The sequence below is a fragment of the Tachyglossus aculeatus genome, chromosome 7 (genome assembly GCF_015852505.1).
Source record: "Tachyglossus aculeatus isolate mTacAcu1 chromosome 7, mTacAcu1.pri, whole genome shotgun sequence".
In the NCBI taxonomy this organism is placed as follows: domain Eukaryota; kingdom Metazoa; phylum Chordata; class Mammalia; order Monotremata; family Tachyglossidae; genus Tachyglossus; species Tachyglossus aculeatus.
Genome location: NC_052072.1, coordinates 28,491,636 through 28,999,593, shown reverse-complemented (window position 1 = coordinate 28,999,593; position 507,958 = coordinate 28,491,636). Strand labels below are relative to the sequence as shown.

The 507,958-nt window shown below is 46.6% G+C and overlaps 3 protein-coding genes and 4 non-coding genes across 20 annotated transcripts; 3 read left to right on the top strand and 4 right to left on the bottom strand.

Annotated features, from left to right (window-relative positions):
- Positions 1-7,904: 7,904 nt before the first annotated feature.
- UBE2T (ubiquitin conjugating enzyme E2 T) lies at positions 7,905-18,325 on the bottom strand. 2 transcript variants are annotated; one of them, XM_038749401.1, is made up of 7 exons: positions 18,242-18,325; positions 14,945-15,099; positions 14,383-14,452; positions 13,365-13,470; positions 13,149-13,247; positions 12,856-12,939; positions 7,905-8,271 (listed from the first exon to the last, which is right to left on the bottom strand). In XM_038749401.1, exons 2-7 carry the CDS (start codon positions 15,051-15,053, stop codon positions 8,149-8,151), a joined length of 591 nt encoding a protein of 196 aa, XP_038605329.1. In that variant the 5' UTR covers positions 15,054-15,099; positions 18,242-18,325; the 3' UTR covers positions 7,905-8,148. The 2 variants fall into 2 exon arrangements, with proteins under 2 accessions (XP_038605329.1, XP_038605330.1); XM_038749402.1 differs by lacking the exon at positions 18,242-18,325 and adding an exon at positions 18,034-18,050.
- Positions 18,326-35,609: 17,284 nt separating this feature from the next.
- Positions 35,610-318,257, top strand: PPP1R12B (protein phosphatase 1 regulatory subunit 12B). Of its 9 annotated transcripts, none has more exons than XM_038748881.1 (26): positions 35,610-35,924; positions 123,382-123,512; positions 128,194-128,312; positions 130,944-131,103; positions 139,197-139,341; positions 140,346-140,420; positions 143,096-143,175; positions 144,051-144,193; positions 151,000-151,115; positions 157,054-157,257; positions 161,903-161,985; positions 162,378-162,503; positions 167,722-167,904; positions 172,139-172,321; positions 198,555-198,645; positions 200,090-200,269; positions 202,929-203,112; positions 205,601-205,713; positions 206,429-206,470; positions 290,156-290,172; positions 292,010-292,145; positions 293,736-293,840; positions 298,638-298,691; positions 300,706-300,756; positions 312,437-312,614; positions 317,224-317,304. In XM_038748881.1, the coding sequence occupies exons 1-25, from the start codon at positions 35,610-35,612 to the stop codon at positions 312,569-312,571; spliced, it is 3,171 nt and encodes a 1,056-aa protein (XP_038604809.1). In that variant the 3' UTR covers positions 312,572-312,614; positions 317,224-317,304. The 9 variants fall into 9 exon arrangements, with proteins under 9 accessions (XP_038604809.1, XP_038604807.1, XP_038604810.1 ...); XM_038748879.1 differs by having other exon boundaries at positions 312,437-312,618; XM_038748885.1 differs by lacking the exon at positions 35,610-35,924 and adding an exon at positions 115,813-115,891 and having other exon boundaries at positions 312,437-312,618.
- Positions 57,184-57,321, bottom strand: LOC119931046. The gene has a single exon (XR_005451914.1). It is a non-coding gene; the product is annotated as a small nucleolar RNA SNORA7 (small nucleolar RNA).
- On the bottom strand, positions 65,160-65,231 carry TRNAD-GUC. Its single transcript has one exon. It is a non-coding gene; the product is annotated as a tRNA-Asp (tRNA).
- A 17,475-nt stretch (positions 318,258-335,732) lies between the features above and the next one.
- On the bottom strand, positions 335,733-504,486 carry SYT2 (synaptotagmin 2). Of its 5 annotated transcripts, none has more exons than XM_038749200.1 (11): positions 504,361-504,486; positions 434,247-434,277; positions 382,110-382,172; positions 353,954-354,187; positions 352,543-352,709; positions 350,827-350,946; positions 350,253-350,420; positions 349,757-349,924; positions 348,676-348,793; positions 344,294-344,427; positions 335,733-337,748 (listed from the first exon to the last, which is right to left on the bottom strand). In XM_038749200.1, exons 4-11 carry the CDS (start codon positions 354,156-354,158, stop codon positions 337,542-337,544), a joined length of 1,287 nt encoding a protein of 428 aa, XP_038605128.1. In that variant the 5' UTR covers positions 354,159-354,187; positions 382,110-382,172; positions 434,247-434,277; positions 504,361-504,486; the 3' UTR covers positions 335,733-337,541. The 5 variants fall into 5 exon arrangements, with proteins under 5 accessions (XP_038605128.1, XP_038605124.1, XP_038605126.1 ...); XM_038749196.1 differs by having other exon boundaries at positions 353,954-354,173; XM_038749198.1 differs by lacking the exon at positions 504,361-504,486 and adding an exon at positions 501,381-501,439 and having other exon boundaries at positions 353,954-354,173.
- On the top strand, positions 389,126-389,263 carry LOC119931005. The gene has a single exon (XR_005451875.1). It is a non-coding gene; the product is annotated as a small nucleolar RNA SNORA7 (small nucleolar RNA).
- Positions 403,988-404,125, top strand: LOC119931168. Its single transcript, XR_005452025.1, has one exon. It is a non-coding gene; the product is annotated as a small nucleolar RNA SNORA7 (small nucleolar RNA).
- Positions 504,487-507,958: the final 3,472 nt, after the last annotated feature.

Genomic DNA, 507,958 nt, shown 5'->3' with positions numbered 1-507,958 from the left:
GGTCAGAAGGACCTGGGTTCTAATTCTGACCCTGCCATTTGTCTTCTCTGAGGCCTTGGGCAGGTCACTTAACTTCTCTGTGCCTCATCTGTAAAATGGGATCAAGATTGTGAGCCCCATGTGGGTTATGGACTGTGCCCAACCTGATTATCTTGCATCCTACCCCAGCACTTACTACAGTGCCTGGCATATGGTAAGCCCTCAACAAATACCATCCAAAAAAAAAGGCTGGGCCAGGGAATCAGGAGACCTAAATTTTAATTCTGGCTCTGCCACTTGCCTGCTGAGTGACCTTGGGTAAGTCGCTTCACTTCCTCTGTGCTTCAGTTTCCTCCTTAGACTGTGAGCCCAGTGACGGGCAGGGACTGTGTCCTATCTGATTTAACCCAATGCTTAGTACAGGGTTTGGTAATAATAATAATAATGATGATGGCATTTGTTAAGCGCTTACTATGTGCAAAGCACTGTTCTAAGCGCTGGGGGGATACAAGGTGATCAGGTTGTCCCACGTGGGGCTCACAGTCTTAATCCCCGTTTTACAGATGAGGGAACTGAGGCTCAGAGAAGTTAAGTGACTTGCCCAAGGTCACACAGCAGACATGTGGCGGAGCCGGAATTCAAAACCATGACCTCTGACTCCAAAGCCTGTGCTCTTTCCACTGAGCCACGCTGCTTCTCTATGTAGTGGTACGTAGTAAGTCTTTAACGCCACCATTATTATTTCCTCCTCTGTCAAATGGGGATTCAATAACTGTTCTCCCTCCCTTTTAGTCTGTGAGCCTGCTGTGGGCAGGGCCTGTGTCAGACCTGATTATCTTTTCTCTACCCTTGTGCTTATTACAACGCTTGGCACATAGTAAGTGCTTAACAAATACTATTATTGTGATTACCTTTCTACTCTCAACTCTCTCTACTATCCCGTCCCAACTTCCCTCTTCCTCCTGACCGGTAGAAAAAAGAATCAAAGGAGGGAGGTAAAGCAACCTGGTTTAGTACAGTGCTCTGCACACAGTAAGCGCTCAATAAATACGATTGATGATGAAGTTCTTCCGGCCTAGTGTGGTCCAAGTCACAAGGACTCACTTTCGCCCCATCAATTATTGGATATGCTTCCCCTGCCCAGTGTTTGAGTGTGGGAGGGATTAGCTCTTCCTTTCTCCTGGGGCAGGACAACTACCTTTAGACAACATGCCCAGAGGCTCTGGAAACCAGTTGCTGCTTTGAAGTTCTGGGGAGAGAAGCCCTTCACCATGAAATTTCAAACTGAAACTGGCTCCCTGCAGCACAGAGGACCACAAACATTGTGAGGGAGAAGGGGAAGGAAACACTTTCCTTCGGGGCCTCCCAGGGGGTGGAGGGGACCAGAGGGGGGGGAACCCACAGGTGCTTAGAGCTGTAGGTCAGAGGGGTTGTGTGTTCTTCCCACTAATCACCCCTGATTTGCATTCTTTATTCACCCCACCCTCAGTCCCACAGTGCTTATGTACCTATCCAAAATTTAATTATTTTTACTAATGTCTGTCTCTCCCTCTAGACTGCAGACTTGTCGTGGAAAAGGGAACGTGTCTACCAACTGTTGTATTGTACTCTCCCAAGCACTTAGTACAGTGCTCTGCACACAGTAAGCGCTTAATGCATCTCTCCCTCTCTGCAGTCTCACATTCCTCCTGCCTTCAAGACATCTCTAGTTGGATGTCCTCCTGTCACCTCAAACTTAGTATGGCTAAAACCGAACTTCCTATCTTCCCACCCCAACCCTGATCTCCTGTTCACTTTCCCATCGCTGTTGACAGCACCACCATCCTTCCTGTCTCACAAATGCATTGTCCTTGACTCCTCTCTCCCATTCCACCCACATATTCAAGCCATCACTAAATCCTGTTGGTTCTACCTTCACGACGTCGTCAAAATCCGCCCCTTCGTCTCCATTCAAAGTGCTACCACATTAATTCGAGCACTTATTCTATCCCACCCTGATTATTGTATCAGCTTCCTTGTTGATCTCTCTGTCTCCTATCTCTCCCCACTCCAGTCCATACTCCGTTCTGCTAACTGGATAATTTTCCTTCAAAAACATCCAAACCATGTTTCCCAACTCCTCAAGAAATTCCAGTGGTTGCTCACCACTTCTGCATCAAACAAAAACTCACCATTGGCTTTAAAGCACTTAATCACCTTGCCTCATCCTACCTCACCTCATTACTCTCTTACTACAACCCAGCCTATGCACTTCCTTCCTCTGATGCTAAGCTTCTCACTGTACCTCAATCTCATCTATCTCACTGCTGACCTCTCCCCGACATCCTACTTTTGGCCTGGAACGTCCTTCCTCCTCATATCAGAGACACATCTCCTTTAAGAAGCCTTCCCTGTCTAACCTCACCTCTCTTCTTCTAAGCCTCCCTGACTTGCTCCCTTCATCCATCCTCCCTCCCAGCCCTACAGCACATATGTATATATCTGTTATTTATTTATGTATTCATTTATTTACGTATATTGATGTCTGTCTCCCCCTCTAGACTGTGAGCTCATTGAGGGCAGGGAATGTGTCTCTTTGTTATTATATCGTACTCTCCCAAACGCTTAGTACAGTGCTCTGTACACAGTAAGCACTCAAGAAACACGAATGAATGAATAAATGAATATGATCAATTGATTAATTGACCCCCTAATGAAATAATAATAATGGCATTTATTAAGCGCTTACTTTGTGCAAAGCACTGTTCTAAGTGCTGGGGAGGTTACAAAGTGATCCAGTTGTCCCACGGGGGGCTCCCAATCTTCATCCCCATTTTCCAGATGAGGGAACTGAGACCCAGAGAAGTTGACTGGCCCAAAGTCACACAGCTGACAATTGGCAGGGCTAAGCAACAGTTGAAGAAGGGGCCTGGACCCCTTTGGAGCGCTGCTGACCTTGTAGACTGTCAAGGAACGATGGCTCAGAGAATCAATCGATCAGTCAATCAATCATATTTATTGAGTGCTTACTGTGTGCAGAGCACTGTACTAAGCGCTTGGGAAGTACAAGTTGGCAACATATAGAGACAGTCCCTACCCAACAGTGGGCTCACAGTCTAGAAGGGGGAGAAGCAGCATGGCTCAGCGGAAAGAGTCCAGTCTTGAGAATCAGAGGTCATGGGTTCTAATCCCGGCTCCGCCACATTCTGCTGTGTGACCTTGGGCAAGTCACTTAGCTTCTCTGAGCCCCCGTTAACTCATCTGTAAAATGGAGATTAAGACTGTGAGTCCCACGTGGGACATCCCCTCCAGTGCTTAGAACAGTGCTCGCACATAGTAAGTGCTTAACAAATGCCATCATTATTATTGTTATTATTGTGATGGCTCTTCCAAGAGCTGCACATATTAAGAATTCCCCACTCATTTTCCTCCCAGAGGAAACTGAGAACCCTTTGAACAAGGTTCTGAACCAACCCCTGGCACCCCATTTCGACCAGAATGCACAACAGGCTTCGAAGGGGACCCACCCTGAACTCCCCAAGCCCCAAACAGGCTGGTTTGTGGGGTTGAGGGGATGGGGGCAGGGGGGCACATGCTGAAGGAAAAATACACAGTGGGATGGAAAGAAGCTTTATTTGTGTCTACTGAATTCCCACAGCAGCTGAGAAGTAAATAGCCGGTGCCCGGCCTTGGCTTAGGGTCTAGCCACAAGGTGGGTGGTAAAATCTGTTCCTATTTAGACCATTTGTGGGGGGAGCAGGGGAGGTGAGGGGGAGAAGTGGGGCAGCAAGAGAGGGGAAATTGGAATCTGCAGTGTTTATGAGATCAGTCATGGATGTCATCTCTCCTCCTGAATGAGAGAGTTTAGAGTTGAGAAATTTTCCCCAAGCTAGGAAGACTCTGTTTGCCATCTCATGGTAATAGACCAGAACTTCAGAACCAGGGTAAGGAACTGAAATGGCAATCTGGTCGTGGGCCTGATTACCAACTTCCCGCCTGCCTTGTACTCTGGGGACTGATGCAGGGGGTGAGAGCGGGGGTTGGAGGAGATATTGGCTTTTCCCTTGAAGATAGTGGATGGAGAGTGCTCCAAAGGAATTGGGCTGCGTTCAAAGTAGGTGGCAGGTGTGAGGGAGGGAGGGAGAGAAAGTCTCCAAGGAATGGAGGGTGGAGAAGCAGCCTTTCAAGAGAAACAAAAAATTTTGGACATTCCCTAAGTAACAGGCACCAAGAGCCCAAACAACTCTTACCAAATAGCTGTTCTGAAAATTGAGAGTCAAGGAGTCATTGGTGGTCCAGCAGGGAATTCTCCTGCTGACCCCATGGCCTCCCTTGAGTCTCTTCTCTCCCCTGCCTCTAACTTGAGAAGCAGCATGGCTTAGTGGATAGGGCACGAGCCTGGGAGTTAGAAGGACCTGGGTTCTAGTCCCAGCTCTGCCACATGTCTGCTGTATAACCTTGGACAAGTCACTTTACCTATCTGGGCCTCAGTTACCTCATCTGTAAAATGGAGATTAAGAGTGTGAGTCCCATGTGGAACCGGAGCTGTGTCCAACCTGATTAACTTGTATCTACCCCAGTGCCTAGAATGGTGCTTGGCACATAGTAAGCGCTTAACATGTTCCATAGTTATTACTATTACCATTATTACTACCCCCAGTCTGGGCTCTGTCTCTACTCTCTCTGCAATGTACTTTTTTTTTTGATGGTATTTGTTAAGCGCTTACTATGTGCAAAGCATTGTTCGAAGCACTGGGGGGATACAAGGTGATCAGGTTGTCCCACATGGGGCTCACAGTCTTGATCCCGTTTTACAGATGAGGTAACTGAGGCACAGAGGAGTTAAGTGACTTGCCCAAAGTCACACAGCTGACAAGCAGCAGAGCTGAGAGTAGAACCCATAACCTCTGACGCCCAAGCCCGGGCTCTTTCTACTGAGCCATGCTGCTTCTCTGTACTTCTGTATGAGGGATCCATGATAGCAAGTGTCATGGACTCTAAAGATGATATCCTTTAGGAACTGCATGAGAAGAAATCTATTCGATCTGGGCATATACAAATTATACTTTAGATACTTTGGCACCTCACTGCCATTCTCAAAATCCAAAGGTAACATTAAGCTAGCACCTTCCCTGCCTATTGACCCTGACTGAAATGTGCATTTTGCTTGGATATGGAAAAACTTGACATTTGATCATCAGTATAATAATACTAATAATAATGTTGGCATTTGTTAAGCTCTTACTATGTGCAAAGCACTGTTCTAAGTGCTTGGGGGGATACAAAGTGATCAGGTTGTCCCACGTGGGGCTCACAGTCTTAATGACCATTTTACAGATGAGGTAACTGAGGCTCAGAGAAGTGATTTGCCCAAGGTCACACAGCAGACATGTGGCGGAGCCAGGATTCGAACCCATGACCTCTGACTCCAAAGCCCGTGCTCTTTCCACTGAGCCACACGGCTTCTATTTTTGTCAGTAATGATTTGCTCTTTTTGACCCAGGGGAAATGGTCAGTCAATACATTATGAGAGCTTGTTGTGTGCGGAGCATTGTTCTAAGCACTAGCAGGCAGACAGTAGTGATATGATCTCTTCCCTCAATCAATCCATGCTATTATTTGAGCATTCCCTGTGGGCAGAGCACTGTACTAACCATTTAGGAGAGCCCAATACACTAGAGTAGATAGGCACCATCCCTTCCTACGAGGATCTTACGGACTAGAAGGGGAGACAGACATGAAAATAAATCACAGATAGATATGTACGTAAGTGCTGTCGGGGCGAGGTAAAAATCAAAGTGCTTGAGGGGTACAGACCCAAGTGGGTAGGTGATGCAGAAGGGAAGGTAATTAGGGAAATGAGGACTTACCATGAAAGGCCTCTTAGAGCTGTGATTGGAGTAAGACTTTGAAGATGGGGGGTCGTGGTGGTGTGTCGGATATGAAAGAGGAGGGAATTTCACACCAGAGCAGGGACGTGGGCAAAGACTCAGCAGCAGGACAGACTGAGATGGAGGAACAGTGATTAGGTTGGCATTAGAGAAGTGTTGCAGGCTGGATTGTAGTAAGGAGATCAGCAAGATAAGGTAAGAGCTGATTGAGGTTCTTAAAACCCATAGTAAGGAGGTTACATTCTAGTGGAGGAGACAGTAAATAATTTACAGTCAGGAAGAAAAAGAGTTTGTTCCTTAGTTATTGCTTAATTAATAAGGTAAGAAAGATGTGTCAATTAGTGCCACAGGAGGTTATGAGTTCAAAGTGCTCAGGTGGCACCGAAGGATTTAGGGGGTGGTTGTGGAGACATTACCTACGGAGAAAAGATATGAACCTGGGGGTGTGATTTCAGATGGACTTAGGCGGTCGGAAGATCTGTGGTTTGTCTATTTTGAAAGGGGGTCAAATCCTGGGGGAAGGTCAGGGGAAAAGGGTCAGAGCCACGAGAGAGGAGATGAGGCCTAGTGAGTAGATTAGTTTGCAAGGGGCAAAGGGTGTGAGCTGGTCTGTAGCAGAAGTGAATGGATGAATAGGAAAGAAAGTTAATAGATGCACTTAGTACAGTGCTCTGATTGATTTATACAGAGTCACTTGTAGTTCTGTCCTGGTGACATTCATGATTTTTGTTTTGAGGCCCTCGCATTCACTGCAGTGTAAGCAAAAGATGCAACTTAAATTATGTTCTATTACACAAGGGTGATAGAAAGGCACCCACGAAAGATGTCCTGGTGCCATTCATGATTTTTGTTTTGAGGCCCCCGCATTCACTGCAGTGTAAGCAACATCATCATCATCATCAATCGTATTTATTGAGTGCTTACTATGTGCAGAGCACTGTACTAAACGCTTGGGAAGTACAAATTGGCAACATATAGAGACAGTCCCTACCCAACAGTGGGCTCACAGTCTAAAAGGGGGAGACAGAGAACAAAACCAAACATACTAACAAAATAAAATAAATAGAATAGATATGTACAAGTAAAATAAATAGAGTAATAAATATGTACAAACATATATACATATATACAGGTGCTGTGGGGAAGGGAAGGAGGTAAGATGGGGGGATGGAGAGGGGGACGAGGGGGAGAGGAAGGAAGGGGCTCAACAGATGCAACTTAAATTACGTTCTACTATGCAAGGGATAGAAAGGCACCCATGAAAGATTTTTTTTGCAGAAAACCACACAACCTATATAGTTGCTGTCTGTTTAAAAATAAAAATGTCAGCTATGAAGTGTGAAATAGATTCTTCTGGTATTATCTGTCCACAGCCAGGATGGATTGGGCTGGGGGAGAGGCTGAGTTTACGTGGGTCCCTCCTCCCATTTCTGGCAGGGAAGCTCGGTACCCAATGCCGCCCAGGGAACCCATGGCCTTTGATGGTGAGTGCCGATATTTGCCGTCCACCACTGTCTTCAGGGTGAAAATATTCCCGCTCTTTCGAATGCCTTGAGCTCTTCCTGCAAAAGGTGTGTATAGATCCCATCAATTAAAAACATATGTTGCCAACTTGTACTTCCCAAGCGCTTAGTACAGTGCACTGCACACAGTAAGGCACTCAATAAATATGACTGAATGAATGAATGGAACCCAATGTTAACCACAGAACTGTTTACAAAAGCAATTTTCTACTCATTCATTCATTCATTCAATTGTATTTATTGAGCACTTACTGTGTGCAGAGCACTGTTCTAAGCACTTGGGAAGTACAAGTTGGCCACATATAGAGATGGCCCCTACCCAACAACGGGCTCACAGTCTAGAAGGGGGAGACAGATAACAAAACAAAACATGTGAACAGGTGTCAAGTGGTCAGAATAAATAGAATTAAAGCTAAATGCACATAGTTTCCTCTGGTACTATTGGAATAACCAACAACTCCAAATATTTTAATACTCTGGTGACATATCTTTTCTAGGCACATATACACAGAGAGGCACTGCTTATCCCAACTTTGTGTTATTTATTTTTCATGTTAAAAGCACCAAGATACGTATGTACAGAATAAATAAGCGCTATTCGGAGAATCATTCTTTCGCAGTATACGTAAATAAACAGAACATGTTTTATATGGAAAAGAATCCAATCTCCTGGAAAACGAAGAATAACATTCAATAGAACTAGGGACAAAACCTTGGCAGAAAGTGAGCCACCGCGGAAGAACAAGAACTTGGGTGATGGTCTTTAAACGCAAAGTCTAGACGTCCAGGCGAGATTTCTTCTTGTGCCCCTCCAGCATGTCGCCTTTTCTCTTCTCGGTGGCTGCAGGCAGTGAGGGTCTGGTCTCCACCGGGCTCCCCTCATCCTCACTCTTGTTGAACTGAGAGAATATGGAAGATTAAGGCTGGACAAAGAGAAGGGGGGGCTTCCCGGGCAATTTACTATCGTGGGATGAGCCCAACTTCTGGCAACAGAAGCAGTACAGGTACATCTTTGGCTTCCTCCCCATCTAGACTGCAAGCTCCTTGAGAGCAGGGATCATGCCGACCAATTCTGCGGTATTGGACAGCGCTCCGCATAGAGCAAAAACTCAGTACCATAGATCGATTGATTCCTACAATATCGCTGAGTTGGGGTTGGAGGTTGTCATGGGGAATAATAATAACAATAATAATGATTGCGGTGTTTGTTAAGCGCTTACTAGGCCAGGCACCGTACTAAGTGCTGGATAGAAGCAAATCGGGTTGGACACAGTCCCTCTCCCTCATTCATTCATTCAATCGTATTTATTGAGCACTTACTCTGTGCACGGTCTCGAGCCCCACTTCGCAGATGAGGTAACTGAGGCAAGAAGTGACTTGCCCGAGGTCACACAAGGCAGCAGGGACTAGTGGAAAGAGCATGGGCCTGAGTCAGAGGACCTGGATTCTAATCCCAGCTCCGGCACTTGCCTGCTGTGTGACCTTGGACAAGTCACTTAATTCCTGTGCCTCGGTTTCCTCAACTGTAAAATGGGATTAAATACCTGTTCTCGCTCCTATTTAAATTGCGAGCCCCAAACCTCCCTTCAAGGCCCTACTGAGAGCTCACCTCCTCCAGGAGGCCTTCCCAGACTGAGCCCCTTCCTTCCTCTCCCCCTCTTACCTCCTTCCCTTCCCCACAGCACCTGCATATATGTATATATGTTTGTACATATTTATTACTTTATTTATTCATTTTACTTGTACATATCTATTCTATTTTATTTTGTAGTATGTTTGGTTTTGTCTCCCCCTTTTAGACTGTGAGCCCACTGTTGGGTAGGGACTGTCTCTATATGTTGCCAATTTGTACTTCCCAAGCACTTAGTACAGTGCTCTGCACACAGTAAGCACTCAATAAATACGATTGATGATGTCCAACCTGATTGACTTTTCTCTACCCCAATGCTTAGAACAGTGCTTGACACATAGTAAGCGCTTAACAAATACCATAAAAAAAGATCCAACAAAAAACTACTAAGTGGTAGTGGGGCAGCAGAGTGGCAGTGCAATAAGGGAAAAATCGCTTCCTAGAAAACTGGGGAAACCAAGGAGCACACCCAAATTGCTGTTGCTGCCCTAAGCCCCTATTCATTTAATTGTATTTATTGAGCCCTTAGGCGCTTGGGAAGGACAAGTCAGCAACATATAGAGACGGTCCCGACCCAACAACAGGCTCACAGACATGTAGCCTTCCCACAGATCAATCAATCGTATTTATTGAGCGCTTACTGTGTGCAGAGCACTGTACTAAGCGCTTGGGAAGGACAAGTTGGACTAGACAATGGAAAGCAGCTACTCCCCAATACCTCCCTCCAACTTCCCGCATTGGAGTGAGCCAGGACCAGCCCTGGAAGAGGCTCTTACTGTTGTCACCATCTGAAGTCACAGGTTTTACAGTGAAGAACACTAGAGCTCAGCAGAAGTTTAACAGAATTACATGTGTTCATTTCCTTGTCCTACTAGCCTTACCTAGTACTTTGGATATTCACTGGGTGAAGAAATCAAAGTGCTGGGAGTATCCGGCAGGGTTAAGGTCCCCACTCTAGAAGTAGTAGTAGTAGTAGTACTAGTAATAATAATAATAATGGCATTTATTAAGCGCTTACTATGTGCAAAGCACTGTTCTAAGCGCTGGGGAGGTTACAGGGTGATGAGGTTGTCCCAAGGGAGGCTCATAGTCATAAAACCCATTTTACAGAGGAGGTAACAGGCACGGAGAAGTTAAGTGACTTTCCCAAGGTCACACAGCAGACAAGTGGCGGAGCTGGGATTTGAACCCATGACCTTTTTCACCCAAGCCCGGGCTCTTTCTGCTGAGCCACACTACTTCATCATCATCATCAATCGCATTTATTGAGCGCTTACTGTGTGCAGAGCACTGTACTAAGCGCTTGGGAAGTACAATTTGGCAACATATAGAGACAGTCCCTACCCAATAGTGGGCCCACAGACTAAAAGGGGAAGACAGAGAACAAAACCAAACATACTAACAAAATAAAATAAATAGAATAGATATGTACAAGTAAAATAAATAGATAAATAAATAGAGTAATAAATATGTACAAACATATATACAGGTGCTGTGGGGAAGGGACTACTTAGTGTAGAGCACTGAACTAAGGGCTGGGAAGGAATACATAGGTGGGAATTAGACACTGTCCCTGGCCCTCAGGGGGCTCATAATCGAAAAATCAATGGGAGACAGGGCTGGTGACAGACATGAAAGAAGAGATGAAAATAGAAAAAAGCTAAGACACAAAGATCAGTAAGGTACAAAGTGGCAGAAATCCAGGCTCCTCTCGGCTCAGAGTCCAAAGTCACAACCGCGCGGCCACAGTAATAATTATGGAACTTGTTAAGCGTTTACTAAGCGCCAAGCACTGTTCTAAGCGCTGGGGTAGAGACAAGGTAATCAGGTTGCCCCAGGTGGGGCTCACAGTCTTAATCCTCATTTTACAGTTGAGGTAACTGAGGCCCAGAGAAGTGAAGTGGCTTGCCCAAGGTCACGCAGCAGGCAAGTGGCAGATTCAGGATTCGAACCCACGCCCTCGGACTCCCAAGCTGATCTTTCCACTGAGCCGCGCTGCTTCTCCCTGACCGCTGCGGCACCAAGAGACTAGGAGGAGGTTATCGGATAGGCGGCCCACAAGTTGAGTAGGGTGGTCAGTCAGATCAAGATCAAATCCCTTCCTGTTGCTGGTGAAATTAAGAGAAAACTGGGAGAAATGATCTTTTTTTCCTCCAGCAGTAAAAGCACACGGTGGATATCCAGGGACTCACTGCCCTCTGGTGCCTAACTGGTAAACCAACCGCAGAAAGATAATAATAATAATGCAGTAATAATAATAATAATAATAATAATAATAAGGCAGTAATAATGATGGCATTTGTTAAGCGCTTACTAAGTGCAAAGCACTGTTCTAAGAGACAGGTGTGTGCCTTGGTTGGTGCCACTGCGGTCAAGTCCAGCCGTAAAAATGATAGACGAGTTCGCAGATGAAATCAATCCACCCTACTGGCTACATAATAATAATAATGTTGGTATTTGTTAAGCGCTTACTATGTGCAAAGCACTGTTCTAAGCGCTGGGGAGGTCACAAGGTGATCAGGTTGTCCCCCGTGGGGCTCACAATTTTAATCCCCATTTTCCAGACGAGGTTAACTGCAGCCCAGAGAAGCGAAGTAACTTGCCCAAAGTCACACGGCTGACAGTTGGCGGAGCTGGGATTTGAACCCATGACCTCTGACTCCAAAGCCCGGGCTCTTTCCACTGAGCCGCAGCAGCTTCTCATAACATCTCATACATCTGACGCTGGGAGCCTGTGGCGTGGCTTAGAGGGAAAAGCCCGGGCTTGGGAGTCACAGGTTGTGGGTTCTAATCCTGCCTCTGCCATTCGTCGGCTGTGTGGACAAGTCACTTAACTGCTCTGGGCCTCAATTCCCTCATCTGTAAAATGGGGCTTATTATTATTATAATAACATAGTATAAGCTATTAATAATATATTGTAGTTTAATAATAATATATCATAATCTATTAATAATATCATTATAATAATATTCTGTATAATATTATGTAACATAATAACATTACTATATTTTATATTAATGATAATATTGGTGTTATATATTATAACATAATATTATATATAATATTGTAATTATATATTATAATTGTAATGTAATTATAAGGATTCTACTATTATAATCCTTCCAGCGGAGTCAATATTGGGATGATAGATGCGAGTCAGAAAGCGGATTTTCGGGGGTTCAAATGGGTACCTTTTGGAGCAAATGACAAGAGGTTTAGGGTTCAATTACGGTATTGTTGTCATGTTACCAGCAGTTCTCCCTTTCTCGTAACTATAATAATTATAATAATAATGATGATGGCATTTATTAAGTGCTTACTACGTGCAAAGCACTGTTCTAAGTGCTGGGGAGGTTAACAAGGTGATCAAGTTGTCCCACGGGGGGCTCACAGTCTTCATCCCCATTTTACAGATGAGGTAACAGGCACAGAGAATCAATCAATCAATCGTATTTATTGAGCGCTTACTGCGTGCAGAGCACTGTACTAAGCGCTTGGGAAGTACAAGTTGGCAACATACAGAGACAGTCCCTGCCCAACAGAGGGCTCACAGAGAAGTCAAGTGACTTGCCCAAAGTCACCCAGCTGACAAGTGGCAGAGCCGGGATTTGAACCCATGACCTCTGACTCCAAAGCCCGGGCTCTTTCCACTGAGCCACGCTGCTTCTTTGTGAGATTAAGACTGTGAGCCCCTCGTGGGACAATCTGATTACCTTGTATCTATCCCAGAGCTTAGAACAGGGCTTGGCACATAGTAAGCACATAACAAAATACCATCATTATTATTATTATTATTATTATTACTCCAGGAACTTGACCAAAGAGCAACATTAGCACACAGTCATGTCTCACCTTCTGCTTCTGACTCGCGTACTTCTCTGTCCACTGCCTGGCATTCTCCAGGAAAGCTGGCTTATTGTACTTAAACTCCGAGGACTGGAAAGGACACAAAAAGAGAGTGACATAGGGCTGAACTCATCATCAATCGTATTTATTGAGCGCTTACTGTGTGCAGAGCACTGTACTAAGCGCTTGGGAAGTACAAGTTGGCAACATACTGTGAACAGAAGACGGGAGGCTTCCCCCACATGCTCCGGAGCTCATAAGCAGGCGGAGCGGCAATGCAAAAAGCGAGAGACACCTACTATATCAGCCATGAGGGGGTCATCGGAATTAGGCTCTGACATTAGCAGCTGGATGGAGGTCAGCACTGTGGAAATGTTGAGCGATGGCCTCCAGGCTCCCTACACAGAAAAAAAAATTTGGACAATTGCTGGACTATGGCTAATACAAGCTTGGGTCGCAGGGAGGATGATACAGGGCAGCAAACCGCAACCACCACCTCCCTTGGGTGCTCTTACCTTTGGGGGAGGTTTGAGGATATCAAGGCAAATTCTTCCAGCGGAGTCAATATTGGGATGATAGATGGGAGTCAGAAAGCGGATTTTCGGGGGTTCGAATGGGTACCTTTCGGAGCAAATGACAAGAGGTTTAGGGTTCAGTTACGGTATTAATAATAATAGGCATTTGTTAAGCGCTTACTATGTGCAAAGCACCTGTTCTAAGTGCTGGGGAGGATACAGGGTGATCAGGTTGTCCCACGTGGGGCTCACAGTCTTAATCCCCATTTTACAGATGAGGGAACTGAGGCCCAGAGAAGTGACTTGCCCAAGATCACACAGCAGACATGTGGCGGAGGCGGAATACGAACCCATGACCTCTGACTCCAAAGCCCGGGCTCTTTCCACTGAGCCACGCTGCGGTATTGTTATGTTACCAGCAGATCTCCCTTTCTCGCAACTATGGCTGGCTCAACCCAGCTTTTCCTCAAGAAAATTTGAGAACGCACAGCCCTCTTCGGGCTGTGTTGATCAAATGTTGATCAAATTCTTGATTAGCCCCTGTTTAGTGTCTGTGAGTGCACCGCTCTGGATTTTCACAAGCCTTCTCTAGCCTGTGGAGGGTAAGTCCATGGCTGTATAAATCCAAATCTGAACACTTCCCTGAAAGTTCAGAAAATGGGATCACAGTAGTAATAATAATAATAATTTTGGGATTTGTTAAGCGCTTACTATGTGCCAAACACCGTTCTAAGCGCTGGTGGAGATACAAGGTAATCAGGTTGTCCCACGTGGGGCTCACAGTCTTAATCCCCATTTTACAGAGGAGGTAACTGAGGCACAGAGAAGTGACTTGCCCAGTCACACAGCTGATAAGCGGCATAGCTAGGATTCGAACCCATGACCTCTGACTCCCAAGCCCACGCTCTTTCCATTGAGCCACGCTGCTTTTCTAGTAGGTACTGTTTGTGAGTCTGCAGCAAACCCCGGACACCACAGGCCGTCTACCCTGTGCCTTGAAAATCAAATGTATACTGACCTCTCAGGGATAACCACTTCCAGCTTGAAGATTCCTTTTTCATAGGGTGTGTTGGCCCCACCCAGGATCTCTTAAAGTAAAAAACAAAGAAATGAAACACGGAAGGGTAAGTTTACCGGCTCTAGTCCTCCTTGGCTTCACTGACACATGCCCTGGAAAGCTTTTCTGGGTAGTATCACGTTAAAGACCTGTGGATTCGGGCTGCTTATTGAGGGTGGCCAAGAAGGAGGCCAGATATTCCTTTGCTTCCCTCCCCCCCACCATGAGGAAAAGCCACAGAAAGAAGAGGGAATGAGGCAGATGCTCTGGGAGGGTGGCCAAGAAGGAGGCTGGATATTCCTTTGCTTCCCTCCCTGCTATAATGAGGAAAAGCCACAGAAAGAAGAGGGAATGAGGCAGGTGCTCTGGGAAAGGAAATTCCAGTTGGGAATGATGACTGGAATTCTTTGGTCAAGGAACTGTTCAGAGCGGTTCGCGGGGACTGAATGATAAAATGCAGGGTTTGGGGACCCCAACTCTTGCTAAGTGAAGACTCCCGGGGGGGGAAAAACCCAATACGCACGGGCTCGGAGTTCATCCACTTGGTTTGCTTCTTGCCAGCACATAATGCCCGGGGGAGGCTCTGTGGCCAGCAGTTTCAGCTCTTTGTTCAGGCGTGAAGCTCTCTGCATGATCCTCAAACCAAAGGTGTCACAGTTTAGGATTCCAGGGTGATTGCTGATTGAAAGAGACAAAAAGACAAAGTGCAGCCGTGAAGAGGTGCCCATGCTATGGGGAAAGGTGATTTGGCAGCCTACAGGAGATGATTATGATGATCAGATTATCTTATTTCTACTCCCAGCACTTGGCTTGGCACATAGGCACTTAACAAACACTCTTATTGATAATAATAAAATAATAATAGTAATGATGGGCACTATGCACTGCCAGGTTACAGGTTTTTACCTGTATACATATATATGTTTGTACATATTTATTACTCTATTTATTTTACTTGTACATATCCATTCTATTTTATTTTGTTAGTATGTTTGGTTTTGTTCTCTGTCTCCCCCTTTTAGACTGTGAGCCCACTGTTGGGCAGGGACTATCTCTATATGTTGCCAATTTGTACTTCCCAAGCGCTTAGTACAGTGCTCTGCACACAGTAAGCGCTCAATAAATACGATTGATGATGATGATGATCCCAGCAACCTACTTGACTACTGCCAGGCTTACTGGCCTAGTGGAAATAGCATGGCCCTGGGAGTCTGGAGCCCTGATTTTTACACCCGGCTCTGCCATTTGTCGGCTGTGTGACCCTGGCCAAGTCACTTAACTTCTCTGTGCCTCAGTTTCCTCAGCTGTAAAAGAAGGATTCAATACCTGTTCTCCCTCCCCCTTACACTGTGAGCCTAATTGGGATAGGGTCTGTGTCAGATCAGATTATCTTATTTCTACTCCCAGCACTTGGCTTGGCACATAGACACTTAACAAATACTCTTATTGATAATAATAAAATAATAATAGTAAAGATGGGCACTATGCACTGCCAGGTTACAGGTTTTTATGCTATTTGTTAACTGCTTACTATGTGCCAAGAATTATTCCAAATGCTGGGGTAGATACAAGGTAAACAGGTTGGACACAATCCATGTTCATTCTTTCATTCAATCGTATTTATTGACCACTTACTGTGTGCAGAGCACTGCACTAAACGCTTGGAAAGTACAATTTGGAAACAGATGTTCCTTGTCCCACATGGAGCTTGGTCTTATTCCCCATTTTCAGATGAGGTAACTGAGGCACAGGGAAGGTAAGTGACTTACTCAAGGCCACACTGAGCCCCCTTTTTCCTCTCCTTCTCCCCATCCCCCCCGCCCTACCTCCTTCCCCTCCCCACAGCACCTGTATATAGGTTTGTACAGATTTATTACTCTATTTATTTTCCTTGTACATAATTACTATTCTATTAATTTTGTTAATGATGTGTATCTAGCTTTATTTTTGTTTATTCTGGTGACTTGACACCTGTCCACACGTTTTGTTTTGTTGTCTGTCTCACCCTTCTAGACTGTGAGCCCGCTGCTGGGTAGGGACCGTCTCTATATGTTGCCAACTTGTACTTCCCAAGCGCTTAATACAGTGCTCTGCACACAGTAAGTGCTCAATCAATACGATTGAATGAATGAATGAAAAGTGCTGGAGCAAGGATTAGAACCCAGAAGAAGCGTGGCTCGGTGGAAAGAGCCCGGGCTTTGGAGTCAGAGGTCATGGGTTCAAATTCCGCTCCGCCAATTGTCAGCTGTGTGACTTTGGGCAAGTCACAACTTCTCTGAGCCTTAGTTACCTCATCTGTAAAATGGGGATTAAGACTGTGAGCCCCATGTGGGACAACCTGATTACCTTGTATCCCCCCACAGTGCTTAGAACATAGTGAGTGCTTAATAAATGCCACCTAGACAGCAGATGATGAAGCAGAGTGGCTCAATGGAAAGAGCGTGGGCTTGGGAGTCAGAAGTCATGGGTTCAAACCCCGGCTCCGCCAATTGTCAGCTGTGTGACTTTGGGCAAGTCACTTCACTTCTCTGGGCCTCAGTTCCCTCATCTGTAAAATGGGGACCAAGACTGTGAGCCCCCCGTGGGACAACCTGATCACCTTGTATCCTCCCCAGCGCTTAGAACAGTGCTTTGCACATAGTAAGTGCTTAACAAATACCATCATCAATCAATCATATTTATTGAGCGCTTACTGTGTGCAGAGCACTGTACTAAGCGCTTGGGAAGTACAAGTTGGCAGCATATGGAGACATTCCCTACCCAACAGTGGGCTCACAGTCTAAAAGATCATCATCATCAACCCAGGCCCTTCTCCCAGGCCTGAGCTCTAACCCCTAGGGAAGCAGCGTGGCTCAGTGGAAAGAGCCCGAGCTTGGGAGTCAGAGGCCACAGGTTCTAATCCGGCTCCCCACTTGTCACCTGTGTGACTTTGGGCAAGTCACTTCACTTCTCTGGGCCTCAGTCACGTCATCTGTAAAATGGGGATTAAGACTGTGAGCCCCATGTGGGACAACCTGATTACTCTGTATCCCCCCCAGTGCTTAGAACAGTGCTTGGTGCATAGTAAGCACTTAACAAATGCCTTTATTATTATTATTAGGCCACGCTGCTAACTTCCAACCTCATTTTGAGGGAGAAAATTAGAAACTTCGAGCCCTCTCGCTATGGGTAGGGACTGTCTCTATGTGTTGCCGACTTGTACTTCCCAAGCGCTTAGTACAGTGCTCTGCACACAGTAAGCGCTCAATAAATACGATTGACTGATTGATTGATCTCTGTCTTCCCACTGGCCCCGGTCAAACCCCCAGACCCGACCCCAAAGCTATCCTCAATGGAGGAGGCGTTTGAGCGGCTTCCTCCTGGGCAAATACGCAGCGATTCTTCAGGGAGGACACCGAGGGTTGTCAAATTCATTCATTCATATTTATTGAGCGCTGACTGTGTGCAGAGCACTGTACTAAACGCTTGGGAAGTACAAGTTGGCAACATAGACGGTCCCTACCCAACAGTGGACTCACAGTCTAGAAGGGGGAGACAGAGAACAAAACATATTAACAAGATAAAATAAATAGAATAAACATGTACAAATAAAATAGAGTAATAAATCCGTACAAACATATATACAGGGGCTGTGGGGAGGGAGAGAGCTCCCTCCCCGAGGCCACCCAGGAAGAGACGAGCCAAATCCACGGGGGCCACGAGGAAAGGCCGGCCCCCCCCTCGTTCCCATAATGGTCTCTTCCGCGTCCCATCGCTCGCCCGAGGGAGGAGGAACGAACCATTCCGGGGAAAGGGGGGGAGATAGTTCTTGGTTCCTCACCTACGACCAACAGCCTTCGGCGTCCTAGGGCAGGAATGGAGGCACCGGCCGATTGGAGGTGGGCGGGGCTTCAGGGGCAGCAGGGCGGCGATTGGCTAGAAGGCGGCAAACGCGGCCGGCGATTGGTCGGCGTCGTGAACGCAGGCCACGCCCATTCTTCATTCAAAACGGAGCGCTGTAGCAGCGCCTCAGTTTCGCCTTCCCGCCTGAGGAGATTTCAGATTCCGCTCTGAGCTCCTGCCCCTGTCCATCCATCCATTCATTCATTCAATCGTATTTATTGAGCGCTTACTATGTGCACAGCACTGTACTAAGCGCTCGGGAAGTCCAAGTTGGCTACATATTATAGAGATGGTCCCCTACCCAACAGCGGGCCCACAATCTAGAAGGGGGAGACAGACAACAAGACATGTAGACAGGCGTCAAAATCGTCAGAACAAATAGAATTATGGCTCTATACACATCATTAATAAAATAAATATTGTGGTGCCATTCATGCAATCATATTTATTAAGCGCTTACTGTGTATAGAGCACTGTACTAAATGCTTAGCAAGTCCAAGTTGGCGACATATAGAGACGGTCCCTACCCAACAGCGGGCTCACGGTCTAGAAGGGGGAGACAGACAACAAAACATGTAGACAGGCGTCAAAATCGTCAGAACAAATAGAATTCTAGCTCTATACACATCATTAATAAAATAAATATAGTGGTGCCATTCGTGCAATCATATTTATTGAATGCTTACTGTGTACAGAGCACTCTACTAAACGCTTAGCAAGTCCAAGTTGGTGACATATAGAGACGGTCCCTACCCAACAGCGGGCTCACAGTCTAGAAGGGGGAGACAGACAACAAAACAAGACATGTAGACAGGCGTCAAAATCGTCAGAACAAATAGAATTATAGCTCTATACACATCATTAATAAAATAAATATTGTGGTGCCATTCATGCAATCATATTTATTAAGCGCTTACTGTGTATAGAGCACGGTACTAAACGCTTAGCAAGTCCAAGTTGGCGACATATAGAGACGGTCCCTACCCAACAGCGGGCTAACGGTCTAGAAGGGGGAGACAGACAACAAAACAAGACATGTAGACAGGCGTCAAAATCGTCAGAACAAATAGAATTATAGCTCTATACACATCATTAATAAAATAAATATTGTGGTGCCATTCATGCAATCATATTTATTGAGCGCTTACTGTGTACAGAGCACTGTACTAAGCGCTCGGGAAGTCCAAGTTGGCGACATATAGAGACGGTCCCTACCCAACAGCGGGCTTACAGTCTAGAAGGGGGAGACAGACAACAAAACAAGATGTAGACAAGCGTCAAAATCTTCAGAACAAATAGAATTATAGCTCTATACATATCATTAATAAAATAAATATTGTTGTGCCATTCATGCAATCATATTTATTGAGCGCTTACTGTGTACAGAGCACTGTGCTAAGTGCTTGGGAAGTCCAAGTTGGCGACAGAGACGGTCCCTACCCAACAAAGGACTCACAGTCTAGAAGGAGGTTTGGGCAAGTCACTTAACTTCTCTGAACCTCAGTTCCCTCATCTGTAAAATGGGCATTAAGACTGTGAGCTCTACGTGGGACGACGTGATCACCTTGTATCCTCCGCAGCGCTTAGAATAGCACTTTGCACGTAGTAAGCGCTTAACAAATACCATCATCATCATCATCAACCCAGGCCCTTCTCCCAGGCCTGAGCTCTAACCACTAGGGAAGCAACGTGGCTCAGTGGAAAGAGCCCGAACTTGGGAGTCAGAGGTCCTAGGTTCTAATCCGGCTCCCCACTTGTCGCCTGTGTGACATCAGTCTGTCAATTCATATATTTAATTAAACACCCACTGAGTGCTTAAATAGGGGATTAAGCAGCAGAAGGACAGCAAGAAAGTGAAGACTCTTCTCTGTCTTTTCTTTCGACTTTCAGGTCCCTTCCCTGGCTTTGTTCAGCCCTACTGAGAGCTCACCTCTTCCAGGAGGCCTTCCCAGACTGACCCCACTTTTTCCTCTTCTCCTCCCCATCCCCCCCGCCCTACCTCCTTCCCCTCCCCATAGCACTTGTATATATTTGTACAGATTTATTACTCTATTAATTTTACTCTTACATATTTACTATCCTATTTATTTTGTTAATGATGTGCATCTAGCTTTAATTCTAGTCTGACGACTTGACACCCGTCCCCATGTTTTGTTTTGTTGTCTGTCTCCCCCTTCTAGACTGTGAGCCCGTTGTTGGGTAGGAAACATCTCTTATCTGTTGCCGACTTGCACTTCCCAAGTGCTTAGTCCAGTGCTCTGCACACAGTAAGAGCTCAATAAATACGATTGAATGAATGAATGTAAGGGAAGTCGGGGGGCTTATGGGGAAATGTGGTTTTCTTGCCCCAGGCTTCCTGGCTAACAGAGAGGCAAGATAATAATAATGATTGTGGTATTTGTTGAGCCCTTACTATGTGCCAGGCACTGAACTAAGAGCTGAGGTAAGCTGGTGGGACACAGTCCCTGTCTCATTCATTCATTCAATCGTATTTATTGAGCACTTACTGTGTGCAGAGCACTGTACTAAGCGCTTGGTAAGTACAAGTCGGCAACATATAGGGACTGTCTCTACCAAGTCACTTAACTTCTCTGTGCCTCAGTTCCCTCATCTGTCATATGGGAATGAAGACTGTGAGCCCCCCGTGGGACAACCTGATCACCTTGTAACCTCCCCAGTGCTTAGAACAGTGCTTTGCACATAGTAAGCACTTAATAAATGCCATCATCATTATTATTATTATTACCCAACAACGGGCTCACAATCTAGAAGGGCGAGACAGACACCAAAACAAAACATGTAGACTGGTGTCAAAATCGTCAGAACAAATAGAATTATAGCTCTATGCACATCAACACAATAAATAGAATAGTAAATATGTACAAGTAAAATAGAGCAATAAATCTGTACAAATATATACGAGTGCTGTGGGGAGGGGAAGGAGGTGGGGCAGGGGGCGGATGGGGAGGAATCCCTATTTTACAGATGAGGGAAGTGAGGCCCAGAGAAGCTAAGTGACTTGCCCAAAGTCACACAGCAGACAAGTAGCAGAACCGCAATTAGCCCCCACGTCCTTCGGACTCCCGAGCCTGTGCTCTAACCACTAGACCTTGCTGCTCTCCTACATCAACACATGTGGACTCCACAGAGCAAATCACTTTTTTCACTGTTATGTCCATTACTAAATCCTTTGTGGTTGCCAATATTTGTATAATTGGAAGGGAGAGTCTCCCTTAGTGGTGTACAAACTGGATCCATTCATTCATTCATTCATTGTCATATTTATTGAGCGCTTACTGTGTGCAGAGCACTGTACTAAGCGCTTGGGAAGTACAAGTTGGCAACATATAGAGACAGTCCCCACCCAACAGCGGGCTCACAGTCTAGGAGAGGGAGACAGACAACAAAACAAAATGTATTAAAATAAAACAAAACATATTAACAAAATAAAATAAATAGAATAGTAAATATGTACAAACATCTACTGCTGCAGTAGCTGTGCCCTTAAAACTGCTCCTTTCCTGGGTCAAGCTTAGGGTTTCTGGATTCTGGAGCTGCCACCCCTTGGGAAGGGGTGAGCTGATATGAAAAACTATTGCCATTTTTGCCCCTTTCATAATACTGCCATATGCCCCATAATGGCAGAATTACTCCCATTATCCCCCAATCCCCAGTATCTTGGGAGTTGGGGGAAGGAATAGAGATCAACCTGGCTGCACTGGGAATCGAGGGAGGGAAGGGTTTTGAATACCGTCCCCTGTACCTCCAGCATCTCAACCAGCGTGGCACAGAGGAAAAGAGGTCATGGGTTCGAATCCCTGCTCTGCCAATTGTCAGCTGTGTGACTTTGGGCCAGTCACTTCACTTCTCTGTGCCTCAGTTCCTTCATCTGTAAAATGGGGATGAAGACTGTGAGCCCCCCGTGGGACAACCTGATCACCTTGTAACCTCCCCAGTGCTTAGAACAATGCTTTGCACATCATAAGCGCTTAATAAATGCCATCATTATTATTATTATTATTAACCACATTTTAATTGCCTGGCCCCCAGTCCCTTTCTGATTCCCACTTTCCACTCTAGAGTTGGAGTACAAGATCTTGGAAAGAGCAATGTCTTCTCTACTGTCCTTGTGGATCCAGGCAACAGGAAGGTAGTAAACCATCTTTCTTTATGTCTTTCCACTGGCCTGGCCCCCAAAATAATTCTTCTGGAGAACCTCCGCCCACCACCCTGGCTAGGGTGTGTATGTGTGTTTTTAACTCTTTCCTCAGTGCTCCTCCCCCTCTAGGTTGCGAGCTCGTTATGGGCAGGATACATGTCTGCTAATTCTGTTGTATTCTCCCAAGCGCTTAGTACAGTGCTCTGCACATAGTAAGTATTCAAAAAATATCATTGATTGATTGAATAAAATGCCATTAATTAAGCACTTTCTTATCGTACCCACTCTTCCCAGGGCACTGTAGGAGGATGGGGAGTCATTGTCCAGAAAATATTGTGTCCCTTGTGATCCGTAGACTGGCCAGATGTGGAGTCTCTGTCACAGCCTTGAGTGCGGCTCTGGGGCCCGAAGAAGGACCAACGATGGGGTCTGGACACACCTGGTTTTGGAGAGGTCTTCCAAGTCACGTAACCTCTCTGAGCCTCAGTTACCTCAGCTGTAAAATGGGAATGAATACTGTGAGCCCCCTGTGGGATGACCTGATCACCTTGTATCCCCCCCAGCGCTTAGAACAGTGCTTTGTACATAGTAAGCACTTAACAAATACCATTATTATTATTATTATATAAGTGGTAGTTCACTGAGTGGATGGTTTTGCAGTTTGTTGGGTTTTGCTTTTTTAAAAAAATGGCGTTTGTTGAGCTCTTGCCCTGAGCTCAGCACTATACTAAGTGCTGAGGTAGACACAAAATAATCATGGGGCTCACAGTCTTAATCCCCATTTTGCAGATGAGGAAACTGAGGCCCGGAGAAGTTAAGTGACTTGCCCAAGATCACACAGCGGACAAGTGGTGGAACCGGAATTCGAACCCAAGTGCTTCTGATTCCCAGGCCTGTGCTCTTTCTGCTATGCACACTGCTTCTCTATGCAGCTGGGATCAGGCCATCAACTTTGCTCAGAGGGCAAAATCTGGTGACCCTGCACTGGCCCCTGAAACAAACCCCTTTCGCTGCGTTCACCCTGCTCTGCTGCTCTTGCTGTTTCCTGGATCTGGTCTGTGTCGTTGTGCAGAGGATCACTGCATCTTTTGTTGCTGTACCTGGCCTCTGTGGCTTTTCTCTGTGGTTTTTGCAAGGGAACAGAAAAGTCACTCCCTCCTACCCCACTCATTCATTCAATCGCATTTATCAAGCGCTTACTGTGTGCAGAGCACTGTACTAAGCACTTGGGAAGTACAAGTTGTTAACATATAGAGACGGTCCCTCCCCAACAACAGGCTCACAGTCTAGAAGGGGGAGACAAACAAAACGAAACATGAAGACAGGTAGACAGTCTTCATGCCCATTTTCCAGGTGAGGTCACTGAGGCCCAGAGAAGCGAAGTGACTTGCCCAAAGTCACACAGCAGACAAGTGGCAGACCCGGGATTAGAACCCACGACCTCCAACTCCCGGTGGCAGAGGCGGAATTAGCACCCACGACCTTCTGACTCGGAGGGCCGCGCTCTATCCCATTCATTCATTCAATCGTATTTATTGTATATATGTATATATGTTTGTACATATTTATTACTCTATTTATTTATTTATTTTTCTTGTACATATCTATTCTATTTATTTTATTTTGTTAGTATGTTTGGTTTTGTTCTCTGTCTCCCCCTTTTAGACTGCGAGCCCACTGTTGAGTAGGGCCTGTCTCTATATGTTGCCAACTTGTACTTCCCAAGCGCTTAGTACAGTGCTGTGCACACAGTAAGCGCTCAATAAATACGATTGATTGATTGATTGATTGATTGAGCACTTACTGTGTGTGGCCCAGTCCTTACCGAGCCAACCTGAGTCTGTTTCTCATCAATCAGCCAGCGGTATTTATTAGTTCTTAGTACGTGCTGAGCACCGTACTCATCGAAAGCTTAGCAGTGGGCACAGTGGAGTCTGCGGCTGTGGAAATTTCAGAGATGTTCTGTTCTGTGGCCACAGACTGCACCTGCTCTCCCTTCCATTCATCCCTTAATATATGCCACTGGCCACAGGGCTGGGTGAGAGAGTGAGAATGGCTCAGCACAAACCATCACCACTGCTGCAAAAATCATTTAAGTGCATATACAGCCAGCGGTTGGACTTATCTTTTTCTCCTTAGCCATTAGTGGTTGAGAAATGCTCATCCTGAACGTCAAGGGGCTGGAAAAGTTGCACTACTGCATTTTTATGGACATGGTATGCGAAAGAGCCACCCTTTTGGATACAGTTTCGTCCCTGGCAGCATCTTCTTTGAACAGAGGATGGTTCTTCTACTAAGCTCCTAGGAGAGTAGAACTGAAGCAGTAGAATGTGTTTCCTGTCCTAAAATCTTACAGTCCAGTGGAGGAGTTGGATGAGATGATTTTAAAATCGTGGGATCAGGAAGAAGAACAAAGAGAACAAGGAGAAAGCTGGAAGAAATACAACTGTATCCGGGTGAGATAGCTGAATAAATAATTGAACATCCAAACAAATAGACGGATAAATTTTTTAAAAAATGTATATTCAAAAGGGCTGAGTATAGGGCCTACTATACTTTCTCCCATCCACCATTCTAGAAGCACTTTTTTAGACCCTCCCCGCCTCCCAGCTGGTACTGTTTCTATGTTCTCAACCTCTGGGTTTAGGCCACTTTAAAATATTTTCATTTGAGTAATCGAGAACCTAGGAGATAACCTTTCCCACTGTAGCCTGTTTTTCTCTCCCCTCCCAACCCCTCCATCCATCCGCACCCCACTCCAGCCCAAAACGCGGCCTGGTTCTGGACAAGGGGGTGGAAAAATGGAGCTATGCCCAGGCACTTTTCTCTTTCTTGCCAGGAACAAGGTTCTTTTGGACACTCTGTTAGATATCTGTCCTAGCACCAGTTGGAGTGATTTCCTTTTGATCTCCTTAGAGCAGTGGAAAGTGATGGTATTATTCCCAACTCCTTTTCCTCCTGGAGCCTCATGTTCCTGAGGTCTGGGCCCAAGCTCCACTTTGGGGGCTTTCTTACTCGTTGATGATGTGGGGAGACTGGTCTAGATCATCCCTCGGGAGATGGAGAGGGAATCTCAGCCAGGATTAGTGGGGTATTTTGACTGACTCTTCGTTCCACCCCAGCTGCTAGGGTTTAATGCTTTTGTTAGTGTTTCTCCATTTGAGGTGAAGTGTGTCCAGTTATATATCTTCACATGCCCTTAGGTAACTATCAAGGTGTTTTGCTGCTGCTGCCTCTAATCTCCAACCTTATCCTCCCTCTCCTCTCATCCCCTTCTACTCCAGCTTATTGTAGAAAGAACAAATTTCTTCCTGGGCCAGGCCACTGAATATTAGGGAGCTGAAAATCCAACAGAAACAGCAGCAGCTGGATTTGGTTGAGAATGGAGATGAAGGATCTAGCAGATTTTGGCAGCCAGAGTGATCAGATGGAATAATAATAGAAAAACAACCCAATTCCAAGACCTTGACAAGCGTGGCACAGTGGATAAGCAAACAGAACGAAAGCTGCAGATCCAATTTATTTCATTCGGCAGATCAAAAGGACTGGCTGAGCTAGTTGCCGACTTGTACTTCCCAAGCGCTTAGTACAGTGCCCTGCACACAGTAAGCGCTCAATAAATGCAATTGAATGAATGAATGAAAGCAGTGACAAAAAATGAATTTGCTATTTAACTACCAGAGGGAGGGGATAAGGTGCTGTATGGATCAAACAGACTCAAACCGAATGGTTATTCCTTGTTTTTTGTTTCTGGAATGAATCCTGGAATTACTTTTCCAAGAGCAGCATCTTTGATGGGGGAGAAGGGAGGAGGATTTGGGGTATTCGGCTTGGTAGAAATGCTGCGTGGTTTAAGTACTACTCAGTGAGCCCAAGAAGTGATATCCGAAAGTAATCAAATCCCAAACTTTAAAATTGGGCTTCTCTTTCTGAGTGCTGAATAAGAATCAAAGTGACTACAGATGGAAATTATTTTAGGCTCCAATTTCAGTTCCTCCCTTAGTGTTGTAACGTTATTGCTGGGCACTGGTTTAGACAATAAAATATTGATAACTGCCATCATTTATAGAATCACAGATTCAAAAGGCTGAAAGAGAGAGATGAAGTTCTTTCCCCTAATTCTGGGAAGGGATGAACTTAAAACTGTTTCATAAAGATGCCTATCAATATTTTTATTTTTAAAAAGTATAATAATATTATTAGCCAGGGGTTGGGATTCTAAAACTGCCCGGGTGGAAAGAGCACGGGCTTTGGAGTCAGATGTCATGGGTTCAAATCCTGCTCCGCCGCTTGTCGGCTGTGTGACTTTGAGCAAGTCACTTAACTTCTCTGTGCCTCAGTTATCTCATCTGTAAAATGGGGATTAAGACCGTGAGCCCCCCGTGGGACAACCTGATCACCTTGTAACTTCCCCAGTGATAAGAACAGTGCTTTGCACATAGTAAGCACTTAATAAATGCTATCATTATTTATATCCAGTGTCTCAGAATTTGCCACTAAGGTTTTTCTACTGTCTAACCTAAATATTTCCTAATGCAAATTTAAACACATTCATTCTTATCCCAGTCTTCAAAAGAAACAGAGGACAGCTGCTTACTATTACTCATAAAAATTTCCTTCATGAACTTATGGACTATAATCCCCATCTCCATTCATTTTCACTTTTATTGAGCACTTACTGTGTGCAAAGCACTTGGGAGGGTACAATATAACAATAAACAGACACATTCCCGGCCTACAACAAGCTTACAATCTCTTCTCAGAGGTAAAAAAAACCCTCACCTAATTCATTCCTCAGAGGGTTAGTTTCCCTTTTGTCATTTTTGTTGTTCTCTTCCAAAAGTCTTTTACAGCTTTATTAATCAATTTTTTTTTTCCTGGTGTATAAGTTGCGTAGCCAAACTGAGAAGAGTAAAATGCAGGTGGCTCAATCCTCAAGCCAGCTTCCACAACAAAACTGGCCAGGAAGATTTAAACCCTAACAGAAAGCTGTCATCAAAGAGCCTTAGAGAGGAAAAAACCCTCTTATACGGGTATTTTTTTTTAAAAAAGCCAAGGTTCAAGACTTCCTTAAATTCCAGTATCGTTCCTTTCATTTCACTGAGGAACCAGAAGCGACAGCCCCTTGTAAAATTCCCATATTGCCTGGCAAGTTTTTTCTCTCTAACCTCCACAAACCAGCATCATTCCATTGGTTCAACCCTCACAACTCGGTGATAACTTTTGAACTGGTGGGTTTGCATGTCAGAGAGCTGAGCCTGACTTATTCAAGAAGCCTCCTGCAGGGAGATGACAGCAAAATCTAAATGAAATTAAAGGCCGGAAACATTTTGTTTTGACAGTTTCTGAGAGAACGAAATGTCCAAAAGATCCAGTTGAGCAAGATTGCTTTGTGTTTGATTTTGTCGCTTAAAAATTTGGAAACAAAATCAGTAGGAAAGGAGCAGTTAAGCTGAACAAAAACTGATTGTAATATACACTTAGACTGAAGAGAACAGGGCCCTGGGAGTTGTGAGTACTTGCAGAAGACTGTTAAAATGTAATATGCCCATTACTAGCACAAGAGTTGTGTTTTGGGATTGGAATAGAAGCAACGTGGCCTAGTGGGTGTGGGCTCGGGAGTCGGAGGACTTGTTCTAATCCTGGCTCTGCCACTTGTCTGCTGTGTGACCTTGGACAAGTCACCTCACTTTATGCCTCAATTTCCTCATCTGTAAAATGGGGATTAAAACTGTGAGCCCCATGGGGGACGTGGACTGTGTCCAATCTGATTAGTTTGTATATCCCCCAGCACTTAGTTCAGTGCCTGGCACATAGTAAATGCTTAAAAACAAACCAACAAATAACAGTTGGAGACAGGGCTGATGATTGTTGTAATTATACAGGACAAACAGTCCTTGGTTCCCCCTGCTAGCACTCTGGAAGGAGGTTGATTAGACCCAAATGAACTAAGAGCTGTAAAACAGGATCTTTTTTTTACAGGTGATGGGAGAACATCCAAGTAAAGATGTCTTGAAGGCAAGAGGAAATGTGAGGCTGCAGAGAGGGAGAGCGATCAGGGCTGGAGATGTAGATTTGGGAGTCATCTGCAAAGAGATGGTAGTTGAAGCCATGGGAGCGAACGAGTTCTCCACGGGAGTGGGTGTAGAAGGAGAATGCCTGCTGTGTGACCTTGGGCAAGTCATCTAACTTCTCTGTGCCTCAGTTTCCTCAACTATAAAATGGGGATGCAGTATTTGTTCTCCCTCCTACTTAGATTGTAAGCCCCATGTAGGACAGAGACTGAGACTGTGTCTGACTTGATTACCTTGTAAGGTCCCTAGAGCTTAAAACAGTGCTTGACACATCGTAAGCAATCAATCGATTAATTGTATTTATTGAGCATTTTCTGTGCATAGAACACTGTACTAAGCACTTGGGAGAGTACAATATAACAGAGTGGGTAAACACACTCCCCGCCCACAACTCCCACAGTCTAGAGGGGGAGATAGACATTTATAAGAACAAATAAATTAGGGTTATATACATAAGTGTTGTGGGGCTGAGGGAGGAGCGAATAAAGGGAGGAAATCAAGGCAATGCAGAAGGGAGTGGGTAAAGAGGAAAGGAGGGCTTAATCCGGGAAGGCTGTTTGGAGGAGATGTGCCTTCAATAAAGCTTTGAAGGTGGGGAGGGTAATTGTCAGTTATGAAGAGGGAGGGCCTTCCAGGCCAGAGGCAGGATATGAGCGAGAGGTCAGCACTTAACACATACCATTTAAAACAAAAAATACAGGCACTTGGGATGCCCTCACCCAAAATGGTAAAGGGGAATGGGAGAAGGGGCCCACTTAGTTGAGGATGAGGGGTTTGTATTACCTAGCCCTACTTCCCGCTCAACCTAGTCAGGTAGCAGGGATAAGAAAAATATGGTAGGAAGCTAGTGGATGGGTGGATACATAACAGGGTGACCCCGAGGCCCCAGAACATAATAATAATAATAATAATAATGATGGCATTTATTAAGCACTTACTATATGCAAAGCACTGTTCTAAGCCCTGGGGAGGTTACAAGGAGATCAGGTTGTCCCACGGGGGGGCTCACCTCTTAATCCCCATTTTACAGATGAGGGAACTGAGGCACAGAGAAGTTAAGTGACTTGCCCAAAGTCACACAGCTGACAATTGGCAGAGCCGGGATTTGAACCCATGACCCCTGACTCCAAAGCCCCTGCTCTTTCCACTGAGCCACGCTGCTTCTCTCCATGAAACGGGGCAGGGTCGGGGGTCTGCTAAAGTTCTGCCTCATTCAGGTTCCTGGGGTCAATTTTATCACCAATAGCAGTCTGAGAATAGAATAAACCAAGGTATCATGTCATCAATCATTCCCTCAATGGAATTTATCTTCCTAGACCTTCACGGGGAAAGATCCCCATCCTGGAGGCTGAGATTCACACCGAGGGCCACCGAAGAGGAAATGTGAAGCCAGCTACCCTTTGCTGCTCATTCCCAGGCCTGTCTACTTTCTAAATAGCAAATGCATGTCCTGATAGACCTCAGTGCCCTAACTATCCATCAAGTTCGGGGGACTGTAAGAAGGGAAGCTCATCTTTCTGTTAAAACTAACCGAGTTCAACCTGAAAAACTGTGAGGGTGCAGAAATGCCCCCTCTCAATGACTGTTTGTTGGCATTCATTCATTCATTCAATTTATTGAGTGCTTACTGTGTGCAGAGCACTGTACTAAGCGCTTGGGAAGTCCAAGTCGGCAACATATAGAGACGGTCCCTACCCATCAAGGGGCTCACAGTCTAGAAGGGGGAGACAGACAACGAAACAAAACATGTGGACAGGTGTCAAGTCGTCAGAACAAATAGAATTAAAGCTAAATGCACATCATTAACAAAATAAATAGAATAGTAAACATGTACAAGGAAAATAAATAGAGTAATCAATCTGTACAAACATATATACAGGTGCTGTGGGGAGGGGGAGGAGGAGAGGGAAAAGGGGGCTCAGTCTGGGAAGGCCTCTTGGAGGAGGTGAGCTCTCAGTAGGGTTTTGAAGGGAGGAAGAGAGCTAGCTTGGAGGATGTGCGGAGGGAGGGCATTCCAGGCCAGGGGGAGGACGTGGGCCGGGGGTCGACGGCGGGATGGGCGACAACAAGGCCCAGTGAGGAGGTGAGCGGCAGAGGAGCGGAGGGTACGGGCTGGGCTGGAGAAGGACAGAAGGGAGGTGAGGTAGGAGGGGGCGAGGGGATGGACAGCCTTGAAGCCGAGAGTGAGGAGTCTTTGCTTGATGCGTAGGTTGACTGGCAGCCACTGGAGATTTTTGAGGAGGGGAGTAACATGCCCAGAACGTTTCTGCACAGGGATGATCTGGGCAGCAGCGTGAAGTATAGACTGAAGTGGGGAGAGACAGGAGGATGGGAGATCAGAGAGGATCTGACGTAATCTGATGGCACATGTAAGCAATTCTGGCAGGTGTATACTATTTATGTGGTTTGCCTTTGGGGAAAAATGTAGACGGGTGGAAGCTTGGATTACTTATTTATTAATTAATTTATTTGTTTGTTTGTTCGCTTATTTATTTATTTATTTGCTGTTCTAAGCACTGGGGAGGTTACAATAATCCAGACTCTATCTGGCTTGATTAGCTTCTAGACTCTAGCTTCTTCTAGCTCTAACTTCTTCTTCTAGACTGTGAGCCCGCTGTTGGGTAGGGACCGTCTCTCTGTGTTGCCAACTTGGACTTCCCAAGCGGTTTAGTCCAGTGCTCTGCACACAGTAAGCGCTCAATAAATACGACTGAATGAATGACTTGAATGAATATCAGGGAAAAACTCCTCACCCTCGGCTTCAAGGCTGTCCATCCCCTTGCCCCCTCCTACCTCACCTCCCTTCTGTCCTTCTCCAGCCCAGCCCGCACCCTCCGCTCCTCTGCCGCTAATCTCCTCACCGTTAGGCCTCGTTCTCGCCTGTCCCACCTCGACCCCCGGCCCACGTCCTCCCCCTGGCCTGGAATGCCCTCCCTCCGCACATCCTCCAAGCTAGCTCTCTTCCTCCCTTCAAAGCCCTACTGAGAGCTCACCTCCTCCAGGAGATACAAGGTGGTCAGGTTGTCCCCCGTGGGGCTCACAGTCTTCATCCTCATTTTGCAGTTGAGGGAATTGAGGCACAGAGAAAAATAATGATGATAATGGTACTTGTTAAGCACTTACTAGGTGTCAAGCACTGTTCTAAGCGCTGGGGTGGATACAAAGTGATCAGGTTGTCCCCCGTGGGGCTCACAGTCTTCATCCCCATTTTACAGATGAGGTCACTGAAGCCCAGAGAATAATAATAATAAGAAGAATGGTATTTGTTAAGCGCTTACTAGGTGTCAAGCACTGTTCTAAGTGCTGGAATGGGTACAAGGTGATCAAGTTGTCCCCTGTGGGGCTCACAGTCTTCATCCCCATTTTACAGATGAGGTCACTGAAGCCCAGAGAAAAATAATAATCATAATAATGGTATTTGTTAAGCGCTTACTAGGTGCCAAGCACTGTTCTGTGTGCTGGGGGAGATACAAGGTGATCAGGTTGTCCCCCGTGGGGCTCACAGGCTTCATCCTCATTTTAGAGATGAGGGAACTGAAGCCCAGAGAAAAATAATGATGATAATGGTACTGGTTAAGCACTTACTAGGTGTCAAGCACTGTTCTAAGCGCTGGGGTGGGTACAAGGCGATCAGGTTGTCCCCCGTGGGGCTCACAGTCTTCATCCTCATTTTACAGATGAGGGAATCAATCAATCAATCAATCGTATTTATTGAGCGCTTACTGTGTGCAGAGCACTGTACTAAGCGCTTGGGAAGTACAAGCTGGCAACATATAGAGACAGTCCCTACCCAACAGTGGGCTCACAGTCTAAAAGGGGGAGACAGAGAACAAAACCAAACATACTAACAAAATAAAATAAATAGAATAGATAGGTACAAGTAAAATAAATAAGTAAATAAATAGAGTAATAAATATGTACAAAAATATATACATATATACAGGTGCTGTGGGGAAGGGAAGGAGGTAAGATGAGGGGGATGGAGAGGGGGACGAGGGGGAGAGGAAGGAAGGGGCTCAGTCTGGGAAGGCCTCCTGGAGGAGGTGAGCTCTCAGTAGGGCCTTGAGCTCTCAGTAGGGCCTCTCTCTATAGATATATAAATATATATTTATATAAGTAAAATATAATTATATGAAATTTGTATTATTTTTATAGATAGATTCATACATCTATAACAGAGGAGCTGCATGGTCTAGTGGCAAGAACACTTGCTTGGGACTCAGAGGTCATGGGTTCTAATTCCAGCACCACCACCTGTCTGCTGTGTGACCTTGGGCAAGTCACTTAACTTCTCAGGGCCTCAGTTAGCTCATCTGTAAAATGGGGATTGAGGGAACTGAGGCACAGAGAAAAATAATGATAATAATAATAGTGTTTGTTAAGCGCTTACTATGTGCCAAGCACTGTTCTAAGCACTGAGGAGGATACAAGGTGATCAGGTTGTCCCACGGGGGGCTCACAGTCTTCATCCTCATTTTACAGTTGAGGTCCCTGAAGCCCACAGAAAAATAATGATGATAATGGTACTTGTTAAATACGATTGATTGATTGACTGATTGAGGCGGGCGGCGCGGGGGACTACAAGTCCCAGGAGACGCCGGGGTGCGGAAGGCGCATGCGTGCTGAAGCCACCGCCCAGAGAAGGGGGGCGCCCTAAGGAGGTGTCGCGGGGCGGTGGAGTCGGGGTGTGGGCGGCGCATGCGTGCTGAAGCCGCCGCCCGGAGAAGGGGGGCGCCCCAAGATGGCGTCGCGGGGGACTTCAAGTCCCAGGAGGCGCCGGGGTGCGGGCGGCGCATGCGTGCTGAAGCCGACGCCCAGAGAAGGGGGGCGCCCTAAGGTGGCTTCGCGGGGCGGTGGAGTCATCATCATCAATCATCATCATCATCAATTGTATTTATTGAGAGCTTACTATGTGCAGAGCACTGTACTAAGCGCTTGGGAAGTACAAATTGGCAGCACATAGAGACGGTCCCTACCCAACAGTGGGCTCACAGTCTAAAAGGGGGAGACAGAGAACAAAACCAAACATACCAACAAAATAAAATAAATAGGATAGATATGTACAAGTAAAATAAATAAATAAATAAATAGAGTAATAAATATGTACAACCATATATACATATATACAGGAGTCGGGGTGTGGGCGGCGCATGCGTGCTGAAGCCACCGCCCAGAGAAGGGGGGCGCTCCAAGGTGGCGTCGCGGGGGACTCCAAGTCCCAGGAGGCGCCGGGGTGCGGGCGGCGCATGCGTGCTGAAGCCACCGCCCAGAGAAGGGGGGCGCCGAAGCTGGCGTCGCGGGGCGGCGGAGTGAGGCGGGCGGTGCCGGGGTGTGGGCGGCGCATGCGTGCTGAAGCCACCGCCCAGAGAAGGGGGGCGCCCCAAGATGGCGCCGCGGGGCGGTGGAGTGAGGCGGGCGGTGCCGGGGTGTGGGCGGCGCATGCGTGCTGAGGCCACCGCCCAGAGAAGGGGGGCGCCCCAAGATGGCGTCGCGGGGGACTCCAAGTCCCAGGAGGCGCCGGGGTGCGGGCGGCGCATGCGTGCTGAAGCCACCGCCCAGAGAAGGGGGGCGCCGAAGATGGCGTCGCGGGGCGGCGGAGTGAGGCGGGCGGTGCCGGGGTGTGGGCGGCGTATGCGTGCTGAAGCCACCGCCCAGAGAAGGGGGGCGCCCCAAGATGGCGTCGCGGGGCGGTGGAGTGAGGCGGGCGGCGCATGCGTGTTGAAGTCGCCGCCCGGAGAAGGGGGGCGCCCCAAGATGGCGTCGCGGGGGACTCCAAGTCCCAGGAGGCGCCGGGGTGCGGGCGGCGCATGCGTGCTGAAGCCACCGCCCAGAGAGGGGGGGCGCCGAAGATGGCGTCGCGGGGCGGCGGAGTGAGGCGGGCGGTGCCGGGGTGTGGGCGGCGCATGCGTGCTGAAGCCACCGCCCAGAGAAGGGGGGCGCCGAAGATGGCGTCGCGGGGCGGTGGAGTGAGGCGGGCGGTGCCGGGGTGTGGGCGGCGCATGCGTGCTGAGGCCACCGCCCAGAGAAGGGGGGCGCCCCAAGATGGCGTCGCGGGGGACTCCAAGTCCCAGGAGGCGCCGGGGTGCGGGCGGTGCATGCGTGCTGAAGCCACCGCCCAGAGAAGGGGGGCGCCGAAGATGGCGTCGCGGGGCGGTGGAGTGAGGCGGGCGGTGCCGGGGTGTGGGCGGCGCATGCGTGCTGAAGCCACCGCCCAGAGAAGGGGGGGCGCCCCAAGATGGCGTCGCGGGGCGGTGGAGTGAGGCGGGCGGCGCATGCGTGTTGAAGTCGCCGCCCGTTGAAGGGGGGCGCCCCAAGATGGCGTCGCGGGGGACTCCAAGTCCCAGGAGGCGCCGGGGTGCGGGCGGCGCATGCGTGCTGAAGCCACCGCCCAGAGAAGGGGGGCGCCGAAGATGGCGTCGCGGGGCGGTGGAGTGAGGCGGGCGGCGCATGCGTGCTGAAGTCGCCGCCCGGAGAAGGGGGGCGCCCCAAGATGGCGTCGCGGGGGACTCCAAGTCCCAGGAGGCGCCGGGGTGCGGGCGGCGCATGCGTGCTGAAGCCACCGCCCAGAGAAGGGGGGCGCCGAAGATGGCGTCGCGGGGCGGCGGAGTGAGGCGGGCGGTGCTGGGGTGTGGGCGGCGCATGCGTGTTGAAGTCGCCGCCCGGAGAAGGGGGGCGCCCCAAGATGGCGTCCCGGGGCGGTGGAGTGAGGCGGGCGGCGCATGCGTGTTGAAGTCGCCGCCCGGAGAAGGGGGGCGCCCCAAGATGGCGTCGCGGGGCGGTGGAGTGAGGCGGGCGGCGCATGCGTGTTGAAGTCGCCGCCCGGAGAAGGGGGGCGCCCCAACATGGCGTCGCGGGGCGGTGGAGTGAGGCGGGCGGCGCATGCGTGCTGAAGCCGCCGGCGGCCGGAGGGGGGGGGCGCCCCAAGATGGCGTCGCGGGGGACTCCAAGTCCCAGGAGGCGCCGGGGTGCGGGCGGCGCATGCGTGCTGAAGCGGCCGGCGGCCGGAGCCGGGGGAGGGGGGCGCCCCAAGATGGCGGGGCGGGCGGGCCTCGGGGCGGCCGGGTGAGGCGGCCATGGCGGAGGAGCCGGGGCCGCTGGCGGGGAAGCGGGCCGAGTCGGCGCGGGCCAGGCGGGCGGAGCAGCTGAGGCGCTGGCGGGGCCGGGAGGAGGAGGAGGCCGCGGCGGAGGAGAAGGAGGAGGAGGAGGAGGAGGAGGAGAAGGGGCGGCGGCGGCGTCGTCGTCCTCCTCGGCCCCGGGTGCGGTTCGAGCCCGGCGCCGTGTTCCTGGCGGCCTGCTCCAGCGGCGACACGGCCGAGGTGAGCCGCCTGCTCGCCCGAGGCGCCCACGTCGACACCGTCAACGCCGACGGCCTCACCGCCCTCCACCAGGTACTTCCCGCCCTCACCGCCACGACTCCGAAACGTTTCTCTGTACGTCTCTCGGTGTGGCCAACTCGGACTTCCCAAGCGCTTAGTCCAGTGCTTTGCACACAGTGAGCGCTCGATAAGTACGACTGATTCGTTGATTACCATTCTATTCGATATCATACGAACTGACGAGGGATGGAGCTGGGTTTTGAACCCATGACCTCTGACTCCAAAGCCCGGGCTCTTTTCCACTGAGCCGCGCTGCTTCTCCACTATTACTCATAGTAGTAGTATTATAGTAGTAGTAGTAGTAGTATAGAATAGTATTGTATAGAATACTAATATCATATGTGTTTTGTATATTGGACTTCCCAAGCGCTTAGTCCAGTGCTCTGCACACCGTAAGCGCTCAATAAATACGGTTGATTGATGATATTATAGTTGGGTGACTATAGTTGGCCTTCCCAGACTGAGCCCCTTCCTTCCTCGCCCCCTCTCCATCCCCCCACATCTTACCTCCTTTCCTTCCCCACAGCACCTGTATATATATATGTATGTTTCTACGCATTTATTACTCTATTTATTTATTTTACTGGTGCATATCTACTCTATTTTATCTTGTTAGTATGTTGGGTTCTGTTCTCTGTCTCCCCCTTCTAGACTGTGAGCCCACCGTTGGGTAGGGACTGTCTCTGGATGTTGCCAATTTGCACTCTCCCAAGCGCTTAGTCCAGTGCTCTGCACACAGTGAGCGCTCAAGAAATACGATTGATGATGATGATGACTCCGAAACGATTAAGTGTGTGAGTAACTCACCATTTTCCCATCCCACCCCACAGAAGTGTCTCTCTATATTGCCCACTTGGACTTCCCAAGCGCTTAGTCCAGTGCTCTGCACACCGTAAGCGCTCAATAAATACGGTTGATTGATGATATTATAGGTGGGTGACTATAGTTGGCCTTCCCAGACTGAGCCCCTTCCTTCCTCGCCCCCTCTCCATCCCCCCACATCTTACCTCCTTTCCTTCCCCACAGCACCTGTATATATATATGTATGTTTCTACGCATTTATTACTCTATTTATTTATTTTACTGGTGCATATCTACTCTATTTTATCTTGTTAGTATGTTGGGTTTTGTTCTCTGTCTCCCCCTTCTAGACTGTGAGCCCACTGTTGGGTAGGGACCGTCTCTAGATGTTGCCAACTTGTCCTTCCCAAGCGCTTAGTCCAGTGCTCTGCACACAGTCAGCGCTCAATAATGATAATAATGATGGCATTTATTAAGCCCTTACGGTGTGCAAAGCACTGCTGTAAGCGCTGGGGAGGTTACAAGGTGATCAGGCTGTCCCACGGGGGGGCTCACAGTCTTCATCCCCATTTGACGGAACTGAGGCCCAGAGAAGTGAAGTGACTTGCCCAAAGTCACTCAGCTGACGAGCGGCGGAGCCGGGATTTGAACCCATGACCTCTGACTCCAAAGCCCGGGCTCTTTTCCACTGAGCCACGCTGCTTCTCCATAAATGCGATTGATTATATTATAGTCAGTTGGGTGACTTCGGGCTTCTAGACTGTGAGCCCCCCGTGGGGCAACCTGACCACCTTGTAACCTCCCCAGCGCTTAGTCCAGTGCTCTGCACACAGTCAGCGCTCAATAAATACGATTGATTGATTATGTTATAGTCAGCTGGGTGATTTCGGGCTTCTAGACTGTGTGCCCACTGTTGGGTGACTTCCCAAGCGCTTAGTCCAGTGCTCTGCGCACAGTAAGCGCTCAATAAATACGATTGATTATATTATAGTTGGGTGCCTTCCCAAGCGCTTAGTCCAGTGGTCTGCACACAGTAAGCGCTCAGTAAATACGATTGATTATATTATAGTCAGCTGGGTGACTTTGGGCTTCTAGATTGTGAGGCCACTGTTGGGTGATTTCCCAAGCGCTTAGTCCAGTGCTCTGCACACAGTCAGCGCTCAATAAATACGATTGATTATATTATAGTTGGGTGACTTCCCAAGCGTTTAGTCCAGTGCTCTGCGCACAGTAAGTGCTCAATAAATAGGATTGATTATATTATAGTCAGCTGGGTGACTTCGGGCTTCTAGACAGTGGCCTTCCCAGACTGAGCCCCCTTCCTTCCTCTCCCCCTCTCCATCCCCCCCCCCCCCCCGCCTTCCCTTCCCCACAGCACCTGTATTTGTATGTTTGTACATATTTATTACTCTATTTATTTATTTTACTTGTACGTATCTATTCTATTTATTTTATTTTGTTAAGATGTTTGGTTTTGTTGTCTGTCTCCCCCTCCTAGACTGTGAACCCGCTGTTGGGTGACTTCCCAAGTGCGTAGTCCAGTGCTCTGCACACAGTCAGCGCTCAATAAATACGATTGATTGATTATATTATAGCCAGCTGGGTGACTTCGGGCTTCTAGGCTGTGAGCCCACTGTTGGGTGACTTCCCAACCGCTTAGTACAGTGCTGTGCACACAGTAAGCGCTCAGTAATAATAATAATGATAGCATTTATTAAGGACTTACTATGTCAAAGCACTGTTCTAAGTGCTGGGGAGGTTAACAAGGTGATCAGTTTGTCCCACGTGGGGCTCACAGTCTTCATCCCCATTTTACAGATGAGGGAACTGAGGCCCAGAGAAGTGAAGTGACTTGCCCAAAGTCACACAGCTGACGAGTGGTGGAGCCTGGATTTGAACCCATGACCTCTGACTCCAAAGGCCGTGCTCCTTTCCACTGAGCCACGCTGCTTCTCCACTACTACTCAATAACTATTAGTATTCTATTCTATAGAATACTAATATCATATGTGTATATTGTGTATTCTACTTCCCAAGCGCTTAGTCTAGTGCTCTGCACACAGTAAGTGCTCAATAAATACGACTGATTGATTATATTATAGTCAGCTGGGTGACTTCCCAAGCGCTTAGTCCAGTGCTCCACACACAGTAAGTGCTCAGTAAATACGATTGATTGATTATATTATAGTCAGCTGGGTGACTTTCTGTGAGCCCACTGTTGGGTAGGGACTGTCTCTGTATGTTGCCAACTTGGACTTCCCAAGCGCTTAGTACAGTGCTTTGCACACAGTCAGAGCTCAATAAATACAATTGATTGATTCAGGCAAGACACTTCAATCAATCGTATTGAGCGCTGACTGTGTGCAGAGCACTGGACTAAGCGCTTGGGAAGTCCAAGTTGGCAACAAAGACGGTCCCTACCCAACAGCGGGCTCACAGTCTTCACTTCTCTGGGCCTCAGTTCCCTCATCTCTAAAATGGGGATTAAAAGTGTGAGCCCCCCGTGGGGCAACCTGATCACCTTGTAACCTCCCCAGCGCTTAGAACGGTGCTTTGCACATAGTAAGTGCTTAATAAATGCCGTCATTATTATTATTATTTGTTAAGCGCTTACTATGTGCAGAGCACTGTTCTAAGCGCTGGGGGGATACCTCCCCCTCTCCATCCCCCCCCACCTTACCTCCTTCCCTTCCCCACAGCACCTGTATATATGTTTGTACTTATTTATTACTCTATTCATTGATTTATTTTACTTGTACATCTGTATATACGTATATATGTTTGTATGTATTTATTACTCTATTGATTTATTTTACTTGTACACCTGTATATATGTATGTATGTTTGTACGTATTTATTACTCTATTGATTCATTTTACTTGTACACCTGTGTATATGTATATATGTTTGTACGTATTACTCTATTTTACTTGTACCTATCTGTTTTATGGCATTTATTAAGCACTTACTATGTGCAGAGCGCTGTTCTAAGCGCTGGGGGGATACCTCCCCCTCTCCACCCCCCCCTTACCTCCTTCCCTTCCCCACAGCACCTGTATATATGTTTGTACCTATCTATTACTCTATTTATTGATTTATTTTACTTGTACACCTGTATATATGTTTGTACGTATTTATTACTCTATTATTTTACTTGTACATACCTATTCTGTTTTATTTTAGTAATATGTTTTGTTTTGTTCTCTGTCTCCCCCTTCTAGACTGTGAGCCCACTGTCGGGTAGGTACCGTCTCTATGTAATAATAATAATAATGGCATTTATTAAGCGCTTACTATGTGCAGAGCACTGTTCTAAGCGCTGGGGGGATACCTCCCCCTCTCCATCCCCCCCCCCCGCCTTAGTTCCTTCCCTTCCCCACAGCACTGGTATATGTGTTAGTGCATATTTATTACTCTATTTTACTTGTACACCTGTATATATGTATATATGTTTGTACGTATTTATTACTCTATTTTACTTGTACATATCTATTCTATGGCATTTATTAAGCACTTACTATGTGCAGAGCGCTGTTCTAAGTGCTGGGGGGAACCCCCCCCTCCATCCTCCCCACCTTACCTCCTTCCCTTCACCACAGCACCTGTATATAGATTTGTACCTATTTATTACTCTATTTATTGATTTATTTTACTTGTACACCTGTATATATGTTTGTACGTATTTATTGCGCTATTTATTTTACTTGTACATATCTATTCTATTTATTTTATTTGGTTAATATGTTTTGTGTTGTTCTCTGTCTCCCCCTTCTAGATTGTGAGTCCACTGTTGGGTAGGGACCGTCTCTATATAATAATAATAATAATGGCATTTATTAAGCGCTTACTATGTGGAGAGCGCTGTTCTAAGTGCTGGGGGGATACCTCCCCCTCTCCATCCCCCCCACCTTACCTCCTTCCCGGCCCCACAGCACCTGTATATATGTTTGTACGTATTTAATAATAATAATAATAATAAATATGTATTTTACTTGTACATATCTATTCTATTTATTTTATTTTATTCTATTCTATTTATTTTATTTTGTTAGTATGTTTGGTTTTGTTCTCTGTCTCCCCCTTCTAGACTGTGAGCCCACTGTTGGGTAGGGACTGTCTCTAATAATAATAATAATAACGATAATAATAATAATATTTATTTATTTTACTTGTACATATCTATTCTATTTATTTTATTTTGTTAATATGTTTTGTTCTCTGTCTCCCTCTTCTAGACTGTGAGCCCACTGTTGGGTAGGGGCTGTCTGTATATAATAATAATAATAAATATTTATTTATTTTACTTGCACATATCTATTCTATTTATTTTATTTTGTTAATATGTTTGGTTATGTTCTCTGTCTCCCCCTTCTAGACTGTGAGCCCACTGTTGTGTAGGGACCGTCTCTATATGTTGCCAACTTGTACTTCCCAAGTGCTTAGTACAGTGCTCTGCACACAGTAAGCGCTCAATAAATACGCTTGATTGAATGGCATTTATTAAGCACTTACTAGGTGCAGAGCACTGTTCTAAGCACTGGGGAATTTACAAGGTGATCAGGTTGTGCCCCGTGGGGCTCACAGTGTTAATCCCCATTTTACAGATGAGGTAACTGAGGCCCAGAGAAGTTAAGTGACTTGCCCAAAGTCACACAGCTGACGAGTGGTGAAGCCGGGATTTGAATCCATGACCTCTGACTCCAAAGCCCAGGCTCTTTCCACTGAGCCACCCTGTTTCTCTATATGTTGCCAACTTGTACTTCCCAAGCGCTTAGTACAGTGCTCTGCACACAGTAAACGCTCAATAAATACAATTGATTGATAATGTGATCAGGTTGTCCCACGTGGGGCTCACAGTCTTCATCCCTGTTTTACAGATGAGGGAACTGAGGCTCAGAGAAGTGACTTGCCCAAGGTCACACAGCAGGCATGTGGTGGAGCCGGGATTCGAACCCATGACCTCTGACTCCAGAGCCCGGGCTCTTTCCCACTGAGCCACGCTGCTTCTCCAGCTGCTTCTACTACTACTACAAATACCATTATTATTATTATTACTACTACTACTAATGATGGCTTACTATGTGCTGAGCACTGTTACCACTCCACTTTGTCAATGAGGCGCATAGAGCTCGAATTCTGTTTCTCGTACTCGTCCGTATTAACTACTCGAGTTTGTCAATGATGCGCATAGAGCTCGAATTCTAGTTCTCTTGTCCACATTAATATTAATGTTAATATGGACTAGTGAAATAGAACTAGAGCGCATAGAGCGCTAATTCTAGTTCTCTTGTCCATATTAATATTAATGTTAATATGGACAAGTGAAATAGAATTAGAGCGCAGAGAGCGCTGATTCTATTTCCCTTGTCCACATTATTGTTAATATTAATATGGACAAGTGAACTAGAATTAGAGCACATAGAGCGCTGATTCTATTTCCCTTGTCCATATTATTGTTAATATGGACAAGTGAACTAGAATTAGAGCGCATACAGCTCTAATTCTATTTCTCTTGTCCATATTAATATTAATGTTAATATTAATATGGACAAGAGAAATAGAATTAGAGTAGAACTAGTCTAGTTTGTCAGTGATGCGCATGGGACTCTAATTCTATATTTACTACTCTGTCAATGATGCGCATAGAGCTCTAATTCTACTTCTCTTGTCCATATTTACTACTCTAGTTTGTCAGTGATGCGCATGGAACTCTAATTCTATATTTACTACTCTGTCAATGATGCGTATAGAGCTCTAATTCTATTTCTCTTGTCCATATTTACTCCTTTATTTTGTCAGTGATGCGCATAGGGCTCGAATTCTGTTTCTCTTACTCATCCATGTTTACTACTCTAGTTTGTCAGTGATGTGCATAGAGCTCTAATTCTATTTCTCCTACTTGTCCATATTTGCTATAGTTTGTCAATGATGCGCATAGAGCTCTAAGTCTGTTTCTCTCACTTGTCCATATTAACTACTCTAGTTTGTCAATGATGCGCATAGAACTTTAATTCTGTTTCTCCTGTCCATATTTACTACTCTGTCAATGATGCGCATAAAGCTCTAATTCTATTTCTCTTGTCCATATTTACTACTCTATTTTGTCAATGATATGCATAGAGCTTTAATTCTATTTCTCTTACTTGTCCATATTTACTACTGTATTTTGTCAGTGATGCGCATGGAACTCTAATTCTAGATTTACTACTCTGCCAAGGATGCGCATAGAGCTCTAATTCTATTTCACTTGTCCATATTTACTACTCTGTTTTGTGAATGATGCTCATAGAGCTCTAATTCTATTTCTCTTACTTGTCCATATTTACTACTCTGTCAATGATGCGTATAGAGCTCTAATTCTATTTCACTTGTCCATATTTACTACTCTGTTTTGTCAATGATGCACATAGACCTCTAATTTTGTTTTTCTTACTCGTCCATGTTAACTACTCTAGTTTGTCAGTGATGCGCATAGAGCTCTAATTCTATTTCTCCTACTTGTCCATATTTACTGTAGTTTGTCAATGATGCGCATAGAGCTCTAATTCTATTTCTCTCACTTGTCCATATTAACTACTCTAGTTTGTCAATGATGCGCATAGAACTTTAATTCTATTTCTCCTGTCCATATTTACTGCTCTGTCAATGATGCGCATAAAGTTCTAATTCTATTTCTCTTGTCCATATTTACTACTCTATTTTGTCAATGATGCGCACAGAGCTCTAATTCTATTTCTCTTACTTGTCCACATTTACTACTGTATTTTGTCAATGATGCGCATGGAACTCTAATTCTAGATTTACTACTCTGCCAAGGATGCACATAGAGCTCTAATTCTATTTCAGTTGTCCATATTTACTACTCTATTTTGTCAATGATGCTCATAGAGCTGTAATTCTATTTCTCTTACTTGTCCATATTTACTACTCTGTCAATGATGCGCATGGAGCTCTAATTCTATTTCACTTGTCCACATTTGCTATATTTTGTCAATGATGCACATAGAGCTTTAATTTTGTTTCTCTTACTCGTCCATGTTTACTATAGTTTGTCAGTGATGCGCATAGAGCTCTAATTCTGTTTCTCCTACTTGTCCATATTTACTGTAGTTTGTCAATGATGATCATCATCATCAATTGTATTTATTGAGCGCTTACTGTGTGCAGAGCACTGTATTAAGCGCTTGGGAAGTACAAGTTGGCAACATATAGAGACAGTCCCTACCCAACAGTGGGCTCACAGTCTAAAAGGCGGAGACAGAGAACAAAACCAAACATACTAACAAAATAAAATAAGTAGAATAGATATGTACAAGTAAAATAAATAAATAAATAAATAGAGTAATAAATATGTACAAATACATATACATATATACAGGTGCTGTGGGAAAGGGAAGGAGGTAAGATGGGGGGATGGAGGGGGGACGAGGGGGAGAGCTCTAATTCTGTTTCTCTCAGTTGTCCATATTAACGACTCTAGTTTGTCAATGATGCACATAGAACTCTAATTCTATTTCTCCTGTATATATTTACTACTCTGTCAATGATGCACATAAAGCTCTAATTCTATTTCTCTTGTCCATATTTACTACTCTATTTTGTCAATGATGCGCATAGAGCTCTAATTCTATTTCTCTTACTTTTCCATATTTACTACTGTATTTTGTCAGTGATGTGCATAGAGCTCTAATTCTATTTCTCTTGTCCATATTTACTACTTTATTTTGTCAACGATGCGCATAGAGCTCAAATTCTTTCTCATACTTGTCCATATTAACTACTCGAGTTTGTCAATGATGCGCATAGAGCTCGAATTCTAGTTCTCTTGTCCATGTTAATATTAATATGGACAAGTGAAATCATTAATATTAATATGGACAAGTGAAATAGAATTAGAGCTATGCGCAGCATTGACAGAGTAGGAAATATAGAATTAGAGTTCCATGCGCATCATTGACAAACTAGACTACTCGAGAAATAGAATTAGAGCTCTATGCGCATCATTGACAGAGTAATAAATATAGAATCAGAGTTCCAGGCGCATCACTGACAAACTAGACTACTCTAGTTTGTCAGTGATGCGCCTGGAACTCTAATTCTGTATTTACTACTGTCAGTGATGCGCATAGAGCTCTAATTCTATTTCTCTTTTCCATATTTACTACTCTATTTTGTCAGTAATGCACATAGAACTCTAATTCTATTTCACTTGTCCATACTTACTACTCTAGTTTGTCAGTGATGCGCATAGAGCTCTAATTCTATTTCACTTGGCCATATTTACTACTCTATTTTGTCAATGATGCGCATAGAGCTCTAATTCTATTTCTCTTGTCCATATTTACTACTCTAGTTTTCAATGATGCGCATAGAGCTCTAATTCTGTTTCTCTTACTTGTCCATATTTACTACTCTGGTTTGTCAGTGATGCGCGTAGAGCTCTAATTCTGTTTCTCTTTCTCGTCCATATTAACTACTCTAGTTTGTCAATGATGCGCATAGAGCTCTAATTCTATTTCTCTTACCTGTCCATATTTACTATAGTTTGTCAATGATGCGCATGGAGCTCTAATTCTGTTTCTCTTACTCGTCCATATTAACTACTCTAGTTTGTCAATGATGCGCATAGAGCTCGAATTCTGTTTCTCTTACTTGTCCATATTTACTACTCTAGTTTGCCAATGATGCACATAGAGCTCTAATTCTGTTTCTCTTGTCCATATTTACTACTCGAGTTTGTCAATGATGCTCATAGAGCTCTAATTCTGTTTCTCTTACCTGTCCATATTAACTACTCTAGTTTGTCAATGATGCGCATCGAGCTCAAATTCTATTTCTCTTACTTGTCCGTATTTACTACTCTGTTTTGTCAGTGATGCGCATAGAGCTCTAATTCTGTTTCTCTTGTCCATATTTACTACTCTAGGTTGTCAGTGATGCGCATAGAGCTCTAATTCTGTTTCTCCTACTTGTCCATATTTACTACTCTAGTTTGTCAATGATGTGCATAGAGCTCGAATTCTATTTCACTTGTCATTTTTACTACCCTTATTTTGTCAATCATGCACATAGAGCTCTAATTCTATTTCTCTCACTCGTCCATATTAACTACTCGAGTTTTTCAATGATGCGCATAGGGCTTTAATTCTATTTCTCTGGTCCATATTTACTACTCTAGTTTGTCATTGTCACGCATAGAGCTCTAATTCTATTTCTCTTACTTGTCCATATTCACTACTCTATTTATTTTGTCAATGATGCACATAGAACTCTAATCCTATTTCTCTTACTTGTCCATATTTACTACTCTATTTTGTCAATGATGCGCATAGAGCTCTAATTCTATTTCTCTTGCTTGTCCATATTTAGTACTCTATTTATTTTGTCAATGATGCACATAGAACTCTAATCCTATTTCTCTTACTTGTCCATATTTACTACTCTATTTTGTCAATGATGCGCATAGAGCTCTAATTCTATTTCTCTTATTTGTCCACATTTACTACTCTATTTTGTCAGTGATGCGCATAGAGCTATAGTTCTGTTTCTCTTGTCCAAATTTACTACTCTATTTTGTTAATGATGTGCATAGAACTCTAATTCTATTTCTCTTGTCCATATTTACTACTCTCTTTTGTCAATGATGCACATAGAGCTCTAATTCTATTTCTCTTACTTGTCCATATTTACTACTCTATTTATTTTGTCAATGATGCGCATAGAGCTGTAATTCTATTTCTAGCTCAGTGGAAAGAGCCCGGGCTTTGGAGTCAGAGGTCATGGGTTCAAATCCCGGCTCCGGCACTTGTCAGCTGTGTGACTTTGGGCAAGTCACTTCACATCTCTGGGCCTCAGTTATCTCATCGGTAAAATGGGGATGAAAACTGTAAGCCCCCAGTGGGACAACCTGATCACCTTGTAACCTCCCCAGCACTTAGAACAGTGCTTTGCACATAGCGCTTAATAAATGCCATTATTATCATTATTATTATTATTATTATTATTATTATTATTATTATTATTCTCGTACATATTTGCTACTCTATTTTGTTACTGATGTGCATAGAGCTGTAATTGTATTTTTCTTGTCCATATTTACTCCTCTATTTTGTCAGTGATGCGCTTAGAGCTATAATTCTGTTTATCTTACTTGTCCAGCGTGGCTCAGTGGAAAGAGCCCGGGCTTGGGAGTCAGAGGTCACGGGTTCTAATCCCGGCTCCACCACTGTCTGCTGTGTGACTTTGGGCAAGTCACTTTACTTCTCTGGGCCTCAATTACCTCGTCTGTAAAATGGGGATGAAGACTGTGAGCCCCATGTGGGACAACCTGATTACCTTGTATCCCCCCCGCAGCGCTTAGAACAGTGCTTGGCACATAGTAAGCGCTTAACAAATGTCATCATCAATATTATTATTATTACATATTTACTACTCTAATTATTTTGTTAATATAATAATATTGGTGGCATTTGTTAAACGCTTACTATGTGCCAACCACTGTTCTAAGCACCGGGGAGGATGCAGGGTGATCAGGTTGTCCCAAGTGGCTCACAGTCTTCATCCCCATTTTACAGAGTAGGTATATATTTGTACATATTTATTACTCTACTTCAGTCAATCGTATTTATTGAGCACTTGCTGTGTGCAGAGCATACTCTACTTATTTTACTTGTACATATGTACTACTCTATTTTTTATTAATGATGTGCATATAGCTATAATTCTGTTTATCTTGTACATATTTACTACTCCATTTTGTCAGTGATGCATATAGAGCTATAATTCTATTTCTCGTACATATTTACTACTCTATTTTGTCAATGATGTGCATAGAGCTATAATTCTATTTATTCTGACGGTTTTGACACCTGTCTCCGTGTTTTGTTTTGTCGTCTTTCTCCCCCTTCTAGACTGTTGAGCCCGTTGTTGGGTAGGGCTTGTCTCTGTTGCCTAACTGTACTTTCCCAAGCGCTTAGTACAGTGCTCTGCCCACAGTAAGCGCTCAGTAAATACGATTGAATTAATGAATGACTATTCAAACAGACACAATCTCTACCCCACATGGGGCTTCGCCCTACCTCCTTCCCCTCCCCACAGCACCTGTATATATTTGTACAGATTTATTACTCTATTTTACTTGTACAGATTTACTACTCTATTTTGTTAATGATGTGCAGATAGCTACAATTCTATTTATTCTGACAGTTTTGACATCTGTCTCCATGTTTTGTTTTGTCAGCTGTCTCCCCCTTCTAGACCGTGAGCCCGTTGTTGGGTAGGGACCGTCTCTATATGTTGCTGAGTTGTACATCCCAAGCGCTTAGTACAGTGCTCTGCGCACAGTAAGCACTTAATAAATACGATGGGAATGAAGGAATGACTGTTCAAATCAGACACAGTCTGTACCCCACATGGGGCTCCGCCCTACCTCCTTCCCCTCCCCACAGCATTTGTATATATTTGGACAGATTTATTACTCTATTTACTTGTACATATTTACTATTCTATTTATTTTGTTAATGATGCGCTTAGAGCTATAATTCTATTTATTCTGACAGTATTGACACCTGTCTACATGTTCTGTTTTATTGTCTGTCTCCCCCTTCTAGACTGTGAGCCCATTGTGGGGTGGGGACCGTCTCTATCTGTTGCCGACTTGTACTTCCCAAGCACTTAGTGCAGTGCTCTGCACACAGTAGCGCTCAATAAATACGATTGAATGAATGAACCGCTCCTTCCTTCCTTCCTTCAGAATAATTCATAATAATGATGGTGATGATGGTGTTTGTCAAGCGCCTACTGTGTGCCAAGCGCTGCTCTAAGCGCTGGGGTAATAATCATCACCATAATAATAACAATGGGATTTAAGAGTTTACTATGTGTCAAGCACTGGGGTAATAGTAATAACAATAGTAATAATTATAATGATGGTAGCTTACTATGTAAGTGTTGGGGTAATAATAATAATAATAATAGTAATATTAATAGTAATAATACTAATAAAATAACAATGGGATTTGTTAAGAGCTTGCTATGTAAGTGCTGGGGTAATAGTAATAATAATAGTAATAATAGCAATAATAATAATAATGGCATTTGTTAAGCGCTTACTATGTGCCAAGCGCTGGGGTAATAATTAATAATAATTAATAATAATAATAATGATGATAGTATTTGTTAAGCACTTGCTATGTGCCAAGCACCATTCTAAGTGCTGGGGTAATAATAATTAGGATGGGATTTGTTAAGAGCTTACTATGTGCCAAGCGCTGGGGTAATAATTATAATAATAATAATGATGATGGTATTTGTTAAGCACTCGCTATGTGCCAAACACCGTTCTAAGTGCTGGGGTAATAATAATTAGGATGGGATTTGTTAAGAGCTTACTATGTGCCAAGTGTTGGGGTAATAATAATCATAGTGATAATAATAATAGCGATGGGATTTGTTAAGAGCTTACTATGTAAGCGCTGAGGTAATAGTAATAATAATAATAATGATGGTATTAAGCATTTACTGTGTGCCAAGTGCTGTTCTAAGCCCTGGGGTAATAATCATCACCATAATAATAATGGGATTTGTTAAGAGCTTACTATGTGTCAAGGACTGGGGTAATAGTAATAACAATGGTAATAATTATAATGATGGTAGCTTACTATGTAAGTGTTGGGGTAATAGTAATAATAATAATAGTAATAGCAATAATAGTAATAAAAATAACAATGGGATTTGTTAAGAGCTTACTATGTAAGTGCTGGTGTAATAGTAATAATAAAAGTAATAATAGTAATAATAATGATGGCATTTGCTAAGTGCTTACTATGTGCCAAGCGCTGGGGTAATAATAATAATAATAATGATGATGGTATTTGTTAAGCACTTGCTATGTGCCAAGCACTGTTCTAAGTGCTGGGGTAATAATAATTAGGATGGGATTTGTTAAGAGCTTACTATGTGCCAAGCGCTGGGGTAATAATAATAATAATAATAATAATAATAATAATAATAACAACCATGGGATTTGTTAAGAGCTTACTATGTAAGTGCTGAGGTAATAGTAATAATAATAATAGTAATAATAATAATGATGGTATTAAGCATTTACTATGTGCCAAGTGCTGTTCTAAGCCCTGGGATAATAATTATCACCACAATAATAACAATGGGATTTGTTAAGAGCTTACTATGTGTCAAGGGCTGGGGTAATAGTAATAACAATAGTAATAATTATAATGATGGTACCTTACTATGTAAGTGCTGGGGTAATAGTAATAATAATAATAATGGTAATAGTAATAATAGTAATAAAAATAACAATGTGATTTGTTAAGCGCTTACTATGTTCCAAGCGCTGGGATAATAATAATAATAATGATAATGATGATGATGGTATTTGTTAAGTACATACTATGTGCCAAGCACTGTTTTAAGCGCTGGGGTAATAATAATCAGGATGGGATTTGTTAAGAGCTTACTATGTGCCAAGCGCTGGAGTAATAATAATAATAATAATAATAATAATAATAATAATAATAATAACGATGGGATTTGTTAAGAGCTTACTATGTAAGTGCTGGAGTAATAATAATAATAATAGTAATAATAATAATGATGGTATTTGTTAAGCATTTACTATGTGCCAAGCGCTGTTCTAAGCTCTGGGGTGGTAATAATAATAATAATAGTGATGATATTTGTTAAGCACTTACTATTTGCAAAGCACTGTTCTAAGCGCTGGGGTAATAATAGTAATGATGGTATTTGTTGAGCGCTTACTATGTGTGAAGCTCTAAGCACTGGGGTAGTAATAATAATAATAATGATGATGGTATTTGTTAAGTGCTTACTATGTGCCAAGCACTGTTTTAAGCACTGGGGTAATAATAATAATAATGATGATGATGATATTTGTTAAGGGCTTAGTATTTGCTGAGCGCTGTTCTAAGCGCTGGGGGGGATACAAGGTGATCAGGTTGTCCCACATAGGGCTGACAGTCTTAATCCCCACTTGACAGATGAGGGAACTGAGGCACAGGGAAGTGAAGTGATTTGCCCAAAGTCATACAGCTGACAAGTGGCAGAGCCAGGATTAGAACCCACAACCTCTGACTCCCAAGCTCAGGCTCTTTCCACTGAGCCACGCTGCTTCCAGTATACAGGGTGATCAGGTTGTCCCACATGGGGTTCACAAACTCAATCCCCATTTCACAGGTGAGGGAACTGAGGCCCAGAGAAGCGAAGTGGCTTGCCCAAAGTCACACAGCTGTCAAGTGGCGGAGCCGGGATGAGAACCCACGACCCCCGATTCCCAAGCCCGTGCCCTGGCCGCTAAAGGCGACAGAGGAAGTGGGTTCGAATCCTACCCCATCGCTTGTCCGCCGCGTGACCTTGGGCAAGCCACTTCTCTGCACCTCAGTTCCCTTGTCTGTAAAATGGGGATGAAGACTGTGAGCCCCACGGGGGCCAACCTGTTTACCTTGCGTCTACCCCAGAGCTCAGAACAGTGCTTGGCACAGAGGGAGCACTTAACAAATGTCATTATAATTATTCTTTGTGCCTCAGTTCCCTTATCTGTAAAATGGGGATGAAGACTGTGAGCCCCACATGGAACAACCTTGTAGGTACCCCAGCCGTTAGAATAGTGCTTGGTACATAGTAAGCGCTTAACAAGTACCAAGCGCTTAGTACAGTGCTCTGCACATAGTAAGCGCTCAATAAATACGATTGATGATGATAATTGTTATTGTTAGAGCTGCTTCTAGGCCTGATGACTCCCACTTCCATGCCCTCCCCGGGTGTCTTGAGCAGTGCCACCTGCCCATCGCCCTGCAGCGGGATCTGCCTCACCGCCGACGAGTGCCAGCTGCTAGACACCCCCAAACCCCCACTTTGATCTCCCCATAAATCGGGCAGCGGTCCCTGTGGGGAAAAATAATTAATAACGATAGTAATAATAATTACGGTATTTGTGGCAGGCACCGTACTAAGCGCTAGGGTGGACACAGGCCTATAGGGTTGAACACAGTCCCACGTGGGGCTCATCATCATCATCATCATCATCAATCGTATTTATGGGAGCACTTACTGTGTGCAGAGCACTGTACTAAGCGCTTGGAAAGTCCAAGTTGGCAACATATAGAGACAGTCCCTACCCACCGGCGGGCTCACAGTCTCAATCCCCGTTTTCCAGATGGGGTAACTGAGGCCCAGAGAAGTCGGCTAAACTTTTGTCCGTGCCGTTCTGCCAGGTGCCCATTTTAGTCATCGCACATATCGCTCGCCCTTATCCGGTTCCAGTTGGTGAAATGTGGATGAGTTGACAGCTATTTACTCGGTAATAAACACCTCTACTTCACCGCTCTACCACCTCCTCCCAAATATAATGCCATTAGTCACGTTGGAGGAACCGATAACCGGGAGCCAAATACTATTTTCCTCTTTATTTCCTTTTTACTAGATTGTAAAATTTATTACTCTTTATTTCTTTATTTATTTTACTTGTACTTATCTATTCTATTTATTTTATTTTGTATGTTTGGTTTTGTTCTCTGTCTCCCCCTTTTAGACCGCGAGCCCACTGTTGGGTAGGGACTGTCTCTATGTGTTGCCAACTTGGACTTCCCAAGCGCTTAGTCCAGTGCTCTGCACACAGTAAGCGCTCAATAAATACAATTGATTGATTGTAAACTTCAGGGCAGGGATCATGTCTACTGGCTCTGCTGCACTCTCCCAAGTGCGTAGTACAGTGCTCTTTACAGAGTAAACCCTCAATAAATAAATAAATTCAAGACCCTACTGAGAGCTCACCTCCTCCAGGAGGCCTTCCCAGACTGAGCCCCTTCCTTTCCCCCTCATCCCCCTCTCCATCTCCCCCATCTTACCTCCTTCCCTTCCACACAGCACCTGTAGATATGTATATATGTTTGTACATATTTATTACTCTATTTATTTTACTTGTACATATCTATTCTATTTATTTTATTTTGTTAGTATGTTTGGTTTTGTCTCCCCCTTTTAGACTGTGAGCCCACTGTTGGGTAGGGACTGTCTCTATATGTTGCCAGTTTGTACTTCCCAAGCGCTTTGTACAGTGCTCTGCACCCAGTAAGCGCTCAATAAATATGATTGATTGATTGTAAACTTCAGGGCAGGGATCATGTCTACTGGCTCTGCTGCACTCTCCCAAGTGTGTAGTACAGTGCTCTTTACAGAGTAAACCCTCAATAAATACAAGTTCTACTACCGTTAGATTTGCAATCTCCCCCTAGCTATCCGATACTCATATTGTGGACAGAGTGCATGCAGTTGAGGTCTTCCTTAAATGACATTCAAATTCACCTTTTCGATTAGAAGTAGCATCACCCTCTTGGCCTCGGCTAAGCAATTCCTGCTTAAATACTACCTTGCAATATCACACACTGTTATGCTGTATAATTAAAAAATTATTTCCCTACCGCCCTAGTTTTCCTATACTACCTCATCAACATCAATCGTATTTATTGAGCGCTTACTGTGTGCAGAGCACTGTACTAAGCGCTTGGGAAGTCCAAGTTGGCAACATATAGAGACAGTCCCTACCCAACAGTGGGCTCACAGTCTAAAAGGGGGAGACAGAGAACAAAACCAAACCTACTAACAAAATAAAATGAATAGAATAAATATGTACAAGTAAAATAAATAAATAAATAAATAGAGTAACAAACATGTACAAACATATGCATATGCATATATGCAGGTGCAGTGGGGAAGGGAAGGAGGTAAGATACCTGTGCATCAGGAATAAAAGAAAAGTTTGTTCGGATCCCCTCACCTTCTAGAGTAAAAGGAGCGCAAACTCGAGGTAGCAGCCGTCTTTTCAGAAGTTAGGGGGCTTTGCGAACTTGAATACTTTTTTTTATCAAGCCAGCTTTTTCCAATGTAGCATGCTGGTAGGTTTCTCCGCTGCAGATGTATTTTGTGCGGATGGGGAGAGGGAAACTAAAGGTCAGATAGGCGAGTCCACTGCTCAGGGATTTTTAGGGAGAAAGGGGAGTAGAACCCAAGGATCCCAAGGGGAAGGACCACCCTCTCTCTCCGGGCTGCCGAGACCTAGAGAGACCCACTCTTTTCTAGGTAGTCTGCTGGCTTTTGCATCTCTAGACTGCGGACTTACCATCATCATCAATCGTATTTATTGAGCGCTTACTGTGTGCAGAGCACTGTACTAAGTGCTTGGGAAGTCCAAGTTGGCAACACATAGAGACAGTCCCTACCCAACAGTGGGCTCACAGTCTAGAAGGGGGAGACAGAGAACAAAACCTAACATACTAACAAAATAAAATAAATAGAATAGATATGTAAGTTCTTCCTCTAGACCGTAAGCACTCACTGGGCAGGGAACATTTCTACCGGCTCTTATACGGTACTCTCCCACGTGCCTCGTGCAGTGCTCTGCACACAGTAAGAGCTCTATAAATAGGATTGATCTCTTTTCTCACCACACCCTATTCTGTTTTGTTCATAAAATCACATTTCCTCCCAGACGCCTTTCCCCACTAAGCCCTCATTTCCCCTACTCCTTCTCCCTTCTGCATCGCCTATGCCCTTGGCTCTGTGCTGTCTAAACACTCGACATTCAACCCACTTTCAGTTCCAGATGGCCTACGTACATGTCCATAGTTTATTTTGTCTGTCTCCCCCTTGTAGACAGCAAACTCCCGTTGGGAAGGGAACATTCATTCAATCGTATTGAGCACTTACTGTGTGCAGAGGACTGTACTAAGCGCTTGGGAAGTCCAAGTTGGCAACATATAGAGACGGTCCCTATCCAACAGTGGGCTCACAGTCTAGAAGATGTCTGCCAACTCAGTTGTACTATACTTTCCCAATCAATGGTATTTATCGAGCGCTTACTCTGTGCAGAGCACTGTACTAAGTGCTCGGGAGAGTACAACAGAGTTGGCAGACATGCTCCCTACCCACAGTGAGCCCATAGTCCAGAGGGGGAAGAAAGACATTAATACAAATCAGTAAATTACAGATATGTTCACAAGTGCTGTGGGGCTGAGTGTGGGGTGAACACTCTCATTCATTCATTCAATCATATTTATTGGCCCTACTGAGAACTCACCTCCTCCAGGAGGCCTTCCCAGACTGAGCCCCTTCCTCTCCCCCTCGTCCCCCTCTCCACCCCCCCATCTTACCTCCTTCCCTTCCCCACAGCACCTGTATATATGTATATATGTTTGTACATATTTGTTACTCTATTTTACTTGTACGTATCTATTCTATTTATTTTATTTTGTTAGTATGTTTGGTTTTGTTCTCTGTCTCCCCCTTTTAGACTGTGAGCCCACTGTTGGGTAGGGACTGTCTCTAGATGTTGCCAACTTGGACTTCCCAAGCGCTTAGTACAGTGCTCTGCACACAGTAAGCGCTCAATAAATGCGATTGATGATGATTGATGGATATTTATTGAGCGCTTACTGTTTGCAGTGCACTGTACTAAGCGCTTCCCAAGTGCTGAGGACAGTGCTGTAAACCGAGTGAGCACTCATATACCATTGATTTATTAATCAGTCCTCTAGACTGTAAGCTCATTGTGGGCAGGGAACAGGTCTACCAACTCTGTTATATTGTACGCTCTCAGTGCTGTGGGTAGGGATTGTCTCTGTTGCTGAATTGTACTTTCCAAGCGCTTAGTACAGTGCTCTGCACACAGTAAGCTCTCAAAAAATACGATTGAATGAATGAAAGTAAGCGCTTATTAAATACCATTGATTGATGGATCAAGAATAACCCTCCTCTCTGACGTCACAATCCATGATTCCCGCTTCGGTACCCGGTTTTCTATCTCCTCCTTTTATTGATTTTTTTTGCCTCATCTTTCCTTTTCCCACCGACCCTCTAGTTATTGAAGGAAAAAGAATTATGGACTTTTTACACGGAGTGCCCAGGGCCCCAAGTAGTTGCGAAGTGTTAGCTTTGTTTATGCATGCTATTTCAAGGAGCATTTTGGAGTAATAATATAATAGTACTAATAATGGTATTTGTTAAATATTTGCTAAGCGCTGGGGTAGATTCAAGATAATCAGATCCCACATGGGGCTCATAGTCTAAGTAGGAGGGAGAACAGGTATTGAATCCCGATTTTACAGATGCACAGAAAAATAAATGACCTGCCCAGGGACATCTAGCAATAGGGCCATGGTGAATCTTAGGTTTGAGACCCATTATAATGGGCAAATTCTTTTATTACTGTAGATGCTCAAGCTTGGAGGTCAAAATGGCTTTTCACTGAAGGTTTCTCTTTGTCAGCATCCAGACAAGGGGCCTTTATCGGCTCCGGAACCTGGTTGCTGGTTCAGCTTCCGACAAAATGCCGGATCCTCTCCCTTTCCGCCGTTGAAACCACACTGCTTGAGGTAAAATGCCATCCAGGGAACCAGCTGGCAGCTGACCGATGGGCTTCATAGAAATAGCCCTCATAGGCTGGGTCTCTGCTGGCAAAATGAAAATAAAGTGATCTAAATAGGGCACCAAACAAACAAGCCACTTCCTTTTCCCCTCGTTTTTTCAGTGGAGCCTATTCCCAAGCCATCCAGATATCCCCTCCATGGGCCGCAGAGTGGTGTCCAGTGCTAGAAGGATCAATAAGGTCTTTCTTTAGATATTGGAAGAAGCCATAAAGAACCACCACTTCTGCCATCTCCCTGATGTTAGTAGCGGTTGTTTTGCCTCTAAGTTCGGCAAGGTCACGACAGACCTGCCCCTCTTTCTTAGTGTTTCCCTAATATCTTTGACTTCCAATCTGTTTTGCTTCTCGGCAACCTTCGCGGAGAGCGCAAGGTGCCCGAGTCCATGATAAGCAGAAGGGAGCCCATTAAAATAACTTGAAATTTGCAGTGAGGTTCGGGGAAAGAACGCTGAGCGTTAGATTTAACAATGATGAGAGCTTGGGAACCGAGGTAGAAACCCCCTCCCTTTTACTCCTCAGTCGGTGTTTCGTCGTGTACACACTTGCTCAAGGGTGAATTAGGGTTTTGGCAGGAATGCTGATTGAATTTGTGAGTGTACCGGGAGAACACGTGGCATCACATCTTGTTATTTTGCCAATTATTTGTGTGATTCAGCCGCAAGATCTGATTAGCGGCACTTGTAAATTTATTACTGGTGGTCAGCTGGGTTTTAGGACACCCCGTTTTGGGGGGGTGCCTTGATGCAGTCGCTTAGAGGCCTCACAAACAAAATTATCAACTTGCCGTTGTTTTATGCTGTCGAGTCATGTCCGACCCTCGGCGACACCATGGATGCATCTCTCCCCAGAACGTCCCGCTCTCCATCTGCAGTCGTTATGGTAGTGTATCCATAGAGTTTTCTTGATAAAAATATGGAAACGGTTTACCATTGCCTCCTTCTGCGCAGTAAATCTGAGTCTCCGTTCTCGACTCTCTCCCCTGCCGCTGCTGCCCAGCACAGGTGAATTTTGACTTGTAGCAGATTGCCTTCCACTCACTAGTCACTGCCCAAGCTAGGAATGGAATGGATATGCCTCTGCTTAACTCTTCCTCCCATAGTTGAGACTGGTAGAGTACTGGAAACTCTCCAGGTGTGACCCTGAGAGGCCATCAACTTGTTAAACGAGGCAAAATAGGATTTTGATTAGAATTTAATCAAATTCTAGTAGCCTAGTGGGTGGAACAAGAGGCCTGGGAGTTAGAAGGACCGGGGTACAATCTTGGCTCTGCCACTTGCCTGCTGTGTGATTCATTCATTCATTCATTCAGTTGTATCTATTGAGCGCTTACTGTGCGCAGAGCACTGTACTAAGCGCTTGTGAAGTCCAAGTTGGCAACATATAGAGACGGTCCCTACCCAACAACGGGCTCACAGTCTAGAAGGGGGGAGACAGACAACAAAATAAAACACGTGGACAGGTGTCATCACCAGAATAAATAGAAGTAAAGTTCGATGCACATCATTAACAAATTAAATATGGTCTTGGGCAAGTCTCCTCACTTCTCTGTGACCAGTTATATTACTGATATATTACTGATACTGATATACTGATATCACTGATATATATCACTATATATATATATATACTGATATATCAGTAGTATAGTGACTAACACTGAGAGCCATAGATGGGACATGGACTGTGTCCATCTGATTAGCTTGTATGCACCCCAACACTTAGTTCAGTGCCTGACCCCTAGTAAGCACTTAACAAATACTATTAAAAAAAAAACAAAAAAAAGCTTGCCATATTTGGAAGCTGAATTTGTTTTAGGTTGGGCTGCTTGGGTGGTTCTAAACCTGGGGAATCTGTTGGTTAGGGGAAAGTTAGTTTTGCTCTAGTCCTACCTAGACCCAAGTCATTCCTGGTCAGTAGGAATCACCTCCTCTTCCTCCTCCCACTCCCCTCCTCCCTCCATACATTCATTGTGTCACATTTATTGAACAATTACTGTGTGCAGAGATCTGTACTGAGCACTTGGGAGCTAAGGTGCTGCCGATTGTAGATTCTGCATCTCTCGTTGTTGGTTCAGGATTTCGTTTGGTTCTGGCCGCTCTGGTCCAGGTCGGCCCAGAAACGGTTCAGTCTGACTAGAAGTAGTTCTGAGTAGGCCTACAACTTCAGACTAGCGTGGTCTTCAGCCGGAGCCAGCTTCAGCTAGGCCTGCGGGTTGAAGTGGGGCAGGATCCAATCGGTAAATTCTATTCAAGTCGGCCCACAGAGGAAATAGGGGCCGCTAATCGAAATCCTCGGGGGATTTCAATCCTGTCAGGTGGGACCATCATCATCATCATCAATCGTATTTATTGAGCGCTTACTATGTGCAGCCTGAGGCAGTAGCTCCTCTCTCCAGGTTGGTTAAGATCGGGTGCTGCACATCATCCGTCTCTGTTTGGCCCCCTGTACCTCTCTCACTCTAGGCCTGTACGGTAACCCCAAGTTACTCCCTTATTTGTTGTAGAAGAGAGAAAATTGATTTTCTTTGAGGAAGCAAATGAAAGGTCCTGAAGAGACTCCTTTTGAAGACATTTGCTCCCTGTCAAGGTTCTGCCTCCTCCACACCCTGTAAATCCGTTCTGAGTACAAGCCTTTGGAGTTCTTTGGTTTCTGGGAGTGAGTGTTGGTTTGGCTTTTTAAAATTAGGTGAGGCCTCCTCCTCCTGTTAGGGGTGAGTTGACTGCACTTTTTTCTAGAAGTTGTGGTGTGGGGTGGTCCACAATAAGCCCCATTTGGATAGAGCACGGGCCTGGGATTTAAATAAATAAAAAATATTTATTTTATTTTGTTAGTATGTTTGGTTTTGTTCTCTGTCTCCCCCTTTTAGACTGTGAGCCCACTGTTGGGTAGGGACTGTCTCTATATGTTGCCAATTTGTACTTCCCAAGCGCTTAGTACAGTGCTGTGCACACTGTAAGCGCTAAATAAATACGATTGATGATGATGATGATGGGACTCAGAAGGTCATGGGTTCAAAACCCAGCTCTGCCATGTATCTGCTCTGTGACCTTGAGCAAGTCACTTTACTTCTCTGTGCCTCAATTCCCTCATCTGTAAAATGGAGGTTGAGACTGGGAGCCCCACGGGAGACAGAGACTGTGTCCAACTTGATTTGCTTATATCCACCCCAGTGTTTTTAATACAGTGCCTTGCACATAGTAAGCGCTAAAGAAATACCATACTTATTATTATTATTATTATTAGTCCCATCAGGCTTTGACAATAGGAACAAACTTTGGTTGAATTTGTAACTCTTCGGGCTTTTCAAGGTAGCCATTTGACATGGAGTATGTTCCCATTTTACTATGGTACTGGGTGTCTGATGCTAATTGCAGTCCTGTGCCCTAAAATATTTTTGTGTGTTTCTTCCCTTTCACCTTTTAAAACTCTAAGCTTTAGACAACCCATTTAAGACTGCATGAAGGAAGGGGAAACTGACTCAGTGTTTGGGAAGGATTAAAGATCATTATCATCATCATCATTATCAAGATGATTTGTTAAACCTTGTCTAGAAGAGATTATAGGGAAAGTTTGTCAGTCAAGGACCGTGGCCCAACAGGGGCTCACAGATCCAAAAGGGAAGAGAACTCAAATGGGGAGAAAGAATTGTCAGTTCAAATTCAGTACTTCAAAAATGAACTTGGTAGCTCAAAAAAATCAGTGCTTCTTAATTGCTAGGATGGTGGTATGTGGGCTGGAGAATATCAGGTCTCAGATTCCCTACAGCTCCATGAATAATAATGATGATAATAATAATTGTGGTATTTGTTAAGCACTTACTATGCGCTAAGCAGTGAATTAAGCACAAGTCAATCAGGTCAAGCACAGACCTTGTCCTACACGGAGCATACAATCTCAGGGGAGGGGAATGGATATTGAATCCCCATTTTAGAGATGAAGAAACTGTAGATTCTGAACTCATCGTGGATAGGGAATGTGTCTATCATCTCTGTTGTATTGTTCTTTCCCAAGTACTTAGTAACAGTGCTCTGCACACAGCACTCAGTAAATTCCATTGATTGAAGAAACTGAGACACAGATAAGTCAAATGATTTGCCAAGGTCACACAGCAGGAAAGTGGAAGAGCTGGGATTAGAAGCCGGGTCCTCTCGCTCCCAGGGCGGGAAGACCCCTCCAAAGAGAAGCTCCTCTGTCCTCTATGCCGGCCTTCTACTCCCTCTGGGCCGGGTCTTTCTCTTGGTAGTGACAGGAGGACATGTGAAGAGCTTGGCTTCATCTGCCTTCCCAGAGCGGGGCCTTGATAGTATAATAATGGTGGTATTTATTAAGCATCTTTGTGGTAACACTCAGGCCTACTTTGATTTTTAATCTTTCTCTGCCCAACAATTGGGGTCTGTCCAGGCACGTGCCACCATGGCCTTTGGATCACCTGGATTGGACGGTCTGGGCAGGCCGGAGTTTAAGATTTCAGAAGACGGGAAAATGCGGATCTCCTCAGTCCTACCATCCGTTAACTTTTCATCAATCGTATTTATTGAGCGCTTACTATGTGCAGAGCACTGTACTAAGTGCTTGGGAAGTACAAATTGGCAACATATAGAGACAATCCCTACCCAGCAGTGGGCTCACAGTCTAAAAAGGGGACTTTTGCTCAGAAGTGATCAAGACATCCTCAAAGCATGGCTTCCCCTTGAATTACAGCGCTCTGGATTTTAACCCTTTTGCGGTACTTAAAGTTGCTAAAATTAATTGCACATGAAGGGATTGCATCCTTCAATCTTGCCCACTTATTATTGTATTCTAGCGGTAATCCTTTACCCTTTAGATATTAACCTGCTCTCAGTCTAACTGTGTCCAAAATGGGAGTCAGTATATGGAGGGAATTCATTCTTCCCTAATGCAAGTAGTTTTGGTGATCTCGACATCAGTCAGTCAATTAATCAAGGGTAGTTATTGACTTATTTACTGGCTGCAGAGCACTGTACCAAGCACATGGGAGAGTACCATATAAAATGTAACAACATGAACCTGTTTTCTTTTACGAAATCAAATCTGAAGCTCTGGACAAAGCTTTGCAGTTGTTAACCTGGGCTGATTGTGGCTTATTCTGGCCCCTTGCTTTGCTTGCTTAAGGATTATGAAACAAGCTGTTCCGTTTTGCTACTTGTTAGCATCTCTGGTAAAAAGTCTTGTAGGGAGGTTGTTGACTAAAATAGAATTTTGGATTATCCGTTACGCTTTCTGAATGGGGGCTGGCTGCTTTTATAAATTGTTCGACTTGGTAGTATTTTCTGCAACTTTTGGAAAAAGCCGTCAAAAATTTCATTATTGGTGGAACCTCTGTTTATTACTACTACTACTACTACTACTGCTACTACTACTACTACTCCTCTAAGTAGGAGAGAGAGCAGGTTTTGAAACCCCATCTTGCAGGTGAGGGAACATGAAAGTGACCTGATTTGCCCAAGGTTATGCAGCAAGTACGTGGTGGAGCTGGGATTAGAACCCAGGTCCTCGGACTCTTTCAGTATGCCTCATTGCTTACCATTCCTTTTGTGTGCCTCATACTACATTAGTGCCCATTAAATATCAAGTCCTGGTCAGCCACAATCAGTCTTTGTGGCTCTCCACATGGTAAACTCGGCATTATCCTCAACTTATGTCATTCAACCTGCATATTCAGTCGGCCACCAAATCCTGTCGGTTCTACCTTCTCTTTCCTCTCCATCCAAACTGCTCCAGTGCTGAACCAAGCGCTTATCACATCCTGCCTTGACTACTGCATCACCCTCTTCGCTGACCTCCCTGCCTCATGTCCTTCCCGCCTCCAGTCCCTACTTCACTCTGCTGCCAAATTGATTTTCTGACAAACCACTCTATCCGCATCTCCTCACTCTTCAAAAATCTCCAGTGGTTGCCCATCCATTTCCGCGTCAGACAAGAACTCCACACCATTGGCTTTAAGGCATTCATTCATTCATTGTCGTATTTATTGAGCGCTTACTGTGTGCAGAGCACTGTACTAAGCTCTCGGAAAGAGAAGCAGCGTGGTTCAATGGAAGGAGCTCGGACTTTGGAGTCAGAGGCCATGGGTTCAAATCCCGGCTCTGCCAATTGTCAGCTGTGTGACTTTGGGCAAGTCACTTAAATTCTCTGTGCCTCAGTGACCTCATCTGTAAAATGGGGATGAAGACTGTGAGCCCCCCGTGGGACAACCTGATCACCTTGTAAGCGCTTAGAACAGTGCTTTGCACATAGTAAGTGCTTAATAAATGCTATTATTATTATTATTATTACAGCTCAGCAACAGAGACATTCCCTACCCAACGACGGGCTCACAGTCTAGAAGGGGGGGAGACATTCAGCTCTCCCACTCCTACCTTTCCTTGCTGATCTCCAGCAACCCACTTTGCTTCTCTAATTCATTCAATCGTATTTATTGAGCGCTTACTGTGTGCAGAGCACTGTACTAAGCGCTTATGCCACCTTGCTCGCTGTACCTTGTTGTCATTTTTCATGTCACTGATCCCTTGCCCACATCATCCCTCTTTCCTGGAATTCCTTCCCCCTTCAGATCTGGCAGACCCCCACTCTTCCCCTTTTCAAAGCCTAATTAAATGACATCTCCTCCAGGAGACCTTCCCCTCATTTCCTCTACCTGTACTCCCCCCTGTCTCGCCTGGACACTCAAATCTGGACCCCCTAAGCACTTCTATTCCTTTTTCCCTGCTGGAGAAGCAGTGTGGCTCAGTGGAAAGAGCACGGGTTTTGGAGTCAGAGGTCACGGGTTCAAATCCCGGCTCTGCCAATTGTCAGCTGTGTGACTTTGGGCAAGTCACTTAACTTCTTTGTGCCTCAGTTACCTCATCTGTAAAATGGGGATTAAGATTGTGAGCCCCCCATGGGAAATCCTGATCACCTTGTAACCTCCCCAGCGCTTAGAACAGTGCTTTGCATATAGTAAGCGCTCAATAAATGCCATTATTATTATTATAATATTATTATTCCCCCTGTCCCTCAGCATCTGTGTACATCTCATACTCTCCCATTTCCCTATCTGTAATATATTTTAATGTCCGCCTCTCTACCCTGTAAGTTCTTCATGGGCAGGGATCTTGTCTTCCACCTGATTTGTAACACACTCTCCCAAGCACTTAATTCATTTTTTCAGTTGCATTCACTGAGCGTTTACTGTTTGAAGAGCACTGTACTATGCACTTGGGAGAGTACAACACAACAACAGACACATTCCCTGCCCTCAAGAAGCATACAGTCTAGAGGGGGAGCCAGACATTAATATAAATAAATAAATTACAGATATGTGCATTTGTAATAATACTAATAATAACAATAGCATTTGTTAAGCACTTTACAGTCCACAGCTCGAGTTCTGATCAGAATTCAAAACTAACCTTTGACACAATCATCGTGACATTCACTGGACCACCCCCCCAAAAATAAAAGCTTCAAGCTTTTTTTTAACGTCTGACTCCCATGACGTTAAAATGAATTATGTTTAGGGGGAAAAGTAAAGTATATGGATGGGGTGAGATTGAAATAATAATAATAATGGTTGTGGTATTTGTTAAGTGTTTACTGTGTGCCAGGCACTAGAGAAGCAGCGTGGCTCAGTGGAAAGGGCACGGGCTTTGGAGTCAGAGGTCATGGGTTTGAATCCCGGCTACACCACTTGTCTACTGCGTGACCTTGGGCAAGTCACGTAACTTCTCTGAGCCTCAGTTACCTCATCTGTAAAATGGGGATGATGACTGTGAGCCCCCAATGGGACAACCTGATCACCTTGTAACCTCCCCAGCGCTTAGAACAGTGCTTTGCACATAGTAAGCGCTTCATAAATGCCATTATTATTACTATTATTATTATTATTACTAAGCGCTGGAGTGGAGACAAGCCCAATTGGATTGGACGCAGTCCCTTGTCCCACATGGGACTCTCATTCTCAATAATAATAATAATACTGGCATTTATTAAGCGCTTATTATGTGCCAAGCACTGTTCTAAATGCTAGGGAGTTTACAAGGTGATCAGGTTGTCCCACAGGGGGCTCGCAGTCTTAATCCCCATTTTCCAGATGAGGTAACTGAGGCCCAGAGAAGTGAAGTGACTTGCCCAAAGTCACACAGCTGACAAGTGGCGGAGCTGGGATTTGAACCCATGACCTCTAACTCCAAAGCCCGGGCTCTTTCCACTGAGCCACGCTGCTTCCCACAGTCCCCATTTTACAGATAAGGTACCAGGCACAGAGGAGTCAAGTGACTTACCCAAGGTCACACAGCAGGCGAGTGGCAGAACCGGGATTAGAACCCATGCCCAAGCTCTGTCCACTGTGCCATGCTGCTTCTCACAGCCAATGGATGGGGGACGGGGAAGTAATTTGGGATGACCTCTTGGATGCTATGTTATTGTAGAAGGATCGCGATGGTGGGGAGTGTGGTGAACTGTTGGATATGATGGGGAAGGCCCAAGGGAGGACATGGATGAGAAGCAGTGTGGGATAGTGGTTAGAGCATCAGTCTGGGAGTCTGAAGGTCCTGGATTCTTCACTTCTCTGTGCCTGTTATCTCATCTGTAAAATGGGGATTGAAACTGTGATCCCCACCCGGGATCAGGGACTGTGTTGTGGGAATAGAAGATTCTATTCCCAGCTCTACCACTTGTCTGGTGGGTAACCATGGGCAACTAATAATAATAATAATAATAATAATAATGGCACTTATTAAGTGCTTACTATGTGCAAAGCACTGTTCTAAGCGCTTGGGAGGTTACAAGGTGATCAGGTTGTCCCACGGGGGGCTCACAGTCTTCATCCCCATTTGACAGATGAGGTAACTGAGGCCCAGAGAATCAAAGTGACTTGCCCAAAGTCACACAGCTGACAAGTGGCGGAGCCGGAATTTGAACCCATGACCTCTGACTCCAAACCCCGGGCTTTTCCCACTGAGTCACGCTGCTTCTCATGATTAGCGCTCCCCGTCAGGGAATCGAACCCCGGTCTCCCGCGTGACAGGCGGGGATACTTACCACTATACTAACGAGGAAGTCACTTCACTTCTCTGTGCCTCAGTTGTCTCATCTGTAAAATGGGGATTGAAACTGGGATCCCCACCTGGGACAGGGATTTTGTCCAACCCAATTTGCTCGTATCCACCCCAGCGCTTAGTGCAGTGTCTGGCACATAGTAAATGCTTAACGGGTGCCACAGTTATTTATTATTGTTTATGGGTAAAGGGTCGACGGCTGGAGAGATGAATTTAAGGTACAGAGAGTAGGATGGTGTCAGAGGAACAGAGTGTGCGCGTGGGGTAGTAGAAGGAGGTCAGTGAGATCATGTAGGAGGGGGTGAGTTGACTGAGCGCCTAAAAGCTCAGGGTAAGGCGTTTTCATTTGAAGCTGTTTACACACAGACCAAAGTCCCTGATTCTCACATCAGTTGGGCCTTGTAATAATAATAATAATAATAATAATAATGATGGTATTTGTTAAGCGGACTGTGACACAGTGAACCTCTTTCTCTTCTTCAGTAGTAGCCAATGAATCATCATCATCATCAATCGTATTTATTGAGCGCTTACTCTGTGCAGAGCACTGTACTAAGCGCTTGGGAAGTACAAATTGGCAACATATAGAGACAGTCCCTACCCAACAGTGGGCTCACAGTCTAAAAGGGGAAGACAGAGAACCAAACCAAACATACTAACAAAATAAAATAAATAGAATAGATATGTACAAGTAAAATAAATAAATAAATAAATAGAGTAATAAATATGTACAAACATATGCATATATACAGGTGCTGTGGGAATGGCAGAAAAAAAATCCTGTCTGCAAAACTAAGATGGATGGAGGGTAATTGTGTAATTATAGGCCGGGGATCTGAATAATTGTAGGAATTTGGGGTAGGCTTTCACTTTCTAAAAGTTTAGAAAGAAAGGGAGCTTCACCGTTGGATGATTTGGACTTTAACACATTTGGTTTAAGTAAGTCTCTTAAAAAAAAAAATAAAGTGCCCTCCCCTAGAGAGAAAGAATGCACGGTTCATTGGATTTTGGCTTGCTAGGATGGGATAAGAATGGGAAATGTGTTGGAGTTGACGCTAGGCAAAGAATACTCTATCTCTGGGAAATAAAAGTGACTTTTGGAACACTCAAATGGAGATTTGTTGGGTGATTTATTTGCCCAATTTTCTGAAGAGATGGTCTGGGCCTTCCTTAATTCTCCTGGTGGGCAGGGAATGTGTCTGTTATACTGCATTCTCCCAAGAGCGTAGTACAGTCCTCTACACAAAGTAAGCACTCAATAAATACCATTGATTGATTGATGATAGGTTTCACAGTGACATAGGTGTGTTTGGTAAGCGTCTGCCTGTGGAGTCTTGTTCACTTAGCCAGGTTCTCATTCTTATTGTGGGCAGGGAATGTGTCTGTTATATTGTTATATTCTCCCAAATGCTTAGTCCAGTGCTCTGCACACAGTAAGCGCTCAGTAAACACCACCTTTTGATGGTGGGTTTTACAGTGATATAGGTGTGTTTTGTAAGTGTCTGCCCATGGAGTCCGATTCAGCCAGGAGTAATAATAATAATAATAATGGCATTTATTAAGCGCTTACTATGTGCAAAGCACTGTTCGTGCTGCTCCTTTTCCATAAGTTCTGGACAGCATTTTACACTTTTCTCTAGCAGGTTTTCTTCGTTTTTCCATCTCTTCCATGCAGTCATTTCAGTTAGACTCGAAATAGCCGGAAAGAGAAAAAGATTCCCTTTCATAGAGGGTCATTTGGATGTGAGTATTTGGATGTGAAGCTGCGTGGCTTAATGGAAAGAGCACAGGCTTGGGAGTCAGAGGTCATGAGTACTAATCATTCATTCAGTCAGTCATATTTATTGAGCGCTTATTGTGTGCAGAGCACTGTACTAAGCGCTTGGGAAGTACAGTTCAGCAGTCCCGGCTACGCCACTCGCCAGCTGCGTGACTTTGCTCAAGTCGCCTAAACTTCTCTGTACCTCGGTTACCTTATCCCGTCCTAGCCCGCCAGAATCCAAAGAACCGTGTCTCCTTTCTCTCTAGAGGAGGGCACTTTTATTTTTTTTTTTTAAGAGACTTCCATAAACCGAATGTGTTAAAGTCCAAATCATCCAACGGTGAAGCTCCCTTTCTTTCCAAACTTTTAGAAAGTGAAAGCCTACCCCAAATTCATACAACCATTCAGATCCCCGGCCTGTAATCATGCAATTACCCCCCCATTCATCTTAGTTTTGCAGACAGGATTTTTTTTCCTGCCATCTTAATTGGCTTGTACTGAAGAAGAGAAAGAGGTTCACTGTGTCATAATCTCAGCTCTGAAGCTACAAGGCCCAACTGATGTGAGAATCAGGGACTTTGGTGGGTGTCAACAGTTTCGTATGGAAACTCCTTTACCCTGACTGTGAGCCCCCATGGGACAACCTGATAACCTTGTATCTACCCCAGTGCTTAGAACAGGGCTTGGCACATACTAAGCGCTTAACTAATACCATCATCATCATCGTCTCATTTTAGGTTGATGGGGTGTTGCTTCCCTCTCCCCAGTCACTTCCCAATCAAGCGTCATGTACGCTAGGTGTACATAACACCGTGTCCACTACTAATCTCCCACCATTTCTAGGAAGGTGATGAATAGATGGCTGAGCCTCAGTCCAGTCATGGAGACGTCAAGACCGAGAACCTGCGGGAAGGAGTAATGATGATGATAGCATTTCCTAAGCGCCTAGTCTAGGCTAAGTATTGGGCTAATTATTGAGGAAGATAGTCAATGGTATTTATTGAGCGCTTAATGTGTGCAGAGCAATCATCATCATCAATCATATTTATTGAGCGCTTACTGCGTGCAGAGCACTGTACGAAGCGCTTGGGAAGTCCAAGTTGGCAACATATAGAGACAGTCCCTACCCAACAGTAGGGCTCACAGTCTAAAAGGGGGAGACAGAGAACAAAACCAAACATACTAACAAAATAAAATAAATAGAATAGATATGTACTAGTTAAATAAATAGAGTAACAGATATGTACAAACATATATCCATATATACAGGTGCAGTGGGGAAGGGAAGGAGGTAAGATGAGGGGGATGGAGAGGGGGACGAGGGGGAGAGGAAGGGAGAGTACAATATAGCAGTATAACAGACTCATTCCCTTATCCAGCGTGGCTCAGTGGAAAGAGCCCGGACTTTGGAGTCAGAGGTCATGGGTTCAAATCCTGGCTCCGCCAACTGTCAGCTGTGTGACTTTGGGCAAGTCACTTAACTTCTCTGGGACTCAGTTTCCTCATCTGTAAAATGGGGATTAAAACTGTGAGCCCCCTGTGGGACAACCTGATCACTTGTAACCTCCCCAGTGCTTAGAACAGTGCTTTGCACATAGTAAGCACTTAACAAATACCATCATCATCATCATTATTATTATCCTATCAGACACAGCCTCTTTTCCTCATGGGCATCATAATCAAAGGAGGAGGGAGACTTGGACACATGGTTCAGACATGGTCAATAGCAAGTATTGATCACGCTGTGGGAAGGGGTGTGGCTTAGTGGAAAAAGCATGGGTCTGGGGGGGTCAGAGGACCTGAGTTCTAATTCTGGCTCTGCCATTTGTCTGCCTTGTGCCCTTGGACAGGTCACTTCACTTCTCGGTGCCTCAGTTGCATCATCTGTAAAAGGGGGATTAGGACTGTGAGCCCTATGTGGGACGTGGACTGTGTTCATTCAGCCGTATTTATTGAGCGCTTACTGTGTGCAGAGCACTGTACTAAGTGCTTGGAAGGTACAGTTCGGCAACAAATAGAGACAATCCCTACCCAACAATGGGCTCACAGTCTAGAAGTTGGCTTGTATCTACCCCAGAGCTTAGTACAGTGACTGACACATGGTAAGTGCTTAACAAATACCATTTTTAAAAAAGTATCCTGGGAAATTTATTTTAGAGTTCCTCCAGGCCTTATTTTTGTGATATTCATTCATTCAGTCGTATTTATTGAGCGCTTACTGTGTGCAGAGCACTGTACTAAGCGCTTGGGAAGTACAAGTTGGAAACATATAGAAACGGTCCCTACCCAACAGCGGGCTCACAGTCCAGAAATCATTTCAATATTTTGTTTACTTTTTAAAACAGTGGCAGAGCTGCCAAATCATACTTAGTTTTTGCTGCACTCTAACCCCCAGATCTTTTTCTTCTGCTCTTAAGCCACGTGAACCCTTCTCCAGTTTGCTTTTGTGGAATTTGTTTTTCTTCCTTAAGCGAGTCTCTCTTCCTGAGCCCGCAGTACCCTGCTGAAATCATGGTCTGAGGCAGAAATTCAGTGGCTTGATTTGTGTATTCCTCCCAATAGCGTTCCTGTTTGGTTTCATAAATGCGTAAAATAGCAAATCAGAAAGTCACAAATGAAACGTCTGTACTGGGCACGTTAAGGGCTAATAAACTACCAAGCTCACTAGCGGAGCTGGAGGAAGGGGGAATTCGGCTGGGGGTTTCTAGCCGATGATTTATCTGTCAGAGGCCATCACATGAGCTCCTCTGCGGCATCAGTACGCCTTTGATCCTTCTGCACTTAAAGGGTGGCCTCTTGGAGTTAGATTGGGAGGAGTGGAGGGGAATCAGGTGACAGCGATCCACTAGGCAGCGGACCCCAGCCCGGAGCAGAGCTAAAAATGGCAAACGGGCCCCCGCAGTGCTTGCTTGTAAATCCCTTCAAGGCCAAATCCGTCCAGCAGTACAGTCCGCTGTGGTTCACCCAATTACGGGGCTTTCCTCGCAGCCACACGCTCCTCTGAGCAGAAAGATTTCACCTGTAATTAAGCCTCTGGGGGCAAATCCTCTTTATTTCCTGGCTCTTCCCCATTTTCCAGTAGTTGAGAAGGCTAGTGGCAATGTCGGGAGGATCAAAGAACTACAAAAAAACCCCCAAACAGTTGCAGAACACAGCACAGAATACTGGTGGAGCTGACCCGACCTGCTTCTTCCAAGTTCCCTTGTTTTGGGAAGATTCCTGTTGGAGCTTGGCCTGAAAGAGTGTCTGTCCTTAGGAATAATATGTGGGTCGGGAGCGCGGCTGTATCCCTGAGAGATGGTTGGTGTCTGTCATCTGGGCCTCACTGTGGTTTTAGGAGATCGTTTGGACTTGGAATTAAAGCCTTAGTGGAAAGAGCACAGGCCCGGGAGTCAGAGGCCGTGTTGCGTGACCTTGAACAAGTCACAGAACCTCACTCTGCCTCAGTTTCATCATCTTTAAAATGGGGATTCAATACCTGTTTTCCCTCCTACTTACGGTGAACCCCATGTGGCGCAGGGGCTATCTCCAACCATGTTTTCCTGTATCCACCTCAGTGTTTACTACACTGCTTGGCTCATAGTAAGTGCTTGACAAATACCACTTCTATTTATTATCATTATTATTAATAGTAATAATAATAATAAAGAACTCAGTTCTCTTGACTCCAGGTTCATCCCCCCCTGAATTTTCAGTGTGACCTGGATTCATTACTCGAACCTCTCTAGGGGGAGTAAAGTAATTGCTCTTTCTCACGCCCCAAAGTCAGTAAACCACTCCGCAGATAAGTCTGGAAAACTTGCACGTAGTAAGCGCTTCATAAATGCCATCATTATTATTATTATCATCAACCCACAGAAGATGTGTTCCCAACTTGCCCTTTTCCCCTGAAGTACCCGAGCTAGCAAACAAGTATTTCCTTTTTACTTGCCTGATTGATCGTTCCTCTCCAGGGGCGAGAGACTATTTGCAAGATGAGTTGTCAAGAGGAGCGAGATGGTACGGAAACACTCAAATTGTCACGAAGGAAGGTATATTCCAGATTATGGCGCTTTTCTTGCTTTTTTCGCTCTAGGCCAGGGGAGGCCAGTTGCTCGCCAGCCTGGTGCGGCTCATCGTCCCCGCTGTGAGGTCCGAGCTGCGCCGGTTCGTAATTCCCCCCCAACCTGCCGGTTGCAGAGTGCCGCTGATCCTCCAGCCCTTTCCCTCTAGACTGGAAGCTCGTTGTGGACAGGGAATGCGCCCGTTGATTGTTATATTGTCCTCTCCCAAGCGCTCAGTACAGTGCTGTGCACACAGCAAGCGCTCAATAAATACGACAGACTGGCTGATTGCCTGAAGGACTCCATCTCGTTCAGAACTGGAGAAGATGGAGAGTAGACTGCAGCATGGCCCAGTGAACGGAGGACCTGGGTTCCGGTCCCGGCTCCTCCACTTGTCTGCTGTGCGCCCTTGGGCAAGTCACTCAACTTCTCTGTCCCTCAGTCACCTGACCTGTAAAATGAAGATTAAGACCGTGAAAGGCTTTCGCTTTCTACAAGTTTAAAAAGGGAGCTTCACCGTTGGATGATTTGGACTTTAACGCATTTGGTTTAAGTGAGTCTCTTAAACAAAAAAATAAAGTGCCCTCCCCTAGAGAGAAAGGATACACGGGTCAGTGGATTTTGGCTTGCTAGGATGGGATAAGAATGGGAAATGTGTTTGAGTTGACTCTAGGCAAAGAATACTTTATCTCTGGGGAATAAAAGTGACATTTGGAACACTCAAATGGAGATTTACTTGGTGATTTATTTGCCCAAGTGCTCAGTACAGTGCTTTGCACAAGCGCTCAGTAAGTACGATGGACTGCTCGTTGGTGCAGTCCCGGCTTGTGTAATAATAATAATAATAATGGCATTTATTAAGCGCTTACTATGTGCGAAGCACTGTTCTAAGCGCTGGAGAGGTTACAAGGTGATTAGGTTATCCCACGGGGGGCTCACAGTCTTCGTTGACCAGCTTTCTACCCCATGGTGCCACCTTCCCCGGGACGCCCGCTCGCCATGCTGGGAAAAGGAATTGTTTCCGAACCTGCTTTGGGTCTCTGGCAAGTCCGCTCCCAAGACCTGGCCCACCTACCTGCTCCGTATCAACACTAGTTTAAGTGGAATTAATAGAGATCTCTTGCTATTAAGAAACGTCTCTCACTGTGCTTTTTTATGCCCCTTTGGGTTTCATTTTCTCTTGAAAAATGGAAGAAAAAGAAGCGGTGTTTAGCACATCCCTCAGGATGCATTCCACATTAAAGTTGTTGTTTTTCAAAATTGTGTTCCATTGGCTAAGGTGGATTTTATTGGGGTCTGATTGAGTTCATTCCCTTATAGTGGTGATAATAGTAATTATGATAACAATAATAATTGTGGTAGCTGTTCGGCGTTTACTAGGCGCCAGGCATTGTTCTAAGCACTGAGGTAGATCAAAGATAATCGGGTTGGACACAGTCCCTGCCCCAACCGGGGCTCACGGTGTTCACCCCCATTTTACAGATGAGGTAACTGAGCCACAGAGAAGTGAAGTGACTTGCCAAAGGCCACACAGCTGACAGAGAAGCAGTGTGGCTCAGTGGAAAGAGCCCGGGCTTTGGAGTCAGAGGTCCTGGGTTCAAATCCCAGCTCCGCCACTTGCCAGCTGTGTGACTTTGGGTAAGTCACTAGCTTCTCTGTGCCTCAGTTACTTCATCCGTAAAATGGGGATTAAGTCTGTGAGCCCCACGTGGGACAACTTGATTACTTTGTATCTACCCCAGTGGTTAGAACAGTGCTTTGCACATAGTAAGCGCTTAATAAATGCCATCATTATTATTATTATTATAAATGCCATCATTATTATTATTCTTATTTTTAAGTGGCAGAGCCGGGATTAGAACCTAGGTCCTTCTGACTCCCAAGGCAGTACTCTATCCACTAAGCCAAGCTGACAGCGCTGGGATTAATTTCCCCCCAATTGTATAATCCTTCCAATAGCTGTGCAACTCTTCACCAGACCGAAGAAGCAGTGTTCAAAGCAGTAGCAATTTGTTAGCAACAGCAGTGTTTACATCGTAATTCCAGCTCCAGCAGCAGACTGACACTAGCGCTGATATGAATATCAACACTAGTTTAAGTGGAATTAATAGAGATCTCTTGCTATTAAGAAACGCCTGTCACTGTGCTTTCTTTATGCCCCTTTGGGTTTCATTTTCTCTTGAAAAATGGAAGAAAAAGAAGCAGTGTTTGGCACATCCCTCAGGACGCATTCCACATTAAAGTTGTTGTTTTTCAAAATTGCGTTCCATTGGCAAAGGTGGATTTTATTGGGGTCTGATTGAGAAATGACACTGTGGCGAGAACAGTGGGAGCTGGGCCATCATCATCATCATCAATCGTATTTATTGAGCACTTACGGTGTGCAGAGCACTGTACTAAGCGCTTGGAAAGTCCAAGTTGGCAACATCTAGAGACAGTCCCTACCCAACAGTGGGCTCACAGTCGAAAAGAGAGGGCCAGGCTCTGCCCCTCTCTGGATCTCAGTTTCCTTCCTCGAGGTGCAGTCGTGTCTGATACCAATTTATAATTCAGAAAAGAAGCTGTGAAGGTGGGGTCTGTAGAGCTGTAAGAATAATAATGTCTGCTGTATTGTTGTGTTGTGCTCTCCGAAGCGCTTAATACAGTGCTCGCTCTACACACAGTAAATGTTCAATAATTATGATTGATTTTCATGGACCATCATCAATCGTATTTATTGAGCGCTTACTGTGTGAAGAGCACTGTACTAAGCGCTTAATCGATAGATCGATAGAGCGGTAATCTCGTAGCAGTTAGGGGCAAAGTTTCCCCGGTATTGAAACCGGCGTCTAGTTCAGGGGCTCTCGGCTTTCTGGCAGCGGTAAGCATCACACTGTTATAAGCCGAGTGACTGTTTGTCCTAATTGGAGTCATCCCAACACCTTGTGGTGTCCAAGAAATGATCCTCCTCTGGATTTTCTGTTGGACTGCTTTGCCCCAAGAGGGGAGGGGGCTGAAGGATGAGGTTCAAGATGGTCCCCTCAAGCCAAAATGTTTGGCGGGCTTGACTTTTCTTGGGCAGGCTCGGGTTCCGTCTTCGATAACGTTCTCAGAAGGGCATCGCGGACTGTAAAATGGAATAAAACCTGATTTAGACCAGCCATCCCTCTGTTATCTTAGGTGCAAGTGACGGTTTGGGAATGTGACAGGGTGAGGGCCTCCTTCCTGTTTCGTTGGAATAAACTGGGAACGTGCTTCTTTCTCCTACATTTGGCCATCAAGTGACTCTTGATGGTTTAAAAATGGTGGTTTCCTATTCCTCCCCCCACCACCCCCATCTATTTTCCCATTCTTCTTCCTCATTACCCGACTCTTCCCTGTGCTTGATTCTCCCAAGGACCCTTTTATCTTCCCTGTGGGCATTTATCCGAAACTACTGAACAATTTTCCAAGTTTTACCTTCATTAGTTGCAAACACAGTGAGGTTTAGGGGGATCCACACTAAATTCAGAGTATTGCAGTACCAGATAATTTTTTTTGAAATCCAGGGGCATCCCATTTCATCAAAAACTCGTTCTGATTATGAAAATGTGAACATTTTAAGAAGACCAGGAGATTGAGAACATAATTCAAATAACAGTATGTTTTGGGCCTTCAATATGCAGAATCCAGTACAATGTCAGTCATTAAGTCCAGCCAATTTGGATGAAACCAAGTTCAGATAATAGAATTGGGAATAATAATAATAATAATAACTCTAGTGGTATTTGTTAAGTGTTTTCTAATAACTCTAGTGGTATTTAAGTGTTTTCTATGTGCCAAGCGCTGCAGTAGAGACCATACAGTCAGATGAGACACGGTCCCTTTCCCAAATAAGGCTTACCGTCTAAGGGGGAAGGAGAACAGGCATTTAATCCCCATTTTACAGAGGAGGAAACCGAGGCCCAGACAAGTGACTTGCCCAAGGCCACAAAGCAAGCAAGTGGTGAAGCAAGGATTGGAATCCAGGCCTCCTGACTCCAATTCTTGTGCTCTTTTCACCGGCCATGGTATTTCTTCTAACTAACCCAGGCAGGCTAATGCCCAACCTCCCTCGGTAAATCCAAATTTTCCTTTCCACTTTTCTGAACTAGGCTTTATTTGGATATCTCATTCAGATTACAGTGTTCATGCTTTAGGGGCTACTTTCATTCAGCCGTATTTATTGAGCGCTTACTGTGTGCAGAGCACTGTACTAAGCGCTTGGGAAGTACAAGTTGGCAAGACTTCATTCTTGACCCACGATGCAGCTGAAATGAGACCCAGTAGAAGCTTCCGAATTGGTTGGAGAGAAGGGAAGCATCGTGGCCTCTTGGACAGAGCACGGGCCTGGGAGAATTGGGAATTCTCCCAATTGAATTGTGACAGAGAACTGGCTCTGCCACATGTCTGCTATGTCAAGTGCTTAGTACAGTGCTCTGCACACAGTAAGCGCTCAATAAATATGATTGATGATGATGATGATCTTGGGCGAGTGACTTCACTTCCCTGTGCCTCAGTTCCTTCATCTGTAAAATGAGGATAAAGACCATGAGCCTCATGTGAGACGGGGACTTTGTCCAGCCAGACTAGCTTGTATCTACCCCAGCGCTTAGTACAGTGCCTGACACATCAGCTCACTGCACCTCAGGCTCGTCTACCTCACCATGGACCCCTCATCCACGTCCTGCCTCTGGCCTGTAATGCCCTCCCTCTTCAAATCCGACAGACAATTACTCTTCCCGCTTTCAAAGCCTTATTGAAGGCCCATCTCCTCTAAAAGGCCTTCCCTGACTAAACTCCCACTTTTCCTCTTCTCCTATTCCCTTCTACGTCGTCCTGACTTACTTCCTTTGTTCTTCCCCCCATCACAGCCCCGCAGCACTTACGTATATATCTGTAATTTATTTTATATTAATGTCTGTCTCTCCCACTGTAGACTGTAAACTCGTTGTGGGCAGGGAATTTATAATAATAATAATAATAATAATGATGGCATTTATTAAGCACTTACTACGTGCAAAGCACTGTTCTACATGCTGGGGAGGTTACAAGATGATCAGCTGTCCCACGGGGGGCTTACAATCTTAATCCCCATTTTACAGGTGAGGGAACTGAGGCACAGAGAAGTGAAGTGACTTGCTCAAAGTCACACAGCTGACAATTGGTAGAGCCGGGATTCGAACCCATGAATTCTGACTCCAAAGCCCGGGCTCTTTCCACTGAGCCACGCTGCTTCATTATTGGTTCCACTGAGCCACCCTGTTCATTATTGTATTGTACTCTCCGAAGTGCTTAGTACATTGTCCTGCACACATTAACCACTCAATAAATACAATTGAATAAATGAATGAAGTGCTTAACATGTTCAATAGTCATAGTGATGATATTAATCAATCAATCAATTGTATTTATTGAGCGCTTACTGTGTGCAGAGCACTGTACTAAGCGCTTGGGAAGTACAAGTTGGCAACATATAGAGACAGTCCCTACCCAACAGTGGGCTCACAGTCTAAAAAGTGGGCTCACAGTCTAAAAATGCCAGTCACCTCCCTGTGATCCACAGTAATGGAGGTAAAGAGGCGGCGTGGAAAACACAAAACCTCTAATGATACACATTAAGTTGGCTTGGGCCCCATCTTGCCCGCCAGGTCAAGTTGTCCACAGGACCTGTTTGGACAGTGTGGAGAGGTGTCACTTGATGCTGTCTCTGGCTAATAATAATAATAATAATTATAATAGTGGCATTTATTAAGCGTTTACTATGTGCAAAGCACTGTTCTAAGCGCTGGGAAGGTTACAAGGTGATCAGGTTGTCCCACAGGGGGCTCACAGTCCTCTTCCCCATTTTACAGATGAGGTAACTGAGGCACAGAGAAGTTGTGACGTGCCCAAAGTCACACAGCTGACATGGGCAGAGCTGGGATTTGAACCCATGACCTCTGACTCCAAAGCCTGGGCTCTTTCTACTGAGCCACGCTGCGGCTAATAGCACGTCTAGGAGCGATACACCCCATCAGTGGACCAAAATTTAGAAAACTGTTGCATAGTACATCCCTAGTTGTCCGACATAGGACTGGTAATAGCAGCCGCATAGTAAGGGGGGGGGAAACTGAGGTGAAGAATGGTGATTGGTTTATCCTTAGCCACGTAGAATTAGGACTAGAAACCCCTGCGTCAGTGCCTCTAACTCAGGCATTCTGCCCGTTAAGATCTTCCTCCTTTCCAGGATCACACTTGGCCGGTTTCATTCTACCGTTGGCTAGATCATCATCATCATCATCCATCGTATTTATTGAGCGCTTACTGTGTGCAGAGCAGTGTACTAAGCGCTTGGGAAGTACAAGTTGGCAACATATAGAGACAGGCCCTACCCAACAGCGGGCTCACAGTCTTCACAGTGGAGAGAAGAGATACTCAGGGCTCTGACTGGATCATGGTGGTGGAGTGGGACCATCTTCATTTCCATCTTGAGATTTTACTTCCGCCACATTGAAATCATATTTGAGGCCTGATTTGTCTTTTACCGTGACTTTCTCTCTGGCTCTCTCTCTCTCTCTCAAGTGCTCAGAGGATGAGGTTGGGGCGTGGGTGGCGCTTGGACGGGCTCGTAGTGGCCTTTGCCTTTTAATCAATCAATCGTATTTATTGAGCGCTTACTGTGTGCAGAGCACTGTACTAAGCGCTTGGGAAGTACAAGTTGGCAACATATAGAGACAGTCCCTACCCAACAGCGGGCTCACAGTCTTTACAGTGGAGAGAAGAGATACTCAGGGCTCTGACTGGATCATGGTGGTGGAGTGGGACCATCTTCATTTCCATCTTGAGATTTTACTTCTGCCACATTGAAATCATATTTGAGGCCTGATTTGTCTTTTACCGTGACTTTCTCTCTGGCTCTCTCTCTCTCTCTCTCTCTCAAGTGCTCAGAGGATGAGGTTGGGGCGTGGGTGGCGCTTGGATGGGCTGGTAATGGCCTTTGCCTTTTAAAGAATAGAAGGTCTCCCAGGAGAAATGGCTCCAGGATTTCAGAGGCTAAAAATACGGCAGGGTTTAAACTCCTCGGCCTTTGGAGAGGTTGGGCTGTTGAGTGCCGCCGTTATGAATAGCTGCCTCCAGCGTCTCAGGTTTGCACAGAAGTGATGCAGTCTGCTTTGTCAGGAGCATTACGGGGCTGTTGAGAGCAGCTGGGGGGGAAACTGGATTCTAATTGAATTACGAGAAGTGGAATTTGGTTGGAAGATGAGTGGCTCAATACGCAAGATTGACATTTCACTTGATTGAAGATTGACCTGTACGATAGCCTTGCGAAAGACTTACTCGCCCACAAACATTTTAACCAGCCTGTCCTTCCTCAGGGGATACGTGGAGAATAAAAAAGCAGTGAAGCCAGCATTTTTAGCCACACTCCTGATGCAGATGGTCACTCACCTTCGGCGAGTAGCTATTTGCAGAGGTGAAATAAAGGAATATGAAACTAATGTTCTGAGAATACAAATACTATATGATGGAAATAAAATGCCATCTTGGATCTAGTTATTCTTTTGTTTGATTCTGGAACTTTTGCCTTAAAATGGGAGAAAAGAAAAGTGGGGTTTGGGGGGGTTTTTGAATGAGAAGCAGCATGGCTTTAGTGGAAAGTTCCCAGGCTTGGGAGTCATAGGAGGCAGGTTCTAATTCTGGCTCCGCCACTTGCTCGCCCAAGGTCACACAGCAGACCACTTAACTTGTCTGTGCCTCAGTTACCTCAACTGGAAAATGGGGATTAAGACTGTGAGCCCCACATGGGGCAATCTGATCACCTTGTATCTACTCTAGCACTTAGAACAGTGCTTGGCACATAGTAAGTGCTTAACAAACACCATAATTTTTATTATTATTATTAATGATTAAATCCCTGACTTACCTCTTTCTCTCACTGAGATATCATCTTCTTCCAGAAGGGAAGACTTGACCGTCCATAGACTGGAATCATTATCTGGGGATGGTGACCAGCTCTTCTAACTCTCCAGTGAGGATCGAGGTTGCAGCAAGAGGGATTTAGGTTAGCGCTAAAGAGGAATTCGACAATATGACCTAAGTTGTAAAACTTAGGGGGATTGAATAGCTTCTGGAGGGTCAAGGCTCTGTGATCTGTTTTGGGTTAGAAAGGTCCATCTTCCCAAACCCAGCTTACCACATAGTGACGATCCAAGGTGATCTCCTAGGAAACCCCAACCGCCTGTTCATTTTTTCATAGTGATTTGTGCCCCGAGGGACGGTGGAGGGTTGTACATACCCTGGTTTATTTCTGCTAGCATGTTCCCAGTGGCGCATTGCCGACAGAAGACGTTATCTTGAGGAGGTCTTAATTAGATCTTAGCCTCTAGCCGGTGACAGGAAATGATGTATGGCCTCTAATGTTGCTTCCCCCGCTCTAATTTGGTAGAGGGGACTATCAAGGAGTTACCTTTTAAGCATGGGGGAAAAAAATCCAGTATCAGATCCCATTTTAGTCATCAGAGTATATGGTCTTGATTATTACAAATGCTCCTCGACTCTTTTGCAAGCTCTGAAGCCTCAGGGACTAAATGGAGCCCTGGGGACGGTGAGATTCCTGGTCCAGACACCTGCCTCCCTAGGCTGGCTTCCCTAAGGAGAGCCCATTGCCTAGTAAAAAATCAGAAGAGAATGAAGCTTCATTTTTTTTAAATTGTATTTGTTAAGCGCTTACTACATGCCAGGCACTGTTCTAAATTCTGGGGTAGATCCAAGGTAATCAGGTTGGACACAGTCCCTGTCCCCCATAGAGACCACAGTCTTAATCCCAATTTTATAGATGAGGTAACTGAGGCCCAGGGAAGTGGAGTGACTTGCCCACGGTCACACAGCAGACAAGTGGCGGAGGCGGAATTAGAACCCAGATCCTTCTGACTCCCGGGCTTATGCTCTAACTACAAGACACCACTTCAGTATTTATCTGGAAAAGCTTAGGGTGAAGACCTCCTTTCCTGTGACTTGTAGTCAATTCTTCTGAACTGATTCTTGGGCCTGAAACCTCTGGTAATTAAATGCCATTTTTTATTCCCGTTAGACTTGCAGTATCTTGACAAAGCCCAATTGAAAATTTGGGATGCATTAAATTTTGTTTAGGATCTTTTCAAAGTAAATCCACTTCCAAATGCTGCAGGTTTCTTGGACTAAGGTTTGAAGAGACAACTGAGAAAACTTTCAGCAGATGAAGTTAGAAGCGGACGAAGGACGGTCCTAGTTGTTTTCCTTCTCTTGCAGGACCAAACAAGAGAAACTTGGCTTCAGTTACAGTGGGAAGGATTTAGAGCGGATGCCGGAAAGGATTTCTGGGATTGAGAGTTACTAAAATAGTTTACTGAAGGAGGATGTATAATCTCTCACCTGGGCAGTTGGTGGAAAGCGGGGAGACCTCCATTTGGCAAGGAGAGTGTAGATAAGCTTAGAGTTTAGATAAAGCTCTGGATAACTAAAAGAATGAAAATTTATTCTGGATCAGTGGTAAGCATAGATGGAGGATTTAGGGGTGTGCACACCAAGTTCTAGGTGCCATGTATCCCCCAAGAAATGGCCATGTAAATATACACATATTTTATATCTATATATAATTATATATATTACTGTTTAACAGGCTTTTAAATAAATGAAGTTTCACTCACCACAAAAATGGAAGTCTTCCTTCCTCCCTCCTGGAAATCTTTGTTATTATAATGAACAAAATGAATCTTTTTATGGACTTGGTAGGTATACTTTCCCTTCTCAGGGGAAGGGAGACTGGCTATTTCCAAGACTTCTCTAAAGTTTCCTTGTCTCCGTCCCGGGCTGCCCTGTTAAGAAATACCTTGAGGATTTTATCACTTTACTTCCTTGAAAAATTGGGGAAGGCTAGACCCCCCAGCTCTCCTATAAATGGGACCTGCGTCTGAGGGAGCCCCTCCGGTCGCCCCCCAAACTCTGCAGCCACCCCCACCTAGCCCCCTTCCGCCGGGAAGCAGGCCTGCGAGTCAGGGGGTCATGGGTTCTATTTATTTATCTACTTTATCTACTCTATTTATTTATTTATTTATTTTACTTGTACATATCTATTCTATTTATTTTATTTTGTTAGTATGTTTGGTTTTGTTCTCTGTCTCCCCCTTTTAGACTGTGAGCCCAGTGTTGGGTAGGGACTGTCTCTAGATGTTGCCAATTTGTACTTCCCAAGCGCTTAGTACAGTGCTCTGCACATAGTAAGCGCTCAATAAATACGATTGATGATGATGATGATGATGTAGAACTGCGTGTTGGGGCACTTATGCCCTGTGTACGCACCACCTTTTCTCCCCAACATTGCATTTTCAGGCCGGCGGATGCTGCCATCACCTCTAATCCAAAACGTGTGATGAAGCACACTGTGGGGTAGAATTGAGTGGGCACTAACGAGAAGCCATCTCTGGACTCGGGCATCTCAGAGCCTTCAGCTTTGGTCGGAAACCTTCCTGAAATGTTCCCGATGCCCAGGGGGCAGGTCATTGCCTTTTTCATCCAAAAAGAAACTCTGCTCCCGCTCAGCTCCTGCTCCGCGATTGCGACTCTCCATTCACTCGCGGTCCATTTCCGGACACTCACCATCCGACCGGGGCTATTTATACTTTGGTGGGACTCTTTAGGGCATGGTCCAGAGACAGAGGCCACCTTGCCTAGGCAGTGTGTGAGAAAGGACTGTCTGCAAGACTTTCTCCAAACAATGAAATTCTCCAATGCCCTGCTATGGGACAAGGAAGATTCAGATGCTGGTGGTATCAAGTATTTCTTTGCATCAGATATTTGAGACATCTATAAGACTGTGTTGAAAATACAATTGAGACTTTTTCCTCTTGGCTGGGTCATCACAACACTGTGTTAGGAAATATTTGGACAGTGTTAACAGCCATTGGAAAACGTTTAGTACATATTTACTATTTTTATTTTGTTAATGATGTGCATCTAGCTTTAATTCTATTTGTTCTGACGATTTTGACACCTGTCTACATGTTTTGTTTTGTTGTCTGTCTCCCCCTTCTAGACTGTGAGCCCGCTGTTGGGTAGGAACCGTCTCTATATGTTGCCGACTTATGCTTCCCAAGCGCTTAGTACAGTGCTCTGCACACAGTAAGCGCTCAATAAATGCGATTGCATGAATGAATGAATGAAAGAGGAGGGACAGAGAAAACCTGGTGACATCACTCATTAATACTGTTGTTAAATGGTGGAATATTGGGTGCGTTCTCCCTTTTTGGATGCCGGTAGCCCAGGGAAGTTTCTCCGGTTCAGACCACCTTTGATTTTACCCGAACCTTAAATCAAAGCTCCGAGTTGTCGGTCCTGGGAGGCAGCCCAGGGATTTGTGTATATTTATATACATACACCTGTATATACATATATATACATGTATATATACGTGTATGTATACATATACATACATATACATATGTATGTATATGTATACATACACGTATATATACATGTATATATGTTTATACATATGCATGTATTTATACATATATATATGTATATATGTTTGTACATATTTATTACTCTATTTATTTTACCTGTACATATCTATTCTATTTATTTTATTTTGTTAGTATGTTTGGTTTTGTTCTCTGTCTCCCCCTTTTAGACTGTGAGCCCACTGTTGGGTAGGGACTGTCTCTATATGTTGCCAACTTGTATTTCCCAAGCGCTTAGTACAGTGCTCTGCACACAGTAAGCGCTCAATAAATACGATTGATTGATTGATTGATTGATTTGGTGCAGATTCCCTGGGAATTGCTGCAGTCAGTTACACAGCGTCAACACTTACCCATTCCAAAGGAGCATGGAACGGAACATTTTGATAATAATAATAATAATAATAACAACAACAATAATAATAATAACATTTGATCCACTCATTGGCGCGCCCGCCCTTTCGGCGTCCGGGCAGGTGAAGCGATAATAAACAACGAGTCTGGAAGGGCATCTGAAGAGCCCTTTTCACATAGTGCTGCCTGACCCTCCCTCCTGTTAATTGACTCGCTTTATCCGATCAATCAGTCATATTGAGCGCTTACTGTGTGTAAGTGTCTGGGAGAGTATAATATGACAATATAACAGACACATCCCCTGCCCACAGCTAGCTTACGATTTAGAGCTTACAGTCCACTGGGAACTCCCTGACACAACTGAGTCTAGGGCCAGACAACGGGATATTTTTCTCCGTTTGATTTGGGCTCCTGTACTCCATCATCAGTGGTACTTATTGAGTGGCTACCGTGTGTAGAGCACTGTGCTGAGTGCTATTCTTTATTTAAGTTGATGTGTGATATGTTTCGAGTAGCAGTGGGCTAGGAGCTGTATGAAACCTTTCCGATACAATCTCTGCCTTGTAGCTTACTTCTGAGGTGCCCCGACATAGGTGCATTTTGCAGATGCAAATATTACACCAACCTGTATCCCATTAAGTGGTTAATGTTATCATTAAGCCCCTGCTGCTTGCCTTCCCATCCCCAATCACACATTTATTGAGCACCAAAAGTATGCACAGCACTGTCCTAGGATTATGGGGTTACAAGAACAAGAGGCTACCAAGTCCCTACCCTCAACAAGTTCTTAATCTAATGGGGAAGACAGCTGATAAACTCGTATCCACTAATTCTCTTGTATTCAATTCATTGAAGTCATTCAGTCGTATGTATTGAGTGCCGACTTTGTGCAGAGCACTGTACTAAGTGCTGTGCACATTGTAGGGGCTCACTAAATCCCATTGCTTGATAATAAAATCAGATCTGATCTGTCTTTAATTTTTGAAGGTAACAAGCTCAATCTAATGGGGAAGACAGCTGATTAACTTGTATCCACTAATTCCTTTGTATTGTATTCATTCATTGAAGTCATTCAATCGTATGTATTGAGCGCTGACTTTGTGCAGAGCACTATACTAAGTGCTTGGAACAATGAACAGATAGATTTCCAGCCCAGAATTGTACTCTCCCAAGCATTTAGTACAGTGCTGTGCACATTGTAGGGGCTCACTAAATCCCATTGATTGATAATAAAATCAGATCTGATCTGTCTTTAATTTTTGAAGGTAACAAACTCTCAATCTAATGGGGAAGACAGCTGATTAACTCGTATCCACTAATTCCTTTGTATTGTATTCATTCATTGAAGTCATTCAATCATATGTATTGAGCGCTGACTTTGTGCAGAGCACTATACTAAGTGCTTGGGGAAGTACAATAGAACAATGAACAGATAGATTTCCAGCCCAGAATTGTACTCTCCCAAGCATTTAGTACAGTGCTGTGCACATTGTAGGGGCTCACTAAATCCCATTGATTGATAATAAAATCAGATCTGATCTGTCTTTAATTTTTGAAGGTAACAAGCGCTTAATCTAATGGGGAAGACAGCTGATACACTCGTATCCACTAATTCTCTTGTATTCAGTTCATTGAAGTCATTCAATCATATGTATTGAGCGCTGACTTTGTGCCAAGCACTATACTAAGTGCTTGGGGAAGTACAATAGAACAATAAACAGATAGATTTCCTGTCCAGAATTGTACTCTCCCAAGCATTTAGTACAGTGCCATGCACATTGTAGGGGCTCACTAAATCCCATTGACTGATGATAAAATCGGATCTGATCTGGCTTTAATTTTTGAAGGTAACAAGCTCTTAATCTAATGGGGAAGACAGCTGATAAACTCGTATCCACTAATTCTCTTGTATTCAGTTCATTGAAGTCATTCAGTTGTATGTATTGAGCGCTGACTTTGTGCAGAGCACTATACTAAGTGCTTGGGGAAGTACAACAGAACAATGAACAGATAGATTTCCTGTCCAGAATTGTACTCTCCCAAGCATTTAGTACAGTGCTGTGCACATTGTAGGGGCTCACTAAATCCCATTGATTGATAATAAAATCAGATCTAATCTGTCTTTAATTTTTGAAGGTAACTGACTGAAGGGGCCACCCCGTCCGTGCACGTAGTTGTGGCTGAAAAGGCCAGTACACACCTGACATTAATATAAACTGTAAACAAGGTGCCAGCTCCTTGCAGTGCCGATATGTTTGCCCCCATCCAGGCCTGTCCTGTTTTTGAGATCGCCTCTTGATATTTCCATCTTGTAGCCTGACTAGGAAGATTCTGGGTAGGACCTTGCCAGCAGCAAGATGTCTCAGTCACTTCCTCAGTCGTTCTGGAGGTGATTACGATGGTGTCTGAAATCTTGGGGTATTTTTCAGGCGATCACTATAATTTATTGCACACTTACTGGGTGCAGAGCACTGTCTCGAGTGCTTGGGAGCGTGCAGTAAAATTGGATTGGGTATTCCATATGTTGAGGGAGAGCTGGTGAAGGTGTCTGAACTAGGTTCAGGGCAGGACTCATAGTTGCCAGTCTGTTGTATTCTCCCAAGGGGTGAGGACAGTGAGCCCACTGTTGGGTAGGGACTGTCTCTATATGTTGCCAAATTGTACTTCCCAAGTGCTTAGTACAGTGCTCTGCACACAGTAAGCGCTCAATAAATACGATTGATGATGATGATTGCTCTGCCACATGTCTGCTCTGTGACCTGGGGAAATTCACTTCACTTCTCTGTGCCTCGGTTGCCTTACCTGCAAATTGGGGATTAAGACCGGTAGCCCCTGTGGGACAGGGACCGTGGCCAACCCGATTTGCTTATATCCACCTCAGTGCTTAGTACAGTGCCTGGCACATAGTAAGCGTTTACGAAATACTACAGTTAACATTTTACAGTCTTTCATGCTGTCATCAGAAGGGGTACCAACCTCTCTTTCATCTGACTTCACTGGGGCCAGAGCATATCCCTGTGAGCCCACTGTTGGGTAGGGACTGTCTCTATATGTTGCCAGTTTGTACTTCCCAAGCGCTTATTACAGTGCTCTGCACATAGTAAGGGCTCAATAAATACGATTGATGATGATGATTGCTCTGCCACATGTCTGCTCTGTGACCTGGGGAAATTCACTTCACTTCTCTGTGCCTCGGTTGCCTTACCTGCAAATTGGGGATTAAGACCTGTAGCCCCTGTGGGACAGGGACTGTGTCCAACCCGATTTGCTTATATCCACGCCGATGCTTAGTACAGTGCCTGGCACATAGTAAGCGTTTACGAAATGCTACAGTTAACATTTTGCAGTCTTTCATGCTGTCATCAGAAGGGATACCAACCTCTCTTTCATCAGACTTCACTGGGGCCAGAGCCTATTCCTGCTTAAAATACGTGATAAGCAGCCCTCTTGTAAACTGATGGTAACATTGAAAGGAAGGTGTATTTCTCATGGAGTCTGCTCTGTAATTTAGATCTGTAATTCATTTATGTGTGTATTTATTTATGTTAATGTTTGTCTCCCCCTCTAGACTGTGAGCTCGTTGCGGGCAGGAATGTGTCCGTTTGCTGTTATAGCGTACTCTCCCCAGTGCTCAGCACAGTGCTTTGCACACAGTAAACTCTTGATAAATATGATTGAATGCTCCATAGTAAGTCTGGAGAAGGAGTTCGGATAGCCACTCTGAGGGCTGGGCGGTATGAGGAGGAAGAGGATGATTTAGGCCGCCCGTGAACTGAGGAATCTTATTTTTTCCTTTGGGCATGAGAAGTTTGTTCAGTCAGAGCTCCATTATGGAAGAGGTAGGATTTCTGGCTTACTGCTGGTGGGTGGAGTTAGAGCTGGCTAAATTTGGGGAATTACATATGAGTTTCTGTGTGGTTCTGTTACCCCAGGGTTCGACGTACCTCTCCCGCCCATTTCTGGTGTGTGGTATTTATTGTAGTATTTGTTAAGCACTTACTATGTGCCAGGCACTGTACTAAGCGTTATGGTAGATCCAAGATAATGGGTTTGGACATAGTCCGTAGGCAGTTGAGAGATGACGGCTATCATTATCCTCACCCTGCTCGCCACTGCCATCACCACCACAAGAATTCATAAAATGCCCACTGTGTGCAGAGTCCCGGGAAAGTTCCAATAAATCCTCAGAGCCGTGACCCTGGCCTTCAAGGCCGTAGCATTAAAAGCGGGAGAAACATTCAGATTTCTTGAACGGCGAAAGGCTAACGCGAACAATAACACCGAGAGAAGAAACACGTCTCAAGTAGTTTTTCGGATTTCTCATGACCGCCTTGATACTCTCTCTCTCAGCTCTTCCAATTTCTCACAATGTGCTATTGTTGATGCTCTCGGAGCAGTGAAGAAATCTTTTAAATGCTTGAACCTTCTGTGACCTAAACTGGAGCAAATTCAGGTCTTCCGATCCAGGACTAAGTGACCCGAGGCTGAGTTTAGACGGAGAGCTTGAAAGAAGGGAAAAATTTACCAAAAGGGCCAGGAAAAAAAGAAATCCTCTGCTGTGGTATCGTGTCCTGTTGTCATTTCACAAACACGAGAAGCAGAGTGCCCCGGTGGAAAGAGCACGGACCTGGGTTTTTATTCTGACTCTGCTGTCCCTTTCCTGCTGTGGGACCCTGGGCAAGTCAGTTCACGTCTCGGTGCCTCCATTTCCTCATCTATAAAATGGGGATTCAATGCCTATTTTCCCCTCCTACTTAGGCCGTGAGCCCCCTGAGGGACAGGCAGGTGTGTTTGGCCTAATTTCCTCGATCTCAACCCAGTGCTTACTTAGTACAGTGCTTGGGACATAGTAAGTGCGTAGCAAATACCATTATTATTATCAATCAGTCATTAGTACTCCCGCCCTTACCGCTACGACTGTATATATGACAGCACCTGTATATATGCATATATGTTTGTACATATTTTTTTTACTCTATTTTATTTGTACATATCTATTCTATTTTATTTTGTTAGTATGTTTGGTTTTGTTCTCTGTCTCCCCCTTTTAGACTGTGAGCCCACTGCTGGGTAGGGACTGTCTCTATATGCCAATTTGTACTCTCCCAAGCTCTTCGTACAGTGCTCTGCACATAGTAAGCGCTCAATAAATACGATTGATGATGATTGGTATTTATTGAGCTAATAATGTGTCTAGAGCACTGAACTAAGAGTTTGAGAAAGTACAACGCAATTGAGTTAGTAGACAAAAGAGCACGGGCCTTGACGTCCGAGGAACTGGGTTCTAAACCCGGCTCCGCCACTTGCCAGCTGTGTGTGACTTTGGACAAGTCGCTTCATTTCTCTGTGCCTCAGTACCCCCATCTGCACAATGGGCCAGTGCTCCCTCCTACTTAGACTGTGAGCCCCACGTGGGACTTAGCGCAGTGCTTGGCACATAGTGTGTAACAAATACAGCTATTATTGTTCTAGAACTTACTGTATTCTGGCGGGGAGACGTTATCACTATTAAGGCTAAGACTTCTTCAGGATTGCCCTGATTCCTGGCAAATTCCAATCCAGGTCCTCCTTGGCTCTATTCCCTGGCTCCCCTTTGGGTAGATTAAGATGGCAGCGGGAAAAAGATGGGGTGGCGGGGTGGGGGGAGGGGAGGAGGGAGGCAAGTAGCCCAAGATGTTATCTAGGTAGCCCATTAAAGCACTCTTACCCCGACGGACACTTGTTGAATCCTTTACATCCCTCTCTGACTGTACTGCTTGCCTCCCTGTGGGCCTTACCCCAGGATAAAATTTCACCGAAACACTAGCCGAGCTCTATCCAGGTCTTTTTTGCTCTACGTATTTTCTCCTCTTCACCTTTGCTTTGGAAATCCCATTTCGCATTGAGATTCTCTTTTACGAATTATTATTATTATTTTTTAAATTAGGTCTTTGGTTTCCCTACCCATGCTGCTGACTTCTGTAAGTGCTGTGCTTTTGTGCAAATGGAGGTGAAAGGTTTGGGGGAAATCTGATGGATTGGAGCAGTGAACTACTCGAAATCAAGCCTCTTTTCCTGTGGCTTGAGGCCATCCAAGCAAGAGGTCCGGGTGTCAGTTTCAGCAGAGAAACCCCAGAATCGGAATGTAGATTTTGATCCCGTTTGCATTCTCCTGCAGTTGGGAAAGACGTTAACATTTTCTTCCTAGCAGTGAAACTGCCCATAAATTTTAATGAGGGTTAATCGGTGGGAATTTTCATTTCCCCATAATTATAATTCATTATTAAGCAAAGTAATCAAGGACTTTGTTAATCCCGTATTAAGTGCTGGGGTAGATAGAGTCTTTTCAGAAACAATCCTTGCTCAACACAGGCCACATCAATCAATCAATCGTATTTGTTGAGCGCTTACTGTGTGCAGAGCACTGTACTGAGCGCTTGGGAAGTGCAAGTTGGCAACATATAGAGACGGTCCCTCCCCAACAGTGGGCTCACAGTCTAAGGGGGCGAGAGAAAAGATTTTGAATCAGATTTTACGGAAGAAGAAACTGAAAAGAGAAATGACTCCCCCTTTTAGACTGTGAGCCCACTGTTGGGTAAGGACTGTCTCTATATGTTGCCAACTTGTACTTCCCAAGCGCTTAGTCCAGTGCTCTGCACACAGTAAGCGCTCAATAAATATGATTGATTGATTGATTGATTTCCCAAGAACCTGAAGCGCTCACATTGAACACTGAAGATCTCACTTTGCCTCAGAAATCCCTCACCTCCTGTGAGGTGTGGGGTTATTAGAGAAGGAGCAAAACCTAGTAGATTGAACACAGGCCTGGGAGTTAGAAAGTCATGGGTTCCAGTGCCGGTTCTGCCACAAGTCTGCTGTGGGACTTCGGACAAGTCACTTCACTTCTCTGGGCCTCAGTTCTCTCATCTGTAAAATGGGGATTGAGACGCTGAGCCCCAAGTGGGACAGAGACTGCGTCCAACCCGATTTGCTTGTATCCACCCCTACGCTTAGTTCAGCGCTTAGAACAGTGCTTGGCACAAAGTAAACACTTAACAAATACCATAAATATTATTCTTGCAGTGTTTGGCACATAGAATGCGGTAAACAGATACCACAGTCGTTAATATTGTTACTACCCATTTTACTACCCATTTTATCGATGAGGAAACTGGCACAGAGTGGTGAAATACCCACGTTGACCCTTTGGCAGAAGCTATCCAGGTGAAGAAGAGTACTGAACAATCAATCAGTGCATTTGCTCCGTGAAGATAGTGCTAACATGAATTCAGGCCAGAAAATCCACTTCGAGGACTGACTCATCCATTGGGTTGTTTACATGGAACAAATTACTCAGCCCCGTAGACCGTCCCGTTACAGACCCTAAGCTCCTTTCATTCATTCATTCAATCGTATTTTTTGAGCGCTTACTGTGTGCAGAGCACTGTACTAAGCGCTTGGGAAGTGCAAGTCGGCATCATATAGAGACGGTCCCTACCCAGCAACGGGCTCACAGTCTAGAAGGGGGAGACAGACAACAGAACATGTAGACAGGTGTCAAAATCGTCAGAAATAGAATTATAGCTATATGCACACTATTAACAAAATAAATAGAATAGTAAATACATACAAGTAAAATAGAGTAATAAATCTGTACAAATATATACAAGTGCTGTGGGGAGGGGAAGGAGGTAGGGCGGGGGGATGGGGAGGAGGAGAGAAAAGGGGGGCTCAGTCTGGGAAAGCTTCCTAGAGGAGGTGAGCTCTCAGATGGGCTTTGAAGGGAGGAAGAGAGCTAGCTTGGCAGATGTGGGGAGGGAGGGCATTCCAGGCCAGGGGAAGGACATGGGCCGGGGGTCGATGGCAGGACAGGCGAGAATGAGGCCCAGTGAGGAGGTGAGCGGCAGAGGAGCGGAGGGTGCGGGCTGGGCTGGAGAAGGACAGAAGGGAGGTGAGGTAGGAGGGGGTGAGGGGTTGGACAGCCTTGAAACCGAGGGTGAGGAGTTTTTGCCTGATGCGTAGGTTGATTGGTAGCCACTGGAGGTTTTTGAGGAGGGGAGTAACATGCCCAGAGCATTTCTGCACAAAGATGATCCGGGCAGCAGAGTGAAGTATAGACTGAAGTGGGGAGAGACAGGAGGATGGGAGATCAGAGAGGAGGCTGATGCAGTAATCCAGCCAGGATAGGATGAGAGATTGAACCAGCAGGGTAGTGGTTTGGATCCTTGTGGGCAGGAAGCGTGTCTACCAGTTCTGTTGTATTATAGTCCCCCAAGCACTCAGTACGGTGTTCCGCCCAAAGTAAGTGTTCAGTAAATACGATGGGTCGATCGATGGGTTGATTCAACAATGAGCCAAGCGCCCCTCCAAAACTAGAAGTTGGGTCTTCGATTCCAACTCGACAGCCTGTCTGTAGGACCTCGCCGCCTCGCTGCTGTCCAAACTCCCTGCCCCGCCGGCGGCCTCTTCCTGAGTTGTACAGCTGCTCCAGTTTGAGGTCTATAAATACACCAGCAAAGTGGATGGAAAGAGCAAGGTAACACGCACCCTTTTCCATACCCTTCAGCACCTTTGCGGTCATGTTGAAAATCCTCTGGCCTCGACGACCCCCTCCTAATCCCCGTCACCCTCCTGGCTCTGTATTGCTTGCCTGGCCGCTTGGGTTTCATCGCAGATAAACATCCCCCCCCTTCACTGGGGGTGGGGATCTTTCCAGTATCTTCTCCCTGCTGGTAGGAGCAGTGTTGCTTTCCCTGAGCCAAAGGAACGAGACTTTGGCTTCCTGGAAAAAAATCTTGAAACCCCTTCCAGATGTGCCGTGTTTTTGACCCGCCGGTCCTTCAGAGTGGAGCTATTTCTGGTAAATACGCGGCACCCCTTTCTCTTTATTCAGTGGTGGCAGCGGACCTTGCCTCTGAGTAATAAAGGTTCAAAGGGCCTTAAATTCAAGAGAAGGGATGGGATGTAAAGATAATGGGTGCGCTTGGTTTCCACCTGCAGTCACTGAGTTCCTTCCTTTGAGACTAAAAATGCAGAGCTTTTACTTCCCAAAGGGCTTTCACACCAGCCCTCTCCTCTGTCCTGCTGGTCTCCCTGAGAAATAGGGAGAGGGAGTAACATACAAGTTATCATCTGCTCCTCCGAACTTTCCGTCTTCATCAATCAATCAATCGTATTTATTGAGCGCTTACTATGTGCAGAGCACTGTACTAAGCGCTTGGGAAGTACAAATTGGCAACACATGGAGACAGTCCCTACCCAACAGTGGGCTCACAGTCTAAAAGGGGGAGACAGAGAACAGAACCAAACATACCAACAAAATAAAATAAACAGGATAGAAATGTACAAGTAAAATAAATAAATAAATAAATAAATGAGTAATAAATATGTACAACCATATATACATATATACAGGTGCTGTGGGGAAGGGAAGGAGGTAAGATGGGGGGATGGAGAGGAAGGAAGGGTCTTCATCATCTTCCCGGTCCCAGAAGCCAGCCCCCTCTGCAACCTCACCGCCGCTGCCCTATTCAGTTTACTGCTGAACCCTGCTGGTTCCTATTTTTAAATGATATTTGTTAAGTGCTACTATGTGCCAGCCACTGTATTAAGCACTGGGGAAGATAAAAATTACTCAGGTTGGGCACAGTCCCATGTCCCACCTGGGGCTCACCGTCTTAATCTCCATTTTACAGATGAGGTAAGCGAGGCACAGAAAAGTTAAGTTATTTGTCCAAGTCCACGCGAGCAGACATGTGGTGGAGTCAGGATTGGAACCCAGTTCCTTCTGACTTTCTGGCCTGTGATCTATCCAGTAGGCCACACTGCTTCTCACAACTATTTCTTTGAAACGTTTACCAAATCTGCATCTTCATCTCCACCCAAACAGTTCATTCATTCATACAAATATATTTATTGAGCGCTTACTGCGTGCAAAACACTGTACTAAGTGTTTGGGAGAGTACAGTGTAACAACAAACAGACACATTCCGGTTTGGGAGAGTACAGTATAACAACAGACACATTCCTGCCCACAACGAGCTCAAAGTCTAGAGGGGGAGACAGACATTAATATAAATGAATAAATAGATAGATAAATAAATAAATTACAGATACATACATATGTGCTGTGGCGATGGGAGGGAGGGCAAATGAAGGAGCAAGTGAGAGTGGTGTAGAAGGGAATGGGAGGAGAGGAGGGCTTAGTCAGGGAAGGCTTCTTGGAGGAGATGTGCCTTCAATAAAGAAGCATCACTCTGGTTCCAAACTCCAGCCATAATGTGGAAAGACAGTTGGTCTCCCTGTTTCCAGTCTTTCCCCTCTCCAAACTATACTTCACGATGCTGCACGTGTTAAGGGAGTAGATGAATCAATCAATCGATCAGTGGTGTTTATTGAGCACTTACTATGTGCAGAGCACTGTACTAAGCACTTGGGAGAGTACAGTACAACAAAATTAGCAGAAATTCCCCCTGCCGATAATGAACTTACGTTCTACAGGGGAAGAGAGACATTGATATGAAGTGGATGAAAGGATATCTCCTCTCCCCCTCGTCCCCCTCTCCATCCCCCCCATCTTACCTCCTTCCCTTCCCCACAGCACCTGAATATATGTATGTATGTTTGTACATATTTATTACTCTATTTATTTTACTTGTACATATCTATTCTATTTATTTTATTTTGTTAGTACGTTTGGTTTTGTTCTCTGTCTCCCCCTTTTAGACTGTGAGCCCACTGTTGGGTAGGGACTGTCTCTAGATGTTGCCAATTTGTACTTCCCAAGCGCTTAGTACAGTGCTGTGCACATAGTAAGTGCTCAATAAATACGATTGATGATGATGATGCACGGATCATTTTCCCTCACAGTATTCATCTTTCCACTCCTCCAAGTCAGCCATTGGTATTTACTGAGCACTTACTACATGCAGAGCGCTGTATTAAGCTCTTGGGAGAGCGCAACGCAGTGTTCCCTGACTCCCCATGTCCCTCTGAAAGTAGCAAAAATTCACAATTGGCTTTATGGTCCTCCAGCAACTCACCGTACCACACAAGCCGCTCTCTTCACCTGCTAATCCCTAACTGCTCTTCGGTCTTCCTGTTCCCAACTTTATTTTACTTGTACATATCTATTCTATTTCTTTTATTTTGTTAATATGTTTGGTTTTGTTGTCTGTCTCCCCCTTCTAGACTGTGAGCCCGCTGTTGGGTAGGGGCCGTCTCTATATGTTGCCAACTTGGACTTCCCAAGCGCTTAGTACAGTGCTCTGCACACAGTAAGCGCTCAATAAATACGATTGATTGATTCTAACTGTACCCTACTCTTGACTCTCCTGCTTCCCTCACTCAAGCTGTTCCCCTGGTTTGGACACCTCCCCCCCCGGCACCCACTTCCCCACGTCTGACAAACCATGGTCCTTCCCATATTCAAAGCCCTCCCTGAAATTTCTTTCTTTCTAAAACTCTTCCCCCATTGATTCCTTATTCCCAGCATCCCAGATCAGACGTCTCTAGCACTTTGGAGAAGCAGCGTGGCTCAGTGGAAGGATCACGGGCTTGGGAGTCAGAGGTCATGGGTTCAAATCCTGCCTCCGCCGCTTGTCCTTCCTCTCCCCCTCGTCTCCCTCTCCATCCCCCCATCTTACCTCCTTCCCTTCCCCACAGCACCTGTATATATGTATATATATTTGTACATATTCATTACTCTATTTATTTATTTATTTATTTATTTATTTTACTTGTACATATCTATCCTATTTATTTTATTCCGTTAGTATGTTTGGTTTTGTTCTCTGTCTCCCCCTTTTAGACTGTGAGCCCACTGTTGGGTAGGGACTGTCTGTATATGTTGCCAATTTGTACTTCCCAAGCGCTTAGTACAGTGCTCTGCACATAGTAAGCGCTCAATAAATACGATTGATTGATTGTCAGCTGTGTGACTTTGGGCAAGTCACTTAACTTCTCGGGGCCTCAGTTCCCTCATCTGTAAAATGGGGATTAAGACTGTGAGCCCCATGTGGGACAACCTGATCACCTTGTATCCTCCCCAGCGCCTAGAACAGTGCTTTGCACTTAGTAAGTGCTTAACAAATGCTATCATTATTATTATTCTGTCCTAATACCCCTCTTTAGCACTTAAGTATAAAGTTGTGCGTTTAATTATTCAGTTTGATTATTCCGCTTGCAATAGACTGTGAGCCCGCCGTTGGGTAGGGACCGTCTGTATGTCGCCAATTTGTCCTTCCCAAGCGCTTAGTACAGTGCTCTGCACACAGGAAGCGCTCAATAAATATGATTGAATGAATGAATTTGCACGTATCTAGTTCTCTTATTTTTGCACCACCATATTTTTGGTCGGGTTTTTGAGTTTTGCATGTCCCCGCCACTTCCATTTCTTCTCCTCATGAGAAGATAAGGTACTCGAGTGAGGAGCTAACCAGTTGTATAGGTGCACGGTGGGGCAAGCAAAAGAAACCCTTCGCCCCACTCTTCCTCCCCGAAGAGAAAGAAATAACGCTGGCGCACAACAGAAAAATATAAATAAGCTTCTAGGCGTGGGTCTGTGCACTTGTATATACACATGCCGTGCTGTATATAGACTCGCCACTCAGTACTCCTAAAGTGTGGGAGTAACATTCTTGACATATTGTGCTTTATGGAAAACTTGTGTTATAGCCTGTGTGCCTTAACTGGTACCTTGCGGCTACACACATTGTTGTGGCATCGTGTTCTGTCCAGGTAGTTGTGTGTTGTTGAAGGAGCGTTCCGCAATTCCTTATAATATTCTATGCCAAATGCATAGTGCAAACACATGTTAAGAAAGAACGGCAGGGAATATACGAACGCGCGCACACATATACACACAGTGTGTGGTGTGTGTATATTAATAGAGATATACATAAATATATATGCACATTGTATAAATATATGTATGGGAGATAGAGAACGCACGCACGCATGTGCTGGCCGTCCTTTGTACTGGAAGATGATGGGGCTGCTGGTGAAATTTTATCCAAAAAGCCCTTTCCGTGACCGACAATCCACCCCGTTCGCGTGTAAGAGTCGTCCTTTCGCAGACTGATTGCATCTGCCACTTAACAGCACCTGTTGCTGCTTTCTAAAACGTTTTTTGATCTCCCCACGTTGTTATTTCTGACATTTGTTAAGTGCTCGCTTTGTATAAGGCACTGTACTTAGTACGGCGGAATGGGATGAGGATATCCAGAAATGGCTCCTAGCCCACAAGGCACTCACTGTCTAAAAGGTTGACAGAGGGCGGGTACATTGGGAAATAAATTGCCGGGCAAATTTAGTTAAAAAAAAATAAATTGACAAAAACAAGGAGGAAGGCAGCAGTGCGTCACTGCCAAGAGTGAATAGTCCGTGGGTCCCTCACTACTTTTGGAAAGACAATAATAATAATAATTGTAGTATTTGTTAAGTGATTACTGTGTGCCAAGTACTGTGTTAAGTGCTAGGGTAGATACAAGATGAACAGGGCGGGCACAGTCCCTGTCCCACATGGAGTTCACTGTCTAGATAAGGGAACGGGGATTGAATCTGAATCCCCATTTTTCAGATGAGAAAACTGAGGCGCAGAGGAGTGAAGTGCCTTTTTTTAAGCGGTTTTTGTTAAACGCATACTGTGTAGCAAGCACTGTACTAAGCACAGGGGTAGATAGTTTATGATCACCTGTATATATGTTTGTACGTATTTATTACTCTATTTATTTTACTTTCACCTGTATATATGGATATATGTTTGTACATATTTATTACTCTATTTTACTTGAACATAGCTATTCTATTTATTTTATTTTGTTAATATGTTTGGTTTTGTTCTCTGTCTCCCCCTTCTAGACTGTGAGCCCACTGTTGGGTCTCTGTATGTTGCCAACTTGGACTTCCCAAGCGCTTAGTACAGTGCTCTGCACACAGTAAGCTCTCAATAAATACGATTGATTGATTGATGATAATAATGGTACTTGTTAAGCACTTACTATGTGCCAAGCACCGTTCTAAGCTCCGGGGTAGATACAGGGTTATCAGGTTGTCCCACTTGGGGCTCACAGAGAAGCAGCGTGCCTCAATGGAAAGAGCCCGGGCTTGGGAGTCAGAGGTCGTGGGTTCAAATCCTGGCTCAGCCGTGTGACTTTGGGCAAGTCACTTAACTTCCCTGTGCTTCAGTTACCTCATATGTAAAATGGGGATTAAGACTGTGAGCCCCACGTGGGACAACTTGATCACCTTGTATCCTCCCCAATGCTCAGAACAGTGCTTTGCACTGTTTGCTTTGCCCCCCCAAGACTGAGCTCCCTCCTTCCTCTCCCCCTCGTCCCCCTCTCCATCCCCCCATCTTACCTCCTTCCCTTCCCCACAGCACCTGTATATATGTCTATATGTTTGTACAGATTTATTACTCTATTTATTTTACTTGTAAATATCTATTCTATTTATTTCATTTTGTTAATATGTTTGGTTTTGTTCTGTGTCTCCCCCTTCTAGACTGTGAGCCCACTGTTGGGTAGGGACTGTCTCTATACTTGTACTTCACAAGCGCTTAGTACAGTGCTCTGCACACAGTAAGCGCTCAATAAATGCGATTGATTGATTGATTGATTTGCACATAGTAAGCGCCTAACATGCTATCATTATTATTATTAATATTAATCCCCATTTTCCAGGTTGGACAGAGTCCATGTCTCACATGGGGTTCCCGATCTTAATCATTATTTTACAGGTGAGGGAACTGAAGCACAGACATGTGAAGTGACTTGCAGCCAGGCAAGGGAGCCGGGATTAGAACCCAGGGCTTTCTGGATCTGTGATCTTCTCTCTAACTTGTACTTCCCAAGCGCTTAGTACAGTGCTCTGCACACAGTAAGAGCTCAATAAATACGATTGATTGATTGATCTAAGCCATGGTGCTACTCAAAGTCTTGGTCTAAGCAGTGAATGCCCTCCCTCTGCCCATCCTCCAAGCTAGCTCTCTTCCTCCCTTCAAGGCCCTACTGAGAGCTCACCTCCTCCAGGAGGCCTTCCCAGACTGAGCCCCTTCCTTCCTCTCCCCCTCGTCCCCCTCTCCATCCCCCATCTTACCTCCTTCCCTTCCCCACAGCACCTGTATATATGTATATATGTTTGTACATATTTATTACTCTATTACTCTATTTTACTTGTACATATCTATTCTATTTATTTTATTTTGTTAGTATGTTTGGTTTTGTCTCCCCCTTTTAGACTGTGAGCCCACTGTTGGGTAGGGACTGTCTCTATATATTGCCAACTTGTACTTCCCAAGCGCTTAGTCCAGTGCTCTGCACACAGTAAGCGCTCAATAAATACGATTGATTGATTGATTGATTGATTCTAACAGCTATTATAGGGGTTTCTTCCTGCTCCGCTCCTTCTGCCCAGGGCCGGGAGGTGAGGGAGTAGGGGAAGGGGGTACTTTGGTCTCAAGCTCTGCGTGAGGACCCTGGAGTCCCTGGGTTGGGAGCTCTGAGATGCGCCGCTGTAGCCCCTGCTTCTCCCATCCCCGGGCAGCCTAATAGCCGTAGTGATGGATTTATTGAACACTCCTGGGAGCAAGGCTACTGTCCTAAGCGTTCGGAAAAGTACAGCGAAAGCACCCGTGAGTTTCCCCTCTACAAGATATCAGCCTCCGTTCTGATTGCCACCCCCGAAGCCCGTCTATTTGTTGTCGTTGTTGCCTCCCAACAGCAGCTGCTCCCCACACGGAGACGGTTTAACTATGTCTTTAAAGGTTATTCCCTTTAGCAGCTCGTACAGTGCATTGCCTAAACCAAATGCCATAGATATGAGGGAGGCGGCCGCCCGCTTTTCAATATTTGAAGAATCCGAGGAGGTGAGGCCATCCTTCCCCCGGCCTCGAGCAGCTCTGCCTTTTAGCTAGCCCACGTTTGTCTTTAAAATCTTACGGTCCTTTCTGTCCCAAAGTTCTTCTTAACGTCTCGTGGGAATCCCTCCCCCGGTAAATTTCGGTTGGGGAGATGAGAGGCTGGGGGTTCATTTCTTCTGAGCTCTGGGGCCCGTGCATTTTTGGCATCGTTGAATCCATTTTCAGCCCCCCTTGGCGGGCCTGTGGGGAATGGAAGAGAAGCAGCGTGGCTCAGTGGAAAGAGCACGGGTTTTGGAGTCTGAGGTCATGGGTTCAAATCCCCACTCTGCCAATCGTCAGCTGTGTGACTTTGGGCAAGCCACTTAACTTCTCCGTGCCTCAGTTACCTCATCTGTAAAATGGGGATTGAGACTGCGAGCCCCACGTGGGACAACCTGATCACCTTGCCAGCGCTTAGAACAATGCTTCGCGCGTAGTAAGCGCTTAATAAATGCCGTTATTAAAGGAAGATGAAATGAAGGACCATTGAGAGGTCGCTTTAAGCAGCGCGGGGAGGGAATGGAGAAAAAAGATGAGCTGGTTTGTAGCCAGAGCTCCTGCCGTTTCCTAGCTGTGGCTGTCAAAAGATTCAAAGAAGGTTTCACTGTGGCTAAAGGGAAGAATTGAGCTGGCTGAGTTTGGAGCCCAGAGAAATTTCTAAAGAGCGGGCATCACCGTCGTCTTCTGCCTGTAATCCCTCTTGGTCTCTGCTCAGCACGTGACATGGACTCCTGTACCGCCGTCTTCTCTTCCAAGTTCACCTGGCAGCCAACGGGCACCGTGCATCCCCGAGCATCCCTTAGGTTGTGAAACACTTGTTTGTGGGCTCAGAGCGATCTGGACTGAAGTAGAAAAATCCCCCTCCACGGGGTCAGCAGTTCACTTGGCCTGCTTAATTGGCGCCGAACGTTCCTCTGGGGAACTGCGAAGTTGAGTCCAGGTTGTCCAGACTTGTGTTGGTAAACAGAGCGGTAACCAAAGCTCCTGGAAGGTTTGGGGAATTCTTTTTGTGGTGTCCATTTGAGCCTGGCGCAAGTGTTTCCAACTGGGAATTGAGCTCCCAGGGGGCTTCCATGGGAGAGTGAAGAGGTTGGAACTGTAGAGCTTTGAACGGCTGTTTGACAGTGGCAGCAGCAAGCGGCAGGCTGTATAGACCGAATAAACCGAATCCTTTCCCTTCTCCACCACCCCTACCCCCCCACCATGCCACCGTGTGCTCCTTTCCTTCCCAGCTATAAGCGTGACCTAGTGGAAAGAGCACGGGCCTGGGAGTTGGAGGTCCTGGGTTCTAATCCCAGCCCATGCCTGCTGTGTGACCTCGGGCAAGTCCCTTAACTTTACAGTGATCCGTAAAATGGGGATTAAATCCCACTCCTTCCTAGTTAATCAATCAATCAATCAATCGTATTTATTGAGCGCTTACTATGTGCAGAGCACTGTACTAAGCGCTTGGGAAGTACAAATTGGCAACACATAGAGACAGTCCTTACCCAACAGTGGGCTCACAGTCTAAAAGTTAGACTGTGAGCCCCATGTGAGAAAGGGACTGTGTCCAACCTGCTTAACTTGGATCTGCCCCAGTGCTTACAATCAATCAATCAATCAATCGTATTTATTGAGCGCTTATGAGCGCTTACTGTGTGCAGATAATCAATCAAATGTATTTATTGAGCACTTACTGTGTGCAGACAATCAATCAATCAATCAATTGTATTTATTAAGCGCTTGACTGTGTGCAGAGCACTGTACTAAGCACTTGGGAAGTACAAGCTGAAGAGTGCTTGGCACATAGTAAGTGCTGAACAAGTGACGTAATTATTATGCTTCTCACGCTGTGAGAAGCAGCGTGGCTCAATGGAAAGAACCCGGGCTTTGGAGTCAGAGGTCATGGGTTCAAATCGCGGCTCCGCCACTTGTCAGCTGTGTGAGTTTGGACAAGTCACTTCACTTCTCTGGGCCTCAGTTCCCTCATCTGTAAGATGGGGATGAAGACTGTGAGCCCCCCGTGGGACAATCTGATCACCTTGTATCTCCCCCAGCGCTTAGAACAGTGCTTTGCACATAGTAAGTGCTTAACAAATGCCATTATTATTATTATTATTATGAGATAGTAGTATTAATAATGGTAATAAGAACGATAATAATTGTGGTGTTTGATGCTTACTATGTGCCAAGCAGTGTTAAGCACCGGGGTAGATAGAAGATAAACAAATTGGATACAGCCCCTGTCCCACGCTGAGCTCACAGTATCAGGGGGAGGGAGATTGTCTATTTATTGTCTATTTATTTTATTTTGTTAGTATGCTTGGTTTTGTTCTCTGTCTTCCCCTTTTAGACTGTGAGCCCACTGTTGGGCAGGGACTGTCTCTATATGTTGCCAATTTGTACTTCCCAAGCGCTTAGTACAATGCTCTGCACACAGTAAGCGCTCAATAAATACGATTGATGATGATGATGATGATTGTCTACAATGTCAAAAGGATGGCTGGAATTCTCAACAGCTGTTTTGAGGGCTGACTTGCAAGACAAACTGGGAATTTTTCATTTTTATGAGGATTTAAGGTGGGGCATAGTGGAGCACAGGAGCCTTCTGGGGGCTGAAGGGCTGGTGGTGAAAACGTTTGGGGACCACTGCCTTAAAAGATAGATAAAGGTGGATTGGAAATAATAATATAATAATAAAAAATACATGGGCTTTGATCCCAGGTTACTACGGTGGCCGTGGGGAAACGGCTTAACTGGAGGTTCCCCACTTGGATATTAGGGAGAATAATTCCCCCGCCCCAGTTCATTCATTCATTTATTCAATGTATTCATTTATTCAATCGTATTTATTCATTCATTCAGTTCATTCATTCATTCAATCGTATTTATTGAGCGCTTACCGTGTGCAGAGCACTGTACTAAGCGCTTGGGAAGTACAAGTTGGCAACATATAGAGACGGTCCCTACCCGACAGTGGGCTCGCAGTCTAGAATGGGGAGACAGAGAGAACAAAACAAAACATATTAACAGAATAAAATAAATAGAATAAATATGTACAAGTAAAATGAAGAGTAATAAATCCGTACAAACATATATACATATATACAGGTGCTGTGGGGAAGGGAAGGAGGTAAGGCGGGGGGAATGGAGGGGGGGAGGAGGGGGAATACGATTGAATTCAGTCGTATTTATTGAGTGCTTACTGTGTGCAGAGCACTGTACTAAGCGCTTGGGCAGTACAAATCGACAACATATAGAGAGGGTCCCAACCCAACAATGGGCTCGCAGTCTAGGAGGGGGAGACAGATAAGAAAGCAAAACAAGTAGATAGGTGTCAGTACCTATCAGTTCACTTCCAAAAATGTTTTGAAGGTAAAGGAGCACATGTACCACAGTGCTCTTCAGAGAAGAGGTGGCGTAACTGGCATTAGGCTCTGTCAGGGGGCTCTAAGGGAGGCCTTGGAGAGCAACAGAACGCCATAGGGTTATTGATGTGATTTTTGGTAGGGTCTAATCATCATCAATCGTATTTATTGAGCGCTTGCTATGTGCGGAGCACTGTACTGGGCGCTTGGGAGGTACGGATTGGCAACATGTGGAGAGAGTCCCTACCCAACAGTGGGCTCACAGTCTAATGATACTCTACTGAGCCCCTTCCTTCCTCTCCCCCTCGTCCCCCTCTCCATCCCCCCCCATCTTACCCCCTTCCCTTCCCCACAGCACCTGTATATATGTATATATGCTTGTACATATTTATTACTCTATTCATTTATGTATTTTACATGTACATATCTATTCTATTTATTTTATTTTGTGAGTATGTTTGGTTTTGTTCTCTGTCTCCCCCTTTTAGACTGTGAGCCCACTGTTGGGTAGGGACTGTCTCTAGATGTTGCCAATTTGTACTTCCCAAGCGCTTAGTACAGTGCTCTGCACATAGTAAGCGCTCAATAAATACGATTGATGATGATGATTGACGTGATTTTTGGTAGGGTCTAATGATACTCTACTGAGCCCCTTCCTTCCTCTCCCCCTCGTCCCCCTCTCCATCACCCCCCGTCTTACCTCCTTCCCTTCCCCACAGCACCTGTATATATGTATATATGTTTGTACATATTTATTACTCTATTTATTTTACTTGTACATATCTATTCTATTTATTTTATTTTGTGAGTATGTTTGGTTTTGTTCTCTGTCTCCCCCTTATAGACTGTGAGCCCACTGTTGGGTAGGGACTGTCTCTAGATGGTGCCAATTTGTACTTCCCAAGCGCTTAGTACAGTGCTCTGCACATAGTAGGCACTCAATAAATACGATTGATGATGATGATGATTTATTGAGTGCTCAGCGTGTGCAGGACGCTATACCAGAGCCCTTGGGAGAGAGTATAATAGAAGAAAAGGCTCCTTAATCCTCAAAGAGTTTACAGGGCGATTACAAGAGGTGATAACGTGCGCGTCTAACACTCCAGTAATGGTTAAGGCCAAGTTATTTAATACCTTTGTCTCTGATCTATGGCGAGGAGAGAATTGCAGAATCAAGTTTGCAGGCTCTGTCATGAACGTCACTTGGGAGTTAAACAACCTAAAAACTTGACAGCCGAAAAACTTCCAGCAGTTTTCAGTTCGACGTTTGCAATTGCGGCGCTTCCGAGGGCTGCAGTGACAGAGGCAGTAAGGCCTAGTGGTTGTATGCTGCGTGACCTCCGGCAGATGGCTTCTCTGTGACTCAGTTTCCTTATCTGCGAAATGGGGATTCAGTACCCATTCTCCCTCCTCCTCAGCTGAGATGCTCCAGGTAGGAGGGGGATTGTCTCTCACTTTTGATTATCTGATCGACTGATTGATTGATTATCATCATCATCAGTCGTATTTGAGCGCTTACTGTGTGCAGACCACTGTACTAAGCGCTTGGGAAGTCCACATTGGCAACATCTAGAGACAGTCCCTACCCAACAGTGGGCTCACAGTCTAAAAGGGGGAGACAGAGAACAAAACCAAACATACTAACAAAATAAAATAAATAGAATAGATATGTACAAGCAAAATAAATAAATAAATAGAGTAATAAATATGTACAAACATATATACATATATACAGGTGCTGCTCCAGCGCTTAGTACAGTGCTTGGCACATGGTTAGTGCTTAATAAGTGGCACAGTTTGGGCTGCACAGGGCCTGGCTGGAGAGTCACCGGAGTGTGTGGGTCTGTAACTGTACGTGTGAGGCCTTCCCAGACTGAGCCCCCTCTTTCCTCTCCCCCTCCTTCCCTCCTTCCCTTCCCCACAGCACCTGTATATATGTATATATGTCTGTACGGATTTATTACTCTATTTATTTTACTTGTACATATCTATTCTACTTATTTTATTTTGCTAATCTGTTTTGTTTTGTTGTCTGTCTCCCCCTTCTAGACTGTGAGCCCACTGTTGGGTAGGGACCGTCTCTAGATGTTGCCAACTTGGACTTCCCAAGCGCTTAGTACAGTGCTCTGCACACAGTAAGCGCTCAATAAATATGATTGATGATTGATTGATTGAAAGATGGCAGCGTGAGATGGGACGCTGGAAAAGAAGTGGATACCTTTTAGACACCTTTTAGAGACTGTGAGCCCACTGTTGGGTAGGGACCGTCTCTATATGTTGCCAACTTGTACTTCCCAAGCGCTTAGTACAGTGCTCTGCACACAGCAAGTACTCAATAAATACGATTGATTGATTGATTGATTGATCGGATTTTTCCCAAACCAGTATTATCTTCAAGTTTTGGTGGCACCCTCACCCAAGCGACACTCCCCACCCTTTTTCTCCCCTATTCCTTACCTGTCTCCCAGCCATCCCTCCCTCAAGGCATCGGGAAGGAAATCAGGGTCAGTTTCAGGCGCCCTGAGAAATAACAATGAGATGAAGCTGAAGCTTTAGTTTACTGGAGGAGCCTCGTCTTCCCTGGCCAAGCTCTGGGATTGTGAAATGGGGATTTTTTTTTTTTTTAATGGTATTCATTAAGCACTTACTTGGTACCAGGCACTGTACTGGAGTAGATACAAGCTAGTTGGGTTGGGTAGAGTCCGTGTCCCACATGGGGCTCAAAGCCTTAATCCCCATTTTACAGATGAGGTAACTGAAGCACAGAGAAGTGAAGTGTTTTGCCCAAGGTCACACAGCAGGCAAGTCGTCGAGCCACGGTTAGACCCCCCCGAATCCTTCAGACTTCCAAGCCCACGCTGTTTCCAGTCGGCCTTGCTGCTTCTCAGTTAGGTGTCCGGTCGGAGTGAACCATCATTTTTCATTCAGTTGTATTTATCGAGCGCTTACTATGTGCAGAGCACTGTACTAAGCGCTTGGGAAGTACAAGTCGGTCACTTGAGGTGAGGGCTGTGATTTGTGATTGATCAATAATAATAATAATGGCATTTATTAAGTGCTTACTATGTGCAAAGCACTGTTCTAAGCGCTGGGGAGGTTACAGGGTGATCAGGTTATCCCACGGAGGGGGGGCTCACACAATCCAGTGTATTTATAGAGCTTACTGAGTGCAGAGCACTTTACTAAGCACTTGGGAGAATATAATTTAACAGAGTTTAGTTGACACTTTTCCTGTCCACATGGAGCTTACGGCGTAGAGGGGGATACAGGCATTAATATAAATTATGGATGCGTGCATACATGCTGTGGGGCCGAGGGCAGGGTGAATAAAAGGTGCAAATCCTGGGGCCACGCAGAAAGGAGAGGGAATAAGGGATATGAGAGCTTGGTTGGCGAAAGGCTCCTGCAGAAGATGTGATTTTAGTAAGGTGGGGACGGTGGTGCTTGGAGAAGCAGCATGGCTCAGTGGAAAGAGCCCGGGCTTTGGAGTCAGAGGTCATGGGTTCAAATCCCGACTATCAGCTGTGTGACTTGGGGCAGTCACTTCACTTCTCTGGGCCTCAGTTACCTCATCTGTAAAATGGGGATTAAGACTGTGAGCCCCCTGTGGGACAACCTGATCCCCTTGTACCCTCTCCAGCGCTTTGAATCAATCAATCGTATTTATTGAGCGCTTACTGTGTGCAGAGCACTGTGCTAAGCGCTTGGGAAGTACAAATTGGCATCACATAGAGACAGTCCCTACCCAACAGTGGGCTCACAGTCTAAAAGGGGAAGACAGAGAACAGAACCAAACATACCAACAAAATAAAATAAGTAGGATAGAAATGTACAAGTAAAATAAATAAATAAATAAATAGAGTAATAAATATGTACAACCATATATACATATATACAGGTGCTGTGGGGAAGGGAAGGAGGTAAGACGGGGGGATGGAGAGGGGGACGAGGGGGAGAGGAAAGAAGGGGCTTTGAACAGTGTTTTGCACATAGTAAGCACTTAATAAATGCCATTATTGTGTTATTATTATTATATATGGAGGGGGGGAGGAGGTTCCAGGTGAGAGGGATGCCATGGGCAAGCGGGTGAAGGAGAGCTAGCTGAGATGGAGGTACAGTGAGCGGGTTGGCATCGGAGGAGCAAAGTTGTGTGTGTTGGGTTGTAATGGGAAATCAGAGAGGTACAGTAGGAGAGGGCAAGGTGATTGAGTGAGCGCTTTAAAGCTTGGACACAGCCATCTCCTCTCCAGCCGCTGATTGCACCATTTCACAACCAGGCTGGGAACGGGTTGATTTTTGGACTGGCCGATCAGTCTCAGTCCTGTTTCCCAGGCCATGCGAGAGGTCCCTCCCCAGGAGTCGTGTAGTGACCCCGAAGAAAGAAAACGGTGCTCCCAGTTAGTTGTCCATTTCGAGAGAACTCCTGACACTGTTACGTGTTACCTCAACAATTTGTCCCTGTATGTTGCCAGCTTGTCCTTCCCAAGCGCTTAGTACAGTGTTCTGCACACAGTAAGCGCTCAATAAATACGACTGAATGAATGAATGAGTTGCTTGGGGACCTGAATTTTTCTCAGTTCAGTTCAGAGCCACAACCGGTTTTATTTAGGTTGAGGTGGAGAAGCTGAAATCCATCCGACCGGCAGGACTGGCGACTGAGCCTCTGGAAAGCGCGAGAGGTTTTTGCCTTGGGGTGTTAAGTTTCAGAACTTCTCGTAAATCAGACCTGCTGACCGGCTGTTTCAGTTTCATTCTCTCCGCTTGACCTCAGCTCCTTTATGGACAGGTTCAATGTGGGATTTTGGGACAGCTTTGCCAGAGGCTTGGTCCCTGACCAAAGTTCTCCCCAGGTGCACCCCCTCAGGTTTTTATTTGTGACATCAGCATGTAAAGAAATAATAATAATGATGGTATTTGTTAAGCGCTTACTATGTGCAAAGCACTGCTCTAAGCGTTAGGGGGGATACAAGGTGATCAGGTTGTCCCACGGGGGGCTCACAGTCTTAATCCCCATTTTACAGATGAGGTAACCGAGGCCCAGAGAAGTGAAATGACTTGCCCAAAGTCACACAGCTGACAAGTGGCGGAGCCGGGATTGGAACCCATGACCTCTGACCCCCAAGCCCGGGCTCTTTCCACTGAGCCACGCTGCTTAGTTGTTGGCAATAGACAAGCAATGGGAGAGGGGGAAGCCCAACTCTCTTTTGCCTTGACTGGGGCAGGCTTCCTGATTTCTTTTCGGTGGTCAGTTGGAGCATTTTATCTGCTGTGCTTAATCACCACTTGAATGATAGTTAAATGTTTGAATTAAGGAAATCATCGGGTGATAGGCTTATGGTATACTGAAAGCAATGTCAAGTCACACTAATCCTGGCATTTATTAAGCACTAACTGTGTACTGTCTCTATATGTTGCCAAATTGTACTTCCCAAGCGCTTAGTACAGTGCTCTGCACACAGTAAGCGCTCAATAAATATGATTGAATGAGTGAATGAATACTAAAGTCTGTGGTAGGTACAAGGTTATCAGATCAGTGACAATCCCCATCTCACATAGGGTTCATAATAATAATAATAATGACATTTGTTAAGTGCTTACTATGTGTAAAGCACTATTCTAAGCGCTGGGGAGGATACAAGGTGATCAGGTTGTCCCGCGGAGGGCTCACAGTCTTAATCCCCATTTTACAGATGAGGTAACTGAGGCCCAGAGAAGTGAAGTGACTTGCCCAGGGTCACACAGCTGACAATTGGCGGCGTTGGGATTTGAATCCATGACCTCTGAGTCCCAAGCCCATGCTCTTTCCATTGAGCCACGCTGCTTCTCTATCTAGTTCATCCCCATTTTACAGTTGAGGAAATTGAGGCCTAGAGAGTGATTTGCCCAAGATCACACAGCTGGCCAGTGGCAGAACTGGGATATGAACTCGGGTCTCCTGACTCCCAAGTCCTGCGTCTCTTTCCATTATTCCACATTGCCTTTCCCAATCTCGTACATCCGTCTGCCTCCATGAAGGAGGATACCCAGCCTATCTAGGATAAGCAGCTTTTGGTTGTCCATTTTTATTTTTCAAAGCTTTAGGGGTAAATTCCATGACTTTTAGGATGTCTTTTCTGTGCCTAAACCTAATTCTCTCACTTTGGTTTGAGCCTATTTTATCTTTGAACAGTTATGTCTGTTCAAAGAAAAAAGCTGGTCATCATCTTTCTTATTGCAATCCTTCATATTTTAAAAATCAGTTATTAAAATTCCTCCTCAACCTTCTCTTCTTTAGACGGACCCACACCCATCAATCAATGGTATTTTTTCTAAACTTTTTGTAATGGTACTTAAGTACTTACCTTGTTCCTAAGCACTGTTCTAAGGGGTGGATGCAAGCCAGTCAGGAGTCCATGTCCCACTTGGGGCTCGTAGTCTTAATCCCCATTTTACTGATGAGGCAACCGAGGCGCAGAGCGGTTAAGTGACTTGACCAAGGTCACACAGCAAACCCAGGTCCTTCTGACCCCCAAGCCCGTGCTTTATCCACTAGGCCACGTTGCTTCACCATTTATTGAGTGTTTCCTGTGTGCAGATCACTGTACTAAGGTCTTGGGAAGGTTCAAGGCAGCAGATTTGGGAGACATGATCCCTCAAGGAGCTTACAGTCTGGAGGGGAAGACGGGCACTGAAATAAATTATGACTATGTGCATAAATGCTGTGGGTCTGAGAGTGGAGTGACTATCAAGAGGCTTAAAGAGTGCAGCTCCATGTTAATAGGTGATGCAGAAGGGAGAGGGAGTAGGAGAAAATGTGGTCTTGATTGGGGAAGGCCTCTTGGCAGAGATGTGATTTTAGTAGGATTTTGAACCTGGGGAGAAAGGTGGTCTGTTGGATATTAAAGGGGGAGGGAATTTTGGGCCACAGAGAGGATGTGGGCAAGGGATCAGAGGTGTGCTAGATAAAATCAAGGTATGGAGGGTGCAGGCTGGCTTGTAGTAGGAAATCCGTGAAGAAAAATAGGAGGGGTTGAGCAGATTGATTACTTTAAAGTCGATGGTAAGGGGTTTCTGTTTAACGTGGAGGTGGATGAGCAACCATTGGAGGTTCTTGAGGAGTGGGGCATCATGGATTGAATTCCATTTTAGAAAAGTGATCTGGGCCGTAGAGTGAAGTATGGACCGGAGGTTGGAGAGAGAGACAGGAGGCAGGGAGGTCAGCAAAGAGGCTGATGCAGTACTCACAGTGATATAGGGTAGATACTTGAATCAGTGTCGTAACAGTTTGGATGGAGGAGAAAGGGTGGATTTTCGAGATGTTGCGAAGGTAGAAATGTGTCTCTCTCCACTTCAATCCATACTTCATGCTGCTGCCCGGATTATCTTTGTCCAGAAACGCTCTGGACATATTACTCCCCTCCTCAAAAACCTCCAATGGCTACCGATCAATCTGCGCATCAGGCAGAAACTCCTCACCCTGGGCTTCAAGGCTCTCCATCACCTCGCCCCCTCCTACCTCACCTCCCTTCTCTCCTTCTACTGCCCAGCCCGCACCCTCCGCTCCTCCACCACTAATCTCCTCACTGTACCTCGCTCTCGCCTGTCCCGCCATCGACCCCCGGCCCACGTCATCCCCTGGGCCTGGAATGCCCTCCCTCTGCCCATCCGCCGCGCTAGCTCTCTTCCTCCCTTCAAGGCCCTGCTGAGAGCTCACCTCCTCCAGGAGGCCTTCCCAGACTGAGCCCCTTCTTTCCTCTCCCCCTCGTCCCCCTCTCCATCCTCCCGTCTTACCTCCTTCCCTTCCCCACAGCACCTGTATATATGTATATATGGTTGTACATATTTATTACTCTATTTATCTATTTATTTATTTATTTTACTTGTACATTTCTATCCTACTTATTTTATTTTGTTGGTATGTTTGGTTCTGTTCTCTGTCTCCCCCTTTTAGACTGTGAGCCCACTGTTGGGTAGGGCCTGTCTCTATGTGATGCCAATTTGTACTTCCCAAGCGCTTAGTACAGTGCTCTGCACATAGTAAGCGCTCAATAAATACGATTGATTGATTGATTGAAATGAGAGGATTTGGCGACAGATTGAATATGTGGGTTCAGTCAGAGAGGTGAGGCGAGGGTAATGCCAAGGTTTGTGATAGAGGGAGGAGAGTGGTGTTGCCTACAGTGATGGGAAAGACAGGGGGTGGGCAGGGGATGTTTGGGAGGATGAGTCCTGTTTTGGACATGTCAAGTTTGAGGTACATCCAGGTAGGGATGTCCTGAAGGCAGGAGGAGATGTGAGACTGCAGAGGTGAGAGGTCAGGGCTGATGAAGTAGATTTGGGAATCATCCATGTAGAAATGATAATCGAAGCCGTGGGAATGAAAGAATTCTCCGAGTGGGTGCAGATGGGGAATAGAAGGAGACCCAGAACTCAGTGAAGCCAAAATTGGATAATGTTTCCAGGAGAAGGGGGCCGTCCACGGTGTTGAATTCAGCTGAGGGGTCGAGGAGGATTAGGTTGGAATAGAGGCCATTGGATTTGGCAAGAAGGAGGACATTTTTGACTTTAGAGAGCGTTTCTATAGAGCGAAGGGAGCAGAAGCCAGATTGGAGGGCGCCAAGGGGAGAATTGGAAGAAAGGAAGTGGAGGCAGCGGGTGGAAACAAGTCACTCGAGGATTTGGGGGAGGAATGTTAGGATGGGTGTTAGTGTGAGGGAGCCCTGGGGTTATGGGAGGATTTTTTTTCAGGATAGGGGAGACTAGAGCGTTTTCAAAAGCCGTGGGGAAGAAGCCAACTCTCTACAGTTCCTTTAACCTTGACTTTCTCTTTGAAGCCCAGTTTCAGAGCACTCAGGGCTTCAGTTGCCAGTACATTTGGCAGGGAGAAAGATCGGCTGTTGGAAAGAGATGAAAAAGAGTCACGGGGAGAAGCATCTCCCACGGTGCTTTGCCACCGAGCCCTCCTGAGAGCAAATCATCGTCATCAACAATCGTATTTATTGAGCGCTTACTGTGTGCAGAGCACTGTACTAAGCGCTTGGGAAGTACAAGTTGGCAACATATAGAGATGGTCCCTACCCAATAGTGGGCTCACAGTCTAATCATGGGTGGATTGAGAAGGCTAGGCAGCTGGTGAAAGCCCCAGAGTCCTTTCGTTCGGATTGGGACTCCTGTCATCATCATCATCATCATCAGTCGTATTTATTGAGCGCTTACTATGTGCAGAGCACTGTACGAAGCGCTTGGGAAGTACAAATTGGCAACATATAGAGACAGTCCCTACCCAACAAGCTTGAGATCTGCAAGCCTGATCCCTCCACGTCAGGAGTTGTAGGATGGGGCGGGAAGGAGGTTGCTTCTTTAGCAGGGGCAGGTGGGATACACAGGGCAAGGTCAGAGCTGACCGGGCTGGCACTCCGTGGTGGTGACAGTTGCGGGCTATTTTGAGAATCGAGATGACTTTGTTTTCTGCAAAATCCCCTCCCTGAACTCCCAGCTCTACCTCCGACACCGGTCAGCTGTCAACAGACCTGTTTTAAATTGTAGAGGGTGCTACCATTTACAGTAGAGGTGGACTTGCTCTTTTCTCCAGTTTGCCGTGGGGAGTTAAAAGTTGTCTAGGTGGAGCAAAATGCCAGTTATTTCCACCACTGTCAAGGAATGGGGACGTTTAAGTTTTATTCTAGGGCAAGAGAGAGTGACTTCTTTGGGGAACAGGTTCGTCGGTAGTAGTAATTTCCTTATGTCCCCTTTTGTGAAGGCGATTATAGGTTATCTCCTCAGTCGTCTCTGGGGGAATGAATTTGAAGACAACGCAGGAGGAGATAGAGAGATGGAATTAAACTAAAGCAAGAGGCATTTTGGGTCATTTCCAAAATAACATTTGTACCCCAGCGTTAAGTACAGTGACTGGCCCAGTAAGTACTTAAATAATAATAATAATAATAATGACGGCATTTGTTAAGTGCTTACCATGTGCAAAGCACTGTTCTAAGTGCTGGGGCGATACAAGGTGATCAGGTTGTCCCACGGGGGGCTCACAGTCAACCCCCATTTTACAGATGAGGTAACTGAGGCCCAGAGCAGTTAAGTGACTTGCCCAAGGTCACACAGCTGACAATTGGCAGAGCCGGGATTTGAACCCACGACCACTGACTCCAAAGACCGGGCTCTTTCCACTGAGCCACGCTGCTTCTCTGCTGCTTATCCGTCGTCTCTGTGGGAATGAATTTGAAGACAAAGCAGGAGGGGATAGATGGAATTAAACTATAGCAAGAGGCATTTGGGGTCATTTCCAAAATAACATTTGTACCCCAGCGTTTAGTACAGTGACTGGCCCAGTGAGTACTTAAATACCCTCCAAAAAGCATATGACAATGAAGTATTGGAAATGGTGACCAGAGTTGATGTCTGACCACTGTAAGCTCATTCATTCAATCAGATTTGAGCGCTTACTTTGTGCAGGGCAGTGTACTAAGCGCTTGGGAGAGTACAACAGCGTGGCTCAGTGAAAAGAGCATGGGCTTAGGAGTCAGAGGTCATGGGTTCAAATCCCGGATCTGCCAATTGTCAGCTGTGACTTTGGGCAAGTCACTTAACTTCTCTGTACCTCAGTTACCTCATGTGTAAAATGGGGATGAAGACTTTGAGCTCCCCATGGGACAACCTGATCACCTTGTAACCTCCCCAGCGCTTAAAACAGTGCTTTGCACATAGTAAGCACTTAATAAATGCCATTATTATTATTATTGTTCTCTGGGCCTCAGTTCCCTCATCTGTAAAAATGGGGATTAAAACTGTGAGCCCCCTGTGGGACAACCTGATCACCTTGTAACCTCCCCAGCGCTTAGGACAGTGCTTTGCACGTAGTAAGCGCTTAACAACTACCATCCTTATTACAGCATAATAGAGTTGGGGGACAAGTTCCCTGCCCACAACAAGCTTTCAGTCTAGAGGGGGTGACAGACATTAATATAAATAAAAAGATTAAATTATGGGTAGAAGGGGTCGGGCCAAAGGAGAGGGGTGAATAAAGGGTGCAAGTCCAAGTGCAAGGATGACGCAGAAGACAGAGGGAGAAAAGGAAATGAGGGCTTAGTCGGGGCAGGCCTTTTGGACAGTGCTCTGCACACAGTAAGCGCTCAATAAATACGATTGATTGATTTTGGAGGAGATGTGCTTTTAATGAGGTTTTGAAGGTGGGAAGAGTGATTGGCATTAGAGGAGTGCAGTGTGCCCGCTGGGTTGTAATAGGAGAGCAGGGAGGTAAGGTAGGATGGGCAAGGTGATTGAGCAGTGCTTTAAAGCCTGTGGTGAGGAGTTTCTGTTTAGTGTCTTCTAGACTGTGAGCCCGTTGTTGGGTAGGGTAGGTGAAACTCCTCACCCTGGGCTTCAAGGCTGTCCATCACCTCACCCCCTCCTACCTCACCTCCCTTCTCTCCTTCTCCAGCCCAGCCCGCACCCTCCACTCCTCTGCCGCTCCCTCCTCACCGTGCCTCGTTCTCGCCCGTCCCGCCATCGGCCCCCGGCCCACGTCCTCCCCCGGGCCTGGAATGCCCTCCCTCTGCTCATCCGCCAAGCTAGCTCTCTTCCTCCCTTCAAGGCCCTACTGAGAGCTCACCTCCTCCAGGAGGCCTTCCCAGACTGAGCCCCCTCCTTCCTCTCCCCCTCCCCATCCCCCTGCCCTACCTCCTTCCCCTCCCCACAGCAGCTGTATATACGTTTGTACAGATTTATTACTCTATTTTACTTGTACATATTCTATTTATTTTATTTTGTTAATATGTTTTGTTTTGTTGTCTGTCTCCCCCTTCTAGACTGTGAGCCCACTGTTGGGTAGGGACCGTCTCTAGATGTTGCCAACGTGTACTTCCCAAGCTCTTAGTACAGTGCTCTGCACACAGTAAGTGCTCAATAAATATGATTGAATGAATGAATAGTGTCTTCCTGAACTAAGCCCTCATCTCCTCTTCTCCCCCTCCTTTCCGGGTTGCCTTTGCACTTCATTCATTCATTCATTCAATCGTATTTATTGAGTGCTTCCTGTGTGCAGAGCACTGTACTAAGCGCTTGGGAAGTCCAAGTTGGCAACATATAGAGACAGTCTCTACCCAACAGTGGGCTCACAGTCTAGAACGGGGTGACAGGCAACAAAACAAAACATATTAACAAAATAAAATAAATAGAATAAATATGTAAAATAAATAAATAAATAGAGTAATAAATACATACAGACATATATACATATATACAGGTGCTGTGGGGAGGGGAAGGAGGTAACGTGGGGGGAATGGCAACAAGGAGGAGGGGGAGAGGAAGGAGGGGGCTCAGTCTGGGTAGGCCTCCTGGAGGAGGTGAGCTCTCAGTAGGGCTTTGAAGGGTGCACTATATATATATATATTATATATATATATTATATATATATATATTATATATATATATACTACACTATATATACTATATATATGTATATAGTGTAGTATATATATACTATATATATAGATATATCTATATAGATATATATACAGGTGCTGTGGGAGGGGAAGGAAGTAAGGCGAGGGGGAAGGGGAATGGGGGAGAGAAAGGAGGGGGCTCAGTCTGGGAAGGCCACTTGCCTACTGTGTGGTCTTAGGCAAGTCACTGAACTTCTCTGTGCCTCAATTTCCTCATCTGTAAAATCGGGATTAAATCCTAATCCTCCTACTTAAACCCTGAGCTCCATGTGGGACAGGGATTGTGGCCAACCTGAAAATCATGTACCTACCCTGATGTTTAGACCAGTACTTGGCTTAACGAATACCATTATTATTATTGTTGTTCTCATTATGATTATTATTATTGAGCCAAGATGACTATCCAGAAGGTGGAGGAGGCACCTGATGTTTAGAACAGTACTTAGCATGTAGTAAGTGCTTAATGAATACCATTATTATTATTGTTATCATTATGATGATTATTATTGGGCCAAGATGACTATCCTGAAGGTGGAGGAGGCACCAGATAGGCCGCAGAAGTCAGTTTCTGGGTCTCCCCGTCATCCTCACCTTCTTGTCTCTTCAGTCAATCAATCAATCAATCGTATTTATTGAGCACTTACTGTGCGCAGAGCACTGTACTAAGCGCTTGTACTAAGTCTCTTCCCCTCTCCTCCCTGCCCGGGTGGCCTCCACACCTCCCATCCGGACTGCCCTCTCCGTCCATCTGTCTCTGTCAGCCAGTCACCAAGCGGGTATCTTTGGCGACTTACTCAGTGCCTGCAAAGAGCTCAAGTGGAAAGCTTTCGGCTTCCTAAATCCCGACTCTTAAAACCGGAACAGGTGAAACGGGGGCGCGAGCAGAAGCGGGGAGCAAGAGACCAGGGACTGAGCGGAAGAGCCTCAGAGAGCAGACCGGGGTGAGAAAACGTAGGTTTCTTTTCTCGGTTGAAATTTAAACCGGCTAGGCATGACTCCTTCCTCCGAACATTTGGATGCCGTCTGTTGCGAAGAGTCGAATCACCTTAATAGCACCTTCTTTCGGATGACCGCCGGGCATTGCCGAGGCCGTTTCGCGTTGAGCATCTGAAGCTTTCCCCGTCCCGAGCCAAGGGAGAAGTTTGGTGGCCACGTCGGAGGCCCAGAATGGCAGCTGATCCCATGAATGAACGTTGTCACTCAATCCTCACTCATTTCTTCCTGGTAGGAGAGTGGGCACCTGACCTTTTGGAGAAATCGGAGGCGCTTCGTTTCCCAATCAGGGGCAGCTTGGAAGTTTTCTCGCTCTTCCCGGTGCGTGATGATAGCACGCTGCTTTCTTCCTTGAGGAAAGATGAGAAGGGTTAGTATCGCTGAGACCGGAGGATGAAAGAAGGAAAGGAGCTGACTTAACTGCTTTATTTTTTTTTTAATGGTATTTATTAACCGTTTACTGTGAGCCAGGCACTGTACTGAGGTCTGGGGAAGATACGAGCTAGTCAAATTGGACACTTATGTCTCACATGGAGTTCACGGTCTTAATCTTCATTTTACAGGTCAGGTGACTGAGGGACAGAGAAGTTGAGTGACTCGCCCAAGGGCGCACAGCAGGCAAGCGGAGGAGCCGGGACCAGAACCCAGGTCCTCTGTTCACTAGGCCAGGCTGCAGTCTACTCTCCATTTTCTCCAGTTCTGAACGAGATGGAGTCCTTCAGGCAATCAGCCAGTCCATCGTATTTATTGAGCGCTTGCTGTGTGCAGAGCACCGTACTGAGTGCTTGGGAGAGGACAATATAACAATCAGCGGACACATTCCCTGCCCTCAACGAGCTTCCAGTCTAGAGGGAAAGGGCTGGAGCAGCAGCAACCCACAGCTGCCGATCAGTCAATATTTAGTGAGCAATTACTGTGTGCAGAGCACAGAATTCAGTGCTTGGGAGAGTGCAACAGGCTAAAAAGACACAATCCCGCCCTCAGGGAGAGGACAGTCTGGACCATAATCCGTCTCAAATGTTACATTGAGAACATTTGGTTAAACATGAGAAAGACTGTCAGGAGGATTAGATACTGGGACAGATGATTGAAAGGAGGTTGTAGAGTTGTTACCCCTGGAGAAATTGAAAATCAGACTGATTTAGGTCTTCACACTTGCCTGGAGACAGGGGGCTGGACCAAATGACTCTTTGAAATCCCTTTCTGCTCCAGAATTTTGCGGTTTTCGGGTTTTCTGTTGAGCTGCTCACATATCACTCCATTTATTTATTTATTTTATTTCTACATATTCTATTTATTTTATTTTGTTAATATGTTTTGTTCTTTGTCTCCCCCTTCTAGACTGTGAGCCCTCCGTTGGGTAGGGACTGTCTCTATACGTTGCCAACTTGGACTTCCCAAGAGCTTAGTACAGTGCTCTGCGCACAGTGAGCGCTCAATAAATACAATTGAATGAACGAACGAATGAATTTGTCAAAGTAAATAAGCCTACTTTGTATGACTTGTGAAAGTGCATTCAGGTATGACCGTTTGGTTTTGTAGGACAGTAACGTTTTTATTGTTTTAATAGTGAGACTCTTTGCGCTTCCCAACAGCAGCCAAAAGCTAAGGATATTTTTTTATAGTCCCTTGGAAAAGATACTCCGTCTGCAGGGAAAGACTCGACCAACTCTGTTATATTTTACTGTACTATAATGCTCAATAAATACCATCGATTGGTTCTGTCAGGGTGTTCCTGGTTCAGCCCTGGCATGGGATAAGCTTGTCATCCTGGGAGAAACGGCAAGTAGCTAACTTATTAATGTTTAGGTTGGAAGGGTGCAAAACCCAGAGCGACTCTCTCACAACCTCTAGCTGGGACACACTTTGGCATTTGCTGTGTTTCAGCTAGATGTCTTAGACTAGGCTGGCAAGGCTTTTTTTAATGGTATCTGTTAGGCTCACGCCTCGGGGTCGCATCTGAAGCGTTTCCAGTACTCGACCAGTCTCGGCTGCGAGAGGGAGAGTCAATCAGAGGCCCGTCTTTTCCATTCCTAGCTTGGGCAGTGGCTAGCGAGTGGAAGGCAATCGGCTATAAGTCAAAACTCACCCACGCTGGGCCGCCGCAGCGTGGGAAAGAGTTGAGGGCGGAGACTCAAGTTCACCGCGTGGAATCAATCAATCAATCAATCGTATTTATTGAGCGCTTACTATGTGCAGAGCACTGTACGAAGCGCTCGGGAAGTACAAATTGGCAACACATAGAGACAGTCCCTACCCAACAGTGGGCTCACAGTCTAAAAGGGGGAGACAGAGAACAGAACCAAACATACCAACAAAATGAAATAAATAGGATAGAAATGTACAAGCAAAATAAACAAATAAATAAATAGAGTAATAAATATGTACAACCATATATACATATATACAGGTGCTGTGGGGAAGGGAAGGAGGTAAGATGGGGGGACGGAGAGGGGGACGAGGGGGAGAGGAAGGAAGGGGCTCAGTCTGGGAAGGCGGAAGGCAGCGATGGTAAACCACTTACATATTTTGACCAAGAAAACTCTAAGGATACACTACCAGAACAATTGCGGATGAAGAGCGGGGTGTTCTGGTAGAGATGTGCCCACGGTGGTGCTGTGGGTTGGAAACGACTCGGCATAAGACAAGACAGTTTGTTTGTGCTTACTATGTACTTACTTAGTACTTACTATGTGCTTACTAGTACATAGTGCTTACTATGTACTAAGTGCTGGAATGTATAACAAGCTAATCGGGTGTAATAGCTGACTTTCTCCAAACATAACTCTTCAAATAACTGTTAACTCCTTATGTAGTTATGTAAACATAACTGTTCACCTCCTCCAGGAGGCCTTCCCAGACTGAGCCCCTTCCTTCCTCTCCCCCTCGTCCCCCTCTCCATCCCCCCCATCTTACCTCCTTCCCTTCCCCACAGCACCTGTATATATGTATATATGTTTGTACATATTTATTACTCTATTTATTTTACTTGTACATATCTATTCTATTTATTTTATTTTGTTAGTGTGTTTGGTTTTGTTCTCTGTCTCCCCCTTTTAGACTGTGAGCCCACTGTTGGGTGGGGACTGTCTCTGTATGTTGCCAATTTGTACTTCCCAAGCGCTTAGTACAGTGCTCTGCACATAGTAAGCGCTCAATAAATACGATTGATGATGATGATTTCTCCCCTGACTTCTGCCCACCACCACGTGCCGTGACCTTGGATCCATTCAATCGGATTTATTAGGCGCTTTTAGACTGTGAGCCCACTGTTGGGTAGGGACTGTCTCTATATGTTGCCAATTTGTACTTCCCAAGCGCTTAGTACAGAGCTCTGCACATAGTAAGCGCTCAATAAATGCGATTGATGATGATGATGATGAAATAAACTAAATAAGAATAGAAGAAAAGCACGTGGTGTAATAGTGAAAGAACAAGGCTATACAGAGCTGTAGGTTTAAACTATTTTCATGTATTTCGAAACTAAACTTGTAAAATACTGATTAAGCCTAGATATCAGGTCATATTTAAGATAGGAATCATATGGACAGCTGTTCCTGTACTGAATCAAAAAAACACAGACTTAAGATTCAGTAGAATGTAATTCACCTGAAAGATCCTACCAGATTTTTTTAGCCATTGTGAATATATCATTTCTTTCCTGATTTTCTTTCTTTACTTTTAGTATGAAATCTTATGATTGCTATATTCTAGACTGTGAGCCCGTTGTTAGGTCGGGACCGTCTCTGTATGTTACCAACTTGTACTTCCCAAGCGCTTAGTACAGTGCTCGGCACACAGTAAGCACTCAATAAATACGACTGAATGAATGACTATGGACTGTGTCCAACCTGATTAGCTGGGTAGGATCTTTCAGATTAATTACATTCTACTGAATCTTAAGTCTGTGTTTTTTTGATTCAGTACATCCACAGGAACAGCTGTCCATATGATTCCTATTTTCAATATGACCTGATATCTAGGTTTAATCAGTATTTTACAAGTTTAGTTTCAAAACACATGAAAATAGTTTAAATCTACAGCTCTGTGTAGCCTTGTTATTTCACTATTACACCACGTGCTCTTCTTCTATTCTTATGCAGTTTATTTGAACAGTTATGTTTGGAGAAAGTCAGCTATTACACCTATTAATATTGTTTATTGAATAAACTTGTGATTTTTTTATAACAGTTTCAAATTTTCAAAAAGTGGTAGTGTTTGCCATGGAAATTTATTTCCTGTTTTCGTAATTTTATAAGAAAAGTAACCAAAATGTAGTCACTTTACAATAAAAATGACCTATCCGCATCAGAAAAATATATGACAACTTGCAGAAAAAAGGGAAAGAGAGGAAAGAATACTTATTTTGTGGGACTCACGGTCTTAATCCCCATGTTTCAGGTGAGGGAACTGAAGCACAGAGAATTTGTTATTTGCTCAGAGTCACACAGCAGGCAAGTGGCTGAGCCAGGATTAGGACCCCAGGTCCTTCCGAATCCCAGGCCTGTGCTCTATTCTGCGCACAGTAAATGCCCAGTCATTACGATTGATTGATTGATTGATTGATACACAGTAAGCCCTCAATTAATTCAACCGCGTGATTAAATCCCGGAGCTGAAAGGAAACCCAAAGACTTGTGGTCCAGACCCCTTTCTCCAGGAAGTGGACACTGAAACCATTTAGAATAAGTGGTCATCTCCCCTGCTCCTAACCAGTATGTCTCAGGATCTCATTTGCAGGCTTCTGCCCCAAGCCAGGGTAATAAAAAGAGGGATTCATTCATTCAGCCGTATTTATTGAGCTCTTACTGTGTGCACAGCACTGTACTAAGCACTTATCAGTCCACCTTCTTAAGACCTCAAGTTTTCACCGAATACCCTGCACCCTATCCTGCATTGTCACGTACGAACCAATGGCCTCAAATCCTGGCCCTTCCATGTTAGTTGAATATTGGTGTCCACTTTCCTAATCAGTGCACAGTTGCATTTTGCTGTTTAAAATCCACTCCCTCCAGCAGCTTTTGAGTTCTCTAGCTTTAATCCATCGTTTTAATCCTCTGGACCCCGGAAGAGTCAGGTTAGTGTTGATCGCTTTCTTAGAAGAGGTGGGACTGTAGCTTGTGATCCTTTTCCTCGCCATTGACATTCCCCGAGGATACCCACTTCTACACCCTACTCACCCCGTTGAGCTTCAGCTGTACCCCACTTCTGCTGTGTATCAGCGTGGGCACATATTAATTTGTATCATCAGCACTAGGCAGGGCTTCCCTCTAACCTCACCGATTCGTACCTTCCCCTGTCAGACCATAACCAGCATGGTCTAGTGGCACTTTTCTTTATCGAGGCCAGTCGCTGGTCAGCCCGCTGTGGCTCTTCTTCCCCTCTGTGAGGTTTGGGGTGCACTGATTCACATTTTCCACCAACATGGCAGCTGCGGGTTGCTGTTACTGCTCCAACCCTTTCCCTCTAGACTGTAAGCTCATTGTGGGCAGGGAATGTGTCTGATTATTGCTATATCGTACTCTTCCAAGTGTTTGGTACAGTGCTCTGCACACAATAAGTGCTCAATAAACAGGGACTGTGTCTGATTATTGCTATGTCGTACTCTCCCAAGTGCTTGGTACAGTGTTTTGCGCACAGTAAGCGCTCAATAAATACGATCGACTGACTGGAGGGAAAAGCCTGGTCATGGGACCTGGGTTCTAATCCCGGCTCCACCACTTGTCTGCTGGGTGACCATGGGCAAGTCAATTTCCTCATCCGTCAAATGGGGATCAAATATCCGCCCTCCCTCCGACTTAGACTGTAAGCCCCATGTGGGACAGGGACGGTGTCCAACCTGATTAGCTTAGTATCCACCTCAGCGCTGAGTTCAGTGCTAGGCACATTAGAAGCACTTAAGTACCAAATGAAAGTAAAAACAAACAAAAAACCCCAAAGCAAATGCCATTAAAGAAAAGCCATGAAAAACTTTTGAACCCACCTCCTCACTCCCACGCCAGGCTTTAAAGGCTGTCATTCATTCATTCATTCAGTTGTATTTATTGAGCGCTTACTGTGTGCAGAGCACTGTACTAAGCGCTTGGGAAGTACAATTTGGCAACATATAGAGATGGTCCCTACCCAGCAGTGGGCTCACTGTCCTAACCCCTTGGGAGAATACAACAGACTGGCAGCTATGATTCCTGCCCTGAACCTAATTCAGACACCTTCACCAGCTCTTCCTCAACATATGGAATACCCAATCCAATTTTATTGCACGCTCCCAAGCACTCAGGACAGTGCTCTGCACCCAGTAAGTGTGCAATAAATTATAGTGATCGTCTGAAAAATACCCCTAGATTTCAAAGACCCCATCGTAATCACCTCCAGAACGACTGAGGAAGTGATTGAGACATCTTGCTGCTGGCAAGGTCCTACCCAGAATCTTCCTAGTCAGGCTACGAGATGGAAATATCAAGAGGCGATCCCAAAAACAGGACAGGCCTGGATGGGGGCAAACACATCGGCATTGCAAGGAGCTGGCTCCTTGTTCACAGTTTCTATTAATGTCAGGTGTGTACTGGCCTTTTCAGCCACAACTACATGCACAGACGGGGCGGCCCCTTCAGTCAGTTACCTTCAAAAATTAAAGACAGATTAGATCTGATTTTATTATCAATCAATGGGATTTACTGAGCCCCTACTATGTGCACGGCACTGTACTAAATGCTTGGGAGGTGCAAGTTGGCAACATATAGAGACGGTCCCTGTCCTCTCCCCCATTTAACCTCCGGCCTCTGTACCCAATTTTCCCTATTCCAGGCTATCACACCCTTTCCCACCTCCCTTCCAACCCTCCCCTCACATAAGTCTGCACCTTTTCCACCAGACTGAACTCCCTTTTCCCTCTATCCCTCCTTCACTGCTTCACCACCAACCCTCTGCCATACGTAGATCTCTCCTGCTTTTCAGCAGCTGGGCATGGTATTCCACACTGGAATGATTATTTTCATATATCGGGGTGTACGTGTAAATCTGTACCCAGCTCTTTGTCTGTACAAATAGCTAGATATATTAAAACAAACCAAACCCAGCCCGTGTTGTTTCAAATCTCAGATGACCAGATGCTTGCTCCATGTTTTATCAGTCAGGGTTTTCGGTGTAGCAACCTGAAAATAAATGTTGCCCAGTTCTGATAACTCAGATTCGAGGTAATTGTGAAGCTAGCTATTGGTAATGGCAAAGGGAATATATTTAAAGCTCCCACTGGACGTTCTGTTCTACATTTTGCTGATAATGAGTTTCTTACCGTGCTTTGACTTCAGAACGCGCAATGTTTTTCTGTCTTCTGATTTTTTTTCATCTCATCAAAATGTCCCACAGTGGAAAGAAGCCAATTATCCCCAACCCGAGGAAAAAAAATAGTTTAGATAATCAAACTAAACTGGCACCGTGTGAGAAAGGAAAGCGTAATTATGTTTGATTTTCCTAAGTTTTGATGAAGCTGAACTTGACCCCAGTTGGGATGTTGGTACCTCACTGTAAATGTGCGGCATTCAGGGCTTTTGAGGAATCCGGGCATCCGCGCCCCCACCATTGGGGAACCCAGGGTCTCGCAGGTGCTCTTTCTAGACTGGAATCTCGCTGTAGGTAGGGAACGTGTCTACCAACTCTTGTGCTGCACTCTCCCAAGTGCTCGGTACAGCGCTCAGCACGTAGTAAGCGCTCAATAACAAAACATCGATTGATTGTCTGATTTCCACTCCTGGCCCTACTTTGGAGAGGCGGGGAGGGTAAGACGTGAAGGGCCAGGCTGCTAGCGCTGAGCCAGGACACAGCAAATGGAAGTTTACTTTTTGCTTACAAATTCTCTCTCTAGGCCTGCATCGATGAGAACCTGGACATGGTGAAGTTCCTAGTGGAGAATCGAGCCAATGTAAACCAGCAAGATAATGAGGGATGGACTCCCCTTCATGCGGTGGCTTCCTGTGGTTATCTTAACCTAGCAGAGTGAGTGAGTTTCAGCATGTCATGCTTTGTCTCGGCCTGAGCCCCAAATCCCCCTCCACTCCTAGCCCCCGGGACGCGAGCAGCCCGGACCCCCGCAAACCACAAGGAGCAAAGATCATAAGCATGCTCTCCCTTTGGTTTAGGGGGGAAAAATCACCCTGTCTACAGCCGTTTCGGAAAGGGCTCAGAGACTGGGCTGATTCTCTATTCAAGGGCTCCTCTGGTTCATAGCTCATTATCCCGAAGGACTTCAGGGAGGAAATTAAGGCAAGTAGGTTTGAACAACACCATTTAGAAGCCATCCCCCTATACAGTGCCTATGTGGGCCCATCAGCAAACTGACCCAGTGGGTGATTTTCACAGGGCGCAGAGCTTCCACCGTTGGAAGTAATCGTTTTCAAAACGGGAGAACCCTAACTCCTTGCAAAGGAGCAAACGGTCAGTGTCCATCTGTGACAAAGTAGATTCCACAGTGAAAAAGAAAATGGGCAGTTTGAATGTCACCTTGATTCTTTGAGGGTCCCTCTAATATGATTTGAATTACACTGTGTAATCGCCGGACAGCAGTATGGTCTAGTGGAAAGGGTGTGGGGATCAGAAGACCCGGATTCTGGTCCTGTCTCTGTCACTTATCTGTCGCGTGACCTAGGGCAGGTCACTTAACTTCCAGGGTTCTCACCTCCTATTTAGACTGTGAGCCCCAAGTGGGATGTACCGTGTGCCTGGCATTCTACTAAGTGCTGGTGTAGATATAGGCAAATCAGGTTGGACCGTACATTTCTGGGGGAATTAGAAGAAGCAGTGTGGCCTAATGGAAAGACCATGGACCTGAGAATCAGAAGACCTGGGTTCTAATCCCGGCTCCTCCACCTGTCTGCTGCGCGACCTTGCGCATGTCACTTAAATTCTCTGTGCTTCAGCTCCCTCAATCTGTAAAATGAAGATCAAGACTGTGAGCCCCATGTGGGGGTCAGTGGACCAGCTCTTAGTACAGTGTCCGGCACATCATGAGTGCTTCACAACTACCATAACTGTCAGTTATTATTATAGTTGCATGCTTCTTGTTCAGAGCATGAGCAGGGGAAGGCTTCTTTTAACCAAATCAGGTGCTGGGATTCCCTTTTCACACAATCCTGTTTGCTCAAGTGTGTCGGGGGATTTGCTGTGACGTCGGGTTTTCTGCCGCGCTTGGGAGAATGGCTTGGGGGTCGCAAAGGAGGGAGCCCAACAAAAAGAGAGTTGGAGTCGGTGAACGGTTGGGCCGCACTGGTCAGGTTTGGCCAGACTGCTTGGTCTGCCAAGGGGGTTGGATGGAACCCAAGACAAACAAATCAACAATAGGTTTTTTCTTCGCTCTTGGGTCCTGCACTCTGTTCCACTTGAGCGAAAATCAGCCACCTCTCCATTACCCCTTTTTGAGTTTCCAGTCTGGCAGGGGTAGCTTCAATCCTTTTATTCTCTGGAGTGCCCATGGGATGCCAGCTCCCGATGTTGCATTTCCTTTAGATACTGAGTTCTACTAAGAGTTTGGTCAATTCTCATTTATTCACTATACACTCTCACCGATATTTCAAAGGAGAATGTAGTTTTCTTGGCCAGAAGGAATTTAAAGTGATTTTTGAGCAGGCAAATTTTTTTTTTCATTTAGCCACCTTTCTTCCTTATGGTTCTTCTTCCCACAGACCTAGTGATTGCATGCTCAGAATTGGGAACAGTTCTACTGGCATCCTCCTTCAAGTCCCTTCTTTTCTCCTTTTCCTTAGGGAAACTGAGCACAAAGGGAGATTTTAAACAGGCATTCTCAATCCCCACTCTTAGAACAGCCCCAGTGGCTTTTTTTAAACTAAGCAGCAGAGGACTCCTTGGTTTCCTGAATTGTTTTGGGGAAGTCTTGCAAATAAGTAAGAGAAAGTTGTCAGCGGATTTATAATAGCAGAACAAAACAAAACAAAAAAACCCAACAAAGCTTATGTCTATTTTGAGACAAACACTGATACCAAACTGAATGAATTTTGTGCCATTCCTTGCCTAGATTGTTACTAAGCTTGGATGAATAGCTATATTCACGGCTGTCCTTCTCCCAGTCATCCTGAACATCCTGCAGAATTATAGTGAATTTTCCCTTCTTCAGCCGTTCCGATAGCAGGCGTCCTGGTCATTATTGTTTGCCTATTTATTTGGGGCCAGCTTTTAGGAAAAAAAAACTCACTTTGGTACAGATAACTGATTTGGTCAATACAAATCAGTCATGGGGGTTTTTTGTGTGTGTGTTTTTTGGGGGAATATAAATCAGTCATGGTTTATGTAAAGCTTTGCAGGTAATTTTTTTGTAAGGTACTTAGTTTTTGTTGAAAGGTGTGTGACTATCAATAAGAGTGTAAAGTTTAAATCTAAACCTTCTGTAAAGGGTGGGGAGGAGTGAAAATTCAACTTTATTTCTTCAGCTTTCTCTTTAAAGATGGTCTTTAAGATCAATTTTTATTCCTTTGCAATTCCCCGGTGACCACCTTCTTCCTTTCCTTGGTGTACATAGACTTGTGCGAAGGCAGAGATACATTTTTAGTTCGCAGTTTTTGTCTTTCTCTTTCTCCCTAATTTAAGTTCACGATTAGCAAACGATAACTCAAAGGCAGACCCTTCTCATTCCAAGTAAGTGGTTAATCCCGAAGGAGGCAGACCAGCCCAAGGGAACAGAATTCAGTCTGTGGCTTTCCGGTTTATTGGAATGCGTTCAGAGCCGGTGATCCTAAACATATTTTGATTTTCCCTTGCTGAAACAGAAACCATCAAAATGACAAATTGGTAATGAGATTGCTTCCAAAGGCCATATTTATTATGCTGGATTGCTTTTGGATGTCTTTATGAGTGTTCCAGAAAAAAAAGGTGGACAGGGTTTCACGGGCTGATGGGAATTGTGCTTTTTCAAGTGGAAGTGCCAGCTTAAAGCCCAAACTTTTGTTTTCCGGTGGTGTTGCAAGATTGTTTACTGTTGCTGTTTATTATTATATTGTACTGTTTATTGTTTTAGAGTACTCTCCCAAGTGCTTAGTTCAGTGCTTTGCACACAACAAGAGCTCAGTGAATATGATTGGCTGACTGATTACAGGAGGTTCACTGGTTTTCTGGCATTCATTCATTCAATAGTATTTATTGAGCGCTTACTGTATGCAGAGCACTGTACTGAGTCCCCAGAGGATGGGTCAGAGAAAGGTACATGTGGAAGAGGGGGGCCCTTGAGTTCGCTGTGACTTTATTTCAGGAAGGAAAATGGGCCACTCCAAATCCGAGTAGTCACTTCTTCTGCCAGCAGGTAACATTCAGCACCAGCTGGACCCGTCCTTTTTGTGTTCTCTGGGTCTTGCTTATCCCAGAAACTATATTCAGCCAATCGGTGGTATTTATTGAGTGCTTACTGTGTGCAGAGCACTGGACTAAACACTTGGGAAAGTTCAGTACAATAGAGTTGGTTGATCCGATTCCTGCCCAGAAGAAACTTAGCAGTCTTCAATCAGGAGGCTTGCAAATGCATTGAGATGCTGTCCAGGTTATCTCAGTTGATGCACTAATTTGTGTGTGTGTGTGCGTGTGTGTGTTGTGTTTGTGTGTGTATAAAGGTGGTAGTCAAGCTCGCTACGGCTCATCCGTTATCACAAGAGAGAAAGAAAAATGTACTACACATATTTGCCTCTCCTTGATGGCAGCGTTATTGTGTCAAAGTAGCGTAATGCTAGGAAAATTGAGAAGTAGCGTGGCTTAGTGGATAGAGCACTGGCTTGGGAGTCAGAAGGACCTGGGTTCTAATCCCAGCTCTGCCACATGTCTGCCGTATGACCTTGGGCAAGTCACTGAACTTCGCTCTTCCTCAGCTTACCTCATCTGAAAAAATGGGGCTGAAGAGCGTGAGCCCAATGTGGGGACGGGAACCGTATCCAACCTGATTAATTTGTATCTACCCCAACACTTAGATCAGTGTTTGACACAGAGTAAGAACTTTAAAAAGTACCACAATTATCATTATTATTATTATTTAGATCAGGATAGAGGATGGGGATGGGAGCCAGAAGGACCTGGGTTCTAATCCCAGCTCCGTCGCTAGTCTGTCGTCTGACTGTGGGCAAGTCACCTAACGTCTTTGTGTCTCAGTTACCTCATCCAAAAAATTGGGGATGAAGAGTGTGAGTCCATTGTAGGGACACGGACTGTGTCCAACCTGATTAGCCTGTCTCTACCCCAGCGCTTAGTACAGTGCCTGGTGGAAATTTTCATCCATGGAGAGTTGTGGAGATCAAAAATATAGGTTCATAAATCGTATGGATAAGGGGACCAAAACAGGGGAGAAAAATTGGAAAAGTTACAGGGCCCAAGAAGCTTTTAGATAGATTTAGGGTAATATGTCCAAGGTGAATTATCAGGGTGAATTATTATTAGGGATAGTGGAAGATATGTCCTGAATCAGGGGATGGAAGTGAAGGAGTTCAGTCACCACGCCGTCCCTTCAAGCACCTTTTGGTGCCACTATCAGAGTCGGAACCCTGGCTTGCCGGACCATCGGTCAGGATGAGGAATGCCGTGACTCAGGGTCTTTTCGGAAATCCCATCTTGCTCCGGACTCTGGTGCGTCAGTGAAAATTGAGCTCAGACCGTCCAAAGTAACACTGCTCCCTGTGTCTTGTCTGTCCAGGTATTTTTTAAACCACGGAGCCAACGTAGCTGCTGTGAATAATGAAGGTGAGGTCCCTTCCGACCTTGCAGAAGAAGCAGCCATGAAGGACCTACTGCTGGAGCAAGTGAAGAAGCAAGGTAACCCAGTTTGGTGGTGAGCATTGAAGGGCTTGGAGATTAAAGGAACAGCCATGAGGGTAATGCACACTTTCAGACCTTTTGTAGACGTGATACCCTCCTTTGTAGGGGAGATTTGTGACTGAGTAGGATAGAGGAGGGTTAGATCTTGGTGGCAGCTGTAGTGACCCAGATGTCCCAGATGTATCCTGTGGGTCCTGTTCAGAACTCGAGCAAAAAAGGGGCAAATGCCATTCTGACATCCCAAAACCACAGACGCCCAGTATGATTGGGGGGGGGTTTGCCCTCGTGGGTTTTTGTATGGGACTCCCATCCTCTCTCATCCCACATCTCTGATGAGACCCGACAAGGGCTGACAAGTCCCCAAATGGCGGCCTTCTGGCCTCTTAACTCTCTGAAGCCTGTTCCTCTCACCCTGTTTTCCACCCTGCCTCTCCGTAGCCTCCCTGCCATGCAATCTCCTCTTCCTCTACTGAAGTTTTCCTTACCCCGACCAGGCTCTGGGGCTGGACCAGAGGAGCCCCAAGGGGGTGACCGCCTAGGGGAGTGCCTATGGGAGCGAGGCGGGGAACTGGGGCTCCAGAGCTCTTGCGGTGACTGTTTCGGACTCTGCGGGGCTCCCGCCTCCCCTCCATGCGTCGGCCTGGATCGCCAGCTGGGCAGCAGCGGCTCCAGCGCTACCTGTTCGGGCTCATGAGGTTTAAATGGCCTCCACCATAGCTCCTGGCCCTAACCCGGACAGGGCCTTTGCAGAGTCCCCAGGCTAGTTGGGTGGATCGGAGGGGAGGCAGCTTGTCCTCGTGGGGAACCAAGGCCAGAGAGGGTGAGAGGGCTCTTCCGCCTGGTCTCGGAGCCTGATAAGGGCAGGAGAAACCCTTAAGACAGCAGCAGCAGCGGTGGTGGAGGAGGAGGAGACTCCAGCCTCAGCCGCGTTGCAGCTTCAGCGGGCAGAGTGAGTTTCTCTGGCCGCTCTGCTGCCCCAGAGTTGTAGGGGTGAAGCCCTGGCTTTGCCCCTTCAGTGCCCGTTCCGTGGCCTGTGGAGTAGGTACTCCTACTCTCTTACACCCGGTTCTCCTCTAACGTGGGGGCTGCGTCCTTCCTGAAACCTGCCCGCTGCCATCTGTTCCGGCATCACGTCCCGAGGTAGCCAGACGGACACGTGTAGGAAGACCGTTCCCTAATTCTGCAGTCACGTGCTCTCCAAAATGTCAAATGGAAACGTGCCTTCTGGCAGAACTGCGGGTGTGTTTATGTTCGAGATTTGAAATACCAAAGAAATCTTCCCAGATAACGTCCCCAGTGCAACATTTTCAGAGTTCGACAGAATTCCCTTGGTAATGGAATATCTTGAAGTCAGTTTGATTCATCGTTGCAGAGCTTAATATACTGGAATTATGGGTCAGTGGAGCATTGCTCCCCATTGCAGGCACATTCCTTACTTATGTGGCCAGGTTTTGGGAAGTAACAGTAGGATGAGTTACTTGCCTTGATCCTCAGGAAAATCCTGAAAGACGTTTCTGCTTTCCCCTTGTTCCAACTACATTTCTTTGATAAAATCATAGTGGATTTTCTGTTCTGCCGTAGCTGGATTAGGGAAGATTATCTCTGTGGGCCCTACCTTCAAGTAGAATTTCCCTCTCTGTATTTTTAGGATCTTAATGGAGTGTGTGCTTCCAGCCTTATTATCGTCATCAAGGGCATTTAATAATAATAATAATAATGGCATTTATTAAGCGCTTACTGTGTGCAAAGCACTGTTCTAAGCGCTGGGGAGGTTACAAGGTGATCAGGTTGTCCCACGGGGGGCTCACAGTCTTAATCCCCATTTTACAGATGAGGTAACTGAGGCCCAGAGAAGTGAAGTGACTTGCCCAAAGTCACACAGCTGACAATTGGCGGAGCCGGGATTTGAACCCCTGACCTCTGACTCCAAAGCCCGTGCTCTTTCCACTGAGCCACGCTGCTTCTCTTTTGAAATAATAATAATTCTCATTTATTGAGAATAATAATTGTATAATAATAATATAATAACATAATAATTGTAAAATAATAATAATTGAGAATAATTCTCATTTATTGAGTATTTACTATGTGCAGAGCAGTGTACTAAGCGCTTGGGAGAGTCCACTGCAACAGAGTTGGTAGGCACATTCCCTGCCCACGATGAACTGTCAGGTTCCGTGATAACTGGGGTAGAGAAGCAGCGTAGCCCAGTGGGTCTGAGAATCCTAAGGATCTGGGTTTCGATTCTGGCTCCGTCACCTGTGTGACATTGGGCAAGCCACTCCACTTCTCTGTGCCTGAGTTACCTCATCTGAAAAATGGGGATTAAGACTGGGGCATAGACTGTGTCCAACCTGTTTAGCTTGCATCCACCCCAGCGTTCAGTACAGTGCCCGGCAGCTAATAAGCATGTTCCAGATACCATAAAAAAAAGTCTGGGCCCTCGGGTGATGGTAAATCACCTTAATATTTCAGCTGGAGAGCATTTCAAAGCAATTCATCATGATGACCGAACCTGTGTTTGCAGTTATGTGTAGGTGATTTTTTTTAACGTAAGAAAACCGCCCCGCCAGTTCTCCCTTCGGTGGCCTTCTCCTCCTCACACGCTGGGGTGTTGGATTTCGGTAGGCGTTGACCTGGAGCAGTCGCGGAAGGAGGAAGAGCAGCAGATGCTGCAGGATGCCCGCCAGTGGCTCAACAGTGGGAAAATCGAAGACGTGAAACAGGCTCGAACGGGTGCCACGGCCCTCCACGTGGCTGCTGCTAAGGGTTATTCGGAGGTTCTCAGGTGAGCTCCCCCGGCCTTGGTGGTGAGGCTTGTGACTCAGAGCTGATCGTTTATCCTGGCAGAGCACCTCTCTGGCATCTCTGGCATGGGCGTTCCTGCTCAGGGGTGGCAGGCCCATTCCAGGGGACAACTCAGGGTTCCTTCCAGCCTTTGAATTCTGGGTTGCAAGTTTAAGTGCAGGCGTATGCCACGGTGCAGCCGTAACAGTCCTCAGAAGAGAAGCAGCGTGGTCTAGTGGATTAAACACGGGCTTGGGAGTCCGAAGGACCTGGGTTCTAATTCTTGTCTGCTGCGTGACCTCAGGCAAGTCACCTAACTTCTCTGTGCCTCAGTTGCCTCATCTGAAAATGGGGATTAAGACAATGAGCCTCCGTGTGGGACAGGGACTGTGTCCAACCCGATTTGCTTATATCCACCCAGCGCTTGATACAGTTCCTGGCACATAATAAGTGCTTAACAAATACCACAATTATTATTATTATATGGTCCTCTAAAATGTAGCTGTATCGTGGGGTGCATTTTTCCCACGAATCTGCTTGCAATTTATTAGGTTCTGTTCGAGAATGTACCCGGTCAGGTTGATCAAGCCCTGAAAGGTAAGTAAAACTTTCACAGCCCTGTTCATTCCCCTCCTCCGATCCTAGGGTTTTTCTTGCCCCTCAGTCATTCATTCTTTCAATGGTATTTATTGCGCGCTTACTCTGTGCAAGACTGGGCACCTTCCTCCCGTGAATCCCCAGCTCCTTGATCAGGTAATGGGTTCATTTTTGGGGTCTTTATTCATATTTCCGCGAGGATGGTTAGCTTCACGTCCTTCCAGCCCATCCTGTTGCCCCCACCCAGTCCCGGTTGGTCTCAGCCTCAATTTTCAAGGGGTGGTGGGGCTCTGAAGGGGAACCGGGGGGAGAGGGGTAGGGTGGGCTCTCGTGGCTTTAAACAGCCCCAGTGAGGACTTCTGTGATCGCCAGCAGCCGCGGTAATGCCGGGGAGGGCTCTCATGGCTCGAAACAGCCTCAGTGAGGAGTCTGGTGGGTTTCAGGGGTGGGCGACTTTAAACAGTCGTGGCTGCCCGCATAGCCTAAGATGGATTTAAAATTATTTCCATCCCTGGGGCACGGGAGAGCAAGAGAGAAGGGGATGCTAAGTTCAGGGTGCAGGTGGCTGAAAAACCGTTCACAATAGGACAAAGCAGGAATGAGATGGAGCAGGGCAGGAGAGGGCTGGGAAGCTATGAAATTCCCTGCACTGGTTGGCCAGAACGCCAGGCAGGGCTTCCGCATCCTGAGCACAGCAATCAGTTAAGCTGTGACCGTTCTCTGGATTTTGTGTATCGTGGTCAATCAATCAATCAATCAATCAATCGTATTTATTGAGCGCTTACTGTGTGCAGAGCACTGTACCAAGCACTTGGGAAGGACAAGTTGGCAACATATAGAGACAGTCCCTACCCCACAGTGGGCTCACAGTCTAGAATGGTCGTTTGGAACCGGCTGTATATGCCAGTCTAGTTCTCTTAATCCCTTGGTGGAGGAGAGACCTGGAATTGCCGGGGGAATTTGGAATTATTTTACGTTGCCTTTAATTTCTTTTCCTTGACTTTGGTTCTTTCCTTTAACTGTGTCGTCACTCCACTCATTACGCCGCGGCTGCCGTGAAAATGAGGTGCAGCGGTAAAACTGAGGCGGCGCATCTCGTAAAATGTCTTCGTACTCTGTGTTTCACCTGATCTTGGTAAATTTAGCCGCACTGTCTTCATGAAATACGTTGCGGTAATAGTTGTTGGTCTGAAGGCGCACACCCCGGTTAATTGACTCGAAAAGCCTCGCTCTTGAATGGGCTTCCCAGGTTCAGTTTGGGCAAGGAAGAGGATGACACACCTTAGGTAAAAGGCTGCTGGGCTGAAGCAAGGGTTTCCTGCCTGTTGCTTTAAGGAGTGTTGAAATCCAGCGCTTAGAACAGTGCTTTGCACATAGTAAGCGCTTAACAAGTGCCAATTATTATTATTATTATTCCCACAGTACCTTTCTCCTTCCCCTGAGGGATGCAGGGACAGGACAAGATTAGGCCGGAAGCCCTGATTTGAAAAAAGGAGCAAGAGGAGGAGGACGAGGAGGAAAAGTAATAATATTTATTCAGAGTTTACTAGGTGCAGAACTCTGTACTGTACTCAGCATGACATAGTGGAAAGAGCCGGGGCCTGGAGTCAGAGGTCCTGAGTTCTAATCCTGCCTCTGCTGCATGGCCTTGGGCAAGTCCCTTAATTTATCAGTGCCGCAACCTCAGCGTGGCTCAATGGAAAGAGCACGGGCTTGGGAGTCAGAGGTCATGGGTTCAAATCCCAGCTCCGCCAACTGTCAGCTGTGTGACCTTGGGCAAGTCACTTAAATTCTCTGTTCCTCAGTTACCTCATCTGTAAAATGGGGATTAAGACTGTGAGCCCCCCGTGGGACAACCTGATCGCCTTGTAACCTCCCCAGCGCTTAGAACAGTGCTTTGCACATAGTAAGCGCTTAACAAATGCCATCATCATCACTATTATTATTATTATTATCATTATTATTATCTGTAAAATGGGGATTAAGACTGTGAGCCTTCTGTGGGACAGGAACTGTGTCCAACCTGATTACCTTGTATCTACTCCAGCGCTTAGAACAGTACTTGGTACATGGTAAGTGCTTAACAAATGCCATAATTACTGTTATTATTATTGTTGTTACTGAATCTTGGGAAAGAGCACGGCTTTGGGAGTCAGAGGTCATGGGTTCTAATCCCGGCTCTGCCACTTGTCAGCTGTGTGACTTTGTGGGTAAGTCACTTAAATTCTCTGGCCTCAGTTCCCTCATCTGGAAAATGGGGATTAAGACTGTGAGCCCCATGTGGGACAACCTGATTACCTTGTATTCCCCCCAGCGCTTAGAACAGTGCTTGGCACATAGTAAGTGCTTAACAAATGCCATTATTATTATTATAAGTGGGAATTAGACACAGTCCTTTGGAGCCTCACAATCTAATAACCCTGAAGGCATGGATTACGTCTTTGGCTTCCTTTCTAATCAATCAATCGTATTTATTGAGCGCTTACTGTGTGCAGAGCTATGGATGCTCCTGTCATCATCATTATTATTATTTTGTTAAGCCCTTACTATTTGTCAAGCAGTGTCGTAAACCCTGGGATAGATGCAAGTTATTCAAGTCGGATGCAGTCCCTGGCCCCCACAGGGGCTCACAGTTTAAGTAGGAGGGAGAGTAGACTCTAAATCCACCAATTAACATTTGAGGAAATTGAGAACCAGGACAGTTAAGCAACTTGCCTGAGGTCACACAGCAGGCAGGTGGCAGAGCTGGAATTAGAACCCAGGACCTCAGACTGCTAGGCCTGGGCTCTTTCCACACCATGCTGCTCCACTTTCCAGTGGATAATAGTAATAAAAACAATGATGGTGTTTGTTAAACGCTTACTATGTATCGCAGCGTGGCTCAGTGGAAAGAGCCCGGGCTTTGGAGTCAGAGGCCATGGGTTCGAATCTGGTCTCCGCCACCTATCTGCCGTGTGACCTTGGGCAAGTCACTTCACTTCTCTGAGCCTCAGTTACCTCAGCTGGAAAATGGGGATTAAGCCTGTGAGCCCCATGTGGGACAACCTGATCACCTTGTATCCTCCCATTATTATGTGCTTTGCAAATAATAATAATAATAATGGCGTTTGTTAAGTGCCTACTATGTGCAAAGCACTGTTCTAAGCGCTGGGAGGATACAAGGTGATCAGGTTGTCATCATCATCATCAATCGTATTTATTGAGCGCTTACTGTGTGCAGAGCACTGTACTAAGCGCTTGGGAAGTACAAGTTGACAACATCTAGAGACAGTCCCTACCCAACAGTGGGCTCACAGTCTAAAAGGGGGAGACAGAGAATAAAACCAAACATACTAACAAAATAAAATAAATAGAATAGATATGTACAAGTACGGGGGGGGCTCACAATCTTAATCCCCATTTTACAGATGAGGTGACTAAGGCACAGAGAAGTGACGTGACTTGCCCAAAGTCACACAACCAATAAGTGGCGGAGTCGGGATTAGAACCCATGACCTCTGACTCCCAAGCCCGGGCTCCTTCCACTGAGCCACGCTGCTTCTCAGGGTATTACTAGACATGGCCCACGGTTCCTTCCATCGTGACTTGGAGACATGAGCGGTTGACGCTCTAGGAGCTAATGCCCGGTTTTTGCCTGGGGTTTTTAAGACTAAACTAGAAAAACATGGTGGCCTAGTGGAAAGAGCACGGACCGGTGAATCAGAGGACCTGAGTTCCAATCCTGGCTCTGCCACTTGTCTGCTTTGTGACCCCGGGGCAAGTCACATCACTTCTCAGTGACCTAGTTACCTTATCCATAAAGAGGGGTTCAGACTGGGAGCCCCACGTGGGACAGGGACTTTGTCTAACCAATCAATCAATCAATCAATCAATCGTATTTATTGAGCGCTTACCGTGTGCAGAGCACTGTACTAAGCGCTTGGGAAGTACAAGTTGGCAACATATAGAGACAGTCCCTACTCAGCGGTGGGCTCACAGTCTAAAAGGGGGAGACAGAGAACAAAACCAAACATACTAACAAAATAAAATAAATAGAATAGACATGTACAAGTAAAATAAATAGAGTAATAAATATGTACAAACATATATACATATATACAGGTGCTGTGGGGAAGGGAAGGAGGTAAGATGCGGGGGATGGAGAGGGGGACGAGGGGGAGAGGACTATCTTGTATCTACCCCAGTGCTTAGAGAGGTATCTGGCACATAGTAAGCGCTTAACAAATACCATTAACAACAAATACAATTAAAAAAAAAAATGAACTTAAAGCTGGTAACCTGAAGCCCAGATTAAACCCCAGCTGGACACAGAGCCTTATCCCAGGCACACTGGGAGGAGGAAGGAGGGAATAAGATCCCTAATTAAAGCCATAATGCTCTTCCCTTTTAGACTGTGAGCCCACTGTTGGGTAGGGACTGTCTCTATATGTTGCCAACTTGTACTTCCCAAGTGCTTAGTACAGTGCTGTGCACACAGTAAGCGCTCAATAAATACGATTGATTGATTGATTCACTTAATAAGTGCTCAAGAAATGCCATTGGTTGATAATGGAGTAACAACAGGTGGGATAAAGAGGACCGTTATTGTTCTGGTGATTTGCTCTTGTACCACTTCACTGGTGAAGAAAGGGTTCTGTGTTTTGAGAAGGTGAAATGACTTCTTAGGATAGTGGAAGGGGCCATTAAGGGGGAGAATCAATCAGCCGTCTGTCTGGAGCGCTTACTATGTGCAGAGCACTATACTAAGCACTTGGTAGAGTACCGTATGAAAGGATTGGTAGACATACTTGTACTTCCCAAGCACTTAGTACAGTGCTCTGCACACAGTAAGCACTCAATAAATATGATTGATGATGATGATGATGATAATCCCTGCCCACAACGAGCTTACAGAAAAACTTGAAATGGTAGGGAACTCTGTACAGTTGTGGCTGGTAGGGGCTAGGTTGCGGAGGATACTTCTGTAAACTGCAAGCTCCTTGTGGGCAGAAATCATATCTTCCTATCCTTTTGTATCATACTCTCTCAAGCACTGAGTACAGAGCCCTGCATACCCAGTAGTTGCTCAATAAATAAAAATAATCATGATAATGGTGTGTGCAGAGTGCTTATTATGTGCCAGGCACTGTACTAAGCACTGGGGTGGATGCAAGCAAATCAGGTTGGCTCCAACTTGTACTTCCCAAGCGCTTAGTACAGTGCTGTGCACACAGTAAGCACCCAATAAATACGATTGAATGAATGAATGAATACAGTCCCTGTCCCACATGGGGCTCAGTCTCAATCCTCATTTTACAGATGTGGAAACTGAGGCACAGAGAAGCGAAGTGACTTAGCCAAGGTCACACAGCAGACAAGTGGAGGAGCAGGGATTAGAACCCATGACCTTCTGACTCTCAGGCCTGTGCTCTATCCACTACGCCATGCCATTTCTCCACCAAGTGCTTAGTACACAGTAGCACACAGTAAGCGCTCAATAAATCCGATTGAATGAATTAAGGGGGTCGCCCCAGATCTATACATGATTTGTCAATAACGCTGTATTTTTTCCAGTTCAGGGAGGAATCAGGGACTCATGTTGATTTGGCCAAGGGGCCAAGTTGCCCAGCGCTCTGCTGGGGAGGATGAGACTTTGAGTAAATCAATCGATAGTATTTATTGAGCGCTTACTGTGTGCAGAGCACTGTACTAAGCGCTTAAGTGAAGATTGCCTGAAAGGGCAGGGCACCCAGCACCCCAAGTGAAAAACCTGGAAAGCGGTCTCTCTTTACTGTCTACTTGGCGACTTGTTTTGTTATCTGTCTCCCCCTTCTAGACCGTGTGCCCGTTGTTGGGTAGGGACCGGCTCCATCCGTTGCTGATTTGTACTTCCCAAGTGCTCAGTCCAGTGCTCTGCACACAGTAAGCGCTCAGTAAATACGATTGAATGAATGAAAATTTGGTGGAATGGAGGGTGTCCTTCAGACAGATGCCAGGCTAAAGGGAGGAGCCAGTCGCAGCACTGAGGTAGAGTCATTGTATTTGTATTTGTATTAGCCAAGGTCACACAGCAGACAAGTGGAGGAGCAGGGATTTATTTGTATACAAATAAAGTACAAATTTCACTTGTATTTATTGAGCCCTTACAGTGTGCAGAGCACTGTGCTAAGCACTTGAGAAGTACAATTCAGCAATCGAGACGATCCCTACCCACACCGGGCTTACAATCTCCAGCCTGGGATCAGGTCAGTGAGATCAGGTCCTGCCATTCCAAGAGCGATGTGGGAGGTTTCGTGGACCACGGGCCGTCCTAGTAAACTGGCACAGTTCTCACCCGAAGAGATGCTGTCGATCTTGTTGTGCAGACATTCCCACAAAGGAAATCTCCCGTCGGGTAGCGAAAGCATCGCCCGCCTGCTTGCATATTGCCCTCCTTGCCCCAACCAGAAACCTGGCAGGGCAGAGAAAGGGTGAATGATGCCATGCACACGGCTGGCACCAGAGTCAACCTCTCTGCTCAGGAAGGGTTAGGACCCAGTGGGAACGGTCCGTTATTCCCGACGAAAGACTCCACAGCAGGCCCTGAACCCGGATGGCGGAAATCCCAGATCGGCCCCACTTTTCTGGGGGTGCGCAGGAATCCTGATCGCAGGAGCATCTCATTGCCCCCTTTTCTGACAGTTGACTTGTATCTTGCTGCCGCAGCAGGCGTTGATTTAGGCAGTGGAGTGCCACAGATCACAAGGAGATCAGTCAATCAGTGCTGTTTTTTGAGCGCTTACTGTGTGCAGAGCACTGTACTAAGCACTTGGGAGAGTTCGTCTAACAGTTGGTAGATATGTTTCCTGCTCACAACAAGCTACGGGGTAGATGGAGTTGAGTTTCAAATATCTACGTTTTTGTGGATATGACCAAGGGAGCCTCATGTGAACCAGAGTTGGGTCAAATCTCGGTGAAGTAAAGATTTCTTCACTTTGGCGGTCACCATTTTAACGATAAAGTAGATGCTTATGCGGGACAGTGCTGCTGTTGCTGCCAGGGTCGATTTTATGGGGTCCTGGGTGTTGATTCTATATGGTCCCAGTGTTTTCTGTTTCCTTCTAATTATCTGATCCGTAAGCCTTTTGTGATTATTTTCGCCCCAACAAAGACCACTGGGAGAGTAGAGCAGAAACCTTTTTTTTGCCCAGAGGTCTTCAAGGCCTTGAAATCCCACTTTGCCTCCCTTCTGCAGGGAAAAATCAGCGGCCCACACCTCACAGCGCTTTTCACTTGAATGGAACAATGCGGGGGCGCCCGGCAATTGCCTTGTGACTTTTTAGTGGAAGTAACCTACTTGGTAAAGATTCAGTCGAATAGTGGCCCCTAATAAATGACTCTGAAATTTAAACTCTTCCTTTGAAGTCGTGTCTCCGTCAAATATTGCTTAGCACCAGTAGGCAGTCACTTGGCAGGGCATTGTAGAATATTGTGATGCAGAAGAGCTAACAATCTGCCTTCTTGTTCCCCCTACTCCAGGCTCTTGATCCAGGCTGGGTATGAATTGAACGTCCAAGATCATGACGGCTGGACTCCACTCCACGCTGCTGCCCACTGGGGGGTCAAAGAGGCCTGCTCCATCTTGGCCGAAGCACTTTGCGACATGGATATCAGGAATAAACTGGTGAGCCTTAAACTCCGTAGGCCGCAGGGGAGTAAGCTTTGACCTTTGAGGTTATTTTACCCAACGGATCCCCCTTGGTGTTAACAGGCAGCTTGGGGAAACTGGAACGATGCTGTATGATGTCTCCCCCTCTGAATGAAAAGAAAAATCATTCAAAATGTTCTTTTGTTTTTTGGGGTTTTTTTTTTAATGCTGTTTAAGTACATACTAAGTGCCAGGCGTTGTAGTAAGCACTGGGGTAGATATAAGCTATTCAGGTTGGACACAGTGCATGTCCCACGTCAGGCTCCCAGTTTGGATCCCCATTTGACAGATGTGGCCACCGAGGCCAACAGCAGTTAAGTGACTTCCCCAAGGTCACACAGCAGACAGTTGGAAGAGCGGAATTAGAACCCAGGTCTTCTGACTCCCAAACCCATGTTCTTTCCACTACGCCATGATGCTTCTAAAGTTGTGACTAGCATTAGAGTCAAACTGATTTCCAGTGTCTGCAGAGCGATTTTAAATAAAACATCATTTGCAAGTCTCTGTGTGTCTGCATCTCCAAGCCCGAAGGGAGTGTGTTGCTCAGGCCAAGCAGTTTCAAAACTCTTAGAAGAAAACAAATCCCCTTGGGTCTCATGGAAAACAGACATTCCACCTAACTTGGAGTTGCCTGAGATATCCCCTTCCCAGCCCAGCAGGAGCACTCCAGTTGACTGTAGCTTCCAGCTGTCTCCCACATTTGAATTTCAGAGAATTGGGAAGGAAAGTCACTTTCTATAAAGGGCTTTGGTCCTGGTCTCGTCCCCCTCCTGAGCTGTCAGAGCCTGAATTTGTTTTTAGGACTTGGTACAAAGTGGAGCCCTTTTTCTTTGCCCAGTGTCTCCTTCTAAGGAGAGTCATTTGGGATGACTTGCTCTCTCGAAAGGGGGAATTTTCTTCACAGTCAGGTCAGCGTGCACCTGTCTCCAGGAGCTTTTTATTTTCTAATGGGTGCGGTGCCTTTTCATTGCAACCACCAGGGCCAGACGCCGTTTGACATAGCCGATGAGGGAATTGTGGAGCACTTGGAGATGCTTCAGAAGAAGCAGAACATGGTGAGTGGCTGGTCAGTGCCTTTTAAGCCTTTCAGAATTGTTATACTCCGTTAAGAAGATCACAAACGTTCGCCCTCCTCCTGTTTCTTCAGCGAACCAAAATGGCCATGCCTGCATTCCTGAGGCAGTAATTGGTTTCCTTGGGAGCCATCAGACAGCCTGATAGAAAAAATAACTCCAAAATTCCTCTATTGACGCTCCCTCATTATGGCAAGATAGGCTGGAAACCTCTGACCATCTGGAGCTTTTTAAACGTACAAAAGTCCTTGAATTCTTGTCTTTGGACTGATAATCTCGATCAGTCAGTCTCCCCTGCACAAGAAATACCTCGGCAGAATCCACCCCCAAAGGACATTTAGGTTGAAAATACCTGTGATGAAAATCTCAGGCCGCTGTCTTTCTTGAAGATGAACATATTTTGTCTTATTTCCTCAAACCATTTGTTCATTCAGTCAGTCGTATTTATTGAGTGCTTACGGTGAGCAGAGCACTGTATTAAGCACTTGGGAGAGTACAGTACAATGAACAGACCCATTCCGTGCCCAAAATGAGCTTGTAGTCTAGAGGCATGGAGACAGGCATTTCTTCCTGTTCCAGAGAAAGTATGCTGAGTCCATTTCTGCCACTTTTCCATTAGCACCTGCTGAGACCTAGGAATATGACTGGAGTATCACTTTCCAGAGTTTTTAGGACAGTTAGAGGAGTGATGTCATGGAGAAGGAAAATGGAAGAAGCTCAGCAGGAATGAATGAAAGAATGAAAGGTTAGAGTCCTGCTGGGAAGAGACCGGTCTTGATCCTGGTGGCTGTTCTTGGGTTCCAAGAATTTCTGCATGCAGGTTTCTCTCTACATCTTTCTCTTACCCTGTCAAGAGAAGCAGCGAGGCCTAGTCTCTATATATTGCCCACTTGTACTTCCCAAGCGCTTAGTACAGTGCTCTGCACACAGTAAGCGTTCAATAAATACGATAGGGGAAAGAGCACAGGTCTGGGAATCAGAGGACCTGGGTTCCAATCGCAGCTATGATACCTGCCTGCTGTGTGACCGGCAAATCACTTCACTTCTCTGTGCCTCGGTTCCCTCATCTGCAGAATGGGGAGTCAATATCTGTTCTCCATTCCCCTTGGACTGTGAGCCCCATGTCGGGTAGGGATGGTGTCTGACATGGTTTTCTTGTATCTACTCCTGTGCTTAGTACAGTGTTTGGCACAAAGTAAGTGATTAACAAATAGCACTGTTATTGTTATTATTACATTATTGTTATTATCTAGTGTTAGAGAACATACCATGGGCTTCAAGGCACAGGGTAGGGAGTACATGCAGACTTCTTTTTAGCGATAACGGTCCAGTGATGTTTGTGTTGCAGTTTGCTCTGGGCGAAAGAACTACAAATGAAGCATTAAGTAAAACACAGCAAACTCCTTTTTTCTCCCTTAAGTGAGACTCTAAAGCTTCATTCCTTCATTCAGTCATTCAATTGTATTGAGCGCTTACTGGGTGCAGAGCACTGTACTAAGCGCTTGGGAAGTACAAGTGGTCATCTCATTGTTGCCAGAAAACATCAGCACTGTCCAAAAACAAACCAGGGCGTCAGTCTTACTAGAATTAGGCCTGTGTAGCTTTCAGAATCACGCTTGAGAGTCCAGAAATAGGCAGCCTGATGGTTTGGTAGGCTAAAATTAAACTTTCTGATTTCTGTACTGGTAGAGCGATGTTTGAAAGTGGTGTTCAGAATTCTTTGCAATATCGGCGATAGGGGCAAAAACTTCATGAGGAATGAGAGACAAGATGGCAAAGGAGAAAGCAGCCCCCGAGGCTGCAAACATTAAGCCTCATCATCATCATCAATTGTATTTATTGAGCGCTTACTATGTGCAGAGCACTGTACTAAGCACTTGGGAAGTACAAATTGGCAACATATAGAGACAGTCCCTACCCAACAGTGGGCTCACAGTCTAAAAGCACCGTCTGAAAGCATCCCAACGCAACAAGGGACCTCGTCCAGACAGTGTGGTCTGGACTGGATTGGCCTTTCTAGTCACCTGTGCACTCAGGGGTGAAGTTCACCATCGGTAGCGACTTCGGTGGACACGAAGGACAACGGCTACATGGGGCTGTTGGCTATGTCAGTGCCCTCTGATCTCTGGCTTTCCCCTAAGACCCAGATAGGAGTGACCCTCACTTTCGGATCCTCTCCTAGATAATGAATAAGCAGATATAGCTGTGGCTGGCTTTTCCAAACTGTAAATCTCCGTGGACTCAGAAGACGTTGTTTGGAACCTGTCTAAGCTTTCGTGAGAACGGTTGCCAGCCTCCCCAGGACCATTAGTGCGCAACTGCCAAGTCCCCAGCGCCTCTTCACCTCAGGGGGTTCAGCTCTTTGGAGAGGTCGGGTTGGAGAATTGATAGGAATTCTTTGGGGCTCATGCTTCTGGGCCTTTCTTTAAATCACTTAAGGCTCAGTCTCCAGTTCTCCTTGTTCCAACTCCCCTGAAAAGGAGAAAAATGCATCAAGGCTGGGGGGTTTTCCCCCGCCCCTTCCCCTAGCCTCCTTTTCCAAGCTTCCTCCTGATTAGCATGATTTCTGTTGGCCCTCACCTTGTCCTCTTGGTTGCGTTCCAGGGACTCGCAGTTGCTACCGGTGCCTCCTAATATGCATTGTCCCTCTCCCACAGCTGCGCAGCGAGAAGGAGACGAGGAACAAACTCATCGAGTCGGGCTTGAATGGCAAGTTGCAGAGCGGACTCTTTAAGAAGTAAGGCAACTGGGAGCGGGCCAGGGATTTGGGGGAACTTTTCGAGACTTGGACTACAAGTCTTGCATTCATGGCAGTACTCCCGTGTCTCCCTTCCCATGGGTGGCAGCTTGGAAAAGCCCTCGTTCAAGCGAGGCGAGTTAGCTGTGGCCTTCTCGGTGTAACGTCTGCGCCCCTAATCCCTTTCTGTCGTCTTCTTCTTTGTATTCATCCAGTCCTGCCGTGGCCTAAAAGAAATGAGGGAACTTTGGACTCTCTTTCTGTCAGTTTTCCTGGGATTTGGGGTTAATGGAAAATTCTGTGGGTGTTTGTAATACAGGTGGACGCCGGCAGATGGGTTAGGATTTGAGACCTAGTTGGAGAGGTCTCTAAGGGGCCTTTGGAAAGTGGGGGAGACTGAAATTTCTACCAGTAGTTGAAGTTTTCATGGGCTTGGAGGGCATTTGAGCCTGTTGGTACTGTGATCCCACCACTCGATCCCTTCATCAACCAGAGACGGTCCGTACCTCTCTTTCAGTTAGTAATTCGTATTTATTGAGTGCTTACTAGAGTACGGTATAATAGTAGACACATTCCCTGCCGACAACGAGCTTACAGTCTAGAGGGGGAGACAGACATTAATATAAATAAATGCCACAACTGCATCCACTGCCCCCGAGGGGAAGTGATCCCCAACCATCACTCAAAATAGAATTTAACTGAGGTTCCAGAAGGGATTCCTGGGGGAGCAAGAGATGAAATATACATGAGTGGCTGCCCAGGCATTCCAGCTGGAGAAGCAATTCTCTTGCTGAGAGGCCATAGTGCCGAATGCAAGTAAACGCCAGAAATAGCCTTCCTCGTTAGCTCTCTTCAGGTTCCTTTCTCTGTTGTAGCAAAGAGAAAATGCTGTATGAGGAAGAACCGCCCAAATCCCAGGAAGCAGAGGAAGAGAACAAGGAATCCAGCAGCTCCAGCTCTGACGAAGAGGAAGAAGGGGAGGATGAGGCTTCTGAGTCGGACACGGAAAAGGAGGCCGGTAATGCACGTTTTAACTTTTCCACGTGTCTACAGCTTCCACTGCAGGCGGAACCTAAGTGATGGTTGCACAGTGGTCATTCTAGAGTGAGAAGCGTATTTTTTGTGAGCAGAAACTTTGGGGCACATGACCAGTACTTTGGATTAATCAATCAATCAATGGTATTTATTGACCATTCACTGGGAGCAGAGCACTCTACTAAGCACTCAGGAAAGTACAGTACAACAGAGTTAGTAGATGTGTGATCTCTGCCCACAAGGAGCTCCCAGTCAAGTGGGAGAGAGACATTAAAATAAATCATGGATGTATAAATATATATTATATGTATATTTATAAAAACGTCCATGCTTTGAGATTTCACCTGAATCAGAATCTGGCCAGAAGAGAGCCTTGAGCCGATTGGCCCAGATCTTTAAAAAAAAGACATTAAAATGGTGTTCAGTGGTGTTACCGAGTTGGCAGTAGTTAAAAACTTGGTCATACAGCTCCGGGCTAGGTTTAAGTATATTTAGCCGTTCCTATGTGCTTGTATGATAAGGCGCACAAGGAATTTTTGTGTGACAGATTTGTCTGCTTTGACCCTGGCTCGGGGAAATGACATTGAGACCAAATTCCACAGGCTTAGCATTGCTGGGAGGCAAAGGAGAGGGGCCCTTAAAAAGGCATTTTGGTCAAGTCCTTTTTGTTTTCAGGGACTGTACCATTTGGATTTTAATTTCTGGTTAGTGAGGTCCTTGGGCTGACCCCTGAAATGCGCCTCACTTCTGAGGGGCTGTCAGTTTCAAACCAAAAAAAAAAAAACAAAAAACAAAACAAAACAAAATCCCCAACTGAAAAACTGCTAGAATAAGTGCAGAAAATGGGAAAATGGGTCCAACCTTTGACAAGATTGGGAGAACTGGAACAGCTGCACATCTGGCTCCTTTAGCTCTATCACAATTTCGTGAAAGACATTCGCTGGCCATATTTGTCGTGGAACAGAGAGGCTGGACCACCAGCATGGCTTAGTGGAAAGAGCACTGGCTTGGGAGTCGGAGGTCATGGGTTCTAATGCCGACTCCGCCTCTTGTCTGCTGTGTGACCTTGAGCAAGTCACTTAACTTCTCTGTGCTTCAGTTACCTCATGTGTAAAAGGGGATTAAGACTGTGAGCCCCACATGGGACAACCTGATGACCTTGCTTCTACCCTAGAGCATAGAACAGTGCTTGGCACATAGTAAGCGCCTAACAAATACCATCATTATTATACTCTGAAGCCGAGTCAGAGAAGCCAGGCAGGCAGGCGAGGCCAGGAAGATACCCAAACGGCTACTATCATCATCAATCGTATTTATTGAGCGCTTACTATGTGCAGAGCACTGTGGTTCTGTGGCTACTAGGTGGTGAGCTGAACTGGGGCCGCCCTTTCAGGCAGGATACACTGGATTGAGGTTTGAATGATATGGCTTTGGTGATACAATATTGACTGGCAGACCTCTTTTTTTGCAAAGGATCATTTGGTGCCCGGTTTTTCTTAGACGTTGAACGCAGACAGATTTAGATCCTGCAGATAGCTATTGAGGCTTCCATCCGATCATCAATCGTATTTATTGAGCGCTTACTGTGTGCAGAGCACTGTATTAAGCGCTAAGTCCAATGGGCGGGACTTTACATGGGTGCTGGATAGAGAGAGCCGATCAATCCATCAGTCATTCAGTGGTATTTATTGAACACTTACTATTTGAAGGGTGGCGTACTGAGCTCTTGGAAGAGTACAGTACAACAGAATTAGTGGAAATGTTCACTGCCCATAAAGAGCTTACAGCCTAGGGAAGCTTACAGTCCAGAAAGAACTGTCTACAAAAAACAGTCTGCAAAGAACTTAGAATGTTCAGCTTAAAAAACATAAAATAACTCTATATTCCTAAGCCCACCTGCCTGTTTGGCCATGAACGTCATTTCTAACCCTGAAGCAGATTCTATAGGAGAATTAATTTCCAGATGAAACATTCAGGCCAAAAGGAGAAAGAGAGCGAAGGGCATATGTAAAGCTTATAATGGAGACTGTTGTTTCGGCCTGAATTTTGCCAACCCTGGGGGACCCCCTAATGAAGATATTTTGGTCTGTGTATTGTCCGAGCTGATGCAGCTTCGCCGAGGGAGACACTGATACTCTCAGTTAGGGGAAAATGTAGTCCCTCTTCGCCTCAGTATCTCTGTGATTCATCAAGTGTCACCGCAGGAAGTTACAAAGCAGCATTTCTTTGGAGGAGCCAGTGGCCCCAGCTGGATTTATAGTGTGGGAGATGACCTTTCACTTGCCCTTCACTTGCCGGTCTTTTCCTTGTCAAGGCAGGTGCAGTTTACAGGGGGGCGAAAGGCGAAGCTTGTGACAATGGAAATGACCACAAAAAAATATTGAGTTTGCCGTTGTGGTGCTGATGTGCATGGAGCCATTCACACTCCCTGCCTCTGTCAGCTCGTGGGCAGGGAATTTATCTGTTTATTGGTATATTGTACTCTCCCAAGCACTTAGTACAGTGCTCTAAACACAGTAAGTGCTCAATAAATTCAGTTGACTGATTGAGTGACCCACCATTGCCCAGTGAGACTGGCATGGAGAGGGGGTGTAGTCTGTTCTCCTAGACCAGATTATCTCTAAGGCTTTATTACACTTATTCCCCTGTGCCCTCTCCCATTTGGTAAACTACCGTTGAATCTGACACTCAGTGGCCTAGTCATTCCCACTTTCTTGTGAAAATCAGGGGAATAGCCTAGCCAAAGTCTTGTTGCTCAGAGCTGAGTTTTGGATAAGGCACGGATTTGAAAGTTGGATAAATCAGGGGAAGAGCAAAAACAAATGAAAACAACAAAACAAGTAATTACATATGCCTTATTCAAAGCTTTAGAGACCAGAGACAGTAAAAGGAAAGAGTTTCAGAAGTGGCTCAGGGAAAAGTTATTCCAGGTGGTGTCCTTCTAGACTGTGAGCCCACTGGTCCTGGGGAGGCTGGCAACCTTTCTCATGAAAGCTTAGACAGGTTCCAAACAACGTCAGCGCTCAATAAATATGACTGAATGAATGAATGAATGGCAGCACAGTGCCACCAGTCTCTTTGACCAGATTTCAAATTCGATTTCAGTGATAGGGTCCTTTTAAAAATGATAATAATAGTGATGGCATTTGTTAATAATAATAATAATAATAATGATGATGGCATTTGTTAAGCACTTACTATGTGCAAAGCGCTGTTAGCGCTGGGGGGATACACGGTGATCAAGTTCACATGGGGCTCACAGTCTGAATCCCCATTTTACAGATGAGGTAACTGAGGCTCAGAGAAGTGAAGTGACTTGCCCAAAGTCACACAGCTGACCATTGGCGGGGCTGGGATTTGAACCCATGGCCCATTTATTTTACTTGTACATATCTATTCTATTTATTTCATTTTGTTAATATGTTTGGTTTTGTTCTCTGTCTCCCCCTTCTAGACTGTGAGCACACTGTTGGGTAGGGACCGTCTCTATATGTTGCCAGCTTGGACTTCCCAAGCGCTCAGTACAATGCTCTGCACACAGTAAGCGCTCAGTAAATACAATTGATTGATTGAGTGACCTCTGTTTCCAAAGCTCGGGCTCTTTCCCCTGAGCCATGCTGCTTGTAGTGCCGGACTGTGAAGCCATGGGCCTGACAGCCAGCGTTCCTACAAGGAAAGTCCCATCTGTTGTACAGGGGCCATCCAGCATCCGCTCCGGAAGCTATCTTCCTTTAGGACGTCATCTGGTCTTTCCCGGTGCTGCTCTCTTGACCCTGGCCATGGTTAGCAGAGAGCTGGTCCAGCTGGGAACAGCCTTGAGGTCAATTTTTTATTTTATTTTATGTAATTTAGTGTTTACTATGTGTCAAACACTGTTCTAAGCTCTGAGGTAAGTACGTATTAATTAAGTCAGATACGGTTCCTGTCCCACATGGGACTCAGTAGGAGGGAGCCCCATTTGGGAGGAGTTTTTGTTTGCTGCCGAGGGAGGTGGGCAGACAGTGAAAGCTTTTGAGGATTGGAGAGTCACATTTCAGGACGGTGATCCGGAACCAGCTTGTGGTGTAGACTGAAGAGGATGAGGCTGGAGGCGGAAAGGCCAGTGAGGCGGCCGATGTGACGGTCTGACCGTGATATGATAAGGGACTGAAAGGATGGTCGCTGTTTGGGCGGAGAGTAGTAGTGGAAATAAATAACATTTATTGACCTTCAGCTATGTGAAGCGCTGTACACAGTGGTGGGAAAGAATAAATGGGCAAATCTGCCCCCGAAAGGTTCACAGTTTAAGAAGAGGTAGAGGGGGAACTGGAGAAAGAACCGGCTAGAGGTTCACAGTTTTAAGAAGAGGAAGATGGGGAGCTGGAGAAAGAACCGGCTAGAGGTTCACAGTTTTAAGAAGAGGAAGAGGGGAAACTGGAGAAAGAACCAGCAGGACTTTGTAGTTGATTGAATGTGAGAGCTGAAAGACGCCGAGGGGTCAAGGACGACGGGACAAGGATGATGATGTAATTGACAGAGATGGGAAAGTTCAAGATGAAAGATTAATGGAAAGGAAGAGACGCAGCGTGGCGTAGTGGAAAGAGCACAGGCCCGGGAGTGAGAGGACCTGGCTTCTAATCCCAGCTCTACCGCATGTCTGCTGTGTGACTTCGGGCAAGTCACTTCCCTTCTCTGTTCCTCAGTTATCTCATTTGTAAAAGCGGGACTGTGAGCCCCAGGGACTGGGTCCAACCTGATTAGTTTGTATCTACCCCTGCACTTAGTACAGTGCCCGGCTCATAGTAAGCACTTAACAAATACCACAATTATTAACGATACGGTAGAGCTGATAGACACGGTTCCTGCCCACAGGAGCTCACAGTCTAGCCAAAGTCTTGTTGCTCAGAGCTGAGTTTTGGATAAGTCACGGATTTGAAAGTTGGATAAGATGACATTCTAATTCCCCTCTCCTTTTTCCTTGGCACGTGAACCTTGTCATCAATCATAGGGAGATAATAACAATAATATAATTATGGTATTTGTTAAGTGCTTACTATGTGCCAAGCACTGTTCTAAGTACTGAGATAAAGCACCCCCTGGTTTTTCTAGGGGCTTTAGAGGAATTAGGATTTGGGCAGGGAAGAAGAAGGAAAAGAGAAAGGAAAAAATGGAAAAGTAGGAGTGTTGTGGTCATGAGGTTCCTGTTCTTTTCTGTCCAGTGATCTCATATCCAGTCATGGGGCTTTTATGGCAGAAGGACCAGAATTCACACATAAAAGGATGTTTATGTCTGCAGACTATAAGGGAATTCCCTGCTCCCCCAAATAGTGAAGCCAAGGGACTCATGAAGGTTTCATTCCTAAAATTGATAGTCCTTTGTCATTTAAAGATAATTACTACAAAATACTTCTCATGCTTCTTCAGGCTTCATTACGAGCCTACATGCTTAACGGAGACTACACTGCTTTCTGTAATGCTAATGAAACAGTTCAAACCCTGTAAATCCCATCTACATTTATGTGGATGACAGATTGGAGTTGAAAGTTGGCAGGGAGCTAAATTTGGTATTGATTTTATTATCTTCTGTCTTCAGCAGCTTAGTAGTGATTAACATGTTGGTTTTCCTTTCCCATCGACACTCACCTGCCTTGGCTTAAAGGCGGTGCTGAGGAAGAGGAATGGACTATTTAACTTTGGGTGGTACCTGTCAGCTCTGGGTATCTTTGTTATACTGGGCAGTGATTTAGTTCATCTTTATTTAAGAATATATCATAAATTATTTGTATTAATGTCTGTCCCCCCCTCTAGACTTTAATCTAGTTGTGGGCGGGGAAAACGTCTGCCAGCTCTCTTGTATTGTACTCTCCCAAGCACTTAGTACAGAGCTCTGCGCATAGTAAGTGCTCAATAAATACCACTGATGATGAATATTCCCAAGAGCTTGCTGCTTCAGTCCCCCAGTTGCTTTTTAAAGCCTCCAGACGGGCGACTGAAATCTCCCATATGCTTACACCGCTCTCTCTCCCACTCCGAAATCTCACATTTGCTCCTGTCTCCAGCACTTCAAACTTAATATGTTCAAAAGTGAATTCCTCATCTTCCCTCTCTCGTAACTTCCCCAGCACCGTTGACAACACCATCATTCTCCCCCTCTCTCAAGTCCAACCTTGGGCATTGCCCTTGAATCCTGTCTCTCTTTCCACCCCCATAGTCGGTCAGTGTCCAAATCCTGTCAGTTCTTTCTTTGCAAAACCTCCAGAATCTGCCCCTTCCTCTCCTCCAAACCCTCATCACGGTGACCCAAGCTCTTGACTAATCCTGACCCGAATTCTACATCAGCCTCCTCACGGGCCTCCTTGGCTCTAGCCTCTCCCCATCCAGTCTCTGCTTCACTCTGCTTCCGAGATCATTTTTCTAAAAAAACTGTTCTGCACAAGCCTCCCTGCTCCTCCAAAAAGCTCCCCTAGTTGCCCATCCCTTGCTGCATCAGGCAGAAACTCTTGGCCAGTGTCTTTCAGGGACTCACTCCCTGAAATTATATTTGCTTCCCCCTACCTTTAATTGATTCTACTGCCAGTCTCCCCCACTACATTGAGAACAGATATCATGTTCACTAACTCAGTTTTACTCTCCCAAGTGCTTAGTACAGTGTTCCGCACAGACTGAGTGCTGAATAAAAACTACTGATTGGTTAATTGAGAGACCAGGCAGCTTTCGAAAGAGTGCTGTATCTTTAGTAGTTGGTGTCCATGTAATATTGAAGGTTTTCCACACACATTTTTGAATCTTTTTCCATGTCTTAAAAACCAGAGAGAAAGCCAGAAGCTGTCGTCAACCATTCCAGCTCCGAATCCAAGAGTAGTAGTGTCATCGAACAAATACCACCACCGACTCAGAATACCTTCTCGGCTTCTCCTGCTAGGAGGGTGAGTCCACCGAGATCGACATGGGGGTTGGGATTGGCCATTACTTTTACCCGCAGAGGCCAAGGACCGTGCCTGTTTATTATAATATTGTAAGCGCTTAGAACAGTGCTTTGCACACAGTATGTGCCCAGTAAATACGTATGAATGAAAGAAGCATGGTGAGGAGCCTGGCTCCCGGTTCCAGTTTTCTTCTGTTGCAGCAGAACAGTCTGACAATATCAAAAGGCACCCAGGAAGCTGGCGGTTTGGCCACCATCCAGTTGAGTGGATCAAAGCGGACAGCGAAAATTCAGGCCCTCAAAGTGGATTTTTTTACTTGAAGTCATTCAGGTTGGCAACCTCATTGAGCCACTGAGCCAGATAATCCTTATCTTATGCCGTCAAATCGTGTCCGACCCGTTAGCAACTCCATGGACACATCTCTGCCAGAATGCCCCACCTCCACCTGCAATTGTTCTGGTAGTGTATCTGTAGTGTTTTCTTGGTAAAAATACGGATGTGGTTTACCATTGCCTCCTTCCGTGCAGTAAGCTCGAGTCTCCAACCTCAACTCTCTCCCATGCCGCTGCTGCCCAGGGTGAGTGAGTTTTGACTTGTAGCCGATTGCCTTCCACTCGCTAGCCACTGCCCGAGCTAGGAATGGAGTGGATATGCCTCTACTCGACTCTCCCGTGGTCGTATTTATGGAGAGTAATGGAAACTCTTCGGGTGAAACCCTGAGAGGACAGCCAGATAATTACCAAATCTCCATTTGGTTTGGTTTCGAGGAAAGGGACCAGGCAGTGGAGTTATAAAACTGGCAGGCGGCAAACCTGATCTCTGTGGAATACCATTAAAAACGCTCAAGTGGCATAGCTATTATAGCCGTTTCTGACGATTATAGCTAACAAGGAGCAATTACGTATTCATCTAACAAGAACTGGAAAATAATTTGTGTTCTCTCTCATCGGAGAAGCAGCGTGGCTCACTGGAGAGAGCCCGGGCTTTGGAGTCAGAGGCCATGGGTTCAAATCCCGGCTCTGCCGATTGTCAGCTGTGTGACTTTGGGCAAGTCACTTAACTTCTCCGTGCCTCAGTTACCTCATCCGTAAAATGGGGATTAAGACTGTGAGCCCCCCGTGGGACAACCTGATCACCTTGTAACCTCCCCAGCGCTTAGAACAGTGCTTTGCACATAGTAAGCGCTTAATAAATGCAATCATTATTATTATTATTGTTATTATTATTATTATCTGAATTCGGAGCTGCTTTGCATGTTTACCGTTGATTCGGGCTAATATAAGTTTCCCACGGCACTTATGTACATATCTATAATTTATTTTTATGTCCATTAGCCCCTCTAGACTGTAAGCTTGTTGTGGGCAGGGAATGTGTCTGTTATATTGTACGCCCCCAAGTGCACCACACACAGTAAGCGCTCAGTAAATATGATTAACTGATTGATTGACATCACCCAAGTCAGGTATGGAGGTAAGGCCTCCCACCAACCACCCCTGAATCACGTTGTATCCTTAACCTCAGTGGCCAAGACAAAAACTCCTCACTATTGGCTTCAAAGCTCTCCATCACCTTACCCCCTCCTACCTCACCGCCCTTCTCTCCTTCTACATCCCAGCCCTCATATTCCGCTCCTCTGGTGCCGCTAACCTTCCCACTGGGCCTCGTTCTCGTCTGTCCCGCCATCGACCCCTGGCCCACATCCTACCTTTATCCTGGAATGCCCTCCCTCCTCAAATCTGCCAAGCAATCGCATCTCCCCCCTTCAAAGCCTTACTGAAGGCTCGCCTCCTCCAGGAGGCCTTCTAAGACTAAGCCCCCCTTTACATCAGCTTCCCCTACCCCCCACGTCGCCCCAACTCCCTGCCCCACAGCACTGGTGTATATATGTACATATCTACAATTCTATTTATATTAATGCCTGTTTTACCTGTTTTGATGTGTATATATATATTGTAGCTCTGTTTATTTATATTGATGCCTGTTTACTTGTTTTTGATGTCTGTCTCCCCCCTTCTAGATTGTGAGCCCAGTGTGGGCAGGGATTGTCTTTGTTGCCAAATTGTACTTCCCAAGCGCTTAGTTCAGTGCCCCGCACATAGTAAGCGGTCAATAAATATGATTGAATGAATGAAGGAATGAAAGCCTGAGTTGCATCAAAAAGAGGCAAGAGTAAGCTCGGTGTAGACAGGGAATGTCTGTTTATTGTTGTATTGTGCTCTCCAAAACATGTATTGCAGTGCTCGGCACATAGTAAGCTCTCAATAAATATGATTGAATGAAAGTGATATAAACAGGATTTAATTTTGAACGTGAATAGCCACAACCGCAGAACATTGAGGGCGAGACTTGCAAGGCAACATTCTACAATTCCTGAAGAGTTTGGTGACTGATTAGCTGAACGTCCAACTAGAAATCAGGTCTAATCAGCTGCCCTTGTGAACTCGGGTCCGAGCTGCTTAGGAGAGCCCGGAAAACCTGAACCCGAGTTGCAGTTCTTCACCAGCGACACCGCAGACCAAGTTAGCCCATACTAACCGTCCTTTTCATTCTGGATGTAGCTTGGCGAGAGAGGAAGAGAGGAATAACTTCAGGCATTAGATCCTTCCTTAGGTCTCAGGACGGGACTCAGACTCCTATGTCTTACTCAGTTGCCAGTGGAAAAGGATTAAGTTTTCCTCTCCTCTCCTCACCAGAGCTCAGCTCCACGCTTCCTCCAATAAGGGGATTTCCATCCTACAGGTTAAAAGTATCCCTGTCCAAAACACATGGAAAGGGTGGCCAGATTGCATTGTTCATTAATTGATGGTACTTATTAAGCATTTATTGTGTGCAGAGCACTGCACTAACCAGTTGGAAGGGTACAGAGTAGTCAAGTTGATAGACATAATCCCTGCCCTCAAGAAGCTCAAACACCCTGGTGCCATTACTTGTTTTATTCATATTAATGTCTGTCTCCCCCTGAATGATAATAATACTAATAATGGTATTTGTTAAGCGCTTACTATGTGCCAAGCACTGTTCTAAGCGCCGGGGGAGATACAAGGTAATCGGGTTGTCCCAGGTGGGGCTCACTGTCTTAATCCCCGTTTTACAGATGAGGGAACTGAGGCACAGGGAAGTTAAGTGACTCGCCCAATGTCGTACAGCTGACAGGTGGCGGAGGCAGGATTAGGACTCACGACCTCTGACTCCCAAACCTGTGCTCTTTCCACTGAGCCACGAGCAGGGAATGTGTCCGCTAATTCTGTTGGATTGTACTCTTCCAAGTGCTAAATACAGTGCTTCTGCCCACAGTAATCGCTCATTAAGTACAAACTGATTGATTGATTCACAGGTGCCAATGGACTTTTCTACACTTTGGTTCCTTCAGTTTCCACAAGGTTCTACCATCGTGTCTCGTCCTTATCTCATCATGCCCTGAGGCGACCCTCATGTGAAATCCCAGGGAGCTCTGTCTCCCAATTTATTTTATCAGAGTTCAGATTAAATCACAGACTTAAATCAAATCCCAAAAGCCAGAGGAGGGGATTTTAACTCGGCCCCGTTGGCTAGAGGTGATGGGGACTCCCAGAGGAATAGACCAAGTGGAAGAAATTCTACGGGGCTTTGCCTCGGAAATGTCGACACAGCACTCTCCTGCCGTCACCTCGCCCTGAAGCATCGAGATGGGCATCCCACAAAGCAGGGAAAGCTGAAAATACCTGAGGGATCCTTTCCGCCCATCAGGGACTAAGGCAATAAGATGCTGCAACCTAACTCACAAAAGCAGGGTCTCTTCCTAGCCGACATACCCACCAGGAATCCCCTGTTAACAGTCCCTTTATCTTAAAATTCTATTTTTCTCTTTCATGAGAGGAAGAATGCAATGCTATTATCTAAGCTCAATCAATCAATCAATTGTATTTATTGAGCATTTACTATGTGCAGAGCACTGTATTAAGCATAATTCAGAATAATACATCCCTACCCGTAATGAGCTTACAGTCTTAGCATTTTGAAGCTGGAAACAGAAAGAACCCAGGATTCTGGTCTTGATCAGACCTTTTTAACCGTATCATGCTGCCACAATGGTTACCTGTGCTTTATCAGCATGCTATATTTTGGGGTTAAATTATACTTTCCTAAAGTAATCCAGATGCTATGGGAATAAACAAATAATGATAATAATTGTGCTATTTATTAAGCACTTATTGGGTGTCTAGCACTGTTCCAAGCGCTGTGGTAGATGCAAGATAATCTGATTGGACATAGAATCTGTTCCACATGGGGCTTATTTTTTAAAAAATTATATTTGTTACGTGCTTATTACCTGCCAGTCACTGTTCAAAGCACTGGGGTAGATACAAGCTAATCAGGTTGGACGGCCTTAATCTCCATTTTACAGATGAGGTTACTGTGGCACAGAGAAGCTAAGTGACTTGCCCGGGGTCACCCAGCAGACAAGTGGCAGAGTCAGATTTAGAACCCAGAACCTTCTGACTCCCAGCCCCTCACTCTATCCACTAGACCACGCCGCTTCTCACAAAATTATGTTGCCAACTTGTACTTCCCAAGCGCCATGTACAGAGCTCTGCACACAGTAAGCGCTCAGTAAATACGATTGAATGGATGAATCTAAGCAGGAGGGAGAACAGGTATCCAGTCTCCATTTGGCAGATGAGGAAACTGGAGCATAGACAGATGCAGTGATTTGCCCCAGGCCAGGCAGGTGGCAGTCGGGATTAGAACCCAGGTCCTCTGTCTCCCCAAACCTGGAGCCCAAACAGTCTTCTAGACTGTGAGCCCATTATGGGCAGGGTTTATCTCTGTTGCTGAATTTTGCTTTCTAAGCATATAGTACGGTGCTCTGCAAACAGTAAGCCCTCAATAAATTCGATGGAATGAATTGAATGATGTTCTCTGAGGCACGTAATAAAAACATATAGATCTGATGGGATGCATTTTTTTTCTGAGAGGATGGTAGAGAATGAACTATGGTCTTGGCCAATTCGGTGCCTGGCCCGGAGTGAGTTGGGGCAGGGCGCCTGGGAGTTAATTCAGCCAGGGAATACTAAACCTAAAGGTCAGGAAGGGAAGGGGAAGAATGGATTGCGAATTGCACTTGAACTGCCGATGTCCTCTGCAGAGGAGGGAGAGGAAACTGGGAAGAGGCAAAATAATTTTGAGAGACTGCCGATACATCCCTTCCAATCAATCAATCAATCAATCGTATTTATTGAACGCTTACTGTGTGCAGAGCACTGTACTAAGCGCTTGGGAAGTAGAAGTTGGCAACATATAGAGACAGTCCCTACCCAACAGTGGGCTCACAGTCTTAACTCCCCCTCCCTCCCGCCCCTATCTTGCAGAAAGGATTCCCCGGGCGTAGGCTGCTTTGCCTAATGAGGCTGCCGGCTTTGAATTATGAATGCACAGGTGAACAGGGTGGGAGGGCCGGCGGGTGAGGCTAGGGCAAAATGAGAGGCCCCCAGTGATGGCCCCACAGACCCATCTACGGAAGGCCAAGAAGGTGACCGTGCGTGGGTGTATGCATCAGGAAAGTGGACGCAGACACTGACGCAGGGGGCATGGGTGGATGCGGAGACGCATGGAAGCCACAGGCGCATACAGGGAAAGTAGTCGGGGCTTGGTGAGGAGACTGTTCCCCGCTGAGGCAAGCCCCGGGGGGGAACTGGAGTGGACGTTCCCCTCAGAGAGGCTGCGGAAGGCTAAGAGCTCAACCAGAACTCCTGTCGTGATTCCACCTCCCAGCTTGTCACTCTCTTCACCCTCCCCCAGCAAAAGATTTCCCTGTACAGTCCCTTTTCGGTAGAGGTAAAGGCCTCCGTCCCCCTCGCGTCCCCTCTCCCGGAGTTCCCCGGGTTTCTAGTGCAACCCACTGATAGGGTCTCCTCCTTCGCCCTCCCCTGCTCTGTCTCTCACCCTCTGCCCCCCACAGTTCTCCTCCAGCTTCTTCAACAAGACCGAAGAGCCCAAGGACGAATCCCCCTCTTCCTGGAGGCTGGGGCTCCGCAAAACTGGCAGCCACAACATGCTGAGTGAGGTGGCCAACTCCCGAGAGGCCCTGAGGGACCGGGGATCCTCAATCTACCGCTCTTCTTCCAGTCCTCGGATTTCTGCGCTGCTCGACAACAAAGAAAAGGTACCTTCTGGGTTGGGAGACAGAGAGGGAGGATGATTCCCTGAAAACTCACTCGCTTAGGGATACAGCCCTGAAAACCCCCCAGAATTGACTGGCACAATTCATTTACCCCCCTTTTACTCCCTTTCAGAACATGAACAATAAAATTAAGTAACGTATAAAATAAAACAGAGTGACATGCCATTTTTGTCACTGACCTGGGACCAGTGAATATTCACCCTGGATGCTTGGTCAACTTCTGAGTTGATATTATTATTATCGTTTAGTAATATCATTATATTCACTAAGCATTTAATATGTGTCAGGCACCATACTGAGCACTGGGGTAGTTACACGATCATAAACTGGCACACAGTCCCTGTCCCACATGGGCTCACAGACTAAGGTATTTCATCCCCATTTTACAGTGGAGCAAACTAAGACACAGAAAGGTTAAGTGACTTGCTCAGGGTCACAGTGCAGGTAAGTAACAGAGCTGGATTAGAACCCAAGTCCCCTGGTTTCCAGTCCTGTTATCGCTTTCATTAGGGCACACTACTTCTACTGCTGACTGGACTTTTTTATGGTATTTGTTAAGCGCCACTATGCTACGTACTGGGGTCGATAATAATGATAGCATTTATTAAGCACTTACTATGTGCAAAGCACTGTTCTAAGCGCTGGGGAGGTTACAAGGTGATCAGGTTGTCCCATGGGGGGCTCACAGTCTTTATCCCCATTTTACAATAGATACAGTAGATACAAGATAATCAGTGCCGGTCCCACACTGGGCTCATGGTCTTACTCCTCATTTTACAGATGAGGTAGCTGAGGCCCAGAGAAGTTAACTGCCTTGCCCAAGGTCCCACAGCAGACAAGTGGCAGAGCTGGGATTAGAACCCAGGTCCCTTGACTCCCAAACCCATGCTCTTTCCACTTGGGCCATGCTGCTTCTTTCTAGGCTTTGTCTTGCAGAGTAATGACAGGATCAGGACAACCAGCTGTGTGTGTGTGGCCTGGAAAACTGATGTCCAGATCAACATCCAGTGATCTTCTGGACTTTGGGTTTTGGAAAAATGCTATATCCCTGGGCAGGATAAAGAAAAATTAATCAAATTTTGAATGCTGGAATGTAGTAGGAGTAGAGCCCGGGCTTTGGAGTCAGAGGTCATGGGTTCAAGTCCCGGCTCTGCCAATTGTCAGCTGTGTGACTTTGGGCAAGTCACTTCACTTCTCTGTGCCTCAGTTCCCTCATCTGTAAAATGGGGATTAAGACTGTGAGCCCTCTGTGGGACAACCTGATTGCCTTGTAACCTCCCCAGCGCTTAGAACAGTGCTCTGCACATAGTAAGCGCTTAATAAATGCCATTATTATCATCATCGTTATTATTATAGCATTTATTGAGTGCCCGCTTGGTTTCTAGACTGTGAGTCTGTTGTTGGGTAGGGACCATCTCCATGTGTTGCCAACTTGTACTTCCCAAGCGCTTAGTACAGTGCTGTGCACACAGTAAGTGCTCAATAAATACGATTGATTGAATGAATGAATGAACTCTCCCCATCTTAAAAGCCCTACTAAACTCTCATCTCTTCCAGGAAGTCGTCCCTGATTAATCCCTCCTTTCCCCACCCTCTTTTCCCTCCCTACTTCATCACCATTTTTAAATCGTATTTTAAGCACATTCTATGTGCCAAGCACTGTTCTAAGTGCTGGGATAGATGCAAGATACTCAGGTTGGACAGTCCCTTCCCACATGGCATTCACAGTCCAAGTAGGAGGGAATAGGATTTAATCCCCATTTTATAGATGAGGAAACAGGCACAGAAAAATAAAGTGACTTGCCCAAGGTCACACCGCAGATAAGTGGCGGAGCTGGGATTGGAACCCAGATCCTTGGACTCTCCAGCCTGTGCTCTTTCCACTAGGCCATGCTGCTTCTCTGCACTTAATCCCACCCCGTAAGCACTTAGGCAGCCTAGCTACCCTCTTCCTTAATACGTATCCATTGTGAGCAGGGATTGTCTCTCTTTATTGCTGCATTGTACTTTGCAAGCACTTAGTACAGTGCTCTGCACACAGTAAGCGTTCAGTAGATACGATGGAATGAATGAATGAATGTACATAACCTTAGACTTGTGTCCTTCCCATACCTATAATTTATTTTAACATCTTCTCCCTGAAAAGATGGTGAGTATCTTGAGGGCAGGGATCGTGTCTAGTTTTTGTTCTTTCTTAAGCGCTTAGTTTAGTGCTTTGCAAGCAGTAACCATTCAGTAAATACCCTTGATTGATTAGTAAAAGCGAAACAGAGGAGGAAGGTATTCCTAGCCCACAAACTGCTTGTGGTCACTCTGGGCCAACAGGCATAAAAGTACTTAGACCCAGATTAATCAAAAGAAATAATTAAAAGGACAACTGAATCCATAGATTAGACTGTGAGCCCACTGTTGGTAGGGACTGTCTCTGTATGTTGCCAATTTGTACTTCCCAAGTGCTTAGTACAGTGCTCTGCACATAGTAAGCACTCAATAAATAAGATTGATGATGATGATCCATAGAGGATAGATCTAAATAAATACATAGGTTTTAGAGGTGGCTGACGTTTATATGACTTGGGATGGTGATAATAACAACAGTAGTAATGAATAATTATGGCACTTAAGTGCTTAATATGTGTCAAGCCCTGAACTCACAGATTAGGAGGGAGTAGGATTTAATCCCCATTTTACAGATGAGGAAACAGGCACAGAGAAGAATAATAATAATTATGGCATTTATTAAGTGCTTACTATGTGCAAAACACTGTTCTAAGCACTTGGAAGGTTACAAGGTGATCAGGTTGTCCCACGGGGGTGCTCACAGTCTTAATTCCCATTTTACAGATAAGGGAACTGAGGCGCAGAGAAGTGAAGTGACTTTCCCAAAGTCACACAGCTGACAGTTGGTGGAGCCGGGATTAGAACTCAGATCCTCTGACACCCACCCCCACCCCCCCACCCTGGCCCATGCCTTTTCTACTAGGCCACGCTGCTTCCCCCCTACTTGGGGTGCTGCGAATGAGATGGGGTTTCAGAAGAGCTTTGAATCTGGGGAGGATTCCAAGGTGAAGGAACATCGTGTACGAGGGGGCGGTGAGGTGGGAACGTCACGAGTGTAGTACAGGTGGAAGTTTGGCTTGGGAGGACCGAAGAGGGCGGACGTGGAAGGGGGTGACTTGGTGAATCAATCAATCAATCGTATTTATTGAGCGCTTACTGTGTGCAGAGCACTGTACTAAGCGCTTACTAAGCCTTGAAGCCATGTACCATCACCATGGTTACCTTGCCAGGCCAAAGTATGGCGAGTCATATTGCTGGATTCCTGGAGGTAGCTCTGGGCAGCCGTCGGCATCATTTTTAGGTCTTCTTCTGCCGTCCTCAAGGCCCCCTGCACTTGAGCAGTAGGGGACATGGACCGGTGGGCCTTCAAAATGTCTTTAGTGGCTACCCAGAGTTAAAGGAAGCTGAAGAAATGGGCTGACTTCCTCTAGACCATAAGTTCATCAATCAATCAATCAATCAATCGTATTTATTGAGCACTTACTGTGTGCAGAGCACTGTACTAAGCGCTTGGGAAGTACAAGTTGGCAACATATAGAGACGGTCCCTACCCAACAGTGGGCTCACAGTCTGGAAGGGGACTAGAAGTCATCGTACAGGGAATGTTTTATTTTGCTCTCCCAAGCGTTTAAAGTACAGTGCTCTGCACACAGCAAGTGCTCAATAAATAAGATTGATTGATTGACTGACTTGACCCAGCCAATTGTGGTGGAGTGGCAGCCCAGGATGGGGAGGAGATGCTCTGCCGGATGGCTGGGCCCTCCCTGAAATGTGAGTTAGAGGTTGATGATGCTTTCTCTACTGCTTGCTCCACCTGGCAAATAACTACTCCTTCACTTGCTCACAACTGGTAAAATTGTGTTGTCTTGCAAATAGCAATGAATTAATCCAACTGTTTTACGTAATCAATTGAGAATTCAATTGAGTCAATTGATTCAATGGTGAGGGAAAGTCACCCGTTTCCATTCAATGGATTCAATTAGAGAAGCAGCGTGGCTCAGTGGAAAGAGCCCAGTCTTGGGAGTCAGAGGTCGTGGGTTTGAATCCCGGCTCCGCCACATGTCTGCTGTGTGACCTTGGGCAAGTCACTTCACTTTTCTGAGCCTCAGTGACCTCATCTGTGAAATGGGGATGAAGACTGGGAGCCCCCCCGGGGGACAACATGATCACCTTGTAACCTCCCCAGTGCTTAGACCAGTGCTTTGCACATAGTAAGCGCTTAACAAATGCCATCATTATTATTATTAATTGTTTATTGAGCATTTACTGTGTGCAGAGCACTGTACTAAGCACTTGGGAGAGTACAGTATAGCAGAGTTGGTAGATACATTTGCTGCCCACAGTGAGCTCAGAGTCCAGAGGGAGCCTCTGTGATTTCCAGTAGAAATTTGTCTTTCCCCCTTGGTTGGCTAAGGAAAGCAAACTGAAGTAAATGTTGTAACCCTAAGGAGAAAAGCCTCTGGTTGAGCTTCTGAATTCTGTGCTCAGCCCCAAGTCTTGTCTCTAATGGGCAGGATTGCCCTGCTGGGCCACCCTTCATGTTTCTCATTTTTGTTTCGCTTGTTAGGAGAAGGACAGCAAAAGCTATTTTGCCTCAATCGCACCTCGAAGGCTCAACAGCACAAGTGACATCGAAGAAAAGGAGAACAGGTAGGGCAGACTCAGGCCGTCCGGGTGGTTCTGCCTTGGTGCCATTGAGCGAAGGGAAAAAGCCTCCCAGCCTGAGGGTTTGGGATGACCCTTTCCCCCTCCTGGGCCACCAGGTCTTTTTGGAGGGGTGGGAAGGAGCTCTGCTCAGTGCGTCACCAAACGGCGTGTGTGTGATGTGGAAATTTAGCGCACTCGGATTTGCCCTCCCCATTCCAAAGAGACGCACCTGGAAACGGAAACATGTATTCACCTGTTGTATTTTCTGTCGTCTTGTCTTTGGCTGTTTAAATCCCAGCACCCCTCAGAGTAGGCCCCCTCGGGCGGAGCTTTAGATGGCGGGAGACGTTCCAAGCCTACAGCGGGTATGTGTTTTCTTTCTCGGCCTTCCGCAGGGAATCGGCGGTTAACCTCGTGCGGAGCGGCTCCTATACCCGGCAGCTGTGGAGGGATGAATCAAAGGGGAATGAACCCCCCCAGGCTGGCACGCCATCCACCTATGTCTCCACCTATCTGAAAAGGTACAGGGTCTCGGGCCTCAGGCCTCGGAAACGGGTGGCTTTCCTTCACCGTTGAATCCCCTGGCATCTGAAAGGCATCTGCCTGCTTCTCTGCACCTGTGTTGGTCACTGCTCCACCTCTGCACCCCTGAGCTATGCTGAGCTTTCCCCAGATGAATGTTGTAGCCACATTCATTTCATCGATCAGGGCTAAAGATCCATTTAAATTAGATAAGGTTGAAACTGGTCATTTTTGAAGCTGTCACCACAGATGCGCATTCCAGATCCTCTGTAAAATGGGGATTGACTGTGAGCCCCACATGGGACAACCTCATCTCCTTGTGTTCCCCCCAGCGCTTAGAACAGTGCTTTGCGCATAGTAAGCGCTTAACAAGTACCAACATTATTATTATAATTATTACACTGAATTCTCCCCCCTGAAGCCTAGAGCTGTAAGAGCTTTCAAAAGACATTTAGCATCTCCACTGTGTCCGGGCAGGCAGCCCCCGACCCTCACGGATCAAGAGGTGACTGGCTCCCTCCAAAATTCTTCAGGGAAGGAACATCTTAATTGACTTAAAGTTGTCTTGTCTTTAAAGCAGCTGGAGAAATTGCTTGTAGAACTGAATCCACCGATGTTTCCTTGGGGAGGCAGACCCAGCTCCCCAGTCTCAGATGCACCAGGATCACGAGGTGGCCTAGTGCCTTGGTTTCTTCATTTGAGACAGTGGAATGAGCTTGGCCAGCGACCACACTTCCCTTGGGTTTCTCAAGTCCCTTTCCAGACCGCTCAAAGTGCTTTCTCGCTTGGACTCTTATTTACCCACATAGAATGTGTGGAAGAACGGGAGACACAGAGATAAATAAGTCTTCCTATTTGAGGAGAGGGAATTGAGGCCCAGCAGCTTTCTCTTTACAGGCAAGAAATAATTTCCAGAAGGATTATGTGCGCATCTCAGGTTTGATGGAAAGTCTGTCTCTCCTCTTATCCCCTTCTCCCCCTACTTCCAGTTCCATTCACTAGTCATCTTGAGTTGGTGGATTAAAGTCAAGCTGACCCTTAAGCTTGTAGACCTGTTGTCGGCCAAAGACTGGGAATGGAGATAGACTGGGTTCTGTTTGCCCACAGAGGGCCACTGACCTTCCGACAACAATACTAATAATCAAATGTATTTAACTCTAAACACAAGCTAAGCACTGGGGTTGGGTAAAGCCCTTGTTCCCTTTTTGCAGATGAGGAAACTGAGGCTCCAGAGAGGTCAAGTGACTTGTCCAAGGTCCCACAGCAGTCCTGTGGCCTAGTTGGGATTAGAATCCAGTCTCCTGACTCCCATGTTCTCCCCATTGGGCCATCCTGTTTTCAGGCATGAACACGTTCTTGTCTGCAGATGCTGCAAAATGTGTTTTGTGAGGCCTGTGGCTCTGCACACAGTAAGCGCTCAATAAATACGATTGATTGAATGAGCTCTTGCCCATCCCAGGTTGTATTATTTGGTGGTTTTCATTTTAGAAATGATGCCGCCACAGTCACTGCTTTTTTTATTGTATTTGTTAAATGCTCACTCAGTGCTAGGCACTGTTCTAAGTGCTGGGGTAGTTACAAGGTAATCAGATTGGACACAGTCCAGGTCCCACATGGGCCTCACAGCTGTAATCCCCATTTTACAGCTGAGGTAACTGAGGCACAGAGAAGTGAAGTGACTTGCCAAAGAGCCCGCTGTATGCTGTCAAAGCGGAGGGGGGAAGATGGCAGCTAGACTCTAGGTGAGGCCTCCGACTGATTCGCTTGTCAGCGGTTCAGTTTGGAAATAGCACAGGTCAGTCGACAGTTTGAAAGTGAGAGTGCTTATCAATCAGTCAATCAATTAATCGTATTTATTGAGCGCTTACTGTGTGCAGAGCACTGTACTAAGCGCTTGGGAAGTACAAGTTGGCAACATATACAGACAGTCCCTATCCAACAGTGGGCTCACAGTCTAGAAACAGTGGGCTCACAGGCTTATCTGGGAGAGTGATCATCCTACCTCTAAATAAATGGGAGGTGGGAAGCTGGCCCTTCATATTCTGACCTAAGCACTTATTACAGTGCTCTGCACATAGTAAGCACTCAATAAGTAAGATTGATCGACTCTTCAAGGCCAGAAAAGAGAATATTGGAGGTGAAAAAGGCACAACTTGCTCCATGCAAATAACCGCCAGCTTTCATTTCTCTCCCTCTGGTCTTCAAGGCCATCAAAGGTAGATTATATGAGGTAAATTTCTCCCTTCTAGACTGTGAGCCCGTTGTTGGGTAGGGACCGCCTCTATATGTTCCCGACTTGTACTTCCCAAGCACTTAGTACAGTGCTCTGCACACCGTAAGCGCTCAATAAATGCGATTGAGTGGATGAAGGAATGACTGGATCCAACAATTTGGAGCTGGCAGGTTCCATTTCAATGACTTGGCTTCTCTACTGCCGCAGTTAAATTGATCATCATCATCATCATCAATCGTATTTATTGAGCGCTTACTATGTGCAGAGCACTGTACTAAGCGCTTGGGAAGTACAAATTGGCAACATATAGAGACAGTCCCTACCCAACAGTGGGCTCACAGTCTAAAAGGGGGAGACAGAGAACAAAACCAAACGCACTAACAAAATAAAATAAATACAATAGATATGTACAAGTAAAATAAATAAATAAATAGAGTAATAAATACGTACAAACATATATACATATATACAGGTGCTGTGGGGAAGGGAAGGAGTTGGGTTGACACATTGGGCATGATCAGCTTCTTGGCATGTCTGTTCTGAACAGAAGGGAGAAAGATGATGTGTCTCTTTTTTTTTATTTCCTGATCAGGATGGGTGGCATTCTCCGTTTATGTGTGTTTTAAAAACAACTCTAAAAGCCAAAGCCGCCCTTTTAAGATACATCTCAGATATATATTGAGAGTATTGGGCGGCAGCAACAATCATCCCTCTGTTTTTTGTGGCGCCTTTCCTCTTTGGCGCACAAAACCCTTTCAGATCTATGATCCCATTTATCCTGACAGCATCCCGAGGAGGGTAGGCCATCAGGGGAACCAGGGAGACGAAGGGACCCGCAGGACTAGGGCTAGAACTCCGGTCTCCCTGTCTCTTTTCCCATATTCTTTCATGTTCATCACAAAGGGGAGAAAATGTAGAAAGTCACCATTTGAAAGTAAAAAAAATAATAATTATGGCATTTGTTAAGCACTTACCACATTCATTCATTCATGTTTATTGAGCGCTTAAATGTGTGCAGAGCATCATCATCATCATCAATCGTATTTATTGAGCGCTTACTGTGTGCAGAGCACTGTACTAAGTGCTTGGGAAGTACAAATTGGCAACATATAGAGACAGTCCCTATCCAACAGTGGGCTCACAGTCTAAAAGGGGGAGACAGAGAACAAAACCAAACATACTAACAAGTGTACTACGCGCTTGGGAGAGTACAGTGCAACCACAAATCGACACTTTCCTGCCCAAACAAGCTTATCGAGCACTATACTTAGCACTGAGGTACATGCAAGGTATAGGTATCCACATGGGGTTCACGGTTTAAGTAGGAGGGAGAACAGGTATTGAATCCCCCATCATGCAGAAGCGGGAACTGGGATTCAGAGAAGTGAAATGACTTGCCCGAGGTCACACAGCAGGTACTTGGCAGAGCCTGGATTAGACCCCAGGTCCCCTGAGTCCCAGGCCTGTTCTGTTTCCACTGGATCATGCTGCTGCTCAAATTAATCAAAACTAAATCATCATAGAATCCATTAGAGGTCACCTAGTCCGTCACCCTGCCTCCCGGCAGGGCTGCATTCAAACGAGCGGGACTTAGTAGAAAAAGCTCAAACCTGGGAGGCGGAGGATTTGAGGTCTAATCCCAGTTCCGCCAATTTTTTTTAATAGCATTTATTAAGCGCTTACTATGTGCAAAGCACTGTTCTAAGCGCTGGGAAGGTTAGAAGGTGATCAGGTTGTCCCACAGGGGGCCCACAGGCTTAATCCCCATTTTACAGATGAGGCAACCGAGGCCCAGAGAAGTTAAGTGACTTGCCCCAAATCACACAGCTGACAATCGGCGGAGCCAGGATTTGAACCCGTGACCTCTGATTCCAAAGCTCTGGCTCTTTCCACTGAGCCACACTGCTTCTCTTAGGCCAGTTGCCTGCTGTGTGACGTTGGGCAAGTCACTTCAGTGCTCCCTGCCTCAGTTTCCTCAACTGTAGACCGAGCCCCCTGTCAAACAGGGACTGTGTCCAACCTGATTACCTTGTACCTATCCCAGTGCTTAGAACAGTGTTTGATAATAATAATAATAATAATAATGTTGGTATTTGTTAAGCGCTTACTATGTGCAAAGCACTGTTCTAAGCACTGGGATACATAGTAAGTGCTTAACAAATGCTGTAAAACAAAAACAAAACAAAAAAAATCCCTGAAAGAGAAGACAGTTGTCTTACCCTTTCTTTAAACTCTCCAGAGAAGGAGATCTCCACAGCTTCTGTCATCGGGCATTCCAAGTTTCCGCAGTTTACGTTTCCCTCAATATTTGGTGAAAATAAAAGAAAATGTGTTCCCCTTGAATAATTCCAGTTCCTTTGCCACTTCGTCACACACTTGGAAAGGCCCGTTTTCCAAGCCTTTCATCCTGTCTTCCCCGGGTCTCTCCCGGATTCTCTCTCTTCTGTTTCTTTGGCTGTCTTCCATTCATTCATTCATTCAGTCGTATTCATTGAGCGCTTACTGTGTGCAGAGCACTGTACTAAGCGCTTGGGAAGTACAAGTTGGCAACCTATAGAGACGGTCCCTACCCAACATCAATCGATGGTAGTTACTGAGCGCTGACTGTCGGGCAGAGCACTGTACTAAGCTTCTGGGAGAATAAAATATAACAGTAGGTTCCACGTCCCACTGGGCATTTCTGCTAACATCACTTGGGCACGTCTTCTGGCGGCACCTCTTCCTGTCTTTGCTTCTGCTCTAGCTAGGTTTTCCTTTTCCTCACTGCCCCTCTGTACCCATCACCTTACGTTTGCGCACCTGTCTCACCCAGCGCTCCCTCTCTGCTTGGTTGACGAGCGACCCCGGACACTAGCGCACGCCGTATATAACCCGTCACCCACTGGGGTAACCCTTGCGGCCCCGGGCCCCGACGGGGTGGGAAGTCGCGGTGTTCAGAAACTGTTGTGTTGGTCCGAACCGAGTGACCCTGTACTGTTTTGCAGTGCTTCATTTGGTAGGAGTAGTGATCCCACCGGCCCCTACATTTCAGCCAGTCGCAATTCATCTCCTGCTACCTCACCCATTACCCTTGATTCATCTACCTCTCTGGGCAGCCAGTGGCAACCTGCCTCTTCCTGTCCCACCCCAGTCAGTGCAAACACTACTACGGCGGTTCAGCCTGGCAGGTAAGAGTCCTTGGGGCCGTTGCCTGTGGGGTCAGCAAGGTTGGCGCCTCGTGATACCCTGATGGTGCATGGATTGAGGAGGTTGGAATCCTAAAATGTAGAACAAGGTCATCAGGCTCTTAAGCTACCTGCAACTAACATACGCAAGGAGAGGAGCAGTAGAATCCTAGGACTAGAAGGTATTCTGAGGTTATCTGGTTTATTATCATTATTATTATTAATAATACAATATTAATATAATATTCATATTAATAGGGATATAATATTAATAATTTATATTATATTAATAATGTGATAATAATGATGATGATAGCATTTATTAAGCACTTACTGTGTGCAAATCCATCAATCGTATTGAGCGCTTACTGTGTGCAGAGCACTGTACTAAGCACTTGGGAAGTACAAGTCGGAAACACATAGAGACAGTCCCTACCCAACAGCGGGCTCACAGTCTAGAAGGGGGAGACAGAGAACAAAACCAAACATGCTAACAAAATAAAATAAATGGAATAGATATGTACAAGTAAGATAGAGTAATAAATATGTACAAAAATCTGTGCAAAGCACTGTTCTAAGCGCTAGGGAGGTTACAAGGTGATCAGGTTGTCCCACGGGGGGCTCACAGTCTTCATCCCCCTTTTACAGATGAGGTAACTGAGGCCCAGAGAAGTGAAGTGACTTGCCCAGAGTCACACAGCTGACAAGTGGTGGAGCCGGGATTGGAACCCATGACCTCTGACTCCAAAGCCCGGGCTCTCTCCACTGAGCCACGCTGCTTCTCCGGACGTTTATTCCCCTGCCTCTTCACAAGGAATGCCTAACAATCAGTTGTATTTATTGGGCTCTTACCTTGTGCCCAGCGCTGTGCTAAGTGTTTGGACGGGTATCATTCAGAACAGATGGTTAGCGCTTCTTTTGTTAAAGGTGTCCAGTTATGGAGGTAGACTGATTCGACATGTAACCACTCTGGTAGTCCAGAAATACTTCCTTATATTATTTGGCTCACATCACCATCACGCATCACCATCGCATCGCATCATTTTAGACTGTGAGCCCACTGTTGGGTAGGGACTGTCTCTATATGTTGCCAATTTGTACTTCCCCAGCGCTTAGTACAGTGCTCTGCACACAGTAAGCGCTCAATAAATACGACTGATGATGATCACCAGTGGACTTCCCAGGTGTCCAACTGCAGTTAACTTACAGTTCATGTGATGACGAAACAAAATGTTACACTGAATCTAGCACCTCACTGAAGTGGTACCAACATGCCGATGGAGGCCAAAGGTTGGCGTTTGGCCTTTTTTTTTACCTAGTGGAAGGGGGAGATAGGAGCTCGGGTGGAAGGAAAGAAGACTTTTTGTTCTAAATTGCTGAATTACCCAGCCAGCTACCAAAGGTTGCAAATTAAAGGACGCTAGGCTCTAGGATTGCTGAAAAATCTGCAGGAATGGAGAATACGGGGGGTCATTTCAGGTTTGTTCATGAGATGCTCTCTTGACTTAGAATTATCTCTTAGGCCGTACATGGGGTGTGTCTGTAGTATTTTATCTCAACAGGAAATTTTAAATGGGCTCCTATGTGAGCCCACTGTTGGGTAGGGACTGTCTCTATATGTTGCCAATTTGTACTTCCCAAGCGCTTAGTACAGTGCTCTGCACATAGTAAGCGCTCAATAAATACGATTGATGATGATGATGATGTATTTATCTGGAGTGTTTTTTTCCTGTTCGGCAGGTTAGGGAGAATTTTTAAATCTTCTTTTGAAATAGTGGATTTTATAGGTACAGCGACTCAAAGAGAAGGGAAATTCATTATATTAGTGATTGGTAGACGCAGAGCTAGCATGAGTGAATCTATTTCCAGGCCCTAGCACAGTGGGTATATGTTTACACTCATCGATTAATCTTGACCACTCAGGTTGCGAACATTTTTACGTCCGTCTCTCCAATTAGAGTGTAAGCTCTCTGTGGGCAGGGAGCATGTCATTTCATTATTCTTTATTTCCCAAGCTCCTGGTACTTTGTACACCAGCATGTGGATGCTTAATACGTGGTACTACACCTACTGTTGAGTTTAAACAATTTAGTGCCCATAATGTCACCCTAAATGGGGGTGCCATCTTCCCCCCGCTTTCCAGCACTACCCTTCCTCTTGGGAGAGTTTCCATGGATGTTAGCGGAAAAGGTGTTGAACCCCACATCTTGCCTGGGGCCCCCACTTCAAGCCTGCACCCCTCCTCCCTTTCAGCACTGCCTCTAGCCTGTGCTTTACATATGCTTTTCCTTCGGTAGACTGGGCAGATGTTGGGATTTTTCTCCTTTTTCAGGACATCTAAACTAGCATTTAATTAAAAATGGAAGATTTTTTAAAATAAATCAATCGGTGGTATTGGTTGAGCGCTTCCTGTGTGTAGAGCACTGTATAAGCGCTTGGGAGAGTACAATACAGCAAAGTTGGTAGACATGTTCCCCGCCCACGGTGAGCTTAGAGTCTGAAAGGGGAGATGGACATTAAAAAAATTATGGAGGGTGGGATGAATATCAGTGCCTAAAGGGTACAGATCCAAACGCAAGGGTGACGCAGAAGGGAGAGGGAATAGGGGAAATGAGGGCTTAATCTGGGAAGGCCTCTTGGAGGAGATGTGATTTTAATAAGGCTTTGACGGGGAGAGGGGTGGTCTATCAGATATGAAGGGGGAGGGAGGATGTTGACAAGGGATTGGTGGCAAGATAGATGAGATCGAGTAGATTGGCGTTAAAGGAGCGAAGCAGGTCGGCTGGGGTGTAGTCGGAAATCAGTGAGCCAAGATAGGAGGGAGGGAGCTAATTGAGTGCTTTAAAGCTAATTGGGAAGGAGTTTCTGTTTGATCCAGAAGTGGATGGGCAATAACTAGAGGTTCTTGAGGAGCGGGGAAACATAGACTGAACTTTTTTTAGAAAAATAATCTGGGCAGCTGAGTACAGTATGGTCTGGAGTGGAGAGAGGACGCAAGGAGGGTGATGCTTGGATTATCATAGTAGCAGTTTGGATGGAAAGGAAAGGGTGGATCTTAGTGATGTCGCGATGGTAGAACCGACGGGACTTTGTGACAGACTGAATTTGTGGGTTGCGTGAGGGAGATGAATAGAGGATAATGCCAAGTTAACAGGCTTCTGAGTCAGGCTGGTGGTTCTGTCTACAAGTGATAGGAAAGTCATGGGGAGGACAGGGTTTGGGTTTAAATAACCAAGTGTCTCATGTCAGGATGATTTCACTAAAATCCTTGTTTTTTAAACTCATTTCTCACCCAAACACGCAGAAAGATCTTTGTGTTTCTCAATCATCACCCCCCTCCGTGGTCCATGATGTTGTTTTAAGCGTCCTGTTTGAATCTTCAGGCACCCATTAGATTTCTGACTGGGGACTAATTTTGTGTTGGCTGCTGACCAGTTTTCCTCCTCTTTGTACGTAGGATATTTTTAGAAACAAACCCATGGCTTGTAAACATTGCGATTAGTAAACACATAGGCGGCGAAATAGATTTTTCTGCGTTTTCACACCTCTCCCTGCTTCTCCCATTCCCGTGGGTATCAATTTGGGGATCTTTGTTTCCCCAGTAACGAGCTGTGACATCACAAACGAGGGCTTCGTGGGTAGGGAGCCAACGGCAGGAGCAGACCACATTAAGAAGCAAAAATCTTATGCAAATGTGCTTAATTATATCGCTTGCAGGAGAACTTACGTTTTCAAGCAGAATCCCATTGTGAGTGTTTTTTGATCTACTCACACATGTTTCTCCAATTTTGTTTTGATTGTAACTAACTAGGTTGATATGAACCCCAACGGTTTCATGGTAGGATAAGTGGAAAGAACTCAGCTACCAGGCAAACGTAGGGGAGAGCTATTTTTTTTATTTTGAGACTAATTAAATTTTTTTCTGTGGATAATCCTTGCTCCGACCAACGCAGCTTGCAGGGACAGGAGGAGAGGGATGTAGTTAGCATCGTTCATTAGCATCGTGACCCCAGGGGATGTATCTGTTTGGGCCAAACCCAGTGTTTTTGCCCAGCTTCCTCTAACAAGCGCACTTCTACTGATAGAAACAATGGGAATTTCAGGTGGAAAGACAGGGAATGCAGGAATGGGAGAAGGGTGCTCCGGCTCACTCTAACCAGCCGTGAGTCGCGGTACCCGTTCGTCCGTTGAGTGCGGGACTTGAATAAAGTGCCTGTTGTTCTTTTTTTGCTTTCAGAGCCTCGTACAAGCCGCAGACTGACACGGCGGCGGAGAAAGCTACAGAGAACATCTCTTCGAGCACCCCTCTGTGTGTGATCACCAACCGCCCCCCTCCCAGCACCACCAATGGAGTCACGCCGGCCAATGTGCTCGCGACTACTGGAACGGACCCCTCAGCGGAAGCCAGGGAGAGGAGGCGGTGCGTTGCTTTTGAAATTGGGATGGAGCCGTGTCTGCTTGGGGCGGGAGGAGTGCGTCGCCCCACGGGGAGTTTGCGCGGAGGGAGTTCGTGGGCAGGCTCGTTGGCAGGAGGAGGTTTATTGAGGGAAACGTCAGCCATGGCTAATAAGCTAGTTCCGATTTTCCAGGTTGGGTCAGTTCTCCTGTAGCCCCGAGGGTTGGTCCTTAATAATAATAATTGTGGTATTTGTTAAGTAATAATGATGGCATTTGTGAAGTACTTACTATGTGCAAAGCGCTGTTCTAAGTGCTGGGGGGGGATACAAGGTGATCAGGTTGTCCCACGGGGGGGCTCCCAGTCTTCATCCCCATTTTCCAGATGAGGGAACTGAGGCACAGAGAAGTTAAGTGACTTGCCCAAGGTCACACAGCAGATAGGTGGCGGAGCAGGGATTCGAACCCATGACCTCTGACTCCAAAGCCCGGGCTCTTTCCACTGAGCCATGCTGCTTCACTAAGTACTTACTGTGTGCCAAGAGCTGTTCGAAGCGCTGGGGGGGATACAAGGTGATCACGTTGTCCCACGGGGGGCTCCCAGTCTTCATCCCCATTTTCCAGATGAGGCAACTGAGGCACGGAGAAGTTAAGTGACTTGCCCAAGGTCACACAGCAGATATGTGGCGGAGCAGGGATTCGAACCCATGACCTCTGACTCCAAAGCCCGGGCTCTTTCCTCTGAGCCACGCTGCTTCACTAAGTTAAGTAAGTTAAGTACTTACTGTGTGCCAAGAACTGTTCGAAGCACTGGGGTAGAAGATACAAGGTAATCAGGTTGAGTGCAGTCCGTGTCCCTCGTGGAGCTCACCGTCTTGACCCCCATTTTGCAGATGAGGTAACTGAGGCTCAGAGAAGTGAAGCGACTTGCCCAAGGTCACACAGCAGACACGTGGCAGAGCTGGAATTAGAACCCATGACCTCAGGCTCCCAGGCCTCTTTCCGTTAGGCCATGGTGCTTCTCAAACGTCCCGTTAAATTGCGTTGTTGCCCGCACAGCACGCCCGGAGACTGCAGCTCATCGTGACCAACTGTCATCATCAGTGGTATTTATTGAGCGCTTACTGTGTGCAGAGCACTGTGCTAAGCAATAGGGAGAGTGCCATACAACAGAGTTGATAGACCCATTCCCTGCTTACAGTCTAGAGACAAGCACGCGGTCTCGAGGACTGCCGTTATTTGTTTTTTTTTCCAAACCCACCAACAAACTTGGAGGGGTGTGTACGTGTTGCGGTGGAGACGGTGAGGAGTGTGATTGGGAGGTTCAGCCATGTAAAGCAATCTCGGGGGGAAGAGGAGAAAGTTTATAGAGGGGCTGGGGAGGCCAGATTGTGGGGATAAGGCGAGGCTACATACATGGTCACCAGCAAGGGATAACCTGTCCGTATCCTCTCTGACGAAGCACTGTGCTATTTTAGGCAGCAAATGTAGCTAGGGCCATAGTGGAGGCTATCAATCAATCAATCAATCAGTCGTATTTATTGAGCGCTTACTGTGTGCAGAGCACTGTACCAAGCGCTTGGAAAGTACAAGTTGGCAACATCTAGAGACAGTCCCTACCCAACAGTGGGCTCACAGTCTAAAAGGGGGAGGCAGAGAACAAAACCAAACATACTAACAAAATAAAATGAATAGATTTGTACAAGTAAAATAAATAAATAAATAGAGTAATAAATATGTACAAACATATATACAGGTGCTGTGGGGAAGGGAAGGAGGTAAGATAATAATAATAATAATAATGGTGGTATTTGTTAAGCGCTTACTATGTGCAAGACACTGTTCTAAGCGCTGGGGGGTGGATACAAGGTGATCAGGTTGTCCCACTTGGGGCTCACAGTCTTAATCCCCATTTTCCAGATGAGGTAACTGAGGCACAGAGAAGTTAAGTGGCTTGCCCAAGGTCACACAGCTGACAAGTGGCGGAGCTGGGATTCGAACCCATGACCTCTGACTCCCAAGCCTGCACTCTTTCCACTGAGCCACGCTGGGGGAGAGGGTGACGAGGGGGAGAGGAAGGAAGGGGCTCAGTGTGGGAAGGCCTCCTGGAGGAGGTGAGCTCTCAGTAGGGCCTTGAAGGGAGGAAGAGAGCTAGCTAGTGTCAAAGTTAGACCTTATGCTGTGAAGTGGAAATGGTGTTTGGAGCATCACGGCCCAATGGATACAGCACGGGCTTGGGAGTCAAAAGGGCCTGGGTTCTAATGTAATTGTCTTCTGTGTGACCTTGGGCAAGTCACTTAACTCCTCTGGGCCCCAGTTACCTCATCTGCAAAATGGGGATTAAGATTGTGAGTCCCATGTGGGACAGGGACTGCATCCAACCTGAGTAGCCTGTATCTACCTCAGCACTTAGAACAGTGCCTGGCACACATCAAGCGTTTAACAAAGGCCATAAAAAAATAACAAAACTTTGGAAGTCAAGTCCTAAGAGAGGCAGTGTGGTTCAGTGGAAAGAGCACGGGCTTTGGAGTCAGAGGTCATGGGTTCGAATGCCGACTCCACCACATGTCTGTTGTGTGATCTTGGGCAAGTCACTTAACTTCTCTGGGCCTCAGTTACCTCATCTGTAAAATGAGGATTAAGACCGTGAGCCCCACATAGGACAACCTGATCACCCTGTATCCTCCCTAACGCTTAGCACAGTGCTTTGCACATAGTAAGCACTTAACAAATGCCAATTATTATTATTATTATTATTAAGGTGAAGCTCTAACTGTAATGAATCATGGCCCAGTGGAAAGAGAACAGGCCTGGAAAGAGGACTTGGGGTCTAATCCTGGCTCCACTACATACTTACTGTGCGAGCTGTGCCTCAATTCCCTCATCTCCCAAATGGGGACTCAATACCTGTTCTTCTTTCTTAGACTGTGGGATCTTCATTCATTCAATCGTATTTATTGAGCGCTTGCTGTGTGCAGAGCACTGTACTAAGTGCTTGGGAAGTCCAAGTTGGCAACATATAGAGACGGTCCCTACCCAACAGTGGGCTCACAGTGTAGAAGAATCTGATTATCTTGTATCCTCCCCAGGGCTCAGTACAGTCCTTGACACGTAGTAAGTGCTTAGCACATACCACAGTTGTTATTATTAACTAGTAATAATAATATGAAAGACCCTCATTATGGCAGAACTGGCCAGATCATTCTTCCAAAGAGTTTAAAACACTCATCGTAGTGATCCTTGCTCTTGGTATGGGCAGAAAAGGAAGCACAGGATTATTCTTCCCATGTCATTGACAGGCCAGTCAGTGATAACCTCCCTCCCTACCTTAACCTCCCTCCCCTTCTCTCCCCCACCCCGCCGCCCCAGAAGCGGGATTAGAACCCATGATCTCTTGCTGAGTGCTTTCGTAACTCCTTAAAATCAGTCCATTTACTGAGCGTGCTCGGAAATCCGTCAAATCACGGATTCGACGATTGAATGAAATCAGCCGATTTACTGAGTGTCCCTAAATCCGTCAGACCCTCCTATTTACTGAGCGCTTTCGGCAATTTGTCAACGGTGGTATTTGTTAAACGCTTACTAGGTGCTGAGCATTGTTGTGAGCTCTGAGAAATCGTCATGACTGAACTCCTTAAAATCAGCCTATTTCCTGAGCGCTTTCGTAAATCTGTAAAGTCAGCTATTTACTGAGCGCGCCTAAATCCGTAAGATCCTCCTGTTTACTGACCGCTTTCGGAAATCTGTCAAATCGTCCTATTTACTGAGCGCTCGTAAATCCCTAAAACCGTAATGACTGAGCACTTTCGTAACTTTTTAAAATCAGCCCATTTACTGAGCGGTCTCGTAAATCCCTAAAATCAGCCTGTTTACTGAACGCTTTCATAAATCCGTCAAATCGTCCTATTTACTGAGCGCTCGTAAGTGTTTTGTTGTCTGTCTCCCTCTTCTAGCCTGTGAGCCCGTTGTTGGGTAGGGACTGTCCCTATATGTTGCCGAGTTGTACTTCCCAAGCGCTTAGTACAGTGCTCTGCACACAGTAAGCGCTCAATAAATGCGATTGAATGAATGAATGAATGGTATTTATTGATTACTTACTGTGTGCAGAGCACTGTACTAAGTGCTTGGGAGAGTACAAAACAACTATGTGTGGGCGGCCTGCTGTTGTCCCCTTGGATCAATTCAGGAGGAAATAATGGAGAAAGAGAATGAAGGGTGTGGAGGGCTGGGCGACCTGCACTCCTGGCTCCCAGCCACAATTTACCTCAGGCATTTATATTATTTATTATAGTATTTGTTAAGTACTAACTGGGTGTCAAGCACTGTCCTAAGCACTGGAGAAGATTCAAGTTAATCAGGTTGGACATTGTCCCTGTGCCACATGGTATTCCCAATCTAAATAAGGCCTCTAAGGGCAAAAATGACAGCTACTTTTTCCCTTCTTTATTCGCTGAAGGCAGCTGACCTTAGCCACACCCAACCAGGGCCTCCATCCTGAAACTTATCATCTAACCTGGTCCTCAGTTTTGCTGCTGGTATCTGGATTTAAAAAAATATATATATATATTTTTTTTTAAGCACTTACTATGTGCTAGGCACTGTATTAAGCACTGGGGTAGATACAAGATAGGTTGGACACAGTCCATGACCCCACATGGGGCTCACAGTCCTAATCCCCATTTTCCAGATGAGGTAGCTGAGGCATAGAGAAGTGAGGTGACTTCCCCAGGGTCACACAGCAGAGTATGGGTGTACAGGTGTCTCTCTCTCGCTCTCTTTCTGTCTCTTTCTCTCTCTTTCCCCTCCCGCCCCCCCCAGCTGTTCTTCCTATTCAAAACCATCGCTGATGTCAGCGACATCTTTATCCCTCCCAGATACTCCATCCATTCCCGTCAGTTCATCCACGGCACACCGTGTGCACGGTAACTCTGATCAGCCCGCTTCGGAGTGAGGAGGACGGTCATTTTTAGACCACATTCCCTCGCCCTTTCCTCATTTGGAATGAGCACAGCGAGCTTCAGCTGACACTCGGGAAGTGGCCAAGTGCTGTGGCTTCCCCAGTAATCAGATGACCTCTGGGCTGGACCAGCTACGGGCGCAGGAATTTTGAGGCTGTAGATCAAGGGAGACATGAGGATCGGGAGTTGAAGTCACGAGAGGGGCCAAGGTACCGAGAAAGAGGAGGATTTTGAACAGTTTCTTTGACCTTTGAATGCCATTTTATCTACTGCTCCTCCTGTCCATTCTTGCCGTTTGTGAACCGGGGGAAGACCCAGTGGTGCCTCCGGGGCCCAAGCAGAATAGGAGATCACTACCAACCCTGAAAAACCAATGTTTTCAGTCATGAAGGGGATTCTCCCAAATCGATCCATCAGTCAGTGGTATTTATTGAGCACTTACTATATGCAGAGCACTCCGCTAAACACTTGAGAGTACAATCCAGTGCAGTCTCAAAAAGCAGGTTGAAATGATGGAAATGAGGTAGGTGCAATTTAAAGATTGAGAGCGCTGCACATTGATTTGAGAGCAGGTGCTTTTTAGGTGGGACAACAGAGAGAAATATTTCATCAAGATTTCCAAGGAGGCGATAAAACCGAGTCACTTTCCTCCTCCACCCAAGCCCAGGCGTTTAAAAAAAAAAAATCCGGTGTTTTGAAAACAGCAGAATCTTCCCTCTGGAGGATTTCCTTGGCTGCTAATTCCCCAATTGAAGTTGCAATATCCCCTGTAATCAATTCATTGTCATACCGTAAAGGGCACATTTCAGTTCCCTTTAGGCAATCAGTACTAAGATGTGCAAGCCCAAGGCCTAAATTTTTTTTTTTTAATAGTATTTGTTAAGTGCTTACTATGTGCCAGGCACGATACGAAGCGCTGGAGTAGATACAAGATTGGACACAGTCCATGTCCCAGATGGGGGTCCCAGTCGTAATCCCCATTTTACAGATGAGGTAACTGAGGCACAGAGAAGTGAAGTGACTTCCCCATGGTGGATCTGGGATTAACCCAGGTCCTTAGACCGTGCAGCTTCTCAAGTTGCGTGGGCTGGAAAAAACTGTTTCACTAAAGGTTTGGATAAATTATGGGATGGTAGGCCCATGATGGGTTTCTAGATGGCATATTTAGAGGCGTGGAAGATTTGTCCCTAAATTGCGAGGTTGCATGTCAGGAGGGCAGTTGCCTCCATGAGTTCTTTGGTGCTGCTGGTAAAGGCAGAATGTCAAGGTGGAGGGATTATTGTTCGGACAACATTTTCTTTAAGGTATTTTTACGTGTTTACTATGTGTCACACACTTTAGTAAGCGCTGGAGTAGACACAAGCCAGTTGGGTTGGACACAGTCCCTGTCCCACTGAAGGCTCACAGTTTTAATCCCCATTTACAGATGAGGTAACTGAGGCACAGGGAAGTTAACAGACTTACCCAAGCTCCCACAGCAAACAAGTGGCAGAGCTGGAATTCCAGGTCCTCTGATTCCCAGGCCCATGTTCTTTCCAGTAGAAATCAATCAATGGTATTTATTGAGTGCTTGCTATATACAGAGCACTGCACTAAGCATTTGGGAAGAGTACAACACAACAGAATTAGCAGTCACGTTCCCTGCCCGTAAAAGTTTACAGTCCAGAGGGGGAGACAGACATTATTATGAATAAATAAGTAATTTATAATATATAATTTAAAGTTATATACATAAGCACGGTGGAGTTGGGAGGCCACATGCTTCTCAGCATTGCAGTGCTTGTGTTTTTATGTGCAGAACCATTGTACTGTATGATCAAGTCGGGCTGGTTTAGCAGTTGAGCATAAAAGAGTTAGTTACTTCTTCTTGTCTTAGGTGGAACTCCCTGACTGTGTCCAACCCGATTTACTTGTATCTATCCCAGTACTTAGCACAGTGCCTGGAACATAGTACTACTACTAATAATAATTGTGGTATTTAAGTGCTTATTATGTGCCAGGTACAATACTAAGCGCTGGGGTGGATACAAGCAAATTACATTGCACACAGTCCCTGTCCCATGTGGAGCTCACAGTCTCAATTTTACAGATGAGATAACGGAGGCCCAGAGAAGGAAGTGACTTGGCCAAGTGGCAGAGCTGGGATTAGAACTCATGACCTTCTGACCCCAAGGCATGGGCTCTATCCTCTAGACCATGCGCTTCTCCAGGAAATGCATAACAAATACCACAATTATTATTATCTTGACAACATCCCTTTCGCTTGCTGGTACCTTCACAGGTGCTGCTGTGGGGTTGCCAGCTGCCCAGGCGGTGTTGGGGAGGTGAGAACATGTCTGGCCAAGCATGCACACATACTCTGCCCAGGGGGAAATACTTTGGCCCGGTGGGCCTCACCTGGTTTTTCTCAGCCCAGGGCCCAACAGAGCTTTAATCCAGATTGATTGGAGAATTTCTGGAGGATAGGCATGTGCTCAGCGTTCAAGGAATTTATCAATCAGTCGGTGGTATTTGTTGAACGTTTATTGTATGCGAGGAACCGTATGAAGCTCTTGGGAGAGTATAAAACTATGGAGTTGGTAGACAAGTTCCCTGCCCACAGGGAGTTCACAGTTTAGAGAAGGAGACAGGCATTTAAATGAATAAATTACGGATATGTTCCCAAGTGCTTTGGGGCTGAGGGTAGAGTGAATATCAGGTAGAGAGCCAAGTGCATAGGACAGAAGATGGCTTAGTTGAGAAAGGCCTCTTGGAGGATATGTGACCTTAATAAGGCTTTGAAGGTGGGGAGAGTAGAGGTCTGTCGAATATAGAAAGAGAGGGAGTTCCAGGGTAGAGAGATGGCGGTGGCGAGATAGATGAGCTAGAGGTACAGAAAGTAGTTGGTGTGAAAGGAGAGAAGTGTGTGGGCTGGATTGTAGGATATCTGTGAGGTAAGGCAGGAAGGGATAAGGTTATTGAATGCTTTAAAGCTAATGGTAAAGGGTTTCTGTTTGATGGGGAAGTGTGGATGGGGTAAATCTGCCTTTCTCTTTGATACCCAGGGCCAGCAGATGATTTTTCCCCTTCCAACCCTCTCACTTTTCAAAAACTGGTTCAGGGAACTGCCAAAGCCAAGGGGATCACCTGATTGGAAAGTGATTGATTGGACTGGTGGCCAGTGGCCAACATTTGCCAGATAAGCACTGCATGGGTGTGGTTATCAGGTCCGAGAAGCAGCTGTTAAAACAGTGCCTCCAACTAATTCCTTTTCCAAACAACCAAATTTTACTTAGCAACAATAATATAATCAGACCAGCTAGCTAATATTAGAGTCTGTGATTTCTGCCTTTGAGACCTTTATTGTCTTTTGTTGTTGTTTTGTTCTCTTGTTTCTCTGTCATCCCTCGCACTTTGGCCATGCTTGATCTCCCTTTTTCCTCTCTGATGTGTATGGGGTTTTTTGGCCAAGGTCTGAAATGAAGCTTTGGTTGAAATTTTTGTCCCCCGGCTGACCTGGTAGTTCTTGTGCTGGCTCTGGCTCTTCCTGCTACTCATCTGTTCTTCAGAGGGCCAGTTGAATCCAATTCAGCAGCCTGGACATACCACAGACCCGTTCCCAATTCATTTCCAGAGATGTACATTTTGTGAGGGAAAGCACGAGAAGGTTCATTCCTACAGCTTGGGGACTTTTTTGTTAGGTGTTTGTTAACCTTACTTTGTGCCAAGCACCGGGGATGATACAAGTTACTTAGGCTGGGTACGATCCCTGTCCCGCATGGTGCTCACAGTCTAAGTAGGAGGGATAAGAGGGATTGAATCTCCGTTTTACAGATGAGGCTCAGAGTTACACTGGGGGTAGCCAACGCGTTGAGGCTGGCCTTGATCTTGGGTCGAGATGGGAAAACGGGAATCTTGGTTCCCGCCAGGCTTGGGTTTTCAGGATGCTTGAGGAGCTGAACATTGAACTTAGTCTCCGGCTTCCCTTCCTTCCGCCCAGATTTCCCGTGGTTGACACGGTTGAACCTGAAAAGAGCTCCTTAGCTCTAGCGGGACCAGAGAGGCGAAAATACGAAGAAAGTTGCTCCATTTTGCCACCCCCTTAGGCTGCGGGGATAGTTTGTTGAGGGGCTGGAGAAAATATAGGAGTTGTGTTCTTCTTTGAGCTTTCTTCTCCTGACTTTGACTATCCCTGTGCAGGGAGTAGAAATCTCAGACTCTGCCTCTCTTAAGGAGAGGAAAGGTGGTGGTGGTGGCGGCGGCGGCAGGGCGTTTATTTGGCAGGAACGGAGTAGAGATGAAGGCCTTTGGCAAAGATCCTTGATTGCTTTCCTTTAATTATGTAGGGATTTCCAGGAATCAGAGCACTTTCTAATCTCCATGTGTCTATAATTAGCCAAGTATGTAAGTTGGATTAATAACCATATCCACTGACATTTAGAGGTCCAGTTTGAGCAGGACTCCTCCTTGATAACCATTCATAGAACAGTGCTTTGCACATAGTAAGCGCTTAATAAATGCCATTATTATAATTATTATTTTGTGTAAGCCAAGGGCATACTCTAGAGTAAAGTCTTAGCCTTTAACTCCAACTAAACCATCCCAGCTACAGGAAATCCAGGGGGCCTAAGGGGACCCAGGCTCCTAAGAGTTAAACAACGGCATCTTAACATGAAAATCATCCCTCGCACTTTGAAGGGTGGATCATTTCAGATCAGCAGGTTTGACTGGGGCAGAGGACGTCATACAACACACACAAACTGAAATCCCTGCTGTGTTTTAACTTGTCACCTTGCTTCACAGTGAAAGCTTGTTGTGGGCAGGGAATGCGTCTATATATTGTTATATTATACTCTCCCAGGTGCACAGTAATTTTGATTGAATGAATGATCAATCAGTAGCAATTATTGAACCTCTGCTCTGTGCAGAACATACAACACACACAAACTGAAATCCCTGCTTTGTTTTAGCTTGTCACCTTGCTTCACAGTGTAAGCTCGTTGTGGGCAGGGAATGTGTCTGTATATTATATTGTACTGTCCCAGGCGCACAGTAATTTTAATTGAATGAATGATCAATCAATAGCAATTATTGAACCTCTGCTCTGGGCAGAACATTATACTGGGCCCTTGAGAAAGAACAAAAAAGGATTAGAAGACATGATCCCACCCTCAGGGAGCTGGAAATTTAGCTCAGGGGTCCTGAGCATTTTTTATCTATACAGACAGTTGAGATCAAGTGTACAATTCCAATGTGCTCTCCCAAGCGCTTAGTACAGTGCTCTGCATATAGTAAGTGCTCAATAAATACGATTGCATGAATGAATCACTGTTATGCACACTCTCTTTCCCTTTCAGAGGAATCAAACTGTTGGTCCCTCTTCCCCTTTGTCTTTGAGAGACTATGACAATATCAGTCAATTAATGGTATTTATTGAACACTTACTGTGTGCGGCGTATTGTACTAAGGACTTGGGAAAGTACAATACAACAGAGTAGGTAGTCGCAATCTCTGCCCACAAGGAACTTACAGTCCACAGGGAACTTGTTTTATTGCTCTTGTGTTCTTCGGAAATTTCATCGTTCTATAAGAGGGTCAGGTCAACTAAATACTTTTAAAAATAATAATAGTATTTGTTAAGCACTTACTATGTGTCAGGCACTCTTCTAAGGACTGGGGAATCAATCGTATTTATTGAGAGCTTACTGTGTGCAGAGCACTGTACTAAGTGCTTGGGAAGTACAAGTTGGCAACATATAGAGACAGTCCCTACCCAACAGTGGGCTCACAGTCTAGAAGGGGGAGACGGAGAACAAAACCAAACATATTAACAAAATAAAATAAATAGAATAGATATGTACAAGAAAAATAAATAAATAAATAGAGTAATAAATATGTACAAACATATATACACTATACAGGTGCTGTGGGGAAGGGAAGGAGGTAAGACGGGGGATGGAGAGGGGGCGTGAGGGGGAGAGGAAGGAGGGGGCTCAGTCTGGGAAGGCCTCCTAGAAGATACAAGGTCATCAGGTTGTCCCATGTGGGGCTCACAGTCTTAATCCCCATTTTACAGGTGCGGTAACTGAGGCACAGAGAAGCAAAGTGACTTGCCCAGAGTCACACAGCTGACAATTGGCAGAGCCGGGATTAGGACCCGTGACCTCTGACTTCCAAGGCCGTGCTCTTTCCACTGAGCCACGCTGCTTCTGCGGCTTCACTTTTAAAGGAGAGGGTGCTTTAGATGGATGCCCCACGGTCTTTTTTTATGGTATTTGTTAAGAGCTTACTACGTGCCAGGCACCATACTAAGCACTAGGGTAGATACAAGTTAATCGGGTTGGGCACGGGCCCTGTTTCACCTGGGGCTCACAGTCTTAAGCTCCATTTTTGCAGATGAGGTAACGGACACCCAGAGAAGTTAGGTGACTTGCCCAAGGTCATAGAGCAGATCTGTGGCAGAGCCAGGATTAGAGCCCAGGTCCTTCTGACTTCAGGCCTGTGCTGTATTCTCTAGGCTACACTACTTCTCCTCGGGTAGATCCCAAAGTGTACGGTGTTCTTGGGGAAAAGGATCACTGTTCCTGGTGTGGCAGAGCCTCTGACGGCCGAGGAGAATGTCACAGCCATTCACCAGGTCCCCGACCGTGTTACGTAGAAGGGAGCCGTCCTCTGACACCTGTGACTGCCAGCTCTTATCCAGCGGGTCCTTTCTTTCGGTCTGCTTTTCTGATAACGTTCGGCCCCTTTCGAGAGCCACGAGTCTTGATTTGCTGTGGCAGGGGTGGGGAAATCTCTCTCCTCCTCTTCCCCTCCCTCCGTTTGGATTTCCCACGTTGGGCAGAGAAGTCGGCCGTCGGTTTAATCAGAAACTGGGCCGTAGGTTTTACTGGGGCTAGGTCCGGCGGAGGGTGGAGGGCTCCCAAGTCGGGTCCCGAGAGGATCTCCTGAAGAGCAACCATCCAAGGGGCCTGGTGGGTGGATTGAGTGTGGGGGGTTGATTTTTGCACCGGTTCCTCCCTATTTGGGGTTTCCGGGAAGGAAAGGCGAACCGACATGGCGCTCGACCCACTGTGGGGCTTGGGCTCTTCCGGATAACGAAGTAGCACAGGCTTGTGGAGACCGGAGGCGAGTGACCGCATGGAGAGGCTGGAGCAGCAGGTAAAGTGCCTTCGACCTCAGACTGTGATTATATTGCTACCTCCCCCCCCCCCCCCACTTCTTTCACCCCCCACCTCTGTAATCCTCACTGCCAAACCTATTGCAGAGAGAAGGTCAGAGCACAGAAGGCAACAGACCCCTGCCTTTCTTCAAATCGACCCCTCCAGTTCAGGCTAATAGTAGTAATAGTATTTATTAAACACTTACTGGGTGCCAAGCACTGCACTGTACTGTTGGGAATTAGACACAGTCCCTGTCCCTCAGGGGGTTCGGTGGAAACCTTTGCAGCAGCTTGGGGATTGGAATAGGATTAGCTCATTGTAAGCAGGGAATGTCTGTTATGTCTGTTACATATCTATTCTATTACATATCTATTCTATTTATTTTATTTTGTTAGTAGGTTTGGTTTTGTTCTCCGTCTCCCCCTTCTAGACTGTGAGCCCACTGTTGGGTAGGGACTGTCTCTGTATGTTGCCAACTTGTACTTCCCAAGCGCTTAGTCCAGTGCTCTGCACACAGTAAGCACTCAATAAATACGATTGATTGATTGATTATGTTATATTGTGCTCTCCCAAGTGCTTAGTAGTGCTCTGCACACAGGAAGCACTTAGTAAATACCACTGATTGATTGACTGGGAAGGGGAAGTGGGAGCTTTAGGGAGTAGAGGAGGAGGATGTCGATGTACCAAAAAGCTTTGCCCATTGAGGACATTTGTCTTTGCTCCACAGAACTCTCGGAAGATAAATTATGAGAGAAGATGTAAAAGGAGAGAGGGGGCTCACAGTCTTAATCTCCATTTTTGGAGATGGGGATGGGGATGATGTAGAGGGAGGAGAACAGTTTCTTAGGAAGTGACAGGATGCAGATATGTGGCTGAGGCAGGATTAGAACCCTGGTCCTTCTGACTTCTCAGGCCTGTGCTCTATTCACTAGGCTACGTTACTTCTCCTCGGGTAGGTCCCAAAGTGTACATTGTGTTCATAGGGGTGTACACTATGTAGAAAGTGTACTACATAGAGGAGGAGGATCTCGATGTACCAAAAAGCTTTCCCCTTTGAAGACATTTGTCTTTGCTCCACAGAACTCTCAGAAGATTAATTACTAGTGAAGATGTAAAAGGAGAGAGGAGGCGTAATGGGGAAGGGGATGATGTAGAGGGAGGAAACAGTTTCTTAGGAAGTGACAGGATGCAGATATGTGGCAGAGGCAGGATTAGAACCCAGGTCCTTCTGACTTCTCAGGCCTGTGCTCTATTCACTAGGCTACGTTACTTCTCCTCGGGTAGGTCCCAAAGTGTACAGTGTATACATAGAGGAGGAGAATCTCGATGTACCAAAAAGCTTTGCCCGTTGAGGACATTTGTCTCTGCTCCACAGAACTCTCGGAAGATTAATTACTAGAGAAGATGTAAAAGGAGAGAGGAGGCGTAATGAGGAAGGGGATGATGTAGAGGGAGGAGAATGGGAGGTGACAGGATGAAGGACCTGAAGCCTCAGTGAGATTTGGCTAGGGTCTTCTGATCGATTACTTGAGTATTTGCGCAAAGAAGCACTTTTCAGCGCCCAGGAGGAAAGATGCGGTTGACCTGATCTGACCGAAGGCTCACATTGCAGGCAAAACAGGCTGTCAGCTCCAGGGACCGTAGAGATTCCTGCCAAAGGTATATTCTGTGCATGTTCTAGAAAAGGTGGCCCGGGCTTTGGAGTTTAAACCTTGAATTCTGCAGCGAGAGAGCCCGAGTTATGGCGGTAGAATCTTCACTTTCTATAAAGTGGCAGCAGAGGGCCATCCTGATGGACCAGCAGGGCTCTTGCTTCTCCGCGGAAGTTAGAATTGTTATTTCCATTTAGCCTATTTCTTCCCCTTTCAGATTTTTCCGTGGTTCCCCCCAAGCAGAATTGTGAGCCGGATTGAGCTCACAAATTGTACACCGTTGTCTTGCCCCAGGAAAATTGCACACTATTTCGGGTGAACCCGATGGTTGAGCTGGCGCAGTCATAGCAGTGCTTTGCACAGAGTAAGCGCTTAATAAACGCCATTAAAAAATAACGTTAGGAGGTTTGCAGTTTCGGGTGGGTCAGGGACGGAGCAGTGGTTAAAGAACTTGGCACACCTGGAACCGGGGGTGGCAGAGGTGAAGAGTCAGAGGCCCTTCTTTCTGGCCAATATAAAGTGTAATCCTTCAACTTCCAGTTTACGATGGGGTTATGGAAGTGAACTGGCTCAGTGGAAAGAGCCCGGGCTTTGGAGTCAGAGGTCATGGGTTCGAATCCCGGCTCCACCACATGTCTGCTGTGTGATCTTGGGCAAGTCACTTCACTTCTCGGGGCCTCAGTTCCCTTATCTGTAAAATGGGGATTAAGACTGTGAGCCCCACATGGGACAACCTGATCACCCTGTATCCTCCCCAGCACTTAGAACAGTGCTTTGCACATAGTAAGTGCTTAACAAATGCTAATTATTATTATTAACTGTCCTTGTTCAAAGCTGTGCCTCCTAGTTATGAGTGCTGCCCGGTTGTGACCTGTTGGGACTTGACCCGGGCCTTCCCTGGCTTTTGTTCAGTGTCTGGTCGCCCTGGCAAGACTTAAATTTTCTTTGCATGCAGGGGATGGGGAGAGTCCTAGAGATTCTCCCACAGAGCCTTACTTGTGGTCCCTGCCGCCACCATCATCATCATCATCATCATCATCAATCGTATTTATTGAGCGCTTACTATGTGCAGAGCACTGTACTAAGCGCTTGGGAAGTACAAATTGGCAACATATAGAGACAGTCCCTACCCAACAGTGGGCTCACAGTCTAAAAGGGGGAGACAGAGAACAAAACCAAACATGCTAACAAAATAAAATAAATAGAATAGATATGTACAAGTAAAATAAATAAATAAATAGAATAATAAATATGTACAAACATATATACAGGTACCGTTCCCCTACCCTCTAGGCAGATGGGTCATGGGGTGAGTGCGGACCTCCCTGGCAGCCCCTAGGACTGAGACTAACAGCATTTCCATTCGCCCTCCACCTCCATCAGGTAACATGCCCCTTCCTCACCAGGTGAACAGATTACCGGCTTTGTTGGGAGAAAAGAGTGAAGTAAAGATTGTAAAAGGGCATTCTTAAGCAAATAACAGTGAGAAGCGGCATAGCCTAATGGATAGCCTAAATGGATATTACTCTATTTATTTATTTATTTATTTTACTTGTACATATCTATTCTATTTATTTTATTTTGTTAGTATGTTTGGTTTTGTTCTCCGTCTCCCCCTTTTAGACTGTGAGCCCACTGTCGGGTAGGGACCGTCTCTATATGTTGCCAACTTGTACTTCCCAAGCACTTAGTACAGTGCTCTGCACACAGTAAGCGCTCAATAAATACGATTGATGATGATGGTGATGATAGAGCATAGGCTTGGGAGTCGTAAGGACCTGAGTTCTAATCCCAGCTCTGCCACTTTACCGTTGTGTGACCTTGGGCAAGTCATTTCCCTTCCTCTGTGCCTCAGTTACCTCATCGGTAATATTGGGATTAAGACTCTGAGCCCCATGTGGGACAGGGACTGTGTCCGATGCAATTTGCTTGTATCCACCCCAGCGTTTAGTACACTGCCTGGCACACAGGAAGCAGTTAATAAACACCAGGATAAGTGTTATTATTTTGTATGCATCCATTTATTTTAATGTCTGTCTCTATCTAGACTATGGGCAGGGAACGTGTCTAGCACTTTGTTGTACTGCACTCTCCAAAGAGCTTAGTACAGGGTTCTGCACACAGTAAGCGCTCAGTAAATACCATTTCTTTGATTGCATGGGCACTGCCCTCCTGTATTCCTGGGGCGAGGAGAGGAGAGTGGAAGGAATGGGGAATAGATTAACCTCTGTTAATCAATCAAAAGTATTTATTGAGCGCTTACTGTGTGCAGAGCACTGCACTAAGCAGTTGGGAAAATACAATACAGTAGTGTTGGTAGACATGATCCCTGCCCACAAGGAGCTTCCGCTCTTCAGGGAGAGACAGACATCAAAATAGATTACAAAGAGGGGGAAGGGGGGAATACAAGGATATGTGTACATAAGTGCTGTGGAGCTGGGGTGAGCATCAAAGTGCTTAAGGAGTACACACCAAGTACATAGTTGACACATAGGGGAGGGCGGGTAGAGGAAATAAGGGCTTAGTCAGGGAAGGCCTCTTGGAGAAGATGTGCTTTTAGGAGGGTTTTGGCAGTGTTACTCATTTGTAGTTATGTAATATGATTCGATTCAATGAGGGGTCTGTGAAGGACTGTCATTCAAGATTTACTTCACCAGTTAGATCAGTTGGTTAAGTGGGGGTTTTTTTCTGCTCAGGCTAAAGTGTGACAAACTAGAGGCCTTCCCAGACTGAGCCCCTTCCTTCCTCTCCCCCTCTCCATCCCCCCCATCTTACCTCCTTCCCTTCCCCACAGCACCTGTATATATGTATATATGTTTGTACATATTTATTACTCTATTTATTTATTTATTTATTTTACTTGTACATATCTATCCTATTCATTTTATTTTGTTAGTATGTTTGGTTTTCTTCTCTGTCTCCCCCTTTTAGACTGTGAGCCCACTGTTGGGTAGGGACTGTCTCTATATGTTGCCAATTTGTACTTCCCAAGCGCTTAGTACAGTGCTCTGCACATAGTAAGCGCTCAATAAATACGATTGATGATGATGATGATGATAGAGGGGCAAAAAATGAGTGACAGTGTGCATATCTCAAAGCTCCTAAAGTTTCATCCTAAATATCCTGGACCCAAAAATGCGGGAAGAGTTGAAAACTCATTCCCATACTGAATTTATAAAGAAGGTAAACACAGCTAAATATTTTTCCATTCTCCCTATCAATAAAAATGTCACTATCTAGGAAGAAAGGGACTGGTTAGTAATGGGACGCAGCCCCTAGGAGAACTGGGTCCTGTTGTCTGCTTGATAACTCACATCCTGGGGGAGAACTAAGGGAAGTCATTTAGCCTCTCTGAGCCTAGCTTTGTACATATCTATTCTATTTATTTTATTTTGTTAATATGTTTGGTTTTGTTCTCTGTCTCCCCCTTCTAGACTGTGAGCCCACTGTTAGGTAGGGACCGTTTCTATATGTTGCCAACTTGTACTTCCCAAGCGCTTAGTACAGTGTTCTGCACACAGTAAGCGCTCAATAAATACGATTGATTGATTGATTGTCCCCCATCTGCCGTGTGGAAATAACTACCACAATTAGTGTAATAGAAGTGCTGTAGGGATCAATGAGTCTGTAAGAAATTTGAGCACTTCAGAAGTGGGCCAGCGTGACTTTTTGGAAAGAGCACAGTCCAGGGAGTTAGATGTTCCAACAGGTTCCTATCCCAGCTCCATCCGCTTTTTCCCACATGATCCCGGGCAAGCCATTCCACCTCTCGCTTCCCTGGTTACTCCATATGCAAAATGGGGACTAAATCCTTCTCTGTCAACCCTCTGTCACCCAAACCCACCTTTTAAGCTATCAATTAATCAATCATTCATTCAGTTATATTTATTGAGCTCTTACTGTGTGCGTAACACTGTACTAAGCATTTGGGGAAGTACAGTAAACAACAGACATTCTCTGCCCACAATGAGCTCACAGTCTAGAGGGGGAGGCAGACACTAGTATAAATAAATAATAATAATAATGATGATGGCATTTATTAAGCGCTTAATATGTGCAAAGCACTGTTCTAAGCACTGGGGAGTTTGCAGGGAGATCAGGTTGTCCCACGGAGGACTCGCAGTCTTAATCCCCGTTTTACAGATGAGGTAACTGAGGCACAGAGAAGTTGTGACTTGCCCAAAGTCACACAGCTGATAATTGGCGGAGCTGGGATTTGAACCCTTTACCTCTGACTCCAAAGCCCGGGCTCTTTCCACTGAGCCAAGCTGCTCATGTATCTGTATATATTACAGATATATAAATATGTGCTGTGGGGATAGGATCATATTTATTAGGTGCTTACTATGTGCAGAGCACTGTACTAAGCGCATGGGAGAGAACAATACAACAGAACCGGCAGACACGGTCTCTCACCATAATGAGCTTCCAGTCCTTTCCATCATTCCCCTCCGCTTACCCCTACCATCTTTTCCCATCCTCTCCCCCTGCTCTAGATTTTCCCACAGCATCACATCGTGCCGTATTCAGGGTGTTTTAGCGAAATCACAGGGACCCCACATAGTTTGGGTTTATCTAGCGCTGTTGAGCAGACATTGTGTAGTGCTGGGGGGGGGGGGTGAGGAATTTTAAATTAATCGATCACATTTATTGAGCACTTACTGTGTGCAGAGCACTGTACTGAGCACTTGAGAGAGTATAACAGAAACATTCCTTTCCCACAGCGAGTTTAAAATCAAGAGATTCACAATGGGGCGAGCTGTGTTAATGTCCATTTAAACTGTACGATTGGTTTTTTGCTCAACAGCTGTTCAAAGGGTCCATTTTGCTGGGTGGTTCTGCACAGAAAGGTTGCCAAGCGGGGCTTTAAACTTTCAGTTTGCTTCCTGTCCTGGCCTTACTGCAGCAGTGCGACTCAGCACTGATTTGCTCACTCCTTCTAGCGACTAGCTAGTCACAGACTTAATGAGCAGGTAGGATCATCATCATCATCATCAATCGTATTTATTGAGCGCTTACTATGTGCAGAGCACTGTACTAAGCGCTTGGGAAGTACAGGTTGGCAACATATAGAGACAGTCCCTACCCAACAGTGGGCTCACAGTCTAAGGGGGGAGACAGAGAACAAAACCAAACATACTGACAAAATAAAATCAATAGAATAGATATGTACAAGTAAAATAAATAAATAAATAGAGTAATAAATATGTACAAACATATACATATATACAGGTGCTGTGGGGAAGGGAAGGAGGTAAGATGGGATGGAGGGGGGACGAGGGGGAGAGGAAGGAAGGGGCTCAGTCTGGGAAGGCCTCCTGGAGGAGGTGAGCTCTCAGCAGGGCCTTGAAGGGAGGAAGAGAGCTAGCTTGGCGGATGGGCAGAGGGAGGGCATTCCAGGCCCGGGGGATGACGTGGGCCGGGGGTCGACGGCAGGACAGGCGAGAACGAGGTACGGTGAGGAGATTAGCGGCGGAGGAGCGGAGGGTGCGGGCTGGGCTGGGGAAGGAGAGAAGGGAGGTGAGGTAGGAGGGGGCGAGGTGATGGAGAACCTTGAAGCCCAGGGTGAGGAGTTTCTGCCTGATGCGCAGATTGATTGGTAGCCACTGGAGATTTTTGAGGAGGGGAGTCTACCACCGATGCTGAATGACGATGGAGGAGCCTCGCTCAATCCATCAGTGATTGATTCCTCGTATCTTGTACCTACCTATTTATTTATTCATTCAGCTTATTCAGTTTATTGAGCGCCTGCTGTGTGCAGAGCATTGTACTAAGCTCTTGGGAGAGTCCAATGCAACAAGAGTTGGTAGACACACTCCCTGCCCGCAAGGAGCATACAGTTTAGAGGAGTTTACAGTTTAGAATCTGAGACTGTGAGCCCACTGTTGGGTAGGGACTGTCTCTATATGTTGCCAACTTGTACTTCCCAAGCGCTTAGTACAGTGCTGTGCACACAGTAAGCGCTCAATAAATACGATTGATGATGATGATGATGAGAAGCAGCGTGATTTACTGGATAGAGCACGTGCCTGGGAGTCGGAAGGGCCTGGGTTCTAATCCTGGCTCCGCCTCTTGTCTGCTCTGTGACTCTGGGCAAGTCGTTTCGCTTCTCCGGGCCTCAGTTACCTCATCTGTAAAATGGAGATTAAGTCTGGGAGCCCCACGTGGGGTAGGGACTGTGTCCAACCTGACAACCTTTTATCTACTTCAGCTTTTAACACACAGTAAGCACTTAGCAAATACTGTTAAAAAAAAAAAATCAAACCACAAGCCTGAGGTGCAAGTGGTTTCCTGAATTTTCTCATCCCTGTCGGTCATGTTCCCCCTGGGGTCCAGGATGCTATGAGAGAGCAGGTGGCGGGGCCAACCACCACCGTGGGAAGGGTATGCACAGATGCATTTATGACCAAAGTGGCTACAGTGATGTTGGCTGTTCGTGGCAAGCGACATGGAGCTGGCAGATTCTCCCTGGGAGGGAGGCAGCAAAGGCCAGTGGAGAGTGAACGGGCCTGGAGATCAGAAACTCTGGTTGCCCCATCCCATCTGATAGGCTGGGTGACGCTGGGCAGCCTGAGGACTGCCTGAGGACTTGCCTTCCCCTGGCTGGATATGATAGAAGGTGAATTGAACAGAAGCAAGATACTGTGTAAGTCCAGAGACAGTTTTATTTTAGCTCAGGAGGGTTGGAGAGAGAGGCAGGTTTGTGGAGAGAACTGTAGGACCCTTTTTATTGACTCCAAATAGTGGAACCTGCTCTTCTTGTACCCTCACAGAACGTATCCTCTGAGCTGAGCATCATCATCATCAGTCGTATTTATGGAGCGCTTACTGTGTGCAGAGCACTGTACTAAGCGCTTGGGAAGTACAAGTTGGCAACACATAGAGACAGTCCCTACCCAACAGTGGGCTCACAGTCTCAGACTCTAGACTGTAAACTCCTCTAAACTGTATGCTCCTTGCGGGTAGGGAGTGTGTCTACCAACTCTTGTTGCATTGGACTCTCCCAAGAGCTTAGTACAATGCTCTGCACACAGCAGGCGCTCAATAAACTGAATAAGCTGAATGAATAAATAAATAGGTACAAGATACGAGGAATCAATCATTGATGGATTGAGCGAAGCTCCTCCGTCGTCATTCAGCATCGGCGGTAGACTCCCATCCTACCTGCTCATTAAGTCTGTGACTAGCTAGTCGCTAGAAGGAGCGAGTAAATCAGTGCTGAGTCTAAAAGGGGGCAGCAAATGAAGGACTCAGGACATGTCATATTGTATTGTGCTCTCCCAAGTGCTTAGTACAGTGCCCTGTACACACTACACACTAAGTGCTCAATAAATACCACTGATTGATTGCTTTTTGAATGTATGGTGCCCTGTGATCTCTAGAATCAGCTGTCTGGGTCACCTGCCTGATGGGACCTGGAAATCAGAACTGCCCCAAATCTAGGAAACTTTATGGCTAATTTCTCTGACTTACTGGATCAGTCTGTGTTCCCAAGTGTTTGGGTTTTTTGTTTTTGTGGTATTTGTTAACGCCTATTATGTGTCAAACGCTGTTCTAAGTGCTGAGGTAGATACGAGGAATTCATGTTGGACACAGTCCCCGTCCCAACGAGGGCTCTCAGTCTAAGTCGTTGTCTTTGATTCCCACCGACCCCATTAGGCTGTACCTCAAGTCTCATCCCTGCCTTGGGTGGTATTTTCACCTCCCTCCACCTCTCCAAGCCCTCTGCCAGCTGGCCTTCCCCAAATCTTGACCCTTGCTACTCCCAGCTGACTGGGATGGTGGACGAAATGGTGCCAAGAAACAGAATCTGGCGTCTCTCCTGCTCTCTGTCCCTTATTGAGGAAAATTCTCATCCTTTCCACCAAATCAGAGGAGGTATTGATTTGTTCTGTACGCTATATAAAATGTGCATCTATTGGAATAGGATTTGGAGAGCTGGTAGCGGCATTGGCTCTGCAGAGCCCCAAGGTTTTCTACCCCTCCTCCTATTCCTCCTCTGTAGGCAGTTTCGTAGCAAATTGCGAGCTGCTTCTTCAGCCTCACTGGGTCGCCTGTACGGTGCATCCCTTCCCTAGTTTCCATGGGAGCCCGGTGCTGAGACTGCAGTCTTTCCCGGCACTGCTTACCTTTTTTCTAGCTATCTCCACGCCTCTCTTGACCTTCGCGCTGCTATGCAGGCCTTCGCGAGGAGGTAATGCTCTGTTTTTCTCCAAACTATTTTTTTTTTGCCAAAAGGGGGTTATGGGCATGGTTATGATAGAGGGGAGAAGGAAGTAGGGGGATGGAGGCTGTGGATTGCAAACGCTCCAGTTTGGAAGAAAGTGTCTTGTTAAAAGTGTACCGCTTCTATGAGTTTGCTCTGATTGCCGGGTCTATAAATACCTCGAATGTGGGAGAGCCCAGCACAGACTTAGTCCCTTTAATGGAAAATCCACACCCGGAAAATTGCCAAAATGGGCCTTCTCGGGGCAGAGGGTAAGAATGAAATTCCGCATTGGGCAGAAAAAATAAATCCCATTGATCACTTGCATACTCTGCTGGCTCTTAGCAATCCTCTTGGGTCTCAAAATGCCATTTGATTGGCAGTTGGGACATTTTCATATTTAAGGAGAGGTTTTTCAGCATCAACTTCAGCGCCTTTTGGCTCTGGAGAGGGAGGGCGTCCCTGATATTGGAGACTGGGCATGTCTTGCTGTTCCTGGGTGTGGGAGGAGGGACTTCTTGTTAGGACCCTGCTCCCAGTAACCCAGCTGGACTATGTTTTGATTGGGCATAGGCTTGGTCCAAGTATCCAGCTAGAAAGCTGTGGGGGAGGTGGAGTTTCTGAATAAATCCTAACCAGTGGGCCACATGAAGATTGCTGCATCCTCCAGAGGAAAAATAAGTCCACTCTTTCCCTCCGTCGTGTAAACCTTGTTGGGCTGTGAGCGGCCTCTCGCCCCTCTCCCTGAAAGATGAATGGAACAGATTAACATGAGATGCTAACGGCAGCTGGCTGAAAAGGTGAATGCTGCCCTTCATCTTCGGGTGTAAACGTGGGACATTTTGGGGATGACGTGGAAGAGGGAAGGGGCTTCGGGGGAGACTTTCTGGCAGGCTGGGCTGCCGAGCTCCAAATCACCTCTTCCTGTCATCTAATCCATTTTCAACTAAGGGACTAAGAATACTCTGCAGACTGTCCTTGAATCTTCTGGTCCTGCCTTTGGAAGCTGAGGTGTCTTGTCCCGAAAATACAGAGAACCACAGCAGCAGAGGATAGAGAAGGAAAGAAGTTTAGCGGGAGACCACTCCACCGCTATGCCCCACACATATTCCTAGTATGGCATGAAAGGAACTTTTCCTCACAGCCACAATTTTAGCTCCCCTTTTGGAGGGTGCCTAGTGAGAAGCAGCATGGCTCAGTGGAAAGAGTTTAGCGGGAGATCACTCCACCACTATGCCCCACACATATTCCTGGTGTGGCATGAAAGGAACTTTTCCTCACGGCCATAATTTTAGCTGCCCTTTCGGAGGGTGCCTAGTGAGAAGCAGCGTGGCTCAGTGGAAAGAGCACGGGCTTGGGAGTCAGAGGTCATGGGTTCTAATCCCGGGCTCCGCCACTTGTCAGCTGTGTGACTTTGGGCAAGTCACTTAACTTCTCTGTGCCTCAGTTCCCTCATATGTAAAATGGGGATTAAGACTGTGAGCCCCATGTGGGACAACCTTGAGTACCTTGTATCCCCCCAGTGCTTAGAACAGTGCTTGGTACATAGTAAGTGCTTAACAAATACCAACATTATTATTATTATCTCTGGGTCCTGAGAACTGAATGCGTTGGCCTCATCCCCGGGGAGTCCCTAGGGATATGCAGGGCCCAAGACCAATGTGCCATAGTAGGATCCTGCAAAACAGGGAACACCCCGGGAAGGCTGGGGGAGAGAATGTGGGAGAGGAGAAGCAGCATGGTCTAGTGATAGACCACGGTCCTGGGAGTCAGAAGGACTTGGCTTCTAATCCTGGATCTCCTACTTGTCTGCTGTGTGACCTTGGGCCAGTCACTTCACTTCCCTGAGCCTCAGTTACCTCATCTTTAAATAGGGGTTAAGACTGTGAGCTCTTTGTGGGACATGGTCTATATCCAAACTGATTACCTCGTGTCTGTCCCAGTGCTTAGTACAGAGCCTGGCACAAAGTAAAATGCTTAACAAATATACAAAAAAAAGGAGAATGGGAGTGGAGGGAAGTAGGCCTGAGCCTTCCCTTAGGTGAGAGCAAGAGTCAGTTAGTCACATTTAGAGAATGCTTATTGTATGCAGAACACTGAACTAAGCACTTGGGAGAGTACAGTATAACAATATAGCAGACAAACTCCCTGCCCACATTGAAGTTTCAGTGTACAGTGGGAGACAGACATTAATATAAATAAATAAATTACAGATATGTGCATAAGTGCTGTGAGACTGAGACGAATAAAGGGAGCAAGTCAGGGCAATGCAGAAGAGAGTTGAAGAAAAGGAAAAGAGCAAGAGGACGAATGGAAGGAAGGAAGAACTAGGGATGGTTCAGTGGAGAGCAATTACACGGTGGGCTCTCTCACGGGAAGGCCATAGCCCTCATCATGGGAAAGTCAGGTCTGTGTGGTTACGGTTAAAGCATCTCCCCATTTCGCCAAATTTACCCGTTTCACAGCCCTGCAGTTCCCGTGTAACTGGGCCATTCATTGTTTAGCACTGACTGAACTCTCATGAAATGCTGGGTTCCGTACAGAGCACACACAGTGCAGCCCGTAGTGACTTGGAACTGATATGTTAAGGCCCACTGTTTCCCTCTTAGAAGGGACCTGAAGTTTTTAAAGGAGTTTAAGATTCTTAGAATCCACCACAAGGGCAGACAATGTTCTCTTGACACAGCTGTTCTTAGGCTCATTAAGTCACAGTGGAGACAATTAGCATAGTTCCCCATGATATGTTAAGAATCGAGGAGATTTGTAAAGAAACAGAAGGTGGGGAAGATTTTTGGAGTCCTAGAATGTGTGATCCTGGGCTGGGCAATGTGGAAAATGCCAAGGAACCAGAGAAAAAATACCAGTCAAGCATATGTATTCAGCCCTTACTGTGAGCAGTTCCTGGGAGAGTACAGTATAAGAGAGTTGGTAGACACGTTCCCTGCAAACAACAAGCTCACAAGTGGGGCTTGCTGGGGAGGCAGATGTTACTAAAAATAAATAAATTACGGATATGTACAGAAGTGCTGTGGGACTGAGGGAGCGGTGAATAAAGTGCAGATCGGAGAGCCAAGGCGACAAGGAAGGGAATGGGAGAAGAAAACATAGCCCTTGCTTTATAGGAATTTCCAGTCTAGGAGAGGCATGATGTACAAATATATAACGACCAGAAAGCCTTAATATTGATATCCCTAACTCTTGGGCCACTTTGCCTATGTGTAAAAGCTTGTCTGGAGATGATTATATGGTATTTTAAGTTTCTGGGTGTCTGAAGACCAGGAAAGAGATTGAATGATAGTGCAAAGCACTTGATGGAAGTAGTTTGTGCTTACACATCTTGAATTAAAGCATCACCCATTAAAGCATCAGAGAAGCAGCGTGGCTCAGTGGAAAGAGGCCAGGCTTTGGAGTCAGAGGTCATGGGTTCAAATCCTGGCTCCGCCAACTGTCAGCTGTGTGACTTTGGGCAAGTCATTTAACTTCTCTGTGCTTCAGTTACCTCATCTGTAAAATGGGGATTAAGACTGTGAGCCCCCCGTGGGACAACCTGATCACCTTGTAACCTCCCCAGCACTTAGAACAGTGCTGCACATAGTAAGTGCTTAGTAAATGCCATTATTATTATTCTTATTTCATACTAAAGAAGAAACCAATATTCTTAGATATGCCCAAGACCTACAATCCATTTTAAATAAGAGCAGGTGAAGGTTAAAGTGAAATGGGCTGACTGAATTCTCGAAAGGGAATGTGGTCACTCTGTCAGGGTGCACTTTGACAGCTGGAGAAAGTTTGATTTAGTTGGTAGGAAAGGAAATGTTCCATTCCCTAGCATTTGCTTTCTCTCTTGCTGTGGAATCTTGAGTAAGGTATTTACCCTCTTTGGATCTCAGTTTTCTTATCGGGAAAAGGAGAGATCAAGTTCTCTAAATCCCCCCTCTCTATATACAGCGGAGAGGATGGGCAGGGATTCAGAAAGTTGGCATTTTTCACAGTATGAGTGTCTGTCATCCTTTCTTCAGTTCTTTGTAGCGTCCAAAAGCTCCTCCCCTATTGCTCTCCCAGAGTCTTCAGAGAAGTGAGAGAGAGGCCAGAGAGAGCAGAGGGATTTGCCAATTCAGAGACCCAGCTGTCATCCTGCTTCTCACCTGCATTTTGAGTCCTGGCTCGAGCTCCATGCCCCACATGCAAAACAGATAAACCACACAATCCACCCGAGATAATGAAGGTAGCCAAGTTCCAGAAGGATCTCCCCAGGGTGGTGTGGTAAGTACAACAGCTGTTCCTCTTTCTCCCCTCCCAGGTCATATCTGACGCCTGTCCGGGACGAGGAAGCTGAGTCCCTTAGGAAAGCTCGCTCCAGGCAAGCCAGGCAGACCCGCAGGTCTACACAGGTCAGTGGCCCCCCCCCCTTCTCCATTTTCACTGGGAAAGTTTCATGGAGGGAAAAGCGGAGAAGGGAGGTCTATTGATAAAATAGCAAGCGATAAAGTTGCCCGCCTCCCTGAAGCTATCCTCTGTTTCTTGTATAGACTTGGGTTGTGTGTTTGGACTGTTAGCGTAATACCACTGGAATCCATAGATGCTCACTTCCCCACCACCCTCTGATTCCTCTTCTCCTGTTTATCTGTTTCTCCCCTTCCCCTTTTTCTCTTCCTTCCTCCCCACCCTCCCAGAAAATCAGTGGTTATTTATCGAGCACTTACCTCGTGCAGAATGCTGAACTGAGCTCTTGAGCACTGTATTAAGTGTTCCAACCCCCAGTCAGGTTGAGAATCGTTCACAGCAGTATAGCCTAGTGGATAGAGCCCGGGCCTGAGAGTCGGAAGGACCTGGGCTCTAATCCCAGCTCCCCCACTTGTCTGCTATGTGACTTTGAGCAAGTCACTTCACTTCTTTGTGCCTCAGTTCCCTCATCTGTAAAATGGGGATTAAGAATGTGAGCGCCTTGTGGGACAGGGACTGTGTCCGACCTGATTTCCAACTTGTACTTCCCAAGTGCTTAGTACAGTACTCTGCACACAGTAAGCGCTCAATAAATACGATTGATGATGATGATGATATCTACCCCAGTGCTTAATGCAGTGCCTGGCACATAGTAGGTGCTTAACAAATGCCATTATTATTATTATTGTAAAACTATAAGCCCTCGAGGGAAAAGTATTCCAAATAGCTTCTAAATGAAAATGAAATCTGTGGCTGGCCATGGCTGACAGTTGGCAGCTTGGGCCTGACCCAACAGTTCCTCCTCTCCCCTTTCTTAATTTATTTGAGACTTCAGAGGGGCTTCTAATGGTCACTGCTGCTGCCTAGTCCTTTGAGCCAGTGGGGTATGAAGCTAGGCTACTAGGTTACTTGACATTGGGAAAATAAGGCAGCTGTGACCAGCCAACCCCTCAAGTGTCTTCTGCAGATTCATTCATTCATTCAATCATATTTATTGAGCACTTGCTGTGTGCAGAGCACTGTACTAAGCGCTTGGGAAGTCCAAGTTGGCAACATATAGAGACGGTCCCTACCCAACAGCGGGCTCACAGTCTAGAAGATGAGGAGGGTGGGCACAGTTCAACAGACAACTCTTTTGGTGGGAAATGCTTCCCGGGCACATGAGCTGTCATCTTTTCAGCCCATCAAATCCCTTAGCCCCGACTGTTGCCCGTGGCCTCCAAGTGACCTTTATTCATAACTCGCGGCTTGCGTCAGTCTGTTTGATATGCTTCTGCCGGTCAAGGGATACTAAAGCACGTCAAGCGGGGAGCGCCGTCCCTTCCAAAATAGCAAGTGAACATGAAATCGAAGTCTGGCTTTCCCATCTGACCCCATGTCCTTTGCCCCCAGGGGGTGACACTAACTGACCTTCAGGAGGCAGAGAGAACCTTCAGCCGGTCTCGGGCCGAGCGGCAAGCTCAGGAACAGCAAGGTGAAAAGTCAGAGGACACCAGCGAGAGGCAGGAGTCATCGACAGCAAGAGAACTTGGGGAGAACCGGCAGCGGTGGAGTAGAAACTTGGACAATGAGGTGACCCTTTCTTGCTTTCAGAATGGGGGTGGCAGATGGGGAGGGAGGGGGGTATAACTATTTCTTAGTATTTCATGTTACCCCAGTATCATTTTTGTTCCTGAAATTAGTCACGTTTGGGAAGTAAGGGAGAAGGCAATAGTTTAATCTGTGTAGATTTTTCATATTTTTTAAAAAAATTCCAGAATTTATGTAATGATTATATTTTTTGCCATTTTAATGTTGTTAAAAATTGGGTTGAAATTTCAAAAAAACTGTGAAGTTTATTTTGGCTTTTTTGTGTGGACCGTGTCCAGCTCAAGACTGAAGGCAGTTATCACATAGAAAGGGGCCTCCTTCAGCATTGGGCGATTGAGGTTGGCAACTGCAACATTGGTGTGAACATCTTAAAAATTTAACTGGATAACTGCTTTTAATTTTTTATGGTGTTAAACTCTTAATATGTGCTGGGCACTGTACTGGGTAGATCCAGTCTAATCAGGTTGGACGCAGTTCAGGTCCCACATGGGGTTCACAGTCTTAATTCCCGTTTTACAGATGAGGGAACTGAGGTGCAGGAAAGGGAAGTGACTTGCCGAAGGTCACACACCGATAAATGGCAGAGGCGGGACTAGATCCCAGGCCCTTCTGATTCTCAGGCCCTTGTTCTATCCACTACATCGTGCTGCTTCATGTGCTAACAATTAATTCTTATTGTTAGAGCCTCACTTCCTCTTTCCACCTGAGCAGTCCTTTTTATCCTCTTAAAGAGAAGTGAGGATCATCGGGTGCTGTACAAAACCAGAGAAACAAAACCACCTTGTCTTCTTGCAATCTTGGGCCACTCTGAGATCTGTTCTTCATGTGTTGCAGCTCCCCACAGAAGTGGAGCTGAAAGGGACAAACAGATTTACAGCCTTCTGTCTTTGGCCCCGGGGTTAGGAGAGCTTATAGTACCGGCTTATATGCCCACATTGGTCACTCCCCGAGTTCACAGTGCTCACTTGCTCTGAGTGCCGGTTGCCATTCCTTCTGCAAAGGACATAGGGCCTTTAGGCTGACAGATGGGGCCCTCAAGCCTCTGATACCGTGGAACTGTTATGAAGGAGGCTATTTCCTCTCCTGCCCCAGGGGAGCTTGGTGTTGTGCCAGGGGTGAGAGGAAAAACGCTGATCTGGGGGGCAGAACAGGAGGATTTAACGTTGCTGGAGCTGCCAGTGTTCCTTGAAGTACCTGGTAGTTTCAGTAGGAAGGGGTGATGGGTAGGGAGGGGATGTGGGCAAGGAAGCGAGGTGTAGAACTACAGCAGCGATAGCTCTGTGGCCCAGCCCGCAGCCCACGGGCCATGAGGATGGCGGGAATGCCACCAACCCCCGGGTTTGAGCTGGAGGCTGGGACCTGCCGTCCAAAAGAGTGGGAAAAGCAGGAGCGCGGGTTGATGATGGCATTTATTAAGCACTTACTATGTGCAAAGCACTGTTCTAAGCACTGGGGAAGTTACAAGGTGATCAGGTTGTCCCACGAGGGGCTCCCAGTCTTAATCCTCATTTTACAGATGAGGGAACTGAGGCACAGAGAAGTGAAGTGACTTGCCCAAAGTCACACAGCTGACAATTGGCAGAGCCGGGATTTGAACCCGTGACCTGTGACTCCAAACCCCAGGCTCTTTCCACTGAGCCACTGCTCCAACCCTGGATCCTGCTGACTCACTGGTGGAGCCAACGGTGCCTGGTACACTGCGGTCCGGATCCACACCACGGCCTTGGGGAGGGCCTGGCAGCACCTCAGAGACAGATTCACTCTGGGCATGCGCCAGCGAGGGGCGGACCAGCCCCTGCGCTGCCCTGGAGTGCCCAGCCCAAGTGCCAGAAAAAAAAAAAAGAAAAAAAATCCACTTGAAATCATTCAATTGGAAATGGGTGCCCCAGAATATATTCTTTTAACAGTGTCCGTAGGACCTTATTTCCACTCCAGCCTCGGGCAGGTTCAATCTACTTAGGAGGACCCTCTCTCTTTGGAGCTCTTGTGGCAAATGGCTATTGTGAGATGGCCAATTCCTCTGTCCGGCTCACACTTTAACTTCAGGGGACGGAGGCTTTACTAGGTGGAACAAATTTAGATTTTCGGTTACGTTCAGTCGAACCTTGTGTCTTAATCCAAAGGGAAAGAGGGCGAGTGAAGGGATGATTGAGCGGATAGGCCCTAGAGCATTAGGAGAATAATCCCAAATGGGAATTAAGCTTCTCTGTTTGAAATCTCCTCCACTTTTCTTCACTCTGCTCCTTGACCATTTGCCTCCTTGTAGGATTTCTTTCTCTTCCCCACCCTTACCAGGCAGGTAATTTGCCAGTTTATTGTTGTATTGTACTCTCCCAAGTGCTTTGCATGCAGTAAGCACTCAGTAAATGCGATTGAATGGTTAATGTAGGTCTCCTTTGGTCAATCCCAACCTAGGGCCTCTGGAACGCAGCTCTCACTAAATTACGAACAACTGTAACTTCAGCCCCGTCGTCTAGACCAGATTCAGATTTATCTGCCTGGACTGACCTTTGAAGAAGAATCGAATCTCATTTGAAAGCTTCTCGCTGCAGTCAAAGCCTTAGAGAAATATATTCTGGATAAAGCGACTCTCTTTATTCTGTACTGACTTCTAACCCCGTGCTCTGTATATTACTTCCAGTCGGTGTATCGACGATTGAGGTGCCCGGCCCAGCAAGATAAACCTACAACGCCAGTATCCCCTTCTGCATCGAGCCCCTCCCTCTACGTGGCTTCCCATCACCTCCGGGGTAGTAGGTCTTCGGGCCTCGACACTGAGAGTGCGGCCACCACCCGAAGCGCAGAGAAGGAGATGGACAAGAATGGTACGTGGGGCTTCCAGATAGGGACCTGGGCAACGATTTGTTCTCACTGCTCGGAAACCTCCCCCAAATAACCCGGTGAATACAGCTAATTTGATTATTCAGTTTGTGGATTATCTAGACTCGGCGCTTCCTCTTCAACCCCCAAAAGTGTGTAACACCACTGCTTCCCAGTTCGATTTTCCGCTTGGATCATGCTGCTACTACTACTGTCTGTAGGTATCCCCATCCACTCCCTCTCTACCACTAGTAGTGGTACTGGTAGTAGTGGTAGTGTTACTACCACTAATTAGTAACAAGGCGGGGTGTCAGCCCCTCCAGATATCACCCCATCTCCCTCTTCCCATTCCTATCCAGACTACTGGAATGGGTTGTGTCCACTTCATCTCCCACCCCCTAAGCCCACTCCTCCTAACTTTCCCATCTGTGCTGACACCACCACCTGCTTTCCCATCCCAGAAGCCCAGGGCCTTAAAGTCATTCTGGACTCCTCGTTCCCTTTCAGTTCCCACATTCCATCTCTTGTCAGATCCTCTCGGTTTTTCCTACGTAACATTTCCTGTATCTACCCATCCTTCTCCACCCAAACAGCCACCACCCTCGTTCACAATCTAGCCATATCACGGCTAGACCGGCATTAGCCTCCTTGGTGGTCTCCCTGCCTCCAGCTTCTCTCCCTTACCGTTTATACTGTCTTCTGCTGCTGCACGGATCAGCAAGCTCGACACCCATTTCTGTACATCAAAAACCCCCCACTGGCTTCCCCTTATCCTTCTGAATCGATAAGCACCTCTTCCCCCTTAGCTTCAACCAACTCTCCCCATTTTACATATCTGCTATCTTCCCTCATTACTCCACAGCTCACTCTCTTTGTTCCTCTCAAGCTCACCTTCTAGACATACCTCAATCTCAATGTTCCCCCTGCCCGGCACTCTGTATCTCTGCAAATCCAACAGACCACAGCTCTCCCCACATTCAGTGCCTTCCGAAAATCCCCCCTCCTACTTTCCTCAATTAGTTCCTAGCACCCCAAGTCAAACTAACCTCCCAGAGGTTTCCAGTACTTATTTAGACCCATCCTGAACACTTTTGTGTATGTTCTACTCAATCATACTTTCAGTTACTTCCTTCAATAACTATTGGTAGGTATCTTCTTGTCTGTCTCCCCTATAGGGTCATTGTTGGCTGAGGAATATGTTACTTGCTTGTTTTGTACTTAGTACAGTGCATTGCGCCCAGTGGGCTCTCAATAAATGCTATAGTTACTACTACTACTACTAAATGAACAGGCTAATAATAACTAATGTAATATAAAATTATATTAATGTCTGTCTCCCCCTGTAGACTGTAAGCTTGTTATGGGCAGGGAATACGTCTATTTACTGTTATATTGTACTCGCCCAAGTGCTGAGTTTAGAGCTTTGCACTCAGTAAGCGCTCAATAAATAAGAGAAGCGGCATGGCGTAGGGCATAGAGCACAGGCCTAGCAGTCATAAGGTCATGGGTTCTAATTCTGGCTCTGCCACTTGTCTGCTGTGTGACCTTGATTGAGTCACTTAACTTCCTTGAGCCTCAGTTATCTCATCTGTAAAATTGGAATCAAGACTGTGAGCCCCATGTGGCACAAGGACTGTGTCCAACCTGATTTTCTTGTATCCACCCCAGCGCTTAGTTCAGTGCATGGCACATAGTAAGCCCTTAACAAATACTATTGTTATTATTAATAATAAATGATTGAATGAATGAATGAACAGCAGCATTAGCTTTATAAGTGGAAATACCACACATGCTCACTTCTGGATTGGATTTATGTCTGGGCCATGTTGGTGGGGGGCGGTGTGTATTTGCGCACACACAACTCCAACCTGGCAGTGCCCTGAGTAGCTGAGATACACCAGATGCATGCAGATAATTTTGGGGGAGGGCAATATGCTTTAAGGCAGAAAGGACAAAAAAGAATGAACCTTGACCCCTAAAGAAATCCTGGTGTAATCAATCAATTGGTGGTATTTATTGGGCATTTACTGTGTGCAGAGCACTGAACTAATTACTCGGGAAAGTACAATATAATAGAGTTGGTAGACTTGATTCCAGCTCGTAAGGATCTTAGAGTCTTCAGGGGGAGACAAACAGAGTACAGCCACCTGATCAATTAGGAAAATTGGGCATTTGGCCGTGGTTTACTGTTGTCAGGGAGGGGGAAGTGATATCTACTGGCCAACTCAGTGACTCTCTCCTTGCTTTCACCTGTCCTATTGCCCTCCCACCCCCACCTTTATAAAGAAAAAAAATCAAGTCAGTGCCAGGGAAAGAAATGTGTACCCCAAGCTGGTCCCTTTTGAAGGTTGAGGACTCGTTGCTAGTATTAGAATGCAGATGGACTCCAGCTCCTGCATTTTCTCTGCTCCTCCACCATGAATACAGAGTGCTTAGCCCTTCCCAAGGTACTCTCAACCACCTCCTCAAAGCCTTTTGTCTTTTACCGATCAGAGAGTGAAGATCGGGATGTAGACGACCAGTCTTCCAACAAGCTGTCCATCCGGGAGCGAAGGCGGCCAAAGGAGAGGAGGAGAGGCACAGGCATTAATTTCTGGACAAAGGATGTAAGTTGGGGAGGACTGGGGGAAAGGGAGGCACCCGCTTAGGACCTTTGTTTCCCAGAGCAGTGTAGCGTCTCTTTCTGCTTTCGCTCGGGAGGAAATTAGGCCTACTTCTTTGTCAGGAAGCCAGTGGGCACTCCCTAAATATTAATAATATTAATGAATGAAGAGGGAGCTGCCTATTAAGCCAAACCTCGAATTGATTTAAAACAGAGAATTTAAAGCAGCCGTGTAAATAAAGACGAAGAATTTATCAGCCCCTGGTGGAATCTTGGAAGTAAGATGGATGAATCCTCATTCCTTAGTTTCCTCCTGGCATATATCTTTTCTCTCTATGGGTGCTCTGAAGGAATTTATTTGCAGACTGATTTAAACCAAAAGCAGGCAAAGAGAAGCTGCCCTAGATCTGATCAGTATGAAGGTTTCGATTTGGAAAAGCTCTTTTTCCCCCCTGAACTCATTTGATAAGTACTATTTCAGCTGGGCTTTTAAAAGTTGCTGCCTGAGATGGACTTGCTGAAAGGGTATCCAGAGAAGTGTCTTTGTGCAGTTAGGCTGTTCCTTGACCCAGAAGCGCGTAGTACAGTGATCTGCACATAGTAAGCACTCAGTAAATACCACTGATGATGGACTAGATGATTGGTGGGTGCTTAATTTACCTTAACTGCTCCTTCTTTTGTATTTAACGTAATCCTGAGGGCCCCACCTTGTTTTTCAGGAGGATGAAGTGGATGGCACTGAGGAGGTGAAGGAATCACGGGTGAGTGACAAACCAGTGAGGCACGCATATCCCTTGAGGGAGGCTCTGGCCTGCTCTGCTGAATGTTGCCAGTCACAGCAACTGTCAGAAACTGTCCCAGTGCTCACAGGCCTGGGAATCATCAGGAGCTGGGTTCTAATCCCAGCTTTACCTCTTGTCTGCTGTGTGACCTTGGGCAATTCCAGTGCTTAGAACAGTGCCTAGCATATATTAAGCACCAAACAAATGTCATTAAAAAAAAAAGTCAACTAACTTCTCTGTGCCTCAGTTACCTCATTCATAACATAGGGATTAAGGCTGTGAACCCTACGTGGGACGTGGATTATGTCCAACCAGATTAGCTTGTATCTACCCCAACTCTTAATACAGTGCCTGGCACATTGTAAGCACTTAATAAATATCATAAAAAACATAGTGACAAGGCAGTAAGGCATGCATATCCCTGGTAGCGGGCTCTGGTGTGGTATACTGAATGTTGCCAAATGCAGCAAGTGTCCCTGTGCAGGCTACTGAATACCTGGATCGAAATCTCCAACCGTGGAGAAGCCAACTCATGGAGCTTTTTCCATCTGAAAAGCAGGCAGGTAGTTCGTGTGGCCAAGTTCCAACAAACCCCCAGTTTCAACAAGCCTCTCTCAACAAGGATCCTGAATTTAGGAGTTTTCAGTTCCTAGGAAGCAGTAGGTCTAGCAAAGGAGTCTAGCAAAAGAGCCCCAGTAGCTTATGTTCTTGGCTCTACCATTGAATGATCTTAGGCAAGTCCTTCACCCACCACTGTTTCTACTATCGATAATAATTGTAGTGTTTCTTAAGTGCACAATGTGGGGCCAGCATTGAATTCTGCACTGGGGGAGGAACGAGATAATCAGGTCAGACACAGTCCTTGTCCTAGGTGGAATTCCCAGTCTAAGGGGGAGAGAGAACAGGAGTTTCATCCCCATTTTTACAGAGGAGGAAACTGAGGCACAGAGAAGTCAAAAGGCTTGCCCAAAGTCACACAGCAGGCAACTGTGGAGCTGGGATTGGATCCCATCCCCATGCTCTATCCACTATCCCAGGTTGCTTCTCACTGCTTCTACTTAACAGCAATATAAGCATTGTCTGGGTGTCTCGCCACCTATCAGGGGTCTTGGACCTCAAAATGCAAACCCGGGAGGCCTTTGACCCTCTCAGAAGAAAAGTGATATATACATTTTAAAGCATTATCCTTTCTATTTTCTTTTGGGGTGGAGAGCAATGAGTACAAGTGCTTAGTAGAGTCTCTGTACATAAATGGCATTGATTAAGTGATTGAGAAAAGAGGGAAATTTCTGCACTATCAAATGGGAAAACAGTCTGTGGGACACACTTTTTTCTTTAAGCTTGTCTTAGATGTGCTTTAGCATTCAATTGCAATGAAGCCAGGACATGTACTCCCTTGGTATACTTGGAACGTCCCTCAGGGGCAGGAAGGAAATGAGGGATAAGCACGCTGGGTTGTGTGATCAGAGAAATTCTAAGCTGTCTCAAGAGAAGGGAGAGGAATGACCCAATACTGAACTGGAGTGTTTCCAATACCTCATAAGGTGATAAGCCACTTAAGTCTATCGAGGAATAAAGTGAATTCTGAGGAAGGCGCCCTGGATCGAGCCTGGTCTAATTGACAAACGGAGTTTGACCGTAAACTCCTGCAGTTCTTGGCAGCGGAACAACCTCCAGATGGTGAGAGTGGTACATATTCGGCCAGAGAGCCTGAAAATGGACAGCATTGAGAAGCAGCATGGCCAAATGGGTAGGGCACGGGCTTGTGAGCCAGAAGGATCTGGTTTCTTATACAGCTCCACACTTGTCTGCTGTGTGATCTTGGGCAAGTCACTTTACTTCTCTGTACCTCAGTTACCTCATCTGTCAAATGGGGATTAAGACTGTGAGCCCCACGCGGGACATGGACTGTACCTATCCCAGTGCTTAGTACAATGCCTGGAACATAGTAAATGCTTAACCAATACCACGATCATTATTATTATTATTGGGAGGGGCCTATCTTCTGGGTTCTTATTCTCTTGTTCCTTCTCAGGAGTGACTGGCAATGGCGGGGCGGGTCTGTCCACTTTAAGCTAGGGAGAGGGTCTGCGAAGCAAGCAGCTGGCATCTGCCGTTGGCCTGAAGGGAAGTAATGTGGCCTAGTGGATAGAGCACGGGCCTGGGAGACAAAGGCTCTGGATTCTAATCCCAGCACTGCCACTTGACTGCTGCGTGACCTTGGGCAAGTCACTTCTCTGGGTCTCAGTTATCTCTTCTGCAAAATGGGGATTAAGACTATGTGGAGCATGGGCTGTGTCCAACCTAATTAGCTCGTATCTACACCAGCTCTTTGTACAGTGCCTTGCACATAGTAAACACTTAACAAATACCTTTAGGGGAAAAAAAAAAGGTCACCAGCATTCGTGCAACCCAGACGTTCCTCCCTGGCAAGCAGTTAGTCTATGCCCAACCCAATCAATCAGTCAATCAATCGTATTTATTGAGCGCTTACTCTGTGCAGAGCACTGTACTAAGCGCTTGGGAAGTACAAGTTGGCAACACATAGAGACGGTCACTACCCAACAGTGGGCTCACAGCCCAAAGCAAAGAGTGCTAATGTGTTTCCAGCTTGTACTTCCCAAGCGCTTAGTATAGTGCTCTGCACACAATAAGCGCTCAATAAATACGACTGAATGAATGAATGAATGAATGAATAATAGTATTTTGTGTGTTATCTGTATGCCTTTGTATGCCTCCAGTGAGGGAAACAGCCTGGGAAAACAGTTTTGTTCATGGGCTGACAGTGTTACCTGTTTAACTGCATGGTTGAGTTGGGGTTAGGCCTGGAATTTCGATCACTTGAAGCAGTGCCAAAGAATAAGCTGCCTGTCTGAACACAGAAGGGAAGATCCCTATTTTTAGAAACCATATGTTCACCCACCTAAAGCTAGTGTGTGTTCCAGTGGAATTATTAATTAGCTGCCCTCTTTCCGCCCCAAACCGCCCCCTTCCATCGTGCATACTGTCCCATAAGCCCTCTTAAATTGCTGCAGTTCCCCCTCATGACAAGTAGCCGGTGGCATCTTGCCGCTTCTCTACCTCATCCTCCATCACCTCCTCCACCGGCGTGTCCATCCGTCAAAGCGGCAGCAGTAGAAGCGCGGCAGCCACGGTGCCAGCCGCTCTCCTTCTCTACTCTGTCAGGAAACAGGGAGGGCTGCTGTGGGATTTAAATGGCCCGGCAAGGCTCTAGACGAGCACTGCTAAGAGGCCAGCAGCATCCTTTTCTGGTTTTCTGATTCAGTTAAGCCACAGCTGCCAGTAAGGTCCCTCTCCAGCCCAGTGGCATGGCAGATTCTTTCAATCGATCAATTGTATTTATTGAGCACTTTCAGTGTGCCAAGTGCTTGAGAGAGCACAATACAACGGAGTTGGTAGACATGTTCCCTGCCCATGAGGAGCTTACAGTCTAGAGGGGGAGACTGAAATTACTATAAGTAAATTACAGATACGGGCACAAGTGATGTGGGGCTGAGGGAGGGGTGAATAAAGGGTGTCAAGCCAAGCGCAAGGGCAGTGGAGAAGGAGAAGAGGAATTGAGGGCCTAGGAGGGGAAGGCCTCTTAGAGGAGATGTGCTTTCAGTAAGGCTTTGAAGATGGGGAGAGTGATTGTCTATCGGATATGAAGGGGGATGTGATCGTCTGTCGTTTCTCAGATTGACTTTGAGATATGTATAGTAGGGAATTCAGGATTAAATTATTAGGAAACTGACATGCAGCTTTAAAAATTGTAATAGCCCGCCGTTGGGTAGGGACCGTCTCTATATGTTGCCAACTTGTACTTCCCAAGCGGTTAGTACAGTGCTCTGCACACAGTAAGCGCTCAATAAATATGATTGAGTGAATGAATGAAAAGGGAAGGCCAAAGGTCACCACTCTTCTCCCTCAAGGAGAACTACATCAGAAACCATCCCAGATAGATAAAGTTTTTTAATTCTGATCTTCAAGGAAGGTAATAATGCCACAGTATATGATAAACCAGAAAGTTCTTCCTTGGAACTAACTTAGGTTTCCCTGCTAGAATTTTAGCCTATGGAATTTTGGTTCCATAGTCATAGAGATGGAAAACAGCTGGTCATCGTTCTCTGCATAGTAATGCGGCATGTCTGACAAGTTGGCAGTCTTCCCCGGGGCCTAACCTCCACCCCTCTCCCCCCTGGCAAAATCCCATCCAAGCCAAAATTTTTCACTGATGGGTGTCAGTGACAGATTGTATGACTCATGGTGGGTGGGGCTGGAATATGGGTGAGCTCACGATATTAGAGTTAGATACGGATTGGGGAGGGTCTGGGGAGGGTCTGAGACTGACCCAATCCCTGGTTCTCATAAAAACCCACCTTCGTTAGAAAAACCTTACAGTAGTCCATCCAAGAAAATAGCTGCATTAAGATATCTTCATTCCCTTTTGGATAGTTGGGTTTTATAGCCGTTTCTTCTGATAATGTGGGACAGTCTCCCATCTGTCTCAGCTTTTCTCCAGTACTCAGTTCCAAAGGAGAAATCTAATCCAGCCGAGGCACCCCAGAAGACAAGGTTACCTTCGTTGTCCTGGTCGAATCTAAAACGGGGCACATTCTCTAGTATAGACACAGCTTTAAAGGGACCCAAGAGGGTGATGGATATTTGTGGCCACTTACTTTCCTACTCCTAGCCCCTCTCAGCTGCCTTCCTGTTTCAGAGCACCGTTTTCAAATAGCCGGTGTTGGCTGCTCTCTGCTTGTCTTCTATTTTCACTTAGAGGAGTAACTACTCTTACACTTAAAAGTTTCCCCAGCCAGTCCACATTGTATAACTGAATTTTTCACCAGAGGGTACAAGCGGTAAGGAAGAACGATGTTGATGAGTAAGCAGGAAAGCGCCTCAGGGAAGCCGAGGGAGAGAAAGTGCTTTTGTTCCTAGGCGTAGCAGAAAACCTCTTGTGCCTGGGTACTGAAGGCAGCCTCTGTCTCTGCTTTTTTCATTTGAGAAGCACTGCGCCAGTACAACCTGGAGAGTCCAGGCCCCGTTCATTTAAATCAGTTGACTGCTGGGCTTTGCTCAGTAGGAAGTTTTGGACCAGAAATGGTTTGCTAATTTTATCCTGACACCCTCTTGAGACACTTGTCAAGGGAAGCAGCATGGCCCAGTAGAAGAAGCATGGGACTAAAAGTCAGAAGACATGATTTCTAATCCCAGCTCTGCCACTGGCATGCTAGGTGACCTTGGGGGAGTCACTTAACCTCTCTAGGCTTCAGTTTCCTCATCTGTAAACTGAGAAGATACCATTTTTTCCTGCCTCTTAGATTGTGAGCCCTGTATGGGACAGGTACTGTGGCTGATCTGATTATATCACATCTATCCCAGTGCCTTGTAAATAATAGATGGTTAATAAATACCGTTATATATTGTCTTGGCAGTCAAGCTTTTAGGTACGTTTTACCAGCTTCTTGAAAGAAGCTAGAGACGGTTGGTACTAAATTGGCTCTCTTCTCTTCCTAGGGTAATTTTTGTTCATTCGTGCATTCAATCGTATTTATTGAGTGCTTACACTGTTGGCTTACTGCGTGCAGAGCATTGTACCAAGTGCTTGGAAAGTACAGTTCAGCAATAAAGAGAGATGATCCCTGCCCACACAGGGTTTACAGTCTAGAAGTTTACATGATGTGGATTATGTGATGTGTATTATTAATCCTGAGTCTCTTCATTTAGTGGAAAATACATCTTTATCGTGTTTCTGAAATCCTTGTTTTTAGACTGTGGACCGATCCAAGGCAAAGGCAGTCATGTACTTTTGGAAACTTCCCCCTTTCTGCCTCCTATTTTGGGCAGGTTGTCCAGGCAAGCCCAGGATGGAATTTCTAGACAAGCATACGTGAAGCTTCCATTTTGATGTCATCAGCAGTGTTCGTCCTTTCATTTTATCTTTATGAATAAAGAATTGTCAAGTCGATCCATCAGTGGTATTTATTGAATGCTTACTTTATATGGAGCACGATACTAAGCATTTGGAAGAGTTCAGTGCAACAGAATTGGTAGACACGTTCCCTGCCCACTCCAAGCTTATAGTCTAGAGGAGGATTTAATCCCTGTTTAACAGGTGAGGAAACTGAGGCACAGAGAAGCTAAATGACTTGCCCAAAGTCACACAGCAGACCAGTGGTAGAGCTGGGATTTGATCCTAGGTCCTCTGACTCTTTATGCTTTTTCCACTAAGCCATGCTGCTTCCATGATAGAAGTGAATAAATTTATTTGGCTACTCTTTTCCAACAGTGTGTGTGGGTAAGTCTTGTAAACCAAGCAGATATTTCCAAACAATATATTTCTAGAGTCTCTGCCCTCTTAGGGTTAGATAAGCAGTTTTGCCCAATGGAAAGAGCACAGGCCTGGGTTCTAATTCTGGCTCCACCACTTGCCTGCTTTGTCACCTAGGGCAAGTCAGTTAACTTCTCTATGCCTCAGTTTCCTCATTTGTAAAATGGGGTTAAATCTTATTCACTCCTACTTAGACTATGAGCCCTGTGTGGGACTGGGACTATTTCTGAACTAAGTTTCTGTATCCACCCCAGTGCTTAGCACAGTGCGTGGCACATAATGAACACTTAACAAATACCAGCATTATTATTGCTATTATCATTATAAGAAGTTGATTTTGGAAGGATCTACTGAGGAAAAATATATTCCAAAAGTAAATGTTCTGAATTCAAACCAGATGAAAGGCAAGAACAGTGAAGAAAATTTACTGCCTTTTATTGGTGGAGTGGTGTCTGACAGTGGAGTCTCGGGGCCTGCCTAGTCAGGGACAGAAGTATGCCAAATGGGAAATGAAGCTTGTTGTGATGCTCAATTTCTGATTAAGCTAGTGGAAGGTAAGATTACGTCAAGGGAATCAGAACTATTTCTGTAAATATCTCTAAAGGATGCCCTTGGGGTTTTTTGTGTAGTGTTTGTTTTTTAAAGAATAGATAAATGAATGTTAGTTTGTCTCCATTCCAATAGGTCTCTTCCCTCTCACCTTTAAGCAGGGGATGTTTTTTTTCCTTTGCTAAATTTGTGCATGTTTTCTTATCCAGTAAGAGCATACACCATATTCCTGTCACAGGATCGAGTTATGAAGTATATATTCATGTGTCTTTCCCTGTTGTTCCCAATCCCACCCAGGGCCATGGCTTTGAGAAGCTCGGTCCTCATACAGTAGGTAATGTCTCCCACCTCATTGCACCCCATCCCCATCCCCCCAACTTGGCTGTGTGTCAAATCCACTTTCAAATAAGTCGAGAGTGTGGGCCAGGGAGCCTGCGTCCAGAAGCGTTCAGTGACACTTTGGGAAATATTAAGCCTCTAGCTCCACAAGCTCCCCCGCCTTATTCAGCACACATCTCTTCCAAGAGGCCTTTCACGATTAAGCTTTCTTTTCATTAATTCATTCATTCAATCGTATTTATTAATCAATCAATCAATCCTATTTATTGAGCGCTTACTGTGTGCAGAGCACTGTACTAAGCGCTTGGGAAGTACAAGTTGGCAACATATAGAGACAGTCCCTCCCCAACAGTGGGCTCACAGTCTAGAAGGGGAAGCACCTACTGTGGGCAGAGCTCTGTACCAAGCACTTGGGAAAGCACAATACAACAATAAACAATGACATTCCATGCCCACAATGAGCTCACAGTTTAGAGGAATAATTATGGTATTTGTTAAGCACTTACAATGTGCCAGGCAGTGTACTTATCACTGGGATGGATACAAGCAAATCAGGTTGGACAAAGTCCCCGTCCTATGTAGGGCTCATAATCTCAATCCCCATTTTACAGATGAGGTAACTGAGACATGGAGAAGTGAAGTGACTTGCCTTCTGCGTCACCTAGGCATTTGGATCATACCCTTTAAAACACTTCATATTCATCTCACCCTCAGCCCCACAGCACTTTTGTACACATCTGTAATTAATTTTTTTTATATTAATGCCTGTCCCGTCCCCCCCACAAGACTGTAAGGTCCTTGTGGGCAGGGAACTTGTCAGTGCTCCAAAAAAAAAAGCTGCATTTGAAGTCCAAGGATATGAAATGCACATCTGAGACTTCTAGTGATTAAACTGGAGTGTTGAATGATTTTTCAAAATGATCCCCTTTTTTTCCCATTCCCCTCCCCTCACCAGATTTATCCTCTGCTCTTACAGCTTTAATTCAAAACTAAAAGTACTGCCATTTCCCTTGAGAAGACACCTCCTCTTTAAATCCTTATTTTAGGTACTAGAATGCACCTAAGCTATACCCCTTCTTCTTGATATCTAAAGTAAAAGGAGCCCTGCCGTTATGCTCACATCCATATTGTAGTCGGTTTTTCCTTTAAATCCAAACCCCTCCTATTTATGATGTGTTTTGAGTGTGAGAATATTCATTCCAATTGAAGAACAACCAACAGCTGCCCTTTAGGAACCTATTTGTACCTAAGCCTGAGAAAGGACAAACATATTTTGCTGTAGTTGGGTGTCATATCTGACCTGGCAGGTGCTTTTTAAATTGGTTTCTTGTGCAAGAGAGTATTTCATGCATCAAGGAAATGGCCAGTGCATCTGCTGTCTCTGGGAATCCTCCACATCTTGCCCTTCTGATACACCCATCTCCACCCAGAGAACCTCTTCCTCTAATCTGTAAGCTCGTTGTGGAGAGGGAGCATGTCTACCGACTCTGTTGTACTCTCCCAAGCACTTAGTATAGTGCTCAGTAAATACCATTGATTGATTTTAATAATAATAATAAAGCTGGAATTTATTAAGTGCTCACTGTGTACCAAGCACTGGTCTAAGTGCTGGGGTAGATACAAGGTTGTCCCACGTGGGACTCACAGTCTTAATCCCCATTTTCCAGATGAGGTAACTGAGGCACAGAGAAATTAAGTGGCTTGCCCAAGGTCACACAGCAGACAAGAGGCGGAGCTGGAATTAGAACCCACGTCCTCGGATTCCCAAGGCCATGAACTTTCCACTAAGCCACGCTGCTTCTCTGTGATTTTGCATGGACTGTATTCAGGTGTGTGGAAAAGGGATGAAAAGAGAGTAGAAGAAGACTGGAGCTTCTATGCAGAAACCCTTTCATAAGCTGGTCAGTCTTTGCGGGCTCTTTGCAGCCTGGTGTGACTTTTTTACACAGTTCCTAAGAAACTTCCCTTTTTGTGCAATGCCTCTCAGGGCTGCTCCTTCCCAACATGTCCTGTCCTTCCCCAGAAATAAGTACTGTTCCTTGCTCCTCTCCCGTCTTCCCCCTTCGCCCTTTAGTGGAATTCCATGCCCTTTTCCCCCAAGTCTCTTCATTGGGGACCACAGGTGCTTCCTGGGCCTCCAGGGAGCCCCAGCTCTCCCTCTCTTTTAGGTAAAATTTTGTTCTGTTTGGAATTGTCCCCGCTTCCAAGCCTGATTACCTAATATGGTAAGGTATGTCCCTATCACAGCCTGGGCTGCCAGGGTAGAACAGCTTGGCCGGGGATCGCGAAAGTGTAGTTGAACTGCTGCGATTCTACCGTCGGGGAAAAATGGGTCATTTCTGCTGTAAAGAATTCTTCCTCCGAAGAGATTCGGTAGCCAGAACTGCTCTTTTTGAGAAGCAGGCTCTGCCTTTCCAGTCCACAGAGGGGACAGATTATAAACTTGTTTTTTTGGTCCCTTTTTAAACAGATAAACAGACTGAAAGGGAGAGATTAGACTATCTCCAAAATGAGAGGCCTTTTGGGAGAAGTTGGATGTTGGATGAAATGATAGGCTTCTTCGTGATGTTGCACAGTAAGAATAGATTTAATAAGTGGTGTCTGTCATAAACGGTCCTGTTGTAACCCAGATCTCGGTGCTGGCGAGGGTTCTGCACACAGAGGAGCAGAGAGATTTTGGATGGGGAAAAGGCTTCAATTAATAACAGCTAGCTCTGAGTCCTGGGAAAGAGACAGAGTCTTTGAAATGGCAACCAACCAGCTCGGGGGAGGAGAGCAGCCTTCTGCCCATATGTATTAAAAAGCGTTCTTCACGTTGGCTCAGAAGCATTCCCCCCTCTTTTTCCCTTCTTTATCCCTCTTCTCTTCCCCCCACCATTCCCTTTCTTCCTCTTCTTTCTTCTCTTCTCCCTGCTCTCCCTACCTCTCCTCATCTCATTCCCTGACTCACACTAGCCATGAAACTTCCACAGCTCATCAGGTTAAGGACTTTGTTCTGTATTGTTCCCTTTGATACCTAAATGTAAAACTACAATAAAAGCCAGGCTTCTAATGGTGTTAGGTCATTGCATATGGAGCTCACCATCTAAAAAGGAAGGAGCACAGGTATTGACTCTCCATTTTGCAGGTGAGGAAACAGAGGCACAGAGAAGGTAAGTGACTTGCCCAGTGAGACGCAGCGTTCCCCAGTGGATAGAGTCAGAAGGACCTGGGTTCTAATCCTGGCTCTGCACATGTCTGCCCTGTGACCTTGGACAAGTCATTTACCTTCTCTGTGCCTCAGTTCCCTCAGCTGCGAAATGGAGATTGACTGTGAGACCTATGTGGTACAGAGACTATGTCCAAGCTGATTAGCTTGTGTCTACCCCAGTGCTAAATACAGTTCCTGGCACATAGAAAGTGCTTAACAAATACCATTTGAAAATAAATTACACAGCAGGTCCATGGCAGAGCTGGAACTGGAGCCCAGATTCTCTGACTCCAAGGCCCCTGATCTTTCCAGTAGGTCATGCTGCTTACTAGTAGTCAGTCATATTTATTGAGCGCTTACTTTGGGCAGAGCACTGTACTAAGCGCTGGGGAGAGTACAGTATAACAATAAGCATACACATTCTCTGCTAGCAATGAGCTCACAGTCTAGAAACGTACAGGTTGAATGACCTTCTCCAACTCTGTCCCTCGCATCCACCCAATTCTTGCATCTTCTATTCTCACTTCCCAATCCTTACATAAATTCTTCAGTGCCACACACACCCAGCACTATCAAGCTTACTGCCACTGACTCATTCTTATATCCTTAGCCCTCTGCCCCTCTTACCTCCACCCAGTCTTCATCCTCTCTCATACTCCCTTAAATAATAATAATGGCATTTGTTAAGCGCTAACTATGTGCAAAGCACTGTTCTAAGCGCCTTAAAGCTGTACCCTCTTTATTAATTGACTAACTACTAACTCTCTCCAGCTCCCTCTTCCAGTACCCTCCTGAAGGCTACTTCTACAGCCCCTTTCTCCTCCCACCCCTGGTATTTCTTGAGACTCTTAAATTAGTCCTAGTTGATTCTTAGTTCCGAGATGTCACTTTGATTTATTCACCTAAGAATCCCAAGCTATCTAAGGAGACCCCCCCACCCCCCCAAGAAAGCTGCTTTGGCTTACCTCCTCATTCCGAGATGATGAAGGGACCCTGCATTCAGATTCCGCACATTTGGAAAAGAAGTATCCACACTTGAGGTACCCATTGATTGATGTTGGCCCTCTAAGCATGCTGCTCCAATATTCTTGCTCCTCAGGCTTGGGTGGCAGCCATTCTATCCTGGGAAGCAAAGGGAAATTTTGGGAGTTCTGAACCCCAGACAGCTTAAACGTTCTGCTCATTCTGGCTGAAGTATAGCCCAGGGGAAGTCTAGAAAATTCCCGGGACTCCCCTTATTTGTTTTGCTAGTGGTTCTCCCGTTATCTTCTGCCCTGCTCTTTTCTCAAAGGGATTCCCTGCTTGTCTCGGTTGAAGAGTCTCTAGGAATAACTCATCAGTTCAGAATCTTAAATCTAACATTAAATGTGTCATCCCCCCCCCCCCCGCCCCCTTCCCACACTTGATTATAGAAAAGCATTTTTCAGTTATTGTGACAAAATTGGAGAACTTTCAAAATGCCCTGATTTGCATTTGGCTATGGGGGAATGACTACCCTGTGATTCATTAAGAATTGGAAAATTAATAACGATTTCACGCTCCTGAGCAAGTGCTTGGTTTTATGTTACCTAGCCTGATTTCTAATAGCTCAATGCTTAGATAAGTCTACTGATGTCTACAGTAAGGTCACAATTGAGGTATTAAGATGGGTTGCTCTCCCTGATTTTGGTATCTTGGTGGAGATTGGGTGGTTACCAAGATTAAATGGAAAAAGATGGCTATTTCTTGCCAGTCATAAGGTTCTGTTCAGCAGTTTAGGTATTGCAACCAGTCTGTATTGAGGGAGCAAAAAGAGCCACGTGAACATTCTGGAAAGAAAAAGACTTGGAGGACCTTGGATTGAAATTTATAAAATCACAAAAGGTGTGAACAGGACCAGCACCAAGTGGTTCCCCAAATCTGACAGAACCAGGACAAAGGAGCACCTTGACGCTTGAAGGTGGCAGGTTCAGAACAAAGGGAATCACTTCTTCATGAGAACATGTGGAATTTGTCACCACTGCAGGGTGACAACAATGTGACTTCATTCAAGAGGGATTTGAATTATGATTATTTGGATGATTTGGCTAGAGGGCTGTTGGGTTATGAAAGGGAAGTTGGCGATATTAAATGGGCCATCTCTTATCAGGAGGGCAACCAGCCTTCAAGCATCTGGTTGCCATTGTCGAAACCCAGAATCCCGGGCTGTTTGGTCCATTGATTTGATCCAGCAGTGGTCTCATGCCTGGTTTTCTATTTTTCCAGGCAAGAGAAGGTTCAAATATGTGTGTCAGTACACCTTAATTACAAGAAGCAGCATAACCTCGTAGAAAGAGCTCGGGCCTGAAGTTAGAGGATCAGGGTTCTGCTGTGTGACCTTGGGTAATTCATTGTACTTCTGTGCCACAGTTTCCTCATTTGAAAATAGGGATTAAGACTGTGAGCCCCATTTGGTCCAGGGACTGTGTCCAACCTGATGATGATGGTGATGATGGTATTTGTTAAGCGCTTACTATGTGCAAAGCACTGTTCTAAGCGCTGGGGATCAGGTTGTCCCATGGGGATCTCACAGTTTTAATCCCCATTTTACAGATGAGGAAACTGAGGCACAGAGAAGTTAAGTGACTTGCCCAAAGTCACACAGCTGACAATTGGCAGAATCAGGATCTGAATCCATGACCTCTGACTCCAAAGCCCGGGCTCTTTCCATTGAGCCACGCTGCTTCTCATATATTCACATCCTTATTCTCGGTTGCTTCCCCTACCTATCATTTTATTGTCTGTCTCCTCCATTAGAGGGTAAGATCCTTAAGGGCAGGATAACGTCCACTTACTCTATTGTACTCACCCAAGCACTTAGTACAGTGCTCTGCACAGAGTGAGCGATCACTCAATGCCATTGTTTATACCTCTTACACAAAATAGTAACAATATCACTTATCTACTGGCATTTCAAGGCAATTTGTTATCAATGGGGCAATCAATACCATTATTTATACCTCTTACAAAAAATATTAACACTATCACTTATCTACTGGCATTTCAAGGCAGTTTGTTATCAATGGGGGTCAATGTGAAAAATGCTCTGTACTCACTGATTATCTTGTATCTTCTAGACTGTGAGCCCACTGTTGGTACCCAGGGACCGTCTCTATATGTTGCCAACGTGTACTTCCCAAGCGCTTAGTACAGTGCTCAGCACACAGTAAGCGCTCAATGAATACGATTGATTATCTTAATTATCTTAACCTGATTATCTTGTATCTACCCCAGCACTTAATACAGTGCCCGGCACATAGTAAGCACTTAACAGATATCATACAATTATTATTTTCCTTTTTCACAGGGAAAATAATAAATAAAATGCACTGTGAGAGCATTTTAGATTGAGGGCAAACCCTTTGCCATCGTTTCCACCAGAGGGTGTACTCCACTTGGAAGAAAAGGAGAGGAGTGTTTTGAAACATTTTCAAGGGCTAACTCCCTAACAAAAAATCTTTGCAACCATAACCCTTAGAGGACTCGGTTTTGTTTTCTAGTGTATTTCAAGCAAGGGAAACTTTGGAGCGAAACTATCACACCTGGTTTAAGACTCCTCAAAATGCTTTTCATACGAGTGAAATGTCAGCTTTAGAAAACATTTGTCCATGTAGCCCCGTCCGCCCGCTCCTCCAAGCTCTCCCCTGAAAATTTAGCCCCAGATTTCCAATTCACCACAGCACCAACCATCCGATGGGGAGAAGGAAGGCTGCAGCCTCAGTGTGTTGTGGTGTTTTTTCACGCATGGAAGAACAGCAACGAGGGTCATGTTATTTGAAGAAATGTTTGCACGGTTGCATGTGTTCATTGCTTTGTTTGCTTTCTTATGGCTGTAGCCTCTTGTCATTCCAGACGACATTTATGTGTTCTGCTTCGGCTCATTAAGTGCCGTGGCGAGAGGCAGAACTGTTAGAAGTGGTAGCTCCCTCTTTAGCCCTTCCTGAAGGGATTTGGTTTTGATGGAAGAACATCGCTCTCTGTTTTTCTCATCTGCTCACCTCCTTTCCCACCTCCCAAAGATCCTTCCTCTTAGCTGAAGTTTCAGTGCTTTTGATTCTTTTTTCTCAGCCTATGGGTTTTCGGGTCTTCCTTAGAGCAGCGGCCACCCCTTAAGTTTATACCGGGACTTCTAGAACCCTGTCATAATGATGGTAATTACTGTTATTCACTTCAATTGTTAGGTTATTATCTGAATTGCCAGGTCTGGAGACATATAATTTCTGGCTGGGATTTATCATCTTCTTGCAGTGGCAGATTTCACTAGGGCAAAAGGGGTCGGAGACAAGGGGGAGTTTTAAAAGCTTTGAGCCCCAGACTTTCACAAACTAGTCATAAAGAAAAGCCAGAAGGCTGCTTTTAGACTGTGAGCCCACTGTTGGGTAGGGACTGTCTCTATATGTTGCCAACTTGTACTTCCCAAGCGCTTAGTACAGTGCTCTGCACACAGTAAGCGCTCAATAAATACGATTGATGATGATGATGCTTTGCACACCTCTCTTTTCTTCCCTTCCGTACCTCCAGCAGTTTCAAGCATCCAGTTACAAGACCTGCCACTCAGCCGTCTCAGTGATTTCAACAGTGTTACGGAGAGGGCACCAGTAATCAGTCAATCGGTCATATTTATTGAGCACTTACTCCGTGCACAGCGCTGAATTAAGCACCTCGAAGGGTACAGCGCAACAGAGTTGGTAGACACTTCCCTCCACACAGCGAGCTTACCGTTTAGAGGGGGATACAGTTGTTAATATAAATGAATATGGATATGTCTGTAAGTGCTGTGGAGCTGAGGAAGGGGTGAACAAATGCAGTGGGCATTTCTGGTTCAGGCCCAGCTGAACAAGAGAGGGTTTCCAGGTGTATGTTTTACTTTTTGGGAAGGACATTCACTCCTGCCAGTCCCCTGGAAAGTGTTAAGTGTTCAGGTCTAGCAATGTATAACATAATCAGTGAGAGGCTTGAAGGAGTAAAAAGCCCTTCTAAAAGCACCTGTTTGACACCAGAAGAATAGTTTCCTGCCCCAGTGGGATCCCCCTCAGTGGTACTGCAAACTCAGTAAAGAATTCCCAAAATTGATTGGGGAAGGGAATTTAAACAGTTGCTTCTGATATAGGATTATGGGCAGTCAGCTCACCCTTGCTTGTTGTTAAGATGGGCCCTTGTTCCTCCGCTTGTTCCTCCAATCCCCTAGCACAGACGATAAGTGGTGCAGTACAGAGGCTAGAGCATGGGCCTTGGAGTCCGAAGGACCTGGGTTCCAATCCTGCCACCTGTCTGTTGTGTGACCTTGGATAATTCATATAATAATAATAATAATAATAACGCTATTTGTTAAGTGCTTACTATGTGCCAAGCACTGTTTTAAGCACCTGGGTGCAGGGGGGAGCTGGTACAAAGTAATCGCATTGTCCCACATGGGACTCACAGTCTTAATCCCCATTTTACAGATGAGGTATCTGAGGCACACAGACGTTAAGTGATTTGCCCAAAGTCACACAGCTGACAAGTGGCAGAGCCGGGATTAGAACCCATAATAATAATAATAATGGCATTTGTTAAGCGCTTACTATGTGCAGAGCACTGTTCTAAGCGCTGGGGGGGATACAAGGTGATCAAGTTGTCCCATGTGGGGCTCACAGTCTTAATCCCCATTTTACAGATGAGGTAACTGAGGCTCAGAGAAGTTAAGTGACTTGCCCAAGGTCACACAGCAGACACGTGGTGGAGCCGGCATTCGAACCCATGACCTCTGACTCCAAAGCCCGGGCTCTTTCCACTGGGCCACGCTGCTTCTCTGCCTCAGTTACCTCATCTGTAAAATGGGGATTAAAACCGTGAGCGCCCTGTGGGACAGGGACGGTATCCAATTTGATTAGCTAGTATCTACCCCAGCGCTTAGTACAGTCCCTGGCACATAGTAAGCACTTAACGCATACCATAAAAAAAAGAGAAATTGAATTGTTAATTTTATTTAATAAAAAGTTGCTTTGCAGTTCAGTGGAAGTCCAGATTCTCTCCTTGGCTTCACCAGCTTTCTTAACAACAGCAGGCCGTCTCTGGCACTGGAAGAAGCGATTGATTGCCTTTTCCTCCTGACTCTCAAAAGAGGGAACCAGAGCTGTCTACTTGGCAAGGTCAGCCAGGTTAAGGAGGCAGCCCAGGGTGTGTTATCCAACCAGCCACAGAACTTAATACCTCTTTGTGGCTCATCAGCATTTTTTGGCTTTTCTCAGATTTTCTGCAGTTCACTCTGCGTGTGTGTTGCGGGGTGGGGGGGGGGGGGGGGTTGTGTGTGTTTGTGTGCATGCATGCGTGCCTTTTGTTACTATCAGGTGATACTTTAAGCCAAATCCCAAGCCAGTGACCCATTTTCCAGATTTCCTCCCATCAAGGCATGAATCAGCACAAACCTTTGCATTTTGTCCCATGGCCAGTCATATGCCAGATTCTCTGCTTTAAATTAATGGAACTAAGCTTTTGCTTTGCCCCTTCGTGGTTCCTTTCCAGGTCATGCCAGTTTGTTGGAAAGAAATTGAATCAAATACAGCCACAGGAATCTGTTTGGATGCCACCTCACCCCATTGCCCAGGCTTTTTTCTCCTCCCTGGATCTTCCTCCCCTCTGCCTTCCCTCCTTCAGAACCTCCCTCCAGGAGAAACTCCCTGATTAATATCCCCCCAACCTCCTCCCAGCCCCAGCAAAATATCCCATCAGCCACTTCAGCAATCAATCAATCAATCAGTCGTATTTATTGAGCGCTTACTGTGTGCGGAGCACTGAACTAAGCACTTGGGAAGTACAAGTTGGCAACATATAGAGACAGTCCCTACCCAACAGTGGGCTCATTGGCCTATGTATTTATTATTTATCAGTCTATTACCACACTCTTAATTATGGCATAATCTTCTAACCATTAAATTGTAAATCCCCGAAAGGTCAGGATCATTTCTTCTACTTTCTGATGTTCCCCAAGCACACAGTAGGTATTAGTACTAAGAGCACAATAAAAGAGTGTTGTCCTTGTTTGTGTTGGTTTAACGCATTCTGGAAGGCCTCTCTTGGGTTGAAGAGTTTGCCTCTTCAGTTCTGTCTTTCCTTCCCTTGTTCTTTTTGTTTTTCTTATGCAGTACCTGACTTATTATGGCTTCACCACTTAGGGAAGAGTAGACCTTAATAACTGTATCCTGGGGTTTTTTTCTTGTAATGTGAGAGATGTTTTTGAAAAAACCATTCCTACAAGTGATGAATTTCCTGTCTTTTCTGGTGTTCCAGTGGGTGTCATGTTGAACTGGAATGGCATCTTTAGGATGCGACTAAGTTTGCCTTTCAGCAGAGTCCCCACAATCAGGAGCCCTGGATTCTAACCCTGGCTCCCCCTCGGAATGGTGTGACTTTAAGGATCTCACAACCTAAAGGACCTAAAGGTTTCCCATCTGTAAAAAGGGAAGAGCAGTGACCAGAGAGCTTAAGCTCATACGTGAAGATCACTGAGATGAAGAATTTGAAAGGGCTTTGAGGAAAAAAAAAAATCCAGGTATGCCTGTTCATTCCCTTACAAGTATTGCAAGCATCCAAACATACACCAGAAGGTAAAAAAATAATCATCATGGCGAAACCTCCATTGGCTGCCCATTTCTCTCCACAGAAAGCAAAAACTCCTCCCGGTCGGCAGTGGGTGGGTTACCGGGTGCAGAGCACTGTACTGAGCGCTCGGAAAAGTATTGTCAGTGATCTCTAGTCCGCTATGGTCTGGCTTCAGACAGTAAGCAAGGTTAGTACCTCGGAGTGCGATATCGGAGAGGGCAGAGGGCAGATCGGAAGCGTTACCTGTGCCATCAGGGACCCGGGAGGGGAATTCAGTGCCACTGGACCAATGGGGGCAGGTTGCAGGCCCCCTGGAGAAATGGTGGAGGTTTGGGGGGTGTCTGGTGGGCTTCCACATGGTTTCATTATGTTATGTAGCTACGTGGACTGTGTGTTGTTTTGGGGGAAGCAACCAAGGGGTCCTAGTAGAAGAACTGCTCTTAGTATGTATGTACGTATGTATGTATATATCCCCTTTCCCAGTGGGACCCCACTCAAAATCTATCCTAATAATCAGATTTGCCTTGCTGAGCAAACACCTCTACAGTGAGAGAGCCATGGTGGGACTTTTCAGCCCTGGAAGTGGACAATAACCCCCTGATGTTGGTGTTGGGGATGTAACCAAGGGGTCCTAGTAGAAGAATTGCTCTTAGTATGCATGTATTTATCCCCCTTCCCAATGGACCCCGCCCAAATCTATCCTGGTAATCAGACTCATCTGGCTGGGCAAACACCTCTACAGTGAGAGAGCCATGGAACTTTTCAGCCCAGGAAGTGGACAATAACCCTTTGAATTGGAATAGCACCTTTATTTTCCAAAGTACTGTCACGTCGTTGTTTCATTCATTGTCTTATTTATAATAATAATAATAATAATGATGGCATTTATTAAGCGCTTACTATGTGCAAAGCACTGTTCTAAGCACTGGGGAGGTTACAAGGCGATCAGGTTGTCCCACGGGGGGCTCACAGTCTTCATCCCCATTTTACAGATGAGGGAACGGAGGCACAGAGAAGTTAAGTGACTTACCCAAAGTCCCACAGCTGACAAGTGGCGGAGCTGGGATTTGAACCCATGACCTCTGACTCCAAAGCCCGGGCTCTTTTCCACTGAGCCATGCTGCTTCTCATGCTGCTTCTTATTTATAGAGCGCTTACTGTGTGAAAAGCACTGTACTAAGCGCTTGGGAGAGTAAAATGTAACAATAAACAGACACGTTTCCTGCCCCCAGCAAGCTTACAGTCTTAGAAGGGGAGACAGTCATTAATAGAAGTACATAAATAAATTACAGATGTGTACAGATATTTTTTCCCCTTACAGGTGAAGAAAATGAGGCCCAGAGAGATTAAAGGACTTGCTCCAGCAGGCCAGTTGCAGAGACGAGACTAGAAGCCAGGTCTCCGGTCTGTCAGACGTGATTTTTTTCCCCCAGACCACCCCGCCTCTTAACAAGCCTTATGCCCCGTGGCTTGTGACAGGGGGTTCACTGCAGTCCCTTCTCTATTAAAACTGCACCTTTTTCCTATTGATTTTTCCTTTTTGCCCCCGCATCATTAAACCAAATTGGAAATGAGAAAAACTTCTGAGACCGAGGGGACTGTGGCCCTGAGTCTCTTTTGCCACAGCCCTCTCTGCTTAGTTCAGTCTTTTAAGTACAGATTCTGTCCACCAGATACCCCCCACTCAAACCCCCTGCAGCCAGCGAAGCGCCCTATAAACTACCACTCTTTAAAGTGTCAGACAAACAAAGCTCTCCCGGCTCTCGGGCTTAGCTCCTCGGGCATGTGGTCTTCAGCTTTTATGAGGCTAGTTATTTTTTCAGCCACTAAGCTCAAAGGGAGAGGGAGAAATATGGCCAAATGTCCCGGGTCAGTCTCTCAGCTGTGGGGCATGCTGACTTGAAAGCCCTGAACCGTTTTAAGTCTCCGAGGGGCAGGGCTCCAAGAAGTCCCCGAGACCCCCGCCCCCCAGGACTCCCCCCAACCACCACCACCACCACCAGAGTACCCTTGGCCGCGCATGTTGTCAGCAGTTGCCCCAGCTCGGCTCCCTCCTCGGGCCCCTCCTCATTTGTAGTTTGAAGTCCATTTATGGGGATCAGCCGCAGGCTTTGTACATCATGTTTATAGTGCGGCCTGCCTGCTGACAACCCAATAATCCGATCTTTCCTCCCCTCTCGCATCTCCTCTTATACCCCCCATCCCCAGATTTGGGGTTATATAGGTTATTTAAAACTAACTCAAAGTCAGACAAACCCACTGGGGATCTTCTGGGCACTTTAGGGGCTGGGTTGTTAGCGCTGAGGGTGTTGCTATCTCTTCGACTTAAGTCAAAGCCAGGGTTTGGAAACAGTGTTTCGAAAAGAAGCCTTTGACCTCGGTGGGCTTCGAGCCAGTAGAGGAATTCTGCAAACAGAGGCGAGCATGAGAAGAAAGGGAGAGACTAATGAAAGCTTGAGACCTCAGATCTCATACCACCAAAGAGATGAAAACGATAATTTAGCATTTATAAAGCTGAATAGACCACAACATGCTTAAACAAGATTAACTACTAGAATCCAGACAAGCTTTCGGTGTGTTAAGGGAACCCAACAATTCCCTAGTCATGGCAGAAAAGGCTTCCTTAGGGAGGTGGGTCATGGGTTTGGACATTATTGATGGTCCTCTAGACTGTAAACTCCCTGTTGGCAGAGATTGTGTGTGTCAACTGTATCATATTGTTCTTTCCCAAGCCCTTGGTATAGTGCAAGCACTTAATAAATACCATCGATTGATTCTGCCGAATCAGCAGCTGCCAGATTTTTGAGCAGTTGAACTAGGAACTGTAAGCAACAGGAACAGCAATGGTCTGGTTACCCAAGGGACAGATTACATATAGATTCAGAGTGGAAAGGACTGTGGACCATAAATTAGACTTTGCAATCAATCAGTGGTTTTGACTGAGCACTTACTATGTGTAGAGTACTATACTAAGCGCTTGGGAGAGTACAATTCAGTTGATAGATACGACTCCTTGCTCTCAAGGAGTTTCAAGTTTAATGGGGAAGGCAGATGTTAAAATAAGTAAACTCGTCCTCTAAACGGTAAACTTGTTTTGGGCAGGGAACGTTTCTACCAACTCTGTTAGATTGTACTCTCCCAAGTGCTCCACACGTAGTTAGCGTTCAATAAATATGATTGATTGATCGATCACAGGTAAGGGAAGCAAATGAGTCTAAGGATATGTACATAAGTGCCAGGGTGGGTGGTTGTAACCTAGACGATTAGGGTGTGAGACTAAGTGCGTGGAAGTGCAGTAGGAATGGAAAGCTAGGGGAGGTGGTTGTTGAGAGCTTAGTCTAAGAAGGCTTCCTGGAGAAGAGATGAGTTCAGAAGGGCTTTGAAGATGGGGAGAGGGCTGCTCTGTAGGCCGTGAAGGTGGTGTGTGAGGGGGATGTTTCTCCAGGTAGGAGGGAGGGTGTGAGCGAGGGTTTGATGGCAGCTAATGTGAGAGTGAGGAATAGTAAGGAGTGAAGTTTGTGGGTTGGGTTGCAGTGGAAGAGGGGTGAGGTTAAGGGGGAAAGCAGGGAATGTGTCTGCAAACTTTGTTGTATCGTACTCTCCCAAGCACTTACTACAGTGTTCTGCACATAATAGGTGTTCAATAAATACCACTGGTAGTTTCAATGGTGAGAATCCAATGGTGAGAAGCAGCATGGCCTAGTGGAAAGAGCACAGGCCTTGGAGCCAGAGTATCTGGGTTATAATCCCAGCTCCGCCACTTGTCTGCTGTCTGACCTTGAGATGTCACTTAACTTTTCTGTACCTCAGTCCCCGTATTTGCAGAGTGGAGATTCAATATCTAGTCTCCCTGTTACTTAGACTGTGAGCCTCATGTGGGACCCAATTATCTTATATCTATTCCAGCTTAACAAATACCACTATTATCATCATCATCATCATCATCATTATTTCTGCTTGATGTGGAGGTGACTGGGCAGCCACTGGAGGTACTTGAGAAGTGGGGAGATGTGCACAGAATAATTTTTAAGAGAAATGATCCAGGCAGCAGAATGAAATATGGACCGGAGAGGGGAGAGGCTGGAGGCTGAGAGGTTAGTGAAGAGGCTGAAGCAGTGAATGAGATGGGACAGGACAAGAGCTTGGTCCATTGTGGTTGGAAAGGACAGAGTAAATTCTGGAGATGCTGTGGAGATAGAATTGAAAGAATTTAGTGACTGACTGAATATGCAGATTGAAGGAGAGAGATATGAATCAAGGGTAGTAGTAGTAATAGTATTAAGCACTCACTATGTGCTCAACACTGTTCTAAGCACTGGGAATTAGACATGGTCCCTGTCCCAGGGGGCTCACAATCTAAGAATATAAGTGAAAAGAAGGGCCTGGAGACAAACCCAACAGGAATGAAGAAACAAAACACAACACAGACAAATACGTAAAACGAAGATACAAGTCATTAGGGTGCTGTGGCTAGAGGAGAAGAATTTCAGGTTCCTCGTGGGTCAGAGTCCAAGGCACACCAGTAGCCTCAGCAAACATTTCAGCAGCCACCAGTCTTCCTGAGGTTTTTTGATCATGCTTTTAATGGGTTTCTCTTTTCCACCGGGGTGGTGGAAGTCAGGACGGGATGAAATCTCCTTGGTGGTTCAGAGAAGAACCGGTGCCAGGGGAGGTAATACAGATGGATGTCCAGTGGCAGAGATGCCAAGGGCACACAGCAGCAACTCTTATCACCAGCCTGACCTAAAGGGAGCATGCTGGCAGCAGAACTCCTCACGCCAAACTTGGTGGCTCGTGGGACAGCAAGGTTAGAGGTGTTGTCTACAGTGATGGGAAAGTTGGGGGAAAGGAGAAAATTGTTTGGGTGGGGATGATAAGTTCAGTTTGGGACGTATTTAAGGTGCTGGCAGGACAATCCAGGTAGAAAGTTCCGGAAGGCAGGGAGGAAAGGCGAGCTTGCAGAGAGGGGAAGAGGTCGGGGCTGGAGAGGTAGAAGGAGATGGAGTTTGTGCTTTGCAAGCATACAGTGCCCTTTTTCAAATGTGAAGGAGGATGTTATGATTGCACCATTTGGTTCAGTCAGCTTGAAGTTCTGTAGGTCCTGTTCTGTATTGAGAAGCAGCGTGGCTCAGTGGAAAGAGCCCGGGCTTTGGAGTCAGGGGTCATGGGTTCAAATCCCAGCTCTGCCGCTTGTCAGCTGTGTGGCTTTGGGCAAGTCATTTAACTTTTCTGTGCCTCAGTTCCCTCATCTGTAAAATGAGGATGAAGACTGTGAGCCCCCCGTGGGACAACCTGATCTCCTTGTAACCTCCCCAGCGCTTAGAACAGTGCTTTGCACATAGTAAGCACTTAATAAATGCCATTATTATTATTATTATTATTGCATATATGCGACTAACTCTGGAAGTCTAATTAATTTGGTCCCTATTTGCCACGGTCCATCTTGATGCTTCAAGGATTTAGCCAATTGTGTGCCTTAGAAAAATGAATAGAAGCTTCTTTACTCTGCAGCGCACTTGGCCTAGGCATAATCATTACATTTGTTTGGAATCACGTTAGTATTGCACTTGGAGAATAGTAAAGCCGACAGACCTATTTACTAGCCCAGTCGAAATTTTCTTCCAAATTCCCTTCTCTCCTTCTTTCACTGCCTCTTCCCCCTCCCCGCTGTCTGAGGAAGCTTATTTCTGTGTCATGATTTTTGGCATTTACTATACCTATGGACATATCTTTAAATTGTATATTACGAATTATTTATACCGATGTCTGTCTCCCCCTCCAAACTGTAAGCCCATTATGGGTGGGGAATGTATCTGCTGATTCTGTCATGTTGTACGCTCCCTAGCACTTAGTACATTGTGCTGTGCACAAAGTGCTCAATAAATACCATTGATTGATTGAATGATTGAGCTACTGTTGCATGTGCCTTCCGGAGCACGTGAAAAATCCTTTCCTCATTGGAACCAAGAATAACCAGATAATGCCATTCGCCTGTGTAGCAGTAGCTCCAGGAAATCATCTTTCAGCTTGTTTCCCCTCCCTGAGAGCCACCTGAAGCTAGTGGATAGAGCACAGGCCTGGGATTCAGAAGGTCATGGGTTCTAATCCCATCTCCACCACTTGTCTGCCGCGTGACCTTGGGCAAGTCACTTAACTTCTCTATGCCTCAGTTACCGCATCTGTAAAAAATGGGAATTAAGAGTGTGAGCCCAGTGTGGAACAGGGACTGTGTCCCAGTGTTTAGAACAGTGCCTGGCAAATAGCACTTATCAAATACCGCAATTATTATTACTGTTATTACCATTTTAAGTTTTTCCTGTCTCTCTTGGGGAGGTGGAACTGCAGTATCTGCCCCAGGGAGGTAGCAGCCTAGGTGATTTCAGCAGCGGCCGGGCTGGTGCCCCTTTTCTTCAGGCTGGAACAAGACTCGTGGGCCTGGTGTCCACAGGGCCAGGGTCACGAGGAGATAGTTCTGTTCCGGAGACAGCTGGGCTGACGTGCTCTCACTCCACATCCCAGGTCCTCTGCCTGGAAGTGGGCTTTTTCCCTTGGCCATGCTGTTTCTCTTAACAAGGACAGTAGAGTGGTTCAATGTGCATATAAAGCTTTCAGTCTCCCAGATCATTAGGAAATGGGAATTTGCCAGAAGTAGAGCAAGAAGTAAATGGAATAAAAAGCCTGAACAGCAAAATTTGTTAAATCCAACAACAGAAAATGGTTTTCAGGTAAAAGGACACATCTCAATTTCCCCCTCCCCAACATTCTGATTTCAGAAAATCTACCTCTCACCACCTACCTATGTGTGTCCCTCATGGTACATAGAGAAACAGCGTGACTCAGTGGAAAGAGCCCAGGTTTGGGAGTCAGAGGTCATGGGTTCTAATCCCAGCTCTGCCACTTACCAGGTGTGTGACTTTGGGCGAGTCACTTAAGCGCTCTGTGCCTCAGTTACCTCATCTGTAAAGTGGGGATTAAGATTGTGAGCCCCACGTGGGACAACCTGATTACCTTGTATCTACCCCAGTGCTTAGAACAGTGCTTGGCACATAGTAAGCGCTTAACAAATACCATCATTATTATTATTACCCCTCTTTTCTTTACACTGTTTTGGGGAGTTTATCTGCACCCATGATGGTGGATGACTCCCCAGATTCCTTCCCTCCTCTGTAATCTCATGTCTCCTTCTGCTTCCAGGATGTCTCTACTTTGATGTCTCCCAGCATCGCAAACTTGGTGCTCCCCAAACTGAATTTGTCACTCTCCCTTCCAAATTCCCTCTTCGACTTTATTCTCCCATCATGATTGACTGTGCTGTCCTGTCACCTAGGCATCAGTGGGTGAATTTCACCATCCGTAGTAACAAGCCCGTACCTCCGCTCTGCTCATTAGACTTTTAAGCTAGGATTTCTTTGGCGGGAGCTCACTGTGGGCAGGGAAAGTGTCTTCCAACTCTGTTGTATTGTACTCTCCCAAGTGCTTAGTACAGTGTTCTGCACACAGTAGGTGCCCAATAAATACAATTGATTGATCGAGCTGGTCGCCAGCTTTGGAAAACAGTTACAGTTCTCCAGGGAAATAAGATACCTATTGAGTTTTTTACAGGTTAAAAATCCAAGACAGTCTTGCAGAAATTAACTAATGAATTGTCTCCATTTTTGAATAAGTATTCTTGGGGTCCCAGTCGGCATCCAGTGTGTCCGTTGTCTTTGTGCAGACCCCCACACCCTCTGAGATGAATTACTAGAGCAGCCTCCTTTTTGGTCTCTCTGCCTTTAACCTCATCTTTCTTGTTTACAAGCAGAGCACTCTAACCCCATCTTTCGTGTTTACACTCAGAGCACGCCATCCCCCTCCTCAGATCTCTTCAGTAGCTTGCTGGGGTTTTATTACTAAGTGGGGAAAAAAAACAACCTTGCCCTAAGCACTGGGCCCAGGGAGCGAAAGAATGAAAAACCTAGGCATGTTCTCCAAGGAGCCCATATTCTAAAGGGGAAAAAAGGGCCTCAAAATATAAGAAATATAATATTGATTGATTGATTAAGAAAGATGACAGACCCATGAAAAATACAAGATGCCTAATAGCAGAAGTTTATCAACATAATCAATGGGGAGAATCCAAAATACTAAAGTGTTCTTGGAATGGTTGGCGTCCCTTTTATCAATCAATCAATGTCATATTTATTGAGTGCTTACTTTGTGCAGAGCTAAGTGCTAGGGAGAGTATAAGCACTAGAGTGTAAAGCTCATTGTGGGCAGGGAATATATCTGTTTATTTTTTTATGTGTGCCCTGCACACTGTAAGCACTCAATAAATGCAGTTGAATGAATGAATGAATGAATGCAGTACAACAGAATTAGCAGACACATTCCCTCCCCATAATGAGCTGAACCAGGGCCTTGTATAACTACAGGAATTAAAAGGACTGCGGTGGTGGAAATATATATATATATATCTATATATCTATATATATATATCTATATATCTATATCTATATATATATATATATATATATATATATATATAGGAGTAACTTGGTACCACATTGATCATTAAATGATTCTCCTGAGGTCACTGGCCATTCTTGTAATCTGGGTATCCCCCTGTTCTCTTCAAAAGCAATTCGCCAGTCTGTTTTAGGTAGGTCGTTCCCAGTTAAGTGGATGTCAATGAGAAATTTGAAAATTACTCCATGTCCTGGTTGCAACTTTGGCTAGTTGCTTCTGCCAAGTGCCGGGAGACAGAGTTTACTGGAGTGTAAAAGTTTGGAAATAGTTATTTGCTGCCTCTTATTCCAGTGGTGTAAGGAAGGCCCACTGGTGCCCTAATGGCTGTGCTCAATCTGCCTCCTCTGTTCTTTGAGGTCAGTATAGCCAGGATTGAACTCCGCACCTTCACTACTCTAGTCTTTCCTTCCTTTTTTTCAAATGTATTTGTTAAGCCCTTACTGCGTGCCAGGCTCTGTACAAAGCTTCTGGGATAGAAACAAGCTAATTATGTCCCATGTGGGTCTCAGTCCTAATCCCCATTTTACATATGAGCTAACTGAGGCCCAGAGAAAGCAAGTAACTTGCCCAGGGTCACACAGCAGGCACATGGTGAAGCCGGGGTTAGAACCCAGATCCCCCGACTCCCAAGCCCGTGCTTTTTCCACTAGACTGTACTTCTTTCCTTTCCCAAAATCTCCCATTCCTAGTCTCACTTATCCTCCCATTGTCTGAAAACCCTGCCAGTTCCTCACATTTCTCAGTTCCTCCGCTTTTATCTTCATCCTTAAAGCCATGGCCCAAGGGCAAGGAAGTCTGTGCTTACTGAAGGGAGATTTAAGAGCCAGAGGAGATGATGTCTAGTCTACCCTCTCTCAGAGGCCTCCTTGAAGTTGAGGCTTGAAGATCCTCTGAGCTAACAAAAGTTCCATTCCCCTCCAGGAGAGGAATTTCCCCCCTCTGATGCTTATTTGCAACTATTCAGCCATGAGTTAAACCAGGTGAGAGGAGAATGGAGAATTCTCTCTGGAGTCTTGGAAATTGTCATTCCAGATGGGTGGATTTAGATGTTGGGGGCCCATCTGGTACTTAAGCTTCTGGCAGGCGTTTGTGGCCGTACGCACTCATCCAACATTTGATTGTCTTGGAATATTTGTTGAAATAACTACCGACAGTTATAACTTGGGTTGAATCTGGACATTCATAAAAGCTGTCAAGAGGGTCTCTCTTAATCCCCTGCCAGCCAGGATAAGATAGTGTGATCGGCATTGGCTGCAGGGTCAGTATGCTACCACCCAGTTTGCTTTTCTGTGTCACCCGCTCCAATTCATGAATTTGAGGAGGCCTGTGTGGGATGAGGGAACTGCCCGCCGTTTGGATGGGGAGTAGGTGAACAGCAGCTTGTGGGGAGGGAATGTGTCTGTTTATTGTTATATTGTACTCTGCCAAGCGTTTAGTACAGTGCTTTACATGCAGTAAGCACTCAATAAATATGAATAATTCATAATATGAATATAAATGTGAATAAAGAACAGCAGATTATTAGGGAACTTCAGAGTGCACTTAGATTGGCCATGGCGTGTGTGTGTTCTCATTACACGTTTTAACTTCAAATGTTGAGGGACTTAAAGGGCAAGTTCTCCAAACAACCCGGAGCCTGTTTGGGCTCAACATGCAGCTAAGCAGAGAAACGGCTTTCACACATTTGCGCCATGGGCCTTTAAAACAGTCAGGACTTTAGAGCTCAAGAATCCCAAAGTGGTTTGGTGAATGTACGGTATTAGTCTCCAGGGCTCTTTTTTTTTTTTAATGGCATTTATTAAGCGCTTACTATGTGCAAAGCACTGTTCTAAGCGCTGGGGAGGTTACAAGGTGATCAGGTTGTACCACGGGGGGCTCACAGTCTTCATCCCCATTTTACAGATGAGGTCTGAGGCCCAGAAAAGTTAAGTGACTTGCCCAAAGTCACACAGCTGACAAGTGGTGGAGTCGGGATTTGAACCCATGACCTCTGACTCCAAAGCCCGGGCTCTTTTCCACTGAGCCACGCTGCTTCTCTTTGCTCTTTGCTTTTCTGTCTCCCCCTTTTAGACTTTGAGCCCACTGTTGGGTAGGGACTGTCTCTATATGTTGCCAATTTGTACTTCCCAAGCGCTTAGAACAGTGCTCTGCACATAGTAAGCGCTCAATAAATACTATTGATGATGATGATGATGATGATGCTCTTGCAAACGGTTGGAGAAAATGACTAGAAAATTGTCGTGGATCTGACAAATGTGCATATTCATTCTTTCAGTCATTTTTAATTGAGCGCCTAATGTGTGAAAAGCACTGTACTAAGCACTTTGGAGAGTACAACGTAACAGCAAACACACATTCCCTGCCCACGACGAGCTTACAGTCTAGAGATGAGCTTATACTTTTCTCTGCCACCATCCTCAGGCAGGTTTGGGGGCACTTGACGGGGTGGAAGCCAGACACCCAATCACCCTCATACCCGGGCTCCCTTTCACCCATCTTGCCTTCCTTCACCGCTTCTAAAGTGGCTACCGTTTAGAGAAGCAGCGTGGCTCAGTGGAAAGAGCCCGGGCTTTGGAGTCAGAGGTCATGGGTTCAAATCCCGGCTCCGCCAGTTGTCAGCTGTGTGACTTTGGGCAAGTCACTTAACTTCTCTGGGCCTCAGTTCCCTCATCTGTAAAAAATGGGGATTAAAACTGTGAGCCCCCCGTGGGACACCCTGATCACCTTGTAACCTCTCCAGCGCTTAGAAGAGTGCTTTGCACATAGTAAGTGCTTAAGAAATGCCATTATTATTATTATTACCACTGGGGAGAGAAATAAGTTTTTTTGTATTTTTTTCCTCGGGCCTATTTTCTTTAGGTCTATTGGTAGATTTTTCCAGCAAAGGAATCTCTTTGTCCCAACGAAGAAATCTGAGGAACAGAAGCTTAATTAGTCCAAAATTTTGCATATTTTATGTCATTTTGGTTCCCCCTGGCCCCATTCATCCATCTCATTCTTCTGTTTCATCTTTGTATTTGACGTGATCATCATCATTCCCCATTTCCCAAGTGCCGACTGTGTACAGAGCACTGCACTAGGCACTTGGGACGTATGATTGTTGTGAGAATTTTTCAAACAGATTACTCGTAACTCATGTCTATTTCTTGGACAAACATCACTGACACTCTGCATACAAATTATGTGCCAAAATGCTTGCTTTTTGAATTTAATTATTCCAAGAGCGAAACAATCAGATTAACTTTATTTGGAAGTCGAAGCTCCCAGCTGCCCCCATTCCTTGCATGTGGAAACGATCATTTCTGCAAAGAACTTGCCACTTGGTTAAAGGGACTCTCTGTTGCGCCGAGAAATGGAGAAACAATTGGTATGGAATTCCGAGCATCCCTTCCCTGGCTGGAACATTAGCTGCTTCAGACATGTGGCTGTCGTCACACCCTCTTCTGAGGTTTGCATCATGAGGTAGAAATCTCCATTGATACCTTGAGAACCTCTGATCCTAATAGGTTGTACAGAGGCAAAGATCATGCATGATACACTTGGATGATCTGAATGTTTGTATCTGGAAATATACAATTAGAATTCTTCCAAGGTAGGTATTTATTGGGCTCAGAAATAAATCTGATATTTCTCATGTGACTGTCCTCCAACCCCAGAGATTAAAACGAGCTTTAGAATGGGCAAACACATCCTCTGCCTGCCCTCACTTGCCACCCATCCGGAGCTTAGAATAGTGCCCACCACTTAGAATGGTGCTTGACACGTAGTAGGCATTTAACAAATATCATAATTTTATTAATGTGTGCTCTTAATTTAACCGATCACTCAGTGGCTTTCTTCCATGTTAGCAGATTTCTTCAGGAATACTGAGAAAGGTCAAACCCAATCTGTGTCTCTGCCAACTTTACTGCTGAAAGAGGATGAGGTTTTCCATTCATCTGGATCGAAAAAGAAACTTAAATGGAATTAGGTTCCCTATTTGGTTCTCAGGTGCTAGTTGTTTTGTTTCTCTCTATTTCCTTGTGGCTGGGGTTGTGTTAGTACAGATCTCAAACGTTTAGTAAGGGCTCAATAAATGCAATTGATCGAGTGATTCATTTATTGTTGCCGCGTCTTTGCGGACGCTAGAAACAGCCCAACAGACTGCTCAGGACCGCTGACCTGTTGCACCCTCTGGGTCTGTAACAGTACATATCTTCTGTCCATGAATCAAAGTCTCCCGAGGGTACACGTGCACTCCCATCAATCAATTCAGGATAATGTTTTCCAAGACATCCCCCTGAGGAAGTCCCACACCAAGTCCATGGGGATGAGACAATGATTTAGATACCAGAAATGACCAGTGAGGTGCTTGCACTCTAAAGAGGGGCTGGACCGGCAGATGGAGGAAAAAAATAGCAGGTTAAATTGTATAATTCAGAAGAACGGCGGCCCACATCGGAGTTCATTACTTATCCTTACGGAATCCTCCGCCACTCCAAGCCAGGCTGCCCTGGTCCTGATTGCTTACAAATTTTGTGCCGGGGATGGAGAGGGGAGCCTAGGGTTAGGGGCTTTTCTGGCCTCGTGGCAGGGAGGTGGGAACTGACCTAGCGACTAGGATGTTCCCCAAGGCTCTTGGTTACCCAGTGGTATAGGAGCTCTGAGTCACAGACTTCTGCTTGCCCAATTTATCCTCCTCCCTCTAGCCTAGTCCCCAGCCTTGAGGTTTTACACCCTCCCGCCAACCCCCACCGCCGTCCCAATAGAGAGAGTGTCCACCTCATCTTTATAGATCTTCTGGAAATACATTTTTTTATGGTATTTAAGCTCTTACTAAATGTGCCTCTGGGGTAGATACAAGCTAATCAGGTTGGACACAGTCCATGCCCCACTTGGGGCTCACAGTCTTAATCCCCATTCCACAGATGAGGTATCGGAGGCATGGAGAAGTGAAGTGACTTACCCAAGGTGACACAGAAGACAAGTGCCCAAAGCAGGATTAGAACCCAGGTCCTTCTGGCTCCCAGGACTGTGCTCAAGGTTACGCCGCTCCCAATCCCATTAGCCCATTCCCATGTCTGCTGTTGATTGATTGATTGCATATCTATTCTATTTATTTTATTTTGTTAATATGTTTTGTTCTCTGTCTCCCCCTTCTAGACTGTGAGCCCACTGTTGGGTAGGGACCGTCTCTATGTGTTGCCAACTTGTACTTCCCAAGCGCTTCGTACAGTGCTCTGCACACAGTAAGCGCTCAATAAATACGATTGATTGATTGATCGATTGCTGTCCCAGCAGCAATGGAATGCTCAGGTTGAGTTTCCCCAGCATTGCTTCAGACTCCATCTTCGTTGGCTTCTGCTTATATTTCAGCTCTGCTATGTGTGATACTCTGTGCATCAGCATAATGATGGCGGCGAGAATAATTATTTCCCGCCTCACGTGCGGTTAAAATCTCTACATTGGAATTAGGTTAATGTTGAGCTTGTCACGTTATTTGTTTGGTCCAAAGGCAAGGAAGAGGGAAAGTTTGAAATTACCCACTGGTTCATTAATTTCTCTCTCTGAATGTTCAGCCAGTCAAATAAAATGCACTAGCTCCATTATTCAATTCATGATGCATTTTATCTGAATAATTGCACATTTCTGTGTGGGCCATCTAAGATCGAAACAAACATGTGTATCTCATTTATTTGAATGTTCTCACATTTGCTTTGTACTCTAGGTTCACTTGACAACCCCGAGCTGAAAATCAGCCCATACAGATAGACGCAAAAATGTTAGCAGTCTTCAGTGCGTTTTTCTGAGTTGTACTCCCTCCTCCTTTTCCCCCCTCCCCACCCATGCCAGGAAGGTAGTCAGGGAATATAAAGACTGAAATGAACCTTCTTTGCTACTTGACCAAATTTGCTGCTAGTCACCCTGAGCCAGTGACTATTTGCCAGGTCGTTTGTGAAAAGCTACTGCAGGTGAAGTCGTTTTTAGCCCAGCTATCACTTGCCCCAGCCAGTTTGTTTCCAAGATTTTGGTCAAGTGACTTTGGTCAAGTTGGAGCCATGCTTTCCAATGGGCGTACGTGGGCTTCCTGAATTTCATCAATCGTATTTATTGAGCGCTTACTGTGTGCAGAGCACTGTACTAAGCGCTTGGGAAGTACAAGTTGGCAACATATAGAGACAGTCCCTACCCAATAGTGGGCTCACAGTCTAAAAGGGAGAGACAGAGAACAAAACCAAACATACTAACAAAATAGAATAGAATAAATAGAATAGAATTTCTGAGTCAAACATTGCCCAGGGCTGTTGTGGCTAGGGAGTAAAACCCATTTGCCAGTTGGGCAGCCATAAGTACCAGCACCCACCCACCCACCCGTTCATTTTTGCCAAGAAACAGAGTATGCCCAGCAAGGGGTTCAAAATGCTGATCATATCTATTTTACTCTGCAGTCTCTTCAGTGGCAGAAAAGCTTTACTTCCTGACAGTTTGGGGGTTTATTTGAAAGACTTAGATTGGGGTTCTACTGATAATTATGGCTCCCTGATGTAGTTTAGGCAAATAGCTATGCAGTTCTGTTGGACTATTTCTCTCATCTGTGCAAGGTCAGGGTGAGCTCTCTCTACTTTATTCCCCCACTTCCCCCCTCCTGGTCTGGTCTAGTCAGCTGTGCCGTTTATTAAGTGCTTTCTGTGGGCCGGGCACTGCCATAGGCCCTGGGGCGAACACAAGATCAATAGTTCAGAAATGGGCCCTGTCCAACAAAGGGCTCATGGGGAGGACAGACATTTCAAAAGATGAAAAAGTCACAGACAATGGAAGCATTTAAAAAAGGCAGGAATAAAAGAAATAGGACAAAGTAGGGGAGCAGTAGGAGGGAGCATTCCTGGTGGCCCAAGGTTTTTGCTTCCGAACTGAGCCTTGCTTCCGATAAGCCTTATTGAAGGCACATCTCCTCCAAGAGGCCTTCCCTGATTAAGCCCTGCTTTCCTCTTCTCCCACTCCCTTCTGCGTTGCCCTAACTTTCTTTATTCTTCTCCCCTCCCAGTCCCACAGCACTTATGTACATAGCTGTAATTATTTATTTATATTAATGTCTGTCTCCCCCTCCTAAGCTCGTTATGGATAGGGAATGTGTTTATTGTTATATTGTACTCTCCCAAGCGCTTTAAGACAATGCTTTGCACACAGTCAGTGATTAGTAAATAGAATTGAATGAATGAACTGCTGCAGTTTCCCGGGGTTCCAACCGTTGGGAAGGCCAGCTGTTCCTGGTGGGATGCTGGGGGGAACAGGGTGGGAATCCTCCAGCGACAGGCAGGAGTGGTCTCCAGGGCTCCCAGTGACGTGACAGTTCTGGGCACGTGGGTCCTGGTTCCGGCTGCTTCGGCACAGACTAAGCCCTTAATCAATACCATTACTGCTACCATAACCTAGGGAGATGAGAAATGACTTGAGGAAAGCCTCCTGGAGGAGATGTGACTATAAGCTCCTAGTGGGCAGGGCAACATCTACCAACTACCATTGTCAACCAGAGAAGCAGCATGGCTTCCTGGATAAAGCACAGTTCTGGGAGTAAGAAGGACCTGGGTTCTAATCCATTCTAGATTGTGAGCCCACTGTTGGGTAGGGACTGTCTCTATATGTTGCCAGCTTGTACCTCCCAAGCGCTTAGTACAGTGCTCTGCACACAGTAAGCGCTCAATAAATACCATTGATTGATTGATTAATCCCAGCTCTGCCACTTGTCTGCCATGCGACCTTGAGCAGGTCACTTAACTTCTCTGTGCCTCAGTTCCCTCATCTGTTAAATGGGAATTAAGACTGTGAGCCCCATGTGGGACTGGGACCAACCTAATTAGCTTTTATCTACCCCAGCACTTAGTACAGTGCCTGGCACAAAGTAAGCACTTAACAAATATCATAAAAAACCCTCTGTTATATTGTTATATATTGTTATATTGTATATTCTAAACTGCAGGGTTGTTGTAGACCGGGAACATCCCTATCAACTCTGTTATATTGCACTCTCCTGACTGCTTAGTACAGCGCTCTACACACAGTAAAGCTCTCAATAAATATTATTGATTGATTGATCGATGTGATTTCGGGAAAAGATGTGAAGTTGGGACGAGCTGTTTTGTATTTCTCTTTGCTGTAGTCGTGACTAGCTGGCTCCTGCTTCTGCCCAAGGTTGTCTCTTGTGAAGTTGTGCGTCATTGTGTTTGGAAAATGTTTTCTCGGTCTGTTTATGGTGTCCCCCTTTCAGCTCAACATAGAGCAGTTATTTAGGTTTCCCACCCGGCAGTGGGGAGATAATTAATGAGTATTGCTTCAGTGCCGGTGAGCCGACTGCATTCCAAGGCCTCATTGTTTGTGATGCTGCCTTGACATTTAATGTTAATTATGGGTCGTAGGTGGCATGGGTAGATCTACTCTAGAAGTTGGGTGTGGCATTTCATGTAGAAGGCAGGGCACGAAACCTTTAGTTTGTCTGGAATTTGGATGTTAAGCTGTTACACTCTGCCATACTCCCCCAAAGGATGAACTTGACTTTTTAATTGGGTTTTCACGTCATTTTACATGGTGTGCTGCGTAGGTGGCAGAATTCAGTGATGGCCTTCAGCTCTGTGCCACTGTTTGCCAAGTATCTGCTGGAACCTAACCTCAGTCTTCTTCAGGCTGATTGTACATTCGTAGGGCTCTGCTGATTGGGAAAGTGGTTCGTTACTATCCCCAGGATTCTGCATTCATTCATTCATTCATTCAGTCGTATTTATTGAGCTCTTACTGTGTGCAGAGCACTGTGCTAAGCGCTTGGGAAGTACAAGTTGGCAACATATAGAGATGGTCCCTACCCAACAGCGGGCTCACAGTCTAGAAGGGATATATGCACAGAAGCAGAGTGGCCTAATGGAAAGAGCACGAGCTGGGAGTCGGAGGACCTGGGTTGCAGTCCCAGCTCCACCATCTAGCTGCTCTGTAAGCTTGGGTGAGACCCCTAACTTTTCCACACCTCGGTTTCCTCATTGGTAAAGTGGGGGAGAAAAGCGGTTGGGAGAATACAGTGTGACAGTAAACGGACCTATTCCATGCCCACAACAAGCTTACAGTCTAGAGGGGGAGGCACATGAATATAAATAAATAAATTACAGATATGTACATAAGTGCTGTGGGGCTGGGAGGTGGGAGCAACCCAGGGTGATGGAGAAGGGAGTGGGCGAAGAGGATTGGGGGGCTAAGTCAGGGAAGGCCTCTTGGAGGAGATGCTGAAGAGGCCAGAGAGAATGAGAGATCAGCTTTGACGGGGGGTAGGGGAGAGGAATTTTCTGTCAGACATGAAGAGGGAGGGAGTTCCAGGCCAGAGACAGGAGGTGGGCAAGGGGTGGGCGGCGAAATAGGATTGGGGTCAGCATTAGAAGAGTGAAGTGTGCTGGCTGGGTTTGTAGTAGGAGAGTAGCAAGGTGAGTTAACGGGGGCAAGGTGATTGAGTGCTTTAAAGCCAGTGGTGAGGAGTTTTGTTTGATGCAGAGGTGGATGGGCAACCACTGGAGTTTCTTGAGGAGTGCGGAAACATGGCCTGAACATTTTTGTAGAAAAATGATCCTGTTCTCTCTCCCCCATAAACTCTGAGCCCCCTATGGAACAGGGAATATGTCCTATCTTGTTATCTTGCATCTTTCCCAAAGCTTAGTGTAGTGCTTGGCACATCGTAAGCACTTAAATACCATTGTTATCAACAGGTAGGAGTTCCTATAGGAACGATTGCAGTAATTTCACCAGTGATCCTATCCGTAGAGTTGAGTATTTACCAGAGGTTTGAAATAAATTCTGACTTCATATTCTAAATTCTTTGTTGCCTCCTCAAGTAGGGCTACAGAGGATACGTTCAATGAGACTGGACTCAATTCACAGCACTCCTTTACTTCATTGTGATGAGAAATTGATCAAACAAGATGAATCCAGCTTTATCATCAAGGCGTGACCTTAGAATCCCGACAAATTTCTTGTTTACCACATTTGTATGTACCTTTAGTGTCACTTCTTGGACATGTGCATAGAAGAAAAAGGGTATTTCTCATCACAAACAGGTCTTTTCTGGAGAGAACAGTGAGGGGCAGATGGAATGGAAAAGATTTTAAGTCAGGTTTTCTGGGAACCTGGCTCTTTTCCAGCTTCTTTCCCCTGCCACTGGGAGTTACTACATTGACCAGCATGGTCTAATGGATAGAGCATGGGCTTGGGAATCAGAAGGATCTGGGTTTTAATCCCTGCTTGGCCATGTGTCTGCTGTGTGACCTTGGGCAGGTCACATCATTTCTCTGTGCCTCAGTTACCTCAACTGGGGATTAAGACTGTGAGCCCCATGTGGAACATGGATCGTGTCCAACCTGATTAGCTTGTATCTACCCCAGTGCTTAGGACAGCGTCTGGCACATAGTGCTTAACAAAACCCTACGCAACAACAAGACAACAGAATGTCTCTGAGGGTCTCTGAGGGTCCATTCTAATGGAGGATAGACCTTTTCCGATGTGTTCTCAGTTTCCTTTTTTTTTTGCAGTAGCTTTTGGATCCAAGGTGGAGGAACAGAGCCTGTCAGTCAAGGCCGCAGGGTTCTCATTCTCTCTGGCCTCTCCAGCATTGCCAAATGGAATCGATTAGGTTCATCCGACAAGATTAGCCCTGCTGTTTCTCTAAAGGATTCCTTAACCCTATAGCCTCCATCCTACATCTGGTTTCACCATCCTGAAAATATGACCCTAATTTTCCATCCATTTAACATGCTGGCGTCAACCCTGTAGGAATTTTGCTCTTTAACTCTGGCCGAGTTTACCAGAGTGGAGTGCGTTGCCTCTCTGGTTTTCCAGAAGCTGCCAATAAAGTCGGGAGATAGCTGAAGGGATAAGGGGGGAAAAGACAGATTTGGATCAGCATTGTAGCGGGGTGATCATCTTAATAATGATGGTATTTGTTAAGCGCTTACTATGTGCCAAGCAACTGTTCTAAACAGAATGGAGTAGTGTAATCCTGTGTTCATTTTTGGAGAGTCTGAGAAAGGCAGGTTGTGGTTTTCACCTGGTAACTGCTCCAGGGCTCCTGGGCCATTTTGGAGGAGTTAAAAAGTTGGTCACCCAAAATGGGATTGAATTCAGGGACACATATTGTGCTGCTGTGCTTCCCTTTTTCTCCCTTCCACCCTTCAGTTCCCGTATTACCTTCCCGTAACTCCCTGTACTGCCAGGAGACCAGATCATTCATTTTTGAGAGAATTCAGTAACTCTTCTCCTTCCTACGTAGACTGTGAGCCCCATGTGGGACAGGGACTGTGTCTGATCTGATTAAGCTGTAGCTACTCCAGAGCTTAGAACAGTGCTTGATACATGGTAAACACTTAAGAGATACCATTAAACCACCCCGCCTCCCAAGCCCTCCGAAAAAAAAACAACAGCCCTTTCCCAGAGTCACATGAGCTGGGGTGCTGTGGGCTCGCCAAACTCCTCTTCTTTCTCCCTTCCTTTGCATCTCTTACCTCCTTTCTCCCGCTTCTACAGGGTTACAGCCTCTCAAGAGACGCAATCAGTTCTCCCCTCAGAAAACCTGCCAGCAGAAAATACTGTGATCAAACTAGTCATTTTCAGCCATCAGCTTAACGGGAGAAGCAAGGGTATGGTTATAGCCAGATAATTCAAGCCATCCAATATTTTGGGGACCTGAATTATTGGGACAATTTGCAAAAGTAGACACAGCCTCTCTGAGGGCTTTGTTTTCATAACCCTGTTTTTTTATGGTGTTTGTTAAGCCCTTACTACATAATAATAATGATGATGATGGCATTTATTAAGCGCTTACTATGTGCAAAGCACCGTTCTAAGCACTGGGGAGGTTACAAGGTGATCAGGTTGTCCCTCGGGGGGCTCACAGTCTTAATCCCCATTTTACAGATGAGGTAACTGAGGCCCAGAGAAGTTAAGTGACTTGCCCAAAGTCACACAGCTGACAAGTGGCGGAGCTGGGATTTGAACCCATGACCTCTGACTCCAAAGCCCAGGCTGTTTCCACTGAGCCACGGTGCTTCTACATTACACTGCTTCTACATTCATTCAGTCATATTTATTGAGCACTTACTGTGTGCAGAGCACTGTACTAAGCGCTTGGGAAGTTGTCAAACACTGTTCTAAGCACCATGATATAGTCAAGTTAATCGGGTCACAGTCTCCATCCCACATGGGGATCACAGTCTAAGCAAGCAGGAGAACCGAGTTTGAATCCCCATCGCTTAGTACAGTGCTCTGCACACAGTAAGCGCTCAATAAATACGATTGAATGAATGAATTTTACAGTTGAGGAAACTGAGGCACAGGGGAGTTAAGTGACTTGCCTTGGCAACGTCGGGGTTAGAACCTAGACCCTCCAACTCCCCAGCCTGTGATTTTTCCACTAGGCCACACTGCTTTAAAGGAACCGGCCTGCGAAGCAGCACTGCCAAAGGGCAAGGCATTGTGGAGGTGGCTCTTTCACCGGCCCATCATCAATCATCAATCATATTTATTGAGCGCTTACTATGTGCAGAGTAAGGCCCATGCTGCCGTCTATTAATCCACAAAGGAGTGGTGGGGCTTTAGTTCCAGGGAACCTTCTGCCAGGCCCCCGGAGCTCCCAAGGTTTCTTTTCCTTCTACAAGTGGCAACCCGAATCCCAAATTGAAAGTGGATCTTTGCCCTTGGCCCTCCTCCAGCATTCCTTGCTGAGCGAATAAGGATTTGGAATGTCAGAAAATAGCAAGAGGGGAGGGGAAAAAGATGCGTGCGTGTGTGTGTGTGTGTGTGTGTGTGTTTATATGTAAAAGCAGCTCTGACTGGAAGGCACAGGGGGGAACTCAACTTCCTCCAGACTGCCTCCTCTTCTTCAACTCCCAGTTCTTCTTTGTACTACTTTGGTTTCTCGAAATCCCCGGTCGAGTTTGTTGTGGCAGGAGACAAGTCTCTGCAGCCCAGCAGGGCGAAGGTTTCTTGCACTCAAAAGGTTGGGGACCGGGAGAGGCGGGGGTGGCCTTTTTCCTGGACCCGGCCACTGGAGCGGCTCGCTGGAGTTCCCTGGCAAGTTCAGAGTTCATCGCTCCCGCTGTGGATTGTGGATTCAGGATTGTGGAGCAGAGGCTCTGGTTTCCCGGGGCGGGCACTTGTAAGCCTCAGGAGGAAGCGTCCTTGTGTGGAGGAGTAAAGGGCCGGCCGCCCTAGGCACGCAGCTAGCCCGCGCCCTCTCCATCCCAGCGGCTGGACCTCGGCATTCGGGGCTGAACTTGAACCGGAGGGTTGATGGAACAGAGCTCTCAGAGAAGATCAGCTCGACTCTAGAAACTGACTTGCAGGACTGTTTGCAGTCTATTAGACCTCACTGAAAGACTCCATTCGGGAGAAGGAATTGTTCCCTTTGTGCTTTGGGGCAGCCCAAGGGCCGGTTTCCTGTGGTTTTGGAGAAGATTCAGAGGCTTGGTGCTCCTCGGCCCCTCCACGCTCTGAGACACCATGTCCTCCTTATACACCCGGAGTAAAGAGTTCACACGAAGTAGGAAGTCTCAGTCTGATTCTCCCCCAGCCTCTCCCTCCCCGATTGCCAAGACACTGCGTGTAAGCAGCATTTCCATTTCTGTTCTTCATAGTTGTGTCAAAGGTGGTGAAAGGCGGGCGGGAGGGGAGATGGAAGGGAAAAGCTTTTTACTCCTCAGAGTGCTGTTTTTCAGGGTGGTGGGGTCAAGAGGAAGAAAAAAGTGGTATGCTTAGCAAATAAAGTGCCTATTTGCTTCTCTTCAAGAGGTTAGGGTTCAAAATATTTAATATCCTCCAGACGTTGGGCAGGTTTCGACAAAGTAAAAATGCAAGTACTGTCTTGCGGTCTGTGTTTAACTGCCGGATCGCTCTCTGGCTGCAGGATTATAGAGCCACGGTCACCATATTATTTGGCGCTTTTCTTAGTTTCTTCCCTTTGTGGAGAAGCCTCCTTGTCCAGTACACTAGTGGGTTAACCCCACTTACCTGGTGAAAGCCTTTAATGTGGGAGTGAAGTCAAAGCCACTCGCCTTGTTAAGCTGCAGTTGGGGGAAGGGCGTGTGTGTTTGAGAGTGTGTGCATATGCTGCTGTGGACTTAAACTTTTGTTCCTGAAGCCACCACGAACTTGTTCCGGACCTAAAGCATGTAGCCCATTTAGAAAGCCGGGAAATTGAAGGTGGCAAGGACCTTCCGCCAGTTAAAAGCATCCTTGCATCCTCCTCGGCAGAACCCGCCCACCCTACGCCCACCCAGGGAACAACAATAGTAATAGTATTTATTAAGTGCTTACTGTGTGCAAAGCACTGTGCTAAGGTTTGGGAAAGAATAGCAAGGTGGGAGTTAGACATTCATTCATTCAATCTTATTTATTGAGCGCTTACTGTGTGCAGAGCACTTGGGAAAGTACAAGTTGGCAACATATAGAGACGGTCCCTACCCAACAGCGGGCTCACGGTCTAGAAGGGGGTGACAGACAACAAAACAAATCATGTGGACAGGTGTCAAGTCAGCAGAACAAATAGAAAAATACGGAACACTTCACGAATTTGCGTGTCATCTTCAGAGGGCTTACAACTGACAAACAAAAGGGGAGGGAAACCATTATTTCTGCTCTTGCTGAACACCTTTCTCTCAGAATGAAAGTAAGTTGGTCCTAGGGCAAAGCTTTCTCTCAGATGAAAGCAGGTGGTCCTAGGGCAGAGGATTTGGGGGTGACTGAGAAACTGAACTGTCCGTTGGAGCAAGCAGGGCAGATAAAGGGACAGTAACAACCCATGGGTAAGAGGCCAGGAGCCGCGATCAACTTATTAGGTAGCATTCCTTCCTTGGAGAGCAAAGAAAGCAGGAGGAGAGAACTTCATTTCCTTATTTAGGGAGTTTAGGGGGAAAGCAAGATGGATCAGCAGGCACCAGGAACAGCCCCCTGTGCTCCTGTGGCTTTTGAAAGGTTTATTTTACTTATAAATCATATTTGTGTTCCTTCTAAGCATCTGTCTCCCCCACCCTAACAGACTTTTTCCACAATTACTGCACTAGAAGAACAAACCTTAGTGGCATTGCTAAAAAGCTATTGTCCTGAACACTGTTCCTATTGTTCTGCTACTGCTAGCCTGCCAACCGAGGTGCCTCTAGGATCTGGGTTCTCTAATTCCAATAATAAGAGGAAGTGAACTCCCCCAGGACGGGCCGTGATCTCTAATATCAACCTGTTGCAACATCACCTTTCGAACCAAGCGTTTCCTTTGCACTAGAGCAAATAACTACATTTGCTGGTTGTGTAACATACATTCTTCTGCAAGGAGAGTCTACCTGTTCAAGAAAAAGTGTGTGGGCTGATAGTTTCGGGACGATTTGCGAGGCTGACTTGGGGTTCATTAAAGATTTGTGTATCTCTGGGTCTATTTGAAAACAAAGCTTCCTCTGCTAAATATCCTTCTTGGCCCTGGGCCCTTTCCCCTGAACTTGAAGCTAATTAACCCCAATTTGAACTTGTTGTTTGAATGTATAGATGGTCACTGCCGTGGGGTGAGGATTCTGCACCCCTCTCTGTGCCATGGCTGTCATCAGCTGCCTACCGTCTACAATGTCTTAGGGTAGACTCTCTAAGGTCGCTATCCCAAGTAGTAGTAATAATATTAATCATAATGATAATAGAAGTAATGGTAATATTTAAGTGCTTACTATTTGTCTAGGTTGTTATCCTCAATAGCAGTAATAATTATCATAGTATTTGTTAAGCGCTTACTATGTGTCAGGTACTGCACTAAGTGCTAGAGTGTATAATTAGGTTCGCCACAAGTCCCTGTCCCACCATGGAGCTCACAGTATAAAGTAGGAGGGAAAATATTTTAGATAAAATTGAAATCATGAGGCTTGGTTGCCCTAAAATCTCCCTTGCTCCTCTCCAGTCTCTCCCTCAATCAATCAATCAATCAGTCGTATTTATTGAGCGCTTACTGGGTGCAGAGCACTGTACTAAGCGCTTGGGAAGTACAAGTTGGCAACATATAGAGACAGTCCCTACCCAACAGTGGGCTCACAGTCTAGAAAGGGGAGACAGAGAACAAAACCACCCTCGTATCCCATCTTTGACTCTCCCATCTTTCCCAGCAGTATTTCAAGAGGAGATCTGCCTTCTCTCGAAGTCTGCCCCATCCCTTTGCACCTTATCAAAACACTTTCCCCTCCTCACTTGTTCCCTCCGTGACCACCATCTTCAACCGTTCACTCTGCAGTGGCTCCTCACCCACTTGTTTCAAAGATGCTCATATGTTCCCTATCCTAGAAAAAACTCCCTTGACCCCAAAGCTCCTTCCAGTTATCACTCCATCTCCCTCCTACCCTTCCTCTTTAAACTCCTTGAGTGAGTTGTCTACACCCCCTGCCTCCACTTCCTCCTCTCCAATTCTGTCCTTGACCTTCTCCAATCTGGCTTCTGCCCCTTGTCCCCTTCAGTCCACAGAAACTGCCCTCTTCAGGGTCACCCATGACCACCTTCTTGCCAAATTCAACAGCCCCTACTCCATTCTAATCCTCCTCAGTCTCTCAGCTCTCTTCAGCAATGTGGACCACCCCTCTCTCCTTGAAAGATTATCCAATCTTGGCTTCACTGACACTGTCCTCTTCTGGTTCTCCTCCCAGCTCTCTGGCTGCTCTTTCTCAGCCTCTTTTGTGGGCTCCTCCTCTGCCTTCCATCTTCTCACTGTGGGAACCTCTCAAGGCTCAGTTCTGGATCCCCGTCTATTCCCCATCTACTCCCGTGGCTTCAACTACTTTTTCTACTCTGATGATTCCCAAATCTACCTCTCCAGCTCTGACCTCTCTCCTCTGCAGTCTCACATTTTCTCCTGCCTTCATGACATTTCTAACTGGCTTTCCTGCTGACATCTGAAACTAAACATGTCCAAAACAGAACTCCTCATCTTCCCTGTTCTCCCCCGTCTTCCCATATCTGTAGACAACACTACTTTTATCCCTGTCTCCAAAGCACGTAACCTTGGTATTATTCTAGGCTCATCTCTCGTTCAACCCACTTATTTGATCTGTCACCAAATCCTGTTGGTTCTACCTTCACAGCATCGCTATAATTTGCCCTTTCCTCTCCATCCAAACTGCTACTTTGCTGATCTGAGCATTTATCATAACCTGCCTTGATTACTGCATCAGCCTCCTCACTGACCATCCTGCCTCCTGTCTCTCCCCGCTGCAATCCACACTTCATTCAGCTGCCTAGACCGTTGTTCTAAAAAAAGTTCAGTCCACATCTCCCCACTCCAGAGAAACCTCCAGTGGTTGCCCGTCCACCTCTGCATCAAACAGAAATTTCTTTCCATTGTCTTTAAAGTACTTAATCGACTCTCCTCCTCCTACCTTACCTGGTTAGTTTCCTCCTCCCAGCCTCCACACTGTGGTCCTCTAACTCCAGCTTACTCCCCATACCTTGATCTTGTCTATCTCGCCACTGACCCGTCTGTTTCTAGACTGTGAGCCTGTTGTTGGGTAGGGACCATCTGTAGATGTCGCCAACTTGTACTTCCCAAGTGCTTAGTACAGTGCTCTGCACACAGTAAGTGCTCAATAAATACGATTGAATGAATGACGTCCCTCTGGCCTGGAACTACCTCCCGTTCACATACAATGGACCACCATTCTCCCCACTTTCGTTGCCATATTTAAAATCGTATCTCCTCCAAAAGGCCTTCCCTGACCAAGCCTTCATTTCCCCCTACTCCTTCTCCCTCCTTTTTTTCATTTTTTTAAGGTACTTAAGTGCTTACTATGTGCCAGGCACTGTTCTACAGGCTGGGGTAATATACAAAGTAATCAGGTTGGACCGTCATTCATTCATTCAATCGTATTTATTGAGTGCTTACTCTGTGCAGAGTAGTAAGCGTTTGGGAAGTACAAGTTGGCAACATATAGAGACGGTCCCTACCCAACAGCGGGCTCACAGTCTAGAGTCTTTATCCCCATTTTCCAGATGAGGTGACTAAGGCACAGAGAAGTTAGTGACTTGGCCAAGGTCACCCAGCAGAGAAGTGGCGGAGCCGGGATTAGAACCCAGGTCCTTCCGACTCCCAGGCTGATGCTCTAGCCACTAGGTCAAGCTGCTTTGGCATTGTACATACACTTGGAACTATACCCTTTAAGCACTTGATATTCACTCCGTCCCCCAGCGCGTTTGTGGCTGAGCCAAGAAGCAGCGTGGCTCAGTGGAAAGAGCCCGGGCTTGGGAGTCAGAGGTCATGGGTTCTAATCCTGGCTCCGCCACTTACCGGCTGTGTGACTTTGGGCGAGTCACTTAAGAGCTCTGTGCCTCGGTTACCTCATTTGTAAAATGAGGATTAAGATTGTGAGCCCCACGTGGAACAACCTGATCACCTTGTATCCCCCAGAGCTTAGAACAGTGTTTTGCACATAGTAAGCGCTTAACAAATACCATCATTATTATTATTATTATTTTGTCCTTATCCATAATTTATTTTAATGCCTGCCTCCCCCATAGACCGTTAGCTTTTTGTAGACAGGGATCATGTCTACCAACTCTGTTGTACTCTCCCAAGCACTTAATATTGTCCCCTGCCCAGCATTAAATACTCATAAAATACCATTAATTGAATCCTCATTTTACAGATGAGGAACCTAAGGCACAGAGCAGTTAAGTGACTTGCCCAGGGTCACACAGCAGGCAAGTGGCAGAGCTAGGATTAGAACCCAGTTCCTCTGACTCCCAAGCCCATCCTCTTTCCACTAGGTCGTGTTGTTTCCCAACAGTAACAGGAACAGAGGGTGAAAGGCTATAGGAGGGCTTCGTCAGTCATTTAATCATTTTTGTGAAGCTTCTAATTTAATTGGGGCAGAGCACTACACTCAGAGATTACAAAATCATCATCATGGCATTTGTTAAGCGCTTACTATGTGCAAGACACTGTTCTAAGCGCTGGGGAGGATACAAGGTGATCAGGTTGTCCCACATGGGGCTCACAGTCTTAATCCCCATTTTATAGATGAGGTGACTGAGGCACAGAGAAGTTAAGTGACTTGCCCAAAGTCACACAGCTGAGAAGAGGTGGAGCCAGGATTAGAACCCATGACCTCTGACTCCCAAGCCCGTGCTGTTTCCACTGAGCCACGCTGCTTCCCTTGGCCACGCTGCTTCCCCTAGACATGATTATATTAGACATGATCGTAGCCCTCAAGGAGTTTGCAGTTTAGCTGGGGAGACAAGCACTAAAAACAGTTTTAAGTGGGAAAGCATCGAAGTTTGAAGTTTCATGCAGACATAAGTGCTATTGGAAGAGAGGGGATGTTAGGTTCTTAGGTGATGCTGAAGTGCTCAAATGGCCCCTGAGAGGGGAGGATACAAAGTTGGGGAGTCGAGAGTTTATTCAGGAAAGGCCTGCTAGAGGAGAAGTGATTTCAGGAGGGCCTAGAAGATGGGGAGAGCTGTGAGTGGTCTGTAAGTTGTAAATGAGGAAGGACGGCAAGAGGCCAACAGGAGAAACAAGAATGAGCTCGGGGCTAGGTTAGCTTGAGGAACAAAATGTACAAACTGGGGTGTAGTGACTTAAGAATGAAAATAAATAGTGGGGAGAGAACTAATTAAAGCCAGTGGTCAGCAGTTTCAGTTGGATGCAGGGAGGAATGGATGACCATTGGAAGATTTTGAGGAATGGGGACACGGACACAGAATTATGTTTAGAAAAGTGATCCAGATAGTGGAATGAGGGATGATCTGGAGAGGATTTTGAGGAATGGAAACATGAGCACAGAATTACATTTAGAAAAGTGATCCAGATAGTGGAACGAAGGATGAACTGGAGAGGGAAGGAGAGAGACTGGAGGCAAGGTCGCCAGCCAAAGAGGCTGATGCAGTAGTCGAGTAGTTGAAAAGCAGCTTGGCCTAGTGGATAGAGCAGGGGCCTGGGAATCAGAAGGACCTGAGTTCTAATCCCGGCTCCGCCACTTATCTGCTCTGTGACCTTGGCCAAGTCACTTAACTTCTCTTTGCCTCCACTCCCTCATATGTAAAATGGGGATAAAGACTATGAGCCCCAGTGTGGGATGGGGACTGTGTCCATCTTGATTAGTTTGTGTCTACTCCAGTGCTTAGTATAGTGCATGGCACATAGTAAGCACTTCACAAGTATCATAAAAAAAAGAGTAAGGATTTGACACGAGCCTGTACCAGTGAGATATAAGTTTGGATGGAGAAGAATGAGCTGATTCTAGAAATGTTGTGGAGAAAAAACTGACAGGATTTAGTGACAGTTGTGGATATGACAGGCCAGAGTCAAGGACAACATCAAGGTTATGGTCTGTGAGACTGGAAGGAAAGTGGTACTGTGTAAACTTCTGAGAAAGCCAGGGGGAGGACAGGGTTTAGGGGGGAAGATAAGGAGTTCTGTTTGGACGTGTTAAGTTTGGGGTGGCAGCAGGATGTCCAAGTAGTATTGTCTTGGAGGCTGGAAGAAAAGAAAGGAGATATATATACAGAGAGGGAGATGTAGATTTGGGAATTATCTGCATAGAGGTGGTAGTTGAAGCCATGTGGGCAACTAAGTTCTCCAAGGGAGTGGGTGTAGATGGAGAATAGAGGGGGAACCAGAACTGAACCTGGAAGGATGTCCACAGTTAGGGGCTAGAAGTCAGCGGAGGATCCCGTGACAAAGACTGAGAGTGAGTGGCCAGAGAAATAGGAGGAGAATTAGGAGAGGACAGTGTCAGTGAAACTGAGGTTGGATAATGTTTCCAGAAGAAGGGGTTGTTCAGCAGTGTTGAAGGCAGCTGAGAGGTCAAGGAGGATTAAGATAGAGAGCATTGAATTTGGCAAGAAGGAAATCATCCGTGACCTTTGAGAGGGCAGTTTCTGTGGAATGAAGGAGAAGGAAGCCAGATTGGAAGGGCTCAAGGAGAGAATTGGAGGAGAGAAATTTGAGATTATGTGTATAGACAATTTGCTCAAGGAGTTTGGCGAGGAATGGTAGGAGGGAGATGGGGATATAACTGGAGGGGATCATGCTGTCAAGGCAGAGTTTTTTTTACAATAGGAGAGACAGGAGATTGTTTGAAAGCAGTGGGGAAGAAGCCACTGGAGAGTAAACAGTTGAAGGTGGCAGTCAGGGAGGGAAAAAGGGAGGGGGCAACTGTTTGATCAAGTGCAAAGACATGGGGTTGGATGCACTAGTGGAGGGGGTGGATTTTGAGAGACAGCAGGAGATCTCCTCTTGAGATACTTCTGGGTAGTATGGGATTGTTGAAGAAGGGGCAGGAGGAAGAAGGGACTGGAGAGGAGCAGGGGAGATTTTAGGGAAATCATGCCTCATAGTTTCAATGTGCTCAATAAAGTAGGTAGCCAGGCCATTAGGGGTAAGAAGGAAGCAGGGGAACGAGTTTGAGGGGGGAATTAAACATCTGGAACATCTGGCAAGGCAGTGGGTATGTGGATGGGCAACCGTTGGAAGTTTTTGAGGAGTGGAACGATACCATCATCAATAGTATTTATTGAGTGCTTACTGTGGACAGAGAGAGCACTGTACTAAGTGCCTGGGAGAGTACACAACAGAGATGATAGGCACGTTCCCTGCCCACAACAAGTGGAGTGATATGGACCAGAAAAATGATGCATGCAGCAGAGTAAAGTATGGACTGGAGTTGGGAGATGTGGGAGGCAGGGAGGTCAGCGAGGAAGCCTGGGATCTGGTCTTGCCGTTTGAGCTAGGGTTCGGCCTGTAAATGATGCTGATGGAACTGTTTGTGGAGCCAGTTGGAGCACCTCGTTGGAGCCCTAGAGCTCACAGCTGGACTCTGAAAGGTGGACTGCACTATAGCTCTGGGGATCTTTATCAAGCACCTGATTCCACACCGCTGCCACACTCCGTTGGACAGTCTCCCGAAGGATGTCCAAGCCTTCTTGATTTGGTTTTCTACTTCCTGTGTCTACCATTGCGTCGTTGGTTGGTGAGCTGCCTAGTTAGCAGAATTACATAGCTGTGTTTAGTTCTGTGTTGCCCATATACATTTTTGGTTATGTGTTTGGTTTCCCAATTGTAGACTGGTACATCATCTTGATTTTCTTTAGATTTGTCACAAGTCCATAGCTCCTGCCTGACTGTGAAACTGTTTCCAATCATTTTTTTAATATATATAGTATTTGTCAAGTGCTTACTATGAATCAGGCACTGTACTAAGCAATGGGGTAGATACAAGCTAATCAGGCCATGTCACACATGGGGCTCACAGTCTTAATCCTCATTTTACCGATGAGGTAATTGAGGCACAGAGAAGTTTATTACTTTTTTTAATGGTATTTGTTAAGTGCTTACTATGTGCCGGGCATCGTACTAAGAGCTGGGGTAGATGCCAACTAATCACATTGGACACAGTCTATGTCTTAGTCCCCATTTTGCAGAAGAGGTAACTGAGGCCCAGAGAAGTGAAGTGACTTGCCGAAGGTCACACAATAGACAAGCGGCGGAACTGGGATTAGAATCATTTGTTTGCTTTCTTGGGTATGGATCTCTATGTTGCAGTCTTTTGCGTACCTTATATTGGACAGCTTTTCTCAGATAAACCTGTAAGAAAGCATAGGGCTACTATGGCTGCATAAAAAGCTTAGACAGAGATCGAAAGTAATACTCAGAAACCTTAAGATGTCTTTAAAGGGATCCACCGTAAAAATTTTCATAATAAGCTCAACATTTTCAGGGGGCCAAGTGAAAACTATAAGCCTGTACATGAAACTAGCTAAGCAGAAATGCAGAAATACAGTACGGTTCCACCCAATAATGGGGGAAAAGCAACATAATAAGAGTACGAACAGTTAGTATCTCAAAGGCAGGAACTGTGTCTTCTTCCTTTTGTCTTCTAGGGCACGCATTATGAGTGTTCAACCCATATTTCACAACTTGTCTTCTCTCGGGTTGCACCGAACCCGGAATGTTTTCCCAACAACAGTTCTTTAGGACTGAATATCTTCCGAGGCTCCAGTCCAGAAGAACGTGTCTCAGAGGGGCGGGGGAGCTTATTTGCTTTTGGAAGTTCGAGGTGGGAAAAGACGCATCTTTGACGTGTTTCTAGGGCAGCTTGGAACATTGTGTTAATGATACTGAATGCTCAGGAGGTTCTCTTGCTCAATAATATGGGAGTAATTGGCCTTAAGAAAATGAAGGAAGAGCCATGGCCCTTAGCCCATGAAGTAACCACAAGATGTGCGAGCCCCATTAATGAAATTGGAAAACGAACTTCCTACGTTAGTCATTTTCAAACCTGCGCTAGGAAATCGTGTCCCATAGACTTCTGAAACCTTAGTGACTCATTTTTTTATATGTTTTTTATTAAGTGCTTATTATGTGCCAAGCATTGTACTGAGCGCTGGGATAGATCCAAGATGTTGCGTCGTACACAGTCCCTGTCCATCATTGGGCTCACAGTCTCAGTATAAGAGAGCAGGATTTAATCCCCATTCTACAGATGAGGAAACTGTGAGCCCGTTGTTGGGTAGGGACCGTCTCTATATGTTGCCAACTTGTACTTCCCAAGCGCTTAGTATAGTGCTCTGCACACAGTAAGCACTCAATAAATATGATTGAATGAATGAGTGAATGAAACAGAGGCATAGAGAAGTGAAGTGACTTGCCCAAAGTCACGCAGCAGATATATGGCGGAGCCGGGATTAGCCTTCTTCCCACAAAAAGGTGGCAAGTATCGATCGGGGCTGCACAAAGTTGAAAAATTCAAATTAACCGTACTAGCAGTTTTTCCTCATAAATTACAGTGATATTTAAAATATAATACTGTAGACTTGAAAATAAAATGCTAATGAAGTTGGGGAATGCCCCTCAATATCAGGATTTCAAATTCCAGAAAAGATTTCTCTGTAAAAGTAATAATAATAATAATAGTGGCATTTGTTAAGTGCTTACTGTGTGCCAAGTACTATACTAAGCGCTGAGGTGGATACAAGCAAATTGGGTTGGTCATAGTCCCTGTCCCACATGGGGCTCACAGTCTCAATTCCAATTTTACAGATGGGGTAACTGAGGCACAGAGAAGTGAAGTGACTTGCCCAGGGTCATACAGTAGACAAGTGGCAGGGCCGGGATTAGAACCCATGACCTTCCAACTTCCAGGCCGTGCTAGAGGCAAAATTAACTTTACACTGAATCTCAAAGACCAACCCTAAAGCTGTCTGGAATCCTCAGCTAGAAGCAGAGATAATCAGAAACCTTTTTCTCATCTGTAGTGATGGTAGTAGTGCTTAGTACAGTGCCTGGCACCTAGCAAGTGCTTTAACAAACACTTTAATTATTATTCCAGTGCTTAATACAGTGCCTGGCTCACAGAAAGCCCTTAACAAATGATGTAATTATTATCCCAGGGCTTAGTACAGTGCCTGGCACACAGTAAGCGCTTAACAAATACCACAGTTATTATTATTTATTGAGTGGCTGCTTGGTGTAGTGCCCTGTATTCTTTGGAAAAGGGGAACTGAGAGCTCAGAAGCTTCAGTTTTGCTTCTCCTATGAACTAGTCAACAACTCTGCATTCGTGAAACATTTGGAGAATAAATATTTACTGTTTGCATGAATCTTCATCTATTTGATTACCCAAACGTAGTCACATTCTGACTCTAGGCTTTCAAAACACTTCATATTGATGAACATTATTTGCATGTAAGTAGTGCTTTTCTCCTGGATTACTCTGAACATTATACACCGTATTTTCTTATCCTCAAGATCTCAAACCGGTGCATCTGTGGCATCGCAAATCTGGAATTCATATTTTCCCCTACTTTATAATCTGTTGTCATACATTGGAAAACATTAGTCTAGCTGAGTTAATGCTAATGTGGAATTCAATCTGTTAACCATTTGTCTCTAATTAAAAGCACTAGTGCATAATTTTTCTCTGTGCTCCAGAAGTCAATATGCAGGGAGTCTTCCATTGAAATATTTTTTTGCACATGCAAGAGAATGGAAAAGGCCAGGGATAAGTGGTGAATTTCATCATTTCGGATTATTTGAATTGAGAGGAACCTAGACTGGGCTCAAATTGGCTCCTGCCATTGTGGGTCTGGAGAGATCTGAGGAGGTTTAAGAAAGAAGCAGTCACGTTCCTCACAGGGGAACACTCACCTTTCTGGGAACTGCTCCGATGGCTGTCCTCAGTCTCCTGTACATGGTTGAGGAATTGTTTCTGCCCCGTCGACTTTTAAGGATGGACTCTAAGGCCATCACATTCCGTTGAAAGAGCATGGATCCTGGGAGTCAGAGGACTTGGGTTCTAATCCCAGCTCTGCCACTTGTCTGTCGTGTGACCTTGAGCAAGTCACTTGACTTCTCTGTGCTTCTGCACAATGGGGGGTCAATACTTGTTCTTCCTCCTACCTAGACCGTAAGGCCCATGTGGGACCTGATTATCTTGTATCTACCCCAGTGCTATTTCCTGGTAATCTGGGGATTTAGTGCTAAGTGGAGATGGCCGACCCACCATTCTCCTTATGACTGCGTGATGACACTGAGGAAGGGGGCAGAGAGCACTCTTGGGATCCCACGTGAGAAATAGCTTGGCTTAGAGGAAGGAGCACGGTCTTGGGAGTCAGAAGTCGTGAGTTCTAATCCCGGCTCCACCACTTATCAGCTGTGTGACTTTGAGAAAGTCAATTAACTTCTGTGTTAATTGACTCAGTTCCCTCATCTGTAAAATGGGGATTAAGACTGTGAGCCCCATGTGGGGCAACCTGACTATCTTGTATCTACCCCAGCACTTAGAACAGTGCTTGGCACAAGTAAGCGCTTAACAAATACTATTATTATTATTATTATCCCATCCAGTCTCCCAGGACCTCAGGAAGTATTCCTTCTTTTGAGGCTCTGCTGCTTTTATGAATGAGAGGGAGGGATCTGCGGGGTGGGGAAGGGGGAGTAATAATAACGATGGTATTTATTCCATAGTCACACAGCTGACAAGTGATGGAGCCGGGATTAGAACCCACGACCTCTGACTCCCAAGCCAATGCTCTTTCCACTAAGCCAAGCTACTTCTCTAGTAGAAAGTAACAGCCCAAAGTTGGGGTAGTGGATGGCATTACTGAGTTGTGCTGCTTCCATTTCCAGTCTCTCTCTGCCCTCCTCTCCAGGCTGGGAAAGGGAGGCCCAGGAGATTTCCTTTGTTTTGGCTACTGCCATCCAAGTGGGTGTTTTTTAACTATCTGATGACACCTCCCTCCCGTACAAGGTTAAGGAATTGTTTCTGCCACATCGACTTTTAAAGAAGGGCTCTAGGGCCATCACATTCAGTTAAAAGATCGTGGATCCAGGAGTCAGAGGACTTGGATCCTAACCCCAGCTCTGCCACTTGTCTGCTGTGTGACCTTGAGCAAGTCACTTCACTTCTCCGTGCCTCAGTTCCCTCACCTGCTAAATGGGGATTCAATACCTGTTCTCCCTCCTACCAAGATTATAAGCTCTATGTGGGACCTGATTATCTTGTATCTACCCCAGTGCTTAGTACAATACCCACAGTAAGCACTTAACAAATATTATTATTATTCCTGAATATCAGGATGATAAAAGAATAGGGCAGACTAATGTGGGAAAATGTAGCGTCTCCATTCCTGGAGATCTTTATTTAAAAAATAGGCAGCCACCTGTCCCACATTCACCTGACTAGAGGTAGAGGGTTGGATCCAGTGACTCGTGAATAAGATCCTTTCCAATCAATCAATCAATCAATAGTATTTATTGAGCGCTTACTGTGTGCAGAGCACTGTACTAAGCCCTTGGGAAGTACAAGTTGGCAACATATAGATACAGTCCCTACCCAACAGTGGGCTCACAGTCTAAAAGAGGGAGACAGAGAACAAAACCAAACATACTAATAAAATAAATAGAATAGGTAGGTACAAGTAAAATAAATAAATAGAGTAATAAATATGTACAAACATATATACATATATACAGGTGCTGTGGGGAAGGGAAGGAGGTAAGATGGGGGGATGGAGAGGGGGATGAGAGGGAGAGGAAGGAAGGGGTTCAGTCTGGGAAGGCCTCCTGGAGGAGGTGAGCTCTCAGTAGGGCCTTGAAGGGAGGAAGAGAGCTTTAGAAGCTTCCAGCTTTAGGACTGCGTGTTTTCATGTTTCCTCTGGGGTCAGTTAGCTGTAATTAGAGAGTTGGTTTGGGGTCCCCATCCCTGAAAAACGGCAACATCTTTTATTCCAACATTGCAAGATATAGCAGTAAAGCAGTTGAACAGAAAAACAGAATGTGTGTTCGAATGGCTGCTTCGGCGGGGAATCGTGCCATAACCTGCTTGTTCAAGTGGGAAGCAGCAGCCTAATGCAGAGATTTTCACATTTCCCTTTGTGGGTGATTACAAAAAAAACTCCCTTTTGTAATTAGCAATTTCAGACATGATGAGCCAGCCAGACAATTTGCACGCTCACCCTTGTCTGCAGACATGAGTCGCAGAACCTAATGGTGTCGGCTCCCCAGGTAACCCTCCCAGCCTCCCAAATTCGCATATCTCAATTCCGAGGTAATAATGGCATTTAATTAAGCACTTACTATGTGCAAAGCACCGTTCTAAGCAATGGGGAGGTTACAAGGTGATCAGGTTGTCCCATGGTGGGCTTACAGTCTTAATCCTCCTTTTACAGATGAGGTAACTGAGGCACAGAGAAGTTAAGTGCCCAAGGTCACACAGCTGACAATTGGTGGAGCCGGGATTTGAACCCATGACCTCTCACTCCAAAGCCCGTGCTCTTTCCACTGAGCCACGCTGCTTCTCTAGGTGATCCAGATTGATGACAGGTTTAGACCCTGTTATCCATGTAGTTGGGGAAATGGGACCAGAGCCCATACCTGAGTTACAGCTCAGTTATCTTTTTCCTTAACTGGTTCAGTTCCTTCCCATATTATCTAGAGCCATAAAAACATAAGCCGTGTCCTGATTTGGTCAAAGCGATAGTCCAGCCACCGCTCCATTCTGGCTAAGACTGAGCTTGCACAACTTTTTGTGGTAATTTACCCCCACCGCGCTAAGAGAAGAAATCTTTGGTGTGATCATTTGAGTGTCACTTAGTCTCCTTTCTTCTCTACCTTCCTCGGGCAGAGATGCTCATGAGCAGTGAAGCGGACCAGGGTTGAGGTAGTAACAACCGGGGATGGCCAGATAAAAAGTTCCTGAACAATTTAAAATGGCTGAAAAACACTGGAGTACAGAATCCAGTCAGGATCACAGTAAGCAGGGCAAGGGTCCGGGACAGAAATCTGATCAGTGGCTACTCCCTGTTATAGGTGATCACACAGAAAACTGTACAGAAACCACTCCCATGGGCATGGTATTTGTCCTGTGAACCAATAGGAATGTATATATGAAGTACAAAATTCATTTCAATCAGTCAATCAATCATATTTATTGAGCACTTACTGTCTGCAGAGGACTGTACTAAGCTACTAAGCTCTTGGGAGAGTGCAATATAACAATAAACAGATACATTCCCTCTCCACAATGGTCTTTCATTCGAGAGGGAGAGACAGACATTAATGTAAATGTTTAAATTACAGATATGTACGTAAGTGCTATGGGGCTGGGAGGAGGGGATTAATAAAGGGAGCAAATCAGGGCGACAGAAGGAAGTGGGAGAAGGGGAAAGAACAACAAAATCAGGAAAGGCCTCTTGGAGGAGATTCAGTAATATGTTGTCGTTAAAGCCCATAACTAGTAAATAGCATCTCATTTAGCCAGACCACAGCATGGCTCAGTGGAAAGAGCATGGGCTTTGGAGTAGGGTCATGGGTTCAAATCCCGGCTCCACCAATTAGCTGTATGACTTTAGGCAAGTCACTTAACTTTTCTGTGCCTCAGTTATCTCATCTGTAAAATGGGGATTAAGATTGTGAACACCCGGGGGACAACCTGATCACCTGTAACATCCACAGTGCTTAGAACAGTGCTTTGCACGTAGTAATCGCTTAATAAATGCCATCAGCATCATCATGTGCCTTCAATAAGGCTTTGAAGGGGAGTAGAGGAATTGTCTGTTGGATATGAGGAAGGAGGGCGATCCAGGTCAGCGGAAGGAAGTGGGTGAGAGGATGGCGGCGAGATAGACGAGATGGAGGTACAATGAGAAGGTTAGCGTTAGAAGAGCAAAGTGTGCGGGCTAAGTTGTAGTAGGGAGGTGAGGCAGGAAGAGGGCAGGCGATTGAGTGCTTTAAAGCCAATGATAAAGACTTTATATTTGTGACCTTGAGATCTTTCAAGATCTCACAGTTTGTGAGATAGTCAATGAAGGCCATATTTAAAATGTCAGGCCATCTGCTTAATGTCTTTGTGCAGTAAAATTCTGTTAACAGTACCTTATGTTTCAAGATTCACCATTATCAGTCATTAATGGTATTAAGCACCTGAGGGAGTTCAATACATCAGAGTTGGTAGACACGTTCCTGCCCCACAGCAAGCTTATTGTCGAGATGGGGAGATGGATATTAATGTGTATAAATGATTTATAGCATATAATTCGTAGATATGTATTTAAGTGCTGTGGGGCTGAGGTTGGGATGAACATCAAATGCCCAAAGGTCACAGATCCAAGTCGATGCAGAAGGGAGAGGGAGCCAGGGAAAAGGCTTAATTGGGAAAGGCCTCTTGGAGGAGATACGGCCTTAATAAGCAGCGTGGCTCAGTGGAAAGAGCACGGGCTTTGGAGTCAGAGGTCATGGGTTTGAATGCCGGCTCTGCCAATTGTCAGCAGTGTGACTTTGGGCAAGTCACTTAACTTCCCTGTGCCTCAGTTCCCTCAGCTGTACAATGGGGATGAAGACGTCATCCCCCGGGCCTGGAATGCCCTCCCTCTGCCCATCCGCCAAGCTAGCTCTCTTCCTCCCTTCAAGGCCCTACTGAGTGAGAGCTCACCTCCTCCAGGAGGCCTTCCCAGACTGAGCCTCTTCCTTCCTCTCCCCCTCGTCCCCCCTCCATCCCCCCATCTTACCTCCTTCCCTTCCCACAGCACCTGTATATATGTATATATGTTTGTACATATTTATTACTCTATTTTACTTGTATATATCTATTCTATTTATTTTATTTTGTTAGTATGTTTGGTTTTGTTCTCTGTCTCCCCGTTTTAGACTGTGAGCCCACTGTTGGGTAGGGACTGTCTCTATATCATCAATCAAGCACTTAGTACAGTGCTCTGCACACAGTAAGTGCTCAATAAATACAATTGATTGATTGATTGATTGATTGTGAGCCCCCTGTGGGACAACCAGATCACCTTGTAACCTCCCCAGTGCCAAGAACAGTGCTTTGTGCATAGTAAGCACTTAATAAATGCCATTATTATTATTGTAATTATTAATAAGGCTGTGAAGGTGGAGAGAGTGGTGGTCTGGCATATATGAAGGGGAAGGGAGTTCCAGACCAGTGGGAGGATGTGGGAAAGGGATTGGCAGCCAAATAGACAAGATCTGAGGCAAAGTGACTAAGTTGGCACTAGAAGAATGAAGTGTGCAGCCTGGACTGGCCATTATTCTATCCAGGTACTTTCTCATCGCTCACGATGCTTATGAGTAAGCCTGCCTTCCTCCCGCCCCACACCCCCCCCACAAACTGGAAAATCTTCACCCTTTTTTTTTTTTTTGAAAGTTGGGGGGAGTGACTGTTAAGCGCTTACTTTGTGTCAGGCAGTGTACCAAGTGCTGGGGTAGATACACGCTTATCAGGTTGGACACAATCCATGCCCCACATGAGGCTCGCAGTCTTAATCCCCATGTTACAACTGAGGTAACGGAGGCACAGAGAAGCGAAGCGACTCGTCCGAGGTCACACGGCAGACAAACGGCAAACTCTTGTTTGGCCGAAGGCGATCCAGACTCGCCTTCCGACTTCCAGGCAGTGCTTGAGGCAAAACTGAATCTCAAAGACCAACCCTAGAGCTGTCTGGAATCCTCAGCTAGAAGCAGAGATGATCAGAAACTTTTTCTCATCTGTAGTGATGGTAGTAGTGCTTAGTACAGTGCCTGGCACCTAGCAAGTGCTTAACAAATACTTCAATTATTATATCATTATTAATATATATTAATTGCATATATATTATAATATATATAATAATATATAATAATCAATATTATTAATAATATTATTATTGAGTCACCCCTCGATAATGATGGGTCAGCCCTGGGCCTGAAACTTGAACTGAGGATCTGCACGAAAGACTGGGTTGTAACACTAGTGGCAGGAGGTAGGCCCGGGGCGGCATATTGTGAATGCACGTGGAGTTTTCTTATGGTCTGAGTGACCACAGTCAGTCAATTTTATTTATTGAGCGCTTAGTGTGTGCAGAGCACTGTACTAAGTGCTTGGGAGAGTACAATACAACAGACATGTTCCCTGCCCACAATGAACTTACAGTCTAGAGGGGAAGACATACATTAATATAAATAAATAAAATTACAGATACGTAATTTGGGATGGGGGGATGAATAAAGGGTGACGTGGAAGAGAGTGGGCTTGTGAGTCAGAAGGATCTGGGTTTTAATCCTGGCTCCACCCCTTGTCTGCTGTGTGATCTTGGGCAAGTCACTTCACTTCCATGAGCCCCAAGCGGACAGGGACTGTGTCCAATCTGATTGCCTTGTATCTACCCCAGTGCTTAGAACAGTGCTTGGCATATATTTTATTTTTATTTATTTTTTAATTTATGTATGTTAATGTCCGTCTCCCCCTCTAGAGCTCGTTGTGGGCAAGGAATGTGTCTGTATTGTACTGTAATCTCACAAGTGCTTAGTACAGTGCTTAGTACAGAGTGAAAATGCTCAATAAATGCAAGTGAATGAATGAACATAAGCAATTAACAAGTAACATAATAATTATTATTAACTTGTATCTACCATAGTGCTTAGAACAGTGTTTGACCTATAGTAAGCACTTAACATTCATTCATTCAATCGTATTTATTCATAATAATAATAATTTTGGTGTTTGTTAAGCACTTACTATGTGCAAAGCACTGTTCTAAGCGCTGGGGAGGATACAAGGTGATCACGTCCTCCCATGTGGGACTCACAGTCTTAAACCCCATTTTACAGATGAGGTACCTGAGGCACAGAGAAGTTAAGTGACTTGCCCAGAGTCACACAGCTGACAAGCGGCAGAGCTGGGATTTGCTCTGACTCCCAAGCCCGTGCTCTTTCCACCGAGCCACGCTGCTTCTCTCTATTGAGCTCTTACTGTGTGCAGAGCACTGTACTAAGCGCTTGGGAAGTACAGATCGGCAACATATGGAGATGGTCCCTACCCAACAACGGGCTCACAGTCTAGAAGGAGGAGACAGACAAAAAAACAAAACAAGTAGACAGGTGTCAGTACTATCAGAATAAATAGAATTATAGCTATAGAGACATCATTAGTAAAATCGAGTAATAAATGTGGACAAATATACACAAGTGCTGTGGGGAGGGGAAGGAGGAGAGGAAAAAGGGGGGGCTCAGTCTGGGAAGGCCTCCTGGAGGAGGTGAGCTTTCAGTAGGGCTTTGAAGGGAGGAAGAGAGCTAGTTTGGCGGACGTGTGGAGGGAAGGCATTAACAAATGCCATTATTATCGTTACTACTAATAATAAAAGTTATTTGCAGCCTGAACTTTCACCCCTGTGATGGTAGTATCTTCAGACTACACAACACATCTTTTTGCCCTGAGGTCATTTATCCTTCTGGGTGAATTTAGGAATTGTGTTGGGGTGGAACAAGCCACATGAATCTGGGGATTCGTGCACATCAGAGATCCTCTTCGAACCAGGCATGGGTGCCTTATGTTAAATGAGAAGCCCAGTCCAAAAGATTATGGCTTATTTTTTCCGATCTGCCTCTTCACAGCAGCAAAATGAACTGCTAATTTGATGAGAATTTCTAGCTATAGCTTACACAGATATGGCTCGGTTAGTGGGAGGATGGATCCAAACAAAAGTATTTTTTTTTTCCCTAGGAGGTGAGAGAGGGCCAATTTAGTGCTAGGGACCAGATTTTAGACTTTTATAGATTTTAGGTTCTATTTTAGGTTCCGGCCTAAAAAAATAAGATCTGAGGGACGTATTGACTCAAACCCCAAGGATCTCCAGCTGCTTCCAAATAAAGCAGAGAAGCAGCATGGCCTGGGAGATAGAGCACAGGCTTGGGAGTCAGAAGGACTTGGGTTCTAATGCCAGCTCCATAACCGGTTTGCTGTGTGACCTTTGGCTAGTCAGTTTACTTCTCTGTGCCTTGGTTACACCATCTATCAAATGGCTATTAAGACTGTGAGCCCCATGTGAGACCTGGACTTTGTCCAACCTGATTAGCTTGTATCTACCCCAGTGCTTAGTACAATACCTGGCACGTAGCGCTTAACAAATACCATAAAAAAAAGCAGAAGCTATGAGGTTTTGCCTTTAAGCTGGAAACATTTACTATGGTGCTTTTGGGATGTTTGTGGCAGTGTAAATTTCTGCTTCCTTAAATCCTCTGTGGCTTACTTATTTGTCAATGTGGAAAACTTTTATGCTGTTTTATTCCCCTTCACTGAAATGCTGTCCTTTACTACCTTGAATTTCTATAGACCATTTTTCCCCCAAGACATTTTCACATCAGTTGCCTCATTTTGTCATCCCAGCATCCTTGTCAGATAAATATGAAATACCAGTCTCTCTGGCTTGTTGCTTCTTGGGAAACAGTCACAGCCATAGTAGAGCACATTTTTACTTGCTCAAGTAGAGCCCCAACCGAGGTCTTCTCGAAAATTTAGACTGTGAGCCCACTCTTTTAGACTGTGAGCCCACTCTTTTAGACTGTGAGCCCACTGTTGGGTAGGGACTGTCTCTATGTGCTGCCAATTTGTACTTCCCAAGCGCTTAGTACAGTGCTCTGCACATAGTAAGCGCTCAATAAATACGATTGATTGATTGATTGATTGATTGAAAATGACCTTGCATGAGCTCTACAGCCAATGGAGATTCTAATTTCTTCTAGTTCCCGAGTGCCATCTTTGTGTAATTGAGGCCCAGATTGTGGGAGTCCATGTTTTGGTTTGGATAGGCAGAGGAAACCGCATGGACTAGTGGAAAGAGTGTGGGCCTAGGAATCAGAGGACCTGGCTTCTAATCCTGGTTCCGCCAAATGTCTGCTGTGTGACCTTGGGCAAGTCATTCAACTTCTGTGCCTCAGTTACCTCACCTGTAAAACGGGGATTGAGACTGTGTGCCCTATGTGGGACGGGGACTGTGTCCAATCTGATTATCTCTCTCTACCCCCATCGCTTAGTTCAGCACATAGAAAGTATTTAACAAATATCATTTTTTTAAAAAGTCCAGGAAATGAGTAAGAAGAGCCACTTTGTGACTGACTGTGTATAGTGTTTGGAAATGGGATGCATCCCTTTTGTGGCTTTGGTACCTACCTTTTATTTTCTCTTTGACACTCATGTCCAGAGGGTTTCAGTCAAGACCAGATAAGTTCTTTGCAAAAGTTTTTGATTCACTGCCTATTCCTAAGGAACATAAAATAACTGCAGCAAGCAAAGGACTCTGGAGTGTGGCCTTTGTCAAAATAAAGAGTGTGGCCCTTATCAAAATAAACCCATCTTGCTTTCTCCTTTCCTCCTTCCACTCTCCTGTCTCTCTTCTTCCCCCCGCTCCCCACCTCCCCAGCCTTACGCATGAAAAGCCCAGTGCCCCCTGGAAGTGGCTGAAAGTAAACATAGTCCCAGCTCCGCCAGTTGCCAGCTGTGTGACTTTGGGCAAGTCACTTAACTTCTCTGTGCCTCAGTTACCTCATCTGGAAAATGGGGTTTAATACTGTGAGTCCCCAATGGGACAACCCGATCACCTAGTAACCTCCCCAGGGCTTAGAACAGTGCTTTGCACATAGTAAGCGCTTAATAAATGCTATTATTATTATTATTATTATTATTATTATGGGGATGAAGGTGGTAGACCTGAAGTAAAAGTTGGGGAATAAAAAAGTGAGGAAATGAGAGATTAATTGGGGAAGGCGTCCTGGAAGAGTTGTAATTTCAGAAGTGCCTTTAAAATTCCAAAAGCCCAATTTTGCCCGTTAAGCCATCTGTAGGAGAGAGGCAGAAAAGATTTTGGGGGCTTATGAAAGATTTTTCAATCCTGGATTTTTTTTTTTTTAATTTAGTTAGAAAGTGTCCTTTGCCTTAGGATCTGTGAGTTACTGTTAGATGTGTTTTTTGTTATTTTGGAGGTTGCCCAAAACTTCTTAATAATTTTATTGCTACCACAGACCGGGTTTGTAACTTTCCCAGGGAAACTGGAAAAGCCCTAAGGGCCGAGCTTCCCAGAAGAGAGATCCCATCTAAATAGAAAGTAGTGGCCACAAATAAACATCTGGCCCTCAACAGCGCATGTGTTCTATCCAGAGACAGCAAGTAATATGGGTAAAGCCCTAGCTGAATGTTAAGAATCTAAGTTTAAGACTCGACTCCACCACAGAATTGCTGTGTGTCCTCAAGCAGTCTTCCCACAGATAAATGAGATAGCCCTCTTCCCCACACCCTCAACCCTATGGTGGGGGTGATTGTACCGATAAATGCTTTGAGTGTGTCAGTGGGTGTAAGCTCCTTGAGGGCAGAGATTGGGCCAATTTATTCTATTATGCTCTCCCAAATTATTAGTGCAGTGCTCTGTGCCCAGGAAGTTCTCAATAAAGCAGCATGGCCTAGTGGAAAGACCCCAGAGCTGAGTGTCAGAGGACCTAGGTTCTAATCCCCCCACTTGGTGAGGACAGCAGAATATTTTCCAAATGTTTGCTATTGACTTGATCCAGTTTTGCGTGTCTTAAAGGAAGAACTAGCTTTTGGAAACTATAACTCTCCCTCTCCCAGATTCATGTGGGAGCCACAAAACACTCAGTCCAGCTTTGAGGGAGTAGAGAAAAATACTTTGGTGCTGAGAGTAAATGGGGGCCAAGTCATTCAGGCATCCTGGTTACAAGATCATTCAACCAAAGTGGATTTCCTTGTCACCCTCCTTTATGGGCCTCCCCCAAGGTCTCTATGTATAATAACAGTAATAATAGTAATTTTGGGGCAAGTCACTAAACTTCTCTGTGCCTCAGTTGCCTCATCTGTAAAATGGGGATTAAGACTGTGAGCCCCAAGTGGGTCGACCTGATTACCTTTTATCTAGCCCAGCACTTAAAACAGTGCTTGGCACATCGTAAGCACTTAACAAATACTATTATTATTGTTATCATTAATAATAATAATGACCATCATGGCATTTCTGAAGTGTGCTGGGCACTGCACTGGCATAGATACAAGATAATCAAGTTCCACGTGGGGCTTACCATCTAAGTGGGAGATCAAGTATTGAATCCCCATTTTGTAGATGAGGGAATTAGGCCCAGAGAAGTTAAGTGACTTACTTACCCAAGGCCCCAGAGCAGACAAGTGGCAGATCAGAATCCAGGTCCTCTGACTTGGGTTCCACTAGGCCCCGCTGCTTCTTATCTGTATGAGTTGTGAGAATCCCCTCTCTGTTCCTCCTGTTTAGTTATGATCCCAGGAACACCGAGACCTGGAAAAAACCCTAGAAGGGTCTTCTGGGAAATCTCTTCCCCATGGTTCTTTAGGAATAGAAGGCATCCTTATCTCTGGTGGTTAACTGCAGTCCTGTTAGAGGTAGGTACTTGCTCCACTCGATCCAACTGGGAAAAAGGCATATGATCAGAAATGTAAACTGCTAAAATTAATTTTCAGTGAAAGAGCGTGGTGATTTTCCTGACCAGAAGGGAGAAGAGTTCCCAGAAAAGAAAGCTGGGAAGTAGCTGTAGTTTCCACTCGGATCTTGGATTTAGTAATCATGGAGTGCCTGAGAGAAAAGCAAGTTCTCTGCAGGCCAGCCCAGAATAGCTCTGGTGATTTTTTTTTCCCAGCCCAGATAATGATAGAAAACGTGGTATAAAATGTCCCTGCAACTTGCAGTCCTTCTTTGGGGAAAATGTAAATAGGACTTTTTCCCATAATTGTAAGGTCAAGTCCTGGCTGGAGAGGAACGTGAGTTAAGCCAGTTTCTGTACTGGCAAGGGATACAAGACTGTCCCCTCCCCTCCAGAACAGGCTTGTGGAGCTACTCTTGTATTTTAAACATGATGTCGGGATTCTGCCCGATGGGGTTGCCTTGTATCTGTCTTCTCCTGCACTTAGCACATAGTAGTTGCTTAAATAATTACCTTAAATAGCATAAAAATGGTATCTTTTTATTTCCACGTTCAATTTATATATTTCATCCTAGGCTGACCTTGTTCCTGTTCCTCCTCTGTTAATAATTTTTCTCTGTCTGCCACCTCCAGGCAGATGGTGAGCTCCTTTAAGGGCAAGGAACTTGGGACTGGTATACATAAAGGTGTAGTATTTACTACTCAGTGGATGTTCAATAAATATCATTGATCTGGAGGGGTGCCTGACTCAGATACATCATTCCAATGTGGCAGAAAGAGTCAGAAAGAAGAGGTAAGCTTGTTGTGGGATAGAGAAAGGGCCTACTGACTCCACTGTATCGTGCTCTCCCGGGCGCTTACTACAGTGCTTGGCCCACAATAAGGGCTCAATAAATACCATCGGTTGTTAAACGGTGGAGATGTGGGCAGTGGAAGCAGACCCGTTGATAGGGGCAAGTGACGATGGTCTCGCCCGTCTAGCACTGTAAGCTCATAGAGGGCAGGGAATGTGTATTTTATGGTTGTGTTGCACTCTCCCAAGCGCTTAGTACAGTTTCCTGCACATAGGAAGTGCTCAATAATTACAACTGATGGATTGATCCTGAGACTTCCGGACCGACAGTCTGCGTCGAGGAGTTGATTTTGGGAAGGCGGCTTGCACAGTGTCACTTGCGCGCTCATCCCTGCCAGCCATGTTCCCAGTCAATCCGGCCAGCAATGGTATTCATTGGGCATTTACTGTGTGCAGAGCACTGTGCTAAACACAAAGTACAGTGAGTTCCCACTGAGGAAGAGGAACAGGAGGGTAGGGGCCAGCATGGAGCCATTGTGAAGCATGTGTGTGGGTGTTGCCCTAGAGCCCAACTCTCCTGATTCCCGGAGAAGTGCTCTTTCCGTTGGACCAGCTGCTCACACAGTCACGGCCTAATAATAATAATAATAATAATAATAATGGCATTTACTAGGCGCCTAGGGCTTTGGAGGAGCCATGGAGGAAGTGGGGAGAAAATGGAAGATAATTGCCCCCCACATTTGAGGTTCTCTGGATTGGAAAGAGGACTGAGTAGCTCCAGACCAGAGCAGAAGTGAATTATCCCCCTCTCCTAACCCCTACCCTGCACTCCCCTTTAGCTATTAACTCATTTTATTCCTTACATCAGCACATTATTTTTAAGTGTGTATTTTTATTTGGATGTTCAATTCCTTGTTCTGCTTTTTCGTCTTGATGGAGTTGAACTGTTTCCTGTTATCCTACCTCCCCAACTGTCTGCACATGTGTTTTGATGTTTTTCTCCCCCATTTGATTGCAGGCTCTTTGAGGGCAGGGGGCATGAGTCTTTGCTTCTTTTGTGCACTCCGAAGCAATTAGTGCATTGTGTCACACTCAGCAGAAACTCAACATATATCTCTGTTGGATCAGAAATCTCCATAGCACCCCCTCAACTTAAAATCCAGATTCTCCCTCATTAAGGCATCCTGGCCTCAAGAAAAAAGGATCAGATTGGTGGCAGGGGCAGGGGGCAGATCATCTGATTTGGGTTGTAATCCCAGCTCTGCTGATGGTCTGCAGGGTGACCTTGGGCAAATCACTTAACCTCTCTGGGCCTCAGTTTCCTCTTTTGTAAAATGGTGTAGAACAGGGACTTATCTGACCTGATTATGGGGTTGTCAGTGTTTATTGTTGTATTGGACTTTCCCAAGCGCTTAGTAAAGTACTCTGCATACAGTAAGCACTTAATAAATATGATTGAATGATCTGAGCACTCAATAAGTAACCAAGAAAGAAAGGCAGTGATACTATCTGCCCCCAGAGTCGGCAGTTCCCAGACCCTTGGACTGTGGTTCGGGCAGTGAGCCTCATCCCAACCTTTCAGGGAGCGCCCCAAAAAGCGGCTTCAGGTTTTACAGGCCAAGCCTACGCATGATTTTAAGACGCACGGATTTTATTTATGAATTTTTCCACTGCAAGCACTATAATAGAAATTTAACTGGTTTGATCATTTCCCTAATGTCTCAGCATGGAGTCATGCTATTTTTTCCCTTCCATATTAAACAAAATCCCAGTTGTCTAAACTGAACTCAATTGATGTCGCCCGAACTGTTCGTTATCGTTGAGGTTCTATTAATACTGAGAGTACAATAAAAAGTAATTATAAGGGTCCTGCCCCCTCTCCTGGCCAAGCAACCACCATTATAAATATGAAATTACTTAACGCCGTTGGCATTTTGGGGTCACTTCAGTTTTTTTACCCCAGGTGAGGGGAGGAACTTCCAAGAGCTGAAAGTTACTTTAACAAAAAAGGATTTACAAACCTGGTGGGGAGACAGTTCAAGACACACCTCCTTTTCCTTTGCTTTGGTAGGTGTATCTCTTTTCACCTGCTTCAGGAACACTTATGCCCTTCTACATCATTCTTCTGCTTTTACTTTATCCCGAACCCTGGCTGGGTCCCATCTGGGGAATCCCTTTACAGTGATACGTCTTCTGGCTTTGTCTTTCTCTTCCATTAGCCTACGGGCCGGGAATGTTTCTTAGGCTTCTGTTGTATTTTCTCAAGAGGCAGGGAACGTTTCTTAGGCTTCTGTTGTATTTTCTCAAGTGCTTAGTACAGCACACTACATCCAGTAGGTGCTCAGTAAATACCATTACTGTCACTACTACTGAACCAACGACTCCCGCGGGTACTGAACAGACACGAGGGTGGCCGTTGATGACCCTCAACAATACCAGACACAGAATCGCGTGTGAGATCACATATGATATGGAGGACGCAACACAATCTAATGAAACCGTAGACACCATTTGGTGAAATTCACCAAGTTTCTCAGCTCCTAGAATGTTTCTCTGGGGGAACCCCCGACCCCCCCACACTTGAAGCTCTCCAGTCCCTGTGAACACAGGGGTCACTTCCATGCCACTGGACTTGCTGGTGAGAGTCATGGCAGGCCAAAGCGGGACATTTAAAGGTTCTAGTCATAAAGATGACCGTTGCCTGGTCTGTACAGGAAAGGGGTACCTGAAAACAGCTCTAATGCTGAATGGCCATTATGTGCCAGCGTTCTATGGGAAAAGTCAGTCAGACAGTCAGGCAATCATATTTGTTGAGTGCTTACTATGTTCAAACCACTGTACTAAGCACTTGGGAGAGTACAATACAACAATAAATAGAAACATTCCCTCCCTTAGCACTCAGGCACAAGCTGAAGAGTGCAACGTTAGCCTTTTTTCTCTCTCTTTCTCTCTCTCTCACGCACATACACACAGAAGGACCACAGGTTCCTGTGACCAGGGCCACCATATCACCCTCAAGGGGAGAAGCCTGACCCTATAAAGTTTGGGCTGATTGCAAACAGTAATCCCAACCCCCTGCACCCTCATGAGCTTCTCCCATTTTCCCTTTCAATCCCGGGCCCAGGCAGAAGGGTAGGACACTGCCCATCATTATCATCATCAAGGCGAAAGCTTTAGAAGGGAGTGGGAGAGGGCAGGGTGGAGGGAGAGAGAGAGAAAGCCAAAGAGGTGCCTGATTTTTTGAGAGGTGGGATCGTGTAAACTTGGGCGCTGTGGTTTGGAGAGCAGAAGGGAAATATGGTCCCAAACGCTATGGTTTCAACGGAGGTGTTGGTCTGCAGCCATGCAGGTCTAAGGAGACCTAAGTAGGCCATCATAATGGCAGGACCTGTAATCAGTGGAGCTTGGTTTTGAAGCTGGAAGGGAGGAGCACTCAAGAAGGTACTTACTCATTTTAATTAGTGAGAATGTGGCTTTTTAACTTAGTGAAGAATCAGTCAATCAGTGGTCTTTATTGAGCACTTACTATGGGCAGAGAACTGTACTAAGTGCTTGGGAGAGTACAATACAACATATTCCCTATCCATAACTATTTTACATGTCTAATTTCCACCTGTGTATTTTTGCCCAGGTCTTAATGTATTGTGCCGCACCAAGGAGGCACTTAATACAAGAAGCAGCATGGCATAGTGAAAAGAGCAGGGCCTTGGGTGTCAGAGGCCCTGAGTTCTAATCCTGACTCCACCCCTGTCTGCTGTGTGACCTGAGGCAAGTCATTTAACTTCTCTGGGCCTCAGTTACCTCATCTGTAAAATAGGGATTGAGACTGTGAGCCCCACATGGGACAGAGAGTGTGTCCAACCTGATTAGCTTGTATTTATCCCAGCACTTAGTACCGTGCTTAAAATATACCATAAAGAAAAAATAAGTATCATTCCAGTGACTCTATTCTCTCCGTAGAGCTAGAGGTCTGTATCGGTCCCCATATTTCTTCCAGTTGGGCTTGGGCTAGGTCAGATAAGGTAATAAAAATTCAGCCTGTGCTTAGTTCTCCTTGTCTAGGTAGCAAGATTCCTGGCCTTTCGGCTGTGCTGTACAACTCAAAAACATTCCCAAAATCATTCCCTGAAGAGACCAAGCTCTTGATAGTTTTTTTGTGGTGACTCTTGAAAGTCCGAACATTAAATGTTTGCACAGTCAAGGACTTGGGAAGGTTTCTACTGGGGGTTGGGAAGGGATCTCATTAAAGATCAAGAAATGAGCAATGTTTAGTTAGACACCTAAGGAAGCAGCGTGGCCTAATGGAAGGAGTGAAGGACTGGAAGTCAGATGACCTGAGTTCTAATCCCAGCTCTGCTACTTCATCATCATCATCATCAATCATATTTACTGAGCACTTACTATGTGCAGAGCACTGTACTAAGCGTTTGGGAAGTACATATTGGCAACATATACAGTCCCTACCCAACAGTGGGCTCACAGTCTAAAAGGGGACTTGTCTGCTACTTGTCTGATGGGGACTGCTCTGTGCCCCAGTTTCCTCATCTGCAATCTTCTAGACTGTGAGCCCACTGTTGGGTAGGGATCGCCTCTATATGTTGCCAACTTGTACTTCCCAAGCGCTTAGTACAGTGCTCTGCACACAGTAAGCACTCAATAAATACGATTGAATGAATGAATGAATGAATGAATATGGAGATTCAATACCACTTTTTCCACTTAGACTGTGAGAATTCTACGACGAATTCTTTACCTAAAATAGGCAGTGGGTTGAAGTGTTTTGTTTTTCCACATTTTGGGTTTTTTTCACTTTATTATCATTTTAATGGTATTAAGTGCTAACCAGGTGTCAAGCACTGCACTAAGCACTGGGATAGATAAAGATTGAACCCAGTTACTGTCCACGTGAGGCTCACAGTCAAAGTGGGAGGGAGAACAGGCATTGAATCCCCATTTTAACAGATGAGGAAACTGAGGCTCAGAGCAGTTATGTGGCTTGTCCAAAGTCACGTAGGTGGCAGAGCCGAGATTAGAACCTAGGTCCCCCCACTCCCAGACCCATGCTCTTTCCACGGGGTCATGCTACTCCTCAGTTGCTCCCAGTAGGAGCTGCAAGCCACAGCAGTAGTGGCTAAGATTATTCAAACCTCAAGCTGCTTGTCTTGTCTTACGCCGTCGAGTCGTTTCCGACCCATAGCGACAGCACAGACACATCTCTCCGAGAACGCCCCGCTCTCCATCTGCAATCGTTCTGGTAGTGTATCCATAGAATTTTCTTGGTAAAGACACGGAAGTGGTTTACCATTCCAGTAAATTTGAGTCTCCGCCCTTGATTCTCTCCCAGTGCCTCTGCTGCCCAGCACAGGTGAGTTTGACTTGTGGCAGATTGCCTTCCACTCGCTAGCCACTGCCCCAGCTAGGAGTGGAGTGGGTATGCTTCTGCTTCACTCTCCCTCCCATAGCCGAGATTGGTAATGATAATTATAATAATGATGGCATTTGTTAAGCGCTTACTATCATCAATCGTATTTATTGAGCGCTTACTATGTGCAGAGCACTGTACCAAGCGCTTAGCACTTTGCAAAGCACTGTTCTAAGTGCTGGAAACTCTCCAGGTGCGACCCTGAGAGGAGTCCTCGGTCTGTTTCCTCCCTTCAAAGCCCTACTGAGAGCTCACCTCCTCCAGGAGGCCTTCCCAGACTGAGCCCCTTCCTTCCTCTCCCCCTCGTCCCCCTCTCCATCCCCCCCCATCTTGCCTCCTTCCCTTCCCCACAGCACCTGTATATATGTATATATGTTTGTACATATTTATTACTCTATTTATTTATTTATTTATTTTACTTGTACATATCTATTCTATTTATTTTATTTTGTTAGTATGTTTGATTTTGTTCTCTGTCTCCCCCTTTTAGACTGTGAACCCACTGTTGGGTAGGGACTGTCTCTATATGTTGCCAACTTGTACTTCCCAAGCGCTTAGTACAGTGCTCTGCACACAGTAAGCGCTCAATAATTACAATTGATTGATTGATTGATTGCTAGCGAGGGAAAATCTCCAAATCTCTTTAACGGTCAGAAACCACCAAACCACCCTCCTTAAGTAAAAGCCTAATCTTCGCCCTTTAATAATAATAATAATAATAATGGCATTTATTAAGCGCTTACTATGTGCAAACCACTGTCCTAAGCGCTGGGGAAGATTACAAGGTGATCAGGTTGTCCCACGGGGGGCTCACAGTCTTCATCCCCATTTTACTGATGAGGTAACTGAGGCTCAGAGAAGTTAAATGACTTGTCCAAGGTCACACAGCAGGCACGTGGTGGAGCCGGGATATGAACCCATGACCTCTGACTCCAAAGCCTGAGCTCTTTCCACTGAGCCACGCTGCCCTTTGAAAACAGGGTGGCCTAGTGGAAAGCCTAGGTGCCGTGGTAGCTGGAGAAAGTCTGACTGCTAATCATATCTCTGCTACTGCCAAATTGTATGAAGTTTCTTCATTTATAAACTGGGGATAAAACCCTTGCTCTCTTTAGCTGTTAGGCCTGTGATGCCCAGGTGGGACAGGGATTGTGTCTGACCTGATTCTCAGAGCTCCAGAAATAACCAGGAAAGCCATTTAAAACCATCTTCCCCCTCAGGGTGTACATTTCCCAGACTCTTGAAATGCAGTTCAGTTAATGAGCCTTATTTACCTTTCAGGGAGTCTGCAAAAAAAAAAAAAAAATGCAGTTTCAGAGTTTAAAGCCCAAATCGACAAATGCTTTGAAGAACCACCAACTCTTGTGTAGAAAATCCTCCATACCAATGTGTGATCTAGGGCAAGTGATGTAGGGCAATGTGTGATCTGCCGTGTGATCTAGGGCAAGTCACTTCTCTTCTCTGTGCCTCAGTTACCTCATCCGTAAAATAGGGATTAAAGCTGTGAGCCCCATGTGGGACAGGGACTGTGTCCAACCTGATTACCTTGTATCTTCCCCAGCACTTAGTACGGTGCCTGGCACAAAGTAAGTGCTTAACAAATACCACTTAAAAAGGAAGATCTTCTTGTAACTTGGAAGAAATAGATGAAATACTCGAAGAAAATCATTGCAGTAATTCTTAAGCCTTCCGGATTGCTGTGTCTAACACCAGGCGATTGAGCATCGGATTGCAAGTTGGCTGTAAATTCAGACACCTTTTCCAAAAGAGATGATGTCAATGTGTGTGTGTGTGTGTGTGCAGCTAAGCTCCAGAAGTCCCCCGAAAGAAAGAAACGATGAGATTTAGAAAGAAGAGGAGATGATTGATCCCCCGTCTACCATGAGCCAGGTTACTGGTTAGGGGAGCCTGTTCCCCTAACCCCCAAAAGTCAGCTGGTTTCTGAAACAAACCCAGGATGTGGGTCTGAAATAATGATAATAATAATGATGGTCTTTGTTAAGCGCTTCCTATATGCCAGACACTGTACTAATCACTGGGGTGGACACAAGCAAATCGGGTCGGCTACATCCCCTGTTCCACTTAGGGCTCCCAGACTCGATCCCCATTTTCTGGATGAGGTAATTGAGGCTCAGAGAAGTGAAAAGTCACACAGAAGACAAGTGGCAGAGTCAGGATTAGAACCCATGACCTTCAGAGAAGCAGCGTGGCTCAATGAAAAGAGCATGGGCTTTGGAGTCAGAGGTCATGGATTTGAATCCCGGCTCCGCCACATGTCTGCTGTGTGACCTTGGGCAAGTCATTTAACTTCTCTGAGCCTCAGTTACCTCATCTGTAAAATGGGGATTAAGACTGTGAACCCCACGTGGGACAACCTGACCACCCTGTATCCCCCCCAGTGCTTAGAACAGTGCTTTGCACATAGTGCTTTGCCCCTTCCTTCCTCTCCCCCTCACCCCCCCTCTCCATCCCCCGCATCTTACCTCCTTCCCTTCCCCACAGCACCTGTATATATGTATATATGTTTGTACATATTTATTACTCTATTTATTTATTTTACTTGTACCTATCTATTCTATTTATTTTATTTTGTTAGTATGTTTGGTTTTGTTCTGTCTCTCCCCCTTCTAGACTGTGAGCCCACTGTTGGGTAGGGACTGTCTCTCTATGTTGCCAGCTTCTACTTCCCAAGCACTTAGTACAGTGCTCTGCACACAGTAAGCGCTCAATAAGTACGATTGATTGATTGATAGTAAGCACCTAACAAATGCCATCATTATTCTAACTCCCGGGCCCGTGTTCTATCCACTAAGCCATGCCATTTCTCCATGGGGCGAGCCCGGCAGTTCTGACGAAACCGAGCTGCCGTGGCCACAGAATCCCGTATCACTACTGGGAGCCCCTCACCAAGACCAAGGAAACTGAGGCTCAAACTGAGTTCTAATCCTGACTCCACCCCTGTGTGCTGTGTGACCTGAAGCAAGTCATTTAACTTCTCTGGGCCTCAGTTACCTCATCTGTAAAATAGGGATTGAGATTGTGAGCCCCACATGGGACAGAGAGTGTGTCCAACCTGATCAGCTTGTATTTATCCCAGCACTTAGTACTACAAACGACCCCTCTAATCACCTTAGGTCGGTGTTCTGAGGCAGAGAATCAACTCTCTCCGGTGGAGTTCCCACTTCGCTGCACTCCGCTTCTCTCTCATGTCTGCTTTGCACAGAGTAAGCGCTTAACAAATGCCATCATTATTATTATTATTATTATTATTATTATTATGTCACTTCCCAGCCTGCCGTTTCTGCCCAGCATTGTCCAAGCCTGGGGTCAAACCCACCCAGGTGAACATCTTGAGCCTCATCTCCAGCGCTCAGCTTTTAACTGGCCTTTTTCATTCCCAGCTGGGATTTGGCTTTCTGAAATATAGTGTGGTGGAGCATTTGAGTGAAGGAAGGAAATGAGGGGGAAAACTTAAGCTAAACCCAGGCTCCCCTGCTCTGACCCAACTACTCTTCTTGAGGGCGACAACCCATGACCAATGAGCCCTGAGCCCCCCATCTGGCCTCCCAGTGACCCCACCATCCGGCTTCCCAACAATCCCTTCTCCAAATTCCTAGTAATCCGAGAAACAGTGTGGCCTAATGGAAAGAACATGGAACTGAGAGTCAGAAGGACCTGGATTCTAATCCCAGCTACGCCCCTTGTTTGCTGTGTGACCTTGAGCAAGTCACTTCACTTCTCTGTGCCTCAGTTACCCATCTGTTAAAAAAAAAGGGATTAGTACCGTGTGCCCAAGTGATGATGATGACATTTATTAAGCGCTTACTATGTGCAAAGCACTGTTCTAAGCGCTGGGGTAGATAGAAGGTAATCAAGTTGTCCCACGTGGGGCTCACAGACTTAATCCCCATTTTACAGATGAGGTAACTGAGGCCCAGAGAAGTGAAGTGACCTGCCCAAAGTCACCCGGCTGACAAGTGGCGGAGCCTGGATTTGAACCCATGACCTGTGGGACATGGACTGTGTCCAAACTGATTAGCTTGTATAATAATAATAATAATAATGGCATTTATTAAACACTTACTATGTGCAAAGCACCGTTCTAAGCACTGGGGAGATTACAAGGTGATCAGGTTGTCCCACGGGGGGCTCACAGTCTTAACCCCCATTTTACAGATGAGGGAACTGAGGCACAGAGAAGTTAAGTGACTTGCCCAAAGTCACCCAGCTGACAATTGGCAGAGCTGGGATTTGAACCCGTTACCTCTGACTCCGAGCCAAGCTGCTTCTTGTAGCTGCCCAGCACTTAGTGCAGTGCAGTGTGGAGCCTAAGAACTGCTTCCTCCGAGATCCATCCTTTCCTTTTTTCATATTGACATGGACTGTCTCTATATGTTGCCAACTTGTACTTCCCAAGCACTTAGTACAGTGCTCTGCACACAGTAAGCGCTCAATAAATACGATTGATTGATTGATTGATAGTTGGGGTTGGTTGACTCTGTGGCTATACTGTAAGCTAGCTGTGGGCAGGGAATATGCCTACCAACTCTGTTGCGTTGTATTCTCCCGAGTGCTTAGTACAGTGCTCTGCACACAGTAAGTGCTCAATAAATACCACTGACTGATTAATTGTGGTTGCAGTTCATTGTTATAAATACTGTTGATTGATTGATCATCTACTCTTAGATTGTGAGCCCCAAGAAGGAATGAAGACCGTGTCTGATCTGTTATATTTTTATGTCCCGGGATTAAAACTGAGGTCCTTCTTACTCCCAGACCTGACGTGTAGTATGTAGAGATGGGACTGAGAGTCAGAAAAATCTGGGTTTTAGTCGTGGTTCTGCCCCTTGTATAATAATAATGGCATTTATTAAGCGCTTACTATGTGCAAAGCACTGTTCTAGGCGCTGGATGCTGTGTGACCTTGAGCAAGTAGCTTAACTTCGCCGTGCCTCAGTTACCCATATCTGTAAAATGGGGATTAAGACTGTGAGGGCCATGTGGGACATGGACTGTGTCCAACCTGATTGTCCTGTACCTACCCCAGTGCTTAGTACAGTGCCTGGCACATAGTAAGCGCTTAAGGTATACCATTAAAAAAAACTAGTGTTGAGCAAATACTAAGCCCCTAATCAATCAACCAATAGTATTTATCGAGTGCCTTAAGTGGGTAGAGCAGTTAAAACCCAGAGCAACTAAATGAAAAGGCCATCTCTTAATTCAAAACAGAATTATCTCCTAAATCCCTAGTTTATCTAGGATGTCAATAAGCTGAGAAGAGCCGTGAGGTTTCCAGAGATTTCACACCCTGGAAAATAGGATTTAGGGAGAGATATCAGCTTTTCTGTGGAGTTGGTTGTTTATCCCAAGCCAGGGAACCAAGACTCCTGAAGACTGTATAGCTTCAGGTTTGAAGACTTACAGCAAGAATGTTTAAGCAATTTGGAAAGTCCGTGTTGGCCTATCAGTGCAGTGTTGAGCGAAATGCGCTCAGTATGGCTGGATTTTCTGCCTTCCCACCCCAGAGGGCCTGAAGCCTCCCTTTCTCGAGAACGAACCGCTTACACGATTGATTCCTTTTGTGGACTTACTCGCATGGCTAAACCCCAAAGTTTTGTAATAGGCTTTCCATCCGGAGGAGAGAGCCTTTTCCAGTTAAAGCCTCAGATGGAATAAGAAGCAACATGGCCTAGTGGAAAGAACACGGGCCCGGGAGGGTGAGGATCTGTGTTCTAATCCTGACTCCACCCCTTGTCCGCTGTGTGACCTTGGGCATCAATCAATCAATCAATCAATCAATTGTATTTATTGAGCGCTTACTATGTGCAGAGCACTGTACTAAGCGCTTGGGAAGTACAAATTGGCAACACATAGAGACAGTCCCTACCCAACAGTGGGCTCACAGTCTAAAAGGGGGAGACAGAGAACAGAACCAAACATACCAACAAAATAAATAGGATAGAAATGTACAAGTAAGATAAATAAATAAATAGAGTAATAAATATGTACAACCATATATACATATATACAGGTGCTGTGGGGAAGGGAAGGAGGTAAGATGGGGGGATGGAGAGGGGGACGAGGGGGAGAGGAAGGAAGGGGCTCTCTGTGCCTCAGTTACCTCACCTATAAAATGGGGGTTAAGACTGTGAACCTCATGAACTCTGTCCAACCTGATCAGCTTGTATCTACTGCAGTGCCTGGGACAAGTAAACACTAAACTAATTTAGTGTTTAAATTTTTAATAATTAATAAGTATTTAATTTAAATACCATTTAAACAAGGGAAAAAAAAATGAGAGGGAGGGGGTAAAGCAAAGCAACCTAGCAAGGGACAACCTTTTCATCTGCCAGCATGGCTAGGACTGTGCAATCTGCTTTGACCTTTTCAGACACACACATACACACAATACACACACACACAGTTAGAGGTGTCTTCACATATTAACGACAACTGTGTATCGACATTCCTTCCAGACTTTTTTTAATGGTATACACACAATACACACACACACAGTTAGAGGTGTCTTCACATATTAAGGACAACTGTGTATCGACATTCCAGATTTTTTTTAATGGTAGTTGTTTCGGGGTTTTTTTCTGATATTGGTTAAACACGTACTGTGTATTGGAGAATCAGCGTGGCTTAGTGGAAAGAGCCTGGGCTTGGGAGTCAGAGGTCATGGGTTCTAATCCCAGCTCCGCCACTTGTCAGCTGTGTGACCTTGAGCAAGTCACTTAACCTTGCTGATACTCAGTTCCCTCATCTTTAAAATGAGGATGAAGACTGTGAGCCCCAAGTGGGACAACCTGATAATAATAATAATAATGGCATTTATTAAGCGCTTACTATGTGCAAAGCACTGATGACCTTGTATCTCCTCCAGCGTTTAGAACAATGCTTGGCACATAGCGCCTTACAAATACTATCATCATTCTCGTCTCATTCATCATTATTAGAGAAGCAGCGTGGCTCAGTGGAAAGAGCACGGGCTTTGGAGTCAGAGGTCGTGGGTTCGAATCCCGACTCCTCCACAAGTCTGCTGTGTGACCTTGGGAAATTCACTTAACTTCTCTGAGCCTCAGTTCCCTCATCTGTAAAAATGGGGATTAAGACTGTGAGCCCTACGTGGGACAACTTGATCACATTGTATCCCCCCCAGCGCTTAGAACGGTGCTTTGCACATAGTAAGCGCTTAACAAATGCCATCATTATTATTATCATTATTAGTAGTAGTGGTAGTAGTATTTATTTATTATTATTTTTATTTTATTATTCTTAGTATTTATTTATTCTTTATTATTAGTAGTATTAGTATTTGTTCAGCTCTTACTACATTTACCTCTGGGATAGATCCAAGCTAATCAGGTTGGACAGAATCACTGCGGCTCACGATCCTAAATCCCCATTTTACAGCTGAACTAACTGAGGCACAGAGAAGTGAAACGGCTTGCCCAAGGTCTCACAGCAGACAAGTGGCGGTGGAGGTGGAGGGGCCTGGGTTCTAAACCTAGTCCTACCACTTGGAAAAGAGCTCTTTTCCACTAGGCCAGGCTGCTTCCCAATTATATTCCCAGAGTGGGGTGTCATTGACGGGCCCTTTGAAAGGCAAGATGGTCGGCTCATCCCAGGTAGCAAAAAAGCCCTCCGTAGTTAGTGACTGCCACCCTAAAGATAGCCTGGGGAAGAAAGGGAGGGAATATTGGCACACGTTTTCCAAACCAGATGACCATTGAAACCACCCTCTGTCATCCAGCGTGCCATCTGTGGAAGAGTGACCCTTGTCCTTGAGGAAAGGCTGTCAGCCCTGCATGTTTACTTTCCCATCTACCAGTACAGATTGTGACTCAGTTGTCTCCACCCTTATTGCTGCCTGGTTGTGCCCAAATAGTTTCACACCAATATCCCCAGCTGTTATGAGCTGCCTCTCTCTCATCCACTAAACAATCTCATGTCTGTCTAAGAGGTTTCTGATGGTAGGGCATAAATAGCCTTGTTTTGTTACCTATAGGGCTTTAAATGAAGTGGTTCATTTTCTTAATCATTTTCCACTCCAAGAATGACTGTCTTTGGGAAGGATTGGCTTGCTTTGCCAGGCACACTGCTAGAATTAATTTTCACGGAGAGATCTGTTAATCTGCCATCCCAAATTCCCCTTTCTCGGTGAAAAGAGATTGTCCTTGACTCTAGGAGCTTCTGCCAGGTTTTGCGTCGATGAGGTTGATAAGCATTAGGTTTAGCAGGGATCGCACCAAGGATTAGCTGGAAAGGGAAACTAGGAAAATATTTACTGGCGTGGCAGGAGAGAATTCAGGAAATAGAAGTCGGAGTTTGGGGGATGGTCGCCATCAACATCTGTGATAAACTTGATGAAATAGGCTTAAATTGCAGCAGAAGGAAGTTGGGTTAGATGAAGGGCTCTGTAGGGGGGCATTATACTGGAGCTCAGGGAAGTTGAGAAATTTCTGACTGAATAGCTGCAAGGATTGTTCAGGCATCCATCTGTTTGGGGCATTTTGAATGGAGTAGTGGTGTTTGCAAGAAAATTTGCTATACCGCACCTTTTAAAAATTCTGCCATTTAATGAAAAGCCAGCAGAGCTTTTAAGAAACGGTCATGGAATTTAAAAATATAGTCCAAGTCTCACTATCCCCATTTGCCTCCGTCTCTAATTTCTTTGTCTTTTTTCTTAGCAGACAGGGAATATGTCTGCTAATTCTGTTGTATTGTATTCCCCCTTCTAGACTGTGAGGCTGCTGTTGGGTAGGGACTGTCTCTATGTGTTGCCGACTTGTACTTCCCAAGTGCTTAGTACAGTGCTGTGCACACAGTAAGCGCTCAATTAATACGATTGATTGATTGATTGTACTCTCCCAAGCTCTTAATACAGTGCTCTGCACATAATAAGTACTCAATAAATGCCATTGATTGATTAATTTCTAGGCAGTTGCATTCAATGGTATTTATTGAGCGCTTACTATGTGCAGAATAGCAGTACGGCGTAGTGCATAGAGGAAAGACCTGGGAATCAGAGGGTCGTGGGTTCTGATCCCAGCCCTGCCACATATCTGCTGTGTGACTTCGGACAAGTTGCTTAATTTCTCTGTGAGCCTGTTATCAGGTAGGGGCCGTCTCTATATGTTGCCGATTTGTACTACCCAAGCGCTTAGTACAGTGCTGTGCACATGGGAAGCGCTCAATAAATATGATTGAATGCATGAATGTTCCTCAGTTTCCTCATCTATAAAATGGGGATTGAGACTGTGAGCCCCATATGGGACAAGGGACTGTGTCCAACCCGATTTGTTTGTATCCACCCCAGCGCGTAGTACAGCGCTTGGCACATAGTAAGCGCTCAACAAGTACCACAGTTATTAATTATTATTAAAACTGAGCTAAACACTTGGGAGAGTACCGTACAGTAGAGTTGGTAGGCACAGTCCCTGCCCACAAGGAGCTTATAGTTTATAGGGGGAGACAGACACGTGTGCCATATGTATGCTGTGAGCCCACTGTTGGGTAGGGACTGTCTCTATATGTTGCCAACTTGTACTTCCCAAGCGCTTAGTACAGTGCCCTGCACACAGTAAGCGCTCAATAAATACGATTGATGATGATTGATGATACCGGCCTGAGTTACTGCACTCTGGGCCCCAGTGGGAACGTGACAAGCGGGGAAGAGGAAGTGTTAGAGCCACCGTAAAGTCCTCAGCATTAAAATAAATTCCTTCCCATGGACTCTCGGCTGTGAAGTCTTCGTAACTGGGCCAACTGGGCCAAGGTTCGTTTGTCATTTGACGGGAGATTCAGTCATCATCATTTGTCTGTTTACCTATGTATCATTATCTGGCTCTCAGTCTATAGTGTCTGTCTCATGTAGATCATTCATTCATTCAGTTGCATTTATTGAGCGCTTACTGTGTGCAGAGCACTATACTAAGCACTTGGGAAGTACAAGTCGGCAACATATTGAGATAGTCCCTACCCAACAGTGGGCTCACAGTCTAGAATGGGGAGACAGAGAACAAAACGAAACATATTAACAAAATAAAATAAATAGAATAAATATGTACCAATTAAATGAATAAATAGAGTAGTAAACACGTACAAACATATATACAGGGGCTGTGGGGAGGGGAAGGAGGGGGAGAGGAAGGAGGGGGCTCAGTCTGGGAAGGCCTCCTGGAGGAGGTGAGCTCTCAGTAGGGCCTTGAAGAGAGCTAGCTTGGCGGATGGGCAGAGGGAGGGCATTCCAGGCCAGGGGGAGGACGTCGGCCGGGGGTCGACGGCGGGACAGGCGGGAACGAGGCACGGTGAGGAGATTAGCGGCAGAGGAGCGGAGGGTGCGGGCTGGGCTGGAGAAGGAGAGAAGGGAGGTGAGGTAGGAGGGGGCGAGGGGATGGACAGCCTTGAAGCCAAGGGTGAGGAGTTTTTGCCTGATGCGTAGGTTATAATAATTATCATAACAATTATGGTATTAGTTAAGTGCTTAGTATGTGCCAGGCACTGTACTAAGCGCTGGGGTGGATATGAGCAAATTGGGCTGGACACAGCCCCTGTCCCACATGGGGCTCACAGTCTCAATCCCCATTTTACAGATGAGGTCACCGAGGCATGGCGAAGTGAAGTGACTTGCCCGAGGTAACCCAGCAGACAAGTGGCGGAGCCGGGATTAGAATCCATGACCTTCTGACACCCAGGCCTGTGCTCTATCCACTGTGCCGTGCTGCTCCGGGTACAGCTCTCTGTGCTGTTTCTACTTCTCTGGGAAACCTAATCTCACAATAATATGACCACGCCAAATAAAGCTTGAAGGTGGAAAAAAAATTAAATGAAAAGGAAGCACTTTTTTCCTCATGGCAGAGGGCAAGCACATTAAACCCTATATCAGAAGAGAAGCTGTGCGGCCTAATAATAATAATAATGGCATTTATTAAGCGCTTACTATGTGCAAAGCACTGTTCTAAGCGCTGGGGGGATCAGGTTGCCCCACGGGGGGCTCACAGTCAATCCCCATTTTACAGATGAGGTAACTGAGGCACAGAGAAGTTAAGTGACTTGCCCAAGGTCACACAGCTGGCAATTGGCGGAGCCAGGATGTTTTGAACCCAGGACCACTGACTTCAAAGCCCGTGCTCTTTCCATTGAGCCATGCTGCTTCTCTGATGGACAGAGCTTGGGCCTGAGAGTCAGAGGGACCTGGTTTCTAATCCCAGCTTCGCCAGATGTCCACTGTTGCCCTTGGGCAAGTCCCTTAACTTCTCTGTGCCTCAGTTACCTCATCTATAAAATGGGGATTAAGACTGTGAGCCCCTTGTGGGACAGGACTGTGTCCAACCTGTTCAGCTCGCATCAGCCCCCCAGCACTTAGTACAGTGCCTGGCACATAGTAAGTGTTTACAGAAAATACAAGGCTGTGCATAGTCATTAAAGGTTTAGTTAAGTTCATGGACAAAAAAAACCCACAATAGGAGAAATTCTTCAAAAGTGTTCAGATCGATTCATGGGTGATTGGCCCATGATGAGTGTTAGAAGGTAGATCCTAATCATGAGAATGGAGGTCTAAATACCTCCATTCCCTGTCCACAATAATACCATTATTATTATTATTATTATTATTATTATTATTATTATTAAGAGGACAACCATCACCACCAGTGGGATCAGAATATTGGCATTCAGATTGACCCCAGTGATTGACCCAGGATGGCCTGATGGTAATTTTGTTTATGGTATTTGTTAAACACAGTGCCAGGCACTGTACTAAACACTGGGGTAGGTAATAGTAATAATGATGATGGTATTTGTTAAGCGCTTACTGTGTGCCAAGCACTTTTCTAAGCACTGGGGTAGATACAAGGTAATCCGGTTGTCCCACGTGGGGCTCCCAGTCTTAATCCCCATTTTACAGGTGAGGTAATAGGCACAGAGAAGTTAAGTGACTTGTCCAAGGTCACACAGCGGACAAGTCCCGGATTAGAACCTGGGACCTTCTGAGTACTAGGCGTGTACCCTATCCACTAAACCATGCTGATTCTTTAATGTGCTACCATGTGAGGTTGTGCCCTGTAATTGTAGACACTTGGGAAGCAGCATGGCCCAATGGAAAAAGCAGCGGTCCACGAGTCAGAGGACCTGGGTTCTAATTCTGGCTTTGCCACTTGCCTGCTGTGGATCCTTGAACAAGCTTCTTCTGCCTCTAGACTGTAAAATGGGGATGAGCTGTTTGTTCTCAATCAATCAATCGTATTTCTTGAGCGCTTACTGTGTGCAGAGCACTGTACTAAGCGCTTGGGAAGTACAAGTTGGCAACATATAGAGACGGTCCCTACCCAACAGTGGGCTCACAGTCTAGAAGGGGGAGACAGAGAACAAAACCAAACATATTAACAAAATAAAATAAATAGAATAGATATGTACAAGTAAAATAAATAAGTAAATAAATAGAGTAATAAGTATGTACAAACATATATACGTATATACAGGTGCACCTAGCCGAGGGCTTCCTCTTCCCACTCTTGAGCCCTGCGGCCCCAACTGACCGTGTCTACCAGCTGTGTTGTAGTGCACTCTCCCAAGCACTTAGTACAGTGCTCCGCACCCAATAAATACCTCTGACCGATCGCTCTAGGGAACGAGGGTCTGGTTTTCCTGAACTTGGGAGCGCAGGTGTTTCCTAAGCCTGGGAGCTTAAACCACCACCTACTCCCTTTCTGTTCTCCCTTTCCTGTAGACTGTGAATCCAAAGTGGGACAGGGGCTGTGTCCAGCCTGGTTAACTTGTGTCTCCCCCAGTGCTTAATATAGTGTTTAATGCATAATAAGCACTTAACAAATGCCATAATTAATTAATTAGTTGGAAAGTACAGAATAAAAAAGTGTCACATTCCCATTCTTGCCCCAAAATGGGTGAAGTCTTCTCCCTGTACACAAGCAAAAAGGACCTTCAAGGAGCAGCAGTAAGGGAAAAGCCTTCCCACCTCTGGTCCCCTCTGCCCCCCAGGCTGGTTCTGTCCTGGTTTATCTCCCACCACCTTTCCACGGCTCCCTGTGAGGCGATGGTTGCCAGCGATAGCATTGATCCCTGAAATTTACCAAAAATCCCCATCTCTTTACGTGCGCTATTTTTGTTCTCCTCACCTACCAAGCCTTTATTTATCCTAAATGTTTAAATTTGCCCTCACAGATGTTTTGGATTAAAGCTTTGCCCTTTATCCTCCGAACACCCTCTGCGGAGGCAAGGAGCGACAGTATTATTCCACTGTTGAGTTGAAAAAACTGAAGCCTAAAGCTACCGAGTTGCCTGAGGCCGCACAGCAGAGTCAGTCCCTCCGCTCACCGGGGTTCATTGTCAGGGTGTGGCACAATGGAGAAGGTGATGAGGAATTAGCTGCGTTTGGGGGATGTTGTTATTCCCATAAGGGCTCTAATCGAGCTGGGCACAGCTTGCTGAGGTGGGTCTCTCTCTTGATTTCAATGTCCATATGTTTCCGATTCTTCTCCTACTTCATTTGAATACTATATTGCAAGAGTTGGGGGTCCAGGAATCTTGCTTTCATCTACAGTCCCTCTCTCCCTGTCCTAGGACCTCCTATCTTGAGTCCTCTGCTCATTAGAGGCCCCTTCCTGAATAGTCAATCAGTGGTATTTATTGAGCACTTTAAGAGCACAGTGCTAAGTGCGTGGGAGAGTACAATGCAACAGAATTAACAGACATATTCCCTGCCCATAACGAATTTACAGTCTAGAGGGGGAAACAGACAGTAATATGAATAGTCCCACATCTGTCGGGTGCCTGGGAACAAAATGTTAGTATGTTTGGTTTTGTCTCCCCCTTTTAGACTGTGAGCCCACTGTTGAGTAGGGACTGTCTCTATATGTTGCCAATTTGTACTTCCCAAGAGCTTAGTACAGTGCTCTGCACACAGTAAGTGCTCAATAAATACGATTGATGATGATGATGATGATGATGATGATGATGACTGACCTCTCTCTCCATGGTCACTCCGCAGCCATGGAATAATTTCTGGTCACCCCAGAGAGGCTGGAAATGTGCCCCAAACTTGGAGGCTGAGGAAACTTTTGCAAATGGAGCAGCTTTCCAAATTGAAATAATAAAATAAAATGCCATTGCTACCCTGATTCTTTGCTAACACTGTTTTCTTTTTTTCTTTTCTTTTTTCTTCTTTCTCTAGCATGAAAGGCTTTCCAGGTAAGAGCTCTGTCTATTTAATGCATGTTTAGTACCAGTTGGGGTTTAGAAATTGCTGTCATTTTAGCGTCATGCAATTTTGAGTGAACACAGTTTTGCTCACGCGATGGAATTAAGAAACAGGAATGCCAAACTGCCAGGGTTGCCCTTCATATACTCTCCATTCTGTGCACAATATAGCACCTTTTCCAGATCCCCAAAGTCAAGTTGGCTGAGAAGGAAACAACTGAGATTATGAGGGAAAATAAGAGGTGGGAACCAGAAAAATCTCTCGTGCCTCGTTGTTGCTTGGATGATGCAGTTCAGCAGAGGATTGAGAGACCTTAGATTACAGCCTGGCACAAAAGACAGTGCTCTGTCCTTTCTAGAGAAACAAAAGCAGCTGATAGTCCGTTGGGAGGCAAGGTTGTTAATACAGCCTTGCACAGAAGCACCAAAACATGCCAGTCCCCACATATTTTCCCAGAGCACTCTCGTCCTAAGGGAGACATTGTGGTTGGTCACGACTTTACTGGTGCATGGCATTACTCACCTTAGCCAAGCAGGGAAGGACTTCTACTAACTTTAGTAATCAAGCTGCAAGAGATTGGGGTGGATGTTAATGCTATTAGCAGTTTGAAAGATCTGCCGAAATTTGATTTCCCTGCCTGGCCTCCATCTTGTCTTCAGCCTCACACACTCAGTCAATCAATGAGCGGTATTTATTGAACGTTTACTGTGTGCAGAGCACTGTACTAAGCATTTAGGAGAGTACACTATAACAGAGTTAGTAGACATGTACCCCTCCCAGAAGGACCTTACAGTCTAGAAAACTCTTGCTCCACTCTGGGCTCCACTCACATCTCAGCCCCTTCCTGAGAGCCTTGAAAATCTAAACTTTCGCTTTCCATCCAGTGGCCACATAACCCACGACTGGATCTTCATTCGTTCATTCAGTTGTATTTTTTTGAGTGCTTGCTTTGTGCTGGGGAGAGTACAGACACATTCCCTGTCCACAACTGGCCAGCCACCTCTGCAGAGCTCCTTTTTCCTTGGGAATTTTAGAAGGTTGACAATGGTCCGGTGTGTGGTTAAAGAACAGAACGGGGAGATTGTCATCCACTGAACAGAGAGTCTCAATCCCCAGATTATTTAACATCATTTAACATCTGCAAAGAGTTACCTATCCCTGCTTAGTGGGAGGGCGAAGCGGGCAGAGGAGAGGAGCCAAAGCAGCTGGACATTTGAAATAAAAATTAAAGGTCAGTGCTCTGTCCCATGAGTGAATGGGACAAGATTCAAGGTCCAGTAGAGGATATAGAGTAGCAGGGAGGGACCCAGTTGGTGTTTGCGGGTCTTTTGTTTTCCAGTAAGTATACTGGGTTTTGACGAACCTCACCACACAGATTTCTGTCCCCTCCTTGATCTTGACATGTGTTTCTGATTCATTTGCACTTCATGTGAATGCTGTTTTGCAAGACCCTCTGAGATCCAAGACATTCACTTTCTTCTGTAGCCTCTGTCTTCTTGCCTTCTCTGGTGTTGGAAACAGCTCAACCTAAACTAATTTGAAAAACCACATAGATTTGAGTTCAGTGCACAGCTTCAAACCACCAATTTTTCGAGTAGGCTCCAAACTTGGCAAATGTTCTCTCTCCTTCCCGCCGCTGAGCTTTGCCATGAGAGCTCTGGAATGTTAGCAAAGGGAGATTAAAAGAAGGAATGTTTTGTGTTCTTTCTGGCCGGTGTTATTAAGTGATCCTTAGAGTATTTAAAACATCATTCTTTTTTCCTCCCCCCTTTTTTCTTCCCTCGGCCCCTGAGTTGATCTTTTCTGTCTGGCCTTGTCTTCCCTCAGGTTGGAATCGAGCAGCAGCAACCTCACCACCAGCGATACGTACGGTGACCGGGCTTCGGCCCGGGCCCGCCGGGAGGCCCGCTTGGCTTCCCTCACCAGCCGCGTGGAAGAAGACAGCAACAGGGATTACAAAAAAGTAGAGTCCTTTTTAGCAACCTCTCCCCCTAGCCTTTCAGCCCATGAAACCAGCGCATCCCAGCTTCCTTGAGTGTTGGGAAAACCGGGTCCCAAGGGAAGAGATATGGAGGAGAGAGGGATCTGTGGGCCTGTCTGTCAGTAACACTCAAGCCTTAATCTGTCCGTCGAAAACCTCGTGGAAGGTGGGCATCAGATACAGTGCGGGCCAGGATAAGCGGGGGACTATGGGGCAGTGTAGCAGGACACAAAGAAGGGAGGCTAATTGATGCAGCAAACTATCATGCAAACGGAGGGAAGTGGCCCATTAATAATAATAATAATAATAATGGTATTTGTTAAGTGCTTCCTGTGTTTGAGGCACTGGACTAAGCGCTGGGGTGGATACAAGCAAATCAGGTTGGTCCTAAGTGGAGCTCACCGTCTCAATCCCCATTTTACCGAAGAGGCAACTGAGGCCCAGAGAAGTGAAGGGACTTTCCCAAGGTCACGCAGCAGGCAAGTGGCAGAGCCGGGATTAGAACCCATGACCATATGACTCCCAGGCTCTAGCCACTACTCAGGGGCAGCAGCCAGGAGGAATGCTCAGTCTTCTGAGCACTGAGGGGAAATGACCCTGAATCAGTGCAGCCTGAAGAGAGACACTTGCTGTCAGACTCCTCGGGCCGCTATGGGGAAGGAGGATGGAAATCTGGGCTCTCTGGGAGGGGAGGAGTGTGGAAATCCACAACGGGTAGTCATGCCTCAGGTTGGGGTTGCTGAATCACCCTACCAATCGGTTAAAGTGACACAAGATGGGATTTAGGGCAGAGGGCGGAAAGATGGGCCTTGCATTCTGATCCAGCCTCGCCCAAGAACCAACAGCTGTTGATAGGAGGAGTGGCAATCCACAAACACGCCACTACCTCATCACAAAAGGCTTCTTCAAAGTTAATCCTTGGTTGAAATCCACTCCTAAATCAGTGACTGAAATAAAAATGCCCTGTAGAGTTTAGGAGATCGAAATTGTTTCTGGGAGAGAAGAGGACTTTCCCATAGTGATTGACGCAGTTTTCTTTAAAAAGCAGAACAAAAAACCAAAAGGAAAAAATATGTATTTTTTAAATGACTTCTTTCTGGGCTTTCCCGGGTGTGAGTTTTAATTACTTAATAATTATGGTATCTTTTAAGCGCCAGGTACTGTACTAAGCACTGGGGTGGATATAAGCAAATTGGATTGGACACGGTCCCTGTCCCATGAGGGGCTCACAGTCTCAATCCCCATCTTACAGATGGGGTAACTGAGGCCCAGTGAAGTGATTTGCCCAAGGTCACACAGCAGACAAGTGGCAGGGCCGGGATTAGAACCCATGACCTTCTGATCCCAGGCCCGTGCTCTATCCACTGCACCATGCTGCTGGCTAGGTGGACTCCATCTGTTCCGTTCTAGAGGGAAGGTGAGAGGGAAAGTCTTAGGTTGCTGGGACAGTTTCAGAATGAATAGGATGGACTCGAGTTGCATTAATAACTGCTGGTGTACCCACTCAGGCTCTTCTCATCTTGAAAAGGCAGCCAGTTCTGTAACTCAGGCTCTCCCCCTCTCCTCCTCCAGCTGTACGAGAGCGCCCTGACGGAGAACCAAAAACTCAAAACGAAACTTCAGGAAGCCCAACTGGAGCTGGCGGATGTCAAATCCAAACTGGAGAAGGTGGCCCAGGTGAGGAAGGGTAAATCCAGGGGAGGTCAGAGTGGCAAGCCAACTGGGCTGGCCCTCTGTGCGTTCTTAGCTGGGGCCTCCTCAGAAGCGTTATGGCAGAAGCCATTGTTTGAAATTCTGACCTCTCATCAAGGCTAAGCAATTAAGTGATGGCTACCCCGGCACTGGGAAATGTTCCATTTGGAACTGCTCTGGAGAATGCTGCAGTTTCTGGCCAAGTTTAGCAGTTAATTTGTTTTTCTAAACAACCCACCAGGCTTGGGAAGGAAACACCAAATCCTCCAAAGTGGTTTGCAAAGAGGCTTTGCTTTGCCAGTATGGAAGGGTGTCTCCCGAAGAATAAGAGGGGTTATAGTCGGGCAGGGAGAGAACTCTGAGCGGCCCAGAGGGGGCCTGACTACCGCCAAGAAACATGGGCCGGGCCGTGCGACACTTAGGGACTCCAGAAGAGGTTGTGGGTGGGGGGTGATGACAGAACCTGCTCCTAATGAGGGCCCAGGTGTTGTCCTTCACACGTGGGAAAAACCAAAGCCTCCAAGCAGCAGTACGAGGGAGAGTAGCTGAGAGTTTAACCCCAGCCAGTCCTAGGCCTAAGAGAAACCAGGCTATGGGCAGATAAAAAGTTTAAGAGAAATAGGGTTATGACCCAGAGAATTCATTCTCCTCTTCTTCAGTCCGTTGTTCATCCTTTGACCCTGCATTGTTAGGCTATTAAGCAGTGAAGGAAGGGCTAGAGCATAGCCTGAGAGTCCTCTGAACGTCACTGCCACAGTAACCAGCCCATGGTGGAGTTCTTTCTTTTAATTTATAAGGCAGTTGCTAAGTGCTTTCTATATGCCTGGCACTGTGCTAAGCGCTAGGATAATCAGGTTGGACACAGTCCATATCCCACATGGGGCTCACAATCTCAATCCCCACTTTACAGATGAGGTAACTGAGTCACAGAGAAGTTAACTGACTTGCCCAAGGACACACAGCAGACAAGTGGTGGAGCTAGGATTAGAACCCAGGTAGTTAGTGAAACCAAATCTCTCTTCTGCAAATCAGAGGGTAATGTTAATCATATTTGAACAGTGAATGACTTCAGGGAAAGTTGGGCTCTCCTTTATTGCTTTGATGTCGTAAGTATAGCCAAAGTATAAGTATTTTGAGAACATTTAACACTTTTCCTCCAAAAAGCCCCAAAACATTTCCAACTCCATCGTCATTTATTCTCACAGTGTCCCTTGAGAACTAGGTATTGTCTCTTTTTCCAAATAGAGAAACTGCGGATCTGGAAAGCTCCTGTAGACCGCAACATTGTGAGCAGGGAACCTGTCTCCTGACTCTGTTGTATTGTACTCCCCAAGCACTTAGTACAGTGCTCTGCCCAGAGCACTCAGTAAATGCTGTGGGTTGATGAATTGATTGAAAGCCTATTCCCCATCTCTTGAATCCCTTTTGTTGCTCTTTAATGGAGGATGTCAAGGAAGGAATCACACGGTTCCTCCTAGCATCCTGTTACGACTTGGATGACAACTGGTCTGATCCAGGGATTAGCCTGGTGTTCTAATTTTCCTTTTGTCCTCATTCAGTTTCACTCCACTGATTGACAGTTGCCACCTCTCTGCCTGACTATATTAGCTCCATTGACTCTGGTAAAATCCCAACCCCCCCCCTCCCATACCCTCTGCACAACTTCAGTTTCATGTAGGTAATTTAGCAGACCAGGGAAAGAAAGGTTAAACCTCACAGGAATAACCCAGCTTCTCCTTTTGGCTTTTGTCTGCTCAGTGAAGACTGCTGAGAAATAACGTTTCTCATGACCTTCAGTGTGTCTCAGTTTTTCCACCGGCCCATATCCCACAGCTGGCAGCCGGGCAAACATCTGATGTTGACTTTCTCAGAGGGCACCGCAAATATATACAGCTTGCCCGGTGCTGAGGAAGAGGCCCATGCTCTTCCGCGAACTGCCCTCTTGGGTTGTGTTGTTAATATCCTTCTGGAGCGCCACGTCAGTGCAGATCGCTAATGTTGAGGAAAAATGTTGGCCCTTTGGATTTGGACTGTTTACCGATCGTAGAGTCTTTCTAAAAGAAATAGCAAAACTCTCTGTAGCTAAGGAGCTCTTTGGCAGCAAAAATGAGAGCATTCTTGGATGTTTATGAGTGTGCTGTTGTTTAGAAGACACCACCAAGATTTGAAACAACAGGGAGAAAAATTCCTGAAGTGCCCTTGCCGAGTCCCCAAGATAGAAAAGACCTTTATCTGGGCCAATCCCCTGCTTAGACCATTCAGGACAGATGGATAACCCCTTTTCCCCCCAGTTATCTTCAGTAGCCTACTCCAGGGCTTATCATGCTCTGCTTAAGGTGAGCACTCTAATTTTTAAGATTCAGAGAAGGGAATATTGCTATGTCTCCTTTGACAAGCTATATCGACCTTGAACAGCAAGAATTGCACGGATCCTAAAGCAGGTATTTAAGGGACTGGTTTTAATTGTAAAATCTGCAAGACAGCAAGCTGCTAAAAAAAACCTGTCCTGTCTTGCCTGTTGGGGAAAGTGTCTGAACATCACTAAAGATATACCGTCCAAGCCAGCTGAGTTTGCTTTAGCAGGTGGGATACATTAGAGGCAGCCAAAAAGGGGCAGGATTCCCAAGGGTTTTATTTAATTATGGTATTCAGTAAACACTTAATGTATGCCAAGCACTGGGGTCGATACAAGTCTACCAAATCAGACAGAATCCCCAACCCACATAACTCACAATGTAAGAGGTGAATCAGTCAAGCAATCAATGGTATTTATTGTACTCGTACTGTGTGCAGAACACTGTACTCAGGACTAGGAAGAGTACAACACAGAAGAATTGGCCAGCACCATCCCTGCGTACAAGGAGCTTATGGCTTAGAGGGGAGACAGACATTAAAATTAATTACAGAAATTGCAGAGTATAAGGATAAGTACATAAGTGCTGGGGGTGAGGTGAATATCAAGTGCTATGAACCCGTTGTTGGGTAGGGACCGTCTCTATATGTTGCCAAGTTGTACTTCTCAAGCATTTAGTACGGTGCTTTGCACACAGTAAGCACTCAATAAATATGATTGAATGAATGAATGAATGAAATCCAAGTGCATAGGAGATGCAAAATGGGGGGCGAGGAGGGGAAATGAGGGCTTAGTTAGGGCAGGCTTCTTGGAGATATTATAATAATAATGATGGTATTTGTTAAGTGCTTACTATGTGCCAAGAAGACTGTTCTAAGCATTGGATTTTAGTAGGGCTTTGGAGGTGGAGCAAATATTCATTCATTCATTCAATTATATTTATTGAGCACTCACTGTGTGCAGAGCACTGTAGTAAGTGCTTGGAAAGTACAATACAGCAATAAAGAGAGACAATCCCTGTCCACTCCAGGCTCACAGTCTAGCAGAGGGAGACAGACATGAATACAAGTAAACAGGCATCAATATAATGACCTCTGTTGGATATAAATGGGGAAGGGAGTTACAGGCCAGAGTGAGCAGTTGTCAGTGAAATAGATGAAATAAAAGTACAGTGAGTAGTTTGGTGTTAGAGGAAAGAAGTATTCGGACTGGATTGTGGTAGGAGTTCAGTGCGGCCAGGTAGAAGGAAGAGAGCTGATTGAATGCCTTTAAAACCGACGGTATGGAATTTCTGTTTAATGCAGTGATGCGTGGCCAATCACTGGAGGTTTTTGAGGAATGGGAAGGCAGGGCTGAACTGTTTTTAGAAATGGGCAGCAAAATAAAGTATGGGCTGGAAGCAGGAGGGTCAGTGAGAAAGTTGATGTGTAGTAGTCAGGGTGGGATAGGATAAGTACTTGGATCAGTGTGGTCACACTTTGGATGGAGAGGAAGGAATGGATTCTAGAGATGTCGCTAAGGTAGAACTGACAGGATGTGGTGACAAACTGAATATGTGGGTTGGCTGAGAGAAATGAGTCAAGGATAATGCTTGTGAGACATAGAGAATGATGGTCTACAGTGACAGGAAAATCTGGGGAAGGACCGGGATAAGAGCTAGGAAGGGTATTTTTCAGATGAGGAAACTGAGAGTCCCACTCTCTTTCCGTTAGACAATACTGCCACCCTTACAAGTCTTTTTTTTTTTTTTTAGTTTTATGGTAATTAAGCTCTTAGTATGGTCCGGACACTGTACTGAGCACAAGTGTAGATTGAAGATAAGATTGGAAAAAGTCTTGGTCCCCCATGTAGGGCTCACAGTTTTTGTTCCCATTTTACACAAAAGGTGACTGAGGCACAGAGAAATGAAATGGCTTGCCAAGGTCACACAGCAGACAAGTGGCAGAGCCGGGATTAGATCCCAGGTCCTCTGACTCCCAGGCTGTGCTGTATCCACCAGGCAACACTGATTCTGGTAACTTGTCTTCTTCATTACTCTGAACAAAAGGAGTAGAAAGGAGGGACAATTAATTTGGGCACTGTTGCCTGATTTCTTTTAGGCTGAGGGCCAGTGCTTCAATTCAGTCAAGACAAGGAGAAACACCAAGACAGATTAACAGAACAGTGGAGATTTTGTCTAGGGAGAAGAGAATGGTTGGGAGGGGGAAGGGAATGAGGGATTGAATGACTGCAAAAGGAACCTCTTCAGACCCACAAAGCCGTTTGTGAACAGCATTAAGCCAGAGCCCCAATCCCCATTTATTGATGTCATGCAGAGGGGGAGGGTAGGAGAGGAGGCTTGGTGTGAAAAAATTGTCAGCACTGGCAGAGCTTTCTCTTTCCTTCAGTATATTTGCTTATAATAAACTGAGTATTTTCCATTTGAACAGCAGAAACAAGAGAAAAGCTCTGACCGGTCGACGATGCTGGAGATGGAGAAAAGGGTACGTGTACAGGCGTCTTTATCTCCTTCCCCTCTGTTCCGTAACCTTGTCTTTTCTGACTCTCGCCGACTTTGTAGTACAAGCCAATGGAAAAATTTTCCTTTAAAGAGGCAGGAGAACTGCCACATTTTGTCCTCAGGATGATAATAAATTCTTTTCTCCTGACTCCGGGGGCAGGAATTTGATTTCCAATCCTCTTGGCAATCTCAGAATTGCCAACAGTTTCCTGCTTGCTCTCCTTCTCAAATGGGAAGGAACTCTTAAAGGTCAGTTCATCCATCCCTCTGCCTCCACTCAGGACTCCCCCAGCCTGTATTGGAGAGAGAGCATTCCATATTTTGCTCTACAAACCACTGGAATCTCTCCACCATCACCACCGTGATCCCGTGACTTCTCAGTCTCTCCTGCTGAGGACAGAATCACTGAGTGGGGCCTGAGCCATCTCAGTAGATCTTGAGACTTGAAATGTTAACTGACAAAGACTCCTCAGTCTTCTGAGCCCTATTGAAACCCTAAGTGAGGATTTCTGGATCATCTGCCACCCTCCTGCAGGCTGATTAGGGCTCTCGCTTGAGAGCATTTCAGGGGATTCAGTTGGCACTTTGTATGCTTGGAGTGGAAACTGAAGTTGTGTAGGTTCTGTATAGGTAAACCTGAGCTGGAGCCTGGCTTACGCATGCTTTCCTGGTTCTGTCGTTACCATCTGTTTAGTTTAGGGCTCATCATGGTTGCATTCCCCCAACTGCCCATCCCATCTCTCTAGGCCCCTTAGCTTGTAAATCTCGCCTCACCTCAGGAACCATGACAGAAACAAGCCAGGAGCTATCAGGGAAAGTGCTTCAAGGCCAGAGAGAAGCAACTGGGACAACCAATGGGCAAGTCAGAGACCAGGCAGAAAAGTGTCTCTGGACCAGAGAGAAGCGGCCGTGACAGGCGAGTCAGGAACCAGGTGAAAAAGTGCCTTGGAACCAGAAAGAAGCAAGCGTGACTAGCCAGGTTTCAGAAGGGAAAGTGCCTCGGGATCAGAGAAGTGGCCTTGACAGGGTCAACTTTCCTTTCAGAAGGGAAAGTGCCTCGGGACCACAGAGAAATAACAGTACTTTAAGCAGATGCAGCTGGCAGTCCCTGGCGTTCATTTATGGCAGGCTCACAGCCGGTCTGGAGCCGTCGTGTGGACAGAAGTAAAGCCACTTCTGTGACTTCATCCCCCACTTCCCTCCTCCGCTGTCCCCCGAGAGAACTAGGGAGCGTTTTGATCTAGTCTTCAGCAGCCTTCTGAAGTAGGGTGAGTGGCCCTCTGCTGAAATCATTGTCATTTCGTGCACCAGGATGCCCCGGGCATTGTCCCTCCAGAAGATTATATGCTGCCTCTTTGTATACCTTCTCTGCCCCTCTGGGTCACGGGAGAATTGGCAGCTCGATGGAAAGTTTGGAGACAGCCCTACCCAGAGGTGGCTGCCTGCCAAGTGTGAAACGAATAATGCTGTTCTTCCTGCTGAGTGGAGGGGGTGAAGATGGCAGTGAAAACAAGGTTTAAAGCAAGCATCAAACAACTTCTGCCAGGCTCTTCTGCCTGTCATTCCAGCCAACAGTCTCCATTTGGCCTAAAGCACTGAAGTTCAGAACTTTTTCTAGCCTGCCCCAGCGTTTCCTGGTCCCTACCCCAACCTGGAGTCCCCACCCCTCCACTTCCTATTACCTGCTTCTGCCTGAGTGACAAGGGCCAAAAACTGCCAAGCAGCACTTGGAGAGTGACACAGGCTATGGCAGGGTTGCCACAAAATTCTACCATCTCGGGAGATGCAGCAACAACACTTGGTAACATCCCAGTGTTGGCGGGTCTTCCTCCTATTTCCTCCAGAATGGTCTACCAACCCCGAAACATGGCCGGGGTTTGCCCTGAAGCGACCTGACCGGCTTTTCCCCAAAGAAAAAAAGCAACGACAACCTGCAACCCATTTGGAATTCAATTGCCTCATCTAAATGTGTGTAATTTTTTTTTTCTCCCCCTCAGGAGAGAAGGGCCCTGGAGCGGAAAATGTCTGAAATGGAGGAGGAGATGAAGGTATGAAGAGTTTTTATTTTTCTCCTTTTTCACGTGATCTTTGAGTATCTACCAGGGCAGGATGTTTCATTTCCCCTCCAAAGTCTTTTGGCAATGTGTGCCCTGGAGAAGAGATTCTGGGCAAGGTAAGGAGGACCAGGGGATGTTTCTCTCAGGTGCCCCGAGAGTCGCTGTATCGAGGTCGTGAACGTGCTGGCCCTGGGATCCCACATCCGCCCCACATGCGTGCTGATTAGTCACCACGTCCGCTGTGGCCATCCATGACCGCTTTCTGAAACTAACACTTCCTTTGTTTTCAAGGGGTGACCTCCGGCGGTCTGGAAAAGGACGTGAGTGGAACTCTAAAGCTCACTGTGAGATGGCTTTTCTCCCCCCTTCTCCCCCCGCCCCCCACCCCCCCATCATGGGGCTGGGTGCCTGGATGCAGGCCAGGCCTGGTTTTTTGGCCCCGTAGACAAGCACGCTGGGACCATGGGGGATTCTTACCGGGGCAACAGCTTTTTCATGCATCTCCTTCTTCCCTTTTCAGCATGTTGCTGGAGGGAGCACCGAGAATCACCCTGAACCAGAATGGAGATTTATTCATGGATTGTTCATTTTCTCTCTCTCGCTGTTGCCAGTGATCTGGAATGCTCAGCATCCCCACCCTGCTCTGCTCTTTGCAAGCAAGCTCAGGCCCCCTCCCCAGTCCCCGACCCCTGTCTTGGCTTTTTTGCTTCCCCTCTGTCTCCCACCCCACCTCTTTTGGCCCCCATCACCCAGCAACCAAGCCCCCATCTATCCCCCAAGTCATCACGCCTGGTCCAACGTCTATACCACTGTGAGCTCTGGAGGTCGGCAGACCACCTGCTACTGCTGTTGTGTTGGGTCAGATGGGTAGAGAGGACTGCTTAGGGCCACAGATATGTGCCTGGTTTGTGGAGAACCCAGCACCAGCCCATGGGGGGCACGCCCACCATCACCCAGCATCTGGCTTTGGCCTGTTTTGTCATGATTTGTTCATCTTCTTTTTCAGTCCAACAAGGTTTTCATTTCAATAAGCATAGGATTTCCTCCGTTTGAGAACAGGAGATCCTGAATACATTGGTCCGACGTGACTGGGCGAAGTACTCTGGAAGCTGCTCGCCCTTTGTATAGTGACTGGGCCAACCTGCTCTCCAATATTCCCCATTGGAAAATAGGGAAATGCTCTTGTGACCTCACAGGTTTCCAGAGAAAGGGGGAAGCACCCCTCTCACCTACAATGTCAGTCCATCAGTAGAATTGATTGAGCCCCTACCGTGGGCACTGAAGCCTTTGGTAGAGTGCCACAAAAGTAAGACGAAGTCCCTGCCCTCAAGGAGCTTACAATCTAACGAGCGAGATTAACAGGGAAGCCGTGTGGCCTAGAGGAAAGAGTCAAAAGAACTGGGTTCTAATCCCAGCTGCACCACTTGCCTGCTGTGTGACCTTGGGCATGTCACTTAACTTCTCTGGGCCTCAGTTATCTCATCTGTAAAATGGGGATTAAATCCTCCTCCCTCCAACTTGGACCGTGAGCCCCATCTGAGATAGAGACTGTGTCTGACCTGATTATCTTGCATCTACCCCAGTTCTTAATCAATCAATCGTGTTTATTGAGCGCTTACTGTGTGCAAAGCACTGTACTAGTGCTAAGGTTGTACACGGTCCCTGCCCGACTTGGGGCTCACAGTGAACATCAGAGGGAAATTGATGCGTGGGGGTATTTCATCAGGGACATGGCACACCTTGAGCTGCCAGCCACGAGGACTGGGTGAACCCCTCATAGTAGCCAAGAGGCCCCAGTAAGAGAACCCGCAAAGTTGTGCTCCCTGTGGGTGATCCTTGAGGGCTAGAGAGCTAAGATGGCAGGCCTCCGCTCAGAGCATCTTTACCTTATGTCAGTCCAGGTGGGCTGTGGAGTCTTCATGCATGGACGTATTAGGCTGGAATATGCCTGTGCCTGGGCATGTTGAGTTGGAATATGCCCGGGCACAAGCCCACTCCTGGCTGGGCTTGAACATGTGCCCTGCCTCCAGGCCTCAACCAGGAACAAACCAGAGGGAGCAGCTAGCGGCTTTTTTCTTTCATTTGGCAAGACACCAAACCCGTACTGGGAACAAGCCCACCTTTCTCCTCGCTCTCCTGGCCTCGGGGTAGTAGAGTGGGAGGACAGAGCATTCAAGAGTTGGGAAGCAACTGCTCTCGACCTTCCTACTTTCTCATGCAGGCTTCAGAATCTAAACCCTGTACCTCTGTTCTGCTCTCTCTGGTGAATGGAGAGTCACAAGTTCCTGATGCTGAATTAGATCTGTCCTGTCCCCTATTGCCTCGGGGCTTCATCGATAATGTGAAGCTTCCTGAGCAGACCATCTGTACTGTGCTGTTGGCTGCATTTTTTCCCTCCGCCTTCGGCGTTGCTCATTATAAACAGACGTGAAGCCCTGAGCTAGAAATGTAAATGGAGTAGAGCAGTGACACCATTGAAGGGAGGAGCCCTTGCAAAATGCCTAAGGATGCCAGGGAACTTGAGTTCATACCCACTCTTCTCCCTCCTAAAAGGTGGGAATTGAAAATCACAGTTCCCATAATAATAATGATGGCAGTTTAAAAGCGTTTATAGTGGGCTAAGAAATAACATTATCAGATTAGACACTGTCCTGGTCCCACACCGGGCTCACCATCTATCTAATTCCCATTTTGCAGAAGAAGAAACTAAGGCCCAAAGAGGTTCAGTGACTTTCCCAATGCCATACATCAAGCCAGTGACAGAGCTGGGACAAGAACCCAAGTCTCCTGGTTCCCAATTCTGTGCTCTTTCCCCTAGCTCACACCACATGAGGAGGAGAGAGACTGCTCATCTTCACTTAACTTCACTTAACTTCTCTGAGCCTCAGTTACCTCATCTGTGAACTGGGGATTAAGACTGTGAGCCCCACGTGGGACAACTTGATCACCTTGTATCCCCACCAGTGCTTAGAACAGTGCTCTGCACACAGTAAGCGCTTAACAAATGCCACCATCATCATCCCTTGCCCTGCCTTGCCTGTTCTTTCTACCCTCTGGCCCATCTGAACGTGTGAGTTTATGAAGATTTAGTATTCTGGACTAAGACACTGAAGTCCATGGTATACATGGTCACTTGACATGGAAGCAGAAACAGGGTGAGCCAAGCAGTTTTCAGCTCAATGTTTTTCTCCCTGAATTCTGCGATCTGTTCAGTTCTGGCCCAGACCCATTGGGTGGGCTCAGTGGTAGTGGTTGTGGTGGTGGAAGTAGATGTAATAATAGAGTAGAGGAAGTAGAGAAGCAGCATGGTATAGTGGATAGAGCATGAGCCTGGGACTCATAAGGTCACGGGTTGTAATCCCGGCTTGGCCACTTGTCTGCTGTGTGACCTTGGACAAGTTACTTCACTTCTCTGGGCCTCAGTTATCTCGTCTGTAAAATGAGGACTGAGACAGCCCCACGTGGGACAGGGACTGTGTCCAACCCGATTTGCTTGGATCAACCCCAGCGCTTAGTACAGTGCCTGGCACAAAGTTAAGCGCTTAACAAATGTCATCATTATTATTAGTAGTAGTAGTAATGGTTTTTATTAAGTGCTTACTCTGCATAGAGCACTATACTTAAGCACTGGGAAAGAATACAGAAATGGGAATTAAGCATGGTCCCTCACCCTCAGGGGAGTTCACCATCTAAAAAATCAAAGGGGAGAGAGGGGACTGGCAACAGATACATAAAGAGAGATGAAACAAAACACTAAGACAACATAAAAACGAAAACTAAGCTCAGCTGGGTTACCGTGACTAGAGGTACCTTGCAGCTCGGAGTCCAAGAGTAACAATCACGACCACGGCGAGTGCTCCAGCAGCAGCCACAGTACTGGACTACTCTGGGTTTCCAGTGGTGTTTCACGCCAGCCCTGCCAGGCTCCCATCCCAAGAATTCTCTTAGAGATGGCTTGATCCAGGTGTCTCATTTGGCCTAGGCTCCCCACCAACCTCAGGAGTCTCCAGCCAGATAGCCAAACGCTCAAAGTGGCCCCACAAATGATCTGTTCTTCCCAGGATCCCTGAGGCTGGTCTAGGCTGGCAACAAACAAGCTGTCCACAGCTGCACCCGCTCCGCCCACCCTGTGCTTGGCATCTTCCAAATTTGACCCCGGACTTCAGCATCCAAGCCCACAGTGGGTCCAGGGCTCACTTCCCCAAACACAGAAGGTGCCCTGTGGACTATTCTATTTATTTTATTTTGTTTCTATGTTTACTTTTGTTCTCTGTCTCCCCCTTTTAGACTGTGAGCCCACTGTTGGGTAGGGACTGTCTCCATATGTTGCCAATTTGTACTTCCCAAGCGCTTAGTACAGTGCTCTGCACATAATAAGCGCTCAATAAATACGATTGATGATGATGTTGACTACTGGACTGATATCCCAGCGGTCCCCAGGGGACTCCTGAACAGTGCCTCTATACCGCACTGCCTCAGCTACTTTGCCCTACTCCAAACCCCTGAAGCGGGGAGGGCTGCAGCGGCCACCATTAATTAATTCATTCATTCAATCGTATTTATTGAGCGCTTACTGTGTGCAGTGCACTGTACTAAGTGCTTGGGAAGTCCAAGTTGGCAACATAAAGAGACAGTCCCTACCCAACAGCGGGCTCACAGTCTAGAAGGGGGAGACAGACAACAAAACAAAACATACTAACAAAATAAAATAAATAGAATAGTAAATATGTACAAGTAAAATAGAGTAATAAATATGTACAAACATATGTACAGGTGCTGTGGGGAGGGGAAGGAGGGGGAGAGGAAGGAGGGGGTTTAATCTGGGAAGGCCTCCTGGAGGAGGTGAGCTCTCAGTAGGGCTTTGAAGGGAGGAAGAGAGCTAGCTTGGCGGATGTGCGGAGGGAGGGCATTCCAGGCCAGGGGGAGGACGTGGGCCGGGGGTCGACGGCGGGACAGGCGAGAACGAGGCACAGTGAGGAGGTTAGCGGCAGTGGAGCGGAGGGTGCGGGCTGGGCTGGAGAAGGAAAGAAGGGAGGTGAAATAGGAGGGGGCGAGGTGATGGACAGCCTTGAAGCCGAGAGTGAGGAGTTTTTGCCTGATGCGTAGGTTGACTGGTAGCCACTGGAGATTTTTGAGGAACCCCACCAGACTGAGAAGCCTTGTGGTGGTTCATCCTGGCCTCACCCCCAGGCCAGGTGTGACCCAAGGAGGGCTTTAAAGCAGACAGCCTAGCAGAGACCCAGCCTCCTCACTGGTTCCGACTCAAGCCCATGGGTTTTGCATAGAAATCGGGCCTTTGAGAAGGACCACTGGCCTTTCATTCATTCATTCAATCGTATTTATTGAGAGCTTACTGTGTGCAGAGCACTGTACTACGCACTTGGGAAGTACAAGTTGGCAACAAAAGCATAACATAAGCCTTTAGTTAGGGCAGAAACAGCAGCTGAATAGCATTGGGTTTGGTGTTTCCCGCTCCCTGTCAAGCAACAGAATTCAGAACGCAGAGGGTCAGTGAGGTAAGGAAATCTCCCTGGTTAATTCTTCAAGGCCAACAGGTAGAGTTGTCTCCTGACATTAGGTGTGGAGAGTTTATTCAGTAAGTGGCCCTTCAGTAGCCCCAGGGCCCTAATCCTAATGAAGCAGCATGGGTTAGTGGAAAGAGCTGGATTCTAATCCCAGCTCTTCCAATTGGTAGTGTATCCCCTTGAGCAAGCCACTTAACTTCCCTGCGCCTCAGTTTCCTCATCTGAAAAATGGAGATTAAATACCTGTTCTCCCTCCTAAACTGCAAGCCCCATGTGGAACAGGGACTGTGTTCAATCTGATTAACTTGCATCTATTCCAGCTCTTAGAACCATGCTTGACGCATAGTAAGCATTTTTAAGTAATAATAATAATAATGGTGACATTTCATTAATAATCATATTCATCAAGTCTTGCAAGATTGATGTTGTGATGCTTTTCCTTTCTTTGAGCTGTTGGGCTTGAAGCATCCTATACTAGGCCATTCAGTACTTTCTTTCCCACCCAAGTGGAGTTTGGGTTTGGTGGGGGCGGTTGTGTTGGGGAAGGGGCTTAGTTTTTTGTTTTGTCTTGTTTTTCTAAATAATGAGCTGTAGTTCACTTGAGAATGTCCAGCCCTTGTACACAAAGCTGGTTAGTAGACTCACTCAAATTAGAATCACCGGGCAAGCTTACCCCCATCTTCCTATGGATTCCCCTGTGTTTCTTGGGCCCAAAGCGCACTAGCCCAGAACGGTCCTGGGCCCCCAAGCCTCTAGGTTCCAGTTACCTTCTGGGGAAATGTGTTTGACAGGCCTGGAAAGCTTCTGGCTCCCACTAAGAAGTCAAGTTAGAAATAGGTACCCACGGGCTACCTTTGCCGCGTAGTGGCAGGACGGGAATCCGAATGCTATATTTCGGGTTCTCCTGTACAGTGAGCTGAGGGGAGAAAACAGACCTGCACATTTTCCCTACAGTCCTAGTGAGTTATGGTATTAAGTGCTGGGGTAGATACAGGAAGAACAGCTTAGACACAGTTGCAATGGGGCTCACAGTCCAGACTGGGGAGAAAGATAAAAAAAAAAAAAAAAAAACCAAAGGTAATAATGGATTACAACAATCACAAGCACCAGAGTCACCAAGGGAGGCAGGGTGGTTTAGTGAAAAACTCATAGAACTGGGAGTGAGGAGGCCTAGGTTCTAGTCCTGGCTCTGCCATTTACCTGCTGCTGTGTTACCTTGGGCAAATCTCTTTACTTTTCTATTCCTGTCACCTCATCTGTAAAATGGAGATAAAAGAACTGTTCAACCTCCCTCTTAGACTGGGAGCCCTGCTGTGTCTGATCGCTGATTCTCTAGTATCTACCCCAGTGCTTAGCACATAGTAAGCACTTAATAAATATCATAATTATCAAACTACTACAACAGTGCCAAGACAACTAAAAGAATTGTTCTTGGAGGTGAGAGTCCTCGGGCTCCTCACTGCTCCAGAAAAAAATACCTATTAGTTACCAACCATCACAGCCTCTCCAGGGTTCTAAAAGCAGTAAAGGTAGTCTGGGACTACTATCAGGGGACTTTCTGCAGCTGATGCCAGAACCACAGACCTGAAACATTGTAAGGCTGGTTTTGCATCTCCACATTAGAGAGAAGCTTCAGGCTACTAGGACCCATGTGGGAGGTAGATATGGTTCAGGGGGTGGGAAGGGTGGAGAGACAAGGCCAGATCCTGCAGATATCGGAGGCCCTGGAGATAACTAGAGACTGTGGCTTTTCGAGCCACAGCTAAGAGATTGTGAAGGCGACCAAGTTGCATTTGACACGGGGCAGCGAGTGACAGAGGGGAAAGAATTGGAGTCTTGGAGGTGGATAGGTCAGATTGGTCCTCAGCCCCAATTTAGCTACTGTTAAAGTAACTTGAAAAGGTACAGGTGTCATCTCATGGCTGTTCTAACTCGGAGAAGGCTTGAGCTGCTGGTTTCTCCAACGTATCGGAATAATGCTGCAAAGAACTTGATACTTTTGTACTCTAAGTCACCAGGACTCCCTCTGAGGTCCAGCATACATCTTCCTCCCCATGCTTGATCATCCTCCCTCCCTTCTGGTGATCCCCACACAATGTGGTCCCAGAAAATCAACCCCCTGCAGTGTCATAATGAGGCTTCCTGCCAGGGACCTTCTTGCCTGTGATATTTTCAGCCTGTTGCTTGAGAAGCCTTACCAGCCTGGCAGTTGAATCTACGGTCTTTGGCTAAGCTCTGTCCCTCTCGCCATTACCTCCCTCACCTCCTCCCCTCTCTCCTTCCCGCTCTCCCACCGTCCTCCCGGCTCCCTGCTTCCAAAATTGCTTTCCAAAACAACCCACCGAGCCACACCCCAGGTCCTTTCCTGACTTCCGGAAATCTCTTCACCAGCGACTCTTCTGTCTCTCCCTACAGGCATCTGCATGCATGACTGGGGAATCTTGGGTAGTGTGTATGAGCCTCTTAGGAGGAAGGATGACTTACCAGAACTACATTTATCGTGTGGCATGCTTAGACTTTTTATAAACACCAAGTAAAATCGAGAATCGGACGGTTCCTGTTCATTTGTTCATTGGGCTCCACTTTCTCCTTTGATTTCCCCTGTCTTTTGCATCCCCATGAATGTGGCTCTTTTGGTTTTTCCGTGTTTGGAGAGCATGAAGTGGGTAAAATGACTTGCCTGGTTGCTGCTCGCTGACCGCCAGTCAGGCTGTTTGGCTTTTGTGTCTTCTTTTCAGGATGACCAGGTTCATCTCTGGTAGTACTCGAGATTCTGGGCAGTTCAGCTGTGCTTGTTATTCCCCTTTTGTCTTTGTTTTGCTGTCTTTCATTCTATGCCGCTTCACCTCAGAGCAACTCTAATTGGTCTGATCTTTCATTTCAGGCATTCAGATCCTTGCTGGTAGATTTTATTTCCTTTTTGTTCACTGTCACATCTCTTCTATTTACTATGCCCTGGGTGGTGTATGTGTGAGGGCTAATTTTACAGCCCCAGCCAGTAAGTTCCTTAACTTCCATCAGAAAGTCAATAGACTGGTTCACAGCTTTGTCCCTTGACCATTCTTAGTGAACTGCAGTTTAGATCAGGTGAATGAGTGAGGGGAAGGAAGGTGAGGTTGAAAAATATATGTGACCTCGTAATGGTTTTACCACCTTGCTCGGAATTGAGGCAGAAAACAGTGCTGTTGAATAAGTATCACCCAGAGGAACACAACCAGACGTGTTTTCTTAGGCAGGACCCAAGATGGGAAGGAAGCAGAGTAGTCTTTATTTGAGGATTGGCCTCTTGCTGAGTTAGTGGAAATTCGAGAGAAGCAGTTCAGGACCAGACTTAGAATGGTGGATGGGGTCCTGTGCTCAACATCAGCTCTCCAGATGAGCCAGGGCTGTTGCTTTATCATCTCCTGTCATTTCGTAGCCCGGCAGCTCTTACCATTCTGCCATGTTTCACAGACTGTGAGTTTGCCTGTGAAAACTTCACCAAGCTCCCAGACTCTGTGGGAGTCAGGATAAGAGAGAATGTTTAGTCGGGGCATGAAGTGTTAGAGGTAGCCCATCCTGTGATAATAGAAGGGCCACATGACAGGTTATCATCACAGGCTGGCCCACCAGGCCCGGGAATATCACTGCCAGGCTGGGAGGAAAGTTGGGAAGGACACTCTAGCTTTCTAGAGTGTGTATGGGTCTGAAGGAGGTGGAAAGGGAAGGCCAGTGGTTCTGCTAGGTCAGGAATCCCACCACACCCTCCCTTTTCCATTTAGACCTTTGTTACTGTACCTGAGAGCTGGGGTTCGCATTCTCCCTTTGGCCTGCCTCCACAGGCCGGCTTTCTGGAGATCACCAATCCCCACAAAATGTTATGTCTCCAGACCTCTGGATGTAGCAATCAGAGCAGGAGAGAATCTGAGGCTCAGAGAAGTTGTGATTTCCCCATCTAGATAATATTAATAATAATAATAATGTTGGTATGTGTTAAGTGCTTACTATGTGCCAAACACTGTTCTAAATGCTGGATATAAGCTCCTTATGGGCAGAGAACTTGTCTGCCAACTCTTGTAGTATTGTGTTCTCCCAAGCACTGAATACAGTGCTCTGCACATAGTAAGTGCTCAATAAATTCCACTGATTGATTGAGAGACTGTTGGAACAAAAGCAGTGCAATTATGATGATGATGATTATGGTCCGCCCAGTCTGGTGTTTTCACTTCAACAGTATCGTGGACTGGTTATTCATTCAGTCGTATTTATTGAGCGCTTACTGTGCACAGAGCACTGTACTAAGCGCTTGGGAAAGTACATACAACAATAAACAGTGACATTACCTGCCCACCACAAGCTCACAACCTAGAGTTGCGGGGGACAGACATCAATACAAGTAAATAGAGGGGGAGTGTGATGGTTGTCCTCCTTAACATCCATCCTCATGGTTCAGAACCTTCTCTCTGACATCCCTAACATTCTCCCTAAGCACTACAGAACAGCTTATCCGTGAATTTATCCAAGCCCTTGCTGAACCTATCGATATTTTCCAACAGCCTCCTGTGATGATTAATTCCACAGGCTTGCCACGAAGCTATGTGAATAAGTATTTTCTTCAGTTTATTTTGAGCCTGTCACTTTCAAGCCTCAGTGGGTGCCCTTATTGAGATTTAATGAGCAGCAGTTCTCTGTTCGCCCTGTCCACACCTACCACAATTTTATAATCTTCGATCACATCCCCTCGCAGCCTTGGTCTTCCCAGACTGTAGCCCTAATCTTTTCCAGCTCTGCTCTAGTTGAGGCTGCAGAAGCTGCTGTCTGCAGCCGTGTTAGCCTTGGATTCCCCCATATGATCAATAGTGGTATTTATTGAGTGCTGGCTGTGGGCAGAGCACTGTACTAAGCGCTTGGAAGAGTATTATAGTGTAACAGAGTTGGTAGTCACGTACCCCACTCGCAAAGCGCTTACAGATTAGAGGGACTTGAAGACTAGAGAGAGAGCTAGAGGAGGACAACCTGTAGAGCACCCGATTATCTGAACAAAATTAACTTTGGCTTTCATGGCTGTCACTTGCTCAACATTGTTAGGCTGTCTGGACTCTCCCAGCTGTCCTCAGTTCACATAGTCCTGATGTTTGAGCACCGGGTTCTTGGGTCATCTGCTTCCTTCCATATGCTGCCCCATTCCCCTGGAAAGTTTAAGACCCTATCCAGGGAACACTGAGGTAGCATTTGTTAAAACAATAACTTAAATGAAGCAGCCTGGCTTAGTGGATGGAGCCTGAGACTGGGAGTCAGGAGGACCTGAGATCTAATGTTGGCTCTGCCCCGTGTCTGCTGTGTGATCTTGGGCAAGTCACTTCACTTCTCTGGGCCACAGTTGCCTTATCTGTGAAAACTGGGGATAAGAGTGTGAGCCCCAAGTGGGACAGGGACTGTGTTCAACCTGATTAACTTATATCTACCACAGTGCTTGGCACATCGTAAGCACTTGATAAGTACCATAATTATTATTCTTATTATTATTAAAAATTGGAGGAGTAAAGGAGGAGGTGGCAGAAAACAGAGGGCGCAGAACTCAAGCAAAGAGGATAGGAAGCAGGGGTGATCAGGGGCAATGTGAGTTAGTAGGCCATTGGTTAGAGTTGTCAAGCCAAGCCCAAACAAGAGCATCTCTGAACCAAAGAACAATTTCTGTACTCTGCGAAAAGTTCCTTCCCTCCCTCCCTTACTTTGGAAAGGAAAGGTTCCCAACCAGGGCCCTGTGGGCAATGACTTAGCTTAATTGACTGGTCCCATAGATTCTCTGGACATGGACAGGTGGCTGCAGAGAAGAGCTCCAAGCTGCTGTTGACAGCAGGTACCAAACTGGGGCCTACTCATAGTGCTTTGAGCCATCCTCAGGTGGGTTATGTTCAGTGTAGGGATGGGGCTTTGTCCCTCCGGCAATTACTCCTGACCTGCCGTGCTTGGCTTTGTCCAGCCCCCTCCTGTCGTTTCTCCTGTTTGCTTTCATTCCCAGCTTCCTCCTTTCTGTTGTGGCATGCCAACTAAAGAAATTTTTAAAAAGTCACATTATTTCCTTGTCCTCCTTTTTATCTCCTCTGGTCTGTTGTGTCTCTTGTCTCGTCTGTCCGTCTGTCCCCTCCATGTCTCACTCTCTGCAGAACCTCCACCAGCTTAAACAGATTCAAACCCTGAGGCAGATGAACGAGCAGCTCCAGGCCGAAAACAGGGCCCTGACCCGGGTGGTGGCCAGGCTCTCAGAGTCCATCGAGCCTTCGGAGACCCAGGAGCTCTAGCTCAGTCCCCTCCTCTCCACCTCACCTCCCTCCTTCACTCCAGGCAGGTCTGTCCTCGTACTGTCTGCCCCCGAGGCCTAATTTCACCTCCCCACCCCATCTGGGGCCTCGCTCACAGAGGCCCTAGAAAAGGGTGGGTCAGCTTGGGCCTGAAGGGCTGGGGAAGAGGGCAGGGAAGGGCGGCTGGAGCTTTGAAAAAAAAGGAGGCATCAAGCCCGAATCTTCTGATAGTGGATGCGAACAAGGCGTCAGTCAGCCCTCCACGCCGGCTCCTTTCCCCAGAGAGTCGTTGCTCTCTCTCCACCTTCCCAGGAGATGCCTGCTACCATTCTTTTCAGATTTCTGGTCCTGGAGGCCGCACCTGCTTTGAGTGGGAGGACCGAGAAACGGTCTGTGCACAGGAGTCTCTTCCGTCACAAACGCTCTTCGGGTCCCAGATTGTCCAGAGGAACCACCGCAAAGCTGGGGAGACTGAAAGACTGCTAAAGGAAACCAAGAAGTGGCTTGCTGGGAATTTGATTTCCTCCCTGGCTTAAAGGGCAAGAAGACCACCATACAGAGACCTGGTTGGCTCAGCTCAAGGGAAGAGTTGCCGCCAGCCAGAGACTTCTCTTTGTGGACTGAGATTTTTCATTTCCAGCAAAGGATTAATTAGTCCTGATGCTGGCCCCTCCTTGGTTTTGCCTGTTTGCTTTTGATTTTGGCGTTGGTAGCTGGCAACTGATACCACTAGATCTGAAGCATACAATTTCCATATGAGCTGAGCTAATATCCGCCTGGAGATAATATCAACAAGGAGTGGGAACATTGAAAGGGAAGCGCGAACACATTCTGGGACACTGTTATTTAGTTGTTGTAATCATTTCCCGACCACAATGTCAAAAGGCAAAATCTTAAATGATTCATTGAAATTGAGTCTCAAGATATCTGAGAGCCTCGAGTTTAGGAGAACATGCATCTTTAGAAGAGGGTCCTGGGTGGGCGTTTCTTACCTCATCTGTTATGTTGTTAGTAGAAACAAGACAAGCGATGATTCCCTGCCCCGGGTCATGTCCTCAAGTTCTTTGCCTCTGGCCCAGCTGAGGAAATGAAAAAGGAATCCTAGCCCATTGCTCTCATGGCACCTAAGCAACATCTTCCACCCTGCCAAGATTAATTTTCAGAGGACCGTTTACCACCTAACGGGTATCTCAGAACGTCCATCATCTCCCTTGTCTCTCTTGGCGAACTCGAGCCGCCGCCACTCTGTGAAATCAGGATGTGGACTGTGCTGCCAGGATATCATCTTGTCTGCTGCCTGCATTAACATGGACCTAATGCATTAGAGCAAAGACGGATGATTATTTTAGCCTGGGGGAGTTAACCGGCGAAAGGGCGGTCACTTCCACCTGTGGCAACCTGATGGGCTTTCATCCAGCGGCATATGTGTTGGTGACACTGTGACCCTGAGAGCAGTGATGGGAAGGGATTCTGACTGTATCTGTGGTCAGCTGGGAGGTAAATAAGAGCCACGATGGGCAGAAGAGATTGGGCAGCCAGATCCAGCATATAGCCGTGATTGTGCCCAGCCCTGGGTTAGAGCTATGTGTTGCCCCAATCCGTTTGGGGACATGGCTTGCTTCATTAGGGAATGGCTTTGTGCCTGGGCCAAGCTGCCAGAGTTGAGGTGGAATAGGTTCTTGCCCTGCCACCCCCACTTGCACCTTGTAAGAAGACGGTGGAAACAGAATCTAGGCAGCGGGCTGGCCACCCATTGACAAAGGCTTTTGGCAGGGAACAGTGGGAGCTCTGCAACCCTTCTCCCTTCCCTTCGGCTCCCTTCTCCCCTCCCTTCCTCCCTCCTTGCCCTGGCCTCCTCTTTGCAGGATTCCAGGTCTCTACAAGGCAGTTGCCTTGTTTTCCCTGTAAGTGGGTTTGTGGACGTGGAATATTTCAAAAGGAGTTGGCACTTTGTTAATTCCGTTTGGCCAAGGCGTATTTACTAACTTGAAACAATGCCCTTTGATTCCGTCCTTCCCCTCCCACTGTCCCTCCACCCCCTGCCCTCCGTCCTCATCTTTGGAGAACCAAATTAACTGGATATGGCGTTTTTTCATAACTTGTGCATTCCATTTCGTGTACTTTCAGACACTCCCTAAAATGTCAACTGTAGCATAGTGCAGCTGGAGAAACTGGCTTGTCCTCCTCCCCACCCCCTCTATCTTTCTTTCTTCCTCTCCCTCTTCTCTCTTTCCTCACTCTCAAAGCATTAGAGTCCTTAATATGAAAATAAATCACCAAGACTCGGTGAATTTAGTTTGTGGAAAAAAAAAACATCTTGGCCCAGATTTGATGAGCTGCTAGCAGTGAAATGCAATCCACTGCCATATATAACCTCTCTCCCGCTTACAGAAACCCATTATGGAAATATTGCTTTTTGAATTGCACTGATATGCAGACTGCAGAGTCCCCGGGTTGTGGCCTCAGAGAGCAATGGGATGGTTTAAGAATTGAGGGCACAACCCGCATCAAAGATGGAACTGGCTGATCCAAAAAACCTCTTCAATACAGATGTCTGACAGCTGAAGTAGAGCTCAATCCTGGCAGACCTCTCCGTCCATCAGAGCCAGAGTGACCAGGGCCAGGGAAGGCCAGCTAGATCTGCCCGCGGTGGGATTCAGAAGAAGGAGAGGTAGGGTGGGATAACAGTCGGGACCTTCCACATCACTGGAGAGGAGATCCTCTCCAGGAATCTTTGGAGACTCCTGGGATGGAGCTGTCTGTCTCCATCCAAAGGGAAGGGAAGGACAACCCACACAAGTGCACAGCTCTTCACTTTGACGAGATCCCGTTTTAACTGGAGGTAGCAGGTGGACGGATCGGCCTGCCAGATTCTCTTGATCTAGAGCGCTGACTAATTTGTCTCCATAGCAGCAGAAATTTCCTCTTGCTTAGTCACAGAACCCATGAGCTGGGTGAGCCCTTGAGAGGTCATTTGGTCCAAGCCCCTGCCCCACCAGTACAAATGGGTATTCTTTAAAAAAAAAAAAAGAAAAAGAGCTACTGAAATGGTGATTTTACAGCTTCCCCAATGTTTTAATCACCCAGACAGAAGTTCCCCTTTGTGTCCAAACAAACACTGGCTGCATTGACTCGAGTAGGAAATTATTTTGTTCTTCTTAGCTCCAGACCCGCAATGTCTCAAGCTTCATCACAGATGGCAATAGATGGGTGCAGGATTCCCCTGGCCTTCAAGATCTCTATCGGGAGATGTGCCTTGCCTAACTTGATCGTAAACCCAGTAGCATAAAGGAGGGTAGAGCATAAGAGGTGTGTGTTTAGATATATAGCCATCCTTCCTAGTCGAAGGCTGCATTGTTCACGATAGGACCTCATCCATGTGTATGAGTATCTCTGAAGGACAGCCTTTATGTATAAAAATGTAATAGAGGCCATTTGCTAGCCCGTTAGCCCATCAGGTGAGCAAGTCTTGCAGTAACTTGCTGGCCACAGAGTCTAGAAGCAGTAGTGGCTATGAGGTAGTAGATAGACTGAGAGATTAATGGCCGTCTATTACTTTTCCTCTTCCCTTAATCCATGGCCACCCATTTTCCCCTGCGAAGGACATGTAAAACCCTTTTTTCTTCATTGAAAATCCCAGTGGTCTTATGATCTCCTGTAGCAAAGGTTTCTTTTGGAATCTTCCATTTTCTGTGAATGGGCTTGCCTGAATTGAAGCTTGAACTAGAAGCACTTGTTCCTTTCATTGTTGGTGTAGAGTGTCTTGCCACCTAGATGATTATATGCTGCAATTCGAGATGGGAAATTCTATGGATTTCAGTTGTTGAAGATGCATAGGTGCTGGGAGATTGCCAGTCGTTTTCATTTGTCTTGTCATCGTCCTCAACTACAGTTCTGGAACTCCTGCTATGAGCAGACCACTGTACCAGGGGCTTGAAAACAAAGACTGTGGCATAAAAGGAAAGGCCTCTGACCTTGGGGCAGAAGCCCTGAGTCAGTGAATTCCAGAAAGGGCCATTTGGGAATGCTAGGAATAGGCTTTTAGCCTCTTATCTCTCCTTTCTTGCCCACCTTGAGGCATTAGCTGGTCCCTTTTTTTTCCATATTCTTTCCCAAACCATCTTCTCCTATACCATTTTCCCCCACCTACCTCTGCCCTTGCTCTTTATCACCTTTCTTATTTTCCCCTGATGGGGATTCTGTTTTCTCTTACTCTGAATTAAAGCTGTCAGAAAAAGAAGATGCATGCATCATTCCTTAACTCAGTGGGCAAGCCAAAGCCCAGAGTCATTGTACATGTTACTTCTAAAAGACCAATTCATAAGGAGAACAGGCGGAATTGCTATGGGGTTATCGATAAATGCATATCCGTGACACACTTATCACACATATCCAATATACAGAGCCCTTAAAATGTACGGAGGTTAAACATCCTGAAAGGTAACTTGGGGCCTGATTACCGGTGATACTGCCCTAACTTTTGGCATCGGGAACATTTTAGAACTCTTTGAGGCTTTATCTTTGAAGATGCCACAGTAGAAAATGAGACCTGTCTGTTTGCTAGGCTCTGCTCAGGGCTCAGGGAGGGGGCAGTTAATGCAGAGAGCCTGGGAGCTGACCTGCCCACCTTGTCACTTCTGTCATCCCTGCAGGTTTTGACCGAGCTGAAGTCTGACAACCAGCGACTGAAAGATGAAAACGGTGCCCTCATCCGAGTCATCAGCAAACTCTCCAAGTAGACTCTCAGGAGGCCAGATGGGAAGACTGTCCTCTTGCTCAAGCGGCTCTGCTTTTCCCCCCTCCCCTTCACCTTCCAGCCGAGAAAGCCAATGGGAATATCAGCTTTTTGGCCTTGGGATCAACTTACCTCCCTTCTCCCCCCTTTCCCCTTCCTGCCCCTTGTACATTCGCCTTTCCCAGATCTCAGTGCCCAAGTCTGTTTTAATTCATTTCTAATTTAAGCATGATGTAACCAAGGATGCTTTCTCTGGAGATGGGGGAAAGGGGTGAGGACCGGCCTTGAACCTCAAGACTTCCAGCCCTTCTCCCCATCAGTCCTCTTTGAACCAGCTCCAATTCAGCCCAGCTGGTACTTCGCAGTAGTCAGCCATCACTGCGCAGCCATGTATTGAATGGATCTAAATGTCCCCATCCTTCCCAATTTGCCCAGGGAGGTGTTGGAGCCAGGCCCAGAAGCTGTCTGGCCTGGGCCCTACCCAGCAGCAAAGACTGCTGCACTGTTACTGAACCACAAGGCAGCCCTGGAGGGCCAGTTTCTGCAAGAGAGGCCACACCTGCTGCTTCCCATGTTGCTCTGCAGTCTTTGCCCATTGCCGAGGAGCTGACTTGTATTGGTTGCTATTCTTTTTAAAATGTCTGTGGAAAAACATCGTTGAATAACTCCCATCTCTGGGCTGCCTTTAGTATTCTCTTTCCTTTCCCTGACACTCTCTCTCCCGTCCTTCTCCTCTCCTCCCCCCAGCCTATCCTCCTTTTAGCCAAGGAGAGGGGAGAAGAGTCCTCAAGTTCAGGAGGCCTTTGTTGTTCGAACATTGTGGCCCTGAGCAAGTCCTCCGATAAATAAGAAATGTCACGTCAGCCAAAATCCCTGCTCTTCTCCCTTGTGAAGCATTGTAAATTGGACAGAACCCATTTGTTCGCCCACTCGCCAGCCCACTGGCACCGGTTGGAAGTTGGGGCAGCAGGCCCCGCCAACATTTCATCTTGCAAGTCCTCCAGGCTCCCAGAGCCCCCCCAGGAAAGAAGATTCCCCAGTGTCTACCAGTGAGATGAAGACAAAAGAGAGGAATTGGAATGGGAGTGGGGTTATTGACAGTGACAGAAGGAGATAGGTTAACACACAGCTGTGGTGGAGAAGAATCCCCAGCCCCGCCACCTGTTCCGCAGAGGGGCTAGAAACAGAAGCCACTGGGCCAGCATGTTGGGGATTAATGTCCAGATCATTCTAGAAAGCCAGCACTTAGGGAAAGCCAACCTTGAACGTTTGCCTTCTCCCCTACATTGCTCTCTCAGGCTGCTTTGCAGCATCTCCCCACTGGTCACACTGCTGTCCTCCCCTGTTGACAACTGTCCGAGTCATTGAAGTCACTTCACCTAGCTGAAAGCACCCTGAGTCCTATTTCAGCATGGCTTTTTGGATCTCATGAAGGATTGGATACACTGGCCTAGAAAGACTGCTATCCATCTGTGCATCTGCTTTCCTCCTAAACTTGCATCCTTTCCCAAAGTCACAGGGGATCTTGAGGATTCAGTGCCCAGCAGCCCTTCCTAAAGGCTGAGGCTGGACTGTCACCTTGAGAGGTAAGGTCTGTGTACCTCGTCACTAAGATGAGTCCAGGCATAGATGGTCACCCTTTCTTCTTTGATCTGGCCCTTTGGGGTTCCCTCCTGGGTGATGTTACCCAAAGTCACTGCTAAAGGTGTGTTCTCCCACCTCTGCTCCCCTCCTGGCTCCTCCTTACCTGCGGTGATTGTGTATGTGTGTGAGTGACGGGTCCTCTGGCCCATCTGCAGGACAAGTTGGTCTTCTGGGTCTCCCGTTGAATTAACTTTTTTCTCTCCCATACCCGTGCTGCACTCTCACAGTGGAAGGGAAGAGACCAAGATTGTCAGTGGAATCTGGGTCTCCCGAAAAGCAGATCCCCAACCCATCTACTCAGCACCGCTTCCCCCCTTGAAACCACAAGCTTCAAATGTCAGGTTGGTAAGTGATATGATCTCCTGATTCTTGACTATTTGTTCTTGCCTCACTTTTGAACTCACCTCTGGCCTGAGGCCTGGCGTTTTTGAGTCTGAAGTGACTTCTCCTTTGATTTCAGCTCAGGTTTGTCCAGGAGGGTGTCAGGTTCTGAGCTATTTCTAAGCACTGGCTGGGCGGGAGGCTTTTTCCAGTCACAATCTCCTTAGACGAGTCAGCAAGTGGGACCCAGGGAAATGGTGGTTCTAGTAAGGGCCTCCCAATTCTGTGCTTACAAATCCCACCCCTTGACCAGACCGTCCATTCCTCCTGGCCTGTCTCAGATCATGGAGGAGCCCTGGGCTCACTAAAGAGGATGGAATTTCATTTCTGGGCTTCTGGTATGTGGGTCAGGAAGGGGATTTGGAGATGGTGTCTGGAGGAGAGGAAACCCAGTTGGATGGGGGATGGAGCCAAGAAAAGGGAAATGTGAGTCAGAAAGGAATATTGGTGAATCCTGAAAACAGACAATTGGCAAACTCTTGTGCTGGTCTGACTAAAGGACGTTAGAGCTGTCTTTAACTTCTCCGTACTCTCTATCTCTTCCCCAAGTGCACAGCTCAGGAATGCTAACAATCCCGTTCGCTTCCTGGTGACGTTTCCCCACCCCTGCCCGCCTGGCAGGCTGGCGACTTTAGGCCTTGTTCACGTTAAACTGATTCGTTAAGTAAACTTGTCCCCTGAACCATACCTGGCCACCTCCCTTGACTGTCATCTTTGACTTTCTCTGAAACCAGCTTGAACTAGGGACGTGTCTTTGTAGAGTGATTGAGACAATAAAGTACTGGCGGGGAGGAAAGCAAATATTTGGCCAAAACTGCAACCATTTCAGGTTAAAATGCAGGTTAGAAACGGACAACCTTTGCCAAGTGAACTTGCGATATTACTCTTGGGGGAAAGTGCATTTTCCAGTCCCCTGAGAAAATGATTAAGTGTAAGTTCAGCATCTTGTGAGGGAGGGGAGGTTGTAATCTGGGGCAATCTTGGAAGGTGGGAGAAGGATATCTTTCTCTTCCGGGGTCAGGAGCCGTATGTTGGGCCGAAGGAGGAAATGCTACTAATGCCTGGGACAAAGGAGCCTGGAATGATAAGCTGGTGGGAAAATTACGTCCTGCACGTGGAATTTTAAAAATCACCTTCTTGGAGGGGAAACAGTAGTCACTGTCTTGAGGTGGCAAAGGGCATGGGGATATTTTTTAAAAAGAGCCCTGTTTTCTTTTATAAGAAGCCAACAAAATGTGGATGGAAACAACTTAGTTCACAATTATGTTCCCATCTAGTGAACTACAAGCCAGCCAGCGTGGTCCACAGCAGCAGTGCTTTGGAACAGAAACCTTGTGGGGATGAAGGGGGAAGGTTTTCCTTGGCCTTTTAGCCATGAGCCTCGACTGGCTGCTCCAGAGAGGCATGATGCAGAAAGTGTGTGAGGTGAAGGGAGTCGATGGAGAGGGGAATGGGGAGCGGGGGCTCAAGGTTATGAGTAACACTGTTTTGGGGAGTAGCAGTTTTGCAGTCATGTGCGACAGGAGACTTGATGCCCTATTAGAGCAATTTATCCTCCAGCTGCCCACAGCAAATTGCTTTTAGGCCATTTCTCCACGAGTTCCAATTTCCACCTTGGCAAGTTTTAATATTCTTGCTGAGATATTCTGAAGGAAAGCCATTCCAACACCATCCAATTTCCCAGGCTAGAAAATTCACTCTCCAATGAGGTTAAAAAGCCAATCCTGACCTGCTGGGGTTGAACAGTTTGGAACCAGAGTAAAAGACATTCACTTTGTGTCGGAAGTTGTTTGTTTGTTTTTTTCCCCAAGTTCAAGAAATCGGCGATTCTGCTTTGGGTGGAAACAGTCTCTTTAATATCTCAGAATTTTTAAAGCACATGAAAAATAAGTCTCCCTGCTTTTGAAGTTGGCTGACACTGTGGGTGGTTAGAGAGAAACATAAGCAGATAGGAGCCTGGTGCTTTCTCTGGGTAGATAATGCGGGGACCTTGGCTGGAGGTTTAGAATATGGATGAGAACTTTGCCATCCTGAGGGGCCCCTTGGCTCCTGGTTCTAGGTTGCCAGTGTTTCCATAGAGTCAAGGGAGGGCTAAGGTGCAAGAGGCACAGCACCAGGACTTCTCAGCTGGGCTTCTCCTCCCACGCCAATGCCCACAACTTTAGCTGAGGAATTTTAGTGAGAGGTGATCATGGAAGCTGAAATGGGGCAGAGGAGGAGCTCAGGGAAATGGATCACAAGTCTCTGGGGCCCTAGTGGCACAGGCCCCTGCTCAAACAGTACTACCAAATGATGAGGAGTGAGGGCGGGATGAGGGTTGGGTGGAGATGACGGTATCACTCCGGAGAGAGGCGGTCAGAGGAATGGCATGTTGGAATAAGGTTGTGATGGCCTCGGGGAAGGTTGAGCTGCCTTGGAGAACAAGATCATTGTTCGTTTGTGAATTTATTCCTCTCTCACCAAATGACTGGAGATTGTAATCAGTTTCTCTAATGGGTATTGACAGTGCTCAGTGGCAGCGGCCTCTCCAGAGGGCTGCTATTGATCTGCTAGGTTCTGATTCATTTGGTAAGCAGCCAACTAGAACTCTGACTCTGCCCAGCCTGGGGATGTTGGCCAGCACGGGGTTTCTCGCTACTGGTAGGGTCTCCCAGTTTAGGGTGCTGGCCGCCCCAGGGCTGCATGATGAGCAGGGGTGTGCTCAGTCGAGAATAGTAGTGGTGTCTTTGCTCCACCTCGGGCCTCCCGAAAGAGCCACTCTGGGAATTCACAGAGGGTTGAGAGCTGATTCCACCATGGTACCTGACTGCCCCCTCACCCCTGCCCCTACTCCCTTCAGAAAGAATTGCAGACAAATCCACCAGCGGGCAGCTGTTTATATATTGCTGCACTTTGGTAGGCTTGGCCTTTTCTTAGAAATAGTTGAGGGATCGTTTGTGCGCATGTACACACACATGCACACACAAACAAGCCCACACATGTTAGGCTGATCCCATCAATATCCTGCAGAGGTCTTTCGCTGGGGCACTCTGCCAACAAAACTAGTTTCCAAGGCCTTTTCCATCCCTGTGGATCCTATGGTTCCAGCCTTTCTCATCCTCCTACCAGGGCTGGTCTCACCTTTGTCCACAGTGGGTGAGACCGGCAGGCAACAGACCACTTTCAGGGTGATGGTTGGCTTCTCTCCCCGGACCTTTCTACCCAGACAGCCTTGAATTAGGCTCATAAAAGCATCTCCCAGCCTCTTGAGAGTCTTGGCACTTTGGCGTTGTAATTCTTTGAGTGGACACTTCCTGGCACCTACCGCCACAATTCTTGCCCCCTTTCTCTTCCCTTCCCAGCCAGGCATACCACCGCAACTTAAAGTGGCTCCAGCTCAGAAGGAGGAGGGTGAGTTTTTTAGGAGCTGGCCCATATGGGAAGCATCTGCTTCTCCTCCTGCACTGAGGCAGAACCTACTCTGTGGCTCAGAGACCACTGCCAGCCAGAGGGTTTCCCGGACACAACCACTTGGGAGAGTCCCAGTAGCTTGCAGGAAGCCTTAGGGTTCCTGAGGGTTCGAACAAGGATGTGATCAATGAGCTGGGGCCCTGGGGTCCTCTGACATGGAGAGAATTAAGAGTTTATACTAACCATTTGCCTGGGCTACAGGGAGGTGGACCTCCTGTCTCTTCCCGATATTCCAGCATTGGTTCAGTGTGTTTGTGTGTGTGTGTGTGTGTGTGTGTGTGTGTGTGTGTGTGTGTGTGTGTGTGAGAGTGAGTGTGCTTGGTTCTGTTCTTCCCTTACCCAATCTAGTGACAAGGACTTTGGGTGACTAAGTCTTGGCAGGAGAATAAGAGGTGGAGTTGATGCAATGCCTCTGAGCCTGCTTCGGCCCCAGATCATTTCTGGTTCGGGCCTGGTCCAGTCTGATCTGTAAAGCTGCCCCGGCCTACTGTTTTGCTAGTGGAAACCTGGCCAGGCCGTGATTTCTGGTGACATGAGGCGAAGAGGACCACTTCAGGTGGAATCGTCCCCAGGTATGGCTAAAATAGGATGGGGAACAAAGGACTCAGGGGGCCAGGCTGTCTTAGGGCTGGCCCTGCCAGGCAGTTCGGATGGCAGATGGATTCTGAGGCCTCCTCACTCCCCTCTCTCTCCCTAGGGACACAGGCTGGACGCTCTATCTGGGCTTTCACTTCTTTCGCTTGCTCTTCTTGGTTCATCCCTTCTTCCCCTTCTAACCTCCAAGGGAGCCATCCCTGAAACAGAGCAGGATGGCAAGGAGAGACTCAGATTTCACTGAAGAACTTGGTGGGAAAAGAAAGTTTTCACAATTTCTCAGTGTTGCCATCAAATTCTTTTCCTTGCCAGAGCCGCTATAGCCTCCTAGGTGTAGCCTCTCCTTTTGGTCCTGTCCCTCTGCCTCCGGATCCCACGGCAAGTCTCCAGCCCGCTCGTCTTCCCTTTCCCTCCACCGCCCCTCCACATCCTGTCCCGGGAAGACACATTTTTCCCTGGCTTCCTGGGATGGGGAGCAGTGCTGCGTGGTTGGACCTTCTTTCTCTGTTTCTGAGGCAAAGTCACACTAGTGGCAGAATGACAACTGCAAGGCAGCCTTCTTCCCCATCTTCTTTCCTTCCTGTTTCGGAAGAGACTGTGGACAGTCACCGAGAACCTGCCTGGTTGCGGTGGGCCTCCTTGTGAAGAGCCAAACCTGTGCCCTCCCTTCTTTTTCACCCTCCCTCCCTATTCACTCTCCCTCCCCTCCCTCTCAACTCCTCCCACATCTGTAAAGCACTGGACGTTCCCATTTTTCAGTCGAGTTGTCTGGATTAACTTCAGTCCGATTGTAAATATACCGCTTGGGGCAGGTGGGGGGCAGGGGAGGGTGGACTAGCTTGTGACACGAATGTATTTTTATGCAAATTGAGTGGCCTTTCAAGATGAATGATTTTGTTTTACTGGTTGTCATTCTATAGTATTATAAGTATTGCGTGTTTGAAAGTTTGGAATAATATTCACATCTATATGATGCCTGTAAACACAACAGTATTTATAAATGAGCAAATAAAACTGTGTTTTAACTTGGTGCCCGTCTCTCTCCAGTGTTTGGGAAGTGGAATTTTTTTATGGTATTTGTTAAGCGCCTACTATGTGCCAAGCAGCGTGGCTCAGTGGAAATCAATCAACCAATCGTATTTATTGAGCGCTTACTGTGTGCAGAGCACTGTACTAAGCGCTTGGGAAGTACAAGTTGGCAACATATAGAGTCCCTACCCAGCAGTGGGCTCACAGTCTAAAAGGGGGAGGCAGAGAACAAAACCAAACATACTAACAAAATAAAATAAATAGCCCAGGGAAAGAGCCCAGGCTTTGGAGTCAAAGGTCATGGGTTCAATTTCCAGCTCTACCAATTGTCAGCTGTGTGACTTAGGGCAAGTCACTTCACTTCTCTGTGCCTCAGTTCCCTCATCTGTAAAATGGGGATGAAGACTGCGAGCCCACCGTGGGACAACCTGATCACCTTGTAACCTCCCCAGCGCTTAGAACAGTGCTTTGCACATAGTAAGCACTTAATAAATGCCATTATTATTATTATTTTTATTAAGCACTGTTCTAAGTGCTGAATCCAGCCCTAGGGTGGCCCCTCCAGAGATCACCTCGTCCGTCTTCCAGTTCAGAAACAGATCCAAGGGAGGGCCATACCAATGCCTTCCTCTTTCCACCTTCCTCCAGACGGTAAGCTCCTTGGGAGCAGGAAACATGTCTACAACACTTGTACTCTCCCAAGCGCTTAGTACAGTGCTCTTGCACACAGTAAGTGCTCAATAAATACCATTGATTGATGGATTCTGGGGATCTACCCAACGCCAAGAGGTAGACAGAGACCTGGGAAGGTGGTGGTGGTTAAATAGGCCAGAAAGCCAGAGCAGGCAGTTCTTTGTGAGGGATGGGGGGTCACACGGGGACAGCGAGGAGACTGGGAAACGGGACACAGATCCCAAGTCCTCTGTCTGGCTAAGCATGAGGTCATCGCTTCCAAGCCAAGAGGAGGGGCAGATAGATTTCCTGAACCAGTCTTAGATAAATTAGGAGGAAAAATTCCCAGACAGAGGCCCAGCGAAGCCCAAGATACGGTCGCTCAGCCAGACTAGAAACAGATCTCCCAACTCAGAGCTCAGCCTTCTCCACTGGTTAACAGCTAGTAAAAATTGTGGTATCTGTTAAGCGCTTACTAGATACCAAGCACTGTAGCAAGCGCTGGGATAGATGCAAGACAATCAGGAGCCATGGGGCTCCCAGCCTAAAGAGGAGGGAAAACAGGCATTGAATCCTCATTTTGCAGATGAGAGAACTGAGACTAAAGTAAGTGACTTGCCCAAGGTCACAGAGCAGGTAAGTGGCAAAGGCAGGATTAGGACTGAGAGCTTCTGACTCCGAGGCCTGTTCTCTTTCTGCCATGCTGCTTCTCTTTCATTTATTGCTATTTGAAAAAAATCAAATTGTCTCTGCAGCATTATGCACTGCAAATATCAGTGGTAGGTGGTGGGAGGAGAAGGGGAGTGTTTTAGGGTGAGAGAACTTTAGAAAAGCAAAACACTGAAATGGAGAAAATTAGAACTTCAAACTGCTCTGGGCTTGGTTTTACCATCATCACATACATTGGTCATTTGGGGGCAAGTTTAAAAGTTCATTGATCGGAATTCAGCCCTCTGCCATCTCTTTGATTTTGCTTGCTCCCCCCTTATTCTTTCAGAGGGGAAATCCTTGGTCACTCTGGAAGCAAATCAAATGGGCATGAGGAGAGAAAATTCCTTTTGTATTAAGCCATCCTGCTGCTTTAATCAGAAGTCGGACAAACATGCAAAATGTCACAGTTGAAGAGTTCAGGGGCTCAGCTGAACTCTAATCTTAGTTGGACCCTTTAAGAGGGGCAAATCTGGACTTTCTTCCCACCAGTCAAAAGGAGAGGGGGAGAGGGCTTGCCATTTCTCCTTCCAGAGATGAGGCAAGGGCTCAGAGACTTGAGAAGAGCCTCAGGAAGTCATGGACTCCATCTCCTGACCTCCAGACAGTATTTGAGCCAGGACTGACAGATATAACTTGTCTCTTCTTCCCCAAATCCTTTGTTCCATGCCCCATGACCCTTTACAGAAAGAAAGTTCTTTGTATTGTCTATTGGAGTCTTTAGTGCTGCCACGCTAGAGAAGCAGCACGGCTCAATGGAAAGAGCACGGGCTTTGGAGTCAGAGGTCATGGGTTCAAATCCTGGCTCCACCAATTGTCAGCTGTGTGACTTTGGGCAAGTCACTTAACTTCTCTGGGCCTCAGTTACCTCATCTGTAAAATGGGGATTAAGACTGTGAGCCCCAAGTGGGACAATCTGATTACCTTGTTTCCTCCCCAGTGCTTAGAAAAGTGCTTTGCACATAGTAAGCGCTTAACAAATGCTGTCATTATTATTATCTCCTGACCTCCAAACAGTATTTGAGCCAGGACTGACAGATATAACTGTCTCTTCTTCCCCAAATCCTTTGTTCCATGCCCCATGACCCTTTACAGAAAGAAAGTTCTTTCTATTGTCTATTGGAGTCTTTAGTGCTGCCAGTCTAGAGAAGCAGCATGGCTCAGTGGAAAGAGCACGGGCTTTGGAGTCAGAGGTCATGTGTTCAAATCCTGGCTCCGCCAATTGTCAGCTGTGTGACTTTGGACAAGTCACTTAACTTCTCTGGGCCTCAGTTACCTCATCTGTAAAATGGGTATTAAGACTGTGAGCCCCAGGTGGGACAACCTGATTACCTTGTTTCCTCCCCAGTGCTTAGAAAAGTGCTTTGCACACAGTAAGCACTTAACAAATGCTGTCATTATTATTATTATTATCTCCTGACCTCCAGACAGTATCTGAGCTAGGACTGACAGATATAACTGTCTCTTCTTCCCCAAATCCTTTGTTCCATGCCCCATGACCCTTTACAGAAAGAAAGTTCTTTCTATTGTCCATTGGAGTCTTTAGTGCTGCCGCTCTAGAGAAGCAGCGTGGCTCAGTGGAAAGAGCACGGGCTTTGGACTCAGAGGTCATGGGTTCAAATCCTGACTCTGCCAATTGTCAGCTGTGTGACTTTGGGCAAGTCACTTCACTTCTTTGCGCCTCAGTTACTTTATCTGTAAAATGGGGATTAAGACTGTGAGCCCCCCAGGGGGGCAACCTAATCACCTTGTAATCTCCCCAGCGCTTACAACGGTGCTTTGCATATGGTAAGTGCTTAATAAATGCCATTATTATTATTTTTACTACTCTCTGACCTCTGGAGGAACCAGGGAACTGCCCTCTGTCCCCAAAGAATGACATCTTTGCATAAGCTTGACGATGACAATTGCCCTCTCCTCCTGCCTTCTCCGAATATCTCAAAGGCTTTTAAGTGGGATGATTAGGTTACTCTAGACGGTAAGCTCCTTGTGTACAGAGAACGTGTCTAACCATCTCTGTTGTACTCAAGCGCTTAGTACAGTGCTCTGTACACAATGGGCGCTCAGTAAATACCACTGATTAATTGATGGATTGATTTCCTCGGCCCTAGTAATAGCACAACTCTATTGTACCCTCTCGAGTGGTTAACACAATGCTCTGTGTCACTTGATAGTCACTTTTAGACTGTGAGCCCACTGTTGGGTAGGGACTGTCTCTATATGTTGCCAACTTGTACTTCCCAAGCGCTTACTACAGTGCTTTGCACACAGTAAGCGCTCAATAAATACGATTGATTGATTGATTGATAAATACAACTGATGGATGGATTGAGAGTGGCTGACCGAGACATCTCCATGGCCCTGTTGGGAGCGGGCAGGCAGTGGGGATCAGGAGTGGGAAGGGAGATGAAATAGTCCTGCCCCCAACCTCCTCACTGCTTCAGAGACTCCTACGTTCTCCTCCCAGAAATAATGATGGCGTTTGTTAAGCACTTCCTATGTGCCAAGCACAGCGCTAAGCACGGGGTAAGATGCAAGATAATAAGCGCTTAGTACAGTGCACTGCACAAACTAAGCGCTCAATTAAACCCCCCCTTTTCTAGATGAGGTAACCGAGGCACAGAGAAGTCAAGCGACTTGCCCAAAGTCACGCAGCTGACAAGCGGTGAAGCTGGGATTAGAACCCATGACCTCTGACTCCCAAACCTGTGCTCTTTCCACTGAGCCACACTGCTTCCCTATTGTGTGAGCCTGCTGTTGGGTAGGGACTTTATATGTTGCCAACTTGTACTTCCCAAGCGCTTAGTACAGTGCTCTGCACACAGTAAGCACTCAATAAATACGATTGAATGAATGAATCTAGCTTTATTTCTATTTTGATGACCTGACACCTGTCCACATGATTTGTTGTCTGTCTCCCCCTTCTAGACTGTGAGCCCACTGTTGGGTAGGGACCGTCTCTATATGTTGCCAACTTGGACTTCCCAAGCACTTAACACAGTGCTCTGCACACAGTAAGCACTCAATAAATACGATTGAATGAATCTAGCTTTATTTCTATTTATTTTGATGACCTGACACCTGTCCACATGCTTTGTTTTGTTGTCTGTCTCCCCCTTCTAGAATGTGAGCCTGCTGTTGGGTAGGGACCGTCTCTCTATGTTGCCAACTTGTACTTCCCAAGCACTTAGCACAGTGCTCTGCACACAGTAAGCACTCAATAAATACAATTGAATGAATGAATCTAGCTTTATTTCTATTTATTTTGATGACCTGATACCTGTCCACATGTTTTGTTTTGTTGTCTGTCTCCCCCTTCTAGACTGCGAGCCTGCTGTTGGGTAGGGACCGTCTCTATATGTTGCCAACTTGGACTTCCCAAGTGCTTAGCACAGTGCTCTGCACACAGTAAGCACTCAATAAATACGATTGAATGAATGAATCTAGCTTTATTTCTATTTATTTTGATGACCTGACACCTGTCCACATGTTTTGTTTTGTTGTCTGTCTCCCCCTTCTAGACTGCGAGCCCGCTGTTGGGTAGGGACCGTCTCTATATGTTGCCAACTTGGACTTCCCAAGTGCTTAGCACAGTGCTCTGCACACAGTGCTCAATAAATACGATTGAATGATGAATAAATGATTGAATGAAGTCAGACCTAGTCCCTGTCTCGCATGGGGTTCACAGTCTAATGGGGAGGGAAAATGGGTATTGAGTCTTCATTTTCCAGATGAGAAAACTGATGCACAGAGAAGTGACGCCCTTAAGGTCACACAGCAAGAAAGGGGAGGAGCTGGGATTCGAATTTAGGATTTTGGTTCCCAGGCCTGTGCTCTTGCCACTAGACCAGGTTGCCTCTCAGTGTTGTCAGAGTCCCCCGGCCCTGCAAGCAAGGCCCTGGAAAAAAGATGTCAGTGTCAGAAGCCTGGAGGCAGGCAAGGAATGGGTCACCGCCAGGATCCAGGGGAAGGAAGTCGGCTAAATTGCTCCCTGGGCCTTATTGAGAGCTGTAGCCATGACTGGGCTGAAAAAGGGGCCAAGGGGACTGGAGTCTTTCCTGCTCCTTCTGTCTTGCGGGCTGAGGCAGTCAGAAGGACAGAAGGGAGAACAGAGGCCTCGCCTGGGATGACCCTGGTCTCCTTTTTAGGGGTAGGTCCTGCTCTCTTCATCTCTTTGCCCTGGATCCCAAATATCTGGGACCAGCAGTTTCTGCTCTTTCTCTAATAAGTGGCCACTGGGTCCCAAGCCTGGGCCAGCAGTTTGGGCAGGGGAGCCCTAGAGCGAGCCCTTGGGAAAGCCGGGGGAGAGTCACAGGGGCTCCACGAGGGAGATGGTTCTGCACAAGGTGAAAATCCAGCTGGATTAAACGTTGGGATAGATACAAGGTAATCAGGTTGCATGTCCCATAGTGGGCTCACACTCTTAATCCCCATTTTTTACAGATGAGGCATTTGAGGCACAGAGAAGTTAAATAACTTGCCCAAGGTCACACAGCAGGGATTAGAACCAAGGTCCCTCTGACACCTATGTCCAGACTCTATCCACTAAGCCAATCCCGAGGACAGTTCAAGACTCCTCCTCAGCACCCACCTCCATAACACAGACACACCATACCCTGCCCCAAGCAGATCTGCTCACCCAGAGGAGAAGCAGCATAGCCTAGCGGGTAGAGCGTGGGGCTGGGAGTCCTAGGATCTGGTTTCTAACACTGGCTCCTCTACTTCCCTGCTGTGTGACCTTGGGCAAGTCATTTAACTTCTCCGTGCCTCGGTTACCTCATCTGTAAAATGGGGATTAAGACTGTGAATCCCTTGCGGGATATGGACTGCGTCCAATCTGATTAGCTTAGTACAGTGCCTGGCACATAGAAAGCCCTTAAATACCCTTCAGAAAAAAGAGAAGAGGCATTGCAGTGCTTGTCTCGCTATTCTGCAGGAGCTGTTCCTGCTGAATATGTTACCATCATCAAGATTGCAAAGGGCAGCCCCCAGCTGGGCTGATCTGCAGAATACCCCACTGCAGGGGAGGATGTCACCCCCACCACCCCTTCCCTCTCCACAGGCCCCCATCCCCAGTCAGCCCTTCTCCCCCTGCAAGAAGAGAGAGGCCCCCCTCACTTTCTTTCAGCTCGTTTCTTTAATAAGGAGACGCAGCTCGTTACAAAATAACAATTTGACAAGAGATCAGACATTAACGACAGAGTCCACACGAGGGGCCGGGGGCTGGAGAGGGGCATTCCCAAGCAGGGATGGGGGAGGAGCGGAACACATTCTTTGTGGGAGACAGGAAATGAAGGGAAGATGGCCCCAGGGAATGGGCTTCGGGGGCCAGGTGGGGGGTGGGTGGAGAGGGGGCCCCTCCTGGAAGATCAGGCTTTGCAGTTTGGGGAGCTGTTTTCCAGTAGGAGCAAGCTCTCTCTTTTTCAGAAAGGAGGCTGTCACTAGTATTTAGGTGGGGAGACACAAAAGCAGCCAGTTTGGAGTTTGGTCTTTTAGGCCAAACTGGGAGAACTTAATTCCTTGAATACACCATCCCTTTCACCCACTCCCAACAACTCCCAACTCTCAACTCCCTCCAACCCCTCTCTGAACTGGACAGCACTGGGAAGGGGTTTCTGTCCCGAGCCAGAAAATGCCTCCCCAGAACCCAGGGCCTCCCCCGACCCTAGGACTGCCCAGGAAAACCAGACACAGTTGCGGGAAGGAGAACCAGTCCCCAGGAGAGGTGATTTAAACCCCAATGGGGACAGCTCACCTTCTTTGGGGCCATTTGTAATTATTTCTTAAAGGGGAGGTTCCCATCCTCTATATCTGGCCTTTGCAGAAGCCCCAAGGGTCAAAGTTCCTCATCTTTTCCGAGGCTGGGCTGGGGTCTGGGACTCTGGAACAACTGAATTTTCCTCTTCATTCGAGGCAACCATCCCCACCAATAAAACAAGCCATCCGCCATCCCAGGCAGCCAGGTCAGAGAGCTCACTGACTCTCCTGCCTCCTCCAGCCACACTTTCCAGGCCATGGCCATTTCTCTTTTTCCTGATCCCAGTTCAGCCCACAGACTTTGTCCCTGAAAGCATCAGGGTGGGGGCCACTTGAGCAAGTCCCCTGCGGTCACAGCTTCTCCTCAGAGGGGGCCTGCAGTGCCCCATCCCTGATCCCCTTGCCCTCCAACTGCTGGCAAGCTCGGCCTCCCTCTCCCCCCTCCAAAAGGGAGGAAACCCCCCACCTAAGCTGCCTGCTGAAAAACAGACCCCCAGGACCCTCGGCCAGGCCGGGGCCTGAAAACCAGAACCGTCCCAGGTGGCGGAGGCCGCAGCCAAACCTGAGGTGAGACAGGAAGACATTGAATTCCCACCTTGACCCCACCTCCAAGACCAAGTCTGAGGGGACTCCAGAGTGGGTGGAAGGGGCCAGAGGCGCCCTGAGGGGAGAGACTCCAGAGGGAATGCTTGCAAGCCCCTGGGAACTCCTCCATCCACAGGCAGGACTCGGACAGATCAAGACCTTGTATGGCTTCTAAATTTGTTGGACACACTGGAATGGAGAAACACAACCTTATAACCGTACATAGAACACAGAAGCCACACCGACACGAACATCAGACCAGGGCACAGTGCAACAACATACATTTTGTTTTGCAAATCTAGACACATAACAGACATGTAGTTTAGTGCCATTTGTTGGGAGGGAGTGGCGGGGAGTGACGGGGCGGTGGGGGGAGAAGGTCGGTTTTGAGTCCGACACCTGGAATGCATGAGGCATGCATTCGGCATTGAAAATAAACCTGCATCTTGGAGACCATTCAGTCAGGTAATGAGCATGAAGGAATTTCTCTATTTGTGGAATAGAATTAGAAGGGAAATATCATTCATTTCTCATAAAAAATAAAGCAGGAGCTTGGCTGAGCTCTGGGAAGTATGAAATCCATAGGTTGATGGGAAAAGACCTCAGCTTTGCCATGCGCTATTTACAGAAGGCTTATCCACATGCATTTTTAACAAGGATTTGTCCATAGGAGTGTATATCTCTCTCTATATATATGTATATAATCTTTTATATATAACTACACACAAGTGAAAGGAAAATTGGATGAGACTCAAATGGCTTCTGTTGGTTCATTTTTTTGTTGTCCTCTTACAAAAAATGAATTATATTAATATGTCTTCAAGTCACAGTGTCCCCTTCTCGATATTGCAGTGGAAAACACATCAAGTGAAATCCTTTGTGTCCAGTGGGGAGCTGGCCCCGAGAAGAGGGTGAAGACAGAGGGCCAAACTCCCATCCCCAACTAGCCACCCCAGCCCGGCTGCCAGCTGGAGCCAGATTCTCTGAGACCCCTCCACGGCCTATGGCTTGGAGGAAGGCAGCCCTGCAGATAGCGTTCCAGCCTGTGGTCGTGTTCTCCCTCACCTCGAGCAAGAGGGCTAGTGGCTCTTTGCAAGACAGAGCCTGGGAAGGAGGAAGGGAGAAGAAGGTGAAGAGCTGGGGTCTTTAACAAAATCAGGAGCTATCTTGGGATCGGATACTAGCTGAGCATTTTAGCAGGGTCCACCTCTGGTGAGCCAGGGTGTCGAAACCTACCTTATTCCCCCTTGGTGTCAACCAGTAAGAAAATGAATTCTTTCAGGAGCTGGGAGTCCCTGCTAGACAATGTCCTTGTGTCACCAGGGCCCTGGAGAGGTCTTCCCAATCATGCCCCTGTGTGAGGTTAGGGCTCCTTCCCCAAGCAAGGCATCTTGGACTGTCTTCTCCACTCTAAAGGCTGCAGGGAAGGAGGGACTCTGGCCTCATTGGAAACAAGAGCTCACAGCTGGGAATGTGTTCATTCTTCCCCTTTCCCTGACCCCACCACCACCTCAGCTTCATCCTCAGAGTTTATTTCCCTGTCTGGACTAGGGGGTGGGAGGAGCCTGGAGCTGGGGGCGGGCACAGGAAGGTTGCTGACCTCCAACCTATCACCAGCCACCCTACCAGGTGGGGCCGGTCTGAGGAGATCACCTTTCTTACTCCCCCACTGACTCCCAGACTCCTTCGCCCCGGCCACAAATAGCAATGGACAATAAGTTGGGGTGGGGAAGAGAGATGTGGGAAGAGAGAAGGGAGGAACAGCAGGAGGTTTGGCAGAGTTGGTTGGGAGGTGGGCACAGGAGCCATCCCTGGAACAAAGGATTTAATAATAATAATGATGGTATTTGTTAAGCACTTACTCACTGTTCTGAGCGCTGATTTTGTGCTCACCCCTTTAAGAGTCTGATTCTGGCCTTCCACAGGCTTCCCATTAGGTTCTGAAACCTAATCGCCAGCACATCCAGCTCTCTGTCCCCAGGCCTCTGGGGTTTCCTGGCTGGAAATGGCCCCCTGGCCCCCAGGCCTTGATGTCGGAAAGCCACTGTTTGCATGGGAGGAGAAAGGTAAGGCCAAGGCTAAGTCTCTGCTCAGTCCCTTTAGATTTTCATTGGCCAAGGAGAGATTATTCCTCATCTCCCATTCCTGCTCTTGCCCCTCTTCTCCTCCCCTCCTTCCTTACCTTTTCCCCACCTCTCACTCCTCCTCACTTTCTTCCTCATTCTCTCTCCTCTCTTTTCCCCACCTCCTTTCACTTCCCTTCTCCCCAGCTCAGTCTCACCTGAGCAGGTCCGATGCAGCACTCTCAGGTCCCACCCCGGGGATGGCCGGGATCTCTGGTTGCCCTCTCTGCTTGCTGCCTGGTTCTGGAAGAACAGGCCGCAGCAGGTGGGAGTGGGGCGGGGCCACAGGGGGGTAAGAGAGAATTCAGCTGTGTGGAGATGTATGGATGGGCCACCTGGGAGGAGAGGCAGTGGAGATCACTCTGTTGAGGAAAATGGAAGTCTCCGAGGATAGGAAGCTGCAGTATTTCCTCCCTGTCCTCCTTCTCCTTGGTTCAAAGAGAGGCAAGTCTGGGGGCACCAATGCAACATTAGGCCTGCCCAAGTCTCCAGGGGTCCAAGGCTGCCACTGGGGTCCCATCTGCTGTCTGAGCAGATCCCTGGCCTGGGAACTGTCCATCTGGTCATCAAGGCTGAGGGACAGAGTGGGCAAGGCTGCCTCAGAGAAGCATCAGCAGAGGGTGGGCAGGGAGCTTGGCTGGGGGCTGGAGAATGGGAAAGTTGGGAAGGTGCAGGGGGAAGGAAGGAGAAAGAGCAAATCTAAGGGTTGGAATAAGAGCTGAGAGCAGGAAGGCCATGAGGAAGCTCCAAAGCACCAGATCTCTAGCTTAGGGGAGGAAAAATGGTCTTTCTCTCTACCTCCACGCCCTAGCCTTAGGGAACCTCAGTTCTCAGGAACCCCAATGTCTCTTTCCCCACTTTGTCCCTAGCTCTGGCAGTTTGCTGTTTGATGGGAGCCAAAACCCACTTTCTTCATAAGTCACACTTAGTTCTGCCTTAAAAAAAAAAAACAAGATTAAAAGGTCCTTATTATCAAAATAACCTCCTAGCCCTCAGGGGACATTGGCAGGAAAGACTCAGAAGCTGTGAGAGACTGACGCAGCCCCCAGGCCTCTGTCTCCCAGTCCTTACCATTTATTGAAAGAAGATAACTTTTCCCCTTTCATCAGTGTAACTAAATTGCAGCACCACTTTGTTTGGCTCCCTCCCCTTCCCCTGTAGGGCCATGATGACAGAGAACAGGAAGTACTGCCATTTTGTGCTGTTGAGAAGGACGACTCTTCCTCCCCCTGCATCCCAGACCAGAGAACCGTGGATCAAATAGGGCCTACCATCTCCGTCCCTAGGATAGGGCCTTGTGATTCCATTATGGGCTTGCCCAGAAGAGAATGTGGGAAGTGGAAAGGGGGTGGTTCTATTCCCTTAACTTTGTCGTAAGGACCCCAGTGTTCCTCAGGATGGAGGGGAACTGGGGATGATGGGGATGTGCTGCGGGGCTGGGTGGGGGGAGGGGAGTTGGGGGGAACTCAGGAGGACTCAGTGCAACCTTGGTCAACACATATATGGCTTTTATCAATGGGGTGGGCAAGAGACATGGAGGGAGCAGGGTGGCTGACGGCTTGTGGCAGAACCTGGCTTGGAATGGATTTTCCTTTCCTCTTGGAATTCAGGGAGCTGCCACTCGGGAATGGAATTTCCAACGCTCTTCCATGCAGGTCTCTTCTGGAGTCCCCCCAGGAACATTCCCCCGACTCTCAGAAGCACAAAGCACATGGAACTTTACTCCTCCCTCCCTCACTGCCCCCTCCGGCAGCACACACTCACACAAATGGGATGAATCACGTCCTCAGGCAGACAAGAAGAGGCCTGGTTGTGGGGAAAGAAATCCATAAACTGGCATTCATCTCCTACTGGTGAAATGTCCATCAATTTTGCCCCTCTGACTCACTCTCACCTGGACCTCAGAGACCTTACAAATATTTAAACATTCTTCCCATGAAATTCTCCGTCTCTACCGAGGGCAGGTTACTTGTCTTCAGAGAGGGTCATCCCGTTGACATTTTTAAGAGCAAAGCGTGTTGGGAAATCTAGGCAAATCAACAGTGTGGAGAGATTGTCTAGAGTCCACCCTCGGGGTGGAGTCTGAGGAGTTGATTTCCTCAATCTGGTCTTTCAGGGAAGCTGAATCTCAGTCTCTTGGGGTTTGATATTGCAGACAGACTAGCAAGGAGTTTCTGGGGACTGCCAGGCCCGGGAGAAGCCAGGCAGACCTTATCTGAAAAGGGCACTATGCACCAATCGCCCGGAATGCTGCTTTACGGAAACAGAACGGTGAAGGTTTCCCCGGGGTGATGGAGCCCGGAGTAGCCAACCATCCTTTCAAGTTTGGCCAGTCCAATTTCCGGATCTCCCTGTCTTCTGAGACGATTGATGTGGGGTCACCGGATTTCTGGAAACATTCCCAAAGGAGTCAGATAAAACTGAGATCTTGGATCGCCTCAAGAGGTCATCAAGATCCAGCTATTATCCAGGGGTTTTCAGAAGCAGTTTCCCAGAAGAACGTGCTACAGTCTCCATCCCAGAGAGGGGCCCCTACGTGCCCTCATTACCCTTCCGGCCCCGTCTAGTACCAAACGGAGAGGCTCAAAGCTGTTCAGTGGCAGACACATGCGGCCCACTTGACGCTCAGAAGCAGAAGCACCCGCAGGTACGTGGTTTGTGGTCCAGCTCGGTGTTGTCCTCTCAGCAAAGTTCAGGAATCACTCCCGTCACCTTCCTGATTCACCACCAAATGAACGGCAGCAAGGACAGGGGACGGGAAATGCGGCTGTTGGGCTGGTTTCTCAGAGAGTCTAGGAAATAGGAAATGCCTCATTTTTCTCAGTTTGCCACCAGTTGGGCTCCAGAATGTTCACATTTGGTGGTCCATCACCACAAGGCTTGAAAATCATTCAGAGAAAAGGAAGTGCTGCCATTTTGTTGGCTCACCATTGAGCTCCAGAACATTCCGATGACAGGAAGTGCCACCATTTTCTCAATTTACCTCAAAAGGTCCCAAGAGAGAGATTTGACCGAGGATTTGAATGAACGGTGGAGAATGGATGGGTCATGCAGCAAAGGGCAGCTCCAGAGAGAATGAAACAAGACAGACTTCAGTTCCACCTCTTTGGGGACTCTCCTAGCACAGCTAACAAAGGTTAGTTTGTCTTAAAAAAAAAAAACAACCAAAGACGAAAATGACACACCACTGACCAAAGGGAAAAAAAAAACCTCTAAAGTTGCATAACTGAGGTATTGATAGCTCTGGATCGCTTAGATGTTTGTAAGGTTGCAGGGAGCCCCACTGTGTCCTCTATTTGTTCTTTCCCAAAAGGGCGTCCACCTCCTCCTCGGGCTTCAGGGAGTGCCACTGGGCAATGGGCCGCCGGGGATTGGCCAGCATGTCAGACCAGTGCCTCAGCTCCGTGCCCGTGGCATTGCAGCCCACGAAGATTTTACCAATGGCCTCGTTTTTGCCCAGCTTGTCGTAGTCCAGGACCGTGACCACCACCTGGACTTTCTGCAGAAAGAGACCAAAGGAAGATCTGTAATGTCTGACGAGGCTCAGGACAAATTTCCCCTTCCTCAGGAGAGATGCTGAGCTAGGCATGTTCTCTGAGGGTCATTTTATTCATTCATAATAATAATAATAATGATATTTGTTAAGAGCTTACTACGTGCCAAGCACTGTTCACAGTCTTCTAGACTGTGAGCCCACTGTTGGGTAGGAACCGTCTCCATATGTTGCTAATTTGTACTTCCCAAGCGCTTAGTACAGTGCTCTGTACACAGTAAGCGCTCAATAAATACAATTGAATTGAATTGAATTCTAAGCACTGGGGGGGATACAAGGTAATCAGATTGTCCCCTGTGGGGCTCACAGTCTTAATTCCCATTTGACAGATGAGGTAACTGAGGCCCAGAGAAGTGAAGTGACTTGCCCAAAGTCACACAGCAGACAAGTGGCGGAGCTGGAATTAGAATCTGTGACCTCTGACTCTCAAGCCCACGCTCTTTCCATTGAGCCACACTGCTTCTCTGAAGCAGCGAATAAATTCATTCATATTTATTAAGCACTTACTGTGTACAAAGCACTATACTAAGCACTAGGGAAAGTGCAATATAACAATAAACAGACACATTCCCTGCCCACAATGAGCTTATTTCATTCACCCCTTCCTTCCAGGAAGTACTATTCTTACCCCCAAATGTGGGGTAGGCAAGTCACATAACTTCTCTGTGTCTGTTACCTTATCTGCAATGGGGATAAAAGCCTATTTCCTCTTTCTTAGACTGAGTCCCATGATGGGTAGGGACTGTCCAACTGGATTGCCTTGTATCTTCCCCAGGGCTCATTACAGTGCTTGGCACAAAATAAGTGTTTAACAAGTACCGTTAAAAAAAATTTAGTCCGATGTCTTGGCTTATGTTTAAAACTAGGATCCTTCTGCTGTAACTCCATTCAGTTATTCATTCAATCATATTTATTAAGTACTTACTGCGTGCAGAGCACTGTACTAAGTGCTTGGAAGACACATTAAACATTAGCTCTCTTCCTCCCTTCAAGGCCCTACTGAGAGCTCACCTCCTCCAGGAGGCCTTCCCAGACTGAGCCCCTTCCTTCCTCTCCCCCTCATCCCCCTCTCCATCCCCGCATCTTACCTCCTTCCCTTCCCCACAGCACCTGTATATATGTATATATGTTTGTACATATTTATTACTCTATTTATTCATTTATTTTGCTTGTACATATCTATTCTATTTATTTTATTAGTATGTTTGGTTTTGTTCTCTGTCTCCCCCTTTTAGACTGCGAGCCCACTGTTGGGTAGGGACTGTCTCTATATGTTGCCAACTTGTACTTCCAAAGGGCTTAGTACAGTGCTCTGTACACAGTAAGCGCTCAATAAATACAATTGATTGATTGATTGATAAACAGACACATTCCTTGCCCTCAACGAGCTCTCCTTTTGTTCTGACCTCCAAGAAATGGCCATAGCCTTTATAATATCCCTCCTTTGACCATAGAGTCATTACTGAATCTGTCTTCAGCCCTTTCTCCTGGCTAAATAATAATGATGGTATTTTGTTAAGCGCTTACTCCAATGCCTTTGGTGCAGGGGTTGGAAGAGAACCCATGGCTCTCTCTTTAGGTCTGGATCTTCACAATTCCAGTTGTAACTCTCGAGCAGAAGCACTCACTCCTTGGGTGGACACAGCCCCCAGAGAACAATGGCCTCATCTTCTCCTTCACAGCTCTCTGGGCAGGAAGCAGTTAGCTCATCCCCCCCTTTGAGCTGTAACTGAGGGAAAGTTGGCCTCTGCCTGAGGAACAGCATACACCTCAATCAAGCAATCAATCAATGGTATTTTTGAGTACTTGTGTGCAGAACACTGTACTAAACACTTTGGAGAGCACAGTAGAATTAGTAGATATGATGCTCTTGAAGAGCTTACAGTGAGTTGGAACTGTTCTTTGACACTCTCGATATCTCTTTTTATCACTCATTCTCCTTTCCTCTTTCTCTCTCCCTTCCTCTCACTTTCTCTATCCATCTCCTCCCCCTGTCTTTTTCTTGCCTCGCCTCCTCTTTCCCCCACCATCTTCTATTCAAATTGTATGATTGGCTGTTTGCACGCCAACAGCTCAAAGCTTTCATTTTATTTGGCTTGTCTGTTTGAAAAGGTTGCAGCCTTCTGCCTGCATTAATCTTTTCCCATAGGAGTTAGGGATGGGGTGGGCCAGAGAGAGGAAATTGTCCCTCCCTATTTTACAGAGGGAGATCATGAGGCCCAGAGAGGGAAAGAGGCTTATTCCTGGTCACCCAGAAAGCCAGCAATCCTGACTCCTGACCCATTTTTTAAATGGTATTTGTTAAGCACTTACTTTGTGCCAGGCACTTTACTAAGTGCTGGGGTATGTACAAGGTTATCAGGTTGGGCAGAGCCCTTGTCCCACATGCGTCTCCCAGTCTTAATCCTCATTTTACAGATGAGATAACTGACGCACAGAGAAATTTAGTGACTTTCCCCAGGTCACACAGCAAACTAGTGGTGGAACTGGAATTAGAACCCAGATCCTTCTGATTTCCAAGCCTGGGCTATTCACTAGGCTGCACACCAGCTTCCATTTGGGCCACCTGAGTATGCCCCAAGATTGCCCAGGAAAGTCAGATTGGCTTAAGATGTGGGCAGTAGCCGGGGGTAACTGAAGGTGAATAATAATGATAATGATGATGATGGTATTTGTTAAGTGCTTACTATGTGCCAAGCACTGTTCTAAGCGCTGGGGGGGATACAAGGTTATCAGGTTGTCCCACGTGAGGCTCACGGAGAAGCAGCGTGGCTCAGTGGAAAGAGCCCGGGCTTTGGAGTCAGAGGTCATGGGTTCAAATCCCACTCCACCACTTGTCAGCTGTATGACTTTGTCAAATCACTTCAATCAATCAATCAATCGTATTTATTGAGTGCTTACAGTGTGCAGAGCACTGTACTAAGTGCTTGGGAAGTATAAGTTGGCAACATATAAAGACAATCCCTACCCAACAGTGGGCTCACAGTCTAGAAGGGCTGGGCCTCAGTTACCTCATCTGTAAAATGGGGATGAAGACTGTGAGCCCCCCCGTGGGACAACCTGATCACCTTGTAACCTCCCTAGCACTTAGAATAGTGCTTTGCATGTAGTAAGTGCTTAATAAACGCTATTATTATTATTATTAATCCCCATTTTATAGATGAGGGAATTGAGGCACAGAGAAGTTAGGTGACATGAGGGAATTGAGGCACGGAGAAGTTAGGTGACTTGTCCAAAGTCACACAGCAGATGAGTAGCTGAGGTGGGATTAGAACCCACGACCTCTGACTCCCAAGCCTGTGCTCTTTCCACTAAACCACACTGCTTCTCTAATAATAATAATAATGATGGCATTTATTAAGCACTTACTACGTGCAAAGCACTGTTCTAAGCGCTGGGGAGGTTACAAGCTGATCAGGTTGTCCCACGGGGGGCTCACAGTCTTCAGTCCCCATTTTACAGATGAGGTAACTGAGGAACAGGGAAGTGAAGTGTCTTGTCCAAAGTCACCCAGCTGACAATTGGCGGAGCCGGAATTTGAACCCATGACCTCCGACTCCAAAGCCCGGGCTCTTTCCACTGAGTCATGCTAATGCACACCATAGGAGCGCCCTGAATAACTGCTTCTTCATCAGCTTGTAGTCAAGTCCCAGCCAGGATTCCGCCCCCCTAGCCTGCTCCCCAGCACCAGAGGCACTCTAAAGGAATGGAGTCTACTTTACTCTCACCTCTCAGAAAGGACCAGCTCAATCAATCAATCAATCGCATTTATTGACCACTAACTGTGTGCAGAGCACTGTACTAAGCGCTTGGGAAGTACAAGTTGGCAACATATAGAGACAGTCCCTACCCAACAGTGGGCTCACAGTCTAAAAGGGGAAGACAGAGAACAAAACCAAACATACTAACAAAATAAAATAAATAGAATAGATATGTACAAGTAAAATAAATAAATAGAGTAATAAATATGTACAAGCATATATACAGGTGCTGTGGGGAAGGGAAGGAGGTAAGATGGGGGTGGATGGAGTGAACTGCACAGACAATCCTGCAGCCTCCACTTCCCCGAGGGGGCCGGTCCCCAGAGTTGCACTGGAACTGTTTCAGCCGCCCTCTCCCACCCCCTTTCATCCCTGGGGGAATTGCTCATCCAATTTATCAGTGGTATTTATGGAGCAGTTACTTGGGAGAGTACAATACAGCATAGTTAATAATTGTGATATTTGTTAATCGCTTATTATGTGCCAGGCACTGTACTAAGCACTGGAGTAGATACAAAGTAATCAGGGTGGACAAGTCCCTCTCCCACACAGGACTCACATAATTCCCATTTTACAGATGAGGTAACTGAGGCCCAGAGAAGCTAATAATAATAATGGCATTTATTAAGCACTTACTATGTGCAAAGCACTGTTCTAAGAGCTGGGGAGGCTACAAGATTATCAGGTTGTCCCTCATGGGGCTTACAGTCTCAATCCCCATTTTCCAGATGAGGTAACTGAGGCCCAGAGAAGTGAAGTGACTTGCCCAAAGTCACCCAGCTGACAATTGGCGGAGCTGGGATTCGAACCCATGACCTCTGACTCCAAAGCCCGGGCTGTTTCCTACTGAGCCACGCTGCTTCTCTGTGACTTGCCCAAGGTCGCACAGGCAGACAAGTGGCGGAGTCAGGATTAGAACCCAGGTCCTTCGGATGCCCAGACCCCTCCATCCTCTAACCATTAAGCCATCAAAGTTGGCAGACACTGGTTCCTGCCCACAGGGAGCTTACAGCCCTCAGGGAAAGGCCATTGTTGGGAGCCACAGGAAGAAGCAGCAGAAGCCAGTTTACCCAGATAATCCGTGCCCTAGGCCCCTCAACTTCAAGGTAACTAACACTGTCTCCCACTTTAGAGTATAAGCGCCTAACGGGCCCAGAAATGGGTATTGAGTTGTACTTCCCACAGATCTAGGAGTCTAGTATCTTACCTCCTATGATCTAGGATCTTACCTCCCCTTCCCCACAGCACCTGTATCTATGTATATATGTTTGTACATATTTATTACTCTATTTATTTTACCTGTACATATCTATTCTATTTATTTTATTTTGTTAGTATGTTTGGTTTTGTTCTCTGTCTCCCCCTTTTAGACTGTGAGCCCACTGTTGGGTAGGGACCGTCTCTATCTGTTGCCAACTTGTACTTCCCAAGCGCTTAGTACAGTGCTCTGCACACAGTAAGCGCTCAATAAATACGATTGATTGATTGATTGATTGTCAGAAGAAATGTGGTCTAATCGTAGCTCCACCATTTGCCTACTGTGTGACCTCCAGCAAGTCACTTCAATTCTGTGCCTCATCTCTAAAGTGAGGATTAAATACCTGTTTCCTTTCCCCTTACATAGTGAGTGCATGTGGGACAAAGGACTGTATCTGATTGTATTTATCCAGCGCTTGATGACTACTTTTACTACTACTATTATTACTAGCAGCTTGGCTCAGTGGAAAGAACCCGGGCTTTGGAGTCAGACCGGGTCATGGGTTCAAATCCCGGTCCGCCACTTTCATTCATTCATTCAGTCATATTTATTGAGCACTTACTGTGTGCAGAGCACTGTACTAAGCACTTGGGAAGTACAAGTTGGCAACATATTGTCAGCCGCATGACTGTGAGCCCGCTGTTGGGTAGGTACTGTCTCTATGTGTTGCCGACTTGTACTTCCCAAGCGCTTAGTACAGTGCTCTGCACACAGTAAGCGCTCAATAAATACAATTGATTGATTGATTGATTTGGGCAAGTCACTTAACTTCTCTGTGCCCCCGTTACCTCATCTGTAAAATGGGGGTTAAGACATTGAGCCCCACGTGGGACAACCTGATAATAATAATGATGGTATTTGTTAAGTGCTTACTATGTGCAAAGCACTGTTCTAAGTACTGGGGGGGGGGATACAAGGTGATGAGGTTGTCCCATGTGGGACGCACAGTCTTAATCCCCCTTTTACAGATGAGGGAACTGAGGCTCAGAGAAGTTAAGTGACTTGCCCAAGGTCACCCAGCAGACATGTGGAGGAGCGGGGATTCGAACCCATGACCTCCGACTCCAAAGCCCGGGCTCTTTCCACTGAGCCACGCTGCTTCAACTTGGAAACTCCCCAGCGCTTAGAGCAGTGATTTGCACATAATAAGCACTTAATAAATGCCATCATTATTATTATTGCTACAATTACTGCTGCTACTACTGACTGCTACTCACTGCTCTAGTTGAGTAGGTGTGGCCAATCAATCAGTCGTATTTGAGCGCTTACTGTGTGCAGAGCACTGTACTAAGCGCTTGGGAAGTACAAGTTGGCAACAAGTTGGCCGAGTTCAGGGGTCACATTCTCACCTGGGCATTTCTAGTCTGCCTAACTGGTAGGGGAGACCCCAAGATACTCCAAGGAGGCAACTTTCTCCCTCCGCCTCCTCCTCCCCGCCAACCCCAGAGCACCGAAAGAGCCGGGTGGCTCACCTGAATTTGCTCAAAGGGGATTTCGAAGCTGAAGGACTCGTTGAAATACGGGTTCAGGGTCTTCTTCTTCACCGTCGTCTTCTTCTTTTTCAGCCTCTTGCCATTCTGCATCAGGTGGATCTTTACATAGGGATCTGAGGCAGGATGGGAACAGGGGGGTGGGTATGTGTGCGTGTCTCTCCCCCCACCTCGGGAAAGCCAGTCACAAGAACTTGATCAAGACCCTTAGCTGGTCAAACCCCCTTTTAGACTGTGAGCCCACTGTTGGGTAGGGACTGTCTCTATATGTTGCCAATTTGTACTTCCCAAGCGCTTAGTACAGTGCTCTGCACATAGTAAGCGCTCAATAAATACGATTGAGGATGATGATGAAACCCAGGCTCCCTGAGCCCCGCCTGGGGTTCTGCCGCCGAGATTCGGGGTCACCCTGCAGGCGAGTGGTGGAGCTGGGATGAAAAACGGGGTCTCCGGGGTCCCAGTCATCATCATCATCATCATCAATCGTATTTATTGAGCGCTTACTGTGTACAGAGCACTGTACTAAGCACTTGGGAAGTCCAAGTTGGCAACATCTAGAGACAGTCCCTACCCAACAGTGGGCCCACAGTCTAAAAAGGGGAGACAGAGAACAAAACCAAACATACTAACAAAATAAAGTAAATAGAATAGATATGTACAAGTAAAATAAATAAATAAATAAATAAATAAATAAATAAATATCTTTTCACTAGGCCGGTTTTCACGCTCCACTCCCAGCCCAGGAAGGGCTGCATAACTCCTTAAGAAGGTGACAGTGAAAGCCGCCACCTCCAAGTTGACGGTTTTGAAGAACTGGAACTATGGGGACTCCGCCCTGCTCACCCAGAACCCTGACCATCAGAGGAGCCAACTGCGCAGATGGGGAAACTGAGTCCCTGTGAGGTGGAATGAGCTTTGCTATGGTACCCATAAAGTGCTTACTATAACAATAATAATGATATTTGTATTTTTAGACTGTGAGCCCACTGTTGGGTAGGGACTGTCTCTATATGTTGCCAATTTGTACTTCCAAAGCGCTTAGTACAGTGCTCTGCACACAGTACTCTCAATAAATATGATTGATGGTGATGATGATATTTGTTAAGCGCTTACTATGTGCCAAGCACTGTTCTAACCGCTGGGGTAAATACAAGGTAATCAGTTGGTCCCACATGGGGCTCACAGTCTAAATCCCCATTTTACAAATGAGGTAACTGAGGCACAGAGAAGTTAAGTGGCTTGCCCAAGGTCACACAGCAGACAAGTGGCAGAGCAGGGATTAGAACCCATGTCCTCTGACTCCCAAGCCCGTGCTTTTCCACATGTGGCAAGCACTGTTCTGTGTGCTGGGGTACATAAGTTAATCAGGTCATTCATTCATCCAATCGTATATATTGAGCGCTTCCTGTGTGCAGAGCACTGTACTAAGCGCTTGGGAAGTCCAAGTTGGCAACATATAGAGACGGTTCCTACCCAACAGTGGGCTCACAGTAGAGAAGGGGGAGACAGAGAACAAAACAAAACATATTAACAAAATAAAATAAATAGAATAAATCTGTACTATTTATTTTATTTTGTGAAGATGTTTTCTGGAAGCACACAGTCCTTCTCCCACAGAGGGCTCTCTGTCTTAATCCCCATTTTACAGATGAGGTAACTGAGGCCCAGAGAAGTTAGGTGACTCACCCAAGGTCACACAGCAGATATGTGGCAGAGTGGTGATTAGAACCCAGGTCCTTCTAACTCCCAGGCTCGTGTTCTAGCCACTAAGAGGTCTGGTCTAAGCCATAATGCTTGGGGGCACTCCATCCATGGATGGTGGGGAAGAAGAGTTGGGTCAAAGGATAGAGAAGCAGCGTGGTTTAGTGGAAAGAGCATGGGTTTAGGAGCCAGAGGTCACGGGTTCTAATCCCGGCTCATTCATTCATTCAATCGTATTTATTGAGCGCTTACTGTGTGCAGAGCACTGTACTAAGCGCTTGGGAAGTACAAGTTGGCAACATATAGAGACGGTCCCTACCCAACAGCGGGCTCACAGTCTAGAAGAGGGAGACAGACAACACAACATGTGGACAGGTGTCAAATCATCAGAATAAATAGAAGTAAAGCTAGATGCACCTCACTAGCAAAATAAATCAAATAGTAAACATGTACAAGAGAATAGCAAATATGTTCATTCATTCATTCATTCAATCGTATTTGAGCGCTTACTGTGTGCAGAGCACTGTACTAAGCGCTTGGGAAGTCCAAGTTGGCAACATATAGAGACGGTCCCTACCCAACAGCGGGCTCACAGTCTAGGAGGGGGAGACAGACAACAAAACAAAACATATTAACAAAATGAAATAAATAAAATGAATATGTACAAGTAAAATAGAGTAATAAATATGTACAAACATATATACAGGTGCGGTGTCAGCTGTGTGACTTTGGGCAAGTCGCTTAGCTTCTCTGAAATGGGGATGATGAATAATAATAATAATAATGATGATGGTATTTAAGTGCCTACTATGTGCAAAGTAAATATTTATTTATTTATTTATTTTACTTGTACATATCTATCATATTTATTTTATTTTGTTAACATGTTTTGTTTTGTTGTCTTTCTCCCCCTTCTAGACTGTGAGCCCACTGTTGGGTAGGGACCATCTCTAGATGTTGCCAACTTGTACTTCCCAAGCGCTTAGTACATTCTCCATCCCCCCCGCCTTACCTCCTTCCCTTCCCCACAGCACCTGTATGTATGTATATATGTTTTTACGTATTTATTGCTCTATTTATTTATTTTACTTGTACATATTTATTCTATTTTATTCTGTTAATATGTTTTGTTTTGTTCTCTGTCTCCCCCTTCTAGACTGTGAGCCCACTGTTGGGTAGGGACCGTCTCTATATGTTGCCGACTTGGACTTCCCAAGCACTTAGTACAGTGCTCTGCACACAGTCAGCTCTCAATGAATACGATTGAATGAATGAATAAATGCTCTGCACACAGTCAGTGCTCAATAAATACGATTGATTGATTGCAAAGCACTGTTGAAGACTGTGAGCCCCACGTGGGACAATCTGATTCCCTTGGATATACCCCAGCACTTAGAACAGTGCCTGCACACACTCAGCACTCAATAAATATGATTGATTATATTATAGTCAGCTGGGGGACTTCGGGCTTCTAGACTGTGAGCCCACTGTTGAGTGACTTCCCAAGCGCTCAGTCCAGTGCTCAGCTGGGTGACTTCAGGCTTCCAGACTGTGGCCTTCCCAGACTGAGCCCCCTTCCTTCCTCTCCCCCTCATCCCCCTCTCCATCCCCCCCCAACTTACCTCCTTCCCTCCCTGCAGCACCTCTATGTATGTATATATGTCTGTGCATATTTATTACTCTATTTATTTTGCTTGTACATATCTATTCTATTTATTTTATTTTGTTAGTATGTTTGGTTTTGTTCTTTCTCCCCCTTTTAGACTGTGAGCCCACTGTTGGGTAGGGACCGTCTCTCGATGTTGCCAACTTGGACTTCCCAAGCACTTAGTACAGTGCTCTGCACACAGTCAGCGCTCAATGAATACGATTGAATGAATGAATGAATGCCCTGCACACAGTAAGGGCTCAATAAATACGATTGATTGATTGATTGCAGAGCTCTGCTGAAGACCGTGAGCCCCATGTGGGACAACCTGATTCCCTTGGATATACCCCAGCGCTTAGAACAGTGCTTGGGACATAGTAAGCGCTATATGCTGCCAACTTGTACTTCCCAAGCGCTTAGTACAGTGCTCTGCACACAGTAAGCGCTCAATGAATACGATTGATTGATTGATTGAGTCTATCTATTTTATTCTGTTGATATGTTTTGTATTGTTCTCTGTCTCCCCCTTCTAGACTGTGAGCCCACTGTTGGGTAGGGACCGTCTCTATATGTTGCCAACTTGTACTTCCCAAGCGCTTAGTACAGTGCTCTGCCCACAGCGCTCAATAAATACAATTGAATGAATGAATGAATGCTCTACACACAGTAAGGGCTCAATAAATATGATTGATTGATTGATTGCAAAGCACTGTTGAAGACTGTGAGCCCCACGTGGGACAACCTGATTTCCTTGGATATACCCCAGCGCTTAGAACAATGCTTGGGACATAGTAAGCGCTATATGTTGCCAACTTGTACTTCCCAAGCGCTTAGTACAGTGCTCTGCACACAGTAAACGCTCAATGAATACGATTGATTGATTGATTGATTGATTGATTGATTGATTTAAACAATAAAGAAAGGATGCTTTCCCATCCTAAATTAGCAGCCCGGGGCTCAGGAATCAGCCGGCTCACTGCTGCCCCCTCGTGGTGACTGGCGGCCCTGCGCTTACCTGACAGGCCCCCAACATCCATCTTTTTCAGGTTCTTGGCTTCAAGGATGCACACTGTGAGTTTCCCAGCCGTGGGCACATACCGCAGGGAGGTGCAGATGTCTCCCAATTTCTCTGGCTGGCACAGGGAAGAAGGAGGGTTAAACAAGTCACTGGTTACCCTCCGTTTAGAACCAGGGTCTCCCTACATAGACAACGCACCGATGGGGGAATCCCCCAGCACCCCAGGCAGACGGGGTGTAGGAAGGGAAACATCCACTTTTTAAGGGGACCCCGCATCTGGGAAGTTCGCTCTTCCTGTTGTCTAACTGCCCAGCTCCTCACTGTGGTCTTAAAGCCCCGTGGAGTTTATGGTCACTTTCCCTGGGTCAGGTTGGAGGGCCAAGGGGACCTGGAACGATAGTGCTGAGTGCCGGGGTGGATTCAAGCAAATCGGGTTGGACACAGTCCCTGTCGCATGCGGGGCTCACAGTATCAATCCCCGTTTTACAGATGAGGGAAGTGAGGCCCAGGGAAGTGAAGTGACTTGCCCAGGGTCACATAGCAGACAAGTGGTGCAGCAGGATTAGAACCCATGACCTTCTGATTCCCAGGCCCTTGCTCTGTCCGCTATGCCATGCTGCTGTGAGAGTCACAGAGGAGGTCGGACTCACTCTTGGAAGCGGTCCTTTGGGATTCCCACATTCCCCTCTAGGGGAACAAGGAGGGAAGGGAATGTGTTTCAGACTCTCTGGGGGCCAGTGTCAGCCCCTCTTGATGGCCCTGCCTGGCTCTGGCACCCTTCTACTCAGGTGCCAAGCACTGGTATGGAGCGGCTCATGCCAGGGTCACAGCCCCAGCTTCAGGCCAGGGTCCTGGGTGGACTGAAGAGTACAGCACGTTTGGGGACACTCAATGCTCCTACTTGGATTTTTAAATAGGACAGATGCCCTTTGGCCCTGCCTCAGAAGCAGAGGGATGAACAAGATGACCCCATGAGGTCCCTTCCAGTTTGAGGGCTTAGTCGGGGTCTGGCTCAGTGTGGGCCGCTCCCTCCTCTGCTGGCCCCTGCGGCCCCCTCCTTCCCTGACACAAGCCTCACCTCCTCCTTCTCTCCACCCTGCAAGTCCCTCCATTCCTCGATGGGCTGGCCCAGGTCCACGGTGTTCATGGGCACCTTGACCTCCCCGATGATGTCGTGCTTGGAGAACCGGTCGAAGTCATAGATGGCCATCACCAGGGTCTTGCCCCCCAGCTCCTGGTAGGGCACCTGCAGGGAGGAAGGGGAGGGGAGAGCGTGGCCAGGCCGGGGCAAAAGGGCCAGGGACCATCTGGCTGGAGGTATTGGGGGACAACCAAACCCCAGGCTGAAGCAAGAAGGTAATGGGAACTTCAGGAGGTCGCTGAGGGCCAGTCCGGTATTCTGACCCCCCTATTCCGACCCCCAGAGACAAATGAGTAGCCTGGGCACTTTTTATCATAGACCTGCACCTGTTACCAGCAGAGGGGTGGTCTGGGAGGGGCCCGGGGGGATGTGGGGAAGCCACCTCGTGGAGATGTTGAGGTCTAGGAGCATCACCCCCAACTGGCCAGCCCACCTTGAAAGTGAAGGTCTCGTTGAAGGCGGGGTTCAGCGTCTTCCGATGGACTTTGGTCTCGTACTTCTTCTTTTTGTCTGGGAGGAGGAAGACTTTGACGTAGGGGTCCGAGGTGCCTCCCATGTCCAGGGCGGGCAGTTCAGCTGCCTGCAGGACGCCCACTGTCAACTGCAGGGAGAGAGAGGCCAATCAACCATTCAATCAATGGCACTTACTGAGTGCCCCGGGCACTCCAATATTCTGCCCAGCACAACGTCCAGCCAGCCGCCCTCCAGTCCCCAAGCTTCTATGGAGACCTGGAGATGAGAAGGGGGTTTTCTTTGCAGGCTCAGCTACTTCCTCATCTCTTTGCTCCCCCTGCCCCTCCCCATTTCCCTTTCACAGCTTCCCACCCCATCACAGTCCACCTCTTCCCCACCCCACTGGATTCCTCCCACCCTTCAACCAGTCTCTCCTTACCCTGCAGCTTCCCACACCCTCCTGCCATTCCTTCCATCCTCCTTTCCCCCCGATCCTGCACCTAGCCTTTCCCCCCACAACTCCAAATCCCAAGCCCTGCCATCTCCCCGGGCACCTGGTTGGCCTGGAAGTCATAGTCGAGCGAGAACTGCAGTTTGCCCAGGTTCTCCGGCTCCTTCTCCTCTTCCCCTTCCCCTTCGCCTTCGGTCAGACCCGTCTCCGCATCGTCATCATCCTGGGGTCCTGGGCGGAGGCAGAGCAACCACAGTCAATGTGCATTGCAACCTGAGGGTCCCTGGCCTCACCTGTGCCTCCCTGGGGCAGCTCAACCAAGTGGCTGGGGAGACCCATGTACCCTCTCCTCTTTCCAGCCCACCTCTCTCAAGGATGGACTGAGGCCCCATTCCCCTCAGACCCCCATTCAGCCCCATCCTCTTCACTGGTTGAACTCCCCTACTGCCTCATGAAAGCCTCAAACAACTGCCACACAACTGAAGCTGGCAGTGCAGCAGCGGGGATTTAAGTTAGGTATTAAGGGAGAACCTGGGAAGCAGTGTGGCCCAGTGGAAAGAGCATGGGACTGGAGTTAGAAAACCTGCAATCTGATCCCTGCTCTACCGCTTGTCTACTGTGTGACCTTGGGCAAGTTACTTCATTCTCAAGTTGCTTCACTTGTCTGTGCTGCAGTTACCTCATCTGTAAAATGGGTTTTAAAGCTATGTCCAACTAGACCGTGTCCAACCTGACTAGCTCTCATCTACCCCAACAGTTAGTACAGTGCCTGACACATAGTAAGCACTTAAAAAATACCATAAATAAGAAAACAAAACAACAACCGAAAAATAAAAATCTTCCTGACTCCAAAGGTGCTGGGGTATTCCAGGGTGTGGGGCAGGGAGCGGGGAAATCATGAGAAGTCTGCAATGTGTATTAAGGGGTGTTTGTGGAGGATGTTTTCGGTGGTATGCCCGCTTTCTTTGGGATTTGCATTCCATCAAGATTGAGTGGGTGGGGAGAGGGGTTACAGGAACAAAGGAGAAAATTGGTGACAGTGAAAGGAGCTGGGGGCTCAGGATGAAGATTCCAGTGGGTTCTTGGACCCTCCCTCAGTCCCTCCCGCCCCTCACCCCCCACCCCTGGCCCAGCCAGGAGGAAGAGTCAGAAGGACCTACCGCCGGTGGCCATTGATCCAGTTAGGTGAGAGGCAGGGGGATGCCCCCGGAAGGAAGCAAAGAAGCAGGAGAAAGGGAGAGAGTAAGATTAGCCATTCAAGGCCTACCGTCACAACCTTGGGAGGCCAGCTGAGTGGTCAGAGTCAGGATCAGGCTGGGCTTATAATAATGTGCCCACCCATCGATAGGTCTATCCACTCTGACCACTTCTTCGACCTCCCCACGCCCCTAAACCTACTCCCCATCAGTTGCACCTGGCATTGCTTCCAAACTACAATCCCGAGAGCGAATGCAAACCAACCCTGGGGGTGACCCAGAAAAGGGAAGCAGGGGTGGTCCCAGCTGGCCTCCTCCAAGGGCAGAGGCTGCCCTGGCCCAGGGGCTGGCTCAGAGGAGCGCAGGTGGGGTCGTGGGATCACGTGTCCTCCCGCACGGTCAGGGCAGAGGCTGAAGCAGGAACTGGAACATCAGAACCTCTTTCCCTCTGCTGAGCTGGTCCTCCTCCAGAACAACCCAGAGTAAGAAGCTGCGCCACTCTGGCCCATGGCACTGCCCAAACAGGGAGCTGGGGTCCAGCCCATCGGGGTGGGTGGGCCACTCTGCCTCTCGCCGGCTGCCCACGCTGCCCGGGCCCCGCCACCCCACGGGTGAAGGCTTACCTGGCCCCCTTTCATGTCTTTCATGTTCATGGCATTCTTCATGCCCTTCCCCTTCTCTTTCTTGTTCTTCTTCTTCTTGCAGCAGCACTTTTTGCAGATGCAGAAGCAGCAAGTGAGGATGAGGAGGCCGGCGACCACGGCGATGGCAATGAGTGCCCAGGGTGGCACTGTCCACAGAATACATGCTTGGTCATCAGCAGCTGCCCGCCGACCAAGGCACCTGGGGCAGAGCTGGAGGGGCGAGCGGCCCTCCCCTGGTGCCAGGCTGCCCCCGTTGCCCCTCCGTCTCTCCCGGCCCCTGAAACACTACCCATTTCCTCTCAAGGCAGGCAGCCTGCGATGACCTAAAGCAGCGGAGCTTCCCACTCGGCCTGCTCACCCACACACAAACCTGCTCAGCTTTTGCGCCTCATTCCCGTTCTTCTCCCCTCCCTCCGCCCAGCCCCCTGGTGCCACTGGGGCATTTGGGGGCATTTCCCCCTTTTAGACTGTGAGCCCACTGTTGGGTAGGGACCGTCTGTATATGTTGCCAACTTGTACTTCCCAAGCGCTTAGTACAGTGCTCTGCACACAGTAAGCACTCAATAAATACGATTGATGATGATGATGATGATTTGGTGAGCCTACTGGATCAGGGGAGGCCAGCCCGACCTGGTGAAAGCGCTGGTGAGGCTCCAACCCAGGGGCCAGCTTAAGCTGAGAGACCTTCCGGGACAACCCCCCACTACGAGGAGCCTTGAATCTGGCAGTAGCAGTGGCCCCTTGGCTAGAGAAGGAGCGTGGCTCAGTGGAAAGAGCACGGCCTTAGAGTCAGAGGTCATGGGTTCAAATCCCAGCTCCGCCACTTGTCAGCTGTGTGACTTTGGGCAAGTCACTTCACTTCTCTGGGCCTCAGTTCCCTCATCTGGAAAATGGGGATGAAGACTGTGAGCCCCCTGGGGGACAACCTGATCACCTTGTAACCTCTCCAGCACTTAGAACAGTGCTTTGCACATAGTAAGCACTTAATAAATACCATTATCATTATTATTATTACAAAGTGCTGGCTTTGCTTTCTAAGGGTAGGAGGTAGCCTAGGCAAGAACACCAGAAAGGGGAGCAGTTGGTTTCCACACTCCCTCAAACCAAAGGAAACCCTCAGCCCTGGGGCAGCAATCATGGAGCTAATGGATCAAGGAATCGCCCCATCTTCGATGATGATCAGTGGGGACAGGTCACTCATCAACCTAGCGCTTAACAAATACCACAATTATTACTACAGTTATTAATACTCATCCCAGCAGTGATCACTGTAGCTCCCCAGTCCCAGGCAGGGGACAAATTCTCTCCCCTCCCAGGTCTCTATGCACGCATCCCACCCCTTCCACCCCCTCCATTCTCCCCGCCCCACCAACCACTGAACGGTACTCACACGGAATTTTGTTGATCTCATTGAAAAATTTATCCTTCAGCTTGGTGAACACGTCCCCCTTGCTCTGTCCCGAGGTGGTCTCGGTGGAATTGTCAGCTGGGCCCACGGGCCCCGGGGCTCCGGGAGGCACCGGAGGCACCGCTGCCAGGGTGGCCGCGGGAGCCGTGATGGGTTCCTGGTTCCGCTTGTACAGCCTCCTCGTCATGGTTGCTGGGCACAGCTGAGGGCAGAGGCCTTTTGGGTTAGAGACACTTGGGCAGACTGTGGTGTGTATGTGTGTGCGTGTGTTGGCTTGGGGGCGGTGGCAGTGGTAGGGAGAAAATGGGGGAGAATTAGGGACGCCTGGTGGGGAAGCTCACTGTGGGCAGGGGACATGTCTACCAACTCTGTTGTATTGAACTCTCCCGAGAACTTAGTACAGTGCTCTGCATACAATAAGTCCTCAATAAATGCCATTGATTGATTGACCAAAGAGAAAGGAGAGTGGCAGAGGTGCATGCGTCTCTCTGTTTCTGCCCCTCCCCACCAGTTTAGATTGTGAGTGAACCCTCAAACAGGACTTCATCATCATACATTCTCCCCAGAGTTTGGCACAGTTCTCTGCACAGTGTAGGCATTTAACCAAGGCTGTTGATTTGTTGCCTACTGCACCAGAGGTAGGGTGGGGAGAGGGCAGCCTGCAGAAACTCAGCTTCTTGACCAGGGGACAACAGAAAGTCAAAGCTCTGGAGAACCACCATCATTCATTCAGTTGTAATTATTGAGGGGTTACTGTGTGCAGAGCATTCTACTAAAGAGCTTGGGAAAGTACAATACAGCAATAAACAGTGACATTCCCTGCCCACAGTAAACTCACAGGCTAGATTTGGGGACACAGACATCAATATAAATAAAGTCATTCATTCATACAATCGTATTTATTGAGCACTTACTGTGTGCAGAGCACTGTACTAAGCGCTTGGGAAGTACAAGTTGGCAACATATAGAGACGGTCCTTACCCAACAACAGGCTCACAGTCTAGAAGGGGGAGATAGACAACAAAGCAAAACATATTAACAAAATAAAATGAATAGTAAATATGTTCAAGTAAAATAAATAGAGTAATAAATCTGTACAAACAAATATACAGGTGCTGTGGGGAGGGGAAGGAGGTAGGGTAGGGGGAGGGGGAGAGGAAGGAGGGGGCTCAGTGTGGGAAGGCCTCCTGGAGGAGGTGAGCTCTCAGTAGAGCTTTGAAGGGAGGAAGAGAGCTAGCTTGGTGGGTGTGCGGAGGGAGGGCATTCCAGGCCAGGGGGAGGACATGGGCTGGGGGTCGACGGCAGGACAGGCAAGAACGAGACACAGTGAGGAGGATAGTGGCAGAGGAGCGGAGGGTGCAGGCTGGGCTGTAGAAGGAAAGAAGGGAGGTGAGGTAGGAGGGGGCAAGGTGATGGACAGCCTTGAAGCTGAAAGTGAGGAGTTTTTGCCTGATGCGTAGGTTGACTGGCAACCACTGGAGATTTTTGAGGAGGGGCGTAACATGCCCAGAGCATGTCTGCACAAAGATGATCTGAGCAGTGGCGTGAAGTATAGACTGAAGTGGGGAGAGACAGGAGGATGGGAGATCAGAGAGGAGGCTGATGCAGTAATCCAGTGGGGATAGGATGAGAGATTGAACAGCAGGGTAACAGTTTGGATGGAGAGGAAAGGGCGGATCTTGGCAATGTTGCAGAGGTGAGGCCGGCAGATTTTGGTGATGGATTGGATGTGAGGGGTGAACGAGAGAGCAGAGTCGAGGATGACAACAAGGTTGCTGGCTTGTGAGACGGGAAGGAAATCACAGATATGTGCACAAGTGTTTGGGGGCTGGGAGGAAGGAAAAGCAAAGGGAGCAAGTCAGGGTGATGCAGAAGGGAGTGGGAGATGAGGAAAAGTGGGGCTTAGCCTGGGAAGACCTCTTGGAGGTGATGTGCCTTCAGTAAGGCTTTGAAGCTGGAAAGAGTGTGTGGGCTGGGTTGTAGAAGGAGAGAAGCGAGGTGAAGTGATGGGGTGCTTTGAAGTCAATGGAGAGGAGTTTTTGTTCATCTCCAGGTCAGTGAGTGGATTGGGCCTCCTGACACCAGGGTCTTTGCAATTGAGAAACAGGACAGTTTTTCTTAGGTTCTTCATTTTTTAATGGTATTTGTTAAGCACTTTGTGTCAAACACTGTTCTAAGCACTGGGGTAGATACAACTTAGGTCATCATCATCATCAATCGTATTTATTGAGCGCTTACTGTGTGCAGAGCACTGTACTAAGCGCTTGGGAAGTACAAATTGGCAACATATAGAGACAGTCCCTACCCAACAGTGGGCTCACAGTCTAAAAGGGGGAGACAGAGAACAAAACCAAACATACTAACAAAATAAAATAAACAGAATAGATATGTACAAGTAAAATAAATAGAGTAATAAATATGTACCAACATATATACATATATACAGGTGCTGTGGGGAAGGGAAGGAGGTAAGATGGGGGGGATGGAGAGGGGGACGAGGGGGAGAGGAAGGAAGGGGCTCAGTCTGGGAAGGCCTCCTGGAGGAGGTGAGCTCTCAGTAGGTCAGACACAGTCCCTGTCCCTAAGAAGGAACTTCATGAGCATCTTTGACCAACAGCTGTTTAGACCCTGCATCTGCTTCTCAACAGGCCCAGGGCCTGATTTCTTTCAGCTCCTAAGCATGGGAGCCTAGGCGCTGTACCCTTCCACTGAGAGGGATTGAATCCCTATTTCAGTGGGATTGAATTCTACATTACAATTGAGAAAACTGAGATACAGAGAAGTTAAGTGACTTACCTAAAGTCACACAGCATGCAACTGACAGAGCTGGGATTAGAACCCAGTTCCTCTGACTCCAAAGCCCGTGCTTTTTCCACTAGGCCACGCTACTCCTCTGCCCCCTTCCACAGTTTGGCCTTGGTTCCAGGACCCCAGTGTCCCACCCACTGACTTGGTCTCCTGGGATGATCAGTCAATCAATCAGTGGTATTTATTGAGTGCTTACTATGTGCAGAGCACTGTATTAAGCACTTGGGAGACTACAATACAACAGAATTTGTAGACAAGTTCGCTGCCTATAAGGAGCTTACAGAGCAGAGAGCCCAGCTTCCCCTCTCTCTCCCAGAACATCCCCACATGGGGAGAGGCAAGAGGGAGATTCACCCCAACCCCTTTCCACCCATTTCCTCACCTGCCCCAACCTCCAGCTCCACTTCTCGGGTTCCAAAACTGGTCCTGCCTTTCAGCTGTGCCTGCCCTATGCTCTGATGGAGATGCTAAAGCTCATTTTATTTTGCCTTAGGCTATGTAATTGGAGGGAATTCTCCTTGACATGAGCAGACAAATATCTGGAAATGGAATGCAAATCACAGCATCCCCAGATTAATGGGGCAAGAATCCAAAAGCCCTAAGTGAACAGAAGGGCTGAGCCTGAGGTCACAGGAGTTTGGGGTCCTTCTGGGAGTAAAAGAGAAGTCAAGGAGCCGGAGAACCTGGTGGGACTGGCAGGGGAGCACAGGGGAGCAGCTGAATATGAAACACCTTCCTGATCCTCAAACTCTCATAGGAAGCAAGGAAGGTTTCTGGCTAATCGAGTGGAGGGAGGGAGGAAATGCAGGACTAGAGAGAAAGCAGAAGCATTAATAAGGTGGAAGAAGGAGATCAATGATGCTCTCAGAGGCAGGACTTTGAGAATCTGTCTCTAATGAGAAACTTGGTGGTGAAGGGGGAGTCCCATTAATGAGGTGATAATGAAGATCTCCAGGAAGGTAATGCTTGATGAGAGATGGGGAGAATTCCTGTGGGGAAAGGGGCAAGCAGGAAAACAGAAAAGTCCAATTCAGCTGAGCTAATCAGTACTGTGACAAGATCATTTTTTTTGTTGGATTTGTTAAGTGTTTATTAAGTGTTATTAAGTTATTAAGTGTTAACAGTGTCAAACACTGTTCTAAGCTCTGGGGTGGTTAATTAGGCCAGACCCAGTCCCTGTCCCGCATGAGGCTCACAGACTAAGTAGGAGGGAGAACAGGTATTCAACCCCCATTTTTCAGTTGAGGAAGCTGAGGCACAGAGAAGTTAAGAGACTTGCCCAAAGTCACATAGCAAGCAGTTGGCAGAGCTGGGATTAAAACTCCAGTCATCGGACTTCTAGATCTGTGTTCTTACCAGCATTGGAATGGGCATTTTCTGAGCAGCTGGAAGATTTCCTCTTGAAACCAGGGGACCAGTACAGCCTCCTTAAGGGAAGTGGGGTGTAAGTTCCACTCCTTGTATACTCTCTCACATGTATAGTACAGTGTTTAGCACACAGGAGGGGCTGAATAAATGCTACCGATTGACTAGAAGATGAGACGCTATCAAGTACATGACCTCTGAAAAGAGAAGCAAGAGAACCTGGTGATTATTGCCATCTGGTTTGACTCCAGTGGAAGGAACATTTCCATTGACTTCTTCTCCTGGTCCGCTGAGTTCATCAGTAATAAAGCATCTTCCCTGGGGCCCCATTAGAGAATGGAGCAACTTTTCTATTCAGGAGAGGGAAAAATCTCTCTCTCTCTCTCTCTCTGTTTCTGTCTCTCTCTCTTTCTCTTTTTCTTTTTCTCCCCACCCTCCCTTCACCTCCCACCACTGACAAACCCTACCTGTTGAGTCAGGGTCCAGCAGCCTTGTTGGAGGGTCTTTCCACATGCTGACTTGCGAGTACACACACTCAGAACACTCACAAGCAGGAAGTCTGCTCGTGGATTTGTGGTACTTTGTGTACAACCTGAAGCCTGCCTGTCTTGTAGTGCTTAAGCATTTGGATCTGGTTTAGCATTCCTTTCTTTCTCTCCAAAACTAAACTCCTGTGCCTGAGGGTTGGAAAACTGTCTGGAGGCACAATGACCTCCTCAGAGAGCCTTGATCTGAAACATCTTAAAGATCTCAGACTCTGCCTGAAACTGCCCTTGGGGAAGTTTGTTGTGGACACGGAATGTGTCTGTTTATTGTTTTACTATACTCTTCCGAGCACTTAGTACAGAGTTCTGCATGCAGTAAGTGCTCAATAAATGTAATTGAATGAATTTGCTTTTTTTGCCCTTCCTGAAAATGCCCAGCATTTTGTCAGGCTTTTCGGCGGCCAGTACACATTGAGCCGATGATTTGAAGGCACAGTGAACTGAGGCTCAGAGATCTTTTTCCCAAGTCATGTCTAGAACTAGATTATATGTATATATGTTTGTACATATTTATTACTCTATTTATTTTACTTGTACATATCTATTCTATTTATTTTATTTTGTTAATATGCTTTGTTTTTTTCTCTGTCTCCCCCTTCTAGACTGTGAGCCCACTGTTGGGTAGGAACCATCTCTATATGTTGCCAGCTTGTACTTCCCAAGTGCTTAGTACAGCGCTCTGCACACAAGTGCTCAATAAATATGATTGATTGACTGATTGATTGATTAGCATATTTTGGACACATAATCAGGAGGACTAATTCTCTGGAGAAGACACTAATGCTAGGAAAAGTCCAGGGAAAACGTGGAAGAAGCAGACCAGTAGCTAGATGGATAGAGACTATAACAACAATAACAGAAGAACCATTAGAAAAGTTGCAGATTATGGCAGAGGACAGGATGTACTGGAGAAAGTATATCCATGGAGTCACAATGAATCGGAAGTGACTTGACAACACTTAATAATAATGACTAGTAGCTCAGCACGAAGTTAGTCCCTGGTTCACACAGAATTCTGAGAAGCAGTGTGGTCTAGTGAAAAGAACACAGGCCTGGAAATCAGAGGCCCTGGGTTCTAATTCTGACTTCACCACTTTGCTGTGTGACCTTGGGCAAATCACTTAACTTCTCTGTGCCTCAGTTTCCTCATTTGCAAAATGGGGATTAAGACTGGGGAGCCCCACGAAGGACAGGTACTATGTCCAACCTGCTTAGCTTGTATCTACCCCAGCGCTTAGTTCACTGCCTGGCACAGAGTAAGCTCTTAACAAATACCATTAAAAAAAAATTTCCAACAGATGGGGTTGGGAGCTGCTCCATAGAGACACGGGGCAGGATTCTCATTCTCCGGTATAGTTGAGCAGCAGGGATGTCAGAGCCTGACTAATGGCAGGAACAGAAGCACCCAAAGATCGGAAACACTCCAAACCCTTGCAAACACAGATCAGTGATGATGCTAAATTGAATTCTCTCCTTAGTGCACACATAGAGCCCTTAAAATCTTGCCCCTAAATCTCCCAGGTGTCGGTTTCACCAACATTCCCTAAGCAGTGGCCAGGGCTTTATTATTACAAGGGAACACGGGGAATCTGCAGTGTGGCCTCATGGAAATGTCAAGTGTCTGCCAATTGTCAGCTGTGTGACTTTGGGCAAGTCACTAAACTTCTCTGTGCCTCCGTTCCCTCATCTGGAAAATGGGGATGAAGACTGTGAGCCCCCCATGGGACAACCTGATTGCCTCGTAACCTCTCCAGCACTTAGAACAGTGCCTTGCACATAGTAAGTGCTTAATAAATGCCATAAAAAAATGGAAAGAGCACAGGTCTGGGATTCAGAGGACCTAATCTAATCCGGGCTCAGCTTCCTGTTTGCTGTGTGACCTTGGGCAAGTCACTTCTCTTCTCTGGGCCTCAGTTTCCTTATCTGTAAAATGGGGATTCAAGACATGTTCTCCCTCTTATTTAGACTGTGAGCTTCATGTGAGACAGAGACTGTATCCACCTGATTATCTTGTATTGACCTCAGTTCTTAGTATGGTGTTTGGCACATAGACCAGACATTGTATTGTGTCATGCCAGGAAGCAGATGGGTTCCTGAGCAGGAAGCCTCAGGGCCCAGAGAAGTTAAGTGACTTGCCCAAGGTCACACAGCAGAAAAGTGGCAGAGATGGGACATAAACCTAGGTCCTTCTGACACACACAGGCCTGGGCTCTATCCACTATGACACGCTGGTTCTACTGAGGGAGCTCAGAGATGCCTGTAGTCATTAATTGTTCTGTGTTGAGGTCGTCATTAATTTCCTGGGAAGCAAGCTCCTTCTCCAAGAATCTGTCAGGCTTTCTGAGAAGCCAGGAAGATTAACACCAAGAAATACAGTGGCACCTGCTTGAAGTCATCACCCTTGGGGCCAGCAAGTGAGATGCCGGCTAGCCATGGTCTAGAACTAACATTCCGAGAACAATGTGCTAGGGAGAATGGAGAGAAGAATGATTCAGGGTGCAGAATGTGCTTTTATGAACAGCACAAATTTATAGCAGCGAGACAGGAAATGCCAAACCCAGGGCTTTGTCCAAATGCTGTGTGACAGGCAGGAAATACAATGGCCATGCTGAAGTCCCATTTGCCAGAGAATAAGACAGAGGAGTAGTGATAGATAGATGGGTTTTGTCAAGGTCTTAAGGTGAAGCAGGGCAAAGCTGGAATGAGAAACCAATCTTTGACTCTATCTACTGAGATGCACCTCTTTGAAAGAGCTGTATTTCTGGTGGTCTTTGTAGGAGGGGAAATGTTACTGGAAAACAGCCCCCACTTCATGTCCTGATGTCAGTCAATTGTGTTTTTGAAGGCTTACCCTTGAGCACTGTACTAAGTGCTTGGGAGAGAACAATAGACGTGAACCCTGTCTTCTAGTAGCTTGGACTCAGTGACCTGGTTGCTGAATGTCCTCTCTTGTTTTTTTAAAAAATGGTATTAGTTAAGCGCTTACTATGTGCCAGGCACTATATTAAGTGCTGGGTTAGATGTAAGCTAATCAAGTTGGTCACAGTCCATGTCCCACATGGGGCCTATAGTCTTAAACCACATTTTACAGATTCATTCATTCAGTCATATTTATTGAGCACTTACTGTGTGCAGAGCACTGTACTAAGCACTTGGAAGTACAAGTTGGTAACAACTTACAGATGAGGTAAGTGAGGTACAGAGAAGTTAAGTGATTTGTCCAAGGTCATGGAGCAGACAAGTGGCAGAGACAGGATTAGAAACCAGGTCCTCTGATTCCCAACCCTGTGCTCTATCCACTAATGCTTGCTGCCCTTCACTTCTTTCTTTTCTTACCTTCTCCTAAAATGAGGCTAGAACAAAGAAAAAGAGAAATACAATTATGAAGTATGTGGTTGGGCCAATGTGGAATTCCCATCGCCACATCCCTCAATGCCAAGACAAAGGGATATTCACTGAGGCTTGAAGGTGATGGGTTCAAGACAACACAAGGAAAACCTTCTTCAGGCAGTGGGTAGGAAGTGAATGGAGTTGGTCTCAGCAGGAAGTTGGCCAGACTAAAATTATCAGTAGATTCAAGAGACGTTTGACTAAATTCATGACCAAAGCCAGTCAGTCAGTTGTATTTATTGAGTGCCTACTGTGTGCAGAGCATTGTACTAAGCACTTGGGAGAGAGAAGCAGTGTGCCTTAGAGGAAAGAGCACAAGCTTGGGAGTTAGAGGACATGGGTTCTGATCCCGGCTCCATTACTTGTCAGCTGTGTGACCTTGGGCAAGCTACTTAACTTTATGCCTCAGTTTACCTCATCTGCAAAATGAGGATTAAGTATCTACTCCAGCACTCAGAATAGTGCTTGGTATGTAGAAAACACTTAACAAATACCATAATTATGGTGATGATTATTATTACATTATCAATACAACAGACACATTCCCTGACCACAACAAGCTTAGAGTCTAGAGGGGGAGACATACATTAATATGAATAAATAAATTACAGATATGTGCATAAGTGGGGCTGGGAGGGGAGATGAACAAAGGGAGCAAGTCAGGGTGTTATAGAAGGGAGTGGGAGAAGAGGATAGGCGGGCTTAGTCAGGTTTTTAGGGTGCAAGTATGTACGTTCATTTCACCCTGAAGGTAGTCATCATAAAGAGCAACCATCACCCTGCTCCTCCTAGAACTTTGTGCTGACACTACTGGAAACCCAGGATTGCTTAACAAACACTACAATTATTATTATTATTATTATCATTATTATTATTATTATTATTATTATCATTATTATTATTATTATCATTAGGAGTAAGCATTCAAACAATACCATTGATTGATAATATTGAGGTTCCTGAGCCATCTGGTCTGGGTCAGAATGGCCTTGCTATGGTCTCATTTTATTCCATTTCTTCTGTAGTTGAGTGTTTTCCCAATTTCATAAGCCTTGAATCCAACACTGTGTTAAAACCAGCCCTCTGTGGGCCAGTAGAGGCTAAATGAACTGGATACAAAGACTCAGCCACAGCTCCAAATAACAAACCAAACCTGTCCTTACTTTGTCGAATCTTTGTAAACCTGATCTAAAATCAGGCCTAGAAAATCAAGGATAAATTCTGGTCACCCAGTGACACCTTGTTTCTAGAAAGTGCTCACTCTCCCTTTGAAATCCCAGCCAGCATCTCTTCTGGAGTCAGAGGGGAGAAGATAAGCCCCAGACCAACAGGAAACCCCCAAGTGGCCTTTGCCACTGAGCCCTTGAAGGTTTTTGTTAAGTGCTTACTTTAATGCCAGGCACTGTACTAAGTTCTGGGGTGGAATCAAGCAAATTAGGTTGGACACAGTCCATGTCCCACATGGGCTCACAGTAGTGATCCCCATTTTACAGGTGAGGTAACTGAGGCACAGGTAAGTTAAGAGTCTTGCCCAAGGTCATACAGCAGACCATTTGTGGAGCTGGGATTTGAACCCAGGTCCTTCTGACTCCCAGCCTCATGCTTTTTCCCAAATCCCATCACTTCCTCCATCTCCAACTTCAGTTGCTCCCAGTATACTGGGATCCCATTCCCTCCCCTAAAGCTTTGACCCAGGTTCCTCTCCCATCCTGGAACCATAACCAGTTGCATTCTCCCACTCTGACCCCTTCTCCACCAATCCAGGTACTTCTCCAGGTACAAAACATTCCTGAAACCTTATGTCCTCCAAAAGCCATCTTAGAATAATCCCACTTAGTTTAAAGCCTCAGCATTTGTTTCTGTTGTTTGTGCTCTCAGAGTCTTTGTATATCAATCGATCGGTCATATTTATTAAGCGCTTACTGTGTGCAAAGCAACGTAATAAGTGTTTGGGAGAGTACAATATAACAGAGTTGGTAGACACATCCCCTGTCCACAGTAAGCAGTCCAGAGGGGCGAGTTTACAGTCTGTCCTCTCCTGTTTGAAATTTATTTGAATGTTTCTGTATCTGTGCTAGCCTCATCTCCCCCATTAGACTGTCAACAACTTGAGGGTGGGCAACAGGTCTTCCTTCCCCTTGACCATCCTCCCAGTAGCAGGGATGGATGAGCCTGAGCTCCTGCAGACTGCTGACAACAAACTGCTTGCTGGTTCTCGGAGAGTGTTTCATTGGGAGAGCTCTGACTGAAGATTGCACTCTAGGGTTGTTCTATAAGCGATAGCAAAAAACAGAGCAAGGGAGAAAAGAAGGGAGGAGGAGGGGAAGGAAGGAGAAGGAGGAGAGAAGAGAAGGGAAGAGGGAGGGAGCAGGGAAGAAGGATAAGGGAGGGGAAAGGAAGAATGGAAGAGAAGGAGAGGAAATAAAGGAACTAGATGAGGATGAGGTGGAGCATTTTTACAGATGTTGTAGACTTCCAAGAGCCTAGCACAGTGCTTGAGCTCCAATCAATCAATCCTATTTATTGAGCATTTACCATGTGCAGAGCACTGTACTAAGCATTTGGGAGAGTACAATATGACACTATAACAGACGCATTCCTTGACCACAATGAGCTAACAGTCTAGAGGAGCAGGGCCTCAGGAATTGACAATGGTGATGATGAGGACAGCACAGAGGAAGAAATGGCACTATTTAGGGGAGACCAGTGATGAGGGTTCTCTTACCTTCCTTCTCCATTCCTTCCCCAAACTCCATTAGTACAGCGCTCTGCAGGCAGTAAGTGCTCAATAAATAGGATTGATTGATTGAATAGTTACAGTGCAAACCATCACCACTACTGCAAAAGCAGTTCAGGCTCATGTCCTGCTAGAGGTAGAACACCTTTCCTCTCTTAATCACTGATGTCTGAGTTATGTCCATCCATATAATAATAATAAAAATAATAATAATAATATTTGTTAAGCACTTACTATATATATGCCAAGCACTGTACTAAGTGCTGGGGTGGATACAAGCAAATCGGGTTGGTCAGTCCCTGTCCCACAAGGGGCTCAGAGTTTAAATCCCCATTTTACAGAGGAGGGAATTGAGGTCCAGAGAAGAGAAGTGACTTCCCTAAGGTCACATAGCAGACATATATATGACCAGGACTCAGAAAAAGTGTCCCACAGAAGCTCCTTAGGCAGAGTGTGCCAGATATTCTCTCTCAAAGACCCTCAAACTCATGGATGCAGTTGGTGCATCATCTCCAAGGACAAGTCTACCAGTTTGGTGCATAGATGATCTGGGAAAGGTCCTGGACCACACAGAAAAGATAAGATTGGGAAGATGAAGAGTTCAGTTAGGGACATATTGAGCTTGAGGTGTCAAGGGCACGTCCTTTTAGAGATGTCTTGGAGGCAGGAAGAAATGAGAGACTCCGGGAAAGGAGAAAGGTCAAGGCTGGAGTTTAGATTTGAGAGTCATTCTCATCGCGGTGGTAGTTGGAGCTGTGGAGAATGAGTTGTCCAAGGGGTTGGGTGTAATACTAATAATTATTAATAATTATGGTATTTGTTAAGCACTTACTAGGAGCCAGGCATTGTTCTAAGTGCTGAAGTAAATGAAAGGTTATCAGTTTGAACACAGTCCTTGTCCCACATTGGGTTTACAATCTAGGTGGGAGGGAATAGGATTTAATCCCCATTTTGAGGTAACTGAGACACAGAGAAGTTAGGTGACTTGCCCAAGATCAGGCATAGGACAAGTGATGTGCGGAGCCAGGATTAGAAACCAGGTCCTCGGATTCCCAGGTCCTTATTCTTTTCATTAGGCCATGCTGATTCTCAGTGGAGAATAGAAGGGGACCCAGAACTGAGCCCTGAGGGACCTCCACAGATATGGGTTGGAGCTGGAGAAAGAACCAATGAAAGAGACATATATTTGTATATATGTATATATTTGTACATATTTATTACTCTATTTTATTAATGATGTATATGTAGCTATAATTCTATTTATTCTGATGTTATTGACACCTGTCTACTTGTTTTGTTTCGTTGTCTGTCTCCCCCTTCTAGACTTTGAGCCCTTTGTTGGGTAGGGACCGTATCTATATGTTGCCGATTTGTACTTACCAAGTGCTTAGTACAATGCTCTGCACACAGTAAGCACTCAATAAACACGAATGAGTGAATGAATGAATGAATGAATTAATTAATTAATGAGACTAAGAAGGATCAGTCAGAAAGATAAGAGAGCTGGGAGGGAATTGGTCAGAAAAACAAGGTTAGATAGTGTTTCCTGGAGAAGGTAAAAGAGGATTCGTGTAGAGTGAAATCTGTTAGATCTGTAGAGACGAATATAAGTGGTGACCTTGAAATGTGTGGTCTCAATGGAGTCAAGGGGACCAAAATCAGAATTTAGAGGGTCAAGGAGGGCTTATTGTATTATACTCTTCCAAGTAATTAATAAGGTGTTCTGCCTTCAGTAGCACTCAATAAATACCATTGATTGATTGACTGACATTGATTGAAGTGGCGGTATTGGGTGTCTACAGTCCATTCCCAGAGTTTGAATAGGAATGGGAAGAAGGGGATGAGGCAATAGCTGGATGGAGCACTGGGGCTCAGAGAAGGTTTGCTTTTTATTTTTTTGGATTTTTAGGAGAAGGGAATCAAGGGCATGTGTGAAGGCAGAGGAGAAGGAGCCATCCAAGAGTGAGAGAGTCTGGTAAGACGGTCTGGACCCTTAATTTTGCCTTTTGCAGTTTTGAGATCAATTTCTACCTTCTGCAAGTCACAGAGCAGCAAGTCACTGCCAAAAACCAAAGCTGCAAACTGCAAAGCCACCAACACAGTATTACTAATAGCATAATCTCTAGATTGTAAACTTTCTGTGGGCAGGGAATGTGTCTACCAACTCTGTCATACTGGACTCTCACAAGAACTTATTACAGAGCTCTGCACACAGTAACTGCCCAGTAAATACCCTTGATTGATTGATTGATTGATTGATCATTTACAGAGGTGGACAGAGAGGTTTCTGGCATGGCTGGAAAAATCCCAGTTTGCGGGGGAGTTAATCTGGGAAGGGTTCCTGGAAGAAGTGGGTTTTCAGTCTCAAAGTGCAGGATGAGAAGGATAATGGTTTGGTGAAGAGGAGCCGGGGAGGGCATTTCTGGGGGAACTGGAAGAAGCAGCACAGCCTATTGCAAAGACCATGGACATGGGTTCTAATCCTACGACTGCCACTTTTCATTCATTCAATCAATCGTATTTATTGAGCACTTACTGTGTGCAGAGCACTGTACTAAGCGCTTGGGAAATACAAGTCAGCAACATATAGAGACGGTCTCTACCCAACAACGGGCTCACAGTCTAGAAGGGGGAGACAGACAACAAAACATGGAGACAGGTGTCAAAATTGTCAGAACAAATAGAATTATAGCTACATGCACATCATTAACGAAATAAATAGAATAGTAAATATGTATAAGTAAAATAGAGTAGTAAATCTGTACAAATATATACAAGTGCTGTTGGGAGGGGAAGAAGGTAGGGTGGGGGGGGATGGGGAGGAGGAGAGGAAAAAGGTGGCTCAGTCTGGGAAGGCCTCCTGGAGGAGGTGAGCTCTCAGTAGGGCTTTGAAGGGAGGAAGAGAGCTAGCTTGGCAGATGTGTGGAGGGAGGGCATTCCAGGCCAGGGGAAGGACGTGGGCCGGGGATCGACGGCGGGACAGGCGAGAACGAGGCACGGTGAGGAGGTAAGCAGCAGAGGAGCAGAGGGTGCGGGCTGGGCAGTGATGTTGATAATTCAGTAGCATGCTTTTTTTCAGGAATTCCGGATTTTGTTTGTCCTCAGTTTTGTCTGGCTTATGTTCTGTTGTGTGACCTGGGTTAAGTCACTTCACTTCTCTCTGTCTCAGTTACCTCCTCTGTAAAATGAGGATTAATAATAATAATGATGGCATTTGTTAAGCGCTTACTATGTGCAAAGCACTGTTCTAAGCACTGGGGGGGATACAATGTGATCAAGTTGTCCCACATGGGGCTCACAGTCTTAATCCCCCTTTTTACAGATGAGGTAACAGGCTCAGAGAAGTTAAGTGACTTGCCCAAGGTCACACAGCAGACTTGTGGTGGAGCCAGGATTTGAACCCATGACCTCTGACTCCAAAGCCCGTGCTTTTCCCACTGAGCCATGCTGCTTCTTAAGACTGTGAGCCCCATGTGGCACAGGGACCGGGTCCAACCTGATTAGCTTGTATCTACTCCAGTGTTCAGTGCAGTGCTTAGCACTTAACAGAGTGGCCTAGAGGAAAGAACATGGGCCTGGGAGCCAGAAGACTTGGTTCGAATCCCATCTCCGCCACTGGTCTGCTGTGTGTAGTTGGATAAGTCACTTAACTTCTCCGGGCCTCAGTTCCCTCATCTGTAAAATGGGGATTAAGACTGTGAGCCCTGTATGGGACAGGGACTGTGTCCAACATGATTACCTTGTATTTATCCCAGAGCTTAGAACAGGGCTTAGCACATGGTAAGTGCTTAATAAATACACTATTACTTTATTATTATTATTATTATTGTTAACGAATGCCACTTAAAAAATTGGGGTGGGATGACCTGGGCAATGATGGGAGGCTTGTAAACCAGGTAGAGCCTCCTCTGCCCCTTTCTGGATGAGCCTATCCGGTGCTGCCACCCAAGAGCTGGCAGCTTTAGGAAAGGCTCCCCAGATTCATTCATTCAGTCGTATTTATTGAGCGCTTACTGTGTGCAGAACACCGTACTAAGCACTTGGGAAGTCCAAGTTGGCAACATATAGAGACGGTCCCTACCCAACAGTGGGCTCACAGTCCAGATGTGCTCTCTTACCTCCCCCGACCCACTATTTGGCCCATTCCTCAGCCCCACTGACAAGCTCCCAGAGATGGCTCTGTCTGTTGTTAAACGCAAATGGCCGTGTGTTAATTTCAAGCTCCACTGGTGCCGGCACGAGAAATCCCAGCCGCCTGGCAAGTGGGGAATCCAGCGGAGCAGCTGTCTGATCAGGTTTGAGAGAGGTGGGGGCAGGGGGTGAATGGTAGAAAGCTCATTTAGATTCCAGACTCAACCCTCAGCTCCCCCCTCACCCCACCGGCTTTGCCTTAGGGCTCCCCATTTCACTTCCCAGCCCTCCAAGGGAGTTCCTGGCCCTAATAGGATGGACCACAAGTAAGTTCCTGCTTAGATATTTAACCCAGATGGGATTCCCTTCTCATAGCTTTGCCTGCTTAGCCATTTGCCCACTCACTGATCAGGAATGAGTTAGGCCAATTACAAGGTACCCAGTGTTGACTGGTACCTGGGGTTCCTGCTAGGGAGTGACCTGGAAAATACTTTTACTCGGAAATGTTATAGTCTAGTTGGAAGACCGTGGGCCTGGGAGTCAAGAGGCCTGGGTTCTAATCCCGTATCTGCTTCTTTCCTGCTGTGTGATGTCACAACTTCTCTGGGCCTCAATTTCCTCTTCTGTAAAATGGGGATTTAATACCTGTTCTCCTTTCCCCTTAGGCAATGACCAATATTTATTTATTTATTTATTTTATTATTTTTTATTACTATTACTCTATTTATTTAATTATTTATTTGTACGTGTTTATTCTATTTATTTTATTTTGTTAATATGTTTTGTTTTGTTCTCTGTCCCCCTGTTCTAGACTGTGAGCCCACTGTTGGGTAGGGACCGTCTCTATATGTTGCCAACTTGTACTTCCCAAGCACTTAGTACAGTGCTCTGCACACAGTAAGCGCTCAATAAATATGATTGAATGAATGAAAATGAATGAAAATGAGCTCTATGTGGGTTAGGAACTGGGTCCGACCTAATTATCTTGTATCTAACCCAGTGTTTAGCAACCACACAGTAAATTCTTAGCAAATACCACAGTTATTAGAACTGTGTTGTGTATCCTTACTCTATTGTATCCTAACTCTCCAAACTCCCAAACACTTAGCACAGTGGTCTGCGCAGAGTAAGCACTTAATAAATATTCTTAATTGATTGGAATTGGATAGAGGAATTGGACAGTCATTCTATCAGGAGATAGGGGCTGCTCGCCTTCTTGCCTGCAAGCTCCTTCTGGGCAGGGAACATGTCTACCAACTCTGTTGTACTGTACTCCAAGCGCTTAGTACAGTGCTCTGCACACAGTGAGCACTCAATAAATACCACTGATGGATTCACTGAATGACCTGCTTTGTTCCCACCTCAAGATTTCCACTAATCCCATTGCTGGACACCCTTGAGTTCTCAGGAGAGGAAAGTGAGGGACAAAGAATCCCCCACTTGACCCCACTGCCCTCCTGAACTGACACTTCCTGACTTCTTACAGGCTGCAACCAACAAGTGACCAATACTCGCCATTGCAGCGCCGACATTACTGTCAAATGACTTTCTTCGCAAGAATGCCTTTACCTCTGGGTCCAACAACCCCTCCCTCCGGGAAGAAAGCCAGGAGGAGAGTCAAGGCAAGCAGCAGCCCTCGCGACTTGCCTGGTGACAACTGTTTCCCAGCCAGAACCAGTGGGAGAGTGACGGTTTGCCGGGCTAAGGGGGACGTGGAGAGACACCCCTTTCTCCCAATACCAACGTAGGCATGGACTGTTCGCTTCCCACCTGCCCAGAGGCTATCTCCCCCACACTTGATTGGCTGAAGTCCTTGAAACAAGCACCAAGGGGATGGGGCTCCTGCCCTTCTGGACTTGCCTTGGAAACTACCAGGGCCTGAAAAGACCAACATTTTAATACACTGATCCCAAATTCAGTAGATTGCTACACCACCTAGGCACTTGAATCTGTACCCTTTAAGTACTATTTTTCTTTTAAGATGGTATATGTTAAGCACTTACTATGTGCCAGGTGCTGCACTAAACTCTGGGGTAAATATAAACTAATCAGATTGGACACAGTCCCTGTCTCGCATAGGACTCACGGTACTGATCCCTATTTTACAGGCACAGAGAAGTTAAGTGACTTGCCCGAGGTCACCCAGCAGACAAGTGACAGAGCCAGGATTAGAACCCAGGTCCACCTGACTGCTGCTGGGACAGCTAATGGGCCTCGTTGAGGAGAACCCCTGGCCTCTGCCACTAGTCTTGAAGGATTGTCCCCTTGGGAGAGGGGAAAGAACCAGAATAGGGAGAGGGTGGGCGGTCGGGGGCGGAGGACTGAATTTCTCCCCTCTTCCTCAGATGGGAGCAGATGTTGGAGGTTTCTCTGGCTGCTGGCTGCCTGCCGGCTGTTGGCTGCAGCGCAGAGAGTTAATAATGCAGCAGAGTGCAAGAGGAAATGGGGGAAAGTGCTGACTCACCACACTGACTGCACAGACTGCAGCACTGCAATTCCGCTTGCGGCTCTGGGCTCCAGGCTCTGGGCTCCAGACTTGGGGCTCTGGGCTCCAGGCTCAAGACTCTGGCCTCGGGTCTCCAGGATAGAGGATCTGCGGCCTCCAGGGCCAAAGAGGCCCTGACCTGACCCGACCCTAAATGACTATGCAGTAGGGTAATCCTCCAAGGCACCCACTCCATCACCTCGCCCCCTTCTACCTCATCTCACGCTCCTGAGCAAGTGCTTGGTTTTATGTTACCTAGCCTGATTTCTAATAGCTCAATGCTTAGGTCAGTCTACTGATATCTACAGTAAGGTCACAATTGAGGTATTAAGATGGGTTGCCCTCCCTGATTTTGGTATCTTGGTGGAGATTGGGTGGTTACCAAGATTAAATGGAAAAAGATGGCTATTCCCCCTCTCCATCCCCCCCATCTTACCTCCTTCCCTTCCCCACAGCACCTGTATATATGTATATATGTTTGTACATATTTGTTACTCTATTTATTTATTTTACTTGTACATATCTATTCTATTTATTTTATTTTGATAGCATGTTTGGTTTTGTTCTCTGTCTCCCCCTTTTAGACTGTGAGCCCACTGTTGGGTAGGGACTGTCTCTATATGTTGCCAACTTGTACTTCCCAAGCGCTTAGTACAGTGCTCTGCACACAGTAAGCGCTCAATAAATATGATTGATGATGATGATGATGATCTCGCTTCTCTCCTTCTACAACCCAGCCCGCACACTCCGCTCTTCTAGTGCTGACCTTCTCACCGTGCCTTGATCTCTCCTGTCTCGTTGCCGACCCCTGGCCCACGTCCTTCCTCTGGCCTGGAACGCCCTCCCTCCTCTAATCCGACAGGCAACCACTCTCTAGGAAGCCTTCCCAAACTGGTCCTGCTCACCCCAATACCTCCATTTCTTCATAGCCCTGTGTGTGTCTCTACAATGAATCTTTTCAGAGGTTTCTGCCATTTTTTTACATTTGAATATCTCAAAACTATTTAGCGGTATCTAGGGTAGCCACAGATGGCAATGGGGAATAAGGACACTGCCCTGGCCAACCTTCCACCCACTAAGTGGATGTCTTTTTCTTGCAAATAATTTCATAGCTCCCCGTCACTTGGGAAATAACAAGAGAAACAATGATAGCAATAAAAATCATAATGAATAATAAGAATTAAAATATCAAAGATCAAAACCAGGGTTCATTTACTTGTACAAACAGGTATGAAGGAGGGTGGCGGTGGGGGGTGGCAGCAACTGAACTGATTTGATTAGAGAGTCCCAGGGCTTGGCCCCACCCAGCCCCAGCCCCAGGCTTCCCGCTGCTGGAAGGTGAGGCTGTAGAAGGAAGTCCATACTGAGCTGTGGGAGCTGGGAAGGGAGAAGGAGCAGAGAGAGGAAGCTGGTGGGGATATCTCCTTCAGGAACAAAAGCCAGGAAGGCCGTACTGTCAGGCAGTCAATCATATTTATTGAATGCTTACTGTGCACAGAGCACTGTACTAAGCACTTGGGAGAGTAGACTATAGCAGTATAACAGACGCATTCCCTGCCCACAATGAGTTTACAGTCTAGAGGCACAGCTGGGCTGCTCTCTGCCTGATCTCCCCACTGGGAAGGGGCAATAGGGCTGCTGGGGTCCTGTGAGTAGTCCCTGCCAGAGGAGCCCTGGGATGACCATCCCCCCTCATCCCTGGTTGGGATGACCCAGCCCTATTAGGACTCCCCCCCCCCCCCGCCACCTGCCACCACCTTGGACGGTGGCTGGTGTCAGCTCTAGCTGGGGAAACCAAGTCACATAATCCAAGAATGTTTCTCAGGAGGGACTCCTGATACCCCCATAAATTGTTCCAGGGAGGTTATACTCCCCTCCCAGGCCCCCGAGGACTCTGCTGCTTTGCCCAAATGGCAGAACTTGGCAGCCAGAGCCACAACACATGGGAACTCTGCCCAAATGGCAGAACTTGGTAGACAGAGCTATGGAACAGAGGGACTCGGCCCTCCTCAAGTTGTAAGAACTGAACATCAAACCATCATTCTGTTTCAGAATCAGATGAGGGACAAACCAGCTGAAAAGTGGACTGTCCAATATAAAACTGAACAAACAGCCACCCCGGTTTCATCTTTCTTTGTGCTTGAGACTCCTATCTCCCGCATTATCTGAGAGTGAGGTCCTGGGAGTTCGGCCAGGACAGAGAATAACATCTCCTTCCTGGAGGCCTTGTCTGGCAGGAGAGACACTCACCCCCAAACCTTTCTCACTCCTAACATTTCAATGTGGTTTAAGTCAGGGGGATTGACTGATGAGTCCCCAGAGGGCTTCTCATTCAAACTGCTCTGCTGGCTCGGGCCACCTAGGGAGTTTGCCTTGCTGCTGTGCCTCAGTTTCCTCTAATCTCCAATATGGGGGAAGAAATTGTCTGCTTGTGGAGCATTTATGGACTCTGTAGGCAATTGGCTCTGGAAAGGCATGCAGGAGTCCACTCAGTCACTCGATCAGTCAATCGTGAGCACTTACTGAGAAATGAATACTGTACTAAGTGTTTGGGAGAGTAAGATGCAAGAGCGTTAGTAGCACTGCGGTGCCCTGAAATCACAGTCATCTCTCTTTCCCTCTCTCTGCCCTCACTCCCACGGGTCACTTCTCTCTCCAAGAGGAAGCTTGGAGATATGTGCACAATATGTGCAAGGTTGAGAAGCAACATGGCCTCGTGGATACAGCATGGGCCTGGGATCTAATCCCGCCTCCCCCACTTGTCTGATATGTGACCTTGGGCAAGTCACTTAACTTCTCTGTGCCTGACCCCGTCTGTAAAAATGGGAGTTAAGACTGTGAGCTCCATGTGAGACATGGACAACTATGTCCAATCTGATGAACTTGTATCTATCCCAGCTCTTAGTACAGTGCCTGGCATGTAGTTAGAGTTAAATAAATACCTTTTTTTTAAAAAAAAAAAGAGCGTAGCTACTGCCTTCAGAAAATGCACCCAACTTTAAACATGGGGCTGTAGAGGACAAAATCTACAGCCTCTCATAATCCCCCATGCTAAGTGTGCATCCTGAGGTTTTAGCTTCAAAATATAAGAAATGGATGAATCAGAATCATAGACCACAAGCCCCAGGGTCTGAACACACAGAAGGGGGGGCAAACCAAGATTTGTTTCTTCATGGAGGGCCAGGGAGGAACTTGAAGGATCTGATAATAAAAAAAATAATGATCATTCTTATTTTCTTGTTTTTTTGCCTAAACCTTTATTTTTCCAAAGCAGTTACCTCATTTTATCCTCATGACATCTCTCTAATGTAGTGCTTAATAAATACCACTGATTGATTGATTAAGGTATTATTATCCCCATTTAACAAATGAAGTAACTGAGGCCCAGAAAGTTTAAGTGACTTGTCCAAGGTCACACAACAGGCCAGGAGGAAAGCCGGGACTAAAGTCCAGGTCCCCCGCCTCCCTGCTCCATGCTCTTCCTTCTAGACCTGCTTATGGAAGAACAAATCCATTTCACAGTAAAACCCCTTTGCCCTCCCTGACAAAGGGTCAATGTAAATGCATTTATCTTGGAGGGCAAGGAAGCCGATGTGAGCTGCTAAGAACATGTCCAGGGTAAGGAAAAAAACTCGGGAACCTTGTACACCGGTGCTTCTGAGTATTTTCACCCTGCCTCTCAATCAGTCAGTTATTCAATCAGTGATTCATTCATTCATTCATTCAATCGCATTTATTGAGCACTTACTGTGCGCAGAGCACTGTACTAAGCGGTTGGAAAGTACAATTCAGCAACAGAGACAATCCCTACCCAACAACAGGCTCACAGTCTCGAGTTGGAGGTCTAGGGAGTCAGACCTCTGGGAGTCAAAGGTTGTGGGTTCTAATCCTGGCTCTGCCACTTGTCTGCTGTGTGACCTTGGGCAAGTCACTTAACTTGTCTGTGCCTCAGTTCCCTCATCTGTAAAATGGGGATTAAGACAGTGAGCACCATGTGGGACAACCTGACTACCTTGTATCTACCCCAGCACTTAGAACAGTGCTTGGCACATAGTAAGCGCTTAACAAATACCACCATTATTATTATTATTATTAGAAGGGGGGAGATAGACAACAAAACAAGTAGACAGGCATCAATAACATCAAAATAAATAAGTAGAATTATAGATACATACACATCATTAATAAAATAAATAGAATAATAAGTATGTACATATATACAGAAGTGCTGTGGGGCGGACGGGGGATAGAGCAGAGGGAGGGAGTTGGGGCGATAGGGAGGGGAGGAGGAGCAGAGGAAAAGGGGGGCTCAGTCTGGGAAGGCCTTCTGGAGGAGGTGAGCTTTCAGTAGGGCTTTAGTAAACACATTCCCTGCCTACAAGGAGCTTACTGTCTAGAGGGGGAGATAGACATTATTAAAAATAAATAAATTATAAATATGTATGTAAATGCTGTGGGACTGAGGATGGGTGAATATCAACTTCTTAAAGGGTACAGATCCAAGTGCGGAAGGTGATAGGAAAAGGTAGTTTCCCCCCCCCCACACACACACACCGTCTCACCTACATCAATGACCACTCTCCTATAAACAGTAAAACTCCAAGTTTGCCTGGTCTCAGCAGATCTCAAAAGCTAGAACAAAGGACGGAGGATGAGGTGAAGGAGATGGTCCACAATGGGACGGGGCTGTCTCGTTCCTTTCCATATCCCATAGTTTACTGCCGCTGCTACCAGTCCACCAATCACAGTGCTGCCCCTCTGGTCCCCATGCTTTCCCTCTTGGGCCCATTTTATGCTCTACGACTATTAAAGACTGGCTATACTACCTCTCTCTTGGTCCAAAGCCACATGTTCACAGAGAAAGATCCCCGAGGTCATCAGAACTGACAGTTTTCAGATCCCCATAACACACCATCAAATGACTCCAATATGAAAGAAGAGATAAACTCCTTGTGGGCAGGGAGAACCAACTGTATTGTATTGTAGTCTTCCAAGCGCTTAATACAATGTTCAACACACAGTAAGTGCTGACTGATTGACTGGTGCAGGGCTCAAAGCAGCAGTAAATACAAAGTACTGCCTCTTTCACTAACACTACTCTTTCTACACATCTTCAGGCAGTATGCTCTAGCAGTGTCCTCTGCTCTCCAGCTTCCTATACTAATAAAAATAATAATGGTATTTGTCAAGTGCTTACTATGTGCTAGGCACCGTCTTTAGCACTGGGGTAGATATAAGATAATCAAGTTGGACACAGTCCCTGTCCCGTACAAGGGCTCAAAGTCTTAATCCCCATTTTATAGATGAGGCAACTGAGACACAGAGAAGTTAAGTGACTTTGTCCAAGATCACACAATACTACAACCTCACCCCAACACCACACTTCTCATAATCTAAACCTCTGTTGTATTGTACCCTCCCAAGCACTAAGTACAGTGCCCTGCACAAAATAAGTGCTCAATAAATACCAGTGATGATGACAAGCCTCTATGCAGAAGCAACCCAAATGCTGTCCCTTCAGCCCAACATCCAGCTCAGGCAGACTCTACCCAAGTGCAGAGTCAGTAATCACTATCTGGAAACCAGGAGATAGGGGACCCGCTGAAAACCTGAGGCAAAGAAAGACTCCATTAACTATGTAACGGAGCAGAAAATCAGAGAGACTTTCCAAGCCACCTGTATAAAGTGCAGGGAGAAAGACATAGAGTTCTCCGTCACAGACCAAGGCTTTCCACCAATAATTACCAAAGGTTATTGCCCAACTTTGTACAGCATAAGGAGGGTGTGTGGGGGGTGTGTGTATGTATGTGTGAGAGAGAGAGGGAGTGTTTGTTGGGGTGTGACTGTTCTCTGTGTGGACTGAGTGGGTCTAGGGATGTGTGAGGATATGTGTTTGGGTCTGTCGGGGGGAATCCTATGGAGAACTATCTTTTCCCACTCCAGGCCATACTGCAGTCTTCTGCCCAGATAGTTTTAACCCTAACCCTAACCATCCACCCCTACATCAAAGAGAAACTCCTAACCACCGGTTTTAATAATATTATAAAACTAATAATCTTGGTATTTGTTAAGCGCTTATTATGTGCCAAGCACTGTATTAAGCACTGATTTTAAAGCACTCAATGCTTGCCCCTTCCTACTTTACCTCACTGATTTCCCAGCCCTCATGCTTCACTTCTCCATTGTCAACCTACTCGCTGTTCCTTGATCTCACCTATCACGCCACCGGCCCCTCACCTTCATCCTCCCTCCCGGAAACACTCCCCCTTATATATCTGAAAGATCACCACTCTCCCAATCTTCAGAGCCTTATTAAAATCACATCTCCTCCAAGAGGCCTTCCCTGTTTAAGCCCTCTTCTCCCCTACTCCTTCTCCCTTTTATGTCACCTATATACCTGGATCTGTTCTCTTTAAGAACATGATATCCACCCCACCCTCAGTCCCACAGCATTTATGTACATATTTGTAATGCATTTATCTATATTAAATAAATAAAATATAATATAATAAATAGATATGTACCTATTTATTTATATTTATTTATTTATATTTATTCCATTGATTGATTGATTTCTGGGCCAAAGAACTGCCACCACCTTGTCTTTCTGAAAAGCCCAAGTCTTTCCCTCATGGAATCTTATTCCCTTTCAACTTGTACTAGGACTAAGGACGGCAACAAGAAGAGACTCCCATATTTGCACAGGGAGGCAGGGACATGGGATGCATGAGAAGCAGCATGGCCTAATGTAATAATAATAATAATAATAATAATAATAATAATAATAATAATGGCATTTATTAAGTGCTTACTATGAGTCAAGCACTGTTCTAAGTGCTGGGGAGGTTACAAAGTGATCCGGTTGTTCCACAGGGGGCTCACAGTCTTAATCCCCATTTTACAGAGGAGGGAACTGAGGTCCAGAGAAGTTAAGCGACTTACCCAAAGTCAGGAAGAGCTTGAGCCTGGGGAGTCAGGGGACCTGGGTTCTTGCCTGCTGTGTGATCTTGGTCAAGTCACTTAACTTCTCTGTGCCTCAGTTTCCTCAGCTATAAAATGTAGATTTCCCCCATCCCCTTAGACTGTGAGTCCACTGTGGGATAGGGACTGTATCTGACCTGATTGTATTTTATCTACCCCAGAGCTCAGTGCAATACTTGGTAAACAGTAAGGGCTTAGCAAATACTACAGCTATCGTTAATATTGTAATTATTGGTCCAAAGAGGTCACAGAAAAAGATAGCGACAGAGCTGGGGATGGTCCTGAGTGCAAAGGCCTCCCCAAGGCTCCTAGGCCTGGGGAACTGAAGCAGAGTAGAGGGCCTCAAGGCCCTGAGGAGCCAGTAGTGGAGGCAGATTTATTTTCTCTTGGGTTGGTTTGATGTTGAGTAGGGAAAGGCTCCTCACTCTAGGCTGTTTCATATCCTCTGCAGATTCCTTGACCTAGGCCACTGGCAGATGAAACCCCAACTTGCCCTCCCAAGAAGAGATCCCTCCCCTAGCCAGCCAGTCACTTGGGCTAACCGGGGCTCCCTTGTGCCTGACAAAGAGGCTTCACCGGTCAGTGGGCAAGCAGTCTGAAAAGCCAGGGGTTCTGCTGGGGTCAGGAAGCTGCTCAACAAGAGGAAGATAAATGGGATGCTCAGGTCCAGCCATGCACGCCTGCTACCTGCCAGGGGTTCTGAGAGGGAAGAAGAGAATCTTTAAAATCTCCTTTGTCCAAAAGTACAAGCCTTCAGCTATAGTCAGTCATCCAATCAGCCAGGCAGTCAATCAGACAGTCAGTCTGTCGGTGAATCAGTCTGTCAGCCAATCAGCCAATCAGTCAGCCAGTTAGTCTGTCAGTCAATGTCAGTCAGTCAGTCAGTTGGTCAGCCAGTCTGTCAGTGAAACTGTCAGCCTGTCATTCAGTCAGCCTGTCAGTTGGTCAGTCAGTCAGTCAGCAAGTCTGTCAGTCAGTTTGTCAGCTAGTCAGCTATTTTGTACTGAGTCCCCTCAGGGTGCCAAAGCCCTGCACTAGGCACTAAAGACTCATGTTCAGGGCCCAATATAGCGCCCTGCCTCAGGGAGCTCCACAGAGGAGACAGGCACAAACACACAATGGCTATGGTATTGGGCAATTGGCGATTGGAAGGAAGCCAAGCCTATTGGGAAGAGCAAGGACCGGGAATCAGGAAACTGAGTTCTAGTCCCGGCTCCACCACTTTCCTACTGTGTGACTCAAGGCACAACTTCCCAGAGACTCAATTTCCTTATCTGGAAAATGGAACAAAGCACCTGTTCTCCCTTCCTTCTTAGACTGTGAGCCTCATATGGGGCAGGGACTGTGGACAATCTGATAATTTCGGAACCACCTCAGCGTTTAGCCCAGTGCTTGGCACATAGCAAACGTTTAAAAAGTTCATCCTCATGATTAATAGCAATCTACCACCACATGTTCAGATCAAATGAGGAAGGAGAGGAATGGGTTGAGGGGTGGAAGTATATCAAGGACGGTGCAAGCATGAAGAGTGGTCTTGTGGAATTAGGAAAGTCTTTCTAGAGGAGGGGATCTTGAGCTGTGAAATACGGGAGAGGAGGGAAGAGGGGTTGCAGACAGGCAGAGAGGCTGTTCCAAGTGTAAGATTGGGTTAGACAAAAGACTGGAGTGGGCATGGAGAGAGACAGGTGCAAGGAGGGCTGCTAGAAGGCCAGCTGAGCTATTATTGAGAGTGTGGGCTGGGAGCAGTGGGAAATGAAAGGGAGTATATTAGAGCCCTCCTGCATGCTGTCAATCAGTCAATTAATCAATGGCATTTATTAAGCATTTACTTTGTGTAGAACACTGTAATAAGCATTTAGGAGTGTACAATGCAATAGAGTTGATAGACACATTCCCTGCCCACAACAAAGTTGCAGTCTAGCTTACCGTCTAGCTATCCTCCCGAACCTCCATATACCAGTCTGTACAATGGGAATGGTCAGTATCTAGACCAACAAAAAAGTGACCTGATTTGAGCAGCAGCCATGACTTCCTATGCTGGGCTGCTGAGAGACAAGGTGAAGCTGAAGATTCTGGGGGAAGCAGCCCTTAGGGTCCTGGGGGATGAGGGGAGCAGGGGGAGCTGAGTTGAGTGAATGGGTTTCGGTGACTTTAGTTCCTCAACCCCCCGTGCTGTTCCTCCAGGGAACTGGGAGGCTGCAAGGAGCCAGGAATTGAGCGCCAGAGCCTGAGATGAGATAGATGTCCATTAGATTTCACAGACCTGACATTTCTCTCAGGTCAGGAATCTAAGCTGGCTTGTTTGGTAGTCCCAAGAGGGCAATTAAATTCCCTGAAGCTGAGCTTTCTCGAATCCTCTCTGGCCTGGGGGCTTCGTGCAATCTGGTGGCAGACAGGGATCAATTAGACCAGAAGGCGCCAGCCAGCTGGTGGAAAGGAGGAAGGGCAAGGGTCCGTTCCAACCTGTTGAAATCCAGGTAGGGACCTCATGGACCCCCAAAAATGAAGTCATTTGGACTATATGAAAAGGCTTTTGGCTTTGAATGCCAGAGGCTGTCCTTGACCATGTGAGTGGCTTGTTCTCATGTCTTCAGGATAATGGGCACCATTTTTGTTTGCTTATTGTTTCCGACATTAATCCTAGACTGCTTCATATTTGCAGTCAGTCAGTCAATCATATTGACTGACTGCTTATCGTCTGCAGTGCACTGTACTAAGCACATGGGAGAGTACACTATAACAATAAAACAGAAACGTTCCCTGCCCACAGTGAGCTTACAGGCTAGAGGGAGCAGGGAAATAGACTAACATTTGCAATCACAACAGCCTGGCTAGCTAGGGTAGCTTCTGTCCTTCCCAAACTCCAGGTTGGGGAAAGGTCAAGTGACTGGCAAGGTCACATGGACCAATGGTGGCAGATGTAGCACTCACAGCCAGTGAGCTTATAGCTACCCAGTGGCATCCGTCTGCCAGGCAGCTCATGGTTCATGGTAGACTGCTGCCTGCCCACTCTTCGAAGGGGAGGAGAAGGAAGGAAGGGAGGAGGGGGCAAGGAAGAGGAGAGCTGAGGGTCTGGAGTGGGAAGGAAGGCAGGATGGAGAGATGAAGGGCACAAGGGGTAACTCCCTTGGAGCTGAAGGAGGGAGCTGGGGACGTGACTCTATTGGCGAGAGGCCCAGGAGCTGGAAGAAGCAGGCCGGACTTTTTCCAACTGCTGGCTCTCTCTCTGGAGGCCTCCAAATGGTCCAGGTCTACCTGACTGCCCTGGGTTCAGGCCCTAGATGGTCTTTCCCAGAGCTCTTCTCAGGAATTCATTCCAGTGGCCCAGCTCCAGGTGGTCTAGTTTGGTTCTGGCAAAGCCTCCAGGAAGCTGGGCCAGAGTCCAGCCCCGGGAAAGAGCAACCAGCCCCTCAAGACTCTGAGTCCTGAACAAAGCCAGCTTCTCAGGACCCTCAGCTCAGGGGGACTCCCCGGGGGACAAAGTAGATATTTGTAGTTACTGTCAATGGTGACAGCGACTGTCTCAGCTGTCTCAACAACTGTCTCAAGTGTTGACACAGCACTGTCTCAACCAGACAGTCCTGATCTGAACCCAAGAGAATGACCACAAATTGGACTGGCCTTGAGCCTACAGAGGGAGAAACAATGGCAGTTTTTCCCCAAGGCAAATGGCAGAGAAAAGATAGCATGACTTACTGCAGGCTCTGGAGACAGCTGGTAGACCCCACTGGGGTCTCAGGGCCACCGGACGAGTCAGGCCTAAGAAGAAAACACAGATTCACAGTTAGACCATCAGCACAGCGGTATCGACACAGTTAACAGAGGTGCTGCTGGGCCCTGTCCTGGGAACATGGGGATCCCACAAAGGAAATCAGAGCCCGGGTCTCTGTCCCTGGGGGTCTTACAATCCACTGGTTTTCTCCTCTGAGAGGGATGCAGCCTGTAAGGGTCAAAATCTAACCTGGATGAAAATTGCATTGGGATGAATGACTTACCCTGAGCCAGGAAGCAGGGTCTTCTGAGAGATCCTAACTAGGTAAGCCCAGGCTGGCTCCCAATGTCATTTCTGTCATCCTCCTCCCTCCAGGAAGGATGTCATTAGACTCATCTCAGCCAGACTCAGGAAGGGTGAGAGAAAGGTCTGTCTGATTCTTAAAATGGAATAAGACTGAACTTCCTTCTCTCTCTCCATCCCAGTGACCCATCTCTCCATGTGGTCAGCATACTTTTCCTCATGTCTAACTTAAATCCCTCTTGCTGAAATTTCAGCTCACATCTTCCCATTCTGTTTCCAGACGAAATGGAGACGCAGATGGAAGGTCAATTCAAATGCTGTAAATTCTGGCCCTTTCCCTCATTCCTTCCCCAACTGTAACTTCCTGCTCTCACGGCCATCATTATCATTATCATCAATGGTATTTGTTGAGCACTTACTACTTGCAGAAGTACTCTACTTAAATGCAGGATCACTTCCCATCCAGAAGCCTCTGGGCCCTCATCCACAATGGTAAGATGTTATCCCTTGCCCTCAACTATGTTCTCTGTCTCCCCCTTTTAGACTGTGAGCCCACTGTTGGGTAGGGACTGTCTCTATATGTTGCCAATTTGTACTTCCCAAGCGCTTAGTACAGTGCTCTGCACACAGGAAGTGCTCAATAAATACGATTGATGATGAAGGTAGCTTCAAAGATGTGTTGAAATCCACCCCCTACATCCCAATTATGTAGTTCCTCTGACAATGGGAACCAGTCATTTGTAAGCACCTTCCCTGGGTCCTGTCATGGTGGGTAGTGTCTTGGGTCTCCATTCCTGCATGATTGTAAAAATGATCTTTTCATTCATTCAGTCATATTTATTGAGCACTTACCGTGTGCAGAGCACCATACTATGCGCTTGGAAAGAACAACTCGACAACAGATAGCGAAAATCCCTACCCCACAGTGGGCTCACAGTCTAGTTTCTTGGGCCAGTGGCGGAAGCTCACCTGACTGAACTTTAACAACTTCCTCCGGATACCTCACCCCTATTTATTTAATTAATTATGACACTTAATTGGGTAGGGACCGTCTCTATATGTTTCCAACTTGTACTTCCCCAACACTTAGTACAGTGCTCTGCGCACAGTAAGTGCTCAATAAATACGACTGAAAGAATGAAAATGCTAAACGCTGAGGTTGGGGCAGGGCTATGAGATTGATTGCAGACCCTGCTCCACAAGAGGTTCCCAATCTATTTTATCCCAGTTTTGCAGATGAGAAAATGAGACTCAGGAGGTTAAGTGGCTTGCCCAAGATCACACAGCAGGCCAGCGGCAGAGCTGGGATGAGAATTTGGATGCTCCTACTCTCATCCTCCTCTACCTTTGGATCGTGTTTTTCTTCCCATCTAAGTATACTTACTGAGTGACCTCTGCCCATTTGGGTTGGCATTTAGTGGAGTGAACCATCTTGACTCATCGAGACCCGCAGAGTCACCCTCAACAGCCACCACACCCTGTTAGCTGAGCTTCCGGGATAATGAGAAGCAGCGTGGCTCAGTGGAAAGAGCCCGGGCTTTGGAGTCAGAGGGTATGGGTTCAAATCCCGGCTCCACCAATTGTCAGCTGTGTGACTTTGGGCAAGTCACTTAACTTCTCTGGGCCTCAGTTCCCTCATCTGTAAAATGGGGATTAAGATTGTGAGCCCCCCATGGGACAACCTGATCACCTTGCAACCTCCCCAGCACTTAGAACAGTGCTTTGCACATAGTAAGCACTTAATAAATGCCATCATTATTATCATTATTATTATTATTATAAGACCAAGTGCCAGGCATTAGGTGGCATGGTCTGAAATTCTAGAATCTCAGTCACCCTCTGGAAATGGCTGGTGGAACTACTTCAAATCCCACTTTCCACCAGGTAGCAAGAGGAGACAGTGGCTGCTGAGAATAATAATAATAATAATAATAATAATAATGGCATTTGTTAAGCACTTACTTTGTGCAAAGCACTGTTCTAAGCGCTGAAGGAGAAGTGGCAGCTGTAGAGGAGTGGAGAAAAACTGCGCAAACCCTCCTCCTAGACACCATCTCCACAGACCCTCGTCATTGCTACCACTGTCACTACTGTGGCTGGACTAGCCACTTCAGGGCCAGTTCCTTCAGCGCTTAGAACAGTGCTTTGCACATAGTAAGTGCTTAACAAATGCCATTATTATTATTATTATTATTATTATTATTATTATTATTATTATTATTATTATTATTATTCCTGAGAGGGTGATGAAGCCAGGACTGTATCAGAGCGGCACAACTGAGGCTGCTTAAGTCTCAGCCAGGGGTCTTGGGCTGCTGGTGTCATAATTCATTCAATTGTAGTTATTGAGCACTTATTGTGTACAGAGCACTGTACTAAGCGCTTGGGAGAGTACAATAACTATATAAATGCAGAAGCCTCCTTGAGCCTGGGTTTCCAGCCCCAGCAGGCACAGCCAAGACTAACAGAGGTTCAAGTTGCTGCATTCATTCAATCATATTTATTGAGCGCTAACTGTACTAAGAGCATGAAAACCTTGGAGAATGCGGGCATCGATCCCGCTACCTCTCACATGCTGAGTGCTCTACCATTTGAACTAATTTCCACTGCATAATAAAAATTCTGCCATTTACTAAGCACTCACCATGTGCTAAGTACGGGCGTAGATGCCAGTTTTTAAGATTGGACACAGCCCCTGCTCCACTTGGGGCTGCCAATCTATTTCATTCCTGTTTTACAGATGAGGAACCCGAGACTCAGAGAGGTTAGATGACTTGCCTAAAGTCACACAGGTAGATCTGTGTGGGATCTGAGGCTCAGATCCTGGGCTTGACTTGAGAAGATTAAATTAAGAAATTCTTGCAATTATTAAATTACACATCTTAATTATCATCATATCATATATTTTTAAAATGTCAAACACCTGCATTCATCCTCAAAGTGTATCTGCATTTTGGTATTTTTCCTGTTTGAAAACTTGCCCTGGAAATCTTTTTTGGTGGCCTGGAATTAGAATTTGTATTATACACTGTGAGGACGGATTTTTTTTCCCCTGCTCCTGAGGACATGCCAGTCCCAGACCAGGAATTTCTTCCCTCCTTCTCCTCCTCTGGTTCTTCATCAAACTGAGTCTCTTCATTCCTTCAGAGTTCAACTTAAATTCCAAACACTCCAGAAAGCCTTCTGTAAATTAATTCTACATGATTCCAGTCACCAGGGCAATTCCTTGGCCCTTCTAGATATGTTCCTAAATCCTTATCTTGACTGCTTATTGTTATGTTGTGGGTTCATATCTTAATGACTATTTGTTTTGTCCTTTTAAATGGACTTATGCTTTGGCCACTTTGCTTTTACGGTCATTTATACAGCATGTTTGTGTCCTTGGTTTTATCTCTCCCAGAAGACTGTCAATTCATTGAAGCCATGGAGTATATCTATGCTTTTCCTAGCCCCGCAGTGTCTACACTGACTTTGCCTCCATTGGTTCTGCTTACATTGGCTCTATCCATACTGACTAAGTTTGCACTGACTGCCCACCCTGGCTAATCAATTGGTCAATCAATCAGTCAGATGAATTTGTTGAGCACATATGGTGTGTAGAGCATTTTACTAAGTGCTTGGGAGTATAACAGAGGTGGTAGATATGTTCCCTGCTCACAAGGAACTTACAGTCGAGGGGGAAGACAGACATTAATATAAATAAATAAATTATGTATAGGCACAAAAGTGCTATGATGCTAAGGGCAAATCCTAGTGCAAGGGTGATACAGGGGAGAAGAGGAAATGAGGGTGTACTTGGGGAAGGCCTCTTGGACGAGATGTGCTTTGAATAAGGCTTTGAAGGTGGAAAGAGTGAATGCCTGTCAGATATGAAGAGGGAAGGAGTTCCAAGCAAGAGGCAGGACGTGGTTGAGGGATCGCTGGCAAGATGGATGAGACTGAGGTACAGGGAGTAGGTTGGCATTAGAGTGAAGTGTGTGGGCTTGGTTATAGTAGAAAATCAGGGAGGTGAGGTAGGAGGGGGCATGGCAATTGAGTGCACTGAAGCCTATGATAAGGAGTTTCTGTTTGATGAGAAGGTGGATGGGAAACCACTGAGGTTCCTGAGGAGTAGGGAAACACGGATTGAACGGTTTATAGAAAAATGATTTGGGCAGCAGAGTGAAATGTGGACTGGAGACAGGGAGGTCAGCATGGAGGCTGATACAGTAATCAAGGAGGGATAGCATAAGTGTCCAGACTGGCTCTGTCCACAGTGATTATTTACACTGGCTCTGCCCACAGTGGTTGTATCGACATAATCAGCCTACACTGGCTCTATCAACCCTGGCTCTGCTCTGCCCACTGTCTCTACCCACGGAGGGTGCTCAGTAGGGAGCACAGTCAAAAGGACTGGGTTCTAGTCCTGGCTCTGCCACTTATCTGCTGTGTGATTTTAGGCAAGTCACTTCACTTCTCTGTGCCTCAGTTCCCTCATCTGTAAAATGAGTCTGGCACATAGTACATAGAGTAGCAGTGTGGCTCAGTGGAAAAGAGCCCGGGCTTTGGAGTCAGAGGTCAAGGGTTCCAATCCCGGCTCTGCCAGTTGTCAGCTGTGTGACTTTGGGCAAATCACTTAACTTCTTTGGGCCTCAGTTACCTCATCTGTAAAATGGGGATGAAGACTGTGAGCCCCCCATGGGACAACCTGATCACCTTGTATCCTTCTCAGCACTTAGAACAGAGCTTTGCACATAGTAAGTGCTTAATAAATGCCATTATTATTATTATTATTATTATTATTAAAATGGGGAGTAAGACTGTGAGCCCCATGTGGGACAGGCACTGTGTCCAAACCTATTTACTTATATCCACTCCAGTGCTTAGTACAGTGCCTGGCACATAGGAAGTGCTTAAAAAATATCACAATTATTGTTATTACTATTACTATTATTACAGATTATTGACAGCCTGACCCTGACTGCCCCTCTCTCCTTTCCCCATCCCTGGCAGGGATGGATGGACTTTCCACCCTGCCTCTTTCTACAATGGCTCTACCCATGGAGGGTGCTCATTACACCCTCACAAGAAGCAGCATGGCTCAGTGGAAAAGATCCCGGGCTTTGGAGTCAGCAGTCATGAGTTCAAATCCCAGATACGCCAATTGTCAGCTGCGTGACTTTGGGCAAGTCACTTCACTTCTCTGTGCCTCAGTTACCTCATCTGGAAAATGGGGATTAAGACTGTGAACCCCCCGTGGGACAACCTAATCACCTCGTAACCTCCCCAGCGCTTAGAACAGTGCTTTGCACATAGTAAGTGCTTAATAAATGCCATTATTATTATTATTATTACAGACTATTGACAGCCTGACCCTGACTGCTTCTTCCCCCAAAGCCCTCCACTTCCCCCACCCCAGGATGGATTGGACTTGATCTTTCTGGTACATTGAGCCCAGCAAGTCTCTGCCTCCTTTTGGAGAAAGGCTGTCTGTTCAAACATGAAATATCATGCAGCTTGAGAGTTTATTAAAAGAGAAAGGTGAATGTTGCTGATGCTCCTTGACAGGCAGGTTTGTTAAACCCACGAAGCTTAAAATAGTGAGACACTGAGACATCAGGGAGCTGGAAACTAAAATACCGGGATCATAAACTCAGAGGAAAGACTTGAAGAGGCTCCTTCCTTCAATCAACCTGTCCAAGGGAGGGTTTCACAGAAAAAACAGGAGGCTTCTTTGTCCCTCTCATGCTGGTCCCCTGCCGCTTTTCTCAGTGAGAATCACTGACCCTGTTTCACAGAGGGCAAGAAGAAAGCAGTGTGGCCATAAGAGCTGGAAGGGGAAACCAGGAGGTCTGGCTCAACTCCTTGAGTCAGGTGCTGAGCTTCCCCCTTTATAATAATAATGATAATAATAATAAAAATAATAATAATAATGGCATTTGTTAAGCACTTCCTATGTGCAAAGCACTGTTCTAAGTGCTGGGGAAGTTACAGGGTGATCAGGTTGTCCCACGGGGGGCTCACAGTCTTAATCCCCATTTTACAGATGGGGGAACTGAGGCCTAGAGAATTTAACTAACTTGCCCAAAGTCACACAGCTGACAATTGGCGGAGCCGGGACTTGAACCCATGACCTCTGACTCCAAAGCCCGTGCTCTTTCCACTGAGCCATGCTGCTTCTCTAAGCCCCTCTCTGTGATGATCATCAGTGAGCAATGATTGGAAGCCTATTGGAAGGAGGGTGCTGTATCCATAGTAATGAGATATTAGTTTAAGGACTAGAGAATGTTGATTAACCTCAATGATCTGCATATTCCACTCCTCTAGCACCAGTTTATTCACTGTGCCCCAATTTCATCTATCTTGCCACAGATCCTCCCCCAAGCCTGGAACTCCCTTCGCCTCCAGATATGCAAGATCACCAACCTTTCCACTTTCAAAGCATTACTGAGGTCCAAAAGGCCTTTCCCAATTAAGCCCTCTTCCCCCCCCGCCCCCCCCCCCCCCCCGCATCCTCTAGATCTGTGACCTTTGGACAATTGATATTTGCCCCATCCCCAGTCCCACAGCACTTATGTACATATCTTTACATTATATATTATAAATTTCTTAATTTATTCATACTAATCTCAGTCTCCCCCTCTACACTGGAAGCTTATTAAGGGCCAGGAATGTATCTGCTAATTTTGTTGACTTACACTCTCCCAAGCACTAGGTTCCCCTCTCAGGATCACACCTGGAGAGTTTCCAGTACTCTACCAGTCTCAGCTACTGGAGGGAGAGTCAAGCAGAGGCAAACCCATTCCATTTCTAGCTTGGGCAGTGGCTAGCGAGTGGAAGGCAATCTGCTACAAGTCAAAACTCGCCGGTGCTGGGCAGCAGCAGCATGGAAGAGAGTTGAGGGTGAAGACTCAAGTTTACTGCATGGAAGAAGGCAATGGTAAACCACTTCCATACTTTTACCAAGAAAAGTCTATGGATACACTACCAAAACTTTTACAGATGGAGAATGGGGTGTTCTGGGTGAGTTGTATCCACGGAGTCATTATGGGTCAGAGACAACTTGACAAGCACTTAGTACGGTTCTCTGCACATAGTAAGCGCCCAGTAAGTACCATTTATTGATTGTTTAATTGGCTGCTCAAGAGGCTCCCTAGGAAACAGAAAGGTCAGGATACCATTCATAAGCCCCAGGAAATCAAAAAAAGTATTCCAGGAGCCCTAAGTGAATGAGGCTGGGGTTGGTGGGGAGGAGGATGACAAGTACAAACCACCTTGGAATGACAGAAAGTAAGACTGGGGCATGACTGGAATGGGAAGGAGGGGCTGAGATAGCATACAAGCAGTGTGGCTTAGTGGATAGAGAATGGGCCCCGGAGTCATAATAATAATAATAATAATAATAATAATAATAATAATAATAATAATAATAATAGTTATGATATTCCTTAAGCACTTACTATGTGCCAAGCACTGTTCAAAGTGCTAGGGTAGATACGAGGTAATCAGGTTGTCCCACGTGGGGCTCACAGTCTTAATCCCCATTTTATAGATGAGGTAACTGAGGCCCAGAGAAGTTAAAGGATTTGGGTGCTAATCCTGGCTCTATCACATGTCTGCTGTGTGACCTTGGGCAATTCACTTCACTTCTCTGGGCCTCAGTTACCTCATCTGTAAAGTGGGGATTAAGAGTGTGAGCCCCACGTGGGACAACCTGATTACCTTGTATCTATACTAGCGTTTAGAACAGTGCTTGATACATAGTAAGCACTGAACAAGTACCATAATTATTAATTATTATAACATAGCTCTGGACAACTCTAAGTGAAGTGAGCATAGGCATACTTTGGGAATCTCCCTTCCAGTTGGACAGAACTACAGAAGGGGGAAGAAATCCCTGTTTGGGAAAGGAAGGAGGCAGAAACATTTGTCTTTCAGTTAGCAGCCACCCAGGCTTTCAGCAAACTTGTTCTCTCCCTCTGCTTCCAACTCTGAGCCATTGCACACATCTGGAGTGACCTTCCCTCTCCTCTTTGCAAAAGGAATCACTCCCTTCTAAACTCTTCTAAAATCAATCTCTTTCATGAAGCCTTCCCAGATTAACCTCACCTAACTCCAGTCACTCCAATGCCCCCTTAGCACCTATGTACATCTCAGTTGCTGTTATTTTGAGTGTTTGTGTGCAAAGGAAGCAGTAGGAAAAATATTGAACTCCAGGAGCAAGGCAAGGAGAAGCCAAGAGCTTGGATAATATATACATCGGATCACCAGCCCTGGATAATTGGGAGTCCCCCTCTGGACTCAATGGGGCAGAGAACTCTGTTATACTGTACACTCCCAAGTGCTTAGTTCAGTGCTCTGAACACAGTAAGTGCTCAAAAAATACCACTGAATGATTGGTGGGGTTGACTGGCCAGAAAGAGTTCTGACTTTTATGGCGGGAGGGTGAGTAGAAAGGGCCAGCTCTTCTTTTTAGAGCTGGAAGGGCACAGACTTAGACTGCAGACTTCAGGCCAGAACTGCGCCTCTTCCTGCCCACAGTCTCCTGGCTGGTTCACGGGAAGGAACAAAAGGCTTTAATTAATCATATCCTGCTCAAATGAGGCCAAGGGCACCTAGGATAAAACACTGTAGTTACTCCTGTCTTTTCTGAATTATTCTCTTTCCAAACACCTCACAGCACCCCTCTCACCAGCCCAATCCCCTCTCCCATGCCTGCCCCATGAATCCGAGGCTGAGGTGACCCTCAACTCAGATTCGCCTAGCCTGGAAGAATTCTGCTGAGATGATCTCATCTAAACCCATCTCCATGTGGGGCAGTATCTAACTGGGCCCAGAGGTGGGGAAGAAGTTCTGGTTCTCGTTCCGGTTCTCCCATCACCAGGAAAGGATGGGAGGAGCCTCCCTCAGCCTCCATCTCTATTGCCTGTCAGCCCATCCTGTCTGGAGCTTCTCTGCTGTCACTGCAGGCTCAACAATTTCCTCTTCCGAAGCAGCAGGAGGGATTTAGGTTAAATGCAAGTAGAACCTTTTGGTCACAGGGACAGCGAGGGATTAGTCCCAGGTGAGTTTGTGTTTTCTTCTCTTCCCTGGGGTGTCAAAAGACCTGGCTTCTAATCTCCGCTCTGCCGGTTTCTTGCTGTGTGATCTTGGGCAAGTCACTTCACTTCTGTGTGCTTTAGTTTCCTCAACTGTAAAATGGGGTTAAATACTTGTTCTCCTTCCTATTTAAACTATGAGCCCCATATGGGACAGGGACTGTGTCCAGCCTAATTAACTTGTATCTACCCCAATTCTTAGAACAGTGTTTGGCACATAGTAAGCACTTAACAAATACCACTTAAAAAAACCCCAAGCAAGAAGAGTCCAAAACTTCTGTTGAACTTCTGTTCCTGTGTCTCATCACCCTGTCTGTCAGAAAGTTCTCCTGCTAACCTCAATCCTTCCTGCTGCTACTGAAGCCCATTTCATCTTATTTTTTCATTGATGGGGATGGAGAACAGTGGAAAAGGAAACCAGAGTCAAATCACATGGCAAGTCAATGGTTGTCAACAAGAGAGGAATCCAGATCTCCAGCTCCCCAGGCTAATGGGTGTGTTCCCTGAGAAGAGGGCCAGGGGCAGTGCAGAAGCCAATCACCCTTCCTAGGGAATGTGGAAACGTCTCATTGCCCACATGGCCTCTCAGGAAAACCAACTCAATCAGTCAACAATGCAACCTTGGTGTCACCCTCAACTCTGCTCTCTCATTCAACCCTCACATCGAATCCATCACCAAAACCTGCCGGTCTCACCTCTACAACATAGCCAAGATCCGCCCTTTCCTCTCCATCCAAACTGCTACCCTGCTGGTTCAATCTCTCATCCTATCCCAACTAGATTACTGCATCAGCCTCCTCTCTGATCTCCCATCCTCCTGTCTCTCCCCACTTCAGTCTATACTTCACGCTGCTGCCTGGATCATCTTTGTGCAGAAATGCTCTGAGCATGTTAATCCCCTCCTCAAAACTCTCCAGTGGCTACCAGTCAACCTACACATCAGGCAAAAACTCCTCACTCTCGGCTTCAAGGCACTCCATCACTTCGTCCCCTCCTACCTCACCTCCCTTCTTTCCTTCTCCAGTCCAGCCCGCACCTTCCTCTCCTCTGCTGCTCACCTCCTCACTGTGCCTCATTCTCACTTGTCCCACCATCGACCCCTAGCCCACGTCCTCCCCCTGGCCTGGAATGCCCTCCGTCCGCACATCCGCCAAGCTAGCTCTCTTCCTCCCTTCAAAGCCCTACTGAGAGCTTACCTCCTCCATGAGGCCTTCCCAGACTGAGCCCCATCTTTTCTCTCCCCCTCCCCATCCCCCCACCCTACCTCCTTCTCCTCCCCACAGCACCTGTATATATGTTTGTACAGATTTATTACTCTATTTATTTTACTTGTACATAGTTACTATTCTATTTATTTTGTTAATGATATGTGCATCTGGCTTTAATTCTATTTATTCTGATGACTTGACACCTGTCCACGTGCTTTGTTTTGTTGTCTGTCTCCCCCTTCTAGACTGTGAGCCTGTTGTTGGGTAGGGACCATCCCTATTTGTTGCCAACTTGTACTTCCCAAGCACTTAGTACAGTGCTCTGCACACAGTAAGCACTCAATAAATACGATTGAATGAATAAATGAACAGTAAGTGCTCAATAAATACGATTGAACAAATGAATTAATTTATGGAGTACTTATTGTGGGCACAGCACTGTACTAATCACTCGAGAGTACAGTACAATAGACATGAACTCAGGAAGGTATTTTGAGATCTCCAGTGGAAAAAGCCCTCCAAGAGTGATAAGCCCTGAAATGAACCTAAAAAGTGATAATGATCATTGTGGTATTTGTTACGCATTCTCTATGTGCCAAGCATTTTACTAAGAGCTGGGGTAGATATAAGATAATCAGGTAGTACACAATCGCTATCCCCCATGGAGCTCCCAGTCTAAGTAGGAGAGAGATCAGGTATTAAATCCTCATTTCACAGAGGAGGTAGCTGAGGTATAGAGAAGTGAAAAGATTTGCCCAAGGTTCCACAACAGATAAATGGTGGAGCTGACTAGAACCCATATCCATCTCCACCAATTGTCAGCTGCGTGACTTTGGGCAAGTCACTTAACTTCTCTGTGCCTCAGTTCCCTCATCTGTGAAATGAGGATTGACTGTGAGCCCCCCATGGGACAACCTGATTCATTCATTCAATCGTATTTATTGAGCGCTTACTGCGTGCGGAGCACTGTACTAAGCGCTTGGGAAATACAAGTGGGCAACATATAGAGACGGTCCCTACCCAACAGCGGGCTCACAGTCTAGAACGGGGAGACAGACAACAAAACAAAACATAACATAACATAACCTGATCACCTTGTAACCTCACCAGCACTTAGAACAGTGCTTTGCACATAGTAAGCACTTAATAAATGCCATTATTATTATCATTATTATTATTATTATTATATCCTCTGACTCTCAGGCCGACCCTGTTTCCACTAGGCCTTGCTGCTTTTCAAAACTTTGTACTTAATGCCCTCCCCGCCTTGCGTCAGACACTTACTGCCCTGGGGATTGGGGCACAACCTACTACAGTGTTCAGGCCTGGGGGCAGGGGGGTCTGCTCTCTGGAGTCCTGATGATACAACCGCCATTTACCACGCTGCTTCGATCCAGACATGGAGTGACCCCCATCCTGGGTAGGAGGGTCTGGACCCACCAAGTCACTGGAATCAAAGTCAGAAGGACCTGAATTCCAATCCCAGCTCTACCACTTGTCTGCTGTGTGACCTTGGGCAAGTCACTTAGCTTTTCTGAACCTCATCGGTAAAATGGGGATTAAGATGATGAGCCCATGTTGGGCAGGGACTATTTGCCCTGAAGCAGAATGGCTCAGTGGAAAGACTTTGGAGTCTTTGGAGTGGCTTTGGAATCAGAGGTCATAGGTTCAAATCCCAGCTCCGCCACTTGTCAGCTGTGTGACTTTGGGCAAGTCACTACACTTCTCTGGGCCTCAGCTACCTCATCTGTAAAATGGGGATTAAGACTGTGAGCTCCTCATGGGGCAACCTGATCACCTTGTAACCTCCCCAGTGCTTAGAACAGTGTTTTGCACATAGTAAGTGCTTAACAAATGTCATTATTATTATCATTATTATTATTATTCTTATTTGCTTGTATCTACCCCAGTGCTTAGAACGGTGCCTGGCACATAGTAAGCGCATAAAAAATACCACAATTATTTATGATGATTATTATTATTTGAGGGATCAGCACTGACTTACCCAAACTCCAGCCCTGAAGACCTCTGGCTTATAATGGAAGGTGGTGAGGGATAACCTTGAAATCACTCGATCCTCCAAATGAAAGGGCCCTCAACTTTTCTCCTTCCCCCTTGCAGGACCAGTCTTACTCCAACTCAGACCTTCGGCCCCGTTTCCGCTCCCCAGAGATGTAGCCTCTCTGGACGCTCTTCTGGACCTCTAACTTTAGTCCCTCTTACTGCAATTGAGCTCCAATCTCTTTGTCTGCCCCTGGGGAAGATGGAGAATGGTTGGTCACCAACCCCCTTAAAAATGATCCCCAACTTTTCTCTTCTTTGGACTAAATAGGGGATATGAGGCCCAGAGACAGGGAATGCTGCATCTGATGTCAGCACATAGTGGCCAGTTGGGAAAAGAATCCCCTTGAGCCCTGAGGGAGAGAGGAATGACAAGGGACTAGGCTGGTTCTGACCCAACTCGGAGCAGTCTGTCCAGTGGTGACTTCCTCAGTCCAACTGTTGTGGAGAAAAGGTGGCAGCTCAGAGATCTGAGAAGCAGCAGAGGATGGTGAAGAAAACGAGGAGGACAATGAAGGAGAAAAGGAAGAGGAGAAGCAGAGTATCCTAGTGGATAGAGCATGAGCCTGGGAATCAGAAGGACTTGGATTCTAATCCCAGCTCCATCACTTGTCTGCTATGTGACCTTGGGCAAATCACTTATCTGGGCCTCAGTTACCTCATCTGTAAAATGGGGATTCAGACTATGAACCTCGGGTGGAACAGGGACTAAGTCCAACATGATAATCTTGTATCTATCCCAGAGCTTAGTACATGGTCTGGCACAGAGAAAGCACTTAAAAAATGCCATTAAAAAAAAAAAGAGGCCAGCGAAGAGCTTGCTGTCATCCTACTCTCTCCTGTACCATTCAAAACACCTCCGTCCTCCAGTGCATCCCAAGCGTGTTGGAGGCAGCAACACTTTGCATAAGGATGAGTCTGGGCTGGTGCAGGAAGCGGGAATAGAATGGGATCTGAATTTCATGGTGATGTGGGCTGGGGGAGGGAGAGAGGAAGGCAATCTGTCTGGGAGCAGCTTGCGGCCCTGAAGGAACAGCCTCAGCTGCCAAGCATTTGGGGGATGTTAACTGAGCAGCCCGGTGGATGATTTGAATGCAGGCCAGGCCTGCTGTGCCCCATGGCTCAGAGAGAGACTCTCCTGCTGGAGGTGTCCGGGGGCTCTGGTTCCAGTTATCCCCTGGAAGGAATGGGGGCTTAGCGGGGGCATCTCCCCTCCATAAACCCACCTTGCATTTGTTGAGTGCTTTCACTGTTCCTTATTATCTAATTTTATCCTCAAAATACCTCCTGGAAGGTAGAGGCTGGAATTATTAGCCCCATTTTACAGATAAAGAAATTGAGGCTCAGAGAGGTTAAGTGACTTCCCTGAGGTCACACAGGAGACTAGTGAGCGAGCAGGGCAAAAGACTCAAGCTTCCCAACTCCCAGAGCTCTGCTCTTTCCGCCAGACGGATCTGCCTCCATCATGTCCATGGCCCAAATGGGCTGAGAAAGAGGAACTGGTCAGTTTGCAGAGGCAACTTCAAATTCCACCCTATCTCCTACCTGTTTCCCTTCTTCACAGATAATGATGCTGACAATTTAGGGGCCAAAAGAACACTGTTTCTACCTACCTAATATTGGCCTTCCCAGGATCTAGGAGTTCAAATGAGCAAATTCCACCTAAGAAATGCCTTGGGTATTTACCCTTGGGTTGAATTTCCCAAATCGTCAATGATTTAATTGAAGGTGGAAAGGCCTGCTCTGTAACCTCAGAGTTACTAAATCCCACTATGCCTCCAAACACTTAGTACAGTGCTCTGCACACAGTAAGTGTCCAATAAATACCAGTGATTGATTGATTGGACAGGCTGAGAGGCCCTTAGAGCAGCTGCCTTGTCTCTTCTCCTGCCTCCACGTAGGACAGCTTCTAATCTAGTCCAGAGTCTCAGTGACTTTTCTGCCCTTAAAGGGATAGTAAATGTTTCAAAGCATCCATTTCCAGCCCCAAGTATCCTTCCCACTTGGGAAGTTCTTCCATGGTGTCTAACTTGGAGAAGCAGCATGGCCTTGTGGATAGAGCACAGGCTTGGGAATCAGAAGGACCTGGGTTCTAATCCTGGCACCACCACTTGTCTGCTGTGTGACCTTGGACAAGTCACTTCACTTCTCTGGGCTTCGGTTACCTCATCTGTAAAATGGGGATTAAGACTGTGAGCCCTATGCGGGACGGGGACTGTGACCAACCTAATTATCTTGTATCTACCCCAGCACTTAGTTCAGTGATTGGCATATATTAAGTGCTTAACAAATACCACAATTATTATTAGCCTAAATCCCTCCTGCCTCTGAACCCCATTTGCTCTACCCCAGTCCTTAATGAGATGGAGAAACAAGCAGTCACCTTTCAGAGGTTTGAGTGTCACTGGCCTCGCCTCAGGGAAGCTGAGTCCCAGGGAAGTGCTGCGGAAAAAGGACTTCAGTGAAGGAGAAAACTATTCAATAGCCCACAGAGACCTGAATCCTTCCTCTTTCTCTGAATCCTGATTTAAAATTCCTCTCTTTCAGAGTTCCTATTGCAGTCATCTCTCAGCAGCTTTCGGTGGTCTGCCGCTCGGGGACTTTCAAACAGATTGAAAACCTCCATCCCTGTGGAGAGCTGGTCCGGAGAGACAGCTAAGAGGCACACAATGCTTGCAATTTCCCTGGAATTGGAAGATGCAAAACCGATCCACCTGCCTTCTCTCTGGGACACAAAGGGTTATTTATTGCAGTAAAGCATTAGACTACTCACACGCACACACACTTGGGTTTTTGTTCCTCTTGCTTCCTTTTTACTCTCTGTTCTTCCCTAACATCCCAAAGTCAAATTTATTTTCCATCCTTTTCCACTAGGCAAATATTGACTTTCCCTCAGTCTGCATTTCGAATGGAACAAATATCAATGTGCGGCTCTGTTGTTTACCTCCCCTTACAGGACATCTGAGCTGTCAGCAGGAAGACCCAGGGAATAACCCTTTGTTAAAAATGCCAGCGGCTCGGATCTGAGACTTAGTAAGAAATTTGTGAAGCATTAATCTGACCAAACCTTCACTCCAATCTCTCTCTCCCCCACCCCTCTCTTTTTTTCTCTCTCTCTATGTACCTGTATATACATATCTATTTCATTTATGAGTGTATACACACACACACACTTTTCCCCTCTGCCTGGTACCCAAGTAAATCAGGATGAAATAGTGAAATAGAGCAGAAACTCGGACTGACCACAAGCAGAAAGTGAAACAGATCAGGCTCCACTCTCTGACCTCACTGAAACACCAAGAAGGGAAAGCAAATAACACATAATAGAATAGAGAATGACAAGTACTAATTCAGTTACTATCAGGCTCCCCCGGAAGCTTTTAAAATCAGTGTGTTCACTGTGTCTTGTTAACTTGGTCGTGCCTGTGTCCAGCTGAGGGTCAGTCATTGTAGGTCTGGCCCAGGCTTTCCCTCCGTGGAGACAAATATTGCCCCTACTACCATAATTATTATTATTATTATTATTATTATTGATCCTCCATTATTATGTTGGACATAGGAGGGGGGTGCTTGTGGGAAGAGGCCCTGTTTTGATTATGGGACTTGAAAATAGGTTATTTAAGGAAAATCTTCCACCCCTGTTTATCCTAATTTGGATATGAGAATTTGAAGCCTCAGTGTATGTTTCATCCCAGCTTTTTCAGTGACCTGATGGGTGACACTGGGTCTCAGTTTCCCCATTTGTGCAATGAAGTGAATCACTGCTGACCCTTCCTACTTCCCAGGGATAGTGGGAGAACAACTGAGAGGTAACTGATGTGGATATGTCTTGGGAAATTAAGGGACATGGTGGGGCAATGATTCGGTACACTTGACAGTTTAAAAGCAGGCTCCCTGGACTCACAGCTGTGACTTGGAAGATATACGTTACAGCCTCCCTGCTGCTAGAGAGGGGTAGGATTATTTGCTTTTTCAGTCTGGAACAGGAGAGCTAAGTTCAATAAAATCAACAAATGATTGATCCCTCCCTTCAAGGAGTTTGCAGTCTAGCTGGAAAGACAGATACTAAAATAAAATGCAGACAGAAGGAAGCAATAGAATGTAAATACTGCTGCTATGGGGGAATCAATCATTCAGTCATATTTATTGAGCACTTAGTGTGTGAAGAACACCGTACTGTGCACTTGGGAGAGTATAACAAGAGTTGGTAGACAGGTTCCCTGCCCACGACAAGCTTACAGTGTAGAGGGAAGGGTGCATACACAAATGCTTAGGTGACTCTGAAAAACCCTGAATGGATCAGGTGTTCATCTGCTGGGAAAAAGGAAAGGATCGGGTGATCATCATCATTGTTATTGATGTATTATTATGGTATTCAATCCCCGTTTTATTTGAGGGAACAGAGGCACAGAGAAGTTAACTGACTTGGTTAGGGTTTCACTGCAAGCAATTGGCAGAGCTGCGATTAGAACCCAGGTCTTCTGAATCTCAGGCCCGTGCTCTTTGCACTCAGCCATGCTGCTTCTCATCTGCTGGGAGAACAGGTCTGAAAAAATACAACCACTTGAGGCCTCTCCTGTTCCAGAATTCTTGGAGTCCTGACTTTGCCACAAATTTGCTGGGTGACCTTGGGCCAGTTACTTCACTTTTCTCCTCCAGTGTTTCATCCATAAAACAGAGCTAGTATCGTCAGTCTCTCCCCTGCAGAGCATTCTACAGCAAAAACTTTCAAGCAGCAGTTCACTCTTTACTGAGAATACCACCCCATGTTTATCCTTACTACCACCTTCATGTCTCCCCTGCACTTCTGCTTGCTACAGATGACATGGATGACTGATTTTCCAAATGTTCTGCCCCAACTCCAGATTCTCAGGTCACAGTTTTCTGACTTGTCAGGGTGGAGTCCACGCCACTGAGGCCTATAGCTTGACCTGAGGACTCCAGCTGGTCATTGAGTCAGAAATTTAATTGGCCTATGGTTCTAGCTCTGGGGCTTCCTCTTGAGTATTAGAGTCACCTCCAGCCTCTAGTACCAGCTCAACTGAAAAATATATGGGAGTCATAGTGGACCCCAAAACAAACCGCATATCAGCAAAGTTGTGCTATTGCAAAGAAAAAGAAGATCTTGAGAGCAATCCATCAGGCATGATCTTAGAGGTTAATCACAAAAGACTGGAAGACTAGGTTCCCTGAGGGAAAGGTTAAAAGAATTGGATTTATTCAACTTGTGGAAGAGAAAGCACATAAGGTGTAAGAGAAAGCTTCCTAAGGTTTTGGTTTTTTTTTAAGCTATGAATAATTATTTAAAAGAGTATGGTGACAGTTTTATTTTCCAGATTTGCTGAAGCCACTTGAATAGCAAACAGCTTACACTGCAGTAGGAGGGACAGGTAGCATCAGTTACAATTTTAAGGCACAGTTGGCCAAAGGAAAACTGGAACACCTGCTTCTGGGAGAATTTTTTAATCCAGATAGACCTCCATCTCCTTGAGGGCTGTCTGAAAGGAGGCAGGGGGATGGACATGATGATCTCAGAAAGACCCTTTGGTTTATAATAGCAATTACAATGATGATGATAATGGTACTTGTCAAGTGCTTACCATATGCCAAGTACTGGGCTAAGCACTGAGGCGGATACAAGGCAATCATCTAATCAATCAAAGGATTTTATTGAGCACTTACTATGTTCAGAACACTGTACTAAGCGCTTGGGAGCTAATCAGGGATACCATCCCTTTCCCTCAAGGGGCTCAAGGGATTGTTAGTGATTATAAGTCCAGGCAGCCACAGAGTTAACTCTTTGCAATCTGACTCCCTGCCTGGAAGAGGGGAGCAGGTGGGAGTTGGGGGGGAGGAAGCCAGAAAAGCCCCCATCCATCACAGATGATCACGATCTGAGTTGCTTGGCATTAATGTGGCAGAGATTCCCTGGGAACAGTCGATTAGATTTCCAGGCATACAGCCGACTTCTGCCAGATGCCCTCGTTAGAGGACACCTCCCAGGGGTTCTCAGGGGCCGACCTTCCCCCAAATCCCCTGGAGCCCAGAAGATCTAGCATGATTGCTTTGCTGCCTTCCCCACGCAGACATCACATTCTGCTGTGATGTCACCATCATGGAGGGGGGGCAGAGAGAGTGCCCCTGGCCCCATCCTGGAAATCGCTAAGCACCTTACAGACCTCATTTTGTCATCCTCACAGGGAAGTAGGTAAAGGCCATTATCACACTAGCTGAAGGGAGAAACTGAAACACTTAGCAGGATGGTGATTTAGCCGAGGGAAAGCCATGCAGCCAAGTCAGTGGCCTCGGGAGAAAACCCAGGAGTCCTGCTCGCTAGCCATTTTCTTGTGGCAAAATCCCTTCCCAGCCCCAACACACCTTACGATGGGGGGATCCCCAAAAGCTCTAAGGGAGCTGTTTCTTCAGAGAGTCCTCACCCAAATCCAGGCCTCTAGTCTGCCCAAACCAGGAGTGATCTCATGCTCTTCCAGCATCCCACTGGTCTTTGCAATGGTGTGTACCTGAAGGGTTGGAAGTTCAAATCTTTTCCCTCCCTCTAAATTACCGTGGGGCATCTAACAGGTCCCTTAACCACTCTGAGCTGCCATCTACCTCTCTGTAGAATGGGATCTGAAAATCAATAGCTCTCCAGGGTAATGACCAGTAAAGAGAATCAAAATATTCCTTAGAAAACACAGAGATAAAGCGTGGCCTAGTGGGAAGAACATGGGAAAGGGAGTCAGAGAACCTGAATTCTAATCCTGGCTCACCACTTGTCTGAGAGGTGACCTGGGGAAAGCCACTTACCTTTTCTGTGACTCAGTTTCCTCATCTGTAAAATGGGATTTCAGTGTTTTTCCTCCTACTTTGACCAAAAGCCTTGTGTGGGACAGGGACTTGGCCCAACCTAATCATCTTATATCTAAACCAGCACTTATCATGGTGCTTGCCAATCATTTAATCAATGGTATTTACTGAGTGCTTACCATGTGCAGAGCACTGAACTAAACACTTGAGGGAGTGCAACATAACACAGTTGGTAGAAAAGTTCCCTGTCCGAAAGAAGCTTACAGCCTTATAGTAAGCTCTGAACAAGTACCTCAATTATTATTGTCATTATTAGGATTTGAATTATTCATTCATTCATTCAATCATATTTATTGAGCACTTACTGTTTGCAGAGCACTGTGCTAAGCACTTGGGAAGTACAAATCGGCAACATATAGAGACAGTCTCTACCCAACAATGGGCTCACAGTCTAGAAGGGGGAGACAGACAACAAAACAAAACAAGTGGATCTCTTCCTTTTTACCAACAAGGAGGTCTGGAATCTCTAGCACTAGCCCATAATGCTTCCAATCTCTATAATTCATGTGTCCTCCCCAAGTCTTGGCATTACTCATGGTCATTCATGGCCCCCTTCCCTCACTACAAACCATTAGATAAAACACTGAACTACTTTCTGATGCAGTTTTCAGAACTCTGCCGTCACTTGCTCCACCCTATCTCCCTGTCAATCAGTCAGTCAATAGTATTTATTGAGCACTTACTATGTGCAGTACACTGTACTAAGTGTTTGTGAGAATACAATGTAACAAAATAACAGACACATTCCCTGCCCACAGTGAGTTTATAAGTTTAGAGGAATCTGTCTCCTCTTATTCAGCCCAGTTGGTCCTCCCCTAGACCCCTGGATGCAAAACTTTTGCTCTGAGATTTTATCTAAGCCAGTCTTTATACCTGAAATAGCCTCTTTGCTCTTCCCTACCATTCCCCCTCCCACCTCCACCCGAGTTTCCTTTACTTGGCAGCTCAAGGCTTCCTCTTCCAGAAAAGCCTTCCCTCCATCAGCTATCCATCTCTTACTCTCTTCGGCACCACTCCCCAGCTCATACTCTTTGTTCCTCTAACCTAATCCTAATCATTTTGCCTCATTCTTGTCTCTCCTGCTTCCCACCCTCTGCTCACGCTCCTCCTCCTGCCTGGAACTCTCTCCCCTTTCAAATCTGCCAATCCCCAGCTCTCTCCATCTTCAAACACCCTTTTGAATTCACATCTCCTCCAGCAGACCTTCCTGGATTAATTTTTCTTCTCCACCAACTACACACTTCAGTACTTCTGCACCAACCACACACTTAAGCATTCACACCCAACCTTTGAAGGTAGCATCTATTTAAGCATTTTTTTCATCTACATATTCATTTTTTCTTTCTCTTCTCTCTGTCTTCTCCCACAAGTTTATAAAATCCTTGAGGACTGGGATTGTGTCTTCCAAGTGCTTGGTACAGTGGTCTGCACCCAGTAATTGCCCAATAAATACTACTAATTGATTGATTGATTACCACCATCCACTCCCTAGCCCAACAATATAAATTATGATCAAACTCCCCTAAAGTTCTTCATGTCATTATTGTATGCATGTGAGTGAGTGTATGCTTGTGTCAAGTTACAGGAATATAGTGATGTGGAAAATCTGTGTATGTTTATCCTTTTTCCTCTACCAACACAAGAATGACAACTATGGTGTTTGTAAAGTGCTATGTGCCAGAAACTGTACTAAACTTAGGGGTGGATACAAGCAAATCGGGGTTTACACAGTCCCTGTCCCATGTGGGGCTCACAGTCTCAATCTTCATTTTACAGATGAGGTAACTGAGGCACAGAGAAGTGAAGTGACTTGCCCAAGGTCACACAGCTGACAAGTGGTGAAGCCGGGATTAAAACCTATGACCTTCTGAGTCCCATGCCCGTGCTCTATCCACCACGCCATACTGATTCTCTAGCAGACTATAAGCTCCCTGGGGGCAGGGATTTATCTGTCCTATGATTCACATGATTCCCAAGTGCTTAACGCAGCTAACTGCATTCTGGGAGCCTTATTCTAGACTGTTAGCTCATCCTCCAGGCAGTAAGCTTCTTGTGGGGTTAGAACATGTCTACCAAATCTGTGGGATTGTACTTTTCTGAGTGCTAAGTACAGGGCTCTGAATGCAGTAAGCACTCAATAAATGTCACTTCTAAAGATTTGTTACCTGACTGGTAATGTGATGCCCACCAGAAAAGATGGCAGAATGACTTTTATTTCATTTTTGTCCTGGGGCAGGAAGGTTTCAGGTGTGGGGGAGACATGACCCTGTTCTACCTGGAGTTGAGGGGATTTGGGGTAATAAAAGTAATTGCAGTATTTGTTAAGCACTTACTATATGTCAAGCTCCCCTCTCAGGGTCACGCCTGGGGAGTTTCCAGTACTCTACCAGTCTTGACTACAGGAGGGAGAGTAAAGAAGAGGCATTCCCATTCCATTCCTAGCTTGGGCAGTGGCTAGAGAGTGGAAGGCAAACTGCTAGAAGTCAAAACTCCCCTGTGCTGGGCAGCAGCAGCAAGGGAGAGAGTCGAAGGCGGAGACTCAAGTTTACTGCGTGGAAGGAGGCAATGAGAAACCACTTCTGTATTTTGACCAAGAAAACTCTATGTATCCACAACCAGAACGATTGCAGATGGAGGTGGAGCGTTCTGGGAGAGATGTGTCCATGGCATCGCTATGGGTCGGAGACGATTAGACAGCATAAGACAAAATATGCCTAGCACTTTCCTAAATGCTGGGGTAGATAGAGGATAACCAGGTCCCACATGGGGTTTGCAGAGTAAGTAGGAAGGAGAACAGGTAGTGAATCCCCATTTTGCAGATAAGTGAACTGAGGCCCAGAGAAGTAAAGTGATTCGCCCAAGATCACACAGCAGATATGTAGCAGAGCTGAGATTAGAACCCAGGTTCTCCAACTCTCAGGTCTGTAGTCTTTCCACTATGTCATGGGACTTCCCTAGGTCAAACCTGTGGTTCCTTTGGACGGTCTGGGGCAAACCAAGGACATCCAGACCATTCTGGGCCAGTCAATGCCAGAATTTTTCTAGGAAGACCATCCAGGACAGTTCAAGGTCCCCCCTTTCCCTCCATAAGGACCCAAATTTTCTCTCTTGGATTAAAGAGACCCAGATTGGACAAATCTTTGGACTGGTAATCCAGATCCACTGAGGTTCTCAAATCCAGGGGTCCCAGAGGCCAAGTTCAGAGCCTGGGTCTTCTGTCTGAGGTAGTTGATCAATCAACCAATAAATGGTATGGATCAAGCACTTACAATGTGCAGAGTACTGTATAAGTGCTTTGGAGAGCATGGTAAAATAGAGTTGGTAGACATATTCCCTGAACACTAGGAGCTTACAGTCTAGAAGGGGAGGCAGACATTAAAATAAAATAAATTAAATTAAATAAAGTGCTGTGGTGCTGAGGTGAATATCGAGCACTTAAAGGATACAAGTGCACAGGCATAGCAGAAAAGAGAACAAGGAAGGGAAATGAGGGATTAATATGGGAAAGCCACTTGGAGGTGATATGATTTGAGGCTTGAAGGTGGGCAGAGTTGTGGCCTGTCAGATAAGAAAGTGGAAAGAGTTCCAGGCCAGCGGGAGGATGTGGATAAAGTGTCAGGGGCAAGACAGAATAGATCACGGTACAGTGAGTAGGTTGGTGTTCGTGGAGCGAAGTGTGCAGGCTGGGTTGTAAGTACAGATCTACGGTATGTACTTATATTGTAAGTTTAGACTGGATTTAAATATAGAGAAGCAGCATGGCCTAGTGGCTTGGGAGTCAGAGGTCATGGGTTCTAATCCTGGCTCCACCTCTTATCTGCTGTATGACCTTGGGCAAGTCACTTAGCTTCTCTGTGCTTTAGTTACCTCATCTGCAAAATGGAAATTGAGACTGTGAGCCCCAAGTGGGACAATCTGATTACCTTGTATCTACCCCAGTGCTTAGAACAGTGCTTTGCACATAGTAAGCACTTAACAAATACCATAATAATTATAGACTGGTGTGGGGAGAGACAGGAAGCAGGGAGGTCAGCAAGGAGGTGGATGAAGTAGTCAAGGTGGGACCTATAGGATAAGGGCTTGGATCAGCTCAGTAGCAGTTGAGACAGAGAGGAAAGGGTGGATTTTGGTGATGTTGTGAAGGTAGAACTGACAGTATTTGGTGACATTGACTATGTGGGTTGAATGACAGAGATTAGTTTAGGACAATGACAAAGTTACGGGCTTGTGAGTTAGGAAAGATAGTGGTGTTGGAAAACTGGTGGAGAAGACAGGGGGAGGAGAGGGTTTGTGTACTAAGGTGAGGAGTTCTGTTTGGGCAGGTTTAGTCTGAGGTATCGGCAGGACACCCAGGTAGAGATGTTCTAGACTGTGAGCCCGTTGTTGGGTAGGGACTGTTTCTATATGTTGCTGACCTGTACTTTCCAAGAGCTTAGTACAGTGCTCTGCACACAGTAAGCACTCAATAAATGCGATAGAATGAATGAATGAATGAATGAATGAATGAATGTCCTGAAGGTAAGAGGAAATGCAAGACTGCAGAGAAGGAAAGAGGTCAGGGTTAGAGAGGGAGATTTGGAGAATCATATCTGTAGAGATGATAGTTGAAGCCGTGGGAGTGAATGAGTTCTCCAAGGGAGTAGGTGTAGATGTAGATGAACAAGGAGATTCAGAACTGCCTCAAGGGACTCCCAGAGTTAGAGAGGGTGTGAGTCAGAGGAGGAGCCGGCAAAAGAGATTGAGAAGGAGCAGGCAGAGAGGTGGGAGGAGAACCAGGAGAGGACAGTGTCAGTGAAGCCTAGGTTGGATAATGTTTCAAGGAGAAGGGGGTGGTCCACAATGAAGGCAGCTGAGAGGTCAAGGAGACTTCTTTTTTAAGCGCATGTGTTAAGCGCTTTTTACGTGCCAAGCACTGTACCAAGTGCTGGGGTAGATACAAGATAATCTAGTCCTACATGGGGCTCAAAGTCCAAGTAGGAGGGAGAACAGGTATCAAAATCTCCATTCTGCCGATGAAGGAACTGAGATATAGAGAAGTAAAGTGACTTGCCCAAGGCCACCCAGCAGACAAGTGGCAGAGCAGGGCTTAAAACGCAGATCCTGTGACTCTCAAACCCATGCACTCTCCACTGTAAAGTCTGATGACAGAGATTATTCCTCTCATTCTACAGGGGAGGGAGCTGATGTTCTGAGTTGACACTTGCCCAAGGTCACACAGCCTGTCAGAGACAGAGCGGAGACTAAACCATCCTGCTGCCCCATTCCCAAGGCCCCGTTTCTCTCCTCTCCCTCCCCGCGGGTCCCCCACTTCAGCCACCAGCCCCTTCCCTGGGAAGGAAACATCTTAGCGCCTTCCGCCTGGTACTCGCTGGAGTATGAAAAAGTTCTGGGTGGGTGGAGGGAATAGGAAGGGAAGGGGAAACAAGGGGAGGGAGGGTGATGGGGAGGAGAAGAGATGAGAGTGGAGGTGAGGCAAGGGGAAGAGAAAGTGTGGGAGGTGAGGGAAGGGGAGGGGGATGTGTGGAAGGGGAGGGAAGGGGGACGGGAGATGTGGGAGAGGATGGGAAGGTGTGGGAAGGAAAGAGAGGGGGAGGTGTGGAAGGGGAGGTGTGGGAGGAGGTGTGGAAGGGGAGGGAAGGAAAGGAGAGGTGCGGGAGGTGAGGGAAGGAGATGGGGAGGTGTGGAGGGTGAGAAAAAGGGAGGGGAGATGAGGGAGAGGAGGGGAGGGGAAGGCAAGGAAAGGAAGGGGAGGGGGATGTGTGGGAGGGGAGGAGAAGGGTTGGGGAAGGAGAGAGAAGGGTAGGAGAGGAGGAAGGGAGGAGAGGAATGGAGGAGAGGGGATGGGGAAGGGACGAAAATGGAGGAGAGGGGAGGGGGAGAGTGGAGAGGGGAAGGGAAGAGAGGGGATGGGGGGTGAGTCCATACTTCACTCTGCACTATGCTGCCTGGATTTTCTTTGTACAGAAACTCTCTGGGCATGTCACTCCCCTCCTCAAAAATCTCCAGTGATTGCCTGTTAAACTACGAATCAAGCAACAACTCCTCACTCTCGGCTTCAAGGCTGTCCATCACCTCGCCCCCTCCTACCTCACCTCCCTTCTCTCCTTCTCCAGCCCAGCCCGCACCCTCCGCTCCTCTGCGACCGCTTACCTCCTCACTGGGCCTCGCTCTCGCCTGTCCCGCCGTCGACCCCCGGCCCACGTCCTCCCCCTGGCCTGGAATGTCCTCCCTCCGCACATCTGCCAAATTCACTCTCTTCAAAGCCCTACTGAAAGCTCACCTCCTCCAGGAGGCCTTCCCACACTGAACCCCCTTTTTCTTCTCCTCCTCCCCATCCCCCCAACCCTACCTCCTTCCCCTCCCCACAGCACTACTACATATTTATTACTCTATTTATCTTACTTGTACATATTTACTACCCTATTTTGTTGATGATGTAGAATAAATAATTCTATTTATTCAGACGGTTTTGACAACTGCCTACATGTTTTGTTTTGTTGTCTGTCTCCCCCCTTCTAGACTGTAAGTCCGTTGTTGGGTAGGGCCCGTCTCTACATGTTGCCGACTTGTACTTCCCAAGCTGTTGGTACAGTGCTCTCACACCGTAAGTGATCAATAAATATGATTGAATGAATAGATGAATGGATGGATGGATGGATGGATGGATGGATGGATGGAGAGAGAAGCAGCGTGGCTCAAGAGAAGCAGCGTGGCTCAGAGGAAAGAGCACCGGCTTTGGAGTCGGAGGTCATGGGTTCGAATCCCGGCTCCACCACGTCTGCTGTGTGACCTTGGGCAAGTCACTTAACTTCTCTGAGCCTGTAAACTGGGATTAAGAGTGTGAGCCCCCCGTGGGACAACCTGCTCACCTTGTATGCCCCCCAGCGCTTAGAATAGTGCTTTGCACATAGTAAGCGCTTAGCAAATGCCATCATTATTATTATGGATGGATGGATGAATGAATGAATGAATGAATGAATGATGCCTGCAGCTACCAGTAGTTGCGCGGAGCTCCCCTAGGGGGCAGCAGACGTGCGGGCCTTGCGCCCTGCCCGAGGACCGGCGGGCGGGTGGGCGGGCGAGTAGCCCCTTGGTTGGCCATCCTTGCAGGTAGGCGGGCGAGCACTCGCCAGCAGGGGATTCCACGCCACCGGCTCCCTGCAGGCCCGGGCCACTGCGCGGGGGAGACAGCTCCTGCCTGGGCATGGGCGAATAATAATAATAATGGTATTTGTTAAGCGCTTACTATGTGCAAAGCACTGTGCTAAGCGCTGGGGAGGTTACGAGGTGATCAGGTTGTCCCACGGGGGGCTCACAGTCTTCATCCCCATTTTCCAGATGGGGGAACTGAGGCACAGAGAAGTGAAGTGACTCGCCCAAAGTCACCCGGCTGACAGTTGGCAGAGACGGGATTTGAACCCATGACCTCTGACTCCAAAGCCCATGCTTCTAGGGAATATTCAATCGTATTTATTGAGCGCTTACTGTGTGCAGAGCACCTGGTAGAGAAGCAGCGTGGCTCAGTGGAACGAGCACAGGCTTTGGAGTCGGAGGTCATGGGTTCAAATCCCGGCTCCGCCGATTGTCAGCTGTATGACTTTGGGCAAGTCACTTGACTTCTCTGTGCCTCAGTTACCTCATCTGTAAAATGGGGATGAAGACTGTGAGCTCCCCGTGAGACAACCTGATCACCTTGTAACCTCCCCGGTGCTTAGAACAGTGCTTTGCACATTGTAAGCACTTAATAAATGCCATCGTTATTATTATTTGGAGTCGGAGGTCATGGGTTCAAATCCCGGCCCCGCCGATTGTCAGCTGTATGACTTTGGGCAAGTCACTTAACTTCTCTGTGCCTCAGTGACCTCATCTGTAAAATGGGGGTGAAGACTGTGAGCTCCCTGTGGGCCAACCTGATCACCTTGTAACCTCCCCAGCGCTTAGAACAGTGCTTTGCACATAGTAAGCGCTTAATAAATGCCATCAGTATTATTATTATTATTATTTCTACTGAGCCACCTGCTCCGGTCCCCCGCGTTGCAGGATGATGACAGCGCAGGGGAAGTTGAGGCAGGTGGGGAGGGACCCCGGCTCCCGCCCACCCCCAAACCGTTCAGCTTCAACTCCCGGGCGGGGGAAAGGGGGGGACCCCCCGGCTCGGGGGTCTCCAGAACCTCCCCCGCGGCCCCCCGAGCGTCCAAACTCCCCGGAGTCAAGGCTACGCTAGAGAAGGAGCCAGAGGTCACGGGTTCTAATCCAGCTCCGCCACGTGTCTGCTGTGTGACCTTGGGCAAGCCACTTCGCTTCTCTGTGCCTCAGTTACCTCACCTCTAAATCGGGGAGGAAGACTGAGAGCCCCACGTGGGACAGCCGGATCACCTCGTATCCACCCCAGCGCTCAGACCAGGGCTTGGCACTTTAGCAAGCGCTTAACAAATACCGTACGTTGCCGACTTTTGTACTTCATCATCATCAATCGTATTTATTGAGCGCTTACTAGGTGCAGAGCACTGTACTAAGCGCTTGGGAAGTACAAATTGGCAACATACAGAGACAGTCCCTACCCAACAGTGGGCTCACAGTCTAAAAGATATAATAATGGCATTAATAAAGCGCTTACGATGTGCAAAGCACGGGGGAGGTCACAAGGGGCTCACAGCCTTCACCCCCATTTTACAGATGAGGTCACTGAGGCCCAGAGAAGTGAAATGACTTCCCCCAAAGTCACACAGCTGACAAGTGGTGGATCCGGGATTTGAACCCATGACCTCCCACTCCAAAGCCCGGGCTCTTTCCACTGAGCCACGCTTCCGCTGAGCGCAGTGCTCTGCCCACAGTAAGCCCTCAATCAAATGAACGAATGAATGAATTTACGCGGCCGCAGCGAAGGGAGATGAGCCGGTCCTCGCAAGAGGGATCGGGCTCGGTGGGCTCGGTGGCCCGGGGGGCGGAGGGGTCCCACAGCCTTCAGAGATTCTCCGTCCTCATCAACCCCCTCCTCCACACCCCTTGCACCCCTGAGCCCCATCTTACCGAGGTTCCAAAGCCGGCTGGGGGTCCCGGGGGGTCTCCAGCTCTCTCCCCTCTGCCTGTCCTGCGGGCGGCTGCAGCCCCTCTCCTCCACGCTCTCTCCAGCCCGAGCTCCCCCTGTCTCCTCCCTTTTCCCTCCCTTTTCCCTCCCCTCCCCTCTCTCTCTCCTCTCTCTGCAGTAGTAGCAACCTGCCCCGCTCCCTCTTCTTCCAATTGCAATGCTCCTCACATCCCCCTGCACACTGCGCGCCGGGCCCCGGAGGTGATCCCCGAGCACCGAGGTGCAGGGATGGGGCGGTGGGGGGGTCCCCCTGGGGTCTCCCCGGCTCGGATCGCCTCCCCTCCCCTCCCCTCGGCGCCCCTCGATGAGGGTGGAGGAGGGTGGGAGGTGGGGGGGAGGGTCCTGGTAATAATAATAATAATGATGGTATTCGTTAAGCGCCTACTATATGCCAAGCACTGTTCTAAGCGCTGGAAGGAGGAAAGGGTTAACCTGGAGGACTGTGAGCCCGCTGTTAAGTAGGGACCATCTCTATATGTTGCAAACTTAAGCGCTTAGTACAGTGCTCTGTACACAGTAAGCGCTCAATAAATACGATTGAATGAATGACTGAATGGAGGAGCTTGGGGTGAACTTTCCGGGGGGCCGACCTCTTTTCTTTGACCTTTTTGTCCTAAGGTTCCTGGGGTCTCCCTTCTGCCCTTCACACTCTCTCTGTCTCTGTCTCTCCCCCCCCGACTTAGCAATCCTGCGACACTGATCCCCCTTCCCCACTGACTCCCCGGGGGCTTGGGGGACTGGATGTGCTGCTCTTGGTGGGGGGGGGGTCAGGCAGGTGGGGCGCCTGGATTCGGATATGAGGGGCCGGTGTCATTCCCGGGGGAAGCGAAGACTCGGAGGGGTGAGGAGAAAGGCACAGAGGAGGACGTACAGAAAGAGCTGGGGGTTGGGGGGAGAGAAAGGCAAAGACAAAGAAAGGGAGAGAGGGAAAGAGACAGACAGAGAGACGACCGGAGGTGCAGACTTTCATCGCTTCCATTTGCAGAGAGCGTAATTACCGGTTATGAGGAAGGAAACAGAGAGGTCAAGTGACTGGCTTAAGGTCACACAGTACAGAGCGTTGTGACCTGCCAGCCTATGATTATCTGCACCCTACTACTCTTTTTCCTACAGGGCCTAGTCTTTGATGGATGAAATGGATGGATGGATGATTGATGGTCACCTTGTGACCTCCCCAGCGCTTGGAACAGTGCTTTGCACATAGTAAGCACTTAATAAATGCCATTATTATTATTATTATTGTTATTATTATCTCCCCTCCCGCTCCTCCAAGCCCACCCCCACCTTCCCCTTTCTTGTTAAAACAGTCAGCTCAATTCTTGGTCCCAGAGGTGTCCCCACTGTTTTACCTCAATCCCCACTACTGCATTATCTCTCAACCTGCCTTCAGAGGAGAGCAAGATAAAGCCAGACTCTTTCCTCTGTATAATAACTTTCTGAATCCCTTCCTCTACTTTTGCCAATTGACATGAAGTTTTCTTGGTAGGTGGCTTAGTACAGAAGTCTGCAAACAATAAACACCCAGCAAGTACCACTAATTGGTTGATTGATTGGTGGCTGGGAGGAACACGGTCTAGTGGAAAGAACACAGGCCTGAGTGTCAGGAGATGTAATAATATTAGTAATTAGTAATTACAGTACTCGTTAAGCACTTACTATGTGCCAAACACTGTTCTAAGCAAGGGCGTAGATACAAGTTAATCATCTTGGGCAGTCCCACGTGGGGCTCACACTCTTAATCCCTATTTTACAGAGGAGGTAACTGAGGCTCAGAGAAGTTAAGTGACTTGCCCAAGGTCACACAGCAGACATGTGTCGAAGCCAGGATTAGAACCCAGTTCCTTCTGACTCTCAGGTCTGTGTCCATCCACTAAGCCATGAAGCTAGTCCCAGCTCTGTCTTTGGCCTGCTGTGTGACCTTGGACAAGTTACTTAACTTCTCTATGCCTCCATTTCCTGTAAAATGGGGCAATAGTGTCTGTTTCTCCCTACTTTACAGAAATGTTGTGAGGATAAAATGAGATGATTGATAACAACTGTGGTGTTTATTAAGCATTTATAATGAGACAAGCACTGTATTAAGCACTGGGGTAGATATCAGCAGATCAGACACAGCCTCTGTACCACATAGTGCTCTCAGTTTAAGGGGGAGGGAGAACAGGTATTTTATCTCCATTTTTACACATGAGGAAACTGAGTCCTAAAGGAGTTAAGTGACTTTCCCAAAGCCACACAGCAGGCCTGTGGCAGAGTTGAGATTGATGTAAAAATCTTTTGGAAAAATAAAAGCATCATGCCAAGACAAGTTAGTCATATTATGATTTCTAGTGGACAGAGCACAGGCCTGAAAGTCGGAAGGACCTGGGTTCTAAACCTGGCTTCACCCCTTGTCAGCTGTGTGACCTTGGGCAAGTCATTTAACGTCTCTGTGCCTCAGTTGCCTCATCTTTAAAATGGGGATTAAGACTGCGAGCCCGATGTCGGATAGGAACTGTGTCCAAGCCAATTACTTTGTATCTACCCCAGTGCTTAGAACAGTATCTGGCACATAGTAAGCCCTTAACAAATACCACAGATACTAACATTCTCCAATTGCAGTAGGTCATATACCTTCTCCCCTCCTCCCATCCTAAAACAGGCTCCTTTCTCCCTTGACCTCCAAAAGGCAAGACCTAAGGTGAACTCAAAGAGCAAGGCAGTTGCTTATCGGTAATGGCAGTATCTTGGTCTCCACCCCTTCCCCAGTCCCTAAACCCGCTTCCCTAACTCCTATGTCCTGCCCCTATTTCCCCTCTACTGCTGGAGTTGGAATTTGCAGGCTGCGGCTCCTCTCTGCCTTTGCTGGGTGGGAGTTGCTCATGTAACTCTTCACCAAACACTGCCTCTGGAGAAACAAGCTGACTTGGGGATTTCTGAGTGCATCTCTGTGTGCTTGTGTGTACATGTGTGTGTGCGTGAGAGAGAGAGAGAGAGAGAGATAATAGTGGAGCACTTGCCAGTCCAAAATGACCCCTCTCAGGGACCCCTCAGCATCCTCCTTACCCTCAGGCAGAACAGAGACATTAAAAGGTCAGTGGCTGAAGGTCAAGCCTTCAGAACAACAGAGAAGGCCGCTGGCGGCTGCCTTTCATTACTGCTCTATTCCCTGCCCTGCAAGAAGGGACCATGAGTGTTTCTGCAAAATGGCTGTTAGGTGGTCTAAAAAGCCCCTGAGTCTTAGACACCAATACATATGGAAAAACAGCGGAGTAAATCCCCGGGCCGTATATTCAGGGGTGACTGTCCCACCTCCCAGCATGGCCCCAAAACACACGACGCACCTCTTTGCATCCCCACTGGCCCCTGGAAAGACCAGCAGCCCTGCAGACTTAGGCATGACTGGAAACTCCGGGCAGGGCACAGGGGGCTGGCCCGGGGATTTGGTTTGAATGATTCACACGGAGATGACCCCCCACCTTTGTTCCTCTTTAGAAGAAAGCTCTCTCCTGTCATCGCCGAGCATCGTTTCCCGAGAGCTCAAATAATTTAGGAGCAGGTGCTGTAACACCTCCCGAAGTGTCCACCAACTAGCACCTGTACAAAGCGAGCAAAAACCAGAGACCTGATCCTGGAGGAGATTCCAGTCTAAAACACACTATCATGATTCCTTTAAAATGTACACTGTCTGTGAGCAGAGATCATGTCTTCTACAGCTAGAGCACTCACCGGAGCACTTAGCACATGGTTCTACACTCAGCAGGGGGGAGGGTGTCTTGGGGAGGCAGCGGGGTGTAGTGGAAGAGAGATGGGCTAGAAGCCGGAAGACCCAGGTTCGAGTAATAGCTCTTCCTGGCCTGCTGTGTGACAGTGTGCAAGTCACATAATAATAATAAAAATAATAACAGTATTTGTTAAGTGCTTACTATATGCCAAAAACCGTACTAAATGCTGCTACAGATACAAGATAATTTGATCCCACACTTGGCTCACAGTCTACGTAGGAAGAAGAACAGGAATTGAATCCCCATTTTGCAGATGAGGGACTGAGGAACAGAGAGCTTAAGTTCCTTGCCCCAGGTCACATAACAGGTAAATAATAATAATAATTGTGGTATTTATTAGGCACTTACTGTGTGTTGGGCACTGTACTAAGTGGTGGATAATCATGGCATTTGTTAAGCGCTTACTATGTGCCAGGCACTGTTCTAAGCGATGAGGTAGATAAAAGGTCATCAGTCTTCATCCCCATTTACAGATGAGGTAACTGAGGCACAGAGAAGTGAAGTGACTTGCCCAAGTTCACACAGCAGACAAGTGCGGAGTAGGGATTAGAACCCATGTCAGTAGAGTTGGGATTAGAACCCAGGTCCTCTGACGTTTGGACCCAAGCTCTTTACACTAGACTACACTGCTTCCCCTCTTAACCTCTCGGTACCTCAGTTTCCTCATCTGCAAAATGGAGATAACAATACCTGCCTTTCTACCTACCTCAGTGGCATTGTGAGGGCAAAAATCTGGTCAGTAATAAAAGTGTGCTTTGGAAATAATGATAACTGTGGTATTTATTAAGCACTTACCATGTGCCAGGCACTATACTAAGCACTAGGGTAGATACAAGGTAATTGGGTTTGACACAGTCCCTTTCCCACGCAGAGCTCACAGTCTTAATCCCCATTTCCAGATGATGTAACTGAGGAACAGAGAAGTGAAGTGACTTGCCCAAATCACACAGCAGACAAGCGGTGGAATCAGGATTAGGACCCAGGTCCTTCTGACACCCAGGCCCCTGCTCTATCCACTAGGCCACACTATTACAAAAACCAAGCTATTAGTAATATTATTGATTGATATGACAGCTCTACTCACTGACAGACAAGCACTTGGACTTTTCAACGGACACTACCAAACCACAGAGCACAATAATGAAGAACAAAATTGCCCTGGACAAGCAAGTGGTTTCAGGGGAATGGAGAGTGCAAATTGCTGGTTAGATTAGGTGTCAGGACACAGGCAAGACAGAAGGAAAAGAGAAGCAGAGAATCAGCATGTCCTTGTAAAGTGTGGATTTGGGAGTCAGAGGACCTGGATTCTAATTCCTGCTCTGCCACTTGTCTGCTGTGGGAACTGGGGCAGGTCACTTGCTTTCTCTGTGCCTCAGTTAACCCCTCTGTGAAATGGGGATTAAGACTGCAAGCCCCATGGGCATGTGGACTGTGTCCAACCTGATTATCGTGTACCTGCCCCAGTGCTTAGTACAATGCCTGGCACATAGTGTTTAAAAAAATGCCATTTAAAAAAAGGAGACAGAAGGAAGGATGAGGAAGATCTGATTGGGCTGAGGAGTTGGAAGGAGTCAATCATTTTTAAGCACTTACTCTGTGCAAAGCACTGTACTAAGCACTTGCGAGAATATACTCTAACAACGTAACACACACCCCCTGCCCACAATGAGTTTACGGGGAATGGTGGAAGAAAGGACAGGTGGAAAGCCAGGCTAGTGGAGGGCAAGAAGAAAAAGGAAGACCAATTTGCTTCAAAGACTAACCACTCTTAGATAGGAAGTTCTTCTTCCAGCCTATCATGCCTCTTGCTGCATCTTTCCCTCTGCCCACTCTTCTTGTTTTTTCAGTTCTGGCCTCAGTGAGGATGGAGAGTAGCTACACAACCTCCCCTGCATAGAAGCCCTTGAGACTTAAGGCTTACTACATTTTACTTATATTAATGTCTGTCTCCCCCTCTAGACTAAGCTTCTTTTGGGCAGGGAACGTGTCTGTTGATTCTGTTATATTGTTTTCTCCCAAATGCTTAGTGTACTGCTCTGCAAACAGTAAGCCCTCAATAAATACCATTAATTGATCTATTCTTTTCTCCAAGCTAATGAGCCCCCACCTGTTCTTTGTTGATTCTGATTTCCAGACTTTCTTCAGATGCCTGCTGTCCAGCAGACCCTCTCTGTGGCTATGTGAAATGAGGAAGCTACAATGCTGGGGTTTTAGGAATAATCTTGTCTCCCCATGGACTCAGCTCTAGCTGAGAGCAGGACACCAATCCAGCCAACCGTCCTGTGCCTCAGTTAACTCTTCTTGGAAAATATTGCACCAAGAGCCCTTCTCTACTCCAAAAATTCCCAGTTCCTTAGTGCTGGATGGTCAGACAGCTCCCCAGGACACAGAGTGGACAAGTCACTTAATGCCGTGCTCACTTGGTTTTCCCTTTCCCATCTACCAGCCCAAGCTAACCCTCAAGCATGGATCATCTACCTGCCATGCCTCTTCTCTTCCTCCCTCCTTCACTTCCTCCTTTCCTTCCTCCCTTATTCCCTCCCTCCCTCCCCTTTATACGGCACCTTCTTCTGTAAATTTTCCCTGATGAATTGTACTCAATCCCAACTCCCCAGCCTGCTGTGTGATCCACTTCTCATTCTCAACTCCTTTTGGTCATTCTTGTGTCTATCTGGGCTCACAGAAATGGATTATCAGAGAAAGAGTTCTCTGAATTCACGGGCTGTTCTCTAACGCATTCCAGGAGCCAAGAATAGCATTCCTGGGGACAGTCAGGAAAGATTTAGTGATTGACTCTGTGTGTGTGTGTGTGTGTGTGTGTGTGTGTGTGTGTTTTGAAACCTTGCTATGAATGTTTTATTCATTCATTCATTCATTCAATTGTATTTATTGAGCACTTACTGTGTGCAGAGCACTGTACTAAGCGCTTGGGAAGTACAAGTTGGCAACATTCCTAAGCACTTGGTGGTGCTCTGCACAGAGTAAACACTCAAATTACTTTCCAAGCACTTACTACAGTGCTCTGCACACAGTAGGCACTCAATAAATACAATTGAATGAATGAATGACTAAATACCAGTGGTTGATTTCTGTGCCTTCTATAAATTTAAATTGAGAAAGGATTTTATTTTTTGTCTGTGTTGAAAGATACCACTGAGACTGCAGTTTATATATGTGAGTGTGTGTGAGTGTGTGTGTGAGTGAGAGAGAGAGAGAGAGAGAGAGAGAGAGAGAGAGAGAGAGACTGACAGTGCAAAGGACAATGCAGAACCCAGTGTCCCAGTCATAGTGAGCATACAAAAAGAGAGTCCTATGTTGCATTGCCTTGTTTGATGATGAGATGCAGTGTGGCCTAGTGGATAGAACACAGGCTTGGGAGTCAGAGGACCTGCGTTTGAATCCAGCTCCACCACTTGTCTGCTGTCACTTCACTTTTCTGGACTTCAGTTTGGTCATCTGTAAAATGGGGATTAAATAGCTGTTCTCCTGCAACTCAGGCTGTGAACCCCATACGGGATAGAAATCGTGTCCCATCTTATTATCGTGTATCCACCCCAATGTTTAGTGCAGTGTCTGGGATATTGTAAGTACTTAACAAATACCCCAATTAATATTATTAGTAGTATTATGAGTTTATTAGTATTAAAATGTTTTTGGTACCTGGAACTGTTTTCACTTTCACCTTCTCTATCTTTCCTGAACTTTGCTCAAAAAGAACTATTCCTGTTCTCTCTTCTACTCAGACTGTGAGTCCCCTACGGGACAGAGAATGCATCCCACCTGATTAATTTCTATCTACCCCAACACTTAAAACAGTGCTTGGTACATAGTAAGCACTTAACAAATACCATTAAAAAAACCCCTATACCATATTGGTTTATCCATGTCAACTGACTCCAAGTTTTCAGTAGTGACTGAGACCTTGCTTTATTATGTCCTTAAATTTTTTTCCCTGTCCTCTTTACTTTCAGTTTCCCAATGTCAGGTTCTCCATGCAGCAGTTGTTTAGGGATCCTGCTATCATTCACTCTCTTCACACAATCCACCAAGCAAAGCTGTGTTGAGTCAGTGCTGGAAGACTAAATATATTCCAGAATTTCAGCATTTGTGATCTTGAATTTTTTGTTTTTTATTACTACAAAGCAACTAGCATGGCATCCTCCTCATGGGAGATGCTCAATAATTACTTATTATTGCCTGTTGTAAAATAGTGATATATTTAGTTATTTGTCTGAGGGCCAGGAGATTCCTGCCGGGGGACTGTGGGGGGGAGGCCAGGGGGAGGTGTGTGGTGTGTGTTTGTGGGTTTATGTGTGGTCTATGTACTCAGATCTTTAAGCATTTGATATTCACCCCTTGCCCAAACCCACAGCATTTGTGTACATAGCCTTGTATTCTGCCATTTACCCTATCTGAAATTTATTTTAATGTCTGTCTCCCCCTGTAGACTTTAAGTTACTTGTGTGCAGGGATTGTGTCTACCAACTCTACTGTACTGTACCTCCCAAATGCTTAATACAGTGCTAGCACTCAGTAGATACCTTTGATAGATTGATCGGTGGACTGAGATCTGGTGTGGTTGATTTCCTCTGTATGTGGGGAGTAGAACAGGGCTTTAAGTGAGGAAAGCAGTACAAGGGATGCTTTTCCCGACCCCATGGTGGAAATGCAGGAGGATGACCTGGGGTACTCTCAACCCAGGGCCTGAGGTGACATCCCATCTGATCCTGACCCTGGGCCAGGAAATGAGGACAGTACTTAAGGAAGGGGGGTGTTTGGGGCAGATCCAGCCACATGGATCCCTTGGGGTTGGGGTGGAGAGGGCAGTTTAAGGACTGGGGTTATTTGCTGGGGCAGTAGTTGCTTCTGAAATTCACTCTCCCCTTGAAACGGCCCCTAGCCCCCCAGTTGTGTGTGTGTGTGTGTGTGTGTGTGTGTTTGTGTGTGTGTATGTGTGTGTGTCGCAGGGGGTGTTCAGTTGGGGCGTGGGTGAGGGGCAATATTGCTCTCACCAATTGGTGAAAAAAAGATGAGAAGTAGCATGGCCTAGAGGAGAGAACCCGTACCTGAGAGTCAGAAGGGCCTGGGTTCTAATCCCGACTCTGCCAATTCCTTGCTGCGTGATCTAGGGCAAGTCACTTAACTTCTCTGTGCCTCAGTTTCCTCAACTGTAAAATGGGGATACCTGTTTTCCCTCCTACTTAGACTGTGAACCCTATCCGGGACAGGGACTGTGTCCAACCTGATTAACTTGTACCTGCTTCAGCACTTACAACAGTTTTGGACACATAGTAAGAGCTTAGCAAATGCCATACCAATAATGCCTGCAACAGTTGGGCTCTGCGGTATTCTCCACTGTGATTCTTCTTCTACAGCAGCTTCAAGTACAGATGTGGAATGCATGCCAACCGGGGACGAGGGAGAAAGATGGGAAGGGTTTTCCCTGTTGGGCTATCTGTTTCAGGCTAGAACCTGACTCACTGTTAACTTGATAAAGAGATCTGCTCGGAGTAAAAGTTATTATTGGTGATGCATGTGTAGGCAGCGATTGCGGAAATGTGGGGGAAAAAAAAGCACTGGCCCCCATGGGATCGGAGTGTTAAATAGGGACAGTTGTCAAACCCTCCCGACAACAGTCCATCATCACCAAAGCGAATTCATTCAGTTTACCAGTACTGTCCAAAGGAAAGGCGTCTTGGATGCACCCAAGGCTAAACCGGAGCACCTTGCTGATCCTGTCGTGTTCAACAGTGAGACCTGATGGATACCCATTTGTTACTGCCACTATGGGGACCGAGAGCTTGACTGAGAAATGATCCCAACCTTGACTACCGGTTAATCAGTGAATCGCACTCAACCCTCACATTTCGCTCCTGTAATGTCAACCTACTCACTGTACCTCAATCTCACATGTCTCGCCTCAGACTTCTTACCCACATCCTGTCTCTGTCCTGGAACACTCTACCCCTTCATGTACAACAGATCGTGGCTTTCTCCACTTTCAAAGCCTTATTAAAATCTCATCTCCTCCAAGAAGCCTTCCCTGACTAACCTCTCATTTCCCAACCCTATTTGCCCTCCCTACTGTGTCCCCTGGACACTTGGATCTGTACCGCCTAAGCACTTTGATGCTCACCCCACCTCCAATCCCACTATACAATAGTGGGATTCATATTTTTATTCTCCAACATTTCCCTATCTCTAGTTTATTACAATGTCTGTCTTCTCCACTAAATTGTAAGCTCCTTCAATCAATCAGTAGTATTTATCGCTGCTTACTGTGTGCACAGGACCATACTAAGTGCTTGAGAGGACATTGCAATAGATACAATCCCTGCTCATGAGAAGTTTACCTCGGTAGGGATCATGGCTACCAACTCAATTCTATTGTCCTCTCTGAAATGCTTAGAACAGTGCTCTTCACCCAGTAGGCACTCAATAAATGTTATCATTTAATTGATTGAATACCCGGCAGTCATTAAGGCTGTGAGCACTAACAGACCATACCAGGATTGACCTGATGAGAACAACCAGAGTGACCTTGTGGAAAGAGCACAGATCTGGTAATCAAAGAAGCAGCGTGGCTCAGTGGAAAGAGCCCAGGCTTTGGAGTCAGAGGTCATGGGTTCAAATCCCGGCCCCGCCACCTGTCAGCTGTGTGACTTTGGGCAAGTCACTTAACTTCTCAGTTACCTCATCTGTAAAATGGGGATTAAGACTGTGAGCCCCACGTGGGACAACCTGATCACCTTGTAACCTCCCCAGTGCTTAGAACAGTGCTTTGCACATGGTAAGCACTTAATAAATGCCATTATTATTATTATTATTAGAGGACCTGTGTTCTAATCCCGGCTACACCATTTGTCTGCTGGATGACCTTGGGCAAGTCACTTCACTTCTCATCTGCCTCAGTTACCTCATCTGTATAACAGGGATGAAGACTATTAGCCCCGTGTGGGAAGGGACTATATCCAACCAGATTATCTTGTATCTAACCTAGCACTTAATATAAGATCTGGAATCAAAACTTACTTTCATCAAAGCAACCCATGCGTCACCCTGACGTTGAAGAACCTGACAAAAGGAATGGTTATCAAATCTCAGCTGTGGAATTTAGAACAAGCTAAGGAGCATGCCCAAGGCCAAGCAATCTGAAACCAAGGATGTCCAAGCACCCCTCACAAATCCAGACCACCCAAGGACCCCTGAGGGAACTAGTTGATGCCATCCTCAGTCTATACAAGGGCAACAGCACTTAAACCACCTCCCCAACATGCCTCCTCTCATCTAGCATGAGGCCATAGAGAGAGAATTCCTCTTTCAATGCAAGAAGGCCTGGCCTTCGCTCCATCATTTAATGAAGTCACCGCTGCAGTCAGAGCTGAGAGAATGGGCTAAAGTCTGGGGTCTGATGGCATGTCTGTTAACATCCACAATATGACTCTATTTATTTATTTATTTTACTTGTACATATCTATTCTATTTATTTTATTTTGTTAGTATGTTTGGTTTTGTTCTCTGTCTCCCCCTTTTAGACTGTGAGCCCACTGCTGGGGAGGGACTGTCTCTATATGTTGCCAACTTGTACTTCCCAAGCACTTAGTACAGAGCTCTGCACACAGTAAGCACTCAATAAATACAATTGATGATGATGATGATGATCCACAAGCTACAGATGGGGGAGTACTCTCAGATTCCTGCCCCGGCTCTTCCTCAAAACATGGAATTATGAGAAAGTGTCACAGGATTTCAAAGATGCCAGCAATATCTCCATCTTCAAGGGGAAAGGGGGAGAAAACTGTCTGTAGGAACTCTCATTAAAGGGCAGTGCTCACCATTGGAAAGTCTGGGAGTCAGAAGGACCTGGCTTCTAATTCCGGCTCTGCCTCATGTCTATTGTGTTACCTTGAGTAAGTCACTTTACTTCTTTGTGCCTCAGTTACCTCATCTGCAAAATGGGGATTACTTCTGTGGACATGAACGGTGTCCAACCTGATTAACTTATACTTATCCCAGCGCCTGGCCCTTGGTAGGCCCTTAACAACAACAAAAAAGAAATTGGTGACTGGATCCAAGCCAGAGCCCTTCTGGACCAACTATGGAAGAATGCACTCCCTGATCTGCAGTTGTGGCTTCGGGCCACAGCTGCACAGAGGAAACTTAATCTCTGCTGCATATCAGATACGGAAACTCTAGAAGCGACAGTGTCCAAATACCTGACAAAAACCTCGTGGCGTGGGTTCCAGCAACGGCATCAAAACAGATTTTCCAGCTCCAGTAAGTTTATCTGGATCCTAAAATTGCTCTCTGATGCTCTGGCCAAGAGTTTCAGAATCAAAGACGTTCGATCTCCCCCTTTCCCCATCCCGAAGGAATGTAGCAGGACTGTGAACGAGGTCCAACCTTGTTCAACCTCTTTCGGTAGCCACGCTTCTTACCCAGAAAGCAGAGAGCATCAGTTCAAATTCTCAAGTCAGTCACCCCCAGGAGTGCTCACATCATCATCATCATCATCAATCATATTTATTGAGCGCTTACTATGTGCAGAGCACTGTACTAAGCACTTGGAAAGTACAAATTGGCAACATATAGAGACAGTCCCTACCCAACAGTGGGCTCACAGTCTAAAAGGGGGAGACAGAGAACAAAACAAACATACTAACAAAATAAAATAAATAGAATAGATATGTACAAATAAAATAAATAAATAAATAAATAGAGTAATAAATATGTACAAACATATATACATATATACAGGTGCTGTGGGGAAGGGAAGGAGGTAAGATGGGGGGATGGAGAGGGGGACAAGGGGGAGAAGGGGGAGGGCCCTTAACAACAACAAAAAAGAAATGGGTGACTGGATCCAAGCCAGAGCCCTTCTGGACCAACTATGGAAGAATGCACTCCCTGATCTGCAGTTGTGGCTTCGGGCCACAGCTGCACAGAGGAAACTTAATCTCTGCTGCATATCAGATATGGAAACTCTAGAAGCAACAGTGTCCAAACACCTGACAAAAACCTCGTGGCGTGGGTGCGTGACCTCACACAAGCCTGCCCCTTCCCTGGAGGGGGCAGTGGGCACAGCAAAGTGAGGCTGGGACCCTCCGTCAATGGGGCTGGCCTCGGTCTCTTCCCAGACACATCACCAGAACACTGGTGGTGTTCCTGAGGCCTCTGTAGTTCTTTGGCAATGAGGGGGCTTTGCTGTTCTTGGACCAGGCTTGGAGAAAGGGAGGGAAAAGGATTTGTTTTGTTCCACCTTCTGGCTGGGTCTGCTGCCCTGCCATCTCTCAATGCTGTGAGAGCCAAACCATTCTTCAGAATGCTGTGAAGCTCATCGCACCTCAGAGTCTAGGGCTGTTTGCCTGGAGCGCTGGAGAATAGCAGTTGTAGGGTTGGCGTTTATAAAGCACTTACTTTGTGCAGAGCACTGCACCAAGCTACTGATAAAGATACACAGGTGAAAATTAGACGAGGTCCCTGGGCCCTCAAGGGGCTCACATTCAAAGAAAAAGGGAGGGGAGAGGGGATGGGTGACAGGCATAAAAAGAAGGATAAAACAATAGAAACATGAAAACAACATACAAGACAAGGAAACAATATCTACAACAGGATGGGAAGTGGATGGTGGGTTGCCCCTCCAAGCACTATTGTAGTTTTGTAGTTCTTTATTTTGACACTATTCACTCGGACTATTTAGTTTTTAATTTGTTCTTACTGTTTTTAAGTTATGGTTGTTAGTAACTTATTCTCATTCATTCATTCAATTGTATTTATTGAGCGCTTGCTGGGTGCAAACCACTGTACTGAGCTTGGGAGAGTACAATACAACAACAGACACATTCCCTGCCCACAACAAACTCACAATCTCCAGCGCTTAGTACAGTGCCTGGCACATAGTAAGCGCTTAACAAATGCCTTCATCAGTATTAGTCTTCTAGACTGTGAGCCCTTCTAGACTGTGAGCCCACTGTTGGGTAGGGACCTTCTCTATATGTTGCCAACTTGTACTTCCCAAGCGCTTAGGACAGTGCTCTGCACACAGTAAGTGCTCAATAAATACGATTGATTGATTGATTGATTGATTATTAGTCGTATTAGAGTTCTAGGTTCTTGTTCGAGGTATCTGTTTCTTCCCACTTGTGGGGTGGGCCTGTGCATTTATCCTGTATTTTTTATCCTGTATTTTTCCCAGTGCTTTAGCACATTGTTTTGCCTAGAGTAAGCACTCAAGGATCATTGTGTTTTAAAGATAGCTTTTTCTGAATTTGCCTTTCCAGCTAGATGGTAAACTCTCCCTAACCTTCCCTGCAGGGGATAGCAGGGAAGGAAAGCCCAATGAGGGGCTATTGTTCCATTGCTGCAGCCCTTGGGGTGGCAGTCCCCACAGCCTAGTGGGAGGGCTGGCCTGTAGTTTGGGTTCCACAAGGCTTATAGAGCTGAGCCAGTCTCTCCTGCTCAGACCTGAGGTCTCCTTCCTCTTCCCTGAAACGGCACCCAGCCCCGCACTGTTGGCAGCAGAGGCAGCAGCTGGAGGGAATGAGGAGCAGTGAGGCTTAGTGGATAGAGCATGGGCCCCGGGAGTCAGAAGGACCCTCATTCTAATCCCAGCTCCACCACATATCTGCTGTGTGATTTTGCAAGGCTCTTTTAGACTGTGAGCCCACTGTTGGGTAGGGACTGTCTCTATATGTTGCCAACTTGTACTTCCCAAGTGCTTAGTACAGTGCTCTGCACACAGTAAGCGCTCAATAAATACGATTGATGATGATGGTTGGAAAGAGCTCGGGAGTCAGAGGAAGTGGGTTCTAATCCCGGCTCCACCACTTATCAGCTGTGCGACTTTGGGCAAGTCACTTCACGTCTCTGTGCCTCAGTTACCTCATCTGTAAAATGGGGATTAAGACTGGGAGCCCCATGTGGGACAACCTGATCACCTTGTATCCCCCACACCCCCCCCCAGTGCTTGGAACAGTGGTTTGCACCTAATAAGCACTTAACAAATACCATCATTATTATTATTATTCTCTGGGCTTCAGTTACTTCATCTGTAAAATGGGTATTAAGAGTCTGACCCCCATGTGGGGCAGGGACTGTGTCCAACCTGATTAACATGAATCTACCCCAGTGCTTAGAAGGGTGCTTGGCACTTAATAAGCAATTAACAAGCATCATTATTGTAGAAAGGAAAGGGAAGGGAGTGAGTGAATGGGAGTCTATGTTTGCTTTTGCCCTGGAAACCAGAGTCGGGGCCAGGGTGGGGAGCCGCAATAGGTACCTGGGAGGATGGAAAGGTGGTGGCTGAGAAGCTGGGTGGAAGGGCTGGGCAGGGCTGGCTGGCTGGTCTGGGTGGAGCCAACTGGACTGGGCAATGCTGGAATCACTGGGTAGAGCTTGCTGGACTGGGCTTGTCTGGGTGGCCTGCAGTCACCTCTTCAAACCCTGTTCACTCCCCATGGGTGAGGTCTTTCTGCACCCAGCTCCTCCCGGAGCCCCATTTCTGACTCCCCTGCTGAAACCAGAAGCAGCAGGGGTTTGGGATGCGGTCCTCCCAGGCCCAAGGGTGCTAGCCCACGAGACAAGAAGGCTGCGGCCATAGAAATATTTTCATAACCGGAATGGCTGTTCTGGGACTTTTACTTATTGGGGCCAAGTTCAGGCTGGTTCTGGTTTATTTCCAGCTCTGCTCCGGGACCTGGATCTATCCCAGGAGGGGCCATATTTGATTTTATAGCAGCTCTTTCAGTATCACCTCTGCTCTACCCTGAACAAATGGCAAGACGGGATTACAAACAATGAGGTCTTGGAATGTAGCCAGCATCAAACACTCACTGTCTCACCCCTTCTCTGAGCACAACACATGAGGAGAATGGATGGCAGCAGAATATTCAATCAACTACTAGATGGTGTGCTAAAGTTGAAGACCACAAACAAGGAGGACCAAACAAATGTTTGAAAGATAAAACGAAGTAGAATTTCAAGCAACGTGGCGTAGCTGAGGATAACTGAGAGGTGTCAGCAGGAGGCTAGACAATTTGGCTAGCTGCAATTAGAAATGGAGTGACTTGGAGAAGATGGAGACAATCAAGAGGCAGGATGAAAAATGGGTCCAGACGCAGAAGACAGCAAATGCAAAGCACAGCCAGGATGGTCTTTAAATGCACACAACATTGTCAGTCACGCACTAGTCTTTTTGACGATGCTCAAACCCTCGGATAAAAATCTCTCACCAGTTATGTCGTCTTTGAACCCAAAGAACAGTTCTATTAGTTATTAATCATTAGTAATGATTTATTGCTCACACTACCTTTGTTCTGAGGAGAAGAAATAGCTTTTCTCATCACTTCTCTGCTCCTGGAAGGCAGCTACCCTTCCGATATACTCCCCATTTAATAAGTGAGATGTGGGAGTCCAGAAAGAGATGGTGAGTTGGGAAAAAAAAAATCACATAATAATTTGGTGGTGGAGGCTGTCTGACAAGGCCTCTCTCCCAAGGAGAGGTAACATTTGACATTTTCACTGTAGACTGAAAGCTTGTTGTGGGCAGGGAACATGTCTACCAACTCTCTGCATTTGCTTTCCCAAGCACTTAGTACAGTGCTTTGCATTCAATAAACACCCAATAAATGTGAGTGATTGATTGATCCCACAGCCAGTTCCAGTATCCAAATGGTGAGATTGTTGTGGAAGGAAAGGTCTGGGAGAGGCATGCGTAGGAGAGATGGCCAGAGATCCTGGAAAAAGAGATCCCAGAAAATAGCTTTAATCTACACTGGTCAAATGGGAGAGAGGGTGGATCTCATTGATCTTCTCCTTTCGCTCCTGGCTGATCAGGGTAACAATAATAATAATAATGATTATGGTATTTGTTAAGTGCTTAACTATGTTCCACACACTGTACTAAGTGCTGGGGTGGATACAAGCAGGTCGGGTTGGACACAGTCCCGGTCCCATGTGGACTCAGTCTCACACCCCATTTTACAGGTGAGGTCCCTGAGGCCCAGAGAAGCAAAATGACTTGCCCAAGGTCACACAGCAGAGAAGAGGCGGAGTGGCTATTAGAACCCATGGCCTTCTTATTCCCAGGCCCGTGCTCTAGCCACTATGCCATGCTGCTTCTCGAGAAGGATGGGGACACTGGAAAACTACAGGTCCTCAGACTGCTTTAGGGGATGTGACTGGTGACTTCGGAGATATTAGATTTTTCCCTTGCATTCAGGAGAGGCTTACTTAGGTTCCTCCCTCCACCCAACCCATACTCCATGAATCACCAAAAGAGAGCCCAAACTCTATACCTTTGATGCCTCACCCACCTCAATCCTCCATCCTCAGGGGAAGTGTACAGAGCTGGGATATGCCCAGCAGAAACGTGGAGCTTGTGTGCCTTTTGGCATTTCCTTCCCTCCCTTGCCCCTTTCCTTACCCCTCTGGGACTGAAAACCATAATAGCAGATGGATAAAGTCATAATAGTAATTGGATAAAACCAAAATGACAGCTGGAGAGAGAGGAGTTCAGCGCATCAGGGCCTGGAAATCTGCCCCTTTAGCGGCCCTCTTTCTCCCATTTCTCACAGAAATGTCCCATTAGGGCAGCCAGCAACGGGACTCCAAAACTCCAGATCCCAAGACCCAAGTGACATCACCCAGGCCACATTAGCCACGGGTGATGAGATGATGTCACACGGCCACCATTTTGCAGAAGTCTGATCAATTCAGATGGCATCGTCCTGAACCCAGAATGTTTCTCAAGGGTGCCCTGATCCTCCTGATTGCTTTAGAGTCTTCCCATTCCCTTCCCGGATCCATGAGAAGTCCAGGGCTGTGAACTTCAGCCATCAGAACTTCAGGGGAGAGAGGCTTGGCACCTAAGATTTAAAAATCGACTTAAGATGGTCCAGTAACTCTACCCAACCTGGGCAAGGGACAGCCCAGCCGGAAACCAGACGGTCCAATATGATACGAGACTTCCGGATATCCCGGTGCTGGTCCCCTCTCCCAGTGACTAGATTATGCCAACCCCTTCTCCCAGCATGCATGCCGGCATTTAGCCTGGGTGAGAAAGAATTGGGCCCAGGAACACCACCGATCTCAGGATCCTGTGGCAGATAAACGCATCTGGGGAAGGCTCAGTGGGCTGCTGCATTTCCTGGCCCCTCAGAGGGAATACACAAGAAGCCTTCCCCACGTTCAGTTATTTTTCACTCTATCAAACCATCTTTCTCCATCTTGAGGGGCCTGTGAATAAGAGGGCAAGAGGAGCTCATCTTCCTAAAAGGTAAAAGTAGCCTTTACCAGCCCAACTGCTTTCCACAGCCCACAAAACCAACAGAAGCATCACCTTTGAATCACTCAACCAGAATAGCACATCCACCCCTGGAGTGATAAAAGGTAAAATAGGATAGCATATCCACACCCTATTCTGCAGGCTGGGGACCTGTGGGGGGCAATACACACTCACACACATGCGCACGTGCCAAAACATCATAAGTTGCTATTTAAGACCTCTAAGCACACTTCAAAAGCCCTGACTTCTCACATTTTCCAGATGGGAAGAGAGACAGAACAGCCTGGGGTTGGAGTTCTGGCAGAGGAAGTTCCTTTGCTCCAAACAGGCCTCCTCTGCCATTGACTCTCTAATAATAATAATAATAATAATAACATTTATTAAGTGCTTACTACGTGCAAAGCACTGTTCTAAGAACTGGGGAGGTTACAAGGTGATCAGGTTGTCCCACGGGGGGCTCACAGTCTTAACCCCCATTTTACAGATGAGTTAACTGAGGCACAAAGAAGTTAAGTGACTTGCCCAAAGTCACCCAGATGACAATTGGTGGAGCGGGATTTGAACCCATGACCTCTGACTCCAAAGCCCATGCTCTTTCCACTGAGCCATGCTGCTGCTTCTCTCTAGACTGTAAACTCCTTGTGGGCAGGGAATGCATCTAACAATTCTGTTGAATTGTGCTCTCCCAAGTCCTTAGTACAGTGGTCTGCATGCAGTAAGTGCTCAATAAATGTTATAGATCGAATGAATGATTGATTGATAGATGATTGATTGACCACACCCTATGTCTTGGAGCAAGCCACTTAACCCCACAGCTCTGTAGCTGAACAATCTCTGCCATCTTTATTCTGGAAAGGATGTTGTGTGGGGACTTTTCCTGAGCGTGGAAAGAAAGGAAGAGGGAGATTTAAAGGGACATTCCCAGCTAGGTCCCCACCCCCACCAAGCCCAGTGGCTGTTCCACCAACCAGCTTCTGTCTTTACCCTGGAAATGGACCTCAAAAGCAGGATATGGGCCCCTCAGAATCTGCTTGGACCCCACCCTCCCTCAGCCCTGAGCAACCAAGCAGGGAAAACTAATAGAACCCTTTCCTCCTCTTCCCCTGTGGAGCTACACTGGAGTTACTGGGGGAAAATTAGGGTGAAACTGGTGCAAATAATTGAACATCTTTCCCAAGAGAGAATTCAGGCCTCGCTGCTTCAGCTGCTACTTAAATGGATGAGCTAATTAATTTAACTAATTGCTCTCAAAGACTAATATTTTTCAATCACGTGACCCAGATGAATAATATCCTTGGTTGTCATTCTCACCAGGTTGATTTTTCTCTCTTCCTCACTGACTCTCCATTTCCTCATCCTCCCAATTGCCATTTCCTCCCTTTCATCCAGGTCCAGAGTGGCGGGCAGGAGACACTTTCTCTGAAGGGGCTTGAAGGCTTTGTCCTTCGTAAGGGCATAAGACCACACCTAACTCCATTCTTGGGTCAGCTAAATGGCCCATCCAAGCTGGTATTCTGTCTTGGACAATGGCGACAATGACAATGAAGGAACAGGGTGATGGTGGCCCTCCCACACCCTGCATACAATGGATGCTCAAAAAATACTGTTGATTATTGATTGACTAATGATAAGGAAAGGATAGGGATGGAAGCCAGGATCAGGGTTTGAGTGAGGATTAGCGTTAGGATACTTCCACTTGGTTTGAGAGATCCTGGAGCATCCAGCTGACTTAGTATAGGGAGTTGTAAGCTCTTCATGGGAAGGAAGAGAAGCAGCTTGGCTCAGTGGAAAGAGCTTTGGAGTCAGAGGTCATGGGTTCCAATCCCAGCTCTGCCAATTGTCAACTGTGTGACTTTGGGCAAGCCACTTAACTTCTCTGGGCCTCAGTTCCCTCATCTGTAAAATGAGGATTAAGTCTGTGAGCCCCACGTGGGACAACCTGTGTAACTTCCCCAGTGCTTAGAACAGTGTTTTACACATAGTAAGTGCTTAATAAATGCCATTAAAAAAAGGGTTTGCAGCTATCACCTCTATTGTATTGTACTTTCCCATGGTAAGCACTCAATAAATCCCACTGATTAATTGATTGCTCTGCAGAGTCTAATATTCTTCTATTCTGCTCTCCAATCAGTGGTATTTATAGAGCACTTTCCCTGTGTAACCTCCCCAGCGCTTAGAACAGTGCTTTGCACATAAGTGCTTAATAAATGCCATTAAAAAAAGGATTTGCAGCTATCACCTCTATTGTATTGTACTTTCCCACGGTAAGCACTCAATAAATCCCACTGATTAATTGATTGCTCCACAGAGTCTAATATCCTTCTATTCTGCTCTCCAATCAGTGGTATTTATAGAGCACTTTCTGCGTGCAGAGCACTGAACTAAGTGCTTGGAAGAGTATAATACAATAGAGTTGGTAGACATTGTCCCTACCCACAAGGATCAGACAGTTTAGAGGGTGAGACAGACATTAAAGTAAATTATAGATTTGTAAATAAGTACTGTAGGACTGAGGGTGGGGCAAATATCAGGTGCTTAAAGGGGTCAGATCCCAGTGTAAAGGCAATACAGAATGGAGAGGGAGTAAGGGGAAATGAGAGCTTAGTTGGGGAAAACCTCTTGGAGATGGGATTTTAATAAGGTTTTGGAGGTGGGGAGAGTGACTGTTTGTCAAGTATGAAGGGGGAGGGAGAGTTCCAGGCCAGAGGAAGGACATGGGCAAAGAGTTGGTGGTGACATAGACTAGTTTGAGGTACAAAAGTAGGTTGGCATCAGGGGAGCAAACTGTATGGACTGGGTTGCAGTAGGAGATCAGCAAGCTAAGGTAGAAAAGGGAGAGCTGATTGAGTCCTTCAAAACAAACACAAGCAAGTTAAAAAACAACAACAAACTCCTTGTTGTTAAGGAGTTTCTGTTCAGTACAAGTCGGAAGGACAACCATTTCAAGCTCCTTGAGGAGTGCTGGGGCAGGGACTGAACAATTTTTTAGAGAAATGATCCAGGCAGCAAAGTGATGTAAGGACTGGAGTGGGGTGAGACAGAAGACAGGGAGGTCAATGAGGAAACTGAAGCAGTAAACAAGGCAGAATATAATAAGTGCTTGGATTGGGGAAATAGCAATTTGGATGAAAAGGAAAGGGTGGATTTTAGTGATGTTGTGAAGGTAGGAGTGACAGGATTTGGTGATAGACTAAATATGTGGGCTGAATTAGAGACACGAATCGAGGCTAATGCCAAGAGAACAGGATTGTGAGACAGGGAAGAGAATTGTGTTGTCTACAATGATTGAAAGGACAGAGGAGGATGGTGTTTGGCTGGAAAGATGAATTCTGTTTTGGTCACATTAAGTCTGAGGTGTCAGCAAGACATCCAAGAAGAGAAGTCCTGAAGACTGAAGGAAATGAGAGACTTCAGAGGAGAGGGTGAGGGCTGGAGAGTTAGATTTGGGAATCGTCCACACAGTAGTTGAAACTGTGGGAGCAAATGAGTTCTCCAAAGTAGTGGAGATGGAGAATAGAAGGGGACCCAGAAATGAGCCTTGAGGGACTCTCACAATTAGAGAATGGGAGTCAAAAATAGGAGCCTGCAGAAGAGGCTGAGGAGGATCAGCCAGAGAGACAGGAGGACAGCTAAGACAGGACAATCAATCAATCAATCAATCAATCATATTTATTGAGCGCTTACTATGTGCAGAGCACTGTACTAAGCGCTTGGGAAGTACAAATTGGCATCACATAGAGACAGTCCCTACCCAACAGTGGGCTCACAGTCTAAAAGGGGGAGACAGAGAACAGAACCAAACATACCAACAAAATAAAATAAGTAGGATAGAAATGTACAAGTAAAATAAATAAATAAATAAATAAATAAATAGAGTAATAAATATGTACAACCATATATACATATATACAGGTGCTGTGGGGAATGGAAGGAGGTAAGACGGGGACAGGTAGGACAGTGTCAGTGAAGCCAAAGTGAGATGATGTTTCAAGGAGACAGAGGTGGTCCATAGTGTTGAAAGAAGCTGAGAGACCGAGGAGTAGGATGGAGTAGAGGGAGTTTGATTTGGTAAGAAGGAGGTCATTGGTGACCTAGAGAAGGCAGTTTCCATGAAGTGTTGGGAACAAAAGTCAGACTGGAAGGGGAAAGAGAATTTGAGGAGAGGAAGTGGAGGCAGCAGGTGTAGACAACTCACTCAAGGAGTTTGGAAAAGAATGGTAGGAGGGAGATGGGACAATAACTGGAGGGAGCCATGGGGTCAAGGGAGGTTTTTTTTTTAAGAATAGGGGATATATGAGCATGTTTGAAAGCAGTGAGGAAGAAGGTATTGAAAAGTGATAGGAACATTTATCTAGCATTTCCTCGCTGTCTGTCCATTCCACTCCTACTTCTGTCTGTTCCTTGTGATGGGAGTCGCCTGTGTCCCTGTGCAGCCCAAAAGGAGTCATGTCCATTCTCAGAAAAAACTGCAAGTGTCTTAAAACAGGACTCTGTCCCCTGGGGTCTCAACTCAGGCTTGCCTTCCTGTCTTTTACTTCACCTTCCTAGATTCTGACTGCCAGAGAGACCTTCAGCAGTTGGCTGATAGAGGAGATAAAGTCTCAGAGCATGGAGGAGAGGAGCGAGATGATTTGGGGCACCATGCAGGATTTTACCTCAGTCCTCCCCAGTCCTCCCTTTTGGGAAAATCTGCCTTGGGCTGCACTCCCTCCCACTGCTGTGTAAGCCTTCCCTGCTGGCATAGTCAATCAGTCAATCATATTTATTGTCCTTGGAGGTAGAGACCAAGCAAGTCTCATTCCCCTTCTCAACAAAAGTTCTTGAAGATAGATAGCAGGCCTCCTTTTTTTAAAAAAAAAATGTATTTGTTAAGCGCTTACTATGTGTCAAGCACTCTTCTAAGTACTGGGGTAGATACAAGTTACTCAGATCGGATGCATTCCCTTTCCCACTAGGGCTCACAGTCTAAGGAGCAGGGAGAACAGTTATTGAATCCCCAATTTTCGGTTGAGGAAACCGAGAGTGACTTGCCCATGGTCACACAGCTGGCAAGTGCTGGAACTGGGATTAGAACCCAGACTATCTGGTGGCCCAGGTCTGTGCTTTATCTATCAGGTCATGCTGCTTCCATCTTGGTATTCTTTCTGCCATTTCACCCTTTCATCTAATGAAACAGATCAAAGGCTCAGGCCTCCATGTCAGCGGTGGAAATATGGTCTCAACCTTCTCTTCTATTTCCCAGAAAAGGGGTGGAGGGGATCTGAGAGACATTACTGGGTCCAGAGAAGGGTTTAATAGTGGGTTAAGCCTGGTGGCAGAGGGATGGAAGAGTTGACCTCTGGAGAGTCTGTCTGGTTCCTCTGACTAGAGACCAAGCTTTGCTGTGTTCCGGGAAACCCTTCCCCTGAAGGAAGGTGAGATGGAAAATGACCACTGGGGACTGGACAAGGGCAGAGAGCAAAGGTCACTCACCTTTTTTGGTGGTATCTGGTCAAATCTTGTCCTGAAAAAATTAGAAAAGAGAGATCAGAGGAGAAGGAAGGGACATGGCAACTGAGACAACAAAAAGGAGAAAAAGGCTCCAGGGGAGAAGGAAGGGAGGATGTTTTGGTGGCCTAATAATCTGGATAATTTAGAAGGGTTGGCATGTCCAAATTAGAGGAAGAATGGGTGTGTGTGTGTGTGTGTGTGTGCATATGTACATGTGCGTGCGTGCGTGAGTGTGTGTTTGTGTGTGCATTTGGTTGAGGGGGGCAGGAAAAAAGTGTTATTTTGACTCAACACTGCAGGAAAACAAGTACAGTAAAGTCATTCCACTCTTCGGCTGAGTGGATTGATTGCACCAGTCAAGTTGTGGCAGAACTTTCAAACCTCCTCTGCCCCAGAAACCAGTGACATCCTGGCTGGGGGCGGGTAGGGTGGGAGGCCTGGACAAGAAGGAGAAGGTGGGAGGGGTTGAGAAGCTGGGAAGTCCTAAAACGCCAGCACCTCCTCCCTCTCCCCCCACCACCAGAGACAGGGGAGTAGCAGGTTTTCTCACAGCAAGCTGTCCCTGTGCCTCCAAGCAGGATGGGATTAACAAGTCAGACATAATTGAAAAGGGATGAGAGGGGCACGGGAGGGTTGATGAGGCTAGCAGCCCCTAGGACATTTTCCTACACAGGATCCCTACCAAGGTGGAGCAGAGTGAGCAGGGGAATCGAGAGAGTTCAGAATCTGGGCAACTGGATTTCCCTGTTTTCATTCATTCATTCAATCATATTTATTGAGCACTTACTGTGTGCAGAGCACTGTACTAAGTGCTTGAGAAGTACAAATTGGCAACATATAGAGATGGTCCCTACCCAACAATGGGCTCACTGCCTGCAGGATCACTTCAGGGGTGGTCCAAGCTCTTCTGAGTCTCCAAGGTCCCTGTCAGGGGCTAGGCTAGTGGTGTCTGAGAGCTAGCTCTCCTCGATGAGGGTTGTGGGGAGAAGAGTGGGTGGTCCCAAGGCCTGAGTGCCCTGCTCTAGCCCCAGGGCATTCTATTTCTCCCTCTTACCCTGGCCTTCCATTTTATTTGTCTAAATCCAGAACGGGACCATTAACCAGTGAAGCAGGGCCAGAGAGAGGACAGCCAATCCCCGGGAGGGCTGGAGGGCTCCCTTGAGAAAGCAGGGTCCGAGGCTGAGGCTGCATCCAGTCCAATTGTGGCCCGAAGCAAGAGAGGATAGAATGGCAGTAAGTACAGCCACCATGTTAAGAGAATGTGTACCCAGCCCTGGGCAAAGTGCCATGTGGAGCATTACCCTGTGGAATCAGGACTGAGAAGTTTTCTAGCCCGCATGAGGAAGACTCATATCCATCGAAAGGAGAAGTAGGATGCTACATAATCCTCATGCAGCCCCAGAACTGAAAAAATGATTCTACTGCATTGTTTGTTTTTTTTTCCAGAGTGATTCCCACTAATTATCTAAATTTGTATCCCAGAATCCCTAGGGATAGGGATTAGTCTCCCTAGTTACCGAGTGGGGAACTTAGGTCCAGAGAGGCTGTCTTGCCCAAAGTTACATTGGGCATCATTGGTGGAATCAGGAAATGAACCCAGCTTTTCCAACTCCCTGCCCTGCATTCTGCTTACTAGATGGAGAATCGTGGGTGGGGAAGGGGAAAAGAGGCTGAGGGAAGAGAAAGAGGAGGGAGGGAGAGGGCCCAGCAGATGGTTGATTGCCATCATAGTTCCAATTACTCTCATCCCCTCTCTCTGAGGAGTTCAAAGCCCTTCACAGATCCTTTTCTCCTTTCTCCTCACAAGACCACCAGAAAGACAAAGGGCCTTGAAGCTTTCCCCGAGACTTTCTGAGGGAAAGGCTAGGAGAGGCTAAGACTTGCCTCTTGTCACATAATTTCAGGGACAGAATGGGGAACAGAAGGCTGTTCTCCTGGCTGCTCAGCCAGCGTGGCTTCTCTCCCACTCCACTGGCAGTGGGTTGTGGGTTGTCAGGGTGGAGGCTTGGTGAATTAGCAGCTGGTGAGAGGGGGTTCCACTTCCTCTCCCACCAAATTCACCAGGGAAGTAACTCCAAACCTTTCTTGCCCATGACCCTCCTCTTAGAACCTTTCAATCAATCAATCAATTATTGAGTGATCACTGTGTGCCGAGTACTGTTCTAAGCACTTAGGAGAGTACCATAGAGTTGGTGGACATGATCCCTGCCCTCAAGGAGCTAGATCACATGCTTTGAATGTATGAGGCCTAAGGTTTGATCACCAGCATTTCCAATTTTATAGGCAGCAGCATTGCTTACTGGATAGAGCACGGTCCTGGGAGTCAGAAGGTCATGGGTTCTAATCACGGCTCTGCCACTTGTCTGCTGTGTGACCTTGGGCAAGTCACTTCACTTCTCTGTGCCTCAGTTACCTCATCTGTAAAATGGGGATTGAGACTGGGAGCCCAGGACAGGGACTGTGTCCAACCCGATTAGCTGGTATCCACCCCAGTGCTTAGTACAGTGCCTGGCACATAGTAAGCACTTCACAAATACTATTAGTATTATTATTTTGTTCCTGGCCTCTGTATTTTCTGTTCCCCGCTGTGTCACTGTATCCCCTGTCCCCTTATATTTCTACCTTTCTCTGCAGCATTTCTATTTTTTTAATCAATCAGTGACATTTATTGAGAACTTACTGAGGTCAGAGAACTGTACTAAGTGCTTGGGAGAGTTATATATAGTAAAGTTCAGAGGAATGATCCCTAACCCCCAAGGAGCCTACAGTCTATTGGGGGAGACAGTCAAACAGAAAAGAAATTACAGATTGGAAAAGAGGCAGAGAATAAGAATATATACCTAAGTACTGTGGCACTGGGGGAGAGGTAAGTATGAAAATGCTAAGGGGTAATAATAATAATAATAATAATAATAATAATAATAATAATAATAATGGTATTCATTAAGTGCTTGCTATGTGTAAAGCACTGTTCTAAGCACTGGGGTGTTACAAGGTGATCAGGTTGTCCCATGTGGGGCTCACAGTCTTAATCCCTATTTTACAGATGAGGTAACTGAGGTACAGAGAAGTTAAGTGACTTGCCCAAAGTCACACAGCTGACAATTGGTGGAGCTGGGATTTGAACCCATGACCTCTGACTCCAAAGCCCGTGCTCTTTCCACTGAGCCACGCTGCTTCTCTAACAGATCTAAGGGCATAGGTGATACAGGGGAGAGGGCAAACAGGGTGGGGAAATGAGGGGTTAGTGAGAGAGAGCCTCTTGGAGGAGATAAGGTTTTAGTAGGGCTTTGGACATGGGGAGAGTGGTGGTCTGTCAGATAAGAAGGGAAGGGAGTCTAGGGCAGAGAGAGAATGAGGGCAAGGGATAGGTGACAAAAAAATGAGATCAAGGTACAGTGAATAGGCTGGTTTTAGAGGAATGAAATGTATAGGCTGGGTTTTAGTGGGAGATCAGCCAAGTAAGGTAGGAGGGGGAGGTATGATTGAAAGATTTAAAATTGACAGCAAGGAGTTTTGGTAGATACAGAGGTTGATGTGTGACCAGTGGAGGTTTATTCAGTGTGGGAAGATAGATGTGCAGAAATTTATTTAGAAAAATGATCTGAGTAGCAGAGTGAAATATAGACTGGAGTGGGGAAAGACTGGAGGCAAGGAGGTCAGTGAAGAGGTGTCAAGGTGGGATACGATAAGAGCTGGAGCCACTGTAGTAGCCATTTGGATGGAGATAATGGAGAGAGAAGGGGAGAGGTTTTTTTACAGGATTTTGTGACAGACTGAATATGTCGGTTGAATGAGAGAGATGAATAGAGGATAATGCCAAGGTCATGGGCTTGTGAGACAGGGAGATTGGTGGTCTATTCAGTGATGGGAAAGTCACAGGGAGAACACAGTTTAGCTGGGAGGATGAGTTCTATTTTGGACATGCTATGTTTGACGTGTCAGTGAGGCATTCCATCAATCAATCAATCAAAAGTATTTCTTGAGAAGTTACTGTGTACTAAGAGCTTGGGAAAGCTCAATATAATAGAGTTAGTAGATGTGATCCCTGCCTTGACATGATTCCTTCCCACAAGGAACTTACAGTCTACAGGGAGAGACAAACATTAAAAGAAACATCCAAGTTGAGATTCATTCAATCACATTTATTGAGTACTTACTGTATGCAGAGCACTGTACTAAGCTCTTGGGAAGTACAAATCAGCAACATATAGAGACGGTCCCTAACCCAACCCTGAAGGCAGCAAGAAATGTGAAACTATAGAGGAGGAATTGTCCACATAGCTGAAGCTGTGGGTGCAAATGAGTTTTCTGAGAGAGTTGGTGCAGATGGAGAATTAAAGGGCAACCAGAACTGAGCCTGGAGGGACCCCCACAGTTAGGGGGTGGGAGGCAGAGGAGGAGCCTGAGAAGGAAAAGCCAGAGAGATAGGAGAACCAGAAGAGGTTGGCATCAGTGAAGTCAAGGTTAGATAATATGTTCAATGTTTTAACTCTTGTATTTGTAAGTGATTAGCAGCTGTTATCCTGGAAGCTTCTTCCACTAATGCCATCATTCGAACTGCCCCACGGGCCAGAAGAGCAGGTTGGAAGAAGCCTGCCCAACCCCACCCAAAACCTCCTCTTTTTTCCAAGTCCCACCCAGGTCCAGCCCCCACCCCCTGGTTTCACAGCCCTGAAAGGCTGGAACCTGTAGAATAGGAGCTCCTGGGAGCAGGAATCATGTCTACCAAATCTATTGCTTTGTACTTGTCCCTAGCATTTAGTACAGTGCTCTGCACACAGTAAGTACTCAATAAATACCACTGATTGATTTATTCAAATCACTAGTCGCACAGGAACCCGGGGCAGAGGTGGTGGTGGTGGTGGCAGCAACAAGTGTTTAAAAATATAGAACAGTTAAGATAATTTTAAAAACGTGTGGGGAAGCAATGAGCTGGGGTGGACTAGAGAGATGGAGGGGAAGAGAGTTCAAGGTGTAAGAGAGGAACAGGAAGCTTGAAGGATGGGATCTGGGAAGGGCAGTGCAAGGGTTGGGAATGGTGAATCTGAGTTTACCAGGAGGAGTGGGACTGGGCTTAAATACCTCAAGAAATCGTGGTCATTGTCCCTCACCCTGCAATCTAATAATCAGTGATAACTACCGAGTACTTACTGAGTGCAGAACACTGCACTAAGCCCTCGTGGGCAGGGAACACGCCTACCACTTCTGTTCTATCGTACTCTCCCAAGTGCTTAATAGAGTCCTCTGGATTCATTCATTCAATCCTATTTATTGAGTGCTTACTATGTGCAGAGCACTGAACTAAGCACTTGGAAAGTACAATTCAGCAACACAGAGACAATCCCTGCCCACAATGGGCTCACAGTCTAGAAGTCTCTGCACTCAGTAAGCTCCCAATACATATAAGTGATCGATCGATTGCTGCTGCCCTGCTGGATAACTGGCATGGTAGTCCTCAATACCTAAGAGAAAACCAGAGCGCCAGAGGCCCGGGGCCAGATGGCCATTCCGGACAGATAACAATAGCTGAGGGTGGGCGTCTGAGATTAAGGCAGGGGATCTGGAGGACATCTAGGGGAGGAATTGGAAAGGGAGTTCAGCAGAGAGGAGCCAAACGGGCATCTGGGCAGCATGAACAGGCCATGTGTGCATCATTAGCTGGTGACCTGGCATCATTCTGGGCCATAAGGCCCCTGAAAATGGCTAGCGTCCATCCTTCTGCCCGCCAGCACCCTTACCCTGCGGGGTACAGCTCTGCCAATGTTCCTCCCTCAGTCTCATTAGAACACTATCTTCCCGAGTCCTGGACTCCCTGTTTCACTCCTTCAACATGTTCCACAGCCGAGTTTATCTTCACTTTAATAAAGACCCTTAGGCAACCTGGCCTGACAGGGCCCTCCGGAAGTCAAGTCAATCGACCTCGACTGCCTTCAGTTCAGCCCCCCAAAAATGCTTTTTTTCTGTACTTAGCTAGAAAAAGCTCCACTGCTACAGCCATTTGATGAGGGTGATTCCCCCTCACTTGCTCGAACCTCCTGTGTCTGACCTGATTGTCTTATGTCTACCTCAGTGCTTGGAACATCATAAGCGCTTAACGAACGCTGTTATGATTCAGTTGCCTAGGTGGTTTGCCTTATAGTTAATGATTTCCTACTTGTAAATCAGGAGGACTTTTCCCCAGCTGGGCCTGCTGACAAAGTCTGGGGCTCAGTGCATGGTAAAATGCTCCTGGGCTGATAAATATTGAAGACTGGGTTAAGTTATGAATGAATTACCCCCTGGAGCTGGAAGTACCACTACCCTTCTTGATCTGCTTCCAAGATCCCCTATCAAGGTCTGGGGGAAACTTATGCCCATAAATCCATCAGTCATTAGTATTTATTGAGCACTTACCCTGTGCAAAGCACTCTCCTAAATTCTTGGGAGTGTACCATAGAGTTAATGAACACAATCCCTGTATTCAAGGGGCTTACAGTCTAGCAGGGGAGACAGACACTAAAATTAATTAGAGGGAGGGGTAACCAACAGAGTTTAAACATATGTGGGCAGGGAACATCTCTCTCCCAAGCACTTAGTACAGTGCTGTACACACAGTAAGTGCTCAGTAAAAATGATTGATTGATTAAGGTGCATATGGGGAAGCGGTAGGGGTGAGTATGCAACTGCTCAGGTAAGAAATCCCTAAGTTTTGAAGGAAAAGAATAAAACAGGCAGAAGGCTGAAACCTTTTTGAACAGATGAATCAAATAAAATGAAAGCTTTGAGCAGTTGGTGTGCAAACATCCAATCATATTATTTAAACAGAAGATGGTGTGGAGAAAAGAAAGAAGAGAGGGAGAAGAGAGAGAAATAGAAAGAGACTGTAAGCTCGTTATGGGCAGGGAACATGCCTAGTAATTCTGTTGTACTCTCCCAAGTGTTTAGAACAGTACTCTGCTGATAGTAAGTGCTCAATAAATACAATTGATTGATTGATTAAAAAAGGGAGCAAAATAAAGAGCGAGAGAAAGGAGAAAACCAAATAAGGAGTAAGAGAGAAAAGGAGAATGAAAGTGATAAACAGCGAAAGAGAGAAAGGGAGTGAAGGAGAACAGTTTCAGCTTAGCCTGCTAGCTTGTAAGCTCCTTGAGGGCAGGAATCATATCTAATTACTCTACTACTCTTTCCAAAGGGCTTAGTACAGTTCTCTTCACACAGTAAGCATTCAGCAAATAACACTGATTGTGCAGTGTTGAGGGACAGGAGGTATGGAAATAAGGAAATGAGAGGATAATCAGGGAGGTCATCCTGAAGGAGATATAATTTCAGAAGGGCTCTCAAGACTGGGAGAACAGTCATGGGCCAGGTGTGAAGGGGGAGGGAGTTCCAGATAGGAAGGAAGGCATAAGCAAGAAGTCACAGTGAGAGATAATAATAATAATAATAATAGTAGTAATGACATTTGTTAAGTGCTTACTATGTGCAAAGCACTGTTCTAAGCGCTGAGGGGATACAAGGTGATCAGGTTGTCCCACGGGGGGCTCACAGTCTTAATCCTCCTTTTACAGATGAGGTAACTGAGGCTCTGAGAAGTTAAGTGACTTGCCCAAGGTCACACAGCAGACATGTGGTGGAGCCGGGATTCGAACCCATGACCTCTGACTCCAAAGCCCTTGCTCTTTCCACTGAGCCACGAGAATGAGGCACCATGAATAGGTTGGCATTAGAGGAGAGAAGCATGGGAGCTGGGTTCTATGGGAGAGGAGTGAGGTTAGGAATGGGGAAATAGCTGATTGCATGTCTGAAAGCTAATGATCAGCAGTTTCTGCTTGCTGTAGCTAGGGACTGGCCACTATTGGAAGTTTCTGAAAAGTGGGGAGAAGTGTGCAAAATGATGTTGTAGAAAAATGATTGGGAAGGAGTTCATTCATTCATTCAATCATATTTATTGAGGGCTTGCTGTGTGCAGAGCACTGTACTAAGTGCTTGGGAAGTACAAGACCTCCTCCAGGAGGCCTTCCCAGACTGAGCGGTTCAGTGCTTGGTCCCCTTCTGTTCTCGATCTACATGCACTCCCTTGGTGACCTCATTCGCTCCCACAGCTTCAACTATCATCTCTACACTGATGACACCCAGATCTACATCTCTGCCCCTGCTCTCACCCCCTCTCTCCAGGCTCGCGTCTCCTCCTGCCTTCAGGACATCTCCATCTGGATGTCTGCCCGCCACCTAAAACTCAACATGTCCAAGACTGAACTCCTTGTCTTCCCTCCCAAACCCTGCCCTCTCCCTGACTCTCCCATCTCTGTTGATGGCACTACCATCCTTCGCGTCTCACAAGCCCGCAACCTTGGTGTCATCCTCGACTCCACTCTCTCATTCACCCCTCACATCCAAGCCGTCACCAAAACCTGCCGGTCTCAGCTCCGCAACATTGCCAAGATCCGCCCTTTCCTCTCCATCCACACCACTACCCTTCTCGTTCAAGCTCTCATCCTATCCCGTCTGGACTACTGCATCAGCCTTCCCTCTGATCTCCCATCCTCGTGTCTCTACCCACTTCAATCCATACTTCATGCTGCTGCCCGGATTGTCTTTGTCCAGAAACGCTCTGGGCATGTTACTCCCCTTCTCAAAAATCTCCAGTGGCTACCAATCAATCTGTGCATCAGGCAGAAACTCCTCACCCTGGGCTTCAAGGCTCTTCATCACCTCACCCCTCCTACCTCACCTCCCTTCTCTCTTTCTACAGCCCACCCCGCACCCTCCGCTCCTCTGCCGCTAATCTCCTCACCATACCTCATTCTCGCCTGTCCCGCCATCGACCCCCGGCCCACGTCCTCCCCCGGGCCTGGAATGCCCTCCCTCTGCCCGTCCGCCAAGCTAGCTCTCTTCCTCCCTTCAAGGTCCTACTGAGAGCTCACCTCCTCCAGGAGTCCTTCCCAGACTGAGCCCCTTCCTTCCTCTCCCCCTCGTCCCCCTCTCCATCCCCCCATCTTACCTCCTTCCCTTCCACACTGCACCTGTATATATGCATATATGTTTGTACATATTTGTTACTCTATTTATTTATTTATTTTACTTGTACATATCTATTCTATTTATTTTATTTTGTTAGTATGTTTGGCTTTGTTCTCTGTCTCCCCCTTTTAGACTGTGAGCCCACTGTTGGGTAGGGACTGTCTCTATATGTTGCCAACTTGTACTTCCCAAGCGCTTAGTACAGTGCTCTGCACACAGTAAGCACTCAATAAATACAATTGATGATGATGATGATACAAGTCAGCAACATATAGAGACAGTCCCTACTCAACAATGGGCTCACAGTCTAGAAGGGGGAGGCAGACAACAAAACAAAGCATATAGACAGGTGTCAAAACCGTTAGAATAAATAGAATTATTTCTTCTAAGGAGTGTGATATGTGGAACAGAGAGGGGAGGTTGTAAAAACTCTTCGTGGGCAGGGAACATGTCTACCAACTGTGGGGCACTGCATTCTCCCAAAGGCATAGCCTAGAACTCTGCACAAGGTAAATGCTCAATAAATACCACTGATGGACTGACTGATTGGGAGAGACTGGAGGCAGGGAGGTCAACAAGAAGGCTGGTGCAGTAGCTGAGTCGGGAGCTGAAAAGTGTTTGGACCAGCTGGTGGTGACAGTGTGGATGGGAAGGAGAGAGTGGATTCTGGAGACATTGTGAGGATTTGGTGGCCCAGCAGCCCAGCCCTCAGCTCTGCTCTGGAACTCCTATCACTAGCAAGCTTGATGTAGTATCATTGTGGTACCCGTTTGCATCATTGTGTATGCAAATGAGGCCATGCTTCTACTTTGAATTGTCCTTGAGCGGCTCTGGGGACTTGGCATGATGCCAGCTGCTGGAGTTGTATTTGGGGAGGGGCAAAGAAGAAGGGAATGAGGAGAGGGTCTCCTGAGGAGGGGAAACACCAAACCCCTCTGTACTTTGTCCTGCTTCTCTGGTCCCTAAGGAATTCCCCAAGGCTCTGGTCCAGGCATATTATCTCCCTGCTCCCTCTGGCTTTGTTTCACTTACTGGCCAAGCTTGCTGAGGCAAAACCAACCCTCCTTAGTCCTTGGAATAAAAAAAGCCTGAATTCACATACTTCTGAGTGGTGCAAACAGAAGCAGCTTTGTATTTGATTCAGCCAAAGAAGGATTGGCAGCAGGTTCTCTTTGCTGTCATTTCAGTGTCATCAGGAAGACGGATTGCTTGAGATGATGGAGATAGGAGGCAGGGCCTTCTGATTGGCCAATGAGGAAGTTTGATGGACAGCTGTTGCCCCGTGTGTTGGGGCACATGCCGTCCCTCCTCGCTCCAACCCTGCAGCTGGTCTGCCAGGCCACTGAAGAGTGCCATGGGACTGCTTAGGATGGCAGCAGGAGGCAAGGATGGGGATGGGGGCTGAAAGGGCCGGAAATGCTGTGTGCCAACAGGTGACGGTATTGACACCATGGTTCCCTGGGCAGATTTGGGCCGGGGATAGTGCGATGGAGTTCCAAATACCCTACCAAAGGGATGCCCTGTGCTCTCCCTGCAAATGTGGATTTGGGGCTGGGGCTTGGAAAAGCACCAGGCAGAACTGGGTCACAAACAGATATGTCCAGCCAAAACTCCTCAAAAATAGACTGCTCCATGCAGATTTGTTCTCTGCCTCTCCTTTGAGTGTCCACCCTTGAAAGTTTTACTTGTCCTCATGGTCCCTCGGTAGGTACAAATTCCCCAATTTTCCAGAGGGGGAAAATTCCCCCAAATCGAGGGCTGAGACAGCACAGTAGCCCCGAAGTTCTCATGCATCAAGTCCCTATACAAACAGTCTAGGGGCCCAAACTGGGGGAAAAGGTGAGTCAAAACCCAGAAGTCCTAGATTCCAGCTCAGTCTTCACATCCAAGTCCCTTCCTAAGACCTGCAACCCCCCCATCCTTCTTCTCATCCATCCTTCTCCCAGGACACCCACCAGACCCCTGAACCTAGATGCTACTGATATCCAACAGCGTAACCTCCTGTCCTCACTGCTCTGACGCTGGAGGTTACTGGAAGCAGCTGCAGAAAGGTTAGAAAAAGCAGGGTAACATACGTACTTGCTGTGTATGTGAGTGTGTTGGGCATGTATGGTGTGAGTGTGGGCTTATATTTATCTGGATACGGCGGTCTCTCTTTATAGATTTGTGTGTTCTGGCAATGTGCATTTGAAAGTGTAATTCCCTGTACATGCTTGGGTACAGATGTGAGTGTTATGCATGGAGTTTATGCGTGCACACGTGGTTGTACACATATGTGCATGGTTGTACACGTGCTTGATCATGTATGTATGTGACTGAGTGCATGTATGCATGTTCAAAGGTGTTCATGTTTGTGTGTGCATGCGAATGTGAGTGTATAATCTGTGCATTTAAAAACGGCAGCCCAGCCTGCACCAACCTCAGACACTGCAATGCAGTGGTCCGATTTTTTTTTAAACTCCTTTATTTCTGGGAAAGTTGCAGCTAGAACCCTTTCTAAAGGGACTTATGACCTTGCCGATCCCTTTGGTGCCAGGGTGCTTATGCTCAGGGGTCTCTCTCCCCAGCCAGGGTTCCTAAAGATGCCCCCCCCCAAGACCTGTTTCAGGGAGGAAGTAGATGGTAAGCAACATCAGAGGGAACCGGCCCATCTCGGATCTGAGCAACCCAACCATCTGTGCTCCCCATTTCTGGGCCAGATGTTCAGGGTGATCCATGGGGTAGCACCTCAAAGCCCTGGGTCCGGGCAGCCTTTCCCTTGCATGGCTCTGTCCCCAACTTTCAGGGGCCCCTTCTGAAAACTCAGCCTGCTACAGTCAAGAAAACCTCACACGGACACAACTCACCCACTTCCTCACCATTCCCCTCTCCTGGAATGCCTCTTTCTCCTTCCCAAATCACTTGCCAACGACCTCCTACTCCCACCCTGACCATGCCCCCTTCAAATCACCCCGAAGGAGACCTAACCAGCCCCTTCCCTCCAGGAACTCCGATCATTCCAGTAATCCGTTTCAATCACACTGTAGGCAGCGCATCCCTGTAGAATGGGGTCAATGATTTCTGGTTGGGGGCTCAAGTATCGTTTTACACCTCAGGCACTTGTGGTTTAGGAGTACTGGAATGTCTATGAGCTTAGCTATGAATTTCTTCTAAGTGCCCAGTAAATACCATTGATTGATTGATTGATTAACTGTCCCAGCACTAGCCCTAGATGGTAAGCAAGCGAGGCAATTGTCTCAGGGTGCCCCAGCTGGGCAGTGGAGGGGGAGGGGAGACGTCTGGAGCTGCAGTGGTTAAAAATTGGAACGCTCCTGCCCATCCGAAGCTGTACCAGTATTTATAGGCACTTGGATGGGGCTATGGAGCGAGGGGGAGGGGTTCTCCTTGGAGAAATGCTAGAGCATTTCCTAGAGGTTCAAGGGTGAAAATGGGTTTCCTATGACATCATTACGTTTCACTGCAGCATGAGGTAATGTCATCAAGAGGATTGCTCTGCTTCTGCCGTGTCCGTGTGAAGTCTGATGAAATGCCGAGAGCCGACCCCGCCTGACCCTGACCCTACAGCCCCAGAGTGGGGGGCTGTGCCCATAGGATCCGTTCCCTCAGAACTGTCTGCCAACTCCGGGGCACTGCACTCTCCCAAAGACTAGTCCCGGACTTTGCACGTGGTAAGCACGCAGTAAATACCACTGATGAATTAACTGACTGGGAGAGACTTGAGGCAGGGAGGTCTGCAAGGAGGCTGATGATGGTGTTATTTGTTAGGCGTGTACTATATGTCAAGCAGTGTTCTAAGCACTAAGGTAGATAGAAGGTAATCAGGGTGACCGCAGTCCCTGTTCTACATGGGGCTCATAGTCAATCTCCAATTTACAGATGAGGTAACTGAGGCCCAGAGAAGTTAAGTGACTTGCCCAAGGTCAGCAGACAATCTGATCTCCCATCCTCCTTTCTCTCCCCGCTTCAGTCTATATTTCACTCTGCTGCCCGGATTATCTTTGTACAGAAATGCTCTGGGCATGTCACTCCCCTCCTTAAAAATCTCCAGTGGTTGCCTATCAACCTTAGAATCAAGCAAAAACTCCTCACTCTCGGCTTCAAAGCTCTCCATCACCTCGCCCCCTCCTACCCTTCTACAGCCCAGCCCACACACTCGGCTCCTCTGCTGCTAACTTCCTCACTGTGCCTCATTCTCGCCTGTCCTGCCGTCAACCCCTGGCCCAAGTCCTCTGACCTGGAATGCCCTCCCTCCGCACATGTGCCAAACTAGCTCTCTTCTTCCCTTCAAGCCCTACTGAGAGCTCAACTCCTCCAGGAGGCCTTCCCAGACTGAGCCCCGCTTTTTCCTCTTCTCCTCCTCCTCCTCCTCATCACTCCCCCACCCTACCTCCTTCCCCTCCCCACAGCACTTGTGTATATTTGTACATATTTTTACTCTATTAATTTTATTAAAGATGTATATATAGCTATAATTCTGTTTCTTCTGATGGTATTGATACCTGTTTACTTGTTTTGTTTTACTTGTTTTGTTTTGTTGTCTGTCTCCCCCTTCTAGACTGTGAGCCCGTTGTTGGGTAGGGACCGTCTCTATATGTTGCTGATTTGTACTTCCCAAGTGCTTAGTACAGTGCTCTGCACACAGTAAGCGCTCAATAAATACAATTGAATAAATGAATGAACAAGTGGTGGGGTCGGCATTAGAGTAATAATAATAACAATGTTGGTATTTGTTAAGCACTTACTATATGCCAAGCACTGTTCTAAGTGCTGGGGGTGGGGTATACAAGGTAATCAAGGTTATCCCACGTAGGGCTCACGGTCTTAAACCCCATTTTACAGATGAGGGAACTGAGGCACAGAGAACTTAAATTACTTGCCCAAAGTCACACAGCTGACAAGTGGTGGAGCCAGGATTAGAACCCATGACCTCTGACTCCCAAACCTGGGCTCTTTCCACTGAGCCACACTGCTTCTCCCATGACCTTGTGATTCCCCATCACAAGTGAAGCAGATGTGATGCTGCTTTGCATCCCGAGACACTGTGACTGTCAATGATGCAGTCGAGTTAGGTTGGGGGCTGCGCCCACAGGATCCATTCCCTAAGAGCTGATGACGCTGGGTCGCGTTCAGCAGGGTCTCCCAAAGAGTTGCAAATTTTAGCCTGTGCAGTAAGGCTGAAGCAGAATCCTAGAGTTTTTGTCCTGCCACCAACACTTCGCCGGTGTGGAGGGGGTTACCTCCCCCAGGCATCCCTCAAGTCTCCACAGTTTGTTTCATCTGCAGACTAATTGCACAGCTCTGCAAACACTCCCCATCGGTCTGTCCCTGGGTCTGCAACCTCTGGATGCAATTAGGCCAACAGGCAGTTCCCAAGGTAGCCACCTAAGAAGCTCTTGCAGTCTTTGCCACCATGCTAGATGGTGGTCACTTTGGCTCTAAGCTGGTGTGCTGCCCCCCTGCCCACACAGTGCACCCACTGCCCCGGTGGGAACAGGATGGGTGGGCATTATAGGGTGCAAATGGCCCAGAACAAAATTGCTTGCGCTAGAATCAATTCCTTTGCCAGGGTCCTCAAACCTTGGGGATCGGTCAGAGGTTTATGACCGGCAACTCCATCATCACATCACTGTCATCATTATCACATGATCATCATCATCATATTAGACTTTGTTTTCTCTCTCAAACCACCCTGGGGCTTTATTTCTGCCATGGCCTTTCTTTTCTCCCCTGTCAATCAATCAACCAACAGTGTTGACTGAGCTCCTACTGAGTGGAAGTGCTGTGCTAAGTGCCCCAGAGAGTATGACAGAAGTAAGATTCGAATGCTCTCCATGAGCTCTCGGCCTTCTGCATTAATCAAGAGACCTGCAGGAGCCTGAATCTCAGGGGTAGAAAGTTCTTGTCCCATACGTCAGCCTTCAGTTCCTCACTTAATAATAATAATAATGGCATTTATTAAGCGCTTACTATGTACAAAGCACTGTTCTAAGCACTCTAAAGCCCTCAGAGTTGAGGTATGTGCACCTTTTTTTTGTGTGTGTGTGTGTGTGTGTGTGTGTCTGTGTGTGTGTGAGAGAGAGAGAGAGAGAGAGAGAGAGAGCGAGAGAGAGAGAGAATGTTTAACGCCATAACCCATCCGCATGCTGCTACTTCCTAGCTAGGGAGAAGGGAAACAGGAGGTGGGTGTGGAGAGGAGGAGGAGGAGAGAAGAAGGGGGAGGAGAGAGGGAAGGAGGAGACGGAAGGAGCGGGCGAGCCAAGGAAAATGGAGTGAAGCCAATATCCATTGTGCCGGCAGGTCAGACTTGCAGGGTGCTTTAATGACAATAATAATAATGATGGCATTTGTTAAGCACTTACTATGTGCAAAGCACTGTTCTAAGCTCTGGGGAGGAAACAAGGTGATCAGGTTGTCCCACATGGGGCTCACAGTCTTAATCCCCATTTTACAGATGAGGTAACTGAGGCACAGAGAAGTTAAGTGACTTGCCCAAGGTCACACAGCTGACAATTGGCGGAGCTGGGATTTGAGCCCCCATGACCTCTAACTCCCAAGCCCATGCTCTTTTCATTAGTGTAGACGGGCTTGTTTGACCCCCATTCCTCCTTCCCCTAAGGTCATGGAGGGGAAGGGATCATTTCCCGAGTTGAGAGATGGGAAGACCAAGGTTCAGAGAGGTTAGATGACCTTCTCCTTTTTCTTTTTTTGTTTGGGTAAACAGTCTGCTCACCATTGCCTGAAGCCAGTTCCGTTTCTAACCTTCCCAGCCTGGCCACCAGGCCCTGGGAATGCCCAAGCACCACGGGCTTTCTGCTCCTCAGAACAGAAAGGAAACAGTGCCTTCCCAGCTGCCCACCGCTCTGCTCCATCGCCAGGCACCTCACTGCTATGGCAGATGGCTCTGCCTCGCCCAGCCACCAGGACAGTGCCTGGCGGAGAGCTGGGAAAGCCCATCTGCTGGGCAGGTGGGCGGGTGGGAGACAGTCACCAACAGGGAAATAGAGAGGCTGGGGAATAAGATGCTCGATTCTGGGGAGGTCAGGGGAGTCTACGGCCCTCAGGGCTAGTTAACGGCGTTTCCACTCCTAAAGGGCCTCCAGTCCTGGCTGGTTGGAATTGCAGGGGAGGAGATGGGCACCAAGAGACCTGAGATCGGCTCCTTTTATGCCAAAGGAACTCACTGCTATTCCTGATGGAGAAAAAGTCCCGCTGGGGCCACCAATCAATCAATGGCAACAACTGACCATTGGCCATTAATGAATGGCAACTACTGACCATTGGCCATTAATCAATGGCAACAACTGAGGAGTGTAAGAAAACAGCTGTCCCCTGCTCTCAAGAAGCTCACAATTCATTCATTCAATGGTATTTCTTGAGCGCTTACTGTGTGCAAAGCACTGTACTAAGCGCTTGAGAAGTACAAGTTGGCAACTTATAGAGACGGTCCCTACCCAACAACGGGCTCACAGTCCAGAAGACTGACCGGCACAATCTGACTGGCAGGGTGGGTTAGAGTGGAAGCCAGAGTTAGAACAGACAGCCAGCATGCAATGGGCAGGGATTCTCTCTCTCTGTTGCTGTATTGTAGTTTCCAAGTGTTTAGTACAATGCTCTGCACACAGTAAGTGCTCAATAAATATGACTGACTGAATGAAGGTCTACCCTGGACCACGCAGACCAAGTTCTGGACCCTGAATTCTGGGCTCAGAGCTGTTGGGCTTGGAGGCTGGAGTATGGTGAGTCCCAGAGCGGATGTGCTCAATCGGTCAATCAATCGCACTTATTGAGCACTTACCGTGTGCAGAGCACTGTAGTAAGCACTTTGGAAAGTACGTGCTCAATCGATCGATCAATCGTACTTATTGAGCACTTACCATGTGCAGAGCACTGTAGTAAGCACTTCGGAAAGTACAATAGAATAGAGTTGGTGGAGGCTCCCAGCTCTGCCTGGATTTCACCCCTCCCTGCGCCCTCACTCTCAAGTCCAAATACTAGGTGTGTTGGGTGTACTAAGGCTCAGAAGTCTACCCTTAGAGCCATGGCTACAATTCCAGTCCTTTCATCAGTCCAATTCAATCTCAACCATGGATGTGATGGTCCTTTGTGGAGAGAGCATGGGACTGGGAATCTGGAGTCCTGGGTTCTAGTCTTAGATCCATCACTTATCTACTGCATAACCTAAGACAAATCATTTAACCTTTCTCTGTGCCTCAGTTTCCTCATCTGTAAAATGGGGATAAAATACCTGATCTCCTTCCATGGAGACTATGGGCCCGATGAACAGGGTCTTTGCCAATGTGATGATCTTGTATCCACCCCCGTGCTTAGTACAGTGCTTTTGACACCTAGTAGGCACTTTAATTCTATCATCATCAAAGATCAGAACTACAAACCAAAGGGAATCAGAGGCTGGAGCTGGTAACTGGAAAGCTGGGCAGCCAGTTGCTTCCATCCCCACAAAAGCTAAACCAAAAAAAAAAAAAGCGGGGGTGGGGGGGGTGGTGGCTGCTGAAACTGCAGTAAGAGGGATGGAGTTTAGACATGTCAAAGTTTTATGTATGATGCCAGATTGGAAGAGCAAGGCCGCTATGGAATCCCTGCCGAGCAGGGAATGTGTCTGCTAATTCTGTTGCATTGTACTCTCCCAAGCAATTAGTACAGTGCTCTGCACATGTTAAGTGCTCAATAAATACCGTTGATTGATTGATTGTGGCCTACCCCTCAGACTTCTCTTCTCCATGCTCAGAGGCCCCATTTCCTCTAACTTGACCTCACAAGACATGTTTCCCAGCCCCTATATCTTGGTCGCTCCCCCAGAGTCTTATAGTCCACTGAAGCATCTGCACTGAACCATCTGATGAGATCCTAGAAGTCCCATCATCGTCATCATCATCAATCATCAATCGTATTTATTGAGCGCTTACTATGTGCAGAGCACTGTACTAAGCGCTTGGGAAGTACAAATTGGCCATCTAGTCTCCAGGGCCCAACACAGGCATGGTTTAGCCCGGTTCTGCTAGTCAAAAGGTCATGGGTTCTAATCCCAGCTTCGCCACTTGTCTGCTGCAAGATCTTGGGCAAATCACTTCACTTCTCTGTGCCTGTTGCCTCATCTGTAAAACATAAAATTGTGAGCCCCATGTGTCCAACCTGATTACCTTGTATCTATCCCAGTGCTTAGGACTGCGCTTGGCACATACTGAGCACTTAAATACCATAATTATGGTCTCCTCCTCCAAGAGCTCTCACCCAGCCAGTTAGTCATCCAGGCTTTGTTGACTGCCCATCGGGGCAAGGGCCTGGACTATAGTTCAGAAGTCCATGCTGAAGAATAGCTATTGTCCCTACCCCCTAGGTGGTCGCAGGACAATCCCCTTCCATATATCCATATTGATGCAGGAATAAGTGTAAGGACAGGGAGGATGGTCAATGGTTGTGCTGGTGGGGTGGGGAGTGGGTGGGTTTAACCAGGGAAGGCTTCCTGGAGGAGGTGGCCTTGTTTACATTGGACTGGGGGAAAGGGAGGGGTAAGGATGGGCAGGAGCAAGAAGGCTGTTTGATTCATGGGGGTAAGAGGAGGAAGAAGAGGTGGAGGGCTGAGTTGTTAATGATGCTTATTAAGTGCTTACTATGTGCCAAGCACTGGTCTACATGCTTGGATAGATAGAAGTTAGTCAGGTTGCCAACTTGTACTTCCCACGTGCTTAATACAGTGCTCTGCACACAGTAAGCGCTCAATAAATATGATTGAATGAATGAATGAGGTTGAACACAGTCCCTGTCCCACATGGAGCTCACACTCGTAATCCCCATTTTACAGATGAGGTAACTGAGGCCCGGAGAAGTTAAGTGGCTTGCCCACGGTCATACAGCAGACGTGTGGCAGAGCCAGGATTAGAACCCAGGTCCCTCTCACTTCCAGACCTACGTTCTATCCACTAAGCCACACTGAGTGTGAGGGACTCCCACTGAAATGGAATAGTAATGGGCTGGAATGGGAGGGCTGCAGAGCCTGGGATAGAGCAGGAGGAGAGGGCGCAGGGCCAGCCTCCACTTACACATCTGGTACTTTCCCCAGGAGCTGGGAACGGGAGCAGCAGGGTGGGGAGATGGAGAGGGGGCTTCTCATCTGCTCCGTGTTCACCACCTTAGCCGATTGGGAATAACAGTTTTCCTTAGACTGGGGAAGCGATTTGGAAAAGATGGATGACCTTGCCATTTCCCAGTACCCTCCCTGCCTCCACGGGCTCTCAGAAGGGCTTCTCTCTCTGCTGTCAGTCCACCCGGTGTCACAATTCCCTGCTTTCAAACGGCCACAGAGGATGGGCAGCCTCTCCCAAACCCCAACTCGAGCTGGCACAGGCAGCTGCTCTGAGGCAGGGCCTCACACAACCTGGCAGGGAGAGGGCTCCACGGTGACTCAGTTTCTCAAAACGACTCTCCATCCACAACACACCCTGCTGCCCTCTGAGCCCATGTTCCAGGTTCGATCAAACAATCAATCAATTGAAGAAACATAACCACCCTGTCAAGGAGGAGGCCTCAATCAGGTCCCAAGGTTCAAGGCTGAGGGGCCAGTGCCTGGATCTGCTCCCTGATTGGCTATCAGACCGCGAGCAAATCTCCTGCTCAAATTACCTGTCTACCTCCTAGAAGGTCTTGATTAATTTTTATTGAACAGGACATAAAATATGCTGTACAAATGTTGTGAATGAATCCAGGCTCACCAAAGAAGTCATTAGCATGAAAGCCTTAATTAGCAAGGTTTGGGCACTTCTCAAAGCATCTTGGCACATGTTTGCACCTTTATTAATCATTTATTAAGATAAATATTAATACATCTTGTTTAAGCTCAAATTCTCTTAGCATTTTTCTTCCAAGAAGCTAAAAGTATTTCTCTGACATAATCCTAATGAAGTCTACCTTGAGGTTGACTCCCCTGCTGCCTGCCTTCTGAGAAGTTCACACCTAAACTCACCCAGAATCTTCAGATTTTTCCTCTTTTTAAAGGACTTTCCACTCCTCATTCCAACCTTTGATAGCCCTCACTAATAGTAAGTCTCCCCTTCTAGACTGTGAACCCATTGTTGGGTAGGGACCGTTTCTATATGTTGCCGATTTATTCATTCATTCAATCATATTTATTGAGCGCTTACTGTATGCAGAGCACTGTACTAAATGCTTGGGAAGTACCCTGCCCAATGGTATTTGTTAAGCACCCACTATGTGCAGGTACTGTACCAAGCGCTGGGGTTGCATCCAAGCAAATCAAGATGGACACAATCCCTGTCCCACGTGAGGCTCACAGTCTCGATCCCCAATTTAGAGATGAGATAATTGAGGCCCAGAAAAGTGAAGTGACACAAGTTAATCCGCCTCTATGCTGTGAGCTCATTGCGGGAAGGGGATGTGTCTATTTGCTGTTATATCATTATATCGAGGAGCAGCGTAGCTCAGTGGAAAGAGCATGGGCTTTGGAGTCAGAGGTCATGGGTTCAAATCCCAGTTCCACCAATTGTCAGCTGGGTGACTTTGGGCAAGTCACTTAACTTTTGTGCCTCAGTTACCTCATCTGCCAAATGGGGATGAAGACAGCAAGCCCCCTGTGGGACAAACTGATCACCTTGTAACCTCCCCAGCACCTAGAATACGGCTTTGCATGTAGTAAGTGCTCAATAAATGCCATTATTATATCATCCTTTCCCAAGCACTTAGTACAGTGCTTTGCATATAGTAAGTGCTCAATAAATATGATTGAAGGAATAAATGAATGAATAATCAGACCAGGCAATGTCCCTGCCTCACTTAGGGCTCACAGTGTAAGAAGGAGGGAGAGTGGGGATTTTATTATTCTTATAATCATTATTATTATTATTATTTATACTTCCCAAGCACTTAGTACAGTGCTCTACACACAGTAAGTGCTCAATAAATTCGATTGAATGAATGAATGAATGAAGTCCCCCTTAATTCTGTTGACTAGACTGTAAGCTCGCTGTGGGCAGGGAACTTGTCTACCTACTCTGTTTCATAGTACTCCTCTAAGTGCTTAGTACAGTGCTCTGCACACAATAAGCACTCGATAAATATGATTGATTGATTCTAACCTCAGTCCCTTGTGCTCTAGTTAGAGCTTGTCTTCTCTTGGCCTGGTCTGATAGGGGATGTTGTTCTCCTTCAAAATCAAGATATTTACATGAAAACATGAAGACCTGGGACTTGAAGAAAAAGCGGGAACTTTTTTCACCTGTTCTTCACCTACACTCCATACTCCAGGGGCTCTTCCTTTAATCACTTAATCAACTGAACTGATTGAGCCCCTATTGTGTACAGAGCACTGTACTAAGCACTCGGGATAGTTCAATAGATTTAATGGACAAGATCCCGGCCCTCAAGGATCTTAGAGTTTAACAGGAGAAACAGGTACTAAAATAAATTACAGGGAGAGGAAGAAGAAAAAGGGGGTAGGGTACCTGAGTTGGTACTTAAATAGTAGAAGACATTTGGAGGAAAGATTGTGGAGGGACTGAATGAGGAGTCAGAGCTAAAGAAAATTCTTGTCCTTAATCCAGAGGAGACAATCCTTCCCCTGAAGAGGAAGGACCTGGAGACAGAGACACTCCATGAGTGGAGAAGCAGCATGGCCTAGTGGAAAGATCACAGACCTAGGGTCAGAGGACCTGGGTTCTAATCCCAACTCTGCCACTTGGTTGCCATGTGACCTTGGGCAAGTCATATTACTTCTCTGGACCTTGATTTCCTCATCTGTAAAATAGAGATTCAATACCTGTTCTCTCTCCTACTTAGACTGTGGGACAGGGACTGCGCCTGACCTGATTATCTTGTACCTGCTCCAGCACTTAGTACAGTGTATAGCACATAGTGCTTAACAAATACAACATTCATTATTATTTTCGAAAAGAGCAGGGTGAAGAGGTTCTGGGCCACTAACCCAAGTTCTCTGAGCCTCGCTATTTGTAAAATGGGAAGTACATAAGACTGAGCCCCCTCCTTCCTCTCCCCCTCGTCCCCCTCTCCATCTCCCCCATCTTACCTCCTTCCCTTCCCCACAAGACCTGTATATATGTATATATGTTTTGTACATATTTATTACTCTATTTATTTTACTTGTACATATCTATTCTATTTATTTTATTTTGTTAATATGTTTGGTTTTGTTCTCTGTCTCCCCCTTCTAGACTGTGAGCCCACTGTTGGGTAGGGACTGTCTCTATATGTTGCCAACTTGTACTTCCCAAGCGCTTAGTACAGTGCTCTGCACACAGTAAGTGCTCAATAAATACGATTGATTGATTGATATTATTATTATTAATAGTAATAATAAAAATTGTGGGCATTTTAAGCACTATATGCCAAGCATTTTACTAAATACTGGGTAGATAAAAAAGAATCAGGTTGAACATAGTCCCTGTCCCACAAGGAGCTCATAGTCTAAGGAGGAAGGAGCTCAGGTATTGAATCGCCATTTTACAGATGAGAACCAAAGCACAGAGAAGTTAGGTGGCTTTCCCAAGATTACCCAGCAGGCAAGGGATGGATCTGGGATGAGAACCCAGGTCCTCTGATTCCCAGGCCCATGCTGTTTTCACTAGACAATGCAACTTCTCCTGTGCCCCTCCATGTCTAGCTGGGATACTGTGAGAACCAATAAGATAATGGAGATTAAAACACTTTAGAAAATAAAGGGGATAAAGAAATCAAAGGTCAAAAAAGCAGGAGAGAATCAGGCCTCTTGAAAGGAAAAGACCATAAGAACCAGCTCCAGACTGGCCACCGGCTACAAAGAGCAATATCTAAGTGAGGGATTGTGTTTACCAAGAATGGTATTCATTTATTCAATCCTATTTACTGAGCAATCGTGAGCAGTGCACTGTACTAAGCACTTGGGAGAGTACAATATAACAGACACATTCCTCCAGAATTCCCAAAGGAATTCTCAACTATAAAAGTATTAAAGTCATAGTCTTAATAACCCCTGGGGATAATAGTATGGAGTATTAATACTTTACTCATATCAATCATGAATCATTCATAACAGCAGCTCTCTCAACAACTCCAATCACCAGCGTCCGTTTGGTGCCACTTTAGAAATGGGCAAACGGGCTCTGCTTTTCTTCTCTCCACGGGGCCCCGATTGGTGGACTGGATTAGAAAACCCTTAGCCATCTTGGGGTGCCAGCTGCAGTTGATCTCACTAGGCACAACTGGATGTGTGGTCAGCAGTGGGAAGGGCTCAAGGATTGTGTGTCTCTGCAGCTGCAACAAACCGCTCTTCTGCTAGGGCTCAGAGAAAAGAATCTGGTTCTGGGGAGGGTGAGATCATCGGTATCAAAGGTTACGCTTTCCTTTCTTCTCTAAGAATGATCCAGGGACTCAGATAACAAATACAAAGTCGTTGCTCCATGATGTCAACTTCTGAAGGGTTCTTGAGCTGGGTTCCGCAAAATGGCCCAAGATCTGAGAGCTCCCAGTTAATTCCTCTTGGAAGTGCTAGAGAATTCCCTGAATAGGGAACATATCTTTTCACTAGGGTTTTTTTGTTTTGTTTTATGGTATTTGTAAAGCACTCACTATGTGACAGGCATTGTACTAAGTGCTCGGGTAAGTACAAGCTAATTAGGTTGGACACAGTTCAGGTCCCACCTGAGGCTCGCAGTCTTAATCCCCATTTTATAGATGAAGTCATTTATTCATTCAGTTGTAATTATTAAGCACTTACTGTGTGCAAGGTCACTGAGGCACAGAAAAGTTAAGTGACTTGCCCAAGGTCACACAGCAGAAAAGTGGTGAAGCCGGAATTAGAACCCAGGTCATCAGCATGGCTCAATGGAAAAGCCAGGCTGGGGAACCAGAGGTCGTCGGTTCTAATCCCGGCTCAGCCACTTGTCAGCTGTGTGACCTTGGGCAAGTCACTTAACTTCTCTGTGCCTCAGCGTCCCTTATCTGTAAAATGGGGATGAAGACTGTGAGCTCCACGTGGGATTACCTGATTACCTTGTATCTACCCCAGCACTTAGAACAGTGCTTTGCACATAAGTGCTTAACAAATACCAACATTATTATTATGATTATTATCTGACTCCCAAGCCCACATTCTTTCCACTAGACCACAGTGCTTCCCAATATAAGTTCTTATATTGTCTAACTTGAATCCTTCAGGCTGCAATGCAAATATTCATTCATTCAATCATTCAATCGTATTTATTAAGCACTTAACTGTATGCAGAGCACTGTACTAAGTGCTTGGGGAAGTGCAATACAGCAATAAAGAGGGACAATCCCTGCCCACAACAAGCTCACAGTCTAGAAGGGGGGAAATATACTTGTTCTGTTCTCAGCTAGGAAGGAAAAAAAACCCGGGTCCCTTTTCTCCTCATAATCTCTGACTGTATCCAAGATCATGGGCTACCTTTTCCACTATTTCTTGTAAGTCAAAGGCAAGGGACTCTTCCATTCAATCATATTTATTGAGCGCTGTGTGCAAAGCACTGTACTAAGCACTTCCAGATTCCAAGGTTCCATTTAGGCAGGTCTTTCTGGGCACAGTTATATCGTTGTGCTTTTATTTGAAAGCTGATTATGACAGTGAGATCAAGTCCAGGTATATGGGTGTGGCTGCAAAGACATGATGATGATGATGATGATGATGATGGTATTTGTTAAGCACTTACTATGTGCCAAGCACTGTTCCAAATGCTGGCACTGTTCAAAGATATGTGGGACTGACCATTCATTCCATATCATGATCATATAAAACCATTCTCAGACTGCAAGCGGAGAATACATGTGAACCATCCATAGGAATGAGATGGACACTGCCTGTTACAAACCTTCAGTTTGGCTGGAATCTTCATGCCATATTGGTGCCACACTATCAGTCTCCCAAGGACTGATATTTAACTTTCTATCTCTTTACATCATGAGAAGCAATATGGCATAATGGATAGAGCATGGGCCTGGATTTCAGAAGGTCATGGGTTCTAATCCTGGTTCTGCCACTGGTCTGCTGTGTGAGTTTGGGCAAGTCACTCAACTTCTCTGTACTTCAGTTACCTCATCTGTAAAATGGAGATGGAGACAGTGAGCCCAAAGAGGGACAGGGACTGTGCCCAACCCGATTTGCTTGTATCCACCCCAATGCTTAGTACAGTGCCTGGCATGTAGTAAGTCCTTAACAAATCCCATAATTAAATACCATCATGGGATAGTGTGCCAACTAGGTAGAAAAGCAGCATGGTCTAGTAGAAGGAGCATGGATCTGTGAGTCAGAGAACATGGGTTCAAATGCCATCTCTGCCAATTGCTTGCTATGTGACTTTGGGCAAGTCTCTTAACTTCTCTGTGCCTCATTTCTCCTGTTCTTCCCCCTACTTAGAAACACAACAGGGACAGTGTCCAACACAATTCACTCGTATCTACCCCAGCGCTTAGAGCAATGTTTGGCAAATACTAAGAGCTTAATAAATAACATAAAATAAACTATCATACTTATTGAGCACTTACTATGTGCAGAGCACTGCACTAAGCACTTGGGAGAATACAATACAAAAAAATTAGCAGACACATTCCCTTTATCTGTGATGGCTCCTTCTCTTTACAAACTCCTCTTTCATTCATTCATTCAGTCATATTTATTGAGCTCTTAATTCAAAGCACTGTACTAAGCTCTTGGGAGAGTAATTCTTCAGACTAATTGCCAATCCACAGCTTTGGGCTGATTCTGAGAAGCAGTTCATAATCAACTACAAGGGGGAGGGGGGAGGGGGGAGGGGGGAGGGGTGTGTGTGTGTGTGTGTGTGTATGTGTGTGTGTATTCATGCATCCAGAGCACTAACTCCTGTGAGTGACTCAGGGCTTAAAATGAATTATTTATTTATATATACAGAGCACTTACTCTATATAGAGACTATATATATATATATATAGTCTCCCCCTCTAGACTGTAAGCCCATTGTAGGCAGGGAACATGTCTACTAACTCAGTTTTACTGTACTCTCCAAAGAGCTTAGTGTAAGGGCTTTGCACACAGCTATCACTCAAAAATACCATTATCATCATGCTCCCACCGTTTTACCTCAGATTCGCTTAAGATTTTTCAAACTAAGATAAAAGGCACTTAAAATGTTTCTATATTTCCATCTGTTTCGGCATTCCAATGCAATGATTTCAGCTTTACAAAACTAGCCTCCTTTACGGCCCTGGTTCCAGTAGCCTGGACAGTGCTGTAATTTATTTATTCTTATTAATGCTTATCTCCCCCTGTAGACTGTAAGCTTGTTGTGGACAGGGAATGTGTCTATTTATGGTTATATTGGACTCCCTCAAGAGTGCTTTGCAGACAATAAGCACTCATTAAATACAACTGAATAAATGAATGCTTTATGGGAGCCACAGTGACGTTTTAAAAGATGCAGTGAAAGGGGAAGGGGAGGATGTTTAAAGGCAGAGTGGGGGAATCTTTAGCATGGAGAAGAGGGGTGGGGTTTTATGTGATCCCCAGGTACAGTCATCAGGAGGGTGGGCATATCCATTTTACTTCCAGTGGAGTTAAAGTTGGCCACCTTATCATGGAACTTTTCTAACAATATTAATACATTAATGTACTCATCCATAATTAAGCACATAATTATGGGTCATTTTGGTAAAAATAGGGTATCTGACCTTGGTTTGGGAACCAGTCCCCTATTTATAACATTGTTCCTATGAGAAAATTGGTGCCAATTTACTGAAATTAAAATCTCAGATTTAGAGAAGACTAGGGGATACAGCGCAGGACTGAGAATCAAGAAACCTGGGTTCTAATTCCGACTCACACATGCTGTGTGATCTTGAACAAGTCACTTAGCTTCTCTTCATCAGCTTCCTCTTTGGTAAAATAGGATTTTTAAATAACTATCTCCTTTCCTGTGGACCGTGAACCCTATATGAGAGGGGGATTGTGTCTGATATGTTTGTAATGTGTCTATCCCAGACCTTAACACATAGTAAGTGCTTAACCAAACATCATAAGTGTTATTTTCCAGAACTGTCATGAATCCCTGAACAGCCTGTACTCAATCCCCATTGTTGCAATACCACCTCAAATTCAGTCAACCAAATTAGTCAGTCAACTGAATTTATTGAGCGTTTACTGTAAGAAAATTACTAAACACTTGGGAGTGTGCAGTATAACAGAGGCAGTAGACTGGTTCCTTGCCCAAATATAATGCCCTGATTTTCTAAAGCACTTTCACATTACTTATGTTATTTTTACCTTTGTGGCTTACCTGTAAGGTAGGGAAGGTCAGATATTACTATCTATTTTACAGACGAGGAAACTGAGGCAAAGAAAGATTATGACTTGCCCAAGGCCACACCAAAGGCCAGTGAAATTGCACTTTACTTTCCAAATGCTTAATACAGGTGCTCTGCATACAGTAAGCACTCAAATACAATTGAATGAATGAATGAAAGAGCAGGCCTAGAACCCCCAGATCCCTACTTTTTCCAACCATGTTTCCAACAGTGGCTTTCCAACAGGGTGAAGGTTTGATGGTGGGAAGTATCTATTTGAGACCACAGATGACACATTTTCTCCCTATCAACCATCTCACTGATGCATAATACTTAATAGATTTGTTAATATCAACATAACTAGTTAATCATATTTATTGAGCACTTACTGTTTGCAAAGCACTGAACTAAGCCACAGTGAGCTTATAGTCTATGTGGCATGACACAGGAGCAGATGGGACCAGCCCAGAGAGTGTATGGACCAGTGTAAATCATTACCACTACTACAAGAATGAATCGAGCTGATGATAGGATGTATCTTTCCTTTCATTCAATTATAATAATAATAATATTGTCATTTGTTAAGCGCTTACTATGTGCAAAGCACTGTTCTAAGCGCTGGGGGGGATACAAGGTGATCAGGTTGTCCCTTGTGGGGCTCACAGTCTCAATCCCCATTTGACAGATGACGTAACTGAGGCTCAGAGAAGTTAAGTGACTTGCCTAAGGTTACACAGCAGACACGTGGTGGAGCCAGGATTAGAACCCATGACCTCTGGCTTCCAAGCCCGGGCTCTTTCCACTGAGCCAAGCTGCTTCTCGTATTTATTAATAATAATAATGATGGCATTTGTTAAGCACTGTGTGCAGAGTATTGTTCTAAGCACTGGGAGGGATACAAGGTGATCAAGTTGTCCCACGTGGGGCTCACAGTCTTAATCCCCATTTTTTACAGATGAGGTAACTGAGGCTCAGAGAAGTTAAGTGACTTGCCCAAGGTCACACAGCAGACGTGGTGGAGCCGGGATTCATTCATTCATTCAATCGTATTTATTGAGCGCTTACTGTGTGCAGAGCACTGTACTGTGCCGAGCGCTTGGAAAGTACAAATTGGCAACATATAGAGATGGTCCCGACCCAACAGCGGGCTCACAGTCTAGAAGGGGGAGACAGAAAACAAAACAAAACATATTAACAAAATAAAATAAATAGAATAGTAAATATGTACAAGTAAAATAGAGTAATAAATATGTACAAACATATATACAGGTGCTGTGGTGAGGGGAAGGAGGTAAGGTGGGGGGATGTGGGGGGGGAGAGGAAGGAGGGGGCTCAGTCTGGGAAGGCCTCCTGGAGGAGGTGAGCTCTCAGTAGGGCTCTGAAGGGAGGAAAAGAGATTCGAACCCATGACCTCTGACTCCAAAGCCAGAGTGTGCACAGCACTGTATTGAGTGCTCAACCACTGGTGTCTAAACAAACCTCTCCTGTCTGAGGGCCCAAAAAGGGTGCACCATTGCATTTTCATAGACAAAATGTGTAAGACATTCTCTGTCCAACACACTTAATATCATGAATGCAGCCATGCCACTGGCAGCGTCTTCTCTAAACCGAAAGACAATTCTACTTCTCCTAATTTTCAAGGATCCTAGGAGGACTCAATTCACCCGAAAGATCTCAGCTGGCTTGCTGGTTCCCTAAGCCCTGGGTTGAGTCTCTCATCAATGGACGTGAATATGTATCTGTGTGTGCGGGTGTGAAATGCCAGCTGAGTGGGTATAGCTAGCTGGGCTCATAGTTGGGCTGACATGACTAACAACTGGCATAGACCAGCCTATCTTGGTTACTTGGCTTTATCAGAATTCCCTATTTGGGGAAGAGGGAGGGAGAATAGTGCGAAGGCTGGGGGGTGGGGAGGGGAGGTAGTGGAAGGAAGGGATTTTGAAGATTCAGTTGGGTTAGGGTAATGGGAGGACATAGATGACAACTGACCCCTCAACATTATCAATGGTGTTTTTTGAATGCTTACCATGTGCAGAGCACTGTACTAAGCAATCCAGTTTTATTTTGCAGGGTGATGGTTTGGAAGGGTCGGCAAATGCTCAGCGTTACTATTCCCAGGTGTCTGATGAGACCTGAAAATTTCTGAGTCGGGCTTAGAGTAACAAGATTCTGAGTGGGGTTGTCCCATTAGTTTTGGATCCCACAGGTCTTCAAGGCGCACTCCCAAGCCCCTCTTCCCTAACTTCCTCTCTAAGCCTTGCCTTCTTGAAGGTTCCACCCTCACAGTGAAATATTGGCATATACAGGGAGGGGGAGTAGTGCGCAGTCAGCACACACACACCTCAGCCTCTCTTTCTCTCTTGCTCTCCCATAGAAGACTGCAGCAATGCAGAAGGGAGATGGGGAGGGAGGCAACAAGACACCTGCTCTCCTGATCTGGGGTGGGCGGATGAGTGGCAAGGGGGTTCCTGCCCAGGAGCATTAATAAGCCATGTTATTGAGCTGGTGGAACCACAAAGCATCGGCAAAGAACAACATTTAGCTCCTTAACTCCTGGTGAGCCCCAGTGGAATGAAAGAAGCACAGAACCCCCAAGATTCCCAACATCACTCAGGGCTAGGAGAAGAGTAACCATTGACAAGACTTTATTACCCTCTCAAAACTGGCACCTAGGAATGTGCAGGAGCGAGGATTGCAAGACATCGCCAAAATGTTATCTCAATCTTTCTCTCCTCACCTCTCCCCATGCCCAACCTCTCTTCCCAGAGTTATTTAATGTGGTAAGAAAAAATGGGAGAGGGGGAGGTGACCCATTCATGCCATTAAATCAAGATTAATGGAGTTCCCACCACAATTAATTACTGCACTCCTGGGAAGCTAGTAAGAGGAATGTGTGTCTACCCATTGCCTAGTGGATAGAGCCCAGGCCTGGGCGTCAGAAGGACCAGAAGAGATTTTCACAGGCCACTTCTCTACTGTCTCCAAGGGAAAGCTACCAAAGTCATCCACCACGAGGATTATGATATTTATGCAAGGGTGAGAAGCAGTATTGCCTAGTGGGTAGAGCATGGGCCTGGGAATCAGAATGACCTGGGTTCTAATCCCAACTCCACCACTGGTCTGCTGGGTGACCTTGGGCAAGTCACTTAACTTCACTGGACCTCAGTTACCTCATCTGGAAAATGGGATTAAGCGTGTGAGCCCCATGTAGGACAGGGACTGTGTCCAACCTGATCGGCTTGTATCTACTCTAGCATTTCGTATAATGCCTGGCCCATGATAGGCACTTTACCCAAAAAAAAATAAGTTTGTGCATAAGCCTCTTTCCTCTCCGACCTTCAAAGCCTCTTCCAGAAGTGTGTGCAGCCAGTTTCTAACAAGTGACCTCAAAGGGTGGCACAACATACAACCTTCATCCTTAGCCAAGGTCACCCCATCAGTACTTTTGGGGTTAGAAGCCCCTCCCCCCACAAAACGATCCAAGGTAGCTCCCACCCCCACCCCTCTTTCTAAGGGGAGAGCCGGAATTCCCCAGCAGCAGAAACACAATGAGGTATTCATTATTCTGCCTTCTCGGCTGCCTCGCCACCTCACATTTTTTTCTGCCTTTAATGCATTTTTTACATCTGTACAAGATTTATTAGGGGCTGGGAGATTTATTTAGCACATTCATGCTCAACAGAGAGGACAATTCCTCAAAGAGTTCTGATCTCATTTACAGGCAGAAGCCAAGACAAGATTGCTTAGGCGAGGAAGAGGGTTTTCTGAGCATGCCCAAGAGTGAGTGAATGAGTGTGTGTGTATGTATGTGCATGCTTGTGTGTGTGTAGATTAGGTATAAATAGCTCCTAATACAGGCTTCATGAGCTGTTCTGGGAACATGAGCATCATGCCTGGAGTACATACCTGTAAAGGCTATAAACATGCACACAGACATACACACACACCCTCATACACGCACACACATCTCATTTCCCAGCTGGATTACTGGAACAGCCTCTTTCCTGGCTCTCCACCACTAACTCTTTTCTCTTCAGTCCATCTTACAGACAGCTGCATATATTTTCTCCTAAAATGTTGTTCAGAGCACACCACACCCCTCTTCAAAATACTCCAAGGCAGCCCATTTTTCTTGCACAAAAACACCTTAATCAATCATTCCATGGTATTTATCGAGTGCTTACTATGTTCAGAGCCCTGTACTAAGCACTTGGGAGAGTACACTAGAATTAGCAGCACGTACTCTGCCCATAATGTTGATGATGATGACATTTATGTGCAAAGCACTGTTCTAAGCTCTGGGGAATTTACAAGGTGATCAGGTAGTCCCACGTGGGGCTCACAGTCTTAATCCCCATTTCCCAAATGAGGTAACTGAGGCACAGAGAAGTTAAGTGACTTGCCCAAAGTCACACATAATGAGTTTAACCATAGGCTTCAGGATTCTCCATCAGCTGCCTCTTTCTTACTCTTCTCCAGCTTCACCCAACTCATTCTCTTCAGTCCTCCCAGGCGAGATCTCTATCTGTATCTGCTTGTGTCTGTCCTGCCTCTGACCCCCACCGCAGGCCCTTCCTGTTGCATCAATCAATGTATTTGGTGAGCTCTCACTGTGTGTAGAGCACTGGATTGAGTGATTGGGAGAGTACAATAGAATCGATAGACGTGATTCTGCCTGAAACTCTCCCTCCCCCCTCAAATATACCAAACCACCCAGATGCCTGAGTTAATTTAAGGGACTTTGCCTATAAAACCCCTGCAAAGTCTCTGGTTCCAGGTTCCCCACCCTTTAGTCTATTTTGAAGCAGAGATGAGAATCTTCTTTCTCCGATAGCAAAAATAACGATGGCTTTTGCTAATGGTTTACTATGTGTCAAGCACTGTTCTAAGTGCTGAGGTAAATACAAGCTAATCAGGTTGGGCACAGTCCCTGCCCGACATGGGGCTCACAGTCTTAATCCCTATTTTACAGATGAGGTAACTGAGTCACAGAGAGGGGAAACGACTTGCCCAAGATCACATAGCAGACAAGTGGTGGAGTCAGAATTAGAACCCAGGTCCTCTGGTGCCTAGACTTGTGCCCTTCCCACTTTTTCCACGCTGCATATCATTCTCTCTCACCTCGATTAATCATCAGTACTTGCTGGATAATAATAATAATAATAATGGCATTTATTAAGCACTTACCATGTGCAAAGCACTGTTCTAAGCACTGCGGAGGTTACAAGGTGATCAGGTTGTCCCACGGGGGCTCACAGTCTTAATCCCCATTTTACAGACGAGGTAACTGAGTCACAGAGAAGTTAAGTGACTTGCCCAAAGTCACACAGCTGACAACTGGCAGAGCCAGGATTTGAACCTATGACCTCTGACTCCAAAGCTCGTGCTCTTTCCACTGGGCCACGCTGCTTCTCTATTCACTTTTCTACTAAACACTTATTGTGTACCGAGCACTGTACTGTGCACTTGGGAGAGTATAGTAGAGGTAAAAGATACACTCTCTGCTCACTAGGAGTTTACAATCTAATGGAAAGAGGAGGAGGAAGGGCAGCAAATGAAAATTTTTGAACAGAGATTTCACAGCTTTCCACCAGCTGTGTCCTCTATACCTAAGTGTACTCTCCTCCCTTCTCCCCCCTTTTATACCTAACTGCACTCTGCTCTGCCCAAGCTGTTCTCTCATAACCAGCCAAACAAACCCCAGAAACTTTCCCTGCACGGAGAATAAGCACGGTCAAGGTGATAGAGCATGGGCCTGGACTCAAAAGGACCTGGGTTCTAATTCCATCGCCAACACTTGTCTGATGTGTGACCTCGTGCAAGTCACTAAACTTCTCCGTGCCTCCTTTAGCTCCTCTATAATATGGGGATTTATAACGGGAACCCCCTGTGGGACAGGGACTGTTTCCAACTTAATTGGGTTGTATCTATCCCAGCGTTTAGTACAGTGCCTGGTACAAAGTCAGAGCTTTACAAATACCATAGGCAAAAAAAGATTCTTACTCTCCAACCCTGTGCATATGTCTTTCTCAGTACTTAGACTGCCTTTTCCCTTCCACTTTTCCAGAACTTTTCCCCTACCACCTTCAAAAACCAAAATAAAGCCCATCTCCTCCAGGAAGTCTTCCCTGATCAATCCCTCCACATCCCAAGTTACATCATTCATTCCAGCTCTCTCAGTATTTACCCATCACATCTCTATATAAGTTTATGCACAGACCATATTTCCATTTATGTTCTTGCACTTGAATTGTATGCTAACAAGTACCATTAGCAATCATGTCATTGTGTTTGTGAGTCTCCCTCCTTATAGAGAAGCAGCATGGCTCAGGGGAAAGAGCCCGGGCTTGGGAGTCAGAGGTCGTGGGTTCTAACCCCGGCTCTGCCATTTGTCAGCTGTGTGCCTTTGGGCTAGTCACTTAACTTCTCTGGGCCTCAGTTCCCTCATCTGTAAAATGGGGATTAAGACTGTGAGCCCTACGTGGGACGACCTTGATTACCTTGTATCCCCTCCCCAGTGCTTAGAACAGTGCTTGGCACATATTAAGCGCTTAACAAATACCAGCATCATTATTATTATTATTATTTTAAGCCCCTCTAGGGCATTCTTCCTTTGCAATTTCCCTAGGCCTATAGTACAGTTCTCTTCAGAAAGTAGATGCACAATACAGACTGATGAGGAGAATGATACGATGACATCCATTTTGTTGCCAGCCACTGCTCCTTCAAATCCTTCCTCAAAGTCCCCTGTTTTTTAGGCAGTCTGCCTCCAACCACCCATGGCAGAATGAGAAGGAGCATGAAGCAAGCTCCCTGAAGCCTCCAAGGCAGGAAACTGAGAGCAACAGAAGCAGTGTAGCCCAGTGGGTGGAGCACAGACCTGGGCATCAGAAGGACCTAGATTCTAACTTCAGCTGTGCCATTTGTCTGCTCTGTGACCTTGGGCAAGTCGCTTCACTTCTCTGTGCCTCACTTTCCTCATCTGCAAAGTGGGGATTTAAGACTGTGAGCCTCTATATGTTGAGCCTCTATATGACCGCCTCTATATGTTGCCGACTTGTACTTCCCAAGTGCTTAGTACAGTGCTCTGCACACAGTAAACGCTCAATAAATACGATTGAATGAATGAATGAGGGACATGGACTGTGTCCAACAAGATTAGCTTGTATCTACCTCAGCATTTAGTACAGTGACTGACACACTGCAAGTGCTTAACAAATATCATAAAAACAGAGGTTGTTGAATATTCACCCCTTCCATTCTTATTTAGTTGTGTAAATCCTTCAGGTGGAGACAGACTTGGAGCCCGTTTTGGGGTAGGGACTGTCTCTATATATTACCGATTTGTATTTCCCAAGAGTTTAGTATAGTACTCTACACACAGGTCAGCACTCAAATACGACTGAATGAATCTGCTTCTCTTTGCCCAGCTCTGTCCCTGACAGGCTGCAAGTGTTCAGGAAAGGTTAAAGAAAGAGAAGAGGAAGCTGCTGAAATATCTAAGTGTTTCCCAAAAGAAATCTCTTCAGGTTCAGATCCCTAATGAAAGGGCCACCCCAAAATGACTGAGGAAAGGAAAGTCTACAGCAGAAAAAGAGCAGAGAGTGGGGAGCAAAGCGTGCGTCAACTCCATGAATGAAAGCTGGCAGGGAAATACAAGCAAATGCCAGTAGAGCAGTGGCGAGTGGCATGAAAGACAGGAACAGACAGGCGTGTAATATGCAAGACAGTGTAGTAAGGAAAAAAGCAATCAGGACTTCCAGTTGTAGAAAGCCAGTTGTCATTCATTCATTCACTTATTCAATCGTATTTATTGAGTGCTTACTATGTGCAGAGCACTGTACTAAGCGCTTGGGAAGTACAAGTTAGCAACGTATAGAGACGGTCCCTACCCAACAATGGGCTCACAGTCTAGAAGGGGGAGACAGACAACAAAACAAAACATGTAGACAGGTGTCAAAATCGTCAGAACAAATAGAATTAAAGCTATATGCACATCATTAACAAAATAAATGGAATAGTAAATATGTACAAGTAAAACAAATAGAGTAATAAATCTGTACAAATATTTACAAGTGCTGTGGGGAGGGGAAAGAGGTAGGGTGGGAGGGATAGGGAGGAGGAGAGGAAAATGGGGGCTCAGTCTGGGAAGGCCTCCTGGAGGAGGTGAAGGCCTAGAGTCCACAGGTCCTCTCAGCTTTCAGAGCAATTTGAGATGACCTGGCGCTACAGCTGAGCCACTGCTTCACCAGTACCCACCTGCCCTCTCATCATACCAGTCGGTTCTCCTCTGCCTCAGCTCTTGATGCTCTTTTGACTCCAGACTATCCGTTTCTCAGAATCCTGTTGGCCCTGTGTCCCCCTTTCTCCTTCTCTCACCTTGCATCCTTTTCTCAGAATCCTGTGGGCCCTGTGTCCCCCTTTCTCCTTCTCTCACCCTGCAATTCCTGGATTGGAGTACAGGGAAGATGAGGGATGAGAGACTAGTGAGCTCTCATTCCTTAATTATCCATTCAGTGGGTCGAAGGTGGCAAGACCCAGAGCTGCCGTTTTAGATCCAGCATCAATGAGCGGAAGAAAGGAGAGGCGTGGCCAGTTAGGACGTTATGAGGTCTTCTGCGTTTATGTACATATCTGTAATTTGTTTTTACTGTCTGCCTCCCTTTCTAGAGTGTAAACTCCCTGTGGACAGGGAACATGTCTACCAATTCTACTGTATTGCACTCTCCCAAGTGCTCAGTGCAGTGCTTTTCACACAGTAAGTGCTCAATAAATACCGCAGATTGATTAATTAATTGCCACTCTCACAGTTTTGGGGTTTTTTTTTTTTTTTAAAGCATACCTTGGAAAATGAGAGTCAGCATCATCCCGGGGAGCCCCTTATGGCCAGGAACAGAAGCCAGGCATCTGGATTTCCAGGCAATCCTGCAGCCCCAGAGCCCCAGTGCCCCTCCTTCCTGTGAAATGAACGAGTCGCTCAGAGCAGTTATTGATCCGCAGGCTCTATTTCTGGGGTACAGTGACCTGTAGCAATGCCCTCAACTGCCCCACTATTCATTCAATCATAGTTATTGAGCACTTAATGTGTGCAGAGCACTCTAAGTGCTTGGGAGAGTACAACACAACAATGAACAGACACACTCCCTGCCCATAGTGAACTCACAGTCTAGAGGAGGAGAATCGAGCTTCCTTCTCGAGAGAGGAGTTGGGGAAAGGGGAGCTCCTCCAAAGCTGTTCAAATATCCCTCCCAACCCATTTGGTTCCAGCCTAGAAAGCCTCCCTCTCCCCCAAGAAAGGAGAACTCGACCTGAAGGAGTGGCAGAATGACTGTTTTTACATTAAAACATTCCACCAAATGTTTTGGTTGAATGAACAAATAGTTGTGGGGGTGGGGGGCAGCTGAGAGCATTGCTACAGGTCACTGTGTCCCAGAAATAGAGCCTGCGGATCAATAGCTGCTCTGAGAGACTCGTTCATCTCACAGGAAGGAGGGGCATTGGGGCTCTGGGGCTGCAGGATGGACTGGAAGTCTGATTGCCTGGCTTCTGTTCCCGGCCTTAAGGGGTTCCCCGGGGCAAGGGTAAGGGGGTAAGGAGAGCCTCGGAGCTTCACCCCCGAGGACATTCCACTATTGTTGTCAGGGAGAGGCCTCCTATTAATAATAATGATAATAATGGCATTTATTAAGCACTTACTATGTGCAAAGCACTGTTCTAAGCGCTGGGGGGGACAAGGTAATCAGGTTGTAATCAGGTTCTCCCACGGGAGCTCACAGTCTTCATCCCCATTTTGCAGATGAGGGAACTGAGGCCCGGAGAACTGAAGTGACTTGCCCAAAGTCATACAGCTGACAATTGGTGGAGCCAGTATTTGAACCCATGACCTCTGACTCCAAAGCCTGGGCTCTTTCCACTGAGCCACGCTGCTTCTCCATTAGATTAGATGCTAAGAAAAAAAAATCAATAGATTTCAATTATTCAAGTCAGTGTCTTTCGGGGCTGTAACTACACTTCCCGCAACCCCCTAAGCGATAGAGATTTTGTTAGTTTTTTTTGTCACAAGCTCAGGAAGCAACGCACAAGACTGGGATCTCTAGCAGGCAGGGACTCTCCCTCCTGAGGGGGGCTTGACCCTCCTAATCCCCCAAACATCATTTGAGGTTTGTGGAGGGGGCCCGTGGCCCACAGTTCTTCACTCCAGCCAAACGGGACATGCCCACGTCGATCCCCAAATGTGCCCGATTTGGCCATGGCACCCACATTAACATCCATGACTCTGTGACAGGCTGCCAGGCTTTTTTTAATGGACTATTGCAAAATGCATGAGTTTCTTATTTAAATTGCCACTGAAGCATATTTCACTGCACATTTTCTCTTGACTATTGTGACTTGGAAAAAAAAATGAATGCGCATTTCTGCTTCTCCATTCCAGGCAGAGACAAGCACATTATTTTTCTAGGGCCTTACCCTCGTGTGCCTGGTTGCAGAAGAAATGCCATCACCATCGTCAGGCTTCTTATGAATCAGTAGTCCCTGAGCCCTCCCTGTGGGTTGAATGGTGGATTAGGGGATGCAAGGCCCCTTTCAGGCACCCAACTATATTGGGTCTAGAGGGGCCCGCCTGGAGCCTAGGAGGCAAAGGCAAGGTACCTAATGGCAAACCATGGGTTGACTAAATGGAATGAGCCAGACTTCTCCCTGTCCTAACTCTTCCATCACTTCCCTCTTCTTCCCTTTCTCCCTTTCCTGCCTTTAAAACCTGCAGAGTCTTGAGCTGGAAGCAGAGTGGCCCAGAGGAAAGAGCACACACCCGAGAGTCAGAAGACCTGGCTTCTAATCCTGGCTCTGCCACTGACCTGCTGTGTGGCCTTGAACAAGTCACTTAACTTTTCTGTGCCTCAGTTTCCTCATCTGCAAAATGGGGATTCAATACATGTTCTCCCTCCTTTTTAGAATGTAAGGCATTGTGGGTAGGGAATATGTCTGCTAATTCTGTTGTACTTTCCCAAGTGATTAGTACAGTGTTCTGCACATAGTAAGCAATCAATAAACACCTCTGATTGATTAATTCTGTTATAGTATACTCCCCCGAGCACTTACTACAATGCTCTGCACATAGTAAGTGCTCAATACAATGGATTATCTTGTATCTACCACAGTGCTTAGTACAGTGTTTGGCACATAGTAAGTACTTAAATACTACAATTATTATTATTATTGAGCTGCCAGGTCAAACAGATGTTTGCAAGGAGAGAAGGATGCCTGCGAGACAAAATATGGACTTTTTTCTGGCAGAAGGAGGGATGGGAGAATCAAGGGGTGGAAAACTGGGTTGCCCACTCTGCTGTCGACCTGGGCCTGATAAAACCGGATCTGGAGCAATTATTGGAGTTTTAATCACCCAGAATGGAGATCAAAGTATTGATGAAAGAGTTATGGGAGAGAAACAATGGAAGGGTTGGAAACGAGGCATGAAAAGGTTGCTGGTTGGGGCTATTCAAGAATTGCCTGGGAAGGGAAGTGGAGATGAGTCTTCCCTTTTTAGAGCTGAGGAGCCCTGAGGATCAGAAAGGTTAGGTGACCTGTACAAGGCCACACAGCATGTCAGAAATACGAGCACATTTTCAACTTGCTCTGTGACCTCACACATACGGTTTAGCCTCTCAGAGTCTCACTTCCCCACTTAAGAACGGAAAGACTGAATTGTAAATTGTAACTGCAGAGCTGAAAGGTCATTAGATACAGGCCCCTGTCTTGGGGTAGTCAAATGACTGAAGAATAGACCCCCCCAAATGTGCAGGATCACTTAAAGATCTCGAGGGGTGGAGGCACAATACCCACCATCCCTCACCTGTGCCAGGGTCTGATCAGCTTTCTCTGGTCAGGAGATTTTTACTTATGGGTAACCCATTCCCACTTGCTGACATTTAGGCTCCATGTCCCAGGCCTGCTGCCTGGATAGGTGGTCTAGAGCCTGATAGACCCCCACGTGTCCCTGAGTGGCTTAGGACAAATGCTTGCCTTGGGCTGCTCCACACTGTGACGACTCAGAAGCTTGATAGCAATGTTCAACTCCAACCCAATCACCGAGCATGGATGACTAGTGAGGGACTTGGATTTAATTCTAAAATCCAGAGTTGCATTTTCCTCTCCATGATAGGCAAGCATCACTTAACTGCCTCCTCCCTGCAAACTGTTCCATTGCTCTCCGAGTCCCTGAAGGAAAGAAGCTCAGACCCTTAGTGAAGAATGAGGCTAAGCGCTTAGTACAGTGCTGTGCACACAGTAAGCACTCAATAAATACGATTGAATGAATGAGGCTTCCTGAGCAACAGGAAAGGCAATGGCTGGATATGAGGGGGAACTTCCTGATCATCATAGTTGGATACTGAGTGGAGGAGGTTCATACCTGCTAGGTGCGCATTCATTCTCTGAAAACATGCCCACTCTCATGGCATGCATATCCTATGCATGAAGTCACATATATGAACCAGTCTCTGCTCAGACACATATGCATACATATGTATGCACATATACATGCACACATGTACGTGTATATCTCCTTCCCCTTCTGGACCACAGCTGGGTACACTTCGCTCTAGGGATTTCAGTTGCACCCTCCAAGATCAGGCATGGGGGACAGGACCTTTAGCAGAAACTGAAGGCTGATGGCATGCCCCCTAGAAGTAGGTGAGGTTTACCCCTGTGCCCAGAGATGGGGGGAGTCACCCTGCCAGGGGCTGGTGTGCCAGGCCCGGCTGCATCCTGCCCCTCGGCCCCTCTCTCTCCATTCTCCGCCCCCTACCACTCCATAACACTTGGCTGAGGTGCCAGAAGTCGGAATCCCCAGGCCCCCCAGGGAAGCCCAGAGCAGCTCACCCTTTACCAGACACCCCACGGGGTAAGGCCTGGTCTGATTACTGGAGCCACAGGAACCTCAGCTGAGTATTTCCTAGCGGCCCCAGCATCCATTAGTCACCATTAATTATTTATCCCCAGCCAGATTGGAGTAGGGGGAACAGATGGGGCTTCCCCCTGGACTGAGCCCTCTCCCCAGCCCAATCCCCTCAGATCCCTGTACGGAGCCTTCTCCCCTGCTGCCCCCAACCCCCAGCCTCCTGGATGCAGCCCTCTCCCCTCAGCAGCCCCCCCATAAATGGAACCCCCCAACCACCTCCCTCAGCTCCCTCATAAGTATCCACTACCCACCGTCCCCTCAGCCCCCAGAACTGGGCTACCCATCCTCCGCTCCAAGCCCCCAAGACTCTCCTCTCGGTTTCCACCCTCCTCTAGTCAAGAAACTAAACCCAGTCCCGCCTTCCTGTTGGGCCCTGGGCCACGGGCCCTCTCCTGCCTAGCTAGCCTACCCACCTTCCAACTGTGCAATAATAATGGTCAGAGTCACTCATCCCGAGAGGAAAGGAGCCTCTTAAAAATGGGGTCAATGAGACACAGAGAGGGCAAGGAAGTCATTGAAGGTCTCACAGCAGGGCAGTGGCAGAGCCGAGACTGATACCCAGGTCTTTTTCTCCAAAGCCCTCTTTACACTAAACTCTTAAAAAACCCACAGCTCTCTAAAAAAGGAGAGGAGCTGGGGAATCTGAAGCAGGAGATTGGGAGAAAATCCTCAATTAATCTAGAAGCCCAGCTTGTGATGCGCCTCTGAAGGAGAACCAGGAAATTTTCCCTGAGAATGAGGCAGGCTCTTCCTGGAACACACTGTTCTAGTTTGAGGTATTTAACCCTCTTTTCCCCTGCCCCCCACCTTTACTGGCCTGGCCTTGTGGGGAGGGGGTGACCCCAGGTGACTGTGTGACCTCACCTCACCTCAGAAACCACTTTTGAGCTTGGTATAGTGAGGGGGCAGCTACCCCCAGGACTGGACTGTAATTGATTTTAGTTTCTGACTCCGACTATAGATTGTAAACTCTTTGAGGGGTTGGATCTACCAACTTTGTTGTACTCCCTCAAGTGCTCTGCACAGAGTAAATGCTCAGTAAATACTATTGATCGATTCATTGTTTCCTCAGTCTGTCGAAGAGCTTTGCTGGGCTGGCTGTGTTCCCAGTGCTGACCTGTTGCAGTCCGGCATGAACTATGTGGTCTGGGTTTCCCCATCCCTCCCTGGGAGCATCTGGCATTACCCTGGAGAAGCAGCATGGTGTAGTGACTAGAGCACGGGCTTGGAAGTCAGAAGGTCAGAGGGTCATGGGTTCTAATCCCGGATCTGCCACTGGTCTGCTGTGTGACCTTGGGCAAGTCATTACACTTCTCTGGGCCTCAGTTACCTCATCTGTAAAATGGGGATTGAGACTGTGAGCCCCACAAGGGCCAGGGACTGTGTCCAGCCCAATTTGCTTGTATCTACCCCAGCGCTTAGTACAGACCACCCACAGCTCCAAATGACACGATACAGGTCATTGAAACCCACCCAGTTAGATCTGCAACCCCTTTCCCTGAGAACCAGGGTCCAGTTTGGAAATATCCAAACACCTTGGACTAATGGATTGAGCACTGGCCTGGCAGTCAGAAGGACCTGGGTTCTAAACCTGGATCCTGAAACTTGTCTGCCATATAACCTTGGGCAAGTCACTTCACTTCTCTGTGCCTCAGTTCCCTCATCTGTAAAATGGGGATTAAGACTGTGTGCCCCAAATGGGACAGGGATTGTGTCTAACCTGATTATCTTGTGGATACCCCAGTACCTGGCACGTAGTATGCACTTAACAAATACCACAATTATTATTATTATTATTATTATTCAGACTCATCTCTCTGGGCCAAATAGCCTCCATCCCCTGCTGCCCTCTACCCAGTTCAACCATCTCTTGTCCCCAGGATGCATCAGGTAGTGGGTTGGCAGAAGCTGAGCCATCAGCTGTCTCCCTATCAAAGTTGGGGAACAGATCTTTGAGAATATCAGTGACTCCTTCTCCTGGTGACCCAGTGGGACAGGGCCTACAGACTGACGTGGAGAACAGGAAATTATATCGCTAAATAATCTCTGTGTTTTTTGGGCTACTAGGGTAGAGAGTAGTAATTTCCCTCTATCTCTGTCAACAGCAGTACAAGAAGAAACAGATGTGGACGTGGAGCATGAGAGATCTTAGTACAGTGCTCAGCCCACAGTAAGTGCTCAATAAATACGATTGAATGAATGAATGACAAACACTCTGCAGCAACATGGGTGACCAGTCCAGTCCTGGTGATAGTCCCTCCTCCCCTGGGGAACTTTCAGAAGAGGAGAGATACTTTCTCCTCTTCCCCTACCCCAAACTGGGGTATGCACAGTCCTGCTTGGAGGCAGAAGGATGTTGAAGATGACTGCTGGAGAGTTCTGTCAGAATGAGATGTCTGGGCGACAGGCTGGGGAGTAGGAGTCAAGAACCTCTTTCACTGATCTTAGCAAACTTGTCCCATACAACAAATCCTCAGCCTGAATTTGATCTCTCTTCTTTCCTCCTCCTCTTTCTTATCCTGCTCTTCGGCAAACCCTGGCTGCTGCAAAGGACTCCAAAGCCTAACCTAGCTCTTCTCATCTACCTGAGGCTCCCTCCTTTCCAGGACTCCCTCCTTTGCCAGCCCCCAATTCCTGCAGCTGAGCCCTCAGAGTCTCCTTGCAACAGAGCCTGCCCTGCACTCTGCAGTGCTGCCTTGCCCAGCTCTGGCAAATGAACATCATTCAGCTGCTGCAGAGTCTCTCCCTGCCCTGAAGATCCCTGGAATCCCTCCAGAGCAGCCCTCCCACTCTGCCCTAGCTCCTTCCGGCTTTCCCAACTGCCACCTCACCACCCCCCACCCCACCACCACAACCGTCCCATGCTCTCCTTTGTCCCTTCCTGAGGAGGTGGATGGATAAGAATGAAAATGAGGTCACTGTCCCTGGCTGACCTTAGCCAAATATGGTCTCTGTAGAGGTCATCGTGTTCCCCGTCTCCATCTCCAAAGCAGGGAACACTCTAGGCTTCTGGATAAGCATATATTCTACTGCTAAAATGCCTGGGTAAGGAGAGCCAGAAACCATTCTGGGTTACTTCGATCTTCTCCAGCTGCAGTTTGTTCTTGGTTTCAGGTTGCAGTCTCCTCCTATCCCTGCGTCAGGAATCCCGTTTAACCCAAAGCTGCTCCGAGCTCTGTATTCTGTCCTTCGAATAAGAGATTGAATGAATTAATGAATGAAAGGAACAGCATGGCATAATGGATAGGGCATGGGCTTGAAAGTCAGAAGGTCATGGGTTCTAATCCTGACTCTGCCACTTGTCTGCTGTGTGACCCTGGGCAAGTCACTTCCCTTCTCTGGGCCTCAGTTCTCTCGTCTGTAAAATAGGGATGGAGACTGTGAGCCCCATGTGGGACAGGGACTGTGTCCAACCCGATTTGCTTGTATCCGCCCCAGCACTTAGTAAAGTGCCTAGCACATAGTAAGTGCTTAACAAATACCACAATTATTATTAATTATTATTATTATTATAAGTAGGGGGAAGGGCCCTAAAGTGACTTTCCACTGAGCAGTGTGGCCCGATCATGCCTAAATTCCTGGGAATTAATATCAATCGGTAGTATTTACTGAGCACTAACTGTATGCAGCACAGTGTACTAAGGGCTTGGAAGAGCACAATACCCTGCTCACAACAAACTTACAGCCCCGGGGGGAGACTGGCAACCATGCTCACCCAAACACTCCTTAACTCAGTAGTTGTGGACATCATCCAACTCATAAGCATGGTCCTCTACAGCACAAGAGACTTAGGCTAGATATAAGGAAGAACTTCCCACCAGGAGAGGTTAAGCCCAGGAATGGTTGACTAAAGGAGACTGAGCAATCTCCTTTATTCCACACAGGATAATTTATTGCCTATCCAGGGTGATTTAAGTTAGGATTTTCCCCGGAAGCGGAGCTCTGGCCGACATTACCTAAGAGGAACGTCCCGGCAGGGTCCTAAATCAAAGCCCCAAAGTGAGGGCTATTCTTCCTTTCTGTCTGTATAGGACCGACTTGAATGGGGCAGGTCCAGGCCCCGTCAATCACTCTGGCACCATGGGGAACATCTGGAACAGCAGCTGGGCTGAGCCAAGTGAGAAGGTGATAAATCCATCCAGGAGTCCCCGAGCTGGTCCCGGTAGTTTATAGTGTTGTCAGCTCCTAGATGAGCAGGCTGTTATGACTTCCTTCCCCAGCTCCCTGCTTCCACCCCCATTTTCCTCCATCATTCATTCATTCATTCAATCGTATTTATTGAGCACTTACTGTGTGCAGAGCACTGTACTGAGCGCTTGGGAAGGACAAATTGGCAACATATAGAGACGGCCCTACCCAACAGTGGGCTCACAGTCGAGCAACTTGGCAAACTATAAACCCAAATGGCCCGGCTGCCCAGGCTCCTGGGAGCTCAATCATTCATCCATTCAATTGTATTTATTGAGCGCTGTGTGCAGAACACTGTACTAAGCGCTTGGGAAGGACAAGTTGGCAACATATAGAGACTGCCCCTACCCAACAGTGGGCTCACAGTCCAGCGACTTGGCAAACTATAAACCCAAAAGGCCCGGCTGCCCAGGCTCCCAGGCGCTCAATCATTCATTCAATCGTATTTATTGAGCGCTTACTGTGTGCAGAGCACTGTACTGAGCGCTTGGGAAGGACAAGTTGGCAACATATAGAGACGGCCCCTACCCGTCCTTTCCTCTGGCTTGGGGGAGGGGTGCGGGAGAGAGAGAGAGATGGCTTTTCTCGGGCTCACTAGGAGAGTTGAATCCTCAAACAACCAAGAAGGGCCTACATGAGGGCCAGGCCCCTGCTCTGAACTCAGCCTGCTTGAAACAGAAAGACCCTAAACGGAAGGACTGCCAGCCTGCTCGGCGGGGGCGGGGGGGGGGGGCGGGTGTTGAGGGACAGGACAGGCTCAAGCTTTGCTTTCTGGAACCAGCCCTTGCTCAGCAGCAGCTCTCACTCCAGAAATGGGACTGGGAGCTTTTTTGGAAGGACAACTAGCAACTAGGACCCCTAGTTGTCCCTCTCCTTGCTTCAAGCCAGCCACAACCTGAGAACCATGACCCTGGAGGGCAATTGTGATTATCCATCATAATAATAATAATGGCATTTGTTAAGTGCTTACTACGTGCAAAGCACTGTTCTAAGTGCTGGGGAGGGTACAAGGTGATCAGGTTGTCCCACGTGGGCTCACAGTCTTAATCCCCATTTTACAGGGTAAAATGGTAAAATGAGGTAACTGAGGCCCAGATAAGTTAAGTGACTTGCCCAAAGTCACACAGCTGACAATTGGCAGAGCCGGGATTTGAACCCCTGACCTCTGACTCCCAAGCCTGTGCTCTTTCCATTGAGCCACTCTGCTTCATCATCTGCTGTCTAGGCGGAAACCCACTCGCATCATCCACATGAGAACATTTCCAACTTTAAAGCTCTCCAGAAGGGACACCCCAGGCAAAAATGTTTTCCTGGTGTCTACCCTAAATCCCTCCTGCTGCTTAAGGACATTTCCTTATATTTTGTCCTCATTGGCGAAAGAAACCAGTTGCTTTTTGTCTTCAGTATAAAAGTACACCCTGGAAAATACATATATACACACACATAACCACCACCACTACCCTTCAATACTAAGATTTTAGACCAACTGGGATTTTGCCTCCAGACAGGCACATCCCTAAACACCACCAAAAAGACTTATTTTGCAAGGACTTTTACCTGGTCTGCCCAATCCTTTCTCCCCTTTGCCTAACTCCCCCCTCCCCCCGTCACTTTCCTATTTTAAGATTGTGCCTGAAATTCCTGATTCCCCAGCTTCCCTCAGCCTTTTCCTTCAAATCAATTTCCCCAGCACCTGCATCGCCAGCTCGTAATACACTTTTCACGAGCGATATTTATATTACAGCAGGAATACAGAGAGCAAAGGTGTAATTGAACTCAATTTGATGGAGTGCAGTGCCTGCACAGCTAGGAACATGTGTCACTGGGAAATGTGAACTGGGATGCTTTATGTGCAAGAATTGGTTTCCAGGAGAACACAACATCTCCCTCTCCCAGGCCAATGGGCACAACCAACTCTGCTGGAACCAACAATCAAACTGAATTCCTTCCCCTCCTGGGACTGCAGAGACCACAGATGGAAGTGTTTTAAAATTGTGCATATCAAGGGGCCCAAGTCTTAGAGGATGGGGAGGGGGGGGGGGAGAAGAAAGTGGGATTCACCCCCATAACTCAAGAGCAGTAGAAGGCACTGAGGAACATGAACCCCAAGATGGCTCTGAATGGGAATAAATCAATTGTCAATCTTCGGAGACTTTTAGAAAGTCTTCCCTAAGGAATCATTAATCTCCCAGTTTAATACCCCAACTGCCAAATAAGCACTTAAGTTCCCACAACTCCTTTAGCACTTATGTCCAAATCCATTTATCTACTAGGGCCCCTAATCTGTAATTCATCTGTCTGTAATTTATTTATTTGCATTTTTTTTATTTTCTCCCCATCTAGGCTGTAGGATCCTTGTATTCTCCCAAGTTCTTAGTACACTGCTCTGCACTTAGTAATAATAACTGTGGTTTTTGCTAAGCACTTACTGTGTGTCAGGCATTGTACTAAGCCCTGGAGTGGAGACAAGCAAATCGGGTTGGACACAGTCCCTGTCCCACATGGGGCTCACATCTCACATTCTCAATCCCCATTTTACAGATGAGGTAACTGAGGCACAGGGAAGCCTAGTGACTTGCCCAGGGACATACAGCAGTCACATGGCGGAGTGGGATTAGAACCCATGACTCCGAGGCCCATGTTTTATCCACTACACCATGTTACTTGGTTGATTGAGGACAGAGATTGTATCTTCCAAGCTCATTATGGGCAGGAAACATGTCTGCTAGTTTTGTTGTTTTGCACTCTCCCAAGTGCTTAGTACAATGCACTGTACATAGTAAGCGCTCAATGATGATAATTATTATTATTATGGTATTTGTTAAGCATTTACTATGTGCCAAGCACTGTTCATTCATTCATTCAGTCATATTTATTGAGCGTTTACTGTGTGCAGAGCACTGTACTAAGCGCTTGGGAAGTATAAATCGGCAACATATAGAGATGGTCCCTACCCAACAACGGGCTCACTGTTCTACGCACTGTGCCAAGCACTGGGGTAGAAACAAGGTAATCAGGTTGTCCCAGAGTCTCAATCCCCACTTTAGAGATGAAGTAACTGAGGCACAGAGAAGTTAAATATCTTGCCCAGGGTCACACAGCAGACAAGTGGCAGAGCAGGGATTGGAACCCATGTCCTCTGACTCCCAAACCGATGCTCTTTCCATATGATTAATGCTTGTCCTTGTCCAAACAGTACAGTGCTATGCCCACAGTAGGTACTCAGTAGATTCTATTGATTTCTTGATCAGCTGAATAACGGTCACTCCAGGGGATGGTGGAGGTGACAGAAGGGGGAAGAGATTTGCTGCTCAATGAAGCAGGGTTTCTCTCTCCCTGGGGAGAGGTGACTGTTTGATCTCTGGAGCTGCTAGTAAAACCCAGGAGTCCTTGCCTCCCAGAGTGTGGTTCCATTTCTGGGGGCTAAGGGGATAGGATGTAGCTGCAAGCTAGGGGGATGGCGGAGTGCAGAGAGGGAGGGCTGCTGGATGGATGACCAGAACCAGGGATAGTCTTGTTGCCCAATCCCCAGGTTTTGAGGACTCAGTCTTCACAGACCTGAGCTCAGCAGCAATGTCTTGCACGGTAGCCAACCTGGCAAGGAGACCCCAAAGCCTCTACCATCAGTAAATGAGACAATTGGCAGGGAGCTTGAGTGGAGGGCCAGGAAACTGCCTGAGCAGGGCCGGGGAAGGGAGACACTGAGCATCCTAGGGTCGCTCAGTGGAGAGAGCCCGGGCTTGGGAGTCAGAGGTCTTGGGTTCTAATCCTGGCTCCACCCCTTGCCAGCTCTGTGACTTTAGGCAACTCACTTCTCTGTGCCTCAGTTCCCTCATCTGTAAAATGGGGATTAAGACCGTGAGCCCCACGTGGGACAACCTGATCATCTTGTATTCCCACCAATGCTTAGAACAGTGCTTTGCACATAGTAAGCACTTAAATGCCGTCGTTATTATTATTATTAACTAATACCTACCACAGGCCTGCTTTAAATGGATGGATGTTTGGAGTTTTTCTTTTCTTCTCTCTTTCTCTCCCTCCCCCTCCAATCTGGGGGTGGGTTAAGAGAGAGAAGAGAAAGAGACAGAGAGAGAAGGCCACTGTGGGGGTGATGGTCATAGCAGCAGGGGGTCAAACATTGAACTTTTGGCTATTTTCCCTGCAACTGCACCTACCATAGCCTCAGCAGGGCTTTGACATATTCTTCAGAACAAACTGCCTCCGCAGGTGACGAGATCACAGATATAAACAGAGGACCACCTTCTCCTGGACACCAGGAACAACCAGCCTCTTGAAGTCAGTTAAAGGGAACCCAAAGCTACAGCGGGGGAGCCTAGATAGGGAAGCAGGACTCTTGGATTCTATTCTCAACTATGTCCTTCCCCTTGGGAGGAAGTTGTTCTCCCTGCTGACCTCCCTGGGGGTGGTCAAGGAGGCCAGAGTCAGATGAGAGGGACCGAAGCTACTGGCTTGGGGTCCTGGGGCTTAAGGCTCTAAATATTTCAGTGTCATGCAAGAGGGTATAGGGGCGTAAGGGAGGAGGAGGTATTTATTGAGCATTTACTGTATGCAGAGCACTTTAAGTGCGTGGGAGAGTACAATATAACAGAGTTGGTAGACGCATTCACTGCCCACAATGAGCTTACAGTCTTTACTTTCCCAGAATCCCTCCATTGTACCACCAATGGGAAGAGGGGGAAATCAGGGTTGTTAGAAGGAAGCGATTCTTGCAGTGTTAGAAGAACAAAACTCATTTCTCTGAAAGGGCTTCTTCCATCATTTTTATCAATATTCACAGCATTTATTTCACTTCCACTGTGGGCAGAGTTCTATACCAGGCTCTTGGAAGAATGCAGTAGAAGTGAGGGACGTCTTCCCTGCCCTAGAGGAGCTTACAGTCTAATGGAGGAGATGAGTTGACCCAAATTACAAACATATAAAAGGTAAGAGTAAGAGAAGGTCGTTGCAAATGATAAAATTCAAAGTAGGCAGAACAGGACTCATATCTCCCTCCTATCATTCCTCTCCAAACTCCTTGATAGAGTTGTCTACAGCAGCTGTCTCAAGTCCTGCTCCTCCAACTGACCCCCTCCAATCTGGTTTCCATCCCCTTCACTCCACAGAAACCACTCTCTCAAAGGTTACAAATGATCTCATTCTTGCCAAATCCAACAGTCTCTACTCCACCCTAATCTTCCTCGACCTCTCGGCTGCCTTCAGCACTATCGACCATCCTGGTTCTCCTGGAAACATTGTCCAACCTCAACTTCACTGACACTCCCGGTTCTCCTCCTATCCCTCTGGACACTCAGTCTCTTTCGTGGACTCCTCCTCTGCCTCCCACCCCCTAACTTTGGGTGTCCCCCAAGGTTCAGGTCTGATTCCCCTTCTATGCCCCATTTACACCCACTTCCTTGGAGAATTCATTCTCTCCCATGGCTTCAACTAATAATTCCCAAATCTACATCTCCATCCCTGATCTCTCCTTCTCTTCAGTTTCACTTTTCCTCCTGCCTCGAAGACATCTCTACTTGGATGCCCTGTTGTCACTTCAAACTCAACATGTCCAAAACAGAACTCCTTATCTTCCCACCCAAACTCTGTCCTCCCCCTGGCTTTTCCATCTTGGTACACAGAACCACCATCCTTCCTCTCTCACAAGCCCATAACCTTGGTGTTACCTTGACATCTCTCATTCAACCCACACATTCAATCTATCATTAAATCCTGTCAGTTAAACCTTAATAACATTACTAAAATCCACCCTTTCTTCTCCTTCCAAACTGTTACCATATTAATCCAAGCACTTATCCTAACCTGCCTTGATTACTATACCAGCTTCCTTGCTGACCTCCCTGCCTCCTGTCTCTCCCCATTCCAGTCCACACTTCACTCTACTGCCCAAATTATTTTTCTACAAAAACTTTCAGTCTGTGTTTCCCCACTCCTCAAGAACCTCCAGTGGTTGCCCATCCACTTCCGTACCAAAACAGAAACTCCTTACCATCAGCTTTAAAGTACTCAATCACTTTGTGCCCTCAACTCACCTTACTACTCTCCTACTACAACCCCGCCCTCCACTTCATTCTTCTAATGCCAACTACTATACCTCAATTTCATCTATCTCACCGCTGACTCTCACCCACATCCTGCCTAAGGCCCAGAACAACCTCCCTCCTCAAAATCCTTCCCCCCTTCAAAGCCCAACTGAAGGTGCACCTCCTCCAAGAGGCCTTCTCAGACTAAGCTCCACTTTTCCTCAGCTTCCATGACTCACTCCCTTTGCTCCTCCTCCCCTCCCCACCACACAGCACTTCTGAATATATATATCTATAATTCTACTTATTTATATTGATGCCTGTTTACTGGTGTTGATGTCTGTCTTTATTGCTGTATTGTATTTTTCAAGCACTTAGTACAGTGCTCTGCCCAACATATGCATTCAGTAAATACAACTGAATGAATGAATCAGTATCCGACACACAATTTCTCTTCCTACCTTGAAAGACTTATTGAAGGTACATCTCCTCCAAGAGGCCTTCCCTGACTGATCCCTCATTTCCTCTTTTCCCACTCCCTTCTGTGTTGCCCTGACTGGCTTCCTTTATTCACCACCCCTTCAAGCCCCACAGCACTTGTGAACATATTTGTAATTTATTTATCATTATTTATGTCTGTCTCCCCTTCTGGATTTTAAGCTCATTGTGGGCAGGGAATTTGTCTGTTACATTGTTGTATTGTACTCTCCCAGATGCTTAGTACAGTGTTCTGCACGGAGCAAACACTGAATAAATACAATTGAGTGATTGAACACATTAATTACACTGTGAATTTGATAGCTGATAATGCCGCTGGCCCTAGAGGTTGGATGGTTTGCTAGTGAGTGGGACCCAATCTCTTCCTCAGGGAGCAAGAATGCCTTCCCAGTTGCCTCTGGGCTGTCCCAAGGGTTGGCAGAGCCTGTCTGCTGACAATGTTTGGTCAACTGCACATGGGATATGCCTCACAGAGAAGAAGACATGGAGGAAATGACTACTAAGAAGGAGTATGGGAAATTGGAAACAGGCTTACCCCAAAGTAATGGAAAGATGGGAAATGAAAAAAACAACTTAAAGGAGGAGAGTGTGAGACTGATATAATGATCATCTTTAAGCCTCTAAAGAGTTTTCCCTCTCCACTGAAGACCAAAAAGGGGAAAACAGACTTTCAACTGATCGAGGTTAGACACTCAGTCAATCAATCAGTTGTATTTATTAAGCACTTACTGTGTGTAGAGCACTGTACTAAGCACTTGGGAGAGTACAACAAACCAGAGTTCACAGACATATTCTCTGCCCACAAGGAACTTACAGTCTAGAGGAGCTTATCAGGAAGAACTCCCTGGAAACAAGGGGTATTAGACACTGGGTTAGATGATTAAAGGAAGTCTTTTAAAATATGACAGACTCATATCTAATTGTGGTATTTGTTAAGTGCTTCCTATGTGCCAGGAACTGTTCTAAGCACTGGGATAGATACAAGATAATTGGGTTGGTCACAGTCCCTGCAATAGGGCTCACAGTCTTAATCCCCATTTTACAGATGAAGGGAACTGAGGCACAGAAAAGTAAAGTGACTTGCCCAAGGTCACACAGCAGACAAGTGGCAGAGCCGGGATTAGAACCCAGGTCCTTCTGACGCCCAGGTCCATGTTCTAACCACTAGACCATGCTGCTTCACATCTGCCTGGTATGATTTGAGGGAGCTATGCCTGGAGGAAAGGGAATGAAAGTCATAACTCTCAAGATCCTTTCAATTCTGGATTTTGGGAACTCCTGTTGAGGGGGCTGGGAGCCTCCTACACAGACCCCAACAGAGATCAGATTTAGCTGGGCAATGGGTTAGTGGCTGGCTGATTCAGTGATATCAGCTGAGTTGAAGCAGAGGAAAGCAGCCTCAGCATGACTTAGCCATGTTCTTCTACTGATGAGAAAACTGCAACTTCCCGGGTGAACTCTGGCATGGGCGATGGAGGGATGTTGGGTTACCTTCCCTGCAGGATCTTCAGAGTCAGATCCCCCACCCATTCCATCAACTGACTGAGCTGGGTAAGGAGATGGGAGGAGATAATAATATTGGCATTTGTTAAGCACTTACTATGTGCCAAGCATTTTACTAAGCACTGGGGGTGACATAAGATCATCATGCCCACATGGAGCTTACAGTCTTGGTAAGAGGGAGGAGGATTCGATTCCCATTTTACAGATAACTGAGGCACAGAGAAGTGAAGTGACTTGCTCAAGGTCACACAGCAGACAAATGGCAGAGCCAGAATGAGAACCCAGGTCCTCTGACTCCCAGGCATGGGCTCTTTCCACTAGGCCGAGATGACTCCTAAAGATTTCTTTCATCCCAGGGAATCCATGAGCCCCTAGACCAGCTTTTCTTCTGGCCTCTTTGCTTTTGAGATCGGTGCCCTCCTCCTCCCTCATTCTGCTCGACCACCAGTCTCCGTCTCATTCATCTTTTCCATCAAGCAAAAGGTGCCTCTGACTGCTTATCTGCAAGCAACAGACCCAGATCAGTGCACTGCACTGAAGTTTCCTCACAGGCAGGTCCTCCCGCTACCAACCCACTTTCTTGACACTCAGAGATGGCACTGGGGATGACAAAACTGACTCGGTAATGGCAGGGAAACTCCAGCATGGAACCAAGTAGTCCTGCAGATTCTGGCAGTTCCCGGCCCCGTCCCTCTCTGCGCCTTCCACCAGGCTATCAGCTGACCAGCCAGTAGGGAAAGGGAGGAGGCAGGAGCGGGCAAACCTACTCCTTGTGACCTTCTGCTGCCTAACAGTGGCCCACATGTGAGACCCATCTCAGCCATTGGCCTGCTGCTAAGTGACCTTGAGTAAGTCACTCAACCTTTCGAGACTCAATTTCCTCATCTGCAAAATGGAGAGAAGAGAGACTGTAAGCCCCATGTGGGATGGGGAGTGTGTGTGAAACTCATACTCTGTCAGAGACTGACCAGTTCCCCAAACAGAGGTTGACCAGCTCTCCACCCAAGTAAGCAAGAGATGCCATTGCTCAGAGCACCTGGACAAAACATTCCTCTCTGTGCCTCACTGCTTAGCTAAGCTACTGACTGCCCTTTCTGTCGGGTTTGGGGACCTGCCTGGGGCCTTCCTTTCGGCAGTTGAATCAACCAGGATCATGTCCTGCTGGGCACCACCTGGGAAAGTGTCACCTGGTTATGACACCTCCCTCGAAACCTTCCAGGAGCAGGCAGAGGCTAAAGCCAAGCAAGAGGCAGGCGGACAAACCCACCTGCTTAGTTTTCTCTGTGCAGCGACAGCAGAGAGCAATTATCCCCCCAGCTTGATGATCAAGGCACTGAATCTTCATTCTGTCGGGTCACTGCCCAGGCTGCTGCGGTGAACGAGGGCCCCCTCTCTACCAGAGGTGTCATAAGCATTTCCAGTGAAACCTGGTAGCAGGTCTGCCCTTGGGGGACCCCCAGTTCAAGCGCTACTGGAGCCATTGATGAGAAGGGCCCGGGAAGAGGAAATTGAACACCGGGCCCTCTAGCTGGGGCTATCTGCACTCTTCGGGGCCCACCAAGGATCTTACTGCTCAGAAGAGCTGCTCCCTAAAGCAGATGGAGAGGACAGGATCCAGATCTAGGGCAAACCTTCAGTGCTGGACAGACCCAGGCCACAGACAAGGCCAACATGACCACAAAATCCCCAGACCCCACCAGGTCTATGGGGAAAACTCCAACCGAAATAGAAACGGGGCCTTAATCCCTGAGAAATGGTCCAGTCCCTGGGACTCTTCAGGAAAAATCTTGAAGGTAGCAGTTCTAAAAGTCACCTCAGATACAGGCTCTACTTCTTCCCCTGGCCCTAGCTGACCCTCAAGCCTGTAGAGTTGACAATTTCAGCAAGTACTCTCCACTTCCAGCAACTCAAAGCCCACCCCTCTAGGAAGCTTTTCCAAATATAACCCACTCACTTCTCAATTAGCCCAAACACGCCCCATCATTCCTGCCATTCCCGAGTCAATCTTTCCATTTTGATGCATGCCGTCTGGGGTTTCTGCTATTGCCCCAGTCTGACCAGAAACAGCGTGGCCAAGTGGATCGAGCACGGGCTTAGGTATCAGAAGGACCTGGGTTCTAATCCTGGCTCTGCCACTTATCTGCTGTGTGACCTTGGGCCAGACACATCACTTCTCTGTGCCTAGTTCCCTCATCTGAAAATTGGGGATTAAGACTGTGGAACCCATGTGGGACAGGGAATGTATCCAGTCTGATTAGCTTGCACAGTACAGTAAGGGCTTCACATCTACCATAAAAAGGACCCTTCTAAAGACAGGGATCATCATCATCAATCGTATTTATTGAGCGCTTACTATGTGCAGAGCACTGTACTAAGCGCTTGGGAAGTACAAATTGGCAACATATAGAGACAGTCCCTACCCAACAGTGGGCTCACAGTTGACTCCCTCCCTTTTTGAAGGCAGGGATTGCATGTATTTCGCAAATTGGACCCTATGGGCTTCATTCAGTACTCTGCCCCTTGACTATATAGCGAGAGGAAGAGTGAGAGACCTATATCTCTTGTTTATGGTAGTGGGGATGGGGGGAAGGCAGGCAACTGTCCTATGGGTGGGATCCTTTCCCTGTGGAGATGTGGTTGAAGAGCCAGGGAGTGGCCCATGCCAGCTGGTCTGGCAGCCTGGAGAAGTCTTCTCCATGTGCATAAAGCAGCAAGTCCCCCAACACCCGCTTCCCCCCAGCCCCCTGATCAGCAGCCTCTCCCGGGCCCAGGGCTGGGGGGAGTTTAGGGGACCTCATCTTCTCAGTACATGCTTCTGCTTCCCCAACCCCAATCCTCCTAATCCTCCCAGCTGGAGGAGGGGGTCACTTTGACTCACCCCCAGCTCCAGACCAGCGTGACCTGCAACCTCCTCCATAGGTTTCCCTCCACTCCCAACCTCCTGTGCAGTCCCCAGGCCCAGTCACTCCAGCATCTCCCCTCCCCTCTGGCTGCTGATAAACTGGGGGAGAGGGAGGTGTGGGCAGGGAATGGGTCTGTTTATTGTTATATTGTACTCTCCCAAGCACTTAGTACAGTGCCCTGCACACCGTAAGCACTAAGTAAATATGATTGAATGAATGAAGATGGCTGGACTCAAGGCCCAGGGTGGCCCGCTGCCCAGACTCCTGCCTTGCAAAGTGCCTGACCCCTGAAGAGGTCAAGCTGACCACTCCTCTGGCCCAGCTCCTTTCTCCTCCAACTGAAATAGCCAGACGTGGCCTGCACAAAGGAACTAATCTAATTTCTCTCCCTCGCCCCCACCAACATCTCCTCCTGAGGCACAAAGATTGATTCGGAATCGGTGTAACCTTATTAAAGGGATTTCTTTTTCATCTGGCTTGACTTGTGAGAGAGAAGAAATGGGAAATGGGTCTCTTCTCATTAACTCCTTGCTCTCTGGATCCTCTCTCCCACCCAGGAGTTTGTGGGGGTCGGGGGGAACTGTTCTCTTGAACTTGGTTCTTTTTCTTTCAGAATCTCCAGAGGCTCAATTATGGGGTGGTGGAGAACAACAGGGAGAAGAGAAAGGCAGAGACCACTCAAACTCTGAAGGATTAACCTCACAGGTGATTATCCCCAGCATCAAGGGATGGTGAGAGAAGAAGGAAGGAGCAGCAGAATGCCGGTTGGAATCCTGATGTGGGAAGCCTGGGTCTGAATCCTTGGCCTCTTGGGCCTCAATTTCCTCATCCATAAAATGGGACATCGCCACCCCCGCATCGAGACGACCAATAAGACAGTTGAGATATAAGTGCCTAGAAAGCAAGACCCTTGTCACTGAAAGGGTTTCCAACCCTTCCTATTTCATATGCCCGCCATCTCTTCTGGTAACTCCCCCTCTGATTGCAATAGTCCTTGTTCGCTAAACTCCAAGAGGTTTTTCCTCTTCAGAACTCGCAGCTATGAACAGCTTGGCTTGCCCCCTCAGGAGAGGGAAGGGAACAGAAATTCCAGGTTTGTCCAGGGAGAGGGGAAGATGTAGGGCAGAGCCCAGGCATCCCACCTGACAACCAGACCTCCGGGCCTTGGTAAAACCTTCATGACTTGAAGTGACCAGAAAGAAGGGAGGAGCTGGGAGCTGTCCAATGATCGAGGTGAAGATGCCTTGTCCAGGTCAACCTTCTCACTTTGGGGACCAAAGCAGGGGAGGCTGAGTCCCAGGGAAAGCAGGAGGAGGGGGAGTAAGGTAAAAAGGCTTGGGAACCTGGAGGGGGATTTCCCCCTCCCTCCCCAGGGGTGCCAGCGCTCTAGTCTGTCCCTCCCTCTCCAACAGGTTGAAATCCAGGAGAGGGTATGGTTACATTTCAGGAAGGGTTTCCCTGCTGAAATTTGTGAGACATTAGAATGGGTGGCTTATGTCTTCTTAAAGAACTATGGGGAAGGAGAAGGTTAGACCTTGCTAGTACAGCATGGAGACTGTAGGAAAGAGGCAAGATGACATCTGATGGGCCTTCCAGCCTGAGAATTCTAGGAGAACATGCAGGATAGGTTTGTGGGAAAAAAGCCTTGAGGTTCCTTTCTTAGCTTGACCCTTCCACGGCTAGGATTTGGGGTGGGGTGGGGGTCGCAGGGGAGAGATAATTCCACTCTCTGTTTGGGAGAGTTGGGAGATACCAGGGCCAAGGAGCCAGTGAGGCAGAAGAGGAGAGGTGACTGGAGTCGCTCGGAATAAACCCTCCCCTTGTCCCTGTCAGTAAGCAGCTCAGGCCTTTCTCTGTCCTTATGCATTTTTCTGCAGTTGCAACAGCAGCCACAGCAGTAGTGCCTTCCACCCCGACTAGTCCCTGACTAATCGGAACATGCTTCGCTGCATTTGGCATCAGATAAGATTGGAGAGAGACAGAGACACTTAAAGAGAAACAGAGAGACAAAGAGGCAAAGCCCAGGGAAGGGGTTACCAGAGGTCAGACCTTCATCTCTCCCATTTGCTGAGCAGTTAACCATCATGTGTCAGAGAGAAAAGGAGGGGTAAGATGTGGGAGAGACAGGGAGAAAAGAAAAGAGTATTTCTCTCTCACACACACACACACAGACACACGCAGAGAGAAAGAGAGAGAGAGAGAGAGAGAGAGAGAGATCGATCCCCACTGCAGTTTGCTACAACTCTCATTCACATCTCAAGCCATAGCAAGTTGGGCTGCTTGAAAGCAAGAACCAGATCATTCATTCATGCATTCAATTGTATTTATTGAGCACTTACTGTGTGTAGAGCACTGTACTAAGCGCTTGGGAAGTACAAGTTGGCCCCTCTTCTCACAACCCTCTCCGCCCCCATGATGCATATGAGCCCAGCCTACCTATGAGGGCTCCTCTTACACCCCTTCTTCCCCCACCGGGTGACCCTTTAAGGCAATGGTGACCTCGACAACGACTCAGCCCCAGTGAGGTATGGCGAGTCCAGGGGGTCATTCATTCAATCGTATTTATTGAGCTCTTACTGTGTGCAGAGCACTGTACTAAGCGCTTGGGAAGTACAAGTTGGCAACATATAGTGATGGTCCCTACCCAACAGCGGGCTTACAGTCTAGGCTCACAGTCCAGGCTTCCCATCTGTGGGCATTTCCCTCCCTGGGTCGGTGGGGAGAGGAGGAGGAGAGGGGACCTGGTGGAAGAACTCTGCATCGGTGGTGCACCCTGCTGCTGTCGCTTTGGATACTCCCTGGCCTGCCTGGGAGGAAGGAGACCGCAGAGGAGAGGGTGAGCCTTTAGCACTGCAGCAGTGGGGACAGCCACATTTGGAGCTGTCACTGAAGAAGGGCTGGCATCTCTCCCCGCTCCCTCACCCACCTTCAACCAACTGCGGGAAATCTCTAAACATCACCCACAAGGAGCAGCAAAGAATCAGGGAAGAGAACTGCATCCCCTCCTCATGGTCCTATTTATCACCTTGGCTACTCATTCCCAACCCATCCCTATGTCCACTTGACACATCTGGCTCAGACTTGACCAGTAGCTCCACACCAGCTCACGGTCCTAATTCCACCCCCCCAACACACCCACAGATGTGTGGCCCCCACGGACCCTTCTTCTGGGAACAGGGGAGGAAGAGAGGCCCCTTCAGAGGGATTGTACACCGTAACAGTCCCACTGGAGAGCACCCCCCTAGGCCCAGAGAATGTAAGCGGGCTGGGGGGCTATACAGCCCTGCTGTGCAGGCTCAGGCCCGGGCTCTGAGCCCAATATTATTGAAAAACATGAGCACCTCCCCTTTCTGCACCACCATCTCCCTATGTCTGAATGCTTGCCAAACCCACAGCTGCTCCTCCTTCCAGCCCCTCTGAACTCCTGCATCCTACCCAGGTCCCAGCTAAAGTAGAAATGAAACCTCACAGAAAGTATCAGTGGTTTTCCGAGAGTCCCCCAGGGGGCTAATAATAGTAATAGTAATAATAATAATAATAATAATAATAATAGTTTTTGTTAAACCCTTACTATGTACCAGGCACTGTACTACACACTGGGGTAGAGATGAGATATTCAGGTTGGACACAGTCCCTGTCCCACTTAGGGCTCACAGTCTTTATTCCCATTTTACAGATGAGGAAACTGAGGGACAGAGAAGTGATTTGCCCAAGGTCACACAGCAAACAAGTGGTAGAGTCAGGATTCGAATTCAGGTCCTCTGATTCCCAAGCCCCTGTTTTTTACACCAAGTCATGGGCCAACAATAGGAACCCAGAGCCCTTTCTCCCACCCATTGCCCACACCCCCACTTCAGAGTGGGTGAGGGGAAGGAAGTGTTAACCCACCAAGCCACTCCCTCCCAACACAACCATTCCAAGCCTCGGGCCCCTCCCCTCCCCCCACCTCTCTGGTCCATTCATTTCTATTTTCCCCATTTCCCTGGTGTTCTGCTAATGGTTACAATCACTTAAACTCGTTATTAAGAGGCATAGAAAAGTAATGGGTGAATTCCGCCTCTAATTGCAATATTCCCTAATTGCTGAATTCCAGAATGAGCCGTGTCATTTCAGTTATTGACAGCCCTGCCAGAGGCCTCGGGGTGAGGAGTTCCCAGTTAAGTCAGAATGGCGGGAAGGGATCTGCCGGCAGGGAACCACCCCAATGCAACCCCTCCACCCCTCCTCTGGGGAGTGTACTGAGCCCCCCAAACCAGGGAGGCTCAGCCTTTCACTCCCTGAGCTTCACCTGCGGGCTACAGGGGTCTCTCCTGAGAGGGGAGAGCACAAGGAAGGGGAAGGAGGCATCCATGAAGATTTGCAATAGACCTTGGGGGGAACTTGATCAACTCTAGAAGGACCACCTGAGAAGGTAAGAACAATTTGTTAAGCGCTTACTATGTGCCAAGCACTGTTCTAAGCACTGGGGTAGATACAAAATAATCAAGTTGGCCACAGTCCCTGTCCCATGTGGGGCTCACAGTCTTAATCTCCATTTTATAGATGAGGTAACTGAGGCAGAGAAGTAAAGTGACTTGCCCAAGGCCACACAGCAGACAGATGGGAGAGCTGAAATTAGAACCCCCATCCTCTGACTCCCAAACCCATGCTCTAGCCACTAGGCCACACTGCTTCTCAAAGTAGTAGAGACTGTGAGCCTGGAGACCTTTGTGAGCCAGTTGTTGGGTAGGGACCATCTCTATATGTTGCCAACTTGGACTTCCCAAGTGCTTAGTACAGTGCTCTGCGCACTGTAAGCACTCAATAAATACGATTGAATGAATTAATTAAAGGCACCCAACCCTCTGGGGTGGTTTATTAGCAGTGTTATTAAGTGCTTACTAGAGGCAAAGCACTTTAAAAAAAATATTTGTTAGGTGCTTACTATGTGTTAGGCACTGCACAAGCTGTTTGGGTTGGACGTAATCCATGCCCCACATGGTTTTCACAGTCTTAATCCCCATTTTACAGCTGAGGTAACTAAAGCACAGAAAATAATAATAATGACACTTATTAAGCACTTACTATGTGCAAAGCACTGTTCTAAGCGCTGGGGAGGTTACAAGGTGATCAGGCTGTCCCACGGGGGGCTCACAGTCTTAATTAATCCCCATTTTACAGATGAGGTAACTGAGGCCCAGAGAAGTTAAGTGGCTTGCCCAAAGTCACACAGCTGACAAGTGGCGGAGCTGGGATTTGAACCCATGACCTCTGACTCCAAAGCCCGGGCTCTTTCCACTGAGCCACGCTGCTTCAAATGGCAGAGCTGGGATTAGAACCCCGGTTCTTCTGACTCATTTATTCATTCAACCATATTGATTGAGCGCTGTGTGCAGAGCACTGTACTAAGCGCTTGGGAAGTACAAGTTGGCAACATATAGAGACGATTCCTACCCAACACAGACTCCCAGGCCAATGCTCTATCCGCTAGGCCACACTGCTTCTAAGCACTGGGAAATAATTCATGGGTGAGACCTAAATATGGTCCCTGGTCCTAGAGGAGCTCACATTCCAAAGATCCAAAGAAATGAGGGAGGGATTGGTGACAAGCCCGTAAGCTATGATGAAACAATAAAAACACGAAAACAAGATAAGACAGCTAGAAACACTCAGAGACAGGGGGCTGGATAACATCACCTTTGAAAGGATCAATCAATCAATCGTATTTATTGAGCGCTTACTATGTGCAGAGCTCTGCACTAAGCGCTTGGGAAGTACAAGATGGCAACATATAGAGACAGTCCCTACCCAACAGTGGGCTCACAGTCTAAAAGGGGGAGACAGAGAACAAAACCAAACTTACTAACAAAATAAAATAAATAGAATAGATATGTACAAGTAAAATAGAGTAATAAATATGTACAGACATATATACATATATACAGGTGCTGTGGGGAAGGGAAGGAGGTAAGATGCGGGGGGGATGGAGAGGGGGGTGAGGGGGAGAGGAAGGAAGGGGCTCAGTCTGGGAAGGCCTCCCAAGGATGAAAGGATGTGAATTGGGTTCAGAAACAAGCCATTTCAGAGAGCTCTGAAAGTTGACCTGCAGAGGAGGAATGACAGTAAAGAAAAGGGTGTGTGCCAGTGGATGTGAGGTTCAGGGAGGGGAAGTGGGGAGGAGGGACAAGGAGGATGGATTTCAATCTCAAAGATTTTAGCCTCCCTCTCTGAATAATCTGGGTTACAGGGGTATTGATGGGGAGACAGGCATCCCCTCGGCTGGGACTTGTGCTGACATTGCGTCTCCATGGGTCGTTCCTGGGCCTGCTTAGGACAGTTGTTATTGGGGCAGCGGTCATTGTGGGGCCGTTTCAGCAGCCCTGAAGCTGTCCTCAGGAAACTGCTCTCCTCCACCCTACCAGGCTGGCACAGACAGCAGCCTCAAGCGCCCCGTGTTTTCCTTCATTTTCCTCCCAGGCAAGGGTCCTTCGGCTTCCATCCTCCCAGGAACGAAAGGCTAAGAATCTGACAAAGGCTCAGCCTTTAAACAGAGAAAACCCATCCGGTAGGATGAAGGGTCAAATAGGAGTTTAACTCCTGAATCCCAGCAGCTCTTCCCCAAGCCCGGGGCCTCTCTGGACCTGCCTTCAGGAGACAGCCCCTGGACTTCAGATGGGCCCAAACCACCACTGCTAGGCCTTAGCAATCTGCTTTTAGCAGTTAATTAATAAATTGGGAGCGGTGCAGAGTTCTCCTGTCCAGGGCAGTGATGGGTAATGGTGTCAAAATCCTATTATAGATAAAGAAGGAGAGAGAGAGAGAGCGGGAGAAATTTAACTGGAGGTTCCAGGCGCTTCTATCAAAACGATAACTCAGCCTGGCGAAGAGTTTTCAGAAACCATTAGGCTGGCAATAATTCTCGCCAGCCGGTAAGGTGCACATCTCCCCGCCACCCCCGCAATGTGTTTCCTCTGCTTCCCCTCCTCACTGCCTATGTACCTTCTCTCATCAGGCCACTGTCCCTAATACAGTGGAGGCGGGACCTTAAGGGGAATGCAGAGGAGTTGAGCAGGGTGAAGGAGAAAAAGGCTGCAGAAATCGTTAACAGCTGTTCATTGGTAGTCTGGGACTGACTAAAATTGTTCAATATCCTCTTCTGAAAGATTTTTCCCACCCCTCTGAGTCCCCCTCCTCCCCATCCATCTTCCTAGATAACACCAAAGACACCTAGAGACCCCCAGAGAACAGCTCCCAGTTTATGGGGGTCTTTCTAGCTTTGTGACTCATAACCACCTCTATTTCTCTCTCCCACCCTAACCCCAACTAGGAGAATCATCCTGCTGCTCTATCTGGGGGATAGATAGATTGATGGGTGTCAGGGGATAATAATAATAATAATAAATGATGGTATTAGTTAAGTTCTTACTTTGTGCCAAGCACTGTTCTAAGCACTAGGGTAGATGCAAGGTAATCAGGTTGTCCACGTGAGGCTCACAGTCTCAATCCCCATTTTACAGATGAGGTAACTAAGGTATAGAGAAGTTCAATGAATTGCCCAAAGTCACACAGCTGACAAATGGCGGAGCAGGGATTAGAACCCATGACCTCTGACTCCCAAGCCTGGGCTCTTTCAAATAAATCACAGTGCTTCTCAGCGTGATGCAAGCATAGTCCACAGCCCAGAGACACCAGTCCCTGCCTTCCCGCTCCCAGCCCAAAGGAAATATGGTAGTGGGAAAGGCAAATGATTGAGTTGTCTTTTAGATCTTCAGCCAAAGCTAGACTTTCACATCAGCCTCCTCACTGGTCTCCCAGCCTCCCTCCTCTCCCTGCTCTGATCTACACTACTCACTGCTGCTCCATGGATCATTTTCCTGAAGCACCGCTCAGCCCACATCTCTCCTTGCCTCAAAACCCTCCCTTATCTCTCTGACTCTCTTCGAAGCAAACAAAAACCCCTCACAATCGGCTTCAAGTTTCTCTCCACCATCTGGCCCCCTTCTTCTCACCTGCTGATCCCCAACTCATTGCCTCGGTTTTTCCCCAAGCCAGCTTTCTAGCTGTACCCTTTTTTTAACATTTATTAAGCACTTACTATGTGCAATGCACTGTTCTAAGCGCTGGGGAGATTACAAGGTGATCAGATTGTCCCAAGGGGGGCCCTCACAATCTTCATCCCCAATTTACAGATGAGGTAACAGGCACAGAGAAGTTAAGTGACTTGCCCAAAGTCACACAGCTGACAATTGGCAGAGCTGGGATTCGAACCCATGACCTCTGACTCCAAAGCCCAGACTCTTTTCCACTGAGCCACACTGCTTCTCTACTCTCTACTCTTCCGCCTCCATCCTCACGCTCACACTATTCCCCCAGGTTGGAACTCCCTCCCACTGTTGCACATCAGCCAGACCACAGCTGTTCATTCACCATCCAAATCCCACCTCTTCCCATTAAGCTTTCCCCAATTAATTTCCCAGCACCCTGAGATATGTCAGCCAACTCTAGCACTTACGAACTTCTCTATACCCGTTCTCAGTTCTCATGTATATATGGGCTTATTTTGATCACTCTAGTTATAAATATTTTCCCCTTTAGAAGGTAAACTCCTTGTGGGCAGGGAAGATGTCACGCCTTCAATCTTTAAAAAAAAAAGTACATGCTATGTGTCAAACACTGTTCTAAGCACTGTGGTAGATACAAGTTAATTAGGTGGGTTAATTAGTCCCTGTCCTGCAAGGGGATCACAGTTTAAGTAGGAGGCAGAATAAATAATTAATCCCCATTTTACAGCTGAGGAAACAGAGGCACAGAGAAGTTAAGTGACTTGTCCAAGGTCACATAGCAAGCAATTGGCAGGGTGATTGGAACCCTGGTCCTCTGATTCCTAGGCTCATGCTCTTTCATCTAAATCATGTTGCTTCTCAAGTGTCTAATACAGTGCTCCAACCCCAGTGGTTGCTCAATAAATGCTACTACTATTTCCTAATTGCTTCTGAATTCTGGACACATGGTCCAGAGCTCTTTTCATCAATCGTATGTTTTGAGCACTTACTACATGCAGAGCATGATACTGAGCACTTGGGAGAGTCCAATACTGAATTAGCAGACCCATTCCCTGTCCACGATAAGCTTAGAGTCTAGAAGAATAATCCATTATGGAGATGAAATGGGATAAAAGATCTAAACCTGTGCACACACCAGGAGTAGCCCATTCTGGGCTAGGTATCCAGGACCGATGGAAGAGTCCTGCTTAATAATAATTGTGGTATTTGTTAAGCACTTACAATGTGCCAGTCACTGTACTGAGCACTGGAGTGGATACAAGCAAATCGGGTCGGACACAGTCCCTGTCCCAGGTGGAGCTCACGGTCTCGATCTCCATTTTAACAGAAGAGATAACTGGGGCACAGAAAAGTTAAGTGACTTACCCAAGGTCACACAGCAGACAAGTGGCAGAGCTGGGATTAGAACTCATGATTCATGAGATGTCAGAAGACTCCCAGGCCCATGCTCTAGCCACTATGCCATTCTGGATCTCCTATTTACATCTCACTCCCCTCAAGTTCTTATTCCAGGGCCCAAGCGTCATTAGGTAGTTTTTCCTTATGTCTGGCCTAACTCTTTCCTGCTTTAATTTAAATTCATTCTCTCTCATTTGTTTCTCTGGAGTCGTAAAAAATGATTGGCTGGCATCTGTATATATGTATATATGTTTGTACATATTTTTTACTCTATTTTATTTGTACATATCTATTCTATTTATTTTATTTTGTTAGTATGTTTGGTTTTATACTCTGTCTCCCCCTTTTAGACTGTGAGCCCACTGTTGGGTAGGGACTGTCTCTATGTGTTGCCAATTTGTACTTCCCAAGCACTTAGTACAGTGCTCTGCACATAGTAAGTGCTCAATAAATACGATTGATGATGATGATGATGATCTTAATAATGATAATCATGGTACTTGTTAAGTGCTATGTGCCAAGCACTGTACTAAATGCTGGGGTTGAGGTCTCATTCTCCTAAAAAACTCCTCAACAGTAAAGCATACCCAGTTCCTTGCATTTGTCCTCCTATGATTACTTTTCCAATCTGTTCATCACTGTTTTTTTATGGTATTTACTACACACTATGTGTCAGGCACTATACTAAGTACTGGGGTAGATACAAAATAATTGGGTCAGATACAGTTCCTGTACCACATAGGGCTCACAGTCCTAATCCCTCTTTTACAGATGATGTAACCGAGGCACAGAGAAGTGAAATGTCTTGCCCAAGGTCACGCTACACACACGTGGCAGAGCCAGGACTAGAACCCAGGTCCTTTGACTCTCAAGCCCGTGCTCTTTCCACCAGGCTATGCTGCTTAAACAGGGAGAACTAAAGGCAGGGACCATCCAGCCAATCCATGCAGCTGGTTGCAAATGTCGCTGTTTGGTGCAAGGGGGAAAAATATCTGCAGTATCGTGTCAGCCAGACACCAAACCCCAGGAAAGATCCCAAGGTCCGAGATATATATATATATATATATAGAGAGAGAGAGAGAGAGAGAGAGAGAGAGAGACAGACAGACAGACAGACAGACAGACAGAAAGACAGACAGACAGAGATTGGTGGGTGGGGGGGGGCGGTGGAGAGAAAGAAACAGCAGCAGCAGCCAAATGCACAGATGCCTCTCTTTCCCTCACCAAACACCCACCAAAACCAGATTTTGCCTGGTTCTCCAGGCTTAATTCCAGTTCTGGTCACAGGAAGATTCCAGCTAGCTGCCTCTGGGGTGGGCCACGGCAGCTGTCTATTACAGCACCAGTGCAGCCGGAGGCTTCAGTCAAGAAAAAAAGACTGCAGGGTCCGGCTGGGACACTGGAAGCGTGGCCCATCACCACTTGCCTTAGGGGAGTATTTATGTGGGTGAGTGCGTTTAGAGGAGACAAAATATTTTTGGGTGCTAGGAACTGCTTTCCAGATGAATCTGCAAGACCCTGAGATGAATAACTCAGACATTAAAGCTGTCCTGTGGTCCTGTGCTAAGCTCCTCATAAGCAGGGACCATATCCAATTCTGTTGCATGGCACTTTCCCACGGGCTGTCACTGTGAACAGGGAATGTGTCTGTTTATTGTTGTATTGTACTTTTCCAAGCGCTTAGTACGGAGCTTTGCACACAGTAAGTGCTCAATAAATATGACAATGAATTAATTACTCTCACCCGCTTCAAAGCCTTACTGAAGGCACATCTCCACCAAGAGGCCATCCCTGACTAAGCCCTCTTTTCCTCTTCTTCAACTCCCTTCTGTGTTGCCCTGACATACTCTGTTTATTCATCCCCTCTCCCAGCCCCACAGCACTTATGTACATATCTGTAATTTATTTATTCCTATTAATGCCTGTCTCCCCCTCTAGACTATAAGTTCATTGTGGGCAGGGAATGTGCCTGTTATATTGTACTTTCCCAAGCACTAAGTGCAGTGCTCTGCACACAGTAATCACTCAATAAATATGACTGACTACAGTGCTCTGCACACAGTAAGCGTTCAATCAATACCATTGATTGATTGACAGTTCGACTCTGTAGTTCTAGGGCTACCGGTGGTGTTTCTGCTCTGCTGCAGGGCACCCCTTTCTGGCTCCCCACCTCCTGGGCGCTTTCCCCTGGAAGGGTTGGGACCGCTTGTCCTCCTTCACTCCCCTCAACGGTGGTGGTGGTGGTGGGGAAACAGGGAATGGAATTTGCCCTCCAGCACCCCCTCTCCTACCTCTTCCTCCACTCTTCTGGGTAGAAGACCTTTATGCTGAGGTGTCAGGTGCCTCTCCAGTGCCCAAACTCATCCGGGGAAGGGAAGGGAGAGGAGGGACAAGAAAGGGAGTGGGAAGGAGAAAGAGGGAGAAGGGAAAGCTTTAGTGCTTCCTGGAGTGGTCCCTTCCTTGGCCCCGCTGTCTCCTGGTGAGAGAGGGGGAGTGTCAGTCTCAGGTTGTTTCCATCCAGCAAAGGTGAAATGGACTCTGGAGGCCAAGCTGGCCACGCAGCCCAAAGGGAGACCCTGCCCCTCACCACCCAGCCAAGCAAGAAGGAGAGATCGCCTTCCCAAACCCGGCTCTCGCTGCTGGGCAAGGGGTTGCCAGCCCCTAAGTCCTCCCCATCCAGTTGCAATATGTCACGACACGGGCCAGCAATGCTGACTCACCCAGCCCGCCCACTCCCTGCCATGTCCTGCCATGGGCTGCAGACTGCAGTGCCCCTCTGAGCCCCCGCGTAAACACGTCCCACTGCATCAAAGCTCACCTCAGTCTCCTCCTTCGCTCCCCTCAACGGTGGTGGTGGGGAAACAGGGACTGGAATTTGTCTTCCAACACCCCCTCTCCTACCTCTCCCTCCACTCTTATGGGTAGAAGATGTTTATGCTGAGGTGTCAGGTGCCTCTCCAGTGCCCAAACTCATCCCGGGAAGGGAAGGGAGAGGAGGGACAAGAAAGGGAGTGGGAAGGAGAAAGAGGGAGAAGGGAAAGCTTTAGTGCTTCCTGGAGTGGTCCCTTCCTTGGCCCCGCTGTCTCCTGGTGAGAGAGGGGGAGTGTCAGGCACCCAGGCCTCTGGTTCTAAAGGCAGGATGGGAAGAAAGTAGCGAAGGAGATGGGGGAGTCCTGGGTCCTCCCCATTGAACTGCAGAGAGTCGGAGTTGGGGGGGGGGGGGTGTCTCATGGGGGTGCACAGAGCCAGAAGGGCTAACAAACCTCCAGTCTTAGGGTCCCTACCAAATTGGCAGGGAGGGGGGCATGGCATGGCAGGCACATCACCACCCCCTGGCCTTAACCCCTTCCCCACCCTCAAACTACTGTGAGCTCATGGTAGACAGGGATTGCCTCTCTTCATTCCTGTACTGTACTTTCCCAAGAAAACTCTGTGGATACACTACCAGAATGATTGCAGATGGAGGTGGGGCATTCTGGGAGAGATACATCCATGGAGTCACTATGGGTCAGAGACAACTCGATAGCATAAGACAAGACTTTCCCAAGTGCTTAATACAGTGCTCTGTACATAGTAAGTGTTCAATAAATATGATTGAATGAACCACCTGCAGAAGAGTCATCGGGGGAAGTTGGGAGCCCAGCCCCTGCCCTGTTCCTGTATCCCCACTCAGTCAATCATATTTATTGGGTGTTTACTGTGTGCAGAGCACTGTACTGAGCACTTGGGAGAGTATGATATAACATTCTACCAGACACATTCCCTGCTCACAGTGCTCTGCAGCCTGCAGCGCCTGTCCCTTGGCTTGTAGCTCTCCTGAGCCTCTCACTGTGGTCACAAGGGGCACGAAGTTCTCTGGGGCTGCTGGAAACTCACATTTGGGCCTCAGTCCCTGCTGCTGTAACCTCAACCTGCCTCATCCTCCCCTTGCCTTCCTTGCCTGCTCTCCTTTTGCCCACCACCTCCGCTTTCTTCCCTTCCCCCACACCTCATTATGCAGAGTAGGAGCGTCTTTTCCTCTGCACCCCCTCCCCGCAAAGGGTTTCCTCCTCCGCTCGCTCTGCCACCTGCAAAAAGAAAAGGTCCCTGGGACTGGTTGCCCAGGGCTGCCAACCCAAGCTTGCCTGGGGCTGCAGAGGACCAAAGGAGAGTTGGGCTGGAGAGCCAAATTCTTTGGGCCCTTCTCCAAGCCCCTTCTTCTCTGTATCCAGGTCAGAGCTCTCCAGTGCTATCCTTAATTCCTGGGATCCCAGGGGACCTCGCTACTCGAGGAAGATGATGATTATGGTATTCGTTAAGCGCTTACTATGTGACAGATGCTGTACCAAGCACTGGGGTGGATACAAGCAAATCAATCAATCAATCGTATTTATTGAGCGCTTACTATGTGCAGAGCACTGTACTAAGCGCTTGGGAAGTACAAATTGGCATCACATAGAGACAGTCCCTACCCAACAGTGGGCTCACAGTCTAAAAGGGGGAGACAGAGAACAGAACCAAACATACCAACAAAATAAAATAAGTAGGATAGAAATGTACAAGTAAAATAAATAAATAAATAAATAAATAAATAGCAAATCGGCTGGACACAGTCCCTGTCCCCCCCCCTCATTTTCCGGATGAGGTAGCTGAGGCCCAGAGAAGTAACTTGCCCAAGGTCACCCAGCAGATGACTGGCGGAGCTGGGATTAGAACCCGTGACCTTCTGACACCCAGGCCCGTGCTCTATTCACTACAACAAACTGCTTCTCCAGAGAAGGAAGAACAGGGAGGGAAGAGAGGGGTGCTTTGGGAGGAGGGGTTTCCTCCTTATTGTGCCCCTGAGGGAGGGCTGTGGGGGACAGAAGGAGGGCACGGTGGGTGTCAGATGCTGAATCACGGGGGTCTCCACGCTGTTTCAGTTCTCCCCTCATCCTAGATCTGTCCCTCACCCGCAACTCTCCCCGGACTTGGGGCACACATGGGGGTGGGGGTATTCTGTGAGGGGGAAGCCCCCCGTCTGAGGGCGGTAAGAGCCGACTGCCCCCTCCCCCCCAAGAGAGTCCCTCCATCCCCACTCTCCTCCACCTGCAAGGTGCTGGAGCTTCCACGACCCCCCAAAGGATTGCCCCCCATCCATCTCCCCCAGTTTAGGCCCTCCCTCTCTGCTGCCTAAATAACTCCCAGCTCCAAGCTGACTCTCCTCCCGTGCCCCGTCTCTGACAAGCTCCTGCCTTCCTGCAGGGAGAAACTTCGGGGGGCAAGGTCTCTCTCGCCCTTGGAAGAACTTACCGGGCTGGGGGAGCAGCGCTGTCAGATGGACCGGAGGGGAGGGGAAGGGGCGGCCGGGGTCCCCGCTCTGCCTCTGCCCCAACTCTGCTCCGAAGTGTCTGGCTGCAGGATTTGCTGAGCTAAGCACTCTGAGCCCCAGCCGGAGCCGGGGAAGCGGAGCGGGAGAGGAGGGCGAAGGAGAGAAAGCTAATCAATGGACGAGAGAACTGGAGCAGCTGCAGTGAGTCAAGGGGGCGGGGGGAGAGAGGAAAGGAGAGAGAGGGAGGCAGCGAGGGAGGGGGAGAGGAGGAGGAGGAGGAGGAGGAAGAAAAGAAGAAGAAGAAGAAGAAGAGAGGATGGAGGGGGAAGAGGAAGAAGAAAGGGGAGGTGGAAGGAGAAAGCAGGGATGAGGAGGAAGAAAGAGGAGGAGGAGGAAGAAGGAAGGAGAAGGGAGGAGGAGGGAGGAGGAGGAGGAAGGAGAAGGGAGGGGGAGGGAGGAGGGGGAGGAAGGAGAAAGAAGGGAGGTGGAGGAAGAAGAAGAAGCAGGAGGAAGGAGAAAGGAGGAGGAAGAAGGAAGAAAAGGGAGGAAGAAGAAGGAGGAGGAAGAAGAGGAGGAGAAGGATGGAGAACAGAGGAGGAGGAAAAAGAAGGGAGGAGGAGGAAGTAGAAGCAGGAGGAAGGAGAAAGGAGAAGGGAGGGAGAAGGAGGAAGAAGAAGGAAGAGGAGGAAGGAAGAAGAAGGGAGGGAGGAAGAGGAGGAAAGAAGAAGAAGAAGGAAGAGAAAGGAGAAAGAAGAAGGGAGGGAGGAGGAGGAGGAAGGAGAAAGAAGAAGGGAGGAAGAAGTAGGAGGAGGAGGAAGAAGGAAGAAGAGGAAGGAGGAGGTAGAAGAGGAAGAAGGAGGAGGAAGAAGGAAAAGGGAGGAGGAAGAAGAAGGAGGAGGAGGAGGAAAAGGAAGGGAGGAGAAGGAAGTAGGAGGAGGAGGAAGAGGAAGAAGAAGTGGAGGAGGAAGAAGAGGAAGGAGGGAGAAGGAGGAGGGAAGAGGAGGAAGAAGAAGGAGGAGGAGGTGGGAGGAGGAAGAAGGACGGGGAAGGAGGGAGGCGAGAGGAGGAGGAAGAAGAAATGTAGAGGTGGCATAGGTCTCCTGGGAGAGGCCAATCCTGCTACTCTTCGGTTTGGGGTTCCTTTCTCTGTTCCTCAACCTTCCTTCCATCCCCCCACCTCCCCTCCCTTCTTCATACGAGGTCATCGTCCACACTGAACTAGTTTGGGGAAATCAATGACATATTTGTTGAGCACCTACTGAGGACAAAGCAGTGCACTAGGTGCTGGGGCAAGCACCCACAGAAGCAACAAGGAGTGCCTCCTGCCCTCAAGGAATTTACAAATTAGTGGGAAGACAGACAGATGAACCAAAAAGGAAAGACTTATGAAGAGTGAGAGTGGGAGGAAGGATGAGGATTAACAGGTAGTACTACAGTACTCCCCAGTGAAATAGCTGAATAAATAAATGTACAAATGTGTCCACAAGTGCTCAGGAAAAGAATTAAGCATGCAATTGTTAAAAGTGGCTTATTGATTGATACAACTGGGATATTGAAAATTAATGAGGAAAGGCTACTCAGGGAAAGGCAGTATAGCCTAGCAGAAAGAGCCTCTGCCTGGAAGTCAGGAAACCCGGGTTCTGATACCAGCTCCACCACTTATAATTATAATAATAATAAGTATGGTATTTGTTAAGTGCTTACTATGTGCCAAGCACTGTTCTAAGTGCTGGGTTAGATACAGGGTAGGTATACAGTCAGGTTGTCCCACTTGGGGCTCACAGCCTTAATCTCCATTTTCCAGATAAGGTAACTGAGACCCAGAAAAATGAAGGGACTTGCCCAAGGTCACACAGCAGACAAGTGGCAGAGCTGGGATTAGAACTCATTACCTTCTGACTCCCAAGCCTGTGCTCTATATACTACACCATGCTGCTATGAGTGACCTTGGGTAAATCACTTAAAGGCTCTGTGCCTCATAGTATAGTGTAATAATGTACCTGTTCTCCCTTCCCCTTAGATTGTGAGCCCCAGGTGGGACAGGGACTGTGTCCAATCTGGTTATCTTGTATCTACCACAAGTCTTGGTGCATCTGTGGAGTAGCGGGATTTTAAGAAAGCTTTGAAAATGGGGAGAGCTATAGTGTGGTGGGCCTGGCGGGGTGGAGGAGATTCCAGGTTGGGAGGGAGAACAGGCTGACTGAGGGTCAGAGACTCCTGTCTTATCAAGAGTGAGGTTCAGTTTGAAGGGAAGAGACTGAAACCCAGGAACAGGGAGAAAGAACAGGCATCGTTTCTCTCCAGGGCAACCTATGTTTTCCAAGCCTATTTGGTTGCTCTCCCCACATCTGCCTCTGCTCTCTCTTTTGGCTCCCCCATTGCACAGAGGGAGAAACAGAGGCAAGAGCAGGCAAGGATTCCCTGAACTGAGTCACATCCAGGCTGGGATGGGACTGGCTTCAGGAGTAGGCTTCCCAGAGTCTTGTTCCCCTGGTTCCATCCCATCCCAGGATTGGCCTACCCACTGCTCCTCTCAATCATATTTATTGAATGAATGAATTTATTGGCGCCTACTGTATGCAGAACACCGTACTAAACACTTGGGAGAGCACAATATAACAGAGTTGGTAGAGACGTCCCCTACCCACAATGAGCTTTCAGTTTAGAGGAAACAGACCTTAATATAAATAAATTATGGATACATACACAAGTGCTGTGGGGCTGAGGAAGGGTGAATAAAGTGTACAAATCCTTTGTCTTCTGTCACTCCTCTCCTCCCCTCCATTTCTTGATCTCCTAGCAATTCTCAGGGCCCCACTCTCTGCTAGCTACAAAGTAGTGTTGACCCCAAACCCCTCCCTCCTGAACTGTTGCTGCTTTGTCCAGGCCTGTCAGTCACTATCAGGAGGTAGTGGGCCAAGAAAGAGCTTCCTTCTACATATCCCTGTGCAGAGTAGAGGCTGAGGGGGTGTGTTTGGGCAGGGAGGGGGGAGGTTCCCTTCAAAAGGACTTTTCTTTTCTTACGGTATTTGTTGAGCACTGGGGTAGATACAAGCTAATCAGGTTGGACACAATCCCTGTCCCACCTGCAGCTCACAGTCTTAATCCTCATTTTACAGATGAGGAAACTGAGGCACAGAGAAGTTAAATGACTTACCCAAGGTCACACAGCAGAGGGATTCTGACTCCCTGCTCGTGCTCTATCTACTAGGCCACACTGCTTCTACTTTGTATTTTCTACTTCGGAGTCGAGACCTTAAGCCCCAAGGAGTGTTTTGGAGTGTTTTTGGAGGGTCATTCATTAGGCTAGCCGGGTTGGAGTTAGCAAGAAGGGGAAACAACCAGAGACGGGAACACCGCCTCCTTCCCCCTCGCTAGGGAGCAAACAGAGAAACAAGAGAGATAGGGGAACAGCTGAGATCTTCAAGAGGGATGGGAGGGGACCAAAAAGGCATAAATACACAGCTGAAGATGAGGCCAGGTTGATCTCATAGATTCTTTTTTCCATCCTGGACTCGTCCATCCTCCACCAACTAGGACTGCCCTGGAAAGTACCACAGAACAGGAGACGTGTGGAGA

Bases quoted from the DNA above. Each gene is read 5' to 3' on its own strand.
- UBE2T (XM_038749401.1), bottom strand. From the start codon at position 15,053: ATGCAGAGAGCTTCACGCCTGAACAAAGAGCTGAAACTGCTGGCCACA. The intron at 14,453-14,944 runs GTGCGTATTGGG...TTTTACTTTAAG, and splicing joins AGTGGATGAACTCCGAGCCC to AGATCCTGGGTGGGGCCAAC. The intron at 13,471-14,382 runs GTCAGTATACAT...TTGCTCCGAAAG, and splicing joins GAAGTGGTTATCCCTGAGAG to GTACCCATTCGAACCCCCGA.
- SYT2 (XM_038749200.1), bottom strand. From the start codon at position 354,158: ATGACGAGGAGGCTGTACAAGCGGAACCAGGAACCCATCACGGCTCCC. The intron at 350,947-352,542 runs GTAAGCCTTCAC...CCAGGACCCCAG, and splicing joins AAGACATGAAAGGGGGCCAG to GATGATGACGATGCGGAGAC. The intron at 348,794-349,756 runs GTGAGGCTTGTG...TCCCTGTGCCAG, and splicing joins AGGGTGGAGAGAAGGAGGAG to CCAGAGAAATTGGGAGACAT.
- PPP1R12B (XM_038748881.1), top strand. From the start codon at position 35,610: ATGGCGGAGGAGCCGGGGCCGCTGGCGGGGAAGCGGGCCGAGTCGGCG. The intron at 143,176-144,050 runs GTAAGGCAACTG...TCTCTGTTGTAG, and splicing joins CAGAGCGGACTCTTTAAGAA to CAAAGAGAAAATGCTGTATG. The intron at 298,692-300,705 runs GTACGTGTACAG...TCTCCCCCTCAG, and splicing joins TGCTGGAGATGGAGAAAAGG to GAGAGAAGGGCCCTGGAGCG.